Genomic DNA, 576,716 nt, shown 5'->3' with positions numbered 1-576,716 from the left:
CTTGAAGTCCTCAGATGAGTGAAGTCATATATTTGTTTTTCTCTATTTTGCTTAGCATAATACCCTCTAGTTCCATCCAAGTTGTTGTAAATGGCAAAATTTCATTCTTTTTGATTGCCAAGTGATACTCCATTGTATGTATGTATGTATATATATGTATACACACACACATACATATACACACACACATATACCACATCTTTTTATCCATTCATCCATCGATGGACATTTGAGTTCTTTCCATACTTTGGCTATTGTTGATCATGCTGCTATAACATTGGGGTGCATGTGTCCCTTCAAAACAGCATACCTGTATCCTGTGGATAATACCTAGTAGTGCAATTGCTGGATATAGGATAGTTCTATTTTTAACATTTTGAGGAACCTCCATACTGTTTTCCAGAGAGGCTGTACCAGTTTGCATTCCCACTAGCAGTGCAAAAGAGATCCTCTTTCTCCGCATCCCCACCAACAACTGTTTGTTGCCTGAGTTGTTAATGTTAGCCATTCTGACAGGTGTAAGGTGGTATCTCATTGTGGCTTTCATTTGTATTTCCCTGATGATGAGTGATGTTGAGCATTTTTTCATGTGTCAGTTGCCCATCTGGATGTCTTCTTTGGAGAAGTGTCTATTCATGTCTTTTTCCCACTTATTCACTGGATTATTTGTTTTTTGGGTGTTGAGTTTGATTAGCTCTTTATAGATTTTAGACACTAACCCTTTATCTGATATGTCATTTGCAAATATCTTCTCCCATTCCTTTGGTTGCCTTTTACTTTTGCTGATTGTTTCCTTCGCTGTGCAGAAGCTTTTTATTTTGATGAGGTCCCAATAGTTCATTTTTGCTTTTGTTTCCCTTGCCTCCAGAGACGTGTTGAATAAGAAGTTGCTGCAGCCAAGATCAAAGAAGTTTTTGCATGCTTTCTCCGCAAGGATTTTGATGGATTCCTGTCTTACATTGAGGTCTTTCATCCATTTTGATAAATCCATCCATTTATTTTTGTGTATGGTGTAAGAAAGTGGTGCAGGTTCATTTTTCTGTATGTTACTGTCCAGTTTTCTCAGTACCACTTGCTGAAGAGACTGTATTGATTCCATTGGACATTCTATCCTGTTTTGTCAAATATTAGCTGGCCATATATTTGTGGGTCCATTTCTGAGTTTTCTATTCTGTTCCATTGATCCATGTGTCTGTTTTTGTGCCAGTACCATACTGTCTTGATGACTATAGCTTTGTAATACATCTTGAAGTCCAGGATTGTGATGCCTCCTGCTTTGGTTTTCTTTTTCTAGATTGCTTTGGCTATTTGGGATCTTTTCTGGTTCCATACACATTTTAGGATTGTTTGCTCTATTTCTGTGAAGAATGCTGGTGTTATTTTGATAGGGATTACATTGAATATGTAGATTGCTTTGGGTAGTATTAACATTTTAACAATATTTGTTCTTCCTATCCAGGAGCATGGAATAATTTTCCATTTTTGGTGTCTTCTTCAATTTCTTTCATAAGCTTTCTATATTTTTCAGTGTATAGATTTTTTACCTCTTTGGTTAGATTTATTCCTAGGTATTTTATGGTTTTTGGTGCAATTGTAAATGGGATCGATTCCTTGATTTCTCTTTATGTACCTTCATTATTGGCATACAGGGATGCAACCAATTTCTGTGCATTGATGTTATATCCTGCAACTTTGCTGAATTTATGGATAAGTTCTAGCAGTTTTTTGGTGGAATATTTTGGGTTTCCCATATAGAGTATCATGTCATCTGTGAAGAGTGAAAGTGTGACCTCTTCCTGGCTGATTTGGATGCCTTTTATTTCTTTGTGTTGTCTGATTGCAGAGGCTAAGACTTCCAATACTATGTTGAATAACAGTGGCGAGAATGGACATCCTTGTCTTGTCCCTGACCTTAGGGGGAAATCTCTCAGTTTCTCCCCATTGAGGATGATAATTAGCATTGGGTCTTTCATATATGGCTTTTATGATCTCAGGGTATGGTCCTTCTATCCCTACTTTTTTCAGGTTTTTATCAAGAAAGGATACTGTATTTTGTCAAATGGTTTCTCCGCATTTGATTATTTAGAGGATCATGTGGTTCTTGTCCTTTCTTTTATTGATGTGATGAATCACATTGATTGTTTTGCAGATATTGAACCAGTCCTGCATCCCAGGTACAAATACCACTTGGTAGTGGTGAATAATTTTTTAATGTGTTTTTGGATCCAGTTGGCTATTACCTTGTTGAGGATTTTTGTGTCCATGTTCATCAGGGAAATTGTTAAATTGTAAAAAGTTATCCTTTTTAGTGGGGATCTTTATCTGGTTTTGGAATCAAGGTAATGTTGGCTTCATAGACAGAGCTTGGAAGTTTTCCTCCCATTTCTACTTTTTGGTACAGCTTCAGGGGAAGAGGTGTTAACTCTTCCTTAAATGTTTGGTACAATTCCCCTGGAAAGCCATCTGCCCCTGGACTCTTGTTTTTTGGAAGAATTTTGATAACTAATTTGATTACTGGTTATGGGTCTGTTTAAATTTTCTATTTCTTCCTGTTTCAGTTTTGGTAGTGTATATGTTTCTAGGAATTTGTTCATTTTTTCCAGATTGCCCATTTTATTGCCATATAATTGGTCATAATATTCTCTTATTATTGTTTTTATTTCTGCTGTGTTGGTTGTGATCTCTCCTCTTTCATTATTGATCTTATTTATTTGGGTCCTTTCCTTTTTCTTTTTGAAAACACTGGTTAGGGGCGCCTGGGTGGCGCAGTCGGTTAAGCGTCCGACTTCAGCCAGGTCACGATCTCGCGGTCCGTGAGTTCGAGCCCCGCGTCGGGCTCTGGGCTGATGGCCCAGAGCCTGGAGCCTGTTTCCGATTCTGTGTCTCCCTCTCTCTGCCCCTCCCCCGTTCATGCTCTGTCTGTCTCTCTCTGTCCCAAAAATAAATAAAAAAAAAAAAAAAAAAAAAAAAGAAAACACTGGTTAGTGGTTTATCAGTTTTGTTAATTCTTTCAAAGAACCAGCTTCTGGTTTCATTGATCTGTTCTGTCTTTTTGTTTTGTTTTGTTTTGTTGTTTGGGTACGATAGCATTGATTTCTGCTCTAATCTTTATTATTTCCTGTCTTCTGCTGATTTTGGGTTTTACTTGCTATTCTTTTTCCAGCTCTTTAAGGTGTAAGGTTAGGTTGTGTATCCGAGACCTTTCTTCCTTCTTTAGGAAGGCCTAGATTGCTATATACTTCCCTCTTATGACCACCTTCACTACATCCCACAGGTTTGGGGCTGTCATGTTATCATTTTCATTGGCTTCCATGTACTTTTTAATTTCCTCTTTAACTTCTTGGTTAGCCCATTCATTCTTTAGTAGGATATTTTTTAGTCTCCAACTATTTGTTACCTTTCCAAATTTTTCTTTTGGTTGATTTCAAGTTTCAGTGTTGTGGTCTGAAAATATGCACAGCATGATCTCGATCCTTTTTTTACTTGTTGAGGACTGATTTGTGTCCCAGTATGTGATCTATTCTGGAGAGCATTCCATGTGTATTGGAGAAGGATGTATATTCCACTGCTTTAAGATGAAATGTTCTGAATATATCTGTGTTAAGTCCATCCAGTCCAGTGTGTCATTCAAAGCCATTGTTTCCTTGTTGATTTTCTGTTTAGATGATTTGTCTATTGTTGTAAGTGGGGTGATGAAGTCCCCTACTATTATGGTATTACTATCAATGAGTTTCTTTATGTTTGTGATTGATTTATATATTTGGGTGCTGCCACATTTGGCTCATAAATGTTTATAATTGTAGGCCTTCTTGGTGGATAGACCCCTTAATTATGATTATAAAACTCTTATTCATCTCTTGTTACAGTCTTTGTTTTAAAGTCTAGATTGTCTGATATAAATATGGCTACTCCAGCTTTCTTTTGTTAATCATTAGCATGATAGATGGTTCTCCATCCCCTTACTTTTAATCCAAAGGTGTCTTTAGGTCTAAAGTGAGTCTCTTGTAAACAGAATACAGATGGATCTTATTTTCTTATCCATTCTCTTACCCTATGTCTTTTGATTGGACCATTGAGTCCATTGACGTTTGAAGTAAGTACTGAAAGATATGAATTTATTGCCATTATGTTGCTTGTAGAGTTGGAGTTTCTGGTGGTGTTCTCTGGTCCTTTCAAGTCTTTGCTGCTTTTTTTCCCGTCTTTTCTCCTTTCAGAGAGTCCCCCTTAAAATTTCTTGCAGGGCTACTTTAGTGGTCATGAGCTCCTTTAATTTTTGTCTGGGAAACTTTTAATCTCTCCTTCTATTTTAAATGACAGCCTTGTTGGATAAAGAATTCTTGGCTGCATATTTTTCCAATTCAGCACATTGAATATATCCTGCCACTCCTTTCTGGCCTGCCAAGTTTCTGTGGATAGGTCTGCTGCAAACCTTATCTGTCTTCCCTTGTAGGTTAAGGATTTTTCTTCCCATGCTGCTTTCATGATTCTCTCCTTGCCTGAGTATTTTGTGAATTTGACGATGATATGCCTTGTCATGGCATGGTCAGTTTTTTTTTAATCTAATGGGAGTCCTCTGTGCTCCCTGGATTTTGATGTCTGTGTCTCTCCCCAGGTTAGGAAAGTTATTCACTATGATTTGCTCACATAACCCTTCTACCCCTTTTTCTCTCTCTTCCTCTTCTGGGACCCCTATGATTCTGATGTCGTTCCTTTTTAATGAGTCACTGATTTCTCTAATTCTTAAATCACGCTCTTTTGCTTTAGTCTTCCTCTTTTTTTCTGCTTCATTATTCTCCATAAGTTTTTCCTCTATCTCACTGATTCATTGCTCTGCCTCATCCATTCTTGCTGCTTTGGCATCCATTCGAGATTGCAGCTCAGTTATAGCATTTTTTTATTTCATCCTGACTAGCTTTTACTTCTTTTATCTCCACAGAAATGGGTTATAATCTACCTGTGACCACAGCTAGTATTCTTATTATCGTGATTCTAAATTCTGGCTCAGACATCTTGCATGTATCTGTGTTGATTAAGTCCCTGGCTGTCATTTCCTCCTGCTCTTTTGGGGTGAATTCCTTTGTTTTGTCATTTTGAAGGAAGAAAAGGAATTAGTAAGGTGAAAAAATAATTAAAACAACACACATCCACAAAAAAATCAAATAAATTATGCTGGATCCTAGGTTTGTTTTGGTCTGGGTGTTGAAAGGAGCTTGTTAGAGAAAAAGGGGGCTGGGGAGGAAAACGTTTGAAAATTTGAAAAAATGAATACAATGAAATTGAATAAAATGACACGATGGAAGTAGAATAGAATTTGAAAGTTTTACAAAAAAGTAAGAAATATAGAAAGAAATATAAGAATATAAGAAATTTCGCCTAGAAGTCAAATTATGAAGTAATTTATAGTCTTCAAACTAAGCTGGCAGAGAGACTTGTGGCGTTCCTGAAGAGCGAGGTTGGCCCTGTTAGGTGGGGTTAGTGTAATTGCTCAGTTCTCCATTAGATGGCGCTGCTTAGCTTACTGGGGTGGAGTGTTGTGGCACTTATAGGTCTGTATGTGCACGTGTGGGAGGGGTGAAAATGGTGTCTCTAGTATCAGAACTCTGTTCTCCCTGATCAACAATTGTGCACCCATCCTTGGTCTCCAGCTTTCGTCCATTCCCCGCTTTTATCCTGTCCATGATCAAGCCATCAGGTTGCCAGGTGGCATCTCCCTCCTGAGTTTTATCTCAGATGGGCTGTTTCCCAACCCCTCACTTCTGAAGGACTGTGGTTTTCACCAGCTCAGAGCCTCTGGGGGAGGCTTTCACCAAGCAATGGCTGGGTGCCAGCCACACCCAGAAACATTCGTGGGACCATGTTGTTGCCGATGACCAGAGAGTGTGGCTGGGTGCCAGCCTGCCCCAGAAAATGTTCACAGGATCATATAGCAGCAGCATTTCAGGGATTATGGAAAATTTTAATAAACATCTCGCACCAGGCTTCATGCTTAAGGACCTTGTTCCAGCACCAGCTGATGTGGTAATTCTCTGGGGTCTGCTGCCACCTTTGCATGTGTGTGTGTGTGTGGTGGGGGGGGGGGGGGCACACACCCTCTACTAAATGTCCTCCCAGCAAGGGAACTGCCTCTCCCCATGTGGCCCAAGGACCACTGGTCTTCACTCTACTCCTGGGGATTCACCCTTCCCACCAGAGCACTCCAGGTATCAAGCTGCAGAGTTTCAGACTCTGCACTTCCCCTGTTTATAGAGTCTTAATGGAATTTAAATCCTCTCCTTTCTCCTTTTTCCCTTTTTAGTTCAGTCCCTATAGCTTTTTCCACTTTTCCACTTTCTCTCCAGCTGCTTTTTTGGGAAGTGGGGGTGCTTTTCCCATACTCTCTCCCATCTCTGTCTTCTCTCTGCAAGTAAAAACAGCTCTCTGCCCTCCATGGTTTCTCTCTCTCCCAGTTCACCTCTCCGTGCTGCATACCTGCTGAGTTCTAAGGTTCAGGTTGTGAAGATTGTTGTGTTAATCCTCAAATCAGTTTTCTAAGTGTGCAGGATGTTTTAGTGTTGATCTGGCTGTGTTTCATGGATGCAAGATGCAAAATAAAACTTCCATGCTGTTCTGCCATCTTGGCTCCTCCCCCCAGATTTGCCCTTTTAAAAGGTTACTTGGCACCAGAGTGGAATATATATTCAAAGAGGACAAGATTAAAGGAAGGAAAATTAGTTGAGCCTATACTGTAGCAATCTAGGCAAGAAATGGTAAGTGCCTGAACAAAGACAGCAGCAGCCAAGGTAACAGGAAGTTCCCTGACAATAAACAGATGTTCCTTACCTGAGTTATTTCCTAAAATTTACAACCTAATACACTTCACCATCAAAACAAAGCACTTATGCACCCTCATAAATATCTTGTTCTTCAGCCAAACATTCAGCACTTCTGCGATTGCCCTTGGATGTCATGACAAAAAGTCTAGATCTGGCTCTCTAAAAATCCCAGTCAAACAAGCATTTCATGAGAGACATTAAAGAACTTAACAGTGGGGAAATTTTAACAGCAGGTAAGATTCTAATTTTTTGAAGAATAGTGAGAAATCAGCAACATATCTTAAATCCCTCACATGTACCTGACCTATGGTAAGCCTCCAATAACATTGGCTGAATGAATGATTTAAGAACTTCTTCCTGGAAGTTCTTGATAATATTCAATCTAAATCCTTCATAATATAGCTAGAGTTCATTTGTATTTTGTATTATTTCCTCATATTTTAAACACCACACATATATTTATCTTGATTTAGCTTTTTTGCAGCTATTTATTTTTAACCACAAATTAAGAAATTTCACTTCTGAAAGCTTAAGCCTTAAAAAAAAAAAACTAAATCACTTCAAAGCCTAATAATGCTAAATGTGCTCAGATATATCTGACAGAAATAAGTGCTAAATCACAGGAACTACTTAAATATGACCACATTGCATCCTTTCTGCCTCCAAAGCCTAAGATAGATGACAGAGTCTGTTAAAGCCACTGCATTTCTTCCCCAGGTTTTAGTGTATATATCATTTCCCTGGGGAGGCCTTTTACAACCCTCTAGGTAAAGTTAGGTACCACTGCTGATGCTCACCAGCACCCTGCACTTCTTCTACCCTAACACTTCCCACCCTTAGGAAAATGCTCATTTAATTAGTCTCCCTCTTTTTCCACTTGCCCCAGAAATTCATTGAGGGCATGTTGTTAAGTGGCTTTCTCAAAGCATTCCCAGAACCAAGATGCCTGACACATAGGAAGTACTTCACAAATATTTGCTCAAATATGACATAATCTATTCATTCATCCATCCAGGCCATTCAGAAGACATTCAAGGTGAAAAAATGAACACAAACTGGTGCTGATGAGGGGTGAGGCTGTGTTGTAAGTTGGGAAGAAGACTTACTCTTTTTCTACATAGTCTTTCCATTGTTTGTCTTTGGTGTTGTTTGCAGGACTTTTTTCGTAATGTGAAGTCTTTCTTAACTAAAATTAAAAAAAAAAAAAAAAGAAGATTGTGGGGCCCCTGGGTAGCTCAGTCATTTGAGCATCTGATTCTATTTTTTAAATTTTTTTTATGTTTATTTATTTTTGAGAGACAGAGAGAGACAGGGTGTGAGCAGGGGAGGGGCAGAGAGAGAGAGAAAGACACAGAATCTGAAGAGGCTCCAGGCTCTGAGCTGTCAGCACAGAGCCCGACACAGGGCTTGAACTCATAAGCTGTGAGATCATGACCTGAGCAGAAGTTAGATGCTTAACCGACTGAGCCACCCAAGCGCCCTGAACATCCGACTCTTAATTTCGGCTCAAGTCATGATCCCAGAGTCATGGGATCATGCCCTGCATTGGACTCTGCTCTGAGTATAGGATGGAGTCTACTAAAGATTCTCTCTCTTCCCCTCTGCCCCTCCCCTGCTCACTTGTGCTTTGCTTTTATAAATAAATAAATAAATAAATAAATAAATAAATAGAATTTAAAAATTAAAAAAGGATCTTTAAATTCAACAATAAATACTTTTGCTTTTGACAGATCTCTGAGAGAGAAAACATAGTTGGAAAACAGCACATATACTGATTCATAACTACTAAGAACCTCTTTATTTCCTCAGTATAATTAGGCATAATTGTTTTTTTTTAATTTTTTTAATGTTTATTTATTTTTGAGGCAGAGAGAGACAGAGCATGAACAGGGAAGGGTCAGAGAGAGGGAGACACAGAATCTGAAAAAGGCTCCAGGCTCTGAGCTGTCAGCACAGAGCCCAACGCGGGGCTCGAACTCACGGACCGCGAGATCATGACCTGAGCCGAAGTCGGCCGCTTAACCGACTGAGCCACCCAGGTGCCCCTAGGCATAATTGTTTTAAAATTTTTTTTTCTTGAATATATCTGAGGGCTTAACATTTTTGCTTTTTTTTTTTTTTTTAAGTAATCTCTACACCCAGTGTGGGGCTCAGGTTCACAACAAAGAGATCAAGAGTCACATGCTCTACCGACTGAGCCAAACAGGAACCCCAAATATATCTGTTTTAGCACTATTATAGCACTCATATCAACTCTCCAGTGTTCTTGAAGCAGGTACTCATTTTGTATTACTAAATGGAATAGGTAGGGAAAAATTAAATTACACTGTCTCATTGAAGACCCTTCCAGGATGCGCTTGGGTGGCTCAGTCAGTTAAGCATCTGACTTTCACTCAGGACATGATCTTGCAACTTATGAGTTTGACCCCTACATCAGGGTTAGAGCTGACAGAGTCTGCTTAGGATTCTCTCTCTCCCCCTCTCTTTCTTCCCCTCCCTGAGTTGCACGTTCTCTCTCTCAAAATAAATAAATAAGCTTAAAAAAAAAATAGTAAAAAGAGAACCCTTCCTAATCCATCTGGTCTATAATAGTGATCAGAACTTCACACCCCATCAGCATCTGGGAACATTTTTCTCAACCCCACCAAGAGTAATTAAAGTCTCATCAGTATCTGATAATTGATTAGGCTTTATTTACTAATCTTTTTCTAACAAAATATAAATATATAATTCTATCACTGTATGTGTCATTAGGCCTATTATGTTCCTTATTAAGAAGCCATTCTGTAAGAGTAGCAGTTTGGACAGCAAGTAATAGAAGATCTATTAAAATTTCTTTTAAAAATAAATCAATTTGGGGAACTGGCTGGCTCAGTTGGTAGAGCACATGACTGTTGATCTCTGGGTTGTGGGTTTGAACCCCATGTTGGGTGTAGAGATTACTTAAAAAATAAAATCTTTAAAAAATTAAAATTAAAATTAAGGAGAGCTTGGTAGCTCATTCGGTACAGCATCCCACTTACACTCAGGTCATGATCTTGCATGGTTCGAGCCCCATGTCAGGCTCTGTGCTAACCACTTTGGACTATGTGTCCCCCTCTCTCTCTCTGCCCCTTCCCCACTCATGCTCTCTTGCTCTCTCTCAAAAATAAACATTAAAAAATAAAATACATTTAAAAAAATAAAAATTACTAAAAATTAAAAATAAATCGATTTTATTATTTCACATAAGAAATTGGAAGCAGAGTATTTTTGAGGGTGGATATTGTAATACTTTTCTTATTTCCCCTCTGCTACCTTCAGCATGGTGGCTATTGATCTGAAAGTACCCAAAAGGCTTCAGAAGCTCTAGACATCATATCTTTAGTCAACAACCTGCAAAGTCCAGAAGAGAGTAGTTCCTTTCCTTTGTTGAAATAACTTCCCTAGTGCAAGATAGAGCCATTTCTGCCTGGAACGTAGATAACTTTAATGTCCCTGTAAATTCTCCACTTGGCCAGAAAGGCAATATACCTAGGCAGCCAATCCCCAGATGTCAAGCCAACTCTGGCTCTGTACTTATTTCCTTGTTCCTTCTCACCCCAACAAGGTTGACAATCAGATATGTTCTGTTTTTCTTTTCCTTGTTCTTTATTCTTTATCCTATAAAAGGTTCCTTTTTTTGTAGTTCTCCAAATGGAGACTGTTCTCTTCATAATGTGTTAAGTGAAGTTTGTTTGTATTGCCTAAATTGTTCTTTTCTATTTATTATTTTTCTGGATTAATTTTTTAGAAAGACAGCATGAGCAGAGGAAAGGGGCCGAGAGGGAGGGAGGGAGGGAGGAAAAGAGAGAGACAGAGAGAGACAAAGAAAGAAGCTTATGCAGGCTCCATACTGCCCACCCCCCCCCCCCACCACCACCAATGATGCAGGGCTAAATCCCACAAATCTGGAATCATGACCTAAGCCGAAATCAAAAGTTGAATGCTCACCTGACTGAGCCACCCAGACACCCCTAAATTGTCTTCCTTAATCATTTTTTAACACCTTAAACCCCTTTTCTTAAGAGAGAGGAAAATTTTCTCACATGCCAGCAGCTCTCCTGGGTCATGCCCACTCCCAAATAAATCATTAGTAAAGGGAATGGAACTGTCAGGATTACCTTATATTAATCCTGATGACACCTGGTGCTGGGGAGGGAACTCCTACTCCTCCCCCAAGCAAATGATGCTTGGATCTGAAAAGTCTCAAGGTTCTGTTTACAAAAAGGATGGAAAACAATAAGAACTTGATAACCGACCAAATGTGTCAGTCCCATGAGTATTTTTTCTCTGAGTTGCCCCTTTTAAGGAACAAAATCATAATCATAATTGTTGTTAGCAGTTTACCCTAGTCAGGTAATTATCTTTAATAAGAGTAAAAAGGACACTTTTATTCATTAATTTGTTCAATGCAATTAAAACAGCTATGATACTGATACTGATAAATACACGGTCTTTGCCCTCATGGAGTTTATACTGTAGTAGGGGAGACTGACAAAATATTAGCTAACAAATGAAAACATAATCATATTTGGGATAAGCACAATGAAAGATGAAATCATAAGTAGTAAGAGGACTATAAAGGGAGGAAGCACTTTGATTTGTGATTCAGACTTCTCTGAGGAGCTGACATTAAGCCTGACTGATGAAAAGGAGGTGAGTGGAAGATAGCCACCATGGGCAGAAGGAAAAGCTTGTGAAGGTCTTGAGACAGGGCTGAGGCCATCATATTGGAGAAGGAACACTTGGTCTTTGACTCAGAGAAAAGAAAGCAAGATGGTTCCAAGGGCAGATAAATAGCAACAAGTTGAGAGGTTTCCTTTGAACAAGTTCTGTCTCTTTCGTGAAATAAGACACTGGGTGATTTGCCTTAGTATATTGCCACTGACAGAAGCCCAGGGTGAACCAATTAAAAAAAGAAGGGAAGAGGGAGGGGACTGCAAAGCTCCTCTAGAGAAAAGAAAAATATTTTTTTCCTCTATCTTTTTAAGTTGCCAACTGTGAACCCTGTAACAAAAGACAGAGTAACAAAATAAAAGCATGCAAATTTATTTAATATAAGCCTTACATGACATCAGAGCCTTCCTAAGAAAATGAAGACCCAAAGATGGGTCTATGTTAGATTTGATGAAGAGTAGAAAGACATTATAGGCCAAAGGTGAGCTAAGTGTAGTAAACTGGAGGAAAGTTAGGGTGAGAAATGAGAGGATTCATTTTCAAAAAATACGAAATAAAAGCAGTGCTATCTAGTTAACAATAGGTTTACAACCTATTGGAAATACGAATGAATCACCCCCACCCCAAAATGGAGCCCCAAACCCTTAGACACTTCACTTCCTGGTTCTTCTTCCCCGCTCCATTTCATAGACTTGTTTTCATGGGCTTTGCAATGAGCATGCACCAAAGAACTGAAGTCTCTGTGCCACCTCAAGGAATGTACTTTTTCCTTACATGGGCATAGGCGACTTCCAGGCTGTAACTTCTGTAGTACTTGGACAATGAGGAATAAGGGGAGGGACTTGCACGCTAGGAGATAAATTGCTTGCTGTTACTGCCCCAAGGGTGCCTGTCCATCAGACACCTGTACTTGCAAGACCGTTGATTAAAGCCTCGCTTCACTGTGCTCCAGTCTCCACGTCCCTCCTTTGATTGAGTCAGTGGTCTTATTTCTCACACTTAGCAAGGTCTATTCATTCACATCCCTCTCCGTGTGCTTTCTCTTCAAAGATAAGGACTCTCCTTTCCTGTGAGTATAGGGAGGGCACTCTTCAGAGGAAGGTTTTCTGACCTGCTTCAGGGAAAGGTCAGAAAGTTCTTCCCACATATGTCATTTCTCAAATTCCTTCATCTGGAAACATTCAATATGTAAGGGTGCCATATTTGGGGGCATTGTGTCCTGATCCCCATCATTCCTGTGGAAGCCTACAGAATGAGAAGCCCTGCAGGAAACCAAGTCTGCCCTGAGAACCTCAGAGACTAGAGCTAGGAACTTAAAAAGTACCAAGACTATCTCAGGCTTGTCTGCCCCCTGGGCATCAGCTGCACTTTGTCAGGCCTTCTGCCTGTGAAGTGTGATGTTGCTATAGGCAAATCTACAGGCAAAAGCTTAAGGATCCTACAAAAAAAGAGAAAATGGAAAATTCTCTACCACTTCCATTCAAAACAACAACAACAACAACAACAGTTTAACACATCCCAAAAATAATCACCGTGGCCATGACAATGGAGCACTATTACTGACTGTGTCACTGAGAGTTTGGGTCTATTTTCCAAATAAAGAGAAGGACACTGGGCACAGACAACAGGCATTACACTCAAGCTCTTCAAAAAAAAAACAACTCGAGAGTGGTTGATAACTAAATCTATACTACATAAAAACATAATTTACAATTAATTTATATAAGTAAACGACAAAAATCCTCTACAATTCCAGTACTTTAGTTCTAACTGACACCACAAAGGAAGAATTGACAAAGCCTTTAGCCAGTCGCAGCTTGAAGAAAGGTTTCTCATACCTGTTGGGAACCTGTTCTTTCACTGCGCTAGTTCTGTGATGCTAACTTATTTCATTTTGCATCCCAGTTTATTCCACCTCCCACACCAGACCTTAGAATTTTCCCTCCCTGTCTCCCTGCAAATCCTTAAAATTTCACACTTTTTTTTTCACTCTAGTTATCGCAGCTCTTAATTGGCTATTCCACAATTTCGTGCAAGGATGAAACAGGACAAAAATATAGATAAGATCATGAAAATGGTCATCCTGATTTGTATCAGAAATCATATAATCCACATGCAATTTGCTTGCTTTCCATTTAAAGTGCTAATAGTTTTTCTAATAGAAAAAGATGTTGTGACTAACTATGAAATTCAGCTTCAATTCAGATAGCACTACCTGCAGAGTCATTATGAGATGATGCAATTCAAAAACCCAAGCAAGCATAGCATTTACTTTGAAGAGTAGGAGACAGAACTAAGAGGTCAGATTCTTACTTGTTATGTTTTTTCCAGCCCTGCCTTTGCTCCCTGCATTGCGGTTTTCCATAAGCATATTTTCCAGAAAATTTTAATGCCTAGGGCTTCAACATTTCAACTGCATTCACAGACCTTGAAATCTAAAGGCTTAGCTTTAAAATGTAAAATAGAATTTAAAGGATTTAAAATATTTTACTACTTATCCTCTTATGCTGCATGACTTTCTTTAAAAGTTAACAGAATTATTTGCAAATCTGGAGAAATGTCAAAACTTGAGCAATAGAGAAAACATGTAACTATGTACTAGATGGAAGAAAAAAATATCCTTTCTTCCTAATTATTGAAATTTCATGGTGTAGCTCCAGCCAGTGTCCATAAACAGTTAAACCTTTTAGTTAAAGTATTTATTGGTTGTACTCTACAGTACGTTAAAAATGGTTTCCTACACCTTTAACTGTTAATTAGCTCAAGTATTTGGTTCAGAAACCACAGCCCTGTTTAGTGTGACCTCACTGGTATGGCATCTGGGCAATTATCTTTGAGATAATGAGCCTTTTCATCCATAACAGAACAACAACCTCTCACTTGGATTGCAAAAGATCAGAGCCAATCTGCTGCACACCAGGGTGTCTGCCATCCCCTTTGTATCATACCTTATTTTCAAACTAACCTTTCACATTTTGAATTAATTAAAGTGTTTTCAGATTAAAAATTAATGAATTCACTTTAGCATCATTTGGGGGGATAATAGGCACAAAATATCATCCAAACAATGTTTTGGCTTTCAATACCACAGTCGAAAAAAGAAGGAAAACTATATCTTTTCCAGAATTTTCTTACGTATGCCATAGCCTAGCCAGATCCTGATTTTGGTTACCCAGGAAAATGAAACCTCAGAAAACATTTAGTGTGTGGTAGGTGCTCAGTGGATATTTGGGTATATTTTAATTATATTTAAAAATTAATTTAGAGGTTACCAAGTTTTCTATTACGTTGTGATAATGAGGTTCCCGACCTTAACCATCAACTGCTCCTATTTATTCATGGCCTGCCTTGTTGTCTCACCCATCTTTCAACACTGAATTTGTCTCACCTTCTTGTGTAACAAAAACTAATATGGAACCTCCTTCTCAAAGGGTCAAGTGCTCCTTCTCAGATACTGTTAGAACCCCACTTGTTTAAATGGCTCTCTTCATGAGGAAGTTTAAAATGGATAGATTCTGTTAATCTGAAAATAAAGAGCCACAAGGGGAGGCAAACAAGGATTTTATTTTGGATTAAAGAATTGCAATTTGGGGAGCAAAGATTCAAGTAGAAACCCAAATAGTATCCCACAGGTAGGGCAAAAGCAAAGGATTTTTATGACAAAAAGGAAAGACGGGCAATTACAAGGATTAAGAAGAGAAAGACAAAGTTTACAAGAATTTCTGTGGGTATTTTAACTAACTAACCTACCCTGGGTTATGTAAAGGCTGCTTTTAGGCAACATGCTTGAGGGATGGCATGTAGAAAGGGCCACAGCGACCCCCTGGCTGAATACAGACAGGCCCGTCAGGTGACCCACCTCAAAATATCCACAGACCCTGACTAACCAATGGGCTACTTACAATAGGCACAGTTACCAAAAAAAGGAAAATTTCATTTGTCCCTATACCTCCTCACCTTCCCTCTTTACAGACAGCCACCATACACCGTTGCAGGAAATTCTTTACCTCAAAACCCAGGGGTTCATTGTCTCACTGCTTTGAAGAATGAAGAGATGGACACAGAACAAGCAGCGAGAAAGTTTATTATAGTAGAAGGTCAAAAAGGAAGAAGAAATAGGAAAGCTCTCTTTACAGGGAGGGGGCACTCGAAGGGTGAATACCTATGGACTCTACGCAAGGGTCTTTGTTTCATAAGGTTCTTGTCTCCCCCACCCCTAACCTTTCCCTTCCCCCTTGTTCCTTCTCAGGTCCTACCCTTCCTGGTCTGATAACTCTAGGTTCTGGGTTGTCCATTCCTGATTAGCTCGATTCCATTGTGCGAGGAGTCAGACTTGTTATACTGTCCCTTGCATAACATAAGTTTTATGGTTTACTTTTTTTAGTGAGGTATTTTGATTGCCAAATTCCTGAGGGGAACCTGAGGGGGGAGTAGGTGGTGTCTGTTACATTTGGGAACCTTATGCCCAACAGGGTTGGCTGTGGCCAGACACTCACAGCATTGTGTTTTTCTCATCCAGGGACCTCAGGTCCTAATATTTCCCTTTCTCTGCCTACTGAATCCTCTCTTTTCTTATCATACGACTGCCTCATTGCAGACAGCCTCTCCTTTGCTATCCTGTCTGCTGCTCCCTTGCGGTATACTCAATAAACTTCTATCTCCTTTGTTCTGCCTCAGGTGAATTCTTTTACTACCTGTGCCACCAGCTTCTGCCCAATTATTGCCTCACATCTGGAGACCTCCATCTGATCTGGAGAGACACCACAGGTTATACACTGATGGACTGCTGATTTTATCTCAAAACGTCCAGAGCTATCAGTCTTATAATCAGGATGTCCGTTCTCCTGCTAATTTCTTGAGCAACTGCTTAGAACATTGCCATTTTGCCCAGTTCAAACAAAGGCAAGTAAAGTCTCTTCTCTCCAATGACCACCCTGACTCCATTTCATTTATTTATTTATAATTTTTTTTAACTTTTTAAAAATTTATTTTTGAAAGAGAGATAGAGCGTGAGTGGGGGAGGGGCAGAGAGAGAGGAAAACAGAATCTGAAGCAGGCTTCAGGCTCTGAGCTGTCAGCACAGAGCCCCACACGGGGCTTCAACTCAGGAACCATGAGATCATGACCTGAGCTGAAGTGGGAAATTTAGACTGAGCCACCCAGGCACCCCTCTGATTCCATTTTAAAATAGCCCCAGATGGGGCACCTGGGTGGCTCAGTCGGTTAAGCATCCGACTTCGGCTCAGGTCATGATCTCGCCGTCTGTGAGTTCGAGCCCCGCGTCGGGCTCTGTGCTGACAGCTCAGAGCCTGGAGCCTGTTTCTGATTCTGTGTCTCCCTCTCTCTCTGACCCTCCCCCATTCATGCTGTCTCTCCCTGTCTCAAAAATAAATAGACGTTAAAAAAAATTTTTTAAAAAATAAAATAGCTCCAGTCATTTTTTACAATTCCATCCAGGTATATTGTTAAAGAAAAAATTATGCAGATCCTTGCTGAAGACTATAAGGAAGACTTTATTCTAGATAATGCCGCAGTTAGAGTTCTGCTGTAGGGGAGAGAGACTGGGCTTAACTTCAGATGGAACAAAGACAGTAGATTTACTGCCCAGGAGCAGTGTGAGGTCAGTAAATAGGAAATTACTAAAAGGAAACATTAAGACTGGGGGGATTCTTGCTAGAGTGACTCAACAGGATTCTTGCTGAAGGCTGATCAAGGTGATAAACATGGAGCTTGGGGGATGAGAAATTTGATCAGATATGGAGATGAGGAAAATTTGATAAGCTGATTTAGCTAAAAACAGACTAAGTGGGTCAAGGACAGAGCCCAAGTTCAGAACCTAGTCAGCAAAGGGCTCAGAGAAGCCTGACACAAGTTGGGTCAAAGGAGAGTCTTTGCTGGGGCACCCAGGTGGGTCAGTTGGTTAAGCGTCCAACTCTTGATTTTTTAAAATCAAGCTCAGGTCATGACCTCTTGGATCATGGGATCAAGCCCTGCATCGGGCTCAGCACTGACAGCATGGAGTCTGCTTGGATTCTCTCTCTCCCTCTCTGCCTCTCCCCTCTTTTCTCTTCCTCTCTCTTGAAATAAATTAATAAACATTTAACAAAAACAAGAGAGAGAGAGAGCATCTTTATCAATATTAAAACCCCTCAATATAACCTTGAAATTATATAACAATCTCTTACTGTTTTATGTTTGACTTTACTTAATAAGGGAGAGAGGAGAATAAACATGATGTGAACCACTCTGTCCACCATCCCCTTTGTCTTAATGGATTTTCTTTTGGTTCTGAGAAACAGAAATCCACTCAAATTAGCTCAATCACAAAGGACGAATTTTTTTTTTTTTTTTATAAGACAACTTTGTGTAACCAAGTCTCATGAAGAATAAGATCCAAGGCCAGGAAAGAATTAAGCAAAACATTTCTCTGTCTCTCTCTTTCTATCTCCTTCTCTCCATTTTTTTTTTTTTTTCTAGGCTGGTTTTTATCTCTAAAAATGAATCTGACTTGACTGCTTGGGTCTGCTGTGCGCTACTGTTCTGAGTCACTTTTGTAAGGGAAAGTAAGCTGATACTCACAGGGAGCAAAATATACCACCCCAAAATATGCCCCTTTGGCAACTGATTATTTTGAGCTGGTTATTTTTAAGAAACAGCAGACACAGGTGAAGCTCTGAAAACTTGGTGAAAGTTACCCTTTTGTAAGAGACATTTACATTTATATGGGAAATCTCCATTTGTCAGGTGTCCTCTGTACCAGGAAGAGAAAGATGACTCTAAATCTTGAGAAATTATTATAAGTGGACAAGACATGGACTTAAAGCCACATAGCAACATTACTCTTGCTTACTGTGCTTTTCCTGGTAATCTCCAATCACTGACTTCCCAGCCTCAACATCTTCTTTTCTCTTTAGCTGAAGATGGTATTTAAGGTGATGCCTTTGACCACTTCGGAGTGTTACTCAGTTTTCTTGAGTGTCTCCCATGTATACAGGAGGTATACATGTTATTAAACTTTTGTTTGCTTATCTCCTATTAATCTGTCTTACATCAATTTGATTACTGACCAGCCAAAAAACTTAGGAGGGAAGAAGAGAAAGTTTTACGTCCCCTACATCTCCTAGATACCAGAGAATTAGGAATTAAGTTCAGATGGAATAATGATAATGCATCTTAAAAATCACACCTAGAAATCTGGCTGATTAAGTCACATAAAATTCATATAACTCCTTTGCCCTTTTAAGAAAACTCATTCCTGTCATCAGCTAATCTAATAAAAGGTTTTTGCTCACATTAGAAGTTATTTATATGCTTATTTTACAATTCTAAAACATGTGGCAGTAAAGTACACGCATAACATAAAATAACTAGAAAATGTTAATAGTTGATTAACCATTAAATTTAAAAAGAGAGCTATGGAAGATAGATTTCATTTTAATGCAGTAAATTTAGAGACTTGACTCCATTTCATTTCTTCTTTTCTAACAATAAATTCTTGCTTTTGGCTATTATTTTTAAAGACCATTCACTTGAACCTTATAGGGGTTATAACGTGGTATTTTAAGGGACTTTTCCTTTGAGAAGGTCCAGGAATTAAATGCATCACTCACTTATGTGAAGTGAGGCAGTAAAGATACACACTGAAGTATCAGGAAATTAAAGATCTGTACTGAAAGCCATGTACAAGCAATACAGGGAACAGGATGACATCTGTTTTATATGTGATACCAGGCTTTTCTACAGGTAAGATTAGGTTTCACAGAGCAAAATTGAATCTATGCAATATTTAGTCAGCTTAGCATTCATTCTGTGATGTTTGTACAGTGGAAAATTTTGCACAATTATTCCCACCCCACTTCCTACATCTTTCCAACCCTCTTCTACAAACCTCCAATGAGACCTTGAGCTTTGAAATCCATTACACTTATGAATAACTCCAAAATGAATGCTCTGTTATTATGAGTGAAAATCATAGTGTACAGATCTCACACAGCAAAGTTAATTCCTATGGCTAATAAATAATAAATACTGTACTTAGCTTTCTTGGCCTAAGTACAATACTCACTGGGAATTTATAAGTCATTATTTACCACTTAGTAGACACTGAGATTGTGTTATATGTTAGTATGTTGAATTAGCCATGACATCTTCCATTTGTTTCCAGTCAAGACAACAGCCTGTTCCTTTGTCTTAACTCTTCTGACTTCTCTCTCCCACAGTCACTGCCATGGCCCCCATCCCCTTCCCCACCTCCTAGAACTGTCACAACAGCCTCCCCATGGGTCTCCTTGTTCCCCTTGCTTCTCTCATCTAGATGTTGGAATGATGCTACATCACTACTGACTTGATAATCCCCAGAAAATAGTCCAATCTCTCTGAAGCCATACACATCATTTCCTGTTTCCTAATTCTTTGACTCCTTGAAGAAGAAGAAGAAGAAGAAGAAGAAGAAGAAGAAGAAGAAGACGACGACGACAGGGGGAGGAGGGGGAGACGGAGAGGGAGGGGGAGGGGGAGGAGGTGGAGGAGGAGGGGGAGGAAGAGGAGGAGAAAAGAAGAAAGAAGAGAAACAATAACCTAGAAGAATGCATATCTGAGATCAACAAGTGCTCCATGGTAGAGAGAGGTCCCTCTTCAGATAGGTCCTACCTAAATTACCTCCCTGTACAAGCATTCTCATTAATCCACTGACATTCCACTCAGAGAGACCATACAGATGGGATGATCTGGCAGACTGTGATGCCATTTTATATTCTTTATTGAACCAGAAAATCTTTGCCAGGGTCTCTGCGTTTCATTGAGTGTGGTGCTAGAAAGACGCAATACTGCTATAATAAAAATGGCAATTTTAGACTGCAATGTATCATATATTTAATAATGGTGATGCAATCTTAAATAACATCAATATTTGACACTGATTACAATAAAAATATCTTGAGCTCTGAAAAAAAAAACTCTTTATTTTTTAGAAAGAAAAATAATTTTAATTTTCTTGGAATTGTTTAGGCAGCCAGTGTTTAGGATTTCCTTTATCATAGTTACAAAGGAAGATTATTATTTTTTGTTTTGTGTTTCTTTAACTAATCAAATAAGTAGCTGATTTCTATTACTTACCACCTGCAGAAATTTCATTACCACATTGAAAAAGTGAGGAAATCATTCATTAATATGTATATATGCTTTCCTTAAGCAATTTAGGATGGTATATACAACAAGAACTCTTTCCAGATCTCCACCATTGCAAAGCTAAAAAATTATATTGAAATTCAGCTATTTAACCTTCATAAATGAAGTAACCTGCATAGCTAACATTAAATGTTTGATTTAATTTACTTGCACAGGTAACTCACTGAGAAGGCATTTAACCTTAAAGTTAATGATATCAGATCTATTCCACAGTGTATGTGCCTCCAATTGCTTTCTACAGCACTGCACAAACTAATATTAAGTTCTCCTTTTAGTAATATCCATGGGCAGGAGGGACACATTATCCTCAATTATACCTGCATAACATCTTTGTCAACTTCAGATGCCTTCCACTTCAAGAGCTGTAGGTGAGGAAAGTAGGGGCAGGATCCATTTCACACCAGATAACCTCTGAAAATAGATTCAAGGAGAAACCTTTTAGAGCCAAGCATGTTTTCAATTGCTTCTAAGTCAGAAGAGCTTCCTTTTTCCTTTCGATATTTATACCTCTGCCACCTTTAGCGTGATTGGTTGGGGGAGGGGGGAGGCAGGGCACTTTTTAAGTGAGGGAAGTACCTCTAAAAGCATTAGAAGACTTCTTTGGAGAATTTATTATAATCTCAGAAGGGGGAAGGCTTTTCTAATCATGATTTAAAAACTAAGAGGTCCCAGGGTACCTGGGTGGCTCATTTGGTTAAGCATCCGACTTTGGCTCAAGTCATGATCTTGGGTTCATGGGTTCAAGCCCAGCATTGGGCTCTATGCTGACAACTCAGAGACTGGAGCCTGCTCGGGATTCTGTGTCTCCCTCTCTCTCTGCCCCTTCCTGTTGGTGTTCTGTCTCTGTCTCTGTCTCTGTCTCTGTCTCTCTCTCTCTTAAAAATACATAAACATTAAAAAAAAACATAAAACTAAAAAGTCCTAAGAATATAAAATGGATAAATTTAACCACATACATATCAAACGTTTCTGCATAACAAAATTCACTGAAGTGAAAACATGTGCCAAACTACAGGAAAACCACAACCTTGTGTCATAAAAGCACTTATCTCTCATTTAATATACAAAGAGTTTCTACATATCAGTTTTAAAAGTCTGATAGCACATTAGAAAAGAGCAAAGAATATGAGCACAGAGTTCACTTTAAAGAAACAAATACGGATCTTGAATGAATGAAATAATGCCCAAGTTCATTCATAGCAAGAGAAATATAAGACATCGGTACTCATTATCAGACTGGCAAGAATACAGAGATTTAATAAGATACTGTAGGTGATATAGAACAACATATACTCTCATAAGGTACTGACAAGTATACAATTTCAAAACTTCTATGGAAGAAAATTTTTCAATATCCAGCAAACTTATAATTATATATGCCCAATAGTTACATTTTTTTTTCTAAGTTTATTTATCTTGAGACAAAGCATGAGCAGGGAGAGGTAGAGAGAGAGGGAGAATCCCAAGCAGGCTCCACGATGTCAGCACAGAGAATAATATACCCTATAGGAAAAGACATTCATTGTAACCTTTTTTATAAGAGCGAAATGAGTAAACAACCTAAAATACTCACATTAATGGATCTGATAAAGAATGTACACAAAAGAATACTATGTAGTTATTTAGAAAAGAATTAAGAAGCCATTTATATATTAAAATAAATTGGGGTGCCTGGGTAGCTCAGTCCATTGAGCATCCGACTTTGGCTCTGGTCATGATCTCACGGTTTTTGAGTTCAAGCCCCATGTTGAGCTTTGTGCTGAGAGCCCAAAGCTTCAGATTCTCTCTCCCTCTCTCTCTGCCCCTCCTCTGCTCATGCTCTCCCCAGAAAATAAACATTTATTAAAATAAAATAAAATAAAATAATTTGATCCTTAAGACATACTGTTATGTTTTAAAGGAAAAGCAAAGCATGGAACAGTATGTGTAATAATAGCATGCATATATTTGTGTAAAAAATAGGGGAATAAAAAATATTTGATAATAAAGATACCCTATTATAGAGGACACATAATAAACTGATCATTTTAGTTTGCTGCACTGAGAGGTGGGAGGAAAAATCTGTGATGGACATCCTTTATATTTTTTAAAATTTGAAGCTTTTAATTACTATATATACAGAAATAAGTAATTTCACAAATTAAAAGAAGGAAGCAAACAGATAAAGCTATTGCCTAAAATAAAGGCATGTAGATTTTCTATACATTTCACTCATTAAAAGTTTAACTTTTATGGCACAAAGGTAATCAACATTATGTTTTGAAAGAAAAAAATAGGAACACCTTTCTGGAAACAAGTGTTAGAGCTCTTCATGAGAATTCTTTCTAGAGAATTGTAAATGCTTTCTCAGCACTGTCTCCACTCAGTACTTCTTCTCACCTCATGGAATGAGACATCATTGGATAATTTCTCTAGAAAATATCATTAAGGACTTACAACCCTTGCCCAAGATCTGTGTGGAATTAGCCCAGGCCTGCTCAATATCAAATTGTAGACTTTCTCAGGACCTCATTACTATGTTTGTCAATAGGGAGGCCTTGTCTAACCTACAGTCTGGCACTGTGACAGAGCATTTTAAATGGGGACCTAGATAATTCTGGATATAAAATAACAGAATTTTGTAATGTTAGGTTATAGATTTGATATGAAATTAAATATCCTTGGGTGTTTTGGCTATTGTCTTTATGTTTCATTTTGATGTTTGTTTGTTATTTAATATGGAAGCCCTTTAGTTACTGATTGGAGAAAAATTCTAACTCAAAAAACCATGGACTCTTCCCCAAGGTTAAGCCATGGAGAAAACAGGATGGGCAGGAAGAGGCAGGAGTTGGCAGCAAAGGCAAATGTACATGAGGCAGGTGCATGATTGTTTCAATACTGAGTGTGGTCCAGAGATGGATGATGTCTAGGAAGGTGGGAAATAAAATGTGACCCCAATGATTACTAAAAAATATCACTAAACTGCTTGTCTGTTTTTGAAATATAAAGTTATCTCCAGCCCAACAGAACCACAAGATGTTTGTTATCATAATTGAAAATAGGTAGTTTTTAAATACCACCTGTAATAGCGACACAGGACAAGTCCGGAGTCCATTTAGTGAAACATAACACATTTAGCCTACACAAGAGAGAAGATGCTGATAAAAATAAAAACTCTGCCAGAAAGATAATTCTCTGCATTTACATTTTTGTGGTCATGAAAAATTTTCTTCCTGGCACAAAATCTTTTTCCTCATAGACTCAAGCTGGGCACAATATGTTCCTTCTATATTCTTTTTGTTCCTCCCAGCACATGGTTTGACATTGGTTTGTTGTCATTAGCATCACCTTCAACAAATCATTTCCTTCACTTGTCCAATTACAGACAACATAAAAATGCCTGTCCTCCATGTTTCTTATTTCAACACTGGACTTGACATGACTCTACTCTAAATCACAGAAGCTGCTTGTCAGTTTCTATGACTTAAAGTTAATTTTCACTCGGCTTTCTCTTCTTTTTATTTCACATTTCTTATGGGTAATGGCCAGAGTGAAAATGATGGTTTAAGAGCTTCTCTCCTTCAGACCCCTACCTTCCCCATCACGGATTTATAGCACACTTTTCCTCAGGGAAATTTTAGTATATCTCCCCTCCACTCAACAATAAAAGAGAAAACACTATCATAAACCAATACAGATATCCTCTGACACTCTTTAGGGACAAGGTCCTTCCCTTACACCAAAATGTAGAACAGCTACCACAATCAATGAAGAAAATAGCGCATTTGATGTCCTCAGGAAATCACTACTGTTTCTAATTCATTTCATTCTATGGCTCCCAAAACAGGCTTAGAGATACACATGCAAAAAGTCAACTACCTCTGTGACTGCAGTCAAGGTAAATACACAACAATATCAGCAAATCAAGGAAGTGAGAGATCACTCTCCTTTCAATTTGAAGAAAGACATTTTACTGAAGAAGAGAAAAGCTAAGTAACTTGAAATTTACTAAATTAGTTGTGTCTTTTTAATTCTTATTTTCTGCATAATAGCAGCAATGAAAATATGGGCTAACTACTCAAAGCAGAAAATAAACTCATGAAAAATTTTGCATATCTTGTTTCAGTGCATGTTGTCTTAGCCTCTCTCTAGGTCACCGGGTCTTCACTGGGAAATTCCATTTTCCTGTTTCCTTTTTTCGCCCTCCTTTTTAAGGTTTATAAATGCCTGATTTGCAGTACACACTTGTAGATTTCTATGGGAACCAGGATTCACCTCGAAATATAAGGTAATATTCTAACCAGTGTTCTGAAACACCTCCGGGGTCCCTATGTAGCATGCTCAAGCTATTACTGTCGGGCTTTTATGGGTGAATTTCAGAGTTCCCTTGGATTCGTTGAAAATGTGAGTGTACTGAAGATGAAACATCTTTCACTGCCAATGTCTCCTACCTGTATATACTTTATCTTTGATCTTGTGTGTTACTTTCTCTAAGGAAAAAATAATATCATCATAACTTAAACTCCAGAAATTTACTTCCAACTGAATTTATACTACCCCCAAATTTAAACTCCAGCCATTTTATAAAATCCAGAATAAAAAACATATTCATCAGGAGCAATAGTGTTTCAATCCCCAAGACAATCTCAAGTACCAATGCTTTTATAATTTGTTAATTAACTATAACATCTTAGACAAAAATAATTGATTTAAACAATTTCTTCTTCATGTTAGTTCCTATGTTGGGAATACCAGCATGCACTGATTTAGAGAAATATCCAAAACCATTTCACTGAGGGAAATATGTTCCTTATATTGCAGGAATACTATTTAATCCTGTATTTTTCAACAGTGTTTGATGTGAACCTCCTAGGTTTATTTTAAATTTTTTAATTAAAAACAATTTTTTTAGAGAGAGAGTTACACAAGCAGGGGAGAGGAGCAGTGGAAGAGAAAGAGAGACAGAAGCCCAAGTAGGCTCCACACTCACTGCAGAGCCTGACATGGTGTTTAATCCCACTACTGCAAGATCATGACCTTAGTCAAAACCAAGAGTCAGATGCCCAATCAACTGAGCCACCCAGTTGCCCCTGAAACTCCTGTTTTAAAGGACCCTGGATTGAAGATGGTGGCGTAGGAGGACGCTGGGCTCACCGCGTCCTGCTGATCACTTAGATTCCACCTACACCTGCCTAAATAACCCAGAAAACCGCCAGAAGATTAGCAGAATGGAGTCTCTGGAACCAAGCGCAGATGAGAGGCCCACGGAGGAGGGTAGGAAGGGCGGCGAGGCGGTGCGTGCTCCACGGACTGGCAGGAGGGAGCCGGGGCAGAGGGGTGGCCCGCCGGCCAAGCAGAGCCCCAAGTCTGGCTGGCAAAAGCTGAGGGGCCGGATGGAGGGTGTTCCGACAGCAAGCGGGACTTGACATCTGGAAGGTTATAAGCAAACAGCTCTGCTCAGAGAACAGGAGGGCTGGAAGACAACGGGAGAGAGAGGTGTTGAGCCCCGGACAACAGAGCTCAGCTTGGTGGGGAATAAAGGCGCTGGCCAGCGCCATCTCCCTCGCCCATCCCCCAGCCAAAATCCCAAAGGGAACCAGTTCCTGCCAGGGAATTTGCTTTCACCACGCAAACACCCAACCATGTTCTTCTTCGGATCCATCCCTCCAGCGGGTCTGACTCCCTCCCGGAGCCACAGGGCCCCTCCCGAAGCAGATCTCCGAAGGAAAAACGAGCTGAGCCTGCCCCTCCCGCCCCTGTGCACCTTGCCGATCCACCACAGCTAATACGCCAGATCCCCAGCACCACAAGCCTGGCAGTGTGAAAGCAGCCCAGACTGGCCATGCCACCCCACAGTGAATCCCGCTCCTAGGAGAGGGAAAGAGAAGGCACACACCAGCCTGACTGTGGCCCCAGCGGTGGGCTGGGAGCAGACATCAGGTCTGACTGAGGCCCCGCCCACCAACGCAAGTTATTCAAGACAGCACAGGGGAAGTGCCCTGCAGTTCTGCACCACTCCAGGGACTATCCAAAATGACCAAACAGAAGAATTCCCCTCAGAAAAACCTCTAGGAAATAATGACAGCTAACGAACTGATCAAAAACGATTTAAACAATATAACAGAAAGTGAATTTAGAATAATAGTCATAAAATTAATCGCTGGGCTTGAAAACAGTATAAAAGACAGCAGAGAATCTATTGCTGCAGAGATCAAGGGACTACGAAACATCCAGGAGGAGCTAAAAAATGCTATTAATGAGCTCAAAATAAAATGTAGATGACCACGGCTCGGATTGAAGAGGCAGAGGAGAGACTAGGTGAACTAGAACATAAAATTATGGAAAAAGAGGAAGCTGAGAAAAAGAGAGATAAAAAAAATCCAGGAGTATGAGGGAAAAATTAGAGAACTAAGTGATGCACTAAAGAGAAATAATCTACGCATAATTGGTATTCCAGAGGAGGAAGAGAGAGGGAAAGGTGCTGAAGGTGTACTTGAAGAAATAATAGCTGAGAACTTCCCTGATCTGGGGAAGGAAAAAGGCATTGAAATCCAAGAGGCATAGAGAACTCGCTTCAGACATAACTTGAATCGATCTTCTGCATGACATATCATAGTGAAACTGGCAAAATACAAGGATAAAGAGAAAATTCTGAAAGCAGCTAGGGATAAACATGCTCTAACATATAAAGGGAGACCTATAAGACTCGTGACTGATCTCTCTACTGAAACTTGGCAGGCCAGAAAGGAATGGCAGGAAATCTTCAATGTGATGAACAAAAAAAAAATATGCAGCCAAGAACCCTTTATCCAGCAAGTCTGTCATTTAGAATAGAAGGAGAGATAAAGATCTTCCCAGACAAACAAAAACTGAAGGAATTCGTCACCACTAAACTAGCCCTACAAGAGATCCTAAGGGGGATCTTGTGAGACAAAGTAACAGAGACATCGCTACAAGCATGAAACCTACAGACATCACAATGATTCAAAACACATATCTTTCAATAATAACATTGAATGTAAATGGACTAAATGCGCCAACCAAAAGACATAGGGTATCAGAATGGATAAAAAAAAAAAAACAAGACCCATCTATTTGCTGTCTACAAGAGACTCATTTTAGAGCTGAGGACACCTTCAGATGGAGAGTGAGGGGATGGAGAACTATTTATCATGCCTGGAAGTCAAAAGAAAGCTGGAGTGGCCATACTTATATCAGGCAAACTAGACTTTAAATTAAAGGCTATAACAAGAGATGAAGAAGGGCATTATATAATAATCACAAGGTCTATCCATCAGAAGAGCTAACAATTATAAATGCCTATGTGCCAAATACAGGAGCCCCCAAATATATAAAACAATTACTCACAAACATAAGCAACCTTATTGATAAGAATATGGTAACTGCAGGGGACTTTAACACTCCACTTACAAAAATGGATAAATCATCTAGACACATGGTCAATAAAGAAACAAGGGCCCTAAATGATACATTGGATCAGAGGGACTTGACAGATATATTTAGAACCCTGCATCCCAAAGCAACAGAATATACTTTCTCCTCAAGTACACATGCAACATTCTCCAAGATAGATCACATACTGGGTCACAAAACAGCCCTTCATAAGTATACAACAATTGAAATCATGCCATGCATACTTTCAGACCACGATGCTATGAAGCTTGAAATTAACCACAGGAAAAAGTCTGGGAAACCTCCAAAAGCATGGAGGTTAAAGAACACCCTACTAAAGAATGAGTGGGTCAACCAGGCAATTAGAGAAGAAATTTAAAAATATATGGAAAAAACCGAAAATGGAAATACAACAAACCAAACACTTTGGGATGCAGCGAAGACAGTCCTGAGTGGAAAATACATTGCAATCCAGGCCTATCTCAAGAAACAAGAAAAATCCCAAATACAAAATCTAACAGCACACCTAAAGGAAATAGAAGCAGAACAGCAAAGGCAGCCTAAATCCAGCAGAAGAAGAGAAATAATAAAGATGAGAGCAGAAATAAACAATATAAATCAAAAAAACTGTAGAGCAGATCAACGAAACCAAAAGTTGTTTTTCTGAAAAAATAAACACAATTGGTAAACCTCTAGCCAGGCTTCTCAAAAGCAAGAGGGAGATGACCCAAATAGATAAAATCATGAATGAAAATGGAATTATTGCAACCAATCCCTCAGAAATACAAGCAATTATCAGGGAATACTATGAAAAATTATATGCCAACAAATTGGACAACCTGGAAGAAATTGACAAATTCTTAAACACCCACACACTTCCAAAACTCAAACAGGAAGAAATAGAAAGCTTCAACAGACCCATAACCAGAGAAGAAATTGAATCAGTTATCAAAAATCTCCCAACAAATAAAGGTCCAGGACCAGATGGCTTCCCAGGGGAATTCTACCACACATTTAAAGCAGAGATAATACCTATCCTTCTCAAGCTATTCCAAAAAAGAGAAAGGGAAGGAAAACTTCCAGACTCATTCTATGAAGCCAGTATTACTTTGATTCCTAAACCAGAGACCCAGCAAAAGAAGAGAACTACAGGCCAATATCCCTGATGAATATGGATGCAAAAATTCTCAATATGATACTAGCAAATCGAATTCTACAGCATATAAAAAGAATTATTCACCAGGATCAAGTGGGGTTCATTCCTGGGATGCAGGGCTGGTTCAACATTCACAAATCAATCAATGTGATACATCACGTTAATAAAAGAAAAGATAAGAACCATATGTTCCTGTCAATCGATGCAGAAAAGGCATTTGACAAAATTCAGCAACGTTTCTTAATAAAAACCCTCAAGAAAGTCGGGATAGAAGGAACATACTTAAACATCATAAAAGCCATTTATGAAAAGCCCACAGCTAACATCATCCTCAATGGGGAAAAACTGAGAGCTTTCTCCCTGACATCAGGAACACGACAGGGATGTCCACTCTCTCCACTGTTGTTTAACATAGTGTTGGAAGTTCTAGCATCTGCAATCAGACAACGAAAGGAAATCAAAGGCATCAAAATTGGCAAAGATGAAGTCAAGCTTTCGCTTTTTGCAGATGACATGATACTATACATGGAAAATCCGATAGACTCCACCAGAAGTCTGCTAGAACTGATACATGAATTCAGCAAAGTTGCAGGATACAAAATCAATGTACAGAAATCAGTTGCATTCTTATAAACTAATAATGAAGCAACAGAAAGACAAATAAAGAAACTGATCACATTCACAATTGCACCAAGAAGCATAAAATACCTAGGAATAAACATAACCAAAGATGTAAAATATCTGTATGCTGAAAACTATAGAAAGCTTATGAAGGAAATTGAAGAAGATACAAAGAAATGGAAAGACATTCCGTGCTCATGGATTGGAAGAATAAATATTGTCAAAATGTCAATACTACCCAAAGCTATCTACACTTTCAATGCAATCCCAATCAAAATTGCACCAGCATTCTTCTTGAAGCTAGAACAAGCAATTCTAAAATTCATATGGAACCACAAAAGGCCCCGAATAGCCAAAGCAATTTTGAAGAAGCAGACCAAAGCAGGAGGCATCACAATCCCAGACTTTAGCCTCTACTACAAAGCTGTCATCATCAAGACAGCATGGTATTGGCACAAAAACAGACACATAGACCAATGGAATAGAATAGAAACCCCAGAACTAGACCCACAAACGTATGGCCAACTAATCTTTGACAAAGCAGGAAAGAACGTCCAATGGAAAAAAGACAGTCTCTTTAACAAATAGTGCTGGGGGAACCGGACAGCAGCATGCAGAAGGTTGAAACTATACCACTTTCTCACACCATTCACAAAAATAAACTCAAAATGGATAAAGGACCTGAATGTGAGACAGGAAACCATCAAAACCCTAGAGGAGAAAGCAGGAAAACACCTCTCTGACCTCAGCCGTAGCAATTTCTTACTTGACACATCCCCAAAGGCAAGGCAATTAAAAGCAAAAATGAACTACTGGGACCTTATGAAGATAAAAAGCTTCTGCACAGCAAAGGAAACAACCAACAAAACTAAAAGGCAACCAACGGAATGGGAAAAGATATCTGCAAATGACATATTGGACAAAGAGCTAGTATCCAAAATGTATAAAGAGCTTACCAAACCCCACACCTGAAAAACAAATAACCCAGTGAAGAAATGGGCAGAAAACATGAATAGACACTTCTCTAAAGAAGACATCCAGATGGCCAACAGGCACATGAAAAGATGCTCAACGTTGCTCCTCATCAGGGAAATGCAAATCAAAACCACACTCAGATATCACCTCACGTCAGTCAGAGTGGCCAAAATGAAGAAATCAGGAGACTATAGATGCTGGAGAGGATGTGGAGACACGGAACCCTCTTGCACTGTTGGTGGGAATGCAAACTGGTGCAGCCACTCTGGAAAACAGTGTGGAGGTTCCTCAGAAAATTAAAAATAGACCTATCCTATGACCCAGCAGTAGCACTGCTAGGAATTTACCCAAGGGATACAGGAGTACTGATGCATAGGGGCACTTGTACCCCAGGGTTTATAGCAGCACTCTCAACAATAGCCAAATTGTGGAAAAAGCCTAAATGTCCATCAACTGATGAATGGATATAGAAATTGTGGTTTATATACACAATGGAGTACTACGTGGCGATGAAAAACAATGAAATATGGCCCTTTGTAGCAACATAGATGGAACTGTGGAGTGTGATGCTAAGTGAAATAAGCCATACAAAGAAAGACAGATACCATATGTTTTCACTCTTATGTGGATCCTGAGAAACTTAATAGAAACCCATGGGAGAGGGGAAGGAAAAAAACAAAAGAGGTTAGAGTGGGAGAGAGCCAAAGCATAAGAGACTGTTAAAAACTGAGAACAAACTGAGGGTTGATGGGGGGTGGGAGGGAGGGGAGGGTGGGTGATGGGTATTGAGGAGGGCACCCTTTGGGATGAGCACTGGGTGTTGTATGGAAACCAATTTGACAATAAATTTCATATATTGAAAAAAAATACATATAATTAGGAGAAGCCAAAAAAAAAGGACCCTGTGCTCTCAATATAGCAGCCAACAGCCACACATGTCTAGAAACGTACTAGAAATGAGCCTAGTCAGAACCGACGTGTGCTGTAAATGTAAAATACACATTGAATTTTAAAAACTTAGTATGCATTCACACCAAAAAAAAAAAAAAAAAAAAAAGATATGTATATGAGGTGATAAATGTGTTAATTAACCTGATGGGGGGAAATTCTTTCATAATGTTTATGTGTATCAAACCATCATGTTGTACACATTAAATATCTTACAATTTTATTTGTAAATTATACTTCAAGAATACTGAAAGAAGAGGCTCCTGGGTGGCTCAGTTGGTTAAGCATCTGACTTTGGCTCAGGTCATGATTTCACAGTTTGTGGGTTCAAGTCCCATGTCAGGCTCTGTGCTGACAGCTCAGAGCCTGAAGCCTGCTTTGGATTCTGTGTCTCCTTCTCTCTCTCTGAACTCCCAGCCCCTCAAAAATAAATAAATATTAAAAATTTTTAAAAAGAAGACTGAAAGAAGTTAAAAATTTAGTATACATAAAGGAATGTAAAATATCTCACCAATAATATTTATACAAGTTATATGTTGAAATGATAAAATTTTGAATGTATTGGGCTAAATAAAATATATTATTAAAATTAGTTTCACTTGATTATTTTTTCACTTTTTTGATATAACTATAAAAACAATCATGGCCTGAGCTGAAGTTGGATGCTCAACCAAGTGAACCACCCAGGTGCCCCCTATAAAAAATTTTTAAATTTGATTTTTAGCTCATATTATATTTCTGCTGGAGAATCCTGATATAGACATTTGAATAGTATCATGCAACGGTTAGGATCATTGTTCTTAACTACCATATCCCAAGGCCTAGGATATGTTCTAAATAACCCCAGTCCCTGGCATAATAGGCACTCAGTAAATATTTATTAAAAATAATAATAAATACAAGTTAATAACTTCTTAACTATCAAGTATATTTCCTCCACAGAAATCAAAATGTTCCACAAGTATGTAGAAATAAATAATTACCATGTTTGAGACCTAAAGGAAGACAAGTGCTAAGAGAGAAAAATGGCAAAGTGAATAAATTGTGCTTAAAACAAAGAATAAGTATTGGTTGAGTTGCAAAACCAAAGCTAAAGAAGGGAGAAATATTTGTAAGGTGTAAGAAATGTGATAAAGAACATCTATGTATTGTTTCTAAGGAAGGTGACAAAGTAATTGAAAGATCAATGCATCTTTTTAAAATTTGGGCCATTTAGGGGCACCTGGGTGGTTCAGTTGGTTGAGTGTCCGACTTCGGCTCAGGTCATGATCTCACAGTTTGTGGGTTCGGGCCCTGTGTCTGGCTCTGTGCTGACAGCTTGCTCAGAGCCTGGAGGCTACTCCGGATTCTATCTCCCTTTCTCTCTGCCCCTCCCCCACTCACACTCTGTCTCTGTCTGTCAAAAAAAAATAATAATAATAAACATTAAAAAAATTGGGGGGGCATTTATTTTGAGAGTAATTTATGCAAAATCATGATTTAAGGAAGTTAAATTAAAATTTGACTCTAATAAATGTAATAGTCCTAAATGGTATGAAAAGAAAAAATGGCTTAAAGGGTACAAAATGCTGAAAGTGACATCATACCTAAGCCTTGTTTTTAGAACTTTAACCTAGAAACAAATATCCATCAGTTTTACTAGCTATTAGAGATAAGTTGAGGGGCACCTGGGTGGCTCAGACAGTTAAGCATCAAGCTCTTGATTTTGGCTCAGGTCATGATCTCATGGTTCATGAGTTCAAGTCCTGCATTGGGCTCTGTGTTGACAGCACAGAGCCTGTTTGGGATTCTCTCTCTCCCCCTCTCTCTGCTCCTCCCTGCTCACAAACACACACCCTGAATATTAATAAACAAACTTAAATAAAGAAATAAGTTGAAACTGAATTATTTATCATAAGGGGAAATTCTAAATGTTAAAAAAACAAATTAGGCAAATATCTAATAAAAGAGAAACCTCTTGAGTTGGTTCTGTTTGTGAAGTAACAGGACACTAAATATCTAGAAGGATGTAATGGTATTATTGACTAATGTAGATATGGTGCTTCATATATGCCAGGCATTGTCCTAAGCAATTTATATAAATTAACTCATTTGGTTTTCATAAGAATTTCATGGTATAAGGGCTATGATTATCCCTATTTTATAGATAAGAAAAGTAAAACAAGAGGCCAACCAACTTGCCCAAGCTAAACACAGCTGAGTTGCATAGCCTGAATCCAAACCCAGGCAGCGTAGCTTCAGTAACCTTGCTTCTAATCACTCTGCTACACATTTAGGAGAACCTGTCTCATGATAAGTGATTTATGCAAACTATTCACTTAATGTTTGCACATTCCTAGGAGGAGGTACAATATTAGCAGTTTATTTAAAAAAATTTTTTTAATGTTTTTATTTATTTTTGGGACAGAGAGAGACAGAGCATGAGCAGGGGAGGAGCAAAGAGAAAGGGAGACACAGAATCTGAAGTAGACTTTAGGCTCTGAGCTGTCAGCACAGAGCCCAACGTGGGGCTTGAACTCACAGACGGTGAGATCATGACCTGAGCCAAAGTCGGATGCCCAACCAACTGAGCCACCCAGGCACCCCAATTATTAGCAGCTTAAAAATTAGGAGATCATTGGGGCACCTGGGTGGCTCAGTTCGTTAAGTGTCCGACTTCAGCCGGGGTCACGATCTCGCAGTCCGTGAGTCCGAGCCCCGCGTCAGGCTCTGGGCTGATGGCTCAGAGCCTGGAGCCTGCTTCCGATTCTGTGTCTCCCTCTCTCTCTGCCCCTTCCCCGTTCATGCTCTGTCTTCCTCTGTCTCAAAAATAAATAAACGTTAAAAAAAAAATTTTTTTTAAATAAAAAAAAAATTAGGAGATCAGAATTCAGAGAAGTTAAGTCACTTGTCCAAAATAACCCATTAGGATTAGAATCAAGACTTGAATTTAGATCCATCACTCTCTTTCCACTAGCCGCTCAATCATACTGAAAAAATAGAACCGGAATGAACAATAGAAACTATGAATAAACTTTTTATTTCTAAGCACCTGCCCATGACCCAATTTGATTAAGGCAGATTACTTAGACAACCTGTACCAAGCATTCTGAAATATTTTCTCTTGTGAAAATAAAATATTCAATCTATTAATAACAGACTATTTTCTTTTAGATACATTTCTCTGGTGAAGTTGCACAGACCTGTACTCTTTTACTATAAATTCTTATTTTCAAATCTTACAGTATCTGCTGAAGTACAAAACGGTGTATACAAAGCTATGAACAATACAAGGATAGAACGCAGCACCTTGGAGAGCTACACCGAGTTATCCTCTGCCTCTTCCACAAAGGATTGCTGGATTTTGAGAAAGTATTTGCAAGCTGCAGAAAGCTCTTCTCCCAAACAAAGCAAATGTTCCATATTCCTTGCAACCTGAACCATAAATACATAAACAATCTCAAAGGTCAATGAACAGCTAAAACAGTGAGCTACATGGTCATCTCATTTATTTTTTCTTTAAGAAATACAATCAGGAGAAAGCAGAGGAACTAATGCTAATTGTGCCAAAGAATTAGAATGCTGGAAAGTTAGAAATGAAAAGTTATGCTTCCCCTAGTAACTATAACTTGGCATATTCTATATAAGGACATAAATATAACAGCAAATATAGTACATAAAATACTATCATGTGTGCAAGGAACGAATAACAATAGCTGGGAGGATCATAATTTTGACTTTCTTGACTTTTATGAGTTTAAATTCTCAGCCACAATGTTGCATTAATACATACACGTTTTTTAACCAACCTTGACTTAATTTTTTGCCTCTTTCTATGCAATCGTCCTCTGAGTTTTCTTGGCACTATTTTGGCTAAAGCAGTAATATTTGAATACTGACCTTCCAATTTGATTTGGATTCAAGTCTTGACCTTTAAGGGGAAAAAATGGGAGGAGTGAATATTTCATCCTGGAACTCATTAAACAAGGGAAAGAAAGTAAAGGCAAAGCTTTCAGCTGTGCATGATTGCTAAACAGTGTGAGAATGCAGACACCACTAAATAAAACAAGTCACGCGTCAGGCCAGAAAAAAAGCTGAAGCAATCATTTAAACCTGCACACTGCTGTTTTTTATTTAATGCTGAGAGGTGTTTACAATGCTGTGATTGTTGGAGAAAGGTTAATCCAGATGAGTAAAAGAGTAGCAGTATATGAGACTGTTTCACACCAGCTCTTTGCAGTGAATATTTTAGTAACCGTTGCGAAGCCATGTCAGCAGTGCAACCATCAAATGAAACAGGAAAGAAAGCAAATACTACCCTAAAGAATGAATTTTGATTTAAAAGAGAAGCAGAGGCATTCATTGCCCTCTGCTGTAGTGATGATGGGGTAGAAAACAGTTTCCATCAGAGTAAAGTGCTCTTTTTTAGCTCCTATATTCTCAATTCACCATCCTATTTGTGAATTTGAGAGGTAGGGAGGAGTAAAAACCTCCACTCATTCTCCTTCCAACTTTCATTTGGTTTCTTTCCCCCCATGAGTTTCAAACTATAGTAGCAATTCACTCCTTGGAGAGTATTACCTTGCCTCTGCATCAAGCTATGTCAAAAACTATTCAATATTCTAAGCAGCTCCGCCAGGGCACATGTTCCTGTCTTATTTCCTTCCCTGAAAAGAATCTGTATTGATCTCTCCAAAACCTTGGGGCCAAATGAAAATAGCAGGGGAGGCATTCTGTAGGGGAAAAATGCAGATTTGTACTGTCCCCTCCCTTTTTTTTTCTTGCTCTCCAGAATATCAGTGCAGACAGAGCAATATTGGAAACTCAAGGATAGTTTCTTTCTTCCTTCTTCCCCAAGGCTATGTTAATAGCAGCATTTGTGTTCCTGCCTTTACAGCTTTAGGACCAAAGATCAATGAGAGTCATGTTTCAACTTTTCCTTTGAAAGAACCGCTGCCCAATCCATAAATAAAATGCAAATTTCCCCAACTGTGGTTCAGTGTTACTGATTTCTGTAAATAATTACTTCAGCAATTCAAAATTTGATTTTTTTGTGCCCAGTTAACATTGTTGATAATTTTGAACCCTGTTAAAGAAAACATTTGGACATTTGTTAAAGATAGTAAGGCAGGCTTTATACAAGGAGTGCTACTGCATTTGCATTTTGTATTAGAGGTAAGAGATTAAGCTCACCTCAGAATACAAGAAGTGGAGATTTATAACTGTTGGGGAAGAAGAGCTTCCTCTGCCCTATCATCCTTCTACCTGGACTTAGAATCAAATTGACATCAGACAGATTAACAGAAGAAAATCAAATTTAATAGGAATACATATGGGGAATTCACACAGATATGAAATTCTAAAGACAGTGAGGCAACATGAAGCCTATAGGAGCTAAGGAGAGGGGTAGACTCTGAGGATACAAAGGGGAGGAAGATCTTTAGCAAGAAGGTGAAAGGAGATGTTTGGAAAAACAAAGGTTGCTTTATTATGCAGATAAGTTTCTTAGGTAAAGGGGAGTCTTTGTTAACAATAGCTTTCTTCCTGGTACAGGTTCTCCTTTCGAATATAGAGTGAGTCAGATGAGGGGGAGGCAGAGAGCTTTTCCAACATCTGCTGGATTTTAACTACTTTTAACTCAAAATAATCTGTAGGCCACCATCTTGAGGCAGCCTGCCCTTGGTTGCTAAATAGCCAAGGAGCAGGGTAGGGTCAATAGGTAAAAAATTACTAAGAAGAATCATAAGGATAAGGGGACTATGTCAAGGGCTAAACTAATTTGCCAGAATTTTTGCTGAAGGCAGGCAAAGATGATAGGATGTCAAGGGTGGAAGATAAGGAATCTAAACAGATCATCATGAGTGGTCATTTACCAAGAATGGGGTAAGAAATTTGAGCAAAATGTCCAAGGTGGGGAATTTTCAATAAAATGACCCAGCAGCAGAATTCTTGCTAAAACTGGACTGAGTAAAAAATGGAGCCCAAGAGAGACTCAAAAAGAGGACTAGAAGGATCCTAATTAATGTTTGGTCAAAAAGGAGAGTCAACTCAATTTTTAAAATTACCTCACTTTTAAAATTAACTGTAAATGGGCAGAAAACATAAACAGACACTTCTCTAAAGAAGACATCCAGATGGCCAACAGGCACATGAAAAGATGCTCAACATCGCTCCTCATCAGGGAAATACAAATCAAAACCACACTTAGATACCACCTCACGCCAGTCAGAGTGGCCAAAATGAACAAATCAGGAGACTATAGATGCTAGAGAGGATGTGGAGAAACAGGGACCCTCTTGCATTGTTGGTGGGAATGCAAACTGGTGCAGCCACTCTGGAAAACAGTGTGGAGGTTCCTCAAAAAATTAAAAATAGATCTACCCTATGACCCGGCAATAGCTCTGCTAGGAATTTACCCAAGGGATACAGGAGTGCTGATGCATAGGGGCACTTGTACCCCAATGTTTATAGCAGCACTTTCAACAATAGCCAAATTATGGAAAGAGCCTAAATGTCCATCAACTGATGAATGGATAAAGAAATTGTGGTTTATATACACAGTGGAATACTACGTGGCAATGAGAAAGAATGAAATCTGGCCTTTTGTAGCAACGTGGATGGAACTGGAGAGTGTTATGCTAAGTGAAATAAGTCATACAGAGAAAAACAGATATCATATGTTTTCACTCTTATGTGGATCCTGAGAAATTTAACAGAAGACCATGGTGGAGGGGAAGGAAAAAAAAAAGTTAGAGAGGGAGAGAGCCAAACCATAAGAGACTATTAAAAACTGAGAATAAACTGAGGGTTGATAGGGAGTGGGAGGGAAAGGAGAGTAGGTGACAGGCACTGAGGAGGGCACCTGTTGGGATGAGCACTGGGTGTTATATGGAAACCAATTGGACAATAAATTTCATATTAAAAATAATTAAATTAAATTAAATTAAATTAAATTAAATTAAATTAAAATTAAATTAAATTAACTGTAGGAGCTTCTGGGTAGCTTAGTTGGTTGAGCATCAGACTCTTGATTTTGGTTCAAGTCATGATCCCAGGGTCATGGGATTGAACCCTTTATGGGGCTCTGTGCTGGGTGTGGAGCCTGTTTAAGATTCTCTCTCAGCCTCTCCCTCTGCCCCCTCCCCTGCCTTGACTCTCTCTCTCTCTAAAAAATAAAAAATAATAAAATAAAATTGACTGCATATTTGTAGAGAAGAAAAGGAAAATATGACCATATTACCCTGCCAATATACTACTCTGATATGTATTGCAAGCAAATGTATTTTTGATAATATAATTTTTATATTAATGATTATTTTCAAAACAAATTTTATTAATAAAATAATCCCAATATCTACTACATTAAGCAATGCCAGAGGCAAGGAAAGAATCAAATACCCTAAACAAATTTGATAACTGGCTTAGTATCTGAATAATATATTAATAAAATATTATACTTATGAAATGTTTTATATTTTTAAGAGATGATTTATTTTATTTATTTTATTTTATTTTATTTTGAGAGAGAGAGAGAGAGAGAGAGAGGGAGATAGAGCAGGGGAGGGGCAGAGAGAGGGAGAGCCAGAGAATCCCAAGCAGGCTCTACACTGTTAGCAGGTAGCCTGATGTGGGGTTCAAACTCACAAACCATGAGGATCATGACCTGAGCCAAAACCAAGAGCTGGACCTTAACCAACTGAGCCACCTAGACACCCTGAAGTGCTTTATATTTTGTTATTTTCACATTATACTGTCAGAGAGCTCTCTTGCTCAATTATAGATCCCAATAATTAAAACCAAAAATAGATAAGGTTAACTCATGCTCTGACACCCACCGTTCTTATTTCTTATTGTACTTATTTGAAGCATTTATGAAAATGTTATGCAACGACTGGGACATTTTAACTACCAGGCCAGAAATTCCCTGATAGCAGTGAGATGCCTAAAAAATAAAAAATAGAATAGCACACCCCACCCTCCTCTTCCTCTGCCCATACTGATGGGCTGACCACATACTGACCCCCACTTATGATCATGCAATCTCTGCCTGCTCTCTTATGCATACCATCTGAAACTTTCCCCATAAAATTTTAGGTATCTATCTTGCAGGTGGAGAGGTTAGTTGCTAAAGCTTGACCCTGCCACGTCCCCCAGCTGCTGGCACCCAAAATAAATGTCTTGCTCTTTTCCAAACCCTCATCTCTTAAGTTATTATCTTCTTTTGAGTTGTCTAGCTACAGTGTTGGCAAATCCAGCCCACAGCTATGCTTTCAATTTGTCCAGCCCCCTTAGGATTCCTGGGGACAGAGCAGTTGACCCCAGCAGCAAACTAGGAGTCAATGTTCATTTCCTGAATTAGTGGTTAAGATTAATTGGTAAAAAAATATTAATGATAACTTAAGTTTACTGAATGTTAATAAATATCAAGCCCCATACAGCTTACTATGAATATTAACTCACCTGATTCTTTTTAGATTGACACCATCATTACTCCCATTTAACAATAAGAAAACCGAGGCAAGGAGTATTACAAAGATATTCAGTGTTAGAGTTAGGATTCAAACTCAGATGTGGTATAATACATATCCATAATTTCACTTGCTCATTTATATATTTTTACAAAACAAGAGAGCAAATCTTATTTCTACTTAACAGATACGCAAACTATAGAAAGAGAAGGAATGACATAAAAGGTCATCCAGCTAAGTATGGATAGGGACTAATATCCAGTATATGATTCCTGTAAATGCATCGGTCTCTTAACATAAATTTCATGTGCTTTATTTTTTTTTTTAATTTTTTTTAACGTTTATTTTTGAGACAGAGAGAGACAGAGCGTGAACAGGGGAGGGGCAGGGAGAGAGGGAGACACAGAATCTGAAACAGGCTCCAGGCTCTGAGCTGTCAGCACAGAGCCCGACTCAGGGCTCGAACTCACAGACCGTGAGATCATGACCCGAGCCAAAGTTGGACGCTTAACCGACCAAGCCACCCAGGCGCCCCCAATTTCATGTGCTTTAAATATGCATGGTTTAAATGTCCTTTTAATTATGACTGTGAGTCAATACTTGGAGAAATTAAACTTCATAACACCAAAAAAGGCAAATTAAAGTAAGCTACCAATCACATCACTGAATAGATCATCCAGACAGAAAATCAATAAGAGAACAGTAGCCTCAAATAACACATTAGACCAGATGGGCTCAAACATATATACACATATACACAACATTCTATCCCGAAAGAGCAGGATATACACACTTCTCAGGTGCACATATAATATTCTCCAGGATAGATCCTGTGTTAGGTCACAAAACAAGTCTCAATAAATTCAGGAAGATTGGAATCATATCAATCATCTTTCCCAAAAATAGTATGAAATCAAGTACAAGAAGAAAACTGAAAAAATCACAAGTATACGGAGATTAAACAGCATGCTACTTAATAACTAATGGGTCAATTAAGAAATCAAAAGAGAAATAAAACAATAACTTGAAATGGATGAAAATGTAAATATAACATATCAAAATTTATGGGATGCAACAAAAAGAGTTCTAAGAAGAAAGTTCACAGCAATGCAGGCCTCCTTCAAGAAACAAGAAAAATCTCAGTGCACCTGAGTGGCTCAGTCACTTAACCATCTGACTCTTGATTTTGGCTCAGGTCATGATCTCACACTTCATGAGATTGAGCTGTTGGGCTACCTACTAACAGTGCAGAGTCTGCTTGGGATTCTCTCTCTATCCCTCTCTCTGCCCCTCTCCCCCAAATAAATAAACATTAAAAAAAAAGAAACAAGAAAAATCTCAAATAAACTATCTAACTTTGGAACCAGAAAAAGAAGAACAAAGTCCAAAGTTTGTAAAAGGAAGGAAATAATAAGGATAAGAGCAGAAATTAATGGAGAGATTTTTTAGAGATTAAACAGAGAACAGAAAAGATCAATGAAACTTAGAGTTGTTTCATTGAAAAGATAAACAAAATTGACAAAACTCTAGCAAGACACCCAAGAAAAAAAGAGATAGGACTCAAATATATAAAATCAGAAATGAAAGTAGAGAAGTTACAGTTGATACCAATGAAATATAAAGGATAAGAGACTATTTTGAGCAATTATACATGAACAAATTTAATAACCTACAAGAAATGGATTGATTCCTAGAAACATACAGTCATCCAAGACTGAAAAAAGTAGAAAATCTGAGTAGACTTATTAATACTAAGGAGATTGAATCAGGAATCAAAAAAAGAAAGTCCAGGACAAGATTAATTCAATGGTGAAGTCTACCACACACACAAAAAAAAAAAAGAAAGAAAGAAAAAAAGAAAAAATTAACACCTACCCTTCTCAAACTATTCCAAAAAAAAAAAAAAAAAAAAAATGAAGAGGAGGGAACACTCCCAGCTCATTTTTATGAGCCTAGCATTAGCCCAATAATAAAACCAGACAAGGACACCACTAAACAAGAAAATTACAGGCAATATTCCTGACGAACATAAAATACAGAAGTCCTCAACAAAATATTAGCAAACCAAATTCAATAATACATTGAAAAGGTCATACACCATGATCAAGTGTGATTCATTCCAGACGCAAAGATGGTCAACATGCACAAATCAATCAATGTGATGTACAACATGAACAAAATAAAGAATAAAAATCATATGATCATCTCAAAGATGCAGAAAATGTATTTGATGAAATCAACATCAGTTTATGATTTAAAAAAACTCTCAACAAAGTGGCTATAGAGGGAAAGTACTTCAGCATAATAAAGTCCACATATTACAAGCCTACAGCTAATATCTTACTCAGTGGTGAAAAGCTGAAAGATTTTTGTCTAAGATCAAGAACAAGACAAGGATGTCCACTCTTGCCACTTTTATTCAACATAGTATTGGAAGTCCTAGCCACCATAATTAGGCAGGAAAAAGAAATAAATCAGAAAGGAAGAAGCAGAGTTATCACTATTTTTCAACAACATGATTTTATATTTATATCCTGAAAATTCCACCAAAAACTATTAATACTAATGACTCTGTAAAGTTGTAGAGTACAAATCAATTTATAAACATCTGTTCATTTTTATATACTAATAATGCCTCTCAGAAAGAGAATTTTTTTTAAACCCCATTTACAATTGCATTAAAAAATACAATAAGGGGCGCCTGGGTGGCGCAGTCGGTTAAGCGTCCGACTTCAGCCAGGTCACGATCTCGCGGTCCGTGAGTTCGAGCCCCGCGTCAGGCTCTGGGCTGATGGCTCGGAGCCTGGAGCCTGTTTCCGATTCTGTGTCTCCCTCTCTCTCTGCCCCTCCCCCGTTCATGCTCTGTCTCTCTCTGTCCCAAAAATAAATAAAAAACGTTGAAAAAAAAAAAAAAATTAAAAAAAAAAAAAAAAATTAAAAAAAAAAAAAAAAAAATACAATAAGAATAAATTTAACCAAGGAAGTGAAAGACCTGTACACTGAAAACTTTTGTTCAAAGAAATTAGAGAAGACACAAATGAATGGAAAAAATATTCTGTGTTCCTAAAATGGAAGATTTAATATTGTTAGTGTCCATATTACCCAAAGAGATACACAGTTTTAATGCAATCCTTATCAAAATTCTAATGACATTTTTCACAGAATTAGAAAAAAAAATCCTAAAATTTGTATGGAACCACAAAAGATCCCAAATAACCAAAGCAATCTTGAAAAAGAAGAACCAAGCTGGAGGCCTCACATTCCCTTGTTTCAAACTATATTACAAAGCTATAGTAATCAAAACAGTATTGTATTAGCATAAAAGCAGACACACAGATCAGTGTAACAGAATAGCGAGCCCAGGAAAAAACCCATGGATATGTGGTCAATTTGTTTGTAACAAAGGTGTCAAGAATACACAATGGGGAAAGGACAATCTCTTCAACAAATGATACAGGCAAAACTGAACAGCCACATACAAAAAAAAAAATTAAATTGGACCACTATTTTACCATATACAAAATTAAACTCAATATGGATTAAATACCTGAATATAAGACCAAGAACGATAAAACTCTTAGAAGAAAACATAGGTGGTAAACTCCTTGACATTGCTTTTGGCAATGTATTTTTTTTGCATCTCACAGCAAAGGCAATGGCAGCAAATGTGAAAACTAATGAGACTGTAGCAAACTAAAAAGCTTCTGCACAGTGAAAACCATCAACAAAATGAAAAGGCAACTTACTGAATGGGGGAAGATATTTTCAAATCACATATCCAATATTCAATCATGTATCCAATATGATCCAAAGCATATAGCCAAAATACATACAGAACTCCTATGACTCAATTACAATTAAACAAAGAATCTGAAGTTTAAAATAGGCAGAAGATCTGAATAGACATTTTTTTTTCAAAAAAGACATATGGCCAACAGGCACACAAAAAGATGCTTAATATCACAAATCATCAGGGAAATGCAAATCAAAACCAGACTGAGAAACCATCTCACACCTGTCAGAACGGTTAATATCCATAGAACAAGAAATAACAAGTGTTGACAAGGATGTGGAGAAAAGAAAGCCCTCATGCAACGTGGGTGGGAATATAGATTTGGTGCATCCACTCCAGAAAACAGTATGTGGTGTTTCCTCAAATAATTAAAAACAGAACTATCATATGATTCAGCCATTCCACTTCTGGGTATTTAACTAAAGGAAACAAAAATATTACTTTGAAAAGACATGTAGCTTTGAGTAGTATTATTTACGATAGCCAAGATACAGAGACGACTTAAATGTCCACTATGAATGAATGGATAAAGAAGATATGGGGTGGATGACAAGAGTAAAGGGGATCAAGAGCTAGAAATTTCTAATTATAAAACAAATAAGTCATGGGGTTATAATATACAGTATGGTGGCTATGGTCAATATTATTGTATTGCAAATTTGAAAGATGCTAAGAAAGTAAATCATAAAGGTTTCCATAACAAGAAAAAATATTGTAACTTTGAATGATGATAGATGGTAACTAGACATTTTGCTGATTATCTCTAAATGTATACAAATATTGAATCATTGTGGTATATATTTAAGACTAAAATAGTGTTGTATGTCAGTTAGAGTTCAATAAAAAATAAATAAGCTACTATTGCCTCACAAATTCACAATGATTTTCAAATAATAATACTCGGTGTTGAGTCTGTATGGTGAAACTGGCAGTCCCCTATGCTTCCAGCTGAAATGTAAAACAATACAAGTTCTCTAGGCAGGTTTTACAGTACGTAGAAATAGATTTACAATATTGGTACTTAGACCAGTAAACCCATTTCTAGGAATCTCTCTTAGTGAAATAATCTGAGATAACGCATGAAGATTTATTTATGAAGTTGTTAATATAAGCATGATTTGAAATTAGCAACAAAAGTCTGAAATATTCAACATTAGGAAAATAGATAAATTACGGAATACTTTTACCATAAAATATCATGTAGGCAATAAAAAGTAATGTTTCCAAATAATTTTTAATCACTCATTGTTTATATTCAAAGCTGCATAAACAATATGATTCTAATCTGATAATAAATATGTTTATCTGTGTGTGTGTGTGTGTGTGTGTGTGTGTGTATGAAAAAATGCACAGAAAAAAAACCTGAAAGGCAATAGACCCTGGTATTAACAATGTTTCTCAATAGGTTTACAAAAAATTACTTTTCTTTATACTTTCCTCTATATGCCAAATATGTACATATATATTTGTATATATACAAATATATATATATATATATATATATACACAAATATATATATATATATTTGTCTACCAAAAAAGTACTATTTTAAAGAAAGAAAATTCTTACTAATTCAAAAAAGTTGGGGGAGGTTGTTCCAGAATTATCAATAACTTGAATTACATGCCTTTTTTTTAATGCAGTTTTTGCTTTTCAAGTTTGAATTCAGCTAATGTAGTTTCTTATAAGTTATATTTAAAATAAAAAAAATAATTTCAATCAGTGTTTCAAAGTGTGCTCTATCAAGGTTTACATGCAACTACATTGTTTGTAAATTAGCATTTCTAAATTAGTTAAAAGTTTACATTTTTACTAAAAAAAAAAGATTCCCTTTGCAATATTATTTATTGTATGCAGTTGCCTATTTTCTTTCACTATCTCCATATCCTGTTTCCCTCATAATATAAACCTTATCTTCAACCTGTTATAGTCTTATAAATCTAAATTAACAAATTCTAAACAAACTATCTAATACTGATTTTTAACATATTGCTAATAACTCTTAAAAACTTTCTCTTAGAGATGTAATATGTTTTCCACCTATTCAAAATAAATTTTAGTTTAAATAATGTGTTTTGAAGATTGTCATATAGAAATAATTGGAAAATTTATGGGCAAGAGATTCAAAAGTTAAAGGTTACAACGTTTCTATTCAGAATATTCTATGTGTATTTTAAGAATGTATAATGCCATTGGGGCGCCTGGGTGGCTCAGTCGGCTAAATGTCGACTTCGGCTGGTTATGATCTCATGGTTCGTGGGTTTGGAGCCCCGTGTCAGGCTCTGTGCTGACAGCTCAGAGCCTGGAGCCTGCTTCGGATTCTGTGTCTCCCTCTGTCTTTGCCCCTCCCCCATGCGTTCTCTCTCTCTCTCTCTCCCCGTCAAAAATAAATAAACATTTTTTAAAAATTTATAAAAGAGTGTATAATGCCACCACAGTATCAAGGTTAACTTAAATTTTCTTCAATTTTTTTTTTACTTTTCCACTTTAAAAGGCATCATAAATTTCAAATATTAGTAGCAGATGTTATCATCAAAGCTTTTTCCCATATGGCAAATACACTGAAAAAAGAGCAATCAATGTAAGAATCCTCAACACCAAATCATCCACTTTGCATATTCACACAGTGAATGCAAATATATGATTATAGTTCATGGTCATGTATTTTCAAGTTTCAATTTCTTATATTAAATCATATAGACAAATGGATCCCAAATATGTGTGTGAGAGGCAGAAACTAATGCCAGATAATTCTAAATTACTGAGAAAACTCTAGATGCTGCCTTCAAACACATTTCAATCTCAGAATATTTTACAGGGGCAAGTTTGGGATAAAATGCTGTAGCTTTTTTTATGTATAAATAATAGTTGTTTTGTGAAGTTTTTATGCTAGCTCTTTAAAAAGAAGAAGGGAAGAGAGGCTTTGAACACAGATACACACTTAATTTATTTCCCTCATGAGTTCTATGCTACCCTCTGGGCCTTAAAAGGTAGAAGTTGGACATTGACAGTAATTATTTGGGATTGCACGGCGTGAAGGCAGCTGAGTGTAATTCTATACTTCAAAGCAGTGTAGCCATGTGTCACTTTGAACAACCATCATCAATATAAGTTGAGATATTCAGGAATGCCTTTAGAGAAATAATCTGCGTAGATAAGTGATTTTCTTTAGATGTTAGATATGACCACATGCATGTACACAGAGGTTTTGTTTTTTTTTTAAAAAAGAATAAGAACGATTGTTACTCAAAATGAGATTTTAAGTGCACCATTAAAAGGAACTGAAAATACCAAAAGTACTACTAAAATAGATGTTGAACTTTTTAAAACCAATAATATATTAAAGATGGCTTTCTTTTGACTCCTCAGAAAGGAAGCCCTGCCGAAATTCAACTCTGGATAATTGGAAAGAAAAAGTCTCTTCATCCCCTGGAGTTATGAATTTTACTTTTGTCTTCAAACTACCACAAGATCTGAGTATAAAACTAACTTCTTTCCAGTGAAGACCTGAAAGCAGCAAGTTCTAATTCTCTTAAACATATACAAACATGTGCATTTTACACACACACACACACACACACACACACACACACACACACTCCTATCTTATTTTACTAAAACCAAACCAAAGACTTGACATCCATTTATAAAACATTTGTAAGCAACTGGACTAGAAACAGTATGGATTTAATGATGATGAATAAGATGCAAAAGGATCCTGTCCTAGAGAAACATAATCTAGTGTTTGAGACAGACTTGGGATCAAACACTAATTCCTAACCAGCCCCAAGGCTACTTTACTGAAAAAGCACAGATATTGGCAATATATCTGCAAAGCTGAGTGTCTCATGGAAAATATGAGGAAAGCAATAAATTACAATGTTTTTTTAACTCAACAAAAAAACACAAGTTATAGAAGCCACCTTCCAAAACAAAAAAAGGAGTAAGTATTAAAAGCCTGCTTGAGATGGTAACATTCTCCTGGGCCACCCTACTCTATTATTCAGGAAATAGTAGAATACCATCATGATATACTAATTTAAATTCTTCTTTAAGTTTTATATTATTATTATTATTATTAATTATTATTATTAAGCTTTGAAATCAGGCTTTATCTTATGTCTTTTATTACTGTATAATGGGGTAAAGTTTGGAGATATTAACGAAGACCATGTTTTAGGCTTTCTTGTCTCTGTTTTTTTCTCAGAGAAGAGCAGGTTTGTCTAGGAAAAGACAAATGTTCAATTTCAATACCAAAATATGCCTTTTTTTTTTTTCTTAGAGAGAGAGATAGAGGGCATGCTTGAGCAGGGGAGAGGGGCAGAGGGAGAAAGAGAAAGAATCTTAAGAAGGCCCCACACTCAGCATGGAGCCCAAAGCTGGGCTTGATCCCATGACCCTGGGATCATGATCTAAGCTGAAATCAAGAGTTAGACTAAATTCATACTAAAAATAAAGAAATAAAGCTTTAACTTTTGGATTAAAGATGGCCATAGTTCTTTTATACCCCCACTGTCTCCCTCTCTCTCTGCCCCTCCCCCACTCACGCTCTGTCTCTCTCTCTCTCTCTCTCTCAAAAATAAATAAATATAAAAAAAATTTTTTAAATATACTCTAAATTTTGTAATTAAGAAACAGTAGGAAAACTCAAATAAAAAAACATTTCACAAAATAACTGACCTAAATGCCAAAATATCAGAACAATGAAAAACAAATAAAACAAATAAAAACTTCTGAGAAACTATTCCATATTGAAAGAAACTAGGAGACTAAAGAAACATGACAATAAAATGAAATGCATGATACTCTATTGGATCCTGAATCCACGGCAGTGGGCGGTGGTGGAGGGGGGGAGAGTTACAGTGAAGGACATAACTGGAACAACTAGTGAAGTTTGGATATATATTAGGTATGAATTTTGGTTCAACATGTAAATACCATTTCTTTCTCACAAGGAAAAAACTGAACAAACTAAAATCAACAACTTTTATTAGTGAAAGAATTGAAGTCAGAGGGCAACCCACAATCCTCAAAATTGGAAAGACAGGTGAATACAGAGGATCACAGTTTTACAGGAGCAGAAGCCCACAGCTGAATCAAGTCAGTATTGGCAGGAACACATAAACAATGACTAATGAATTGCTAGAGGCTCAGTGTGGATGAGTTTGAGAGTTAAAAACTCAAGGAAGCCCAGCCTTAGGGGGGGTTTCCACACTTTGAGATTTACACTCAGGAGCACCATCAAATTCTCAGGCTAAAGATCATACAAAAAAAATCCCCTCATTCTTCTTACAAGGATGGGGGGAAGTAGCTATTTGAAATAAGCCCAGATTGGGACACCTGGATGGCTCAGTCAGTTAAGTGTTCAACTTTGACTCAGGTCATGATCTCACAGTTTGTGGGTTCGAGCCCTGTGTCAGGCTCTGTGCTGGCAGCTCAGAGCCTGGAGTCTGCTTCAGATTCTCTGTCTCCCTCTGTCTCTACTCCCCCCCACCGGCCCCATCACACTCTGCACCTCTCTCTCTCTCTCTCTCTCAAAATAAAATAAACATTAAAAAAATTAATGAAATAAGCCCAGATAATTCTGTTCTACTTAACAAAAGTCTGCCATGAGGGGAATTATTTTGCAAAAGGAAAATCCACTTGGGTTTTACCAGATACTAACCAACTTGAGAACAGGAAAATACTAGCTCTACCCCCTTGTAGTCCCCTCTTAAGTAGGGGAAGGAGGAATTCTGAGCAGTACTTGTGACAGTCACAGCCTAAAAGACACAGGTTCACTAAAAGATTGATACTTAAATATAAAATAGCAAAATGGTGGAATAGGAAGTTCTAGGCCTTCCTTTCCTCCATGAACACAGTAATTCAACAATTAAAAAACAAATTCCCTTTCTGAAGAATCCAGAAACTAGTTGAAAGGCTAGTTCTGCACACCAGACAAGTGTGAAAACAGGTACATTGAAATCAGTAGGGAAATTCAAGACATTTCACTATACTTCCTACCTCTGGCACAGCACCATACCAATGGGAAGAAACCCCCAAGATCCCGGCTTTCTTTAGGGGAGGGAAAGAGTTGGTCTACATGTCACATACCCCAACTTTTCTGGAAGCTACACAAAGGATTGACTTCTGTCTTGACTATTTCAGAATGCTTACAGGACTCAGCACAATCTAGCCATCTGGGGGACTAGTAAGAACAGAAAAAAAGGTTTGAGCTGACAGTTGCCATAGCCCTTCCCCCCAGCTCAAAACAGAGAAAGTGGCTGAAAACCTCTAGATCCATTTTTCCTCCACAGAAGGAAAGATTCAGATAGAGCATCCCATGAGTCAGCTTCTCTGGTAACTGCCCACGGAAATACCTTCATTCTCACTTGTTGATGAGACATGACATACTCTAGACAACTTGGGGCTAAAGAAAGGAGGCTAGACAAGTGTGAAGATTTGAGAGACCCCCAGTATCTATCTGGGATAATTCTTAAGGGTTTTCTGTTGTATGAGGTAGTCTGTGAAGACTGGGAGAGGTGGCTGTATTGCTTAATGTGCAGATACCCACAGAGAGTCAAGGAAAATAAAGAAACAGGGAATTATGCTACAAACGAAGAAAAAATTAGGATCTAGAAACTGACCTTAATGAAATGAAGTTATTTGATTTACCTGACAGGGAATTCAAAATAACTGTCATAAAGATGCTCACCAAAGTCAGAACACTGCATGTAATGAAATGCGTTCTCATTCTCAAAATGAGAATTTGAACAAAGAAAAACAAAATAGCAAAAAGTACCAAACAGAAATCATTAAGTGAAGAATACAATAACTGAACTAAATCATTCAATAGAAGAATTCAACAATAGACTAGATCAGGCATAAGAAAATCTCAATTAACTCAAAGACAAATCACTGGAAATAATTCAGCTACAAGAGTAAAAGAAAAAAATTACAGAAGAGTGAGGAAGGACTAAAGGACTTATGGGATGCCATCAAACAGTACAATATACACATTATAAGAATCCCAGAAAGAGAAGAGAGAGAGAAAGGAAAAACAAGAAAGACTAATCAAAGAAATAATGACTGAAAACTTCCCAAATCTATGGAAGGGAAAGGACAAATAAATAGATCCAGGGAACCCAAGAGTTCCCCAAAAAGATGAATTCAAAGACATCAACACCTAGACACACCAAAAATTATCAAAAGACAAAGAGTGAATTGTGAAAGTAACAAGAGAAAAGTGATTTTTCACACACATGTGAGCCTCTCATAGACAATAAGCACTTTTCTCAGCAAAAACTGTGAAGGTCAAAAGGTAAAGGGATAATATATTCAGAGCATTGACAGGAAAAAAGTGCCAAACAAAAATATATGTACCTTATATGAAAACACCTAAACATATAAAGCAACACCCATTAAGAAAAGAGAAAGATCTTAAATAAATAAACTGAACCTAAATTTTGCATCTCATGTAACTAGAAGAAGAAGAAGAAACTAAGCCCAGAGTAGTACAAGGGAAAAAATAATAAAAATTAGAGCAGGAATAATGAAATAGAGAATAGAAAAACAAAAGAAAAAAATCAGTGAAAATAAGAGTTGGCTCTCTGAAAAGATAAAATTTAAAGATTTTTAGCTAGACTAAGAAGACTCAAGGAAATAAAATCAGAAATTAAAGAGGACACATTACAACTGAGGCCACACAAATACAAAGGACATAAGAAACCACTATGAACAATTATATACAAACATACTAGATAACCAAGAAGAAATAGATACATTCTTAGAAACATACACCCTATCAAGACTGAATCATGAAGAAATAGAAAGTCTAACAGACCTATAACTAGTAAGGAGATTGAATCAGTAATTGAAAACCTCCCAGTAAGGAAAAGCCCATGTCCAAATGGCATCACTGATAAATTCTATCAAACATTTAAAGAAGAATTAATATCAATCCTTTTTAAAAACTTCCCAAAAGTGGAAGAGGAGAGAATATTTCCATTTTATGAGAAAACTCATTTTATGAGGTCAGATACCAAAATCTTAATACCAAAGCCGGACAAAACCACCACAGGAAATAAAAACTACCAGCCAATATCCATTATGAATACAGATGCAAAAATTCTCAAAAAGAAAAACAAACAAACAAAAAAACCAGCAAACCAAATTTAAAGCACATTAAAATAATCATACATTACAACCAAGTGGGATTTATCCCTGGGATGCAAGAATGGTTTAACATGCAACAATAATTAGCAGGATACAACACATTTACAGAATAAAGGATAAAAATCACATAGTCATCTCAATAAATGCAGAAAGTGTTTGACAAAATTCAACACCCTAGTGTTATAAACTTCAACAAACTAGGAACAGAATAAAATTTCCTCAATGTAATAAAGGCCATATATGAAGAGCCCACAGCAAACATACTCAAAAGTGAAAAACTGAAAGTTTTTCCTCTAAGATTAGGAAACAAGGCAAGTATACCCATTCTAACTACATCAGTTCAACAAATTACTAGAATTCTTAGCCAGAGCAATTAGTCAAGAAAAAGAAACAAAAGGCATTCAAACCAGAAAGGAAGAAATAATTCTTGTTTGCAGACAGCATTCTTTTATGTATAGAAAACCAGAAAAAGTTTGTGGGGAAAAAAACGATTAGAACTAACAAAGTTGCAAAATACAAACACAAAATACAAAAATCCTATGTATTTTTGTATACTAAAAATGAACTATCTATAAAGGAAATTAGAAAATAATTCCATTTACAATAGCACCAAAAAGAATAAAAAACTTAGGAATAAACATAACTGAAGAGGTGAAAAATTTGTGCATCGAAAATTACAAAATATTGATAAAAGACATTAAATAGGACACAAACAAGTGGTAAGCCTTCCCATGTTCTTGAATTAGAAGACTTAATAATGTTAAAATTCCCATACCAGCCAAAGGAATTTACAAATCCAATGCCATCTATATCAAAATTCCAATGCCTTTTATTACAGAAATAAACAATTCTAAAATTCATACAGAATTTTATCACAAAAGACTCAGAATAGCTAAAGTGATCTTGAACAAGAACAAAGCTGGAGGCATCACACTCCCTATTTAAAAATATATTTCAAATTTACAGCAACTAAAACAGCATGGTACTGGCATAAAGACATATAAACTAGTGAAACAGAATAGAGATCCCAGAAGTACATCTCTATGTACAAAGTCAACTTATCTTAGACATGGGTGCCAAGAATATGCAATGGGGAAAGTATAGTCTCTTCTACAAAGGTTGATGGTAAAACTGGATATCCACATATGGAAAGAATCATAATACCAGAAAACACTCAAAATGGATTAAAGACTTAATACGGTAAAACTCTTAGAAGGAAACATAGGGGGCAAAATTTATGACATTAGTCTTCAAAATGATTTCATGGCTATGACACCAAAAGCTCAGGCCAAAACAGACAAGTGGGATTAATCAAATTAAAAAGCTTCTGCACCGCAAAGGAAACAATCAACAGAGTAAAAATACAACTACAGAACAGGAGAAAATATTTGCAAACAATACATCTAAACGTTTATTTATTTTTGAGAGACAGAGAAAGACAAAGCACACATAGAGGAGGGGCAGAGAGCAAGGGGGACAGAATCTGAAGCAGGCTCCAGGCTCTGAGCTGTCAGCGCAGATGTGGGGCTTAAACTCACAAACCATGAGACCATGACCTGAGCTGAAGTTGGAAGTTTAACCGACTGAGCCACCCAGGTGCTCCACAAACAATATGTCTAATAAGAGGTCAATCTCTAACATATATAAGGAACTCCTTTGACTCAGTAGCAAAAGATAAAATGATAAGATATAAAATAATAAGATAAAATAAAACTGATTGTAAAATGGGCAGAGAACCTAACTAGACATTTTCCCAAAGAACAGGCTTTTTTCAGAAAACATTTTCAAGTTGTTTTTCTTACAATGATAATTTTTAAAGGGTCACTAAAGTTAACTAGACAATAAACTATGCAGAAATCATTTTAGAAAAATAGGAAAAGCCCAAAATGTCAAATATTATAGAAAACCTACAATTCAGTTTCATTTAGAGCAAAGAAAAAATAATTTTTGGTATGTTAAATTTATTTATTATGTATTTATTTATTGCACATTTAAGCTTTATTTATTTATATTAATCTTGTTTAACCCTCCCACCCACACCTCTGGCAACAGTTTTCTATACCTATGAGCTTGGTTTATGTATATTTATTTATTCTATGTATAAGAGAGATCATGCAATGATCTGAATTATTTCACTTAGCATAATGTCAAGGTTTATCCATAGTATTGTAAATGGAAAGATTTCATTCTTTTTTATGACCAAATAATATATTATATATATACACTGTATATACCTATCATATTTCCTTTATTCATTTGGCTGTCAAAGGTCACAGGTTTTTTTTCCCATATTTTGACTATTGTAAATAATGCTACAATGAACTTAGTAAGGCATGTATCTTTTGACATATTTTCATTTCCCTCTGATAAATACCCGGAAGTAGGATTTGAGTCATATGGTAGTTCTATTTTTAATTTTTTGAGGTCTCTCCATATTGTTTTACATAATGGATGCACAATTTACATTCCTACCAACAATTCACAAGGGACCACTTTCTCTGTAGATCCTTGCCTACACTTTTATTTTTAGAGGGTTTTTTTTTTTTATCATGATAGCCATTTTAACAGGTGTGATATAATAATTCATTGTGGTTTTAATTTGCATCTCCCTAATGATTAGTGATGTACAGCATTTTTTTCATATATCTGCTAGCCATCTGTAAATCTTCTTTGGAAAACTGTCTATTCAAATCTTCTGCCCATTTTTATTTATTTTTTTCATTTAAAAAATTTTTTTAATGTTTATTTGTTTTTGACAGAGAGAGAGAGAGAGAGAGAGAGACAGAGCGTGAGCGGGGGAGGGGCAGAGAGAGAGGGAGACACAGAATCCGAAGCAGGCTCCAGGCTCTGAGCTGTCAGCACAGAGCCTGATGCTGGGTTCAAACTCACAGACCAGAGATCATGACCTGAGCCGAAGTTGGATGCTCAACTGACTGAACCACCCAGGTGCCCCTCTTCTGCCCATTTTAAACTCAGGTTGTTTTTGCTATTGAGTTGTATGAGCACATTAAACATTTTTAATATTATCTCCTTATCAAATATATGATTTGCAAATATCTTCTCCCATTCACTAGGTTGCTTTTCATTCTGTTGATGGTTGCTTTGCTTTACAAAACTTTTTCAGTTTGATGTAGTCCCACTTGATTATTTTTCCCTTTGTTGCTTTTGCTTTTGGCATCAGATTTAAAAAATCATCACCAAGATCTATGCCAAGAAGCTAACTGCCTAATTTTTTTTTCTAGTTTTATGGTTTCAGGTCTTATGTTCAAATCTTTAATCCATTTTGTGTTAATTTATATGTATGATGTAAGTTTCATTCTCTTGCATGTGGCTGTCCATTTTTCCCAGGACTCTTTACTGAAAAGACTATCTTTTTGCCATTGTATATTCTTGACTCTTTTGCATAGATTAATTAACCATATATGCATGGGTTCATTTCTGGGCTCTCTATTCTGTTTCATTTATCTATGTCTCTGTTGTCATACCAATACCATATTTTAATTACCGTAGCTTTCTAATATAGTTTAAAATCAGGGAGCATGATGCTTCCAACTTTGTTCTTTCTTATGATTGCTTTGGTTATTTGGGGTCTTCTATAGTTCCATACAAATTTTAGGACTGTTTATTCTATTTTTGTGAAAAATGCCATTGGAATTTGAATAGGAAGTGAACTGAATCTGTGGATTGCTTTGGGTAATTTGTGCATTTTAACATTATTAATTCCTTCAATCCATGAGCATGGGGTATCTTTCCATTTATTTATATCTTTAATTTCTTTCATTAATGTCTTTTAGTTTTCAATATACAGATCTTTCACCTCCTTGCACCTCCTTGGTTAAATTTATTCCCAGATATTTTATTCTCTTTAATGTAATATAAATGGGATTTTCTTTTTTTTTTTTTTTTCAATTTTTGTATTTGAGTATAGTTGACACACAATGCTACATTAGTTTCAGGTCTGCAACATAATGATTCAGTTTCTTTTTACATTATGCTATGCTCACTACAAGTGTAGCTACCTTCTGTCACCACACGACACTATTACAATATCATTGACTACAGTTCCTATGCTGTGCCTTTCATTCCCATGATGTATTCATTCCATAACTAGAAGCCTGTATATCCCACTCCTCATCACTCACTTTGCACATCCTCCATTCTTCTCTCCTCTGCCAACCATTGGTTTATTTTCTGTATCTATAGGTCCAAATTTTTGTTTGTTCATTGATTTGTATTTTTAGATTCCACATATGAGTGAAATCTTATGGTATTTGTCTTTTTCAGTCTGACTGCTTCACCTAGCATAACTCCCGTTAAGTCCATCCATATTGTCACAAATGGAATGATCTCATCCTTTTTTATGGCTGTGTAATAAATATATATTTTATGCACACACACACACACACACACACACACACACACACAACATCCTTTTTGTGGTGGGATATTTTTAATTTATCTGATACTTCATTATTAGTATATAGAACCACAACAGATTTTTGTGTATTGATTTTAATTTACTGATTTTTTAATTAGTTCTGACAACTTTTTAACGGAGTCTTTAGGGTTTTCTATATATGATATCATGTAATCTGCAAATAGTGACAGGTTTAGTTCTTCCTTTACAATTTGGGTGACTTTTTCCCCTTTTTCTTACCTAATTGCTCTGACTAGAATTTCTAATACTACGTTTAATAATATCTTATAATGACCATTATAAGAGTACCAGAGTGACCATCTTTGTGTTGATCTTAGAAAAAAAGCTTTCAGCATTTCACCGTTGAGTGCATGCTAGCTTTTGACTTGCCATACATATGTGACCTTTATTATGTTGAGGTACATTTCTTCTAAACCTGCTTTGTTTGGAGTTTTTATCATAAATGGATACTAAATTTTGTCAGATGCTTTTTCTGCATCTACTTAGATGATCATATTATTTTTATCCTTCATTTTGCTAATGTGGTGTACCACATTGACTGACTTGCTGATATTGAACCGTATTTTCATCCTTGGGATAAATCCCACTTGTTCAGGGTGTATGATACTTTTAAGATATTTTTCCAATATTTTATTGATGAGTTTTTATATTTATCTCCATCAGGGATACTGGCCTATATTTTTATTTTTTATGGTGTCCTTATTTGGTTTTGGTATCAGGGTAATGCTGGACTCATAAAGTGAGTTTGGAATTGTTCTCTCTTCTTCTATTTTATTGAAGTGTTTGAGAATAATTGTTATTAATTCTTCTTTGAATGTTTGGTAGCATTCACCAGTCAATCTGTCTGGCCCTGGACTTTTGTTTATTGGGAGGTTTTTGATTACTGACTCAATCTTCTTAGTAGTAATTGGTCTATTCATATTTTCTCTTTAATCTTGATTCAGTCTTGGTAGGTTGTGTGTTTCTATGAATTTGTTTCTAGAAATTTATCAATTTCTTCTAAGTTGCCCAATCTGTCAGCCTATAACTGTTCATAGTAGTTATGATCCTTTGTATTTCTTTGGTAACAGTTGTAACATCTCCCCTTTCATCTCTGATTTTATTTACTTGAATCCTTTTTTTCTTGTTGAATCTATCTAGAGGTTTGTCAGTTTTGTTTATAAACCACTAGCTCTTAGTTTGTCTTCCCTGTTGTCTTTTTTAGTCTCTGTTTCACTTATTTCTGTTCTAATGTTTATTATTTCCTTCCTTATACTAACTGTAGGTTTTGTTTATTCTTCCTTTTCTGTTTCTTGAGGTGTAAAGTTAGGTTATTAATTTGGGCTTTTCATTCTTGATGTAGGATTCTTGATGTAGGCATTTATCACTACAAACTTCCCTCTTAGAACTATTTTTTGTGCATCCCATAAATTTTGGTGTGTTACATTTCCATTTCCACTTGACTTTTTTTAGTTTTTTCATGATTTCATCTTTGACCCATTGGTTGTTCAGTGGCATGTTGTTTAATCTCCACATATTTGTGAATTTTCCAGTTTTCTTTATGTAATTCCTTTGTAGTTTCATATCATTGCTATCAGAAAAGATGCTTGATAAAATTTCAGTACTCTTAATTTCAATACTCAAATCTTATTAAGATTTGTTTTATAGCCTAACATATTCTCTATCTTGGAAAATGTTCTATGTGCACTTGAGAACAATGTGTATTCTGTTGTTTTGGATGGAATGTTCTATAAATACCTGTTTTGTCCATCTGTTCTAATATTGTGTTCACTTCTTGTTCAAAATAAACTTTTTACCATATCAAAAGGAACTCAGTGATAGGTTTGGAATCTGTACTCGAACTACTCATGCAATGAGGACAATATTCTACTAACATAATTGATTTGCTTCTGCATTTGTTTGCTATTTGTCTAATATTGTCAGTTGTAAACAGAGAAGTTTAACTGGTATTTGGAATGATCATTATCGTGTTATAGTGTCAGGCAAAACATTTAAGTTCTCTTCACACCACTAGTTTTCTTTGTTTACCTGGCTTTAGGTACATACATATGGCCAGCAGCTACATGAAAAGGTGCTCGATATCACTAATCATCAGAGAAATTGAATATCAAAGCCACAATGAAATATCACCTCACACTTGTTAGGATGGCTATTATCGAAAAGAGAGAGAGATAAGTGTTAAAGAAGATTTGGAGAAATTGGAACTCCTGTACACTGTTGGTATAAATGTAATCGGCACACCCATTATGGAAAGCAGATGGAAGTTTCTCAAAAAATTAAAAGCAGAACTACCATATGATCCAGCAATCCCACTTATGGATATTTATTTAAAAGAATTAAAATCAAGATCTCAAAGATATATTAGAACTCCAGTGTTCATTACAACCCTCCCCACAATAGCTACAATATGGTCTAAATATATATCCATAAATGAATGTATATGGATGTTTTACACACACATATACCTACAATGGAACAGAATTCAGTATTTGCCATGGGCCAAGGGAGAGGGAAAATAGGAATTGCTAATCAATGAGTGTAAAGTTTCAGTTATGCAACATGAGTAAGTTAAGTAATCTGCTGTACAAGATAGTGTGATTAGTAAACAATATTGTATTATAGTCTTAAAAATTTGTTAATAGGGTAGATCTGATACTAAGTGTTCTTAACACACACACACACACACACACACACACATACAAGCTTTAAAGAAAAACCAAGATCTAATCATAAGACTAAGGAATGCTTCCTCTACCTCCACACCTTATCATCACATCAATTGGACTCCTGTTTAATAACAGAAGATCACAATTGAAATAACTACAAATCCTAGACTCCGTTTAAGAAATAGCATCTAGAGAAACTTAAAGATAACAGAGGAGACCAATACAAGACACGAGGACTTTTTAGCTTCTGACACCAATAGCTACAGCAAATAGTAAACACACACTTACTTCTAGTTAAATAAACATAAAACACACACTAAAGGCCTACTTATCTCAGTTCCTTTTACCCGACACATCACAACCAGCTAACAACAAAAAAATTGTAAGGCATAATAAAAGGCAAAGACAGTCTTGAGAGACTAAGTAAATACCAGAACCAGACTCAGATATGGCAGAGATTTTGGAATTATCAGATGGGGAATTTTAAATAACTATGATTAACATACTAAGGGCTCCAATGGAAAAAGTGGTCAACATGCTAGAACAGATGGGTGATATAAAGAGAGAAATGGAAGCTCTAAGAAAGAATCAAAAGGAAATTCTAGAAATCAAAACCATTATACCAGACAGAAGTTTAATTTTCTATCAAAGTTAAATCAAAATTAACTGAACTGTGATTATATGAGAGTATGTCTTTTTCTTAGAAAATACTTGCTACATATCTAGGAGCAGAGGAACTAGTGTCTGCAACTTAACCTCAAATAGTACAGAAAATAATTACAATGCCATGTAAATTTATTTATATGTGTTTATGAGGGAGGAAATAAATATATTAAAATATTAACATTTGGTAATTTTAGGTGAAGGATATATGAGTTCATACTATTCTTGCTATTTTTCTGAATGTTTAAATTTCAAAATAAAAAAGATGTTTGTATACAAAACTATAATGTAACTTCCAAATAAGTGGCATAGTAGATACAGAGAACTGAAGAGAGGAGGGTAGGCATAATATAGGATATGGAACACATGGGAGGCTGTGACCCTGATATTCAATATAGTATTGGAAGTCCTGGCTTCAGCAATCAGACAACATAAAAGAATAAAAAGCATCCAAATTGGCCAGAAGGAAGTGAAAATTTCACTCTTTGTAGACAACATGATGCTCTATATGGAAAACCGCTAAGATTCCACCAAAAAAAACTGCTAGAACTGATTCACGAATTCAGCAAAGTTGCAGCATATAAAATCAATGCACAGAAATTGGTTGCATTTCTATAGACAATAATGAAGCAGCAGAAAGAGAAATCAAGGAATTAATCCCAGTTACATTTGCACCAAAAAACATAAAGTACCTAGGAATAAACCTAACCAAAAAGGCAAAAAATCTATTCACTGAAAACTAAAGAAAGCTTATGAAAGAAGTTGAAGAAGACACAAAAAGTTGTAAATACATTCCATGCTCCTGGATAGGAAGAACAAATATTGTTAAAATGTCGATACTACCCAAAGCAGTTTACATATTCAATGCAATCCTTATCAAAATAACACCAGCATTCTTCACAGAGGTAGAAAAAATAATCCTAAAATCTGTATGGAACCAGAAAAGACCCTGAATAGTCAAAGCAATCCTGAAATAGAAAACCAAAGCTGGAGACATCACAATCCTGGACTTCAAGTTGTATTACAAAGCTGTAATCATCAAGACAGTATAGTACTGGCACAAAAACAGACACATGGATCAATGGAACAGAATAGAAAACCCAGAAATGGACGCACAAACATATGGCCAACTAATCTTTGACAAAACAGGAAAAAATATCTAATGGGGAATAAAGACAGTCTCCTCAGCAAATGGTGCTGGGAAAACTGGACAGTGACATGCAGAAAAATGGACCTGGACCACTTTCTTACACCATACACAAAAATAATTCAAAATGGATGAAAGACCTCAATGTAAGACAGGAAGCCATCAAAATCCTAGAGGATAAAGCAGGCAAAAACCTCTTTGACCTCGGCCGCAGCAACTTCTTACTCAACACGCCTCCAGAGGCAAGGAAAACAAAAGCAAAAATGAACTATTGGTACCTCATCAAAATAAAAAGCTTCTGCACAGTGAAGGAAAAAATCAACAAAATTAAAAGGCAACTGATGGAATGGGAGAAGATATTTGTAAATGACGTATCAGATAAAAGGTTAGTATCCAAAACCTATAAAGAACTTATCAAACTCAACACCCAAAAAACAAATAATCCAGTGAGGAAATAGGCAAAAGACATGAACAGGCACTTTTGCAAAGAAGACATCCAGATGGCCAACCAACACATTAAAAAATGCTCAACTTCACTCATCATCAGGGAAACACAAATTAAAATCACAATGAGATACCACCTTACACCAGTCAGAACGGATAAAATTAACAACTCAGAAAACAATAGATGTTGGCGAGGATGTGGAGAAAGAGGATCTCTTTTGCACTGCTGGTGGGAACGCAAACTGGTGCAGCCACTCTGGGAAACAGAGCTTTCCTCAAAATGTTAAAATTAGAACCACCTTATACCCAGCAATTACACTACTATGTATTTCTCCAAGGGATATAGGTGTACTGTTACGAAAGGGCACATGCACCCCAATGTTTATAGAAGCACTATCAACAATAGCCAAAGTATGGAAAGAGCCCAAATGTCCATCGATGGATGAATGGATAAAGAAGATGTGGTGTATATATATATATATACAATGGAGTATTACTCGGCAATCAAAAAGAATGAAATCTTGCCATTTGCAACTATGTGGATGGAACTAGAGGGCTTTATGCTAAGTGAAATAAGTCAGTCAGAGAAAGACAAATACCAGATGACTTCACTCATATGTGGAGTTTAAGATATAAAACAGATGAACATAGGGAAGGGAAACAAAGATAATATAAAAACAGGGAGGAAGCCAAAACAGAAGAGTCTCTTAATACATAGAACAAACTGAGGGTTGCTGGAGGGGTTGTGGGAGAGGAATGGGCTAAATGGGTAAGGGGCATTAAGGAATCTACTTCTGAAATCACTGTTGCACTATATGCTAACTTGGTTGTAATAAATAAATAAATAAATAAATAAATAAATAAATAAATAAATAAGGGAGGCTGTGAAGTTTGGAAATATTTCAGGAAGGTAAAGAGAAACAGAAGACTTAAATGTGAGGAAACGGCCTTCACAAAAGCAACAGACAGGAATGTGCACAGTATGTTCAAAAGATGAGTACAGCAGTGTGACTAGGAAATAAATATGGAAAATGAAAGAAATTACTTGATATGTATGAAAAATAATAATTAAAAAATCTCTACACGGAGGAATAAATTACCAGCACTAGAAGAATCAGTGCCTAGAGATACCCATATTCCCTATATATGCATATTTATTGATTTCTTTTCAAGCAGATGCTCAGATGCTTCCTATATTCAAATCTTTTTGTAGCACTGTTCTCTGCACTATGACCTGCACTCATGAGGCTGAAATTCAGAGTTTGTCTGGGAAAGTTAAAGTGATGCCTTCTAGACAACTTTTAGTGATTCTTGATTGCCATGATAAACAATTTGATCTTCTATGGATATTAAGATGTCACAGACAAAACTGTGACCGAAGTGACAAACTAGGAAGTTTAAATGCAGTTGGATCTGGTGTGAATCTTGACATAGATACTCACCAGGTCTGTGACTTCAGGCAATTTGCAATCTTCCTAGCTTCAATTTTTCCTCCTAAAATGATTAAAATAATACAGAGTCCTTTCAATATGTTTAAGAATGGACTAGGTAAGGAGCCCTGGTACATGGAAGGAACTCAGTATGACTGTTAGATACAGTATGATCGATAGAGCATCCAACAAATATTTCTCTAAAGCAGAAATAGGCAAATTATAATTGTTAGATCTGACCAACATTTCTATGGCCCCAGAAAATTTTTTTTTTAATTTTTTTTTCAACGTTTTTTATTTATTTTTGGGACAGAGAGAGACAGAGCATGAACGGGGGAGGGGCAGAGAGAGAGGGAGACACAGAATCGGAAACAGGCTCCAGGCTCCGAGCCATCAGCCCAGAGCCTGACGCGGGGCTCGAACTCACGGACCACGAGATCGTGACCTGGCTGAAGTCGGACGCTTAACCGACTGGGCCACCCAGGCGCCCCTATGGCCCCAGAAATTTTTATGGAAGAAAGGGGACACTAAAAAATCTTCATACCTGATTTGTTCGATCATTTGCAAGAAAGCAGTGGAATTTTTAATGAGAAATTCATTCTGAAGTGAGGTCCCCAAATCATCTGCTGATCTTTAGCCTATCTAAGCGATCTTCAGAGTCTACATAAATCAGGAAGAAAAACCCATTGTGACTAATTACTGATGTGACAATATATCTCAGACTATGATCGTATAGTTTAGGTAAAGAGACTTAAATTTATCCTCCTCATGGAAGACATTATCAGCCATTATTCCCACACTGCACATTCTCTTCACAAATATTCCAAGCACTAGGATTCCAAAGGAAAGAAGTGATAAAGTATTTCTTCAGGCAAGATGCCTCAAAATTAGAATGAGATGGAAAAGATGCAGGTGTGAGCTACGGTACAATTCTGATATGCTTCTGTCCCAGAAACTTTATTTTCTTTCCTGTAGAGATATTCTACAGCTGAATTATCATAAGACAGAAAAGAAGGTTGAAAAGCATCCAAATAGAAATTGCTTACAAATGCTTGAAATGCTGCATGAAATCCCTATTTAATCTTCCAAGCAGATTTTAAGAATCACTGTCTTAGCCATTTTCCACAGCTGCTCAAAAAGCTCCATAGCTTACAGTGCTCTGCCAGGCAGAAGTGAATTAGTTGTCACCTCCTAAGAGGAGAGGGTTCGGGTAATGTAGGTGAGAAAACAACTCATGTATAAACTACTTAGTGCTTATTTGCCAGATTCTTTGGATGTTCTTGTGTTAAACTTGGTAGATTTGTGTTTGTTTGATTAGTGAAGGTCTATTTGGAAGGGGAAAAAGGTGTTCAATTAGTGAACGCCTTCACATGAATAGCCTTATGGCACATTGTGCATCATTTTGCACAAGATGAGGATCCCCATATCAAACAGAGACTTTGGATACTGGAATGTCTCTGAAGGTGGGGGGATAAATGAGTAATCAACTGTCTCTACTATCATGTTATTAAAGAAGAAAGTACTCTTGTAAGGATTGCATTATTACTGCAACGGTCCCCACTCTCACCAAAACTCCCGTCTAGAAACCATCAAGTTTAAACTATTTTTCTTTAACTTCTTTCAATTCATTCTCCCACTTAATAATTTTTTTTTTATTTCTTTGTACATTCTCCTTATATCTATCAAAGTTCTTTTCCCCAGTGGGGGCGGTACTTACTAAAAAAATCTCCCCCTCCTTTTTAGCTAAAGGACAGCTTGTTTTTAACCCATGAAGCACTCAACCATTAAACAGATTTCTTAAAGTAATTTATTGATGCTCCAATCTATGCAAGGTGTTCTTGAGAGATAAAGAGAGGAATAAGACAGTGGACCTGCCTGAAGGAGACAATGCAGTAGAAGGCACAATGTGATAAGTGCTATTCAAGCAGTATGAACAGAATGCTATGGGATCACAATACATACATGTGTTGAAATAACTGTATGATGTCAGAATAGGTTCTTTTTTTTTCCTTCCTAAATTTCTTGGCCATAATATTAAAGACTCCTCAAATATCAGCTGTGAAAAGAAAATACTGTTATAGCTTTTCCAAAATGTGAAAAGATGAAAACACTTCAGTATCATGCCATTACTGACATATGTGAATTAATTCCAAACAAGGAAGAAAGAAAGGGAGGAGAGGAAGAGGGAAGGGAGGGAGGGATGAAGAACTCTTTTAACCAACATATACTCAAGAATCTGCCAAGGATCACAGCTGGCTCATATTCTGTAATGATTGGAGTAGCCCTTTAATTCAGTGCTGACACTTGTATGGCATCAAACGATATCTTCTGCAGACACTTTTAGAGTATTTTTCATATTCTCCCTGTACTCATCTGATGGCCAGAATTATTAAAATACTCTTTCTAATGAACAGAGTTCCCCAAAATTTGAACATGTCAACCCCTCAGAACAATGGCAATAGCCTCACACAAGCTCAGCACGCTGGAGACAAGGATAAGAGATTTTTCATCCACTTCCTCTTTTTCATTTTATCTACACTATCTTTTTACAAATTGAAGACTAGAGTATAAATTTGTGATTCACATTCCACTTTCAAAACTGAAAGGCTCATATTATAGTGGGTGAAAATATTTCCCTCAGGACTTCGAGCCACAGAGCCATGGCACATTCCCAGATAATGAGGTCTCAAGATAAGTATAGTAGCAGACAAAATAAATGCATCTTACATAGCACGTCTAGAAGGAGTAACTGAGCCCTCAAGTTTTCCTAAAGTCTTCGTAAAGTCCTTGAAAGTTAACTAAGACACTTTCTTACTTCTCATAAAATGTTAAAATGAGTCACAATACCTTTAATGGAAGCCAGGTTCATAAGTTCTGGTATAGAATTATAGACACAGAATAAATATTTACCTAGAAGTTCAGCCATTGTATCAGGAAAGTTTACAAGCCTTATATTTTTGTCAGTGGCCTGGAACATAGTATATATTTACCCAAAGGAATAGCATGCCTTCTATAGAAAGAGAAGACTATAGAGAAGGACAAATCAGTTGCATTATCTTGCCAAATATATGACTCTGATGTATAAACTGTTGAATTCCAACAAAGATTTAGGACTGCTCACAAAGATATATTAAATTTAGCAAGGAATTAAAAATTTAAAAAAAAACAAAAAAAAACACTAGTCCATTTCTGGCCAAGATATGGGTAAATGGGACATCTCATACATTTTCAAAGGGAATATAAAATATTCAACATTTCTGGAGGGCAATTTGTACCAACATTCAAAATGTGCATACCATTTCATCTTGAGATTCCATTTCTCATTATTTATCTTAAGGAAACAAGAGTGCAAGTGTATAAATGTACTGTATAAAGATGTCTGTTGAATACTGTATAATACAGAACACTTAAAATACTCAAAACATCCAATGATAAAAGATTGAGTTTAAAAAAAATGATACATATGTATAATGGACTACTATTTACTTTTTTAAAGACAGACTTTTATATTGACATGGAAAGAGGTCCACAAAATTTTGTTGAATTAAAACAGCAGGCTGTGGATTAGAATGTATAGTGTAACTACATTTATGTAAAATATATAAGTGTATACTAGCACAAGAATCTTGAAAGGTATAATGAGGGGTGCCTGGGTGGCTCAGTCGGTTGAGCGTCCGACTTCGGCTCAGGTCATGATCTCGCGGTGTGTGAGTTCGAGCCCCGCGTCGGGTTCTGTGCTGGCAGCTCAGAGCCTGGAGCCTGCTTCCGATTCTGTGTCTCCCTCTCTCTCTGCCCCTCTCCTGCTCATGCTCTGTCTCTCTCTGTCTCAAAAATACATAAAAACATTTTTAAAAAATTTTTAAAAAAAGAAAGGTATAATGAAATTTTTAAGATCAATTACTTTTGACGAGTGAAATGAGGAATTGTTTATCATATATTACTTTAATATAAAGATGTCTTCCATTTTCAGAAAAAAAAATACAACAGGACAACTCATTTTAAATTATCTTAAAGGAATATTTCATTACATTGGAAAATGCTCACCATCAATTTTTTTAAGTTTATTTATTTTTAAGAGAGAAAGAAAGAGAAAGAGAGCACAAGCAGAAAGAAGGGGCAGAGAGAGAGAGGGAGACATAGAATCCAAAGCAGGCTCTGGGCTCTGAGCTGTCAGCACAGAGCCCAAGATGGGGCTCCGACTCATGAACCGTGAGATCATGACCAGAGCCGAAGTCAGTCACTCAACCGACTGAGCCACCCAGGTATCCCACACCATCAATTTTTAAATGAAAAGAAATAGTTTCCTAACCAATACAAGCAATATAATTGTGATTTTCTAAGTTTATTCATATGTGGAAATTAACTCTGAAAAGTTTGTACTAAACATTAATATAGCACCATTTTCATGGGAAGGGTTGATCAAAGTTGCACATTGAGAGACCAAGTGAGAATCACACCTGTCTTCATGAAGCCCTAGCAGTGAGGGCAAGGGTCCCTTCTTATCCGTATACCAGGTTACAGCAGCAGAAGGGATATTTCCACTGCTGCCAGAGGAGCTCGGGCAGCAGAGGAGAGAGTCCCAAGCCGAATTAGCAGTAGCTAGAAAGGGAGAAAAACCTGGGAGACAACATCCTCACTATCCATGGTAGTGAGGCAAGTCCAAAGTCAAACAGACAAGAAAAGACCTATATTGAGAACCTGCTATATATCAGGCAATCTGTTAAGAGCTTTATATATGAATTATCTGTTTTATCCTCAAAACAATTTTAGGAATAAAATACTATTAGCTCCATTTCGAGATGAAGATACCAATGTTCAAGAAACTGAAGCTAGTAGGTAACTAGTAAGTGGCAAGGCCCAGGTCAGAACACAGACCTACCTGTCTGCTTCCTAAAATCATATTCTTTAACCATTTAATATGCCATAGTAAATCATGTGGGCACTGCCTGTGTACCTTTTTTTTTCCTTGTTTTTAAGGTCTTAGTTAAATCAGTGCAGTCTGTTACTTTGTCGTGGCTCAGACCAATTTCACCTGGTTGCCATATGGATACTCATGCAGGGTGCCGTACAAAAGTATAATGCACTACATAAAACTCGAGGCATCTCCCTAAAGTGTGCAGTACAGTTTTCAACTGAGAAATCAGAAAGAGAAAATGACCGTCCCCAAGATTGCTATTCCGAAAGAGATAATTGCCGTTCATCTCACTCTGCTCACAAAGTGCTTTGCTACGGTGACACTTACGCCCTTGGAGGTCAGCCCACACTTCGCTGACAGCTACCAGTTCAGCTGTGTCAATTCCACCTGAATCTACTTGCTTGCAGGGTTTTCTGAGCACACAGCTTACCAAGCCATTATTATTTTGTACCTGTGCCCAGAGAGCTATACAAAGGGTGCATTTTAATGAGCCTGGAATAGGTAAATAAATAAATAGCTCATAGGTAGTATGTAATTTACTAGCAAAAAAACAACCATGACTCGCTGCCCTCACAGTCCATAGCCTGATGCCGCTGGTGATTACTTGCGGAATTCTATGGAGCAGAAAAGCTGAATTTCATTTTTTAGCTTATTCCTTAAAATTGTTAGTTGATGGATCTTTCCTCAGCTTGCCTCAAATGTCCTTGCTCATCTCTGCTCTAAGGTAAACATATTTCACTGAAAAACTGCATCTGTGCATGGTTAACAATGCATTCAACATCCTCTCCATGCCTACCCATTCTATATAGGGAGTGCAATCAAGTGTTTAGAAATACCAAAGCATCTTTTCCTTTCTTTACTGCTCAAAAATGAAGGAATTTTAAAATCTACTTATCATTCCCCAGGTCAATCTATTATGTGACTTTCAGTTGGATCTATTATGTGACTTTCAGTTGGGTCAATGATGCTCTAATTTTATGTTTCTGGCAAAGTTGGTTGAGACATTCCAGAAGAAAAGGGATATTAAAACATAGTTGCTACTTGATAGCAAGACAAAAGTACTTAAAAACACTGAGCATTGGGGCATCTGACTCTTGGTTCTGGCTCAGGTCATGATTTTATGGTTCATGAGATGTAGTCCCACATCAGGCTCTGCACTGGCAACGCGGAGCCTGCTTGGGTGTCTCTCTCTCTCTCTCTCTCTCTCTCTCTCTCTCTCTCTCTCTCTCTCTCTGACTTTTCCCTGATTGCACGCTCTCTCTCAAAATAAATAAATAAACTTAAAAAAAAACCAAACAAACCACTCTGAGCATTTTGCAGTCTGGGTTCCATGAACCCTCTATGAACTCCCTAAATTGTTTGTAGAATTTTGTGTTAGTATGCATTTCCTACCACTTATTAAGTTTTCAAAGTACAGTAAAACCTTGGTCTATGAGCATAGTTTGTTCTGGAAACATGCTTGTAATCCAAAGCACTTGGATATCAAAGCAAATTTCAAGAACCATTGGCTCAGTTGTTATCATGTGATGTTCGGTGTCACGTACTACTCATATTGCAAGACGTTGCTCATTTACCAAGTTAAAATTTATTAGAAATGTTTGCTTGTCTTGTGGAACACTCGCAGAACAAGTTACTTGCAATCCAAGGTTTTACTGTATATGCTAACCAAAACAGATTAAGCACTACTGAATCATTCAGAAAGTCCTGGTAGGGAGGGGGAAGATTGTAAAATTAGTGCCTTTTACACAAACATTTATCTCAAGAAAACTCATTTACACTTATTTCATTATTCTTTTTATTTTTTTTTTTTAATTTTTTTTTTTCAACGTTTTTTATTTATTTTTGGGACAGAGAGACTCAGAGCATGAACGGGGGAGGGGCAGAGAGAGAGGGAGACACAGAATCGGAAACAGGCTCCAGGCTCCGAGCCATCAGCCCAGAGCCTGATGCGGGACTCGAACTCACGGACCACGAGATCGTGACCTGGCTGAAGTCGGACGCTTAACCAACTGCGCCACCCAGGCGCCCCATACACTTATTTCATTATTCTTAATTCATCATTCACATCAAGCCACCCTCTATCCCATTATACACTCTGCCTATTTCTGCTTCTAACTTCTTTCATTGACCCATCTCCCTGTTGGATATATTTGCTTCCTTGAAAGCAAACTCGAAAGTATTTCCCCAGTAAAGATTTAAATGACTGACTTTAACCTAGGTCAATTTTATCCTATTTCTAAATTCTTATTGTACTTAGAGTCTGAGGAAAATGGAGACTGCGTGTGTACACGCTTATGTGGGCATACATGCACATGCATGCACACACGTCTGCCATAGACATTTTGTATATGGAAATATCTGTAGACATATTATGGCATACATCACGTCTTAACCTATATCTTCATTACTGTCAGCGATACAATAGCTCATCAAAATCAGGGATAAGTCATACTTTTAGTGTAGCTCTCACTATAACTAAAACTATGCTTGCTTGCTTAATGGTTATGATGAGCTCTCAGTAACACATAACCCATGGAAATGCCTACCATTTTACCATTCCTCTCTGTAACTGAATTACTTTTAAGGAAATTTTTCTTCCCTAAAGTTAGAAACCCTGGTAAAACATTAGGGGAGATATAAGTTAGAGATGAATATTTTGAAATGTGAAATGTTCTACTAAATTATAAGCTCCATATCTAATCCATAATTTATCAGAAAATCCTATTGCTATTTTTTCCATCATTGGATCTATTTTCACCAGTCCATTGTTTTTGCCCTAGTCTTCCTGTGATTTCTGCAACAGCTTCCTGACTAGCCTCTGTATTTCTGCCTCTGCTCCCTTGAAAGTCTATTTCACAAAGCAATAAAAGTGAGTCTTTTAAAATGTGAGTCAGATCATGACTCTTCTTCAAATTTTCCCATGACCTCCCAAATTAGAATAAAAAAATAGAGTCATGGGGTGCCTGGTTTCGAGCCCCACATCAGGCTCTGTGCTGACAGCTCAGAGCCTGGAGGTTGCTTCAGATTCAGTGTTTTTCTCTCTCTCTCTCTGTCCCTCCCCCGCTCATGCTCTGTCTCTGTCTCTCAAAAATAAATGATAAAAAAAAAAGTTTAAAAAAATAGAGTCCTTAAAATGGTCCCTAAGATCTTTGTTATTCAGCTACTCATACCTCACTTTAGTCAAAACTGCTATAATTTCTTTTTTTTTTTTTTTGATTTGGCTTTTTTTTAAATATGAAATTTATTGGAAAATTGGTTTCCATACAACACCCAGTGCTCATGCCAACAGGTCCCCTCCTCGATGTCCATCACCCACTTTCCCCTCCCTCCCTCCCACCCCCCATCAATCCTCAGTTTATTCTCAGTTTTTAAGAGTCTCTTATGGTTTGCCTCCTTCCCTCTCTGCAATTTTTTTTCCCTTTCCCTCCCCCATGGTCTTCTGTTTATAGCATCATTTTCAACAATAGCCAAATTATGGAAAGAGCCTAAATGTCCATCAACTGATGAATAGATAAAGAAGTTGTGGTTTATATATACAATGGAATAATACTTGGCAATGAGAAAGAATGAAATCTGGCCTTTTGTAGCACCATGAATGGAACTGGAGAATGTTATGCTAAGTGAAATAAGTCATACAGAGAAAGACAGGTATCGTATGTTTTCACTCTTATGTGGATCCTGAGAAACTTAACAGAAAACTGCTATAATTTCAACTTTTCTCCTGGTCTACTCCATTCAAGTCAATGATTCCAATTCCTACACCAGATTCCTAGCTAGTCCCTCAACCCACCAAACATACTCCTGTCTAAAGGAATTTGTAACTGCTATTGTTTCTATATGGCACATTTCCCTCAGATCTCATCTCACTACCTCCTGATCTAGAGCCTTGCCCTGATCACCCTCCAAAATTAACACACACACATATGCACAAAGTACATCCCTATCCTTTTTTCCCCAGATCTATTTTTCCTCATAACACTTATCTCCACTTAACATATTATATATATTACTTTATTATCTTTGGTTCTCCAACTAAGGGACAAATATTTTTGCCTATTGTGTTCACTGTTGTAACCTCAGTGGCCAGAACACTGTCCAACATATACAAAGTGCTCAATACATTTGTGTTGGATGATGGATCCATTTGTGTTGGATGATGGGTCCATAGTAGCCAGATTTATTTTGAACAAGAGCAATCATTTGAAAATAGTTTAAAGGACAATATTATTGAAATTTATATGCAGAAGAAATATTAAGAGGTAAAACACCAAAAATGTCCACAGTATGGTCAGTGATTTATCATTTTCTAAATTTCTTTAATGGGTAAATAGAGAAAAAGAAAAATGAGAAAACAAAGAAGAGGAGTTGAAACTTAAACAGTGAGACAAATCTTCTGGAAATTTTGAGACTAAAAATCTACTCTGAAGACTACTGGCCAGAGGTAATGGCAAGGGGTATTGTCTGTTTTGTCTAACACATCAAAAGACATCATCCCCTCTGACAATTATTTTTTTGCTTACCATGCCCCATTATCATCCCTCTGGAAGACAGCCTCGGTGCTCCCCTGAGTCCTCTTAGAGCCCTACATACTCATGCATGCTATGGCCACCAGTGTTCTTTCACTCCCAGCATCCAGGAGCCATACTTCTTTGTCGGAGGATGGCCCTCAGGAGGTCAGAACACTTTGCCTGTTCACACAAAGAACCAGAACTTCCTGGGAATTGATTTCGCAGCAGAGGCAACAGCCTTTGCTAATGTCAGAGTTGCAGAAGTACAAATACTCCAACTCCTCTGACTCTTGGTCATGCATGACAGCCTTCACGTGTATCCACAAGGTCTCTTGATCTTCCCTGCATGAATGAATCGAAGTTCTTCACTCCTGCTCCACCTCTTTCGCTACCTGGCCTCACTTTCCTACTGCCTGGCCAGTCTTCCTGGGGATACTTCCTCATAAATCGCTTTCACACAAATCCTTATTTCAGGATTTGTTCCTGGAAAACTCAACCTATGACAGTTGGTACCGGAAATGATCCCAGAGATTGTCGCTCAGGGTAGTTGCTAGAGTTGGGGGACTTGCTGGCTAGAAGGCAATAGGAATTCCATTGTTTATGGTAAATAAAGTGACAAAATCTTGGGACCATTATTAAAACTTCCCTGTGCAGTAAATTGGATGGAATAGAAGAGGAAGGGGGTGTACTGATTACACATTATCTCTAGCATTTGAGACATATGGTAGTGAGGCTTATTACCATGAAAACTGGGAGGTGCATAGTTATTATTAAGTGCCATTAATAGGAAAAGAAAGTTACAAATTCACATTAGCCAACTACCAATTCAGAGCATATGAAAGCCACATGTTCTCCATGGCAGCATATAAGAGACCATCACATCTGGAGCTGCAGGGAAGACTGTATTGAAGCCAAGACCAGGACTTGAGAGTGAGAGTGGCAAAGCTTCAAAGAAGGCTGATTTGTACTGAGGCAAGTTCTTATGCCAGAAGTAGGACTGTGGTAGAGAAGGGATGGGATCCTGAAACTCAGAACAGAGATACTTGGGATACACACACACAAAATCACTAAACTCTCAATACCTGTAAACTCCTGGGCCTGAAAAAGTGCCTCAATTCATCTAGCTAGAGAACTACGGCTTCCTCTTGTTGAAGACTGTGCAGAACCCTCCACAGAGACCAATGCTTTGCAAAATTATACTTGTCCCTCAAGATGGGCCAATTCCTCTCTTCCTATCTACTATATCAGCATGATCTTACTGGCAAAGTACTGCCTCTGCTAAGGAAAGAAAGGAGTTATTCATTCAAGGAGATAGAGAATCTGGCTAATAGGAGCTGGAAGGAACTGAAAGAATGTGCCTGGAAATGGATATCGAACGCACTGGACGGGAAAAGGTAGACATTAAGGCTGGATAGGGGAGAATTTATTGCTATGGGGCATGCTCTTATAACTTAACACCCCAGTGGGAGCACTTGCAGCCAATCCTAATATATTTTGCTTAGTTTGTTCCTAAAAGCTTTGAAAAAACATTGACTCCTATTAATCGAGGTAGAAACACCAGAGCTTCCTTGGTAGAGTCTGAAAAAGAGATCAGCAGGCTCAAAGAAGTGGGCAAGCTAATCATGTAAAACCTAAGAAACTGTCAGGAGACCATGTTCCCTGAGAAATGCCAGAAGACACTCCCCCCACTAAGTGTGAAAGAAAGCCCTAGTGAGGAGAACACTGGCATTGTCAAGAGGCTTATTGGTGCTTGTTCTTAGTAGGTTAAGGTTGAAGATAGGGATGCTGCTATGGGACTAACTTCCTTGTATCAGTGAGCAGTGTAGGATTTGGAAGAGCAGAGACCAGATGGTAGCACTGAATCATCAGCGGCAAGGGAACAGTTACCATAACAGGAAACAAACCTGCAAGTATCTACGGTGACGTCTAATAAACCATGATGCTTCTAGAACAAAGACGGACAACAAATGCATTACCTGATAATATATAATTTAATATTTTGCATTAATATAAAATTAAAGATTTAGTATAATATTTTTTATTTATTTATTTTTGAGAGAGACAATGAGAGAGACAGAGCACAAGCAGGGGAAGGGCAGAGAGAGAAGGAGAGGGAGAGGGAGATACAGAATCCAAAGCAGGCTCCAGGCTCCAAGCTGTCAGAACAGAACCCAACAAGGGATCAAACCCTCAAACTGCGAGAGCATGACCTGAGCTGAAGTCGGATGCAGCTCTAAGCTGTGACCACTATCTCCAGAGATCCTCTGTGGAATTGATCCAAAGTTACCCTCTGTGGGACTTTCATTGGTCCTATCCACTTGTTGTGCCTCCTTCTTCATCCTAGCTTCCCACTCCTTTGTAAGGTTTTTTTTTTCCAGGAATAAACCTTAATAAATCACTTGTTATGAGTCCTTGTATTGATTGTTTCACTACAGCGATGATGCCACACCCAGCACCGGGCCTAGAACACAGTAAGTACTCAGGAAATATTTGTTGATAAACAAATGGTCATTTGGATTTAGCAAATGTCCTCAATAGAACTGTGCATCTCACTTGCTGTGAATGATTGTAAAAATGATGTGATTTGTGGGTACGTGGCAGGGGTACCTGCCCCGCCCCCAAAAAAATCCCAGAAAACTACTGTGTCACCATCAATCACAGAGCTCTACTTCTGGGATATTTGTGCAGGTCAAATCAGATTTTGGTCTCTGAAGTACTCTATTAAATACAGTAAGTTGTGAGTAAATATTTTAGCTAGGAATTGCAGCTAAATGTGAATGTGATAGAGCATACACTTGAAAATCATTTAGAAAGAGAAGAAGCCTCTGAATGTGAAGGTAGAGCAAAAGCAATACTTATTTCTTTTAAAATTTACTTCAAAATCAAACTTTGCAAATGATTGTATCTTCAACTAGAAATCTCTCGTAGCTTAAAGATCCCTTGTATTAGTTAGAGGTCTCCAGAGAAACAGAACAGGAGAGAGACAGATTGTTTATGAGGAATTGGATCATGTGTTTATCAAAGCTGAGGAGTCTTATAATCTGCTATCTGTAACTGGAGACCCAGGAAAGCTAGTTGTGTAATTCCAGTCTGAGTCTCAAGGCCTGAGTCTCAACCACAAGAACCAATGGAGTAAATCCCAGTTAGAGGGCAGAGGACCAGAGTCCCAGCTGAACAGACAGGTAAGTAAGGAACAAACCTCCTTTCTTCCACTTTTTATCCTATTCAGGTCCTTAACAGATTGGTTGACACCCACATCCACATTGAGGAGGGCAATTTACTTTACTGAGCCTACTAATTCAAATGCTAATCTCGTCCAGAAACATCTTCACAGCCACACCCAAAAATGGCGTTTAATCTGGGCGCCCCATGGCTAAATTGATAGATATAATTATCCATCACAACCACCAAAAGATTGAAGAAGAATTTGAGCTCCTAAGCCACACTGGAACTAGAGAAAAATAGTAGCTTGCACTATATCCAACATTGGCTCTTCAAACAAGCCTGGATCTTTTGATTGTTAACAGGGGGCCCTTTAGAACTACTCATGTCTTCTGAAGAAACTCTAGTATAGTGGACTCCACAGGATAGACTGTAACCATATAGGCAATTTCAATTACTGGATATTTTACACATGACTCTGAGGCCACATAACTGTGAGTATTGTGGCTTTAGTTTCCCAAGGCTTGGCTAGAGGAAGCTCGTGACTGCTTTCTGTGCACAGAGCCCACCTGCACACACTTCCACTCTCAAGGGAAAAGAGCGCTGATATGTATTATCCATATTAAAGAACAACAAATCCTTCCAATTCTACTGTCAAATAAAAATCCCATATCTGACTTCTAACCACTTCCTCCACCAGTACAGTTTGGATCAAAGCTGCCATTATTCCTCTTCTGGATTTTTGTAATACTTTCTATCTTCCCATTTCTATCCCTGAACCCAGTCTAATCTCAACCCAGCAGCCAGTAAGTCCTTTTAAAATATGTCTGAGGATGTCATTCCTCAGCTGAAAATCCTCCAATGGATTACCCGCTCATTTCACCCACTTCCTCTCTAACTTCTTCTCCCACTCTCCTTTCACTCAGCCCACTCTCTTCAAGCCACATTGACCTCCTTCCTAATCTTTGAACACACTGAGTGTTTTCCTGCCTCTGACCATTGAACTTGCTTGACCACTTACTTCCATTTGGGCTTTCAGGTCCTCTCTAAATGAAACAGCAACACCCACCCCTCTCCCAGTACTCCCAGCCCTTTTCACCTAGCACTGCCTATACCCATCACCTCACTTTCTCTTTCCACTGTATCCTTTATCACCATCTGCCATTACACATTTACTTGTTTGTATGTTTATGGCCCATCCCACTAGTCTATAAGTTCCTTGAGGGCAGGGATTTTGCCACTTTTGTTTCCCTCTACGTTCCCATGTTCTTGATGGCAGACACATTGGAAATGCTTAATATTTTTTGTTGTTGTTGAATTAAAAAAAAAGATCTATAGAAAAATGTCATTGCCTCCATTTCAATATCATTTAGACAAACCCTTTATTTCTCATTTGTACCCACTGCAGTGTAAGTGAGCCCGGTTCATCCATTTGGGTATCTCTGTGTCCTGATATCTTCCATTTTCCCCATGCTTCAATTTTTTTTTTTTGCCTTCATAGCCATCAAATATTAACAATCCTCCATATCCTCAGGGAACCACCTTTCTCCTCATTTGACTACACTGCCTTGCACATAAAAAAGCTCAATTACTAGATGTTAAATGACTGAGGGTGGCAGTTTGCCAGCCTATGCTAATGAAACAGCCCTCTTGTCCCTCCAAGGCAATGTGCACATTTTGACAGGGGCTTCGAGGAGACCTTGCACCAATGCCTTAACACAAAAGTTATTGTTGAAAGTTATTGTTAAAACAGGAAGCCAAGATAAAGTAGGATGAGTTTAGACCAGGGAAGGTGATTTGGAGGGTAGCTGTTGTAAGACCTTAAGGTCATTTATGAATACAACTGTCTGAATCCCTTATTCCACAAAGAGTATGTTATTTCGTTTTTTATTTATCATGCTAACAGAGATGCAATTTGTAACAAACAGTAATGAATAAATTCTGCAAAATGGTGTAAACCTGAAAACATTTGCCCTCTTGTCCTTCATGTACTAATGCTCACTTGACCCAAAGAAGTAGTTCCAAGAACAGAGGTTAGAAACATTTACATAGAAAGCACACAATGTTTGGCTCATTTACAGAAGTACATGCTTCTGCTTACCAGCCTTATATCTGATGTTTGCAAAGGCTATTGAAAATAAAGAATATGTCATAATGAGGAGGTTCCTGGAGGAAAATTCTGAAATATCCTTCAATGTAGAAATATATACTATATTAAGTTCTAAAGATCTGCTATACAATTTGTGCCCATAGCTATCAATACTGTATTGTATACATAAAATGTCATCAAGTGGGTAGACATGTTGTTTTTATCACAATAAAAAAAAGGATGTATTATTGTGGGTCCATGTATGTACATGATTGTGATGATAATGGTGATTTTCATTGATTAGAAATTCTCTAAAACAAAATAGTAATTTTGTTGTTGCCAAAAGCAACTTTATCAGGGAAGGAAAAGTGGATTCTCAACAAGCTCTTGGTATTACACTGGGAACTATAAATTCCAGACTGAAAAAGTATCTAATACACAGAAAATGGGAAGAATAGGGTGAGAATGGCAAGTAACTGCTGAAGAGGGATCTTAAAACTGCTTTGACCTGAAAAACACTTCAAACACAAAACCAGTGATTTATAAACTGAAACACAGATATAAAAATATATTTGGGTCATCTGTTTTCCCAGATCTTTCTGACAACAGTGCCATCTGGAGACTCAGTTTGACCGAGGACACAAGATCTTAAGGGAAGTTAGACACAGACACTGCAAAGGTTGCTGATGAACTCATTCTGTTTTTCCTGTTACTGTTATGCTGTTCATCACTGCAGCAAAGAGACAACTAAAAATTTAAAAACGGAGATACTTTTTAAAACCTTATATATGCAAAGTTACCAGAGAGAAAATAAACTCAGCAATATTCTAGTGTGAATTACAGAGCAGTTAATGTATGAGTTGTTCATCCAGAGGATGCTATTATTTTAGGAGAATTAAGAAAATAATAATATATTGCAATCATTGCTGAGAATGCCAGTATCTATAAAAGTGTTCTTTAATTTATAAATGTGAAATACAAGATGGTCTTCAAATCCTCAAGATCAAAAGATCTGAGAAGTAGAAAGCAAACATAACTCAAGTTTCCATAGGCTTTCCTCCATCTGCCCACATGGAACCTCAACAGCCTCTGAATTTTCTCCCCAAGGGTCTCCCCATGATCCCATGAAAGGTCTTGCAAGTGTTTTCAAAGACTCTGATGAGCACCCACTGGGTAACAATACCACATCTTTTTAGTGCCCACACTCCCACTGGGCATGATGCTACCTCCACTGTGAATAGCTCCCAAAAGTCACCTCTTACTTCCTTCGTCCTCCCAGCAATTTCCACTCTGTCTGCCAGGCATGGCTGCCATTTTTCAGCAGGTAACGCTAGGCGTCACCACCACGGACAGCATGGAGCCCTCAAATATAATACTGTACTTGAGTGTCGATGGGTGGTAAGGAGGAAGGGATGTCTTCCCCTTCCTTCTCCAAGACAGAAATAAAAGCATGATTGTTTTGTTCCCTCAAAATCCTTCACTCAAAAGTTGTTCCATGTTTTTTTTCTTTTAAAAAGAAAGTCGCTTATTCTGACAGTCACCCCTACTGATATATCCATTTCTATCCCTGTATGACAGTAAAACTATATTATTAAACACACATGTATGCACAGTTACACAAAAATCCACAGTTCCATGAACTACAGTAGAATTCTTTTTTTCCTTCGAGAACTTTGGAATTAGTATGTTTACTACAATAGCATACAAAAGACACAATACAGGTGCTCAAATCAATTATGCACCAAGGTGCCCATGGATTGGATTTCTGGGTAGAAGATATATAAAATATATTTTTATTTTTTTATTATATAAGTTTCATGTGTGCAACATTATAATTCAATGTCTGCATAAACTACAAAGTGATCACCACCAAAAGTCTAGGTACCACATCCATCACCCTACAATTGACTCCCTTTCACCCAACCCTCCAATACCCTTCTCCTCTGGTAACTACTCCTATCTGTTCTCTGTGTCTATTAATTTGATTTTGGTTTTGTTTGTTTGTTTGTTATATTCCACATAGTGAAATCATACAGTGTTTGCCTTTCTCCTTCTGACTTATTTCACTTAGCATTATACCCATTAAGTTCCATCCATGTTGTTGAAAATGGTAAGATTTCATTCTTTTTTATGGCTGAGTAGTAACCCACTTATATACATCTTTATCCATTCATCCATAAATAGACATTTAGGTTCTTTCCAAATCTTGGCTATTGTAAATAATGTTGCAATGAATGTAGGTATACGAATATCTTTTCAAATTAGTGTTTCATATTCTTTTGATAAATACCCAGTATTGGAACAGCTAGATCATATGGTAGTTCTATTGAATCCCCACACTGCTTTCTGTAGTGGCTGCACCAATTTACATTCCCACCAACAGTGTATGAGGGTTCTCTTTTCTCCACATTCTCTCCAACACTTTCCATTTCTTCTTTTTGCTACTAGCCCTTCTGACAGGTATTATATCTCATTCTGGTTTTGATTTGTATCTCCCTGATAATTACTGATGTTGACCATCTCTTCATGTGCCTGTTGGCCATGTCTTTTTTTGGAGAAATGTCTCCTCAGATACTCAACCCATTTTTAATTATGTGGTTTATTTTTGTTGTTGAATTGCATGAGTTCTTTACATATTTTGGATAATAACCCCTTATCAGATATATGATTTGCAAAAATCTTCTCCCATTCAGTAGATTGACTTTTCATTTTAATGATGGTTTCCTTTGCTACACAAGAGATTTTTTGGTTTGAAGTACACCCACTTATTTTTTTTTTTTTTATTTTGTTTCTTTTGCCTTTGGAGTTGGAGCCACAAAAACATTGCCAAGACAGATGTCAAGGAGCTTACTGCCTATGTTTTCTTCTAGGAAGTTTATGGTTTCAACATTTACATTCTAATCTATTTTGAGTTAATTTTTATACATCATGGTAGAAGATAGTGGTCTTGTTTCATTTTTCTGCATATTGCTGACCAATTTTTCCTACACCATTTATTGAAGAGACTGTCCTTTCTCCATTGTATGTTCTTGGCTCTACTGCTGTAAGTTAATTGTCCATATAGGTATGGATTTATTTCTAGGCTCTTGACTTTTTTCCACTGTTCTCTGTGTATCTTTCTGTGCCAGTACCATACTGTTTTGATTACTATCACTTTGTTGTACAGTTTGAAATCAGGGAGTGTGATACCTCCAATTTTGTTTTGTCTCAAGATAGCATTGGCTATTTGAAATTTTTTTATGCTTCCATACAAATATAAAAGTCATTTGTTCTAGTTCTGTGAAGTATGCCATTGGGATTTTAATAGGGAGTGTGTTGAATCTGTAGATTGTTTTGGGTAGTATGGACATTTTAACAATATTAATTCTTCTAGTCCATGAGCACAGAATACCTTCCCATTTATTTGTGTCTTCATTTTCTTTCATCAATGTCTTGTGGTTTTCAGTATACAGGTCTTTCACTTCCTTAAATTTATTTCTAGGTACTTTATTCCTTTATGCAATTGTAAATTGAATTTTTTTTAAGTTTATTTGTTCATTTTGAGAGAGAGAGAGAGAGAGAGAATCCCAAGCAGCTAGTAGCATGGAGCCTGACGTGGGGCTCAATCTCATGAACCATGAAATTATGACCTAAGTCAAAATCAAGAGCCAAACACTAACCAACTGAGCCACCCAGGCACCCTGTAAAGGGAATTTTCTTAACCGCCTTAATAGTTCAATATTAGTGTATAGAAATGCAACTGATTTCCATATACTGATTTTGTATTTCATAATTTTACTGAATTCATTTATTAGTTCTAACAGATTTTTGGTGGAATCTTGAAGTTTTTCTATATATAGTATCATGCCATCTGCAAATAGTGACAGTTTTATTTCTCCCTTTCTGATTTGGATGCCTTCACCCAAAAGTTTTTCAATCCCTTTTTAGAATAGACTCTACAGTCCCCAAGCCATCTATAATCTTTCTCACACAAGAACTTAGTTAAGAGTTTGGGGTCTGATCCAGAGAATAAGGTAACAGATCCCACTGCTACCAGAGCATTGAGTTGTCCAAAGGCCTCCATTGATTTAAGCAATGTTGAATTCCATGTGGAAGCTACGAGACTGACTTTCTGGTGCTATTTTGTGTGTGAAGGTTTTAACATAAGTGTTGCTTTACACACCAAATGTCTCATAGAGATTTTAGTTAAAATAGTTTTTTTTTTCTGATTTAATTTTTTTAACTTTTTTTTTTTAGTACTGTTGTCCTTTGGAGATATTCATTGGTTCATGGAGCATGGCTATCAGAAAAGTATTAGTGAGAGAATCTGGCTGTCTTCCTCACTGCTTACCCCTATTTTCATCCCCCATTCTCAACTGAGACATCCTGTCCAGCCAGCTTCTGTGTTTTACTCCCTTTTTGTCCAGTAGCACAGGTTCTTTTCATTTCCAAAATGTTCCTATATCTCTTATTTGAATATCCTTCCAGCAGGTCCCTGCACTAGACCTCCAGGCACCAGCAGTGTGCAAAGGTCAGATTTAAGTTGGGCCCTCAATGAAACATGATTGGGATATTTTGTGAGCCACAGAATCAGTTAAAATGAAAATGCGATAGGTCAACTTCAAAGAAATTCTTGAAGTATCAGGTTCTGGGTACTCTGGGGCTTTCTGAGAATTATAAAGTCATGTTATTTTATAATAACCAATCAGATCTATCCAGATTTTTTCATACTGACTAAATTTTTACAGCATATCAAAGAGAAAAGACTAGGAAAAGCAGAACTGGCAGGACACTAGTATTGGGACATACAGGTTATGTTTCCATCAATGCCACTAAGAAGTTTTGAACTTGAGCAGCGCACTTACTTACACTTTCTGGTCCTCATTTATCACATGAAAGGGCTGGGCTGAGTGACTGTCAAGGACCTTTTCAGTTGTAACAATTTATTTCAGTAATAATATATGGTTCTGTAAGCAACCTAGAAAAGGGGGCTGGTCATAAATAAAAGAAACAGAGCTGTGCCTCAGTTGGTAAAACAATCAGACCCAGTAGGGGATTTGGGCAAAAGGAAAGTGGTTTTCAGAGCTAACAGTAAGAGGCGGGGGAAATGCTAGCCAGCAGGAAAGCAAGGGAGCTGCCATTTCGGCGCAAAATTTATATTGATAACATGACAACTGGCACACTATCCAAACAATGGTATTTCAAGAGGTATAATAAATTCAAATCAGATGAAAGCACTTTCTCAGAACTCTAAAATACCATATATGTGTTAAAATTCGCTTCGTAGATAACGTTACAAGTGTGTTCTTTGAGATTAAAGTGCAGTTTACAGGGATTCCAGCTAATTTTAAGAAAGAACAAATCTGACTTCATGTAGTTTCCTATTGGGCTTAGGACATCCATTTTTAAAATGTCATCTTTTAGGCAATGGATTTTTTCACTTAATCCCAGCGAATGCCAACCATATCAGCAACTGCCAAAGACAACTCTTCCCAACCTTTCATGTGTAGGATATCAGCATTTTAAGCACAAGAGAATCGACACTTAAAAAGTGGTAATACTTTGGGAGTTCTGCAGAAGAAAAAATAAATTCCTTGAGTTTTGTGCAGGGAAAAGATACACACGTGCACACACACGCACACATACACATGCACAGCCACACACCACCACACATTCTGAGTCTTTCTGATAGAGTTTACTAGAGCGTAAGTCAGGATTACTTGAACCAGAAGAAAACAAAATTAGTCAAAGAGCTGGCAGGGCTGATAATTAGCTGTATATAGGATTATAAACCTTAAAAAAGGCACAGTAAGGGAGGTGTTTGGATTTATAGTAACAGGTACATAACCGTCAAAATTGGGAGGTCCAGACACAATGGTAATTTATGTGGTTAGGTTTGTCTTTACTATTCAGCACTCTTTATAGTCTAAGAAGAAAAATTGCGATTCAAATGTGAATTTCATGTTTTGTGGCACCTTATTAAAATTATCATGAAAAATTCAATTCCTCTGCTTGGAACTTCAGCATATAATGAACGGCATAAAAAGACAGAAGCGTACAAGGGAGAAAAAGTGCAGTTCAGCGTGATAAAGTAGAAAGAATATCAAGCTAGGAGTCAGAAGACCAGGATTCTATTCCCAGCTCTGCTAATAACTGGCTGTCTGATTTTAGGCAAATCATTTCCTTTCTTTGAGCCTCAGTTTTTTCATTTGTAAAATATAGGGACTGGTTGAGATAAATAAAATCCTGTGATCACCAGTGTCAGACCTGTAACACTTCTTGTGCCAAGAGAGCCACTAAGCAAATTATCAAATACTCTGACATAATAGAAAACAACATTTCATTTTAATCCATCACCTCCCATGGGGTCTGAAATAGACAGAAGAACCCAAATACTTGGTATATTGTGCATCTAGTTGATCACAATTTATCTGCAGAATATCCTTTTTCTGACATTTAAGAAAGGTCAAAATTCTCAAGAGCTTAATAGGGATGTTAATGACCTTTAAAATGGTATGGCTACTTGGTTATGTTGAAACATTCAAAGGTCCCTGAGACCGTGAAAAATGAATGACAGTGACCTTGAACATCTACTCTACTCTTGTCCAGAGAGTAGAGGTAAGGGAAAGGGAACAACACTGCTAATCTGTCAAGAAATTATATATAATCGCTGTTGGTAATATATATAGTGCTCTGTTCACATCTTCTCTACCTATATGTATGTCCTGATATACAATTTTATTACATTGAAAGATTTATGTGCAACATTTCAGTAGTTTTCTACTCAGGTGGTAAGATGCAGTGTAATTATGATAAACATCAGCTAGCAGGCCACCTGCCTGGAATATTACAAATGGAAAGGCAAAGCGATGTAATTAGATATTTGACTGCACAAAGTGAGTGCTGGACTACTGCACAATTTTACTTTTAGAGGTTTTTATTCTTATTTTGAGAAAAATCATTGTTTAGCTTCTTTACCCAGATTCTCATCCCTTTCATTCGAGTCTATAAAAATCCTCATCCATTCTAGAGATACAGAGAACTAGATATCATGTATTCTATTAACTTATAACCAGAAAAATAAATTAGGTAATTTTTTCAATCAATGTATATTTAAGTTTTTTTTTATCGATTATTGACTATTTTGGTAACAAAAGAGAACTTTACAATGCCATTTTATGCTTTTCATATCCAAAATGTGACAGGCCACTAATATACAGAGAAACTAAAATCCTAGTTTCTGACTCCTGACCTCCATCCCTATTCTCACTTTATAAAGAGTAAAAAAAGTAAATCAAAACCAATTGGTAGTTTATTCCTATCTAGTCTGTGAGAAGAAATCATTGAAGCAACAAATTAGTTACCTGATGTAGATAAATATATATGAACTTCAACTTTGTCATTATTTAAATGCTAAGAATTAAAGGGTTTTATTATTCACTTCTACAAACCTCTTACAAAATATCAAAGAAAAATATTTAATGTATCAAAACACTGTTTTAGAGAACAGACTTGAGGTGAGGTGGGGGTGCCAGAGAGTAAAATACCCAACTTTATTGAGGAATAATTGACAAATATGATTATATATATATATTTTATTATATATATGTATGTAATGACTTGATATACATATATATTGTGAAATGATTACCAAGATTAAGATAATTAACACATCTATCACGTCACACAGTTGACTCTTTTTGTGTCAATGTGTGGTTAGAAGGCTGAGAGATGTTCTCTCAGCAAATTGCAAGTATACAATACCAAATTGTTAACTATGGTCACCATGCTGTTATTTAGATTCTCAGAACTTATTCTTCTTATAACAGACAATTTGGATCCTTTGACCTACACTCCCCTTTTCTTTTACCCCCCCAGCCCCTGGCAAAAATCATTCTATTCATTGTGAAATAAAAGATTTTCATTCCAATGGATTAAAGCTGTATTACATTCCTACTGTAGTATTATTCTTCAATCTAGGGAGGCTTCTTGATCAAATATAATCATATTCAGGTAATTAGTTACTACATGAAGAAGTACTACAAATAAATACAGTTTTAGAACACAAAGTTTTTCAGGAGTCCATTCACATGGTCCAGAGTCAGGAAGCCAAGACTGACAACATAGGTTAGAACATGAACCAATGGCTTTGGAACAAGACTGCTTGGAGTTTAATCTGGCCCTACCACTTACTAGCATGATGATTTGACAAGTTAAGGAAAACCATTCTGTGCCCCTGTTAACTCATCTGTAAAATAGGGACAAAAGTACCTCATAACAGGGGCCTGTGTGGCTCAATTGGGTAAGCATCCAACTCTTGATTTCGGCTCAGGACATGATCTCATGGTCCTTGAGATCGAGCCCCACAAAGCCTGTTTGGGATTCTGTCCCTCCCACTCTCTCTCTGCCCCTCCCCTGCTAGCATTCTCTCTCTCTCTCTCTCTCTCTCTCTGTCTTTCGAAATAAATAAATAAACTTAAAAAAAGGAGTACCTCATAATGTTGGTTTGAATGTTCCATGAGGTAACACATATAAATGATGGGGAAAGGGCCAGGAACATAATGATAAGAATCGATAAGTATTTTTATAATGAATATAATTAATTTGTATGTACTAAGACTCCGTATGCTAAGACTGTAACAAAATTGACAACTTAAGGATTTGGTTGTCACAATTCATGGCAGCCTGCAGCCAACTCACAGGGCTTTGAGAATGTCAAGAAGCTGGAAACACAACCTGCATGAGAGCTGGTGACGATTCCATGGTTAACCTTTCTACTACCACCATATTAAGCTGTTTTTTTTTATGCTTATTTATTTTTGAGAGAGAGAGCAAGAGAGAAACAGAGCACATGCAGGAGAGGGGCAGAAAGAGAGGGAGACACAGAATCTGAAGCAGGCTCCGGACTCTGAGCTGTCAGCATACAGCCCGACATGGGGCTCAAACACATGAACCCCAAGATCATGACCTGAGCCGAAGTTGGGATGCTTAACTGACTGGGCCACCCAGGCACCCCTAAGCTGGGTTTTTACATAGCAGAGTAGCCTGGTTTTGCTACTGGCCCACAATGTGGAAATTATGATCTAATCAGAGTCTTCACAATACTAACTGCAGGATAAAAAGTTTAAAAAAAAAATGATTTAAGCCATCAACCTTGAAACTTGTTGGTGTATTTTTTAATGGAAAATACAGATGATTGTTTTATCAATCCCAATGATTATTGTTCCAATGATTATAGTTTTACAGTGTAAATATCCATATCTATTAAATGAAAGGAACACTACATGAAAGTACTTTACTAGGGTTAATGATGCATGCCACAAAATGTTCTCAACTCCTGGGATCCAAAACACTAAGGAATGCCACAGATCAGAAAGAATTCTTGGCCAAAATATATATTTTCTTGTTAACTGGTTGTCATTTTAATATTAGGATTATTTACTTTTCACATCAAGCACTGAAATTATTTGACAATAGCCCATCATTTTATTTGGAATATATACCCAAAGTCATGAGGCTTAGAAAGGAAAATGGTAATTAAATTAAAGGAAGGTGATCCACAGTGATAGAATTTGAAATGAAAAAAAAAAAAAAAAAAAAAAAAGAACTGCCAATGTTGTTTCTTTCTTTATTTTTTTTGGCCAAATTCTCTTCACTAGTTCTTCTGTATTTTTAGTTTCTCTCCAAACACGCTTTGAAACTCATTTAAAAGCCACAGAATAATGATCCCCCCGTCTCCTGCAAACCTTACGATTACCAGTTTTATTAACCCACATTCTTTACTTGAGCCTTTGGGGGAAAAGTGATTCAAAAGAGCTCACGAATGACCTCTGAGTTCAGGACTATTGTAAGAAAACAAGTCCTACTCCTTATCTCAGAAAGTCTAACCTCTAAACTTTCAGTGCAATATATGTCCCAGGAGGGGGCACTTGACAATCCCAGAGGCCTTCCCATCCAACCAACCGATATCAACAAGAAACGTTGACCTTTTCAGCACAGCGTTATTCAACTTTTCTTCACAGCTGTCAACAACCCTGGACTGCAATTCTGACAGTTTTTTAAGCAACCTATTTTTCTTGCCTTGCCAAATCAAATTGTGAGTGAAATTGCATTGAAGTTTGATATGTTCTTGTTACTCACATGTCATTTAAACTCTGCTCTATGTAATTCATATATTGTTCATGAAAGTTTACGGAAAACATTTGGAGGAAGAAAGTATTTTCCATTTTTACGTCGACAGAACTATTTTATCTTTAACGAAGCAGTGAGGGTTACGAGTCTTTTTCTTCTTTTACAAGTCCCTCCAATAACAAAGAAATAAAAGATACACAGGTAGAAATCAGTTGTTTACTTCTTTAAGTTTCCTAACTAAACCAAATTATCTCCATGGATAAGGCACTCTGCAGTTGGTGAGTATATAAGAATGCTAAATTAATTTCTACATGTCACTAAGTGCAACTGGCTGCACAGAGGCAGTAATTTCATAAGCAGCATTTTAATTTGAAAGAGCTAATATAGACATCTGAAAACTCAAAGGGAATAAAATATCTGTTGTGTTCCTACTCTGCAAGCTCTAAAGTTACCGGGCTCAGAAAGGAGATTCCCACTAACACAGAGAACACTCCTGTAGGGGAAATGATTATGTAAACAAGTTACATTATAAAGCAGTAAAAGCTAAATATGGGATAAAATGATAACTAATCCTGATTTAATGTAATGTCAAGCACTGTTGTAAGTGTTTTACACGTATTAACTCATTAATTTTCAAAACCCAATGAGAACGTACTACTATAAGCACCATATATAGATGGGAAACAGAGACAAAAATAAAGATTAAATAACTTGCCAAAAATTACAGCCATCAAGGATTAGAAACAGAACTTGAGCCCAAGTCGTTGGATGCTAAACTTTGACTCTTTACCACTGTGATAGCTGGTTGTCACTAGTGCCGTTGAACAAGTATTGAAGTTCGAAAAGGGTGGCCATGTGCTTGCTTTGTCCAATGATAAACAAGTACCAGTTATGTCTCATTTCCTCTAGAGATGTCAGGAGTCAGGACACAATTCACTCTTGAGGTGATGGAAATGTATAGCAAGTAAATCTTCCATTACCAGGGTCCCTGAGTAGTTACAATGAACATAAGCCTTCTATGAACAAGCATTGGATGGGTACTATAGGTGCGAATTAAAGACTTATTATGTTAAGACTGTTGAGAATTTGGGATTATTTATTACTATTAGAAACCTAGCCTACCCTGGCACAGACATACTGCCTCTACAATTGTGAAGGTTCATTCATGCCCACTTAAGCCAGTTTTGAAGGGGATTCAGGATGAGTATGATTTATCCAGGTGAAGGCAGGACACAGGGAATGGGAAGATTATGAGCAAAGGACCAAAAGCAAAAAAATATGAAGCTTTTAAGAATTTCAAGTGGTTGAGAAGACTAAAGATATTCACATTAGGAAAAAGGATAATGTGCACAATCATTCATATAAAATTTGATTTAAGGACTGACTTTTTCACAATCCATTTTAAAAAAAAAAACATGGTAAATAAAGAGTTCTAAATTAAACTATTAGTTTATATATTTAGGGACATCAAAGAATCCTTAATTTCATTAAGGCAAGTGTTGGGGGACTTAATTGTCTCACTGTTGTCACAGAATCACAACAAAATTTTCAAATCAGATGATTTCTAAGCAGTCCTGCAAGTTGTTAGTGACAAAGAATCAACTGCCAAGATCTCCTGATTCCGGAATTTTTTGCTTCTTTCTCATTCTACTTTTTAATTTTTATTTTATGTGTGTAAGTGAGCAGGAGTAATTTGATAGGATATTACTTTAAGGACAGATTTATAAGTTGTTAAAATGTTCACTGATTGTATGAATACAGATGGGCCCAATTTCTCAATAATCTCATCACCAGGAAGCTGAGTGTTCTAAGCTATAGAATAATTTTCATTAGGAAAGGCTTTTGTAATTATTTGTCATCTTATGTGACAGTTAATGGCATTATGAGAATTGCACTAATTATTTCTAAGTTTTAGTTATATATTATATCCTTTGATAAAGGTACTTCTTGTCTAATTAAACATAGATATTGACTATACACTTTTTTTTACATGGAGACCAACATTTCTTTCTCAGTTGTTAGAAATCATCTATGAATTATTTAGAAAACTTTACCAGGGTAAACTACCTTTGCTAAGCAAACATTGCTTTGAAATAGGGTCACCCATGGCAAATTGTGTTGGGAAGATATGATGGACATGCGTGTTTACATCAAAAGGGGAGATGTAGTAAAAATTCATTGAAAGGCAGCAAGATCTACTTATTCAGTACTGAACTTAGAGGCAGGAAGTTCTGTTGAAATTTAAACTTGGGTCAGAATCTGAATCTATCTCTGTCTCTCTTATGTGCAAATCCAGCCCTATAATTGCCTATACTCTGATATTGCCTTCCTGGAGAATTGGACAATTGATGAGATATTGATGGAGGTTCTGCCAGATGGGAAAAAAAGTCAAAAAATATGGTGAAAGTTTCTATGAATATAAAAATTCTTTCACCATGCATTTCTTGAGAATATCACTTATCTTCCTAGATAATGGAAAGCTGTTAGATATTCTTACACTTTCTCTGTGTGTTGCCTTCAGTATTATTAATTTCCCTTCTCTTTACACCCATCCCCCAGAAATGTACATAAATATACACCACTTTATACATTTAGCACATAACAAAATGATTTTATTCAATCACGGCTCCTCTATAGAAGCTTCTTCAAACAATCTCTAATTTTACCCATCTGGTCATGCGGTGTGTCTAAAAGCCCATGCAGTTCATTTTTCATCACTTTGACAGATTCTCTTCAATTTCAGCTGACTTTTTTCTCCTCAGTCAGCATTTCTCCTCACCCATGCATGAAGACTGTCCAGAGACAGAAGCTATGACTATAGCCTATAGAGAGCAGTCTTCGATTCTTTCTTGGGAGTGAGTTTGATATAAGTAAATTTTAAATGTTCATGTCTTTTAGCATAAAGTGTTAAATGATCCATTTCTGGCCATTCTACCTTCTGATCCAGCTTCTAAAAACATGTCGCTATGAAAAACAAAGAAAGTTCATGAACAATGTGCATTTCCCTGCATCTAAGCAGATAGAAAAGATTGGATGAAACTTCTTCAATTACATAAGAAAAGTAAGCCAAGTATCCCTGTCTGTAAATTCTAAGATTTGAAATTGTTTTGTTGTTGTTGTTGTTTTATTTTTGAGGGAGAGAAAGAGAGAGAGACAGAGGGAGAGTGCGCGCATGAGTTGGGGAGGAGCAGAAAGAGGGAGACACAGAATCTGAAGCAGACTCCAAACTCTGAGCTGTCAGCACAGAGCCTGATGCGGGACTCAAACACATGAACCACGAGATCATGACCTGAGCCAAAGTCGGACGCTTAACCAACTGAGCCACCCAGGTACCCCATAGATTTTAAATTGTTTATTGAAAGAAGGATCCTTATTCATCTATTCTTTGTCCTTCTCTGTCCTGCTCCTTCCCCATGAGGCTGACTAGTATAAGGTTGCATCACCCTGGACAGCTAGTTCTTGCTAGCTGACTTCTGATTGGGCTCAACCAATGGGGTTTATTGACAAAAGATCAGAGGACAAAAGAAAGAAGTTGAGGTATTTTATCCCTATAACTACCCACTCTGGGCCAGTTTTACAGCAGGAACTACATATACCTTTCCATGGGTTCAGCTACTGTCTGTGGTTCCTTTCCTTTAGCTCCAGCTCTTACTAGACTCTGTTAATATCATTTTCTTGCCTTGTCTACTCAGGACTAAAGATGATAACTGCTTTCTGCTGCTACTAATGTCCAGGTATCTCAACACTCCTTATTATTAAGTTCCCTTAATCACCTATACCCAAATATAAGTACTCTTTCCAGTAAAATATCCTGTATCACTTGAGTGAAATTTTGTTTGCCACTAAGACCTAGCTGTTTTAATGTTTACTTGGTTATTATGGACAAGTGCCATTCCAGTGGAAGCTACTAATCAACAATCATCCTAAAAGACTAAAGCAAAAGCCACATATCTCTCAAAGAGATGTTTGTACACCCAAGTTGACAGCAGCATTATTTACAATGGCTGTAATGCGAAAGCAACACATTTCCATCGACAGATGAATGGATAAGCAAACTGTGGTACATACATACAACAGAATATTATTCACCCTTGAAAAGGAAGGAGATTCTGAAATATGCTTCTACATGAAGGGATCTTGAGAATATTATTTCACTGAGTGAAATAGCCAATCAAAAAAGACAACTACTGTATGATTCCATTAATATGAGGTACCTAGAGTAGTCAAAATCACAGAGATAGAAAGTAGAATAGCAGTTTCCAGGGACTGGGGGGAAGGGGCATAGGAAGCTATTATCTAACGGACAAAGAGTTTCCATTTTGCAAGATGAAAAGAGTTCTGAAGATGAATGGTGGTGCTGGTAGCACAACAATATGAATGTATTTGTTACCAATAAACCATAGGCTTAAAACTAAGTTCAGATATATATTTAAAATGATTGACATAAATTTTGTATTATGTGTATTTTACCACAATAAGGAAATTGAAAAAATAATAGTAAAGCCAACGGAGTACTGTGAGAATTAAACAACCCATGGAAAGCTCTTAGCCCAGTGACTGAGAAATAGTACATGTTGTTTTGCTGTCCTTACTGTATTTATTCCATTTTAACTTTAACATCCTTGTGGTAAAAAAAAAAAAAAAAAGATAGTTTTAATAATGGTGTTATTTCATTTATACTCTGAAGAAACCTATATGTGCAATGTTTTACTCCGGAACGAACATTCATTTGTTCGAATATATTGTTTCCTGTAGATCAATTTGTTGAGAAGTGGCATCATGAAAACAGTACACATTATGACACTACATTTATTTATGTAATTCCTGATCTTTCATTACTATTTTATAATTTTCAACATATAGGTTCTGTACAGTTTGGTTAGAATTTGTTTTTGAGTGACTGTAAGTGGCACTGATTACTAAACTTTCATTTTCCACATTAAAAAAAAGTTGTTTCAAGTGACTGCTGTTCTAAAGAATGCTATGGGAAGCATGAAGAAGAGTGTCTCTAAATAAGAATAATTAAGGAAGGGGTAATGTTTTAGCTGAGTTTTAATAAGCAAGTAGCAAGTAGAAGTCAGGTAAAAGTTAAGAAAGATAGTTTGAGGCAGACGGAACATCAGACAAACAATCTAAGGACTAGAATTATGGTGAAGTTGGCAAATAATTTCCTCTGTACTTTACCAGGGTGCTTTGTTCTGAGTTTTATCTCTGTGGATTTAAAATAAAATAAAAATAATAGTTGTAAAGTATCCGCATAAAGACCGGGATACTTTGGAGATAAATATATAAGTCAATGCATTTCTTAGGCACAAAAGATGGCGTCAAGAAACATTTATAATTCTTTTGACTGACTAGCATCTAAACTCCTCCTCTGCATGAAGGAAATTCTTAATCTTTTGAGTTTCAGAAGACTCAGCATTCCACCATAGAAACTTAAGAATTTTAAGTCTCCAACCTCCTTTGTAAGTAGGTCTGTGTGGTCCAGGCTTTACCAAAGAGACTTAATAGCTTAGACTTTGAATTGAAAGTTGGCAATACAAGAATTAGGAGATAAAGGAGGAATCTATGACATAGAAAGCAATAGGAGCAAGGTCAAAATCCTGGACAAGAAGTGAAAACTACTCAAATGTAAACACATTATGTCTTTCATAATGAAAAAAAAGGATGACTAAGAGGTGGAACTACAAACCCAGAGAACAGAGCCAAAAGCCATGAAGAATTATTCCAGACCCTGAGACTTAATTAATCACCGAACATCTGCCGAGATGGATTTCAGAATCCTATCAACAACTCCCTTCTGTATCCCACCCCTCCCTTTCTTAACGGTAAATTTTATTTAAAAAAAAAAATAGTTTATGTCTGTCCCACCATTGTGCATTGGCGGAGGCAGGAGGGAGGAGGTAATTTGTCTCTTCAGTTTCACGGCTTTACAGATTGAAGGGAAATGTACCTGAGGAGATGCATTTAAGGAACTATATCTGATGATGAATCCTATCCATAGCTGAACCTAATTTGATAAAATTCTGGACTTCGAGCTGATGCTATAATGTAATGAAACTTTGGGAGATATGGGTTGGGAGTGAATGTATTTGCACATGGGATGGACATGGATTATTGGGATGCAGATGATGAACTATGGAAGGCACTCTCTAAGATGGGTCCCAATAGTCCTTGCCTTCTCGTATTCAAGCCCTCATTTGATCTCCATTTGAGTGGGGGCTTGACTTTCTGACTCACAGAATATAGCAGATTATATATACATATAATATATATAATATATATATATATATATACACACACACACATATATATGGCAGAAGGTATGCAATGACATTAGATTATAAAAATACTGAAAACTGGGGCTTCCAACTTTCATAGTCTTTCTCCCTGGCTCATTCTGAAGGAAACCTGCTTCCATGTTGTGAACTGCCTTATGGAGAGATTCACATGGTAAAGAATGGAAGGAGGTCCCTATCCAACATTGAGAAATGAGATAAGATCCCCAGTCCAACAACCTGCAGAACATAATTTTTCCAAGAACAACCCGAGTGAGCTTGGAATTGGTTCCTCTACCAGAAGATGAAACCACATCCTGAGCCAATGGGAATCAGTTAAGCCTTGATCTAGAGGCACCCAGGTAAGTTGCACTCACATTCCTGACACAGAGAAACTGAGAAAATAAATGATTGTTGCTTTAATGTCCCAAGTTTTAAGGTAATCTGTTACACAGTAAAATATGACTGATAAGAATCTCTAAAAAGTCAACATAATCCATTTCATTAGATCATGTTTAAAGTTTAAAATAATCAAGAAATAACATTATTTATTTATTATTCAGAAATACGAAGGTAAAAAAGAGTTGAAAGTGGTTGGCTCTGTATTTCAGGACTAGGGAACAGAACAGGGTGGAATCAAGAACCCTTACCTTTTCATTAACTCTTTGACTTTCAGAAATTTCCCTCACATTTATTTTTTATTGTTATTATTATTTAATGTTTATTTATTTTTGAGAGAGAGAGAGACAGAATGTGAGCAGGGGAGGGGCAGAGAAAGGAGGAGACACAGAATCTGAAACAGGCTCCAGGCTCTGAGCTGTCAGCACAGAGCCCGACATGGGGCTTGAACCCACAGACCGTGAGATCATGACCTGAACTGGAGTCAAACACTTAACCAACTGATCCACCCAGGTGCCCCTGCCTCACATTTCTGAAAAACCTCTTCCAGAAAATCCCTTCTCCAGGGCTTCTGAAGAACCAAGGCTTCATTTTAAGATCTCAAAATCACGTAGCATTATATAGTATTAGCTACATTTCCAAATGCATTACCTCTGAAATTCTCTCATTTCCTTCAATAGGTGAGAAGAGTGCAGGTGGTGACATTGTCCTGAAAGCAGAAGAAAAGGACTAGCCAAGAAAAAGATTCCATAATTCATAGTGAGCAGTCAATTCATAAAATGTCAAATATTGAATATTCAAATTATTTGAGTGGTCTGATGCTTAATGAATTTGCAAAGGAGAGAATATAGAACAAAAGAGAAAGTCTCAAAAAAGTGACTTTCGTAAGGCAAAATTAAAAAAAAAATAAGTCAATGTAATTTAATGCTGAGCTGATGGGGTCTTGCTTGATTTAACTTCTTTCATTAAAAAGTCACATGGCTTTCTTTGCTTTTTTTTTCTTTTGAACAATAAATAGCCTACATCTATAACCATGTCAAACACACAGAAATCAAGAGAAATGGGAAGCCCCAGAGAACCAAGTAAAATTCTAGGATTTGAAAGAACTGAAGTTAAGCATTACCACTGACCTTCTTGAGGTTACATGAACTCACTTTAGCTAATTAAAAAACACCTATGGAGTAAAAATAAAAATGATCATGGACCTCATAAGACTGTGTTGGGACTAACAAATAAAATGGATCATAAAGCACTTAACCAAATAGAACCAAAAGGCTTGGAACTAAATACTGTACTAACAATATTTTGGTGTCCTCATTTAACCTCTAGAAATTGAAAAACATTGACTACAGACCTAAGAGCATAGAGATGGATAAAACTGGCTGACAGTTTACAAAACAAATCTTTCTCCTTGAAAGAAGTGTCAAAGGTTTACCACTCAAATATAATTAAAATGAAAACAACAACAACAACAACAACAACAACAACAACAACAACATTCTCCCAGGCTGAAGGATGGCAGGTAATGAAAATAAAACCTACAATCACCCACCACCTCTATGACTTATTGAGGGCTTACTATATGCCAGGGATTATGCTGAGCACTTTATTTCCATTACTTATTTACTTATCACAAACTCCCACTAGCTGGGCATATTTATACCTATTCTATGAAAGGGACCCTAATAATAAACAGATCACAAAGTAGTTGAGCTGATATCCAAACAAGGATCTGTCTGCATGTAAAATCTGGTAGGCAAAAAAGCACACTACTGGGAATGTAAATATCCTGAAAAAATGTTTATTGTTTTAATGAAGAGAAAGATTTCAAGTTCTTTGTTGTGAAACATACTAAACACCCTTCACAGCGTCCCCTGGCCCAGGCTCTACTAAGGGAACTTAGGCAAACATTTCATGTTTGATGATGGCACTCCACTATGGCCATAGTGACAAGACCAAAAACAACCAGCATCCTGAAACTAGCCATCCATTTACTGACACTGTCCAATGAGGAAACTGGAAGGATCAGTGTAAACTGAAGGGATGGTTATGAGCTGAGCCAATCAGATTCTCCTCTTTAACTTAAATATGTTAAGTTTTGGAATAGTTTAAAACCTACAGATAATTTATCAGAATAGTACAAAGAACTCCTGCATACCCTTCGCAGATTCCCTGATTGTTAAATTTTACATTTGCCTCATTTCTCTTTCTTTAGAGAAAGATGTGTTATTGACCCAATACCCTTAAGTACTGCAGTGTGTACCCCCTTCCTCCAAAACAAGGATACTCTCCTATATTAATACCATACACTCCTTCCAGTCAGGAAATAAACATTGATACACTACCATTCAATTTACAGACACCATTCCAATGGTGCCATCTACTGCCATCAAATTTGCCATCTGTCTTAATAATGGCTCTTTTTCGTGTCTAATCTAGGATTATACCTGTAAACACCCATTACTTTTGTGTCTTTAGTGTCCTTCAATCTGGAATAGTTTCTTAGTCTTTTCCTAACTCTCATCCTTCATAGTCTTCAGGGGTACAAGTCCTTTTCATTTTTTCCAAAGAAGACATCCAGATGGCTAACAAGTACATGAAAAGATGTTCAACATCACTCATCATCAGAGAAATACAAAGCAAAACGATGATGAGATACCACCTCACATCTGTTAGAATGGATGAGATACCACCTCACACCTGTTAACAACGCAGGAAACAACAGACATAGGTGAGGATGCAGAGATAGGGGTACACTCTTACATTGTTGGTGGGAATGCAAACTGGTGTAGCCACTCTGGAAGACAGTATGGAGGGTCCTCAGAAAGTTAAAAATAGAACTACCCTATGATCCAGCAATTGCACTACTAGGTATTTACCCAAAGGATACAAAAATGCACCCTAAGGCTTATAGCAGCATTGTCAACAATAGCCAAATTATGAAAAGAGCTCAAATGTAAATGTCCATGAACGGATGAATGGATAATGAAGTTGTAGGGTTGTAGGGTGTCTATGTGTGTATATGTGTGTGTGTATATATATACATATACATATATGTAATGAAATATACTCAGCCATCAAAAATAATGAAATCTTGCCATTTGCAATGACGTGGATATAGAGTGTGTTATGTTAAGCGAAATAAGTCAATCAAAGAAAAATACCATATGATTTCACTCATATGTAGAATTTAAGAAACAAAACAGGTGAGCATAGGAGGAAGAGAGAGAGAGAGAGAGAGGCAAACCATAAAACAGACTCTCAACTATACAGAACAAACTGAGGGTTGCTGGAAGGGAGGTGGGAAGGGGGGTGGGCTAAATGAGTGATGGGAATTAAGGAGAGCACTGGTGATGAGCACTGGGTATTATATATAAGTGATGAATCACTAAATTCTCCTGAAACTAATATTGCCATGTATGTTAACTGAAATTTAAATAAAGCTTGAAACAAACAAACAAACAAACAAAGGAATACAGGTCTTTTATTCTATAAGGTGACCCCAAACCTAGGTCTAGCCACTGTTTACTCTTGGCCACAATCAGGCCCAGCATCCATGGCAGCAGTGTCAGAGAAATGACAGTGTGCTCTTCTCAGTGCATCATACTTGGAGACGCATGATGTTTACCTGCCCCAAGGTAATGTGCACCCTGATCACACAGTCAAGTTGGTATCTGCCAGATTTCTCCACTATAAAGTCATTATTTTGGAGGGAGATATGGATCCCTCTTTATACCATTTGGCCTGGGAATATATAAAGAATTTGATAAGTGGAAGCAAACAGATGCAGAGAGGAGCAGACTCAAATAGCATAGCTAATTCACATTAATGGCAAATGCCTGAAATGAGATTAAACCCTCTACTTCTGGAAACTGGTTCCACATGGCTTAGCTGTATTGTAATTTCTCAGCTTCCTGAATCTGGAGAGTTCAGCTTTTCCTGAGTTTGAGTTCTGTGCACACCTGAAATCACCTTAGGCCTGGGTCAGATTCCAAGGGAAACATGCTATGTGGCAAAGATTTGTGTGGGGAGAGTTGAATGGAAAGTGCTCTAGAAAACAACACCTCTAAAGAAATGAGAGAAGCCAGAATAAGGAGAGTGAGAATTTGAACTGCAATACTGGTGTATCAGGAGCCTCACCCAATCCCGGGAGGAGCTCTGAAGCTGGGATGGCCCTTCAGAGTTGGCCAGAATTGAAGTAAAGCGGCCTGGATCTTTATATTCTCTGCATGGACCAGTCACTAGGCAAAGTCTTTCCCAGAGAGGGATAAGTACCATGGTGAGATAGCTCCCACTGGCAAGGAAAATTCCCAGGAGGAGTTCAGTTGGGAACCATGAGCAGCCAAAATTCCTCCCAGCTAGAGAATGAGTGTCTCAAGTCCTAAAAGGAGCAGCTGGAAGGCTCACATAGCACTGATTATAGCTCACCCTTGTACCACTTACATCTATGTTCATCATATAGTAAGTCCACTCCACCTTGGAAGAACTCCTTCAGAAATTTAATTGGTCCTTTTTTTTCCCAGGGAAGCTGACAAAAGAACAAATCATAGCAACCATTGTAGCCAGTCTTAACAGCATAAGTGATACTTATCTTATTCCTCAGCTACTACTCATCTCACAATTCTGTGGTATAAACAGTGTACTCCTTGAGGCAATCCAGACACTCATCCCTAGGGATCTGAGCCTCTAGACACCAGGCCATTTTCAGTCCATGGTTGTTATACTCCTCTATCACTGAAATTGAACAGCAGAGTATCAAGAGATGACCCAGTAGATTATCTAGGTGTTACCTATGTTCTTCTTGCTGCTGTCATGTAACAGCCACTCTACTTTCTCTTGATGATCAAGGTCAACTTCCCTGACAATATGATGATTCTCTTCCTTGTCTCACAAGAAATCCAAAGTAACCATGTGGCAGCTATTGCTGAAAGTTTAAAGGAGCTCTTTTTGTGTTCCCTGATGGAAAGTTCCATACTTAAAATCACAAGAAAAAGAAGCACAAATTATCCAAGTGGATCATTAAGAGTTATAGTAAACAGGGCCACTTCTATTTCTGAGCTTGGTTGTTGATTTATGGTACATAAACATATACTGGAGAATAGTGCCTTATCCTCAAAGAGTTTCACCTTTAAACTGGCATCTGAGTTGAGTCTTCAAAGGTCCATTTTATCAGTCTGTCAGGTCAGGATATTCTGGATGGCATGGTATGTTAAAGCATAATTGGGTCACGTGGTCACCTGCCCAATGTCCATCTACTTTACTATAAAGTGGTTCCTTTGGTCTGATGTGATGTGATATAGGTTACTATGCTGGTAGATCAAACATTATATAAGCCCCTAGACAGTGAGGTTCTGCAAATAGGAAAAGCAAATCCATACTTAGAATATGTGTCATCTCTAGTCAAGATGAATAGCTTTCCCTTCCACAGTAGAAAGAGTTCCAGGTAATCAACCTGCCATCGCATGGCTTATTGGTTTCCTAAAGGGATCGTATTATACTTAGGTCTCAATGTTGATCTCTGTGATTGGCATATTGGCCATTCAAGGCAAAAGCAACTAGATCAACCTTTGTAAGTGGCAGTCTGTGCTTTGAGACCCATTCATAAGCCTCTGCCCCATCACAGTGACGACTCTGTTCAGCCAGCATTTGGAGTAGAGGATGATAGAGCCTGGTTGACATTGACTGGCAGGTTGTTCAATTTACTTGGCTGTTCATATCTATCCTATAGGGGATGTTCTCTAATGGGAATTAACATAGCTACAAAGATCTTTATACTTTGTACCTACTCCTACACCCTCAGATCTCCTTGTCCTTATTTTCAAATCATTGTCCCTTCCAGCCCCTGCTTTATCAACAAGCCATTTGCCACCACTCAGGGATCTACAAATATATCTTTACCAAAGCACACTTCTCTTGTCACAAAGTACTTACCACTGCAGGGATTTTTCTCCATTGCTATCTTTTTTTTTTAATTATTTTAATGTTTATTTATTTATTTACTTATTTAGAGACAGAGCATGAGTGGAGGATGGGGAGAGAGGGAGACACAGAATCTGAAGCAGGCTCCAGGTTCTGAGCTGTCAGCACAGAGCCCGATGCAGGGCTCGAACTCATGGACTGCGAGATCATGACCTGAGCGAAGTCGGACACTCAACCGACTGAGTCACCCAGGCGCCCCTCCATTGCTATCTTTTAAAGCCACATCCAAGTGGTGCTATAATGGAGCAGCAGTCTATTTTCAACTTACATCCATGTAATAAGCCAAATTATCCATAAACCAAACTAGGCTTTTTTCTTCCTCATTAGTTGGTTATAAAACATGCCCCCACAAGGCCACAGGAGTAAGCTAAGGGACCAATGCCAGAGCTAGAGTGGTGGATGACATGGGTTTCTACACTGACATGCCTTCTGGCCCTGTTAGTGCCTGATTTTGAATGTATTGTTACCATCGTTTGATAAATTACTGCCAATCCTGTTCAATGGTGACCTGGTGGCTCTGACCAAACCTAGCTCCTAATGGACAACTCTGAGCCCCGTTTCATCCTCACCATCTGCACCAAGGCCCCGCAGCATGCCAGGAGCTATTCTTGAATGGTATATTGTTCTCTGTTATAGATAGATAGTCCTTCAGAGGTTGTCCCAAGCTGGAGCAAAACAGCTCCAGGCATGTATCAATCAGTTAGATACATGGAGAAGGTGCAACCCTAAATGATGCAGCCCCTTTCTGCTGAGGGCAATTCCTGGGGTGGGGAGGTGGGGAAGCAACTATGAGCCACAGGGAGCCAACACTCCCAGCAGCCAGGGCAATGTGACTCTTGGTCTTCCAGGAGAGATGTGTGGCACACCATAGTACCCACTACAAATAGCTTAGTTCGGACTATTTCCCTGTTATCAACATAGCCTAACTAAAACCACTATGTAGAATTTACTATTAGCATTTGAGATCTGAATCAGAAAACAACAGGTTTGTGATTACTCCCAAACAAGAGTTAACCATTTCAGAAAGCAAACGGGTAGAATTTTTTTCTCTTTTTCTAATTTTTTTATTGTAGTGAAATACATTTAATATAAAGTTTACCATCTTGGGGCACCTGGGTGGCTTGGTCGGTTAAGCATCCAACTTCGGCTCAGGTCATGATCTCACGGTCCGTGAATTCGAGCCCCACGTCGGGCTCTGTGCTGACCGCTCAGAGCCTGGAGCCTGTTTCAGATTCTGTGTCTCCCTCTCTCTCTGCTCCTCCCCTGTTCATGCTCTGTCTCTCTCTGTCTCAAAAATAAATAAACGTTAAAAAAATAAATAAATAAAATAAAATAAAATTTACCATCTTAACCCTTTTTAAATGAATAGTTAAGTGTCATTAAGTAAATTTATATTGCTGTGCAACCATCACCACCATCCATCTCCAGAACTCTCTTCATCTTGCAAGATGGAAATTCTATACATATAAGTCCCTGTGACACATAACATCTCCCCATTCCCCCTCCCCTGTAAATCCCTGTTCTTTCTGTCTCTGTGATTTTGACTATTCTAGGTACCTCATAGTATTGGAATAACAATACAGTGTTTGCCTTTTCGTAATTGGCTTATTACACTTAGAATAAGGTCCTCGAGGTTCATCTATGTTGTAAAATATGTCAGAATCTCCATCCCTTTTAAGGCTGAATAATATTCCTGGGTGTGTGTGTGTGTGTGTGTGTGTGTGTGTGTGTGTGTGTGATATACACACATTTTGCTTATCCATTCATCTATCAATGGAAGTAGATTACTTCCACTTTTTTAAAATTATTATGTTTATTTATTTTGAGAGAAAGATTGAGAGAGAAAGAGAGAGGGAGACACAGAATCAGAAGCAGACTCCAGGCTCTGAGCTAGCAACACAGAGCACGATGCTGGGCTCGAACCCACAAACTGTGAGATCATGACTTGAGCTGAAGTCGGATGTTTAACTGACTAAACTACTTAGGCACCCAGGATTGCATCCACTTTTTAACTATTATGAATAATGCCATTGTGAATATGGGTGTACAAATCCTTTTAAGACTCTGTTTTCAATTTTTTTGTGTATATACCCAGAAATGGAATGTCTGGGTCACATGCTAATTCTAGTTTTGGAATTTTAATTTTTTGAGGAACTATTTTCCACAGCAGTTTTATTTTACATTCTTGCCAACAGTATACAAGCATTCCAATTTGTTCACATCCTCAGCAATACTTGTTATTTTGTTTGTTTGTTTGTTTGTTTGTTTGTTTTATAACAGCCATACTAATAGGTATGAAAGCCATAGTATCTCATTGTGGTTTTGATTTTAATTTCCCTGATATTTAGTGATATTAAGCATATTTTCATGTGCTTCTTGGCCATTTGCACATCTTCTTTGAAGAAATGTCTTGTCTGTCTAGTCTTTTGCCCATTTTGAGTCAGGTTGTTTGTTTCTTTGTTGTTGGAAAATAGGTAGACTTTTAAAACCAATGTTCGATGTTGAATTCAACAAAGCCAGATTTCTCCAGCCTAAGGTACATACAGGAATTAAAGTAACTAGTGGCAAGATAGTAGGCTTTTCAAGTTAGGAGTAGAAACATTTTTTTCATAGCTACAGTTATACTTCTATAGGCCTGTTCTTGAAATTTATCCTAATGGCCAGGAATTTATACTTAAAATGTCACATACTTAAATTCTATTTCAACGGTACATCTGTAACTCAAAAAAAAAAACAAAAACAAAAACAAAACTTCCCACTGAGGCACTGGTATGCCTTATTGTCAGTGCCATAAGGCTAATCCACAAAAGCCTAATAGTGGAAAAAAAAACACAAGAAATAACCCATTATCTATTGTGAGATTCCTGTAACAAAAACAGTATCTTAGAAGAAGTGACATAAAGTCCTAGAAGCAGTTAAGAAATATGAGTATCTTTTCTGATAGGTGGTAAGGAAGAAAAGTAGGATGAATTATAGACAAAATTCTTTCCTCTTTCCCCATAGTATCCTGTCCCCAATTTTAGGCATAGCTATTTTATGTGACTGTATTCTGTGTTCCCTTTAGCACTTTATATGGCCTTCTATTAGCATTTATCTCAGTATTTTAATACCTTACTTAAAAGTCTGCCGTTTTATGCATTCAGCATGCGGCATCTTTCAAAAGCATTATATGCATTAAATATATGCTTGATAAAAGAATGAATGAATAAATGAAGACATCAATAACAGGAACTCATTACCCTGGTGGAACTACCTTGATCCTCTTGGCACCTTTAAAAATGGCACCTAGAAATTCAACGTCTTCCACAGAATGAAAAATTGAAAACTGACGAAGCAAAACATTTTTTTCAGAACCACTTACTAGCTTGAATTTTCTACAGTGCTATTTTCCTTCTGCTTCTGAGTTTAATGTCCAACACAAGGATGGCAGCCAGAGGGCTGGTGGGAATCACATGTCTGTCCTCTCCTACTGTGAAGAAAGTGATGGTGTTAGAACAGAGCAGCCCTGGAAACACACAGTTTGGATTCCTCCCAGTGAACCACTTTCCTGGTAGAATCTGTGCATATTTTGAAGTTTTACCAGTGCCCCACCCCCACTATGACAATGCAAGCATGTATTCCACATTCCCTGAGAGAAAAATGAAGCTGTAAATGCTGTTAGGTTCAAGTGAAACCTTTAAAGGAAAATCAAAAAATTCTTCCACATTACCACATTCATTTTATTTCAACATATATATATGGTTCCTCCCTTTCTATCCCAAAACTCATCTGGAGTTAGCCGCTCTTGAAATTTTCCCCTTCCACCAGTAGAGGAAAATTTGCTGTCTCTCCCAGCCTCTACCGAGATTTCTCAGAAAAGGGGAGAGGAGTTTTTATCTTTCTCCTGGTTGGCTCTGATTTAGAGTCCCTTGTGTTCTGTTAGTCGGTTTAAAAGGATCCTTCAGGGGCACCTGGGTGGCTCAGTCAGTTAAGCATCCACCTTCGGCTCAGGTCATGACCTTGTGGTTCCGGAGTTAGGGCCCCGCATCAGGCTCTGTGCTGACAGCTCAGAGCCTGGAGCCTGTTTCAGATTCTGTGTCTCTCTCTTTCTCTGCCCCTCCCCCACTTGTGCTCTGCCCCCCCCCCTCAAAAATAAATAAACACTAATTTTTTTTTTTTTAATTTAAAGGATCATTTCATTACACCCTTCACACTGCTCCAACCATCAGCTCCTCCTCTACCTGAAGTGCCAACAAACTGAAGACGGGACATAGGTCAGACATCTAGGAGGGTTTAGGGAGGGACAGGAAATTATGCTATAGCACTGCCTAGCTAATTTAATTTAAAATGTTAAAAAATAAAATAAAATAAAAAATAAAAATAAATAAAATGTTTATATAATATAAAATGTTTATATATATCATAAATGCCCTTCAACTATGCCCACTGGCCATGCTTCAGAGTATACTCTGTGTAAATTCTTAGCTTCCTCATTACAGCTGGCCTCCTCGTCTCTTATCCAGCCCTTGGAACCTCCAAATTCTTGTTTATTGATAAAGGCAATTCATTCTTTTTCTCATTCCTATGCTTTCCAAGCCATTCCCTGAAGCTTATCTTTTTTTCACAGTTAAATGGCTCATCTATTCCAAAGAGAAACCCTGCCATTTCCTTAGGATTCAGAAGCGGCTACAGTCTGCTGGGATTTTAAATAACAAATTGTTTCTCCTACACATAAAGTCTGGTTGGGTATAATAGACAACACTTAAGGTGCTTCCCATCTGCCGAGGCTTCCACCCTCTATGAGAACGACCACACACATGTGAGAGGTGGGCAGCCGCCATGTCTGTCCTCTGGGACTCTTCCCTGCCCCCAGTCACAGCTGATAGATCCTCAAGGGAACACTTGATTGAAGCTGGAGAAACTGGGATCAGGAATTCAAAACAGTAATTCATTCCAGGAAAGGAGCAGCATTAAAATTGCCCTTACTGGATAACAAGACAAGGTCTTCTACAAACACCTACCCCCATCACAACATTAGTTAAAAGATTTGGGGGGAAAAACATCCAAAAGTTGTTTTCTTTTTTAAAACCTCATTGACTCCCCCCCAGTATCTGTCATTTCCAGGAAGAGACTAAGAAATGTTGCTCTTCAGACTCTGACCTATTACAGAGATGAAACCAGCTGTGTACATAAGGCTGTTTCCTCTGTTAATCGAGTTATCGTTCCTTCCATGCCCTTGAATTTCAAAGCGAAACTTATAAATAATCTGATCTTAACATTTAAAATATGCACTCTCCTTCTGCCCGCCAGAAGGTAATGAGCAGTCTAAAGTCACTCAGCCTGGGTTTCCTTTCCCTAATTGCCCTAAAAATTAAATAAAAACTTCCCTACATCCCTTCTGCTGCTCTGTGAAAACAGGATAAAATACAGCAAATTCTAATAAGCCAGCATGCCGTGAAGTTTTCTTCCTCACTTCCTAACACCACATTTACATTCCTTTCCAAATAGCGCTAACTTCCCTGCCTCTTTATCTCCACAGAAATCAAATGGCTATAGCTCTCAAATTCATGCTGCAGAAAGAATTTTCTTCTATTAGCAAAAGATTGTCTTCCATTTTGCGGTGAGGAGTTTTTTTGTTTTATTTCTTTAATGCAAGACTGGGGGGTGGGGGGAGAGGGGCAGCTTGAATTGCACGACTATTTAAGCCATAATATTTAATTTCAAACTTTGTCCTTTATAGCCTATTACCTCAGCTGCCATCTCTCTCCCTTTCCCTCATTTTCTTTTGAAAATTGATCTCATTGTTCTTGTCTGAATAAAAAGGCTCGGGGTATTTCAATTGGCTTTGGCTCAAGAATAAAAGATCCCTTTTAAAGTGAAAATCCTTGTTTTTGCCAATTCAAATCCCATTATTCATTTCCCTCCCAGTCCAGGCAGGAAAGCCAGGGGCTGTACCCATCAGGATGGTACACACCGCTGAGAGGTCTGGCAATTTGCCACTTCACCCACAATTCCCTGGCTGTGTGACCTGTGGGTCACTCAGAAACCTTCTCAGAGGGGTCTTCAATCGGCAGCATCGGGCAAAGCCTCACGCATTTCCATGTAGTGTCCCAAGGGGGTAATTTTTGCACTTGACTTCTTTTCTACGTCACTGTTAGCCACCTCAATAGGAATACTGTTGTTACCCATTTATAAGGGAAAATTGACATTTGAGCCTATTTGTAAAGTAAGATATTCTGAGCACCTAGAAAAAACTAGCATCACTCGTGCATGGTTTCTAGCACACCCGCCTGTGGGAGGGTCATAACTGTTACTAAACAACTGTTACTGTTTTATGTGACTAAAACATAAAACACTGTTACTAAAATGTCCACTGTTTCCTCTAATAATTGTCCCTTCTCTTAATCCCCTCCTTCTAATGATAACCCCATCCCCTCCCTAAACCTCCCCTCATTAGCACCGAACAGACCCTTCACGTTTTGATCTCTGCACTCCAGACAAGCACTGAACTAGGTAGAATTCAGAGAATTAAGGAATGGTCATTTCAAAGTAGCATCATGTAGAGCAAATGCAATAAAATTATAACAAATGGGATATCTAAGCAATAAAGACACAAGAATTTGTTTTCCATGCTTGCAACTTTTCTGTAAATGTGGAATTATTTCAAAATATTACAAAAATATCATCTTTGTAGCATGTGATAAAACTTTGAACCCACCAAAAATCTAACAGAGTTGATATTCGTAGAGGTCAATAGAATAGTAAAACACCACAGGAAAAGAAAATTAAGGATTGAGGTAAGAAAAAAAAAAATCACCGTGAGTTAAAGATGTAAGTGGATTAAAGGTTTTGCTATAGAAATTTATCCTCTGCTTTTTAGTTTATGAGTCTAGTTTCAAGGCAACCAGCAAAGGGAGGTTGTCGCCAAGAAGTTCTGTTTGCGAGTCTCTAAGCTTATCCTTCAGGACCATCATATATCTCCAAACAAAATGCCCCAAGAGAGTCTTCAATCTTTATACCAGCATCAGGCAAATGCAATCTAGGGACAAATTAAAACATAGTAAGCATAAAACATGGCTTTGAGACAGATTAAAATGAGCAAGGTATTCGCCAACATCAGAGATGGCAAAGTTTAATCAATAATGATAATGAGTCCCTTATCAACGAGGAATTATTCACAAAGATGGAGGGGTTGGAGAGGCAGTTGGGGAGTGAAAGGAAGCAAAATCCTGTTCCTGGGTGTTGTTACATTACAGATTACCCAGGCGAACTATACAGTGTGTTACCTTTGAGACACAAAGAAATTAGCATCACAATCATTAAATTAAATTGCAAACAGGCTTGTTGTTTCTGTACATTCTACAATGTGAAGTTGGCAGGAGTGAAACCTTCTCTTTGCGGTATTCAAAATTCTTTCAGCTCATCAAGGCTCAGTTCAAATTGCCAACCCTTTCTGAAGTTTTCCCTGACTAAATAAATCTACTAAGCATAGCACAGGTGCAAGAGAGAAAGACCAACTATTTTTTAAACTGCAAGCAGACCCTTTGGGACATGGTAGGATTTGCTTTTTCACATAGCAGCTTTCAGGGCAGAGCCTTTTGGGGAAATGTTACAAATAGAAAATATTTGAGACAATTTGGGAGTTCGTTTTGAGTCTGTCCCTGGGGTAAGTATCACCTATAGCTAAAAAATGTGGGCCCAAAATCACACATATATAGAAAACAAATCTAACAGCTGGTACAACTCATCTCTTAGCTGTACCTGAGAAACAACTGGTAAAGTAATGAATACTTTTTGTTATCATAGTAAATTCATTTAACACATAAGATTACCAATGTCTATAAAGAAAAATACCCCCAAAGAGACTAATGGATCACATTGGATCAAACTCCTAGCTTCAACAGAGGGTCAGTATAACACAGCAGTTAAGGCCCAACTCTAGAGTCAGATGCCTGGGCTTGAATCCTCTCTCTGCTGCCTGCTGGCTATATAACCTTGGGCAAGACATTTAAGAGCTCTGTGCCTCAGTTTCTTCACCTAAATGGCGATAATAATAGCATACGGTTCATTGGATTAAGTAAGATTACTGAGTCTAAATTACATAAAGCCCTTGGAACTATCTATGCCCAGTACATAGTAAGTGTTATATAATTATTAGCCACTATTAGTAGGATCTTAAAATAAAATTTTCTAATTTAAATGATTAGGTGGTGGGATTAAAATCATTCAAAGGTTAACTATTTTATTTTTTTAGCTTTTTTCATGTTTATTTATTTTTGAGAGAGAGAAAGAGAGAGAGCATGATGGAGGGGCAGAGAAAGAGGGAGACACAGAATCCAAAGCAGGCTCCAGGCTCTGAGCTGTCAGCACAGAGCCTGACGCAGGACTTGAACTCACAAACTGTGAGATCATGACCTGAGCTGAAGTCAGACGCTTAACTGACTAAGCCACCCAGGCACCCCAAAGGTTAACTATTTTAGGGCTAACTGGAGTCAAGTCTTTCTTCCATCTTTACACTTGAATAATCTGAAACACACCAGTCACTTCCTTGAAGTCTTTTTATCTATGAAACACAAATGAATAAAAAACATAGGTAATACCTTCCACCTAGTGCTATATAGGAAATAAACTGTAGGAGACAAGATTGGTGCTGATACATCATTTAGGGGGCTATTGCAATGTAGCCCAAATAAGAGGAGCATGGCCTGAATCATGCTAATGGCAGGTGTAGATGGTAAGTGTTGGGATTCAATACTTCTTGGACTTATTGATGGGTCAGGTAGGAACATAAAGAAAAAAGAGCGATCCAGGAAACCCCTTAAGTGCTTGGCCTGAACAACGCTATGGAAGGTTGGAGATAGAAGAGACTGGGAGAGAAGCAGATTTGGAGAAGGAGTTATCAGAAGTTCAGTTCTCAACATGTTCATCTGAAAGTTCTAATTCAGTCTCCAAGTGGAGCATCAGAGAGTTGGATATTTGAATCTGGAAAAGACAGAGGTCAGAGTCAAGATAGAAGTTTCAGAGTTATTTTAAAAGGTCCAGGAGAGGAGCCAGCAAACAGAAATTGACAAGAAACTAACAAGGAAGTAGACAAGGACCAGGAGAGCGTGGTGTCAGGGAAACCAGGACAAGAAAGATTCCACAAGCAACAAAACTCCAACTTTGAAACACAGACCAAGGAGTCCCATTTTAAAACCAAGATAAAGCCTGTCCCATTCCTAATTTTAAAACAGCTAATCAAACATTGTATAGTCAATTGAAACTGTTAACAACCTCCTAAAACGTAACTACATATGTTGTCAAATGAAGGAATGCATAAATTAAAATTTTGGTTGAAACTGCTTCACCATTTGTGTATTAGATATTGATGCAACAGAATCCCACTACAAGAGGCATTTTCACCATCAACATATAACCTAGAAATTTGGAAGTAAACTTATTGCCCAGAGCCATCGTGAGTGTATGAGGAAGACCCAGCAGCTTGAACCCCAAATTCCCCTGCAGGAAACATGGCTGTTTCCCTTCTGCTACACACTGCAATGGTTTCCAGCAGTTTTCAAAACCATTTAGGAGCTCAGGGTAGCCAGCAGCTTCATGGATCACTGCCAACATTTGAGCAATTCTATCTGAACCAAACATACAGAAAGACTGAGTAAAAACATCCACTATCCTTATTCTGTATTTCCAGCACTTGCACAAAATTTATATTCCGAAGCTCAGAATCAAGTTTTGTCTAGAAATATAAAAGCAAGTAAAGATTTGTGCTCTGAGAAAGTGACTTTTAAAGAGAAAGGCACTGAAGTACCACGTGGTATGTGCTACAGACTCCAGAGCCCAGTAGACTGAGTTAATAATGACTTTTCAGCCTTATCTCTTTCTATTTGTCTGCCATTCTTGGAGCCAGACCACCAACATGATCTACTCTGTGGTTTAAAGTGTTTTTGCAAGAGCATCCTATCCCGAGGCCCTATATTCTTATCACTCAAGAGAGATGCAGCAAAGTTGATAGGCACACAACTGTCCATGGGAGGATTCATAGCATTACTTAACATTTATGTAGCACTTACATTCATGTTTATTGTCCATTCCTTAAAGAATTCCTGCAAGGTAGGTGATGTCTGTTGTCCCCAGAGTTCAGTGAGGTGGAATAACTTGCTTGGGGTTACACAACAAGACATGAAACAGAAAAGGAGTGTCGGTGTGCTACCTAGCCCAGGACACATACATACTGCCATTATAAGCAATTCATCAGCTGGAGCCAGGGAGCCCACAGTCAACCAAAAAGGGATAATCTTACTACCCTTGCACTCCCAATACATTTCCCAAAGCACTCCTTTCCCAAATACAAGGCCAAAGTGAGAATCCATATGGTGGCGCCCACTAAGCCACAGGACATATGTTGGATGTTCTCCCCATTCCCACTGCCACTCATAACCTTATCCCTGTACGGATGCATATAAAGCCCATGTGAGCAGAAGTCTCTGCTCTTTCCTGTGAGACAAGTGTCCAGACCTGCACTATTTAAATCTCTCCTCTCCCCCAACATGTACACACATATTCACACTGAAGCCAAAACCACATCGTATCTCTAGTTTAGAAATTGTTTATATCGCTGTGTCTTTGGAAGCCCTCGCCAATTTGGTTTCTCCTCACTTAATTTCCTCTCCTCTGCACATATGGCAAGCTGTGTTTTTTGAAGCATGCTTTTCCCTAGGACACTTTTTATTCCCCTAGCTCTTGACTAGTGTCAATAGAATTTATTATCAAGCAAGTGCATCTTGGATTCATTCAAGTAGGATTAAAACCGATGTGACTTATTGGAAGGCAATCTCACAAAGCAGGTCTATTTTAATAGTAAGAACATGGATTTGTGAATTGAGGAGACATGAGTTCAAATCTTTGCTCCAGCGCTTACTGGCTATGTGATCTTCATGTATCACTGAGTCTCTCTGAACCATCGTTGCCTCATTTATAGATCTGGGTAATAATAATAATATAACTTATAGGGTGACCATGAGGAAGTAATAATATATGGTATGTAGAGAGCTTGACACATGAGACACTCAGTAAATAAAAATAACTTCTCTTTTGTAATTTTCTTGGGTTCTATGAATTTCATTCTCGTAGAGCCAAATTCGAAAGTGCATTCTGAGGATTAAAATAGCTGATACATGTAAGGTACCCCACACAGTTATAACACATAGACAGGTAGGCAATAAATGTTATTTCCTACTACTGAGGGGAGCATTCTTTTTTAAACATTTTTTTAAATGTTTATTTATTTTTGAGAGAGAGATGGAGTGTGAGCAGGGGAGGGGCAGAGAGAGAGGGAGACACAGAATTTGAAGCAGGCTCCAGGCTCTGAGCTGTCAGCATAGAGCCCAATGTAGGGCTCGAATCCACGAACCACAAGATCATGACCTGAGCCAAAGTCAGATGCTTAACCTACTGAGTCACCCTGGGACCCCAGAGAGGAGCATTCTAGGGATACTCTGCCCTACCATAATTTTATTTACAGCTGAGGAAACAGGTTTATTCTCAATTATACGAGGTAGCATAGTTTCCATATCAGTTAAGTCAGACTCCTTTCTTGTGCAACAAAAAGCTCATAGTTCTTCATGTTTATTAAAGAAATGCCTTTGAATGGCAAACAGTAAATCCCACAGCTAAGATATTAAATAAAATAATAATAATAATAATAATAATTCATGTATCACTGAGTCTCTCTGAACCATCGTTGCCTCATTTATAGATCTAAAGCTATAGAGCTTTAGCTATAGAGCTAAAATGTAATTGTGATATATTATGTACCAGGCAATGTTCCAAAAATTACATACATTAACTACTTTAATTAAAATTAAAAAAACTTTTTGGGGCGCTTGGGTGGCTCAGTCGGTTGGGCGGCCGACTTCGGCTCAGGCCATGATCTCGCGGTCCGTGAATTCGAGCCCCGCGTCGGGCTCTGTGTTGACCTGCTCAAAGCCTGGAGCCTGTTTCAGATTCTGTGTTTCCCTCTCTCTCTGACACTCCCCCGTTCATGCTCTGTCTCTCTCTGTCTCAAAAATAAAAATAAACGTTAAAAAAAAATTAAAATTCAAAAACCTTTTTATGGTTTCAAAATCCAGGTAGATATGGAATTGGCCTTGAGCCCTGCCCTCACCCTTTGCCTCACGGCACTGCGCCAGGTATGTTGGTTCATGTGGGTAAATAAACCAAAGTCCACAGACAAGGTGATAGTAGCAGTCACACCAGCATGTAGCACAATATGTTTTTTGCTAGTGATAGAGTTTTGGACAAATGCCCTGGCACGAGTCAGCAGCATGGATGTCCCCTGCTCTGCTTGATCTACCTTAAGCACCTTATCCAAAAGGCACCATACACTCCCAGGAAATATGGTCTATTTTAAAAGCCAAAGGAAAGAGGATTTTCCACACTGGTGCAATTGAGAGGCACCAGGCGGGGCTGCCTGAGGCAAGACTGTAGGAGGAAAAGGCTTTGTGTTTTGTTGTGATTTCTTTCCTACGCACATCCATCTTGGCCTGTCACACTTTTATTCCTATAAACCCAAGCCCTCTTCAGCCAAAAATCAATCAGGCATGCCCACTTGTGTGCGCACGCGCGCACACACACACGCAAACACATACATATTCCCTCTCACATAGAAATGGAAACATGGCTCTGACTCCTCTTGGCATAAATTTTGGTTCAGCTTCATTAGGCTAACCATCTGGGTCATTTCAATTCTGTTTCCAGTCTCAAAATAATTGCAGCATCTGAATCAGCCGTTCTCCCAACCCTATCTCTTCCCTACACCCCCATCCCCACTGCCAGCTGCATAAGTGTTAAACTTTTAAAGAGAATATAATTAATGTTTTTGGAAGAATGGAGAATTTTTTAATCCACATAGGATCAGATGGTAATCTCTATGTTGGTCAGAGCAAATGAAAGCCCATCCTGTCATGGAATAATTACTTAGAATTGTGCATCCTCTCCCCACCCTTATTTCTGATCTCTCTAAACTCTCTGATGTGACTAAGCTCATAATTGGGACAGCAGCCAACAAATAAAATGTGACTCTGTAATTTCATCTACATCCGTCCAAATTGTACTAAAATGGCTGCTAGGGCCTTTGGCCTCTTACTAACTGCTTGACTTTATTTATGCCAAAGGAAATGATTATAGTTTGGGTTAATATAATCACTTGCAAGCCCTATGAATCCCCAAGCTTCCAGAGGGTAAACGCCTAATGTACATAGAAATATAGTTGTTGGAAGACACTGTCTTCTATTACTGAGTTTTCAAACTGTGGGATTTTAAACGTTGCAGAAAATAAAGACAAGAAATTAAAATGAATCGGACTGATCTTGACAAATTCACCAGCCAATTACTTCATCTGACCATAGTCAAGTAAAAGTTGTCTTTAAAGATGTAAGAATGTAGCTACCCCTAAGATAAAGAGCATCGTAAGCAAAAAAAAAAAAAGATTTCTTTTGTTTTTGTTAGCTTGGCTGCTTTCTTAAATTGCTTCTTGCTACCTAACTTATTCACTCATCCAGCCAGTATTTACTAATTTTTAATATTTATTACCACCTGCTAAAAGCTAAGGATAAAATGGAACAAGCGGGACACAATCTCTGCCACCACAGAGTTTATGGTCAAGTAGAAGATACAGAACAGTAAATAAGATTTTACAATATAGCATGGTAACCACATGAAAGTGAAGTAGAAGGTGTTTTGGAGACACTTAGGAAGAGTAACCAACCCAGACTTGAGAAGTCATAAAAACGTCTCAGGGAGAAAAAGGAACCCTCATGCACCATTGGTGGGAATGTAAATTGGTACAGCCACTGCAGAAAACAGTATGGAGTTTCCTCAAATATCAAAAACAGAGCATATGATTCGGTAATTCTAATACTGGGTATTTGCCTAAGGAAAGAAAAGCACTAATTCAAAAAGATATATGTACCCCTAGGTTTATTGCAGTATTATTTACCACAACCAAGATATGGAAGCAACCCAAGTGCCCACTGATAGATGAATGGATAAAGAAGATGTGGCATATATACGTATATGTATTCATACATATATACATATGAATACATAATGTGTGTGTATATGTGTATATATATATATGAAATAGACTATTACTTAGCCATAAAAAGAGACATATGTATGATATATATATATGTCTTTTTATATATAATATAAAATAGTGTATATATATATATACACTATTTATGTATATAATACTACTTTATATATAATATATAGAATAGAATAGAATATTATGCAGCCATTTGCAAAAACATGGATGAACCTAGAGGGTATTATGCTAAGTGAAATTAGACTGAGAAAGACAAATACCATATGATTCCATTCATAGGTAGAAGCTAAAAAAAAAAAAATGTAAAAACAAACAAACAAAAAGCAGAAATACTGGGACGCCTTAAGTCTCTGACTCTTGATTTCAGCTCAGGTCATGATCTCACAGTTCATGAGTTCCAGCCCCTCATCTAGCTCTGTCCTAACAGTGCAGAGTCTGCTTGGGATTCTCCTTTCTCTCTGCCCCTCCTCCCCTCAACACACACCCATGCTCTCTCTCTCTCTCAAAGTAAATAAACTTTAAAAAAAAAAAAAAAAGCAGAAATAGACCCATAAATACAGAGAACTACTGGTTGCCAGAGGGGAGGTGGGGAGGGAATGGACAAAATAGGTGAAGGAGAGTGGGAGATTCAGGCTTCCACTTATGGAATGAATAAGTCACAGGGATAAAGGAACAGTATAGGGAATGTAATCAATGGCATTATAAGTGCTATGTGGTGACAGAAGGTAGCTATACTTGTGGTGAACATAAGGTAAAGAAAGACTTGTCAGATCATTTTGTTGTACATGTGAAACTAATGCAACATTGTGTGTCAACCATAGTTCAATAAAAAAAGGTTTTTTTCCCAGAGAAAATCTGATGGATGGACAGGAGTTAAGCTGATAGGCATGGTTTGTGTCTCGGTCTTTTCAGGCTCCTATAACTGAATAACAGACTGAATGACTTCAACAACATTTCTAATAATTCTGGAAGCTGGAAGTCCAAGATCAGAATGCCAACATGGTCATTGTCTTTGTGAGAGCCCTCTCCCTGGTTATACCCTCATATGGACATCCTTGAGGGAGGGAGATTCATGCAGAGAGAGGAAGATCACATATCTCTTCCTCTTTTTATAAGGGCATAAGAATCTTCATAATAACTCTACTCTCATAACCTTATCTAACCTTAATTACCTCCTAAAAGCCCCACCTCCAAATGCTATCACACTGGGGGCTTGGGTTTCAACACATCACTTTGGAGAGGACACAAACATTCAATCCTTAGCAGTTTGGAAAAATATATTCCAGGCAGGGAAAACATAGTATGTGCAAATTCTAGAGGCTGGAGAGATCAAAGTTCATTCCAGGATTTAACAGTAATTTTCTCTTCTTTTCTTAGTTTACTTTATTTATTTATTTTGAGAGAGAGAGAGAGAAAGAATGAAAGTGAGGGAGGGGAAAAGAGAGAATCCCAACCAGGCTCCTTGCTGTCAGCACAGAGCCTGATGCAGGGCCCAATCTCAAACTGTGAGATCAGGATGTGAGCTGAGATCAAGAGTCAGACACTTAACTGACTGAGCCACCCAGGCACCCCCTAACAGCAATTTTATATAGCTGAATTTTAAAGTGTGAAGGAGAAGAAGAAAGTAGAAAAGAAGCTTGAGCGGTAAGACAAGGGTGAGAAGAATAGAATTTATCCTAAGATCAAAGGTCTGCATTTTCAGAGTAGAGACATGCCCTAATTAAATTTGGTGATAAAAAAAAATTACTGTCAGCTGTGTGAAGAAGGAATTGGATATGAGCAAACTGAAACCAGTGAATTAGTAGACACAAGAATAAAGTTTGAAAATTAGTGAAACTGGGCGCCTGGGTGGCTCAGTCAGTTAAGCATCTGACTTCGGCTTGGGTCATGAACCCCCGGTTTGTGGGTTCAAGCCCCGCATCAGGCTCTGTGCTGACAGCTTGGAGCCTGCTTTGGATTCTGTGTCTCCCTCTCTCTCTGCCCCTCTCCTGCTCATGCTCTGTCTCTCTCAAAAATAAATAAATATTAAAAAAAATTTTTTAAAGAAAATTAGTAAAACTGAGGACTCTGATATAACAAATTATTTTTTGCTCTAATGAGCTCAAAGGATACATTTTCAACAAGGGACATCTGAGGATGTTAGGCTATAAAATGTTCAGTGAGTCTCCCATTTATTTATTGGAAATGTCACTTGTTGGTGGCAATGGTAGTCCTCTATCTGTCCACAGTAAGGTGCTTCCAGGCCTTAGGACATTCCAAACTGGAGTTTACCACTTCATATTCCTCAACCACAACAATTTTATACTCTAGCAGAATTAATTTTTATGGTTGCAAAAGCCACCATTAGCAAACACTGCTACCTTAGTTTAACATCTGGGATCCAAGTATAATTCCTGAAAAAGCTACCATCACATCCTGATAAACTGCCCACATATCATATAATCACAATCAGGTATCACACAAGTGAAATCACATTACACCCAATCTGTAGTAATGCCCAATCTGTAGGCCTGTGCAATAACCCATCTCCTGATTTACAATCATGGGAGGGTCTGAGCAGGACAGGTTGATGAGAGACCACCTCGAACATGGAGACTAGTCAGGAGGTTAGTGAAATGAGGGTGATCTCAACTCAACCATGGTGATGATAGGAATAAAATTGAAGAAAGCTCACAGATTCAAGATACATTTTCAAGATGGAATCTGGCTAATGACTGGATATAGGGGAAGAGAGATTTCTAGGAGATATTTCTTTATTGAGGTTATGATTAATGTATAACACTCGTTTCAAGTATACAACATAATTAATCACATATACTCACATATATGTATGTATGGTGGAATAATCACCAAGTCTAGGTAACATCCATTACCATATCTAGCTATAAATTTATTTTTTCTTGTGATAAGATTTATTTTTATTTTTATTTTTATTGATTTATTTATTTTTGAGAGAGAGAGAGAGCAAGCAGGGGAGGGGCAGAGAGAGGGAGACAGAGGATCCAAAACAGGTCCCAGGCTCTGTGCTGACAGCAGAGAGCCTGATGCAGAGCTTAAACCCAGGAACCATTAGATCATGACCTGAGCCAAAGTCGGACACTTAACTGAGCTACCCAGGGTCCCCTCGATTTAAAAACAAATTTTTTTAAAGAACTTTTAAGAACTATATTTTAAAATTAGGACTTGGCCATCTATGTAGCTGGAGTCTCACAGTTTCTTCTGTGTTTTTTTAGAGACTTTAATGCACTTCAAAGTCTATCAGCATCATCAAAATGTAGGACTATGTTTTCCCAGCAAAGATCATTAGGCCAACATGGCAGATAAGGAACAAAATAATGAAGCAAGAAATGTTTGTCTTCTTTGCCCTCTATGTCTTTTGCCTCCTTCTTTGCCTTCCAGGGGCCTCCACCTCTAACCACTTAGAGACTTAAGGGGACACTGATCCTGGTGTCTCTAAACTGCTCTCCACCTTTCTTACCTTGGAAAATCCCATACTTTTCTGTTTTGCTCACACCCATTCAGAGTTAACTTTCCCCTCACCCAGCTACCAGGTGGGAAGAAAAGCTAATATCAGTTCCACAGATAATAATGATTTATATTTATACCATATTTTAAGCCCATTACTGGCTAATGACAGAGTCACTTTTTTTTTTTAATTTTTTTTAAATGTTTTTATTTATTTTTGAGACAGAGAGAGGCAGAGCATGAGCAGGGGAGGGGCAGAGAGAGAGGGAGACACAGAATCCGAAGCAGGCTCCAGGCTCCGCGCTGTCAGCACAGAGCCCGACGCGGGGCTCGAACTCACGGACTGTGAGATCATGACCTGAGCCGAAGCCGGACGCCCAACCGACTGAGCCACCCAGGCGCCCCCAGAGTCACTTTTATCTGAACCCCTGTTTGCTTATCTGAAAAAGTGATTCAAGCAAATTCAGAAGTTATAAATTCAAATACTTACAGAGGCTGAGTGTGTAACATGGATGAGGAAAGCAAACTGAGGTGTTATGTAGTGGGGAGAGGTGATTTCTTTGGGGACTTTATGGGCTCCTGCTCCATATAGAAGGAACAGCCTGCATTCTGCTTCAATTAACTATTGTCCTGCAGGCTCAATGTTGCTGGTACTTCCAAATTTTTTTCAAGATAATTTGGAAATGTAGATTTTTAATGTAATTATCCAATTTCAGATATTTGGCAATGTGACTAATTCAATTTTTTTTTAATCTGTGAGCCAACATTGTATAGGCCAAACAAAACACATCTGCTAGCCAAGTTTGGCCGATAAACTATCAGTTGGAACCCTTTGGATTTGACAGTCTCTGAAGCTTTCTCTGGCTCTATAACTGGGAAAATCTAAAATGCCTTCAACTGCAGAAACTAACCTTTAAAATTGTGGAATTCTAGACTCTAGGGCTAGACCAAAGACGAACATAACTCTGTACCAATAGGTTGCTCAGAGTGTCCAGATTTCAGCAAAAAATATTTCATCAGTATATATGATTAACTTCATTTTTATTGACCTTATAACACAGTAAGGAATGAAGCTGCCCAATGTGGTAGTAGATGAAATTGGTAATTTCTCAGAATAAACAAATCGTTGCTTTTATCTTGACCCAAAAGATTTAAATGATGTTTATTAACATTAATGTCATCCAGGTGATGTTATATTGAAACAACATGAACCCGCAGCTAACATCATATTCAACAGTGAAAAGCTAAAAGCTTTTCCTCTAAGATCAGGAACAAAATAAGGATGCCCACTCCTGCTGCTTTTATTCAAGATAGCATTAGAAGTTCTAGCCAGAGCAATTAGGCAAGAAAAAGAAATAAAAGCCCTCCAAATTGGAAAGTAAAACAGTCACTATTTGCAGATGACATGATACTATATAGAGAAAACCTTAAAGACTCCACCAAAAAAATGTTAGAACCAATAAAATAAAGTAACAGGATACAAAATTGATATCCAGATATCTGTTGCTTTTCTATACAAATAATTAACTATCAGAAACAGAAATTACAAAAACAATTCCACTTGTAATTGCTTAAGACAAGAATAAAATACCTAATACATTTAACCAGGGAAGTGAAAGACCAGTATATTAAGAACTGTAAGACATTAATGAAAGAAAGTAAAGATGACAAAAGTAAATCAAAAGATATTCCAGGCTTATGAAGTGGAAAAATTATTATTGTCAAAATGTTCCTACTACTCAAAGAAATCTACAGATTCAGTGCAATCCCTATCAAAATCCCAATGGCATTTTTCACAAAACTAAAACAAATAATTCTAAAATTTGTATATAATCACAAAAGATCCCAAGTGGCAAAAACAGTCTTGAGTAGCAGTGAAGACGGAGGTATTACACTCCCTAATTTCAAACTACACTACAAAGCTATAGTAATTAAAACAGTATGGGACTGGCACAAAAACAGACACAGATCAGTGGAATAGAATTGAGAGCCCAGAAATAAACCCACACATATACAGTCAATTAATTTACAACAAAGGGGAAAGGACAATTACAACAATGGGGAAAGGACAATCTCTTCAATAAATGGTGCTGGGAAAACTGGACAACCACAGCAAAAGTATAAAACTGGACCACAATCTTACATCACATAAAAATTAATTCAAAATGGATTAAAACTTGTAAGACCTGAAGCCATAAAACTCCTAGAAGAAAACCAAAGCACTAAGCTCTTTGACATCAGTTTTAGCAATGAGCTTTTTGGATCTACTCCAAAGGCAAGGGAAACAAAAGTCAAAATAAACTACTGGGACTATATCAAACTAAAAGCTTCTGCACAACAAAGGAAACCATCAGAATGAAAACACAACCTACTTAATAGGAGAAGATATATGTAAATTATATATCAAAAAGGGGTTAATATCCACAATATATAAAGAACTCATACAACTCAATAACAACAAAAATTTTCAATGAAAAAAATGGGCATAAGAGCTGAATAGACTTTTTTTTCAAAGAAGATGGTCAATAGGCATATGAAAAGATGTTCAACATTACTAACATCAGGGAAATGTAAATGAAAACCACAATGGATATCACCTCATACCTGTTAAAATGAATATTATCAAAAAGACAAGAAACAGTAAGTGCTGGAGAGGATGTGGAGAAAAGGGAACCATTACACATTGTTGGTGAGAATGTAAATTGGTGCAACACTGTGGAAAAACAGTATGGAGATTCCTCAAACGAATTAAGAATAAAACTACCATATGATCCAGCTATTTTACTTCTGGGTATCCAGGTAAAGTAAAAAACACTAACTTGAAAAGATATATGCATCCCTATGTTCATTGCAGCATTATTTATAATATCATTGTATGGGAACAACCTAAGTGTCCATCAAAGGATGAAATGAAAAAGGATACGTGGTATATATCAGGGTGCCTGGGTAGCTCAGTCTTCAGCAAAGGTCATGATCTCATGGCTCGTGAGTTCAAGTCCCACATCGGGCTCTGTGATGACAGCATGGATCCTGCTTGGGATTCTTTCTCTCCTCTCTCCACCCTTACCTTGCTTGTGCTCTAGATAGATAGATAGATAGATAGATAGATGATGTGGTTTTTACATACCATGGAATACTACTCAGCCATAAAAAGAAGGAAATCCTGCCATTTGCAACAACATGGATGAAACTTGAAGACATCATGCTAAGTGAAATAAGTCAGAGAAAGACAAATACCATGTAATTTTACTTATCTGAGGAATCTAAAAAACAAAACAAACAAAAACTCACATATACAGAGAATAGATTAGAGGTTATCATAGGGGAAGGGGATTGGAGGTAGGTGAAATGGATAAAAGGGGTTAACTTTATGGTGATAGATCATAACTAGCCTTATTGCAGGGATCATTTCATAGGATATACAAAAACCAAATTATTATATTGTACACTTGAAACAAATATAATGTTATATGTAGATTTTACCTCAATTTAAAAAAAAAAAAAAAAGACATGTGAGGAGCCTGGGTGGTGCAATGGCTTAGGAGTCCAACTCCTGATCTGGCTCAGGTCATGATCTCACAGTTTCTGAGTTTGAACCCCACTTTGGGCTCTGCAATGATGGCAAGGAGCCTGCTTGGGATTCTGTCTCTCCTTCTCTTTGCCTGTCCCCCACTTGTGTGCTCTCTCTCTCTCTTTCTAGCAAAATAAATAAATAAACAAACAAACAAACAAACCTTAAAAACAAGACATGTAAATAGATTTTTGCAGTTATGGAACTTGAGAATAATGATAAAGGGTGTTTTGTTGTGTTTTTTTTTTTTTTTTTTAAATACCAATCATATTATTTCTTACCATTCTGAGTTAGCTGGGCAGTTCTAGTCTGGGCCTATGTGGCTAGTCTCTGTGGTCAGTTGGTAGCTTGGCTGAGGCTGGATGGGCCAAGATGGCCTCATTCTCAGGGACAGGTTGTGTGGACAGGCTGTTTGTTCTAAGGAGACTTAGCTGGAGCACTTGCCTCTGCTCTATGTGGTCTCTCGTCCTCTAGCAAGCTCACCAAGCTTCATCACACAGCAGTCTCACAGTTCCAGAAAAAGAGGGCAAGCCAACTGAAATATCCATGTTACACACTCACTGCCTTGCAAGTATTTGAATGTGTAACATCTGATCTATGCCAAGTTCTTCCTAAGTCTCTGATTTTGTCATGTCTGATAAGGTCCTAGTGGTCTGGACCTCAGACTTATTCCCTCTCTCCTGACACACCTGCCCCACCCCCACTCCCCAGGCTTGCCAATAGCAAGAATGGCCTCCCTGTACAACCTTAGGGAGTGTGCAGTTTTGTGAGACCATCACTGCTTAAGAACAGCACATCTTCTTCTTCTTCTTCTTCTCCTTCTTTCTTCTCCTTCTTCCTTCTTCCTTCTTCCTTCTTCCTTCTTCTTCTTCTTCTTCTAAACCCGCCTGTGTTGCACTGTGTTGTGAGGTACTTGGTAAGCATGTCTCTGCTCCAGATTTCAGCTGGAGACAGATCCCTATTTTGTTTGAATGACCCCTCAACTTATATCAGGTTTTGGTAATATCATCAGCAATCTTGTTTGAGACCCAAAGAGAAATGGCACTGGATCTCTTTTCAAATATTCTATCTCTTCTAGTTCTATCCCTTCTGATCCTTCTCTTTTGACCTTCTTATGGCAGGAAGTTCCTTCCCTTTATCAAGGAAAAATTTCTTAAATCATATTCTCTATCTTCTTCTGCTATTTAAATTAAACACTCCTTTAAGCATTGGCTCAATCTCTTTCAACTCAAGTCCTAAACAAGGTCTAATTTGCCCTGGGTCAGTATGAGGTCTAAAAGTCAAGCTCAGAGCTTTAATTTTATGACTATTCAAGAGGTCAGATAGGAAATCTTCATGAAATTTCTCCCTTCAATAGAGGTTATTCAATAATGAGAAGAATAAAGTGGTAATTTTCCAAATAAGCTAATCATTGCTTCTATCTTGGCATACATTCAAATGGAGTTTAACCACATTAAAAATTAATGTCATCTGAACACAACCATGTGCAAATAGATTTTGTCTACTTATGAAATTTGAGAATGGTAAGATATTGCAAGGTGTTTTTTAGTGCCTATAAAATGACTTTAATAACTTTGAATTGACATCTTATGCAACCTTAGTTCAGATTGTTTACATATAATACCCTGAGTCCCTCACAAAGAAAAAAGAAACATTAGCTCAGTCACTACTTTGCATGACATGCTGTTTAATTCTGTTTCCAACTTGTTCAAAACAGTTTCTTGGGATAGCTGAGTAGTCTTTAAAATTATACTTGCTAATTGTTCCTAAGAAGGCAAGGGCTTTAGCATGTTATTTTTATAGTCTATACATTTAAAGTTATTTAAGTATGAGTTTTTATAAAAGTATAGAGATAGCTGGCCAGGAATTTAGTACTAAACTCCTAAACTGTGGGTAAACATAACAGCAAATTTATCATTTCAACCCAGCCTAATGTGTTCACCATAATCTATAAAGCATCATTAGCACATGATGCTGTAAGAACAGTCAATTAATATTTTGGAGGTTGAATCCTGCCATTGTCTACCACTGAGCCTACTGTTTACTAAAACATTCTTGCCCTTTGTTACATGCCATCATTAAATTACTTTTCATCATATAGTGGTGTGTTTTTTCATCATAGAGTTGTGGCTATAAAGACCCAGCACAAACATCATTTCTGAGAAATGAAGAGACAATACACAAAAAGAAGGGAGAAAACAGAAATTTGAGTGTTTCAGGCTGCATGGATGGCTCAGTCAGTTAAGCATCCAACTTCAACTCAGGTCATCATCTCAAGGTTCTTGAGTTCAAGCCCCGCATTGGGCTCTGTGCTGACAGCTCAGAGCCTGGAGCCTCCTTCAGAATCTGTGTCTCCCTCTCTCTCTACCCCTCCCCACTCATACTCTCTCTTTTTCTCTCTCAAAAATAAATAAACATTAAAAAAAAAAAGAAAAAGAAATTTGAGTATTTCTCAGAAAACCAGCATCAATGAGACATAGTATCTTAACAGTGCTGCTGCTGGCTGACCTCATTCCACTCCAGGCACCACAGATTAGGAAAAACATGGACAAAGTACAATTCATTCAGATGGAGAAATGACTGAAAGTGATACCATGTTAAAAAAAAATAAAATAAAGATCTCTGAGAGATCTTAATGTAATTAACAAACAGAAGATTTGGAGCATGACAGTTACTTTTATGTGTCTGCTTGACCGGACTAAACCGTTATTTCTGTGTATATCTGTCAAAGTGTTTTCAGAAGAGATTAGCATTTGAGTCAGACTGAAAAAAGAAGGTTACTCTCACCAATGCAGGTGGACATAATTTAATCAACTGAGGGATGGAGTAGAACAAAAAGGCAGAGGAAGGATCAATTCACGGTCTCTGAAACATCCATCATCTCCTACCTTTAGACATCAACCTTTAGATGCCGAAACTTAAACCATCAGCCCTAGATTTAGGGGCTTTTGAACTTGGACTGGGACTTACCCGTAAGTTACCTGGTTTTCAGGCTTTCAGACTCACACCGAATTATACCACCAATTTTTCTGTTTCTACAACTTGCAGATGGCAGATATACAACTTATCAGTCTCCATAAACACATGAGCCAATTCATATAATAAATCTCTATACATATGCATATATCTCCTATTGCTTCTGTTTCTCTGGAGAACCCTGATTAATAACTGGGAAATTCAGAATAACTCCCTTCAAATGTTTAAAGTCCTGTCATGGGAAGAAAACTCAGTCTTCTTCTTCTGACCCTGTAGGAGCTGAGGTTCTTTTGCAGATGACTATCAGGCAGAATCTTCTCATAGTCAGAGATGTCCAAAGAAAGAATAGACTCATGGTTCCCTATGACACTAATATATAACCACAATAAAGCAACCAGTTGATAGAAATACCATAGAAAATTCAAGCATCAGACAGATGGTTGAAATGGTTGAATTTTAATGTTCTTTTGTCTCCTGTGGCCTGAGATTTGCAGTCCAACAGCATGGGTGTTCAGAACAGACAGCAGGCAAACCTGGTCTCTGCTTTAGCTCTCTGTGAAGCTCAGTCTCCTTGTTCTTAAAATGGAGTCTACATCATAGGGCCACTTTGAGGGTTATCAGATGACACACACATGTTCAGTGAGAGCTCAGGGCAGAGCCTAACCCAGTACACTCTCAATAATGTTGGCTGCTACTTTTGTTACTAACCCAACCCCTTGAAAATCCTTTCAAAGAATGATTCAGAAACCCAAAGACAAAGAATTGATGGGGACACACCTTTTTTTTTATGGCAGACGTTGAAGAGAAGGGCAAGTAGAGAGTAGCCGTACAAAGAAAAGAAGAATCATTGTGGAAAAACCCAGAGATCTGAACTTTTTTTAATGTTTTAAAGGTGCATTTTACAAAACCCTTTGAAACATGAGGGGTCAGGAACAGTTTTTTAATGTTCTGTACTTGAACACAGCAAAGGAAACCTGACTGGAGGCTGGGCTCTCTGTTCTGGGTCTCTGAAGTTAGATCAATAGCATCTGAACCCAAAGGGAGTCTCGTCCCCTCAGGTATCTTCTACTCTCTTTCCAGCCCCAATGGACTCCGTCCAATATTTTTTGCTACCCTACACATAGCAGAGCCCCAGAGTTGGCCCTGAGGTTTTCCCCCTTTTCCCAGCGAGAAGCATTGTTTCTGAGACAAGAACTGCTGTTTTCAGTTTTGAGTTAGGATTACAAGTGAGTTCCATTTGTGTCTCTGTAGGGTATCCTGACATCTCCTGTGGGAGAATTTTCAGTTGTGCATTTCAGCAGGGAGATACAGCAAGGAGAATAAATACACAGCCCTCCTATTTGTTTTCTGGTTATTGGGTGACGCCTGCTGGCCAATTTGAGATGTTACTGCCTTTTCTAATTTTGTCTTGGTCTTCCGCATTCAATTCCAGTCATCCGCCCGTAACTGCCACTTTCCAAGATTCTATTCACCTTTACTTAGTTGTGATAGCTTCTATTAATACCTGTTGTGCATTAAATGTCACTTTTATTGCATTAAGCTCAGAGTTTTTGGAAACTGCTCCCCATAAAATGATTAAATCCATAGCAAAGGAAAACATCTTTTTGCTATAGTCTGTGCTAGTGAGTCAATGATTCAGCGAACTCATGCTGACAGAGAAGATGACAATTTTTATATTTTCTTGAGAAACACTAGTCGGCAACAAACACAGAGACTGCCACATTTTGAAGTCCAGCTGGCAGCACAAAACAACATTTGCTTAACTCCTCAGCCCAGTGCTCTCATTGATTGAACATACATAGCTACCCAACCATAGCACAAGGTAATCTATGGCTTACACAGCCAGAAAGGACTTTGAATAAGGTTGAAAACATCCCATTTTAGAAATCAACTGCATTCATCTACTAAGTACATTTTTGTTTAGCGCACCTACTGTGTATGTAGAAGGCTTCAAATAAGGTAGGGAAGAGAATGGGTAATAAACAGAAAATATATGAATACAGTCATATCTCAGCTGCAACAATATTAAGTCTATATATTTTGAGCCTCATACCTGTTCTTATGTGTTAAATAATTTATTTCAGTGAATCTCAGTGTCTTCTACAGAGTTTCTCATTTATTGTACAGTGAGAGTAAAATGATAACATATACTTAATTCCCTTAGTATTGTAATGACTAGCAACACCACCTCCCCTCCATAATTCACAATAAATAAAACTGCATCTTTAAAAAAATTGTACTGTATATTCCTATGGATAATATCAGCCACTCATCCTAGCCAGAGCCAAGATGGAAGATTGGGCACTTACTGGCTGTAGAGGTGTGTGTGTGTGTGTGTGTGTGTGTGTGTGTGTATGTGTGTGTGTATAAATGTTCCACATATACAACAAATGCTGACAAATAAATGCTCATACCTTAATGTGAAGGGCAGAGTTACACTGATAACTAAATAAGTTGATAGGATTTAAATGAGACACTGCCTGTTACCTTGCGATTTTGCTCTGTTAAATTTTAGGCACATACAACATATCACCTCCCTCTCTTTAGACTTTACAAACCAAGTTATTATTTATTCTATTTATTCATACTTTCTCTTGAAAAGTCTATCCTCCACAGACTCTGAAATACTTTTGTTGTGTGGGTTTTTTCCCTCTGAATTCCCATCTCTGTTTGCCTTCATCTTCCTGGCAGTGAAATGCCTCAAACTGAATACAATATCCCAGGCTTTTTTGAAAGGTCTTCATGACTTTCTAATAGTAAAGACTTTGCCTAGGTTTTGAAAATCAGCCTGTTTAAAACATAAACTCACAGCCTTATCCATTTAAAGTCTTGCCACACTTCCTTTTTATTTATTCACATGCCTCTTCCACTCTCAAAGGTCTTTCTACTCTATGTGGTTTTTATACATCTTGACCCTTTCAGCAGACATTAATTTAATTAAATATTTCTGCTTCTCTGTGTGTTCTCGCTTGAAGTTTTCGATTTGTGTTGATGTCTTCCTTTTAACTGTTCCTTTTTTCCATTTACCAACACTTCAGTGACCCTTAGACCTTTGAGAAAATATTTGCAAATCTACACTGACTTCTTATTTATTCATGGCTCCTTTCAGCAGTGTTCTTTTTTTTCAAGGAGCTCAAAACCACTAACAAGAGCTAAGGTGATACTCAAAGCACACCTCTGATAACAACTAAAAAATAAAGGGAGAAGGAAAAATTGAAAAATATTTTAAGAATCCTAAAGATACTCAGTCTTGACTTAAATTATACATTATAAGGTATATCATTCTTTGTTCAACGAAATGGTGTAGTCTTTCGGCTATAATTCTTTTTCCACCTAACTTAAGAATTTAAATTTTCACCAATTCCACAAGAAGTGAATTCTCTAAATACGGTGGAGTTTATCTTAATAAAAATCTTTTTTAAAAACACCCTGCTCTGCTGCTTCATTTTATCATTCCTCCCCTGAGAGTGTCAATGAAAGTGTACAGAACAACCTATATCTCACCTACACATTCGACTGAGCCTGGATAGTGGCTAAGCTTCCCTGCTGTTTTTAATCTTTGGCTTTCTCTTTCTTCTGATTAAGGTATAGATACTTCCTAATCCTAGCTTTAGCCAGACTGTACACAGACTAGACCATAGAGTTTTCGTTTTTAATAGGAAAATATCTCATGGTTGATGTGAGCTTGTCTGTTCCTTCTTACCTGGCAGATGCCTGTATAGATAAGCTCCTGACTCCAAGATTATCCACCTATCATCCCATGCTTTCAAGTACTGGGCAAATGAAAAGACACTTGATTCATATCCACCCATCTCTACAGATAATTCTGTAGGGACTCTGATTTTTATATCCATAGTATTTACAACCAATTCCAAACACTGTAACATAGAATCAGATTTGTACAAGTAGGATGGAGCTTGTCCACCCCCCTTTACTATGGGGAAGGGCTAAAGTATAGCTACAGAAGTTAAGTGACTTGTCCAAGGTCACAAAAGTTGGCTGATGACTTAGTTAGGATAACATCAAGTCTTCATGTATTTATTCATACGTGTGCAACAAATGCTTATGTAGAGTTCACCTTAGACCAGGGACAAGCTGAGTGCATTTTATAAATATTGAGCCTTTTAATCCTTACAACAACTTTATGAAGTAGATACTGTTATTATCCCATTTATTTTTTTAATGTTTTTTTGAGAGAGAGAGAGAGAGAGAGCGAGCACAAGTGGGGAAGGAGCAGAGAGAGAGACACAGAATATGAAGCAGGCTCCAGGCTCTGAGCCGTCAGCACACTCGGGGTTTGAACCCATGAACCACAAGGTCGTGGCCTGAGCTGAAGTCGGACGCTCAACCAACTAAGCCACCCAGGTGCCCCTTATTATCCCATTTCTGAAATGTGGAAACTGAGGCACAAAGAAATTAAATAATTTTTTCCAGGTCGTGTACCTTGTTAGCAGCAGAGCAGGGATTGAAACCCAGACAGTCTGGTTCCCAGGTCTATGCTCTTAATCACTATGCACTCTCTTTCACGAATTTCAAGCAATCCGTTATGTGTCATCAAGAAGCCTGTTCTAGCAGATGCATAAAAACTACCTCAATACTGGCTAAGCATAGCTCTCCATCATCAATCAATACACCTTGGTTTCCAAAATTATCCTCACACTGGAAACATAAACAGTCTCTCCAAACATTCACCCATGAAGCCAAGATAGGCTTTATCCAGATGTGAACTCCTACACAAGGGAAAATACAAAATCTTATTCCCTTGCCCTCAGGGAAACAAAAACTGAACCAGAAGGTTACAGCAGATTTTTGAAAATCACTACACTCTGTCTGCTCTGCTCACAATATGTTTCTGTAAGCTCCCTTCTGTCCTCCTCGTGGGATTTGAGCATATCTAAAGCTAAAATGCAGAGTAAACACCTTTGCATTTCGTAGATTTGTTCTGTTTCCCTTTTGCCTGTGGCTGCCTTTTCCTTTTCAAGAGCCTCTGGGATTGAGACATCATGCCAGGCACCTGAGGCAAGGCATGCAGCAAATGTAAATTGTGGTCCTCTATCATTCAGGGCCTGCCCTTGTCTGGATCTTGAGATTGTCATGCAGTGCCTTCCCACAAACAGCCCTCAGTGGCCACTGGGACCGTGAGAAGAATGACCCTATTATCAGCTGGTAAGAACACAAGAAAACTTGAAAACTCAAGGAGTCCACAGTGGCAGGGGAAGGTGCTGCTAAGAAGCCCTCAGCACCCATGGTACAAACACCATCATCTACTTTGATTTTTATTATAACAGCAACTACAGTATTGAAGATGTTTACTTCTAGTAACACAACAAAAGCACACCAGAGAAATACGTTTCTATGACTTACCTTTTGCCTTAATGAAATTTTGCTTGTAAAGTATGAAGAAAAAGACATTAATATGGTTTTCACCTGAGACACAGTGCAACAATTTGACAGGAGCAACCTATTTATGCTGTGGGAGCATTTACTGTCCTTGAAAAGTCTGAAATGGTTTCAAGTGATTTTGAAGGGGTTTTGAGAGATACAGGACAAAGACCCTGAGGGGTATTAAAGGAAGCAGATGTCAGGTGTGGAATCGTCTGTCTCTGCACACCCACTCATGAAGTCAGAAAGGGCTGCCAATGTTTTCTCTCCCAGGAGCTGTGATACCCCCATTTGTTTTCAAGAGAAGAGGGCACGTTAAAGGCAGAAAAATCCCACAACACATAAGATGTAGGATTTCGAGTGCCAGGGAAAATCTGAAACAAGTTAAAGATGGATTCATAAATCAGAGTAGGGGGCTCAAGAAGAAGTAAAAGAAGTAAAATTTCTCTTTCAGACTCATATATCAAATGCCTTCCTTGTTATCATACTACACATTTGGATCTTTGTGTGAAACGTTGTGGGTTGTCTACAAATATGATTCAGGGTTTTCTTTTCCTTTCATATTATCATTTATATTTAAATTGAAAATTTTAATCATGGTGCCACCTCCATCCACAAAGGGAACCATGATCACTCAACAAAGTTGCCCCAGGTTCTTTGCACAGGGATAGGTATAGAGTGGAGGATTGAAGCAAGCAAAGACCAGCCCATAGGACTGTCTGTCCAATCAGAGGATGGTGATTATCAAAGCCAGTCCCACTGGCTCCCTTCAGGTTGCAGATGAAAGAACCTGAGTGGCCCAGCCTGTGAGTCAGAGAATTGGAGAAAGGCCTTGCAAGCCAAGGAAGGGATTTGCTGAGCACTAGAATGGTGTTGGTTCCTTGACTTCCTTGTCTTTGTTCTAATACATGTGTATCCTTAAAGTGAATTTTAGTTGTTAAAATCTAGTCCACATCTCATCTAGTCACATCTTTGTTTCCCCGCAACCAAAGCACCCAACTGAGCACTGCATAAAATAAAATCAGTGACATATCCATTAATTGGAATAGTCCTAGATTTTATGTCCTGTTATGATAACATTGTTTCTGTCTCTCATTTAGACATCTCATCTTTCACCACATACCATTCAATGTCATAATTTTTTTTTCTGCATTTACCCCTATCTCTTGCATATCCTTTTATGTCCTTCTCCCTCTCCCTCTCTCCCTCTTTCTTTCTCTCCTTCATCTCTCTTATACCTTTTATAATTTGTCTTTACAGGGACAATGTCATGGCTGGATCCTATTCCTCCCCTTCTATTTTTCCTTCTTCATCCAATTCCACCCAAATTTTCTAACTAGGCTTCCAAAAATTGAGGAGAGCATTCTCATTAGGGCTTAAGATTCAGTAAGTGTAGAGCTTGAGCAAGTATTGGGTATTTCTAAAATCTGTTTTGTTGTTGTTGTTGTTGTTTTTATATGAAGCCATATTGGTTCAATGCTATTCAACAAAATGCTAAATTTGTTGCTAAATCTATAATTAACACAATTCCACAAACACTTATACCAATATTTTCAGCAGAGAGCACCAGAATGGATAAGAAAGGGCCCCAACTACTAGTTACCTTACAATCTGGAAGGAAGAAAACACATATGGAGAAATAATGATCATTCCAGGCAGAATATAACTGCATTGCTATGAAGGGGGAAACACAGAAGGTAACCAGGATCATCCAGGACTCTGGCTGCAAAAGCATGCATAGCATAACACCTCTAATGCCTGGGTACTAGCTTCATGTAATGTAATCCATGTAGCACAACTAAGGTGGACCTTTCTTCATAGGTATATGGTAGGAGGACAGGCATTGGACTTGATATTTTTAAGAATATGCCACAGAGGACACAGAGGGCACCAAGAAGATTTTTAGTATTATTCTCAAATTGACCATGGCAAAGCCCAAGGGTAAATTTCAGAATTCCACTGGTTATTTCCTCTTTTTATAGGTCTTTTGAAACAAAAGTGCCTTAGTTCTCACTTCACTTTCACCTTGCTTATTGGCTACCAAGTCCACTTCAGGGCCCTTCCGAGCCTGGCCATTCCGCCTTCCCTATGCACTCAGTCTGCCTTTCCCCAGTGTCCTCTTCCACCATGTTCTAGCCATGTGTTCAGCAATGCAATGTCCTCTTCAAACAGTCTACAGTAACGTGTGAACACCCTATGGACTTTACACTCCCGAGGCTATTTTTTTTCAAACTTTACTGATAAATTAGTGACAAATATAACTGTATATGTTTCAAGTACAATGTGCTGATTTGAGATAAATATATATTGTAGAATGATTAACAAGGATATTTATTTTTTTCATGGCAACTCATTTCAATCAAAAATTTTCAAATTGATAAAACTTATATTTTAGATACAGACCTTCACACTTATATCCTATTTCTGACCTTACTTCAGTCCTCCCAGTTTACCACCCCTGCCCCCACCACCCCACCCCCCACACACCCAATCACTGTATCAGAGACATACAGGGAGAATCTCAGCCCTCATTTAAGGAAACTGGCCTCCCACCCTAAGGAGAGGTAGTAAAACCCTAAATAAACAGCTAATATGTAAGCTCCATGCCATTTCTATATAACAATGGAAATAAACATAACTAGACTTTTGTGACCTCCTATTGCTGCATAACATACTACCTAAAAACTTAGTTGTTTAAAACAATAGACATTTATTCTTCTCATGGTTTCTGTTGGTCAGCAATTCCAGAGTGCCTTAGCTGGGTGGGTCTGCTTCAGGGTTTCACGTGAGGTTTTAACCAAGTTGTCAGCTGGGGCTACTGTCGTCGGTAGCTAAATGAAAACTTGACTGAAGCTAGACTTGACTGAGGCTCACTTAAGCGGCTAGTAAATTTGTGCTGTTGGCAGGAAGCTTCAGTTCCTCACCTGTAACCTCTCAGTAGAGTGTCTTGATTGTCCTAATGCCACTGTGGCAGGCTTCCCCACGGTTGAGTGATCCAAGCAAAAGTAAGGCAGAAGCAGGAATACCTGTTATGACTTGGCCTCAGAAATCATTCATAATTTTTTTTTAATGTTTATTCTTGAGAGAGAGAGAGAGAGAGAAAGCATGCAACAGAGGTTGAGAGAGTGAGAGGCAGAGAGAGAGGGAGACACAGAATCTGAAGCAGGCTCCAGGCTCTGAGCTGTCAGCACAGAACTCAACGCAGGGCTGGAACTCACCAAGAGATCATGACCTGAGCCGAAGTCAGATGCTTAACCAACTGAGCCACCCAGGCGCCGCTCACTCATAACTTCTCTACATTTTCTGGTTGATAAGTGAGTCACTAAGTCAGGGTAGCAGTGAAAAGGTTGGACATTACCTTTTGATAAGAAGGACTACCAAAGAATTTGTAGATATATTATAAAACCATAAAAGCTCCCATGACCACTTCCCCAGTCTTTCGCTATCCCTATTTAGCAACATACTGTACTTAGTAAATAAATCTATTAAGCAAATATTTTAAAAACATTATTAGAAGTTTCTAGGTTTTAAATATTCTCATAAGCAATATATGCTTTTCAAATCTTTATTGCTAATCCCTTTCTCTGATTTTCCATAAACTTTCTCCATTCCAAATTACATGGTGTTGTTCAAAAATAAATCCTATGAGTAATTTGGGGTTCAACTATAAACATCGCTGCTATGAACTGACATTCATAAAACCAATTTTAATTTATTCATATGTGGCTAAGTAAAATATTGTATGAGGTATTAGATCAAACATCTGTTCTATTTCTTTTGACTACTACTTCAGTAATTGAATTATTTTTGGAAAAAGCAATCAAATTAGCTTCTCATAATTACAGACTGTTGATTGTTCATATGTCATATCCCTTACAACACATGAAAGTGGTTGTTTTTCTACAAAGCACTTTTCCATTATTTTACTAAAATCTAAAGCAATCTTCTTTACCCAACTGACCTGCTTCACAATTGAAGTCTGTTTCTTAAGAACAATGACAAACAAGGAGTGTTTATTTTATTGTTTTAAAACTAAAGGTATGTTTCTCTTCTGGTTGACTGATTTGTACTGTTGAAAACAATGGCAGGTATTCTTAGGAAATATTAATTTAAGGAAAGCAAGAGTCCATGAAGCAACCACGCAGATAAACAGAGATCACTGCTTCCTCTCTTCATATCCATAAATTGAATTAACAGCAAGAAAAAAACAGAGTCAGTGTATCTAATTAGGTCAAAGAACCTTCTATTTCAGTGAAAAAGTAATCGGGCCAGATGTTTAATTTGTTTATTCTTTCAATGAACATTTATTACATATCTGTACCCATAGCTGAGTTAAGATTTCAAATACTCCAAACACTGAAAGGATTATGGTCACCATACTTTTTTTCAAAATAAAACTGGTATCTACTTCCAATACAACTAAGTAAGCTCCTACTGGATCTTTTAGATATCAGCTATGAACCATGGGCAAAATAATGACCTGAAGGCACTGGAGAGTGAAAAACACAGGCAAATTCTAGAAGGAAGAAAAAAACTGGAAGAAACTAGCACAGTTTACATCTTTTAATGGCTTTTAACTTGTGAGCAGGGTGAAGATGGCACCAAATAAAGTGACTAAAAGTTTGACATAAATACTCACATATTTCTGGCCAGGAAAGAAAAGAACACAAAATTCATAACCACCACAGATACTAGAAAGTAAGGGGGGAGGGGCGGGCTCATAAAAACAGAACCAGAGGGCATGTTAAGAACCAGGAAGCCCTGTGTTAAGTACATAATTTCTGCCAAAGTCTCTGGCTGCCCCAAGAATGCATGTGTGGAAAAAATTAAAGCAGTGCAGCTAAGTTAAGAAACTGAATTATTTACATCTCCGCCAAAAATACAGTGTTGAGTCCAAGCAAGTAAATTTTTTGATAAAAATCTTATAGTAGAAATACAGAAGAATTGAGAGTTTCCACAAAATATTTTTCACAGTGCCTAGGATAAAGTCCAAAATTACTCAACATACAGTCAGGAATATTTGAGCCATTTTTAAGAAAAAGAAACCAACACTATTGGTGAGTTGACCTAGATATTGCAATTAGCAGACAAGAATTTTAAAACAGCTATTATGGAGCTCCTGGGTGGCTCAGTCAGTTAAGCGTCTGATTCTTGGTTTTGGCTCAGGTCATAATTTCAACAGTTTGTGAGTTTGAGAACCACATCGGGCTCTGCACTGACAGTGCTGAGACTCCTTGGGATTCTCTCTGTCTCTCTCTGTTCTTCTCTCTCTTTCTCTCTCAAAATTAATAAGCTTTTTAAAAAAATTAAAAAAATAAAACAGCTGTTATAACTATGCTCAAGGAAGTAAGAAAAAACATGTATGTTTGCCATGAATAAGAAGATAGGAAATCTCAACAGAGAACATAAATAGTAAAAATAAATAAATAAATAAATAAAAAATCCAAGTGGAAATTCTAAAACTGAAAAATACAACTTCTGAAATTATAAATTTACTATATTGGCTTAAGAGAATGGAAATGGCAAAGAAAATAATCAGTGACTTGAAGACAGTTCAATGCAGATGTGTAGAGCACAGAGAAAAAAGATTAGGAAAAACTAAAAAAAAAAAAATGAACAGACCTCCAAAGACCTGAGAACAATATTAACTGCCTAACAGATATGAATAAAATCCAAGAAGGAGTGGTAAGAGAGTGTGAGGCATACAACTTATTTAAAGAAACAACACCCCAAAACTTCTCAAATTTGATGAAAGACATAAATTTGCATAATCAGGAAGCACAGTAAAACCCCAGAAAGACATACACAAAGAAAACCATGCCTAGGCATATCGCAGTCAAATTGTCAGGTAGAAGGTAGACACCAGCAATGGAAGGAATGTCCTCAGGCGGGGTCCCAAGTCCTCAAAGAGGGAATGACAGAGATGTGAGCTGGAGGCAAGGATGGTATTAAATAAGCCGCATGTTAAGAGCATCCAGGGAAGGGGGTCAGGGCACAACATTCTAACCTTGTGGCTTCCAAGGCCTTGGGGCTGACAGATCAAGAGCCTCAGGTACCGAGCATACCCTCTCCCCTTCCACCCCTGCCCCAGGGTAACCCCTAGACTCATTATAATATATTTGCATTGCAGGTACAGCCACACCCCTCCCAATGAGAAAGGCTGCCTTAACATCAGGTACCAATCTAGTGGGGGTCAAAAGCTTCCCCTCCCAACCTGTGGGAGGACTTTCCCAAACGAAATTCCCACTAGAGACCACCCCAGTGAATGTCACAGCTCCTCCTAGCCCCCCAAGACCCAATAATATCCAATCTCAAAACAATCAAGAGGGCAGTTCCACCTCTTCTAACCTGCCTGCTCTCTCACCTTAAGAGTGTACTTTCACTTTAATAAACTGCTTCCTGCTTGCTACTTTCCTTCTGGCTGTCTTTATTTGATCTGGGATCCCCACATAAATCTTCTTGTGGAGAATCCAAGGACGGAGACCTCTGTTCACACAACGCAGACTCTCCCACCAGTAACAAAACTGTGGATAACTAGAGTTAAAAGAAAATTGTAAAAGTAACCAGGGGAAAATGACACATTACATACAGGAGAACAATAATTCAAAATTTATCAAACTATGACAAACAGAAGCTGTGGAACATTGTCCTTTAATTGCAGACAGAAAAACACTCCCAACTAAGAATTCTATATCTAGTGAAAATATTCTGCAAATATAAAAATAGGAACATTTTAATATTTTTTAAATTTTTTAACTAGAAGTATTTTTATTTTTTTAATTTATTTTAGAGAGAAAGAGCATGCAAGCAGAGGAGAGGGGCAGAGGAAGAGAGAGAGAGAATCTTAAGCAGTCTCCACTCACAGCACTGAGCCAACTCAGGCTCAATCCCAGGACCCTGAGGTCACAACCTGAGCTAAAATCAAGACCTGGATGCTCAACTGACTGAGCCACCCATGCACTGCAAGAACATTTTCATATTTTTAAAAAACGCTAAGGTAATTCATTTCTAAATTTTTTTTACATTTATTTATTTTTTGAGAGACATAGACAGAGCACAAGTTGGGGAGGGGCAGAGAGAGAAGGAGACACAGAATCCGAAGCAGGCTCCAGGCTCCCAGCTGTCAGCACAGAGCCTGAAGTGCGGCTTGAACCCACAAACCGTGAGATCATGACCTGAGCCGAAGTCGGACGCCCAACCAACTGAGCCACCCAGGCGCCCCAAAGATAATTCATTTCTAATAGAACTCTTCTCCAAGATGCTTTAAAATTTTATTCAGACTGAAGGAAATGATATCAGACTGAAACCTGGATCTTCAGAAAGGAGTATAGAGCATCAGAGATGACAACTCTCAGGGTAAGCATAAAACAATCCTAGTAAATATACTTGTATATTACCTATAAATCTGAACCCTTATCAAGATATAGAATATTATCATTACCCCCAGAAAGTTCCATCATGCTTTTTTCTGTGTCAACTCTCCCTCCCAGGAGAAAACAAATGTTCTGGAGGTTTCCCATCCTAGAGTAGTCTTGCTAATTAGTTTTCTCTGCTCTAAAATTCTAATAAATTCAGGATAAGATCTTGACATCCATTTAAAAGTTGTAAAAACCCTCTGATTTGCAAGGCTGGAGCACATCCAGCCTATACCTTGTAGTCAATCCCTTCTTTCACTGCCCAAGATTCTCTTTAAACCTCATTCGCTAAATAGTTTCCTGGGTACTTTGAATAGGCATTGATTGTATGGATGAGAAAGCCACCCTGCTCGTAAACTTCAGGTAAAGTGGAAAGAACAAACTCTAGTCCTCCCATGGATAAAGTAGTGAAACCCATGTCCATTACCAAGTTTATAGCCTTGAAGGGAAAGAGGCATTAAAGGGGATAAAATTGAAGCTATAGACAGAAGAATGTTTACTGGAGCAAACACCTGGAGAAGATGGGAGAAGATGGTGTCAAAGGGCAGAATGGCCTTAAACATCAGAAAGGACATCTCATGTCTTGAGACTGGAAGAAAAAAGGATAAGATTGATGAGGAAATAAAAACCTTTAAAGTAGTGGGTTCAGGGAACTAAGAGATATTTACCTTGATTAATTGACAATTACTGCAATCGAAACAGCTGAACCAGGAGATCCAGTAGACCCAGGCATTAATTTACAGAAAGAGCTGTGATTTGAAGGTCAAAACAATTAAACCCTGTACATTTAATAAAGCAAAATGGTGTAAATACAACAAAGCGACTACTATAAAACAATGCTAAATCCCTATTTCACTCTTTAAAGCAAAATTTCAATGAGATCTAGATTCAAAAATAGAGGATAAACCACATAAATACTAGAATTAAATAACTACTCTGATATAGTACAACGCATTGCACATTTTTAACACTAAAAAATATGTCATGATGGTGCCACATATCATTTTTAAGGAAAACGCCACCATTTTACATTCACCTTCTTCTTGCATACTTGCTTTGCTATCTCAGCTTTGTTTTTACAGGTTACCTATAGCTGTAGACTTTGCTGAGAGACCAGCGACAGTTTCTAAACTACACAGATTTAAACCTGACCTCTGACTTGAAATGGCAAATAAACTGCCATAGCTGGCCAGAGAAGCTAGTTAGGGAGTATTTCAGCCCTCACAGTCCTTAGCAGTGGACCTGCTACATTTTTTAACTATGGAAGCTTTTAGAGTCACAGTACAGCTGACCTTGAACAACATGGGATTAGGGGCACTGACCTCTGTATAGTCAGAAATTTATGTATAACTTGTGACTCCCCCAAAACTTAACTGCTATTAACAGGAAGCCTTACTGGTAACATAAGTCAATTAACATATATGTTGTATATTAGAAAAATTATATATTCTTACAATAAAGTAAACTAGAAAAAAGACAATTTTATTAAGAAAATCTTTTAAAAATACATTTACAGTATTGTACTATAAAAAATCCATGTAAAAATGCACGTGTGCAGTTCAAACCATGTTATTCAAGAGTCAACTATAGATTATAATTCAATCAAAATACTCCAAAATTCATTTCCTTTAATTCGTCCAATAATACTGATGAGGACCCACTGAAAAAAGAAACTATATTAGAGCTAAAATCAGAAAGAATGGGAAGGTTTTTATGCTCTGAGGAAGTTTAGTTCCTGAGAGCTACCTTTGATTGTCAAGAACCCTTCATTCTGAGCCTCTCCACTCGTCTCCTCCACAATGTCTTGGGTCTTTCTTTCCACATTTCTCATTCTGGAACATTGGAATAATTTAGTGGAATCAGAAGAATATTTCAGATGGCTGCCTGGTATTTTCCTGACCAAAACCAAACATCATGCCATTCCCTTTATACCTTCCTTCCAATTTATGCAACCATAAAAATAATAAAATCAAAGTTCTATTTCAGTAAGTAACTCACAGAACAATTGACTCAGCTCCATACATCTTGCCTTCTTTCTATAAAAGTTTTAGGAATTATTTTAAAACTAGGGGAATACTAAGGAACATTCATACCTTATCTATACTGATTCTTACTTCAGAAAAAAATAAGTTACAGCAAACATGACGGATGGGTGGGACAACGGAATCAAGCTGTACTCTCCCAGGTACCCTTTGGAATTAAGTTTACCATTTTATAAAACACAATTAGATAGCACTTTCCATCCGCACCTCCTGAAATTCCTAGAGCAGGGTACCCGCAGCCCTTAATTATCATCAGCCTATGTATCAGCAGCTTTTGTATTTATTTTTTCTCTGCTCACCTTCAGAAACATGACTGAAAAAGATTGGGTCCAGCCTTTCTCCTGGCCACTGAAAGCAAGAGGATGCTCACGGAACACCTTCACATCACCTTGATGATTTCTTCCTCCTCCCTTGACTTGGGGAATTTTAAGGTATTTTGTTGGAGAAAACACATAAAGCCTATGCGTTAATTGCTTCAAAATGTTAAGATAAGAATCCTGCTCAATTTGCATTGACTCACAAAGCACATTGCATTCTGCCCCAGGACAGCAGCTCAGAGACACATTTAGGTCAGAGGCTGCGTTTATAATGATCCACTGGGGCACCTGGGTGGCTCAGTCAGTTAAGCATCCGACTTCAGCTCAGGTCATGATCTCACGGTTTGTGAGTTCAAGCCCACAGTTGTGGGTTCAGGCTCTGTGTTGACAGCTTGGAACCTGGAGCTTGCTTAGGATTCTGTGTCTCCCTCTCTCTCTGCCCCTTCCCTGACTCGTGCTCTGTGTCTCTCTCTCAAAAATAAATAAACATTCAAAAAAATTATAATGATCCATTGTTCTTCAGTCCTGATCTTGATTTCCTCCTCAGTGAAGTCAGCTCAAAAATGAACTTAAAAATCACCTTATCTACTTTACGTATATTAAGAGTCTGAGCAGATTTTTGCTTTAAGTTTATTCTTTTTCACTGTTACTTCCTGAGGATCTATTTCCAGCAGATAGTGTTAAGTTTGGAGAATAGTTATGATGTTACAGATGAATGTTCTGACCTAAAGGTCCTTTAGGCTACAATTTAAGGACAGCATCCAAAGCAGCATGGAGCCCTCCTAGTTTACCAAAGTTAAGGCATATGAGGTGAGGCAGAAAGGTCTGGCTAGATGTCACACACAAAGACCTGAAATCTTTGGCCTGGAAGCCAATGGCATACATACTCACAGGTTATGATAATGACCCAGGGCCAACTTCATAGGCATGCAGCTATGTACTCACACAGGCCCATCTTCAGAAGTGCCCCATGCTTGGTTTCGTACTCTGTGGTCACCATCTTAAACCCTTGCTAATTTCTGCATAAGGATTCTACATTTTCATTTTGCACTGAGCCTTGCAATCATGTAATTCAGCCAGTCTTGTTGTCACTTTCTCTTCTTTGTATTTATCATGAGGCAGGAAAAAAAGAAAAGGAAAGGTCAGTTGAAGCCAAAGTGACTAATAAATTTTGGCTGTGGGACCTCTGAGATTCTTCTATCTCCAGCCCCCTTTGCCGGCCTCAGCCATTCAGCACATTTTAAAATTATGCCATCTATCTCCTCAACTACCATCTGCTCTGATTTCAAATAAGATGTTGAATAATAGTAAAATAGATACCCATTGCCTTCTTTTCATGCTCATTGTAAAGATCCATTTTAGGGAATGGAGCCATAGGGGAGGAATATGCTATAGCAGGGGGTCCTTAGAAGGAAGTTGGGAAAAAGAAAAAGAAGTGAAGGTGATTCTGTGGGAAGAAATCAAAAGAAATCTTTGACACGCCCAGAGATGTAAAAGCAAAAATAAGCTGACATCCCCCAGAAAAATGTTCCAGTTCCCCTCCTCCTGGCAGAATGAGCACAGTCCCATGATACAGAATCATGACAAGGGGACATTGGATTGCAAGGCCCACAAAGCATCTCAGAAGACAGTCAAGATTATAGCCTGAGTGAATAAGAAGTTTCCCTTTTGTCAACAAAGAAAGGAGATAGAGAAAAAACAGAACTGCCTTTGCTAAATTGCTAAGACTTAGCATTTGCCATATGCAAGGGTGAGCCTAGGAGAGAGAAAGAAGGAGCTATTGATCCCTGGGAAGAGGATTCAGAGTATATGTTAATGAAGGGGTGGGCAAGTTTTCCCTTCTACCTTTCTAGGTTATTTGGCTGGTCCAATAACTAAATTGATAAAAGGCAGATTAACAGAAGAAAAATAAACAAAAATGAGTACATGTGTCCATCAGAGAGATCAAGAAACACTGGCCAAAGTCATCACCTTAAATACCAAAAAGCTAAATACAAATAGCTGAAGAAAAAAAAAGAAGATGCTGGGGTAGGGAATGAGTTATAGGGGGCTACCAGGAGAAGCACAACAAGCAAGTATATGGTTGTTGTGCAGATTTAAATCTCACTGATAAGAGTTTCCAGGGATTAAGAGTCATTCCCTTCTTTCTCAATACAGTGAGGGAGACACCCTTACAAACGGAGATTTCCTTTATTCATGTTCATGTCTCTCACAAAAGGGTAACTTTTGTACTCAGTTTTTAGAGCTTCTCCTGTGTTTACAGTTTCTTAAATAAATAAATAACCAGCCTAAAATAATACTTATGCCAATGAGACACATTTTGAAGTGGCAAATTCTGCTCCCTTATATTGCATTCATATAGAGGGTGATGAGGGGAGATGAAATTCACATCTGCTGAGGAGGATGAAGAAAGTTAGGAGGATAAATGCAGAAACAAGTAGACCCCAGTGTCTCAATGCTAACAAAGGAACAGAACTCCAATATCTGCAGGTGATATGAATGAGCTCCATAATCTCAGGTGATCCAGGAACTCTCATGACTTCCATTTGCAAACTACGCTAAAGTCTGATATATGCTATATACTATTTTTTCCTAATTAAACTTCTTAATTAAACTTTATAGCAAGATGCTTATCTTTTATTTCAGATATCCCCAGGAGTGCTGGAAAAGGGAAATGTACCACTAGGTATTATTCCAAAAAAGTGATTACATGAAGGAATTCATGAAACAAACGTCCTGGTTCAGGTGTTATACATGTGATGAGTCATATTCAAAAAACCTTAATGCAAACAAAATAGTTTTATGCTCTGTGGATGGTATCAGCTCTAAAAAGAAAGTCATTTTCACATTAAAATGATAACTGTAGATGCTACAAAAATAGAAAAAGCAGCCAACTAGGAATATTGATTCTGGATATAATCCCACTCTGCTACAACCTAACTATTGGACATCGGCCAATCGTTACTTTTGTGATCTTGATCAATTGAAAAATGAAACATTTAGAGCAGGGAGATATCAAACCCAGCAACATCGACACCACTGGGAACCTAGAAATGCAAATTCTCAAGCTCTATCCAGAGATTTACTGAGTCAGAAACTCTAGGGCCTAGCAACCTGTGATTTCACAAGACTTCCAAGTGATTCTGATACGTGCTGAAAGCTGAAAAACACTAAATTAGATGAACTCCACCTTTCCTGACACCTCAAAAATGGTGCAGCACTGACATCATTATTATTACCATCAATAATATATGTCAAGAGCTTATTCTACCCCCACCTCACTTTAGGCACCTTATGTGTAATAATCTAATTATCACAACATTCCAGGAGGTAAATTATTACCATTCGGCAAATGAGCTATGAAAGGTTCTGGCAGCTGTGGTGAAAATCATCACCAAGATTCTTCTCCTAGGAAGGACTATTCCTCCGGCTATTAACAACATCAAAGTTTTCCTAAGCTCAGAGGGCCCTTTGTCCAAGGACACATTCTTTCCGGGGAAGTCCACGTTAAGTAATGAATCACAAAATGGTTTAAAGACCTGACTCCACCATGGGACAGCTCTGACAAGTATATATGTTCCAGAATTCCCCTAGGGATTGGCTGAGCCTTTGTCAGTCCTGCATCACACTTCAATTTCCCTCTCCCCAGTAGTTCTGTTTGCCGTCACTTCCTGTCACATCTATCAATTCCTAAATATGCCGCACACCAAACTTCTCAGTGTCTGCTTTGGAAAAAAAATCTTACAACAGTAGTTAAATCCAAGCTAGAGGCCAGGAATTGGTGGAGCCTTGATTCAAATACAGAGAGATAGACTCTAAGCCTTAGCCTCTTAACTATTAGTTTGTCCCCCACTTGGGCTTGTAAATTAGTGGTTCAAGCATTTGAACATGAAATCTTAGAAATAATTTAATTTTGGGGACGCCTAGGTGGTTCAGTCAGTTAAGTGTCTGACTTTAGCTCAGGTCATGATCTCAGTTCGTGAGGTCCAAGCCCAGCGTCAGGCTCTGTGCTGACAGCTCCAAGCCTGGAGCCTGCTTCAATTCTGTGTCTCCTTCTCACTCTGGCCCTCCCCCATGCATGCTCTGTCTTTCTCTGTCTCTCAAAAATAAAGAAACATTAAAAAATAATAATTTAATTTTACAAATGAGGAAACTAAGGCTAGATTGGATGGTACCAGTTTGCCCCTAGTTGGTAGCAAGCAAGCACTGACTTGATCTGAGATGATCTGATTCCCAGTGTTCTACTGTGTCCTGTTACCTCCCACCTTAAGAAAAATATTCATATATTATAATACCAGTGAGATAAGATCTCTAGATAAATTATAACTGTATTGGGGAACATCTGCTACAAAGCCTAGAAGACATAACAGCTGATAACACAGAAGCACAAGGGATCATAAGAAACAACTATCAAGAATTATATGCCCATAAAGTGGATAACCTAGAAGAAATGCATACGTTGTTAGAAACATACAACCTAGCAAGATTAGTTCATGGAGAAACAGTAAACCTGAACTGACCGATAACAATTAGAGACTGAATTAGTGATCAAAAAACCTTCCAACAGAGAAAAGCCAGATGGCTTCACTAGTGAACTCTACCAAAGATTTAAACACAAATCCTTCTCAAACTCTTCCAAAAGATAGAAGAGGAGGAATCACTGCCAAACTCATTATTTGAAGACAGTATTACCCTGATAGCAAAGCCAGATAAAGACGCCACAAAAAAAAAAAAAAAAAAAAAAAAAAAAAAGATGAAAAACTATGTGTTAATATCCCTGATAAATATAGATGTAAAAATCATCAAAAAACTATTAGCAAACCAATCCCAACAGCACATTTAAAGGATCATACACCACGGCCAAGTGGGGTTCATCTCAGGGATGCAGAGAAATCAATTACTGTTATTCACCACAGTAATACAATGAAGGATAAAAATCAGGGGCACCTGGGCAACTCAGTCAGTTGAGCATCTGACTTCAGTTCAGGTCATGATCTCACCGTTTGTGAGTTTGAGCCCCATGTTGGGCTCTGTGCTGGCAGCTCAGAGCCTGGAGACTGATTCAATTCTGTGACTCCCTCCCTCTCTGCCCCTTCCCCACTCACACTCTGTCAAAAAAAAAAATAAACATTAAAAAAATCACATAATCATCTGAATTGATGCAGAAAAAGCATTTAACAAAATTCAACACCGTATCATGATAAACATTTTTAAACTAGGTAGAGAAGGAATTTATATCAATATAAAAAAGGCCATATATGACACATCCACAGCTAACATCAAAAACTGAAATCTTTTTGTCTTAGTGAGTTCAGAATGCTAATAACAAATAGCATAGTGCCCTAAACAATAGAAATGTATTCTTCACAGTTCTGGATACAGAAAGTCTAACATCAAGATGCCAACTGATTTGATTCCTAGTAAGGGCTTTCTTTCTGGTTTGTGGACAGCTGCCTTCTTGCTGTATGCTCACATAGTAAAGAGAAAGATCATCTCTCTCATGTCTCTTATTATAGGACACTAATCCCATACATGAGGGTTCTACCCTTATAACCAAATTCTCCTCAAAGGCCCTACTTCCAAATACCATCACATTGGAGACTAGGACTTCAACACATGTATTTTGGAAAACACAAACATTCAGTCCATAGCACTTTTCCTCTAAGATCAGGAATAAGACAAGATGCCTATTCTAACCACTTCTATTCAACATAGTATTAGCAGAGCAATTAGGCAAGGAAAAGGAAGAAAAGGCATCTGAATCAGAAAGGGAAAAGTAAGATTATCTCTGCAGATGACATGACCTTACATGTAGATAACCCTAAAGATTCCACCAAAACAAAACAAAACAAAATAACAACAACAACAAAACCTCTTATAACTAATGAACAAATCCAGTTAGGTTTCAGTGTATAAAATCAACAACAACAACAAAAATCTATTCACTAACAACAAATTATCCAGAAAGGAAATGAAGAAAACAATTCAATTTTCAATAGCATCAAAAAGAATAAAATACTTAGGAATAGACTTAACCAAAGAGATGAAGGATTTGTCCACTGAAAACTACAAAACATTAATGAAATAAAGAAGACACATAAATGGAATGACACTATGTGTTTGTGTATTGAAAGACTTAATAATATTAAAAGGTCCATACTACCCAAAGACATCTACAAATTCAAATCTGTATCAAAATTACAATGCATTTTTTACAAAAATATAAAAAATAATCAAAAAATTCACATGGAAATACTACAAAAGACGCTAAACAGCAAAAGTAATCTTAAGCAAGAACAAAGCTCGAAGCACCACCCTCCCTCATTTCCAAATACATTACAAAACTGTAGTAATCAAAAGAGTATGGCACTGGCATAAAAACAGATATGCACAGGGGTGCCTGGGTAGCTCAGTCAGTTAAGCATCCAACTCTTGGTTTCAGCTCAGGTCATGATCTCAGAGTTCATGAGAATGAGCCCTACATCTGGCTCTGCACTGTCAGTGTGGAGCCTGTCTGGGATTCTCTTTCTTTCTCCCTCTTTCTCTACCCCTCCCTCGCTCGTACTCTATCAAAATAAATAGATACAACTTAAAAAAAAAAAAAAAAACAGATATACACCAATGGAATAAGGAGCCCAGAAATAAACCCACACATCTATAGTCAATTGAGATTCAAGTGTGCCAAGAATACATAATGGAAAAAGGATAGTCTCTTCAACAAATGGTGCTGGAAACACTGGATATCCATATCCAGAAGAATGAAATTAAACATTTATCTTATACCATACATAAAATCAACTAAAAATGGATTAAATATTTAAATGTAAGACATTATGCTATAAAACTACTAGAAGAAAACATAAGGGAAAACTTGTCAACAGTGGTCTGGGCAATGATTTTTTTGACACCAAAAGCACAACTACAAAAGCAAAAATCAAAAAGTAGGACTACATCAAACTGAAAAGCTTCTATACACAAAGGAAACCATCAACAAAAGGAAAAGACAACATACATAATGAAAGAACATATTTGTAAGTCACATATCTGATAAGGGTTAATCTCTGAAATATACACAACTCCTATAACTCAATGGCAAAAAACCAAAATATCTGGTTAATGGGATAGGGTGTGATCTGGGTTTTGGGATTTTTTTTCTTAAGCTCCCCAGGTGACTGTAATATTCAGTGAAGATTGAAAAGTACTGCTTCAGGGTAAACTCAATTCTCATAACACAACAAATCATTCCTTACAGGAGAAAGCACTTGTGTGTGGTAAATTTGGAAGGACATTTAAATATTTCATTTTATGAGGTGAGTTACTTGATAGATTTAATATCACATAAGGGATTTTCCCCAATAGTGATGAGATACAAAAATAAAAGTGCATAACTCTTGTAAAGTAGTAGGTGGGAACCCAAATTTCACCCACTTCTCTCCTTTTTTCTCTCTCCAAATTTAGCCTTGTACGGATCACAACCACCAAAGCTATTGTTGGCCAATCCAAGAAAACACAAATATTCTAGGCTCATAGTAACAACAGAGAACTTTATAGAACTTTACACCTCACATAGGATTTCAAAGATATCATCACATTTAATATCAGACCTATTTCATTGTTTACGCTTCAGGCACATGCCCAAAGTAAGTGACAAACTAAAATATTTGTGTGCCCATTACTCATTCAACAATTTTATCCAACAACTATTTACTGAATATCAGCTATGTACAAAGGACTAGAGGATATTTAATGGGAAGGGATAGAAACATGAATTAAATACTGATCCTTAAAGAAGTTTACATTTGCACAGAGAACATAAGACAAATGTGTAACTATGCCACATGATAGGGTATAAGAATAGAGAAAATGCAGTGAAAATTCAGGTTAGAGAAACTACACTTGGAAGGATAGATGATAAGTTCAGGCTTGATGGAAGACAGGAGGAAACAAACCAGAAAGACAATTCGATAAGTATCAACGCTCCAAAACCCCTCAATCTGCCAATCATTGTAAAGGAGTAGGATTTGGGTGTCGAAAGGACAATAAAGAGTAGAAAGAATGGGACTGACCAGGAATTCCTGACATAGGGAATCAATGAGAAGCCCTATTTTAGAATAATGTGACACAGACTATGCAAGATAGAGACCCATTTTTTCTTGGCTAGGCTAGAGCAAAGAATGTTTAAAAGGGACTAAGAAAATAACAAAAGGGCACCTGGGTGGCACAGTCGGTTAAGTGTCGGACTCTTGATTCCAGCTCAGGCAATGATCTCAGGGTCATGAGTTCCAGCCACGCTCAGCATGGAGCCTGCTTAAGCTTCTCTCTCTCATCCTCTCTCTCTGCCCCTCCCCTGCTTGCTTGTGCATTCTCTCTCTCTCTCTCTCTCTCTCTCTCTCTTTCTCTAAAAACAAAACAAAAAGATAGAAAGAAAAAACAAGATAACAAAAGAAAAGTTGTAAGATCAGATCATGAAGAACAAAAATACCTGGTTAAGGAGTCTTGGCATTAAACCATGTCCACATTTTCCAGCAAGGTGGTGACATGGCCAAGGTGGTGACATGGCCAAGAAGTTCATAATGGTAGCAACAAAAGAGTGGAGTGGAAGCCCCCAACAGAAGGTTGCCACAGATATAACAAAGGCCTAATGCATAATCGGTAATTTGCACAGTTCTTCTATCAAGAAACCAGACTGGCCAGTGCATAAGGGATTTGTTGAAAAATATGATTAGGCAGAAGAACAGGATCAGAGTATAGACAACCTGAGAAGACAAGCTTTCTAGACCCTTCCACCATCCAGTTCTAGACCTCTCTGGATCTTGAACCCCTTATTCATTAAAAGAAAGAAGTGAGGCAGCTGGGAAGTTGACCCAGTCTCCCACTTGCAAAGTTACAATTTAATATGATTGCCCAAGAGAAAGTCATAGTATTTTCTTGAGCAGGGAAATAATAAGATGAAAGGTACGGTTTAAAAAGGTGAGCCTGTCAGCAAATATCTATTGTAGGAATTACTATGTTGATAACACTCTCAGTACAATACCTTCTACGCTGATGTCATATTTTAGATTCTTCAGAAAGCCTTTGATATACACTGAACATGAAGCATATATCACTGCTGAAGACAAGCAGCATGTTTTTCTCTTAGAATGCATAATGATATAATTGCAAAATGGATTCAGATGAGTGTTTCAAAAGAGGCACTTAAGGTGGTGAAATATGTAACCATACTCAGGAACTGTTCGACAATCTTAGAGACACGGCTCCTCTTCATTTATTCAGAGTGTTATTGAGCACTGCTATGTGCCAGGCATAGTGCTAGGTGAGGAAAACAGTGATAAATCAAATACATGTGAACTCTTCCTTCATAGAGCTTGTAATCAAGGAGAGACAAATAAACATGCATATTCAAACTGCCAGCAGTACTATGAAAAAAGAAAAGACTGCGATGATGAGCAGTCTACGGACCTGGTTTAGACTGGAAAGTAGGAAAAACTGACAAGCCTTCTGTGAGTGAGAAATATTTTAAGCTGAGATCTGAAGGATGAGAAGTCAGCTAGGCCAAAATTAGGGAGGATACTTGGAGGGGAAAGTGTCACATCTCCTTTTTCCTGGTGCAAGAGTATACTGAAGACCGGGTGGGAGTTTATAAGGCAAAAAGTAGCAGCAGATCATGGCTGCACAGGAAAGGTGACATATTGTCCAGTTGCCCCAATCCACTGAAATCACCAGCTATCCTGGCAGAAGGGACAATGGAAAGAATATGGTCCCTGATTCACCAACATCACCAACATACTTGGCTGCAGATATTCATAGTCCACCTGTCAGCTCACCAACTGGCCCTCAGAGACAAAGGGCAAAGAGAGACTGAAGAAAGAGGCAGACAGTTCCAAATTGGTAGGAGTCAGTTTTAATAAGCAAGGGAACTTACCCCTGAGCTTTGTTTTGAGCAGTCGCAAGATAAGTAGATCTCTGAATCTGCCTGCCAGAATCTTAAAGTTTATATAGAGGCCTTAACTCGCTTCAGTCGCACATCCAACTAGATGGTCTCAACAACACATTTCTCTCTCAAGGCTGTGTGTCCCTGGGGCAATTTCAGTTCCAGAAAGGCAATTAGAACTCATACTCCAAAACTGGGAGGGGATGGGGAGCCTCTGATTGCCCGGGTCCAGCTTGCAGGGCCACTGGCAGTCAAATCCTCTCAATGACCTCCTCTAACACTTCATCTCTTGAGACTGGCTCTTACAATCTTATATGACCCCCCCCTTCCTCTTTCACGATGTATCCTGAGAGATCAGCAGGGGTTTCGCTAGCACGGAGGTGGCCTGTTTGATGGGTGTCTGGCTGCATTGGAGGCAGATGGCACAGCAACAGTATAGACATACGGGAGAGAAAACACAGATTAAGATAAAGGTTCCCAAAGTAAGTAACACTTTTTTACATCAAGAGCCCCATAATCTGAACCACTGATTTTATTAAGTCCCCTAGGTTGTGGGTCAAATCACTAAGGGCATTCATTTGTGTCTTTGTGTGATTTAATAAAGATGCCACATTAGCAGACTCATCAAGTATAAACATATAACATCCTGTTTGGATAATGGCACAGGTGCCTCCTCAGGAAGCAGGGATAATATCCAAGGCCATCCTATTTTGGAAGACAGATTTTCTCATTAGAAACATTTCACTGTTCAGTAAGGTTAGGCTTTGTTGGCTATCATTTAAGGCTTGCTGGGTGAATTTACTAAGAGCTTCTATATGTGCTATAATGTCCTCCAGGCCAATGAAAGGAACAGAGACGGAGGCCAAAGAGCTTACCAGTAGAAAATATAATGTGCCCATCTGGCCTCAAAAAGAGGGTTGTTGGCAATTGCCACCATGGGGCAGACTCTCCCCTGTGATCAAGGAAAACCCAGGGTGCAGAGGCCCAAACACCCAGGTAGAAGCCACAAAGGTTTGTGCCTCACAACCATTAGTCCCACCTGAGCTTCCCCGATAAATACCTGGGAGGTATAACCAGTTCGTGCCAAAACAATCACTGTCCTTTGGTGGGACTGAATGACTACACAGTTCCAGTGATGTTCATCCCATGTTCCTGGTACAATTAGGTTAGTTCTGTTTGGAACAATTTTCCTGTTCCCAGTGTAGGGGTGCCTTGGTGTTCAAATGTCCATAACCTGGGGTGACACACATAAACCCATCCCAAACCTAAGAATAGCCACCCATGACTCTAATAGTGGTATTCTGGGGACCCTTCAGGTCAGTTTGGTGGGCTCCCTGCACAGTTTTATTGATAGAAAAAGAATACCCATGTCCAGTGTAATTAATAGTGTGTGCCATAGGCCAGGTTTCTGGATCAGTATTGGTAATATCAGATGAATTACGAGTACTAGTCTTAGCTTGTTTTTCTTTAATGTACTGTTTTCAGGCTTTTTAATCCCTTCCCTGGATGATGATAGCCATTATGGCAATCCTGACAAGCTAGAGAGGGGCAACCACCCACATACCTAACAGTTGAATTGATCTCTTTGTTGGGCATACAAGTGGGCTTATTGTGGAAAGGGTATTTCTATCAGGTGCCCAAGACACCATAGAAGCAGAAATCTAAGGTTGAAAAGACAGGTGTTTAATAGGAACTTGTATGGGAAGGCCTTTCCCTTCTATAAGAATTACACCTGCAGCCTGATCCTTAGCTGTTAATGTGGCTGCAGCTGTAGGAACTTGATCTGATTGTGCATGCCATCCATGTTGGCCAGGGGAAGCCCTGCTGTTAGAAGTGAGGAGATAAACTGGGGGCAGGTTATGCCAGACCAGGATCCCTGCCTTCTCCCCTTTTTCAATGGTATGTGTTCCATTCCGGGTATAGTGTGTTTCAACAGGTCCAGCTTGTAGCAGGACAATGGGATCACAGTGGAGGCTGAGTGGTTCCTCCTCACCCAGGGGCATGAAGTGACATCCTAATAGGATGTCATATTGCAAATTTCAGTAAATAATTCCTTTCTCCAGCATGATGGGGCTTGGTGTTCTCTACAGCACAGCACAGCACAGCATGTTGATCAAAAGTGAGAGCTGGAGCAATGGCTATTGCCCACGATTTCCATATCTTTAAAGGTATTGGATGTTCCAGCAGGGGTCCCCAGTCTGGCATATGAGTCAACAAGCCTGATTTACTTAAATGGATTTTAAATATATTAAAGCCTGAGACAGTACTTTAGTCCACTCCGCCAAGGTGGTTTGACTTATTATTTAATCTGTTGCTTTCGTACTCCACTTTTCCTTTCCATTAACCTTGCTGCTGTGGGTTATAGGGGAGATAGAACCTTCATTCAAGGTCATGTTCTGCTGCCCAGTCTTGCATATTATGACCTTTGAAATGTGACTCCCAGTTGTTGTCTATTTGATGAGAGTATCCATACATCTAGTACTCAGCTTCTTTAATCCCCTAATGATGGCAGCCTGGTTTGCACAGTGACAGAGAAAAGCTTGAGTTAAGCCAGATACAGTGTCCACACAAACCAAAGTTTATTTAGAATCCTTACTCAGAAGTAAGGGGTCAATATAATCAATTTGCCAATTCCTCGTCAGTTGGGAACTTCAGTAGATGGCCCAGATTCCTTTGGCAGTTGCTTTGGGTGCTGTTTAGAACATGCAGGGCATGCTGTTACTGCATTAACAAAATCACTGTATTTCAAGAGCAATCCAGCATCCCTCGCAGCATGCCATCCCACTTGGGTGCTATGGTTGTTGCTCTTTTTTTTATGCATCCAATTTGCTGTATCTAATGAAGGGTCATTTGCTAGGCCTTTTAACTCAAGCTAGGGAATCAGCTTTCTGATTACCAGGGGGTGTCAGTGCCTGGTAGTGCCTAAGGATGTAGAAGAAAGGGAGGACTGCCTCAGGCTCTTGCAAGCAAACCCAAATGTCTTTCCATACCTCATGATCCCACAAGGGCTTATTCGTGATCATCTACTCCTCAGCTTCCCATTGTCCAAGCCATAGGGTTAATCCCTTTAGAACAGCCCAACTGTCATTGCAAAGAGTTAATGGCCAGGGCTCATGAGTGATTACCAGCCAAACTGCACTGAGTTCAGCCCACTGGCTGCTGCGGTTTCTGTTTCAATCCAGATGGCATCAGTGTTGGGCTGAATAAGCAATTATAATCCATGTGGCCAACTGCTTGATTAGATCTGTATACTAGGTATCAATGGGAATTTCCTCGTTTCTTCTCTATAGGCCACAAGGGCCACCATAGGAATAGGGGTGGGGGGTATTTACAGGGTCTACATGCTCTACAGAGCCTAGTAGCACCTGCATTTCTAGAGACAGTGGGCTGGTGGACAGAGTTCCTTTGCTGCAAATAAGCATGCTACTTAGTGGGAGTTTGAGCCATGAGAGAGGTGGGTGGATGGAACATATTCTCAATTTACCCTTTCATAGGAAGGGAAGTTCTTACCATAATATGCTGTTCTTTATGAAAGGCTCTGCATGAGGAGTGTTATGTATACTGCTGGGAGCTGTTACTTCATGAAGGTATATCAGGTTTCTATCCCCTTCCAGAATACCTAGGGGTATTCTCTCCTTTTGTTTGTTTATGCCACAGTGTCCAACTCATACCTTCTGAAGTCACAGATCCATCTAACTCAAATGACAGCCCTGCTTGGAAGATGCTCAGAGTTTTAATCTGCTTCATTAGTATTTTTACCTTCTCAAAGGCAGCTTGCTGCTCTAATCCTCAGTCCCATACGTGCTATTTCTTTACGAGGCAGCACATGGGACAGAGGCACTATGTCAGACTGGGAATAAAAATCCTCCAAAACCCCAAATTCTCTACAAAGGCTTGCATCTCTTTCTTGTTCTTAAGGGTTGAATAGACTTACATTTTATCAAGAACAGCTTTTGGGACAATGCACATCTTACCTGACTAAATGACTCCCAAAAACTTTACAGTTGCCCCTGGGTCCTGAATTTTCTGTGGATTTCCTGTTAATCCTCTCCCTCAAAGACGTTCCAGCAAAGTTTGCAGAATGTCCTACAGGAGAGGGGAGTCTTCACGTGTTAACACTATGTCATCAATGTCATGGGACCATTTTATTGATGTGGGAAAGAACAGGAACAGATTTCAGTTACCATCCCATGACACATTGTGGAGCCAGGCAGATGACCTTAATGGAGCACATGAAAGGTCCATTGTTATCTCTCTTACATTAAAGCAAATTAATCTTGTAAGTCAGTGGTCATGGGTATACTGAAAAAAAAAAAATGCTAAGTCTAGTATAGCATAACACATTCCTAGGACCATGCCCAAGGTATCTAAGATGATGACAATGTTGGGCACAGCCACGGGGGTGGGGAGCACCACCTTGTTCAGTTCTCTGTAATCCATGGCCATCTCCCATGAGCCATCTGGCTTTTTTACTGGCCATACCGAACCATACCAGTAAGCCTCACAGATTCCCAGTTGGCATTTCCCCCTAGCATTGGTTTGATTACTCTAACCAGGAGAAAGTCACCAATAGAATTGGCAGAATTTGACCTGGTAGAATATCATTGCCTAATATCTTCTCTGGTATTAAAGACAGAAAAACTTCATATTCTTGTAGGTGAGAACACCGACTACACAGCATCAAAGAAACCTTCCTAATCATAATTATTTGCCCTCGATGACCATCAATGGCACTGAGGGGGCCAGAAAACTTCTGAAAGGGTTACTATGTATTAGAGCACATTTGGCTTCAGTGTTAACTGGAGCTGTCACCTTTTGTTTATTTCTGGGGGACCAGTGAATAGTGAGCTCAACAGGAGACCTCTAATTGCCTCTAACTGCCCTTCCCTGGAGTCAGTCTTGGCCTGCACGTTATACGTAGGGCATGGGAGGCACCTACCCAGAATAGGAATGAATCCCTGAAGCCTCTGCTGAAGCAGGCCAAGTATCAGAGATAGTAGGAACAGGTAGAGCAGTTCTGAGCTATTGTTCAACCCAAAACAGTACTGGGTTGCCAGTCTACTTGTTCAGGTAGGGTCTTTGCAGTAAGGGTCTGTGCAGAAACCACATTTGCTTCCAGGTATTTTCACTAGACCCTTTACAGCCTATTGGAATAGCGTTTAGCTTTTTTTTTTTTTTTTTTTTTTAAGTTCTCTCTCTGTCTCAGGTGTTTCCTCATAGCCCATACCCATTCCCAGGACGTGCCAGTCAGACCCAGATTAGCAATGGATTGCCTAATACCATAAATGTCTTGTCGCATAACTGGTTTCATCATGTGTATTAGCAACCCATACCAGGTACTGGAAGTGGACTGGAGAATCTTAGTTCTCATTCCTGCCATGAATATGGCCCAATCAGGGCCTTCAAAGACAGGGGCATAGACGGTTTGTGTCAACTCCCTAGGAATTTATTGTACCTACTCTATAGATTTCCAGGGTCCCACATGTCCAGTGTGATTCCCTATATTCTGCCAAGCCTCCCTGAAAGCTAGAATAATCCAATCTAAAAGGGAAGGAGTACTCTGAACCCCCCAAGTGCCCTGCAGGTGCTACAGGAGGGCAGGGTGTGTGGGGATGCTTATTTTCTCTGCCTCCTGCCCAAAGGAATGCAATCGTGCGCACACAAACACCCTGTATCCCATAGCCACACTAGCCATGCATGGATATTTTCCCTGGCCTTTTGTTGGAACGTGGCAGCTTTATCAATAGGCTCATTGGGAGTATAGTCTCTCATCATCAACATTTCCTGATTTGGGAGCTGCCCCATTGGCTGGGGTTGTAGTCACTATGATTTTTGCTTTGCTTTGTATTAGGGGTCAGAAGGCATGGGGCACCCCATCCGTTTCATTATCACCGTAATACCCTACCCTTCATTTTCCTCACTTTCCCAGAGATTCCACTTTTTACTGTCCCAATCAGGTTTTGTCACAAGCACTTAGGTCCTAATCGTCGGCAGTCTGCACCCTCCCAGTTTTGCAAAACGGCACACTAACATCTCCCGTTCATCATCCTGCTCTCCCACCCCGTCTGCCGGCTCTCAAGCTAGCAGACTACTGGATGCTGACACATCCTTCTCTAATAACCTCGGCTCTTCGTCCAACTCTCTAACCCTAGCTTCAGCCTCCAGGTGGGCATCGGCAGCCGCCAAAGGGCTGACAGGAGACACCAGCCCGCTTTTGCAGCCACTGGTTTCCCATCTCCCACAGCTCGCTGGGCGCCGTTTCTCCAAGAAGCGGGCGAGATCAGCTGGCATTTTCCGGGCGTCCCATATTCACACGGAGGTCCACAAACATGTAACATACACCTCACCCCTCCCGCACCCAGAGGCAGGATTTCCCTCACAGAGGCCTCTTTCCCCAGGCCCAGTTCATCAGTCTCCTGGCAGGCTTGCGAATTGTTGGGGTGCAAACCGGCCCCCGTACACAGCGGGCAAGGAGAGACTGAAGAAAGGCAGACCACTCCAGATTGGGAGAGGTCAGGTTTAATAAGCAAGAGAACTTACTTACAAGGCTTGTCTCCGGCAGCTGCAAGTTGAATAAATCTCCCGGGTCCAGCTGCCAGAATCTTAAAGGTTTATATGGAAGCCTTAACTGGGTTCTGCCACATACAAGTCCAAATGGTCAGAACAACACGTTACTCTCTCAAGGCTGTCTCCTTGGGACAGCTTCTAGTGCTGAGAAAGTAAGAGAAACACACGTTCCAAGGACACGAGGAGGGGGTGGGGCACCTCCAATTGCCCTGGGTTAAGGCCTCAGGTCAACCGGGGTCACGTTCTTTCCATAACCTCGATAACCTCTGCTAACTCCACCCCCATCTGTTTCTTGATCTGATGGTCCCTGTGTTAACTCTTTTCTTACCCCTTCCCTCCAATATGAACAGGGAGGGTACCTGGACCTCCCTGTGTTGTTTTTATTCATTTCTTTTCTTAAACACCGTTTTGAAAATGACTAAAAGGTAAAAAAAATGCTGAAAGTGGTAACTACCCGAAATATTTGTAGACCGCTATTTAAATGTTATACAACGTAGATATTGGAAGTCTCCCTGTGGCACCACCCTATCCCTGACACGCAATCCTATTTGCACAAAAAAAAAAATCTATCATCAGACCAGTGTCTTCTCATAAGGGCTTTGGAATGAAGAAACTTTCAACAGATTCTGAACTGATAAAAGAAGAGCTACTTAGACAGCAAGATTACTGGCAAGCAGCGAGGGAGATCGGCGGCCAGACACCTGGGACAGATCAGTTTCTTCTGGGATAAATTATCCATGGGATATATTGTAAGGGCCAAGGGCAGACCGCCCCAAAATGTGCCACTTTGGTGTATCGATTATTTTAAATAAAAGCTACTTAAGAAACAGCCTATATAAGGACACTCAGACCCTCTTCTGTCCTCCTGAGAGCAGGAAATAAATTTCTCATGTGAAAGGCACTCCCTGTACCAGGATGTAGAGAGACATTCTTATCACCACAGATGGGAAGTTTAGAGCCAGGAAGCTGTATAAACAACACTTCTACTTTTTACTAATTTACTACTACAGCCCACATTCTGTTTAGAATTCCCTACTAATTGAAGCTCCCAAAATTAGTTTTCTTTGTCCTGTCAATTCCTCACAGATTTAGTGTCTCTTTGACTAACAAGTGTAAAAACCACCTGCCTGGGTCATTTCTCTGGGCCTCAATTTCATTATTGGCCTACACGTGCATGTAATAAAACTTCGGGGTTTTTTTCCTCCTGTGAATCTGTGTCATGTAAATTTAATATTTAGTCCAGCTGGAAGACCTTGAAGGACTTTTCCATCCCCTCAATATTTACACACCAAGTTATATTCAGGATAGTAGGGTTCAAGCTTTAAAGTGCAACAGTGCAATTGTATTGTGGAAGAGAAAGAGAAATCAGGAATATCTTAGTGTAATAAATGGCTGAGTATAAAGCCTTTGCTTCATAAATAAGTTAACATAGCTTTAAGAGTTAAGTACAATGGATGAAGGAGATAAAAGCACCAGAAATAGATCCTATATCCAAATACTTAATAAGAATTCTTTAACTGAAAGATGAAAGAAAGAAAAATTTAATTGGCAATATCAGTATGTGAACGGACAATATGCAGAAGGTAATGGGCACGTGTTGTCTATTATCACAGAGGAAAAATGAAGCGGAAGAATAGGCTTAAATGTCATTAGGAAAAAATTAGGTTAAGAACTCAAAGTGAGTAATTTATTGTCAGATTAATTTTAATGCAAATAAGACTATAAGTGAACACTGTTTCAAATAGGCGTACTCTTTCAAATATTTCTTCAAAATACTCTCCTCTTAAATTCTCACTGCCCAAAATAAAACTAAACTTTACTGCAACTTCCCCCATCCCACATCCTCACTTACTATAGTAACCAAGCAAAACCACTTTAATTGTTCATTTCTTCAGGAAGATGGAACTTCTTAAATGGTGTTTGTGATGTTTGTCATGTTGCTCTGAGAATAACAGGTCTTTGAGTAGAAAGCTTACATTACAAAGAGCACGAGCATTGAGCTGAAAGTCTGCAGCATTTCTGTTCATCGCTACAACAAGACAGAAGGAAATAATCTGCAGTTGCAGGGAGCGACCACCAGAGGGACAATGTAAGCCAGAAAGAAGGAACAGAGCCCGCGAAAACCCCTTCGTTAATAAAGCAGCAATTGGACCGGGAAACGATGCTTACCTTATTTATGTATTTTTAAGATTTATCTGTGTTATTTATAAATCAATATTTAATACATATAAATAAGGTGTTGAGTACAAAAGGAAACACCTATGTACCTCATCTAGGTGAAGAAACAAGACATAACTAATACAGTATGGCTCAAACCCCTTGAGTATTCTTTCTTTATCACGTTAGCCTCCTCCCACCCCAGAGATAAAATGCCAAATTTGATATTTCTCATTTCATGTCTTCTTTCTTTCTTTCTTTCTTTCTTTCTTTCTTTTGTTAAGGGATTCTTTTATTTTTTTTATTCGGGGGGGGGGGGGGGGGGGCAGAGAGAGAATCAGCAGGGAGCCTATGCAGGGCTCCATCTCAGAACCATGACATCCTGACCTGAGCCCAAATCAAGAGTAGGTCACTTAACCGACTGAGCCCCTTTTTTTCATACTTTTTCACGTCTTTTTTTCATACTTTTAATGTAAACATATGAATCTCTGAAGTTTTGTATGTTTTCAAACTTCACATGATATCATACTGAATATATATTCTTCTGTATCCTGTTTGTGAGATTAATTCATATTGTTAGATATAGTGTTAATCAATTCCTTTTTATTTTTTTTTAATATTTATTTATTTTTTAAGAGACAGAGTACGAGTAGGGAACAGGGAGAGAGAGAGAGAGGGAGATACAGAATCCGAAGCAGGCTCCAGGCTCTGAGCTGTCAGCACATAGCCTGATGCAGGGCTCGAACCCACCAGCCATGAGATCATGACCTGAGTCTAAGTCAGATGCTTAACCCACTGAACCATCCAAGTGCCCCAATCAATTCCTTTTTAATGTATTTATAGTATTTCTTTGTATTGGTATACTGTAATTTCTGTATCCATTATCTGTATGCAGAATAAAGGACTCCTAAATTTAATAAGAAAACAATAACTTGAAAGATGGGCAAAAAGCATGTTTAGAAGTATATTTAGGATATTACCATTTCATTCCTAGAGTACATAATGCCACAAAGAAGATCCCAAATACATCTCATTGTATACATGTAAGGGATCCTCTAGGGTATATATACTTATGAGTGATTATACTAATACAAGTTCTCACAGAAGCACAGAAGAGTTCCTGTTCCACATCCTCACAGACACTTAACATTCTCAGACATTTTTAAATTTTGCTAATCTGATGCATTCGAAACAGTTTCTCATCTTGATTTTAATTCTCATTCTCATCGTTACTAGTAAAGTTAAGATCCATGCCATATGTTGTCAGCTATTCATGATTGTTTTTCTGTTTATTACCTCTTCTTATTTCCTGTCCATTTTTTCTATTGGGCACTTTATCTTTTTCTTATTGAATTTAGGAGTCCTATATTAATTCTTTACTAGCTCTTTGCTATATGTATTATAAATAATTTATCCCAGTCTATGGCTTGACTTTTTTTTAATAATGATTTTTGATGAATAAAATTTTGATTTTGTTTTAATGTATTCTATTTATCAATCTTCTCTTTATGGTTTGTTCTTTTTATTATATTGTTTTTTAAAATTCTTTCACATCCTGAGGACATAGTGTCCTTCCTTTTGTTTTTTTCATTTTTAAAGTTTATTTTTCATATTTATTTTAACCTACATGACATTTATAGTTGTGTACAGCATGAGATAGAGATCTCATTGTTTTCCATATAAACAATCACCCTCAGACCATTCTTGAATAATCCATAAATAGGCAAACCAACTGTATCATATATCAGGGTTTTATATATTATACAGGTATGTTTATCGACTCTCTGTTCTGTTACTCTGTGTAAATGCTTACCCCAATACCACAATGCCCCATATACTACAGATTTATACCAAGTTGTCATATTTTGTGACTTCAGCTTTGTTTTATCTATTTTCAGCTGTGAGCTTCTGTATAAATTTTATAAGTGGCTCCTCAGATGCCGTGAAAACTTTAAATTTTTATTGGCATGGCATTTGATTTGTGTACTGATTTGGAAAGACTTGATATCCTAATAATGTTGAATCTTTGTATCCATGAATATGATATACTTTCTACTATTTAGGATTTCTTTATAATAGTCTAATAAACGTTTATAATTTTCCCCATGCATTTTTAAATGTTATATGTATTTCTAGGTCCCTCATTTTCCTTCTTGCATATTATAACATTTTAAAATTACATTTTCTGATTTTGTTGCTGGTTTATTTTAAGTTTTATTTATTTTGAGATAGGGGAAGAGCAGTAGTGGGAAAGGGGCACAGGGAGAGGGAGAGAGAAAGAATCCCAAGTAGGCTCCACACTGTCAGCACAGAACCTGATGCTGGACTCAAACCTAGGAACCATGAGATCATTACCTGAGCCAAAGTCTATGCTTAACCAATTTAGCCACCAGGAACCCCAATTTTGTTGTTAGTTTATAGGAATTTCATTTTTTTACAACTTTATCATGGTATCATTTTCATATAATAAACTGCACAAACTTAAGATGTGTAATCTAATGTGTTTTGACAATAACAATCAAGATGAGAACAATTGCATCAGCCCCTGAAGTTTTCTTGTGTCTCTTTGCAATCCATATCACCGTCCAGTCATGACATCAGGCAACCACTGATCTGGTTTCTGTTCCTACAGGCTACTCTTCTTTTGTAGAGTTTTCTGTAAATTTATTCATACACACTATAAATAAATACAGTGTGTATCCCTTTACAAGAGTTTCTTTCACTCAGCATAATAACCTTGAGATTTATCCATAATTTTGTATAACAATAATTCATTCCTTTTCTTTTTTACCTTCTTTCTTTTCTTTAATCTCCATTATATAGATAAAACACATTTTGTTTATGCATTTACTTGCTAGTGGACATTTGGGCTGTCTAAAGTTTATGGCTCTCACAAATAAATCTACTATCAGCATTCATGTACAAGACCGTGTGGATATAAATTTTCGTTTTCTTGGGTAAATCCTAGAAATGTAATGGCAAGATTACATGCTAAGAATATAATTTCCTGTTTAAGAACTACCAAAAGTTTTTCCAAAGTGATTATACCATTTTACATTCTACCCACAGTATCTGAGAGCTCCAGTTTTTCCATATCCTGATGATCACTTGGTATAGTCAGATAATTTAATTCTAGCCATTTTAACCCTAGCCATGATGTGGAGCAAAATTTCATGGACTTACTAGCCAGCCATTCATGTCTTTTCTTTTTTTTTTCCCCCACAATATGTTTATTCAGGCCTTTTGAATACGTTTTATGAGTTGTCTCTTCTTGAGTTTAGGAGTTTTTTATACATGCCATCTGACATAAGTGTTATGAATGTTTTCTTCCAGTCTGTGGCTTGCCTTTAGTTTTCTTGTCTTTCAAAAAATCGAAAGTTTATCATTTTGACAAAGTCCAATTTGCCCATTTTTTTTCCCTTAGATTTTGTGCTTTTCTGTATCCTTTTTTGTATCCTAAGCAATCCCAGGTCACAGACTTCTGTTTTATCCTAGAACTTTTACATTTTTAGCTTTAACATTTAGGTTTGTGATCTTTTCCAAGTTAACTTTTCATATGGTATGAAGTAGGGATCAAGGTACATTTTTTTCTTATGAATTCAGTACCATTTGGGAGGAAGAATTTCCTTTTCCATTGAATGGTCCTGGCAAATATGATACATGAAAACTGTCTATGTACGTATGGACCTACTTCTACACTCTCTAATCTATTCCATTGACCTCTGTCTCTATTATTTTTACCAGTACCAAACTGGCTTGATTCCTGTAGCTACTAGAGTAGTTTAGGCCTTCCTAACTCATTCTTCAGTGTTAAAATTACTTTGGCTATTCTCAGCCAAATGGATTTATGTATATTATATGACTTTTATTTTTTAGAGGCATATTTTTTTAAATTTTAATTCCAATAAATAAATAAACTTTAATTCCAGTATAGTTAACAAACAGTGCTATATTAGTTTCAGATATACAACATAGTGATTCAACAATTCTATACATGAGCCAGTGCTCACTTTATGTATATATTTAGAAAACTGACTTTTTCAATTTCTACAAAGGAGATTCTAAGAATTTTGACTGGGATTGCACTGAATCTATAAATTAATTTGGGGAAATGAGCATCTCAAACATATTGAGTCTTCCAATAAACATAATGATAGGAAGACTTCTAAAATAGTTCCTAGGAAACTCCCTCCACCATATCCTGTGTAGTCAATCCCCTTCCCTTCAGTGTGGATAGGACTATGAATATGACAGATTTCACTGCTATACTCTTACATTATCTTAAAAACAGATTTTGGAGATATAATTAAAGACCCAAAGCAGTTGATTTTGAGTTAATCAAAAGGGAGAATATGGGTTGGTCTGACTTAATCAGATGGAAGAACTTAAAAGAGAGAATCAAAGCATGAATGAAATTTCACCTGTGGGCCTTGGAGGAGCAAACTTCCGTGTTGCAGGGAACAAACAATACATGGCCTCTAGGACCTGAGAATAGCTGCTGTTGACAGCCATCAAAAAAGCAGGAATGTTGGGATGCTTGGGTGGCTCAGTTGGTTAAGTGACTGACTTTGGCTCAGGTCATGATCACAGGGTTTGTGAGTTTGAGCCCCGCCACAGGCTCTCTGCTGTCAGTGCAGAGCCTGCTTCAGATCCTCTGTCCTCCTTTCTCTCTGCCCCTCCCCTGCACTCTCTGACTCTCTGTCAAAAATAAATAAACACTAAAAAAAGAAAGAAAGAAAGTAGGAACCTCAATCCTACAACTACAAGGAACTAAATTCTGCCAACAACCTATAAGCTTGGAAGAGGATCCAGAGTTCCAGATGAGAACCACCACCTTGATTTCAGTCTGGTGAGACCCTAAACAGAGGAATTCTAATTCATAGGCAAACTCCTGACCCATGGAAACTATGTGAAAATAAATTTGCAATGTTTTAAGAATGTAAATCTTACACACGTTGTGTTAGCTTTACCTCTAAGTATTTTATGGTTTTTTATTCTATTGTAAATGGTACCTTTTCAAAAATTCACATTTTCAATACTTACTTTGCTAGCATATAAAAGTACAAGTGATTTTTGTATATTGATCTTATGTCCTCCCAGGGAGCCTCTATCCCAGCCAGGCCTGCCAACACACAGGTGTCAGTGGTTTAGACCACCTGTACCACTCCCTTGACTGCTCCATTTTTGCGGATGGTTCATTTAGTCAGAAAATGTTTCTCCAGACCCTCCTATGAGAAAAAAAATTCTCTCACTCAAAAAGTTCAATCTAGGTAGAAAAAAAACTATAGTTTCCATGCCACTGCATCCTCTAGGGGGGATGATCTTTGTTTTTCATAACCAAGAATATTATTGTTACAAAGCATGTTGGTTTATTCTAATAGGAGAGTCCTACTTTCTGTCTGAACTGGTTTGGAGTCTCTTTCTGTCTGAACTGGTTTGGAGTCTAAGTTTAATGTATCCCAGAAGCTGGGCTTAGAAAAAGACAAGGGTGGGTTTCAGCTCTTATTGAGCATTTGCTTTGACTTCATAAAGGTGACCAGGGTCACGGAGGGAGACTGACAGTGACATTGCATACCCACCCTCATGCCAAGTTCTGTCTTTTATACCCGTTCAGGGGACATATTTCTAAAATATTTCCTTGTGTATATAACGCTGTCACTATAAAAAATTAAAATAACTATTCAAATATCCGCGGGCTTGTCATACTGAGAAAAACAACAAAGTCTTCACCCTATAACTTGGGTGTACCATTCTTTCTTCTGCTTCCCTCACTAACTTGAACTCTACGTAGCTTGTAGGGGAGAAAAGGATGGTTACACAAGGATAGTCCTCACTCAGTCACCCCAAAATGCAAGAGACAAGTAGCTTCACATATCAAAACGTGAAAACAAAGTTTGGGGATGGTTAGGTTGTGGATTCTGATGTCTCTGGATCTCTTGGTGGGTAATTACTGCCACCTGCCCCTAAAAGGCTCTTAACTTTCCCAATGAAGGCTGAGAACATGAGCACTGCTCTCCAACCCTTACTTGCCTTCCATGGAAATGTACTGATGTCTACCATCTCCTCCTTCCACTACCCTTGTTCATAATCTAGAACAATAGGGGGCAGAACTTTTAGCTCCATGATGGAGGTGGGGGAGCTGTCAGGGAGGATGTTGCCCCGCTGGTTCACCTCCACTGCCTCAGTTAAAAGCATCTCATGTTCAGGGAGCCTGGGTGGCTCAATCGGTTAAGTGTCCAACGTTGGCTCAGGTCACGATATCACATTCTGTGAGTTCAAGCCCCACATCGGGCTCTATGCTAACAGCTCAGAACCTGGAGCCTGCTTCAGTTCCTGTCTTCATCTCTCTGCCCCTCCCCAGCTTGTATTCTCTCTCTCTCTCTCTCTCTCTCTCTCTCTCTCTCTCTCTCTCTTTCTCTCTCTCTCTCTCTCTCTCTCCACCCCCCTCTCAAAACTAAATAAACATTAAAATAACTTTTTAAAAAAAGTATCTCATGTTCAATAGTCTTTCTCACAGGTTACTTAAATGCTCTTTTAGTCTCAATAAGAGAGATGGTACAAACAGCTGTGAGTGGTGCATGTGTGTAAACATCTATAATTTTGGCTTCCTTAAATTTTTTTTAACGTTTACTTATTTTTGAGACAGAGAGAGACAGAGCATGAACGGGGGAGGGCCAGAGAGAGAGGGAGACACAGAATCTGAGCTGTCAGCACAGAGCCCGACGCGGGGCTGGAACTCACAGAGCACGAGATCATGACCTGAGCTGAAGTCGGATGCTTAACCGACTGAGCCACCCAGGTGCCCCTATAATTTTGGCTTTCTGATTGTTCAACTCATTAATTGCTGAAGTGAGAACTGAATTCAAAGACAGACATTAAAATTGATCTCTGGCCTGGCTGTGGAGCCCCTTGCTTTTGAATGAACCATGTAGGGTTGGCAATGAGCTTCCCAGAGATAGCCATAATGGACCGAACATCAGAGGCTCTTTTCTAAGTATTTTTTAGCAGTATATAGGAAAGTGAGCTACCATCATTCTGGTAAACAGTGGCTAAGAGCCAGATTCAATTTAATTTGGAAAAATTAATACAATTTTACTTATACCTCAGTGTTGTATAATTTATGAATTTACATTTAGCAACTCATTTAATCATCATCACTCTCTGAAGCTGGTATCGTTTATATCTTTAACAAAAAGACAAAGTGAGGCACTGACAGGTTAATACATATGTATTGGGTTAGCCCAGAAGATGGACCCAATGATAGAGAACCTCCTTCTATAGTGAAAAATCGTGGAGCTGAAATGTCTGGGAGCAGGGTTAGCTTCAGGCAGCAGTGTTAATGTAGGGTCTCAGTGGATGTCATCAGAATTTATTTTATTGCCATATTTTGGCTCTCTCTCTCTTCTGTGCTAACTTCATGTTTAGGCTTAAGTGGTGGCTAGATCACTGCTAGCAAGAGCTACATCCTCCCACATTCAAGTCTAGAAAATGTGGTGCCTTTATCACACCAATCCCTTCAAGGTAGATCATGTGCTTCTCCCTAAAATAGTCACCGAGGCCAGTTGAGTGAAATTCTCTCTTTGGGCAAGCCTGAACAGAGGTGTGGGGGAAGACAATTACACCTGTGCAAGGCCTGACACTAAAAAATGGGGGTAGTTTCTCTAGAGGGCAATAGAGTTAGAGTTTACAGATGATGAGTGACAAAACAAAACAAAAACAAAATAGATGTCTATTACAGCCCTCTCTCATGATCCAATTCCTGACTTTGGGCCCACAGCCACATGGCTGCCTCTTTAAACTCTGAAGCTTGTCGTCAAGTCTGAATGAAGGTATTTATTGAGACCCTGGGAGGTGGGAGGAAAAGGCAGCATGGGGTACAGGGCAGGGATCTCAAAGAGGGGGAAGCTATCTGGGAAATCTAGATATCCCTGTGATGGACCACCCAATAAGCCCACACTTCAATTCCCAGACCTAGAATTTCAATCTCGGAGTTCTTTTCTTCTATTCCAATAGAGCTATGGCCACAACCTAGGCCTTCCTGCCTGCAATACTTCTGCCTAATGAAACAATGCAGTCTATACCTCACCCTCTGAACTCAACCTCCAGTCCTTCTAGCTTATGTCTGCATGCCAGACTTCAACCTTGTCAGTACCTGCTGTAGATCCTTCCACTTCCTCCATCAGCAACCTCTTGTCTTCAGTTCTTCCCTCTTCACCATAAATTTTATGATCCATCACTTCACCAGCATCCACCCCCACGTAAACAGCCCTCCTCCCCCACCCATTTTTCTATCTTTCCTGCCTTGCAAAATCCGAACTCTCTGCCTTTTCCACACTACCCTCTAATAAGATCATTCACATAAGTATATTGGTACCACTGTAAATTCATGGTCTACAGCCAGTGGTCAACTACAATGCCTCCTGAAACTTACTCATTCATCCCATTCATTTATTAAAGCCATGGGTTTTTACGGAGTGCCTATGTGGCGCTTGCTTACGGCAACACTGTGGAGATCACATCATTGTGCCCTCAGCCAACACCGGCACATCCCTCTTAAAACTATTTCAAGCCTCCATTTTCTTCAAACTTCTGTTCCCCACCACCTCAGCAGGTGTGCTAGGACCCTATCTCCAAGGGAAACTAGCAGTCCTTAAGAGAAATACTCTTTTTTCCCTTCTTTATTTTTTTAACAATTTTTTAAATCTTTGCTTATTTTTGAGAGAGAGAAAGAGAGAGCCAGTGTGCAAACATGGGAGGGGCAAGAAGAATGAGATAGAGGATCTGAAGCAGCTTCCATGCTGACAGCAGAAAGCCCCATGCCCTACTTGAACTCATGAACCATGAGACCATTATCTGAACCCAAGGTGAATGCTGAACAAACTGAGCCACCCAGGTGCCCCTCTTTTTTTCCCCTTATTTAAAAATTGCTTTCATTAACCTTCCCAAACTAGGATACATACCCTTACTTCCCTCATCACAGCAGTTTTCACACTGTGTTATAACTGTCTTTTTAATGTTTATTTATTCACTTAGAGAGAGAGCCCGCAAGAGAGAGCATATGTGTGCATGCAGAAGAAGGGCAAAGAGAGGGAGACAGAATCCTAAGCAGGTTCTACACTGTCAGCACAGAGCCCAAGGCAGGGCTTGAAACCATCAACCCTGAGATTATGATCTGAGCCGAAATCAAGAGTGGGAGTCTTAACCCACTGAGCCACCCAGGTGCCTCATCACTTTTGGCTTAATTATCTTTCCTCCGTTAGGACACAAACTGTGCCTATCCCTTAGTTACAGGGGTCTATCTCCAGCATCTGTTGCTTATCTTCTAGCCTGGGGAAAGGAATGAACTATTAGGAGGAACACCTGGGCTGGGGTTCCAGCGGGGCCTGAAGCCTGAAGGCAGTGCCGTCAAGGGCGGTGGCAACCAGGGGCGGGGCCACGTCGAGGGGCGGGGCCTGAGCGGAGCGCTCCTCTGACTTTGAGCAGGTTGCAGGTTTCCCCTCAGAGCCTTGAGAGTAGCAGTCTCCTTTACTTTTGTGAAACAAGAATTGTCGATTGACGCTCACAGAGCGGGCTTTGGAGACACCTAGAGGGACCTTTCAGCCAGTAATGCCATGATTCTGCCAGGCACATGGGGGTCGGCGCCAACGAGGCCGTTGAGACCGCTGGCCGTGTTAGGCCCCCCCATACAACAGCCTAGTTCTGGTCGCTGAAGAGGAAGGTCTTGGAGGCCGTGCTCAAAACTGAGCCCGCAGGAGAGGAGGTTGGCGGTCGTCGGAGCTCGCCAGCATCGTGGCCCTCAGAACTCCTGTTTACCGCAGATACTCGGGACCCTGGCTGCCGGGCCTTGGGTAGGTCACTGAGCCATCTCAGATCTCAGCTCTGCTGGGACATATTAATACTGACCTGATAGGGTTGGTGAGCAGTGGCATGAACAAGAAAGGTGCTTTTACACCAGCGGAGTTAAAGGTTGGGCTTGGGGCCCTGCTGCAGTTGCCAAATGGCCGTACTGTGGCTGTGTCCAGTGAGTCCCCAGAGCTCCCCCAGTGTTCTGGGGTCTAGGCCGCAGGCCTTTCTTTGGGTTAGGGTAGAACAAGTCTAAGGTGACTGCCTTTGCAGATTCAGAGACTGATACGTTCATATATATATATATATATACACATATGTGTATATATATATATATATATATATATATATGTAGTTATTTATTTTTGAGAGAGAGACTGAGCATGAGCAGGGGAGGGGCAGAGAGAGAGGGGGACACAGAATCCTAAGCAGGCTCCAGGCTCTGAGCTGTCAACACAGAGCCTGGAGCCCGTTGCGGGGGTGGAACTCATGAACTGTGAGATCATGACCTGAGGCAAAGTCCATCATTTACCTGAGAGAGACACCTGGGGGCCCCGAGATTGATACATTCTTGATTTATTGAGAACCTACTATGGGTCAGGTACTGTTCTAGGTAGGAACTGTTGGCAAATCTTTCTTCACTAGAAGTCGAAGTGAGTCCAAGTGATGCCCCACTGTCAAGAAAGAATTTCTTGGGCTGTTAAGGTGCAACATAGTAAGTATATTTAAGTAGCACAGGGGCAGCACCCCAGGGCAGAAAGAGCTGCACTTTTTGCTGTGTGAGGCTGGGTTTTAAACTTAGTAAATAAAGTGAAGGGAGCATAAAGGGAATATCAAATTACAAAAGTTTCTTGGAATTTCTTTGAATTTCTGCTGGTAAAAACTACTTTTGCAAGATTTCTCTGGTGCTTTTCAGTTCAATATCAGTGAGATATGCAGGTAGTCAGGAGACCCTTAAAGAATGTAGCAACCAGCAGATATTTTGATCCTTATTGAAACTATGCAGGCTTGGGGTGCCTGGGTGACTCAGTGGGTTAAGCGCTGGAATCTTGATCTCAGGTCAGGTCAAGATCTCACCGTTCTTGAGATAGGCCAGCATCACCCCCAGCCTTGCTTGGGCTCTGCACCTATGGAGCAGAGCCTGCTTGGGATTCTCTCCCTCTCTCTCTCTCTGCCCCTCCCTTGCTCTCTCTCTTTCTCTCTCTCAAAATAAATATGAAAGAAAAAGAAAGGAACACACCTTGCAGGCTTTAGGTCAGCTTTCTGGGCTAAGGGTAAACATTTTCCTCCTCCTGGCCCTCATCAGAAGGAAGTTTTGTGTTTTGTATGTTTTTTAACAGGTTTTCCCCCCTTTTATTCACGTAGTAATATACTGAATTTGGAATATTTAAAAAGGTAAAAGAAAGAACTCTATAGATTCCCAACGTGCCAGTATTGAAACAACGACTAATAGTATGTATTATTGTATCACTCTGGCAAGGGATATATACTATGCCAACTTAACCATTCTTTCTCATTGACGTTCTTGTAGTTTCCAATTTTTTTTACTTAATACTTGGCTTTAAATCCTTATGTATTATATATAATATTTTATTCCAGAAAGTATTTTATTCCAGAAAGCATAAAGCTTTTTCTGACTTTCAGATTATGTCTTACCCAAGGTTTTGCATTTTAGCCACTGATCATCTGCCTCTAGAGTTTTTTTTTTTTGGGACAGACAGAGAGAGACAGAGCATGAACGGGGGAGGGGCAGAGAGAGAGGGAGACACAGAATCGGAAACAGGCTCCAGGCTCTGAGCCATCAGCCCAGAGCCTGACGCGGGGCTCGAACTCATGGACCGCGAGATCGTGACCTGGCTGAAGTCGGACGCTTAACCGACTGCGCCACCCAGGCGCCCCTGCCTCTAGAGTTTTTTGCAGTGAGATCTACCGTGATCCATTTCTTATTCCCACACCTTGAAAACAAATGTGTGGGTGTTTCCACACCAACAATCAGTTTTCCACCTCACCAGACACCAGGTGGGTGTCCAACATTTCAATTCAATTCAGTTCTCACACTACCCCAGAGTTACTGGCAGTCAGGTTAAGGGCTCAGTTCCACAAAATTGCCCCATTTCAGATGCCAGTCATAAGTCCTGGGGCCCAGTACTTCCTGCCTACCAGCTATAAATTGGGGGTTTCTGCAACCCCTTCTCAGTTTTGATAATTTGCTAGAACAGCTCACAGGGCCTAGGAAAAGAGTTTACTTACTATTACTGGTTTATTATAAGAGATACAACTCAGGAATAGACGAATGGAAGAGATGCATAGGGCAAGGTATAAGGAAGGAGCACAATCGTTCATGTCCTCTCTAGGCACACTGCCCTCACAGCATCTATGTGTTCACCAACCAAAGAGCTCTCTGAACCTCATCATTTAGAGTTTTTATGGAGGTTTCATTGTATAAACACAATTAATTAAATTTCTAACTATTGGTGATTAAACTCTATCTCCAGCCTCTCTCCCTTCCCCAGACATGGGTTGAGGTGAGGGAGTTGCGTGAAAATTCCAACCTTTTAATCATGTCTTGGTCTTTGGGGTGACCAGCTCCCATTCTGAAGCTATCTGGGGAGCCCCCAGCCAGGAGTCTTCTCATCAGCATGCCAAAAGATAGTCATCACTTCAGAGATTTCAAGGTCTTAGAAGCTTTTGTGTCAGGAACATAGGACTAAGAACAAATATCATAAAAGATGCTCCTATAACCCCTATCCCTCGAGAAATGAGAAGAGTTTTAGGTGTTCTGTGCCAGAATGAGGAACAAAGACCAAATATATACCACAATATCCAGTAATCCATTTATGTGGCTTCTTTCAGTACTATCTTCTCTGAGCTTCAAACTTCTCAAAAGCGAATTGATTGCTAAATATCCTCGACCTCAATTTGCCAGACGAACTCTAAACCTAATATTTTCAAACCCCAGCCCATTATCTTCTGCTACTAATCTGCTCTTACTTTCGTAGTAAAGTCAATTAATAGCACCCATTCATCCAAGCAAGAGACATATGAACTATCCTATATTCCTGTCCCTGCGTAATTTCCATGACCAATCAGTCACCAAGATTTGCTGATTTTGTCTTCTACGTATTTCCTAAACCTGTCTCTCCTCTCATTTCTTATTATACCATGGTAGTTCAAACCCTCATCAGTTCTCAAACTGCAGTAGTTGCCTAACTGATTTTATTACAGATGTTCCTTCTTAAATTCTTTCCTCTCACTGCTGCCAGAGCAATCCACTGAAAACAGCTCAAAACTCTTCTGGTTATCTGTTTCATCTTTGCTAACTTTTGAAAGTTTATGGTTTGGGAAGAATTAGTTCATTTTGTCATAGTTGTTGAATTTATGACTGTAAATTTGTTTATAGAATTCCCTGATTATCCTTTTAATGGTGGTAGGTTCTATTGTGACATACTGTTTCATTCCTGATTGGAGATGTATGTCTTTATCTTTGCCAATCTTGCTAGAGTCTTATAAGTTTTTTTATTTTTTCAGAGAACCAGATCTTTGTTTCATTGATTTTTTTTTTTTTTTCCCCTCGGTTGTTTTGATGTTTTCAATTACAATGATTGCTGCTCTTTATTTTCTTCCTTCTGCTTGCTTTAGGTTTATTTTGCTGTTCTTTAGGTTGTTGAGGTGGGAGCTTAAATCACTGATTTGAGATCATTCCTCTTTTCTAATGCAAGCATTCAGTAATATAAATTTTCCTCTCTACACCATCTTAGCAATATCCCACAGATTTTGATATGTTGAGTTTTCATTTCATTCATTTCCATGTATTTTAAAATTTCCTTTGATACTACTTCTTTGGTCCTTGGATTATTTAGAAGCATGTTGTTTAATTTTCAGATGTTTGGAGATTTTTCTGTTGTTTTTCTTTAATTGACTTCCAGCTTGATTTTATTATGATCAAAGAATATACTTTGTGTGATTTAAGTTCTTTCAAATTTGTAAAGGTTTGTTTTATGACCCAGGATAATGGTCTATCTTGGTGATGTTCTATAGGTGCTTGAAAAAAATGTGTATTCTGCTGTTGTTTTATGGAGTGTTGAAATCTGTTTCTCCTTTCAGATTTACTAGTGTTTGCTTCATGAATTTTTGAAGCAATCGATATATACACATTTAGCAATACTATGTTCTCTCAGTGGATTTATCCTTTTATCATGGTGTAATGTCTCTCTTTATCTCTAGTAATTTAATTTGAAAGAAATTTCTTTGTTTCTCTGAAGTCTGTGTTATCTGATATAAATGTAGGCCATCGCTTTTTTAAAGTTAATATCTGCATTTTTTCTTTCAATTATTTTTCTTTTTTTTTTTCTTTTCAACCTATCTGTGTCACTATGTTTGAAGTTTTTTGTAGAGAGAATATAGTTATATATTTTGTCCACTCTGCCAACTTCAGCCTTTTAATTGGTAGTATTTAGAACATTTATATTTAAACTAATTAGTGACATATTAGGACTTAAGTTTGCCTTTTTATTATTTGTTTTCTCTTTGTTTCTTTTTTGATCCCGTGTTGCTTTTTTTCTTGCTTTCCTGTGGATTGCTTGAACTTTTTTTTTTTAATTTTTAAAAAATATTTGTTTATTATTTTGAAAGAGTGAAAGACAGAATGCAAGTGGGAGGGGGTCAGAGAGAGAGGGAGACACAGAATCCGAAGCAGGCTCCAGGCTCCGAGCTGTCAGCACAGAGCCCCAGGTGGGACTTGAACCCACCTACGATGAGATCATGACCTGAGGTGAAGTCAGATGCTTAACCGACTGAGCCACCCACGCACCCCACTTGAACTTTTTTTAGAGTTCTATTTTAATTTACTTACAGTGTTTTTGTATACAAATCACTTTGTATAGTTTTCTTAGTGGTTTCTCTAGGCATTAGCATCTACATATGTAACTTATCACCGTCTACTGCTGTTAAGATTTTACCACTTCAAGTGAAATGTATAAACCTTGTACTTAAGTCCCTTTACCTTCTCCACTTTAAATGACCATCAGCTTTTTCAGACATAAACCAGTTGTGATACAACCATGCAGTGGCATACTTTTCAGTAATAAAATGTCATTAACTACTGATACTTATAAAAACCTGGACACATCTCAAAAGCATTATATTAAATGAAAGAAGCCAGACTCAAATGTTACATACTATACGATTCTGTTTAACATTCTGGGATTGGAAAGACCACGGTACCAGAAAACATTAGTATTTGCCGTAGCCTACAATGCAAGGAAGGGGTCTGATACCAAAGGATTGAAGGAACTTCTGGGGATGATTAAATATTCTGTATATTGACTAATGTGTTGTTTATGTGACTGTATGCATTTGTCAAAACTCAAACAGTAGAGAGAATGGTGAAAATTAAAATTCATAAGGTAAACTTTACTCTGTGCAAATTATATCTTTAAAAAATTTTTAAAATTTTATAGCCTGGCTGCTATATGATGCATTTATCTCCATCACATATGATGTAATTTCATGAGAATATATTTTTAATAGCAGAATTTTTGACTGGACTTATTTTTATAAGAAAAATTAGAATTCCATAACATATATGATCTTAGAAGAAAAAAATACTTGGGAGCCAATAGAGATTTGGGTAAAATGTTAGAAAGTAAACGGGAAAAATCGAAAAACCCTTTATAGAGGAAGTATCCATAGATATGATTCAAAACTAACAAAAGGTATTGCTATATGTAATCTAAATTACACTCCTAAAAGCTTGGATTGTGTTAAAAGAGGATATCTATCCTGCTCCACAAATCAGGATGGATATGTGGGTTGATGTGAGTATATTTGAAGGACGTGGAAAGTTGTTTGTTATAAAAAGACAAGATTTGTAATTGTTGGCAGGAGAGTAGTAACTTGAGTGAGAGAGAGAGAAGAGAAGGATCTGCAGGATGAGACAGTGTTGAAACTTTTAAAAGGAAGTGCATGAGAAACAGAATAGCTGAAAGGGGATTTTTTCAATTATTGCCTAATTTGTGCATTAGTATCTCTCTTGCTCTTTGTCATCCTTACAGTATGTTTAGTAAAGACTACATTACTCACTAAATCATTTTTGTGTAAATACTGTCATTTGGGGGAAATTGAAGGAGGGAGTATTGATTTCTGTGTCTAGATGTATACAAGCTAAAACCCACCCTTGGTCCAGAGGCATGTGTTCTCCATTTTAAATTCAAGCCCACAAGTCTTACAGTGTTCAGCACTGGCCTAGTGGGGGACCCAGGCTGATCTCCTTTCCTAGGCAATTTAGCACCTTGTACCTCAAAAGTCAACTCCAGTGATACGGGTTCACTCCATTACTGTCACTACTGCTTGGGGAGGCTACTACTGAAACACAGGGGAAACCATGAAAAAGAAAAAGTATAATATAACACACAGCAACACCATACCAAACTGACATGGAGATGTTTTAAATCTTGAGTCCCAACCACTTAAGGCCTTTTAGGATTGTTTGGCCAACTGACTATTTTACTGACCTGGGTGGACCTCGTATTAATTTCCCGATCATCTCCAAAACCCCATCATCATGTCTACTTGTAGGGACCAAGTTTGAGGATTTTGGAACTGATTGAGGAAAAAGATATGCCCATGAGGTGGCAATAGCACACACTAGTTTATTTGGGTGATTCTTAGCACCCCCTCAAAAAATGAAATACTTAATGGGGTATCTGGGTGGCTCGGTCAGTTAAGCTACCGACTCTTGGTTTCTGTTCAGGTCATGATCTCACCATTTATGAGATCAAGCCCCATGTTGGGCTCCATGCTATGGAGCCTGCTGCGGATTCTCTCTCTTCCCCTCCCCCCGCTCATGCAGGTGCTCGCTCGCTCTCTCTCAAAATAAATAAATTTTTAAAAAATGTGTACTTAGGTACAAATCTAACAAAATATGTACAGAATTTGTATTAGGAAAGCTACAAAATTCTGATAAAAGAAATCAAAGACATTCTGAACAAATGGAAAGAGGTTACATGTTCATGGATAGAAAAACTCAATATTATTAAGATGTCAATTCTTCCTAACTTGATCTGTAGATTCAACATAATCCTGATCAAATTATCACCAAGCTATTTTGTGTATATCAACAAATTGATTTTAAAGTTTATATGAAAAAGCAAATGACCCAGAATAGTCAACACAATATTGAAGAAGAAAAGTTAGAAGCCTGACAGTACCGGACTTCAAGACTCACTATAAAACTATAATAGCAGTGGGTATTGGTGAAAGAATAGACGAATAGATTGATGGAACAAAATAGAGCTCAGAAATAGACCCGTGCAAAAATAGTCAACTAATCTTTGAAAAAGGAGCAAGGGTAATCAATGGAGAAAGGATAGTCTTTTCAGCAAATGGTACTGGAACAGCTGAACATCAACATGCAAAAAAAAAAAAATGAATCTAGACACAGACTTTGCATCTTCCACAAAATTAACTTAAAAGTTTAAGTCATAGGCCTAAATGTAAAATGTAAAACTACAAAATTTCTAGAAGATAACTTAGAAGAAGATCTTGGTGACCTTGGGTTTGGCAGTGACTTTGTAGATAGAATACCAAAGACACAATTTATGAAAGAAAAAAATTGCTAAGTTTAAAATTAAAAACTTAAGCTCTGAAAAAGCCACTTAAGAAAATGAAAAGACAAGCCACAGACTTAGGGAAAGCATTTGCAAAACATACCTGATAAAGGACTGGTATCAAAATAAACCAAGAACTTTTAAAACCCAGCAATAAGTAACTGAACAACCCATTTTAAAAATGGGCAAAAGAACAGACACTTCACCAGGGAAGATATAAAGATGACAAATAAACATATGAAAAGATGCTCAACAAGCATTGGGCCTTAGGGAATTGGTAATTAAAACAATGAGATAGCACTATACACCTAGTAACAAGGGTCAAAATTCAAGAAACTGACAATACCAATGCTCAAAAGGTTGGGAAGCAACAGAGAATACAAAATCATGCAATCACTTTGGAAGACAATTGTCAATTTCTTAGCTGAATAATAGTCTTACCATACAATCTAGCAGTTGTACACCCAGTTATTTACCCAAGTGAGTTGAAAACTTGTCCACACCTTTTGGGATGAGCACTGGGTGTTGTATGGAAACCAATTTGACAATAAACTTCATATATTGAAAAAAAAAAAAAAAAGAAAAGAAAACTTGTCCACACAAAAACTTATCCACAAAGGTTTATAGCCGCCCATTCATAATCATCAAAAACTGGAAGCAACCAGATGTCTTTCTAAAAGTGAATGGATAACCAAAATGTGGTATATCCATATAGTGGAATAGTATTCAGTGATAAAAAGAAATGAGCAACCAAGCCAGGAAAAGTCCTGGAAGAACCCTAAATGCATATTAAGTGAAAGAAACCAGTCTGAAATGGCTACATACTGTGTGATTCCAGCTCTATGACATTTTTTGGAAAAGGCAAACAACAGAAGCAGTAAAGAGATCCAACGATTGCCAGAGTTTCAGGGGGAGGGAGTGAAGGAATGCACACGTGGAACCTGGAGGATTATTAGGGCAGAAAAACTATTCCATATGAAACTGTAATGGTGAATCTGTGTCTCTATGCATTTGTCCAAATCCATAGAACTGTATAAAGAGTGAATTTTATTTTAAACTATGGACTATAGTTAAGAATAATGCATCAGGATAGATTCATGAACTATAAAAAACAGTGCCACACTATTGCAAGATGTTAATAGGGGAAACTGTGTGGAGAGTAGTAAGCGGGAATGGTCAGGAAATATGAAATTCCATGTACTATGCACAATTACTCTGTAAATCTAAAACTGTACTAAAAAATCTATTAACTATTTTCTTAATTCAATTGAGGATCACATGCAGAAAATCCTCTGAGTTTCTGAAAGAAGGAAAAATAGAAGATATTCTTTTCCACTTTAAAAATGATTGATAGAAAGAATAGAAAGTGAAATTATTTTTAATGTTGAAAGTCATCTTTTTCTTAAATAATCTATATCTGCAGCTCACCTAGAGAAATGAGTGCAAAATTTGGGTTCCAGCCCTTTATTCTTGCCTTTCAGTGTCATTGCAAAGTCAGTAAGAGGACCAAAGATCAAGAGCTACATGTGCTACCTACCAACTAAGCCAGCCAAGTGCCTCTTTCCTAATCTCTTTCTAACATAGTTCATGTAATTCTGGGCCCAAAATCCTCTGAGTTTTTGAAAGAAGGAAAAATAGAAGATACTCTTTTCCACTTTAAAAATGATTGATAGAAAGAATGGAAAGTACAATTATTTTTAATGTTGAAAGTCATCTTAAATAATCCATATCTGCAGCTCTCCTAGAGAAATGAGTGCAAAAGTTGGGTTCCAGCCCTTTATTCTTGCCTTTCAGTGTCATTGCAAAGTCAGTAAGTAAGAGGACCAAAGATCAAGAGCCACATGTGCTACCTACCAACTAAGCCAGCCACGTGCCTCTTTCCTAATCTGTAACATAGTTCATGTAATTCTGGGCCCAAGGGCAGCCCTAAGGTTGACATGAGTTTAGGAAACCCATAAAGAAGAAAATATTAAAGAAAGCCTCAAGGTGAATGACAGAATGTGTATTGTAATGTGAAGGGTGTGGGGAATTTGATCCCTTCCTGGTTTGCCAGGCCTTTCTGTCCCCATTCTGATCCTGAGTGCAGTTTGTACCTCCTGCCTCCTGCAGCCCCCTTGGGAAAGCTTTCTGACCATTAAAGCTTCTTTAACTATTATAGCAAGATCCCTGATGTGAGGTGTGCAGTATAGTTTCTGCAGAAGGTCACTACTCTTTGGAGTAGGTGGAAGCCACTGCTCTCTTTGGTTTCCCTTTGGTTTCCATAACTCCTCTGTTTTCTCTAACTCTATTCTCTTCCATCTCACCAGACCCTCCAGATAATCAGTCACTAGCCCTCTGCCTGAGCACTCTGCATAGGCCTGATTGCCAGCCTTTCTGTGTGAGTCCTTGAAGCAACTTTCAAAAGCTCATCTTCCCTCATTGGACCCCATCTTGTTTCTGATCCTTTCTGTTTCCCTTTTTCTCATTGTATCCTGCCATCCTACTGAGACCCACTCCCCATTTAACTACTATCAGTGGTCTTCTCTCTGCCATCAAAGGCCATTCTACCATTGCCCCCACATTCTCACATTTTCTAAACCTTCTGATGGCTGTTACAACCTTTGTCCTTGTGTCCTTCCTTGCCACTTGGCCATTCTATTCTTCCACTTACCTTCTTTCACCCCTACCACTGTTTTTCTCAGCTATGACCTAAGAATCCTCCCTACTACTTTCCCCCATTTTTTCCCTTTTACCCTCTATGCTTGACTTCTCTGTCACCTGGGAGCCCCTTCTGCCACTGTATTCCACATTCCTAATGAACCATCCTTCATGCCACACCACTTGCCTTTTCCCTTCCTCTCCAGAGCACAATCAGATACTGGATCTTTTTGTCCAACCAGACCTTATTTTTTCTCTAGACCTGCTACCCTGATCCCACCAATCTCAAGATATCAACTTCTCAACAAACTTGACACACCCTGTGGGTTTTACTGACTCATTTCCCAGTCGTTCCCCACAAAGAACTCTACTCCGTCTCTACCATATTTAGCTCTGACTCGTTACAATTTAATCCCAACCTTACTGAACACTGTCTCCACCATAGTTCATATCTAGATAACTTCTGTTGATTGGCTTCTTCTGTCTTAGAAATTTCAGACATTGACTAGTGAAGCCTGTGCATTTTAGCTTTCTATTGGCAGTAGATATATGCCAAGGATTTGTTCCTCCTCACCTTGTCATACTGTGATTTCCAACAAAAGCTTCATACTCTGCTCAAAAGAGGTCTGTCTCTAGGAAGTGCCCTCAGCCAGGCATGTGAAAGCTGGTAGCCTCCCTTTCCTCAGCCTTGATGTCCAGGTACTCCTGGAGATAGGGTCAGAAATAGACTGATTTCCAGATTTGGGAGGAGAAAGACAAGGAGGAATCACTTCCAAAACACCTGAGGTCAGGCTATCAAGCAAATTCCTTTGGGAAAACCATAACATAATTTACTGATGGGTGGGATAGCACCCAGAAGATTATTTAGAGAGTTAGTTATCAAGGACCTCAAAGGAACCTGGACTAGAAACAACTCAAAAATGCATTAATGGTACACTTGGGCAAGAAGTTGGAGCTTATCTGTCAGGGTTGGATGCCTGCAGTGTGCCTTAGTCATGACTTTCTCCTAAGAATTCATTGTCTCTTCTTGGAAAATACTGTGTGCCTTGGGATATCAGTAACTTGGCATCCTTGTAGTGTTCAGAAACGTCAGCTGAATACCTCCCTGGAGTTCTCCTTCCCTGATCCAGACCCTCACCTTATGCTAGAAACTCATATTCAACTTTGTAGAGTTGTGCTTTGTGCTCAAAGAAGTTCTAGTGACATAGAATACAATGGAAGTGGGGATTCCTGGGTTAGATTACATCAAGCCCCCACCCCGTACAAGATGTCAGGACAGCTTTGTCCCATCTTACTCAAAATTATTTGGAGCCTTCTCCACTTTGCTCAAACTTCAGCCCCACTGCCTCAGCAGATATACCTTCTCCACTCCAAAAAGGAACAAGAAACCATCAAGTGGGAAGCATTCACTAACAAGTATTCTAAAACACTTGGATCTCATTCTTCCTTTCCTAATTCCTTCCAGTTTTAAAGAAAGAACTGTACTTATAGGAGGTCTTATTTGAGTCTGCTGAAAGAGGACAGATGCCCTTCTCCCCCACTATGACATTTTCCACACTGTTGTGACTTTTGGTTTAGTTTCTCTTTTTTGAAGAAGGTGTTCTGGTCTATCATGTTCACTGCTCTATCCCCAGCATCTGAGCTTAGCATATATCTAGTAGGTGATCTATAAACCTTTGAGGAATGACTGAGCAAAGGAAGGGACGCCTGGGAGACAGGGCCCACCCAACACATCTCCAGGGACAGGCCTGAGGAGCATCCTCCCCAGGTTTCATTCCTTTCAATTCTCTGTTCCTTCTGAGCTGGAGATCTCACCTCACAGTGGAGTTTCTGTTGAAGCTTAGTGGATGTCTGAGAAGTCTTGTATTTGTTCCTTGTCAACAGGCAAGTCTTATATTCCTGGAGGATGCTCCAGCCCAGGCTTGGCCTTAGAGTCTCACAACACCCACATGTGGCCATAGCCCCTGCAGGTCTCTGGAGACTTTTCAAGGCACTGGCCTGCTGAAGATGTGATCCTTCTTTCCAGGGACTTGGGCAGGGTGATAATAATAATGGTAATAATACTGACCCACTATTTATTGAAAATACACCATGTACTGGTTGCCTGGCATTGAGGAAGTCATTTGACCCAAATCCCTCATCTCATCTATTACAGGAAATATATATTAATGCCTACCTAATACAGTTGTCGTAAGACTGGAGCTAGAGTTAAGGGCTCAGCAAGGTTCTTGTTGCAGTCACCATTGGCCTTACTGAATGGCCTCATCCAGTGCCTTCTGAAAAAGCCCCCAGGTCTTAGAAATATCAGGATAGATCAGAAAGACAATAAGACCTTAAGATACCAGTGAGTCTACTAAATTGAAGTGTTGGCATCTCAAATTCTTTCTGTAGGACCAATATCTACAAATTACATGGTACCCTACTCTAAATTGTATTCAAAGATGCTGACATGAGCTGTACAGATCCTGGTGTTCAAACATGAGGCCAGAAAGAATGGTTTGTGGTTACTCCAGGAAAAGGCCTATTTAGACCCAGGATCAGCATCAGAGATGAAGCCTCCTCCTGAGGGCCAGAGGCAGAACCATGTCTCATTCTCTCTGAAATCTAGCAATTTGCAAGATTCCCTGCAGGAGACAGGGCTTCTTGGTAGAGCAAAAAATATGAGATGACTTCCCTCAAATACTCAGTTATTGATGTATTCATGCATTCACTGAGAGCCAACTGTTTGTCAGGTACTGTGCTCATAGGAACTTTAGCTACATTTGTCATCACCAGAAGTAGAAGAAAATATTTTTCTTTGGTAGTTCTTCTGATTATAAATGTATTATATAGGGAAGTTGGAAGATATAGAAGAATGGATGGAAGAATCTCATGACTCCTCAAACTCAAAACAATGACCATGAACCTGCAGGTTTTTCTTGTTATAGATTTTGCTCTGCAAATTTTTATAATGTTTAATATATAGTGTTTTTAGAACCATAGGACAATATTTGACATCATAAACATTTCTACATTATTATAAACATTTCCTAAACATAATTTTTAAAAACTGAGGTATAATTTACATACAATATTACATTAGTTGCAGGTGTATAAGCATGGTGTTTTGCCATTTATATACATTGTGAAATGATCACCACAACAAGTCTAGTTATTATCTAGTTGTATTACCATACAAAATTTATACAATATTATTTATTGTGTTTCCTAGGCTGTACATTATCCCCATGACTTATTTATTTTATAACTGGAAGTTTGTACTTGATCCCTTCACTCACTGCACCCCCCCAACACACACACACACACACACACACACACACACACACACACACACACACAAACCCCTGTCCCCTGACACAACTACCAATCTGTTCTTGGTATTTATAAGTCTGGATTTGGTTTGGTTTGCTTTTTAGATTTCACATATAAGTGAAACCATGTGATATTTGTCTTTGACTTATTTCACTTAGCATAACACCTTCAAGTTCCATACATGTTGTGATAAATGGCAGGATTTCATTTGGGGTGGGGGGACTGAGTATTACTCTATAATATATGTATTTATCACAGCTTTTTTATCCATTCATCCTTTGATGGATACTTAGGTTGTTTCCATATCTTGGACATTGTAAATAATGCTGCAGTGAACAGAGGGGTGCATATATCTTTTTGAATTAGTGTTTTTGTTTTCTTTTTTTTTCTTTTTTTTTTTTACATTTATTTATTTTTGAGAGACAGAGTGAGACAAAGTAAGAGTGGGGGAGGGACAGGGAGAGAGGGAGACACTGAATCCAAAGCAGGCTCCAGGCTCTGAGCTATCATCATGGAGCCCGACGCGGGGCTCGAACCCACAAACTGTTAGATCATGACCTGAGCCAAAGTCAGATGCTTAACCGAATGAGCCACCCAGGCGCCCCAGTGTTTTTGTTTTCTTTGGGTAGATACCCAGTAGTGGAATTGCTGGATCATATGGTAGTTTTATTTATTTATTTTTTATTTTTTTGAGGACCCTCCATACTGTGTTCTGTAGTGGCTGCACTAATTTGTGTTCCCACCCACAGTACAGAAGGATTCCCTTTTGTCTACATCCTCTCTTATCTATTTGATGGCAGATGTGAGGAGATATCTCATTGTGGTCTTGATTTGCATTTCCCTGATGATTAGTGATGTTGAGCATCATTTTATGTGCCTGTTGGCCATCTGTTTTGCTTTTTGGAAAAAAAATGTCTATTCAGATCTTCTGCCCATTTTTAATTTTAATTGGATTTTTTGGTGGGTTTTTTTCTTGTTATTGAGCTGGATGAGTTATTTATATATTGTGGATATTAACCTCTTATTAAGTATATGATTTGAAAATACATCCTCCCATTGAGTAGGTTGCCTTTTCATTTTGTTGATGGTTTCATTTGCTGTGCAGCTTTTTAGTTTGATATGGTCCCAAGTAATTTATTTTGGCTTTTGTTTCCCTTGCCTTTGGAGTCAAATCCAAAAACAAAAACAAACAAACAAAAGATTACAAGACTGATGTCAAGGAGTTTAGTGCTTTTTTTTTTCTTCTAGGAGCTTTATGGTTTCAGATCTTACATTCAAGTCCATAGTCCATTTAGAGTTAACTTTTGTAGATGGTATAAGATAGTGGTCTGATTTCATTTTTTTGCATATGGCTGTCTGGTTTTCCCAACACCGCTTTATTGAAGAGACTGCCCTTTATGCATTGTATATTCTTGCTTCCTTTGTCAAAAATTAATTGACAATACATACATAAGTTCATTTCTGGGCTCTCAGTTCTGTTCCATTGATCTATGTGTCTGTTTTTGTGCCAATATCATAGTGCTAAATATCATTTCTAATAATTCTTATACTTTAGCAAGTGGATATACCATGTCTACTGTGTGTGTGTGATTTTTTCAATTTTTTTTCATAAGACTTTGCTCTACATCCTGTGCATAATTGTACTTGCTTATAAGGTTCTTATTCCAACAAGTATAATGCTGTTTCTGATTCCAGATTATTTCCTAACCCAAAAGTCTATTCTTGCTTCTCTCTCTCTCTCTACAGTCTCCTTAGTGGAATTATCCACAAATGTGGTTTGTTACTTCATCTCTGACTACTTCCCTGAGCATCACATTTATTAACCTAGTTGCCTGCCAAACATCCTAATATCAATTTCCCACTAGTCACCTAACATCTTCAAAACTTAACTAACTAGTGATCTGACACCTTCAAAACTTAGCCAGTTATGTTCCTATGCCACAAACCTACTCTTCTTTTTGTATCACAGAAATCAGTTAGCAACACCCAGCAACCCAACATTAGAGCCATCTATTCTCCTTTCATTTTTACCATAACTCGTTAGTCACCAAGTTTTGTCACTTTAATCTGCTAAATATTTCTCAAGTCTACTTCTCTTCTGGTAATCCAAGCCCTCAGTGTCTCTCACCTAAACCTATGTAGTGCCTCCTAGCCAGTCTCCATCCCTGCACCTTTCCCCTTGTTGTGTCATTTCCTCTCATACTACCTGAGCAGTCTACCTAAAACAAAAATGTCCATGACATTCCCCAAATCCTTCAGTGACTCTCTTGTCTGCCAAGTGAAATCTGCTTCTTAACCTGATATACAAGCCCTCTGCTAGGTCCTCTCCTTCTGTCGTGTTATTTCTATCACTTCTACTCCCTGCGCTGCATTTGTTACTTCAGTAATAGAGAAATGTTTGTAGATTTCCATGAGCCCTCTGTGTTGTTCACTGTTTTCATGTCTCTCTGCTCACGATGATAGATCTGCCTGGAACTCCCTTTACACTTCTCTTCACCTGGGTAATTCTTAACCATTCCTCTGGATTTAGTTCAGTCATCACCTCTTTCAAGAAACCTACTCTGAAGCTTCTGGTTGAGAGAAATGTTCCTTCTTTCTACTCTACATAGTACTTACCTCTAGATCTTTTCATTTTAAACATGCTTTAAAAATAATTTAAACATACTTGCTTTATATACTTCATTATAAATTTCAGTATCAATAGTCTTTGCAAGTGTCTTATTCCACCAGTTTGTAGTTTCTGTTGATTCTTGTTCATTGCCTTTTTCCTCACATATTGTAGGATTTGCTAGATTTTATTATGAGCTCAAATTCGGTTGACTTTTAAATTTGGAAATCCCAAAATTACCCGAATTACCTTGGTTTCTGCCAAATGCTAGGAAACACTACCAACCTAGAACCATTTCAACTGAATATCTTGCATTGGGCTTTTTCAGCCTGGAAGTATGCTGAAATTCAAATCCCAGGACTACATGAGAGTAACACTGTGGTGTAAAACATTAAGAAACATTACTATGAATTTTTTAACCCAGTATCAACTGAGACAGATTGATTTTCTTTTTGTTCACTTTACCAATGTACAGATTCTTCAAAATTCATCTTTTTAACTGAAGACCTGGCTTAATGTAGGAGTCTCAGATTCAGCTTACCCACTTTTGGGGGGTTGAAATTCTGTTCCTCAAGGGAGCTTTTTTTTTTTTTTAAAGAGAGCACAAGCATGGCAGGGTGGGGTGTGGAGGAAGAGGGGGAGGAGGAGAGAATGAATCTTAAGCTGGCTCCATGCTTAGCACGGAGCCCTGACACGGGGTTTGATCCCACAGTCCTGAGATCAAGACCTGAGCTGAAATTAAGAGTTGGACACTCAACCAACTGAGCCACCCAGGAGCCTCCTCAGTGGGGCTTTAAACCAGCAAAGCTCTAAGTTACTGAACTGGAGACCTAGCTGCAGTGGGCCTAAGCTTCTGCATTGGCTACCACACTAGTTTCAGCTGTGTTTTGTCTTGCTTTTGGACGGGAATTATTTTTGTTGTTGTCTACTTATTCTCTTACTTTCTTATAAACTCAGCAGTGCATTTAAAAGTATGTTTACTCTCATTTATCTAGCATTTGAGAGTGCATTCAGAATATCCATTCTTGTTAAATTGCTAGAAATAGAAATGTCATTTTTTTTAAAATGTTTTTTTAAAAAAAAAACATTTAAAAAATGTTCATTTTTTTAAAATTTTTTTTAATGTTTATTTCTGAGACAGAGGGAGACAGAGCATGAGCAGGGGAGGGGCAGAGAGAGAGGGAGACACAGAATCAGAAGCAGGCTCCAGGCTCTGAGCTGTCAGCACAGAGCCTGACGCGGGGCTCGAACTCACAAACCGTGAGATCATGACCTAAGCTAAAGTCAGTTGCTCAACCGACTGAGCCACCAGGCACCCCAAGAGTTCATTTTTAACTTATGTTCTGTATCAAGATTACTTACAGATTTTACAAATAATGCTCTGCCAAATGCTTGGGGTTTTTTTCTGGCTAATTTTGAAATTATTATATTTTATTTTTTGCTAGAGTATGGCATACACACTGTGATAAAAATCATATAGTAAAAAAATAGCAATCTGTCCTCTACTTTCTATTATCCCAACTCTTGCTTCCAAAAACAACCCTTTAAAATCTTAAAAATTACTGCTTGTATTATTCAACTCCTTTTTTAAAAAATAATATTTTTATAAATATTTATTGATTCATTAATTGTGCACATTACATATTGAACTCTTATTATGGGAAAGGACATTTACCTCCTGCATCTCCCTATACAGCTATATCATAAACTTTTATTAAACCAATGTTTAATATCTGCCCTACTGTAATTTTAAATATATTAAGCACTGTGTGAAGTTGTGCACTCCAATTATGTTTACTTTGTGTACAACATTTTCTTTTTTCTGGAGTCAAAAATTTCCTCACTTTTTTCACTTACTCCATTTCCTATACTTATAATCTCTCAAACCTGCTTATTACATGGTCCACATCATCAAATTATGATTTGTATTTGTTTTGCCCTGCTGACCTCCTTTCTAAAGTTTTCTTTATGAAAGAAATCTGTCTTTAGATTCTAATATGGATGTTTTGTTCAAACTTCTTGTGCATCTGTAACCAGAATCTTTATTTGCTGTTCCTCTGAAGTGAAGAAGAGCGTTTCCTGGATACTGTGTTGGTCTTTTTCTTACTTTTTCCCATATAATTTTGTTGGGAATGCATCTTCTAGTGGTTTCCTGAGAAAGAGCCCACAGGAAATAAAACTTTTGAGATCTTGCATGTCTGAAATGTTTTTATTGTACCCTGACACTTGTCCCTATCCAGTTTGTCAGGATACGGACTCCTGTGTTGAAAGTCATTTTGCAGCTGTTTGAGGACCTATGGTTGAAGAGACCATTCTTTCCCCAGTGAATGAACTTGGTACCCTTGCTGAAAATTTCACACATTTTCTTAAGGCATCAGTGTTTTCCTTCCATTTACCTAATGTCAAATTGTTAGCAGGTGCCCTACCTCTTATTTTCATATTGCCTTTTGTAAAACAAATGTTTGTACCATGGAATGTCCTATAATGATTATAAATAGTGTTTTGAATTTGGACAGTTTAGATTCATAATCTGACTTTACTGCCTCTGAACAGTGCAACATTGGGCAAGTTTTTTTACTTTTGCTAGGTCTCAGTTTTCTCATTTTTTCAATGGATATAGTAAGAACAGTATAGTTACTTCATATAGTTGTTTAAAGAATCTAGTGAGATGGTGCATATAAAGTTTAGAGCAGTGACTGGCACAGAGTAAATATTTAGTAGACAGCACTCATACTCTAGATGCTGTCAGCCCCTACATACACTATACAGAGCTGGATGGGAATTTGGTGTATTCTGGTATTAGCTTCTTAAGGTGCAGAGATCCTCAAATGTAGAAAACAGAAGGAATGTTCCTTCTCATTGCAGTCTGATTGTGTACCAGCAGTCTTAATCTTGGTGACTTATCAAATGGAAATGTGGTATGATGAGCCCCTCACCCCCATGCCCCATCCACTCATTGGTGATCCTGTTCCCACTACCAATGGATGCATATTTTCACCTCATACCATTAAGCTACTTCCTGTGGGTTAGATCCTGTGCAGAGTTTTCTGTTAGTTTCCAGTTCCAGACTGAATGATCCTCCTCTGCATCTCAGGGACGGTCCTAGAAAACTGGCCATGTGTATGTGAGGATTAACCCACTAGCCTTACTGATGGCAGTTCAGGCTCTATTGTAGGCAATGCATTTTCTCCTGTTGAGCACTAGAGGGTGCTCTGTACGTGTGTATAGGAGATGCTGAGCCCATAAATTTCAGTATACTCCTGTGAACACAAATAGAGAAACATAGGCAAAGACATACTCATGCACAGATATGTATTCAGATACATGGATAAACACCCACCCAGCATCACATACATAACACACACCTCCACAACATAGATATGTATATACTCGTCAGCACACGTGCATAGAAACATACTCCTGAACATAGTCACATGTCCATAAAAACCCACCTAGACTCACAAATGAACATATCTAACAATACAAAAGGTACATTCAGAAATGCACATATAGAACCACTTGGATCCACTCACACACACACAAATGCACAGACATACACATAGCCAGAGACACACACAAGCAGACAGTCTACAGACACTTTCACATCTATGATCTCACACCAGATTGGGATCATAATTTACATGTTATAGGCCAAGAACAAGGCTGAGAGGGTCCAAGTGTTTTACCCACATTCCCATGGTGACAGATGGTAGAGTTAAGATTACCCCCTAAGTAAGATCTCCAGTAAGGGCATGCATTATTTCAAAAAGGGATAAGTTGCTGTTCATATTTACTTTTGCAGTTATTCCAGTATTAGGGTCAATTCAGCTGTTGTTCCTTGAAAGCTGTTTTGAAAGTTTCACTTTCAGATTCACTGGTTATTTAACCATTAGTTTTTTGCCAATTGAAAATAGCTTCTTGGGGTGCCTGGGTGGCTCAGTTGGTTGGGCAACTGACTTCAGCTCAGGTCATGATCTCACGGTTCGTGGGTTCAAGCCCTGCATCAGGCTCTGTGCTTACAGCTTGGAGCCAGGAGCCTGCTTCAGATTCTGTGTCTCCCCCTCTCTCTGCCCCTCCCCTGCTCACGCTCTGTGTCTCTCTGTCTCTCAATAATAAATAAATGTTAAAAAGAAAGAAAGAAAGAAAATAGATCCTTGTTCATTTTATTCTAAGGAGATGGAGAGCAAACATTCAGACCATTCTGTCATTGCAACCTCCTCTCAACCCCCCAGGATAGTGGAATATTGTTGTGAAACCTTGCTCATCAGTAGGAGAGGACAAGAAAGGACAAGGAAGATGGTCTCTGATTCATTCTGCCTTTCATATCTCACACAAGTTCATTTAACTCACATCTAATTAGCTGTATCCAAGTTTAAAGAATATAGATTTTAACTTTCCACTCTCTAACCAGAAGGAGAGTAGAATGACATTTGAACAAGTTAGTTGTTCCTTTGTATACAGCACAACAACTTACTCAAGGTTATACGGCCAGTAAGAGGTAGAGCTATGGAATTCAAAATGATTGTGCATTCTGAGTCCCTCTCTTAGTAATCTTATATGGTTTCAAATGAATGATGTTATAAGATGATTGAATTAATGAGGAGGTAGGTAGAAATGAAGATGTCTTACTGCGCTCTCCAAAAAGAACCAGAAAGCAGAGCCTGACACAGAAAAGTCCTTGTGAACTATTTTTTTTATTACTTTATTAGGGAGCAGAAGTAAGGATCAAAAAGAGGGAAGCAGCAAAGGAAGGTGAGCTAGTACAAGAATATGTTTTTTTGAGTTGGCCACTGCTAAGGTCAGTAGCTTATTTTAATGGAATTGGAAAGAAGGTTCTGGTATCTCATTGGTTAAAAGTTCATGCCTAGGATGTGAATTCTCTACCACTTCCTGGTTGTCTATGCATCTATAGGAGACTGCAGTGACTAAACAAGGATGGTTAGAGTTTGGTTTTAATGGACCTTGAATAGTGGCTCATGGATCTGGGGCTTAGTTCTGTAAAAACTGTACAACTACAAGGATATTTCGAAAAGGAAAAGTGGCATATTCAGAGGGGACTTAACTAGTTGTATGATTTCCTTATAAAATCTTCATCATCTCCTGAAGTGAAACATTTGTGGAAGTTCACAAGCCAACCCGTGGCCATAGTACCCACATTACAAGTCCACATTTCCTAAGCACTGGACTTTGGAGTTTCCAAAGTGCTTTTCTACCCATGATTTCATCAGTCTCTCTCTATGTCCCTTGAGACGTAAACATGGGAGGTATCAATAGCCATTCCCATTTCTGGAAGAGACAGCATTAAGGAGGACCCATGGAAGAGAGTAAAACCGGGTGTTGGATGCTAAACTTGGTCAAGTGATGAGATTGGACTGAGAAATTTCGTTCAGATCAAGATAATGCTCATTTTTTCAGGGCATACAGTGGAGGAGAAGGGGTGAGTTATTGCTTCCAGAAAAAACCAGAAGAGTAGCATTTTGGTTTCCCTCAAGGACTTATGGATTATGTAATTAGAGGTTCTGTCTTCCCTCCCACCATCTCATCTGCACAGGTCCCTGGGCTAGGTATCAGCCTGGCATTGCCAAGCCAGATGGCTCAGCCGTTTGCTGCCAGCATCATCCAGTGGGATGGGGCAGACTTTGTTCCATGCCTGCTGGTCTCTGAGTACCTTCAGTATAGAACAAAATTAGGGGAGATAATACATACGATCTATTTTTGTGTGTAAGAGTGTATAATTGAAATCACTCATCCAATGATTTACACATTTAATCTTCACAACTTTTGAAAGTATTCAGATTTCCTATCCTTCTATTTCTCTTTGCTCTCAACCAGACCAAATTACTTAACCACTCTGGTTTTAAATGGAAAAAAAAAAAACAACTGGAAAAGGCAACAGTCCTAACAAATAATAGTCCTTGTCTCAGACTGTTGGGAGGATTTAATAAGGTAATGTATAAAAAGTACTTAGGAAGGCCCTCAGTAAACATTAGCTACTATTTCAATTGTCATCAGTGGGCCTTTTTTGATCATATCATAATCAGTAGTAGTAGTAGTCGTAGTGGTGATGGTGGTACTTGTAACAGTAGTAGAATCAGGAGTTTGGTCCTCATGTGAACCTTCTAGAACTAAAGCTAAATTGTTAGGAGATGACATAAAGGAAATAGCACACTATGTAGTATAGAGTGGCTATTTGAGTCCATTTGGACTGCTGTAACAAAATACCACTAGCTGGCTTATGAATAACAAACATTTATTTTTTATAGCTTTGGAGTCTGGAAGTCCAAGATCAGGGTGCCAGTGTAGTCAGGCTCTTGTGAGTGTCCTTCTGGGTTGCAGACTGCTGACTTCTTGTTGTGTCTTCAAATGGCAGAAAGGGGCAAGAGAACTCTCTCAGGCCTCTTTTACAAAGGCCTGACTCCCACTCATAAGTGCCAGTCACCTTCCAAAGGCCCCTCCTTCTATAATTTCATCAAATTAGGCATTAAGTTTCAACATGTGAATTGGGAGAAGAGGATACAAACATTCAGACCACAGCAGTGGTACTCCATATATATTTGAGACACTCATTGCCTTTCCGCAATGGAGGAGGGGTATACAATCACCACTTTCAGGATTCAGGAATCAGTCATTCCAGATGCTAGTGCTGTGATCTCTTTCCAGTAACTGGAATTCTTGCATAGTCCTGTGATGACAGTTATTTAAAGAGCACAAACTTCAGAGCCAGACCTGCTCGGCTCAAATCTTGTTCTACCTTGGGTTATTTACTGAACCTCGCAGTGCCTCAATTTTATCTTTAAAATGAGGAGGTTAATGGTGTCTACTTTGTGGAGTTTTATAAGAATTAAATAAGTTGATAAACATAAACATGCTTAGAAAAATGCTTGGCATAGAGTAAATGCTATGTAAATATTAGCTAATATCATCTTTCTATTCCCTTTGCCTTTGGGCTCTTACCTAAAGTTTTCATCCACATTCTCTTCTTTTGCTTTATAACCCCACACAGGCGCGCACACACACACACACGGTCTGAGTATCTGGGCCCCTGATCTGCTGATGGTTCCCAATTGTAATATAGAGATTCCCAACTGTGCTATATTATAATAATACCAGGATACCTCATTATTGTTGTACAAATTCAAGTACAAATGGTGGATGGAGTGATGGTATCACTCCAAATGAGGTTGGAGTGATGCCATAAAGGCCCCCGCCTTGGCTTCCTCACGCAGAGTCACAAAGAGTGGCATTACTTTGGCAAATTAACAAAGACACAACGTTCACCCTTATGAAGGCCCAGAAGTTTGATTTTTTTCATGTCCTATGATTGGCTAATTCAAGGACACCACCTGTCAATAATTAATCTCTCAAGATTCTTATGTGTAAACCAGTGTGTCAGTTGACTAATTCCCAAGAAGAAACATGTTCAGTGATGGCTTAGCACTTCACATTATCTAGCCAACAGATTTTGCCCTAATAGCCAAACTACTCAGGAAGACAAAGGCATACTCAGGAAGGCAAATGATATTCATATGAGTTAGTTAAAAGATCTACATGTTAAACAGTCAGGGCCTCCATACCTGATGCATCCATCTTAACAAAAGCAGTGTTTCGTGCCAGAACTGACAATTCAAGTCCTAGGTCAAGGTGTCCTCTACCCAGATTTTACTTAGGTAGTAACTGCCAACATTTGCCCCTAAGACTGTTTTTTTAATGTTTCCATGGGTGACCAACTTCTCTGACCTTTTTGATTGACATAGTATTTTTAGGAGAAGAAAGCATAGAAATAGACTAATAACTTTGGTCAAGCCTGATCTCAACTCAGATCTGTATCTTTAACATTATTTCACGTATATATTCTGATGATTTATAGGTAATTTTTATATTTAATTATTTCAAAGTAATCTTATTGTCCTTGTTTCTGTGTTCTTGAAAGACACCTGGGAAGTACCTACATTCTCTTTTAGACTTTGGACTTCTTGATGATGACAGCTGTGCTCCTGGACTATCATTTGTTGTAGACTGTATGTGGCATTCTGTTTGACCAATGAAGTTTATCTATCTCTATCCTATTGTTTTGTTTCTCTGGAAAACCTTAACTCAATACACAGCCTTAGCAAACTAATATACCTTGTTTGAGAATAGAGAGGGCATTATCAATACTTGAAAGCATAATTATAAAACTTCACCTTAAAGTTAAAAGTTATGGTAGGCATGAGATAAATATTCACAAAGAAATTATATCTAAACTCTTCTGATGAGCAAAGTTCAGAAGCAGGCCATGCCAATATTTTATTTATCAAATAATATGTGATCTGCTGACCATCTGAGGTGTATAACCCATAAAGATGGCTGCATCAAAATTAACAGTACAATAAACATATATGCTGTTAAATTTTTTTAATGCAATGTAAAGTATGATAACATGAATCACCAGTTACCACTTAAGCACACTAATAAAATTTTTTACTCAAAAAAATGAGTAAGAATTCAAATCCAGATGAGGTGATTGTAGAAAAATATTTTGTCTGCCCAGAGAATTTCTTTTAGGGAACTTTCCATCTTAATTAAATGATAGGAATGCTAAAGGGGGGCTGCCAGTCACTATACCTACTTTCAGTAATCTTTGTGGTATACATGTTAATCAAACCTAATCATATACACAGTGATAGGCAAAATAATGTCTCCCCAAACATGTATATGTCCTAATCCCAGGAAACTGAAAATATGTTACATTACCAAGCCAAGAGGAATTAAGACAGCAGATAGAATTAAAGTTGCTAATCAACTGACCTTAAAATAGGAAGATTATCCTGGATTATCCAGTAGGCCTAAAATAATCACAGGGTTACAGAACTTAGTCCCACAAGACCCCACTTAGATCTATATTTAATAAAAAAAAAAAATGACCTCTTTCTTTCTGTCCCATGATACCATATTTTTTTACTCTTTTTCTAGTACTTTTCTGAGCTGTCTGTGGCCTTCAGGACATTTTTCCTTCTCTTATATGTAGTGATAAAAATAAACAGTGTCAAATGTAAAGTTCACTTTGACTTGCAGCTCTCCTCTTATCAAGCCCACATTCCACTGATTCCTGGCATCAGTCTAATGTGAGGACATCAAACTAAATGTCCTCTTGACAAAAGCATTTGAGCATGAATACTTAGGATTTTACTCACCAGCAGCAGCAGCAGCAGGATTTTAGACTTATGTGAATTAGTTTCCAGCTCTCCAAAACCATCTATCCACTTTGTGTCTACAGGCTTGTTTTAGTTTATCATTTGGGTCCTTTGCTTCTATAAACTTATGATGTAGGATATCCATGTCTACATGCGGTTCATTTTAAATGCTCATAATAAGCACATTGGACATCATCATAAGTTAAACTTCTGTTTCTTCAGGAAAGTGGTTTTAAAGCACAGAGATAACTTGAACTTATGGTATCAAAATTGGATACCGAGTAAGTTACAGTTTCAGTAAAGGAACCAAGAAACTCCTGTTTAACTTGGCCATCTTCTTCTGGAGATTTCATTTTGAAGTTTTGAAGCAATATTATTTTTTTTTTTTAATGAGCTTTTTCTCTGTATCAGTTTTTGTTGCAAGGTACACATTGCATTGAACAACTCAGGTGCAGTCAGTTCATTCTTTTCCAAGCTTCTTATGTCTCCTCAAAGATCATGAAGCAATTTTAGAAAAACACCACTTACATTTCTGTTTGCAATCCTTTTCTTCCTTCTTATTTTCAGTGTATTTCCAAATTAGAGAAGGGCATTCTTCTTGCCCCACGCATTCAAAACCTAATTTTATAGCAGACTAACATTTTCATATCTTCTCAATGGCCAAAAACACTGATAGGTACTTGTAGGCATATGTCTAAGGGGGCTATCTCCTTCCATTTCTAGGCAGCCAAAAATCTCAACTGCTTCTGCACATTTTGAAGAAACTAAAAAATGACCAAAAACTTTCATTTGTAATGGCTTCAATATCAGGAAAACAAAGCACACCCTTTCTTATCAGTGCTGTATACAAAGTGTGCTTGATGTTTACTAGATAAGATCTTTTCATTTTATTTGGTAAGAAGTTCAGAGACTGAAAAGAACTTGCCAAAATTTCTACTTTCTCTGTGGAATATGTAGATTAATGAGCAACTTCTTGTTTGTATTTAGGCAAGGTATCAATAATCTTTTACTTCATATTTTCTGTGGTTTCATTAAAAATCTTTGAGGATATGATTTGAAACTCCCATTTTTCAAATCAAAGTAAGAGCTAGAAGGAACATTTTTTCTTATCATGAGTCAACATATTATATGATATACTGTAGAAAGCATAATTTTTGGTAAGATCAGACAAAATCAGCTCTACACTGTAAGGGGTCAAAATGCCTGTTATTTAAATTTCCCTTTTTGTTCAATCATAGGACATTTTAGTTGCAACCTCTGGAAATGAGGCTTCACTCAGTTTCATATAACAGTCCAGGAAACGATACCATTAGTTTGTTTTTGTGGCATGCCTAAGCTAATTCAGTGTCAGCTATTTTTTTTCTTTTTTTAAAAATGTTTATTTACTTATTTTGGGGTGGGGAGAGAGAGAGAGAGAGAGAGAGAGAGAGAGAGAGAGAGAGAGAGACCATGAGTGGGGGAAGGGTCGAGAGAGAGAATCCCAAACAGGCTCCACACTCAGGACGGAGCCTGACTTGGGGCTCAGTCTCATGACCTGAGCTGAAATCAAGAGTTGGATGCCTAACTGACTGAGCCACTCAGGCACCCCTGGTGCCAGCTATTTTCTGCTGAGCTTTGCTATCTTTTTGGCAATGAAAAAACTTTTAATTGATTTAGAAGTACTTGCACAGCTCATCCTGGACTTGTGAGATTCAGTCTCCACATTTGCCTTCACATTCCCTTCTCCACCATACTCTTACCCCAAATTCTTTTGCGAATGTTGTGAAGTAGGCTCTGTTTTGGTTATTTACATCTGAAACCCAGTTGTATATGTCCTTCTATCCATCATAGAAATAACACAATTACTTTTCAGTGATGTCTGGGTTATGCTGGCATTGGTATTGTAATCACTGTCACTTTCATGAACTGAGCCCTTGGAAAACATGGTAACAATATCTAAAACTGTGAAAATTAAACTAGTTCTGTCTCAATACAAAGCATAGTTAATTTTCAGTCAAAGTTAATAGTTCGTTAATAGTCATAATTATGACACACTTAAGTTGCATGCTTGTAAAGATAAAGCTGGACACGAGTTAAAGGCAGTAAGACACATTTTGTTCCATACTACTCCAGTAGGGGACAGACCTCAGTTTAAACTGAGCACAACACCACTGAAACAAACAGCAGAAGGCTTTTTAAATATGGAAGTGTAAAGGAAAATTTTGAAAGTTGTTGAGGAGGATAGTCAGTGTGATTAAGCCATCTGTTTGCTTACTAAAGTTATAATCCCAGAGACTGGAGGGCAGGGTCACTATCTTTCCTGATGATTACCTTTCAAAGGGATGATCCCCAGGTCCTTGAGAAAGACATTCTTTGGTTGTAACAGATATCTCCCAAAGGGACAGAGAAAGGGTTTACAACTGCAAGTTGTTGTTGGTTTGTTTTTTTGTTTGTTTTTTTTAAATAAAGGTTTCTAAGAAAAGGGAGGTCAAGAGTCTATAGTCAGGTGTTGGCAGAATAGGCAGTAAAGGCTTTTGGCAATGCTGAGCTTTCTCACATAGATTTTTAAGGGGACTGGAGTCGTCATCATAAGGACACGGGCTTCAGCTCTTAGGAACTGTGTTAGTGTTTGTTCAAATCTCTTAGTTTGGGAGGTAGATGAAATCTTCTGTGCTGAGAGTCTGCAGCCAGGTTTTTGTAGGCCAAAGTTAAGGCCTACTCAGGAATAAGGCTCAATGGGAGGCTGATTAAAATTTGGTCCAGGAGAGAGTGTGAACACTTAAATTGCATCCCTTGGAGTGATGCAGTAATGAATGATGCATTTTTGTGCACCACAAATCACGATTGTGACTGTGGTTATGGAAGATGGATAATCTATGCCATATCGATTTAACACTGAAAACAATGTTGTTTTCAGTCCCTATTTGGGGGGGGAGGGGCTACCATATGGCTTTTGTGCTTTCCCCCCAACCTTCCACATCCACTGCAGAAAACCAGGACTTTTTGCATCCTAGGGTGAGGCTTCCAAGGAATCAGGAATTTCCATGCTATAACCAGAAAAATCCTAGGCAAATGGGATAGTTGTTTACCCTCAGAACTCCCCTTTTCACCTCAAGTGAAGGGGGATTTAAAAGAAGATTGATTTCATTTAGGACACTTCATTTAGGACACTTGGTAATTCAGTATCTGCCTTGGAAAATATAGAACAGAGATTGATAGAATAAAGGAGGAGTGGCTACATGTATCAAATGCTCTACAAGAAGACAGGAGGGCAAAGGACATGAAATTATTTACCATAAAGTGATTAGCAGGAGTACAGAGGCATTAGTCTGGGTCAAGGAAACTGCTGGTGACAAATCCCAAGAGATGGAGTCAAGGAGGGCCTCTGAAGACCCCAGGAAAGGGACCATGAGAAAATGAATCCTCTTTAAACTTTGACCAATGCCAGAAGAAACTAACACTAGATTGGAATCTAGATCTTTCCTCATTTCCTCTCTTCTAACCACACCTTCTTCCCTTAACAGGAAGAACTTTTTAAACGTATTTGGAATGGAAGTTTTAACTATTATTGTACCCGAGTATCTTAATTCCTAACCAAAGAACATTTTAGTACCCGAGTGTGAGCAGAGAAGTTGTAGGACTTGGCCTAAATTTTATTCTGTGGGTAAACTCTTCTACCAAGTAAGTTCCAACTAATAGGGAGAAACAATAATAAATTTGCTTTCTGATTTTACTCTGTAAAAATTGCAGAGAAAGGGTGATTTGTAAAGGGTCTATTACTATATGATAAACTCCACAATGTCGCGTTCACAGTTCATTCAACAATTGCATAATGAGCATGAACTGACTAGTCACTTAACAAGCACTCTGACAAGAAAGAGCCAGGAATATAAAGATAAAAAAAAATACTGCCTTTCAGGACCTTACGTGTACAAGGGAGACATGTAACTGTGTGACTATGTAAATATCATAATCCCTTTCCAGCAGTGGTTTTGAGGCAGTTGATTTTACTATTGTCATTCCACAAGCTTAAAGTTCCTCCTCAGTGCGAACTAGTCCCCCAAATCCAACCCCTGCTTCTCAGGAGGGCAAGTCTGAGTAGACATTTCTTTACAATGAACTCTCTCAATGTATGGCCAGAAGATCACCACAATAATTTGTGAGGAGTTTAGCATTCTGCCAAGACTTGCAAGAACAAAACAAGTATGTAAGAGCACAAAAGCAAGCAGGGGCTGGCTTGACAATTTTTAAAGGCAGCACATTTCATATAAAACAAAGCCTATAGCCTCAGCAGATCATCAGGCCAACATCAGTGTTCCCTGATCAATTAAAGATGATGATTCTGTAACAGATTATTGTACTGATGAAATGGTTTCCTTGAATTTGTATTTATTATGAATTTTTTTTAATTTTTTTCTGAATATACTTTATTGTCAAATTGGCTTATATACAACACCCAGTGGTCATCCCAAGTGCCTCCCCAATGCCCATCACCCATTTACCCCTCTCCCCCACCCCCATCCACCCTCAGTTTGTTCTCTGTATTTAAGAGTCTCTTGTGGTTTGCCTCTCTCCCTCTCTGTTTGTAACTTTTTTCCCCCTGCCCTCCCCCCTTGGTCTTCTGTTAAGTTTCTCAAGATCTACATATGAGTGAAAACATATGATATCTGTTCTTCTCTGACTTACTTATTTCACTCAGCATAATACCTTCCAGTTCCATCCATGTTGCTGCAAATGGCATGATTTCATTCTTTCTCATTGCCAAGTAGTATTCCATTGTATATATAAACCACATCTTCTTTATCCATTCATCAGTTGATAGACATTTAAGCTCTTTCCATAATTTGGCTATTGTTGAAAGCGCTGCTATAAACATTGGAGTACACATGCCCCTATGCATCAGCACTTCTGTATCCCCTGGATAAATTCCTAGCAGAGCTATTGCTGGGTCATAGGGTAGTTCTCTTTTTAATATTTTGAGGAACCTCCACACTGTTTTCCAGAGTGGCTGCATCACTTTGCATTCCCACCAACAATGTAAGAGGGTTCCCATTTCTCCACATCTTCACCAGCATCTATAGTCTCCTAATTTGTTCATGTTAGCCATTCTGACCAGTGTGAGGTGGTATCTCAGTGTGGCTTTGATTTGTATTTCCCTGATGATGAGTAATGTTGAGTATCTTTTCATGTGTCTGTTGGCCATCTGGAAAATGTCTTCTTTGGAAAAGTGTCTATTCGTGTCTTCTGCCCATTTCTTCACTGGATTATTTGTTTTTTGGATGTTGAGTTTGGTAAGTTCTTTATAGATTTGGATACTAGCCCTTTATCTGATATGTCATTTGCAAATATCTTTTCCCATTCCATAAGTTGCCTTTTAGTTCTGTTGATTGTTTCCTTTGCAGTACAGAAGCTTTTTATCTTGATGAGGTCCCAGTAGTTCGTTTTTGCTTTTAATTCCCGTGCCTTTGGAGATGTGTCGAGTAAGAAATTGCTACGGCTGAGGTCAGAGAGGTTGTTGCCTGCTTTCTCCTCTAGGGTGTTGATGGTTTCCTGTCTCACATTTAGGTCTTTTATCCATTTTGAGTTTATTTTTGTGTATGATGTAAAAAAGTGGTCTAGTTTCATTCTTCTGCATGTTGCTGTCCAGTTCTCCCAGCCCCATTTGCTAAAGAGATTGTCTTTTTTCTATTGGATGCACTTTCCTGCTTTGTCAAAGATTAGTTGGCCATACATCTGTGGGTCCAATTCTGGGTTCTCTATTCTATTCTATTGGTCTATGTGTCTGTTTTTATGCCAGTACTGTACTGTCTTGATGATTACAGATTTGTAGTAGAGGCTAAAGTCTGGGATTGTGATGCCTCCTGCTTTGGTTTTCTTCTTCAATATTACTTTGGCTATTCGGGGTCTTTTGTGGTTCCATACAAATTTTGGGATTGTTTGTTCTAGCTTTGAGAAGAATGCTGGTGCAATTTTGATTGGGATTGCATTGAATGTGTAGATTCCTTTGGGTAGTATTGACATTTTAACAATATTTGTTCTGCCAACCCATGAGCATGGAATGTTTTTCCTTTTCTTTGTGTCTTCTTCAATTTCTTTTATATGCTTTCTATAGTTTTCAGCATAGGTCTTTTGCATCTTTGGTTAGGTTTATTCCTAGGTATTTTATGACTCTTGGTGCCATTGTAAATGGGATCAGTTTCTTTATTTCTTTTTCTGTTTCTTCATTATTGGTGTATAAAAATGCAACCAATTTCTATACGTTGATTTTGTGCCCTGAGACTTTGCTGAATTCATGTATCAGTTCTAGCAGACTTTTGGGAGTCTATGAGGTTTTCCATGTAGAGTATCACATCATCTGTGAAAAGTGAAAGTTTGACTTCTTCTTTGCCAATTTTGATGCCTTTTATTTCATTTTGTTGTCTGATTGCTGATACCAGGACTTCCAACACTACATTAAACAACAGTGGTGAGAATGGACATTCCTGTTGTGTTCCTGATCTCAGGGAGAAAGCTCTCAGTTTTTTCCCATTGAGGATGATATTAGCTGTGGGCTTTTCATATATGGCTTTTATGATGTTTAAGTATGTTCCTTCTATCCTGACATTCTTGAGGGTGTTTATTAAGAAAGGATGTTGTGGGGCGCCTGGGTGGCTCAGTCGGTTAAGCGTCCGACTTTGGCTCAGGTCATGATGTCACGGTCCGTGAGTTCGAGCCCCACGTCGGGCTCTGTGCTGACAGCTCAGAGCCTGGAGCCGGTTTCAGATTCTGTGTCTCCCTCTCTCTGACCCTCCCCCGTTCATGCTCTGTCTCTCTCTGTCTCAAAAAAAAAAATAATAAACATTAAAAAAAAAAATTAAAAAAAAAAAAAAAGAAAGGATGTTGTATTTTGTCAAATGCTTTTTCTGCATCGATTGACAGGATCATATGGTCCTTATCCTTTCTTTTATTAATGTGATGTATCACATTGATTGATTTGCAAATGTTGAACCAGCCCTGAAGCCCAGGAATGAATCCCACTTGATCATGGTGAATAATTCTTTTTATATGTTGTTGAATTCTATTTGCTAGCATCTTGTTGAGAATTTTTGCATCCATGTTCATCAGGGATATTGGCCTGTAGTTCTCCTTTTTTGTGGGGTCTCTGCCTGGTTTAGGAATTAAGGTAATGCTGACTTTATAGAATGAGTCTGGAAGTTTTCCTTCCATTTCTATTTTTTGAAACAGCTAGAGGATAGGTATTAACTCTGCTTTAAATGTCTGGTAGAATTCCCCTGGGAAGCCATCTGGTCCCTTATTGGGAGATTTTGATAACTGATTCAATTTCTTCACTAGTTATGGGTCTGTTCAAATTTTCTATTTCTTCCCATTTGAGTTTTGGTAGTGTGTGGGTATTTAAGAATTTGTCCATTTCTTCCAGGTTTTCCTTTTTGTTGGCATATAACTTTTCATAGTATTCTCTGATAACTGCTTGTATTTCTAAGGGATTGGTTGTAATAAATCCATTTTCATTTGTGATTTTATCTATTTAGGTCTTCTCTCTTTTTGAGAAGTCTGTCTAGGAGTTTATCAATTTTGTTTATTTTTTCAAAAAACCAACTCTTAGTTTCATTGATCTGTTCTACTGTTTTTTTGGATTCTATATTGTTTAATTCTGATCTTTATTATTTCTCTTCTTCTGCTGGTTATGGGGTTTCTTTGTTGTTCTGCTTCTAGTTCCTTTAGGTGTGCTGTTAGATTTTGTATTTGGGATTTTTCTTGTTTCTTGAGATAGACCTAGATTTCAATGTATTTTACTCTTGGGCCTGCCTTTGCTGCATCACAAGGAGTTTGGATCGTTGTGTTTTCATTTTCATTAGTTTCCATGTTTTTTAATTTCTTCTTTAATTGCCTGGTTGACCCATTTGTTCTTTAGTAGGATGTTCTTTAACCTCCATGCATTTGGAGGTTACCCAAACTTTTTCCTATGGCTGATTTCAAGTTTCATAGCATTGTGATCTGAAAGTGTGCATGGTATGATCTCAGTTTTTTTATATTTATTGAGGGCTGTTTTGTGACCCATAGGTGATCTATCTTGGAGAAGGTTCCATGTGCACACAAAAAGAATGTATATTCTGCTGCTTTGGGATGAAAGTTCTAAATATATCTGTCAAGTCCATCTGGTCCAGTGTATCATTCAGGGCCATTGTTTCTTTATTGATTTTTTTATCTAGATGATCTGTCCATTGTTGTAAGTGGAGTACTAAAGTCCCCTGCAATTACCACATTCTTACCAATAAGGTTGCTTCTGTTTGTGATTAATTGTTTTACATACTTGCGTGTTCCCATATTCAGTGATAGACATTTATAATTGTTAGCTCTTCTTGATGGATAGACGCCATAATTACTATATAACGCCCTTGTTCATCTCTTGTTACAATCTTCAATTTAAAATCTAGTTTGTCTGATATAAGTATGGCTACTCCAGCTTTTTTTTTTTTACTTCCAATAGCATGGTTCTCTGTCCCCTCACTTTCAATCTGATGGTGTCCTCAGGTCTAAAAATGAGTCTCTTGTAGATATCAAATAGATGGGTCTTGTTTTTTTATCCATTCTGATAGCCTATGTCTTTTGGTTGGAGCATTTAGTCCATTTACATTCAGTGTTATTATTGAAGGATATGGGTTTAGAGTCATTGTGATGTCTGTAGGTTTCATGCTTGTAGTGATGTCTCTGGTACTTTGTGGTCTTTGCAACACTCACAGAGTCCCCCTTAGGATCTCTTATAGGGCTGGTTTAGTGGTGATGAATTCCTTCAGTTTTTGTTTGGGAAAACCTTGATCTCTCCTCCTATTCTGAATGACAGGCTTGCTGGATAAAGGATTCTTGCTGCATGTTTTTCCTGTTCATCACATTGAAAATTTCCTTCCACTCCTTTCTGGCCTGCCAAGTTTTAGTAGATAGGTCTGTACTACTGTTATGTGTCTATCCTCTTAGGTTAAGGCCCATTTATCCCCAGCTGCTTTCAGAATTCTCTATCTTTGTATTTTGCCAGTTTCACTATGATATGTCATGCAGAAGATCGATTCAAGTTATGTCTGAAGGCAGTTCTCTGTGCCTCCTGGATTTCAGTGTCTGTTTCCTTCCCCAGATTGGAGAAATTCAAGTTCAAGCACACCTTTGGCCCCTTTCTCTCTCTCTTCTTCTTCGGGAACTACTATGATACGCATATTATTCCATTTCATTGAATCACTTAGCTCTCTAATTCTTCCCTCATGATCCAGAATTTTTTTCTGTCTCTTTTTCTCAGCTTCATATTTTCCCATAATTTTATCTTCTATGTCACCTATTCTCCCCTCTGCCTCCTCAGTTCTCACTGTCACCATCTCTAGTTTATTTTTTGCCTCATTTACAGCATTTTTAATTCATCATGACTATTTTTTAGTTCCTTGATCTCTGCAGTAATAGATTCTCTGCTGTCTTCTATGCTTTTTTTGAGTCCAGCGATTAATCGTGTGACTATTATTCTAAATTCTTGTTCAGTATATTGTTTATATCTGTGGTGAGCAATTCTTTAGCTGTCATTTCTTCCTGGAATTTCTTTTGAGGACAATTCTTCCGTTTCATCATTTTGGCTAGTTTTCTGTCCCTTATGTGTTTTAAAACCTTGTTATATGCCCTCCTCTTGGAAGCACTACTGTATTACAAAAGGGGTCATACACTGTCCAGGGCCTAGCCCTTCAGGAGGTGTTTTTTGGAAAGTGTTACTTGTTCTCTGTTGTTGTGACTTTGGTTACTTCATCTCCCTACTGGTAGTGATGTTTTGGACCCTCCACCAGGTGTACTTTGATTTGTTCATTGAAGTAGCCCTGGAAAGGAAAACAAACAAACAAAAAACCAACAGAAAACAAAAAGAGGCAAACACACAAACAAAAAAACCCAAAAACCAGAAACACCAGCTACAAATAAACAACAGGGTGGAGGCGATGCTGATGGAAGAGGCCTTATCCCATATAAAGAGAGAAATGACAGGGGCGGGGAAAAAGAAAAAATAAAAATTCAACCTTCAGAGAAACTATAGGGCTTAATCCAGAGGGAAAGAAAGGAGAATAAAGAAGGAGGTGTGGAATATGTATCAAGAGAATGGATTAAATGTGTCTGCTTAAACAAACCAAAAACCAGAGTAACCAGACTAGAGGAGGGAAGAGATAAGAAGGAGAAAAGGAAGAAAGAATATATCTATATCATATGAATTATCTGAGAATTAAACCAGGCACTCCAACAGCACTGGTCTGGAGGAGGGGCTGTCTGGTTCATCAGCATCAATCCCGCTCCTGTAGATAGGCAGTTACCAGGCACGGAGGGGTGTGGTTTGGTGTAGGCAGGTCCTGGCTCTACTGTGGGCCCACTGTCTGATCCCTGAAGTCCCACCTTGATGGTGGTCGGGAGAAAAATGGCAACACTCCAGTCTCTCTTCCACAGACCAGGTGTCCCAAACCGCTCTGTTCAAGCTGTCTTCACTGTGCCTTGGGTGCAAACGAGGCAGTTTGTCCTGCTCTGCAAACTCCCATGCCTTTGCGCTTGGCTGGGATTCAAACTCCTGCTCTGTGGTCCCCAGTACTGGGGGAGTGCCTCTCCGTGCCGCCTGATATATGGTCCCTGGCTGGTGGATGCAGGCAGGCTTCGTCTGGTCCAACAACACTCCAGGGAGGGGATCACTTTCACCTACTATGGACTGTGCCCCTGACCTAGCCACCGAGCCTGGGGCTGGCTCCGCACCTCCCCAGGTACACGATCCAGGCAGCTGGCCCCAGTCAGGAGAAAGCCCCTCAGTTACAGATTGGATCTTTCTCCATCCCACTCTGTGGTTTTTCTCTTGTCTATATACAGTCCTATGCTTCCCAAGTCTCTCTTTCTCTTCCCTTTGTCTCTCTGCAGAAGGGGATACCTCCCCTCCATTCATTTTATCTCTCCCAGTTTGCAATTATGCACCTATGGCCGGTCAGCTTGTCCCACTGGGTCCCTGGAAGCAACTGTCTCTTTGTCTCCCGGACTCTTGTAGTTTAAAGTCTTCTAGCTTCAACAATGCTTTGTTTGAGAGATGAGGGAACTTCAGACCCCCTACTTCTCTACCATGTTGGCTCCTCCTTATTCTATTATGAATTTTTTAAAAACTCTTAAAACTGCTCTTTTAGTTACTTTCCCCAACCCTTTATTTTCTGAGAGCTTAATCTGCCAGATAAAAATTTACTGCTGAGAAATACAATGTCCATACCAGATAAGAGAAGATATTTCCCTGTATATTCTCAGCCACAAAATTCATTGGATTTTGTTGACAATTACATTTTCACTTCTTTGGCAAGAGCTCAGATCAAAAATTCCTATAGCTAGAACTACCTCATTAATTTAAAACAGAATGTTGAGTATTTGAATTTATTGTTTTTCTTTTTTATAAAACAAATCATCAGAAACTACTTCACTGTACAATGATTTCTTTCATTTAGATTTGAGTCAAGTGATGCCCTTTAAATACACAGTAACATAGTTATTGAAATAACCAGAAATTCTTTGTGATTGAGAGCACTCTTTGTTTTATGACACTGACTGATAATATGTCCAATCGTAGACCAAAATAATCCCTGCTTTTACTGATATTTAATACTCCAGAAAGGGTAATTAACTTTCAAGGATTCTCAAACCTCTTTGGCTTCAAGGCTCTAAAATTGATTCAACTCTTTATTGTGCAAAGAAAAAAGATTCTAAAATAATGAAATGTCAGTACTCGAGGATAAAATGTTAGAAACAGCTCAGTGAAGCATATTATATAGGTGTCCTATAAATGATCTAAATGGTTATATTATGTGCTCTCGACACGTTTATTGACGATCTGCTATAAGCAAGGAGTTATTTGTAATAGGTACTGTGGAGAATGCAAGAGGACACAGTCCCACTTGTTACAGTCCAGTGAGAGAAACAGACATGCACAAATAATTAGAACACGCAACACCCGAAGTGTGCATTGCCAATGAAAATGCAGCGGAATTGGACACTGGACTAGTCCCAGCTGTGGCAGTAACCAGTTGCATACCAGTGAATGTAATTCAGAGATTCTCTGTAACGTAATTCTCTAACTTGTAAAATGAAGTGTTGTATGGGCTAGTCCAGGGATCTCCAAATATTTTGGATTGCACACATCCACCAATAAAAACTGTCATATCATACCTTCAATATTTATTTATATTAATGTGCATTTTACACAGTATACACTCTATAAAACAGTGGTCAGCATGGGAAGCTTTTAAAAAATACCAACAGCAGGATCCCCCTCAAATTAGTTACATCAGGAAATCTGGGAATGGGGCATAAACATGGATTTTTTTTAAGTACTACAAAGTTAGAACAATAAATGAAAATTAGTGTGTACTGTCAAATTTATCATAATTACTATGAAGAAATTTGATAGAATTAAAGAAAATTAAATGGAGATACTAACTGAGATAAAATGGAGATACTTATTTAAATAAACATGATCAGAGAAGGCTTCTTCACAAAGGCAACATTTGAGGAATGAGAAAGAGCTTCCCATTAGGAGCAGAGCTGTGTGGACTTGTGGGTGTGCAGGCAGGGGGCATAGATAATAAGAATATTTCAAACAGAAAAGCAGGAGACCTACATCTAGAAAAATAAATGAATGGGAGCAAATATAGATTTGTTGAGAGAGAGTGGCATGAGATAAAGCTGGAGAATTAGATACAGGGTAATCCTATAGCCTTTGTAGTGTGGAGCACAATTTATTCACACCATGGAAGAAAGCCAAGTGATGGTTCAACAGGTGAATCATCTGGTCTGAGGTTCATTTACAGAAAATACTCCATCAGCACTTAGCCTGAATACAGACATACTTTATAACCTATCAGGTATACCCTTCTTAGTATTTACCTAACAGAAATGTACATGTAATCTCTAAAAGGCATGTACTATAATGTTCATAACAGCATTCACAATAGCCACAAACTGGAAACTACCCAAGTGCCCACAACTGTAGAATGGAAAAGTAGATTATCTATATTCATATAATGGAGCCTTCTACAACAATGCCATTTAACAGCCTACAAACACATCCAGCAACATTGGTGAATCTTATAAACTTTACATCAAGTAAATAGGGCATAAAATGGTCTATATGGCCACTGTCATTAAATGTAAAAAAATAATTCTTCACCTGAAAAAGGGAGTGAGGGGAGAGTATGCCGTGGACAAGTCATTTGAAGCCAAGGTTGAGAATCAGTAATGTAATATAATGGATACCATAAAGAGACCGAGTATCTCTCAAGCCTGTAATTCTAAGTATAAAGTAAAAATGTATTCCTGTATATAGATATAGATAGATACAGGTATAGATTTATAGATATGTATCTGTTGCAGCTTGCAAATTCCTTTTTTTTTAATGTTTGTTTATTTTTGAGAGAGAGAGAGAATCAGAGCACGAGCCAGAGAAGGGCAGAGAGAGAGGGGACACAGAATCTGAAGCAGGCTCTAGGCTCTGAGCTGTCAGCACAGATCCCGACGCGGGGCCCAAACCCACTAACTGTGAGATCATGACCTGAGCTGAAGTTGGATGCTTAACCGACTGAGTCACCCAAGCGCCTCCAAATTTCTTTTTACAGAAAGAATGCTTTAAGAAGATTAATAACTAAGAATAGAATAATTCTACTCAGAGATTTTAAAATTCTCCTTAAAAAAAAAGTTAAAAAAATACTACCTGAAAAAATAAGGAAAAAAAAGACAAATGAATATTATAAGCCTATTCACAAGGTTATCCCTATTGTGGAGAAGAACTTTTCAAGCAACCTGGAAACTAACCAAGCTGTCTGATTAAAATGAGGCTTCTGACTAAGAGTCCATCTTTAGGAGGGAATTGTTTGATCATACAGATAAGAACATTCTTTTATTCCTTTGTGTCGGTTATGTTTGTTTAGTGGACAGTCTAAATGTATACTTCAATATTTGTAAGCCAAGTAAATATTAGGTTTTCCTTAGAAAATGTGCTTCTGTGTGCTGGCAAATTAGGATTCTTAGTTCACTAGGTTGGGGGTAAACCCTAGACTTGGGTGAATTTACCCGTGATGAACACATTGTTTCCTCACATCTAAATACCATTTACTGCAAGATTCACACCTTTACCATTGTAATTGTTTTGTTTCTTGGGGGTGGGATATGCAGGGGAGAGAAGAAACACTGCCACTTAAATACACGTAGCAATTGTAAGGTGCACCTTAACATCTGCAATATTGAAATATTAAAAAGTATATACATCTTAGAATCAGGACCGCAGGTTCCTTCCAAGCCTCTTCCTGTCTCATTGTCTGGTAACCTTGCATTGTTTTGGCTTCCTTTCCACCTGGTGTTGCACACCCATCTCTCTAACAAGGTCTCTCAACCTTTTAAAAAGATTAAAAGAGGCTACTTCCCTCAGCAGTGACCTTTTCCACTTGAAATGTTTACCCTGATGCCCACTCCCTCAGAGTCCCTACCACTACCACTGATCACTGCTGCCGCCATCCACTCTATCTGATACTATTTAGGAACACAGCATGCAGCCCTGGAGAGGAAGTGGGATGTGGGTCATCTGTAGTTGGAGGGGAGAAGAAATAATACAAAGACTTGCTAACAAAACCTTAATGTGGATGTGGCCTCCTGGGAAGCAAGGGAAGCAGGCAGACTAACCTGGGAGGAGTCACAAGAAAATGGAACAGCTATTTTTAGCACAAGTGCCTGGCATTTAAAGGAGCTGCAAACAAAGCCTTAAGGGAGAAAGAAAAAGGACTGTGGCTACAATTGTAAGCCATATTAGACAAGTATGCAGTGAGAAAATAACTGCTTCCCACATATAATACACATACTTAGCAGGATAGTCAACTATTGCCCTATTAAATCAACTATTTCAAACCACTGCATTGAAATCATAATCCAGTTGTTTAGTGGTTAGCCAAGATTGAAACCGAAAAAAAAAAAAAAAAAAGTTCAATTCCATACCATCCATTTGTAAGCCCTTGTTGCTAGAGCCAATTTTAAGTTACCTCTACAAAGCAGATTGAGCAGAGTCTCAGGGGACTAGATGCTTAAGTTGCCTTTCTGAGAGTGTAAGATGTTTCTGTTCCTTTTCTTACTCTACCATAAAGTAAAAGAAAAAGCAACACATACCAAATAATCACTGGAAATTTCATTCTCATGATCTATACCACTCTAACCTTGAAGACTTAAAAAATACTACCTTTAACATTTTAAAAATATGAAATCTCTTTGATTCTCTGACTATGTAAGAGTTCACACAAATGCAAGCAAAATACAAATCTCTTTTACAGTTTTAGTAACTTGAATATACACATCCCATCTACACAGACTGTTTATTGTTGTTACTGTTTGAGATCGTCAAGCTCCAGATGGCTACTTAGAAAAACAAGAGCAGTTATCAGGTGGCACCTGGTAGAAATCCAAGAGAAAAAGAAAAGCACCTTGGAAGTCTCTAGATATCAATAATTCCAAGAGAAGATAGAGACAAACTCAAAAAATGTATTGAACATCTCCCATGTGGCAAACACTATGCCAAACACTAGAGAGGATATGAAATAAAACATGGTCTCTGACTCTGAGGACTTGAGAATCTAATGGGTCTAAAGACATAAATACAAATGCCAGTCAATTGATCAACGATTAAATAATTGATGGTCACTGTATGCCTGAGGTATGTTTCAGTAGGTTTGCTGTGTGCCCCTGAAATGTGCATTTTTTAAATGACCTAGAGCTAATTATATTGCGTAAACAAATTTGGGAACAGTTGGTCCCGGTAGCTGAACACACAAACCAAGTGCGTTGGGACCACCAACAAAGAATAAAATCAGTTAAGGTTGATAGAGGTGATTTAAAACCTTTTTAAAAGGCATGGATGGAAATAAGGCAATTCTACAATGAAGGGAAATTATATGTTGTATATTTGTTTGTATCTCTGTCCCTTATAACAAATTGGCAGTACCCTACAACAAAAAAATAAAATGACAAACAGGAATAGAAAGAGAGGAATGGAATTTAAAAAAGAAAAGCAAATATGCCAGCCTTAAGTATTCAGTATGACTTCTGTGAATGAGCATGTAAGTCTGACATGGTGATACTTGTCACCAGAAAAGCAATCAACAAAAGCAGCTACGTGGAAGAGCAAGGAAGAGCAAGGGGTTCAATGAGTTTGGAAAATGGGGAAAGGGGATGAACAATAAGGCTATTCAGACTCCTTCTGCACTTCTGCCTTGTACACCATCTTCTCTCCAAAAATGCCTATTCCAAACTTTACTATTTCCATTTTTTTTAATGGCCCCCAAATTCTTTGATACTTCTCCCAATGAGAGATGAAGTCTTTATTTCCTCTCTTTGAATATGGACTCCTTGACCAAAAGAATATAATAGGAGTGATGCCATGCCAGTTTCCAGGGCCAGGCCTTAGAAACCAGTAGGTTCCATGTCCTGTCCTTTTGGACACTCACTCTTAGAATCCAGCCACCATGTTGTAAAACCTGGCCCATGAAATTGGCCCACATAGGTGTTCAGTTTACATATTCAGCTGAGGTCCCAGAAAAAGCCAGTATCAACTGCCAAATATATACATAAAGAATCCTCCAGATGGTAGCAGGTGCTAGACTTTGGGTTTCCTGCAGCCTTCATGCCTTTCTGGTTGAAGCCCCAGACATCATGGAGTCAAGACAATCCATCCCCACTGTGCTCTGTCCATGGAGTTTATGAGCGTAAAAAAATTATTAAACCACTAAATTTTGAGGTTCTTTGTTATACAGTGGTAGATAACTGGAATACATTCCTGTGTTTCCCTAGTCTCTTGAATCCTCCTACTGACTCCCCTTTCCTCAGCCGCGAGCACGCGCACTCACACACACACACACACACACACACACACACACACATTCATAAAATTTTTTTCTCAGGAATAGATTTATTTCCTACTTTACATAAAAATAAAACCATCATATTAGAACCCTCTCAGTCTGCTTCTACAAGCATATCACATTACCTACAATTGTGGCCATACTTCTGTTATAACAGGAAAGCTCCTTTCTAAGGTAATATGAGAGGCCAATGGAAGATAGAGGGCAGGGACTCAAAGCATAGCCCTCTCATAAAACATACTTTATTGTGAATTTAACCTTTCTCTCCTAATTGAATCCTTTCCATTTTTATTTAAATATGTCCAACTAATTCTCATTAAAACAAACATCTTCCTTTTATTCTCTTTCACCCACTTTTCAGGCATCTAATCTGGCTCCCACCCCGTTATTCCATTTAAACAGCTCTTACTAATGTCACAAGAGACCTCCACTTCACTAAATCCAGTGAATATTTTGGACCTTGTGCAAGATAACTTCAGCTGCATGCAACAGTGTTGAGCTGTTTCAGGCTGTTGCAACAGAATACCATAGATTGGGTGGCTTAAGCAACAGACATTTCTCACAGTACTGGAGGCTGGGAAATCCAAGCCAGTCAAGGTACTGGCAGACTTGGTTCCTGGTAGAGAGCTCTCTTCCTGTTTTTGCAAATGCTCCTCTTCTCACTGTGTCCTCACATAGCAAACAGGGTGAGAGAGCGCCCTGGGGTCTTTTTTATAAGGATACTTATCCCATTCATGAGGACTCCACCTTCATGTCCTGATTACCTACCAAAGGTGCCACATCCTAATACTACCACATTGGGGGTTAAGATAGCAACCTATGAATTTTGAGGTGACACAAACATTTGGTTCATAACACATTCTTTCTTTTTTTAATTTTTTTTAATTTTTAATGTTTATTTGAGAGAGAGAGAGAGAGAGAGAGAGAGACAGAATCCAAAGTAGGCTCCAGGCTCTGAGTTGCTGCACAGAGCCTGACGCGGGGTTCAAATTCATGAACCACGAGGTCATGACCTGAGCCAAAGTTGGACACTCAACCTACTGACCCACCCTTTAACACACTCTTTGTTAAAACACTGTCTTCTCCTCCTTGTTTACCTCCTACTATTCTGGCCACTCCTTCTAAGTCATATCTGCTGGTTTAGTCTTTTCTAATTAACCATTAAATTTTGGAGTTCTTCTCTTGGCCTCTCTCCTCCTCTCTCATATACTTTTATTCTAGGAAATCTTATTCACATCCTTAGTTTAACTATAATATAAAATTGCAAATTCTCATCTCTAGCCTAGGCCTCTACTGTAAGGTATAAACCTGCGTGTCTAACTGCCTGTTTAACACCTATCTTCCCTCTTAAACCTACTCCCTTTCCAACACTCCCTGTCTCAGTGAATAATACCACCATCTATACAATTATCCAAGCCCAGAAATCTAGTAATTATCCTTAATACCTCTCTTCCTCCTCCCCATAGTCAATTTCTCACCAAATCCTGTCTGATTTAACTATGTTTCTTTTTAACTTACCACTGCTTCTCTCTAAATACCTGATCCATTCCTCAGAGCCAATGTAAATATGATCAAGTCTGTATAAAACATCTCAAATGGCTTTCATTACTTTTTCAATATAAAGAGAAAATCTTAACATAGCTTGTAAGCCCTGCGTGGTCTGTCCTGTATCAGCTGCTTAAACCTTACGTTACCTTGCACTCTTAGTGGAAATGCAAACTGGTGCAGCCACTGATGGAAAAGAGTATGGAGATTCCTCAGTAATTCCACTACTGAGTATTTACAAAAGAAAACAAAACACTAATTTGAAAAGACATATGGGCCCATATTTATGGAAGAATTATTCATAATAGCCAAGATATGGAAGCAACCTTAGTGTTTCTCAATAGATGAGTGGATAAAGAAGATGTGGTGTGTATGTATGTGTGTATATATATATATATATATATATATATATATATATATAATGGAATATTGCTCAGCCATAATAAAGAAGGAAATTTTACCATTTGCAATAATATGGATGGATCTAGAGGGTATAATGCTAAGAGAAATAAGTCAGTCAAAGAAAAACAAATATTGCATGATATCACTCATAGGTGGGATTTAAGAAATAAATAAATAAATAAATTTAAGAAATAAATGAACAAACTAAAGAAGAGACAAAAAACAAAAACAAACCCCTAGACTCTTAAATACAGAGAAATGGTGGTTGCCAAAGGGGAGGTGAATGGGGAATGGGTGAAATAGGTGAAGGGGATTAAGAGTACATTTTGAATTTCTAGGGTGGCAAATTATGGAAAGGCAATTATATGAAGGAAACTGATGGAAGATAAGGGCTAGCTTTAGCCAAATTTTTTATATAGATTCTTCTGGTGCCATCTCTGGACTGATAGGGATATAGAATTTTCTCTGGTGATTAACTTCTGTCCTTCCTGGTAGGAGAGGTGGTGTGGGAGGGAGAGGGGCATCTTTACAAACTTGTTCTGGTTTTAGCCAAATAGAAGGAGGACAGAGAGTTTTTCTTGTCTCTGCTTCTCATTTGCCTTCAACTATAAAGAATCATTATGTTAAAGTGTTATGTTTTAGGGTGGCATATTCTGCTACCCTTCAGGAGCAATAAAATAAGGGGGCTGCATTTGTTAAGGTGCAGACTAAACTGCTACAACAAAGAATCCAATGGCTTACAGAGCAACTAAGTTCACTTTGTTCTCACACACTAGCCCCAGTGTGAGCAGTCTGGTTTAGAGGGGATCATTTAGCAATTTGGTTTTCTTCAGTCTTCTTTCTCCATCATTCTTAGGCCATTGTCATCATTTTCACGGTCAAAGCTGAATCAACCTTCAGATAGATTCCAGCAAATGGGAAGGAGAAACAACATAGAAGGGACCCTAACCCAAAAAGACTCATGTTCCCTTGGCTAGAACAGTTGCATTGTCATTGTTAACCATGAGGAAAGACAACAAATGTGATCTAACAAGCCAGCAATGAGCTCAATCATACCTGTATTATTATGGAGAAATGGATATAGATACTAGCAGATGGTTAGCTGGTAGTCTCTGTGAGAGTCCACCTCTCTTTACATCTTCAAATCTATGTGCATCTTACTTCCCACAAGTACAGCAGACCCTTTCCTCGGAGGAGAAAATCAATGGCCCTCCCAGTTACTGCATCCATCTCAAATTTCAGAAACTATAGATAATGTTCTTTGTGGGACCTTTGTAGTTCAAGTACCTTTAAATTAAATGATTTTTCAAATCTGCCTAATCTCCCTGCCCCATCATCATTCTCACACTCACCATGCAATGATGGTGAAGAAACAAGACAACCATGATAAAACTCCCACTCGGAAAAGGCAAGAATAGGAAGGAAACACATAGAGATCACTACTACATAAGTAGTATCAAATCCTGAGTAGAAAATCATGGAACATTATCCTGGAAGTGAAGTGAGTTGTCTGATTAACCCAATTTTCTCTCTGGATATAATTCCTATGTCCTCTATAGACCCAACTTTGCATTCTAGGAGGCTCTTTCTTCTTCATTAATACCAGAGCCAGATCTAAAGTAGATGTTAGAAAGTATGCCCTGCTTAGGAACTAGTTTGAGGTTGAACAACAAGCTTTTACAAGCAAAGCTTGTCATTTCTTTGGCAATTTCCCTCAAAATTTTAGTAGGCTTCTGGTATATTTTTTATAGTCTGTTCCATGTGCTAATATCCATACCACCATTCTTTTCCAGCCATATTTCTTTAACCTGCCTTATTTTTTATCCTCTGAGCTTAACTCTGACCTCTCCATTTAAATGAAAGTTACCTTGAGACTATGTGAAGCACTACGTTTGGGTAGGAAAGCCATACCCAGAGACCTGGCTCCTTTTGTTTTACAGAAAGACTTTAATCAGTCTTTGAGGAAAAAACTTCAAGGGGTTCAAAAGTAGTTGGTCTTCAACTTATGAGATTCCAGATATATGGACTCTTTCCATTTCCTTATATCTCTGATTTAAAATTAGCTAATTCTTGCCTGAAATAGACTTTTTATTGAATTCCTTGCTAAAAGTTTCCAAGAGAACCCATATTCATATTCTATTCTTTCCAACCACTTCCCTTAGAGCAGATAGTGTGTCAGGTCAAAGTTTTAGCAAAATTTTGCCATGATATAAATAAATACCATGTTTCTAGCCTGCACCGTCTGGTTTCTCACTGTTTCACTGTTGTCAGACGATGTATAATTGATTGGCATGAAGGCTAAGTTGCTTTAATAGAGACTCAAAAATACAGTGGGTTGAAGAATGATAAAGGTTATTTCCCTGTCGAGTAATAGTACCCTCCTCTAGATGACTATTCATAAATCCAGTTTCCTTTAATCTTGTTGCTTCACCTAAGGCTTTGTTATCACCTGTTTGATCAAAGCTGTGTCACAGCCATAACTGGTTCCATAACCTGTTGGGAAGGGGAATGAACAAGCCCAGTGTCCTTAGACCCATACCAGCAAGTGTCAAATATCACTTCCCTCCTATTCCATTGACCAAACCTTAATCATATTACAAGTGTTTTTTAATCATATGTGGATGGTTCAAGGGGGTAATGAAAAATGGAAAATTCTCACTCACTGTGCATTGCTTCTCCCTAAATTATAGACCAAACCTCTTCTACTTGTAAGAATTTTCCAAATTGATTCCTGCAGCTAGCCTCTCAGAGACTGAGTTGGCCTTCTCCAAAGCTCCATGGAGTCTAGCTACAGCTCTGTGTTGAAGGCAGTCAGCTCTCATCAATCATACACCTGGACCCCAACCCCTCAACAACACCGGCAGAGAGCAGATATCTCTCTAACCATAAAAGCCAATGTGGCAAATGCTGCTATCTTGTCACATTATACAACTGTAATATCAAGTTTTGAACACCAGGCCCCTGACCTGACCAGGCTAGTGCCTTCCCAGTCATAAACACTGACTCTCAGTATAAGGCTGGACCCAAGATCCTGCCTCATTATATTGCTATTGTATGAGTGCCCTGATCACAGCAGGGGAGGGATTGGTGCTTCTCTAATCATGCGGCTTAGCAAACTTGAGTCCAAAGATTGAGGTCTCTTTCCCATCCTGTCTTATTAAATCTCTTTGCACTGCCCTAGAATACAATGTGCAGTGATGGACATGCACACAGGCTATTGCTCCTGTCTCCTTGAGTCTTTACCCAATGTATACTGCTCCACCAGCTGAAGTAGATATGCTTCTTGGCTATTTGTCCCCTGTGGAGCTCAGATATGGACTTGGTCTCTAAAGCAAGAAAGGAAGGCCCAAGACCTTTTTATTTGAGCACTAGAGAAAAAGGTAATCCACAGAAGCTTGAGGAACAGAAGACACATGGGAGACTGATATTTGGGTTATAGCAAGTATCAAGTACAACTAGATGACTTTTTTAAGCCTAATGGTAAAGGAACTTAAGCCCTTTAAAATAACAAGACACTACATGCATACAGTATTTAGAGAAAGTTTAAATATCAACACAGTGATATATCACTACAGTTTTGCTATTTTTTAAAAAAGCTATAATCTCTTTCAAATAAGCATTATCAGTACTCCTTACAAACAGGCTTTTTGAAATCTAACTTGGTTTTACAAGGTTCGCTTTCTCCTGATGTGCTGAGTATCACAAGGCTTCTCCTCTTCAGCCTATGAACTATGAGGCCTTTTCTCCCCTGTTGGTGAAAACACAATTCTCAGAATGGGTGTTGGATTGTCTCTGTACCTAAAGGAAAGCCTGTCATTTTGATGCGTGAAGAACTGGGATGCAATGTTCATCCAGTTACTGGCTAGTGCTTTCTTTCCCCCCTGCTGTGCAGCTCTTAGTAAATAACAAGTTTTCTTATAAATTCTGAGTCCATTTTCTTAATTTCTGCCCAACTAGTGATTACTGATTATGTCCCTTTGCAAATGAAATTTGCAAATTTTTGTAAATGGAAATTTTGTAAATGAAATTTTTGTAAATGAAAGAAGACTAACATTAGCTTAGAAGATAGGATACAAATATGTAATTGGCAAAGCAGTCACAAAAAATTTTGTCGTAGAGAATGGAGGAGACAGAAATCACATTAGAAGTGTGGAGAATCAGACTAAAATTAGGAGAAATGAAACAGAAGGGGAAGATATATTCATGTTATTCTTGTCTATTAATTTTTACCCTATGCCATTTAAAAAAATTTTTGAACCAAAAGTGAATTTTCTGTAAAGAAATTAAACCTATTATAAGCTTTAGTTTAACTAAGGATAATTAATGAATTATATTAATAGCTATAAACCCCGTAACAGTGGTTCACTACAGTGCTTTTTATTTTGTTTTCATCAACAGCTGTAGATTTCTACCACATTAGAAATTCTAGGAAATTAGTGAATTGGTTGGCATATGCTTTCAAATTAACATTTTATATCTAAGTTCTAATAGGTAATTAGATGTTATTAAGATTTTAAATTAGAGGCACCTGGGTGGCTCAGTCACGTTAAGCGTCCAACTCTTGATTTCGGCTCAGGTCATGGTCTCACAGTTTGTGAGTTCAAGCCCTGCATTGGCCTCTGTGCCGTCAGTGCAGAGCCTGCTGGGATTCTCTCTCTCTCACCCTTTCACTCTGCCCCTCCCCCACTCATACACATTCAAGCACTCTCTCTCAAAATAAATAAATAAACTTTAAAAAAAATGTTGAGTAATATAACTAAGAAGCAGCCCATTATTATTATCTCTAAATTTGCATTATGTTTAAAAGACTAATAATAGTAAGGAAGCAAAAATATCACCTTTGATATCTCTGATTTACAGTAATACATTGTAAGCTTTATGAGAACAGGAAGCTTCCTGTCCCCCGAGTCTAGTGCCCTGGCACAATACAGATGCTCAGAGAGTACTTGTGGATTTGATGAATAAAGAATGTCTTAAAATATCAGGTCTTATATATTCAGAACTTTTGCCATCACTTCAGTCTAAGCCCAGATCTTTCTAATCAAGCAGCAGAAAGACCAAGTTATCTCCTTTGTGGTTTAGAAATAAAAAATATCTGTTTGCATATTACTCAGTTTTCATCTGTCATGATCACAAGGACCAGATGGCTACCTCCTCTATAACACTTGCGTCCCAAGGAGGACAGCATGACAGAATGTGAAACTGGCAACATTCAATGTGAGTTCTTCATAATTCTGCAGTAAAGTCTTCCGTTTGTTTTATATTCTGTGGAGCATGCATGCTCTAAATATGGCCCATAAGATGAACATTTATATAATCGAGAGACTTTTAAGGCAGAGAACACTCACCAAGGTTCTCAGTGCTGTTTTAAGATATTCCCAGAGGGCCATCAGTGCTGACACACAAATATCTATTTCTCTATCCTAGAGCACCCCCAGGCCTGCCAAGAAAGGAGGCTTTAGATCCTCCTTTAGTTAAAGACTAGAATACAGAGGTAGGCTATATTTTTCCCACTTGACAACAACCAGTGTGCATATACCCAGTTGCAAAGGGAAGTGAGTGAAATGAAGCCAGGGGTTTCCAGTCATCCACCCTAGCTCACTCAGTTACAGTATATCTCATCCATGAATAATGGTAAAGCTGTTTTGGAAGAAGCAGTTCAATCCCTATTTCAGGTTAGTTCAGAATCCCTACCTTCTTGCAAAGGATTACATCGTATTTTAGGTCAGTTTCAAGACTGGAGACAGAATATGACCAGTATTTTACTATGTCTGTCTACAAAATTGTGATGAAAGCCATGGACAGGCCCTGTTTAGTTTCTTAATGTTTGTGTGTAGGCTTTGAAGAGCCCTTGGGTCTTCAGATAGTTTGTGTCTCTCTATCACCTGGCTGTCTACCTTCAACTCTTGTTTTTTGTTTGTTGTTGTTGTTTTGTTTTCAGTGATGTTGGAAACCACTGTGACTTGCAGGTAAAATTTCAGAGTGGTTTTATATTTGCTCAGAGTAAGGCACAAAGGACTATGACTTAGTGATTTGGGTTACTAGTTACTTTGAACCAAATATATATTTAAGGTTCCTTTGGAGAGTAAGTATGTTTGTATTTAAGGAAGTTCAGGGGGGAAAGCATTTATGTTTGTGAAAATAACTTGTATAGATTTTTAACAAATAGCTCTTATTCTCTGTCAAAGTGATAGACAACAGCAAGCTTACAAAACAACAGCAAATGAAAGAAAAGAGCTATAAAATAAACAATGAAGGGTACAGAAAATGCAGGATGGAGCATGGAGCATTTACTGACAGTAAAAGCAAATTGAATGCAACAATATAGCCTATTTCTTTAGCCCCTGTAGTGTAATTGAAATTCTAGCACAAGCACATTAAGAACTGTCTATTTTAGTCAGCTTAACTTTTTGTTCTTTTTCTATTTTGTTTCCAGTCATTGTGTCTGTTAAACTATCCATGGGTTTAAGGTGGATAACTAGATAGATTTAATGTATAATGTATACATATTTTATATCAGTGAAAATTAAGATGAAAATTGAGTAATATGCAAACATGTATGTGTATATAAATATATACATGTGTGTATATATGTGTGTGTGTATCATTTTGTCCTTTCTTTGTCACCTAGATAATTTATAGGTCATCTGCATAATAAATATCTCTCCTCCCCTCAGATTTAACTCTGGATAGTTCAAAATGGCACTGTACAATTGAACAGTGGTGAAAATAGACAAAGGATAAAGGTCCTTCAATAAAATAGCCCAATATCTATTCTTGGTTAATCCACCTTAAATTAGTACAGCCATCCCCAACATGTCCTCAAAGGAAACAAAACCAATATAACTTCATTTATTCATTATTAAGAAAATGCATTGAACTCCTGTGTCCCAGACACATATCAGTAACATTTCTAAATTGCTTTAAACTTTCTGAAACAATTTTCCCTACATGTGATGCTAGAAAATCATCATAAAATCCTTGTGATGTAGATATTATTGTTATTCTTAATCTGTTTTTAGAGATGAGGAAATTAGGTCTCAGAGGTGTTTAGGAACTGGCCCAGATCACATGGTATTTGAATGGTGGATCCAAGGCTCAGGTCCATGTTCATTAATGGAAGAGCCCAGGGTACTTCCACCATACAAAATGGACGATCCAAGATTCAAACTAAAAATAAATAAATAAATTATGAGGAAAACTGGATGTCTTCTTTGAACATAGTTATGTTCTAGGGATGGTAACTTTTTTGCATGCTTCTCTTGCAGTTAGCCTGGTAATTAGAAAGAATTTGCTTTGGGGTGATCAAAGTGGTATATTAGGGAAATTGCTCAAAAATTTAATATAATCAGTTTAGTAAATTAAAAGGGAGTATGGTGGGGTAGTAAGCCCCCAGAAATTATATAATATCTACCAATATTTAATTAGCTTTTTAAATATCTGTTGCTGTAAAATAACGATTGTCTATAAAATGCTTGAATTGGGATGGGGCGCCTCAGTCAGTTAAGTGTCCGATTTCGGCTCAGGTCATGATCTCGTGATTTGTGAGTTTGAGCCCCGTGTGGGGCTCTGTACTGACAGCTCAGAGCCCAGAGCCTGCTTCAGACTCTGTGTCTCCTTCTCTCTCTGCCCCTCCCCCTCTTGTGCTCTGTCTCTATCAAAAATAAATAAATGTAAAAAAAAATTTTTTTTAAATCCTTGAATTGGGTTTACCATAAAAGTTACTCAAAATAAGAAAAATTGATCTTTTTCTTCTGCAACTTTCATGAGCAACGTCTGTTGCCAAGAAATAAGGAGTGGGTAAATAGCTTAAAGCTTGTCTGAAAGGGATCACTTTGGTGAAGGAAAATGCAGAGACAAAGTTTTTCTTCTGTGGGAATTACATACTAGTAGAAAATAAATAAACAAATGTTAAAAAAATAATGTCATGTAAGGGAGTGATAAGTGCTAAGAAGAACAAACAAACAAACAGGGGGATAGAATGATACTGGGTGCTATTTTGGATACAGTGGTTAGGAAATGCCTCTGAGGAAGGGAATGTTCAATAAAGACCACAAAAAAATAAAAAAACAAAGCACTAAAAATATATGGGGGAAGTGCATTCTAAGCTGAAGGAAGAGCAAATACAAAGGCCTTGGAGTGGGAAAGTCTTTAGCCTGTTCCAAAAAATAAGAAGGCCAGTGTGGTGGGAGCACAGTGAGGAAGGGGAAGAAGATAGAAGTTGAAGAAATATGTGGTAGCCTGATAATGGAGAGCTTTTTAACCCATGGAATGGAATTTCATTTTATTATAAGTATATGAGTCAAGGTGTTCCAGAGAAACAAAACCGATAGGAGATAAATATAGATATAGGTACAGGTATATAGATATATATATTTAATAGTATCTCCTTTTCCATGGTTTTGCTTTCTGAGGTTTCAGTTACCCATGGTCAGCTAGTCTACAAGCAGATGATCCTTCTTCTGACATATTGTCAGGTCAGTAGCTTAATGTCATTCACTTCACTTCATATCACCATATAGGCATTTTATCATCCCACTTCATAGCAAGAATATGGGTGAGTAGTATAATAAGATATTTTGGGAGAAAGAGAGAAACCACATTCACATAATTTTTATTACAGTAAATTTTTCTGTTTTATTATTAGTTGTTAGTCTCTTGCTGTGCATAATTTATAAACTAAAGTTTATTATAGGTATGTATGTTTAGGAAAAATAGTATATATAGGCAGAGGGAGTAGAGTATTTCAGTGATATTTACTCTTCTCCCCTAATTTAAATACTATGATGTAAAGTTAACACTACTTAAATACTATGATACAAAGTTAATACTTCTTCTGTTACATGATAAAAGAATAAGAGAGGGAAGAAAACAAATATATTTGCTTAATGTATATATCTATATCTACGAACGCACTAACAATTATAACAAAATAAGGAGGGGAATATTCATGAAAATTACAGTCCTCATTTCTATAGCTGGTCACATGGTTGTAGCTGGGATTTATAACTATTTTCTTTTACTATCCATTCTATATTCCCTTTGCCTTCAAGTGCCTCAACTGATCATGGTTCTTTACCTGGTGGCATATCCCAGACCTTCATTCCTAAAGAGTTGGGACCATCAATGGTTCTGCCTGCATTAGGTTGTTGTAGTTTTCCATTGATGTTAATCACAGGGCATGTGATGGTAATAGACGCCCTAAGGGATCTCCTGTTTTCTAGACATACTCTTCCCTGCATAGTCTGTTGTGGGGTAGTAATCCAATTTCCCTTTGGTTGTCAGAATCAATTACCCCAGCCAGTCCAGTAATTCTCTCCTTTGCCTATTGATTCATAGGCATGAGGAACCCAAAGTGTCCAGGCTGCAGTGTTAATTTCCAGTTCAATGGAATTATTGTTGTGTTTCTTGGCCTTTGGAACTAAGACTTCTAGGCCATAGGTCTAGAAGAACATAAGTCATGGGAGCAAGAAGCAAAAATTTTGCTATTGAGTCACTAGGGGTAATAGTGAGGAATGCCACTCTCATTTTTTGCTCTTTGATTCCTGGACCCATGAATTCTAGCTATGGAAGAAACAACCCCAAATACTGGATGATCATTCAGAGCATATACAGCCTTGTAAGGTACTGCCACCTGGCTGGCATTGCAACTAAGTCTTCAAAAGGCCATTGTACCTTTCTGTCAAGCCAGCTGTTTCAGGATAATGGGAACATGACAATGTTAGTGAGTTCCATAAGCATGGGCCCATTGTCATACTTCATTTTCTGTGAAATGAGTTTCTAGATCAAAGCAATGCAGTGTGGAATGTTGTTTGACCAAATATCTGGGCATCCCATGACCCAGTCAAGTTGACACATAAAATGAACCATCACAATAAGCTAGGTTATAAATCATTATAGGTTTCTAAGTAGATCATTAAATAATCTGGTTGTATTTCAGTAAGATCAAACTGGCAGTTGCATAGAGAATGTTGGAGGGAAGTAAGAATAAAACCAAGGATAGGGCACCTGGGTGGCTCAGTTGTTAAGCATCCAACTTCGGCTCAAGTCATGATCTCACGGCTCATGATTTTGAGCCCCATGTTGGGCTCTCTGCTGTCAGCACAGACCCTGCTTTGGATTTTCTGTCCCCTTCTCTCTCTGCCCATCTCCCAGTTGTGCTCTCTCTCTTTCAAAAATAAACATTAAAAAGAAGAAGAAGAAAACCAAGGAGATTATTGCAGTAAAGAGTTGATGGCTTAGACTAGATGGTGATGGAGAGATGGAGAGGATGTATTATAAAGCTAGAGTCTGCCAGATGTGATGATGAGTTGTATGTAAGTCATGAGAGCATGAGAGAAAAAAGGGAGTTCATTCCAATTTGGGGGAATTGTGGAACTAACTGGTGAATGATGATGGCATTTACTAACATATGGACCACTATGGGGGAGAGAGATTTAGGAAGGAAAATAAAGAGTTTGGTGTTAGATATGTAATAATCAAGATTCTCATTGGAAATCAAATAGAGATATAGAATGGGCAGTTGGCTTTCTGAATTTAGAGATCCAAAGAGATTCCCAGGCTAGGAAGGTAAATTTGGAAGTTTGCAGCATATATATGTTTTTTTAAACCATAAAACTGTGTGAAATTTTCTAGGAGCAAATGAGTGTGGAAAAGAAAACAAGAATCTACGGACTGCACCTGTGGACACTCCAGTATTTAAACATGAGAGGGTCACCTGGGTGGCTCAGTCAGTTAAGCATCTGACTTTGTCTCAGTTCATGATCTCATAGTTTGTGGGTTCAAGCCCCATGTCGGGCTCTGTGCTGACAGCTCAGAGCCTGGAGCCTACTTCAAATTCTGTGTCTCTCTCTCTTTCTGCCCTTCTTCTGCTCATGCTCTGTCTCCTGTCTCTCAAAAATAAATAAACCTTAGGGGCGCCTGGGTGGCTCAGTCGGCTAAGCGTCCGACTTCGGCTCAGGTCACAATCTCACTGTCCGTGGGTTCAAGCCCCGCATCGGGCTCTGTGCTGATGGCTCAGAGCCTGGAGCCTGTTTCAGGTTCTGTGTCTCCCTCTCTCTGACCCTCCCCCGTTCATGTTCTGTCTCTCTCTGTCTCAAAAATAAATAAACGTTAAAAAAAATTTTTTTTAAAATAATAAATAAATAAACAAACCTTAGAAAAATTAAAAAAAAAAAAAAAAGATGAGAAAGAGGAGGGGAGGGATCAGCAATGGAGGGTGAGAAAGAGCAACCAGGTAGGGGAAAGAAAAGCAGCCCTGGAAGCCATGTAAACACTTTTGCGAGAGGAAACAAGCAACCAGATCAAATGCTGCTAAAAGTTTAAGATGACTGTGAGTAAACATTAGAAGAGGCTCTGTGACATTGATGCTGACACTGACAGTAGCTGTGGACTTGTGGGCTTAAATATCTTATAGAAATGGTTCAAGAGAGACTGATGCTGATGCCAGTGATCCAGTAGAGAGGAGAAAAAAAGACAGAGGAAGGTGAATTGCAGGCAGGAATTTAGTCCTTCAGTAGGTGGGAAGACAGGATATGGTGTCACAGTAAAGAAATTGGCTTTAGATAAGAGCAAGGGAAATTTGCCCATCATACGTGAAAGAAAAACAGAGAATATATATATATATATATGTATATATATATATATATATATATACATATATATATATATATAGTTGCAAAGATGTTGGATTGATTTGGTGATGGGAAGAGGTTGAGATTTTCTTCTGATTGCTTCTATGTTCTCAGTTGCAATAGAAAGCAAGATCTCAGCTGAAATATCATGTCAGTGAAGGTGTTTGAGGAAAGTGAGAGAGTAAAATGACAAGGGATATGTTACAAGACTGACAGGCATTGCTGGGGACAACTTGAGGTTTGGCATCACAAATTTAGTAAGACTAGTTTAGTTGTCTTGGCTGTGAATATTAGGGACAAGCTGTTTTAAAACAGGTTGAGAGTTTTTCCAGAAACTGCAAGACTGATGTAGAGATATAAGGGACCTAAAGGTATATTCAAGGAGGTAATCACAATGATGAACCATAGATTCTAAGCTGGGTAAGTAAAAAGGTGATAGAGTATTGGAAGTAGGGTCAAAGAGTTGATTGGAAGTAGAGTCAAATAATTATTAAAATGGGGAGCCTAAAGGAAATAAGCTATAAATATAAGAGATAGTACTCAAAGAATGGGATGTTTGAAGTTAAGATTTTGGAGATTGTGAAATTATGGGCAGTGACAAAGATAAGATCATTGAGATGTGGGGGGGGCATGGTGAGGTGCGATGGAGGGCAAATCATTATAAGTGAGGACATCAAGTGTGGATGGATTATCTATGAGGATACTAGTGATCAGAATGATGACCAGAGCCATGCTGGGGAGAATGGCAGTGAATCAGATGGTAAGATCTTCAATAAGGGGGAAAAGGGTTAACCAAGAGAATGGTAGATAATTGCAGTATGAATGGGGTAGATATAGATCTAATTCAATGTCATGTGCTTCAAAAGATCTGGAATGTGTTAGGAAATAGGATGAACAGTGGTTTGGAAAGAGCAATGAGGAGCCAGGAACTACCTGTTCCACCTTTACACCTAGTCTGAGCATCAGAAAAGGACGAGGCACCATTTGAAGAAGCTGGGTCTTCTTGTATTGCTGCTTGTATTGCTGTCCTAGAGCAATACAATGCAAGCTACATATGTCATTTAAGTTTTCTACTAGCCATCATTTTGTAAAAGTAAAAAGAATTTGGGGCACTTAGGTGACTCAGTTGGTTAAGCGTCCTGCTCTTGAATTCATCTCAGGTCAGGATCTCATAGTTTGTGGGTTTAAGCCCCTTGTTGGGCTCTGCATAGACAGCATAGAGCCTGCTTGGGATTCTCTCTCCCTCTTTCTCTGCCCCTCTGTCCACAAAGTAAATAAATAAACTTTAAAAAAAAAAGTAAAAAGAATTTGGTACACATAATTTAAATAATCTATTTTATTTAACCCAATATAGTGAAAATACTATCATGAAAAACCCTGGAAGCCAGAAGGAAGTGCTACATTTTTGAAATGCTAAAAGAACTATCAACACAAAATCCTATTCTCACCTAAATAGCCTTCAAGATACTTTAAATTCTTTTTTTTTTTTTTTCCATGAAAGTCTTTAAAATCCACTAGGTATTTCATACTGACAGCACTTCTCAGTTTGGATTAGCCACATTCAGGTACTCAGTAGCAACATGTGGGTAATAGCTACTGTATCAGACAGCTGAAAGTTAGAGCAGGAAGGTGAAAGGAATATGTTCACAGGTGAGATTGAAAACAGCATATCTTATGATGACAGACTCTGAGTTCCAGAGGGCCCATGGAATGGCTAGGGGTCAGGAAGGAGTGGGAACATGAGTCCATGAGAGAATCTTCTGAACGATTATGGGAATAAGAGTCAGAATATACAGAATGACCTTGAGGACTTGGACTTTTGGAGGTGACTGAGGCAAGCAGAGACATAAGTACTAGAGGGATTTTCCTGGTCTCCCGTGGGGATGTGGATAATCGGTTCTCATTATAATCTCTTTCAGGGGGCTTGTCTCTTAGATAATTTATAATGAAGAAAAGGGAGCGTAAAGGGTGGGGTGTCATGGAATATCAGATCCCTTGGATCACTGTGGCTCTCCCTTCAGTCCTGCTGTGGGTGGGGTTCAGGCTTGGAGAGGCATCAGAGCCCCCTCTGCCATTCCTGACCTAGCTTTGTTGCCAGCTATGAGAAGTAAAAAATGGGAGGTAACATGGGAGGTGATGGGGAACTGAGCAGGATTTGTTACTTTGAACAAAGCAGTATTTTTCTTGAGAAAGACACAGAATAGGGGAATCAATGCCTCTTAACGAAAGGATACTGACAGCATAGAAAAAAAAAAAAGGAAACTAAATCAAGAGAGCAGACAAAAGGAGTGGGGAGAAGGCAGGAAAAGTGAAGAGGGTAGGGCAGGAAGAAGAGAGGGTGGAGTAGGAAAGGAAGAGGAAAGTCAGAGGGGATGGATGAAGGACTCACTGTCCCCATCTTGTTTTCACAGACGCTAAAAAGACAGGCTGTCTGTGGACTGATGGCCCTTGGCCCACAGCCCCATTCACAGTGACTGTCAGTGCCCAAGTGCTGAACTGTCCGCAAGCACTCTGCCTTCCCCTGCTCAGTGCTCAACTCTGTGCACACCCCCCTAAACTGAATGACCTTTTCTCATGCTGATACACCAGGCCTGTGGTCTCCCACTTAGGTCTCCCTTGCTTACCCGCCAGAATCATGTATATAAATGACTTCAGTATGTTTGAAATAAGTCCCTCCTCAGCATCTGTTTTCCCACCGTGTTCCTTCAAAGGAGTGGGATTGCATCACAGTCTCCAGCCAGCACTTAGCTAAGTGCTAAACTAAGTTGTCTTCTAGATGATGACTTTCCTGCCTTGTAAATTCACATCCACAACTAATAACAATAATGGTGACATCTCCAGCTCCAAACCATTTCTCAAAAGTTTAGAAGGGTTTAGAATAACCCAGTGGCTTATTCTCAAAGAGAAGGTGAAAGCAGCGTCTATCACTAGTTCTCAAGGTATATGACTGAGAGAATGAGTAGTAGGTCAGCCACTCCTAGTAAAAACAACGACAACAACAACAGCAACAACAACAACAACAACAAAACTCCTCCAAGGCACACATCCCACTAGCAGGTCCCCATGCTGTGAGAGAGGCGTCAAAATCCTCAGGGGAAATTTGTCTGTGATTAAAAAGGGCTGCCTCATTCCATTGCATCTTTCTGTGAAATATTATCTCAATCTTGTAAAAAAAAAAAAAAAAAAAGTCTGTGAACGGATTTCACTAGTTAGTCTCATTTTAGAATAGCATTTGACACAGTTCAGAGGGAAACAACTGACACTTGCTAAATTAATTCAAATTGGTTTGATGGCAAACAGAAGCACATTCCCCCAGGAAGTCGGACAACCCCATTTCAGGCACAAAGGGATGTTACTCTGCCCTGAGCTTCAGCCTCAGGCAAGTGTCCCATGGACACCATCTCCCAACTCAGCATTCCCTCCCCAGCACATCTGTACCCCACACCAGCAGGATGGACCCCATCCAGAGAGTGGGCTGCCCAGGCAGGGGCTGAGTCACCCTGGCCTGCCTCCGCCTTCCATTCAAGGAAGCACTTGCCCAGAGAAATGAAAATGTCACAGCATGCAGGCTCTTTTTTCCTTGGAGGCATCATTATCTAGTTTTGAGTGGCCGCTTTCATTCCTCTTCCATTTTTCTCCTTGTGGCTCTAGATGAAGACGGCCTGAGTGCAATCCTTGTTCCCCCACTTACTGGCTGGGTGCTTTGGACTCACTGTGCCTCCAGTTTTCCAGTTATTAAATGGAAATAACATTTGCACTCTCATCATAGGGCTGTTATATAGGTTAAATATGTAAAGCATATAAAACACTGTCTCTCATTTAAAGTATGTATCCAAGGAGGTGCCTGGGTGACTCAGTCAGTTAAGTGCCCGACTCTTGGTTTCGGCTCAGGTCATGATCTCACAGTTCTCAAGATCAAGCCCTACATCAAGCCCCACACTGGGCTCTGCACTGACAGCACCGAATCTGCTTGAGATTCTCACTCTCTGCCTCTTCCTCCACCCTCTCTCTCAAAAATAATTAAATATACTTTAAAAAAATAAAGTATACCCCAGGAAATATCAGCTGTCTTTATGGAGAAATATTTATTTGCCAACTAGGAGCCTCAGTCTACTGGTCCATTCCTTGCAGCTGCTAGTTTTAAATCTAAGTTCATCTTTCAGTGTAATGTCCTCTTTTAACCACCACACTCCACCACACACACACACACACACACACACACACACACACACACAGTTCTCCTATGCTCACCACTATCGCCAACCCTTGGAGAATCTAAGTCAGAAAGAAAAACAAAAACAAAAACAAAAACAACTCTCCACTGACACCAGAAAGTTAAATACCTAAAACCATTATCACTCCCTTCCAGTATTGAATCCATGCACAAGGTTGGTTCCCTTGGACTTCTTGCCTCAGGGTAAGTATCGCCACTGGTGGTCTATAGGTTGGTAGTGTAGGGAGAGAATCATGTCCCTATATTTGCCCAAGAGTTATTGTGCTTAGGCTAACTTGGCCAGTCCTTGTTTCTCCAGGAGAGTTTAAAGCAAAGAGAGACCTGCATAAAGGTTGCTGACAAGCCTACATTCTAATGGTGGGCTTTTTCTGGGTCTTTAGCTGTACACATTCAGGATATGTTCCTTTAAACAAAATGGCACTTCACCAAGATGGGACATGGTGTCTAAGTTAAAGTGGAGGAGAAAGCATACTTTGCCCTCTTTTGGGGAAGGTTTCAGGTGAATTCACTCGCTGCACAAAGGTGCAACAGAAACACAGCCTGCCGTTGTGGGAATATAGGCCTGAGGTGGTCATCAGTCTTCTCCTTTTTTGCTCCATCTTGGAGCTTCTCTCAAATGCAGCAATAAACAATGCTAGTTTCCTGCAGAGTCAACTTGGTATATCTTTAATTGTCCTTAGGTCTGTTTTCTCCAGTCAAACGTCTGCTCAAATCCAAGAACATTTCAAAAAGCCAAAGTAAATAAACAAAAGAAACCTTTTTCCATGGCTCACAAGTTGATTTCCCAAGTTTTTCCCAGCTATAAAAAGATACTTCAACTGACAGGAAATACTTTCCTGACTGACACACTGTCTCTGGAGGGGAAGTTTAACTTCTTGTCTCTCCCTGCTTCAAGTCGGCTTGAGAATCATCCCACCTTCCTTTGAAGGCCTCTTAACAATGCTCTCTTCTTGGATAATAAGGTGTTCAAGTCATGAACACCATGAATCTGACCCTGATGATCCTCTTAAGTAATCCAATTTGTTGGGAAATCCCTATCTTTAACCCTAACTAGAAATGTTCTTTTAATTAGCCCAGAGAATAAGGCCCAGGTATGTTTGGAGATCTTTTTTTCTCTCTTAAAGCTGCTTGTGGTTGAAGAGAAAAAATATTTTTCAATATGAGGTTGTCTGTTTCAAAAAAAAAAATCCATGTGGGGTGCCTGGGTAGCTCAGTCAGTTAAGTGTCCCACTCTTGATTTCAGCTCAGGTCATGACCTCACAGTTCGTGGGATCAAACCCCATGTCAGCCTCCACACTTGGGATTCCCTCTCTCTGCCCTCTCTGCCCCTCTCCCACTTGTGCACACAGGCATGCATGCATGTGTGCTCTCTCTCTCAAAATAAACTTAGAAAAAAAAAAAAAGGATCCACTTAACATGTGTATTAGTTTCCCTTTGCTACTGTAACAAGTTACTACAGATTTAGTGGCATAACCAACACAAATTTATTCTATTACCATTCAGGATATTAGAAGTCTAAAATCCATCTCACTTTGACAGGGCTGGTTCCTTCAGGAGGGTCCAAGGGAGAATTTGTTCGTCGATTCTTCCAGCCTCCAGAGACTGCCTTGGCACCCTTGGTTCACAGTGACGTCACTCCAAACTCCGCTTCTGTCTTCACATCATCCATTTCCTCTTTTGACCTTCTTACATCTCTCTTATATTTATATATCTTCATGGTTACAATTAGAGCCGATCCAGGTAATCCAGTATAATTGCCCCACCTCAAGATCTGTAATTACCTCAGTAAAGTCCTTTTTGCCATATAATGTAACCTTCACATGTTCAGGGAAATAGATATCTCTGGGGGACTGTTTTTCAGCCTAATATATATATATAGCTTTTATTCATTTTGAACAACGTGTACCAGTCTGCAGGGTTTTGTTCTTTTTTTTTAAACAATGTCTTGTACATTATAATATGGGTCATTTGATAAAACCAAGTTTTCTCTGTCTGGCAGCCTGTACCATTTTAATAGCTAATTTGAAATTCTGTCCCATAACTATGATTTTCCTAGTCACTCTCCTCTAGGACTACAAGACCTCTTAACAATATTTCATTCCTTGTCATGGCCAATAGTACCAATTCACAGAAAACTAATTGTGTTCATCAGAACTCTTTCAGTTGCCAGTGTAACTCAGCTTATATTGGCTTAAAATATTAATAATAATTATTAATAGGGACGCTTGAAGTGGCTCAGTTGGTTAAGTGTCAGACTCTTGATTTTGGCTCAGGTCATGATCTCACAGTTTTGTGAATTTGAGCCCCACATCATGTTCTGCACACTGACCACCTGCTTAGGTTTCTCTCTCTCTCTGTCTCTCTCTCTCTGTCTCTCTCTCTCTCTCTCTCTCCCTCTGCCCCTCCCCCACTCGTACTTTCTCTGTCTCTCTCAGAATAAATAAACTTAAAACAAAACAAAATAATTATATAATTATTAAGATTACTTATAATTTATTCTTAATGACACACAAAACTGACAAGCACAAGAGTATGGATGGGCTCAGGCACAGAGAGAAGTACTCAGTTACATCTTCAGGAATTTCTTATTGGCTCCATCTCTTTGATTCGCTTTTTTCTGGGTTGGCTTTTTCTCAGGCAAAGGCTAATGCTTTCAAGTATTTGGGGGTGGGGGGCGGGGGGGGGAGGCTACCAGAAGTGCCAGGTTTCCATTGTCAATTTAGCAACCTAGCAGAAGACTCTGTATCTTTCCCAAAAGTTCCAGCAAAAGTCCCAGTGAGGAACTTGACCCAGCCGAGGTCACGAGCACATCCCTTACCCAGTTCCTGTCACTGATGGGTCATGGTGCTCTGATTGGCCAAGCCAGAGCCATATACTCTTCTTGAAGCCTAGGCTATGCATATGAATCAGGCCACATAATAGAAAGGGACAGACTCCATTACTCAAATAAACATGCAATTAACAGAGGAAGGGGAAATGGATAATGGCCAAACAAAATTAACAAGCCCACTACACCCATGTTGGACCCAAGTGGCACCTTTCACATGGAAACATCTAATAGTATGTTCAGACAGTCTCTGAAGGCAAAATTACCATTGCTTTCTTAAGGCCAGATCCTTACTTTTGTCCTTAAGCTACAGTGTTAATTGGTTGTTTGTGGAGTCTCAGATAATACTGGAGTCAGAGGAGAAGTTATCTTTTCTCATGCCTAGGGCTGAATCATGAAAGGACTATTTTCTTTCTAAAATGACCACATACTCTAGGATTACAAAACCACATTACTAAAATCTGAACCTATAGTCAGATCTGTTAACCCTGGGGAAATTTAAAAGAAAATAAGTAATTCAATTGTCCAAAGGATTAAATGACAGCAATGAAAACATGATGTTTAAAGCACAACACTCTCATTTCCAGTAAGACACAGAATAAGAGTAACTGAACCAAAAGTTCTTAATTTTGAAAATTCTCCTAACTAAATAGAAGTAAAAAGGACCAATACAGCTCTCAATTTCATGGCTTTGATAGGCTTTTTAAGTTCACTTTCACAAACTAGTCCTTGGATTCTTAAAGTCAGAAATTTTTTCTAGATAGGGTATTCTCTCTCCATTCTAGAGTAGATCTATATTGTCAGTCCGATTTTAATTTTTTCTTATTAGGAAAAAATGAGCTAGAGAAATAGGAAACAAAGATTATGGAATCTACAAAATCAAAGTTTACACATTTTTCATATTGATATCAGTTATTTCTGTTACAAAACTGTTACCTTCATGTTTCTCACAATTTCTTTGTTAAATTATTATGACAGGTGATATAATCAGGCAAGAATATGCTGGATCAAGAAACCAACCTGCAGGGGGTGCTGCTTATCTGATTTTCCTATTTTGAGTAACAAAATGTTATTGCAATTTTTAGCAAGGATCCACATTCCCAGTGAAACTGAGAATAACCAAAGGGTCATTTAGATCAAGACGTTGTGTAAACAACTAAAAAGTTAACAAGAATAACTAAATCCACTTTTCAAAATGAAAATGATATACATTATTGTAATTAACCACATAGGATGACCAATAAATAATAAACTCTGAGATTTTGATACTCCAATTCCTCCTAGGAGCTGGTCAACTCATAACACAGGTAAAAATATTTTACTCTTTTCTTATTAAATATCTTCTCTTTCTTGTTTTTGAGTTTTTCTGGTTCTTTCTAATGTTAAAAGTCTCCAATTTTTAGTTTACAGTTATATGAAGTCAGATTTATAAATGCAAGCTCTTTATTCTTTATCATCTCAATTATTTTTAAAAGTTTTTTCCTTCAAAACATTCTGTACAATTCCTTTAACTACCTGTCAGCTTCTGGGAGTGGTCCTTCTCTGTCAAACGTGTGGAATCCTAATAAAACAAGGGCCCCATTATAGCCAGTTTTCTGCTCAGGGTTGGATTTATAGACAACCCAAGAAGCAAGGTGAGCTTTGACAGAGATTGTAATCTTTTCTTGCATATATTGAATAGTATTGAAATACGTCCCATTTTAAATTCACAGAAGCACTTCTCAAATGTCTCTCTTTCTACTCTTAATCTCTCTCTCTCTCCTTATAACTACTCAGAATCTCTTATATGCTCAACCTAAAGCTCACTTGTGCCCCTGCCTATTTATATTCTGAACCTCTCTAGTTTCTTCCCTCTCTCCAGCTTCTGTATTGTATGTGGAGATTTAGCCTGAGTTAGTCATTACCCTTTTCCCCTATTGCTCAGCCATCTAATGCTACTGACTACAACACTAAAGAGTAGGAAACTCAGTTAGCCAAGTTGAAGCAATCTAAACATGGCAAGGGATAGTAGATTCTTTGCAAAGGAAAAGCAAAATTTTCTGAAGCCAGAGAGAGGTAAATAGGGGAAGGAGACAAGAAATATTACACAGTACTGAAGCCTGTCCCTTGTGTTTCTACAACTTGCAGGACTTGTGGTTCATCACTCTTTGGCTGCTAACATCTTGTTGAAGCCTGTGTAACTCACATCAGATAAGACAGGGTTGGAAGGAGTTTTACAGTTGTCTACTTTTTATAAAGAAAAAGTAACCTCCAACTCAGTCGGAACAGAAAAGCCTTCCCTGCCACTCAGAAATTATGGATGCCAAGGCAGTTTCAAGGAAAACCATTTATGTGACCTTTCTGGGTATAGAAATTCAAATGTTTAATCATTTACAGAGTAATGATTAAGACCACAGACTTTGGAGGTAGTCTGGCTGTGTTCAAATAGCCTAGCTCTCCAACTTTCTAACTACAACTGCAGCAAGTTGCTTACCTCCTATGCCTATTTCTTCACCTAAACAATGGCAAGGATATCTACCTTATAGTGTTGTGACAGATCAACATGTCACTAAAGGTGACATGCCTAGAACACTGCCTAGCACAAATAAAAGGCTCAATATAAGTTATTGCCATCTGTGTCCACTCTCGTGTAGGCTACATAGACACATGGCCTTGGGATACTAGGGTAATGTCTAGGTAAAGTAATTTTGGTATATTCATGGTGTAGAAAGATTTTTTTCTTTTTCTTTTTTTTTCTGTTTTCTTTTTTTGTTTTTGTTTTGACAGAGAGAGAGAGTTCATGTGGGAAAGAGGGACAGAGGGAAGGAGAGAGAGAGAGAGAGAGAGAGAGAGAGAGAATGAATATATCTTAAGCAGACTCCATGCTCAGCACAGAGCTGAACATGGGGCTCAATCCCACAACCCTGGGATCATGACCTGAGCCAAAATAAAGAGTCAGACACTCAACCCACTGAGCCACTCAGGCACCCCAGTGTAAAAAGATATCTATAGGCTGTGATACACATAACACTGTGCAGTTCTAGGTTCACAAAAAGTGTTGTTAAGTTAGACTAGAAAATGACAGTAACTCTCAAGAGTCTCCTTTGAGTAAGTAAAAGACTGCTCCTCCTGAAAGAAAAGCTAATGGACATTGATATTATGTCCAGGGTGAACATTTTAATTGAAGTTACCATTTGACAGACATATAGTTGGCCAATGGTCTGGTATTCCCAAATCTGAAACTGTCACAAGCTTAGTGACAAGCTTAGGTCTCACATCTATTACTAATTATGGGTAGATCAGTCCACTTTTTGAAATTATAGTTTTCTTATTTAAGGTTATCCAGCTCTGAAAGCACATGTGTTTCCGGTTATTTTTCAAGGACTTACATGTCTATTCCTATTATTCTGAGAGTTTTTATCATAAATAGGTATTAAATTTTGCCAAATGCTTTTTCTACATTTATAAATATGATCATACAATTTTGTTATTGTTGTTTTCTGTTAATATGGTAAAGTTTGCTTTATAATTATGTATATGATCTATATTGATATGTGTTCCATAGGTATTTTAAAGAATGTGTATTCTGTTGCTGTTGGGTGGACTGCTCTACAAATGTTGATTACCTCCTGTTGGTTGGGGTTGTTTGGTGCTTTTATACTGTTGCTGAATTTCAGCCTAATTGTTTCTATCAGTTGTTGAGAAAGGAGTGTTGAAATCTCTAACTATAATTCTGGATTTGTCTATTTTTTCTTTCAGTTCTATTAGTTTTTGCTTCATGTATTTTCAAGGTCTGTTGTGTGGTAGATACCCATTCAGGATTACTATGCCTTCTTGATGGATTGATCCTTTTATCATTATGTAATATCTTTCTCTATCTCTGGCAATTTTCTTTGCTCTGAGGTCTACTTACCTGATACTAATATAGCTACTCCTGCTTTTTTTAAATTAATGTTTTCATGATATTACTTATTCCATCTTTTTCCTTTCAACTTGCCTCTATTGTTATATTTGGTGAGTTTCTTGTAGACAGCATGTAGGTGGGTCAGATTTTTTTTTTTTTTTTTTTTGGTGATTCTTTTTTTTATGTTTGTTGTCTATTTTTGAGAGAGAGAGAGAGAGAATGTGAGTAGGGGAGGGGCATGAAGAGAGAGGGAGACACAGAATCCAAAGCATGTTCCAGGCTCTGAACTGTCAGCACAGAGCTGGATGTTAGGCTTGAACCCACAAACCACAAGATCATTACCTGAGCTGAAGTCAGACACTTAACCAACTAAGCCACCCAAGTGCCCCTAGGTTGGTCAGATTTTTAATGCACTTTACCAATCTTTATCTTTGTAATTGGTGTATTTAGGCCATTTACATTTAATTTAATTACTGGTGTGTTAGACTTTAAGTCTCCCATTTTGTTTTCTGTTCTCTGTTTTTCACTTCTCTGTTTTCTTTTTCCTGCCTGCCTGTGAGTTACTTGAACATATTTTAGTATTCTATTTTGATTTGTCTTTAGTTGTTTTGAATGTATTTTTTATAGCTTTTTACTGATTTAAGTGGTACATAATACATACATAACTTGTCACTATCTGGTATCAATATTTTAACCATTTTACCAGTTTAAGAGAAGTATAAAAATCTTTCTTTAGACCTTTATTCTCTCCCAATTGTAATAATTGGCTTAAATATTTCCCTTACATATGTTAAGAACTATATCTAGCTGTGGTATAATTTTTGCTTCACCTCTTAAACATAATTTAGAAGAAGAGAAAGAAAATACTCTATATACAATATACTTACTCTTTCCATCAATCCCTCTTCCTTTCAGATGTTGCAAATTTTCTTCCATTATTTGCTTTCTGTTTTGGGAACTCTTTTAGCCATCTTTTAGGGTAAATCTACTGGCAAGAGATCTGTTTAGTTTTTCTTCATCTAAGAATGCTTTGATTTCCTCTTCATTTGTGAAGGATATTTAGCTGAGTGTAGTTTTTTGTATCAACAGGTCTTTTCTTTCAGCACTTCAGAAATGTTTCTCTTACTTCTAGCTTCCACGGTTTCTCAAGACAAATCTATTGTTACTCAAATTGTTTTTCCTTATAAAGTTAAGATGTCATTTCTGTCACACTTTTAAGCCATTATTTGTTCAAGTGTTTTTTTTTTTCTTTTCAGTTTTGTCCTCTTTCTGTGCTCCTTATGGAACTCTAATGGCAAGAATGTTGAATATTTTGAATAGACTACACAGGTTCTTGAAGGTCTTTTCACTTTTTTTTCCAATGTTTCTCTTTATTGTTCACATGGGTAATTCCTTTTTTCTTTTAAGTTTGTGTTTTAATTCCAATTAGTTAACATACAGTATTATATAAATTTTAGGTGTACAATATATTGATTAAACAATTTCATACGTCATCTGTGTTCATCATGATAAGTGCACTTCTTAATCCCCAACACCTATTTTACCCATTCCCCCACCCATATCCCCTCTGGTAACCATCGGTTCTCTATAATTAAGACTCTGATTTTTGGTTTGCTTATTTGTTTTCTTTCTTAAATTCCACATATGAATAAAATCACATGGTATTTGTCTTTCTCTGAATGACTTATTTTGCTTAGCATTATACTCTCTGGCTCCATCCATATTGTTGCAAATGGCAAGATTTTGTTCTTTTTTATGGAAGAATAATATTATATATGTAATAAATATGCATTTGCAAATATCTTCTCCCATTCCTTTGCTGTGCAGAAGCTTTTTATTTTGATGTAGTCCCAATAGTTTATTATTTAAATATAATAGTTATTTTTGCTTTTGTTTCCCTTCCCTTTGCTTTTGATTGGCCTCAGGGACCTATTTACAAAAGAGTTGCTATGGCCAAAGTCAGAGAATTTACTACCTGGGCTCTCTTCTAGGATTTTAAATGGTTTCAGGTCTCAGATTTAGGTCTTTCATCCATTTTTTAATTTATTTTTGTGTATGGTGTAAGAAAGTGGTCCAGTTTCTTTCTTTTGCATGATGCTGTCCAGTTTTTCCAACACCATTTGTTGAAGAGACTGTCTTTTCCCATGGGATATTCCTTTCTGCTTTGTCAAAGATTATGTGACCATATAACTGTGGGTCCATTTATGGGTTTTCTATTCTGTTCCATTGATCCATGTGTCTATTTTTGTACCAGTACCACACTGTTTTGAGTACCACACTATTGTGATATAATTGAAGTCCAGAATTATGATGCCACCAGCTTTGTTTTCCTTTTTCAAGATTGCTTTGTCTAGTCAAAGTCTTTTATGGTTCCATACAAATTTCAGGATTGTTTGTTCTAGTTCTGTGAAAAATTTTGTTTTTTCTAGTTCTGTTGGTATTTTGATAGGGATTGCATTAAATGTGTAGATTGCTTTGGGTAGTATAGACATTTCAACAATAATTGTTTTTCCAATCCATGAACATGGAATATCTTTACATTTCTTTGTGTCATCTTGAGTTTCTTTCATCAGTGTTTTATAGTTTTCAGAATACAGGTCTTTCACTTCTTTGGTTAGGTTAATCGTCAGTATTTTACTATTTTCGGTGCAGTTGTACATGGGATTGTTTTCTTAATTTCTCTTTCTGCCGCTTCATTATTGGTGTATTAGAAATGCAACAGATTTCTTCTTCTTCTTCTCCTTTTTTTTTGAAATTCAGCAGATTTCTGTGGGTTGATTTTGTATCCTGCAACTTTACTGAATTTATCAGCTCTAGCAGGTTTTTGGTGCAGTCTTTTGGTTTTCTATATACAGCTTCATGTCTCTGCAAATCATGAAAGTTTTACTTTTTCCATACTTATTTGGATGCCTTTTATCTCTTTTTGTTGTCAGAATCCTGTGGCTGGAACTTCCAGTACTGTGTTCAATAAAAATGGTGATAGTGGACATCCTTGTCTTGTTTCTGATCTTAGGGGAAAAGTTCTCAGTTTTTCCCCACTAAGGATGATGTTAACTGAAATTTTCCTATATGGTCTTTATTATGTTGAGTTATATTCCCTCTAAATCTACTTTGTTGAGGGTTTTTATCATGAAGGGATGTTGTGCTTTGTCATGTTTTTTCTGCATCTATTGAAATGATCCTACAGTTCTTATCCTTTCTCTTATTGATGATGCTCATGTTGATTAATTTGCAAATATTGAACCACTTGCAACCCAGGAATAAATTGTGCTTGATGATGACGAATGATTTTTTTAAATGTATTACTGGATTCAATTTGCTAGTATTTTGTTGAGGATTTTTGCATATATGTTCATCAGAGATAGTGTCCTCTAGTTCTCCTTTTTTGTGGTGTCTTTGATATTGTAGTAATTCTGGCCTCATAGAATGAATTTGGAAGTTTTCCTTCCTCCACTATTTTTGGAATAGTTTGAGAAGAATAGGTATTAACTCTTCTTTAAATGTTTGGTAGAAGGCCTGTGATGTCATCTGGTCCTGAACTTTTGTTTGTTGGAAGTTTTTTTATTACTGAATCAATTTATTTGCTGGTATTTGGTATATTCAGATTTTGTTTTTCTTCCTGATTCAGTTTCAGTAGGTTATATGTTTCTAGGAATTTATCTATTTCTTCTAGGTTATCCACTTAGTTGGCATATAGTTCTTTCATAATATTCTTTTATAATTGTTTGTATTTCTGTGATGTTGGTTGTTGCTTCTCTTCTCTCTTTTGTGATTTTAGTTGAAACATTTCTCTTTTTTTCTTCATAAGTCTGGCTAGAGGTTTACCAATTTTATTGATTTTTCAAAGAACCAGCTCTTTCATTGATCTGTTCTATTGGGTTATTTTTAGTTTCTATATCATTTATTTCAGCTCTAATCTTTATTATTCCTTTCCTTCTTCTGGTTTTAGGTTTTGTTTGTTGTTCAGTTTCTAGCTTCTTTAGGTGTAAGGTTAGGTTGTTTATTTAAGATTTTTCTTGCCTTTTGAGGTAGTCCTGTATTGCTATAAACTTCTCTCTTAGAACTGCTTTTGCTGCATCCAAAAGGTTTTGACACAATTATGTTTTCATTTTCATTTGTTTCCATGTAGGTTTTATTTCTTTTATTTCTTGGTTTTCCATTGTTCAGTAGCATGTTTTTAACCTCCATGTATTTGTGGTCTTTCAAGATTGTTTTCTTGTGGCTGAGTTCTAGTTTCATAGCATTGTGGTCAGAAAAGGTACATGGTATGACTTAGATCTTTGTTGAGGCTTGTCTTGTGGCCTAATATGTAATCCTCTCTAGAGAATGTTCCATGTGCACTTGATAAGAATGTGTGTTCTGCTGTTTTAGGATGGTCTGTTTTAGGACCAGAATCCATCTGGTCCAGTGTGTCGTTCAAAGCCATTATTTCCTTGTTGATTTTCTGTTTAGATGATCTGTCCATTAATGTAAGTGAGTGTTAATAATTCTCTCCTATTATTGTACTATTTCCGATTAGTTTCTTTATGTTTGTTATTAACTGTTTTATGTACTTGGGTGCTCCCATGTTGGTTACATAAATATTTATAATTGTTATATCTTCTTCTTGGATTGTTCCTTTTATTATTTTATAATATCCTTCTTTGTCTCTTGCTACAGTCTTTGTTTTAAAGTCTATTTTGTCCAATATAAGTATTGCTAGTTTGGCCTTCTTTTGACATCCATTTGCATGATACATATTTCTCCATCCCCTCACATTAAATTTGCAGGTGTCTTTAAGTCTAAAATGAGTCTTTTTAACATTTTTTAAAAATATTTATTTTGGGGAGACAGAGTGCAAGCAGGGGAGGAGCAGAGAGAGAGGGAGATACAGAATCTGAAGCAGACTCCAGGCTCTGAGCTGTCAGAACAGAGCCCAATGCAGGTGTCGAACCCACAAAGTGCAGGATCATGACCTGGGCCGAAGTTGGATGCTTAACCAACTGAGCCACCCAGGTGCCCCTAAAATGAGTATTTTTAAGCAACATATGGATAAATCTTTTTATCCATTCTGTCACCGTATGTCTTTCTATTGGAGCATTTAGTCCATTTGCATTCAAAGTAACTATTGATATGTGTTCATTGTATTCTATTACCTGGTTTTGGTTGTTTCTGAAGATTTTCTCTGATCTTTTCTTGTCTTTCTGTCTTTCATAGCTTGCTGGATTTTTATGCTTTGCCTATTTATCAGGGGTTCTTGATTTGTGGTTACCATTAGGTTTGCATATAACATCTGCATATAGTAGTCTATATTAATTTGATAATCATTTAAGTTTGAATCCATACTTTACTGCTCTCCTCCCCACATTTTAGGTATGTTATATTTTACATCCTTTTATTTTGTAAGTATCTTGACTGAAATTTTACAAAAATGTCCATTTTCACTGCTTTTGTGTTTCCTACCTTCATACTGTCTCCTCTGGTCTTTCCACTAAAAGAGTTCCCTTTAAGATTTCTTTCAGGGCTGGTTTAATGGTCCTGAGTTCCTTTAGTTTTTGTTTGTCTGGGAAACTCTATCTTTCCTTCTATTCTGAATGATAGCCTTGCTGGGCTAGAATATTCTTGACTGTAGATGCAGATTTTTCCCAATCAGCACTTTGGATATATCATACCACTCCCTTCTGGCTTGGAAAGTTTCTGCTGAAAAAATCCCGATAGCCTTACAGAGTTTCCCTTGTATATAACTGCGTTCTTTTGTCTTGCTGCTTTAAATTTTTTTTCTTTATCTCTATATTTTGCCATTTCATTGATAATATGTATTTATGTAGATCTGCTTTTGTTAACTTTGTTAGGGATTTTCTGTGCCTCCTGAATCTGGATATCTGTTTCATTCCCCACATTAGGGAAGTTTTCAACTATTATCTCTTCAAACAAATTTTCTACCTCCCTTTCTTCTTCTTCTGGGGCTCCTATAATACAAATATTATTACTTTTTTAAAATTTATATTATTTATTTATTTTGAGAGAGAGAGAGAGAGAGCAAGCACAAATGGGGGAGGGGCAGATAGAGAGGGAGAGAGAATCCCAAGCAGTCTCCATGTTGACAGCGCAGAGCCCAATGCAAGGCTCAGTCTCATGAACCATGAGATCATGACCTGATCTAAATCAAGAATCAGACACTTAACCAATTGAGCCACCCAGGCACCTGCAAATATTATTATGCTTGATGAAATCCAGAGTTCTCTAAATCTATTCTGGTTTTGCATAATTCCTTTTTCTCTATTTTGTTCATCTTTATTATTTTCTAGTACTCTCTCTTCTAGGTCTTATTTCATTCCTCTGCTTCTTCCAGCCTGCTGTTCATTGCATCAGAGTGTTTCCAATCTCATTCATTGCACTCTTCATCTCTGGTTGGTTCTTTTTTATCACTGTGTTAAGGGTCTCCCTGATGTCTTCCACTCTTAAGTTCAGTGAGTAGCCTTATGATCCTTGCTTTATATACTCCATAAGGCATATTGCTTATATCTGTTTTGCTTAAATCTCTGGCCATGGCCTTATCCTGTTCTTTCATTTAGTACAAATTTCTTTGTCTTCTCATTTTATCCAAGTCTCTGTGCCTATTTATCTGTCTTAGGAAAGTAAGCTACATCTCTTGTTTTTGAGTAATGGCCTTATGAAAAAGTGGTCCTGTAGTGCCCTGATGCATAGCATTCCCTGTTCCCAAGGGCCTGGGTCTTCTAGGAGTGCCTCCAATGTGTGCTACATGTGCTCTACGGTTTTGTCCAGCCAGTCTATTCTTTTTTTTTAACGTTTATTTATTTTTGAAAGACAGAAACAGAGCATGAGTAGGGATGGGCAGAGAGAGAGGGAGACACAGAATCTGAAGCAGGCTCCAGGCTCTGAGCTGTCAGCACAGAGCCTGATGCAGGGCTCAAACCCACAAACCACGAGATCACGACCTGAGCCAAAGTTGGATGTTTAACCGATTGAGCCACCCAGGTGCCCCAGCCACTCTATTCTTCAAGCCAGTCATCTGCAGAGCCCCTTTTTTCCTGTTGTGGGCAGTGTTTGGTCCCTGGTCTGAATGTGGCATGTTTTAAGTAGGTTCTCTGATCTGCTTTGAAATGAGAGCCACCACCATCACTGGAACCTAGGTTTTGCAAAACTCCCAGATCAGGAGACACAATGTTAGCAGGGGTTTGAGCTGGTCTTCTGAGGGAGGGGACCCACTGCACTGAGACCAAGGCAGGTGGGACTTAGAAGTGTGGTTCCCCTGGAGCACAGGGGTTCGGTGTTAGGTAGTGTCAGTGCTCTGCTGGTTCCTGCAGGTGGCACCGTGCTTATCATGAGGAGCAGAGGAGGGAAATGGCACCTGCCAGTTTTCTTGTTTATGGAGGGGTCTGTGAATGCTGCCTCTCTGGGATATACTCTGAGATGAGCAATAAACCTCTGTACTGTATACCCTAGGCACTCTTTAGATCACTGTTCACACTATATGTCCTTGGGCTGTTTGCCCTGCCTTCTCTCCAGGAGCAGCCTTAATACTTCTGGGCACTCCCTGAGCCAAACCTGCTGACCTTTAGAATGCTAGGCTTTAAGCCTACTGGTTGCAAAAACTCAGGAAATTCAACTCCTCCTACTTTGCAAGTTATGGGGATTCATTTTCCCTGTGTACTCCCTTGTATCCTAATCTGTCTCTCACCCTTCTCCAAGACTGCAGCTCACTTTGCATTACAGTAGCCACAATCCATTTCTCTCCCAAACCACATCTCTGCCCTTCCTACCTTCTTTGATATGGTCTCTTTACCCTTAGTTGTGGAATCTGCCAATCTTCAGGTCAATTTCTAGGGTATTTAGGATGATTTGATTGTTATCTAGTTGTATTCATGGGATGAGGAGAGCCTAGGGTCCTCCTACTCTGCCACCACCTTCCCCTCTTCCCAGATTGGGTAATTTCTATTGTCCTATCTTCAAGTTCACTGTTTCTTTCCTCTATCCCCTCTATTCTGCTGTTGAGCTTATCTACTGTTTTTTTGCTGTCATTATTGTGTTTTTCAGTTCTGAACTTTCCATTTCTCTCTTTTTATATCTTCTATTTCTTCATTAATACTTTGTACTTCTTATTTGTTTCAAGCACATTTGTAATGTTAGTTGAATCATTTTAATGATGAATTCTTTAAGACCTTTATCGGATAATTCTAACATTTTTGTCATCTTCATATTGGCTGTTCACTGTTTTTGTTTGTTTAGTTTGAGATCTTCTTGGTTCTTGGTATGAGTGATTTTCTGTTGAAACTTAGATATTATGTAATGAGAGCTTGGGTTGTATTAAACTCTTCTGTTTTAGGGGCACCTGGGTGGCTTAGTCAGTTGAGGGTCCATCTTCACCTCAGGGCATAATCTGAGGTTTGTGAGTTGAAGCATGGAACCCTCTTTGGATCCTGTATCTGCCTCTTCTCTCTATCTGCCCCTCCCCCACTCATGCTCTCTCCCTCTCTCTCTCTCTCTCTCTCTCAAAAATAAACATTAAAAAAATCTTCTGTTTTAGCTAGTTTCTTCTAGGAAGGGAAAGCAGAAGTGGGAGGTGTACTGCCTCATTACTGCTGGATAGTAGAATTTTAGGATCCCGCTTGACCTTCATTGACATCTGAGGGGAGGAGCCAGTCATTACCATTAGATGGGAGTAGGAATTCTTGCTACACACTCAGCTACCTTCTGGGCTTTGTTACTCCTTTTCCTCATGGCATTGACTGATATTATAGAGGAAGATTGGCCTCATTACTGCTGGGTGGAGATAAAAGTCCTGACTTGTCCCGGGGCACCTGGGTGGCTCAGTCGGTTAAGCATCCACCTTCAGCTTAGGTCATGATCTCACTGTTTGTGAGTTCAAGCCCCACGTTGGGCTCTGTGCTGACAGCTCAGAGCCTGGAGTCTGCTTTGGATTCTGTCTCTCAGTCTCTCTGCTCCTCCCCCACTTGTGCTCTGTCTGTCTCTCAAAAATAAATAAACATTAAAAAAAAAATAAAAAAAAAAAAGTCCTGACTCATCCATAAGCGTCTTCTGAGACCCAGCAGGGAGGGACAAAGGCATTACATTATTGCTAATTACTTCTTAGTAGGTATGAAAATCCACATGGTCCTGAGTAATACTGCCTGGAAGGGATGAAAGTCCTAGCTCCCTGATCAGCTTTCTTCGACACTAGCCCAATAGAAGTTTTAAGAAGAGGTTGGTTCTGCCGCTATTACAGTCTGGGCATTGTGGAACTCTAGTCTTCCCATTTCAGCTTTTGCTGGCATGGGTGGTAGGGCTACAGCTTTATCTATGGTTTCACTGAAGCAGAGCAGTTACTGTCTAACAGTTTTTTGTATTGCTAGCTGCCCATTTCTTAGGTCTTTTTCTAGAGAGCAGGATTGCTTTGTTTGCTTTCCATTCACTGGCATTTCTGGGTTGCCAGCTTTAGCTCCAAGTCTGGGATCTACGAGGCAAAAAGAAAACCCCAGGGAACACCTGGTCCTGAGGTCTCTAGCCAGCCTGTCTTCTCGTCACCTTTCAGAGTTATCTTATGCAGGTTTTTATATATAATGCAGAGGTTTTCATTGTACTTTGTTAAGAAGTAGGGAAAAGTACATTTATTCTATCTTCCCAGTGTAGATTTTTTAAAATGAAACTGCAGTAAGCTGCTATAAACACTAGAGGTCTTTTCTAATATACTTTCTTTCTTTCTTTTTTTAATCTAAAGAAAGGCTAATTTACAGCATTCTCAAACATAGTTGAGGGATTAAATTGTTGTAATTAATTTTAAATTCTTAAATATCCAAGTTTTCTTAAATTTCATCTTGGAAAAAAGTCAGCTTTATTTAATTATTTTCTTAAGATTACATTATTCAGTAGGAGGTACTACAGACTTGAGTAAACTGTGGTATTATTATTACTTGTCCATATTAATCAGTTTATTTTTGACATGTTACATTCAGTAAAGTCTTTGAAGGAAACACATCACTGCCATCAAAGACATAGTTTGAAACTAAAAAGTAAAACTTAACATGTCAGAGTTTTTAAATTAGTTTTATTATTCATATGTATTCAATTTAAAAAAAAAGTATTTATTGAAAATCTAAAGCTGTTCCCACAACCTGAAGAATAGCAATTTACAATAAAAAAAAATCTTTTCCATTTTAACCGATTTGGTAGCTGGAGTGGGACAACAGGTGTTACAGTACGTGAATTTCTAAATGTTTGTTTACCAAATGTCAACAAAAAAAGTGAGTTGAATATTACATGGAAAAATTGGAAATTCTGGAGGCTGTTTTCTAGTTGATTGTCAGTGGCATGGGCAATGTTGCCTGCTCATAACCTCTCACCTTTATTCTTTCATCTTCGTTCAGAACACAATGATCAGTCTTTCCACAGAAATTCAAATTGAAATTCTTAATGTCTTTGGAAATGTAGATTACCATTTCAGTTCAAGTGTAGGTAAAGGTCATAAACTGCTTCTCTAAATTTGCTAAATAAGCCTTTGGCCAACTAGTAGTTTAAAACCAACTCTTTATATTCACATAGAGGCATTCCCATGACCTCCAACTGGACCAGCAGGATTTTACTATTAAATCACTTCTGTATTTAGAAATCAAAAATTACCATAAGAAAACCATGGATACCATTTCAAACCAAGCTTCCCTAAACTTTTGACCTGGGTGCATTTGTAAGTAAAGAAGGTAAGGAAAAAACTAACTTTCTTCCAACGGAAAGCTTTTTAGTTGCCTATTATTTAGAATTACTGGTCATGACAGCTTAAAAAAAAGAAAGAAAGAAAACAGGTCAAAAATCTGCATAATGAACAGCATCCCCTGCTGTGAACTCTGAAAGTGATCTATATGAAACAAAGGCAGATTTGCTTGCTGCAGTATTGGGGGCGGGAATCATCTCTATAGGATATAACATGAATGGTGCCTGCTGGAGTTTTCCAATGTCTTCTCCTACCTCTACCCCTACTAACTGCTGCCCCTACCCAGTTTAGTCATCCATAGGAAACAGTACCTGCCTTATATACTCGATGGAGGTTTTTGAGGAACAAATGAGATAAAAAATGCGGGCAAGATATTGAAAGTCCAAGATACTATTTAAGTTTTCTTCCTGAACAAAATGTGGTCATTTTACTGTATAAAGCTATTTTTTCCAAAGCTGAAAGAAACATTGTTGGAATTTGAAAGTAAGAATTTGCTGACAGTATGGGGGAAGGGTTTGGGGGAAAAGATAGAACAACATATTCTTCTTTTAAAAATTTTTTTTAATGTTTATTTTTGACAGAGACAGAAACAGAGACAGCGTGAGCAGGAAAGAAGCAGAGAGAGAGGGAGACACAGAATCCAAAGCAAGCTCCAGGCTCTGAGCTGTCAGCACAAAGCCCTATGTGGGGCTAAAGCTCGTGAACTGTGAGATCATGACCTGAGCCACAGTTGGACACTTAACCTACTGAGCCTTCCAGGTGCCCTGAACAACATACTCTTGCATGCAGTTTTTGTATAGACAAAATTAAGAGGAGACATTGGAGAAATAAATCCTGAGCAGCCTAGTTTATTTTAAAAGGAGTGTTTTCAAGTGATGGGGGGACACTAAGTGCTTCTAAACAGAAGAGCCAAATGAATCAATTTACATTTTAAGGTCTTGATAATGGTTCTTGGAGGAGCAACTGAAGTGGGTGAGACTAGCGCTCAAGAGGTGATTTAGAAACCTGTTGCCATAATCCAGGAAAGAAAGAAAGGAGCCCTGAACCAAGACAGTGCAGTGGGAATGGAAATATTGAAGATGTTGCATGCATAGAACTTGGGTTGCTGGTTCTGTTGGGGGAAGGGAAAGAGGAATTGAGGATGACTCTTAGATTTTCTGACATAGAACACTGGATCGATGGTTTTAAGTATTGTTGTATTTAGTATTGTTTTTTCACAAATCTCTAAGAATAGACCTCTTGCTAATTTTGATTTCTGTGACCCATCCATAGACACAATTTTCCTAAGATATGTGAAGCCAAGCGTCCATTTTGCACTTGTAGCTTATGCGAAGTTGTAAATTATCTCAGCCTGTTATTTATATCATATATTAAATTTAGCATTCAAAAATAATTAAAACACGAAAATATTTCATGCTGAAATGACATGATGTCTTGAATTTTCTTCATAATAATCCATTGAGGGAGCAGGAATAAATAGGGTTAAATATGAAATACGGTTGGCTATATGTTAATAAGTGTTGAAAATGGTTGTGATGAAGTTTTGGGGTGATGGTGGAGTGGTTTGGAGCCGGCAGCCAAGAAAGATTCTTTAAGATGTCTTTGGTACAAAAAAAGGTGCTTTTATTAGAGCATGGGACAGGACCTGTGGGCACGAAGAGCTGCACTGGGGTCGTGATGGGTAACTGATTGTATACCCTCAGGTTGGGAGGGAGTTAGGGATACAGTAAGTCTGTAAGGAATTTTGGAAGCAAGGTTTCCAGAACCTCAAGGGGCTAGCTATTGCTAGGGAAACACCATTTATTACCATTTGATAAAACCTCAGTCGTAGAACCTTCAGATGTATATCAGGGGGCCATAAGCTTGGAATATGATTGCCAGGATATATCTTAGGACAGTTGAGATAAAGGAAATAGACTTACAGGATCCTTGAGGTTGGGATAATGCTAAGCTAAGATTCTCTTTTGTCCTTAGCAAAATGTCATCGTCAAGGCATGGGGGCAGGGTGTGTGTACCAGCCTGTATTTTGCCCTCAGCTTGCCCCACGCTCCCTCATCAGTTGCACAGATGGGTGGTAGTATACTATCCTCTCTACTCTCTACCTTTAAAATTTACATAATACACTTAGTTTTTTAAGCTAACTAAAAAACAGATGCACAAGTTTGTAAAAAAAAAAATTTTTTTTTCCTAAGGAAATTTTATTCAAAAGAAAAGCAAGAGTATACCATTCTAGGAATTAGGTAGTAATGGCAATACAGTTTTTGAATCTCTTTAAACTTCCCTGTTAAAACAATCAGAGCAACTAAGAGAACAAAACCAACAACAAAGATCTACTAAATTACTATCAGTGACTCCCTGGAAATCACAGTGAATTATCCTGGGAATAGCTGCAGAACCTGGGAAGGCATTTTGCAGACTGTTTTGTGCAGAAATTTCAGTGGGGTTTCAGAAAATTGAGGATATGAGTTCTTTCCAGGAATTTGTGCCTGTGAATTCTTGAAAGTAACAAACCAAACTAACTTTCTATGACAAAGCCCTGCACCAAGGAGAAAGTGCTGAGAGTAGAATCCCATATGAGCAGGACAGAAACAACAGAGGCAAAGGAAAGAGGAAGTTTAAGTAGAATTAAGGGAGAAGACCAGACAAGGAAAATCTCAGGAAGTTTACTGCCATATTTTTTAGCACTTTGTAAAAAAGAATAAAAGAGATCTAGAGTCATGAAGTTAGAAAAGCTATCCTGGCTCATTTATTCCTCTTAAAAAGACAGGAGTACTCATTTCACTTAAAAATGAACTGCAGAAAAGGATATATCAAATCTCAAGCCAAGAGATTGTTATCAGAAAACAAGAGAAATGGAAGTATATTAAAATAAATCCTTTGCATACTATGAAATAATGCCAGAAATCCAAACTCACAAAATGAATGAAAACTGTAACCTAATATTTCAAAATATGGTAAAATAACATAAGGAAAACTATTATAAGCTTTCATAAATCATCAAAAATCAGAATTTTTAAAATTTTTCATAAATGAGTAGAGAAATTTTAAATAAGTGAATGAACTCAGAGAATATTTAGGAAAAAAAGTCATTTGAGAAACAAAGATAAACCCAATGAAACAATAACAAAGCCAACACAAAATGCTTTAAAGGAAGTAGACGATGGCAAAGAAGGAAACTTAAAGATCAAAAGGAAATGAAGAAAGAGATTTAAAAAATTTGATAGAAAGTGGTAGCTGTAGAAGTCAGTAAAAGAGGATCTAACATATGTATTATGTCAGGGGGAGGGCTTTGAAAAGGGAAACTAAAATAATTAAAACAGTGCTGAAATCTAAATTGTAGTAAAGCTTTCTTTAGGGAAGATGTGAAACTATTTATTGAATATGCCCCCTGCTTGCATGAAATAGTAGCTGACAATGCACAGTACAAGATTTCTAATTCTAACACAACCATAGCTTTTTCAGAGGGAAAAATATATCCTTTAGGCATCAATACAAAAAGATCACTGTACTTAAATGTATTGCTGGCTAATAAATTACTCCCCCCACCCAAAAAAAAGTAACTTAAAACAACAAACAGTTTCTGTGATCAGGAGTTTTGGAACCACCAGTTGGTTCTAGCTTAGAGTCTCTTATGATATTGCAGACAAGTTGTCAGCGAGGGTACCAGGCATCTCAAGTCTTGACTGGGGCTGAAACATGTTTCCAAGCTCACTCACATGGTTGTTGGTACCTCAGTTCTTTACCACATGGCCTTTCCACAGGCTGCCTCAGTGGCCTCATGGTACAGACTGCTTTCTTCCAGAGCTGTGATCTAAAGAGAAGCAAGAACTCAAGATGGAAGTTGCAGTCTTTTATAACCTTATCTTGAAAGTTACATATCATTACTTCTGCCATATTCTATTGGCCAGAGAGCTATCATGGCAGGGGGCACAAGGGTATAAAGACCAGGAAACAGAGATCACTGAGGACTATTTTGGAGGCTCAGAGATGTACATTTCTCCCAGTCACATAAGTGGAAAGAGGAAGATCTGGATTTCAAACCAAGAAATCCTATGTGACTCCGGAAAATATTCTTTTTGTAGTATAGTCAAACCAAGAAGGAATGTAGGTTAAAAATGTTCTAGATCTTTCGCTTAGAATTAAACTATAAGAAAAATATACTAACTTTCTAAGAGTTTTATATCTATACTTTTTACAGATAAGTATGTCTTATTTTATTTTCAGTGATCCTGAAAGTTCAGCTTAAGAGCTTAGCTGCTTACCATTTTCAAGTAGAGAAACTCTATAATTTATAATTTTCATGTGTGTGATTTACATCCATTTGTTTTTAGTAAGGAGGAATCAAAATGGTCTAGATAACAGGAGCCCAACCTAAATTTCAAGGTAGTAATTCTCAACCTCTTTTATTGACACATTTCATTGTATAAAATAAAAAAAAAATCCCATTCTTTAAGATAATATCACTACTGGAGCACCTGGGTGGCTCAGTCAGTTGAGTGTCCAACTTCGACTCAGGTCATGATCTCGTGGTTTGTGAGTTCAAGCCCCTCATCGGGTTTGCTACTGTCAGCTTGGAGCCTGCTTCAAGCAGGCTGTCCCTCTTTCCCTGCCTCTACCCCACTCACACATTCTCTCTCCCTCTCTCTCTCTCTTTCAAAAATAAACATTTTTTTAAAAAGATAATATCACTACTAATCTCATCAGAAAACTCTTTAACTATTGGAAAGCTTTCAAGTGTACAATGGCAGATACAGATTTTCCAAAACTTTAATTTTCACTTGAAAGCTTGGATTTTATCATTGGCAACAAATCTCGTCAGTTATTTTTCCATGAAATAGTGAGCTTACTTTTTTTGTTTTTGAAGAAAAAGTTTACCGAATGTCATAGTCAGTTTTGGCTGCTATAACAAATTACCATAGACTGGTGCTTATAAACAACAGAGACTTATTTCCCACAGCGGGGGAAATAGTCTGAGGCCAAAAGTCTGAGGGGCCCTTCCACAGGGGGCCAAAAGTCTGAGATCAGGGTGCCAGCAGAGTTAGGTTCCAGGAAAGAGCCCTCTTCTGGGCTGCAGACTGCTGCCTTCTCATATCCTCTCATGGCAGAGAACAGAAAAAGGCATTAAACTTGCTTGTGACTCTTATAAGGGCACTAATACCATTCATGAGGGCTCCACCTTCTCGAACTCACTAAATCCTAATCATTTCTCAAAGCCCCACCTCCTAACACCATCACACGGGAGAGTAGGGGGTTTCAACATATGAATTGGGATGCAGCACAACATTCAGTCCATAACACCAAATATCCAAATAACCATAGCCATTCTTCTGGAAAAAAATTGTGTTCCTGATATTCCATGATAAAAAGCAGCTAGTTAAGTTTGTGCTCAATCAAAATGCATTTTCTTTTTTTTTTTTAAACCACTTTATTCAGATATGATTGACATCAAACAAAAAAAGTGCTTTCTTGAGACAGTCATTGGACTTTGGTATGCAGCAAAAGTGCTTTATTTACATTTCTTCATCAAGAATGCTAAAGAGATGAGTACTCAAGGGACAAGATTTAGTAAAATCTTGAAGTCTTACTGCCTCATTAAGCACTGGTGTGTTTTTGTTTTACTGGAAGTACATGACAACGAAAAACACCATGACTGACGGCTAGTTCAGGTTGATGCCACGGCTTCATGTTAAGGTACCAACTGTTTACCCACCATTGCTTTTGTACCATCAGTGGAGATGCCAACAGAAAAAAAAGCAAATGATGTGTCCATTCATGCATTCATTATTTCCATGATAATGAAGCTTATGAAAGTTTTGACCACATACACCTTCTTGAAAGTGTTTTGAGAACAACTGCTTTTAAGTTGTCAGTCATCAGACTCTGACTGATAATTTGCAAACTTTCACGTGAGTATTTTTAGGGTTTCTTGAGACACTTTCTTGAATCGTGTTGTCTGAGCCCTTGGCCTGGGCTCAGACCCCCACCCCTGCCCTGACAGTACCCCAACCACATCCCATGCCTGGCAGACATGCCTGTTCACTACATGCCCGATCTAAGAGGCAAAGAATTGGCCAAAACATCCACTGATCCAGTCCTCTCTGGACCTTCACAAGAGGTCTGCTCTGCGTCATCAGCGTCTTCCACAGGATAGGCTGTACATTTCAGTGGTGGCTTGGATGTAGCTGTCATGCCTCTAGTTTGGGGTCATGAGATGAGCTACTCTCTGCTTATTACAACCCATCCTACTTCGCCATCACTTGCAGATTTACATTGTTAAAATGTGTACATTGTGCACATGTATGCTTTTTAGGAAGAAATTTCTCAAAATTATGCAAAAAGTTTGCTGCTTAGGAAAAGTTATCTGATACTAAAAACCAACTATAAAGCTGAGACCTTGGACTCAGCAGAGCATTTCCTAGGAGGAAACATGTATGAGGGTCATTATGAGAGACCTAAAGAACCACAGCTCACCTTTAAACAATCTCACTTATCACATGGGTAGGGAACAAGTACCTCAAGGATCCTCATTGGTGAAGAGTCTTTTATGGATGTCCCTCTGAGCTGCACGAGGACTGTTGCTTTTGTGAACCTGCCATCTTGCTCTTAGCTACCTGCTGGCTCAGTGACCACCTGTTGTGGATTGAATTGTGTTCCTTAAAGTTTATATTTTGAAGCCCTAATATCCAATGTAACTCTATGTGGAGGGCCTCCAAAGGGGTAATTAAGAGTGAAGCTCCGAACAATAGGACTACTGTACTTAAACAAGATGAGACAGCAGGGAAATATTCTCAGGGTGAAAAGGCCATGTGAGAATACAAGAAATCAGCCAACTTTGAGCCAAAGACAGAGGACTCAGGAGAAACCACACCTGCCAGCACCTTGATCTTGAACTTCCAGCTGCCACAACTATGAGAAATTACCTTCCTGTGGTATTTTGTTGGCAACCATAGCAAACTAATTCAAGGAGCATAATGGAAAGAGAGCAATCCAGGATAAATCCAAGAGACCTTTGCTTTCTAATCCCAACACAGCCTGTCCTCCCCGATGCCAACCCCCAAGCCACTCGAAGTCCGGCATGCTTACCAGTAAACCTATGAGACTTCCTGTCCACATGTCATCCTGCTCCTTCACAGAACAGGATGGACACAAATCTCTCCCTGTGGCAGATGACCATACAGTGTGTGCTCTGTGTTCCTGGTGATGCTTTGGTTTGTCATAATAATGCTTTTTGAGAATAAAATAAGGAATGGGAGTTTGCTACTTCATTTGTATTTGGATTTGTCTCTTGGGGCTCACACATTCGAAGAGGTGATTTGGACCTTGCTTCAGGAATAGAAGGAAGCCAGCCTGGCCAGGACTAGGGCGCATTAATTGAACATCTTGGGAGATATATTGGGTCTATGGGACATACGAGGAGATTCCAGAAGGTAGTGCTGGGGTGGAACAGGGCTTGGATCAAAGCACTCTCCTGGCAGCTGAGCATAAGCTTTGCCTTCCCCAGGGGAAAAAGCCCAAGATATAAGCAGATTTCTTGTCACATTAATGCACGCACACACACACACACACACAGTGCAGAGGCTGATGAGAGGAGGTCGTGAGTAAGAAAGGACACCTGTGAGCTTGGTAGAAGTTGTAATGGGTGCTTGAAAAGATCCTAAAAATTTTGCAGTAGAGGATTCATAATAAGCCTGAAGATGTGGATTAATGTATTTAAAATTTCTCTAATGAGAACCACTCTTCAATAAGGTGTGGGTCATGATGGAAGAACACTAAAAGAAAGGAATTTTTTTCTTAGGGCCGGTGGGTGGTGGTGAAGGAGGTTGAGGAGGACAGGGAAAGAAGGAGGAAAGGGACTGTAGGGAAAGAAAGAGGGAAGGGATGGTGGGGAAAGAGGGAACTTTTATGGTAGAAATAATAAAATATTCAGAGAAGAAAAAAATACCACAGTAGCTAATAGATATTCTTTATTTCTATCCCACTGTGTTCCAGAAACATCGTTCAAGTGCTGGTTTGAAAATCACTTAAAGCTCCCTGACACCATTAGGTTTAAGCTCCCTGAAGTCCTCAGTGTGGCTGTCACCATGGGGCGGAGTCTTCCTGTCTGGGTGGACAAAGCGTGATTTAGAGACACAGTGTAGCCTCCCCAGCATTTAGAGGCCAGAGGGATAGTGGCATTCCATTGTCATGAGAATTGGTTCCTCAAAGTATCTGCTGCCCTAACATGACCTCAAGCTGGGAATCCTTGATTGATGTAGAGTACAAAGGGTCAACTTCTGGGAGAGTCACAAGGAAGTCATTGCTCAAAATGTGACATTTTGAGTCATTGCTCAAAAGTAACTCACAAGTTGAAGATTTATGATGTGTGAAGCTGATAAATTCTGGGTTCCTTTCTGGGTCTGCAGAAGGAAGAAAAAATCGAAAGCACTTACTAATATTTTGTCTCTTTTAAAAAATTTTTTAATGTTTTTATTTATTTTTGAGACAGAGTGTAAGCAGGGGAGGGGCAGAGAGAGAAGGAGACACAAAATCTGAAGCAGACTCCAGGCTCTCAGCTGTCAGCACAGAGCCTGACACGGAACTCGAACCCATGAACCGCAAGATCACGACCTGAGCAGAAGTCAGACGCTCAATCAACTTTGCCCCTTAATATTTTGTCTCTTAATAGTGATATTTATATAAATCCATGGACAATTTGCTTCCTCCTGAGCTGACCCGGTCAACTGAAATTTCAAACGAAGGGAACACACATTCTACCCTCCCAACAGAGATTGTTTCATTTGGGGAAACTCTGAGGATCTCGTAACTCTATAAGAGTGAAAGGAAACGGCTATTTAAATTTCAATCATACTTGACTGACCTTAAAAGACACTTGAAATCAAAGCAGAAAACCACTGTAAGCATAAACCAAGTAAACTCTGGATTCAGCTATCATGTGCAAAATTATGTACTTTAATTTTAAACTAATAAACTTATCTGGTAACTACCAAGGATATAATCCTTTGCTGTTATCACAAGTATCCAGTTAATGAGCCACATTAACTATTATTGATGGGAACTTTTCAATGCCATTATTATAATTTAAAAGGAGTGGGATTTTTGTTTGTTTGTTTCACAAGAGTTCTGCTCTCTGCCACGTATGCTCACGTTTTAATTTTGAAAACAATGTTTGCCATATACCCAAATATGAATAACCATAGTTATTGTTTCAGCAAAGAAAAGTGAATATAAACATCCCTTTCATTCTTTCTATTGGATGCCAGGAAATAAAACCAAAAGAAAAATCTGTTTCTTTTATTCATTTTTCTCTTTTTGATGATAATCATATTATCAATAAAGTGGTAATATTTTTTGCATATTATGGTTACTATATGACTATATATTGAATTAATTGAATGAATATGAACCACTGTGGTGATTTTCCTCTCTTGAAAGTGTTAGTTATTTCTACCATATGATTGTTGTTTCTTACCCTTCTCTCTCTCTCTCTTTTCCTGTACTTACACCTCCTTTACCACTAATTATGATTTTCCTGGGCTTTTCCATACCTAGTAATATTTAGTTATACTCTTGACATCATATAATCAATGATAACATTGTAGAGAATCTGGATTTATGTTGCTTTCCTCTGAAGAGTGTTGAATTGTGTTCTCTTGTAATTAAATTATGAACAGGTCACATTGATCCTATGGAGCTTAGCTACAGGCTTTGTCAGGATGACTCTCTTTTAGTTTTGCCTTAGAGGACATAGCCCTCAGTTCGGGGACATGATCTTTACTCCGAGTAATGACCCTTTAGGGTTTTCAGTGGAAAGCCCAAGGTGTTTATTCTAACTCCAGTCTTCCCAGAAAGCAACAGTGGCTGAAATCTGCTTAGCTCTTTAGCCTCCCAGCAGCTGCCTTCTGCTGGGTTCTTTGGACCATCATTTGGCATATGCACAGCTCTGGAGCCCTCCAATGACTTGAAGGGAATTCTTATGCAGATTTGGTACCGTCCTCCCTATTTGCTCTCAACCTTTCAGAACAGAACTCATCTTCCTGAGCCCAAAACAACTGACTTTGACCTCTATCACTGATGGGCCATGTGACTGGAACGTACCCTCAAGGGAAAAGTCAGTTCTACGAAGAGCTCACCTAGTGTGCTTTTCTTCCTTCAAGGATTGTGCCCCTACCGATATTGCCTTTGGTTGCTCTCCAATGCATTCAAACTTTTGCTTGTTTTTATATTTTGTCTAGCATTTATAATTGTTATCAGCAGGAGAGCTAGTCTAATACAAGCTATTTTTCCGTTACCAGAATTGGAACCCTTATTTCTAATGTTAAAGAGTGGAGAAGTCATACTTAATCCTACTTGATGTTATACCCCCAACCTGATTAGTTAGAAAACAGATTTTATGCTTAATGTCCTGCATCACAAATATATAGTACAATTCTGTTTTCTTAAAGCATCAATACAATGTATTGGACACAGGATGTAAGTAAGCAAGGTTATTTTAGGTTCAAATGTTTCAAGTCCTAGTGTCCTTTTATTTAAAACCGATTTGTCTTTTAAAGGGGAACTTATTCCTGATTTCGTATTTTTATTTTCAAGCAGAGAATTATACAATTTTGTTTCCACCTCTGGAAGATAGGTATAAGAACAAGAAGTATAAAGGCACATATGTATGTCAGACTACTGTGGGCTAATGATAAAGGTAAAAAAATGTTTTTATAGTGGCAAAAAAAACCACATAAAATTTGCCATCTTAACCATTTTTTTAAATGTTTATTTATTTATTTAGAGAACAAGCAGGGGAGAGGTGGAGAGAGAAGGAGAGAGAATCCCAAGCAGGCTCCACGTTCAGTGCAGAGCCTGACTTGGGGCTCAATCTCACCACTGTGAGATCATGACCTGAGCCAAAATCAAGAGTCAGACGCTTAACTGACTGAGCCACCCGGCACCCCATCTTAACCAATTTTTACATGTGCCTTTCAGTGGCACTAAGTACCTTCAGTTTGTAGTGCAACCACACCATCAGTATCCATCCACGGAAGTCTTCTCATCTTACAAAACTGAAACTCAGTACCTATTAAACAGTAACTCCCCATTCCTCCAGCCCCTGGCAACCACCATTCTACTTTCTATGTCTGTGAATTTGACTATTTATACATACTTTGCATAAGTGGAACCATACAGTATATGTCCTTCCGTGACTGGCTTATCTCACTTAGCATGTCTCCAGTGTTCATCCATTTTGCAACATGTCAGAATTACCTTCCTTTTGAAGGCTGAGTAATATTCCATTGTAGGCGTATACCTCATTTTGTTTTGTCCATTCATTGGTCAGTAGACACTAAGGTTGCTTCCATCTTTTGGTTATTGTGAAGGCTGAGAATGTGGGTGTCCAAGGAACCTTTCCAATTCTTATTTTCAATTCTTGTGAGTATATACCCAGAAGTTAAATCACTGGATCATGTGGCAATTCTATTTTTTTTTTTCATTTTTTAATGTTTATTTTTGAGAGAGAGAGAGAGTGCACGCATGGGGAAGGAAGAGAGAGAGAGAGAGAGAGAGAGATGCACAGAATTTGAAGCAGGCTCCAGGCTCTGAGCTGTCATCACAGAGCGCAACGCAGGGCTAGAACCCACAAACCGTGAGATCATGACCTGAACCACAGACATTTAATGGACTGAGCCACCCAGGCGCCCCAGCAATTCTGTTTTTTGAGGAACCGTTTATATTGCTTCCCACAGTGGCTGTACGATTTGCGTTGCCACCAACAGCGCACAAGAGTTCTAGTTTCTCCACAAGTTCACCAGCATTTGTTATTTCCCGTTGTTTTGATAGTCGCCATCCTAATGGGTATGGAGTGGTATCCCAGCGTTGTGGTTTACACCCCCCTGAAATGATAAATATTTGCTTAATTGCATTAAGTTGTATGCTTAATTTGTGTTAATGTGTACATGCTTTTTGGGAAAATATTTTGTAATTTAGAAAATCTTACAGCTCACATTGTTTGAGTGCCTACAATGTACCACATACTGTGTAAAATGTTTAATATGTGATATTTTACTTTACCTTTGCTGTTACCATTGAGATAGATACCATTGTTTTATCCATTTTACACATGGGAAGACTGAGAAATAGAATTCAGTTTTTTTCCCAGAGTCACACAGTTAAGAAATCAAAACCATGCAGTTCAAATCCAAGATTCAAATGTTTGGACCAAAAAAGAATGTTAGCAAGATTGTAAAAGAAACCTTGGTCTCTATTCATTTCACTTTTTTGAAAACAAGGTGTTTTGTTTTGTTTTTCAGAGATCTGCATCCTGCAGACTTATGCACCAGGACTCTTGATGGAGTAAGAATGTTAGCAAAGGACTTCTGCTCCTGTCTCTTGGGTAGTGAAGGACCTGATACCGAGCACAGTGGAATGCTAGCTCACTCGTCTCTTCCCTTGTCAGGAAAGTTGGTGGAAGAAGAGACACTTGGAGAATCAAGACTCTCCCATGAGCAGGCTGGGTAAGTTTTCATTTCTACTCGTTCTCCGGGAGTGACTTTTTTTTTTTTTTTTTGAGGTGGAGAGGGGCAGAAGTAGAGAGAGAATCTTAAGCAGGTTCCACTCTCAGCACAAAGCCTGACACGGGGCCCAGTCTCACGACTATGAGATCATGACTGTGAGATCATGACCTGAGCTGAGATCAAGAGTCAGACGCTTAACCAACTGAGCCACCTAGATGCCCCTGGGGAGTGCCTTTTTTGAGGCAAGTCTTCAAAATTCCATGCTGTAAACGTCCTTCTCTGGGTCTAGCTTTTCATGTGAATCAGTAAGTATAATTTTGTGAGGCTGTGGCCTAACCCCTTACCCACTCAAATTCTCTGGCTCTTTTCATTCTATTTATTCACATTCTGCTTGTGTGTTTTGTTTCTTCTATACTTTTGGTCTTTTGGAGTGCTATAAAAAAACTAACCAGCTGATCCAAGATCACACAAATACTATCATTTAAGCATAACCACAGGGTGCATAGTGCTAGAAATAGTTTGGTTAGGTGTAATAGCCTGCCCTCAAAGATTTAAAACCTAGACAGTGATATAAAAGAATGAATCAAACACATTTTGGAAAACGTAGTGAATAAGCCATGAGGACTCACCAATAATGGTACCTAAGTAGGGTAGAATACCGCCTTCTTCAACCTGGGTGCAGGAGGTATGATGGGCATAAAGCAGAACATAAAGTAGAATCCCCTGGACAAAAATCTTTTTTTGACTTTGTTTAAAAAATCAGTATTTTCTGCAGCTTCCTTATCTTTGTCAACGTTACTTCCTTTATCTTTTTTCTTTATTTTTGAGAGAGAGGGAGAGGAAGAGCGTGAGTGGGGGAGTGGCAGGGGCAGGGAGGGAGGGAGACACAGAATCTGAAGCAGGCTCCAGGTTCTGAGCTGTCTGTCCACACAGAGCCCTACGGAGGCCTCGAACTCATGAACTGTGAGATCATGACCTGAGCCGAAGTCAGACGCTTAACTAACTCAGACACCCAGACGCCCCACTTCCTTTAAGTACTCAGACTAAGAATTTTAAGACTTTGTTTTGGTGGGGAGAGGGGCTTAATTTTTAATTTATCCTATCCTAATGGATACCAAGTACTATTATTTTTCCCCCCTTTGAATTGCTTCTGCTCCCCTGACACGCTTTCCAGGACTTGACTAGCCCAGGCCTAGATTATTGTGCAAACTACCTTCTCCCTGGTTCACCCTTACATCCTATAGTCCTGCCAAATCAGATCTTTCTTTAATAATATTGTCTCATCAAAGATCCTTTTGCTCTTGCCCTTTTTTTTATAAGCTCTGATCCCCTAAAATAAATATAATCTCTGTAACTATTTTGTTACATGTAATCTCACATTCCCCTAATTATTCCACTAATTTCTAATTCTGATGTCCATCTAATTAAGTGTGTCTCCTCAGTGTCCCATAGGCAATGCCTTTGTTCATCAAATCTTCCTGATACTTCAAGGGAGAACTGAACACCGCTTTATGGATGCTTCAGTCTTTATTGATCTTTTGCCTATCTGAACTGAAGCCACCCAAAACTCTTAAGTAGTATTTTATTCTTTGTCTTTTTTTTTTTAAGTTTTATTTATTTATTTTGAGAGAGTGTATGAGTAGGGGAGGGGCAGAGACAATCCCAAGAAGACTCCGCCTTGACAGTGCAGAGCCCAATGCAGGGCTCGAACTCACAAATCATGAGATCATGACCTGTGTGGAAACCAAGGGTTGGATGATTAACAGACTAAGCCACGCGGGTGCCCCCATTTTAGTTAATCTTAATCCTTGCTAGTCCTGTTAAGAGTCATGTATTTGTCAATTATACCTCAATAAAGAAAAAATAATTTTTTTTAACAAAGTACTTTATGTCACTTCTGAATATTTACCAGTACTAGGCAGTTATAGATGCCCCTCAATAAATGCACATTGGCTGATTTTGATTGTCCAATCTATTAGTGTAAATTGGGCCCTTTAGAGTTCTTGGTAAAATATTCATGTATTAAAAACCTTTATAATATCCCAGGCATTTTTCTAGGTGCTGAGAAGAACAGTTATCAGAAAAGGAAACACAAAGAATGGGAAAGGCTTTTCATCCTGGTTGCGGGAAGAATAAACACATTTCACAGAGCCAAGCTGCAAGGGGGTTGTTTCGAGACTGGAAGTCTATTCAGGTACAATGAAGACATATTGTTGGTTGCTTCCTAAGAAACAGGTGTCTGTTACACTAAGCTTTTACTCTCACTCCTGTCTTTGATTAATCCCTTGCTGGACTTCAGAGACCCCTACTTATTTGTGATTTCTGCATACTCATCACTTCTCTCGTCTCATAGCTTCTGTATACTGATTTGAGTATAGATTTTGCTCTTTTTTGCCTTCTCACAGAAATACCCCAAAGAGAACGTGATGAGTTCAAGTTGGTTGTTACTTTCCCTACTGGTCACAGGGCTTAGTCAAGGACCCTCTTACACATTGCTGGCAAACCTACATGGGCAACTCTTGGGACTGGTATCACCTTTGATCCAGCAGTGATCAAGACTACTTGATAAGATATTAAGATCACTAAGTTCTCCCCTCTAAGGCCTGAGAAACGGGAGACACTTTGCAAAAACCAAAACAAAAAATTGTAATTAAAAGACACCTCATTTCACATTAATGAAATCTATATCCACCATCTAGAAGAAAGAGCGTAGAGCATAGTAAGTGTACAATATGGTTGAAATCAACTCATTTACATCTGGAAGCACTGCACACATTTTCATCTCAATGCTACACGTGACACTGAATCCTACATCAGTTTTATAATCTTATCTGAAAAAATGTTTTGCATAAATTATGTATCTATATAAATTAAGGAAGGCCTCAAATATTCTGCTATACCGTTAATTCATTGGTTCGTATCAGACCATACTGCATGGCAACTACTCAGTGTTAGGTCAAATAGTTAATGTTATTAACAAAGCTCCTTAAATTTTATGGAACTATTTACAGAAAAAACGGAACTTGCTTTTATTTTGGAGTTGTGGAGTACCCTGAACTGAATTTATTTCATTATTTCCCCTCCTCTATAAAATTGGTCATTTGACGTTGTTTACTTTGATATCTATACCCTATTTTTCCCACAATGAAAATTGTTATGACCTCATTGCCCATGAAATAAAACCTTTTCTACGATTCTTTAACCTTGCATGCAATGTTTTGATCACCTCTATAAAATTTTCCTGTTATATAATCATGGCATTGTAAAAACTGAGCAATGAGTGTAATTTCAATCATAGGCAGGAATTTTATCCTGCTTGCAAAAAAACGTGAACGTTGAAAAAGTGCAATTCACAAATTATTTTTCAGTTCCAGTGTGTCTGTCTCCCTTTCAGTTGGGTAAATTCTCATTCGCTTTAAAGTCTTTCTTGAAAGTCATGTCAGCTTGGCTACAGTCCTATTCATTAAAGCTACATTACTGCCCCTTTCAACATTCTTCTTGACATTATGAATATTCATGAAATCATTTCCCTCTCCATCAACAACTTGCTTCACTTTCTTATTCTTTGAGTAAGCTATTGTTAAAGGAGAATTAGATCACAGAATCAAGGACTCAGAGAGCTTCCTATTTTTGACAAAAACAGTGCAATAATGCATTAATACATTAGTACACAGACCTACCAGGCGTTGATACACACATTCTCAGAAGCTTGCATCACTCAGGAACATTTGGGGGATAGTATCAGTGAACTGGAGCTAAAATATATTAAAGCATAGATGAACATAAGCTCTATTACTTCCCAATATAGGACGACAGGTTTAAGCTGAGAATATTTGGAGGGCTTTAATTTGTGTGCATGGAAACAGACTTGGGTCTGTGTTGCCTTTTTGATTAGGGGATAGAGCATCAGATATTTGCCAACAAAGTATCTTCTACAACATTCCTAAAACGACCAAATTCTGTTACTAACAGGACACGGATTAAACTCTGTCACTGCTGTTGATTACATCTGATGAACATGGATTTCTTGAATCCCTGAAGCAGAGACAAGTCTTTGCCTACTTAAAGGTAACCTAAAATATAAAAGGGTTTTTAATGGGCATCGTGGTTTAGTCATTTTCCTGTTTTAAGAATACAAAAAGTTAGGATGAAGAGCTTGTTAGCATCAGATTCTTAATTTTTTCCAGCCCGATTGGAGAAAATTAAGCTTTTTGAATGACAAATTTAAATCGAGCATTGCATTAAAGCATAGGTGGTTGTTTTGATAAGAGTGTCCCTGAGTAATGAATGGCTCTTATAACGAATAGAGGCAAACACATTAACAACACATCTATACACAATACCTTCCTTTTTTTATAAGGTATGGTTGAAGCTACTCGTTTTAATTCTCCAATTGTTTCGATGGCCAGATTTTCAAAATGTCCTCACCAAGACAGCTAGCACAAATGCTGATTCAGAAAGCTTTTTAAGTTTGGCCAGTGGCCACTTGAGTAGTAGGGCTAAACTTCTGACTCCTTTTTAGACTTTCTCACATTTTGTGCACGTGCTCCCATATGCTTCCACTCCAGCTTCTGAGGCTTCCCAGTGAGTGGTACCACTTTTCTTTATGTCTGCTTGAGGCTAAGAAATGAGTCCTTGATTTCAAAAGTGCTTAAATAGGTTGCTGCTGAACTGATTTTTACCTTTTAAGTATAAGTGCCCTTCTGATAGACTGAAGCATTACTCAGACTTACCAAATAACACAACTCCTAGACATAACAATATTTTACGTACTCAGAAGTCTCAAATCATTAGCTACATTGTACCTTGAACTTAGTGGTCATGATCGTGAATAACAGTTTATGTTCTCTGAGGTCCTGTTTCTCATTATGCACACTGGGAATTAAAATATGTCCCACAGAAATTTTTATTGGAAAAGAAAGAGCTGAGAAGAGACCAATGCTCTGTAAATATATATGGATCATTATTTTTCACTGAATCTCAAGAAACACTGAATTCTGAATGTGGTTTGGTTTGTGATATTAGTATCTACCTAATATCTAAGCTACCTAAAAGAATAGTTTTAGGTAGTTTTTATACTAACTAGGCTAAATCTCCTTGACCTTCTGAGGGCTTGCTCCTGCAGTAAGACCCAAAGGCCTTATTACACTTCAGTAATAAAAAGCATGCACGATTCATTAAGGATAGAGACCAGGCTTTATGTTATATTTATTTATTTTCCAGCTTGTACAAACTGGATGTAGAAGCATAAACATAGTACATTTCTACCATCTTCAACAAAAATATAACCAATATGTACAATTATTGTATTAAAAATACAAAAGGGATACAGACTCCACCAATGTCTTTCTAAAAGACATACAGGTACAAGTAGTATCAAAAGTATGAGGAAATCACCAGTTAATTGTACATTCTGCACTTGACATCACAGAGCGAACTGAGATTAGCAGTCCTATGTTCTACAATTACTTAATGCTTAGATAACGTTTGTGCGACTTGTGGTAGAGCTAGGTTTCTGTCTGTCTATCTGCACATGAGGTCCACAGCCTATATAAGAAAACTGGCAAATAATGCCTATTACATGGAAAATTACAAATGCATAATTGACAATGTAATATATAAGCAAGTAGACAAATGCCATGATACAGAAGAGATTTATTAAATAAAGCACTGACATCGTTTTGATGCAGTGAAAAAACACTGCAATTTGACTTTTAAAATTTGAAGCTATTTACGTTTATCTACTGATCAATATGATCAGCTGAATTTAATGGAAAAAAAATCCAAGACCAGCAGTTCCTCACATTTGAGTACTACTCGGATTGGCAGCCTTCACTTTTCCGGAGTCTGTGCAAAAACAACACAAAAATAGAGTGGAGGGGTCATTTCAGTCACTATAGGGTTAATAGCAGCTGTGAGCAGGTGGTTGCTACACGTAGGCCTTCTCTATCTGCAGCGTCCATAAAGCCACTTCCAGGTTAGTCTTTGGTGACTAACCCACCTCGCAAAGGCTGGCATGTCTAGTCAGGTTTTTGATCTTTTGTTCCTCTATCACGTTAAAGGCTTGTTTATTCCCTAATGCCAGTTCGGTACAGGGAGGCTGTCTCGAAAGAGCAGTATTAACAGCTGGCGTTAGCTCCAATATCCCAAGCTGCTTTCACTGCAATGCTATCCAGTTACAAACGTTTCTCTTTAAAAACGAAAAAAAAAAAAAAAAAAATCCCTAAAACTAATTTAACAAAAATCAAAGAAACATAACTTAAAAAAACGGGGTTTGCCATCCGTCTCGATGGAGCAGGACACGCCCTCAAATGACACTGTCCTGCACTCCATAAGGCTCAGACACAGGACACAAGAGTCCTTTTTCCCTCCCCTGGCCATGTGCAAACAGTTTTACAGAAGAACCCCACCCACTGGGGAAGGAGTGGATGAGGTGTCTTGGTATCTAAGTAATTGGCTAACATCTTCTACTTCCAGGATAGGGCACTTCACGGGTGAGGCCAGAAGGACACGGGAAGACAGGGTCGCAAGCCAGGTCTTCCCTCTTCTTGGTGTGACCACACCCTGTCCGGCATATTTGGTTTTTTAGAAACCCAGGCTGGCAACCCTACTTAAAGGTTCAAAATAATACTGTGATCATCAAATGGATAGAACATTTACTCTCTGAACACAATCTTTAAATTCATTAAAAAAAAAAAAAAAAAAAAAGACATTGTAAACAAGTGGACAAAGCACTGTACTCAAGAGGATTTCATTGTTTTTCTTTGTCTTCTTTGATGGGTTAAAGGCCCCAAGTAGTTCAATGGCTAGCTTTTCTCATTATCCCAATGAGACCAAGTGCTAGGACTGGATTGAAATCTAAAAGGAAGATTTAAAAAAATCCTTCCAGGCATTGAGAAGTGCAGCCAGAGTGAATCATCTTGTTGTGATGATCTTGGAATTGGGAATGATACTGTGTGATGTGGCAGGCAGCAACAGTGGGAGCTCGAAGATTGCTGCACTGTGCATTTCAAGCAACAAAGTCTGAAAAGTGCCAGGGCAATTTCTTCACAGTATTTCACATGCAAAGGGGAAAAGGAAGAAGGGGAGAAGAAGCCCCATGCTGCTTTTAAGGCAGGGAAGGAGGCAAACTGGTCCACCATCCTCAGAATTCGAGTTCCACGGCTCCACTGCTAGGGACGTCTTCTTGTGCTCTCCTTTTAGGTGGCTAACTCTGGATCCAGAAAAGCCTGTGCCTCAAACAGCAGATACTTGTTCATCTTCTGCAAACACAATGGGGAAAAAAAGAAGGAAAGGAAAAAAAAAAAAAAAAAGTGAGCAGGCAAGTCATTTCTTTGCTAGAGAGAATACATTCACTGATAGGTTAAATAAAAATACCATAGCTATGTTTTTAGTATAGCTCACTTAAAATCTTTTCCCTTTTTTTCTAAGTAATGATTAATACTAAAGTTTTAAAAAAAGTACATATGATGCATATGTTTAAATATACACAGTAGAAGATATAAATATCGTATGCTTACTGATTGCAAAGTTAATAAATTAATTGAAAATTATGAAGCAGCATGGGACTTTAAGTAATATATACGCACACATAAATCTAGAAGGATATGTAACAAAATGTTAATAATGGCTATCTGCAAGAGGTAGGACTAGAAGTGATTTTCATTTTCTTTTACTTTTTTTCCATTATGATTATTTGCATAATAAAACATGTTAAACAAGGGCAGAGGGTGATCTCCGTCACCCTCATTCCAGCATGGCCAGGTAGATTTATAGAAAGGCGGCAAAGAAGCTATAAGGTATGCTTCTTTATCAGACTTTCATTCGGATCTCGTTAAAAGTCCAAATACATCTCCACAGAGAAACTTTGAGAATCAGTAAGAAATCTAGTCATGTAACACACTTTATTGCAAGTGTCCCCTCGGCAATCTTTGGTATTTCTAAACACGTTCAGGAACGAACAAACTCTGAACACAAAATGTTCCTTATGTAGGATATGGCTAAAGACGCAGCTGACCAAGGTATTAAGAAAACAAATGCCCTCGAAAGCTCACAGGCAGAATAAGTGAACACACTAATGCTATGGTTTTAAGAATGCATATATATACCATCCTCCTCGGTGGAAAACCCTTGAGACTGATAGGGGGCGAGGCGCGGGTCACACTCATTGGGCTTATGCCACTGCGGTTTGTTCACTGGCCTGCCGCTCGCTGGAGGCCCGTGTGGCTGCTGTGCAGGCGAAGGCCCAGCTGTGTCGGTGGGTCGGGCGACCATCCGAGATCTCTGAAGTGCCACGTTGTAGTCCGGAGGTTTCCTGGCCGGATGGGAATGTCCTTCTGGAAAGTCAGTGATGGGGATTCCAATGTAGCCTGGAGGGGTGGGCGGGGGCTCTCGATACCTGCCCTCCTTCCGCACTGTAGTGAAGACAATGTACCGGTCATTGCAAATTTTGTGGACGATTATTTCATGCCACAAATGTTTACAATAAATTATAAAACTGGGGCACCTGGGTGGCTCAGTCGGTTAAGCATCCGACTTCAGCTCAGGTCATGATGTCACGGTCCGTGAGTTCGAGCCCCGAGTCGCGCTCTGTGCTGACAGCTCAGAGCCTGGAGCCTACTTTGGATTCTGTGTCTCCCTCTCTCTCTGACCCTCCCCCCTTCATGCTCTGTCTCTCTCTGTCTCAAAAATAAATAAAACATTAAAAAAAATTTTTTTTAATTATAAAACGAATTATTGAGACAGCAAACACCGTGCAATGACAAATGTGATTTATGTTGTGTGGGGGATATGGCAGGCGAGGAAATGGATGTTAATTGCGCCAAATATTCTCAATGGTTATCACCATGGTAAAATAACTGGTGAGAGATGTTACTAAACAGACTACTTCAGATCTTGCATTTAACTATAAAATAGTAATAAGGTTAACACTTAACCCTTGGGTTTATTGGAAAGTTTAAGGAAAGAGAAAACATAAAATCCTAGTATTATGCCTGGGAGATATTAGTAGTGCCTGCTAAAAGTTTCCTTCCTCCTTCTCCCCCTACCCTAAGGACAAGGTAGGCTAGTCCATATTACCTGGGCATTTACCCTTGTCAGGCAGAAAATCAATCGTACATTACTTTCAGGTCTTGGACCTCACTTTGGAAAAGAGAATTAAATTTGGAAAAGTCGTGCAAAAATTGACACAAATTTTAAAACTCTAAACTATAAGGTATGTATTTCTTTTAAAGTCCTTTATTAACGTTCATGGCCTAGAACATGAAATCTGTGAAGCCAAGTAGAATGAGAGTTTTATTTTCTGGAACTTCATAGATTCAGTTATTAGGAATGAAACTCATTCCCGTCTTTGCAATAAAAATTCTAAGTATTAGTTTGTTAAAAGAAAGTTTAATTTCTTTAATTAATTAATTAAATTAATTTCTTTAATTAATTAATTTAATTGCTTTAAAAATTGCAACCCAAGACAAGGTATTAACTGTTATCCATCCATGACTATTTATATGGCAAAATAACAATTTCCCTATTAATAAATTCCGTTCTATATTTATAGAGTCTCTGACTCTGTATCCTGTAATTTATTCCTACACTTCAGTTAGGTAGATGTTGACTATGCCATAGAAAATACAACCTGATAGGAATGGGGGAACATGAGAGACTTCATAAGAGAAACAGCAGCAGCAAAGCAAAAACATCTTTCAAATACTTATAAATTACTATCTAGGCACAGTTCTAAGTGCTTTCCATTGAGTTCCTTTAATCCCCACATCAACCGTATTGATAGAAATTATTAAGCTCGTTTCACAAAGGAAGAAGCAGATATAGGTTAGTACCTTGCCCATATGTCACAAAGTTAGTAAAGTGGCAAACAGGGATTCAACCCCCAATCCGCCAAATTCGTAGCCTATGCTCTTATGCTTTATGCTACTTCTCAGCACCCTCTTCCTTGTTCTACAGTGTGCAGCACATGATTTGTCTGCATAACAAAAGTGAATGGAAGATTTATATATGCAAAGTGTCAAGTTCTAAGTAGAATTCAAGGAACAAAATAGAACTTTTAAAACAGCTCCAATTACGCAAAAAATTCTTCCTTTAGAAAGAATGGGCATCCTTCTGATACTTTTAGCCTAAAAGGTAAGAAAACATCCATAATGATAATCTGCTGATCTTGACTGCTAAAATGTACAGACTGTTTATTATGCTGGAATATATCTGTATGTACCTGACCACGGAACCTGGGCTCTTGACTACTCTTATTTCAAAATCCTGAACATACCGCTAATTTGGAAGCCCCCGACAACAATGGGTGGGTCAAGATGAGGAAAAGAACCATGAACACATAATTTTACTTTTGAAAGGTGAGATCTGACAAAGCTCTCTGATAAGCTTACCAATAAGTCCCTTTGTAGTACTCGACGTCACAGCTATGTGGGCCGGCGTAGGAACAGGTTTGGCTTCTTCTGTGGTCACAGAGGTGATGCTACTGCTTTCGGCTTCAATGGAAACATCTTTTCCACCCCTTCGCTTTATTGTGCCTGTGTCACCTTCTGAGTCTTCTCCCCAGTATCCTGTGGAAGATGCCCAGCTTGCCCGGGATTGGGCTTGTTCAAGACTCTCTCTACTTTGATTTTGCCTGTTGTACTTTGTGCTGTGATCAGAAAACATAAGTTGGTCCATATGGCTACTTGAGGCCCATAAACCTGCAGGATCCCCTGAATAATCAAAGTGAGTGTGCCCAAATGGAAGTGTTTCCCAGCTTCTCTGGTGCTGAATGGTCTGTATATTATCATGTGAGCCACTTGAGCACGACGTCCAGCTCCCACGGCCACTGTCGGCAGCATCGAGTGACGCACGATCCCCTTGGTCTTGGGAAAGTTCCTCTGTGCTTGGGGAAGAAATTACTGTAGCTGTAGCATACAAGCCTCGACTCTCAGACATTGGTGCATAGGACCTACGTGGTTGAAAATGAAAAGGGGAAAAAGTGCAAGATTGTTAATCTATGATATAAAACCAAAATACGTTTTCTCCCCCCCAGAAAGGTGGCTTTGTTTCATCACAGGAAGAGGATAAAAGCACCCCCGAGTTTCATTCTCCTGGCCGGTTCTGCCACATCCAGTTTGCTCACCTTGTCATCACCGATACAGAGGGAAAAGAACAACAACTTGCTTATATATAATAAAGGAACCCTTTCCTTAGAAGGTTAAAGGACGAGTCAACATAATCTGATTTCAGGGAGGCAGCGCACACACAGGATCTGGTACATCCTGAAACCAGCCTCTTCCTTTAGCACAGAGCAACTGTATTCCAAGAATAAAGCTAACTTGAAAAGCAGTGCATACAACAAAGATTGCACGGAACTTAATCTAGAAATTGTAAAAATTAGAACTGGGATGGGTGAGCATTCCTTGGGCATTAGGTAAAATAACAGAAATCCACATCCAGAATAAAGGACTAATTTTTAAAGACTGGAAGAAGGAATGTAAAAGAACACTAAAGAAACGCTGCCCACCCTAAGCTGTACTGGTCTGGTTCAATCACAGTCCGCCTTTCCATCCTGCCCACACCGAGGTTTGTCTCCACAATGCTGACAGAATGCCTCTGGCGCCTCTCATCATGCAGCGAGACTGGCACTGAGTCAAAGGAAGAATTGCTGACAATACTGGATCGTGAAGAAATCTCACTGTGACCAGAATCTGAGAAATTATCCACAGTACCACTGGGAGCCAGAGTGTAGCCTGCATGGGAAATAACGACCATATTAATTAGACACCATAGGTTTACAACATAAAACTGAAGTCTACCAAATAGAAGCAAAACCAAAATGCAGGCCAAAGGTACCACCATTGAAGTGAGGGAAAAACCATTTTACTTGTGGAGACTTGGGTGACTGGTAAGGTAAACTTTTACTCAAATGAAATTTAACATGTTTCATGAAAGTTTAAAGAAGAAAAAAAGAAACACTGTTATGTGTTTTTGCAGAAATCATGGCACTAGTTGACTATTCTTAGCTCCTTTAGGTATAAATAATACTACTATTAGTCTATATAAAAGAAACTAAGAAGAATAAGTATGATCAAGTTTAAAAGTATTTTTTTAACTGCAAAGTCAGTAATCTCCAATGAAGTTTTTAATTTTTAGAACTTTATGGCAGAGAATATTCAGCTCGAAGTTATCTGTCTTACCATTTCAAGTGGACATATAAGAATAATACCTGAAATACCTGAAGAAAATACCTTTGGGTTTTTGCCATTTGTTTTTCAGTATTAATATTATATTGGATGAATCGCAAAGAAGCCAATTGTTCTGGAGGATGTAATGTGCAAAAATCTCCAGTTTCTCCCTAGACCATCACTATGTCTAAACAGATGTCCTGAAGGACCCTTAACTCTCCTTTGCTGCTAAAAATAATTTTGAAAGCCACAAAGAAAGAGGTGCTTGTCTTGATATTTTTAATGAAAAAATTCAAATCTTCTTTCTCAGTACTCATTTTTTAAACAATATTACTATAGATCTCACATTACTTAAAATACTGGTTTTATATGATCATGTGTATGCGATGCAGATTTTTCAATGCCACTTACCTAATAAAAAAATTAAATCTAGAACACCTAAATGTTGCTAATTTACCTTCTATAAGTACTTCCCCATCCTTTCAGTAACTTGTTAATTCCTGATTTATTTTTTAAAGGTTGCACAGGTCTTGATAAGATTTAATGCATTCATCTATGAGAAGTCTTTTTTTAGAGGACACTGAAAGTTCTGATGGACAAGATTTAAAGCGTTCCCTGAACAGTCCTCTCAAAAAAACACCTCTAGAAGAATAATCACTTGGGTGGAGCACTTGACGTTTAGAGGAATTCTCCCATTTTCCTTAACTAATAATGAGAAAATTCCTCTCTTTCCCACCCCGTCTTTGGTTCTGTAAACCCCACCTATCCCATAGGTCCGTGGAGCATTGTTATTCTTGTTACTGTTCTCACTTCCAAGAGAAGAGGAGGAACTGGTTAAGTCCAACTGCCCGGAGCCAAAAGATCTCAGCTGATTGTCACTGCCACCTAACAACAGGATGAGAAAAGAATTTAGATGTATCCATTTAACAAGGACAGGAGAGACTGATACGCACACAAAATGCATCCATGTCTGAAATATCTAAGAAGTAAAGCTGAAAAGGTATTTGTTATGTCAGTGAAATCTAACAATTTATTCATCTTTTTGGCCTTCCTCTAGAGAAAACTGTCTTAGCCATTTATTACTGGTTTATACCCATTCAGTTAAAGGGTAGAAAGAGAAAGGAACTTGGAGGGTTATTCAGCAAAAAATTACTATTATTTTAATATAAGAAAGCATCAACATAAAGAAGTGAGTTTGCCTAAAAATTTAATCTCTTTGAAAATAAAATAGCAACAAAAAAAAAAGATAATCAAGACCCGTGTTAATACAATGAAAAAATAAATCAGGAAGATATTAGTTTTCTTATGTTTTTAAAGCTTTCTACTCTGCAATTAATGTTATATAATTATATTTAGTTAGAACACCTTTTACTATAAAAATTATTTCCACACTTACAATCAATAAAAACCATATATATATGTTTTAAACGGCATTATGTAGTTTAACACAATTTACTATTAAGAAATACCAAAATTCTTCCAAATTTATAAACCGGAGGGGTGGGGGGGGGGGGTGGAATCCATTGGGCATTATATAGGACATCATTTTAAATGACCCGAACATCAAAAATGATGTGATATATAAATCTGGAATTTATTGCAGCTGAAATGTATAGATTGCTATAAAGGAAAACAGTAAGTAATTTAGTTCTACCTTTCCTTGGAGAACTCTGTGGAGAAGTGGGAGGAGAAGAAAGCTGGGAAGATGCGTTTGATATAGTGTCTTCTGCTTGTTTTTTATGACGCTCCAGACTTCCTTCTTCAGACAAAGAAAGAATTTTCTTTAAAGCTTGTGGAGAGTATATGCCTATAAAAGAAAGAAAGAAATATGTATTTTCATGAGTAAAAAGGAATCACATGAATAAAATCTTTTTGGATGATTTAATATTACATTTAGTTTCAACCTACTTGTAATATCATCATGGTATAAACAGCAAGCTTACAGAAGGCACACAGTACCTGTAATGTGGTTTCTGACTGGTATCTGCTGGAGTGCTAGAAACAGACTGCTTTTGATATTTTACTTTAGATTCTAAATCTTAATCAACATTCATTCAACAATATGTTGACATCAGACAACAATGAAGAAAAAAAATGAACAATTTGAAAATATTAGAATTTAGGACAAAAGTGATCAGCTAAGAATATTTATTATTAGAATTCAAGGCTGAGTATTTTGGTGAACTCAAACAGGTATTTTGGTATTACTGGATGTGTTGGCTCAGGAGAAGTGGGAATGATGGGAGAAAACTAACGAGCCAAGAGCTAACCAGAGGTAGTAAGAAAAGTGAATAAAAACGTTCTAGGGAATTCCATGAAGTTAATATTCGATCAAATAAGTAGATGCAAGAAAAGCAGAAGTAGACCCATGGAAGTGCCCTGTGTCACAGAAACCACAGGAGACGATTTCAGAAGGGAGTGATCTAGTGCCAAGCGTAGGATCAAGAAGGATGAGGGTGGAAGAAAAGGATTACATATCCCAGTATAAGGTGATTCCCCCCCCAAGAAATATTTTTAGAAATGGGGGAGTCACATTAAAATAGTTTACAAAGCCTCTAGTATTCTTATGAGGCGCTCTCAATTGCCTTATTTCTGAATGACAAAGAAATACTTGAAAACACCTGACACTGCCTCAGTCAATAGTTTTAATGTTCTTAGACTTACCAGGATCCATTAAAAAGGAGGCGGTGAAATTTAACACAGATTTAAGCCTTCATTTCACCTCATGTAAACATCTGATCTTGTTTTAATACAGTTACTTAAAGACCACTTTTAAAGCAATATTTATGTATATACATGCTGATATACACAACATGCATGAAAATGTTAGCTACACTAAAGCTGTACGAATAAATAGTTGTGATTTGGGAAAAAATTCCAAGGCCAGCATTATGCAGAGATTAAAAAAGTGCTTTATATTCAGGCACACCTACACATTTGGCTAAAAAGTTATATTTAAGTAAAAGAAAGACTGATAAACTTCCATATAAGAAGGTCAGTGTAAAAGAGGAAATAGAAGTCAGGTTGCAGGGGATTTAGGAAGATATGAATATTAATAAGATGACAAAGAAACCTGTAATTCAGTCTGTGATAGGGAGAGTAATACAAATACAAATACAAATACAAATCAAAGGGGAAATGTCAAGCAAAAATATTCTTTTGTCACTCTTCCCCAAATTCAACAAATGGCATATATGCTGACCAGGAAGAAAGAGCCAAAGATAAAGTATACGAAGGACCTACCGGAAGACTCTTGCCCACCTCATAAGGACAGGGTGTCCCTGGGTAGGAATAGCTCAGTGACCAATACCCTATTTTATCTAAGTAAACTGTACCACAAGGTTTTTTTTCCCCCTTTTATTAACATTGTTTCCTTTCACATAAATGTACAAAAAAGAACCCATACATTTTATGAAATATAACTTTGTTGTACCATTTACATGAAGGGACAAAACTAATAGATATATACTAACACTTCCATTTCACACGCCCTCCCCTACCAATAACAAATGAGCATGATTCAAGGAGACACTCTATAGAATAAACAGTAAACAGTCCCTTCCACTGGTAACAGTAAAATTCAACTTTCTGAACATTAATGTTTTACTAAGAGGTAACAATCAAATAGAGACTCAAGTATATTAGAGTTATTCAAGGTAAGGATTTTTTCCTAATCTGAAAAACATGACACCAAATAGCCTCAAAAGAGGATATGATTTGAATCACCTACCAAAAGGTGGGAGATCCTTTACAGGTACTTTCTTTCGCGAGGGATAAAGGGACACAGCAGGAACCTGCAGTCCTTGGTTGATTTTATGTGGTGGCGGTGGCTGTTGGGGCTGTGGCTGGGCTTGTGCTTTCTGTTGCGACCCTGCCCTTGGAGCCACTGGGGAGGTCTCAGACTTGACGGGCTTTTTGTCACCAGGATTCTTAGGCACTGTTAATTGTTTAGTTTAAAAACAGAACAAGAAATTTCAGAAGTTAGTAGCTATATACAAGTTCAGAACTGCATAAGCATTTTCTACACTTTAGAACACGAAAATGTGTATCATGTCTTTTTCCTGTTATCCACATAAAGGGCAGAAATGGGGGTGGGAGGGAACCCTAGTTACAGAAAATAATATAGGCCTGACAGGACAAAGATATTTACTTTATGAAACTAGCTGTCACAAATGATGATTATACTATTAAATACCACATTAAAAATAAAAGTAGAAAAATGTGGAGAGTTCAATATGCTGTGTGAATGTATATAAAAAGCAGAAATATATGATAAAATCTACAACAGGAAAATTATTAGGATTGTTTTTCAAAATGGAGGTCAAAATTCCTTGACATGTATGAGCTTAGTTTTTATTTAATAAATGGTATTTATTAACTGTAATCTTTTCACTCTTAAATTCTCTCCTATGGGTAAAATTATCTATGTTAGCCAATAGCAACCAATACTGCTTGAATATTAGACTGATTATATAATTCCATGGCATATAGAAGACAATCTGAATAGGACAATTAAAAATGCTGTATGTATAACGTATTAACATTCAAAACAACTCAATGACACGGATGTACTTCCTCCATTTACACGTAAAGAAGCTAAGGATTAGGGAGCTCAAGTTAGTTGCCTAAGAGGACGATGCTATCTGGAGAAACAAACAGGATTTGAACTCAAACCAATCTGACTCCAGAGGACAAGCTCTTCAGCGTCCTGGGAAAATCTAGTAACTTGAATCTTCTCAACTCATCTAACATTTAAATTCTATCAAGGGTATCTTCAAACCTGTCCATAAAAGACCCGGAAGTGTCCTAAATGGAAAATGCCTTGATCTTACACGAATGCAGATGAAAACAAGCAGAAAACTGCCCCCATTTCTAGCCTGGTCAGATTTTTGAAGGCTGGGAAACTACACGTTAGGCTGCGTTTTGGTACCGTGCAGCAGAACCACTGCTTCCTGTGCCAGGCCAATTTCCTGCCGGCGCTGTCAGGCTGAGGGTATAAAAGGCAGCAGGTGCACCTAGTCACAGACCCCTCTGACGAGGCAGGCCCTTCACCACTCTCGCCTCTCAGGTTGCCCATCACTTTGGAAGTATCTTTGTGAGACAACAAAGACACAACGGAAACAGCCGTCCCCCTAAGTCTCTGTGGTCACCCTGCCCAAGCCAAGTGAGTTGGACGGGAGGCCTGGCCTAGGCCAGTACTGCATGGGATCAACGGCAGCATTCAAGGGAGGGGCTAGTATGTTGCCAGGATGCTACTGCCCCCTCTGCGCTAAGCCCCACTTGTCGCCGCCCATACCACTGCTCAGGAAACAAATCTGCATTTCAGATTCTGCAGCCGCTTTAAGGAAAAACTCACATGTGTTGGTTGCTGGCTCACACTGCAGTGATAAGGTCTGCAGACTCTCCTCATCCATTTCTAGCTCCAAATTGGACAGGTACTGCTTGACTTTTCGAGCCATTTGGGCATCTTCGTAAAGCTTTTTGGCATTGAGAAAGGAACTACGACGTACCCGCTTTTTATGACCACCTGTCTGAGCAACGTCTAGCACTGTTGCATTTGTACTACCCTGGCTGAGAGACCTGGAAGATGAAAAGGCAGATATGCAGCTCACTCTACCATGGGGTTCCTTTATCTATTTGAAACATGCCAAGACTTACACAAGTATTCTGCGTTCAAAAGATCACATGCCTCATTCTGGTAAGTAAACTGTTACAAGGAAATATAGACTAATATAGATTAAATTTTTTCAAGTTAAAAAAGAATCATACGAACATACATATATATATGTTTCTAGTCCAACTCGGAAATTCTGCTTTTCTCGTCTACAGAGCATTCAAGGCAGTTCTTTCATAGAAGCCAGCAAATACTGATTATATATAGGAGCTCATGCAATACACAGTTAAAAATCATTGAGATTTACATGAAATTTACTTCTCCTAAAGAGGATATTTTACATAAGTTTAAATAAAATTAGCTACACTGTTCACAATCGTTTTCTTTTTCCTTGAGTGAAAGAGTTTTTAAAGTAATATGGGTCAATCTGTTAATAAAATGATCATGCAAATGTAAACATATATATATATAGAAACTAGCACATGAATTGTTAAGAATTATGTTTAAAAAGTATCGGTTTATAGAATGAAAACAGTAGTTAGTTGAGCTGTAAAAACTGTAGTTTTAACACCTTGGGGCACTTTTTACATTATATATATTTACTTAAATATCTGTGCAATAGTATTTAAATTGCACAGTTTTTCCTTTTAATGTTCTTCCTCCCGTAACCCCACATTAGGCTTTCTCCATTTCCAAGTACACAAATCATATTAAAATAAAATCTTTTTGAAGACTGAGAAGTATGCCTGGCCTACAGTTCCCCAGAACAATCATCAACCACTTCACAGCTCTCATGGATCATGACCTCAAAAACAAAAGCCCCAACAGATTAAACGTGAAGTCAGCAAGAGGGTTAAGAGAAAATGCAAAGCATCAGAAAATACAGCAGGTAAGAAAACAATGCAATGAACAGAATAAGAATTGTGTGTGGGTTTGCAAGGTCTCCACCACTTACCCCAAACTCCTCCATTTCTTCTTCCTGTAAGTGAGAGCCATGGAGATTGAAGCATGGGTGTAGAAAGAGAGACAGAAAGATCACAAGCTCAGAAAGAAAGGACTAGACTTTTGGATAAGCAGTACTAGAAGCTCACAAACATTAAACTGCATAATCACCTCACACACACAACTGTACCCGCAATACTTTTCTGGCTCAAGAGACAGATACGGTTAATTTTTTGTTCTAAGAACTCCTCTCCTTCACTGGATTAATCATTTTTGACTACACTGCCAACTAAATCCATTGCATGGATACTGAGCCCATATTGTTTGGGTTCTTTACATATTTTAGTTCATACTATCAGTTATGAGTTTTAAGCTCTACAAACCAGTGTTCTGACAAGTAAGGAATAGTTGTACCTCATGTCAAATGAAAAATTTCTGCAGGACAAACTGTTTTTTACGGACAGTCAAAAGTGCACCTGAGGCCGAATAAGACATTTATTTCAAATTAGAGCTCAGGGGTTTCTCGCCACAACCTAATAAAATTTCTGCCAAGCTACAAATGTAAATATTCAAAAATTTCTCATTTATTAGGAGACCTCTAAACCCAAACTTCTCTAAGCCTACACGTGTTACTGAAGAGGACACACTCACCGAGTCCTGAACATGAGGGCAGGGTCCATGTTAACTGAAGCCATTCGGCCAACATGACGAATTTCTTTTGCAATCATCCTTAGCTTCTCAAAATTGACTAGCCCATCAACTTTTGAGTCATTTCCTATAATTGGCAAAGAAGAAAAAGGGAATCCTATCACATTCATTTATTGTGTGCTTCCACAAGTGAAGACAGAAAATCTACTTTATACTTACCTTCATGAAGGAATGTGAGATCCTTCTTGATAACTGGGAATAGAGGGATTATGGGAGGCTGCAGGTTTTGACTGTTGAGGACATTGCGATATTTTGCCATGTTTCTGGAGGGATCAAACAAGTCTTGGAGATCTTGAAACAGCTTTTCGTATTTATTGGGAAGTTTTTCCCAGGTGGTTCGTAGTCTTGCCACTGGTGCCAAATTTAGGCCACTGAAAGGAAAAAAAGGAAATTAAATGACTCATTCTTACGAAACAAAGAAAGTAAAAATAGCATATTGTTTATAAACGTATAATACCTCTGTGTTTATGCTGTATATGCATAGCAATTTATGGGATTCATAAGAAACTACTAATAATTCTGGGTAATGAGAATTGAAGACAGAAGCAGGGTCAGGGCCAAGGGTTATTACCCTTCAGACCCTTCTAGTCTGTTTATTATGGACAAACAACTGGAATGTGAAGTATCATGAGGGTAGCATCTGTTTTGCAGCTCTGCTTCCATGCGCAGAGAAGCGCTTGGCACATAGGCTGGTGATAAAACAGACTGGCCAAGTATCCTACAGGAATAAAATAAAAGTCCTAACAGTAATGACAATATGATCAAACTCCTAGTGAGAGACAATGATTCATAATCCCCGTGAATAGCAATATTGCTAATTGTTTCAGTTTGTAGTGTCTTCCGGCCTCAGTATAAGCACTTACACGGGAAGAAAATGAAAATGAACATTTAGTGGGCATCTGCCTCATGCCGGCTGATAGAAGTCCACATACATAATATCATTTAATCTACTTGATCCTTCTTTGGGGCACTGTTCCTTTACGAGAAATAAACTCATGTCTAGAGAAATTAAAATAATTTGCCCTAAGTCGCAGAACTAAAAAAAGTAGTGAATAGAGCTTTTCTGGGCTCTACATGTAGCTCACCAGAGACTTTAAATTAAGAATCATTGGATTCCGAGAAAAGGACTTGTTCAATATGATTCAATCAAAAGCTACTACACTTATAGAAATTATACGGTGTTCCTGGACTGATGTGTATTTTTGATCTGCAAACTGAATTGAGTCTTAGGACCTGTATGCTCACTTACCTGATGATTGCAAACATTGAGTTAAAATTCTTGCATTCCCTGCAGTGTAGTGCTATCTTGATGAAATGCTTAATGATCTTCATCCTCTTCAGCTGGTTTGTCTCTCTCAGAATTTCAGATGCTACCCAAAATGTTTCCTGGTTAATTACTTCTTCAAATTTCTTCAGGTTGGCACAGCTGGTTTTTGATTTGAGTTTAAATAAATCATCTATGTATTCAGTAGGTTCAATGTTACGGAAAAGTTCAAAATTCCGCATAGAGAGCTGTGTGGCCACTTCAACAGTACTGAGCTGCAGGAGGGAAATTTGACTCTCCCTCAACAGCTCCTGAGCATCTTCGTCTGAACAAAGAGTTTCTGTCTCCATGTTGTTTTTCAAGTAATACCTGTGAAAAACACACAATTCTAAGCCTAAGCAGCAGTCTCATGACATTACTTGAAAGAATGATGCTACTTTGTAGACAACATTTGCAAGAACAGGCTGTGAGTGATGGAAGAATTCTCTTGTACAAGGACAGAGAATACAGCTGCTGCCCCAGTCACCAACTCATAGAATCACCTATCAGGAAGTCACTGATGGGAGCTAATAAATCACATGTCATTTCATTTGTACCAGTTGTCATGTATTTTTCTCCTGCCCTTCCCTGATTTCCAGATTATTTTATGTATTTTTGCTAAAAGTGACAGAAAATAGCTCAATTTAAAATTTCAGTTTAAGTAAGAAAACAGGGTCTAAGGAAGGCAGAAGAGATCAGACACAGGTCATCACCCTGTTTTCCTAGAGAGAGTCTGTAACTATTTAATAGGTAAACGTGATCCAATTTGAACCAACTTATTCAAATACCAAAGAAACCTATAAGATATTCCCTTCTATCTGATACTATGAGTACAATAAGGCCAAAATAGATTTTTTTTTTATGTTTATTTATTTGGGGGGAGGGGGAGAGCAAGGGGCAGAGAGAGAGAGGGAGACACAGAACCTGAAGCAGGTTCCAGGCTCTGAGCTGTCAGCGAAGAGTCTGATGCAGGGCTCTAACTAATGAACCACGAGATCATGACCTAAGCTGAAGTCGGACGCTTAACCTACTGAGCCACCCAGGCGCCCCGATCTTTAACTTTTAAATATCTGGTTTTCACAAAAACCCTACAAGTAAGTGGGGCAGGTATTATTCTTGTCAGATGAGGAAACAGAGGCTCCCAAATATTAATGAATAGTTACTATCAGTGACAGAGACGAGAACTCATTATTACTCCTTTCTCTTTGTAAACAACTTGTTGAAAATAGAATCCATATGTTTGCCCTGTGGGGTTGTTTTTTTGGTTTAGTAGACAGATGTTTTCCTAAGCCAAATTCCATAAAGACAGAAGCAGAATGAGCCCAGTGGGAGTCTTGCCAAACTGGCCTTTTGCATCTTTCACCAAAGCGACCATGACGGAAAACACATACCTTGAGGCCTTCACATCCACAGATTGAACATTCCCAGTTTTGACTACTCATGAAGCCCATGACATGTATTCATATATAATTTTCTTGACTGTGAGCCATGAATCTGCACCTCAATGGAGATTTGTAGAACTCCATCATGGTTACAGATATAGCAATGTGCCTTCAAATGATAATGAGAAAAACTGATCTCCTAAAACAACACTAACTGCTGGTGTCAGGGTTGGAAATAAAGTAAAAGTGAAGAAGAGTAATAAAGTTGTAGTTGATAGCAAGAAAAAGGAAGTTTTGAATGAATTAAATCAGATTTATACTATGGAAAATTCAAGTACAAAAAGAATTTGCTGGACTCCATCCGGCAAGAAAAAAAGAAAAAAAAAAGTGATTTATGAAAACACTTAATATTCAGTGAGTGCAGAATCTAGTCTTTAAATTAGAGCCAAAAGGTAACTGCTTTTTCAACTTTCACTAATTTGTGGTTTGAGGACACACATTACATATTATCAAGGGAAATTCAGGAGACTGACAAAATCAGGTACAATGTTACCCTGCAAGTAATATGTGATATAAGCACTTATGCAGCAGGAGACCAAGCTCTGAAGCAACCAAAAGTTTGTTCTAGAGGGAGGTATTTTTCACAGTGTAGCACACAATAAAAGGCAGCATTAGCCAGCCACATGGTCATTGATATCTCCATCTAAACAATTGCAGCTCCTAGAAAAGTTGAGTAGGCAGGAGCAATTGACAACAGAATATGATTTAAAAACATGTTTGTGAATGTACACATCCAGGAAAGAGAATCAGCGTTAGCTCTGTGACTTCACCAGCCTGGTGTCCTACAGCCAGTGTAAGAAGTGACTGCCTGTGCCCTGACAGCCAATAACAATATTCAGGTCACAGTGCCCTCCTTTTCAAAAGGGTCTTAAGAGATCCTTGTGAGGGTCAGCAGTCTACTGGGTACATTTCCTTTGATTCACCAATTCTTGGAGAACGGGATAAGTCTTCTTTCTCGTTTGCAGGGGTACTTACTCATTTTAAAAACCCTTTGAAAGTGTTCATCTCTTAGACTTTGGTGTGGGTTTGAAGAGGGGTTAAAGAAATCCAATAGGACAGATATATTGTATACCTTCCACTCAGCTGAATTCTATCAGCAAGTTTGGAAAGCTGATCTGGGAGTCTTCTTTGTTTGATTACACCCTCAGGTGTGACAGAGACCTCACACAGCGAATACTGATCCGGGGTGGCAGTCACAGCAAACTCCCTGATGGCCTGAATGACTACTTCCTTCGCTGTGGTGTCCTTACTGATCATGATGTATCGGCTTTGCTGATCGGCTTTAAAAACCCTTAACACTTGATCTGGCAAGTCTGGGGGAAAGAAAAGCCATATGTAAGTGGAAAGGATTTTAGCATATGGTAATACAATTAAGTGAAGTAATCAGGAAAACCTCCCTAGAAAAGATAAATGCTAAACCTGCATCTCTCCCTCGTTACAATCCTTCTTCAAAGATTCTATAAGTCAACATACTGATCTGCTGCATGAACATATTTTTCCCCACAGATACCTGAATGATCCACAAATACAAACATCAGTACACAGCAGCAGCACATAAAATTCTCAGGTTGGTAGCAAAAAAGGGAAAAATTTAAATCTAAAGTTCATCTTTATTATATTGAAAATCCCATTAAGCTAATCTAATATATTCCTTTTACTCTATTTAACATGACCTAGTAATAACTGGCATGGTATGTGTTATTATTATGAAAGAGAAAACACGTTCAGAGATTAATTTGCCCAGGATCATATCAAATTAGTCTGAAGAATAAGAAAGAACTGATTCCAGTGGTTTGAAATTTAAGGTTCATTCTGACTTGGAGCATTTGACACAATCCATGCCAAACCAAGAACATACAGCATTACCATATGTTAGAAGAAAACAGATTACTACAAGAAAACAAAAGCAGCACAGGCGATGCTCACCAGGAGTAGTACTGAAGTCTAAAATGCGATGATGTGACTGCAATAAATCGGGATTACTGGAGGACAAGGTTCCACTGACGGGCAATGCAGTTGGGATGTGCTTGGTCTGCCTTAATCCTACTATGCTGTCATCCTGAGACTGACCAATCCCAATATCACTGAACAAAGAGAAAAATTAGAGAATAAATGATCCACAAGTAAAAAGTTATAACTCATCAATATATAATAGACACAGACCATAAATAAAACATATTTGTATAAGACAGCTCATTTAAAAGTACCATTAATAAATTTGGTTGAAAATTCAGTAGCAACTACTGCTTATGCATTATCTAACTCAACTTATTTGCTGTTTCTTAAGCATATGTCACCCTAAAACCTATGCCTCTTTCAGTAGACAAAGAATATTAGTACTCTCTCAGTATTGTCAAGAAAAGATAAGCTCTAGTTACTCCTGGAAATAGATTTAAGAATAAGCACATTAAAAACAGTGTATTTAGTCTCACTCGACTGGTGATTTATGTATCAGAATGATAAATCATTTTATAATCTGATCTTTAAGAACTGAAGAAACAAAGTAAAACAGAGGAGAAAAATCCAAACTGTCCTAATTTCATTCTCCAGTGTTTCAGAGAAATAAATGAGATCACTATGGAGTCAAATGTAAAGAAACCCTGACACCGGGATTGTTTCTTAATTATACAAAGCATAAAAAAGCAGGGGTCCATGGTAATATTTCTTAGCATCAAAGAAGAGGCAAAGGAAATTAATGACTCATGTTTTATTTTTAGTTCTCTACTCAAAATTTCTAGTTAGACATTTAAATTCCCAGAGAAATACTCCTTATTACTGATAGCTACAAACTCATTTACCTTTATAAAACGTGTTACTGTGGACAATTCTTAAAAACATGATTTAATAACAGTTAAAAATTTCTAGATTTGAAGGGCACACTATTTCCAAAAGAGACTTTTAAAATTAAAATAACAAACATGGATGGACACATACAAAACAACTAGATCATCAGCAAATGGTCACAGTTCTAATTTCTAGAAATTAGAAATGAAGAGAAAGAAAACTCTTTGGTTGGGTGTCCAAGGTGCCATAAATAAAATTAAGACATTTAGCATCAGTTAGGTTCTCAGACATTAGAGCCTGATCATAATACCTACTATCTTTAATGGCTATGATAATTAAAAAAAATATATAATAGCATTCTTTATTTTGTGGGGGGGGATGGAAATTATAAAGTTAAAGAAACAAGGATAAGATATTTCTTTTAAAGTCGACAGAAAAATTAAAGATGATTTTAGTGTAAATTCTTCCAAATTCATAGGTAAGTCCGTGACAAAATCCAATTTCCATTTAAACACATATAGGCATGCACATAAAGATGAGAAATATTAATGTTCTGTGAAACATTAAAACTTTCACATTAGTAGAATTTCATTTCTCAACCACATAAAACCATCTTTATTGCCAAAAGTATCAGATGTAATCCAGGACATAAGACAACAATTATGGGCTCGGGCCAAAGATATAGAGCCAACTGGGTCACGATGGCCACAAATGGCTAAAAACACTAGAGCTGCCTTCTTAAGAAATGTTTCTCAGCAACATTTTCACACCTAAAATGAAGATCTAATAACTCTTGCCTATATATCTCTGTTATCCACAGACATGAGGATACTTTCTTGGATTGGAACTACTTTATAGTTAAGACTTAATTCAGAAAAGTCCCTCTCTGAGCATATCTATTGTTTGACCTCTCCAACTCTTCTCATGGTTACTGAAACTGTTTTTTAGCCTTCGTTGATTTTATAGTTTATTGACTTATTCTCTCTTTTCTCAGTATTCATCACGCTTTCTCTACTTACCTGACAACCAGATCTGACTCCTATAATCCTCTTGCCTCACCCTTTTCTTCTCACCCTATTCACATCCCTCTCCCATACCTATCCTTGCCCGTTTGCCACCATCCAGCATCATAATTTCTGTAATACTGACAGTGTTGGGGGTCGGGAGGGAGGGACACGGTATATCTAGAAAATCTGCCTCATTGGCTAGTTTAATGGCCTTGTTAAAAAAAAAAAAATCTTTGTAAAAATCTTTGATTTCTAGGAGAGCAAAATTTAGGTAGTAACTAGTAGTAAGTCTATCATACCATATAATAGATCCTACAGTTTACTGAGCCTACTTTAAAAAAAAAAAAATTTCTTTTTAATGTTTATTTTTGAGAAAGAGGGAGAAAGAGACACAGCACAAGTGGAGGGAGGGGCAGAGAGAGAGGGAGATACAGAATCTGAAGCAGGCTCCAGGCTCTGAGCTGTGAGCCCAGAGCCTGACGCAGGGCTTGAACTTGTGAACCGCGAGATCATGACCTGAGCTGAAGTCAGACACTTAACCGACTGAGCCACCCGGGTGCCCCAAGCCTGCTTTTAAATATAATTTTTTCATTTCAGTTGCATTATATACATGAATTATTTCAAATAATTTTTACAATAAAATACTTAAAATGAGACACACATTTCCTTTTAGGTTTACTTATTTCAAGAGAGACAGAGACAGTGCAAGTGGGAGAGGGGCAGAGACAGAGGGAGAGAGAGAGAATCCCAAGCAGGCTTCACTCTAGCTCGATTTGGGGCTTGAATTCACAAAACTGTGAGCTCATGACCTGAGCCAAAACCAAGAGTCAGACATCAGCTTACATTTTCTTAAATACAAATTAAGATGTTTCCTCAGTGTTTAAAAATCAACACATCTTATTATCTTCTTTTCCCTTCTCTAGCTTTTGAATATCTTTTTAAATACATATAAAACAAAATTATACATAATATTCTCATACTGTGTTCCTTGCCAATGTCTTGTAGTGTGGATGGCTTATATCCCAGTTTTTCCATGTCACATTTCTATTAATACTTGCCAGGGTCATGCTGACTTTTATTTGACTTTTTTTTAAGGTTCATGGTCCAATATGACTGTCAGATTGTGTTGTTGTTGTTATTGTGCTGCTAATAATTCTACATTTAAGTGATTCTTTTTGCCCGTTTTATATTAAAATTTTTATCAAGAATGGTCATTTTAAAAATCAATTTCTATTTTCTGTAATGCTAACAGGCCTAATCCATCATTTATTTAAAAATTACTCAATATAAACATGCTCTCAAGTCTATAAATAAACCATCATACTCATTGCTTATCCTTAGGACTCTATTGTAGAAGTCTTTTTAAACTGATACAAAACCACCAGTTATTATATTCAGTGGGGACAACACAAGTTTGACTCTCCCATCAATACTATATTTGGACCATATCTCTCCAATCTGTAGATAAAAATTTTTATATGAAATGGAATTTAAGAAATGTTTGATGTAGTTCTGAATATCTACTGTTCCTCTAGAAGAGCCATTCAATTATCAAAGAAAGAAAATACCTACATGTTTTGCAACTTATCTTTCATTGTAGCTTGAGGAATATGTAATAAATGCATTTGGTACATCATTGTTATTTAACATTAAAAAGAAAAACAACTTTGGCTAATGGTAATTGAATTTTATAAAAGATCTCTAGACTAAGAAGGAGCTAAAATGAAGAAATAACCAAGCGAACAGGCAAACAAACAAGACTAAAAAAGTGTGACACCTATAACTTTGTCTAGTCTGAGCTCCTGGGATAAATAAGCAGCCAAGAAGAGATTCAACAATATACCTGACATTCTGACTGTCCAGGCAACTGGAAGGAAGGAAAGGAGTTCTGTGCTTGGTTGGTGATATCTTGGAAACAGTTAAATAAATGAAAACAGAGAGGAAAAAAGAAAATGGCAAGGATGAGTAGTAGCAACCAAAAGAAGCAATGATTGGTTGACAAAGGGCAGACAGTGATGGTAGACAAGATATCCAGAAACAAAGAAATGTAGCAAAAACAACTCCAAACCATGGGTGAAACATGAGCAAACACACATGCTTATTTTTTTTTTAAGTACAAATGATTAAAAAAAAAAACGAGGAGATGCTAAACTATCTCTAATAAAGCTTGGGTTGGCCAAGTAAGTGGCAAACATATGAGATTAAAATCATTACTAATATTGCTTCTAAGACAGGTCAGCCATAAAACCTGAGAACATGCGTAAACATCAATTATATCACTACCTTTGCATATCATTTTAACACAATAAAATAACACACAGAAAATTCATACAGACACTTACTTATATGGTTTCTGTGGCAAGATACTGATCCGAGTCTTGTCAAGTATCTTTTTTAGCTTGTTTCTTCCTCCAACAGTGTTAGCTTTACTTTTTTTATTTACTTTTTCAAGTCCTATCACCTGTTCTACATCTACAGCGAGATCTGGAATGGAGTAGCGACTGGCCTTTTTGATGTCTCCAATTTTAGGAAGGTGAGGGGCACCATTTCTTTTCTCTTCTGACAATCTTGTTAGCAGTTCTTTAAATACTAAAATGGAAATAAACACCATAAAACACCCATTATAAGAAATCCAAACAATTCAAAGGAAATTGTAGGACTCAGGAACAGGTGACAAGTGTATACTTCAACTATCAAAACTGTAATCCCATGGAAAAATACTACTCCAATGAATGACCACAAGAATCTTCTTTGTTGTGTTGCTCTGTCACTTCCATTCACACTAAGTTAAATACACTCTTTAAATCTTTAGGTATTTAAAAATAATAGGTATTTAAACATTTATCAATAAAAATAATCTTTATGGTTCTCAAGTTAGATTTTTAGATCTACATACATGCTTACATAATTATCTGTATCTATGCATTTTACTGTGAATATTTTGATTCTTATATTTGAAATATTACTTATAAAAATGACTTTTTTCATGATTAAGACATAAATGTGGGGAAAAAAAGACCAAAAGTAGACAGATTAAAGTATGCAAAAATACTTACCAAATAAATTGGTTTTCACAGTGATTGATAAATGTGTGTTATTTCTGAGAATTTCCATGGCTTTTGACAGCTGAATATTTTCAAAGTTTTGACCATTTACTTCTAATATCTAAAAATAAAATTATGAAATTCATTTCAGTATCCCAACTGATTGAAGAAAAAGGCACCAATAATCACTCTTCAGTTTGGATTTAGAAATATACCTGATCCCCTCGTTTCAAGCCTGCTTCGGTTGCTTTGCTACCTGAATCTACACTGTCCACAAAGATTCCAAATCCCTTCTCTGAGCCACCAAGTAAGATAAAAGGCAAAGGAGCTTCTCGGGATGGTTTTGTTAATGTCATCAATCTTCTTTTTGCTTTAGCCGCACATGCAATATTTAACAGCCTTAGATGTCCGCCCATTTTCTATAAAAGTTCAGAAAGAGTGGTTTCAAAAATAGGCTGAGTTAAATGAACTTAAAATTGATGACTTTTTTTTCATCAAAAATATTACCTCTCTTTCCAGGTTATTTTCAAATTCTTCTAGAAATCGAGTCATCGCAGGATCTCCTTCAAAGTCATTGAAGTGATTATTCACCCACAATAATACTACCCGTGTAACCTGAAAAATCAATGGTTTTAGCAGGTTTTCTTCTTTTTAGTGCTAAAAATCTGCAATTAAAGTCATTTCAAAAAAGATACTGAACAGTTTACTTAGTAACAATGGACAAAATAAACAACAAAACCCCTCACAGCAAGGATTTTATTCATAAGAAAATGACCTTCTGAAATTATGTATATTTATGAGTATAGACTTTTTGTTGTTTTGCTAAGAAGGATTTTGAATCTGTGAAAGATAGTAATTAACTTCTTCTATCTTGTTTACTCTCAAAATATATTTGAAACAGGTCATAATAAAAACAAAGCTATAATAAAACCAAAATAAATTAATATAAGACAAAAGAAGACAGAAACTAAAAAATAACAGTAGAGGGCAGAAGAGACAAAAGGAATGAATAATATTAAGCCTAGAAAGATCTATAAGGGAAAAAGTTATAAAAAGGAAGGAGCTAGCTGAAAGTTATTGGGAATTACATCTTACTTGCTAACATTAAGATTCAGGAGGCTTTTAACACTGCCAATTCTTCAGGAAAAATGAGTAGACTTTTCTTAAACTGCACATGTGTTTTCACAGAGCCCTACACCTCCTTTATACAGACCAACACACACACACACACACACACACACACACACGCACACACAGTTAGAGACTATTTGTGATGTACCCAGCAAGAGGATTGTGACATTCATTAGACTATAATAAGTTCCATGTGCACAACTTTATCTGTTATGTTCTCAGGACATCCTTAAGACTTATTACAAGTCTTAGCATAAAGTGAATTCTCAACAAAATCTTACTAAATGGAGTATAACTGCAACTTTATAAAAGTACTTGTTTTATTTATGAGTTTTATTTTCTAAATTTTAAATAACATACATTTTCCACAGATTTTTTTTTCAAACATCTTAACCTCTAATCAAACCATCTCCCCTTTTAATCAAAGTGAGAAAATTAAGCACATTATTCTAGCAGTAGAGAAACAAAGGTGATGGTATATAGTTAATTTTTAACTACAGTTAAATACTGTTTATAGTTAGTATACACTCAGGAGTCAAGCCTTGATATTTATATTAATTTTTGGTCATTTACTATCACTATTGTCCATTTTTCAAATTTTGGAAACCCTGATCACATCTCCCTTGAAACCATATCTAACACCCGACCTTTTAATAAAATTAAAATTCTGCAGCTGAGAAGCCAAGTTAAAAGTCTTAGTAGCCTATTACAGGTTAGAAAACTAAGATTCAGGAGCATCTGGGTGGCTCAGTTGGTTAAGGATCCGACTTCGGCTCAGGTCATGATCTCACAGTTCGTGAGTTTGAGCCCCACGTTGGGCTCTCTGCTGTCAGTGCAAAGCCCACTTCAAATCCTGTCTCCCTCTCTTTGTCCCTCCCCTGTTTGCTCACTTGCTCTCAAAAACAAACATTAAAAGAAAAGAAAACAGATTCATAAATCATAAATTGAATATTACCAACTTCCACCACCAACAAACAATTTTTAAAACGTATGACGTATTTTAATACATATTAAGTGTATTGAGCCAGGTACTACATAAAGAACTTCACTTCTATTATTCATGTTCACAATAACCCCTAAAAGATGTCGATTATTCATTTTACAAGTCAATAAATGACTGGCAGGAGGGTCAGATGACACCTAAGGTACATGGCAAAGGCAATACTCAAACCAAGTTTTGATGGCTGGAGAGCCTGGCTGAACAAGCCTACGCTTGTGACTCTCAGAACATGAAAAGCACTGCTGTCCAAATGATTTCTCTAAGACCACAGAGCTAGCTAGGGGCAGGACCAGCAGTAGATCTTGGGGGCTTTTCACTGTTGGTCTACTGTTCTGGATTTTCCTACCTGCCTTCCCGTGTCTGCCTTATGTAAATCAGACTGTCACATGGGGAAAGAAGAAATGAGTATAGGCTATGATTAACTCTTACACCTCAAAAGGGTATGTAGTTTATCATCCAATCTGGCCTTGAAAGAGCTCTCAAGAGCCGCTAAAGAAGTCTGTTTAGAATTATATTACTGGGGCCTATAGACCAGCAACACGTACAATAAAATGCTGCTCTGGTGCCAATTTAAAAATTGTAACTTTCATCTGGAATACACTGACCATTTGCCCAACAGAGGATGAGGATTCCAATGGAACTCAGGTGTCTCACTTTTTTTTTTTTTTTTTTTCCTTAAAAAGAGCATTCTCTTTTTCCATTAAGAATAACTTGAGGGGTGCCTGGGTGGCTCCGTCAGTTAAGTGTCTGACTTTTGATATTGGCTCAGGTTATGATCTCACAGTCGTGAGATGAAGCCCCAGGCCAGGCTCTGCGCTGAGCATGGAGCCTGGTTGGGTCTGTCTCTCTGTCTCTGTCTCTGTCTCTCTCTCCCTGCCCCCCTCCCTCACGCATACTCTCTCAATCTCTCTCTCTCAAACATTAAAAACTAATTTGAACATAACTGGTGTGACAAATATATATATATATTAAACTATCTTTAAGGTTATGTCTGAACATTTCACATTTAAAAGCCAAACTACAATATATTTTCCAACCTTATCCCTGAGGCTCGGGTCATTAAACCACTCCAATAACTTTTTGCCCACTTCCATTGGGCTAGAAAGAAAAGTCCTGTAGGTCAACAGAAAGTCTTCTATGAATGTTGGATCCACCACTGAATGCTCTTCCACCAAATGCATCGTTAATCTTTCTGAGGTGCCCTGTAACAAAAGGTTTAATCACTATCTCATACAAATAATATCTATATGGTACCATAATTCCACATTTTCAACATAAGATGAACTGGGTTGTAATATATATAATAATTTATCAAACTGCTGTTCATCAGGAAGTACAAAGATCTTTTTAACAGCTGGTAACTTTTAAGAGAAATCATACGTAAAAATGGGGGGAGGGATCTTAAGTTCTCATAACTAATGGATACTACAAAAAAAAAAAAAAAAAAAAAAAATCCTTCCCACAAGATGGAGGCAAGTTTATCTTACCTTAATGACGATGTGTCCCTTTCTTGTTCCGGTCCTATCAAGTTCTCGGTGTTCTTTTACCATAACAATTTCTCCTTCCTCCTCAACTTTTTGCATGTTCTTTTCTACTTGGTTGAGAATACGGCAGTAATCTTGCTGGGCTATGCAGACAAACTGGAACAAAATGTAAGTCACATGTTAATGATAAAGTGCTTGCAAGAGATCTAGCAGTACTAATAATTCAGTGTTTTAATTATTTAACACTGACATTTTTCCATGTCTTTCCCATACTCTCTAAATGAATGCAGTAATGAACCTTAATCTGACTTCTCTACTTTTTAATGTATTTCTTCTTTGGTCAAATCAAGTTTCATTTTTATCATATTTATATGTAGTTTATATTAAAAATCCTAACCATTTTAAAAATCAGAAGATAAAATTAAAAGAGTCCTTTTTCATGCCTCTTCTTTGAAGATGGGATCTTAGGAGGATAAATATAAAAACATAATTACCACTTAGTAGGCTTTACAAGTTAGAAAAGATTTTAAAAGCAACAATTTGAAAATAAAAATGAAAAAAAAGATAAAAATTCAAAGATACCCATGGAATAGATATTATACATTTGTTAATTATATTGATAAGAAATCAGTTTAGAAAGTTCGTTCAAAAAAGGTCCACAAAACAAGCCACCTACTTGTTAAACTCAAGTCATATTCCTTGTAACTAGTATTAAGGGCAATCCTTGCTCTTAAACAAAAAGTTAAAAATAATATGCATGGTAAGTCATTACTCCTCTGTGACCCCAAATATAAAAAATATTAGGGCTGGGGCGCCTGGGTGGATCAGTCGGTTAAGCGTCCGACTTCGGCTCAGGTCATGATCTCACGGTTCGTGGGTTCGAGCCCCACGTCGGGCTCTGTGCTGACAGGTCAGAGCCTGGAGCCTGTTTCGGATTCTGTGTCTCCCTCTCTCTCTCTGACCCTCCCCCATTCATGCTCTGTCTCTCTCTGTCTCAAAAATATATAAACGTTAACAAAAAAAAATTAAAAAAAAAAATTAGGGCTTAGGGCAAACAACTAAATTACATTTCTTAGTAATTTAAAAAGAAAGTGAAAAATGAATTAAAGCACTTATTACACAAATTAACCAGAAGTCAGTGAGGAGGAGACATGAGTTAGAGTATTTACAGTTTTGACTTAATGTTCATGATAGTATATTTATTTTTTTAAAAGATGGAAAACCAAATGTAATAATTATTATCATGAATATGACACCATCATCATCATTTTGTGGTGGCCTTATAGGAACTCTCCATTCACCTTCTTGGTCATCCCATAAAGAAGGTCCTACTATTGTCCCCATTGTACAAACAAAGAAACAGCTGTACCAACAGCATGCTGATTTGCCCCATGTTTCATAATTACATGCTTGCTAATTAAAAAAAATCTTTTTCATGCACATCAAAATCTTGGAATAAAATAGAGCAGTATGCTAATAATTATTATTTCTGAATAATGCAAATTACAAGTGACTCGTTTTATTTAATAAATTTTCTATATTTTCCATACTTTCCATACAATCAGTAAAGTTTTTTAAAAGAATAGCAGCGCTTCATACCTGAGCAATAGCTTATTACAACATTGTTTCTTCCAGAGCTAGTTGATAAAATCTCATTAATTTTTCTATTGGAATCATAAAGTTAAAATTCAAAAGACATAGGCTTTTCTTATAATTACATATAGTTAAAAAAATTTTTTTTAATTTAAAAACACAATCCATTTCTATAACACTGACCACAGGTGTATACACGTTTTGAAATCTGTGGTCCTTAGTTCTTTGTCTCAAAAATAGTTTATTTTTTTTCTTTTTACAGGGCACCAAAATTGCTCTGTCTCCAAATAATTTTAGGTGATTTTTCTTACACTCTGTTTTAGAGAACACAATTATATCATTTTCTCATTTATCTCCTAAAAAAGAAATACATTCCATAAGTTAAAAGGAGTAAGTAGATAGAGAAAAGAAAATGCTCTTAGGGGCACCTGGGTGGCTCAGTCAGTTAAGTGTCCAACTTGGGCTCAGGTCATGGTCACACAGTTCATTGGTTCAAGCCCAAAGTCAGGCCGTGTGCTGACAGCTTGGAGCCTGGAGCCTGCTTCAGATTCTGTGTCTCCCTCTCACTCTGCCCCTCCCCGACTTGTGCTCTCTCTCTCAAAAATAAATAATAAACATTAAAAAAGAAAGAAAATGATTTTAGAAGAGAAATGTACTAAAATTAATCTTGACTGAAGGTTTAAGGAAATTAGAATAAGTTTGATTTGGAATTCTTAAAGCCTAGACTTTTTTTTAATGTTTTTTTTGTTTGTTTGTTTGTCTGTTTTTGTGAGAGAGAGAGAGAGAGAGAGAGAGAGAGAGAGAGAGAGAGAGTAGTGAGCAGGAGAAGGGCAGCAAGAGAGGGAGACACAGAATCTGAAGCAGGCTCCAGGCTTTGATATGTCAGCACAGAGCCCAACGGGGGGGGCTTGAACACATGAGCCATGATAACATGACCTGAGTCAAAGTCCAACCAATGCTTAACCCCCTGAGCCATCTAGGCACCCCTTTGAGAGATATTTTTGTCACTTCTGTACCAAACTGAAGTACCATCCAAAAAGAAAATAAAACCCAACTGAATTTCTAATAGGGACATACATATCTAAAAAGAAATAAATAATAGGTAAAAACATTTATCTGTATTTTTATTAGCAGATTTATTTTTGCTTTAAGAAGTCTGAAGATATAATAAGAAATTCATATGCAAGACATAATTTTAATTGGTACGATGAAGCCAGCTGAAAAATTGTGAACTATGTACATAATTACTTTGATGAGGTTTTATACTTTTAAATAGCTGTAAGCATATGAAAGTAATGTAGACCTTGGCATTCTGATATAGAATAAAAATGCAAACAAGATTTGGCTTACAAAAGGCCAAAGGCAGCTTACATTGCAGGATTGTTTTTTGGGCACATGACATCACAACTGATATTTAGTAGAAAAATTATAATAGACGATAAAAGGATGAAGTAAAATTAAACGTCAACCATAATACAGTATTGTCAACTTTCCCATGTAAGTGCTTTCTCCAAAACTACTTAAATTCAGTGTCATTAGCTCCCATGGTCTCTGGAAAAGGGGAGTCTAACAGGTTTACCTTAAGAAGTTAGAGCTATTTAAACTGGCATTTTGTGGTCTGTAAGGGAAATTCATGCCTGATTGTTCACACAGGGATCCCAGGGTTCGTTCCCCATTGAGGGTGTAGGGTAAGGCTAAGCAATGCCTGATGTGTTACTGGCAGGCCTAAGACACAGGTGGTAGCGAAGAAAAAGGGGAGAAGGAAAAGAAGAGTGGGAGAGAAGAGCAGGAATGGAAAAGAGGGATAGAAGTGGGAAGGAGAAAAGAAGGAGGCACATATGGGAAACGGAAAACCATTACCAATTGCCTGGTACCATAGGGTGTCTATATCTAGCCCTGCCTTTGTCTTTCAAAGCGAACAGAGGAACAAGCACAAACAATGAAAGGAGAGAACTGAAAGAGGAGCACACAAAGTAGGGATCCAAAGCAAAATAGAACTTTGAGCATATCATGGGATCCAAACAAACAGAAATAAATGTTAAATATAATTCACTCATAGTGGATCAGGTTTACTCTGAGCTCAACTAAATATCACATTATTCAGTATTTACTTTTGGAACCCACTGGACTATAAGAAAATTAAGGCCAGTCCTAGGCGAAGTTGCCTCTTCTTGGTAAGGAGAACAGCATTTTTGTTCATCTCATTTAATAACTGTTAAATGCCTACAAGGTGCTCAGTAGAATGATATAAACTTATAGAGGCCATCTTATGGATGAATGAAAATATGATTCTCATTGTTTCCTTTACATCCCCTAACAAGAGGATGATCTAACATTTGTAGATAACTTACTGACAGATATGACATTTTAACAGAAATACACTAAAATAATACACCAACACAAGCGTTACATTAAGTCTAACTTCATTCTCCAACCTTGTTCTCCTACTGAGGGAATGAATGTCAGGCCTGAGCAGATGAGTCAGTGCAGGTACAAGAGTGATTCTTGAAACCCCTTATTTAAGATCTTCCTTTTACAATGGCTTAGACTGGAGTGGAGAGAAGAGACTTTTCTCAGGTTTCTCACCAATTCCTCATCTAGTAAATAGAGTAGACTCTCTTCCCTGACATCTTCTTTCTCTTTGTTTCCCAGAATTCCGAAATAAATATTTAATGTTACCTGGTACATCTGATATTACTTAAGTACTCTGTAATATTCAGTCATATAGCATTTTTAGCAATTATTCTGAAATATGTCTATGCCTCTAATATCATTTTAGTTCCATGATTACAAATTTCTAACAAAAGGGGCTGGTCAATTAAGAGGTATTAATGTAATCGATGAATTCTCAGAAATAAAATAACTTTTTAACTTGCCCTTTAAGGGTACAGACTCTGACTAAAATGCTCTAGTAACGCCAATATGTACCAGGGAGGAACTGATAAGAGATAATAGGATAGGGAAACCTTTAACAAATTCCTAGTTTGTTTTGGACCAAGTATGGCTTTATTATATTTTGGAGTACAGTTCCAAAGCTGAAACATCAACTATAATCTCTTTTACAAACACAATTCTAGGTCAAATAAAGACTCCGAGATTTACCTACCATTTTGTTTTCTTCTATTATGCCAAATAATTGAGACTTGACTATATTTAGAATGTTCTTCTGGCATTACTATTCAAAATAATGAATTCACAACCATTTATTTTTTCTCTACAGTGCTTACTGAAGGAATTATTTGGCAACATTATTCTCTAGGTAAGATAATTGTATTTGTAGGGGCGCCTGGGTGACTTAGTCAGTTAAGCGTCTGACTTTGGCTCAGGTCATGATCTCCCGGCTCATGAGGTCAAGCCCTGTGTCGGGCTCTGTGCTGACAGCTCAGAGCCTGGAGCCTGCTTCAGATTCTGTGTCTCCCTCCCTCTCTGCCCCTTCCCCCACTTGTGCTCTGTCTCTCTCTCAAAAATAAATAAATATTAAAAAAAAATTTATTTATAGCCATGGTCATTTTCTCTTTTAGTAAGTAAAGTGCTTAAAATGAAAATTTAAAAGAGTATTATTTTACATTCATCAGACACTATAAAAATTCAATGATGTTCTTTTAGAACAAAGTATATTCAGATGTATTTCAGACTACAGACCATTAAATACAGTGGGCACTTACCATTAATTGGTCTAAGTCAAATCTTTCGGTTTATTTACATTAAAACATTTTATCTTTCAAAGACTTTTTTTCAGAAGAGAAGACATAAATTTTATACACTTGATAACACAAGTATCTTAAATTTTTTCTTAATAATACAGAGGTTATCAGTTATAATCAATCTAACTAAATTTCACATTTGGTCTCCACATTTTCTCTAGTCTTTTATTAAATGCTTTTATTTATTTATTTATTTATTGTTTAATGTTTGTTTATTTTTGAGAGAGAAAGAGACACAGTGTGAGCAGAAGAGGGGCAGAGAGAGAGGGAGGCACAGAATCCAAAGCAGGCTCCAGGCTCTGAGCTGTCAGCATAGAGCCCAATGCAGGGCTCGAACCCACAAACCGCAAGATCTTGACCTGAGCCAAAGTTGGACGCCCAACCAAATGAGCCACCCAGGCGCACATAAATGCTTTTAAATAATGATTATTAACACAATATCAACACTAACATTTTTCTTTTGCTATCATGTATTTTCTTTTATTTAAAAAAAAAATTTTTTTTAACGTTTTATTTATTTTTGAGACAGAGAGAGACAGAGCATGAACGGGGGAGGGGCAGAGAGAGAGGGAGACACAGAATCGGAAGCAGGCTCCAGGCTCTGAGCCATCAGCCCAGAGCCCGACGCGGGGCTCGAACTCACGGACCGCGAGATCGTGACCTGAGCTGAAGTCGGCCACCCAGGCGCCCCTCATGTATTTTCTTTTAATCAGTAATTACTTTTTTACCAAGAAGTCCTTCTACTGATTCATACTATGATTTTCAGGACTTTTATTGTTTTTAATTTTTTTAATGTTTATTTATTTTTGAGAGAGAGTGAGAGAGGGTGTGAGCGAGGGAGGGGCAGAGAGAGAGGGAGACACAGAATCCAAAGCAGTCTTCAGGTTCTGAGCTGTCAGCTCAGGGCCCAATGCGGGGCACGAACTCACGAGCCACAAGATCATGACTTGAGCTGAAGTTGGATGCTTAACCAATTGAGCCACCCAGGCGTTCCTGATTTTCATGACTTTTAAATCAATTCCTTATCTTGTATGTTTTTAAATAAAAACACTGCATAACTGTATCACATCATCTTTATTAATCTATTTCTTTTCATAATGGGTGTTTTACTTCTATATTTTTTGATGAACAGATTATCAAACTATTATTAATGGAAATTTTAAAATGCCATATTTACAGAACACTTTTTTAAATAAAACATATTTACAGAACACCTAGTTATGTGGAGTCCAAACAACTTTATTATTATTTTTTTAAGTATGCTTTATACCAAATGTGGGGCCTGAACTCATGACCCTGAGATCAAGAGTTATATTCTCTACTGACCAAGCCAGCCAGGCGCCCCAAGTCCAAACAACTTTAAGGAAGATTTATTTTTAATTTCCTAGGGTGTGATAACATTCTACTTTAAAATCATATTTAAAATTCTAAAAGATGACCTATTTATATAGGCAGAAAAATCTTACCCCAACTGTATAGACGTGATAAGCATAAAATATACATATACATTTTTAATGATATTTTATACCTGGCAGTCATCCACCTTTGTTCTCATTACTCCTTTCATGTATTCTTTGTCCATGGTAGGAGAGACACCAAAACTATTTCCCATACATAATATTTCTGCTTTTCCATCTGGATAAGTTACTTCCACAGAACCATTCAGAATCACTGACCAGGAATCCAGCTAATTCAAAAAAATGAAGACAAAGCAGAAAATTATGGTCATGCAGCTGTAAATGCTAGAATGGTCTCTACAAATGATTTAGCAGATTTTTCATTTTGAAGATGGAATAACTCAAGTGAAGTTAACTGTTTACTAAATCGAAAGAAAGAACAAGGAATAAAGCAAAGCACAGCCATGGATCTATGTATTTCCTCATGCCCAGCTAGGGGTACATGTCATTCCACTCTTTTAATTTGACTTTGGGCATTCTTCTCTAAAATGACACAAGGAAAAAGAATTCTTCTGTTCCCCCAAACATATGTAAGCAATATAAAATGATCACCACTGCCTCAATAAGAATATCATTGCGTTCTGACAAAAGGCATACAATGAACATTTAAAGTTATAAAAATCTGAAAAGTTAATATATCAAAGTATTTCTATCAGTAGCATATGAAATATTATAAAAAATAAAAATATTAGATTTGAAATATTTTGACATAACAATCAGTGTATCATAATTCTTAAATTATTCAAACTAATTGTTGCCCGTTGTTTTTTAAGAGGAAAAAATAAGAATTCATTTTTTGTTCACTTGCTGTACTAAGAGACGCTCAAACAGAAATTTCGTAAGTGACAGAAATGTTCACTAACCTCTTCACCATCATTTAGCACTATGGTCCCAGCTCGTTCCACGACTGCAAACACCATAACAGCACAAAGTTCTCGTCTCACTGACATAGTCATATTGGCAAAAGCAGGCAATTGGTGCATAAATTCTAAGAGTTGTTCTAAAAGGCAAAAGATATTGTAAACATTAATCAGCAATTATTTATTTATCTATTTAGCTTATTTATTTGAGAGACAGAGTGAGAGAGAGCAAGGGAGGGGCAATGAGAGAGAGAGAGGGAGACAGAGATTCCCAAGCAGACTCCACACTGTCAGCACAGAGCCTGATGTGGGGCTCAAACTCACGAACCGTGAGATCATGACCTGAGTCGAAACCAAGAGTCGGATGCTCACCCAACTGAGCCACCCAGGTGCCCCACTACAACTTTTTTTTTTTTTTAAACCAAGCATTCAAAAAGAATGCTCTAGGGTTCTTTCTTTTTAAATGTCCTACAAAACTGCCCACTGGAAAATATAATTACTTCAAATATTGTTAGTACAAAAGCTGAACTTCTTGCAGGTAAACGAAGAACTGTCACTATGGAAGTGGTGACATTTACTTATTGATTTAGGAATGCTAGTATACATTGTGATTCAAATTCTAATGGGAATGAAGAAATTAATAAACTTCAAATGGAAAATTTCTATTGAAAATCAGCTGTGATCTTATTAAGGCTAATTAAAGGGTGAAATGATAAGCTGAAATGAAATAGAGGTCTGAGAATTCTCCAAAAAAAAAAAATCAATAGGTCTATTCTAGTGCCTTCTGGGCAGGTAGACACCCAAAACAGCAGAAATAACCACTTTCAATCTAAAGATATCCCATGATTTAGAAACCAAGGGGTATTTTCTATGGATTAAGACAAATTTATAAAAATTAATCAATTAAAAATTGTATTATGCTAAGTGAAATGAGTCAGAGAAAGACAAATATATGATTTCATTAAATATGTGGAATTTAAGAAACAAAACATATGAACACAGGGGAAGGGAAAGAAAAATAAAGATAAAAATGGAGAGAGATGTAAACCACAAGAGACTCTTAAATATAGAGAACAAACTGAGGGTTGCTGGGGGGCTGGGGGGGGGCGGGTTGGGGTTAAATGGGTAATGGGCATTAAGGAGGGCACTCATTGGGATGAGCACTGGGTGTTATATGTAAGTGATGAAATCACTGGGTTCTACTGAATCCAACGCCACACAGTATGTTAACGAACTTGAATTTAAATAGAATTTAAAACATTATATCACAAATACAAATGAAAATTGATACGTTATTTTTTTTATCCCACAGACTGGCCAAAAGAGAGAAAAGTTTCAGTCTTCCTGTTGGCGATGCTGTGGAGAAACAGCTTAAACTTTGATACAGTTGTAGCTGTTGACAAGATGGATGACTTCACAGTCTTTTCTAGTCCTGTGGTCTCTATTTTTAATTTTTTCTATTATTAGGTAGCTTTACTAATTACTAAGTTCTTTCCTTACTCCTCACTATGGCTCTATGAGGTGCATGTTTTCTTTCTCATTTCACAGGGAGAAAACAGGCTCAAAGTCATATAATTAGGAAGTGACAGTGATGATTCAGGACCGTCTGCCTCCAAACCTCCTGCTGGACATTATAGGTAATGATAAAAGAGCACAAGGTGTATGTCAGACATCACTTGAATACTTATTAGTTATATTGCTTTGGGAAAGCTGATTAATTTACTTAAGGCATGTTTCCCTCATTTATGAAAGAACAATATAATACCTACCCTTTGTTGGACAGCTGTGACAAATACAATAGAGATAATAAAGTCCTTAGCACAGAGTAAATATTCAATAAATAAGAACTGCTATTATTGTCATTGTTATCATACTCATATCATTCAAATTTCTAAGTAAAAATTCTGCTATATTTTTCTTGTCCTCACGTAATGGAACTGTCCCTGTGTACATTCCATCTATTTGTTAGGATTTAGTGACACATTTATGTTATGGGAGATACAGTAGTTTGTTCACTGCAAAAACAACACAGAATAGAATGATCTATTCTGTGAAAACATTACATTTATAGAAGGTCAGATGAAGTGTTTTTCTCGGGTCCAGCTGGGTAATGTCTCTTCTGATTAGACCCTACGTCATCGCCCTGTAAAAGACTTTCATAACAGAGTGGCTTCGGAATCAGGAGAATAACACTGATAGGTGGTACCCAGGGACTCTGTCCAAGAAGACAGTGTTCTTCCATCTTACCCAGACTGATGTGCCAGGAAATCAATATACTGTTGCAACCAACAATTTTTTTTTTTTTTTAAAACCAGCATTTTAAAAACAAGAAGAGAATCAAAGCACATAACTTATAGAATAAGTTCTGTTTAGTGAAACTTTTATTTCTGGAAGGAGTGGGTGTGTTTGGGTCATATAAATAAAATATATTTATTCCTTGGGACAGCAATAAACCAATTTTTAATACCACTGCAATTATCTATTATATATGGGAGGTAACAATCATTGTGTTACAAACACACTGACCTTTTGATCTGAAGCAAAAAAACAAATGAAAAAGCTAGTGTATCACTGTTAGTTCTGCAGTTATAAGCCTCTGTTTTCTTCAGCTATTACTGCCCTACCCCTCACCATAAGGTAATAAAATATTACCTATAGAACACACATTTTGCTTTCTTCCCCCTCCTCCTCCAATAATACTAAATTTCCTTGGACAAGTGAAGATTCATGGTCTTAAGAAGAATATGAGACCAGAAGTCAGAAATGTTTTAAATTCAACATAATATGACATAACATAATAGACAATAAGTCAAATTACGACCACATATATGATTGAAGAATATGAGTATATGAAGTATAAAATATATTTACTAATACTTGCTAAAATGATTTGAAGTGCCTTGCATAGACATTGTTCTTGCTTTTTGGAAGATTCCTGCTCCATTAATGGGTTATGAAATCAAGTTGTGATACAGGAGTAATGACTAAGATTTAAAAAAATATGACAGGATAGAAAATATTTGTGTATCACATATAATATGGATAAATAATAAAGAAGACAGAAAAGATCTGATGATAGTAATGTACATAATACTCTAGGCTCAGCTGAAAAACTAAAAATAAATAAATGCTTAACCAGATGGTATCTAAGAGTTAAGTCTCCCAAAGATTCAACAACAGTGTTGCTGGTTTTGTAGTAACCTGTATTTATTACACTGGATAATTAGTGCAATTAAAACAATAAAGAATTTCTATCACTAATCTTCACAAAATGAATATAAAACAGGAGCATTTGGCTATAGGGGCTCAACATAAACTCTGGTAATGCCACAGGGATCATACAGAGTTCAAGCAATTAGGGTTAGTCAAGAGTTCAGGGCCTGGAATGAGTAAAAGACAGTTCCTAGAACATGGCAAGAAGAAGCCATGGACTGAAGAAGCAGGACTACTTTCTTCTATGTTGCTTGGAAGAATCTATTAGAATAATACATTAATTAATAATATTTTATTTTGTTAGGAAAGGAATATTTCTGTTTATGAAAAAAGACCTTTTTTCCTTAAAGTTTATTTTGAGGGATGGAGGGGCAAAGAGAGAATCCCAAGCAGACTCCCTGCTGACAGCACACGGATTGATCCCACAAACTCTGAGATCATGACCTGAGCCGAAATCAAGAGTAAGATGCTCAACTGACCGAGCCACCCAGGCACCCTGAAAAAAGACATTTTTAAACACTTTTTTTCTAGTCAATGTGACACAAAGAAAGGCCAGATAATCAGCTTACAGACACCGCAAGCGATGTCAATATAAAAATTAGCTTATTTGCTTGGTTTAATTTTGTATAAAAACTGGTTACTATTAAGATGTTTTTGAAAAATCCGTGGAGTTTTGTTTTTGTTTTTTTGGTGCCATATTGAAGGGGAGAAAAAAGAACTCTTTGGAAGGGATCTTTGAGAAGTAGGTCTCTACCTTAATGTGTAAAGGCCTCAAAAAAGAAATTAAATTCACAACCATTCGATAACTGAGTACCTACAGAATTATGAGCTAGAGAGCAAAAAGGAATAAAGTCCTTTCCTTCAAAGTATTGAAACAAAGGTACACACACCCAAGAATCTATGGGAACCCCAAAGCAATTTTTTTAATTCTTGCAGCTTTTAAAATATATTAGCAATTTCATTTGATTCAACTTTGATTCTGCCCACCCCCCACCTCCCAACACACCATTCCTTCTCTATTTCATGGGGTTAGAGGAAGGTGGTTAGGAACAGAGGCATCCAGAGAGAGCATCATTTAGAAGTTTGTAGTTTTTATGAAAGGTATCTGTTGTAACTAAATACTGGCAGATCAGTTAGATTTAACAAGAGTAACAGCAAAAAAGCTAAAAGTGCTCACATGTGGTTTTGTCTTGAGGAGACAGAATATAAGCTCTTCCAAGATCTCTTGTAGAGCAAACAACACTCATAAGGCTTTAACTTTAATAATAATGGTTTATTATTTTAAATAAAAGTATATTTGATAGGAGCAAGCATCAGAATCATCTCTGCTTGCAAGTGAATTGGCATTCAAGTAAATGTTATTCACTGGAGGTTATATCAACAAGCACATTTTAAAAAAAAAGATAGCTTTGTATTCTTTTGAAGGAATCAGCATAGCATTTGCTTTCCAGAAATTCTGGAAAAGATACCTTCTCAGACATGAAGTGAAAAATCTTAAATTTCCAGGAATGATATGCTGTATGATTTTAATAATTATTTTCTTCTATAACTGTACTAAAATGAACATATTCAAAAAAGAAGATACATTAACTTACAAAAGAATAATTTCCACATCAATCTGTTCATAAGCAATGTTCAATCTTATTTAAAAAAAAAAAAAAAAAACAACCTATGAGCAAGGATTCTGGAGTAAGATGGCAAACTGAATACACTTCCAATTTCACTTTCTCTTTAAGGACATTTTTAAAAAGAAGTCGACAAGGACAAAGAGAATGGGACAGTGTAATACAACTTTGGACACTGCAAATCAAATGAATGTGTATGTGGTATTAGACATGAGAAAGTGAAACCCAATGTTTTCAGTGGGTAAAATAGAACCACTCTAATTTATGCTGCAGAACCCTCAAGAGACTTGCAAACTGCCAGCACCTTTGGAACGGGAGTGCAGGTGGTAGAGAAGGAAATGGGCTAGAGTCAGGGATGGGTATCTGTGAAGCCTTTAAGTGCTTACTCCAGCAAAAATTATCCAGAAAGGGTTAACACAGAACACATTTCTTCACTGGGGGCCACAGGCATAGGTGGCTCCCCTTTTCACTTCCTTCATGTCTGAGCCCTTTAAAAGGACATTACCAGCCATTTCCTCCTAAAATAGGCTCCATTCTGTTCATTCCTCAACCTCCATCACTCCCTAATCCCCACTTTATTCTTCAGACTGAAAGAGAACAAGGATCTTACCTGCCTGTTCCCCTCTGAGTTGCCAGGACTTAAAAAAATGTTCAGTACATAGAAGGTGCTCAATCACATTAGCTGCATGAATGAATGGTTACCAACATGGTATATTCATCTATAAATGCTTACCAATCCTATAAATTTTAAATTTGTATTTTAAATATCTAATACAAGTTGTTGGTTTTTTCATCCTTAATTTTCTAGCGTATGTATATACAGTAGGTGGTAAAAGATTTTCATCATGTTTGTTTCCTTCACAACACATGCAACCAGCCACTTATAACTATGCCCATACTGTCCTATATCTAATCCCAATAGAGCAAGTTCCTTGAATTTGTCTGCAAATATATATCAGCCAAAAAGAGTTGGGAGAGTGGTAGGACAGATTATCTGGGCTCAGGCAAGGATGCTTACAGATTCCAGACCTGTGGTGGACACAAGGCGCTCTACAGAAGTTGCCCTGACTCCTAGCATTCTAAGGAAGAAGCCTGAGTGCAGAAGGCGTACCTGAACACTAAACCATTATTACACAGTCATCTCTTATTCTGATGGGAAAGTGGGTAACAGAAACTTCAAGGATGGGGAAAACAGATACAAAGCCACTTGGATTTCTAACCTTAGGATGCACTTAAAGAAAGTCTAAACCCCCCGCAGCTCATATACTACTAAGTTTTCCACTCAGTCCCATCTTCAGATGGAACCAGAGTAAAAGCAAAGTCATTTACATGGCAATTTTACCAGTTGTCATTGACTGGTATTTACATACAGAAAACGTGAGCTTAATAGGAATAGTGCTCACAAGAAAAATAATAGGAATAACATTATATGGAAGACTACTTTTTTCTTTTTTTTTTTGTCATAAAGTAAGCTGAGAAGGGGCTCATGTGGTAGAGTTTTATGAGAAGTTTTATCATTTGTAGACTTCAGAACATAATGATTGAATAAAATTGATTCTTTAAACTTTTTTTCGACAAATGCTACTGCTTATGCAAGGGAAAATTATAAATTAATGACTTTTTAAAGCCTACTATTCTTGGGCTCTATTTTATCAGGCCATTTTACCCTAAATATTTTAAATTGCTCTTAAATTCATCTTCTTATCCAAACTTACCAATGTCATCATCTGTCCTGTCAATTGGATCCTTCTCTAGGCAGTCTCTCACAATGTCCCTGCTCATCAGAGGATCTGATGCCCTCTCAATGTCTTCTTCATCATCATCGTCCTCAGAATCCACTGCTGTTTCTGGCAACCCACTCAGGTCCATATCACCAGCCTCGCTTTCTGTGGCCTTAAAACAGACCAAAATAATTTTTAAAAATTATTTTAAGCAAGTCTTTTTGTACCCAAAAGAAATAAGAGCAAGTCTAGTTTGAAGTATTAAAATTTTAGTATATTGATTTGTCTGTAACTAAGCATGTATTCAATATCAACAAATATTTATGCACTAGGCACTATGTAAGAAGAATCACTTATAGAAAACAGGAGTGATTTAATCTCCTATTAAACTTTTAGTTGGGATTAATGATCTTATCTCAAAAATTCTGATTTCTTATCTGAGCTGTCATATGCTCCTGAAACAGTAGAATAAAGAAGAAAAAGACACTGTTTGTTTTCACTCCATTTTTCAAAGAGAATGGCTTAAGCTAAGAGCCTAAGGGTAATAACTGATTCTGAGCAATTCCTTCTCCAAAAGAACAGGTGTGGATTTATTAATGCCAAGAAGACTCAACAACTTCTTTCCTATTAGGTGGTCTTTATGGAAAAGTGAAGCATAAATCAAAGATAACTTTATAAGTATGTGAACAAAACATTAACATTTACTTTGATTATACCAATGTCCACTCTCCAATTATAAATCACCAAAAAATATTAAAAGACCATATGCCTACAAGTAACACATTCTTCATTCCTCAACAAGGTGACCTTATCACCAATCAAATTTCAAGTAATCAAGTACTTAAATGTTAGTCATTAGAGTCACGAACTTCAAAATGATCTTTTCTCCTGGGCTATCTCAAGGCTAGGACAACTATCCTATTCAGGTCATTCTATAGCCTGCTGTGATTATCATCTCCACAATATATATGAATGTTATCATATCAACCTTACTTGACATTATACCCAAAATTTACTAACTGCTTAAGCTATGAAAGTCTTGAACATCACGTTTTGCCAGATAAAATATTAAACTCTTAAAAAGTCTGTTATAAAACCATGAACTTCCTAGAAAACATGTATTATAAAGTTCACTAACTTCAAATAACTTGTAGTTCACGTGGTTTTCAAAGACATTAAAGGCCGTCTTATTTTTAAGAATAGGCAAAAACATTTATTAAAAGTGAAAGATAAAAATATAAACTGCTGAACTTCCTCCTCCTCCTCATCCAACACCCAATATTTACAGTGTGCCAGGAACTGCTCTGTTTTATATGTATTAACTCATTTAATCTTCAAATCTATCCTATGAAGTGTTATTACTGACTTTTATTATTCTTCAAACATTCTCGTAAGGGGAAATTATTGCAGAATCAAGATTAGAACCTTGGGGGGCACCTGGGTGGCTCAGTCAGTTAAGTGTCTGACTTCGGCTCAGGGAGTGATCTCATGGTTCGTGAGCTCGAGCCCTGCATCTGGCTCTGCGCTGACAGGCAGAGCCCACTTTGTATCCTCCGTCTCCCTGTCTCTCTGCCCTTCCCCTGCTTGCACAGCGCTCTCTCTCTCTCAAAAGTAAATAAACATTAAAAAAAAAAAAAAAAGATTAGAACCTAGGAATTCTGTCTCTACAGTCTTAACCACAACCTAATCTATCTCTTTACAACAGATATTACATATGAATGTGGCTTATATAGGGATCTATACTTTTTTTTTTTAATTTAACTGGGTATTTATTTATTTATTTTTTTTAATTTTATTTTTTTTAATTTTTTTTTTAACGTTTATTTCTTTTTGAGACAGAGAGAGACAGAGAATTAACAGGGGAGGGTCAGAGAGAGAGGGAGACACAGAATCCGAAACAGGCTCCAGGCTCTGAGCTGTCAGCACAGAGCCCGACGCGGGGCTCGAACTCACGGACCGCGAGATCATGACCTGAGCTGAAGTCGGACGCTTAGCCGACTGAGCCACCCAGGCGCCCCATTAACTGGGTATTTAAAGAAAAATTTTATCATTCTTATCAAAGTTTTACCTTTCTCAAGTCTTGGTTTATACTGCAGAACATAACATTTAATCCTACCTTTGAAGCAATACAAACAGGTATTAATATTTTATAAGTTTAACAAAATAATTTTAATGACATTTTTAGTTCTTTAGGTACAATTTCCTAAACTAAAATACATACGTTCTAAAAAAAAAAATTAAGGGGAAAATAATAAAGAATACTTAATGAAGACAGAATAATTAAAAATGGAAAACCTAATATCTACAAAAGCTCTTTAAATAATGGCCTTAGTAAATACTACTGCTTGGGTTAAGACCATTATCAGCAGAGCAGTGGGAGAGCAGTAAGGCCTTGTAGGCTTGCGGTTTTCAAGTAGTCGATAAAACATATGTAGCAGTTATTTTACTCTTAAATTAACACTTCACTGGAGCCTTCGTGGCATTTGATATTTCCTCAGTTTGTTCATTTTCTTGATATCCTTTAAAAAATGAAAATAATCTCTTAAGAACTGTGTTCAGAATACAATATATGTTATCACTTTTGATTTCAGTAAATCATAGAGCTTTTGGCATCGTTCTGAGACTATTACTAGTTTTGGGGGGGTTTTTTTGAGACTATTACTACTTAGCTATAATATACATCTACATCTATATTAGGCTATCCATGTGGAAGGGAAATTAATTTAGGACAGGAATTATCTGCCTAACTGAATTAACTGTGGCACACTCAGAAACACATCTCCTAATTTAAATTCAGAATTCACAGAATTGTCTCTAGATTCTAGAATGAAACGGAAGTAGAACTTGACATGATGTATTATGCCAAGCCTGTGATCAGAGAAATTAGGCCAATACTGTTATTATCACAGCCTTATTTCTGAAGTCTAGAAATGTGACAATTTGCTAATGTTTGCTATGTTTACATTTTCACCCCAGTTTCACCTTAACATTGAAGATTATTATTCATCATCTTATATTTTCAAATATACAATCAGCCCTCTGTATGTACATTCTTTAATATTAGCTGAAATTGAAGAAGGGACTACTAGAGACAGAAATAAAAAATAAAAATAAAAAACTTCTAAATAATATAGTTATATAGCTTATAGTGTTTCTTTAAATTTTAAACATCTAAAATAGAGTAAGAGATACAAAATACATTTTGTAACATGCCAAAGAAATCATTACTGTCATTTAAATGAATTATATGTAAGTGCTAAATAAAACAAAAAGACTCCTTCTTCTTTTTTTTTTTTTTTTTTAATAAAGTAAGCTCTAAGCCCAACATGGGGCTTGAACTCAAGAACCCCATGCTCAATTGACTAAGCCAGCCAGGTGTCCCAGAACAAAAAGCCTTTTAAATCTGAATTGGATTAATCTCTCCACAACTGAACCTTCCACCCTATTTGTGTTAACGATCATTAGTTGTTTTCTATCTCTGTTATGTGTATTCCATTCTTAAATCATTCATGAAATAACCCTCACTAAACCAGTAACTTAGATTATTTTTCTAAATAAATATCCATTATATTTTAAAACACTACAGAATTCCTTTATTTATTTATTTATTTATTTATTTATTTATTTTATTATTATTTTTTTTTTTTTTAGTGAGCTGTAGGCCCAACATGGGCTTGAACTCACAACGCTGAGATCAAGAGTTGGAGGCTCTACTGACTGAGCCAGGCAGGTGCCCTTCCAGAATTTCTTTTAATAATAAATTTTAAATAGAACTTGATAACAATTTTTTTAGGAGTCTACTAATGCCATAATACTACTGCTTCATGAACAATAAAACTTTTGGAGACTGGAGTGAAATGTTTACTGAACAAACACCAACTGGTCTACAGGAGAAGTGTACTAAACTTAGGAGGAGTGCCTAGAACCCAGTAGTTACTGAATTTACATTTGCTAAATAAACAAACTCAGGGTTTAGTAATTCAGATCTCAGCTCTACCATTTATTATGTGACTTTAGCAAAATTACTTAACCTCTATGACCCCAGTGTTATCTGTAGAGTTATATCCTCCCACTCATACCACTGTTCTTGGATCGAATAAGGGGAAAGAAAAGAATGCCAATTACAGGCCACATCAAAAGACAGTCCCTTCCTCAAGGGAACACATTTTTTTATATCAGCATTTGTGTATCTTTACCTCTCCCCATCTCACCAGTGAAGCTTACGCACAATTTGTACCGGCAGAATTTGTCAAAAAACCAAAGCTCTGTTAAATAATGCAACCCCTTACTTACTGTAAAAAAAACTGTCACTCAGACTAATTGCAACCATTTAATTCTGGCTAAATAGCTCATACAACAATTATAAGAATAGTGATCCTATACTGAATGACTACCATACACATAAAAATCTTCACATCAATTCAGCAAATTAGGATTATTACCCCTGCTTTTCAGATGAGAAAACACTAGGAAAATCAAATAAACTGTTCAATGCAAACAAAACCAAACCTAGTAATTGTGTTAGGTCTTAAACTCAGGTCTGACGAATACAAACTACTAAATGATTTGCACTATAATACTTTGCCCAGTTTTCTCAATAGACTATCTTCATAAAGAAAATCACTAAATCATTAATCATCAGGGAAATGCAAATAAAAACCACAATGAAATATCACCTTATACCTGTCAGAATAGCTAGAATCACAAAGACAACAACAAAACAAAACAAAACAAAACAAAACCACAAGTGCTGACAAGGATGTGGAGAAAAAGGAACGCTTATGCACTGTTGGTGAGAATGTAAATTGGTACAGCCACTGTGCAAAACAGGATAGAGGTTTCTTAACAAATTAAAAATAGAAATACTATATGATGCAATAATTCTACTGGGTATTTACCCAAAGAAAAATGAAAACATTAATCTAACGGGATATGTACCCCATGTTTATTGCAGCACTATTTACAACAGCCAAGATATGGAAGCAATCCAAGTGTATATCGATAGATAAGTGGATAAAGATGTGGTGTACACACACACGCATGCACACGCACACAAGATTATTATTCAGCCATAAAAAGGAATGAGATCTTGCCATTTGCAACAACGTGGGTGGACCTAGAGGGTTAAGTGAAAGGACCCAGACCTAAGTGAAGTAAGTCAGAGAAAGACAAATACCGCATCATTTCACTTATATGTGGATCTAAAAAAACAAACAAAAACATTGAATAAACAAACCAAAAGTAGAAACAGACCTATAAAACCAGAGAACAAACTAGCGGCTGCCAGCGGAAAGGGTGGTGGGAGGAATGGGGAAAAATGGGTGAAGGGGAGGCTTCCAGTTACGAAATGAATGGGTTATGAGAATAAGCTACATCATAGGGAATACAGTCAATAGTACTATAATAACTTTATAGAGTGAAAGATGGTAGTTATGCTAGTGGTGTGCATAGCACAACTTATTGATTTGTCCAATCGCTATGTTATCCACCTGAAACCAATGTAACACCGTGTCAACTCTACCAAAAATACAGTTAAAATATAACAAAGCAATGAAATGTTTTCTGCTTTGCTAAGTCACAACACATAAAATTTTAAATAAATATATTTGTATATACACATAAACAAAACATTTGCTACTTTATAGCTTCCTCCAAACCGTATTACAAGATTAATGCTAGTCTTTAAACCCTTTTATTCTAGATAAAGATAGGCACACAGGCACTTTATAGTTTAAAAGTATCTGATTATATTTGTCTCAGGAACAAGAAGAAAGGCTTACGTAATTCAGTCAGGCAAATAACTCCTGTCCTAAATTAATTTACTTTCCACATGTATAGCCTAATATAGATTTGGATGTACATTATAGTTAAATAGTAATATTCTCAAAAAAACTAGTAATAGTCTCAGATCAATGCCAAAAGCTCTGTGATTTACTGAAATCAAAAGCGATTTCATATATTATATAAAGGATATCAAGAAAATGACAAACTTGAGGAAATATCAAATGCCATGAAGGCTCCAGTGAAGTGTTAATTTAACTAAAATAAAAATAACTTCTACATGTTTTATCGAGTACTTAAAAACCATTTACGAAAAAAAAGTTTTTGCTTATGAAGTATACAGGCATATCCCATTTTTAAAAGGGTTGCTTAGTAATCATTCTTGATGTAAATAAATTTGGTGCAGAATTCAAACGTACATACACATAGCACCTAAGTCAGACCCCGATATAAATTTAGGCTAGTAGAAGGCTATATTGAATGCTAATGCTGATGATAATTTAACCAAGACAAGTAAGTAGGAACTATCTAGAAAACCAGTAAAACCTTGGTTTGCGAACATAATTCATATTCTGGAAACATGCTTGTAACCCAAAGCACTCATATATATCAAAGCGACTTTCAAGAACCATTGGCCCAGTTGTGATCATGTGACATTCGACATCACGTACTACTCATATTGCAATACATCGCTCATTTATCAAGTTAAAATTTATTAGAAATGTTTGCTTGTCTTGTAGAACACTTGCACAAGTTACTCACAATCCAAGTTTTCACTGTATATGTAGAAAGTATGAAAATATTTGGAAATAAGTATAATGCTTGCACTAAGTCTAGCCCGTGTATTATAATTTATGCTGCTCCTAATTTCACACATCAATTTATTTAATTTCAATATAGACTTTAAAATACATTTATGCCTAAAAGACAGGAACAGTTTTACAGCATTTAGTATAAATTGTTAGGTTTCTTTCCAAAAATTATAATTTAAAAAAAATTTTTTTTTAATGTTTATTTTTGAGAGAGACAGAGACAGTATGTGAGTGGGTTAGGGGAAGAGAGAGGGAGACACAGAATTTGAAGCGGGCTCCAGGCTCCAAGCTGTCAGAACAGCGCTGGACACGGGGCTCGAACTCACGAGCTGTGAGATCATGACCCGAGCTGAAGTCGGATGCTCAACTGACTGAGCCACCCGGTGCCCCTTCAAAAATTATAATTTTAACAGGTGTAAGAATGTCCATCTGTAAACATTTATTATAAGTAAGAAAGCCTGTGCTAATTTGACAGGAAAATAGTATATTTAATCCTCATACACTCAATTACTAATAGGTTTTAAAGATTTTACTTAAGGTACAGGTATCTGCATGTACTCTTTTGCAAATTACCTCCTCTTGCCCTTTGAATATTGTTTTATGGTGAGCCAAGTATTTTTCTTATTAATTTGCCTACATGAGTTATGGTCTGACTTTAAATCTTTGTCTCTCAAGTGATCTTTTAACTATTAAATTATTTTGATTGTTATACCGTAAGAGTTTGCTAACTCTTTGGTTGATATGGAATTTAGTCTTAATAATGATATAGAGTGAGGCTATAAAGTGACCCAGCCCACCCCAAAGATCATTTATTGAATAATCCATCACATTCTTCACTGATGTGTGAGGATTCCTGTTGCTTATTACATCCTTCCACATGAATTCCATTTTACTTGAACTCTCTGTTCTATTGATCTATTTTTGAACAACTATTTCCAGTCCACCAAACCACTGCTCTGATAATCACACTATGTAGCCAAGATCTTATGGCTAGAATTGCACTGTCTCATATCCCCAACTTAGGCATTCTGTTTTCTACTGCCAAAAAACTCCTACTTTTCAATTGCTTCCATCTGTTTCAAAGATAACCGTTTTTCAACTCAAGCATGATCTTTAGTCTTCAAGACTCTACTACCTTCTATGTCTAGTTTTCCCACCTTCAGCTTATAAAACCTAGTCCAATATTTCAATCACATTCATTTGGCATATCTTTACTGAATGCCCACAGTTTCCTGGTTCTAGAGAGCAAATGGAGATAAGACAGAAATTCCCTATCTTCTTGAAGCTGTCATTTTAGTAAGCAGACAGAACAGAGAAAGCAATAATCATTTGGGGAAAAAAGTCTAAATAAAAGGAATAGCCAGGAAAGGAACCAAAATGCAAGACCTACTTTTCAGACAGTAATAAGCAAAGAACTCTCTGAGAAGATGGTACTTGAAAACGAAGCAGAAAAGGATCAAGCTAGGAGAAAACATTCCAGGCAGAAGGCATGCAAAAACAAAGCTCAGCAGTTAAAAGAGGTTGGCATGTTGCTCCATCCGTCTTTGTGATACACTCATTTAACAAAACTCCAGGCCTGGGTGCAGCCAAATCTCTGCTTTCTTTGTGCTTGCTGTAGAAAAAAAAAATACTTAATAGGGCAGAGGGAAGTCACTCTGTATTTGAGGGCACCCTCTCAACTGAGCTTCCATTACTCTAGTCAATTTGCTCTCCTACTCTCTGAAGCATCTATTTCAAAACTTCTCTCTCCTTAAAACTCTCGACCAGCTAACTCTCCCACTCTCAACAAATGAACTCAACTTCTTCAGAGGGAAAAACTGAAGTCATCAGAGAAATGCCCTCAACTCTCAAACTCCCCAATCCAAACCCACCACAATAATATGTACCTGTAGAAACAGAGGAAGGCTTCTCTTCGTAAAGCTAGTTATTCCACTTTGCTTTTGAATTCCTCTCCTCCTATCCTGTTAGAAAAATTATTCTACCTTTTTCTCTCTGGCATACAGCATTCAATTTCAACCTGTGTCCATCTTGTAAGCATTTATACTCACTTGAACATGACAACTTTCTGACTTAGGAGAAACTTCTCCTAAGTCAGAATTATACAGAGATTAAATGGACTGCCATGGGAGATAGTTGTCCATCCCTGGAAATGTTCCAGAATAAACTGTTTGCTTCACTGACAGAAAAGCAGTAGAGGACTCAAATATAAGACTGGTCACTGAACCAAGTGCATCTGTCAGATTTCTTCTCACCTTAAGAATTTCTGATTTAAAGATAATGGAAATGGTCTATTTGGGGATCTCTATTAAATGTTAAGTTTAATATAGCTAATAACAAAACCTTAGGTACACCTTTGGATTCTTCCTTTTGAAGGATATAAACTTAACAGGCTACATGTCTGCTATCAAATTTGAAGTGGATAGCCTTGAAACTCAACTAAAATCAATCAAAGTACACAGAGACCCTCTATTTCATCTACACCCCTAGATAAAGTCAGACTGCAGGCAGACCATGTCAGAGCAATCTGGAGTTCTCGCCCACAGTCTGGATTCTCAGATTCTGTACCGTCAAGAATTTCCTCATGAACTTATCCTAGCCTACTCAAGGGTTAAACACGTAAAGCCAGAATTCCAGTCAGAATATGCCTCAATAAATTCTATGAACCACTTACTTCATTCTTACTATAAATTTGCCTTCCAGGAGTTCCACTTAGGTTTGTATAGAGTTGACAGCAATGGTAACTGCTACCACCTCAAGCTGTGTTTCCACTGCAGATCTTTAACGAGTATAATCACCCCACAGTTTAGAAGACAGGGGCTCCATCATGATATTCCAGTTACTACAAAGCACAGCTTTTAGGAATACCATTCATTGCCTTAGAATAAGGGATACTCGAGTAAACATTAAAAAAAAATCAACTTCTAAAAATTGGTAGTACTGGCAGGCGGAGGAAGGAGAGCAAATTTACCCATATCTAGCACCTTCTCCTCCTCTAACATCTGAAAATGTGATTCCTTCCTAAAAATTGTATTATAAGTTAACAATGCAAAGTATCTATCTTTGCATTTGATATTGTATCAAAATTATCTTAAAGAGCCAGATAATATTTCTAATTGCAAAATAATAAATTTTTATTCAGCCAAGAATCTGCAAATAATTGCATTTGTGGCTATTATTAGTAAGCTCTCTACAATACCCTTGAATTATAGAAAAGTGTGTACCTATTACTTCCTTGAAATAAAATTAATTTTCTAAGATCTACTAAATTTAGAACTTAAATATGTTTTACCCTGATAGTATTCTAATTGTTTAATTATTGTTAGTATTTTTTTTTAAATAGAAACTTAGCACTGCCTGAATATTTCAATGATCTTGAAACACTATAATGTTTCTGAAGAAAGGTACCTCTATGGTCATCTCATATCACAATTCCTATGAAGTCAAGAATTATACTTTGGAAACTGAATACTATGTTGTTGTTTGAAACCATCTAAAAGTACATATTAGTAGTATGTATTTAAAGATCTCCCCACAGATGGGCGTGCCTTTTTTTGCATATTTTAGCCACTTTTCCAAAATTTGCATATTCTAAGCCAATGAACTATTCCTCAACAATTAAAATTATTTTGCTTTTAAAACACCTTTGGAATTCCATGGTTCTGGTTTCTTTTCTATCCATCAGTATCATAAGAATTTATTTTAAACACATAACTAAACCTATACCTAATTTAAAAATGCAACAAAAAGAATCTAATGATCCAATAATAATAATCTCTTCCTCGTCATACTGAAGACTTTAATAAGAAAAACTTACTATGTAGTATAATTCTGCAGTTTTCCCCCAGAGTTTTAGTCAAGAAAGAGTCCTAAACCTAATATGTCTATAGTGAAATTTATAAAATACTTGAAGTCCAGAGAAACATCTCCAATGTAACCACTCCATTTAAAATCCTGATAACTGGTAATAGCAGAGGCAAATACAGTTAGACAGTAGTTCTATTTCCCCCAAACAGACATACTATATGTCTCTGTGAAGCACAAACATTAACATTAACATATGTACCTAAAAGTACACATGATATAACACACATATATTTACTTTATAGATCCTATCAATTAAGAATCAAAACTCCTTGGAATACATAAAAATGAAACAAATGACAAGAAAAAGACCTTCTTACCTGATAGATATCAGAAAGACTGCTGCTTCCAGAATCACTAGTGATACTACATCCTGAATGGCTAGAAGAAACGTGCGTCACCTGTGGGTGGAGACTATCAGTAAGGTGTAGTTTTGTGAAATCTGCAGGAAGCTATGGAAGGAGCAGGAGAAACAGGATTACAATTTGAATCAAGAACGCTTAAGAAGACATTGAAACATTTTATTAAACACTACTCCATACCATTTACCCAAAAGTACTAGGGAAGATCCTTCATTTTTCAAGTTCACAAAATATTAAATATTGTCCCTATTTATCAAAAATCACAAAATACGTTTTTAAAGTTTACGGACATTCAATGAACGCTAATACTAAATTCAATGCTTAAAGAGGTAGATTTGGCAGTTAAGATTAACTTGGATGAGCATTTAATTCAATGACAACTTTCAAATTATATACTATTGAGCAAATTAATCTACTACTATTTGGTAGCCACTATAAACACAACTTTGTAGCAAGAAATAGCTTAAACAAGAAAACAGATTTGAGGTTCTTATATGCCTAAATAATATTTACAAGTAAAAAAAAAAACCAGCATCTTAGAATTGACAAAATGTTTTCCTATATAAATAACTGTGCTAGGCTCTATGAAAAAACAGAATAGGATGCCTTCAAAGAACTTAGAGTTGAGAAAGCTATGGACAACATTTACCAATCTACACACATACACTTAAATATCAATTTTCTATCTGTTCAGTTTAAACCCTAAATGAAATAGCTTCTGTTGAACAGATTCACTAAGCATCCCTCAAGTGCTTCCCTCACTCTCCCATATAACAGAGAAAAGGTATTGAGAAAGAAAACATCCATTCATTTGCCCATTCAACAAACATTTGCCGAGCCTTTTTCCTCCTACTATGTGCTAAGAATGAGACACTAAGAAAACACTGCCCTTAAGAATCTTACACTCTTGTAAGTTATTATCAGTTCTTTTGAATTAAAAAGGGGTATTATTTATAATATCCCACTTATTATACGATTGGCCAGTAATACACGTGACATTTCAAAATATATGCTTATATCATGCAATATTCGTAACATTCTTTCCTTTCTACATATTAATCCTATTTAGCTGTTGAATAAAAATGAAGAATGTTAAAATACAACTTAAGAGTTTATCTTAGCAACATTCCTTTCTCTCCTTTGATTCTCATCCCTTCTCCCCTTTCCAAAAACAAGATGCCATTCCATAGATTAGAATAAGTTTCCTAAGGGAGGTGATTCATTTGTATGGCAATAACCAATGAATTGTAATACCTCAAAGTTCCAAACAAAGAGGCAAAATGTACTTATATCCCACTATCATTCAGATCTGACTTAATAAACAGGTTATGATATTTAATAATATTAAATACAGGCTGTGCAGAATATTTTGACTTGGTCAAGATATTAAAAAAAGACTTAAAGATAAATGTATTAGGAGGCATAAGATTAGATGGCAAATAAATGGACAAAAAACATGTATGTTGGAGGAGCTCAGAGAAGTGAGATGTATTTAAATGGGTGAGATCATTGCAAACATGACATATCTCACTAAGTGTTGTTATTTAAAAACCTGATGATTGAAGATGCTCTGAAATATTAGATAAAATTTAGGAGAATAACAATTCCTCTACAAGGAATAGATAGGTGGGTAACTCTAAATTGAGAGTTTATATATATTTATTCACAAGGTAGAACAGTGAAATATTTGCAGGACTTCTACAGGAACAATTTGGAGACAGAAATCTCCCGAGATGTACTAATGACTATGATTTTGCATGTTGCTAAGTGATAGATATCACATATTAAAATAATGTGCCCAAAACCAGGATAAATACTCTTCATCATCCCAGCTACAGTTCCATTATATCAGTCACTCACTGCAGAAGGCAACTGGGGAAACATTACTCAATGGCTCACTGATTTTAAAAGGCATAATAAATTGATACATATAATTACAGAACAGTAAACTGATTTCTGTTGATTATCTTTTATAGATGTGACTCAGGTTGACATGTACCACATAGGGTGATTTTTAAAATTAACTTAAATATGTCAAATGAAGACATCATTAATGAATTTTTATTCACTAGACACTTATTTATTCAAGCCTCAAAGGCCTCTCTTCTCTTCAGTATCCATGAGCTCATGGTCATCTTTGCTGATAATTCATTGTATGGAAAGCATTAGGAGCTACAGAGCTCTCCATCTAATAGAACACACATGGATCCAGCCTCTATGTACCACGATCTATTCACCTATGCTAGCTGACAACAGCAGATACCAGAATTAGATGGCTATGCTAGGCTAAGGACCATAAAGACTGTTTAAAAAGCAAAAAAGAAATATTTTCACTCTGAAGGATTCAATTCTATTCTATATATAAATACTTATTGAGTATGTGTTATGTCATACTATTAGGCCCAAGGAATATGGAGGTGAATATGGCATTCCCAATTCTAAATGTAACTAACTTCTACTACCCAAAATGTCATTGAAATAGGGGTTACCCATAATAGAAAAATGAATCAAACATATTTTTTAAACACGGCTTTTATCTCCCTCCCTTAACCTGTATTTTTTGCAGAACGGCATGAAATAATGTTATGTTAAACTCAGAGTAAATGCATACACAATTTACTATTAACTGAACATTTCTTTATATTAGAACAGATGCCATACTTAGGAAGGCTTTAAATTTTTTCCCACAGATTGGGAGAATAGTATCATGATTAAATTTCACTGATGGTACACCTCGGCCAGTTACAGAATGGGAGAAGATGTGGAAGTTGATCCCATAGACAGAGAGTCTGAACTGCACTGACGTGACCCAGCTGGCCACAACACCCTAAAAGAATAGAGACCTGAGCCCATGGCTGGGGGAAATGGGTCTTTAAGAGGCAAATGAACCACATGGGCTGGGAGTCAGGGGACAAACACTGTTACACGGAGCCACGTTTAAACTTGAGGTCAACAAGGGTAGCACAGAATCCCTAGGGAGACAGTAACCCATAGTATGAGTAAAATACACCAATAAAAGGGGTATGACATGCCAAAGACAAGATTCATTTACTCCAAACCTTTCTAGGTTTGACCCGGTGCCTATTTAAATTATTATCAGTGTCATTTTTAATTAAATTTCAGATTAAAATGGGGCTGTGAATTATCTTGTGACTCTAGCCACCATTTATAACAGAAACTGTATAAAATAAGAGAAATTTTTGAAGTTGGGACTATATACAGCAATCACCTGAATAATATTAGATATTAATTAAATTAAAGGGGAAATAAATGCATTTTATACATTTTGATCTTAATACCAATATATTTCACAATTTATTTAAAATTTAAAGAAGCCTCAAATTATTTTTATATTTGAAATTTTTAATATTTGATATTTGAATATATTACTCCTCAAATTTTTCCTGAATCAAAGCAACATATATTCCTAAAAATAGGAATAGTTGTGGGGCACAACTGCAATAAACTACTGTTAGGCAAAATGACTGAATCATAGTTTAATCACAAACACTATTAACTACATAAGAAACATAGGGTAATATTAAAATCAGATACTTAAATAAAGTGAGCATAAGCAAAATCATAGTTTAATAAAATCTGGGTATCAATTACAAAGTAACTTGTTTTCTCTTTTGGGGAGAAACAGGGATGTCACAACAATTAGCTGTAAATAAGTACTATACAAAAGACATAAGTCTCATATATGAACAGGCATTTGATGATAGCCTTTGATTTATTAATCAGTCTAATTGATTGGCATTGATAAAATGACTTCTAATTTTACCAGTTAATAAATGAACTGTTTTGAACATAAATGCAATGAGTTTGAGTGCCTTGAAGGGTCTGACACGAATAAGTAAATACTTTGTTGAAATGGTAGAAGTGGTTGTAACGTAGGAGAGGCTAAGATGGCTGCCTTCTTCCCTTTCCTCCCTACTAAAGACTTCTTTATGTTCATGTTTTCAAGCTCTACCAGGAAGACCGGGTGTATCACTGGACAAGTAATGGAAATGTAAGAGTTTCCTATTTCATAATGATTATTAGCCTAGGTTTGCTGAGAAATCTAATAGTTAAAAAAGAATGAAAAACTAAAAACAAAAAAATACTGCCACCAACATTTGAAATTTATATAACTGAAAAATTTCCCAACTAACCTTAGAATCACTTTATTTCAAGAAATCATTACACAAGGATTGGGGTGATTGTTGGGATCTGTGCAATCTTCCCTGGCAGTTTACTTTGAGTAACGCTTTGAAGGTAAATTAAATATACTCAGTCACTAAAAACTAACTCTACATTGAGATGTATTACTAAGAATTTACCCAAATGAATACTGTTTTCCTCCTATCATCACTGAAGTTTTGTAAGTATTCTTCATGCTCATGTTTTCGAGCTCTGCAAGGAAGAGTTGGTGTGCTAACTGGACACACTGACTATTTTTCTCAGAGATGTTAATGAAAATACAGTCTCCTATATTTTCTACTCATTCATCACTTATTGGAAACCTGTGTTGTGAGGAGTAAATGAATGGCTGGGCACAAAGCATTTAGGTTAGGGTCTGGCACATAGAAATCACTATAGAAGTGTGTTAGCTATAATTACCACATGCAGATGCTGTGTAAGAAACAGGTCCTTTCCAGCTCCAGAATTCCTGTAGCTGAAATCTAAGACTAGATACCAGTGGGTTACTGAGCTACTACCTGAGAGGGCTTTCGTGGTCAAAATCATCCAGCCACAAACACTATTCCCTTATCCACTTTAGAATTCAAGTTGTGCTTTAAAAGCAATTCCTATTCTCTGTGTCTGTACACATGTACGTACACACACACGTACACACACACACACACACACCCTGTATTTCTTTTACCACTTATCTTTTCAGTTACTACTAGTCCTGACACTCTCTGACCTGTTTCTACATACAGCTTGAATAAGCAGGAATATTATTTATAGTTTATTTTAAAGGACACTGTATAATATGGTTTTGACTTTTACATCTCTCAATCATAATATTTCTTTAAGAACTCCAGATAAGGGAAACATTTGGACTCCTGAATATTATTCATCAGAAATAATTTTTGCAGGGACACCTGGGTGGCTCAGTCAGTTAAGCGTCCGACTTCAGCTCAGGTCATTATCTCACAGTTCATGGGTTTGAGCCTTACGTCAGGCTCTGTGCTGACAGCTTACAGCCTGGAGCCCACTTTGGATTCTGTGTCCTTCTCTCTCTGCCTCTCCCCCCTGCTTATACTCTGTCTCTGTCTCTCTCTCAAAACTAAATGAACATTAAAAATTTTTTTAATTAAAAAATAATAATTTTTGCACAGTGCCTGGATGGCTCAGCCAGCTAGGCGTCCAACTCTTGGGTTTGGCTCAGGTCATAATCTCACAGTTCATGAGATTGAGCCCTGCATCAGACTCCCTGCTGACAGCACAGAGCCTGCTTGGGATTCTCTCTCTCCCTATCTCTCTCTCTGCCCCTTCCCTGCTCATGCTTGCTCACTCACTTGTGCTAAGTAAATAAACTTTTTTAAAAAAGTAATTTTTACTTCCCTTATACTGCCTTATGATACACTAGATTCAATACTTATTCTTGATTACATCATCCATCAGTATTCCACAAAGAGAAAGATGTTTGCACAATATACAATTTCTTTTGTTCATAAACATAAAGGCAAGAGAGTTTCCCCCAAAGTGTCATAAGATAATTTAATAAACTGATAGATCTAATTATATTTCTCATTAAAACACATGGAGACATGTTTTAATGTTGATATGACTATGTTTTACAGGAATGGGTCTACAAAAATTTGCTTTGTATCTACTGGAGAAACCTGACAAAAATTAATAATTTGTAAGAACATTCTCCCAGCCTCCTGTCAGCCTCAAAAGATATAAGCCTCATGTCAGACATATATGGAGTAATCATCTATTCAACCTCCTCCTAAGTCAGGCAACTTTGAACAAATTAATTAACTACTGTATACCTTAGTTTCTTCCATCAAAAGAATGTAACATAGTACAATGACTAAATGAAATTATCATTGTGACCTATAGAATCTACCTTACTGATGCCTCTCTCTTCCTTTTCATTCCCTCTGTCATTTTCCAGTCAAGGTTCTCCATCACCTTAGGTCACATATTTTTCAAATTGAATGAAAACAAACAAAAAAAACTAACTTATTTTTGACAGTGTCATACCTAACACTACCATTACAGTTTACTTATTATATATATATACTCTCCCAAGTATGTTCATATGGAAGAACTCACTGGTTAGAATTCTGTACTAAATTTTATAAAGTAAATAACCTCATTACATGATATGCTTATAGTCCAATTACTTTTATAAACAAATTTTCATAGCTAAGAATTTCTCTCAAAAATTCTTGAGGAATTTGTGCTTTTGTGGGTGTATGATGTTTGACTGCAAAAGCCTCCATGTATTTGACCCAGACACACGCTGCCAACCTGGTAAGGCTTAACCACAGTAAGTTATCCTTGCCATCCTGAGCACATGGTCTATACAGGACAGTCTGAACAGAAACACCACTGCATGGGGGGCGGGGGGCGGGGAGCGGGGAGGGAGGGGTGGAAACACAAGTTTAGTCATGCTTTATTTCAAAACTTCATTGCTACTATCTGACACTAAAATAATGTTTCAGAGGGAGCTGTAATAAACAGAAGTTGCTATTAAGGTAAGTTTATACATATAAATATTTCACATGGCTTTCCGTCCAAAAATAAACCTTCATGTGTTAGAATTAGCTACTGAAATATGGTAGTGACCTAGCCCTCACCCCAGGGCAGAAAGACCACTCTCATTTTTTTCTAGGGTTGGTAACATAAATGAATCATAAACTTCACTGGCTATAATTGGGCAAATTACAATCTACCTACAATTTAATTCCTACACCTATAAAATAGTGATTATTTGAACACAAATAGGACACCTATGGCCCTCCGTTGAAGAAAATAAACAATAAAAACTAGTAAACTGATGTTTTTAAGCAAATGCTTCTAGAAAGCCTTTTCTGCTAGATGTTGAATGAAAGCACTAAGCAGAAGGAAACCACGTGACCTTTACTTCAAAACAGAAAAGTAGAATCCTTTAGTATGATGAGGAAGTGTATGATCTTATTTAGGTACCATATTTTCCAAATTGTAAGGCTATGCCCCATTTTTTTTTTTTTTTAAGAGAAGGCAATAATAAGAACACACCTGTATACTAGTTCCCATATGCCAGGCCTGGATCTAAGCGCTTGCAGATATATTAGGTCATTAATTGTTACAACTATCTTATAAAGTAGCTTTTATTATGACCATTTTAAATAAGAGGAAACTAAGGCACAGAAAAGGTAAGTGATTTGCAAGATCATTTGGTGAAAAGGTGATAGAGAAGGAGTCCAGCTCCAGATGTCTAGCTGTAGAGCATACACACACATTCAACTTACGCATTCGTTAATTCAGTAGCTGACTTGAAAGCTCTCATGGATACTGATGAAATGGTCAAATGGCTGCTCATATCAATTTATGAATATAGTCTTGTACACATTTTAAAATCATAGAGAAAAATACTAATTTAAAATAAGTTCTCACTCTCACTTTCATAAAACAAATTTATGAAAATTTTACATCCACAACCTAACAGAATTTCCATTCCTTCTAAAATTGTTTAAGATACATTACTTTTTTGGAATCTGTATGTGATGCTGATTAGTGAAGGTGGTTTTCATTTGTCTCATAGGTTCTTTATAATATCATTTACTGTTTACTTTATAAACTAATCTTTAAAATATCACTGTAATAGCCAGTACTTGCAATCTTGAGATCACACATCCAGGAACCATTATTAAATCTGTGTCGGGGCGCCTGGGTGGCGCAGTCGGTTAAGCGTCCGACTTCGGCCAGGTCACGATCTCGCAGTCCGTGGGTTCGTGCCCCGCGTCGGGCTCTGGGCTGATGGCTCGGAGCCTGGAGCCTGTTTCCTATTCTGTGTCTCCCTCTCTCTCTGCCCCTCCCCCGTTCATGCTCTGTCTCTCTCTGTCCCAAAAATAAATTAAAAAAAAAAAAAAAAAAAAAAATCTGTGTCAAGTGTAAAGCTGCTTTAACTCCTTTATACCAGTTCCATCATGTGACACGTATAAGCATTCCAAGCTAGCACTGTTTGAGGTCATTTCTGCATTATGTTCCTTATGGAAGAGTGCTTTAAAAAAATTTTTTTTAAAAAGGTAAAATAAATTATGAGAGAACCTCGTAAAGTATGTGAGGAGAGCAACTCCTTTTCTGGAAGTTATTTTTGGCAGAAACTAAAGTTTGCCTGATATATAATATCCCTAACATGTGATAATCAGAAAAAAAAATTACGCACACATATACATAGAGTTAGTTTTAAGTTAGTCACCTAATTTCATCATCTTAAAGGAAGACACCTGGCAGAGTGAGAGCAGTTCTGTAATTAGTATCAGAACCAATGAAAGTTTGTCATCTGAAAGACAGCTGTATTTTTTCAAATGAAAATGTTTATCTGGGTCCTAAAATAAAACAAACTGCCTGTACAATTTTCCACAGAAATACTGAGGTAGTTGATTAATTATCATGCAAATGAAACGTCCCATTGCCTATTAAGAAACACAGTTTTAGGACGGTTTAAGCAACAGCCAGTCCATTCTCACCCCACCCCTGGCCCTACTCCCCTACACACTATATAATCCCTTCTTCTTTTCAATTTATTTGCAATCATCAATAACCACTGATCTGAAAGGCACACATTTCTCCGAGGGATTCCAAAAAAATGCCTACATCACTCAGTCCAAGAAATTGTCAGTAAAATACATGGCAGCTGTTGGCACCGAATCAGGTAATTTAAAAATCATCTTCTGAGTAGCATTCCACCTATTTAAATCCCAACACCTTTCTGCATTTTCTCTTCATGTTAGTAACAATTACCGCCATTATTTTGGGGTTATGTACTGTAATGAGCAAGGAGCCCAGTATTTGGCATCTATTTGTTCTAATACTTATAAAAAGCCCAGATGCTGCTAAAGAAATGGAAGCTCAACTCAAGTGACTTGTCCAAAGATCCCAGGTAATAGGCTCCAAAATCTCTCCCTTTTTCACTTTGTACCCTGACTCTATAGATATTTATTATTTGGGGCCATAGTCTAACTCAATCTTTGCACCTGTCTACTCCATTATTTAAACATTATTAGACATTATTTAAATCCCATTATTTAAACCTTCAAAGAACTTTACACTAATATAAGAATAGCTTGATTTTTCTAATGTGAAAGCCAACTCAATACACTTTTTAGCAAAATTTGTGATTATCCATATGGTAATACCGATAATATCCTGCAGTTGCTAAAACTTGAGTCCTCCGTCTCTTGTTTTCCAGGACCAAGTGGGACTGGTGCTATGGAAGTAGCAGCCTCTGGAGAGGTAGAGAAGTTGCTGGTAATACCAGAAACCAACTTCTGTGACCAATTAGACAACAACTCTGATGAGCTCCAAAGGGACTCTGCTTAGTTATCCCAACTGTAAAAATGCTCAAGGGAGTATGGAGTTGGGGAAATGAGTGTTTAAAGTCAAGAAAAAAAAATCGTAAGGGATCTATAGAGAACCCTAAGCTGCCTTCTTTTTGAATAAAAATAAACAGTTGATTTGGGGAGAAAACCTCACACACAATTCAAAACATTAACCTACAAGTAATTCACTTTGTAAAAGCTGTAAAAGCTACCATACATCCAAATGCAAAGCTACGAAGGTCTCTACACCACACAATACCATAAAATGTCTGAGACTGGCTAGCTATTTATCAGTGTCCTCCCTTCCGGGAAACATGCTGGACTGTATTTCCCAACCTCCCTTATAGTTACATATGTGCCCATATAACTGAGTTCAGGCCTTAGAAGTATGGACAAACACAAGTGATGTATGCCATTCCACACCTGACTTCAAAAATATTCTATAAGACCTGTCATGATCCTTTCCCCTTGCATCAAAAAAAGTCTCTGTTGGAAGACAACAGAAGCTTTGTTTTGAAAGTTAGGTAACTGAGCCACAAAACAGAGGGGCCTTGATCCTTGAATCACTGCTTAGAAGGGAACCATCCACTAAGTGATCAAGAGTACTTGCTTCAGATTTTATGCAAATGAGAAATAAACTTCTGTGTTTGAACCATATAAATGCATTATCTTAATACATATAAATACCTTAACTCATATAATCGGTGAGACCTATTTGTGAAAAATCTTCTACAATGAAATTCTAAATTCCTTAAGGAGAAGTTAGTAGGGCTCTGATAATAACCTCATAGTACTATGTGAATTTGGATACAATAAACATTAGAGTTCCTTATTCAGTCAAACACATTTACTGAAATGTGTTTTTTCTAGATATAGGAGCAGCAAGGATAAACTCCCTTCTCTCAGGGATCTTACAACTAGTAGGTGGAGACAAGTAATAAAAGGAAACTGAAGAACACTGTCAAATAAGTGCTGCATTCAACAAAGATTGAACAAGACTGATGTATTATGCTGAGCGAAATAAGTCAGTCAGAGAAAGACAAATACCATTTGATTTCATGCATATATGGAATTTAAGAAACAAAACCAATGATCATAGGGGAAGAAAAAGACGCAAACCAAGAAACAGATGCTTAACTGTAGAGAACACAATGGTTACCAGATGAGGGATGGGGAGGGGTGTGGTTAAACAGGTGACTGGGATTAAGGAATGCACTTGTGATGAGCACCAGGTGTTGTATGGAAGTGTTGAATCACTAAGTTGCACACCTGAAAGTAACATTCCACTATGTGTTAACTAGCTGGAATTTGAATAAAAACTAAAGACAGAGAGACAGACCTATGTGATGAAGAGTCACAGGATAGCCAGGGAAGATCTAAGATGTGATATTGAGACGAGAAAATTATTTTTTATACTTTCACCCATTTCCTAAAGGGACAGTTGTAATCATACCATTTTACTAGACATATGTCTAGTAAAATGGTATGATAATATAGATGTATATATGTGTGTATATATGTGTGTATATACATATGTATATATGTGTATGTTATGTTATCTAATAATACACACATACACATATACACATCTTATATATTATACACATACACATATGTGTATACATACACACATACTTTATATATATAACATATACATTACCTTCCATGTATTTATAAAGTATATGTTATATTTGTTGTGTAAAAGTGAGATAAATCTAGTACATCACTAAGCCAAAGGATTATAATCACTAAACATTTTATTAAAAATTCTTGGCTATTTATACAACTTAAAAGCAAAATCAACTAAGTACCATAGTCCCTTATAAACTAAAGACAGTATAAAATATATTTGGAGTTGTTCAGTGCCCTATGAGTTGGAAAGCACTAATATTTGCTCACATTTCAAGACATAAATAATATATGATGGAAATGTAAGTCTTCCAAATAATTATTTTTTCTTTAAAAATACTGCTGAATAAGTTAAATGGAAATTTAAGTCTAGAACCCACCTACTTGTAATAATACTCAAAAATTCATTGAATAGATTGACTGCTTGAGAAAAAAAAATAATGCTATTAAAATTTATGTCATAATCCTTTAAAAATAGGATTTTATTCCTTTATTTCCCTAGGAAGATATACTCAACATCTTTGAATCCATAGATTTACAACCTAGCAATTGTGTGTGGTAGTAGGAAGTTGGGGTGGGGGGATGACCATCAAACAAGAACATGCCACACGGAGTTTAAGTAAATTGAAAACTAATAAAGTAAGAGAGAGGATATAGAGGGCGGAAGGTCTCACTGCTAAGATAACATTTGAACAAAGACCTTAATGGAGAGAATGCCTGAACCCTGAAGATACACAAAAGGGAGGGAAACAGGCATTACACATACAGAGACATGAGCAAAAGTCAAAGGCAGGGGTGGCTTTGGTATGCTTTAGGAATAGATAAGAGTAGTAAAAGCTCTGAAAAGACCAGAGGGAATTAAGACAGAGAGAGATTCTATGGTGAAATCATGTAGGAAAGCTATGATAATGATTTTGGATTTTATCCTTAGTGAGATGAGAAGCCACTGGAGGGTTTTGGACACTCACAAGGTGTGCAGCATACATGTAAAACACCTTTCTGAAGTTTTTAATGTGACTATTATCTTGTATTTTTGATAAATATTTATGAGTGACTCCACATGACTTAAATAGAAAAAGATGTTTATTACAACTTGTATCAAGAGGCCACCAGCAAACGGGGGCATCGCAGCTTGTCTTGATGGACTCACCATAGGTAGGCAGTGTGACTCAACTATGAGGCTGTGTCTATTCTCAGTTATCGTTTATGGGTACACTAGCTATACAACTTAATTGACTGAAAAATTCCACCCTCTTTACATGACACACACCCATACATATACATCTACTTTGATTTTTTAACTGATATCTAGGATCTCACCTCTAATAGTTCACTTCTAGATTTCATTCAAACACAACTACCACAACTGCTACTTTTCTGGTGATGAGTATTACAACTTAGCTAGACAATATTCTTTAAATAAAAAAATAATTACACATTATCCCTCTTAAGTTACTAACAAAAATAGAGGTCTTACTTTCATGCGCCTAGTGTTATCACTTCCTCCTTTTACTTCAAAGATAAAGATATTCATTTCAGCATTTATTTCCAAGGACTTCCATGCTACGACATTTAATTTAATGTCTATTGTCAAGGGCTTTATGTGTCAACCGTGCACACCAGATAATTTCATTGCTTTAGCTCTGTCTGGAGGGCACTACGGGAGAACTGACTGAACATCTGCAGTGCGTTACTCATTGCCCAGGGTCAGTGGAGACACATACTGCATAAATTGCAAGAAGCCTCACAGAGTTTTCTTTTTCCTCCATCTTCCCTTTTTTTTTTCTCTGTTAAGACTAATAAACCTTAGACACCATATCATCAAATGAATAGTCTGAGTTACTAAGACACAGTCAAACACACGTTACCTCATAAGGAGACTCCTTCCTAATACCCTCACTTCTGTCAATGCTCCAGCATTTTTCATGACCTTCTCAGTCATCTGTAAAGATTTATTTACATAATCAATTGAGCAACCCTCTTAGAAAGCACATTCTTCCTAAATTAACACCAACATTTAGAAGTCTATCACTCTATTAAGCTTTTACTTTCCTCAAACTTCATCTACTTTCTCTGAACTCTGTTAAGTGTGCATGGGTATGCACACTAATTTATTGTCCCTAGTTTAAATCAGGAAAATAGAACAGCATTAATCAAGATACACTTAGGGAGACTTATGACTGGATTAACATAATCTGTGGTGTCAGCGCATGTGTGTACGCAGGTACACACACACACATACAAACACTTAATAAACTGAAAATGTCTTTAGATTTAAACAGTTTAACTGACATAACCTGGACGTTACATAGGCTCAATTCACCGTCAATTCACCACCAGCAAAAACAAGAACTTACAAAATGAGCGAAGCTCACAGTGGCAATACTGTGACAGGAGATTTACAAATACTACCCTGCCTCACTCTAATGCTCCCCACACTATCACTGTCCTACCCAGCTTCTTGCAACAGTCTTTTATTTCCCTTTCAATCTCTTCAAGTTGCAGCCAGAGGAAACTTTTACAAGATGACAGAAAAATACACATTGTCATCTTGTCACTCCTGTGCCACAAATCTTTCACTGGACTCTCTTCACCCTCAAGAAAATGTTTATAATTCTAACCACTGCACCTATCTTTTCCTTCTCACCTTTTCACACACCTCCGTATCCCTTAGTCTCTGAACTAAAGGTCTAAAGCTACTTATGGCTGTTTAAAAGTCATACTCTGTATCTCTCTTCTGGGTCTTCGGGATTCCCTCCTCGAAGAACAATCATCCCAAGGCTGGCTAGCTCTCTGAACCCTCCTACTGGAAGTTAGAAGTTCTTGTAAGATGTTCCTGTGAACCTAGAATGCTGCCAGTCACAGAATTTAACCACACTTTATAGTAGTTGCTGATTTAACTCTATATGCAGGACCATGTCTGCCTTTTTCATGACTCTTTCCCTTGCTTCAAAGTGCCTAAAATACAGTCAGTACTTAGTAAGTGCATGAACCACTGAACTATTAGCCCTAGTTTAAGAGCTGAGGATACTGCAGCTGAGTGACACTGAACAAGAACTATCTGTTGCCAATGTTCTCTCCCTATCCAAATCCACAGTCACCCCTTTCTACCAGCCATTATACATAGATCGCCAGAATAAAATAAAAGACAATGGATAGAAAAAGCGAGATAAAATTATACCAAGCCTAGGCTAACAGTAATTGTAGTTAAGCAATATATTTGGTGTGGATTTCCTAGAAGTCAGGACAAAAAAGCTAAGGACAAAAACCTCTGGGCTAAAATATTTTTGACTTGCCATCTGTATAGATTCCAAAAGAGGAGACTGGCAGATGAAAAGTGTTTGAACTCTACTCAGAAATGTAAGATTCATTCATCTACTTAATTATTTAACACATATTTACTGGCTTGCTTCGGTGAACCAGGCATTGCTATAGGAGCTAGTTCTATAGCAATGATTTGCATTGGCAAAGTCCCTGCTCCCGAGAATTTAACATGTCTAGAGGCAGGAGGGGCTTGACAGTGAAACAGAAAGAAAAGTAACAATAAACACAATAACTTTAGATATCCATAAGTACTGCAATGACAATGCTAAAAGAGTGGGGTGATGTAATGGGCAGTGATGGTTGGGAATAAGGAGCTATTCTATTTATTTTTTTCATAATTTTATTTTATTTTTTAATCTCAAGTTAGTTAACATACAGTGTAGTCTTGGCTTCAGGAGTAGAACTCAGTGATTCATCTCGTACATATGATACCCAGTGCTCATCCTGAAAAGTGCCCTAAGTCCTTAATGTCCGTCAGCCATTTAACCTACCCCCAACCCCTATCAACCCTCAGTTTGTTCTCTGTATTTAAGAGTCTCTTATGGTTTACCTCCCTCTCTGTTTTTACTTTTCCTTCCCCTCCCCATATGGTCATCTGTTAAGTTTCTCAAATTCCACATATGAGTGAAATCATATCTGTCTTTCTCTGACTTATTTTGCTTAGCAAAATAATACCCTACATTTCCATCCATGTTGTTGCAAATGGTAAGATTCCATTCTTCTTCATCAAGTAGTATTCCATTGTAGATATATATCTATATCTATCTATATCTATATCTATATCTATATCTATATCTGTACCTGTATCTGTATCTATATCATCTATATCATCTATATCTATCTATCTATCTATCTACCTATCTATCTAGCACACCTTCTTAATCCATTCATCAGTTGATTGACATTTGGGCTCTTTCCCTAATTTGGGTATCGTTGGTAGTGCTGCTATAAACATTGGGGTGCATGTGCCCCTTTGAATCAGCATTTTTGTATCCTTTGGAAAAATTCCTAGTAGTGCAATTGTTGGGTTGTAGGGTATTTAATTTTTTGAGGAACCTCCACACTGTTCTCCAGGATGGCTGCACCAATTTGCATTCCCACCAACAAGGCAATAGGGTTTCCCCTTTCTCCACAACCTTATCAGGATCTGTTGTTTCCGGAGTTGTTAATTTTAGCCATTCTGACCAGTGTGAGGTGGTATCTCAGTGTGGTTTTGATTTATATTTCCCGAATAATGAGTGATGTTGAGAATCTTTCATGTGTCTGTTTGCCATCTGGATGTCTTCTTTAGAAAAGTGTCTATTCATGTATTCTGTCCATTTCTTCACTGGATTGTTTTTTGGGTGTTGAGTTTAAGAAGTTCTCTATAGATTTTGAGTACTAACCCTTAATCTGATAGGTCATTTGCATTGCAAATATCTTCTCCCATTCCATCAGTTTCCTTTTAGTTTTGTTGTTTCCTTCACTGTGCAGAAGCTTTTTATCTTGAGGAGGTCCTAATAGTTCATTTTTTTCTGCCTTTGTTTCCCTTGCCTCTGGAGACATGTCAAGTGAGAGGTTGGTGCAGCCGAGGTCATAGAGGTTGATGCCTGTTTTCTCCTATAGGATTTTGATGGTTTCCTGTCTTATGTTTAGGTCTTTCATCTATTTTGAATTTGTTTTTGTGTATGGAATAAGAAAAGTGGTCCAGGTTCATTCTTCTGCATATTTCTGGCCAGTTCAGGGAGGCTCTTTCAGATTGGGCAACCTGGGAAGGCTGCTCTGAGAAAATGACGTTTGAGATGAGAGATGAATAAAGACAAAGGACCTAGCCAAACAAAGGTGGGGGAGAGCTTTACAGATGGAGGGAATACCAAGAGCAAGGGCCCTAGGGTGGAAAGAATGTAGGAATGTTCAAAAAACAGAAGTCTAAGGTGACTGGATGGGAGAAAGTGAGGATGCTTGAGCGGGAGAGTAGTATAAAAGAGGGCAGAGGAGTGTAGGATCTATTCCTGATAAAAAGTAGGCTTTTTAAGGGGAAGGGAAGACACTGGGCTTTTTAAAATAAGCAATTAAAAAGATCCAGTTATGTTTCATAAGATCATTCTGTTAGGGGTGGTGGAAAGGGGAATGGATTATAAGAGATTGAAATGGAAGTAGAAAGAAAAATGAGGAAGAAGTGAGGTGTGCTATCAGGTTACAGTGAACAAAAAGGCCTTCCAAAACCTAACCTGACGGTACTTGGAGGGCCCTCTGTAATCAACTGTTTAACTTCTTCAAAAGATAAAAATTCTAGGGGTGCCTGGATGGCTCAGTCGGTTGAGCATCTGACTTCGGCTCAGGTCATGATCTCGCAGCTCGTGGGTTCAAGCCCCATGTCAGGTTCTGTGCTGACAGCCCAGAGCCTGGCGCCTGCTTCTGATTCTGTGTCTCCCTCTCTCTGCCCCAACCCCACTTGCGCTGTGTGTGTCTCTCTCTCTCTCTCTCAAAAATAAATAAAAAGTAAAATAAAACATTAAAAGATACAAATTCTATCCAAAATACCATAAAAGTGATTAGTTATGTGGCACTAGTTGCTACAATACTTCAGTAATGCATTCTGGCCTCTTTTAAGTTATCTGGGTGCCTTATCAAATTTCTGAGGAATAAGAGGTTAGATTATAAAAATATTCAAGTTATTTCAGTAATAATTTATTAAATATCCTAATAAAATGAATACTTATTTTGATAAAACACATAGCCAGAGATTAGCATTAGGAGGTCATAGTTTAAAAGATGAAATTATAAAAAGAATACATGGCTAGTTCCAAGCTATCTGTGTGATTCCAGAAAATTATTTAAATTTCTTGCAACTCAGTTTCCTCCCTAGTGTAGAAAAGACATAAAAAGGTCTGTGCTGCCCACCTCACAAGAGAGCTGTGAAAATGAATGCAGGACAAATGTGAAAGAATTCTAGTAATATAAAGCATTATTCAAATGCAAGTTTGTGTATGAAAGTACAGTGATAGACCTGGAAAGATTTTTAAGGGTTCATTTAGCATAATCTCATTTTATAGTTGTGGGAACTGATGTCAAAGAAGGTGAACAAGCATGGAACTGTTACACTAGAATCCAGATCTTACTTTTATGTAATAGAAAAAATTTAATTTGAATAGTTTCCAAATTTTCTGGAACATCAACTGTAGCATTAATATTTTTAAACAAGTATTCTGAAGAACATAAAAATACTAAAAGAGAAAAGTAACTTGGGATTCATTAGTAACAATTATGTTTGTATAAACCAGAAACAACAAAGGATTAATTTTAATCTCAATTCCATGATATATGTATCTTAAAACAATGATTGTTCTCAGAAAAGCATAAAACTTACGTAATGCTAAATGGTCAAGGTCTTAACATGTAAGAACATAAGCAAGAACCTTTACCTGGTTTTTGGCAATAAAGTATATGGAAAGTCTTCAAAGATAGTTTAATCTTTTTTTTTTTTTTTTTAATGTTCATTTATTTATTTTGAAAGAGCGAGCAGGGGAGGGGCAGAGAGAAAGAGGAGAATCCCAAGCAGGCTCTGCACTGTAAGCCAAGCCGAAATTAAGAGTCAGATGTTTAACCGAGCCACCCAGACACCCCAACAGTTTACTCTTTAATAGAATCCATATAAATATTTTTTCTAAATAGTGTGTCTCCAACTTTATATCATCCAAAATTCCTAAGTAGCTTATACCAGAAATTTTTTTTGCTGCTTAGGAGAATAATATTTATTTCCATATTTCACATAAATGTTAAAGAATTGCATGACTTACTATAACAAAATTCTGGCAATTAGCAATGTTAATCCTAACTTATCATGAGGATTGCTAATGTAAATATTCAGTAGTTGATGTATGCTGCTCCTTACCATCTTCAGTCTTTATACCCTATTCAGTTTCATCTAAGTTTATCTAGTCCTAGGGAAAAAAAAAATCTTCCCAAGATGAAATAATTATCCTCTAATTCTGAACTTAATAACATTTGGCTGTGTCTGCATTTTTGTGCTTTTTATTAATTCATCTCTTATACATTCAATAAATACTTATAAAATACTGAGATCTGAGAGGCAAGGAGCTGGCCACATCAAGATCACAGGAAATGGAGTTCATGCAAAAAGAACTACTAATGGAATGGCTCCATGGCTTGGTCTGTTAAAAGATCAGGCCGTGAAGTGGAGTAGATAAGGAAAGTAGTACGAGATGAGGGAAGAAGAGTAAGCCTCAGCTGGTTCATACACAGCTTTACAGGGAGCATAGATTTTATTCCAGTTGTAATTGGGAATTACTAAAGAGTCTTAAATGACACGATCTAGTTCACATTTTATAAGATAAATCAGGCTGCTGTGTGAAAATGGCAAGATTAGAAATAAAGAGGACATGAGGAGTCTACTGGAACAGTCCAAATGAGACGATGATGGTAGCTTGGATCAGGATGATAATGGAGATGGAGAGAAAAAGCATGAATTCATAATTAAAAGGGTAGACTAAACAAGTCTTGATGAATGAGTTCTGGGCAACGTGAAGAACCAAAGATAACTTGTAGCTTTAGGGCTTTGATAGCTTAATGCCAACGATGAGAAAATGAGGAAAAGTGGAGAACCGTAGGCGTTTGTTGCCTGGTTGATCCGTTGGTGGGGCTCATTTTTTGGTGGTGGTTGGGAGAACACTCAGGAGTTCTATTTTGGCCATGTCAAATCTGAGTGGACAGCAACTACATCAATGTATCTAGTGGGCAATTGAATGTATAGTCTTGAATTTTATTATAATCAACCAATGGATGTCTGGTTTGGGGGCAAAATTTTGTAAAACTTTTCACATGTTCATTAAGTGTTTACATGTTAATACATATAAAAATAATAAATGACAATCAAGATGATTATTATAATGAGGAAGAGGTATTCTGATCCATACTGTGATGAGATAAAGATCCTCAAAATCAATAAACAGATGGGCTAACATGAGATACAAGGTCCCATTTTCTCTCCTTTTTTGAGCTAAGCCATTAACATAAATGAGTTAGATACACATTAGCAAAAAATCTAAAAAGCAGCCCCACAAGAATGTAAAATAGGAATTCACTTATATTTTAAAGTAAAGTTAGTTTAAACATCTAGAATTTTCCTCATAGAATCCTTTAAAGAACTTGAAAAATACCTAGTGCCTCCTACAAATATGTAAACCTAATAAAAGTTCAGGTGAGATATGAACTAGATGTTTGTCATTTGACTTAATGTGCCTTTGTAAATAAAATCTGTTCTTTAAATGTATTCAGGATTAAGAAACCGCCTGAGATAGAAATCTCCTTTCTTTTACGTCTTAAGAGAACTCAAAGATCAGAATCAAGAAAAACTAAATAGTAACCAAGACACCAATAACAAAACACATCAAGCAAATCAGACATAATCTCTGATTTCTTTTGTGTATCCTCTTCCCTTGAAGGCCACAGTCTGACATCTGTTATTCTCTAATGCTTATAAACTAGATGTCTTCACATAAACCTAGACAAATGCATATACTTCATATGTGACCAAACAAGGCTTATTCCAATGTACTCTACCAACTATGGAAAACTGAGGAATAAGAAATGAAAAGTAAAGGAAGTGGAAAATAATCTGAGGTCAATGCAGAGAGAGTAAATTAAGACATCTTTATTCCAAAGTGAATAACTGACTTACATGGTGAAAGAAGGGGGAAAGTGATAAATACATAACTGCCATGAATTCTATATATTCTATTTAATTATGCTTCAAATCCATGAGGTATTTTGAAGTGAATGGGACAATAAAAAAAGACTTAATCACCTTTAATTCTGGAAAAGGGGGATGGGTGTCGATTCAAATGAATACCTGACAAGTCAGATACTACATATCCCCATGAAGACACTGCTTTGCTTATCTCAGAGCAAATGACCTGTTCTGTGTGTATGGTGTGGGTGTGTGTGGTGTTGGGAGTGGGGGAAACAAAGATTAACAACATCCTTCATATTTCTAGCCTGAATCCACTGAAGGGTGGTTAGAGTCACCAGGTACCTTCAGAAAAATTCTTGAAGTGTTCAATTTCACAATTCCTGAAGGATTTCTCAGCGTTATTTGTGCAAGAAGCTTATTAGATAGGTATCTCTTCTTAAGTCAACGAGTGGTGAGACAAGAAAACATTCGGCTTACCTGAGAGCATGTTTAGTTGATATGGTTTAGTGTACTACTGTGTTAGAAGAAGGCAGGTACCTTTCTGGGTTGATTTGGGGAAAACAACTCTGAGAGAACAATGGCTTTTCTGGCAGAGGCGCTAAGGGAATTAGGAGAAGGATCCAAGAAAGCCACATTTAGGAGCTTTTATATCACTTCTCAGTAAAGAAACTTTAGCCTAAAGTTGGTCACTTTTCTTAAATTGAAATATGGGTGATTTCACTGAGAAACAGTCCAACATAAAATATATTACACTTAGCATATAAGAATTTCAGTGTTAACACCTTTTTTGGCACAGATTGTCAATTTTTATTGCACACAAACTGGGGGTGGGGGGAGAATGAACTCATGACTTAAAACTCTGGCAACTGCTTGAATTTCACTGTAAAGAAGCATCATTAAGAAGCTGGGAATCTGAGTCACTTAATATCAGGCTTCAGCTAAATTCCTAAGTGGTTATATAACACCACTAATTTTTAAGAACAAGAAAGATTTTATGTTTTGTTTTGTTTTTTTAATGTCAGAGCTTTAGGATTTCCTCTGTTTTTCATCCTACAAAAATATCATTCTGACCCTACCATACATATCACTTCTTGCTTTTTTCTTGAAGAATGAAACCTCTCCACATCTTCAGATAGATGTCCATTATTAACCTGGCTCTCCAAGAGCTTGTCTTTCTTTAGGTTTAGAAACTCATCTCTCATGTTTACAAAATAAGGTAAAATATGAGGAATTCCACTCCAATAATTAAAATATTACTAAAATCATGGTTGGTTCACACATTATCAAATAACTGAATTAAAAATTTAAACCCATGCTTTAAATCCTGGATGCTTCACACCATGCAGATAAAACATTTGAAAGAATTAACAAAAGTTTTCACTCAAGCTTTGACATTTTGACATGAAGTAAACATAAATTTTAAATTTTGGAAAATGAAAAAGGAATATATGTTTGAAAATTAATTTTAAAAATCTTTTGAACTTCTATGTGAATACTTTCCCCCAAATTAGCTGTAGTAAAATTAGAAAAACAAATAGATAAGTTGTATGGTTATTATTAATCAAAGGTACTCTTTTGTGAGAACAAGGTTCACAAAAAACTAATATTAATTTGCTTAAGCTGTAAGAGCTTCTTTCCCAGAATTTTAAGAGATGAAAATAACCACACGAAAGATATTATCATAACTTAATATATTTAACACTGTGTATAGAGCAACAAGAAAGCATATAACCATGTCCCTCTTACATGCTGAGCATTAAATTATCTTTCACAAAGCAAAAGGGTTTTTTTTTTTTTGACCGAAAGCAATATGTACAGTTAAGAGGTATAGAACTCCCACATTCCGGCCTTTAAATTGTTCTTCTTATAAGAAAGCAGCATTTATGAGCCCCATAATGACTATTTTAAATCCCGTGAATCACATCACAACAGAAAAACACTGTGTAGCATAATGTATAATGACATATTTAAATATGACTCAAAATTCCATGCTTCTCTAATCTATATTAAGTTGTGAGCAAAATAAGGCATTTCTACCTTGATCGTTTCCCTAAGCAAAGGTTAACTAGATAGGCCAACCTTAGGAAGAAATAGAATACATACCATGATATAGTCTCTTTCGTTAGAAAAGGCAAGAAGAACAGATTTAAATTAAGACTTGGTGTATAAAAGCTGAAAGCATAGAATTTGTATCCACATAATGAACTGATGTCTCCTCTAAAGACGTCAGATTGCTGTTCAGCTAAACTATCTAAAAATACCTCCTTGCAAACACACACACACACACACACACACACACACACACACACACACGAAATGACTACAAAGACAGGTCTTACTAAGCAGCTCTACTTGCACAAAATCACTTAATAAGTGGGGAAAATTTTTTAAAGTACTTAGGGAAAATTTAACGGGGATTTTTCATAGCAACTATGATATTTTATGAGCTATTTTGAAAACCAGTACCAATCTGTAAAAAGTAGTTAATGAAGGATCTTAAAGCAAATCATAATTGACCTAAGATGTCCAACGGAGAATCATGTTCTATGAATTCAAAATAAGATAAAGAAAGATAAATCTCTGCATCACTGTCAACATTCTATTTAAAAACCAAGAAAAGGGAAATGTTCTGGCTGGAAAAAAGTGGGAATCAAACTCATGGATGCCACTGTGTGCCAGACCCTGTATCACATATGTAATCCCCACGAACAACCTATGAAGTAGGCATCATTAATAGCACTTTACAGACGAAGAAAAATGGTTCAGAACATTTAACTAATCTGCCTAATGTGACACAGCTACTAAGAAATGGGAGGGCTCTAACCCACATACAAATGGTTCTAGAGCACTGTAACCTAACATCAATAACTGAATTCACATAGGCTTTCGAGTCTGCAGATTCCGAAAACATTAACTCTTTTTGTATTTTTCTTATTTAAACCTCAAGTTTTTCATCTGCAATACTGGGAGATTCTCACTTTGCTCCTAGTGTTCCTTTGACAATTAAAGAAAATAATACACATAAAGTACTTAGTAAAATAATTGTAACTAACTGTAATCATTAATAATCTTCAAAACAAGGCTGTAAGGGAGACCAGTATTATAGTCATGACCTCTACTTTGAAGTTAGAAAACAGAAACTTCAAGAAGTTGAATGACTTGCCTAACACTTGCATAGCTAGTAAGCATCAGAACGAGAACTTAAAGCAAGGTCCTTGTACATAAAGTATTTTATTGTTCTACTACGCAAACACCTAGTTGGAAGAGTTCCTGCCTATTACTATGGGAGAAGGTTCATAGCTAAAGTAGGTATTTTGCTTTAAATATCCATGTTAGATACTCAAAGATGATACGCAAGAAGCACCGTTAATGAGTGACCTTTGCCACACTATGACATTTCATTTTGCATCCTGTTTGCTCTCAGTTTCAGGGTAACACTTTAAGGTCACTAATTAAGTTTATTATAAACCAACCAATCTTCTTCCACAACATCTTCGGAGAGTGCTTAAAGCAGGGAACAAAACAGAGAAACGAAGTAATGTATACTCTGTGGCTAACAAAGTCAGCACCTGATACATACAACACCTTGATGGATGTTCTCTGATCCTGCCAACTACAATACCACGCCCACCATCCTACTTAATAGAATGGAGACTCAACCTAGGGCCATTAGGACTGCCAAGAAAAGACTTCTTAATGCAGGGGAGTCCATAACCATCGGATTTCGGGTTACTTTGTTGTGGCCAGGTTAAAGTATATTTTAACACAGCTTTCTAAAAAGTGTAATTACATTCTACAGTCCCAAGAATATGTGTTATAGGGATGAGGGCTGGAGAAATGTCAAAATTGTGACAAAGATGGACCTATGATCCACTTATGTGTATTTTATTTTTTTTAATGTTTATTTTTGAGCGACAGAGAGAGAGAGAGAGAGGGAGGGAGGGAGGGAGAGAGGGAGGAGGGACAGAGAGACAGAGAGACAGAGGATCCTAAGCGGGCTCTGCGCTGACAGCAGAGAGCCCAATGTGGGGCTCTAACTCATGAACCCCGTGAGATCATGACCTGAGCTGAAGTGGGACGCTTAACTAACTGAGCCACCCAGGGTCCTCACTTATCTGTATTTTAAATGGCTAAGACAATGCTGTTAAATCTGTGTGGCTGAAAGACTATTTCATCCAGCTAAATGCTAAAATTAGCTTCTTATAAATTACTTATTTCACTAGAAACAAATTAAGAGGGCAATCATATCATCCAAATGACAAGTAAAAAAACGGCCTTTTTTTTTCCCATATTCAAGTATAAAAACAGGGTAATGTGAAAGACCTCTTTCCCATACGGATGGGAAATCTCAAATATGTGTGGCGACCCAAAAAAAGTTGAATCCACAAAAGAAACTTTCATGTTGGAGCCCCTGGGTGGCTCAGTTGTTTAAGCCACCAACTTCAGCTCAGGTCATGGTTTCATGGTTTGTGAGTTTGAGCCTCGCATTGGGCTGTCTCTCTGTCAGTGCAGAGACTGCTTCAGATCCTCTGTCTCCTTCTTCCCCTCTCTCCCTCTCTCTCAAAAATAAATAAAGAAAACTTTCATGTAAAGAGTTAAAGAGTAATTCTTCAATACAAAATTATACTCTTGTAGTTCTAGCCACACTTAAAGGGGAATAAAATATATTTCTTTTATTTCCATCAAGATCAAGGTAAAGTTACTCTATATTTTATGGTGGGGATAGTAATTACTACATCACACATATGACATCCCTTTGAAACTTACACTACAGAAAATAAACTCCTAAAGTAGGGGGAGAAATAAACTGTTCTCAAACTTTCTCATGAGAATTATAATCCACAGGACACACAGAAAACATGGAACTGGACCATCCTTGAAACAATTTAGTTCCCTTATGCAGCTTCCAAAAATAGATCTGCATATACAGATATGTGTGTGCGTGTAAGTGCACGTATGTACAAGAAAAGACTGCCACTGGCTCCACCATGTATTAGCTGTATGACTTTGGGAAAGTTACTTTACCTCTCTATGCCTTGGCTTCTCTGTTTATAAAAGGACAATATACTTATATGGGTGTGAAGATTAAATGAGATAATATATGAACAGAGTTTTGAATATTGCCTAGAACACAGGAAGCCTTCAATTTTAGCTAATGGCATTATTACTGTTACTTTTTTACTCTAATACTAAATTAGCAAACAGAGATTGCTTGCTGAGTATGGAAATGCAGAGGGAAAAAAAGTGAATCAACTTAAGGACATGTCCTTATACAAAGGGAAAACCTAACACATAGTCTATGACCCACTTGCATGACAGATTTAATTTTCCTTACCTCTTGGATAATGGAGGATAAACAGCCATCTTTAAAATATAGAAACCAAGCTTGTTACTGTCCATGCATTATTCTAAGCACTTACAGGTTTTACCTTGCTTAATCTTCACACAACCATATCACCTCCATTTTACAAATGGATTCCACGTAATAGGGAAGCTAAATAAATTAGCTAGGCTCACATAGCTTGTGAGTGGTGAAACCAGAATAGAAGTCCAAGCTCCTGGCTCTGGAGCCCTCCTCCGACCACTAGGCTACATACAGTTCTTACTCATCTCTTCTCTTCGTATACATAACTCTCTTCACAAAGGCTACAACTGTTCACACCACAGTTTTCATTACTTTACGCACAAACTATTTCCTAAATCGGGTTATTTTTATAGACAGAAAGTGAAACTACTCCTAGAAACCTAAATGAGATTCCCCCTCTCCATCCACTGCTAGGTTCTAAGAGCTCCTGTAGATCCTAGGTAGTTATTTTAATATATTTCAGTATTCAGTTTCCTTTGCGTAGAAGAGACAGCATCCTCTAAATTATAAAATTACAGTACTGAAACCAATAGGGGATCAGGGCATCTTCAACCTCATTTCATCTTGGGCTTCCAGTTCTTCTATCAGATGCCTCTGATCTGCTGCTTAAAACCTCCAAAACCTATCTGCCTGAAATGCCCTTATTCCTTACACCTACTCCTATCCACCTGGTAGGCCCCAGCTGCCCCCCGTACATTCCCACGAGGCCCCACACATAACACTGGTGCACATGTCAGCACGTGTCTCTCTGGCTGCTCTTCTGTGGGCAACTGAGACAGAGGCAAGTCCTGTTGACAGTCGAGTAACCAAGACCAAATACAGAACACATTTTCCTCAAACAGTGATTTCGTAGATCTAGTTCCGTGATGATATGCACACTCTAATTATAACATACAAATGTTAAACACCATTAGTTGTATACTCATATCATATTTCACCGAGTCTAAGATACACAATTTCTTCTTTGTTTTAACGTCTTTGAAATTGTGATCCATCTTAAAATCAATGAAAAGAAAATACTGGGTTATTTAAAGCAAGGCGGACCAATCAATGTGTCTTAAGATTTGATGAAAAATGACATTTCATTAAAATACATACAAATTTTTAAGGAAAACAATCCCAGGGAATTCTTGATCTATCCCACCTGCTCACATAATACAGTTAGAAGAAATGATTAGTCAACTATGTCCAGATCAATAGAAATGATTTGACTGCTAGCTATTCTAAAGAAAGACCGAAAAGAAAGCCTGTACTTCAGAAAACTTAACTCCTGAACATTACGATCCCAGGTGGTACCCTGGCCACATCCCACTTTTCACTCTATTCTACCATAAATGGCTTTCTAATTCTTACATGAATCCACACAGCAACAGGTCCAAACTCTTTGACCTGACAAAGGGTTCTACAGTCTGACCCCTCTCTCATCAACCTGTGCTCCTACAGTTGCCCCTCCAGTTCAGCCAAGCTGATCTATACTCACTGTTCCTTGACTCTACATGAACACTTTTGATTCAATGTTTTAGCTCATTCCGTTTGCATTACAAAAATTTCTCCCATTTCCTTTTTTCTTCACATCTTGCTTATCCCCTGTCCTTATCTGTGGCGCAGCTCAAGTCTTATTGCCTTCCTTGTAGACTACTCAAATCACACATGACATTCCTGCCTTGTGTGCTACGTACTTTTCGTCCATGCTGCTCACCCAAGCATTTAAATGTATGCAACCAGATGCAAAATTTTCAAACCATATTTTTAAATCTCTTCTACAGAAATCTGGATAAAACCCACAAGAAAATAGTCAATATTTTCTTTTCTTATTTTGATATTTTATTCAGCTAATACTGAAAACACTTCTATTATTTGAGAACTATAATCTACATTCTCTTCTTCTATCCAAAGATAGAGCTTAAGTAATCTTTCTCTAAGAAAACACTGAGTGGCATTTAAGTTATCCATATCTATTTTTCTAGAGCAAAATTAAGTTTTCATTTAATATCACTATTGTCAGCTTTTGTGATGTTTGTTCTTCAACAGATGGGCTTTAAATCTTATGTATGTAAAGTTGTTAATTTTTTTTCAGGGGGACAATAAGCAAACAGAATAATGAAGAGTAAAGAAATCTGGGAACATGCCCAACTAAAAGGAACACAAAAAGTTTCGGCAATAAATGACATGATGTATAGTGGGAAGGGAAGAGGACAGGAACGCTGTCACGGGTGTTTATATTTTCTTTAGCTAAGCTATTTGAAAGTTCACTTACTTTTTTCTTTTGACATTTTAATATTGACTTCCGATACCTTAAAATTGTTCATAAACATTAAGAAAAGCACGATTTGAATATAGTATACTTTATCAAAATACAAATATTTCTCTTCCATATTTAGGATGGAATTCTAACACTAAAGAAGCTCTCTCTCTTTTTAATGTTTATTTATTTTTGAGAGAGAGACAGAGACAGTATAAGCAGGGGAGGGACAGAGAGAGAGGGAGACACAGAATCCGAAACAGGCTCCAGGCTCTGAGCTGTCAGCACACAGCCCAATGTGGGGCTTGAACCCACGAAGTGTGAGATCATGACCTGAGCCGAAGTTGGACGCTTAAACAACAGAGCCACCCAGGCGCCCCTAACTAAAGAAGCTCTTAAGTAAATAACTTTTCCCTCATACTACATCTTACATATTAATATATGGCAAACTTTAAAACTATAAAGTAGACAAAGCAACTAATGATGAGAGCTTCATAATAGTTACAATGTGTCTCTTAAATCAGTTGTCCTTAAATATATTTTCTACATATATTTTGAAGGGAAGGAAAATATAGAACAAATGCTATTACCAGATTTTATACTATGGTATAATATGAACATGTCTGCAATAAGAAGATATGTATTGAAGTATTACTAATGGTTTTGGGGTAGCTGGGTGGCTCAGTCGGTTAGGCATCCAACTTTGGCTCAGGTCATGATCTTGCAGTTCATAGGTTTGAGCCCCGCATCAGGCTCTGTGCTGACAGCTCAGAGCCTGGAGCCTACTTCGGATTCTGTCTCCCTCTCTTTCTCTGTCCCCTCTCCTGCTCGTGCTCTGTCGCTCTCTCAAAAATAATAAACATTAAAAAAAATAATAATAAAATAATAAAATGTTACTACGGTTTTGATCTGAGTACTGAAGCTGTGATTCTTTTTGTCCTTGTCTTCACGTGTTTTCTATTTTTTTCTTCAATGACCAAATAAGCTATGTAATTTTTAAATTACAAATTATGCATAAAAATAATGCAGACAAAGCACAGATTAAACTGCCACCTGAATAACCATAACACAAAGCAAACAAGCACCAAAAATTAGTTTGCCTATTCAAAGGGTATCTCTTCTAAAATAATTTTATTTTTATATTTAGGTAAATGTTATCTCTAAAGTAGTGTAATTTTGACATTTGATTATTTCCACAAATGTAATTAATTCAAACAAGAAATAGGAAACTTTATACATGAATATAATACAAATATAAAATGCATATTTTTAATTGCCATTTACAATGAAAAAAAGTGTAATTTTAAGAAAACAAGTAAGTATGAGATTAATTCGCCGTAAAGAAAAAGCTAATCTCATCCTTCACATCTCCGTGTCTGGAAACCTTGGTTGTAAATTGTATTCATTCATCACTCAACTTCTGCCAACCTCCCCACCAACTGCCACCCTGCCCCCTACCACCCAGCCCAACCACTATGGCCCAGTGACTATAGAATCTTTCTAAATCCTTATTGACATCCAAGCAGTCTTCTTTTTCACTAATAGTAAAAGTGCTATACACTTCTCAGTTCCATAAAACCCAGGAAAACTGCATGTCACAATATTCCCCCTTAACTCCACGTTTTTCCTGATTACTGAGGGGGAAAAAAAAAGAGTGCTTTCATTTACTCAAAATAGTTCAGAGAGTAGAAATATCTACTGAACCCATTCTTTTTCTCTAGGAGGACAGAGGCAAACAAGATTTCAATTCTATAGCTTTTTTCTTTTTACAGCCATGCTTGTCTTTATTTTGAAACGCATGAAGTTGTGTACTAGCACTTAAACTTAATGAAGAAGTTGACCTATCGGAAATAATTATAAGGTGCTCCCATAATAACCTGTATTTTTAAGTTCTCTAATTAAAATTAGTTTTCACCAGGGTGCCTGGGTGGCTCAGTTGGTTAAGCATCCAACTCTTGATTTTGACTCAGGTCATGATTCCATGGTTTGTGATATCGAGCCCTGCTTTGGGCTCTGCTCTGACAGTGCAGAGCCTGCTTGGGATTCTCCGTCTCCCTCTCTCTGTGCCCCTCCCCCACTCATGCGTACTCTCTCTCAAAATAAATAAATAGATAAATAAATAAATAAAGCTTTTACCCATAAAATAAACCAGGCAGAATGCTAAATTCTAGCTTCATCTATATACCTAAATTAGAAATGAGATTATGGGTTAATTATATTTATACAAACACATACATATGCATGAAATATTCATATATATATATATACATATATATATATATATATATATATATATATATATATATATATATGGGGGAATTTCATTTTATAATCATTCCAAGTCAATTTATAAACCAATAATGTACTTCTCTGGAGTTCACAAAAAAAGAATATGTACTTCAGTCTGAAAGGTGTTAAAAAAATCTTTTTTAATGTTTATTTTTGAGAGAGAAAGAGAGACAGACAGACAGACAGACAGAATGTGAGTTGGGGATGGGCAGAGAGGGAGACACAGAATCTGAAGCAGGCCCCAGGCTCTGAGCTGTCAGCACAGAGCCCAACGCGGGGCTCAAACCCATGAACCGTGAGGTCATGACCTGAGCCAAAGTTGGATGCTTGGCCGACTGAGCTACCCAGGCTCCCCTGAAAGGTGTTTTAAACTATCACTTTATCAATCAACAAATGTAAGGTTAATACATGACTAACCAGATGTCTCTGAGAACAGCCTTTACAATTAACATGTAGTGTGATCTGGTGTACTGATATGGAATGAAGAGATCTGAAGTGCGTGGGGAATATTTATATAGTGACTTAACATACAAAGGAAACACAGATAAGGGGTTGACTGGTAAGTTGTGTGAATAACTTGTACATAGACTGTACAATTAAAATCAATCATTATATATCATATACACACTATATATGAGAGAAAAGAGAATACAACATAAGAGGCTTATGCTACAGGTTCAATTAATAAGAAGAAATGGCAGAGGTTGACAACTGATGAGTTCTTTGTGGCAAGGGTGTTTCTATACCAACAGAAAGGGCAAGGAGAGGGACTGATTGCTTAAAAGGGATCACCTGTATAATGCACAACATAGAGGGATATGTTGTTTTTGTGAGTGTATGCTGTTGTATCATTTCTTCATGTGCTTCAGAGTATAAATCTGTATTTACCTTCTCTTATATGCATCTGGACATGCTTCTTATCTATGTTTCCAAAAACTGGGCACAATATTTAACCAGTCATGTGTAACTCCTATGACAGTACTAATAGCACTGGCATTTTAATACTATAAATGGAAATAATCCTAAGTATATGTCAGGTCTTCAAAAATAAACTTCATTTTTACATGATGAAGAAAAATAAGGAGGTCAGTGAAAGTGGAGATCTAGAACAGGAAATTAAGAGAGCCCTGAAGGACACATTTACAAACTTTCATTTAAAACACACACACACACACGCACAGGTGTATCTCTATATACATTCAGATACTCATGTTCTTTTGTTTTTAAAATCTCTTTAAAAAAAAACAACTCATATCCAAACCATAATCCAAATAAAATATATGGATAATGATAAAATGGTTATTTGATCTAAATAGGCAAAGTTTTCCAAAGTTTACAAAACACTGCCACAGACATAACAGTAGTAAGTTACTCGTTTTCTTTTTACTAAGTACATAAACACTGAAACATACTTCATCAGGAATTTAAGTTAAATAAAAATAGGGGCACCTGGGTAACTCAGTCAGTTAAGTGTCTGATTTTGGCTCGGGTGATGATCTTGTGGTTTGTGGGTTCGAGCCCTGCAGCACAGATCCTCAGTGTCCCTCTCTCCGCCCCTCCCCTGCCTATTCTCTCCCTCTCTCAAAAATAAATAAACATTAAAAAATTAATTTTGACATGATTATTATTAAGGACAGGAAAATGAAGAAAACTGAATGCTTACTCTAGATGGATTCTTAGATTACCTGAGTAATATATTTCAGAGTATTGTCAGGCCTAAAATCAAAGAAATGGACTAAAGAAATCTTAGGTTTCATCTCAGGGACATTTATAGCTACATGACCAAATTTACACAGCATTTATTCTGATGCAAATTAAGTATCAATATTTTAAACACATAAAATATGTTATTTCAAATGGGAAAGAAAAACTACGATTAGTGATCTCACTATGGTTAAATAGTTAAAGGAGAATAACTGAGCTTCTAATGATGCATTTTAAACATTCTCTTTTCACTAATTTTAATTGATTTAATTTTTATACAGTCTCTTTTAAAATGGATCATTAAACAATATTTGAAAGTAAGGAAAATTTAAAAGGTAGGAAGTATGGTTCTTCTTTTGACTGAAAGTAAGGATTTTTCTTTAATATATCTCACAATGAGACAGAGCTTTTTTCAGTCTTACACGTGTAAGTAGTGTATGCAATACACTGCAAGTTTCTAAAATAGATTTCTTCACTTCTAACAGGGTAAAAAGATCTATTATTTGTTGCTAGGGTTTCTTGGCCCAAATCCAAGGCAAGATGACCTTGTCCTTGAATAAAACAATAGGATATTGCTTCCTCTCAGGCCTCTTTGCTAGCTAGCACAGTGAAAAACCTCCCCAAGAAATAAGTTTATTTCATCTCAGAAAATATATCTGTCATAATACACCAAAAAAAAAAAAAAAAATCAGATAAAGAAAAGGTGGAGTTTTAACCCAAAAGACACATAATCTAACATCTATAATTAATCTTAGTGCTATTTTCTATATTGCTAAGGAAAATGCACTGAATTATATTAAAGAGATACTCTACCCAATATTTACAGACAAGGTCAAATTGTCATGGTAGGATAAAAGCAATTTTTTAAAAATTGACTCTTCTTAAATCTTTTCTAGTTATAAAGATGGGGAAGGTGCTTAGAGGGTGGAGATGAACAGGAGGCTACACTCCTTTGCTGTATCTTCAAATTCTATTCATGATTTGTTAGGTATCCTACCATCTTCTTCTCCATCACCTGTATTGACCTACTCCCTAATATGATTCATTCCAATAGCAAAGATCTCACTGATTTTCTTAACCTTTTGATTCCCCATATCCTTCTACATCTTCTTGCCTCGGACCCTCCCATGTTATTCTTTCATCCTATACTTCCTTCCTGTTATTCTTCCTTCTCTATACTGTATTTTTTTCCCCTTTAAGAAAGAGCGACCGAGTGAGAAGGGGAAGGGGAGGGGGAGAGGGAGAGAGAGAATCCCAAGCAGGTTCTATGCCCAGCACAGCCTGATGCAGGACTCAATTTCACGACTGTGAGATCATGACCTGAGCCAAAATCAAGAGTTGGACACACAACTGAGCCACCCAGGTGCTCCTCTATACTGTACTTGCCCCTCTATACTGTACTCTTAACAGTTTAGCAATTCTGAATTCCAATCATATCCTTAATACACGGTATAAGGAAGGGGGAGAATTCAATCAAGATATAGTCTCTCATCTAACTGTAAATACCAACCGAATTTACAAGTACTGGTTAGAAGAACAAATAAAATCAAACATTACATATCAGCAGCCACTAATCATTATTCAGAGAAACCAGAGATGAATATAAAGAGATAAAGAACAAGTGAAAGTCAAGCAAAGAGCACTGGACACTGAGAAATGGGAAAAGAATGAACCTGAAGTGTCTTGTAATCAGATCATCTTGTCCTAAAAAACAAACAAACAAACAAACAAACAAACAAACAAACATACTTGGAGGAAAATATGTTCATAAGGAAGAGAATATAGATTATAGAGGAACTTAGTGACCAATAGGAATTTAGACATATGTTTAAGCTATATTATATCCTTCATGGTTAAGAGGCTTATGAAATAATGAGATTTATATTTATGGCTACAAACGAGCCATGACCAGTATGGACTTCAGAGAGGTGATCATGAATTAAGTTGGGTTCCATGACAGATGCAGACTTCATTAAAGCAGAAACAGGGAAGATGAAACAGCAAGAACTCAGCGCTTCCAAGGGAACACAAGTGGCCAAGGTCAGGCTGTCACAAGTTACAAAGTCAACAGAGGAAGCTGAGGCATCAAGTTTATGTTTAAAGAGTTAAGCAGGGGCGCCTGGGTGGCTCAGTCAGTTAAGCGTCCGACTTCGGCTCAGGTCACGATCTCACAGTCCATGAGTTCAAGCCCCGCGCCAGGCTCTGTGCTGACAGCTCAGAGCCTGGAGCCTGCTTCGGATTCTGTGTCTTCCTCTCTCTCTGCCTCTCCCCTGCTCATGCTCTGTCTCTCTCTGTCTCAAAAATAAATAAAAACATTTAAAAAAAAATAAATAAAAAATAAAGAGTTAAGCAGCAAAAATAAAAAGGTACATGTGTGATAAGGCCAAACACAGAAAAGCGGAAAGAAGGAATTGAGATAAATACCATCTACTCCTGATCATCCCACCTTAAGTCTTAAGATAACATCGAAATTGCACATAGCAATAAACAGCTTTGTAAAACTATCTGTATAAAAGTTTTATACAATAATTTTGATCACGATATTGTTGCTCTTTTCTATTAACAGTGCTTGGGATGGCACACACAACAGGAAAAAAGAGGAGCAGGAGAAAAGCAAGCATTTCTTTCAAGTTATGTACTCCACTGATTAATATCAGCTCTGTAACTATACAATCTGCACACCTAATGTACTCTAAATTTGGCTACACACAGAGAAGTGCTATATGTTTGTGGTGAAAGCAGGGCTATGATACCAGACAACCCTGGGTTCCAATCATGGCTCCACCACTTACTAGTCCTTGGAAAACATTATTTTTTATCTTGCTAAGCCTCAGTTTTGTTATCTCTAAAAAAAAAACAGTGATAATACATCTTTCTTTACAGAGTTGTAATAATTAAGTCAGATAATATATAGTGCCTGTCATACTGTAAGTACTCAATAAATGACAGCTATTGTGATGTATTCCCTACACTTAAGTAAAGCATTTTCTTATGCACACCACTTTTTAAAATTATTATTTAATCATGACTGAGGTTTCATTTACTATAAGTACAGTGCACTATATATACTGTAATTTGGGGAGAAATGCACAACTGGAAAAGGGATTATCAGTTTCACAGTATCGAGCTGATTTATTTTAAGTAACTCATTTAAAACTTTGCAAAGTTTCAAAGACATCTTAATAGTGCAGAAGTGGCCAAAGAACACTTAAGGAGTACTGTTCCCGTTAGATAACCTGAGGCAGACAAAAAGGGGACAGGCAGGTTGAAAAACAGTTGGTGAACAGAGTAATGACACCTTTAATGTTATCCTAAGGTTTTCCCCAACTTATTGAGCTTATTAAAACTTTTCTTCGTGTAACATCTACTAACCATCCGTGCAACTAATGTTCAACAGTAGTCTTTTGGCAAATGCAGTTTTATCATACATTTTTAAAATGTATTTTATTTTCAAAATTCACAAAACCAGAAGGTTCCTCCTAAGAGTGGATGAAAGCACTAGCTGACTATAAGAATACAGCCCAGTGCTGGATGCATTTTTAGGGACACACAGGTATTCATCCCAGTGTTATCAACTGACCATATAGAACTGGCAAGGAGAGGAGATGTAATAAAATACATGAAATTTACTAGTTTAACAGGTTAAGTGAAACTTCGTTAATCCAAAAATTCATTTAAATGAGAAATTCAAGAGTATTTACTGTGCACCTGCTATGTGCCAACAACTGAGATATACACTGAGCTAGACAGAAATAAAGAGTAAAAGCCTGTAAGATCTGAAAAATTCTGACAAAGCACAGTAACTGGGTTTACTACTGGTGCCCAATCACAGTTTGCTTTTTTTTTTAAGTGCCCAACTTAACGCTTTTTGGTTTCTGACTCCCTTCTATTGTCAAAGAAGCAAAGCCACTTACAAAGCCACAACCTTCTGTAGAAGCAAAAATGGAAATATTGTTGAATTTACTAAATTTTACTCATTTAAAATTAGCTCTGACATTCTCCTAAAGCCTCATAGGTCAAAAGAGGGGCATTCTCACTAATTTTTGCTCAAAGGTTTACTGAGTCACCTATTATGTGACAGCCAGAGTAATTGTTCTCCTATTCAACTCCTTGCACATAATTAAAATCTTAAAGGTCTGCTCATTACACAGCAAAGTCTAAGTAACCAACAAACTCATCAACAAGTATACAGCAAGATCTTGACATCACAGGCTGCCAGCTTTGCTGCACATGATGCTCTGAGATGGCCAATTCTAGTATTGAGGCTTGTCAAAGTATCATGGGAAATACCATTCACATGTTTTTTAGAAATTGCTTCATTTGAGGCCATTTTATGGCTAGAGTTATGTCTGTCACAGTATTACCCCAAATTTCGGTGAAATACACACACAAAGCACTTGTGAAGAAACAAATATGCTTATAGAATAGTGTACTAGGTACTCTAGCTTAGGTACTATCTGGTATTTATCTGTCCCAACTGCTCTTGTTGTCAAAAATTTAGTAATACTTTCCCCACCACCACCAGTAAGTAATTTTAACAGTTTTTTTTGTTCATTAAAATTATATTATTAAATACCCCCCCTTCATTTTGAGAAAGGATAATATGATAAAGGTAGACAAGGAATCTGAAGTTTAAACTTTTTTTCTGAGGCTCCTCAAGTAGTCTTAAGTAATGTTCTTTTACGTGGGAAAATCATGATTACAGAAGAGCTTAATTTCAAAGGTCCTGCTAATAAAATCAAACTACAGTGGAACTTCTCTATAACCTTTCCTATTAGTGAAATTAAGTATAAGGCTGGTCTTTTTCTGGATCTGACCCAAAGAGTTTTAACTAATGTGGCACCATTAGGATCTCATTATGAAGGGGCTGGGCTCTAAGCACAGTATCATAACATGCTTCTAACACAGCTACTGCCCTAAGAACATCCTCTGGTTCTGGGCCCCTGGGTGGCTCAGTCAGTTAAGCGTCTGACTCCCGATTTCAGCTCAGGTCATGATCTCATGGTTTGTAAGACTGAACCCTGCATTGGGCTCTGTGCTGACAGTGTGGAGCCTGCTTGGGATTCCTTCTCTTCCTCTCTCTCTGCCCCTCCTCCCCTGCTTATTCTCTCTCTCTCTAAAAATAAAGAAATAAACTTAAAAAAAAATAATATCCTGTGGTTCTTTGGGAAAGTGAGATACTGCCTTAAGACTCACTTCATCTAAGAAAACCTCTTGGGTTTAGCTAATAATTTTGTTCATAATAATGAACAAAATTAAACTATACCATAAACCTAAGTATCTAAATATTCTAAATTCATGGCCTCCTCTCTGTAAATTTATAGAGATTTTAAATTTTCAGCGATTTATCTCTATTTTTGCAGTTCAACATCTTATCTTTCTTAGAGTACACAAAAGATAATTCCTATACCCTAATATAATACCTGCTGCATGCTAAGGTGTAAAAACAGGCAATTCAAAAATACTTAAGATTACTATATAAGCTGCCTAAATGTATGTGTTTTCATTTGGGGAATTGAAAAAATATATATCGATCTAAAACATATGAATTAGTGTGATGGCAGAAAACTTCCAACACGGTGATGTAAAAGTAGCACTGTGAGAACTCACATTCCTCAAACAGGAGGCTCAGACTTGGTGTTAACCATAGAAGAGTGTTTCTCACAAACAGCAGTAGCTGCCTGTGGGATTTCAGCATGACAAATGCATAGCTGACTCATGGGATCAATTATAAAGAAGCAATACTTGTGGCATTAAAAAAAATTATCCTCTGTTTTTATCACCTATTAATGCATGTTAAGAAGTCAGCTGAGTCCCACTGACCAAACGTTTCATTACCAAATCAATACCCAAAGCTCTCCCTCCCTTCCTCAAACCTACATGTGAATTCCTTACCACAGATGTCTGTTCCCAATAACCCCTTTCATAATCTCTCATTAAATTCAACTACAAAAACATCTCTCAAAAACTCTTCGAGTATTAGTTAAAGCTGAATTGTCAAGCTCTAATTTCTGACTATAAAAACGGGCGGTCCAATATTTTGCCTTAAATGAATTGTTGGTCTTGTTTAAAAAATTAAAAAAAAAAAATCACAACAAAATTGGAAGAACAAGCTGGTCGTAACTTACCCTCCCTCCCTCAAGCAGACTATCACACCCTCTAAAACACCAGTTTTCCCTGAACAGAAGCAGCAAGAATTCCCATTTTTAAAGCAATTCTCTAGGATGTGCTATCGAAGCACAAGCAGCATTTGCGATACTTACTGAATGTTTCTCCTGCTGGCCCATAACTCCATGGTTAGCTGGGACTGCTAGTGGTTTCATAATGAAGAAACATATGCTGAACTGAATTTACACATCATGTACCAATCTCTCATGGATGGCAAGTCACTCTCTACAGCATTAAATTAAAAAAGAAAAAGGAAAAAAAAAAAAAAAAAAGAAGAGGGAGGAGGAAACGAAGCTGCAGCTTAAAGTGTCACTACTGGTAAAGCTTAAAAAACCCCTCACACTTGTAGACCAGAAAAGGAATCCGAACAACGGTGTTCGTCTCCATTTTTATAACATTGAAACTCTAACCATCTTAGGCTATGACAAGACTGAGGAAACCTTATACAGCTCTCAGTCTTCCAAGAGAACAAGATCATTTCTGAGATTGAAGAACAAGAGGCAAAAGAAGAAAAAAAAAAAAAAAGCTAAAATGGCTGACTGCACACAGACTCTCCTCAAAAAGGCTTAATACAGAATTATATTAGTCAGGGTGCTAGAAGAACCAGTCTCTAGCATTCAGCCAAGCATTGTTAATACTCTTGTTTCATTTGCAACCACACATACGGACCCCTCCAACCAAGAAAAAAGAAAAAAGAAAAAGAAAGAAAGAAAAAAATCAGGGCAGAGCATGTGAATCGGGACCTCCTCCCTAGCTGCTAATGATGCTGACAGAGTGGTGACCAGTGATCTCTGTCCCACTCCACTAACCAAGTTTGCACAATTAATCTTAGCAGCATGACACTGATGGACATTTAATTTAATGATGTCTGTCCCTCACACTCAACACAAGCATGACTGCTAGCAAAAGAGTCACTAACAGAAACACAGCACATGCACACACACAATCTCGAGAATCATGAGTCTGAATGCAATACACCAATATAATTACATTATTGTGCTTACTTTGGAGGACCATGGCTGCAGGCAGTTGGCATAGCAACGCACAAGGAAAGCCATTTCCTGGGTAGAGAGAAAGCTTCCTTTTCTAAATAAAAAATTCCTCTTAGGAAACAAACGGCATTGCTGCTTCCTGCAGAAAGCAAGACACTGTAGTCTGTCTCTTAACCTGCAAGGCTCACACTCAATGCAGTTCTAGTGATGTAAGTGGATTTCTCTCTCACCCTCCCTCTCTCTACATACACTGAAATATTCAGCTCAAATGGTACACACATTCCTTAAGACTCGCCCCCTCCTCTACTTAACCATTTCACTCATTAAGGTAGCGATGGACAATTCAGATAAAGTAGCAAGCTCTTGCCTGTATTATATCAGCAGCTGTAGGTTAAGCAAGTCTCAGAGGGATGGAATCCATTGATTGCTGACTCCAAATAATATCACTGAAGACAGGGTGGGAAAACGGAGCAAGGACTTACTTGAACAGCTTTGAACTAAAATATGATTTTTCACCAATCTGAAGATAAGAGAATGGATGTGACCTCCTTCCCACCCTGAAATATCACTGTGCTACAGGAAGCATTTATCAAAAATTTACAAAATGCACGTTTAACAAGGTTTGTGTAAATTTAGAAGATGTGATTTTCACAAACACCTATACACACACGCGCGCGCGCACGCACATGGCACATTGCAAATAATATCAAAATAAACACACTCACGATTTAAAAAAAAAATAAAAGAATTCAAACTTTCAGAGGTAGAGAGGTTAAATTTAATGAGGATATGTTATTCTACCATAAACCTTAATTTCACCTGGGTTAGCAATTTATTTAAAAGACAGCATTACAGTTGACAAAGAATAAGGACATTTTAAATCTGAAGCACTGGTCAATTTCCCATAGTCAATCTGTCCATAACTGGTAAACCTAACAGAAAACAGAGATGGAAAATCTAGCAACTTCAATTAATTGACTTTGGAATTGTCAGTGCTTACTAACTTATGTTTCTTGTCTCCTTAACACTGCACCTATACTACTCTCTTTTATTTTTCCCCCTCATTATCTAAAAGCAACCATTCCCTCCACATGACTATTCTTCCCGCCCATCTTCAGTATACCCTTTTCATAGACTTCTTATATTATTCATTACCCTTTCCCCCCTCCCCCCGCATATATTCAATCTCTCCCCCATAACCAGCCAGTCTCTACACTGGCTTTTAAATATGTTCAGATCTCTCACATCTCTAAAACAACACAAAGAACAGAAAGCTTCTTTAGATCCTACATTTCCCCATGGCTGCAGTCTAACATCTTCATACCCAACACTTCACAACTAAAATCTCTCAAGAGTTAACCTATTTTGGCTTCCATCATTTCTTCATCTCATGCACTTTTTCAATGAAGGGCCATCATGGTCCCATTATATAATTTATACATCTATGTGTTCTCCTTAACATCTTTCTCCATGTCCAGTCCATCACAATATTCCATTAATTAAATTCTCTACTCTTTCTCAAATTCAGACTTCTCTTCATTTCTGCCCACTCATTACTTCTGCCTTAAAAATTGCAAAAGTCTCTGTATTAAGGACTGTCTGGATTCAATTTTAATCTCACCCACCTTATCCATTTAACATACTCCTCCTGAGATCTTTTAAAAACTAAAATCCAGTCACTTCAACCTAATCTATTGAGTCCTTTTTTTTCAATTAAAACACATCAATGGCTTCCCACTGCTCTCAGCACACACACACTAAAACTCTTATTACAAGATGTCTATGTTTTTAACAGTTATCTATGCAAGATTTCTATGTTTTTAACAGTTATGCCATGCTCATGCCTTCCAGATCACCTGGGCTGCTCTTGTTTCCTGGAAGAGCAAAGGGGCCTTTCTACACATTATTTCCTCTGCCTAGAGCATTCCTTCACCCTCCCTTCCCTGACTGATTCTTAGTCCACTCCTAAAAAATACTGCTAAAATTCCTTCAAAGTCATCATGGTACTGTGCATCATTTCCCTATGTTTATTACCATTCTAATTTTACATTTAATCCTGAAATTATTTAAGTAGTTAGTGTCCACTTCCCCTGCGACACTCTCATCTCTATGATGGCTGGCACCATGTTTGCTTGTGTCCCTGTACTCGCAGTACCTAGCACGGTACACATCATAGGCTCTCACTTTTTTTGAATGAATAAACTCTTCGGTGACTAGGAATGGACATTAGCAAGACCATAATGATCTTGTAACTAATTCTTATCAAAATTCCTTCTACATAAACAAATGAATGATTTATAAAAGTAAATGTCACAGGGGCACCTGCGTGGCTCAGTCAGTTGAGTGTCTGATTCTTGTTTTCAGTTCAGGTCATGATCTTGCGGTTCTTGAGATTGAGCCCCTTGTCTAGCCCTGTGCTGACAGTGTGGAACCTGCTTGGGATTCTCTCTCTCCCTCACTGTCTGTCTCTCTGTTGCTGGTGCACTTGCTCTCTCTCTCTCTCTCTTAAAATAAGTAAATAAACATACATTAAAAAGTGGATAAATAAAAATAAATGGCACTGATCTTTGACAAAGGAGCAAGAACAATAGAATACAGAAAAGACAGTCTCTTCAACAAAGGGTGCTGGGACAATTGGACTTCCACATGCAATAAATAAATCTACACAAAGACTTTATACCCTTTACAAAAATTAATTCAAAATTATCACGGACTTAAATGCAAAAGGCAAAATTATAAAACTCCTACAAAATAACAGGAGAAAATCTAGATAACCTTGGGTATGGTGACATCTTTTTAGATGTAACACCAAAATACAATCCATGAAAGAAATAATTGCTAAGCTGGAATTCATTAAAATGAAGAACCTCTGCTCCATAAAAGACAACGTTAGAAGACAAGCCACGGATAGAGAGTAAATATTTGCTAAAGATGCATCTGATAAAGAACTCTTATTCAAAATATACAAAGAACTCTTAAAACTCAAGAATGAGACAAAACTTGATGAGTGGGCCGAGGACCCATTAATAGCCACCTCATCAAAGAAGATACACAAATGGAAAATTGAGCACATGAAAAGATGTCCACAGCTTCTGTCATCAGGGAAATGCCAATTAAAACAGTGAGATACCACCACCTGCTTCTCAAAATGGTCAGAATTCACAACACGGACGACAAACACCGGATGCTGGTGAGGATGTGCAGCAATGGGAACTTCACTTGTTGGTAATAGGAAAGCACAATTGTACAGCCACTTTGGAAGATAGTGTGGTGGTTTCTTACAAAACTAAACATACTCATCACGTGATCCAGCAATCACACTCCTTGATATTTACTTATCCCTACACAAAAACCCACACGGATGTTTAAAGCAGCTTTATTCATAATTGCCAAAAACTTGGAAGCAACCAAGATCAATTTCAGTAGGTAAATGGATAAATAAATGGTAGTACTTCAAGACAATGGAGTATTACTAGGCACTAAGAAGAAATGAGCTATCCAACCATGTAAAAACATAGAGGAAACTTAAATGCATATTACTAAGTGAAGGAAGCCCAGCTGAAAAGGCCAAATACTGTATGACTCCAACTATATGGCATCCTGGAAAAGGTAAAACTATGGAGGCAATAAAAAGATCGGTGGTTGCCAGGGGTAATGAATAGGTAGAGCACAGTTGATTAGTAGAACAAAGAAAAGTACTCTATATGATATTATGACGATGGATATATGTCATTATACATTTGTCCAAACCAAATGACTACACAACACCAAGAATGAACCCTAAAGTAAACTATGGACTTCAGGTAAATGTGATGTGTCAATGGAGGGTCATCCTGGGTTAAAAAAAAAAAGTACCATTCTGGTGAGTGATGTTAATAATGACAGAGGCCAAGTATATATGGGAGCATGAAATATATGAGAAATCTTTGTACCTTTCTCGCAATTTTGTTGTAATCTAAAGCTGCTATAAAAAAAAATAAAGTCTTAAAAAAAAAAGTACATGGTATCAAAAGGTGGAAACAATCCAGGTCAAGTGTCCATCTATAAATGAATGTATAAACAAAATGTAGCATATACATACAATGGGATATCACTCGGTCTTCAAAAGAAATAAAATTCTGTTATTATAAGCTGCAAAAATAAACCTAGAAGACACCATGCTAAGAGAAATAATCCAGTCACAAAAACACAAATACCGTAGGATTCCACTTATATGAAATTCCTAGACTAGTAGTTAAATTCATGGAAAGGAGAATGGTGGTTGCCAGGCGCTGGGGAAGGGGGTTAATAAGCAGTTATTGTTTAATGAGCATGGAGTTTCAGCTTGGGAGAATGAAAAAACCGGGGAGATGGGTGGTGGCAATGGTCGCATGACATTGTAAATATGACTAATGCCACTGAACCATATATAAAAATGACTAAAATGATCAATTTAAATGTTATGTATATTTTACCACCACCCCCCCACACACACACAGTTAATGACAGCCCAAGAACTAACCATCTATCTAGCCCATGTCCCACATGTCCATGTGACAAAAACTCTCCTCCAAATTTAAGTCAAATTACTCCTGTGCTGGTAATGTCTGACCTTATATGTGAAGGTTCGCCATTGCTTGCCTCTCTCTGGAGAAATGTGTCACTTCTCTCAAGCAGGAATCTAAATGGGAGAACCTGATAGGTGATATCAGAAAATCACACATCCTCAGGCACTGTTGCTTTTCTGTGCTGAGACTTGGTGTGATTTCTCTCACAATCTGGCTCCATGCCTACAACCTACATATTCTAAAACTCATGACTGGAACGCTGAAATTTTACTATTCCTACTACTTTGTACATTGAAACACAATTATGCCAGGTTATAATATGCCAAACACTGCTTAAGAAATAAGATATAAACTGAAGATTTAAGAGAATCCCATATTTTATACAAACAAGAATAAATCACACTTACCTTGAAGTAGCCTGAATTTGACTTTTATTTGCTCTATTCTTTAACCATCTAGATTTAGCAAAGAGCATTAAATAGATCCAGCTAGAAAAAGGACCATGTAACAACTTTCTGTCCTGGGCCAAAGGCATCTAATGACTTCTAAATTATCGGAAACGATGATCCCAAAGACAGAGATTATATACATAGTTCAGGAAACTGCTTAATGTAAGGCCTGTCCATGCTAAATTTAATACCATAGTATTCATTCCTACTTTTTACATTAAAGTGTTTGCTTTGTAATTACTTAGAAACTGAGAGAAATGACCTGTTCTTCTCAGTAACTATTCATCGCATTTAGGATTACTATGTTTATTTATTTATAGAATCTATACTGTTTATCCACAGATCTTAATGTACTTTACAAATACTCTAATTGAGCTTGTTCAAAACTTAAGGAAAGCATTACAATAACTTATTCATCTTTCATAGAAAAATAGAGTATATAAAATTATAGATTTGGTGGTTTGGAAAAATACAAAATAGAACTTCAGGATTCTAATACCACTTACTTCATTTATCTACTATATATTGATTTCTTCCCTATTTCCCTCACCTGAGAGGAAAAACTATAGAGGCTTGGAGAGAATCTGTGGGAGAGGGTAGAGGATTCACTCTGTGATATCTAGAAACAAGAAATCTTACAAATTTGATATGTAGTATCTTAACATTCACCAAAGAAATGACATTTTAAAACATTGTTTTCCCTATGGATATACAAACCAATAAAGCACTACGACAAAGTAAAATAAAGTTATTGTAGGAGGTATGGTCAGAGGTTTTTCTTCTCCTAAACCCAATATGTGCCCCCCATTAGTACTCTGATTTCAAAGGAAAAGTTGATTATCTGACAGACTTTTTAAAACATTTATTCATTTTTTGAGAGAGAGAGACAGAGTGTGAGGGGCAGAGGGGCAGAGAGAGGGATACACAGAATCAGAAGCAAGCTCCAGGCTCTGAGCTGTCAGCACAGAGCCCAATATGGGGCTCAAACCCACGGACCCCAAGATGATGGCCTGAGCCAAAGCCAGGACCTTAACCGACTGAGCCACCCAGGCACCCCTCTGACAGATTCTTTATACCGTAACTCAATCCTACATTTCACATAATCGCTTCAATACCTGCGTTTACCTTAGACAAGACTTCCACATGCATCCTCTCCAAAGCTTTAATAGACAATTTTATTTTTTCTACTTTGACCAAATAAAAATGGTACTTCAAGTTCATTATTAAAAATAATTTAAGGGGCACCTGGGTGGCTCAATCGGTTGAGTGTCCCACTCTTGGTTTTGGCTCAGGTCATGATTTCATGGTTTGTGAGCTCAAGCCCTGTGTCAAGCTCTGCACTGACAGCATAGAATCTAGTTGGGATTTTCTCTCCCTCTCTCTTTCTGCCCCTCCACTGCTCACTTGCTTGCTCTCTCTCTCTCTCAAATAAACATTTAAAAAATTAATAAAAAATAAATATAATTTAATTATGAAATAAAGTAGAGATACCAACACAATGCCTGACACATAATAACTGTTGAATAAATACGAGTTGAATTTAAATGTAGGCTTTACAAATACTGGGAACCTGTTACTTCAGTTAGCATTTAGTATCAGAAAAACATAATTGAGAGTCCAAAAATTTCACCCAGATATATCGCAAAGATATGTTCCAAAGACACCTTTAGACTCTTTTTTCTTCTCGTGTTTTTTTTTTTTTTAAGTTTTTATTTTAATCACCTGGTGCACATCATGACAAATGCACTCTTTAATTGTCATCACCTATTTCACCCACGCACCCTCACCCACCTTCTCTCCGGTAACCATCAGTTTGTTCTCTATAGTTAAGACTCTGTTTCTTGGTTGGTCTCTCTTCCCCTCCCTCCCTTTCTCCCTCTCCCTCTCCCTCTCCCTCTCCCTCTCTCTCCCTCTCTCTCTCTCTCTTTCCTTCCTTTTGTTCATTTGTTTTGTTTCTTAAATTCCATATATGAGTGAAATCATATGGTATTTGTCTCTGAGTGACTTGTTTTACTTAGCATTATACTCTAATTCCATCCATGTCATTGCAAATGGAAAGATTTTATTCTTTTTTATGGCTGAATAACATTCCACTGTGTATATATACTACTTTTTATTTCTCTATTCACCAATCAATGGACACAGGATGCTTCTATATCTTGGCTAATTGTAAATAATGCTGCTATAAACACAGGGATGCATGTGTCCTTCTAAATTGGTGTTTTGTATTCTCCGGGAAAATATCCAGCCATGCAATTGCTAGATCATAGAGTAGTTCTTTTTTAACTTTTTGAGAAGCCTCCATACTGTTTTACAGAGAGGTTGTATCAGTTTGTATTCCCACCAACAGTGCATGAGGGTTCCCCTTTCTCCACATTTTCATCAGTACCTGTTGTTTCTTTTGTTGTTGACTTTAGTCATTCTGCCTGGTATGAGGTGACATCTCACTGTAATTTTGATTTGCATTTCCCTGATGATAAGTGATGATGAGCATTTTTTCATTTGTTTCTTGGCCATATATGTATCTTCTTTGGAAAAATGTCTGTTCGTGTCTTTTGCCCATTTTTTAGTTGGATTATTTGTTTTTTGGGTGTTGAGTTTTATACATTCTTTAAATATTTTGGATAATAACCCTTTATCAAATATGTCATTTACAAATATCTTCTCCCTTGCCTTTTCATTTTGTTGTGTCCTTCGCTGTGTAGAAGCTTTTAATCTTGATGAGGTCCCAATAGTTTATTTTTGCTTTTTGTTTCCCTTGCCTCAGAGGACCTATTTAGAAAAAGTTGCTATGGCCGATGGTAGAGAAATTACTGCCTGTGCTCTCTTCTAAGATTTTCATGGTTTCAGGTCTCACATTTAGGTCTTTAATCTGTTTTGAATTCATTTTTATGTATGATGTAGGCGTATGAAAATGGTCCAGTTTCTTTCTTTTGCATGTTGCTGTCCAGTTTTTCCAACACCATTTGTTGAAGACACTGTCTTTTTCCCATTGGATATTCTTTACTGCTCTGTCGAAAACTAATTGAACATGTAATTGTGGGTTTATTTCTGTGTTTTCTATTCTGTTCCATTCATCTATGTGTTTATTTTTGTGCCAGTACCACACTGTTCTGAGAACTACAGTTGTGATATAACTTCAGGTTCAGGATTGTGATGCCACCAGCTTTGCTTTTCTTTTTCAAGACTGCTTTGGCTATTTGGGGTCTTCTGTGGTTCCATACAAATTTTAGGATTTTTGTTCTAGTTCTGTCAAAAATGCTGTTGATACTTTGAGAGGAAATGCACTGAATGTGTAGGCTGCTTTGGGTAGTACAGATGTCTTAACAGTATTTGTTCTTCCAATCCATGAGCATAGAATGTCTTTCCATTTCTTTGTGTCATCTTCAATTTCTTTCATCAGTGTTTTACAGTTTTCAGAGTACAATCTTTTTCAGAGTATAGTCTTTCACCTCTTTGGTTAAGTTTACTCCTAGATATCCTATTATTTTGGGTGCAATTTTAAATGTGGTTGTTTTCTTAATTTCTCTTTCTGCTGCTTCATTATTGGTGTATAGAAATACAATAGATTTCTGTAGATTGATTTTTTATTTTTTTTTTTTATTTTTTTTTTTTTAATTTTTTTTTTTTTTTCAACGTTTATTTTATTTTTGGGACAGAGAGAGACAGAGCATGAACGGGGGAGGGACAGAGAGAGAGGGAGACACAGAATCGGAAACAGGCTCCAGGCTCCGAGCCATCAGCCCAGAGCCCGACGCGGGGCTCGAACTCACGGACCGTGAGATCGTGACCTGGCTGAAGTCGGACGCTTAACCGACTGCGCCACCCAGGCGCCCCTGTAGATTGATTTTTTAAATGCAACTTTATTGAATTCATTTATCAGTTCTACCAGTTTTTTGGGTGGAGGCTTTCAGGTTATTTATATAGGATTTTTCTTTCTTTAACAAAAAAAGTTCCAGACTACAAACTGTTTATGTTACCTTTGTTTCATAATTGGAAAAATAACATAATAACTTATGCATAATAAACAGGCTCAATATTTACATGGTATATGTTAGAAAAGAAAGATTAAAAGATGACATAAAAGGACACATGTAGAAAAACAAAATAAAGAAACCTGTAAGTCAACGAGAAATTTCAACATCAAGAAGGGGGGTTTTCGGGGACCTGAGTGGCTCAGCCGGTTAAGCATCTGATTCTTGATTTTGGCTCAGGTCATGATCCCAAGATTGTGAGATCAAGCTCCATTTTGGGCTCTGTGCTGACAGCCGGAGCTTGCTTGGGATTTCTCTCTCTCTCTCAAAATAAATAAACATTAAAAGAATAAGAAGAAGGAGAAGGAGAAGGAGAAGGAGAAGGAGGAGGGGGAGGGGGGGAGGAGGAGGAGAAGAAGAATGGGCTTTTTAGGGGTTCCTGGGTGGCTGAGTCAGTTAAGCATCTGACTTTTGATTTTGGCTCAGGTCATGGTCTTGGGGTTCATGAGATTGAGCCCCACATCAGGTTCTACATTGATGGCACAGAGCCTACTTGGAATTCTGTCTCTCCCCTTCTCTCCCACTCACACATGTTCTTTCTCTCTCAAAATAAATAAATAAACATTAAAAAAAATGTTGCTTTTTTAAAATGCACTTATTTGAAAAATGATCTGACTGTAATTTTTTTTTCATTTTTTAATTTATTTGAGAGAGAGAGAGAGAGAGAGAGCGTGAGCAGGGGATAGGGGTAGAGAGAGAGAGAAAGAGAGACAGAATTCCAAGTAGGCTCCATGCCCAGCTTGGAGCCCAACACAGGCTCAATCCCATAACCGTGGGATCATGACCTGAGCTGAAATCAAGAGTTGTCCACTCAACCAACAGGGGCTCCCCCAAAATAATCTGACTTTAATAGCTGATTTAACAAAGCTTATTTCATTTCCTAGAATCTATTTTAAGAAATACCAGACTTCATCTTGAAATGCTCAGTTGTGGAGGTGAAGTCCTTACACACTGGTACTCAGTATGGGCTCGCTACTATAGTATTTCACAAAGCAACACTACAAACTAAATAGCAATTATTACCATGATTACAAATTTGGCATGTAAGATATTCCCTTATGATTAATATATTTGCACAAGCACAATGAATTGCTAATTTTCCCTCCATTTTTACTTAATAAAAAGAGTACTACTGAACACAAACTAGAATATAAGTTAGCTGCAGGCAGGGACGATACATTTCATTTATTTAACATTGTCAATGACAAATGATGCTTTATCTCTGGTACTTAACACACAGTAATTACTCAAAAAGAGAAATGAATGCATAAGTGATTCCACTGAAACTTTTTCAAAACTATCCTGTGAAGTATTATTACACCAGCTTTAAGATTACAAAGCAGACACAGGATAATTGTATAACCATAAAAGACGTCCAATCTGTTTACTCTCAAAAGTAGGTGTTTTAGATAATTTGACAGGTGAAAAGAGTAGGCTAACACAAGAAAATTTAAATTTAACAGGGATACATATAAATACCTACATGTGTGCTATGAAAATGTCACTTGCACAAGTACAACATGAGGGATATCAGGCTGGAGAAACACTTCATAGGAGTGGGGGGAGGTGGGAAGGATATCTCTAAAATGGAGCTGGCTAAAGGTTCCATATGAGCCAATGCACAATGCCTTAAAACTCTGATAATCTCAGGTGATGTTATCTGGCATACAATGTCCAGAGCAAGGAAGACAGAAAGTTCCACTGTAATCTGCACTGTAAGGTATGTAGGACCTTATGTAGGTGGTAGCAATCAGTTCTAGACATCATAATTTAGGAGACATAATAATAAACTGTGTACTGAAAGAGCAGAAAACCTACTAAGGTGTTTAGGAAAGCTACAAGAAGTTAGGATTGGTTAACACAGAAAAGAGGCTTAATGGAGTAGGATCTCTTTAACTATCTGAAGTACAGTGATATGAAAGTGGAATATGAATATTCATTTGTGTTGCTTTAGAAGTAATCTAGAACCATGAACTAAAATTACAGAGAAGCAGATTTAGGCTAAACTTAAGGAAAAGTTTCTTCATTATTAGCCCTTCCTATAATAAATAATAACTGCTAGGACTTACTAAACCCTTGCTTTGTACTAGGCAGTAGGATATAATTTTGACACATTATGTAAGGACTATCTTGCAAATATAAGGGCTAACTGTAATTAAAATTTGAGGGGGCACGTGGGTGACTCAGTCGATTAAGCCTCCAACTTCGGCTCAGGTCATGATCTCACCGTTCCCGAGTTCGAGGAGCCCCACATCAGGCTGTGTGCTGACAGCTCAGAGCCTGGAGCCTGTTTCAGATTCATTCATTCATTCATTCATTCTCTCTCTCTCTCTCTCTCTGACTCTCTCTCTCTCCCCGCCCCCTCCCCCCGCTCATGCTCTGTCTCTCTCTCCCAAAAATAAAATAAATGCTAAAAAATTAAAAAAAAAAAAAACTTATAGTAAAGGCTAAATTCAGTGATTCTATAGTGAAAAATAAATTGTTAAGGGTTTTGATTGGGAGATCCCTAAAATCCTTTCAAGGTCCTACGGTTATCTTATCTAACATGGCCATTACCAAACATTGGCTTGGTAGCAAAATGGGGATAAAAGGGGTGATATGATAACAGAACAACAGAAAAAGAGAGAGCCATTGAATGGAAATAAATCTATCTTATAAGAAGATTTCCTGGCAGTGACTATTCCTTTATTCTGAAATTTCTATCTTCCTTATTTTGGCAGTTAGAGGGGAAATATTAAAATGCCCTTACTTTTTAACAATTACAGTGCTAATTAGACAATAGATTAGAGGTTTTCTTAACATCCTTAGTTCATAAATTAAAAGTTGCCAAATTTAGAAGAAGGTTAAAGATAATTTTCTTAATGTTAGCAATAATTTGATTAAAAATTGCACATAACTAGATAATCAGTTTTATAGATGTTTTTTAAATCCCTTGAAATTACTTAATATATGTTTTGTAATATTCTTAAATATTACCAAAACACTTCCAATATTCTCTGGTGCAGAAGCAAATAATTTGAGACTTTATTTTTTCATCTCTAAAAACTATGAGTACTTTCAGACAACTGTAAGTTGTTTTGATCCATTAAAGTCATACTGGGTGCCTGGATGGCTCAGTCAGTTAAACATCCAACTCTTGATCTCAGCTTAGGTCTCAATCTCAGGATTGTGAGCTCAAGCCCCACACTGGGCTCCACGCTAGGCATGGAGCCTACTTAAAAAAAAAAGTCGTATTTACAAAAAAATCTCTCAGCAAGATTTGGCTTTTGTTACTCATAACATTAGTGAACCTAACTTTTAAAATACACTAATTAATTACATAGTCATCTTTGTTATGAAATGGTACTACTTAACAGTTAAAACCCATTTCTGTATTGGAATGAAATTAGGAAAGTTAAAGATAGGTAAAAAATGCTGTGCTTTCTTGATATGACATGGTTTGAAAAGGAAAAACTTATTTGCAACAAAAATACTGATGAATCAGCCAAAGCCTACCATCTCTGCCAATATAATTTAGTAATTATTTTTCACACTAGACATTCTATGCTCTAGCCATGTCTTTTAAGGGTATTTCAATCAGGCATCTAAAGTGGTTAAATTATTTGATACCTATCTCTTTCAGATCAAATTTAAAACTCAAGTAACATAAAAGCAATATATGTTAAATTCATTTTTTAAAATAAATAAGTTTTTATATCAGGAATGGAAAAGACCAATGTCTAGGTTTGACTCTGAGTACCAAGAACACTGAACATGTAAGTTAACCTCATGTAAGTTAACATGTAAGTTAACATGTAAGTTAAGTTTCCCTTAGCATGCTTATCTCCTTCCAGTGGAGATACCATCACCTAAGTGTTTAGGACTACAAGGTTTATTGACAAAATATATGAGATGTATTACCGAGCCGACTGGTATACAGCATAAGGATCCAATAAGGGCAAATTTTATTCCTTCCAAGATATTCTAAAAAGTCAGTTGCACTCAAGGTTTGGGCAATTCAACAGTTAATGCTGTATAATATATAGTGTATAATATATAATATTGCATAGATGGCTTGGATTAACATCCTTCTAAAGATATCCTTGTGTAGAACTGTTAATGTAGGTAGATCTACAGTTCTGCTCCTACAAATATTCAGTAATGTCAATTCTGTGAGTTTGATCCAAAGACACCAACATACAACCAAGATGCTGCTGAGCACCACACAGTGTGCCACAGGAGTAATACGGCATACGAGATACAAGATACAATCTGTTTTAAAGACTTTATTTTCTCTTCAGAAATTCAATTTGTTTACGTTTATTTAGTTATTTGGGGGATGAGGAGCAGAGACAGAGTGGGAGAGAGAGAATCTCAAGTAGGATCCACACTCAGCGCAGAGCCTGACACAGAGATCCATCTCAAGACCGTGAGATCACGACCTGAGCTGAAATCAAGAGTCAGACGCTCAACCGAAGGAGCCACCTATGCGCCCAGGAATTTAATTTTTAACAAACATACTATCATTTTCAAAATCTAGTGTCTTCAAATAAATACCAAAATGTATAAGTTTTCATAATGGTTGAATAATCTTTATTCTAAAAGAAAACGACTATGCTTATAAATGAAAGCATTAAGCAATGTACTTCACTATCAGGAATAGAATCGTGACTGCCCCTCTGTTGTTATTAAATATATTCCAGACAGGAAATACTTCAAGGTAAATCTGCCTGGAAGATAATTAAATATAGAAGATTGTCTCAATATAGAAAATATTTTAGATGCCACAGAAATTTTTTAAGTGTTCTCTTGAAAAAGAAGTCAGCCTATGCTATATGACCACATGAGCTCTAGATGACAATATTTAATCCTCCTCATAAATAAATGAATAACAAAGCCCAAACCACACATCTAATTGTTCCCTCTTCTTAAAAGCTCTAAAAACACGGACTATTTTACCTATTCATATTTTAGTTACAATTTGAAATTTTCATTTACTGCCATGCTGATATTTTAAAAGAATAATACTAGAACATTTAATTATATACATCAGACTATTACAATTGTTGGAACTGGCAACATGGATCATATCCATTGGAGACTATGTCTCCTGGTTGTGCCATAAAGTAGCAGTTCATAGTATTAGCACATAATCATAAATCTATAATTAAATACTAAACAGATAAGGCATTCACTCACTCATTCATTCTATGCTGGACCCGCAACACTAAGTGGGTTAAGACAGGAAACAAGAAATGAGGGATGAACTTTAGAAATCATCCTGGACAGTTCAACAGTGTGGTAGACCTAAGGAAAATGCATTGCTCATCATATGAAATGCTCACTAAAAGACTGTCTTAGAACAAATGTTTAACAAAACCTATTTTTCTTGATGGCTTCTATTTTATAAGAAATAAGTGGGGAAGAAAATAAAACAACTATTTTCAAAATTTTTTTAATTTTTTTAATGTTAAATTTTTGAGAGAGACAGCACGCAAGTGGGGGAAGGGCAGTGAGAGAGGGGGAGACACAGAATCCGAAGCTGGCTTCAGACTCTGAGCTGTCAGCACAGAACCAGACGCGGGGCTCGAACACATGGACCTCAAGATCATGACCTGGGCTAAAGTTGGACGCTCAGTCTATTGAGCCACCCAGGCACCTCAAGACAATTATTTAAAAGGAGACATTTCTCTATGTAAGAAAGGATACCTGAGTCTATAGTAACCACTAACCCTACAGAATATTCATGTGGCCATTTCAGCTTTCATCAAGAGAAACCGGCCCACCATTTTTATTTGTGGAGCAAAGAGGGGCATTTTTCCATCCCTTTCCAAAGGCAGCTCTACCCTTTCAGATAATTTGCTTTAGCAGTTGATTGTTGAATTACATTCAACCTCTGAACACAATCAGTAGTAAATCACACTTTGTGATGACAAAGGAAACTAGCCACTAATGTCTTAACATAAGCAAAACAAGTGGATGGAAAAGACTGAAAGCAGCATCTTTATTTGGACACAAAACAAAATGAGCCCGTTACAAAAAGAGAGAGAAAGACGGTAGGGATTCAAAGTAGAGGGTAACAAAAAGAAAAGAATTCAAATCTAGGAAAACAGTAGAAAGAGCTGGAATTTTGAGAAGAAAAACACTTTAAATACATTACTAGGTTATTTGTTTATTTCGTACAATCAAACTGAAATAATTTGCAATAAATTGGATTAGATTATCCTGAATATTAACTATTAATCACCCACAGGATGTTGTTAAAAACTACCCATGGTGATCTTTTATTTTTTTGAGGGTATGGGGGAGGAAACCTAAAACTAGTCTTATTGGTTGACCTAAGATCAAAACTTCATTTTTAAATGTTATCTAACAGATATTTCACACTTATAATGACTATATTTTCATTACCATACAAAACGACATAAAAATTTTAAATATTTTGTAATTCCACATAATGGCTTATAATTATCTTAATAGGGAACGGGTGTTAGTAGCTTTTTTCTTGGGGGGGGGGGGGGGCGGGGATTTGGGTAGGTGGTTAGATAAAATTCCTAAAGGGAAAAAAGCTCTAAATGAGAAATGCTAAATAAATTAAGTAAAAATGTCTATTTTTAAAATCACTATCAAAATGGATTGTTAGTAACCATCCAATACAATTAATACATTTAAAACACAATTATTTAATGTAAAATATTTTAAAATTCTTCTGATTCTACCCAAAGTTAGCTTGGGATCTTACCATTTTCTTTCAGTATCTATAAGAGAACTGAGCAGCAAGGAGAAAAAGGAAGTAGTGATGAAAATCATACAGGAAAGAAACAAGGTTAGGGTCAGCTTCAAAGGTGTGGGACCTATGCAGTCACAAAGGACTCTGTTCAGAAGGACGCCTGGACTTGGGAAAACTTTTTATTTTGAAGAATAAGCAATGGACAAACTACAGTTATTTAGAATTGCGTATTTGGCAGATATCTTCTTGAAAATGAACAAACTGAGCTTGTCACTTCAAGGAAAACAGCTGATAGTACTGTGTTTGCCAATGACAAAATTTTAGCTTTCAAGTAAAAATTAAACTTTTGAAAAATCTACATCTAACACCATAAGCTTGACAGCTTCCCCATCAGTAAGGCTTCTTAAATGAGACTGGTAGTGACATTAACAAATGTGATTTTTTTTTTTTGATACTGTGTAACATGCCAAAATTTGGATGACAGCCTAATTTAGTGACCAATGCATAATGTTACAAAATCATACATAAGTAAAAAGATCTATGGGTAAGTAAGACCAATGGGTTTAAATGAAAGAGAATCAGTTCACCAACACAGTTTTATATTCTTTATTGCAACTAAATTTTTAAGAAACTACCATGTGTCAAATTTTGGTGAACTGTATCAATTAGATTATTTGAAAAAGCTGTTAAAATACCCTGCCTTTTCCAACTACCTGTGTGAGACCAGATTTTCTTCATATACTTTATGTACTTGAACCAGAAGAGCATATCAACAGAAGTAGATATGAGAATCCAGCTGTCTCCTATCAGGCAAAATATTAAACATAGTTGGAAAAGTATAAAACAACACTACTCTTCTTATAAATGTTTTGTTTTGTAAGATATATTTTTCACTAAAAAAAAGCTTATATAATGTATAATACATTTATTATTTTAAAATTAATTAATAAATACTTCTACATTTCTCAGTTTCAACTTCTAATATGACAAAAAATGACATGAATAACTCATATAAACAAAAGCTTGCTGCAGCTCTCAAAAAGTTTTAAGAGTGTAAAGGAGTCCTGAGATACAAAACTTTGGCAACTACAGCTCTAAAAGATGAATTAGAAAATAATCAGCACTTTTGCTCTTTTAAAGATTCCACAGTTACCAACCATCCATAGATTCTTTTAAGACAAAACCCTGTGTTTACATGAAATACCACTTCAGTTGAACCTTCTAAGACCTTAATCCACTTGAAGAATGGTTAGCTGCTCATAATCTTCCAGTCTAATTAAAGTTAGGAAAATGTTCGTACCAAGGAGACAAAAAGACTGAAGCTCTCAAGTTCTCATCAATAATGCTCACTGTCGAGGGCATCAATATTATTGAGATTATCAGTGATGCCGAAGTATTCTCTACATCCTAATTAGTTGGAGATATGCTTATTTTACAAATTAACAAACAGCAAAACGATCTTTTTTTTCTAAAAACTTTCCCGAGTATTCCAAAATTTCTAATGATTCAGTTTGTTAAAGGTTCAATTTAAAAATTATATAAAGAAATGGATAGAAAGTAGAAGTATGACAATAATTAGTGAAAGGAAAATGTTACAACTTAGAGTTTTTAAAAGTTTTCTTTCATGTTTATTTATTTTTGAGAGAGAGCGAGAGAGACAGAGTGTGAGCAGGGGAGGGGCAGAGAGGAGGGGAGACACAGAATCCAAAGCAGACTCCAGGCTCTGAGCTGTCAGCACAGAGCCCGATGTGGGACTCGAACTCGTGAACCGTAAGATCATGACCTGAGCCAAAGTCGGCTGCTCAACCAACTGAGCCACCCAGACGCCCCTTATTTTGAGATTTTAACTTTATTTTCAAACATTTGCAAATGCCGTCTGGATTGTACCAAAACCACAAGCGACCAATTATCATTATTATCCTCAATCTAAGTAAAAATCAAGACAATTTGAATATTTTCTTTTTCATCCTCAAAATTGTCTCTTCTGAATTAGCCTGCCAATCAGTTATCCCAAGAAGTAATTCATATTTCAGGCTGCCTCACTCGACTGTCACATCATTTCTTCACTACACTAGCAATTCCAAATTCCGTATTACATACAACTATCACCTATGTTTCACTTGAAAGAGAGAAAGGATGACCAGAAAAAATAAAGGACTGCTTGATCCCATACTAAGTCCATAAGAAATTGCTCTAATACAAACAATTACTCAATAAAGCTTTTTCCCCCAAATAGATCGTATATTTTTTTCCAAAGTTTCTTAGTTATTTTTCAGCTTGTGTGTAATTTAAACCACAAAGGATACTAAGTACAATGTGAACTGGGTATGTTCAAGTCAGTCAAAAGTTTACTATTGATATTCTTAACACTACTGAACTATACATTTAAAAATGGATACTGAGAAACTTAACAGAAGACCATGGGGGAGGGGAAGGAAAAAAAAAAACAACAAACAACAGGGAGGGAGGGAGCCAAACCATAAAAGACTCTTAAAAACTAAGAACAATCTGAGGGTTGATGGGGGGGGGGGGGGGGGGAGTGGGTGATGGGCACTGAGGAGGGCACCTGTTGGGATGAGCACTGGGTGTTGTATGGAAACCAATTGGACAATAAATTTCATATTAAAAAAAAAAGAATATCAAAAAAAAAAGGTTACGATAATACATGTAATGTTATGTGTTTTTTACTTAAAAAAAGAAAAAACATTGAATTATGCACTTTAAACAGGTAAAATGTATGGTGTATGAATTATAACTCAATAAAGCTGTTATTTTTTAAAAGTGTAAGTTTGCTCCTAATCAATTTTTTTTTTTTTTTTTAGCAAATGGAAAAATGGTTTACTATTGAGATCTGGATCATTACTAAATTTTTGAGAGAATAGGGGGAGATTTTACATACATAAATATGTATAACATAGTAAGCATTTTAAATCATTTAATATAATTAGTTTAAATATTTCCTTTCACAAGGGACTTAAACCTTACATCTATACACTGAATACAAACCTCTTCCAGAGGTCAACAATATCTTCTGGCCAATAGAAAGGCATTTCAAGTTAATAATGTTTTAACACTGGATTCAAAATCAAAAGAGAACATTTCTAGTCACCTGATATTTCAAACAGTGAAACAGACTACTGATAACTTAATTGTAAAAAGATCAATTCAGCACAGGTAGGAAATAGGTCTGAATATCAAAGTAGATTTCTCCAAAGAAAAGAGACATTTTTCAAATCAGCATGTAGCACTACAAAATCTCATGAAAAAAAAAAAAGCACATAAGAAATGCAACAGTCTAAGATGAACAGGATCTTTGCAGTTGAGACTAAAAGCTAAATTTTAGCCAAGTATATTTAAAACATATACAAGTACAGAAAGCCACCAGTGTTCACAATTAGAGGCAGGACAAAGTAGCAATGATCTGACAAATAAATTGCTTGAAATATTGCATGATTTGCTGCACAACACCCTTATTACTTTCAATTTCCAAGTGCAACCAAAAGATGGGTCCAATTATGACATCAACACAAGCTTTCTTTCAAAATGGAATGAAAGAACAGTAAATCCCAGTGGACACGGGAGTTCTGCAGCAGAGATGATGTAATATATAAAAATAGACATCCTCTAACAGAAGCTGAAACTTGGGTAAACAGCACACTGCACACTATTCTCAACTGCCTTGCATGAATTTGCAATGCATGCTGTTAATAGCACAAGAGAAATCATTTCTTGTTTTAAACTATTTCCTGATTTACATTTCCATTTCTATACACACTCTATAGTATAATTTCCCAATCTGTATAAATTAAATGAACATAAATACCTGATTGTAACTGCAAGAAAGGGAAACAGTCCCCCCAAGGCAAGGAAACTGAGACCACTGCAGCAGTTTTAACACACTGCATTTTGCTAGAAATTGCAGCACACATGGCACAGAATTGTTACGTCCACCTATTGTTCAAAGACCTTTCCACAGGGAGCTTTCTGCAGGATTTTAAAATGCAACATGATCTAGGTGAAGAGGAATCAGTAAGCCTGCTGATAATAGGCTCAAAAAGCAAAGAATATTTTTGACACTTTAAAACTCTGATGCAAATATAAATCATCATACATGCATACAATAACTAAGATCTAGCAATCTGTAGAGGTTTGTGTGTGTGTGCGCACACACACGCACGCACACACACACACACACACACACATATCACTACTGTCTAACACTCTCCCTACCCCTCTCTTTTCCATTCTTTACCAATTCAGCTTTCACATTTCTATTGGGCTTTCCTGGATTAAAGAATATTTTCCTTCGAGCCAAGATATTAAGGCTGTTCAAAAAACCATGCCTGATTCTTCAAGGTGCCCTGTCTATGTACCTCCACAGTACTAAGAATTCTCTGTATTTTAGTTGCCCATTTATTTGTCTATATTACCTATGAAACTAAAAAGAAGCAAAATATGTCTGTCCTGTAGACCTATATAGTCCTAGAGACTGGCACAAACCTAAAACAAGGTGGGCACACAATAAATATTCATTAAATTAATAAAAATATGTAAATGAAAATACTGAGCTTTCCTCTCTATGATACAAGAAAGAAAATATACACATTTTCTGAAACTCCATCCTATTATAATTCACAGAAAGGCACTGATGATATTATTGAAGACAAAGTCTTTAGCAAAGAAATGCCTAATGAATTTAAAGAATGAAAATGTTGAAATAATTAAGAAATTTCCCCCATATTTGAATATTTTGTATATAAGCGTAGATTTTTTAGATGTCATATGAATAAATTATAGTCAGGTATAATATGATGTGAACTGATTGTTATAAGTTAAAATCCTAAGACTTTATTAATATTCTAGGAAATTTAGTAAATCTACAAGTCACTGATATATTAGTGAAGATATATTCTCTTACTATTAAGTAGGAAATGTTGGATTAAATTAAGAAGACCTCAGTAAAAAATTAAATAAATAAGTGAAAAAGCAAAATCATTAACATGAGTGAAAACACTATTTCTAATGCAAGAACAATAGCCCATGTCAAAAACACTATGGTCACATAAGTTTGCACAATCACACAAACACCGTAATTTTTCATTTGTTTCAATATGTAACCATTTTTGAAACTAAAACTTACCAAGAAGTCCTTAATTGAAAATGATACTAACTTAAATCTATCTCTTAAAAAAAAACCTACTTCAGAGATATAGAAGATATAACCTAGGAATGATTACATAACCGTTATAAGAAATAGAAATTGTCTTATATTGTTATAAAGAATAACTTTATAAAAAAAATGGGACTCATTTCCATACGCCTCATGCATGAATCAATCTTATTACAACTGGTGCCATTTTATAGATATTATATTAACACTGTAACAAAAAAATTATTCCCATTATGTTGTAATGTTACATGGTATTCAACTTATATTAACTTAATAATTTTATGCAGTATTTTTTATTACCTTTATACATCTGTACCAAGAATCTTAAACTAAGCCTAATCTACTGAAAAATTTAATACATAATTACTAAACAGTGCTCTGAAGTGTATATTCATATTGTAGACAAGGACTACTAATAAAATGTGTGGGGAGGTATCTTTTTATATGATCAACAGGTTTCCATTGTTTCAAAAATTTTGCATTGATTGAAATTTTATGAATATGTTTTATGTTATCCTCCCATTTCAAATTTGTAGAAAACAGACCCATTCTTTTTAGGGTAAGTAGGAGTGGGAGTGGAAAGTCAATCAGAACTGCAAAGCACAGAGAGCATCTTAGTTCTTTCAGCCATCCAAGGCTGAAATGTCTGTTGCTAGACGTAACTGCCATGGTGTAGAGAGGACAAGTTTTCTTCAATCTTCAGTCTACTCTCTCTGTACAATTTTTAATCTTTCTAAACTAAGAAGGCGGCATAGCTCTCTTTTCACTAAGATAAAAGAAACAGAGGGCAGAACAGACATGTACCAGTCTCCCCAACACGCCAGTCAGGTAAGTTAAGTCCTCCCCTTAAATATTTTCTAGAATAAATCACAAACTCTTAGAATCAATTACCTATAAATTAGACAGGCAGGGCCTGTAATTATGGGTAAAATAAACAAAGCTTTTTTCCTCTACTGTGTTCTGAACCGAAAGACAAAACAAACTTGACCAAAGTCTCTAAAGAGGCTGACCCTAAATCTTCTAGCCTCTGCCAAGAACCTTATCTACTCCCTGCCTATTATTTTATCCATTCTAAGACTGAAAATTCATACCACATCCTATTTTCTGGCAATCTTAAATACAGCCTCAACCTCAACTCATCGAAATGTAAGAAAATTCTAATGAAAGCCATCTCCAATATTCCCTCCTCACTGAATTTTAAAATGCTTATTCTCTCTGCAAACCTCACACACCTGCCTTGAAAAAATGTCTTGAAAATACCCTATATGGACTACTTGTGTACTCATGTTTCTGAAGGAAATTATTACAATCTGTTTTAAACCACTACAACACATCTAACTTTAAAGAGTATACATCAGTTATAGATCGTAACTCAGCGTACATTTTAAATTCGATTCTTAGTTCTATATGGGAATTAGACTAAACAGTAATTTTTCATATTAAAAAAGAGAAAGATTAATTATATACTGATGCATCTTTTGAAATATTAAAGTTCTAGATTTTAGAGTATACTTTTGCCAGACAAAAGCTCAAAACGCTGGCGCAATTTAAAAAATTTATATAATTAGATCAAAATTTTATTAAATTTAAAAACAATGAAAATGTTTAAGATTTACCACATCATTTAAAATTTAGCAGTGCTTCTAAAGTACCATACAGCAGTCATGACACCTGTGGCATTTTAATATGTATTTTCTTGCACAGAACATAAAGTTACTGCCTCATTTTAATTTGAAAACCTATACAAATATTTCATGCTTTCAAGCAAGGTTACTGTAATAGCCAAAGATATTATATTGACAGTAGACTTCTTCTAATGTGAATTAAATTATTCATGATCTTTTTCCTGTGCAGTAAGAAAACACAATTGTAAAATTTTACTAGTTCCTTAACCAATTAGTGTCCAGAGGTAAATCAGTTTTTCTTCCTTGACTCCAAATTCTCTGATAACCCCCAATCTGACCCACAATTTCAAAACAGTAACACTAACAATCATAAATTAGTCATGTGCCGGCGTGGAAGAAATGAGCAAAGATATTAATATAGGCCTCTTGATTAAAATATAGAATGAAATAAAGCATGAAATCTGGTTAAATATAAAGTGCAAATAAGAAAACACAAGCCATTTTAAATTCTCATTTCCTTTTTGACTAAGCCTTTATTCTGTTTGACTAAAATTTTACCAGTGGTCTCCCACAATGCTCTTACATTGGGATTCCTGAAATTTAAAGTTTCCACCTACATCACTTAAAATATAAAGGTAAGTTGCTAATGGAGTTCCCATACCTGTGTTTCTCTCTTCATTTCTTTCCTTGCAAATCATGTTAGTTAAGAACACTGTTTCCACTCGCTCTTAAAAGTAATTAGGTGGCACTTAAGTGGACATAAGATGGACAAAGTGGACAGTTCATCCCTATATCTGCACAAATAAAGCGGCCTGTACCATCACCTAAACCAGTGACACTTTCGTTTTAAGAGATTTTACTAAATCGGGGCAAAATACAAAAGAACAAGACCAAGCCAAACACATCAATGTTATAAACTCATTAGTTACAATGCAAACTCACAAATAAACTTGGGTTAGTATTAGGAGACCACACACAAATTACAATACCTGAGATTTAGTGCATTCCTTTGAGCCAAAATGAAATGAGTGCCATAAAGGAGGAAAGGAAAAGATGAACATTATCAGACATGCTATAGTACATCTGCCAAAACGAAGATAATGTTAAAATATAGGTTAAGTATGACCATACAGAATCGGCTATACATATAATGTTCTCCATGTTTTTTAGCCATGCAACTGGAAATGCATTTGAAATCATTTAAAATCACCTGTGAAGTATGATCATGCATCTTCTAAATAAACTTTTCACCCACAGTCCCACAATACTAGGATTCTTTCAAAAAGAAATATTTCTGTTAAGAATAAGTAAATATGACTTATGGCTAATGAAGAATAATAACTTTCATTTCATTCTTTTTATCCTGTAGCACCATATATACAAACAAGATTTTGTTGTTTTCATAGGTTAAAATCAAGTATTGAGATGAAAATATAAATATTATATAAATATAATTAAAACACAACTTGCACACAAAATAAGTATCCAATATTTTCCATTATGACCATGTTGTTGCCAATCTGAACTCATTTAGTAAAATTAATACCAACATATCACATATTAGTAAGCTAGCACAAGATCCATTAGTAATCAAGTTAAACTTTCATCATAGTACTGACTTTGCCCTCATAAAAGTATCTGTTGACCAGGTATGGTGTTTTTTTAAAACCATTAAATTAAAAAAAAAAAAAAGTAATCTTGTAATAATAAAAAGCCCTACACATTTTTATACAACAGATCAAAAAAGGGAAGTCATGCAGGGAAATTGAATGAAGTATTCCATAAAGGGGGAACACACGGAAATAAAAGAGAATAACAGTTATAAAATGATCCCCCCAACTCAAGTGTGAAAATAGGACTATAAAATTAAACCAATCAGCATTAACAATAGATTTTAAGTAATTCACACTCCCACTATCTTAGTATGGAATCTCATTTGGAAAAATAATTCCAAAGCAGAAAGAATATTAACAATATTAGTACTAGACTAAAATATTATAATATATGGAACTATTAATATGTACAACTATTTTTAATCCAAATTTCCTTCTTCCATGATCCTGTATCAACACTAAAAATACTACCTTCTTTTACAGACAATGGTAACAAAAAAACCTTTCATGGGTTTTTTTTTTTTAACACCAAATCTCTCCAAAGGACAAACAAAGCTCTCTTTATGATGTGCAAAAAGCTACCCTTTCCACATGAGCTCAATGAAATGATTCAACTATAAAATTCATGTTAAATTAAAATAGTGCATGGGTAGTGAGAGGAGTAGGCGGGTAGCTGGTGGTCAAAACTGCTTAAAAATCCACACACAAAGAGCTCTCAGAAATAAAACATATGAAGTGCAGGTATAAAGTATATCCTATCACTAAAAGTTACTAAAAATTAAGTATATAATTTTAAGTCTATATTCATTTTCCCATGTATTTTGTACTTATACTTATTTGCAAAAAGAAAAAAAGTGCAAGTAAACAAAACCAATGAGAAATGCAAAACAGTTGTCAATTATCTTTTTTTATGTTTGTTACATTTTTATTTTAAAATTAATTTCACATATAATGACTACCATTTAATGTTATTATATCTACAGACAAACCATTTTTGACTTTATTATGACATATGTAAGAACTCATGTTACTTTCTTTTTGAAAATAGAAATCCTAAAATATCTTCTCAACTATTTTGGATTGGCCATCAGGGGAAAGAAGCATAGAGTAGTTATGCAGAAAGAAAGGAATAAGAAACATAAAGCTTTAAAACTGACTATACTGGGGTCTTACACAATCACTCATTATCTGTGCCTAGGTTTCCTCAAACATAAAAATAGCTTCTCAAATAATTATGAAATAAATGACGATCAAGTGGGCTGCAGCATTTAAAATGATCTTTGAAACTATCAGAAGTACTTCAGACCATCTTTACATTGGGATTTTTAAAAGCATCCCTTCGGGGCGCCTGGGTGGCGCAGTCGGTTAAGCGTCCGACTTCAGCCAGGTCACGATCTCGCAGTCCGTGAGCTCGAGCCCCGCGTCAGGCTCTGGGCTGATGGCTCGGAGCCTGGAGCCTGTTTCCGATTCTGTGTCTCCCTCTCTCTCTGCCCCTCCCCCGTTCATGCTCTGTCTCTCTCTGTCCCAAAAATAAATAAAAAACGTTGAAAAAAAAATTTAAAAAAATAAATAAATAAAAGCATCCCTTCAAATTATGCTTTCACTTCATCATATTAAAAACAAAAAAATCTCAGGAAATATTCTCACAGTGGTATGCAAAGCTATGAAAATAACATTTAATTTTTATATATCTACCCTTAAAAAAAAAAATAAGTCTGATACCAGTTATTGGGGCTGGGAGCAGGGGTAAAATTTTAGATGAAGGTAAGAATTTAAGATATTCCAGTTACAACTGTATAGCTGATCACAAAGCTAACCTCAGAGGACATTTTAATAAGTAAAAAGGCTAACTAGCCAATATCTTTTGATATCTTATTTCAATGCTCTTTAAAACTCTTCATACTCTATGTGTTCCTAGCAAAACCTACACTTTGGATAGGTATATCACAGAAAGGAATTATTCCTCTAAAGTAGAAAATGCAAATGTCTTTTCACAAAATTCCAAACAAAAAAACTAAAGATAAATAAAAATATTATACTTTAATAACTTACCGTATGATAGCCTCGAGGCAAAGGTGGTTTGCCCACAGGATAAGGATCCACAGTGTCAATAATTGTTTGTCTTTCACCTTTCTGGTTGATTTTTCTAAATCTCCTTCGAGATTGTCGATGAGAAGCTTGACGCTGAAAATACTCTTCATTTTCATCCATATAGTCCACCTGAAAAAAAAAAAAACAAAACAAAAATTTATTTCCTCAAATACAACATTCCATATTAAGATTAGACACAGAATAAAACTTACAGATAAGTCCATATTCATTCATTTTGCAAAGACATTTGTAGACAAACTATCTTTACAGACTAAGCGTTTTTGAACTTCTCTGGAACTAATTGGTTTTGAGTAACTTTTCTTTTATGAAGAAGCATTTTCAGTTCCACTTAGGGCAATATGAGTAACTGTTGAATTTCCTGCAGTTTAAAGGGAAGGATATTTTCAGTAATCTTTGTAGTAATTTATTAGTGAAAGAACTCACAGGATACATTACCTCGCATTATGAAAGCAACGGCCCCATTGTCTTAACTCTGGTGTATATGAGTAAATCTGTAAAAACCCCCAAATCCCAAATGACTCAAGCTGGACTGCTAGCAGAACGGCTTTGGTAGGTTACTAGGGTTTCTCTTCCTACTTTCAATCTGTGAATTCAGTTTCTTTTTTTTATAAATAGTGTTATTTAAAAAAAAAAAATTCCTCATTTTCAACATTTTAGAAACTGATGAATGGACCAACCAGAATAAAAGTTACTTTAGGTCAATCCTCCTCATACTTATATAATGAAAGTGTGATTGCTCACAATCAAGGCATAGTAAGATTCTAAGACTATTCTCCCACTAGCAAACCCAGTAGTTTGTATAATATTGGCAAGTATACGATTTTAAATATCAAAAGTCCCACAGAGAAACACAAAATAGCACTTACAGAGGCCAAAATCTCTAGGAAATACCTAAAATGCTTTCCAAGACCTGTTGCTGGAAAGTCCTATGTAACTACCCACATTTTCTAGTCCTAAATCTTTACTTAACCACCATGTTACTTTCTTACTTAAGAGTAAATTTTGTGAAATTTTACCAAAGATTTTCACTCCCTTGGACAAGGAAGTTTTCATTCTGATGAATTCCTCTCCTACATCATAGGGGAAAATCCCAAATCTTCTCTGAAAATAGACTTATGGCCTTCTACCAAATACTGTATTAAATGTGAATAAAAAGCTTCCATCATCTTCTATATTAGGCCAGAAAACTGGGGGACTAGTACGCTGGTTAAATACTCTGTTGAGGTCTTTATTTCTCTTTTTAACTGAATTGCAGGATTTAAAAAATATATTGACCAGGATACCTGGATGGCTCAGTTGGTTAAGTGTCTGACTCTTGATTTTGGCTCAGGTCATGATCGCACCATCGTGAGATCAAGCCCCACATCAGACTCCACACCGGGGTGGAGCCTCCTTAAGATTCTTTCTCACTCTCTCTCTCTCTCCACCCCTCTCTTCTGCTCATGCACTCTCTCTCAAAAAAGAAAGTTTAAAATATATACATATAGACTGTAAGACATGTATAAAAAACAGGAATTGGTTTCCTTATCCTAACTGTTGCCTGAATACATATTACTATGATTCATTTGAAGTATCTTACTCATTCCAATTAATATTTAGAGAGCTAAAATCCTGTAATTCAAAGATCATTCCCAAATTTAAGTAAAATGGCATTATCACAGATTGATTTAACAAAAGTTCAAGCACAAAACATTTAGGTACTTGCCCCTTTTGAGTCTTCTATCTTTTTCATTTCATTGAATCTTATAAATAATTACAATATTATGACTATGAACTCAGATTCATAATAAAAATTATGGAATAAATATATCTAAAGTTATAAAATCTATAATACACGATTATAAGTACTGTGCAAAAGTGTTTTTATTTTTATAATTTTTTTAGGAGAAAAAAGTCTTCACAGAAGTATTCTTACCACAATCATTTCAGAAGGCTCTAAAACAATGCATTCACAGCCACGCCTAAAGCTTCCTGCAGAACGCTTGCCAAAACTAGGAAGAAAAAAAAAAAGATTTATGAAATATAAATTGAAAATTTAGGCCAACTCTCCAAATAAATAAAAATAAAATAAAATAATAAAAACAAAAACAACCACTGGAGAAAGGGAAACTCTTTCATCATTATTTATACAGAATAACAGGAACCATTCAAATTCTTAAATTTCAGACATATATTTTTCTGAAAAATTCCAATATCATGTTTCCAGATTAATAATGTAAGTAAAAGAAAACCAGTATGAATGTGTTTTATATTAGCTTGTTTTACTTTTTTTTTTTAAGTTTATTTATTTATTTTGAGGGGGGGGGGGGGGAGAGAGATCGTGTGTACGTGAGCCAGGGAGGGGCAGGGAGAGGAGACAGAGAATCCCAAGTAGGCTCCCCACCAACAGCGGCAGTGCAGAACCCAACATGGGGCTTGAACCCACAAACTGTGGGATCCTGACCTGAGCTGAAACCAAGAGTCGGACAATTAACCAACTGAGCCACCCAGATGTCTGTATGTTAGGCTGTTTCAAGTTATTCCCAGCTAGGTGAAAATTTAGAATATTCTAACATTCTAATGGGAACTGAATCAATGGCAAACTATAAAAATATACAAAGTATAAAATGCATATAAATTTTCTTCTGTAATTTAATTGACTTAGTTAAGAATTTCTTTTACCTAAAAACTATATTAATTTTTTCTACATTTTCAAATCAACTTATTCGAAATAAGTGTAAGGACAAGGTATTCCACTTAAGATTTTTTTCCTTAATTCAAGTGGATGTGCATATCACAAGCCCATTTCTCCTGAAAACTTTTCACTAGCGAACTCAGATATAGCACCTTTGCCTTATCTGTGACAACTCCCACCTGAACATTGCAGCAGGTGATTCTGCCATAGCTATATTCACACTAGAACCATGAGGAGAAAATCCTGGTGAAGCTAGGTAGTCCTGACTTGTTCTAATATACCATCTACTCCTACCCATTTACTACTACAAAATTCTCCCCTCCCTCCAATTGACATTTTTAATAAACATTTTTAATAGCTTATCTTTGAGAAAAAAAAAATTCTTCCAAAGAACTTTTTTATCAAGCAACTAATCCTGTTTCTTAAAAAATCAAAAACAGAACTATATGTGGCATATATATGAAAAAATTATTTAAATATTCACATGTACATTCATGCACACATACACAAACATTCATATTAGAGTGCTTTTTTTAAAGTGGAAAAACTAGCAAGAAAATATAATAAACCCATCTAGAATATTACTTCTCGTGCAATTAAAATGACCAAATCTTTAAATATTCTTACCTTAGTTTACAATTAAATACCACTAAAATGACATAAAATCTTCAGTACACACAAAAATTTCTTTCTGGTTTCTGAACTACCTGATTGCAGTTTAATTTTTTTACAATGAACTTTATAATTTAATGATACACTACAAATGAAAAAATAATCTTAACATGTTAGTAAAATATGTAGCAGGTTTTATGCCATCTTCACCCATTTAATCCTGTTACATGACTAGGTAAAAATATATATTATATGTTTAAGGTGTATTTCTAAATAAAATAACATTAAAATCTAAAGAAACTCACAACTACATAACTCTTTTTTTTAGGTTTTTATTTAAATTCCAGCTAGTTAACATACAGTGTCATATTAGTTTCGGATATACAATATAGTGATTCACTGCTTCCATATATCACCCAGCACTCATCACAAGTGCCCTCCTTGGTCCCTATCATCCATTTCATCCATCCCCCAACCCACCCCCCCTCTGGTAACTGTCAGTTTGTTCTCTATTGTAACTCTAATTTTTATTCTATTTTATTAAATTATAGCACTGGACAACATAATAATAATGTTTTAGAAACATAATGATTGAATGATTTTCCTGTTTTAAAATTTCAAATAGTAAAAAAAAAAAATGTTTAGAATGGATGCAACGTGTATATAATATTCAATAAAAATAAAAACCTGTTAGAATTGCTTACAAATTTCAGCCACAAAAGGGGTAATGTCTACACAAACAATATGGTAGTCACTATTCTATGCCTAATTCTGTACCAACAACTCTCCCTACTTCAGAATTAAAGGTGTAAATCCTTGTACAAAGTAGTCATTAGCTCAATAGAATTTTATGGTAGGACAACAATCACATATTCACTTGCACAAACACTATTACTTCGGAGATGAAAAGTTTGCATCCCCTAAAATGTGCTATTCAAAAATATCTCCATAAGAGTCTTTTGGGAAAAGAGATACACCAGAATCTGATGAAACTCCCTTTGCAGCCACAGAAGACTCAAGTTCTACTGACCATCACAAATACGTGAACTGCAGGAAAAATAACACTCGCCCTCAGGTAATTCCTTGAATACACTCAGCAGAGAAGGCAAATGCACACAGAACACATTCTAGCAAAGGAGAATATATTATTTCATTCATCCAACAATCTATGATTTCAAACCCGGCCAACAACCTAGAAGTACAATAACCTCAAAAGAGCCAAATAGTAGGTCATGAATGCACATACTAGGCCTAATGACTAGACCTCTTGTCTCTAATGCAAAGATGACTTACTCTTTGCTTACAGACCAGAAGCTATAAGTTAGGATGAACAAAGTACTGGAAAATGCTAGCTAGAAATTAAGTCCACAAAATACATTCGCTTTTCCTCTGTGATACTTTGAAACAATAAATATGTAAACAAAAGTAAATAAATATCGTTATTTACTAAGTTTTTAAAAAATCTTGGACCATGTTCTACACACTGTTTTAAAAACCCAGTTCTGGGGGTGCCTGGGTGGCTCAGTCAGTTGAACGGCTGACTTCGGCTCAGGTCATGATCTCGCGGTTTGTGGGATAGAGCCCCACATTGGGCTCTGTGCTGACAGCTCAGAGCCTAGACCCTGCTTCAGATTCTGTGTCTCCATCTCTCTCTCTGCCCTTCCTCTATTCACACACTCTTTCACTCACTCTTTCTCTCAAAAATAAATAAACATTAAAAAAATAAAAATAGAGGCGCCTGGGTGGCTCAGTCAGTTAAGCGTACGACTTCAGCTCAGGTCATGGTCTCTCGGTCTCACGGTTCGTGGGTTCAGGCCCCACAACAGGCTCTGTGTTGACAGCTCAGAGCCTGGAGCCTGCTTCGGATTCTGTGTCTCCCTCTCTCTCTGCCCCTCCCCCACTCACGCTTATCTCTGTCTCTCAGAAATAAATGTATAAATAAATAAATAAATAAATAGATAGATAGATAGATAGATAGATAGAAACTCAGTTCTGAAACATAAGTATAGAGCTAAAAAAGGACACCAGATAGCAACATATAAGCTCCACGCTAGATGATATTGAGATCAGTTCTTTAAAATATTTTAGATGATTTAACGGAAAGAAATGGAGAGAAATCTGCAGGCATGCAAATGACATAGATGTTTAGACAGTAAAGCACAAAACAAAGTCAGTAAGAATAAAGTACAAGACATTTCATCCTTTAGTTTTATGTGAGTGCAAGAAAGCAGTAATCAGAGGATCCACTCTATACAATGAAATATCCTTTGTGAAAACAGATCAAATGCATACACCATTTAATATGACATTAAACAACAAGGGGTTCTCATGTTTTAGTTAAAAGACATACATGAAATCTAGACATCTTTAAAGCATTAGCACAGTAAGTACTAACATAATAAATAACAAAAATATACACAAAAACCTCAAAATGATGAATACACTAGGAAGTAATTTTTAAAAATGGAAATTACTATACCTACTCTTATAGCAAACCATGTAAAACCTATGATATAGCATTCTCCTAGCAAAGTTTCTAAGGGGAAAAACACAGAACTGAAAAGTTCCCAACAAAAAAATTAAGGAATTCCAAAGGACTTTTTGTAAGATCAGAGGCACAAATTTAAACACTTCTTCAGTCTCACTAATAGCAGCTGAAAGTTGGAAACTTAAATGTTTATAAAATTATGATTTAAGAAAATTTATAAATGATACAAATTAAATAAGAACATGGGCAACTTAAAAAATATACCTATAATCCTTAAGCGTTTCAAGAAAAGTAAGAAATTTAAAAGAAAGAGTGAAGGAGAGGGGAAGGGAAGGGAAGGGAAGGGAGGGAAGAAAGAAAGAAAAGTCATAAATCGTTAAGGATTATTTCAAAGCTATGTGACTGTATTCTGCTCCAAATGCTTCTTGGTACCACTGCAGAAATGGACAATTAGTCCTATCAAATGCATTCTTTTTTTATTATTAATTATTAAGTCTTATAAGAGACTACACAAAGCGATCTATAGATTCAATGCAATCCCTATCAAAATCCCAAAAAGCCAATCTTCAAATTCTTGCAAATAAAATTGCAATGGGCCTACTTAGCCAAAACAGACTTGAAAAAGAACAAAGTTGGAGGACTCACACTTTTGATCTGAAAACTTACACCAAAGCTATAGTTATCAAAATAGTGTGGTACTGGCTGAAGTGCAGATGAATAAACCAATGAAACAAAATTGAGAGTCCAGAAATAAACCCATATATCTATAGCTAACCGATACTGACAAGGGTACCAAGCTCAGTCAATGAGGGAAGAACAATCCCTTCAACAAATGTGCTGGGACAACTGTATTTCCACATAGAAAAAAAGAAGTTGAACCCATACCTCTCACCACATATAAAAATTAACTGAAAATGGATCACTGACCTAAATTTAAAAAGCCCACACCACAAAACTCTTAGGGGAAAAAAAAAAAAAAAAAAAAAAAAACTGGGATAAATCTTCATGACATTGGATCTGGCAATGGATTTTTTTTTTTTTTTTTACTTCCAAGTTTTTATTTAAATTCCAGTCAGTTAACATACAGTGTAGTAGTAATTTCAGGTGTAGGATTTAGTGATCATCACTTAAACATACATACAGTGCTCATCACAACCCTCCTAAATACCCATCACCTATTTAACACATCCCCCTGCCCACCTCTCCTCTAGCAACCGGGAGTTTGTTCTCTATAGTTAAGAGTCTGTTTTATGGTTTGACAATGGATTCTTAAATATGACACTAAAAGCACAAGCAGCAAAAGGAAAATTAAAAACTTGTGTGCATCAAAGGACATTATCAAGAAGCTGAAAAGACAATCTACAGAATGGGAGGAAGTATTTGCAACAATACATTTGAGAAGTGTTTAATATACAGAATACATAAAGAACCTCTACAACTCAACAACAAAGACAAATTAAAAAATTAAATTTGCCTAATTAAAAAATGAGCAAAGTACCTGACTAGACATTTTTCCAAGAAGGTATACACATGGCCAATAAACACATGAAAAGCTGATCAACATCCTGAATCATTAAAGAAAAGCAAATCAAAACCACAATGAGATACTAATTCACACCTGATGATAGATGTGAATGAGATACTAATATGGTTATAATTAAAAAAAAAAAAATAGCAAGTTTTAAAGAGGATTCAGAGAACTTGGAACTCTTATATTTTTCTGGTAGGAGTATAAAGTGGTACAGTCCCTGTGGAACAGTTTGGTGCTTCCTCAAAAAGCTAAACAGAGAATTACCATATGACCCAGCAATTCCACTCCTAGATAAACACTCAAAAGTACTGAAAACAAGGACTCAAACAGATATGTGTACATTCAAGTTCACTAAAGCATTATTCACAATAGCCAAAAGGTATAAACAACATAAATGTTCATCAACATATTAAACATATGTAAACAAAACGTGATAAACACATGCGATGAAATATTATTCAGCCATTAAAAGGACTGAAGTTGTGATACATGCTGCAGCCTGCATAAGCCTTGAAAGTATCATGCTAAGTGCAACAAACCAGTCACAAAATGACATATACTGTAAGATTCTACTTATATGAAATATATAGAACAGGAAAATTCATAAGGACAGAAAGTGGACTATAGATTATTGGGGGGTGTAGGAATGCTTAATGGTTACAGAGGTTCTGTTCAGAGCTATGGAACATAAATTTTGGAAACAGGTAGTGGTGACAGTTGCACAAGTATGATTGTAATTAATGCCATTGAGTCATACACCTTAAATAGTTAAAATAGCTGGGGTGCCTCGCTGGCTCAGAGGAGCATCTAACTCTTGATCTTGGGGTTGTGAGTTCAAGCCCCATGTTGGATGTAAGATTATAAACAAACAAACAAACAAACAAATGGCATATTTTATGTAAGGATAAAAAGGTTGGGTTTCTTGGCAAAAATTTGGGACTTGAATAAGAAAATGCAGAGATACCACTTTGATCACATAATAGCAAATCTTAGAGACAAAGAAAGAGTTAACTATGATGACCGAATTATACCAATGACAGGCCTGGGACTGACCTCTTTTCTACATTAATTAGCAATGAAGTGAGAGAAGTTGTGGGTGAAAGTGGAACTAGGAAGAAATGGGGAGAAGGCAAATAAGTGTCACTGAAATATTTCTGAAGAGTCAGTTGTACTACCTACATTCTTCTTTCATCCAGCATTAACCCTATTTTTATTTTACTGCTAGCCATAAATTTGAGGGTACTGCCACCCCAGCCCCATCTCCACAATTCGGCTTCCTATTCCTCTTCCAAATACTCACTGGACCCATATAGCAGAATCAAAATAAACTTTGTGATCAATACAGAGCTTATAAAACACTCACTAAATATAAGCCCCTGTTCTTATACAGTTTGCATGTAAGAATTTATGTATCTTCTGCAAAAGATGAGTCACAGGGAAGTTGTGAATACAGACAGAAGAGTACCATGAGTTTAATAAAAAGACTGTCATATTTGCTTCCTACAATGGTACATCAAAACCAAAATAGATTTATGGAATTTCAGAGATTAAAAAAACAAAAACAAAAAAACAAAACTTAGAAAATCCTATAGTACAGGGTTTCTTGGCATTTTTTTCTTCAGTCATAATCCAAGGTACTACATTCAAAGGTCCTCAAACATTTGTATTTTATATAGAGCCCTCAGGTGATAATACATGTGACCAATGCATTCCTACTCACCCCGTAAGAACTGCCTCTCTAGTTCCATTTTTATTTCACAATTGAAGAAACTAAGCCAACCTATCTAAGGGAAGGTTAAATGAGATGCCTGAAATCACAAGCAGATTCCATAATACAGGATTCTGTCATACTTCACTGACCTTGCCCTTTCTCTTACTTTCTGCTATAGCCCTCTTCCACATTCAATAACATAAACTCTAGTCTTTGGTAAGCTTGCCATTTATGAGGAATAACTCCCAGACCTCCTAAGGAATATTGCCATACTGTATCATATTTACCCATAAAGCATAAACCCAATGACAAGTGGAGAGCAGAAGGTGATTACAAGATAGATTCTCAGAGATTGGCTAGGCTCACTCACTGCCTAGTTGAGTGAAAAAGACAAATCGGCTTTTGTAATTCAGAAGGCAATTCAAATTCAGCAAAATTACAAATGACCATCAAGAGCTTGAGGGTTACCCCTGGAATAGGCCAAGATCTGAATGTCAAATCTATAAAAACCAAGCTTCTCCAGGCAGTTGCTGCCAGAACTTCAACTAGTAGAACATCTGCTTCTTTGAAACGGCACTCATAATACCACATGCCATGATAAACAATGATATTTTTGAAGTTTAAACTTCTTAATTTTTAAAGTGACATTGCTTATTTTAAACCTTGAATTAAAATTATTTTAAAAAAATAATTCCTCTCTTTTAATAATTTCAGTCTTTCTATATAAACACATAAATACAAATACATATGTATAATAATTTTCAAAAGCAAGAAAGATGTAGGTAACAGTTATCAATGAGACTGGGCCTGAATATTTAAAAACTTGTTCGCCCTTTCTATACTAGATACCAACCAGCCTTTCACAAGAGGCTATAAAGTCAGAAAGAGATAGGGAGACATGAAGAAGTATGCTGTATGTGGTTTAAGAATGCTGACAGTTTTCTCATTCTACATCGTAAGAAAATTTAATTACTAGAGCCTATTTTAAATCCTTCTAAAACTGTTCTGTATAAATACACTGTACAGTTTGGCTTTCAACTATTAACCTCAATGTAATTTCAGAATGTCCTTATAATCTTACATTAAACAACTATAAAAGACAACTAAAAGTAACGCAGGTTTACTTTTGGTCGATATATTGGTTCTCTGAGCTATTAAAAAAAAAATGTTAAATTCACACAAATGATTGCTATAAAGACCACGTATAGCATAACAAGGTTATTCCTAAATGCTCATATTCCCTAAGTACAATTAATTTAGGAATGGTTGTTCCAAAAACCATTTAACAATCCAGATTTTCATCCTCATTAAGTTTTTGTACAGAAAAAATTTAAAATGAAGAATTACAAATTGTTGTAAAATTGAAGTAAGCTAACTTCAATATTTCTTACAGGTGCAAAATGCAATGACTTTATAGTACTAAAAATATTCAGACAAAAATTACTAAAATCAATTAGTCTTCTACATAACGTAAAATAGACACAATTTTAATAGCTTGATAAACTGTCTTTCAAGTTCAAGACCCACAATAAGAAAGCACAAATGTTTGAAAATATAAAGTCTTACCTAGTTTTCATAAATACCTTTGGTAATGATACCCCAGGCAGGGTACTGCAGGATCTTTCTCTGGTACGGCTGTCCTGTCCTAACTTTCTGTGACCACATTTTCCCCACCCAAGTTGAGTCAAGAGTACTTTACACCAGTGTAAGTTTCCACGAAAGGCAGTTGCTGAACACAGAAGCTGCTTCTATCAGTGTCCCCAAACTTGCCCTTTGTATGGGCCTCCACATTCTTGTTGTACGTCAGAACTACCCAGTGGAATGCAATTCCTCAGTATTGGAATGTAAACTTGTTCATGTCAGGCTATACCCAGTGAGGGAATACACAGCAATCAAACTGAGATTATGCTGGTGGGCATTCCCAATTTATAAAATGATTTAAAATGTAAAACTTTAAAAACACCAATTTTTCATACCTTATTTCTGGACAATGATAAGTAGTTACTAAATGTCACTTTTCTCCTTAAGAATCTAAATAAAATGACTGAACTGATGCTCCTAAATCAAAATCAATCTACTTATTTAGGGCTCACCAAATATATATGTGTGTGTGCGTGTGTACACACATATATAACACACACACATTACATATATATACCACACACACATATATGTGTGTGTGTTATATATGTGTGTTATATATATATGTGTGTGTGTATTCATATGACACTGCCTTTAAATAGAAGGATAGCAATTAACTTTAGAGGGGAAAAAAATCTAACAAGTAACTGCTGATGCCGTCTATCCCATTCTCAATCAGTAGAATAACAAGAGTAAATTTTGATGTAAGTATAAAAGGAACATGATCTGAAAAATTACCATAAAAATGCATTTCAGCTTTTAAAATATTGTCCTCGCTCATTAGTTTAACCAAAAGGGAAAAAAAAGGTTACAAGTATTTAAAACAAAAGCATACACACACCAAGTATACTACATATAAGTTACATGTGTGTGTAAATTACCAACTGTTTCTAAAGCATGGCCTTTAACAAGATCCTATTTCAGAAGTAACTATTTGAGAAAACTACACACTTACGAGTCTCTCAATTTCTTTCAAGGCTCATTTAGAAATAAATTTTCTAACAATCATCACCCTGCACAAATTAACAGAGGTGGGTTGCTCCACCACGAATCTCAACATTTAACCTTTGCTTAAAAGAGAGCACGAGAAAAAAATTACAAGCGAAGGCCTCATAAGCTGTGTTTTCTCCTCTCTGTTCATTCCTCAGTAGCCTGTTGTCTATTTAACTATGGGAGAAGTACTAAACATTTGGTATTTACACTATTAACATTTAATTCCTTTAAGAACAAAAAATCTAACCTGCACTGTCTTCAAAATCTTTGAAGCACCAATAACAGGAATAGCACTGCCACCTTCTATCTGAGCTCTTTTCTCTGCGGCAATGAGCACTCCCCATTTCCCTGTGTGTTTTCTCTCAGTGAGTCCATGCGGCTGTAGCTCGTGCAGAAAGCCAACATTCCTTCTGAAGGCTAATTTCCTGCTTCAATGACCCACCCACCCCTCCTGGCTGCAGTTATGTGTTACGCATGTTGTATGGGCACTGTTTCCGCATACCAGCCTCATGACCTCAGCAGCTGCCTGACAGATGCTCTTTTATCAATTTCTATTAATTCATTATCTACCCTCTTGTAAGTCAAGGGCAAGTAGGGAAATCTGCAATGTCTGCTCTCCTATGAGTCTCCAAGGTCAAATGTTTAGATGTGCTCAGCAATGCAATTTTGTTATTAGAATTTATCTAAGCTGTACTATACACATTGCTCTCCACCAAAGGGATGCTGAATTGTATACCTGGCTTGAGGGATTATCATGGGAAAAAAACTAGCATACATTTAAACCAAAACAACGTGGGAAAAGTTGAAAGAGGCTGCTTTTGGTCTTGCTTATCCCTCCAAGAGAAAAAAGGTGGATCTTACCTCAGCTGTACTGGGGTGAAGAGAGCAAGCAGTTTTTCTCTCTTGCCACAACCTAAACCAGCAAAGGACAGTGCTGTGATGATGACTACACTTTGGTAGTGTCTATGTCCTCGTGACCTAACTGCTACAGAACAGCTCAGCTAAATTGATCTGCTGCTATCAGTCTACACAGAGGCACAAACAGGTCTCTGCTGATCACAGTGCTTTGTACACAGATGGCAGCTGATCAGTTTGTATAAAAGTTATGGTCCATAACAGCTTTCCCCTTCAGCATGTAGACATGCCTTATCCAAAAGGCCTTTGTGAAATGTTCACCATTTCACTGTGCAAAGCTCATCATGTATGAGTTAAAGAGACAAGGAAGATTAGCCCTAACATCTTATCTAAAAATGACCTAATTTTCATAAAATTCGTTAAAGAGGTAAAATGAACAATTACATTAAGAAATCACCAAATAGATCTATGTAACTTGTTAATGAGAAAAATGGTAGATGAATTCAAATGAATGATTCAAACTGGCCCCTCACCAGCAAGAAACTGAAATGATCTCAAAAATCAAGTAAGATCTCAAATATTGGCAACCAGGCATCTGATATTCTTTAAAGGCTACATAAATGGCACCAAAACCTAGCCACTAACCTCCCCCAAATCTGCCATATACCAGAAATGAAGTTGAAATAGGAGGCATGTCCTTGAAAGACAGGACCTAAAAGCGAATAGTTCAGGGGTCACTCAAATAATACCGCATTCATAAAATTCTTAGAAGTTAAAAAAAAAACACACATTTACAAGAAAGGAAAAGCATAAGCCCACAAATATATGTAACTTCTTAGAAAGACATCAAGTAATAAAATGTCAAATAATCTAATTCATCTGAATAAAATGTGGACATTTCTCAAAAGCCATATTTAGTTTGTTTTATCTTGTTTTATAACTAATTATTCTAATTCTACCAATAAGTAGACAACTCTGAAAATACTGTTTAACCTGTTTCAGATCCTCCCTTATAGACTGAACTAGTAAAAACCTACTACTTATCATCAAAAATAAAATACTTAGGGGTGCCTGAGTGGCTCAGTTGGTTAAGCAGCTGACTTCGGCTCAGGGCATGATCTCCCAGTTCATGAGTTCAAGCCCCACGTCCGGCTCTGTGCTGACAGCTCAGAGCCTGGAGCCTGCTTCGAATTCTGTGTCTCCCTCTCTGCCCCTCCCCTGCTCGTGCGCTCTCTCTCTCTCTCTCTTTCTCAAAATTAAATAAACATTAAAATTTTTTTTAAATAAGTAAAATACTTAGGAATAAATTTAATGAAGACATATATGACCTATACACAAAAAATTACAAAAAGAGTATTTAACCATGCAAAGGGAAATAATAGAAGATTTAAATTATGAAATATACCAGGTTGGATGGCTCAATCTTACTGAGAGTAAATCTTCCCAAATTGATCTTTAGATTCAGTGCAAATCCAATCAAATCCTAACAAACTTTGGACACGGACAAGCTGATTTTAAAAAGACTGACAATACCAAGAGTTGGGGAAGAGGTAAAGCAACCAGAATTCTCATAAGCTGTTGGGAATGCAAAATGTTACAGCTATTATACACAACAGCATGGCACTTGTTTATACAATTAAACATACATGTACCATATAACCCAGCAATTTCACCCCTAGGTATTCAAAAAGTAATAAAAACATACGTCCATACAAAAAGATGTTCATGAATGTTGACAGAACATCCAGAAAACTGGAAGGAACCTAAACTATCATTTTCAAATTATGTTTTGCAAAAGACTAAAACTACCTCATTTACAAAGTTCAATAGAATTTATGAAATCCGACAACCATTTAATATGAGAATTGGCAATATGTTGCATAGCTTGCTTAAAACAAGACATGAGATAATTCTGCATGAAAATGGGCAGCAAAGCAATATCTTAGTTGTCAAATTCTGTCCCTGTAGCCTTCTGACCTTATAAGAATCTCATTTCTGTTTCTGTATTCTCCCTATTTACCTACCTTTACACCTACACTACCCCATCTCCAAAGCGTTTCAGGTGACTCAATGCCCAGGTTCTCCTCACACCTCCTGTGGCTCTCCCTGTCTGTCAAAGCATGTACCACAACAGGCCTAATACCAAATATATTTAACTCTGATCTCTACCAGCTTCATTCCCTCCAGATTTGGTTATAGCCGGCAAAGGCATCACACTACCACACATGCAAGTTCCAAGCATTGGAATCATCTTTTACTCCAACTTGTCCCTTGTCTGTAATTTCAGTCCCTAAATTTCATCAATTAGTCCTTCTAAATTACACTGACATGTGACCCATCATCTTCTATTTCCCTGAAAATACTAGTCAGGCCCTTAGCTTTGACACACCAAGGCTACTGAGATAGGATTCCTGTTTTGGTTCCAACTTTGCCAATCTTCCACTATCTTCCCATTCTACTGATCTTAAAACTTCAGTGGCTACACATCGGGGTGCCTGGGTGGCTCAGTCGGTTGAGCGTCCAACTTCGGCTCAGGTCATGATTCGTGGTCCATGAGTTCGAGCCCCGCCATCAGGCTCTGTGCTGACAGCTTGATAGCTCAGAGCCTGGAGCCTGCTTCAGATTCTGTGTCTCCCTCTCTCTCTGCCCCTCCCCCACTCATGCTCTGTCTCTCTGTCTAAATAAACTTAAAAAAAAAAAAAAACTTCAGTGGCTACACATCAGTCTCATAGTCATTAGCTCAGCCTCTCAGTTCACATCTGACCACTTGCTTGTAAACTTTGAAAATGAGAGTGGCATGGTCCAATACAGATTGTAGTGGAAAATCTCTAGGCCTGGGTCTCAGTATTTTACCCATTTTACCCATTCAGCCAGGTGAATCTACTAACTAGCCCACTTCAGAAACCTCTGTCTTGGTCAGTTACAGTTCATAATCTTGTATTTTATCTTCTAACCATCTTTATTGCCAAACATGAGGACTCTAATCCAGTGTCTTTTCTACTTATTGTCCCACAAGCACATTCTTAGAAAAATTAAAATTCATACTTCTCACTCTGTAGTAGTTATCAGACAGTTCTTCTCTACTGTTTTTGAAGAACTATAATTACTTTATACTCTGACATAGATAATCAATGAAAAATACCTCTGCTTTAGCCAGAGGGATGTTTCCATACACAAATTTATATATAACAGTTTTTTAAGGTTCACTTAATAGATGTCAGTCATACTTCCAAAAAAAAAAAATTCACTTAAATGGGATAATGATTATAAAACCTAGAAAACTCTATTCACAATTAACTCTTCATTCTGTATTTCCAAAATTATGTCAGTTAAAAATCAAGATCAGATGACAAAGGGGTAAACTGAAGTGGTCTCAAGATTCTGAATAACAAGGAATTATTCCTTTAGACTATATAAACTATCATGGCAGCAGACCTCTGCAATATATACATATAGATATATAAATAAAGAACATATACAGGTATAGACATAGGTATATCATGTATTATATATGATTAAGAATGATGAAAATGAAATACTCGTAGTTTTTCTATTTGTAAAACTAAAGTATAAATACTTTAAGATGGTTTTCTAAATTCATCTTAATAAAGCAAAAAATAACAAAAATAAACCAGAGGAAAATGTTTGACAGATTTTGACCACTGCCTCAATATTTTAAATTATCTGAAGATGTTTATATTAAGAAATAAACATTATCTTAATAAAGCTGATAAACTAAGCAGTTTATAGCTATAAAACATAAAGACCTTAATAAAAGACAAAGTAAAAATAATCCTTTAAATATAACTGAAAAAAAACCATATAACCAAATAACTAAGAAAATATACTTACTTAATGTTTATATAGATCTATAACATATGAACATGAAATACTAGAAATTATATCTTATATTTCATTGCAAAAAAATACATAACCTCTATAAAGCCACAGATATGTGACAAGATAAGAAACACGAAAGGAAATAATTTTTTTTTAATATTTTGAACTTACAGCTCAATATTCTTATCAGTAATAAATATGGAAGGTAGTTTTTAAGCACACATTACATTCATTTAAATTCTAATATAAAGATAATACATGAAATAAAATGAAATAATAGCTGAGAGTATATTTCTTAATTCTTGAAGTACTTTTAAACAATTGTCAGTACGTTAAAAAATCAACTAGGATAATAGAATAAATAAATAATAGAATAAAGTCATTTTCTTTAATATACGATTTTGTAGTCTTTTATGCATATATATATATATATATATATATATATATATATAATTTAACTTATAATTAAATAAAATAAAGGGACCCTGAACTATGATTAACTGGAAGTTTTTATTTTAATATTCCAATTTCACCATGTATGATTTGCTTCATATCACAATCTTTCTCTTACTAATAACACCCTTATTTTCTGTTGGTCTTCCCAATAGCGAAACTATGCTTTTTATTAAAAAAAAAAATAGGTGGGGGGGGGGGGCGCCTGGGTGGCTCAGTCGGTTGAGGGTCTGACTTCAGCTCAGATCATGATCTCGAGGTTTGTGAGTTCAAGCCCTGAGTTGGGCTTTGTGCTGACAGCTCAGAACCTGGAGCCTACTTCAGATTCTGTGTCTCCCCCTGTCTCTACCCCTCCCCTGCTCATGCTCTGTCTCTCTCTCTCTGTCAAAAATAAACATTTAAAAAAAAATTTTTTAGGGGTGCCTGGGTGCCTCAGTTGGTTAAGCAGTCGACTCTTGATTTGGGCTCAGGTCATAATCTCACAGTTCATGATTCGAGCCCCATGTCAAAGCCTGCTTGGGATTCTCTGTCTCCCTCTCTCTCTCTGCCCCCTTCTCGCTCCCATGCACATCCATGATCTCTCTCTCTCTCAAAAATAAATAAATAAGCATTTTATAAAAATAAATATAGTTGATAGATATTTAAAGGCAGTTTGAATTCAAACAGGTGAAATGGTAGTTCACACATCCCTCCACACCAAGCCTCCCCCAAAATGACCGTGGCACAAACATGGGTTGCGGGTTCCATTCCACTTAGCAGCAGATAAGTAAATCCAGTTTTTTACAGAGAAAAATACAGTATTTTATTGACACACACATCAGACTTTAAAACCTTTATCAAATACTGTATTTACTTTTGCAAGAGAAATCCAAACATCACTAAAACGAAACTCTAGAGTGAACTCACAGTCATTTACACCAAGGATCACAAATGACAAATTCCCTGACTGAAGATTTCAAGCATCAGATGACCTGGATAACCTATCAATTGTACTACTACAGCCAAAAACATCAGAGTCCTTCTCTTTAAGGTTACTTACTTTGTTAAGACACTACCAATGCCAGTTTCCCAAGGACTGTGAAAGCCTACACTTATACGTGCAGCGTATCTGTGAAGCTGTCGTTATGGCAACCAAATTCCCAACATGATCCAGCAATTGAACTCCCTCTCTAGAGATCTGTTTTGCTCTGTGCATCAGGTATCCCATCAGAATATGATTTAAACGGGGTAAGGCTGCTCTAAAAGATGCTCAAAGTCATGTTAGCTTTCCAGGACGAAGACATTTCATGCTGAAGCAGAAAATACAACTAATACCTGAAGGGGGAACATTTTAATATATCCCACTGGATCTTTAACACATCTCAATCTATTCCATCAACTTACACCTCCACCTTATTTCAAATTTAACGCAGGATACGTTTAGATAAACTGCAACTAAACTCTCCCTTCAATATTATCAACTGTAGTCAAACCAAGCTCACATTTGTTTCATAATTTCATTTGCCTTATTTGGAACTCCTTCCCAACATTGTCTTAAAATCTTTAATATATATTTTTACCTTATCTGTGTGTGTCATGGGAATACCTGGACTCAAGTCAACTTTAGATATGACAAGTAGAAATTATAGGTGATGTAAGACCCGAAGCAGTGTGGGTAAGCTGATGAAGAGTATGATCCTAGGGCTGAGGGGTTAGAATGATGTAGAAAAGAAAGATAATGAACAAACTAAGAAGGGAAACTGGAGAGCAAGTGTAATAGAAAGTATTGATTATCCACTCCAACATCCATTCTCCTCCTTCTTAGAAGGATATTTTTAGGAGTGCCTGGGTGGCTTAGTCTTGATTTCAGCTCAGGTCATGGTCTCACAGTTCGTGAGTTCGAGCCCCATATCAGGTTCTGTGCTTATTTATTTTTAAATAAAGACATATTATTATTTTTAGCGGGCACATTACATCACAGAATAAAAGACTACTTGTCTTAGGCTCCTGGGCAACCTGAAGTGATCATGTTAAGTACCTCTGGGCAATGTAACATAAAAAGAAACATTGTTTCAAGAAATCTGATTCGGATAGAAGTTAAACTTTTTTGTTCTCCTGCCTTCCCTCCTGCTTCTAGCTCCTGCTGCAGACATGACAGGTGTGATTTAGCAGCCACCTTGTGGTCTGACCTGATGCTGAAAGTGGAAGCTATGTGCACACACAGGTTTTGGAAAGAAGGATGAAAGCCTGTAACCTTTTCACACTGAGGAGCCACCAGACCACCAGGGACCATCTACCTTTAGGGTTCTTTTATGTGACAAAAAAAGTAGGTCCTGCTGTGTTTATGCAATTGTTTTATACAACCAAAACTAACTGTACCTAATGCAGTAAGCAAAATGATGTCCAACAAGATACCATTTTTGCCTTTTTGCCCCTTCTGCACTCCTGCACAAACTGGCCAGTACCAAGTTCTCATGAGCGTCCCCCCAGATTCCTTCCTTCCATTATGGTACAGCCTCATTCTTTTCCTAACCAAAATTTCAATAAATCGGAGGTTATTGAAAAGTTATTTCTAAAAGGGAATATGTTGGGGCGCCTGGGTGGCTTGGTCGGTTAAGTATCTGACTTCAGCTCAGGTCATGACCTCACTGCTTGAGCCCCATGTCGGGCTCTGGGCTGACAGTGCAGAGCCTGGAGCCTGCTTTGGATTCTGTGTCTCCCTCTCTCTCTGCCCCTCCCCCATTCACACTTGTCTCTCTCCCTCTCAAAAATAAACGTTAAAATAAGTTTTTTAAGGTAATATGTTAGTGAAATATCATTAAACTTTTTTAAAGTGATTTTTAAGGGCAAGTTAAAAATATAATCCTGGGGGTACCTGGGTGGCTCAGTTTAGTTGAGCATCCGACTTCGGCTCAGGTCATGATCTTGTAGTTCATGAGTTCAAGCCCTGCATCAGGTTCACTGCTGTCAGCCTGTCAGCCCAAAGCCTGCTTTGGATCCTCTATCCTCCTCTCTCTGCCCCTCCCCTACTTGCACTCTCCCCCCAAAAATAAATTTAAACATATATATGTATACATACATACATACATACACACACACACACACACACACACACACACACACACACATAAAATCCTAAACCAATACGATTCAACAAGTATTTATGAAATGGCTGATAAGTGTTAGATATGCTAGGGGAAGCAAAGATGAAAAATACAGCCACACCCTTCAAAAATCTTAGTTTAGTATGGATAGGGAACAATTAATCCTGACAGGAAAACAAGGGTAGGATTCCCAGAGAATTAAACATGTTGTTTTCACTGGCAGATGAGGAACAATGGGAGTGAAGGTAGCAACAGCAAGGTGGATATCCCAGACAGCAAGAACAACCTGACAAAGATATGCTTGGACCACAACAATCAGCTTGGGTGTCTGGAGAGGGTATACAGGGAATAATTTAGGTTGGAGACATTTTGAGCTGCCCTGTACGTATCACTAAAAAGTCTGGATTTTATCTGTTTGGCAGCTGCCAGTCATTTAAGCTAATTATTCAAAAGATCAAGAAGAAAAGTCCTATGCTTCAAACAATGATTTGGGGACACTGTGGAAGAAGTATTGATGGCCTTCAGGGAGCTACTTTAATAGAGCCGGTGACATCTGAACACAGGCACTGGAAGCAGTGATAGAGGCAGTTGATTTGATGGATACTGCCATTTCTAACTCTGAAGTGTTTCCTAAAAAGAAAACCCACAATTGTCAGAGGGAGAAAAGAGATCAAAACTGAGACTCACAGAAATTTCTAGAGCAGGTGACAAGCTTTTTATTAAAGCCATTAGAGACAGAAAAAGCAGGAAGTCAAGTAGACTTGTAGGTGTTTGTTGCTTTACATATATGGTTTCTAGAGCTCAAGGGACCTGGAACAAACCCACATAAGGTATGGCTATTCCAGATCCACCCTTAATTCCTGCTCCTATCTCTCCCTTTACTGTATGCACTGGTAAAGCACAAACTCCAGCAACACCTTCTCCATGCCTGCCCCTAAACAGCCAAAAGTTGCTCGGAAACACACACACACACACACACACACACACACACACTTACCATCTATGTCCACGAATATCAAATGGGCACTCAACACTCCCTTTGTGTACAACTTCTTTCCCTCTTTTGTCAAAACTCCTCAATACCTACCATTGAACTCCCAAATCTACCCAGCGACCTATGCAGCTTTTGTCATAAGCCTGCAAAGAAGGTGAAGCTCTTTCACTCGTTCCAAAGCTAACACCTCCCCATCTTGTGGGTCTCACCCATTTCTGCAATTACCTCTCTCTTTCCAGTACCATCCATTTACCCCTCTCTGCTGGATCATCTGTAGTAACGTACAAACACACACTAGCATTTTCTCAATTTTACAGAAACAAACCGCTCTTTAGTTCACAAACGACTCCCAGCCACCGGCCCATTTCCCTGCTCCTCTTCACAATGAAAATTCCCCTTCACCAGTTCTTACCTTCCCAGTTTCCCCCAATCAGCTCCACGACTTCACTGCGAATGGTTCGCTCAGGTCACCTACGACCCCCTAGCTGCCAAATCCCAAGGTCATGTCTCTGGTCTCACCTTACTGAATCTCCTTACAGCACTGGACAAACGGACCCCACACTTCCTTCTCAAAACACTTTTTACCACTTGGCTTTGGGGACACACAGGTACGATCTCTGCGTTTCCACACCATATTCTAGGCAGGCCCACAGAGGCAACTCAATGATATCGGCAGAATGAATAAGATAGGAGCATTCGCACATATAACTGCAGGTGAGCAATTTAGGACAGGGGTCGATCGACTCATTAATACTGATTAAGCATCAAGTGGAGGACTCCCTTAAAGGGGTGTAACTAATAGCCCAGGGTACTTTTTGGTGCTGGAAATCAGTTCTAGTCACTACGCTCATCACTTTTGGTAAGTAATTCTCCTCAGATATGAAGTTGCTAAGACACCATCTCTTGTAGTGATTAATTTTAACAGATGAACATTTTTTTTTAATTTTTTTTTTTAACATTTATTTATTTTTGAGACAGAGAGAGAGAGAGCATGAACAGGGGAGGGTCAGAGGAAGAGAGGGACATAGAATCTGAAACAGGCTCCAGGCTCTGAGCTGTCAGCACAGAGCCCGACACGGGGCTCGAACCCACAGACCGCAAGATCATGACCTGAGCCGAAGTCGGACGCTCAACCGACTGAGCCACCCAGGTGCCCTAACAGACGAACATTTTTAAAGAAAAATATACTTATTTACTCTTGATAACAATCTGTTTGACTTAATAATTATTTAATCTATGAAGCAGAATGCTTTTGAAACCTCAGTAAAAGTATGTCAGTTTTTAAGCATTGCTGCTGGATTAGGTGTAGGCAAAATAACTGCGGAAGACTGGAAGGAAACAGTCGAGTCCAGTAAGAGTGATTCTCACACACACACTCACATTTATGTATATATATATGTGTATTTTAATCCAATTATATATGCAAATATATATAAATACACACACATATATATTACATGTATAGATCAAATTGAACATTCTTAAGTTAAAACAGAAGTATCTTCCCATGATTCTATGCCTAACCAACTATCTTCATTAACTGGCCAACCACAGGCCCCAATCACTTGCTTCTGCAAAATAATGTGGCAACGAGTTGTTGAGACACTGTCTCAACAGTGTCTGAGATAAGTGGTTCTTATAACTTATTAGCCCTTACTAATTCTTCAATCATCCACTGACTTTATATTATTCCAAATATGAATTAAACAAAATCTTGTGGTTTATCTTGGGAGAAAGGAAAGAAAGAAGGGAGGGAAGGAGGATCAATTTCTTCTTTTAAAGAAATAAACAACTTTTAGTAATGCTGGTTGTAAAAAAAAACTTCTAAAAAACTTATGTATCATGTCATTTATTCCTATTATAAGTTACCAATATCTCCCCATGATGGAAAGGTAGGTATGTTAGACCAATACATTACCTTAAAAACCCAATGAGAGCAGTTTTGAGATGACTTATACCTTTTTCCCCCCCTTCCTTCTTCACTAACCACAATTTCTCTTCCATGCTTAATCTATACCACCATTGTTGTGATTTGGCTAATAACTGAAGGTAAATCTTACCTGTAATGTACAATCTCCAGAGCTCTGATCCTCACCTTACTTTCATGCCATCTGGATACACTTAATGTCTAATAAAGTTACCCTTTCATAACATATATCAGCGAGTTTTTTTTCTTTTTTTTTCTTCTTCCTTTTTTTTTTTTTTTTTTTTTAGAGAGACAGAGAGAGAGAGAGAGAGAGAGAGAGAGAGAGAGAGAGGATTGCCAGGGAGGGATAGAGGGGAAGGGAGAGAGAGAATCTTAAGCAAGCTCCATGTAGGGCTTGATCTCATGACCCTGAGGATCATGACCTGGGCTAAAATCAAAAGTCAGGCACTTAACCAACTGAGCCATCCAGGCACCCCATCAGTGAGTTATTTTTTAAAGCCATATTCCATCTCCAATAAGGCATCATATGACTTATAACACATTTGTACTCTTTCAAGAATACGATTTTCTAATCCTATATGACCTCTTCACATGAAATAAGGAATAGTTAGTTGTGTTTTCAGTCCCTACCACATAAACACAGAATCACTCTTCCACTGTTTCACCTTCTTCCATTACTGGGGGAAAAAAAAAAAAAAAAACTAGCAAGTTTCAGAGCAATCAATTAACTTATCATCTAGCACTGGCAAGCAGAAAGTAGGTCTGTGATTTTTAAACTCAAGTAGCTCATTGTTTGTCATGTGAATCATAATGAGAATAGTATTTCAGCCTCTCAGAACTGATTAGTTAAATGTCTTGTTTCCCCACTTATCCTCATTATAGCTGCCAGCTCTAATTTAAAATGTGACTTTGAGAGTACCATACCACAATTTTAATTTTTAAATTGTGGATATATTTGGTATCAATGAAAGAGAAGTACTGCTTGTAAATGGACACAACCAACATGATACAAATAAATGATGTGTGCATTTCTCCTAACCTCTTGCCAACGTTCCTTGACACCTAACTTACCAACAACCCTAGCCTTTCCAGCCAACTGCCACAGCTTTGTAAACTAGACTTCTCATTAATGCCACCATCACCAATGCTTTTGCAACTAGTTCACTCCCTAAAGTGCATGTCTGTTCTGGATAAATGATCCTATTCTTGTGACTCCACTCAAGCTATCGCTTATGTATGAACTGCCCCACCTTCAATCTTATTTCTGTGCCATCACTCATGCTCTTTAGTATGTCCAGACTTCCTTTCCAACCACTGTCCAACAATCCAAATCATAAACCTAACTCAGAATGCACTTAAGAGCTACTCCTCATTACCACATACATTAAAACACCACTAATCTTGGAAGGTCTTTTGCATTGTGTGTGGTCTTTGCTACATCAATTTACACTGTATTATTTAACGACACCTATGCGATTTTTTCATGCTTCATATAGGACTGCCTCATCTCCCCAACCAGATACTAAATTATGTGACAGCAGGGAGTAGACCATTTTGTTTCCTCTGCATACTCCAGAACTTACTACAGAGACCACACAGCAGGACTTAATGCGAGTTTCAACTACTATTTGAAATGACATGCAAATATGCCTCAAAATTTAAACTCTACCAAACTTACTTTAGAATGAGACAGAATGACCCATAAATATGAAAAAGGCCTATGAACTAATCCTAAATTTTTATGGCATTTCAGTGTTCAGCAGTTTCCACGGACAGTGCTTTGCCAGCTGCAGACATAACTTCTCACGACACTTACAGTGTACAGATTACTTGTCCCACTAAGTCTGCTGTCTGGCCACCTGGTAGCTGGACCCTAGCATCCGTGCACTAGAAGCCTCCAGCCCTCTGTATAGACAGGTTTTTGACCCCAGGTCCTCTGGCTCCCATCTTTGATTACAACCCATTTATTGGCATCTTTGAAGTGTTTAGGGTATGGCCACCCCGGGCTTATTTTTTCCTTCAAACTCACAGCCCCTGCCACACTGCTATGAAGAGATTTGTTTACTAATTGCACGGCATATAAAAAATATAGAAAGTTTTTAGCTACCAGAGCAATAAAAATATTATTTATGTTTGAATGTGGTGGGATGCATGGTCATTTCTACTAAAAGGCCCTTCCTTGGGGCTTCTATGATAAAATTGATTCTATTGAGAAAATCAGGTTCAACATTTTAAATAAAGTGATCTCCCCCCCGCCCCCCCAGGATTATGATCAACATAAACTCAAAGAAAGAGTCTGTATGACAGTAATGTTTAAACATCTAGCATTCTGTTTTTTGCAAATAAATGTAAAATGACTGATAAATTACTAGGAAAAGATTCCAACTCTGAATTAATATACAATATAGGTACTGTCTTCTTCTCTAACAAACAATCCAAATAGCAAGTGAAAGTTTAGACACACAGTCTAAGCCTATCTTCTATATCTAAAATTCTCAGCCTTCCAAAGAAGCCAGAAGCCTGGCTTAACCCAGCAGCCTGGATTAACATATTAAAATAACATGTTAATCCAAGTTACTAAATTGTGAATTTACTACAAAATAGGTTCAGCATTCGTAGGATGGGACAATTTTAAAAGTGGGAAAATTTTAAGTATACAACAATTTCTATTAAAGTTCCATAAATAACACTGATTTAGAACACATTAGGACAATGAACATTATTATCTTCCTGCCCATTATGTAGAATAAACAAAAGTACAAGAAAAACACTTCTAAACCTGCAACTTTAGATGAGACAGTTTTCATCTCTTGCTTTCCAGCTCCACTGTTGTTGCAAATGATGCCTTTGAAAAAGTTAGGGGGTAAAAACTCCTTCCTCAAAATATTTCACCACTCTCTGCTTTTCACGGTCTATTACTGTGGTTAAAACAGCACATCGCTGAGTTGTGCGGTACACAACATGCACAACTCAGTGACTACCGCTACTCTGCTGAAAGGACTGGAAAAACACATCCAATTTACACTGTTTCTATCTTCATCTATGACAAATGTCTCCTCTGACGTTTTCCTAAGTGAGAATGACAATAACCTTTGTTGCATTGCTAAATTACCTTTGTTCACCACCTTTCTGATCAAAGAAACTGAATTTATTTTTAAATAAGACTGAGAAAAACCATTACTATAAATCGTACATTGCTTCAGGACTACAAATTTTTACTCCACATAAGAGTTTCACCCTGTATTAGGGCAACATTATATGTAATAACATTATAAATGACATTACTGCCATTTGTACAAATACCAGCATTTCAAACCTTGATATATTTCTAATAGATTTACAATAAAACTCACAAAAACATTCATTTCACTTAAATTGCTTAGAACAGAAAAAAGTGAGTAAGCTGTCACTGATGGTCTCAAAGGAATTAATAGACTCCGTGAATGTCATAACTCTTAACAGGGAAAATGATTCATGTTTCAACAACATAAAGGTATGCAACCCAAAGAACATTTATCTAAAAAGAAAACAAAAAAAAATTTTTTTTAAAAACCATAAAGTGCTGACCTCAATGTCAATCAAGGAATTCAATACAGCAAATGAAACTTAGAAGCCAAATGGCAGATTTTTTGCAATGTATATCATCCTTCTCACTTGATGATAATCAGGTGTCAAAGCAATTTCATGAGAATTAGGTAAAAACATAAAAATATTCTTCAAAGTATTTTGATTCAAAACTAACTGTTTAGGGTGAATTAGCTGTCAAAATGAGTGATCAGGTTACTTATTACATATACCAATAAACAATTTCCAGACTAACATGATAAAAATATGATAAATGTGGAGAATCATCTGTGAACTAGTTTTATAAAACCAGATTGTTACTAACACCTCAACCATACTATTCTTTAATCAAACCTCAATATTTTGTGGAGAAATAAATATATATGCATCACTAGTGTCAACCTTTAGCACAGCACCAGTAGAAACTCCTTCCTATTAAAACAGTATGAACACTATTCCTAAGGCAACATCACCGAAAGAAACAAACAACTTAGAGCAAATGTCACAGGTGCAACGTGAAGACATAGCCTATATATAGTACTAGCTTGTCATTCAGACTGAAACACCATTCCTTCCTTCATCCCATTAAAGTACTGGCTTGCAAGCATTTGACATCCAGCCAGAGAAGGAGTAACTTATGTCATCTTTTAAAATAATTAGGCATAGAGTCCAATGTGTTCATAAAATAGGTCTGAACTACAAGTCCTCTTTCTTCCAGAACAGCAGTTTTCTGAACATTAGGTTCCCTTTCCAGAAGTTAGAACAAGCTGTTACTTGACTAGTTAATGATGGCTGGTACTGAAAAAAGACCATCACAGGCTCCTTCACTGTTCTAGGGTCTCAGTCTATAGATTTGTTTCGTATAACAGACCTTGCATTAATAGAATAATGAAGTCACTAACCTCTGTCCTCCTTTAAGATACATAAATTTCAAATCACAGTCATTAAAGCAATATTTATAATGAAAAGCCATCAAAAATGTACCCTTACAATTATTAACTAAACTGTGGAAAGTTCAAATAACTGAACAATTAAACAGGCATCAAGATACATAAAGAGCAAACTTTTTAAAGAGCTTTTAATATTACAAGGCAACACTTATATGTACACATATTCTTTAATTGAAATAAACAAGATATTACATTGTTTATTAAGCATGCTCTTCAGTACATGAAACACATACATGTAAGACTAGATAGGAAAACACTATAGAGTATTACAGAATTATTACTTTGAATGAGAGATTATAAGTGATTTTTTCCATCTCTTTACCTTTGCTAATTTACACACTACTTATTATTACTTTTTATATTAAAATTATACATAATTAAAAAATATACCGCTTAAATATTGTTTGACTATACCTTCATCCAAGTTCAGAAACAGAGTTAGAGCCCCCAAAAAGAGACCAAAAAGTAAGTAGGTCCTGTATTTGAAGGAGAAGAACGTTAATCAATTCTCCATTCCTCTGGGAAACAGAATTCCTAGAACTATAGGAGCTGGTTCATCGGCTCACTCCCAGCATCCCAGGCAGAATTCCAGGAGGCACAACCACCCACCATACTGTACTGCCAGTTTCCTCAGTCTCGAAATGCAGATGAAAATTATACTTACCTCAAAGGGTAGTTGCAATACTAAACGATCTCACACACACACACACACACACACACAATATTCAAAATGGTGAGCTGGTAAATAGAAAGCACTGTCAAAGCCTTAGCTATTTTTCCATCATCACTTTATTACTGCTACTACCACTACCAGTGCTAATTCCATTACTATAACTATCGCTACTATAAGAACAACCACAAATAGGCAGGCAATAGAGCCAGCCTCTCTCCCTCATGGGGCTATTTTCCAAAGAGAATAATGCCTGCCAGTCTGATCTCGGAGAAGCAGAGGGCAAAGAGGCATGGGAATTGCACCAGAGATTGTTTTTCACTAGATGCAATGCGCCTCTGGCACTCTCTCACTACCCAAGTCCCTACCTCCAAAGGCCATCCCAAGTGCCTTCTATTACCACACCCAGGCATGTATAAATTGCCTCTCCCTATCTGACTCTGACATTTTATAAATGTTTGTTCATGTTTTTAAAATAAGATTCTTAATTTGTCCCTGACCCATTCAGAATTACTCATCAAGAATACAGTTAAATAGGGGCGCCTGGGTGGCTCAGTCGGTTAAGCATCCGACTTCAGCTCAGGTCACGATCTCGCAGTCCGTGAGTTCGAGCCCCGCGTCGGGCTCTGGACTGATGGCTCAGAGCCTGGAGCCTGCTTCCGGTTCTGTGTCTCCCTCTCTCTCTGCCCCTCCCCCGTTCATGCTCTGTCTCTCTCTGTCTCAAAAATAAATAAACGTTAAAAAAAAAAATTAAAAAAAAAAAGAATACAGTTAAATATTTTCATGAGAGAGTGAAGTTATAGAAGGGGGGGTGGTGGGGAGCAGTCACTTTGCTTTAATAAATTTTGTCCATTTAAATATTTATTTAGTAAATTTAAATAAAGATATTTAATCTGTTAAAATGTTTTAAATTTTAGTCAAAATTAAAATATACAACTGTGAAAAATAAACAATTGGGGTAAAAAATAACTAGTAAAACTTAGTGGCTGACACCTTCAGTCAGGGAACTGAACATATGTGTGTAACAGATGAGCCCTAACCCTCCTTGGCCATAGCTGATTGGAACGAGGTGCATATCTGCCCCAAGCCCGGCCAATCAGACTGTAGCCTGAAGAATCCAAAGAAAAGACACAGGCACTACAGTCAAATGACGGAAACATTAGGGACATAAGCTCACAAGTCAATAGTCAGCACCTGTAAGCTAAAATCACAGGGAGAAAAACATCAATAGCCTTAGAGAGCGGGGAGCCAGTCCACAGACAAATGCAAGAATGAGAGACCATATGGTCTCGAGAAGCAGAAAAGTCAACGACAGTCCCTGGCTTTCTATTTCTAGTTCCATGAGGTCTCGATGAACTTTCTTTGCTTCTCTTTAGATGTTTATGAGAGTGCCTTTTAATGGAGACAGATTTTATTCCCAATGAACAAATGTGCCCTAAACTAGCCCGATGTGTTCCTATAACAAATGGACATGTGATCAACATGTCTTTTGTTCTTTCCCTTGGTTAAAGAGATTGTAACAGTGTTTAAACATAAAGTAATCCTTTCTTAAAGATCAATGCCCCAAGGTAGTCTCTTGCTTTCTGTCAAAAGAGGAAACAACAGAATTCTGCAAAGGAACTCAATTCGACAAAGAGATTTTAAGCTTCATGGAAAATCCATTACAGAATGTCTATACAATACCTGCTTCTTGGAAGAAACATGGATTCCTTAATGAACACGGAACCAGAGAGAAGTATATACCAGCAGGTCCCAATATCATCAGGACTGAAAAGAAAAGGTAACAAAATCAGATGATTATCTATGACAACAACAACAAAATTAAACCATATATAGCACAAAGTATAGTACCCATGTTTCTTTTAGAACCATGAAGAACAATGAAATAGCATAAAACACATACATAAAAATACCACTATTTGACTATTGGAATCATTTTTTAAGTTACTTTTTATAAAACTCCGGGGTGCCTGGGTGGCTGGCTCAGTCGGTTGAGCATCCAACTCGACTTCAGCTCAGGTCATGATCACATAGTTTGTGAGCTCGAGCCCCATATCGGGTCCTGTGCTCACAGCCTGCTTAGGATTCTCTCTCTTCCTCTCTCTCTGCCCTTTCCTCACTCTCTCTCTCTCTCTTTCTCTCTCAAAATAAATAAACAAACTTGAAAAAAAAAGCTTCTAAAAATTATTTTTGTCTCCCCAATAAGCTAAAGATATTTATCAGTATATTTAAATGTTGTAATGTTCCTTAGACCTACTGCACCTACCATCCTAAGTTTTATCTTCAGATGTTTTGAACTGAAAATATTTTCCCTGCTTGATAAAACAAAATAGAAAGAAGTAATCAGTGAAACTCAGGTTTTCCCAACCTTTTTCCGTCTACCATGCTCGCACATTTTTCTACCACACTTGTTAGATATTCTTTCAGAATTTCTTTATGTGTATGCACAGAAGAATAGACATATATTCTCATTCTCTCCGTGGTCTGTTTTTCTTCTTATGGAGAGATAGCGTACTCTATAGTGTTCTTTCCTTTGTGGTAACTCTTAGAGATCTCTTCATGAGAAGCCGGCTTTCTTACAGATGTGCCGTATTTGCCTTGGCCAACCCCTAGTGACAGTCATTTCTGTTGTTTTTAATCATTTGCAATTATTTAAAAATATGTTAATAAAAAGTGCTTTAGGTAACCTTGTGCATACAGTATTGACTGGACCTAGTAACCAGAAATACAACTGCTGGGTCAAAGGGTACGATAAATGTCAAATTGTCTTCCACAGGTGCTCAGCAACTTATTTGCCTACTTACTTCCGCACAGCCTTACTACTACAGTTTGTTATATTTGTTTAACAAACAAATGTTTCACAATTTTAGGATAAGGGCTTATTCTAGGTGCTTAGGATACTTCAGAGAACCTCAACAACAAGGAAAAGGCCCTTTCACTCATGGGGTTTATATTCTGGTGGGACAACACAGATAATAAACAATAAAAATAATAAATTGGTAAATTATAAATCAGTGCTCTGGGGAGAGAAATTAGTACAGGGTAAGGAAAATGGGGGGTGATACCACTGGAAATGGGTGGGCAAGGTAAGTGTCAATGAGAAGAGCACATCTGAGTAAAGGAAGGGGCTGACAGCCAGCTGACTTCCTAAGGGACCAGCCTTCCCTTCCCAGCAAAGGGCAGGGAGGATCCAGAATGTTAGTGCAGAGGCTGACATGGCCTAGCAAGGACTACACGATGGTGCAGCTGAGGCAGAGTGGGGGAGGGGTAAACCATAGGGGAGCACGAGGAATTCTACCATTGAGGCTTTTTATCAATCTTTTAGGCTTTTGCCAATCTGCTTGATGACAAGGGCACCTTAGTACAATTTTTTTCATTTCTTTTTCTTATTATTATTACAAGAGCATCTTTTTTTCTTATTTTTTTTTATTTCTTTATAAAAATTGACCTTTTGGGACACCTGGGTGGCTCAGTTGGTTGAGTGTCCGATTCTTGATTTCAGTTCATGTCATGATCCCAGGGTTGTGGGATAGAGTCCCCACATGGAACATGCTTAAGATTTTCTCTTTCTCTTTCTCTCTCTCTCTCTCTCTCTCTCCCTCCCTCCCTTCCTCCCTCCATCCTCTGCTCACGTGCATGTGCTTGCTCTCTCTCAAAAGAAAAAAAGTCATTTTTTTTAATCTTTTACTTTTTTATTTAGAGAGAAGTGCACGTGCACAGGAGCAGGGGGAAAGGGACAGAAGGAGAGGGAGAGAGAATCCCAAGCAGGCTCCATGTTCAATGCAGAGCCTGATGTGGGGCTCCATCCCAGGACCCTAGGATCATGACCTCAGCCAAAATCAAGAGTTGGATGCCCAACCGAGCCACCCAGGCACTCCAAAATTAACCTTTTTGAAATACGTGCTGTGAATACCTTTTTCCTCTGTTGCTTTATCCTTTGTGCTTTTTGCTATGTGTAAGTTATTTTATTTTACACAGCCAAGTTTGCCAAATTTATTAGTTAGGATACAAGCTCAGCTACTAATAAAACAAAACAAAAAACTAAACACTATAGTAATGGCTTAACCAGGAGGGAGTTCATTTCTCTCTCACACATATTATAACAGCCTTAGCACCAAGGACCCAAGGCTGATATAGTAGTTCCATGGTATGAAGAACTTAGGCTCTTTCTATTGAGGGGCTTAGTCACCCCAATGCATAGCATCCATGTCATATTCTAAGGTGGCAACTCCAAACCTCACCACCGTATTCACACTCTAGCCAGGGGAAGGGGTGGAAAGGAAGTACACGGAGCATACCCCATTGTTGTAAAGAGTACAACAGGGAGATGCATGCTGCACTTGTCTTGTATCACAATGAATCACATGTGTGTGCAAGGGCGTCCTCAGCAATCTCCCCCAAGTCTGTCCTTTGGGGGGCATGTAAATAAATTCCAAAAGTTTTTAATGGACAAAAAATTCTATTTACAATTCTGAATATTTAAAAGACCAATGACTATCAAGTAATCATTTTCATTTTGTTATTTGCTTACAAACAAAGCAGCAGTTGACCACCATTTCCCCCAAGTCCAGTCTTAACCAATTTCACAACTACTTAGTCCTTGATGGCAATGCCTTGTGAAAATGTACAGAGACATATTATTGAATAGAGTTCAGTTCCAATGAAACCATAAAAGTTAAATGATTTCTCAAATGAGAATACAAAGCACAATACTTCAGAAATAATTCATACCCTTTTCCGTCCAGATTTTAATCACTGGTTTTTGCAATCTACAATCATTTACCTAGTTTGGGGGAAAAAACTTACTCATCTTTCTTAACATAAAGTGACAACATTATTACTAAATTCTAATTTAGGTGAAGTAAAAAGTGCTCCTACAATATTCCCTTTATCACCAAAGAGAACTGAAATCTAGAAAAATAGGAAATTAAGGTAGGTCACTGCTTACCAGCTATGTGGCCTTGGCAGCTTACTAAAGTGACTGCAAGGATTAAATGAACAATGCTCATGAAATGCAAATAATAATTATTCTAGAGCTGGGGCACCTGGGTGGCTCAGTTGGTTGGGCATCCGACTTTGGCTCAGTCATGATCTCACGGTTCACGGGTTCGAGCCCCACATCAAGCTCTGTGCTGACAGCTCAGAGCCTGGAGCCTGCTTCAGATTCTGTGTCTCTCCTACTCTCTCTCTCTCTCTCTCTCTCTCTCTCTCTCTCAAAAATAAATAAAAATTTGAAAAAATTTTTGACTGAAAAACATAATTATTCTAGAGCTTTTTATCATGTACCATGGTGTAGATTAACTTTGACATAGAGAATAAAACAAACATTCATTGGCTTTCTAGTTATTCTGTATCTGTCCATTTTGAAGACAAATTACTATGGATGAAATAAGTGCAAGGTTTGTAAACTCAGCTTTCCTTGGAGCTAGCTAACAGAAGATGGACTATAACAATAATAATTATATGGAACTAATACTGGGATTTCACTTTGCCTAATGGTTGTCAAGCTTTGGTATGCTTATGAATCACTTGGGATAAGAATGCATGCTCCCAGGCTCTACCTATTCCACCCAATCCCACAATCTGTGATCACTAGGTGGGAGATCCATCACAGTGCCTTTTAAACAAAGATCCCGGGTGATTCTTATGCATGAGGCTTGTCAACTTTGAAAAATCTTTAGAAAAACTACAAGAAAAAAAAAAGTACAACTCTATCAATACCTATGCAAGTAAGTTGCAGGTGTTGTATTCAGCAGTGTTGTTTTTATTTTTTCCCCAAATAACTGTTTTATGTTTTAAAAATATGAGCTGGGGGGCGCCTGGGTGGCGCAGTCGGTTAAGCGTCCGACTTCAGCCAGGTCACGATCTCGCGGTCCGTGAGTTCGAGCCCCGCGTCGGGCTCTGGGCTGATGGCTCAGAGCCTGGAGCCTGTTTCCGATTCTGTGTCTCCCTCTCTCTCTGCCCCTCCCCCATTCATGCTCTGTCTCTCTCTGTCCCAAAAATAAATAAAAAACGTTGAAAAAAAAATTTAAAAAAAAAAAAAAAATATATGAGCTGGGGGGGGGGGGGGGGCACCTGGTGGCTCAGTCAGTTAAGCATCCCACTCTTGATTTTGGTCCAGGTCATGATCCCAGGGTCATGGGATGGAGCTCTGCATTAGGCTCCACACTGAGCATGGAGTCTGCTCAGGATTCTCTCTCTCTCCTCCTCTGTCCCTCTCCCTTGCTCACAATGCTCTCGTGTGCTCTTCCTCTAAAATTAATTAATTAATTAATTTTGGAGTGCCTGGGTGGCTCAGTTGGTTAAGCATCTGACTCTTGATTTCAGCTCAGGTCATGAACTCATGGTCATAAGACTGAGCCCCACATCAGGTTCCATGCTGGGCATGGAGTCTGCTTAAGATTCTCTTTCTCCCACACCCTCTGCCTCTCCCCTGCATGCACATGCTCGCTCTCATGCTCGCTCTCTCTCTCTCTCTCTCTCTCTCTGTACACACACACACATGCATGCATGCATGCATATGCCAAGGGTGGAATTATGAGCTAATGCAAAAAGCTGAATCTTGGAATAAACCTGATGGCATTTCTAAATAACCTAAGACTTAACATCACCAGTGATGGATTGAAAAGAGTGGCCTAAAGATTAAAAAGGAACATACAGCAAAGTAGTACTTCACAAGTCTCTCTGATCAGCCAAAATGGACACTTAGAAAAGACCTATAATTTTTTAGACTAAACTAAGAACTATACTGGACAACCGATTTGATGCCAATACAGCCCATTCTGCAATTGACAAAATGAAAGCCACAAAGCCTAGGTGTGTGACAAGGTACTCTAAAAGCCTCCTGTTTTTTATTTCATCAACGAGGAAAAAAATGAACAAACCCAAACAAAACAAAAATTTAAACGGACCATGATTGATTCACTCCCAGTATAATTAAAAGGACTCTGAAGTAATCAAAAATGAACGATGTCCTTTAAGACAAGACTAAACCAAAATGGCAAGTGTAGACTTGGAATAACAGGGAAGAGGCAAGTGTGTAATCTGCTGTCCTTCTCTCCCCACCTTATTTCCTTCTGCTCCTCAACACAAACCCATTACTTCCGGGAGGCTCCTTTCCTGCCTGTCCCTTCCCACCTCTTCCAGTCTGTCCAAGATACTTGCCCTTCTCCATCTTCTCAATCACACTGTACCTTAAAGCAATGGCTCAAACCCTATTTCTGTAATAACATCTTCTCAGTCACTGTTTTCCAAATTCCAAAATATTTATCCCATCTAATTTCATCCTATTTTATATTTTTCTCTTTGAATTCTTAGTCCTGAGGTATTTAGGTGTCTTCCTCCAACTACACTGAATCTTTTAGACGGAACTATGTGCTGTACCAGGTAGAAACTGGGCACCATTTTAGTTATCATTTGCTCAGGTAAAGCAGATCATGTTTCTGCTTATAGCCCATGGTTCCCTAACAGGAGAAAGTCCAAACCCCTTGACAAAGCACGTGAAGGAAGCAGTATGTGGCTATGCAAAGGACAAAGGTTTGGGAACATATATTCTTTCCTACCAGCCATGTGATCCTGGTGAACTTAAATTCTAAGATTCTAGTTCCTCAACTGTAAAATGGGGCTACCAATACCTTTTTCACAACGTTACTTGGATTTAACAAAACAGTATATATGCAGGTTCTTGCATAATAGGTACATAAAAAATACTAGCTCTCTTCATCTCTTTTCCTCTCTTATGACCATTTCTAAAAAGGCCAATGCACAACTTTATCCTCTGCTCATAACCCCAAATATCCTATACTGCAAACTTCACCTGTTCAGCCATGCTGACTTTTTCCCCACCAAAGCCTCAGGGCCTTTGGACAAACCTGCTGTTCCAGCTTCTAAACAGTACCTTTTATCTAGTAAGCTTATTACTCATCCTTTGAATTCCAGGCTAACTACCACTTCCTCTGAGAAGTGTTTTAGTGGCTTCCAAATAAATTGAGTCACTCTCCTCCTAAGTTCCCAGAGCATTTTGTACATGCTCACATTAAACAGTTGCCAGTCATAATATTTATTTTAGGAGTCATCCCCCATTAGCTTTTAAACTCCTCTAACTCACCAGCACCCCAATATACATATATACTACACAATGCTTAATTGGCACTCAGCTATTTTCTTAATGAATTAATAATACACACCAACTCAGATATAGTATTTAAAGTGAAAGTCAAAGATGTGAATGTCAATTTACCAGTCGTCAGAAAAATGAAACTAGGCTAAAAGAACTTCCTCAGCAATATCCTGTCAGTCCACACGGTGGCGATGTCTCCACATGAAAGAGCTGCGTGTGGTGTTCACATTCCTTATTTACAAAGCAGGAAGCGAATACAAGTGATCAAGTTGAAGTTGACAAGGGAGTTGAAAGAATCATTGATCACCACCCAAAGAAAACTATTTAGCTCAGCAAAGATGGCTATTAGAGAGCAAAAAAGTAACATGAAAAGGCTACTTTATTCAGTTATTAATACAATATGAAAACTTAATCAAGTTTTGTGGAGCCCAATCAACCCAAAAGGGCTGCTTATGGCAGCTTATGGTAATATAGGAAATAAAGGCAAAGTGAGGAGAGAGAAAGATTTGTAACAAAAGAAGAGTGGCAAGAGTGGGGGAGGCAGGTGTGGGCAAAGGATACTTAGAGTAATATTGAACTCAAAATAAATATCTAAGGTGGCGAGGGGTGGTGGCCACAAACAGAAACTGAAAAAAATGGTAAGAACGGTACCTTTGCAAAATCCAAACAATTTTGAACCAGAAATTAGCGCTTTGCAAGATGACCCTGACAAAATATGGCATGAGGAGGGCACTGGAGCTCCAAGAAGGAATCCCTCCCACTTTAGCAGATCAAGTGCAACGTGGCATTGGCACAAGTCAGAAGTGACCCAGGGATGCGAAGAGGCACCTCTACAGTGTTTTCTCTGGGGCAACGCTAACAAGGGCATTAGAACACAGAGAAGCAAGAACACGGAAGTCATGGTGAATAAGAAAGGGTGAGGCCAGCACCAGTGAAGTGTGTGCAAACAGTGGTTAGGAAGACCAGTCGGGGAAGAGGTGGGTACAGAGCAATCATAGAGAAGTTATGGACCACCAAGACCCCACACATCAAATACCCATTTTGTGGCTATTTTAGAGAGGATGTTATGCCATATTCAAACAACAAAGCTGCTGGCATCTGAGAGAAATAGAGACAGGATTCTTATCATTTGTATGTGGGTTACCGGCTCCACATCTGGGGTAAAACACCAGAAAGGGAAATAAAATGAAGACGAACAAAAACTCCAATAACTAACCGGAGACAGCTAGCCAGGAATCCCACAGGGCCAGCCACAGTGACCAAAACTAGGAAAACGCCTGTTTCTTTTTCTGCATCCACTATCTGGGCACTAGCATCCAACAAGAGGATAAAACCAGAAAACAGAAAATCTTCCTATTCTCCTTCTCCACAGCCTATCATCAGGTTCTTTCAGTGCCTCCCAACCCCCCAAGCCCCAGGCCTCTTAATCAAAGCCCTCTGCTTAAGTGCAGGTCCTTATTTCTGCTCACCTATACTTCTCATTATACTCTTCTGATGGGCTCAGATTTGACTCTCAAATATGCAATTGTGCCAAAAACCAACAAGAAAATAACTTTACTTATTTACAGCAAATTATCCTCTATCCTTTTACAGGATCCAGCAGTTCGCTCACATCAGAGGTTTTGAACATGCACTTTGTGAGCCTCTTGGGACTACACACTGTTCAACCTTCTTCTAACCATAATAGCTACTGCTATTGAGCTAAATAGGATTTCCTATGAACAAAGTGTTCCATGGCTTAAAAAAGAAGTTCTAACAATGGCGGCCTTCCAATATGCAGATGGCTTTTCTGATAAACAATAATTTTAATCTTTTTCACAAATGCATTACCTCACTTTTGTTACTGGGTTTATCAAAAAGTTTAATCATTAGTTGTTTTTTTTTTTTCATTTTTTCTCCTGATGGGGCGGTAAGCTAGCTATAAGTTCAAAGACCAAATATGTATTGTTTGTGTTATTTATTTTTGTATGGCCAATGGCACAAAGTACACTCACAAGATTAATTAAGGCAACACAGCATTGTAAGTGACCCTAAGAATATCAGGTCAAAAGAAAGGTAAGCCCACACCATTTTTACTCAGGCATAAAATATAAAACCTATTTTAGAAAGAGCTCTACCAAGAGTTAAAGGTTTTAGCATTTATATTTTTAACCCATAGAGAAGAAATATTTTATAATAAAATTATATACTTAATAATATTTAGTTATATATAAATTACCATACCTATGAAAAAAACACATTTAAAAAGTAGAGGGGAACTTTTTGTTTTATTTCCTAAAAGTTTTAAATTATAAGGACATTACTTCACTTTTATAAATAAAAACTCTAGGGGAAAAAAAGCACCATTCTCACATGAAGTTCTTCAGAAAATCTTTATTCCCCATTCATTAGCAACTCAATTACAGGGGCTTGGAACCATGAAAAAGGAAAGCATCATCAGTAAGAACTCTGAAAACTGATGAAAATACTAAGGCTATTTCAGCTTCATTTGGGGGGAAAATTAGTATTTTGAAAATATTGGGAATATAGTAGACCTGTATTTTCTAAAAATCATGTTTCACTTAACCAGCAGAATGAACAACATAAAACTACTGAAGAACTAGTAAAGCTGAAAATTCTGTAGCCTCATTAATGGAGTCATTCTTAAACTTATAAAACTCATTTAAAAAATGAAATGAAGGAGTGATGTCTTGGGAGCCATTAAGTTATTCAAAACACTTCTTTTTTTGACTGAAAGAAAAAATGTCAGTGCAGATTACATATTTATTACAATACATCAATCAGTCATTCAGCTATACTGAGGGTAGAGGGATATATTCAAGGGCTCAAGAAACAATTTATCAAAGTCAGAAGAGCAGCCAAATCTGAAAAAAATTGACTCTGGAAAACTACCACTAACTCGTACTTAACAGAATGCATATGAAATAATAAAGCCTTATTTATTGACTATATATTTCTTTAAATCGCTAAATTTGAGAGTTCAGAGGGTTTTATTCACTAAGTAGTTTTGCAAAAAAGTTGATACAAAGAATCTAACACCTAGTGCTGTCAGCTCTTTTATTACAAAACTAGACCACAATGAAGGTCTTTATTGGCTCATCTTCCTTTGAAAACGGAGTATCTTCCTTTAAAATGAATTCAAAAAATAAGAGCGAACAGACTAGTGAAAACTTCTGTTCTAGGCATAGCAAATGTAAACCTGAAACACACACACAGGGCCTGCCCTGACAGAGTTTACAAATTAAATAATTTCTAAAATGCTCTTATTTACTCTTCCATTCACCACAAATATAAAACATTGTAGTTTAAAGACCGATAGTAAATATGAAAATATTATTGCTATGAAGCCTTACAGTATTACCATGTGTATATAAAACAATCTTCTCAAGTACATCTACGCGTGGGTAGATGTGTACGTGCAAGCGTGTATTTGAATTTTCATATTTACCTACAGCACATGTATACCTCATAACATGCCAAGCTTGGTGGCTAAACATCCTTGTTCTACAGTCCTATGCAAAGACTAATTCTTTAAAAATATAATTTCTTCATGTAAATGAAAATCTTAGGTTTCAAAATTTTCTCCATACACACATACAAGTAAGAGAAATTATGGACACGTGGACAAAGAGGATACTTAAAAATTATGATTATATCTTGCTGAGAAAGAAAGACGATTTTAAGTATTTTGTTTCTTTTTTTTTTTTTTTTTAAGGAGCTAAAGCAATGTAGGTAGCAGATGAGTAATGTAAATAAAAATAATAATATAATAAAATAAAAGCCTGGCCACATCTGGAAGGAAAAAGCAGTACAAGAATTGGATATGGGCCAAAGAGTCAAAGGAGAACTTTTTTTTAAACAATGTATTTTTGCTTACCAGTTTTTTTTTTAATGTTTATTTGTTTATTTTGAGAGAGAGAGAGAGAGAGAGAGAGAGAGAGCATGGGGGGGGGGGGGGGGTGGGCAAGAGAGGGACAGAGAGAATCCCAAGCAGGCTCTACACTGTCAGCACAGAGCCCAATGCGGAGCTGAATCCCACAGACCATGGCATCGTGACCTGAGCTGAAATCAAGAGTTGGATACTTAACCAACTGAGCACCCCCGCCCCCGCACCTCCAAAGGAGAACTTTCTTAAAGATGGAAGACACACTTAGAGTCTGCAGGAAAGGGGGCAGGAGGAGAGGCCGCAAGCACAGGAGGGAACAGGAATAACCACACTGTTCAGGAAACCAGACACCTCTCCCTGCAGCCCTGGAGGGATGGGTGAGTCAAGAGCCACATGTGGCCACAGATAAACGGGGTATTTGAGAACAGAAAGTAAAGCCTGAAGCAAAGTCTCTAGAGGAGGAGTGGGAAGGCACGAAGGGGACAGCAGTGGGCTGGCGGCCTTGCAGAGAAGTGACAATTCAGGATAGCTGCTGTGAAAACAGGAAACCAAGTCAATAAATGAAAAGGCTGCTACAAGCAATGAGGGCTGCAGCTGAGGCTTGAAGTTTTAAATTGCACATTTACAGATTTCAATAAAAAATGCTTTAAAAAGACTGGATAAGCCTCAATGCAGCTTTTTGTTTTGTTTTCAATGGAGGAACAATTTCCTCTCCTGCAATAAAGAAAGGTAAACCCCCTAACAAAATGTTACACAAACTCTTTTGGAAACCAAAGCATTCAGACAGACATATATGTGGAAAGTTAGCACAGAAATACCGTTACACATATTTGTCACATGGGTGTGGGGGTGCATGTGTCCACTTCTAAAAAACTATAATGGTTGAGTTTCTGATCCAAAGGTTTTTAGCGCTTCAAATGTAACTATAAATTAAACTGAAATCGTGAGGATGGCTGGCCCCTAAAGAAAAACTGAAGCTGAAAGGACATATTGCTTATCTCATTTCTTAAATTCTTCAGGCAAAAATATCCCTAAAGTTCCTCAGGTTAGGAATTTACATCATCCAACTTGGTACTCCTAAGCAAGCAAAATAGCTAGCACATAGTAGATAACATGTGAAAGGAAGGCAGAAATTACTTGATAGTCTCATCCACTGTACTAAGTTCAACTACTTTTATCTATCTTTCTAGTACAAATATTGAATTCTAAGTGGTCAAATTCTAAATTTTTACAAATTCAAATTTATCAGAACCACAAATCTCCCCCTAACCTTGATACATCTTAAAGTGGCATTTTTGTCATCCTGTTGGTTTATGCTAAAACAGGAACACCATGGGAGTTAGACATCACTACCATAATTCCTTCAAACAAAAGTTTAAAGCAGCTAAAAAATTGGGAGACCAAAATGTAAATTATCAAAACACTGATGACAATGATAGCATTTTTATACACTTATTATGTATGCAATGCTCTACATATTTTACACATAGTACTGATATTATCCTAACACCAACACTAAAGGGTAGGTACTAATATTATTGTTTCCATTTCATAGATAAGAAAAATGAGGTACAGAGTTGGATCAAAAGACTATTACATTTACCTGGTGAACGCATTAAAGCCATAGACTTAGAAGTTACCAGTACACAAACATAATAAGGAAAAAAAAATACTCATCTCTTGATCATAAAACCATACTCTAGAAGTCTTTGATAGTCTGACTAGACTATTCTTGAAGCCCAAGGGAGACCAAGAACAGACAAGTAATGTCCCTCATGAGTTAATAATAACAGGTCCCAAAAAGAGGGACAGTATTATTAAATTATCACAGATTTATATACACCACAAATACAAGTGTTCTTTAATTTTCAAAGCTGCATTTACACAAATTGGTAAGAGCAGGAACATGTCTCTTCAAGGGTTACAGAAGAAAATGCTGCAATTACCCTTCATCACAAGATTGGCCAATTACTAGGAATCTGATTAAGTGATCTACAATAAGTCTCTGTGAATTTCTGGTCTTACGAAATCATGATCTCCTGAGTATCTATAGACTTTCGCTGCTCACTAACACTGTCACCTAATTCTAACTAGTCAAAAATAAGCAATTGCTACAATCAACTTTATATACAAACTCTAGCCTAATGCAATCAATTTAGGGTTATCTAACACATGGCTTTGCATTATCAACAAGCATAGCTCACATTTACTGTCTAAACTGCCTTAAAAAAAAAACCTCAGATATATTTAAAGACACTGTAAACTTCAGTTTAAATGAACTGTATGTAAGAATTATTAGGGACTCAGAATAATGTAGGTAGAACTGAAGGTGGGTTTCATCACCCCTGGGGAAGCCAGCAGCAGGGAGAGATGATGTGCTTGTACTAACTTGCACACAAGAAATATCCTTGTTTTATGGTGCCATTTCTTATGATGGCATGAAAAAGGCCAGAAAAAAGTTGGTGATTGGCATAACAGCTAACATGGCAAAATCACAATGTCCAGGCTCAAATCCATATCACACTTTCAGCAATGAGACCTTAGCAAGTTCCTTAGCCTCTGAAAGCCTCAATCCCTTCATGTGTAAAACTGGGTTGATGATAACAGCTACCCCACAAGTCAGCTATAAGGAATAAGTATAATAATGCATATGAAGCACTTATTAGAGCATGTGGGACACAGGAAGTACTTGTTTAAATGTTTGCTATTACCTCATCATCATTATTACCAAAACCATGTTTTAACGGAGGACAAATTAATAGAAAGTTTGTCACTTACTGCCACTAGAACTTCTTCAACGAATGTTAATACTATTCATCAGAGGTTTCCAACCCTGATATCTGTACACCCATTCCACTGATAGCTTCTAATTGCTCCTAAAAGAAACAAATATTCTAAGATATTTATATCTTGAATTCTTCAAGAATAAATATGGTAAGGGCTTTGCCTCTTGTTAAGTTTTCTCATTAGCAAATATATCCTGGTTACTATTCTTCTACATTTGATGTACATTCTTTTAAGCTCTAGAGTGGATATTTACAATTGCCTGTTAAACAGCCCCGAGATGTCAGAGTTTTGGAAGTTATAACTTTACATCCTAGGTCAGCTCCACCTGCATCTTCTTTCTAAACTCCATCTCTGACTGCCCCATTCTTTCAGTTGGCCTCAGTTCAAGCATCACCCCCTCATATTACTTCAACTGTCTTCTCACTAATCTCCCTGCCCAGCCACTCAATCAAATCCACCTTTGTATTTTCAAGTATCATCTTTGAGAGGAAGAATGGGGAGGCATTTGGTCACATCATTTTGCTGCTTGAAAACTGGCAACCTAGCTACAGATTAAAAGAGACTAAAGAGAGAGTTGGAGGGAAGATGGTGGCGTAGGAGGACGCTGGGCTCACCTCGCGTCCTGCTGATCACTTAGATTCCAGCTACACCTGCCTAAATAACCCAGAAAACCGCCAGAGGATTAGCAGAACGGAGTCTCCGGAGCCAAGCACAGACGAGAGGCCCACGGAAGAGGGTAGGAAGGGTGGCGAGGCGGTGCGCGCTCCACGGACTGGCGGGAGGGACCCGGGGCGGAGGGGCGGCTCGCCGGCCAAGCAGAGCCCCCGAGTCTGGCTGGCAAAAGCGGAGGGGCCGGCCGGACTGTGTTCCGACAGCAAGCGCGACTTAGCGTCTGGGAGGTCAGAAGTTAACAGCTCTGCTCGGAAAGCGGGAAGGCTGGAGGACAAAGGGAGGGAGAGCTGCTGAGCCCCCAGACGGCAGAGCTCAGCTTGGCGGGGAACAAAGGCGCTCACCAGCGCCATCTCCCCCGCCCATCCCCCAGCCAAAATCCCAAAGGGAACCAGTTCCTGCCAGGGAACTTGCTCGCTCCGCGCAAACACCCAACTCTGTGCTTCTGCGGAGCCAAACCTCCGGCAGCGGATCTGACTCCCTCCCGCTGCCACAGGGCCCCTCCTGAAGTGGATCACCTAAGGAGAAGCGAGCTAAGCCTGCCCCTCCTGCCCCCGTGCACCTTGCCTACCCACCCCAGCTAATACGCCAGATCCCCAGCACCACAAGCCTGGCAGTGTGCAAGTAGCCCAGATGGGCCACGCCACCCCACAGTGAATCCCGCCCCTAGGAGAGGGGAAGAGAAAGCACACACCAGTCTGACTGTGGCCCCATCGGTGGACTGGGGGCAGATATCAGGTCGGACTGCGGCCCCGCCCACCAACTCCAGTTATACACCATAGCACAGGGGAAGTGCCCTGCAGGTCCTCACCACTCCAGGGACTATCCAAAATGACCAAACAGAAGAATTCCCCTCAGAAGAATCTCCAGGAAATAACAACAGCTAATGAACTGATCAAAAAGGATTTAAATAATATAACAGAAAGTGAATTTAGAATAATAGTCATAAAATTAATCGCTGGGCTTGAAAACAGTATACAGGACAGCAGAGAATCTCTTGCCACAGAGATCAAGGGACTAAGGAACAGTCACGAGGAGCTGAAAAGCGCTTTAAACGAAATGCAAAACAAAATGGAAATGACGACAGCTCGGCTTGAAGAGGCAGAGGAGAGAATAGGTGAACTAGAAGATAAAGTTATGGAAAAAGAGGAAGCTGAGAGAAAGAGAGATAAAAAAATCCAGGAGTATGAGGGAAAAATTAGAGAACTAAGTGATACACTAAAAAGAAATAATATACGCATAATTGGTATCCCAGAGGAGGAAGAGAGAGGGAAAGGTGTTGAAGGGGTACTTGAAGAAATTATAGCTGAGAACTTCCCTGAACTGGGGAAGGAAAAAGGCATTGAAATCCAAGAGGCACAGAGAACTCCCTTCAGACGTAACTTGAATCGATCTTCTGCACGACATATCATAGTGAAACTGGCAAAATACAAGGATAAAGAGAAAATTCTGAGAGCAGCAAGGGATAAACGTGCCCTCACATATAAAGGGAGACCTATACGACTCGTGACTGATCTCTCCTTTGAAACTTGGCAGGCCAGAAAGGATTGGCACGATATCTTCAGTGTGCTAAACAGAAAAAATATGCAGCCGAGAATCCTTTATCCAGCAAGTCTGTCATTTAGAATAGAAGGAGAGATAAAGGTCTTCCCAAACAAAAACTGAAGGAATTTGTCACCACTAAACCAGCCCTACAAGAGATCCTAAGGGGGATCCTGTGAGACAAAGTACCAGAGACATCACTACAAGCATAAAACATACAGACATCACAATGACTCTAAACCCGTATCTTTCTATAATAACACTGAATGTAAATGGATTAAATGCGCCAACCAAAAGACACAGGGTATCAGAATGGATTAAAAAACAAGACCCATCTATTTGCTGTCTACAAGAGACTCATTTTAGATTTGAGGACACCTTTAGATTGAGAGTGAGGGGATGGAGAACTATTTATCATGCTACTGGAAGCCAAAAGAAAGCTGGAGTAGCCATACTTATATCAGACAAACTAGACTTTAAATTAAAGGCTGTAACAAGAGATGAAGAAGGGCATTATATAATAATTACAGGGTCTATCCATCAGGAAGAGCTAACAATTATAAATGTCTATGCGCCGAATACCGGAGCCCCCAGATATATAAAACAATTACTCATAAACATAAGCAACCTTATTGATAAGAATGTGGTCATTGCAGGGGACTTTAACACCCCACTTACAGAAATGGATAGATCATCTAGACACACAGTCAATAAAGAAACAAGGGCCGTGAATGATACATTGGATCAGATGGACTTGACAGATATATTTAGAACTCTGCATCCCAAAGCAACAGAATATACTTTCTTCTCGAGTGCACATGGAACATTCTCCAAGATAGATCATATACTGGGTCACAAAACAGCCCTTCATAAGTTTACAAGACTTGAAATTATACCATGCATACTTTCAGACCACAATGCTATGAAGCTTGAAATCAACCACAGGAAAAAGTCTGGAAAACCTCCAAAAGCATGGAGGTTAAAGAACACCCTACTAACGAATGAGTGGGTCAACCAGGCAATTAGAGAAGAAATTAAAAAATGTATGGAAACAAACGAAAATGAAAATACAACAATCCAAACGCTTTGGGATGCAGCGAAGGCAGTCCTGAGAGGAAAATACATTGCAATCCAGGCCTATCTCAAGAAACAAGAAAAATCCCAAATACAAAATCTAACAGCACACCTAAAGGAAATAGAAGCAGAACAGCAAAGGCAGCCTAAACCCAGCAGAAGAAGAGAAATCATAAAGATCAGAGCAGAAATAAACAATATAGAATCTAAAAAAACGGTAGAGCAGATCAACGAAACCAAGAGTTGGTTTTTTGAAAAAATAAACAAAATTGACAAACCTCTAGCCAGGCTTCTCAAAAAGAAAAGGGAGATGACCCAAATAGATAAAATCATGAATGAAAATGGAATTATTACAACCAATCCCTCAGAGATACAAACAATTATCAGGGAATACTATGAAAAATTATATGCCAACAAATTGGACAACCTGGAAGAAATGGACAAATTCCTAAACACCCACACGCTTCCAAAACTCAATCAGGAGGAAATAGAAAGCTTGAACAGACCCATAACCAGCGAAGAAATTGAATCGGTTATCAAAAATCTCCCAACAAGTAAGAGTCCAGGACCAGATGGCTTCCCAGGGGAGTTCTACCAGACGTTTAAAGCAGAGATAATACCTATCCTCCTCAAGCTATTCCAAGAAATAGAAAGGGAAGGAAAACTTCCAGACTCATTCTATGAAGCCAGTATTACTTTGATTCCTAAACCAGACAGAGACCCAGTAAAAAAAGAGAACTACAGGCCAATATCCTTGATGAATATGGATGCAAAAATTCTCAATAAGATACTAGCAAATCGAATTCAACGGCATATAAAAAGAATTATTCACCATGATCAAGTGGGATTCATTCCTGGGATGCAGGGCTGGTTCAACATTCGCAAATCGATCAACGTGATACATCACATTAACAAAAAAAAAGAGAAGAACCATATGATCCTGTCAATCGATGCAGAAAAGGCCTCTGACAAAATCCAGCACCCTTTCTTAATAAAAACCCTTGAGAAAGTCGGGATAGAAGGAACATACTTAAAGATCATAAAAGCCATTTATGAAAAGCCCACAGCTAACATCATCCTCAACGGGGAAAAACTGAGAGCTTTTTCCCTGAGATCAGGAACACGACAGGGATGCCCACTCTCACCACTGTTGTTTAACATAGTGCTGGAAGTTCTAGCATCAGCAATCAGACAACAAAAGGAAATCAAAGGCATCAAAATTGGCAAAGATGAAGTCAAGCTTTCGCTTTTTGCAGATGACATGATATTATACATGGAAAATCCGAAAGACTCCACCAAAAGTCTGCTACAACTGATACATGAATTCAGCAAAGTTGCAGGATACAAAATCAATGTACAGAAATCAGTTGCATTCTTATACACTAACAATGAAGCAACAGAAAGACAAATAAAGAAACTGATCACATTCACAATTGCACCAAGAAGCATAAAATACCTAGGAATAAATCTAACCAAAGATGTAAAAGATCTGTATGCTGAAAACTATAGAAAGCTTATGCAGGTAATTGAAGAAGATATAAAGAAATGGAAAGACATTCCCTGCTCATGGATTGGAAGAATAAATATTGTCAAAATGTCAATACTACCCAAAGCTATCTACACATTCAATGCAATCCCAATCAAAATTGCACCAGCATTCTTCTCAAAACTAGAACAAGCAATTCTAAAATTCATATGGAACCACAAAAGGCCCCGAATAGCCAAAGTAATTTTGAAGAAGAAGACCAAAGCAGGAGGCATCACAATCCCAGACTTTAGCCTCTACTACAAAGCTGTCATCATCAAGACAGCATGGTATTGGCACAAAAACAGACACATAGACCAATGGAATAGAATAGAAACCCCAGAATTAGACCCACAAACGTATGGCCAACTCATCTTTGACAAAGCAGGAAAGAACATCCAATGGAAAAAAGACAGTCTCTTTAACAAATGGTGCTGGGAGAACTGGACAGCAACATGCAGAAGGTTGAAACTAGACCACTTTCTCACACCATTCACAAAAATAAACTCAAAATGGATAAAGGACCTGAATGTGAGACAGGAAACCATCAAAACCTTAGAAGAGAAAGCAGGAAAAGACCTCTCTGACCTCAGCCGTAGCAATCTCTTACTTGGCACATCCCCAAAGGCAAGGGAATTAAAAGCAAAAGTGAATTACTGGGACCTTATGAAGATAAAAAGCTTCTGCACAGCAAAGGAAACAACCAACAAAACTAAAAGGCAACCAACGGAATGGGAAAAGATATTTGCAAATGACATATCGGACAAAGGGCTAGTATCCAAAATCTATAAAGAGCTCATCAAACTCCACACCCGAAAAACAAATAACCCAGTGAAGAAATGGGCAGAAAACATGAATAGACACTTCTCTAAAGAAGACATCCAGATGGCCAACAGGCACATGAAAAGATGTTCAACGTCGCTCCTTATCAGGGAAATACAAATCAAAACCACACTCAGATATCACCTCAGGCCAGTCAGAGTGGCCAAAATGAAGAAATCAGGAGACTATAGATGCTGGAGAGGATGTGGAGAAACGGGAACCCTCTTGCACTGTTGGTGGGAATGCAAATGGGTGCAGCCGCTCTGGAAAGCAGTGTGGAGGTTCCTCAGAAAATTAAAAATAGACCTACCCTATGACCCAGCAATAGCACTGCTAGGAATTTATCCAAGGGATACAGGAGTACTGATGCATAGGGGCACTTGTACCCCAATGTTTATAGCAGCACTCTCAACAATAGCCAAATTATGGAAAGAGCCTAAATGTCCATCAACTGATGAATGGATAAAGAAATTGTGGTTTATATACACAATGGAATACTACGTGGCAATGAGAAAGAATGAAATATGGCCTTTTGTAGCAACGTGGATGGAACTGGAGAGTGTGATGCTAAGTGAAATAAGCCATACAGAGAAAGACAGATACCATATGGTTTCACTCTTATGTGGATCCTGAGAAACTTAACAGAAACCCATGGGGGAGGGGAAGGAAAAAAAAAAAAAGAGGTTAGAGTGGGAGAGAGCCAAAGCATAAGAGGCTGTTAAAAACTGAGAACAAACTGAGGGTTGATGGGGGGTGGGAGGGAGGGCAGGGTGGGTGATGGGTATTGAGGAGGGCACCTTTTGGGATGAGCACTGGGTGTTGTATGGAAACCAATTTGACAGTAAATTTCATATATTAAAAAAAAATAAAAAATAAATAAAAAAAAAAAAAGAGACTAAAGAGTGGGGCGCCTGGGTGGCTCAGTTGGTTAAGCATCTGACTTGCGGCCAGGTCATGCATGATCTTGTGGTTCGTGAGTTCGAGCCCCACGTTGGACTCTGTGCTGACAGCTCAGAGACTGGAGCCTGCTTCGGATTCTGTGTCTCCCTCTCTCTCTGCCCCTCTCCCGCTCGCTCACTCACTCTCTCTCTCTCAAAAATAAATAAAAACATTAAAAAAGAGAGAGAGACTTAAGAAAAGTATCAACCAATAAACAAACTGTAAAAAAAGATTTTTTGAGACAAAGAGATTTTGAATATTTTCAAGACATTACAGAATTATTTCTTAAGGTTTGGTAATAATATTGTTGGTTAAGATTTTTTTTTTTTAAGTCTTTATCTTTTAAAGATAAAGATACATAACAAAATAAAAAATATGGATGAATTGAAATGTCTGGATTTACTTAAAATAATCCAGTAGAAGGCGGAAGCAGGAATAAGAGATGGAACATAACTGGCCAGCAGTAACAATGTTGGATGATGCGTACATAGGGTCCATCATACTACTGTCTCCAATATTGTGAGCATTTATATATCTCCATCACACAATGTGATTTAGGAGGAGGAAAAACTCATTTCCAATGGCCTAAAGAATCACGACCGGTATTTTTAACAACACATTCACAAGCAAACATGGTTGCAGCCTGACTCTTGATTTGTCATCTTGAAGCACACCGCATGTCAATTGCCCTAAACTTGCCATAATATTGAAAACATCAGACCAGGCCCCTTCCCTCTCTGTATCCCCACACTTACGCTGCTCCTTCTGCCAGGAAAATCTCTCTAGACCACCAGATACACTTTTGAGACCTAGTTTAGAGGGCCGCATCTCTGTGACTCTCCCCATTTACCTCAAGGCTTCCCCTGTACTTCTCCATCCCTCAGTACCTATCTGTATTCTCAGTTACTTTGGTTGGTTACTTTTTGTTGCTGTTGTTGTTGTTGTTTTCCTTTTATTCTATTTCTGCCCCCTTCAAGATACTATAATTTTACCCTCCTTAAGGGGAGAAGCTGGATTTTATTTCAATAAATGTTCCCTATAATACGTATGGAAAGCAGTAATTATGTATTTAATAAGTGTTTTGAAAAACAAAGTCAACAGAACAACAGTGAGTCATGGCAAACATAAAATAATATGCCCAGTAATCCAGTTTATATATCCTTAATACAATAATATTTATCTACTATATGCTTGTTACATTCTTTAAAAAAAATTGTCATTTTTTCAAGGTAATGTTATACATCTTGAAAGAAATATCAGTATTATTTCTAGGACAAACTATGCCCAAAGGGATGTGGGCAGGCTATTTTCCTATTTCTGAAAGAATTATAAACTAAAATATGACATTTATGCTATCGTTACATCTCATTTGGTGTGGTTGCAGGAATATGTATTTTGTTCTGTTTGAAATACTATACTATTTCTTATTTCATAAAGATAAAAATGTCAAAATACTCCATAATATGAAATAACATCTCTGAACCACAAGTGAGAGATATATGGGTATAGATGTGAACTTAGCAAAGGACTGTAAGCTTTTCCTTTATGACAGGTAGTAGTTGCAATGTTTTACATTTCTAAACTACAAAAAAATGAGTTAATTTAAAATTAAGGTAATGATGACTTAGCCGTTACAATACTTCTATGATACTTTAAGGAAATTATTTAGTTGCTGCAGTATCCACTATACAAAGAGAAAGGAAACACCTACTAGTATAAAACTTCATTCGCTTCGTGTCTTTCATATCTCACAGTTTCGCACATTAACCTGTAAAAAAAAAAAAAAAAAATAGACATGAGTTCGACATACCTCATGAAAAAACATACTAATAGTTTAAAAACATAAAAGAGACATGTAGTCTAAAAAGTTAAGATTACTGTATATGAACTGTCACAATCATTTATTAGCCTCAAGACACATATTTTTGGTACCTAGGTGAACAAAATAAAATAAAATCTGGTAAAGAGATACTAGAAAAAAGTTTGTTATATGTCAATTTTGTCATGTTTATTGTATAGGGAACAAAATTGTATGTGTTTTACACTTTGTAAATGACATGTGGACAAATTAATGTTCTCTGAAATAAGCAGAAAATGAGAAATAACCTAAAAATCAGAAAGGAGAGCCTCTTAATTTAAAAAATGATAATGTCATTCATGCTGATGTTATTTAACAGCATGTAATTTCAGACAAAAGTAGGTTTTTATTAACTCAGTATTTTCATGACTAACGACTAATGGAAGGCTTTATAACTTAAAGATTTATTTTGGCTGATTCATTCTTAAGGAAAAAATTACAGAAATTATGGAAAATATGAATAAATGTTTAAACATCCAAAATTACCATAAGAACAGCATCTTCAGGAAACATCCTATTATATTAACCCCAAGTAAAATTTCCAAAAAATACAGAAATGCAAAAGAGAAAATGACTATTCCTACTTACGAAGAAACTAGCAAATAAAAAATTGGCCATAAAACTGATTAGTTCAACAGCACTTCCATTTTGGTCAATGGGCTAGTGGTCCACAGCTTGTGCAATACTGGTATTAGCCTACAGCCATCTTTCCTGCTGCTAAATCCAATAAACACCACATACTCTTGATTTTTCACTTGAAAACAACTCTCTTGGATATTCTTTTCCTTGTTCTTCTTACTCCACCACCTTAACTTTACAGGTCCTCTCAAACCCTTACTTGAAACATTCCAACAGAGTATCACTTAACTCCAGGAGACATCAAACCTTGAATACACATCATTAATATATATAGTTTTTTTTAATAGACTGAATCACACCAATTCTTCATAAGAAAGGATAAGAATCACAAGTGATAGGCCTAAAAATACCTGGTCTTCTATTACATAACAGCTCTGCCTTATTTCCTGTAAAAACCAAAGAATCCTTGCCCCAACCTCTTCCCTGGATCTTTCCTTCTCCTACAGTAGACCCTGCATTCCTTCAGGCTTACCTCCATCTCCAACATCACCATCCATTTCTACCTCTCTCCTGAACCACTTCCTTTAATATATAAACACATCTGTGGCGCCTGGGTGGCTCAGTCAGTTAAGCCTCTGACTTTGGCTCTGGTCACGATCTTGCAGCTCATGGATTTGAGCCCCGCATCGCGCTCTGTGCTGACAGCTCAGAGCCTGGAGCCTGCTTCAGATTCTGTGTCTCCCTTTCTCTCTGCTCCTCCCCCACTTATGCTTTGTCTCTCTCTCTCAAAAATAAACATAAAAACATTTATATATATATAAATATAAACACATCAGCTTCACCTATTGTGTGGGGGAGGGGGACACCTCTCTTGACCATATATCCTCCCCTCCAGCTATTATCCACATTTTGCTTTACCCATGACAGAATTCTCCACTTAGACTGTCTATATATTCTACCTCTATTTTCTCACCTTCTTATCACTCCTCCACCATTTGCTCCCTGAAAATGCATAGGCTCTAAAAGTTATTAGCATTCTCTGTGTTATCTTAATTCCACTTCTCAGGAACATTCGATGACTCCTTTTTTCCTTACACTGTCATCTTCTCAGAGGCTTCCTGTCTTCGGTCTCCTGATTTTCCTCTTAACTTCTTGGTCATTTTTTCTGTCTCCTTTGGATTCTCCTCCCATTCCGTTCCTGTACCTGACTTTTGAGTGTTATCAGCTCTCTTCTTCTCTGCACCGTGTAATTTCATACGTTCTGTGATTTTAAATTTAATTTATAAACTGATGACTTCCAAAACAATGCCCCACACCTAATCTCTCACCATGATATCCACTCATCTAAATGCCCACTCAACTAGCCACTGGCTGTGTACTTGCCATTTCATGTTCAAAATGTCCAAAGAGATCTTAAATTTCTTCTCCAAAATTTGCCTTTCCACCATCAGTACCCAATTGTTTAGGCCAAAAACCTTGGAATCATTATCCTTGACTCCTCCCTTTTCTTCATATCCCATCTTTCTGCCAGCATCTGTTTCCAAAATATATCCTCTCAAACTGACCGAGTCTACAAATGTAGATTTCTGCTTCTACTTTTGCACATCTCTTGTCTATTCTCCACATGGCTTCCAGAGAAATCTTTCTAACTCAGATCATCTCACACCTCTGTTCTTAATCTCTGCTACCTTTGGAAGAAATCCAAACTCCTTATCCTTGGTGCCTTCATGCACCAAGACTGTTCCCATGGCCAGGCATCTGGGGCATCAATACACTGCAGAGATTTCTGCACAGCTGCAACCACTCAAATGTTACTTCCTTTGACTACAAAGTCAAAGCAGCCCAGCACCCATTCTTGCCATATGTATGGTAAGTGATGGAAGACTTGTTTGTACAAGCACACTCTGAATGCCCCTGTTAATCACTATCTTGTGAATGTGGAGATCTCATCCTCCCTCTGTGTTCCCATCAAGCAGAATATGCAGAAGAACATGTTATTCAGGGTTCAAGGTCAGGGTCTCAGGGAGTGGCTTACCAGGAACATCTCCTTTGTAACAAAGAATGTCTGGATGACAGGCCTTGAGCTCCTTGGAACACTGGCCATGCAGGGAGGGGAAGGGCTACAGATAGTTGCTAGGCTAGTTGCTACAGTATAAAAGCTTGCTGCATGTATATCCCTGCAACAAGATGCTTTGTGTCCAGTCTGCCACTTCTGGACTCCCTATCTTATATTTCCCCAATAAACCTATGTCTCACTGGCTATCTCTAGGTCATTTCTTCTGCCTCACAGAACAATCACCCACCCCTGACTTAGAGTGTGCTGGGGTATGATCACACAACTGGTGAGCCAGCCAGGAAGCCAGGAAAAAAAACCCATGAGCACCAAGATGTGGGAAAAGGGAATAGGGAAATTTGCAGGGGAAAACCCAGGTTGGCCATCCACACCTACGTGGAGCCCTATAGCCTTATCTTTGATGGACAAGCCCACCACATGAGTATAGAGATGGCCCTGAAAATACCTAAGGGTCTAGAGGAAATATTGACCAAGATTAATTTGACTAAGAAAAGGATGAATGGTCAAGTGGCTGCTGCCACAGTTGGGTGACCCCTCCTAATGGCTGCCCATGTAGCTGTCGTGAAGAAAGTTATGCCAACGACAGAAGAAAATGCATTTAAAGAGGAAAGCTAGATTAACACAAATGAAACTGCAGAGACCTTGATAATCTGCTTGAGGGAACAAGATGTTAAATTAATAACTGTTGGCACACCCAACTGAAGGGTGGTAAATTGCCCGGCAAACGAGTCCGGCAGTTATCTCTTAGCCAGCCTGGGATCCCAAGTTGTAGGACGCAACTAGAGTTCTACTGAGGAACAGACGAATTAGAACAAGCCCATAAAAACCCCCATTCTCTTGGCTCAGCCTATTATTAACAACCAAGATGAAAGCAGAGCAGTCATGCCCATGGAGTGTGGAACCCAGAACCTGCCGGCGCCTGAGCACTGGCAGATACTGAACTAGCAGAATTGGGGGATAAATTCAGATATAAAGGAAGGGAACCCATGGTGGCATCGTTGCTCCGTACATGGCACGTAGGCACTGAAGGCCGTTTGCTTTTAGCCGGAAACATCCAAGACGGTGTTCATTATCACACACCTTGTTTTACAGCAGCATCCCCACCAGCGCCATCAGTAAAGGTCACGTTACCCTTTTACTCTCCTCGGTGGTACAGGGCTGTAAATTAGCTTGGCCTAGCAAGCAAGGCGGGGGGGGGGGGGGGGGGGTGTACTGACCTCCCCTTTACAATGGCAAAATATGGAAGAGCTCCAGCATATCCTACAAGAGCTGGGGATGAAACACGCTGTCTATGCTGAACACCACAGAGATCCTGATAATTAACCGTTTGCCATGGATATTAAAGATACGTGTTACAGTCTGCCCCCAGTCACTGGTAGAGGGCACTTGTGTCCATCTTGAACCCCTAATGGGACAGCCTGTATCGTGGGTTGGGCAAGCTGCCACAGGTCAAGGGGAAACAGAGAAGATCAGAAAAGAGGTATCCAAAAGCCAGGAATGAAGGGAAAGGACTCACAGGAGAAGAAACAAAGAAGGGGCCTATGCATGTTACCTGTTGCCAGATGTAGTGAGACCTCAGGGCAGTGGGGACCCCCTTTAAGAAAGCAGACAAATAATTCAATGAAGTCCGTGTCGGGCTCTGGTAGAAATTTAATCCTGAACAGCAAAGGAGGTGCAGATACAGCCAAGGGCACCCTCAGAGGGAGGATGGCAGGCCCCTTCTCTATGAACTAGGAAAGAGGCAAAGGACATGGATTGCGGTTCGACTGCTGCCATCAGGGTGTACGGGGACCAGAGGCCACAGGTAAAACTCACCATATATTGGTCTAAAAGAAACAAACAGACCGTTTTAGCTCTGGTTGATACTGGTGCCAAATTTACTCTCCTTTATGGAAACAACCACTTTCAAGGGCCCATCTCTGCCATCGATGGGTAGGGGGCTGGTGTCATCCAAATGAAGTAGGTTGTACTAACTGCAGACAGGATAACGCCCACCAAAACCCTATTCAGTGTATACAGCCCCAATACCCAAATACATTCTAGGAATGGATGTCCTCTCAGGACTAACATTACAAACTACTGCAGGGGAATTCAAATTGAGGGTGTGCTTGGTCAAACAAACAAGAGGAGATGCAAAATGGATGCTTGTAATACTACCTGTCTCACAGAGGGTAATGGCAATTAAACAATATTCCCTCCCAGGAGGCCACGAAGAAACCACAGGCACAATTAAGGAATTAGCCAAGGTGGGCATTACATGACCAACTCACAGTCGATATAAAAGTCTTATCTGTCTGTAAAGAAACCAGATGGAACACAGAGAATGACTGTGGATCATAGAGAACAAGGTGGTACCCCCTCTTCATGCAACTGTGCCGAACGTGTCTCTTGTTGACTCCAAAAGGGGAAGTTCTGGGTACATACCATGATGTGTTAGACCTGGCTAATGCCTTTTTCGATATTCCCAGAGTTCCAGAAAGCCAAGAACAATTCTCTTTCATCTGGGTAGGAGAACAACAGGCATTCATCACCCTACCACAGGGGTATTGATAGAGCCCCTTGATCCGGCACAGCATGGTGGCCAGCGACCTAAGTTGTCAGGCAATTCCAGAGGCAGTCTTTGTTTCATTACATTAATGATATAATGTTAACGTCTGAGTCTTTTTACAGTTTGAAGACCACTACACCAGCCTTGCTTTCCCACCTAACAAGTCAAGGATGAATAGTCAAGAAAAACAAAATACAGGGCCCTGGCTTATTGGTAAGTACTTTGGTGTTACCTGGTCGGAGAAGACAAAAGTTGTTTCTGCAGCAGGTACTGATTAAATACAGGCACATCCCACACCCCATCACCCCAAAGCATTTGCAAACTTTCGTAGGTCTCTTAGAATATGGGCATCAGTTTATCCTTTGCCTGGCTCAATTGCTCCTGCACATTTATAGACTGATTTAAAAAGGAGACCAATGGGATTAGTCCTCAAAGACAAAGCAAGCATTTTGACAAGCCTAGATGGCTAGTAAACAGATCCAAGCCTTAAGTGTTCTTACACAGGGACAGCCATATGAACTGGATGGAGCCAGTTAGCCAGAAGAGTTTGCATGGAGCTTGTGTCAACGGCAAGGGCACAAATGAGTACTGTTAGGTTTCTGATCACAATGATGGAAAGGAGTCAAGATGTGACTTGGTGTTTTAGAACAAGAGCTGTGTGCTAATTACCATGCTTTACAGCAAGTAGAAGACGTAACTAAAGGCATCCGAGTAACTCTTCACACTCAGTATCCCACAGCAGGATGGCTAAAGGATACATTCCAAAAGCCCAAGTCAGGCAGTGCCCAGACCCACACTGGCCAAATGCCATGCCTACTTGCATCAATACAGTACCTTGACAAATAGCCCCCTTAGTGAGAAGCTGCACTCCATTCTCAGCCCCATAACTTACGTCACCTCTGAAAAGCAGCCATTAACTGAGGCAGCAAAGCCATCACAGCTGCCATCCTACGTGCAGGAAGGAGACAGACCAATCCCTGAGCACGCCTGGTATACTGATGGCAGCAAGGGGCCTACCTGTGCCTGGATGGTCACTGCCATCCAGTTCTCAACGGGAAATATCTGGATAGACTCCAGAACTTGACACAGAAGTCAATGGGCCAAGCCTTGAGCAGCCTGAATGGTGATGCTCCCTGAGCCTGACCCCATGTTATATGCACAGAGAGCTGGACAGTCTACAAAGAACTGACCATGCGGCTTCTCCAATGGGAGGCACAGGATTGAGTGGTGGCAGGGCACCCACTCTGGGGCAATGGTATGTGGAAGGACATTCTCCAGCACATACGAGGTATGAACATCACTGCTTACCATGTAGATGCGCACACGACACACATCCCACCTGGTAATCAACAGGCTCATGAGTTGGCCCACGTCTGCCTCCTTGAAGATATCTCAACAGAAGATGTAACCACCGGGCTACATGAAAAGACATCTAAGACAACGGACCTTGTGGGCCATTGCTAAGAACTGGGGCTAACCTTGGCATACAAAGACATTGTAACCATCTACTAACAATGCTCAACCTGTGTCCAGCAATGACCATGACCTTCGCCAAGAGACACTGGACAGATAGCAAGGGGGCAGCACCCTTTTCAGAGATGTCAGAGATGGCATCGGTCCCCTGCCCTTCCCTGACGGCTGCTGTTATTCTCTGATATATACTGACACTTATTCAGGACTCCTGCAAGCCCACCCCAGTAAGCGTGCTAACCAGAAAGCTACCGTCCTTGGTCCAGAACAGTTGTGTGCTGCCTACGGGGTGTTCACTGACATCAACATCGACCAAGGCTCCCACTTTACAGGACACGAAGCGTAAGAGTGGGCCAGCACTCAAGACGCCCGTTGGCATTTGCATCTACCATGCAATCCCACTGCAGCTGGACTGACAGGACGTGTGAGTGGACCGTCAAAACTGCCACAAGAAACCATTCACTGGCCCTCTGGACAAGCCACCGGTCAACAGCTGTAGGACATTAAATGAACAGGTACATTCCAATTGGTCCAGTGCCTGTACTGTACTCACTCAAGGACCTGATGTCACCCTTAGAATGCAAGTAGACAGCAGGCAGGAAAGATGTTCTCTCCCGCAGGTAGGAACACAAAGGTAACCTTTTATTGTCCTTGCCACAAGATCTACCTACAGGGGAACATATAATTAAATGGCCCTGGAAATGGCAGACAAGTCCACGGTGGTTTGGATTTTTGGTCCAATGGGGAATAGGAATAGGAAAGGACCTAACCATCACCCCATTTCTTCACCCCACTCCACCGAAGACAATGAAGGCACACAACCCCAGCCTCTCATTAAGAAAGGACACTATCATAATCAACTTACAGAGCACTGTTAGACCCCCACTATCCTTTTCAGGTTTGCCCCATCATGTAACAGAGGGGCAGCCAACGACTGGGTACTAAAAACCTGGAGCCAAACCAGTCAGGGGTAGTGCGATCCCAGAACACCACCACCTCCCGCATTCTGTTAGACAATCATGACTTGCCTCTTCCAGTGCCTACTGAACAGCTTGACTTTTCACCCTTAAATTCTGCATAGGGAACCTATTTGCCAATTGGGCCCAGACCATAGCTTCCATACAGAATAAGACCAACTATTGAGTATATGGTGAACTCTCCCTGTTGGTGACTGCAGGCTTCCCCCGGCAAAATGTTTTCTATAGTTGCTTAGCCATTTGTGTTTTCCTATTATTTGGAAGCTATGGCCTACGCTGTTGCTCTGGGATTTGGTTGCAGTACACCTCGGCATACGTGGCCCCAGGGACATTGAGAAACAAGAGCGTATAAAGAATGTATTGGCCATCCAGGGTATGCCTGGGTGGAGTATATGGTACATGCTAGAAGACTTGTTTGTACAAGCACATCCTGAATGCCCGTTAGTCACTATCTTGAGAATGCAAAGATCCAGTCCTCCCTCTATATTGCTATCAAGCAGAATATGTAGAAGAATGTGTTGTTTAAGTTCAAGGTCAGGGGCTCCAGAGTGGGCCAACCAAAAGCATCTCCTTTGTAACAAAGAGTGTCTGAATGGCAGGGCTTTGAGCTCCTTGGAATGCTGGCCACTCAAGGAGGGGAAGGGCTACAGACAGTTGTTAGCATAAGTTGCTATGCTATACAACCTTGCTGCATGTGGATCCCAGCAGCGGGTGCTTTGTCCAGTCTGCCATTCCTGATTCCCTCTATATAAGTTCCCTCAATAAACTTATGTCTCCATCAATGTCTCCGGGTCTTTTCTTCTGCCTCACCAGACTATCACCCACACTTGGTTTGGAGTCTGCTGGGGTACAGCTACACACCATGCTGAACACACTAACACCTGAATAAAACATTGATTCATTTACCTAAATCTTGTCTGCCCAACCAGGAATATAAGCTCCATGATGGCAAGGGTATCAATGCTATATCTCCATGGCTTACATCAAAGTCCAGAACATAGCAGGCACACAATCAATAACTGTTGACTAAATATATAAATTTAACCAGTGCTCTCAGAAAACCATGATACGATCTTCTATAAGACAATGTTGTAAATAAATGAAAAAAAAGTACAAAAAAATGGTTTTGTCTTTAAACATTGCTGGAGAATGTTTTATAAAAAGCACACTGATATTCCCTGAATTCCTCAAGAATACAGTAAGCATAATTTAGTTGTTTCTTAATGATCTAAAACTGTTTATTTGGGGTGCCTGGGTAGCTCAGTCGGCTAAGCATCAACTCTTGATTTGGCTCAGGTCATGATCTCATGGTTCTTGGGATAGAACCCCACATCAGGCTCCGTGCTGACAGCATGGAACCTGCTTGTGATTCTCTCTCTCTGCCCTTCCCCTACTCGTGCGTGTGCACTCTCTCTCTCTCAAAATAAATAATCATTTAAAAATAAGTAACACTGCTTAGATAACAATAATTACCCTTATCCACAATGCTAAAGAATATGAATTTATTTATTTATTTGTTTATTTTAGCAGGCTCTTATTTCTAACACTGAATAGGCCCAGATAGTTATTCTGCTTTGTCAGATTTTTGGCCTCCACCCCTAACTATAGCATCCTCTGCCCCTTTGGCAAATATACTGCTTCTAACCCATGTGGATTAAGGGAGTAAACATTAGAAAAATAAAGTTATATTGAAAAAATATATAGTTCTTAAGATTTGAAAACCTGCACATCGCATAGAATATGTGATCTTACAGCAACACAATTAACTGCATGCCAATTAACCCTCAGAATCACTTTATTGCCTACAAATGGATAGGCCACAAAATGCATAAAGCTGAAGCTTTCAGATAAATGAGAGCCCCTCCCATCCCTCATAGAAGACTAATGTTCTATTAGCCAATACTGAATATACAAACTTTCAAAATCTTGACGAAGAGCTGTTTTTCTTCCTAAAATTGGACAACTCTGTATTATGTGGAAGTCTTAACTGTTCTCTGTTAATCCCAGGAATAAAACTTGTATTTATAAAATTCAAAGAAATTAAAATATCTAAATAAGATCTATTTTTCCTAGAAATGGTAGCTATTATAAAACAGTTTATCTAAGTCAGTGGGTTTATCTGTACCTCTTTTGTTGTTGTTGTTATTAACCATGCTGGTATCCTGATCTCGTTCTAAAAAAGGACTTAAGTTAAATTCAGTTGATGTTTCCCATAAATATCAGAAACAAATGGCTTTTCAACATAAGCAGAATAAGACAAACATCTTAAAGCTCCTTCCCTGTAAGTTCGTGCCAACAAACAAAACTGTACAGTCCCCAAAACAGACCTTCTAAGGTGTCAATAGGCTAAATTATACCACTGAACTAATCAATTCTTTCTAACCAAAATCTTCCTTTGAAACAGTGGAAGATTGATAGTTCTAAAGCTGGGTGATGGGTTTATGGGACTTCAATGTACTATTTACTTTTCTAATTTTGAGAATTTCCATAAGAAGTATTAAAGTTTTCCTTATTCTATTACACAGAGTTCCTGTTACCTACATAATTTTATAACCACATACTATAGACACATAATCAATACGTGTAAATATTATTTAAATATTATCCATGTGTGTACACATGGGAATGTGCCACTTATATTTGCTTATCAATTGCATTTAATTAGACAGCACTGACTTTTTCCTAGGATAGTTGTCATCAAAAAAACACAAAATGAAAGTTAGACACTTTAGAAATTATTCTTGCTCTAATCTGAGCCATCTTCTAAACTCCCAATGGTTTTACCCTTTCCAATAAAACTTGAATTTTTAAACACCTAACCTGCAATCTACTTTAATTTAAATGATTTTCATTAAAAATTAAATTTTAGAAGTATTCAATCCTCTTGACACTTTTTTCAATTAACAACTAAATATGAAATTGACATGCTTGCAAATTAATTAGTATTTAAACAGTAAGAGGAAAATACATAGAAGTATTCCCTTAATAACTAAAAACTGCTGGTACCAAAACTAGCTATAGTTGGAGCAAACAAAACCTTTCACATGTCCTAGCTAGTGTTTACGTACAATCCAGCTTCCCAAGGTCCTTGATTTTCTGTTCCAGTTAAGGCAAAATCACTGGGTTATATGTTTTTGATCTTTTAATATAGCCCAGGTAACCATAAATGAGGTTACTGTAGCACTGCACAATAGTACCAATAAAATGTTTATGTGTTTCCAAAAAAGGGCAGTCAACTTAATGCAATAAATATATTACATACAAAGACCTAAACATAATAATAACATAACGAACCTAATCATTCTGTGAATGGTTAAAAACATGCTGGTTTCTTATGTACCTGAACGCTAACAAGATCATTTGCCAGGACAGCAAACAACATTCCTTTTGGGGGATTCACCAAGTGGGGTTTATTCCTTTGGATAAGAGGAGCAGGGAGTGGGATACAGAGGAAGAAAGGATATCACTATGGCAGAAATGAAAGAAAATTATTATGTGGATATAAACTTACAAGGCCAAGTATAAATGTTAGATCAAGCAGAGTTTTCTTAAGTTATCTTTTTTTAAAAAAATTTTTTTAATGTTTATATTTATTTTTGAGACAGAGAGAGAGCATGAGCAGGGGAGGGTCAGAGAGAGAGGGAGACACAGAATCCAAAGCAGGCTCCAGGTTCTGAGCTGTCAGCGCGGAGCCCGATGCGGGGCTCAAACTTGTCCACCGCAAGATCATGATCTGAGATGAAGCCGGATGTTTAACCAACTGAGCCACCCAGGTGTCCCTCATAAGTTATCTTTAATCCTGCTTCCTAACCATAATAAATGATCATTTAAAATTCCCACATCCCATTATGAGTAATTGTAAAATGACTTACCTAAGTTGGTGTTCTCTCAAGTTTGATAAGGCTTCCATACCATGTAAATAGGAATATACTATTTCCAGATCCTGTATGAAAAGAAGGACAGAAATTATTAAACTTGTCAGGAAAAAGAGGCTTCTAAATTAAATCACTATATTTACAGTCCAAGTTAAAAAGAACTTTTTTGTTAATGCAAGTTTTCTTAGACATTAAAAATAATATTATCAAGAGAAAAGCTGAATCACACAAATGTCACCCATTCATCAACCACCTTTGGGATATATACAAGGGTATTAAAATATAAAATAAATTAGCTTAAACTTATGAAAACAAATTCCCTAAAATTATTCTTCATCACTTATTTTCTGCCTTTTACATCAAAATATCAAATAAAGAGCACAGATATTTGCGAATATTGTGATTAATCATTCTTAGTCAATACAAAAATCAATGCATGTTATTTCACGACTACACTTTTTTTTTTTAATTTTTTTTTTTAACGTTTATTTATTTTTGAGACAGAGAGAGACAGAGCATGAACGGGGGAGGGTCAGAGAGAGGGAGACACAGAATCTGAAACAGGCTCCAGGCTCTGAGCTGTCAGCACAGAGCCCGACGCGGGGCTCGAACTCACGGACCGTGAGATCATGACCTGAGCCAAAGTCGGACGCTTAACCGACCAAGCCACCCAGGTGCCCCTCACGACTACACTTTAAAATGAGCATAAATTTGGGGTGCCTGGGTGCTCAATCAGTTAAGCACCTGACTTTGGCTTAGGTCATGATCTCATAGTTTATGAGTTTGAGCCCCATGGGCTCTGTGCTGAGAGCTCACAGCCTGGAAACTGGGTCAGATTTTGTGCCTCCCTCTCTCTCTGCCCCTCCCCTATTCTCCCTCTGCCTGTCTGTCTCTCTCTCTCTCAAAAATAATTACATTAAAAAAATGTTTAAGTGAGCATGAATTCAATTTATTTTCAATTCTTACCACAATGACATTTCTTTTATATATAGAAATATTTAAGTTTAAATATTTTCTTTAAAAAGGAGGGAGATGTCTTATTTTTCTCAATCATACTATAATACTTAGGAAAAAGATTCAAAGTTATTCATGAAAGTTCAGAACAGGTAAATTCAAAATCCCATTTATATTCATTTGGATGATAAGGTAGCAAGTTATTCGTATTTCAAGACTCTAATATCTATAACATCTAGGATCACACAGTTTGTGATATAAAGGGTATGAAGAGGTATTCACTCCTCTCTTATATCTTAGTTAAAATCTAAAACAAAAGTATTTTAAGAAACTTATAAAATTATCCTTTTTTGTCTTAAAATAAGAGCTCTATTGAGATAGGATTCACATACTTTTTTTTTCCTCCCCAGGAGGCAACAGCTGTGCTGGGTCACTGCACACAATGCAGCGGAGGCCATGTGTACGATCCTCCCCTGCCCTCTGGACTCGTACCCACTGTCCCCTCCTCACTCCAGAGGGAAGGAGCGACAGGAAGTGGCTATGGGTGGGCAGGTTCAGAACCCAAGAGAGCAGGGTTGGTGGGCAGGGAGTGGGGGTCTGCTGCCCTCCTCTGACAGGGCAGCTGGGTAAACTATAACTCAAAATTTGCCATTTTTTAAAGTTTTATTTAAGTAACCTCTACACCCAATGTGGGTCTCAAACTCAAAACCCCGAGATCAAGAGTCACATGCTCTTCCAGGTAAGCCAGCCAGGTGACCCTCAAAATGCATCATTTTAAAGCGAGTAATTTGGTGGTTTGTGTATAATCATCATCACTAATTTCAGAACACTTCAACACCCCCAAAAAGCAACTCTATACCCATGAACAGTCATTCACCATTTCCCCTACCCCCAACTCCTGGCAACCACTAATCTACTTTGTTTCTATGGATTTGACTATTATGAACATTTCACATAAATAGAATCTAACAATGGAATGTTAGATCGTGTCTGGCTTCTTTCACTTAGCACAGTATTTACAAGGTTCACTTATGTTGTAAACATGTATCACTGCTCTCCTTTGTATTGCCAAATAATATTCCATTGTGGAGATGTATCGTATTATTTATCCATTCATCAGTTGGTGAGTATTTGGATTTTTTCTGCTTCATGGATGCAATTAACAATGCTGTTATGAGCTTTCATGTGTAAGTTTTTGTTTAAACACCTGTTTTCAGTTCTCATGGGTATACATACGCTTATGAGTGGAACCGTTGGCTCATATGGTAACTCTACGTTTAGCTTTTTAAGAAAGTGTCAAATTGTTTTTCTTAAATGGCTGCATCATTTATAATTCCATCAGCAATGTATAAGGGCTCCAATTTCTCCACATACATCATTGTCAACACTTGTTATTGTGTGTCTTTTTAACTTTAGCCCTCCTATTTGGAGTGTTATCTAATTGTGGTGTTGATTTGCATTTCCCTAATGACTAAGGATGCTGAGCATTTTTCATGTGTTTTTTGCTCATTTATATAACTTATTTGGATAAATATTCAATTTCTCTGTTCAATTTTTAGTTGGATTGTCTTTTTATTATTGAATTTTAAGAATTCTTTGTATCCTAGATAGAAGGCCTTTATCACAGATATAATTTGCAAATATTTTCTCCCATTCTACAGGCTTTGTATTTTTTTCATTTTCATAGATGGTGCTTTTATATTTAAGTTTATTTATTTTGAGAGAGAAAGAAAGAAGGAAAGAAGGAAAGAAGGAAAGAAAGAAAGAAAGAAAGAAAGAAAGAAAGAAAGAAAGAAAAAGAAAGAAAAAGAAAGAAAAAGAAAGAGATTGGGAGTGCACAGTATATGAGCAGGGGAGGAACAGAGAGAGAGGATCCCACGCAGGCTCTGCACTGTCAGCATGGGGCTCAAACCCACAAACCAGAGCTGAAACCAAGAGTCAGACGCTTAACTAACTGAGCCACCCAGGTGCCCCTAGATGGTGCCTTTAGAAGCACAAAGTTGGGGCGCCTGGGTGGCTCAGTTGGTTAAGCGTCCAACTTCAGCTGAGGTCACAATCTCGCGGTCCGTGAGTTCAAGCCCCGCGTCGGGCTCTGGGCTGATGGTTCAGAGCCTGGAGCCTGCTTCCGATTCTGTGTCTCCCTCTCTCTCTGCCCCCCCCCCCCCCCCGTTCATGCTCTGTCTCTCTCTGTCTCAAAAATAAATAAACGTTAAAAAAAAAAATTGAGAAGCACAAAGTTAATTAATTTTAATGAAGTCCAATTTATCTATTTTTTCTTTTGTTGCGTATGCTTTTAGAGTCATATGTAATAGGGTGCCTGGGTGGCTCAGTCAGTTAGCGTCCCACTTCAGCTCAGGTCACGATCCCACAGCTCATGAGTTCGAGCCCCGTGTCAGGTTCTGTGCTGACAGCTCAGAGCCTGGAGCCTGCTTCAGGTCCTGTGACTGACTGACTCACTCTCTCTCTCTCTCTCTCTCTCTCTCTGCCCCTCCCCTGCTCATGCTCTGTCTCTCTCTCTCTCTCTCCCCCAAAAATAAACATTAAAAACTTTTTTGAAAAAGAGTTCTATGTAAGAAACCATTACTTATTCCAAGGTCACAAAGATTTACTAATACATTTTCTTCTAAGAGTTCTTACATCCATGATTCATTTCTGAGTTATTTTTTGCATTTGAGTTAAGTATCCAACTTTGTTCTTTGGCATGTGGATATCCATCTGTCCCACTACCCTGTGTGGAAAAGACTATTCGCTCCCCCATCAAATTGTATTAGTACCTTTGTTAAAGATCAATTGACCACAAATACAAGTGCTTGTGGACTCTCAGTTTTATTCCATCGGTCCATATGTCTATCTTTATGCCAGAACCACACTGTCTTGTTTATGTGGCTCTGTAGTAAGTTTTGTAGCAACTTTTAAAATCAGAAATTATCAGGGTTCCAACCTTTTTCTCCTTTTTTCAAGATTGTTTGGCCTTGTTTGGGTGTCTTGCATTTCCATATGAATTTTAGAATCATTTGTCAATCCACAAAAAAAAAAAAAAACCTTTTTTTTTTTTTAATCTGCTGAAATTGTAAGAAGGATTGTGTCGAGTCTATAGGTCAGTTAAGGTAGTACTGCCACCTTAACAGTATTGAGTCTCCCAATCCATGACAGGGATGTTTCGCCATATACGTAGGTCTTTCTTAATTTCTTTCCACAATGTTTTTTACTTTTCAGTATTCAAGTCTTGTGCTACTTTGGTTCGATTCAATGCTCTCTTTTAATTAAGAAAAAATTTCTGTAGCCTTAGGAATACCTTTCAGAATAATTCAAAACTATATGTGCAGTTAAATTTCATATATTAAAAGCACAGATAAGGGACAGTGATAACAACTAGAGAAGAAACTCAGAAACTTGAAGAGGATACTAAGGAAGTTTTTGGCCTAAAATATTTTATTGCAATCCTTAAAACAATACTGTGATATGGGGGGGTGGGGGGTGGGGGGGGCGGGGGAAGGGGAGAAATAATCTTACTGATAACTTTAAATTGTCACCATTTAAATTGTCACATCATCTAGTTAACAAAGTTTGCATTCCTTGAGAGCTTGTTTGGAGGTTCTAGCAGGGGAGCGCAGTTACTCGTATACCCTTGACGAAAGAACGCTCCTCCTCTATCGGGAAGGTCGTCCTCTTCCAGAGCACGCAGCTTCAGGAGGGATGCACTTGGAGCGGTGAGGGAGGAAGGGGATGCCCGCTTAGCCTGCCAGACCAGTGGAATCAACCCTGGCGATCAATGGGGTGACAGATGTCGCAGCCAGATCACCCTCACATCCCAAAGTTTGCATTCCTAAAGCTAATAAATTCCTTCTTCAGATGCAATCAGACTCCAATCATAATATTCTATTTGCATATAGGGAAAAATCAATAAAAAATGCCCTGATGAGTTTCTTTAATATCTATAGTAAAAGGTCTTTCTGAGCAATCCTAAAAAGTTCATTCTATTTTAGATATTATAAATATATGTGCTACTTGCAGTCATTGAATAGTACAGAAAGACTCCCCCTGCCCCCCCCCCCATTTCCGAAGAGCTTATATTCTGAATCTAATAGTAAAGTCTTACATATTTTTCACTGAAGTACCTATCAACCTTGGGTTAGGACCTGTCCAAGCCATAAAACACTCTTGTCTAAAAAGCAAACAGACAAGACTATTCACATTCACTTAACAATCATCAAGCAAATAAATTTACAATGACAAAAAAAAAAAAAAGTATATTGGGAAAGCAGCAGAAAGAAATACCTTTTTTTTTTTTTTTTTTAAGCTGGAGAAGGAAGAAGTCTAGAAGAAACATGATAGAAGCAAGAATTTGGAAGCTTAGAAATAGAATGGAGGGGGAAAACAGCCTTAAGCCTTAAAAGATAATAGGTCTTGAATAACTGAGTCTCTTCTTCAAACCAAGCAAAATCAAAGTAAAAGAACATATCCCTTAATGAAAGGGCACTTTATTAATCTGTTGCTTTTCAACATTGTAGTTTCATAGTTGTGCAGGGGTCACATTCCTGAATAAGTTATGTCACACCCATTACATGTGTCAGTAATGCAACAACTTTTGAGTATGAATGTATAACCTCTATGACTATGCAAAATATATTTAAGAACAATAACTACCACATTATTTAAGGCAATATGTATAATTATAACCTGCAAATTAAATAAGATAGCTTATTAGTTAATAAAATTGTAGAGAACAGTGATGTATGCTCACCTATAAGTCACTGACATAAGTAAATGGATCAGAAAGTTGTTACTTAGCCTGAATAGAAAACTCTGAGTGTGAAGGAAAAGGACTGCATTATATCACCACCTCATGACCAAATAAAAAAGTATTTCTCTTTCTGTATGTATGCCACTGCATAAATAAAACATGTGCAGCTCACATAATCATGATGCTTTCTGGGGAGTAAGTTGAAACGTGTCACTCAAGCAATACACAATCAGGGAATCCTATGCAACTGTTTGATGTGGGGATTTCAGATATGTAACGAGCCTATACACATCTTGAATTGAATTCAATTCTTGAAATGAATACAACGATTATGTCCAGAGTTTCTTCTATTATTCTTAAAATAAACCATCTCAAAAGAAACTTGTTTTAAATGGTTTATGCCACAAGGAACTGATAAACTCAAGGAGCAGACATCATTATTATACATGAAGCTGTTAAATGGAAGGCAGTATTATCTAGCTTGAATTAGAGGACTCTACAGATACATTCTATCTAAACTTGAGATCTCTTCATTGTAACTAACAGAAGGAATGGTAAGAAAAGATGTCTAGATGGCAGGCAACAATCAAGTCAATGTGATGTTTCACTGTGCAATATGGACACAACCATCACAGATTTGGGTAGGTAGGAAAAGCAGAAAAGATTTGGAAAAGGCATCAGGAATACTCTGCTCTTGGACTCTGAGGAATGAAACACTGACTAGAGATGAACAAAAGAAATACAAATGGAAGCAAGGACTATGGTTAAATTTTTCTTCAATACAGGGTCCAGCAGCCAAACATTAGGCTTACCGATGATCAGGGATTGCAAGTAAGGTAAATAACACTGAAAGATAAAAACGAAGACAAGCTCTCTTATTTTCTCCTAGAAGCAAAATGGACTGAGCAATATTTTGAAATAGGCAAATATGGCCTTCTGAATCTTCCCAGGCAGTTTTTTCTACCATATCTCCAGGTGTCCAATGATCTCACGTTACCCCAAACCCCATTCTGAAGCATCAATACTCTGGTCTAAAAATTAAAGGCCTAAAATTAAAATTAAATCTGAACACAAATGCAATGGGAGTGATTGGTGGGGGCGCTTGAATCTTCTGTGGGGAACTGTCTGCCTCCATTTGCATCTTCGTAGTCCAAACAAATCTGTAAATGGTATGAGATTTCAGGCAGCACAACCAAGAGAAATTAAAAATACCAGCAAAGTAGGGGAAGAAGATATGGAGGGTCATGAGAGGCCAAGTGAAGCAACCCAGCTCTGCCCAGAATCTACCTCCACCACTTCCTTGCCCCTAGAGGTCACCCCTAAGGGCTCTGCCTTCACGTTTCACCTGTAAATTTTAACCCTCATTTCCCCTTTAATAGTTGGCCTTTACTAAAATAATCTATGAATTGGCATGGGATTGCCTTTAGCCAGCAAAGAAACAAAAAGACAAAAGGGCGAGGTGCTGAGGAAGATTAGCTCAACCTGAAATCTGCAACGTCAGTGAAAACCAGACGTGCTTGCTGCATCACAGAGTAAGGGCTTTCTCCTAAGATAAACAAGGAAATGTATGGCCTTCAGGGAATTATATTCTTGGATTATACATTTCTTTCTCTATGCAAACAGACATTCACAGAATGAAGTTATGTTTCAACAAACTCAACTACAGAAAAACAAATGCTGGAGCATTAAATCACCGAAAGTATTCCAAGTGACATTTCTGTGAGCAAACCACACTATGCAAACTGAGAACTCCCCAAATGCACCTCCTGAGACCAATAAAATCCACGTGACTATTACTATTTTAAAGGACCCTTAAAACATGTAAGCTTTTTTTCCCCCAAAATTTTTCTAGTCTTGAATACAAACAGGATGATATTGCTCTAACCAGGAAGCAGCATTTTTTGGAACAATAAGCCTTTCCTTCTACCCTAGGAAGGACATCCTTTTTTCAAAAATAGATGCTATTTGAAAGCAGATTCAGCAAGTGTAAAACCACAGTAGCCCATAGACAAGAACTGACAGATCGACTGAAATGCAGTGTTACATGAAAAGAAACAAATAAACTTTTGCCCCAAACATAAACCATGTATCAAAACCCAAAAGCATTCTCTAATTGTTCACAACCTAACCTACCCTCTTGTTCAGAGTCTATAAACACAACACAGGCCTAGTAGGAAAGAAGTCCGAGGGAAAGTTTTCTGCATCTTGGGGTCCTTTTCTAATTTCTCCTTAGAGACGCATTCAGAATATAATCAGCCTCACAGCAAATTTATAATCCATTTAAAACTAGCTTTTAATTTCACTTGTTCACTGGCATCAGGGATTTGCCAACAACTTAAAATATATTTTAATACAATCTTTGGAGATCTGAGAGAACTATTCTACCTCCTTTCCCACAATCCTCCTCCTCTCCTCTAGAGATTCTTTGCAAACAATGAAGGGAAGGGGGATGGTGGTATTTTACACAGCACTATGAAAAAATGTATCCAACTTTTTCCTTTAAAATGAGTTGTATATATGTTTTATATATGAAGCTATGTATTTAATTTTTTAAGTACTCTCTCCACCCAACAAGAGGCTCGAACTCACAACCCCGATATCAAGAGTTGAAAGCTCCACTGACTGAGCCAGCCAGGCATCCAGACTTCCCAGGAAGCTGTGTGTTTAAACGATAATCAGCAGGGTAGTCAAAGGGTATAACCTTCCAGTTACAAGATAAATTAAACAACAACAACAGTAAGGTTGATTCCTTTAAAAAGGCTGTATCTCAATCATCAAAGAAACTAAGGCAAAGATTGTGCTACAGTTAAGCAGGTCTATGGAGACCCGAGTAGTAAATGCCTCCAGATTTAAACACAGACAGAAAGAGAAAGGAGTACCTTGCTAAGTGACATCAGTCTGAGGACCAGAAAATATACGGATACTGATTATCCTCCCTTGCAAAGGCAAAAAGGTCATTTATTCTCATAGGCCAAAGTTCACCAGTGAGGAATTTGAGAGCTATGTCTTGAACATTATTTGTAATAAGGTTAAAAGCTAGACTATTCAAGGCTCCAACTCATGTGCACAGCCACATGGGAGAGAGGGCAGGAAGGCGGGAAGGCTGCAAGTCTCACTGTGTCTGCTGACAAGGCAGTGAAGCTAAAAAGCTTCATTTGGCAGTTTCTCAATCTTTGCACACTAAAATATATAAAACTGTCTAAGAAGAGGGGCGCCTGGATGGCTCAGGTCATGATCTCACGATCTGTGGGTTCAAGCCCTGCATCACGCTCTCTACGGTCAGCACAGAGCCTGCTTTGGATCCTCTGTCTCCCGCTATCTCTGTCCCTTCCCCACTGACACTCTTTCTCTCCCTCTGTCAAAAATAAATAAACATTAAAAAAAAAAAAAAAAAAAAAAAAAAAACCTGGGGCACCTGGGTGGCTCAGTTGGTTAAGCATCTGACTTCGGCTCCGGTCATGATCTCACAGTTCGTGAATTCGAGCCCCACATCGGGCTCTATGCTGTCAGCTCTGAGCCTGCTTCAGATCCTCTGTCTCCCACTATCTCTGCCCCTCCCCCACTTGCTCTCTCTCTCCCTCTCTCAAAAATAAACATTAAAGAAAAAAACTATCTAAAAAGGATTACAGAAAGAACATATGTCAAATGGAGCATAGTTCACATCCTCATGCCCATCACTCTCAAGATGTGCGACCCTGGGTATGTTACAGAGACTATATTTGCGAAACAAAGTACATAATATCTACTTGGTGAGGCTGTATGGCTAAAATGATATGTAATTTCAAAACAACACTTGGCACATAGAGACCCTTGGAAAATGGTAGCTGATTCTATTAACTATGATTTTATTAACTATGATCTGAAAAAAGCACACAGTAACTACAAGAATATAAACTAAAAATATTCCTGAAATGTATGTATGTATGTTTATATATATATATATATATATATATATATATATATATACACACATATATATATATCAGAATTTTTACAAATTAATGCATCCTTTTCATATGTGAGTATCTCTATCCAAATCAAAATAAATAAAATGAACTATTTATAAAACATATAAAGCGTCCCTTAAATTGTCTGCTTTATAAATCCTGATTTTTATATCAGGTTTGGTGGGCAGAAGATGCCTATTATCTCTAGAGAATCCACCTGTGCACTAATCCTACCATGTCACATTCAAACTTGCTCCTTCCAAAGCTCCCCAGGACGGCTTCTGAATAAAACTCAAACCCCAACATCTCTTGCACCCTTTCCAAAAAAAAATGACCAACAATCTTTGGGTCCCTCAAAAAGCCCCTCAAAACACACACTCCTTTTCCTCTCACCCTAGTGAAAAACATGTCTCCGAGACCCCATTTTGCACAGGCAGTGTGAGCTTCCTTTCTGAGCCACTGAAGTTCTTACTGCCTGTGTCACTCACGTGTGGCCCTTCACCTGTGCTCTGTGCAGCCACTTTACTTTCAAGGGTTTACATTTTATCTCAATTAGAGAATAAACACCTTGAACAAGGTCACTGTTCTCTTTTATTACATCTTTTGTCTCATCTGTGTCAAGCAACAGACTGTGGCTGCACTAGATGCAAAGAAAGGAAAGGGCAACCTTCCTGTGGGGGTGGTGCTATTAGAGACCCTAAAGTGAATATTCCTGAGAATAATGGCGAAAGAAGGAAAGGGAGAAAATGTGTTTTCAATCTTGATGTTCAGAGCTATGGGAAACTCCGATCTGTATAGTCTGAAACAATTCTGTAAATGGCCACAAGGTGGCAGACCACACCAACAGTCCTTTCCCACGACTGGAAATCTCCGTCCTTGGTCTCAAGTGCATTTTCATTAACATATACTTAACAGAAAGGAGTGTTTAAAGCATTCCTTAAGATCATCTGAGAAAATATGCCAAGTCCTTTCTCTTCATGCCTCTAATGAAAAGGGGAGGGGAGGGGAGGGAAGTCTACCAGCATGCCTATTAAAATCATTTAAGTCCTGGGTGGCTGAGTTGGTTAAGCATGGACTTCGGCTGAGGTCAAGATCTCACAGTCTGTGATTTCAAAACCCACGTCAGGATCTGTTCTGACAGCTCAGATTCTGTGTCTCCCTCTCTCTCTGCCCCTGTCTCTCTCTCTCTTTCTGTCAAAAGTAAATAAACATTAAAAAAAAATCATTTAATTCCAATTATCCCTAGCATCTTATTTTAAAGCAGCTTCCCAGTCCCACACATCATAGTAAAGCAACAGAGGGACACCTGGGTGGATCAGTGGGTTAAGCATCTGACTCCTGATTTCAGCTCAGGTAGGATCCAGCCCTGTGACAGGCTCCACGCAGATAGCCTAGACCCTACTTGGGATTCTCTCTCTCTGCCCCTCCCCTAAATTCTCTCTCTCAAAATACATAACCTAAAAAAAAGTGGGGGGGGGGGGGAGAGCATTTAAAACAAAAATGTCAAATCACAACACTGCTGAGATGTTTTGTGCTATTCAAGCCCTTCATATCCCAGAGTTACACCATCACATACTTCAGGAACATGTAGCAAAAAAAAATCCATGGTGGAGTATACGATTTTCAGTAAAATTCTTAAATATGTTATTAAATAGCAATTTCAACATCAAATCATATGACGGCTGTTTCTGGGCCTACTAATTTATACCTGAAAGGAAACAATCTCCCAGAATTGTAGTTGTATTCAAATTCACATGTTAAAACCCAGGGATATTATACTCCTGTCATCTTTGACATGGCCTGGATATACTTCTCCAGCTTCAGGCTCCTCAGCACTGTAACTTTACCAGATGCGTGCATAAGGAATTCTGGAAGTAAAAGGTACAGATTCAAGCTCTTCTGTTTGTCTAGAATTTCCTCAGGTGTTTTCCCCTGCAGAAAGATCACTTACACCTTGAAAAAAAAGAGTTTTTGAACAGTTGCTAAATTTGAGACAAAAGTAGTTATAAAGTCACGGCCTCCTGAAGTGACCATGACAATGTACAAGACAGACATCTAGGTTCAACGAAACACACCCTTGTCACCCCATGGCTCCTCTACTTCAAGCTGGTGCAGGAGCCTCAAGAGCAGGTGTTTCAGGGGAGAAGGTAGAAAAGTTGAAGAAGGTAGAAAGTACTTTGTAAATTCTAAGAGACAGATGAAGGAGGGTCGCATCTTATCCTCATGCTGCAAGAGTCTCTTACTGAAGACAATGCACGCGGAGTTAAAAGATAAGCAACTACAGACATCACAAGGCAGCTTTTCCAATTACTACAAGAGCAGCATGATGTAGAACAACTGAGAACACATACTGCACCCTGTGTTCACTGTCGTATCACACGGTGAAAAACACCCATGGCGACAATTAAGTTTCATTTGTGAAGATTAAGATTTCTCATTAGAAAAGTCAACAATTTAGTTGTAACCAAAAACTCATCTTGTGCACAAGTGAGAAAAATATCAAGTGTCTAAACCAGTCCACAATTCCTGTTTTCAAGAGTCTGTATAAATATTTCCCCTTCAGAACAATGCATTACCACCAAGTCAACAGCTTCCCAGAATTCACATCTCCTAGGCAGCAGAAACAAAATATATCTTCATTTTCAAGTAACTATCTTACTTTAATTTCTCAGAGTGCAAAATTTTGTAGTCAAATTTGAATCTCACATGTACAGATTAACACACTAGAAAATGATTTGCAGTAAATTTACTGCTAGCCTGATTTTTGCTCTCCATGATCAAGCTAGCAGGCAGTGAATGACTACCTTTTAAGTTACCATTTAAACATTTGATTAAGTGTAACAACAAAGGTCAATCAGCTGTACACAGCAAGGGTGTGCATGCGGGCACACACACACCCCGCTCTAATAAAATGGTTCCTGGACTATCATTCATTTCCATTTAAAAAAAAATTAACTAGGGGCGCCTGGGTGGCACAGTCAGTTAAGTGACCAACTCTTGATCTCTGCTCAGGTCAGGATCTCATGGTTCATGAGTTCCAGCCCCATTATCAGGCTCTGCACTGACAGTGCAGGAACCAGCTTGGGATTCAGTCTCTCCTATCTGCCCTTCCCCTGCTTGTGCTCTCTTTCTTGCTCTCTCAAAACAAATAAATAAACTTAAAAAAAAAAATCAACCAAATATACTCCCTCCTCCCCAACTCTCCTCTAACAATACACTTAAAAGCTACAGCGTGGTGTTCAACTCATCTCCCACAGACAGTCTGGCTCTGGTAAACCCTGTAGAAACCTTCGGAGAGTCAGGGTGGGCAGAGGGAAGTTGACATACACCACTCCACTGAACATAAACTCTGCAACAAGGAGCCCCAGAGTCTACAAAATTCACCCTCAGGACACCTCAAGTTTCAAATACCAACTTAATTCCAGAGGCTCAACTAACAGTACTTAGTTTGAATCATTCACTATACAAATGTCAATATTCCTACAGCAGTAGAGTTTGACAGTCCTAACATAATAAAAGCAAAGCAGAACAGGTCACTGAGGACACAGGCTCTTTATTGCCTCTTAGCAGAAAGGAAGAGCTTCTGAATGGAAGCAAGTTTAAATATAGAAAACTTCACTGCTGCCATTTTTCTAGGACAAAAGACAAAAATAATTTGACATCTGTTTTTCCCATCTTGAATGTTTTACTGAGGAGGCAACCACCAATATTATGCTGTTTCTCAAACTTTTCTATTTCTCAAGAGGACAGGAGAAACAAATGAGAATTCTACATATGTAATTAGAGTCTTCTAACTTGGTTAGTCAGAAATTAACTAAATACTAAAAAAATGTTAGGTACTGCTCAAAGTTCAGATCTGTCCATAAAAGGTAAGGTGGCGGGGGGGGGGGGGGAGTTTTAGGGGTGGCAGTGGCAGTTACAGAAAAAGAAATATATTATTCAGATACAGAAAAGAATTAGAAACATATAAATATGTATATTATACATTGTACACACATTTATATAAAACTTGAATCAAGGGCTCCACTAAAAAAGATAGCATGTCATGCTTTCTGAAGCATCCCACCTTTCAATCATGTTTTGAACTCTGATGCTAAAATCTAACATCTTTACTTATCCTACTACAATTGTTTTACCTTCCCCAATCGTACAGGATGTACATGCATGCATGCACGACAGGTTAAATTTGTGCGTGTGTACATTTGACTTATATGGTGGACTCCATGATATTCATAAACAAATAAATTTGGCCTCCGCAACAGCAATACTCTGACATCAACACACACACACACACACACACACACACACACACACACACCCCTGAAGCCATGGGGGCATCGTTACCCAGATTCTCCAGAAATCAGAACGATGCAAAGATCTCTTCTGTGGCAACAGTGACCGTCCCGTGTAGTCAATTATTGCAGACAAGCCATCACAACCAGAAAGGAAGATGAGAAGGAAAGGTGGGAAGGTGGCTCCCAGCTCCACATTTCCTAAAATACATGTTCGCAATTTAAACGGTGTGCCACTTGAGCCAGTGTTATGAAGGGTTTCTCCACCAGCCACTGCATCCTAGAACTAGCGGATCCATGTAGGAAGAAGGAAGAGGAAGCTGTACAATTTCCCTTTCCTGGTAAAGGACAAATTTCAAAGAACAGTGAGAGGGTTCCAAATGTAGGTCCACAGGAAATTTTTGCCGAGTGAGTGGCAAGATGAGAAAATAAGGACAATGTAGTGGGACTCTTAATGAGTTAAATACATTCAATTTAAAAAGTTCTCCTTTATGTTAGGGACTCTCTTTATGTTAGGATCATAACTATATACATATAGTTATGTATATATATACATATGTGTGTGTATATATGTGTATATATGTGTGTGTGTGTATTTTTTTTTCTTCTTTCTTTGAAATTAAATAATCTAAGGCCAGGGTGCTGCAATGGAAGAGACATTAGTAATTCTCCAAAATTTGTCAGGCTACAAAGACCACCTGGCAACATACTTAAAATAGTATTTTAGGTGTTGTTTTTGTCTTCTTACTTAGACAATTTCTGGATTTAAAGTAAAATACAATGTTGTAACACTCTAATAGTAGACAGTCAAAGAGGAACAGCTGGATGTGAAAAGTAACAGATATTAAATACACCTCATATTCTTTGTAATACAAATGAAGACTTGTACTTCGCCCAAACTTCAACACGGGTTGAGGGTAGGGAGGATCCCAAATCTGTTTAGACAGCACCCCTTCCCTTCATTCACAGTTCCCAGGTATTGTCGGTATTGAATGTCCTCTTGGAGAACAGAGACTAGAACAGCACAACTCTGGTCCTCAAAGACACTGAGTCTGTTAACACCGATAAAAACATCCTCACAAATAGCTACAAAGCATAACAGAAATTCAGTTGTAAGTCAGAGGTGTCAGAAGACGCATTTTCTTACTCCCAAATTCAACAAATGCTTTCTGTCACTCTACCATTGCTGCCAGGCAGTATCAGAACTTCTGAACCACATCACATATTTTCTTCTCCCGTAGGCTCTTGATCCTCAAACTATGTACTGAGAATTAATTAGGTGGCTCAGTCAGTTAGGCATCTGACTTTTGATTTCGGCTCAGGTCATGATCTCATGGTTCATGGGATCGGGCCCAGTGGGATCTTATTTAAAAAAAAAAAAAAAATTCTTTAAAATAAGAGAATGAATTATACCAGAAATCTTAAGTATCTAGAACCTCACTCCTTCATTTGACAAATTGTTATTGAGTACCTGTTATGAATAAGGAAAGGTGACTGCATCCCATTTTTAAGTTTATTTATTTTGAGTGAGAGAGTGCACAAGGAGGGGAGAGGGAGAGAGAGAATCCCAAGTAGGCCCCATGCTGTCAGCACAGAGCCTGATGTAAGGCTCAAACCCACCAACCCTGTGATCATGACCTGAGCCAAAATCAAGAGTCAGATACTAACATTTAGCATCAAGTCCTTTTACCATTACAGAAAGAGTATCATTTCCAAAGGGTATGCTTATTGAGTTACTTAAATTTATTACAGCTCAATAATAAAATATTCAGTAATGCCTTAAAAGTACAAATAAATTTAACATGACTCTGGGGATAAAACCCAACTCACCAGCTATGCTAAACATGTGTGGGGCCCTGCCTTCCACTGCCCTGCACCTAGTCTGCTGTCTGTCGAAGCCAAGTGCCATCTGTAATGAACTGAGAAGAAAAAAACAAGGGAAAACCAAGGACATAATCACTTCCTCTCTAGTCACTGGCCACTCACCGTTATTCATAGACATGGTCTAGCTATTGAATGTATTCATAAGGTCTGTGTGCTTTAAGAATATCTGTATGCACATTCTTTTGAATATTATCATTAGTAGTACTTTAGGGAGATTTAGCTTTTGAAAACATCCAACATTTACCCAGAACTAAGCCTAGTGAACAAGTTGATTATTTGAGCCCAAGCAGGCTCAAAAATAACATGCAATTTATGAAGTAAAGAGGTAGTAACTTCCTTGTAGGATTCACTAAGCAACTCTGATAATAACACCAAGTTACAGTCTAAAAATGTTTTGAACGACAGTAAAAAAGTTTTTATAAAAACTGTATTACTTGGAAAAGTAACAAATTTTAAAAATAATACTTTTTTAGACAGATAAGCCCCTGCCTTATTTTAAATTTGACTTCATTATAGCTGACCCTTTTTTGGTAGAAAAAAGTTAATACATCAAAATCAAATAACATAATTATGGAAATAAATCTATATTACCATCACTTGTACTTATGTGTCATTTAACCCTCCTTAACTCTAAAATATATGGCAGGTAACACTAACTGTTCTATTTCTTATTCTTCTGGAATCAACACATTGCTTCATTCATGAAAGTAAATATTAGATGCCATTGAAACAATCCACATGTAACCTGTCCAAACTGTTACTTCATCATGGCAGTGAGGATTCTACCAAACACACAGGAATTGCCCAGGAGGCCAGCTACCTTAAGAATAAAAGATTCTGCGCAAGAAATGTGAAATTCACAAAAAAGTGTGGTAGACCAGTAAACCCTTCCTCTTAACCCTACTACCACCATCACCCAAACACTCATGTTCATCCTGCCCTTAGTATTAGTATCCTGAGCAAAAATTAAATTTTTACAAATCAAAAAAGAACAGAACACACACACACACACACACACACACACACACACACAGGAGTACTTTTTCTTCATCACCTTTTTTGTCTTTTCTAAAATTGGTAAGTCATTCAAGCATAAAAAAAAAAAAACAGCACACACCCAGATTTTTAAACTCTTAACATTGTTTTCTCTGTATCATTTTCCATTCTTTCCTTAGAAATGAACAAGTTTCCCACCTTGGAAAATCTTCACCTAACCCTTCCTAAGTCCTCTACAGCAACAGCTCTGTTTCTTAGCCAAGACTGTGGAATGAGAGGTACACCCCTTTTGTCCATTTTCTCAACTATCCAGTTATTGTATAACCTTTTGGAATCTGATCTTTGCCCTTAAGTTGACTGAAAGTCATTTCTCCAAGATCACCAATAATCTGGCTAAACCAAATTAATTTTCTCTTTTCCCCTGTGGGGAGCACTGTTGTAGATGCTAAGGATGCACTAGTATACAAAGCAGACAAAACCCCCAGTCCTTGTGGATATTACAGTCTAGTGGGACGGAAGAAATTGCATAAGCAAAGTGTAAAAACTGTTGGTAGTGATAAGCAAGAAGAAGAAAACATAACAAAGGGAAGGAGAGGATGAAGTGTCATGAAAGGTGGCCCGTGCTGATCACTCCCTCCTCCTAGGGTCTTCCCTGGCCCCCCTCCAGGGGCTCTGCAAGCTGCACCAAGTCTCTTCAAGGTGACTACTCAGAGGCTGGTCTCTGAACCTCATCCTTCTTAAAAGGTCCTTTCACTTAGAAATCACATCTGCTCCCAGCCTACCTTTACAAATGACCACAATCACCAGCTGATTAGTTACCATTCCAAGCTGCTGGAGCACTGCTCAAAACAGTAACTAAAATCCACACTAAATTTCCCCTACCTAAACCTTTCAATTCCTCTTCTTCTGCCACTGGTATACGTGCCCCAGCTGCTCCAGGGAAAACCCTGGGAAGTTCTCCCCAATCTAGAGCCGCTACCCGTAGCACCTCTTTTCTCCTTTGTCACACATTTAGTTTTTTTCCAATCGAGGTAAGTCCCTTGTCATACTTTGTTTTTTGTTGTTGTTGTTGTTGTTGTTGTTTTCATTCTATTTTCAATGGCATGGACAGTTTCAGGCCATCCCCCTTTCATCATGCTTATCATAAGGCACTCAAACAGTTGTTTAGGCTGTCCTGCTCCCCTGGCGAAAAGCTTCCATCGATCACCAAATTTCAGGCATATCACATCTGCATTCAGTGCTGCTACACTCTGTACCCGAGGTCCTGTCCCAGCCTTCTCCCACTCTTCCTCTGCTCCAACCTCTACTCGGATGGCTCTTCTGCCCAGCAGCATGCCGTGCAAGACACATGCCTCCTTCTGCCTGCACATGTCCAATGCCCAATCCATCCTAATGGGCATCACAGCTCACGTCCTCTGGGAAGCCTTTTCAGACCACTCTTACAGCTCTACCTTTCCCTAATATCCTATTTATTTATTAATCCATCATTCATAAGTAACTTACCATATGTTCGTTTGTATTGTTGGTATTTTTTAACATATATATGAAATAACTGTGGGAACAAGTCAATACAGGCAATACTCAATAAAGACCGTATACTCCCAGAGAGGTACCATGTCTTATACTTCTTTATCCCTATAATCCTTAGGAAATGTCTAGAATTACTGAAATCCAAAATCTGAGTGGCAGAGGGCTCTACACCTAGTAGTTACACTAAATTTTGTAGTTTAACTATTCCTGAGACAGAGAGAGATCAACAGTGATCACACTAAGATCCCAATGCAGAAGGTAAGAAAGAAAGTGTGTCTGGTCGCTATTATCTGAAAATAAATGTCTTTCCTCTAGAAGCACTCACCCCTCTCACCCAGCAGCCCTCCACCTCCACCACACCTCACTGCCTGAGCTTCTAAAGGGGTTGTTTGGTTTTAATTTATGTCTCTGCTCTCTTCCTTACCTCTTTAGAGCACTAATCCACGTTTGGCCAGTTCCCGCTTCCTGATTATTTTTTTCTTCAATTCTTTTGGTTTTTCTCTTTAATCCCATGATTTTTTTTTTTTTCAAATCTAACACTATATCCATGGTTTACACAGTTTAAGTGTCTGACATGCTGAAATAGAAATACCTGTGCTTCTACTCACTCTGACATGAATTCTTCACTAATGATAACTTGAGTTTGAAAACCCTTAGGCAAAGCGAGGATACACTAAATTCATGTATACACACATAATATATAGAAAATCATCGCCAAACCCAGATTTGAACTGTATGTTTTCCTCTAAGTTAAAAACATACTGATTTTAAAATAGCAGTGGTACCAGGAAGAATTAGAACTTTGTACCAGGTGGCCTGTTCTAAATGTTCTCATCGAGGCAACACTACTTTAAACAAGACTCCTTTATAAGTCATCATTTAATTAATATCCAAGTACCTTGAGAACCAATAATAGTTCAACAAACCAGCTGGAAATCCAATATCAGATATAATTACTCACAGCTGGCTTTATTCAACTGATGTCATATTAAATAAACTTATCCCACAGACCTTTTCCCCTCCCCCCGCCAGGAAAAAAAAATTCCTTCAAGAAACATAGAAGGCTCTTTGTGTTGAGTTGTCTTATTTTTTTTAAGTTTGCAGAATATATTCCAATATTAAAGATTTTCAGCAAGAGCACATAGTAGTAACGATTTTCAGTAGAGCACATTGTTATTTTTTGTACTATTCTCTGTGCTTGCAATACTTCAGATCCTGGGAGCTTTGTTTTCCTTAAGACTAATATAAAAATACAATGAACATCTGTATTTTTATCTGGCATTCAGTTTAATGCTTCGATATCAAGCTCTATCTGTAATTTTTGTAGAGATGTCATGTCTCAACAGCTTAGTAATATGAATTATCAAACAAAAATATTGGTTTCAAACCTACTATTTTTAAGACAATATTTAAAACGTTTTACTATATTGTACTACCCATGGTGTATGAAGAGTAACTTCTTTATAAACAATAACTACTACCCATTATATTCCAGGCATTAGGCTGGATGTTCTATACCTATTGTCTCTAATTTCCGTAACTCCCATCTTCCAGTAGGGATAAATACCTACTAATCAGCTATCTGTTCTGGAATAATATGGCACAAATTTGAAAACAAAACAAAATTAAGCACTCTACACAGCTCAGCAAAGTGGTGCCCAAGTCACCAGAAATGCTTCCTATCTGAAGAGGTGTTTGCAAGTAAGAGGGTAGCAAGTAACAAAAGATTATACTTTCATCTTACAGTTATATCTGTAGTTATATATATAGTCAGTGCCTACATTATGGCATGAAACCTATTTACTTCTTCCCTCCCCGAGTACTCTGTCTGGAAATAATACTACAAGGAATGACAGAAGAGACTACTGAAATGCATTTTGTAATATGCCTCGCAGGGTAGCACAGTGGGTAGGAGACTGAGCTCTGGTACCAGGCTGAGTTAAAACCCACAGCTCGGCCATGTGCATGTTTTGAACTATGGACAGAGTAACTTACTCTGAGAGCCCGTTTCATTTGAAAAATGGTGGTGAATGCTCAACCCATAAGGCTGTTGTGAGGATTAAATGAGATAATGCCAGCAAAACCCTCAGGGGCTATTTTGATAGTTGAGAGGTATAATGTACAGATATAGACAGAATATATGTGGGTTCTCTCCTCCAGGTTCATTAATATTTACAACAACCCAAATTTTAAGTGTAAAGATTTAAAAGTATGCTTCCCAGGAGGTTGAAAACTATTTTCTAATAACAATTACAACAGTTATCAAAGATGAATTTTTTCAATATAAAGACTCCCAGATTTTCAACAAACATTTTGAAATGTGTCAGAGATACATATAATGAGCAGAATGGAAACCTTAAGTTTGTTGCATGTAGCCTTCTGAGGTTTCTCTCCAGAATTTTAAAATGCGTGCTTTAAAAACTTATGAAAGTTCAGAATATATTGGGGAGATAATCTAAATTACTATCTCTCTCAAAAAACAAGTCTTAATTGCCTCAATTAAGCAACCATTGTATTTCTGAAAGGTATTGCCTTCTTGATTTATTCATCAAACCTGACCACACACCAGGGATCAAATTTAACATGTATGAAGATAAGCAATTATCTATGGCTAAGATTAACAAATTATCACAATTGACATCACAATCAAAATCATTTCTTTAATTCAAAAGAACACTTTCATGAAACAAAAACTACAAGGGAACTACAAATTATATATGATGCAAACTTCTGAAAACATAATTTAACTATTTTAAAAGAAAACTACCTCCAAATAGTTAAGATTTAACCACCTGCTTTCTAAACCCAGCATCACAAAAGAAATTCATTATAATATTCAATTTTACTAATAATTTTTTACAAAATTCAACTTCACTAACAACTTTTAATTCATATTAAGCAATCTTTTTTTAAAAAATTTTTAAGTGCATTTATCTGGAGAGAGACAGAGACTGCATGAGTGGGGGAGGGTAAAGGAGGTGGGGGGGGGGGGGCGGGAATCCCAAGCAGGATCCACGCTGTCAGCACAGAGCTTGATACGGGGCTCAAATCAATGAACCAAGAGTTAGATGCTCAACCAGCTGAGCCACCCAGGCACCCCTGAGCAATCAATTTCTAAGAAGTTAACACATGTATTTTAAAATGTTTAGAATGCAGGGGGTCACCTGTGGGGCTGTCTGTCAAGCGTCCAACTCTTGATTTTGGCTCAGGGCAAGATCCCAAGGTTGTGGGATCAAGCCCCAAGTCAGGCTCCACACTGAGCCTGGAGCCTGCTTAGGATTCTCTCTCTTTCCCTTTGTCCCTCTCCCCTGCTCACTCGCTCAATCTCTCCCACATAAAAAGTGTTTAAAATGCTACACAACAATCCAATTTTATGATTATATCCAAGATTTTTTTAACCATATACATGAAACAAGGTCCTCAATCAAATTGTTACCCTTTTTTTTCCCTCTCCTCATGATTTTCTCCAGGGTAATAACATTACCTATTCAAAAACACTTATGTATTCAAAACTTATAAAGAAATTTAATTTCTAATTAGTTCCAAATACGTAATCACAAGGAATTAGCAGAAAACAAAAAGTATGCCATAGGAGACGTTACTGAAGAAATTGTTGCAATTTTTTAAATAATTTTTTAATGTTTATTTTAAAGAGAGAGAGAAAGAGAGAGAGAGAGACAGTGAGCAGGGGAGGGGCAGAGAGAGGGGGAGACTCAGAATCTGAAGCAGGTTCCAGGCTCTGAGCTGTCAGCACAGAGCCCAATGCTGGGCTGGAACTCCTGAACTGTAAGATCATGACCTGAGCCAAAGCTGGAGGCTTAACTGACTGAGCCACCCAAGTGCCCCAGAAATTGTTGCAATATTTTTAACTTTTAACTCTCAATATGGATAAGTAAACTCCACTTGAATATTAATTCCTGCCTTGTACCTGAAAAGTTTTATTGTGAAAAGAGAAAAAGGAGATGATTTACCAGACTGCATAGATAGAGCCTGCAGTACAAATTCACTTAAATCAAGTCTACTTCTTTTTGGACCCAGTACTTTAAAGCACAGACTAGCAAGGATGCCTGGGTGGCTCAGTTAGCTAAGCATCTGACTTTGGCTCAGGTGAGTTGTGAGTTCGAGCCCCACATCGGGCTCTACGCTGACAGTGAGGAGCCTGCTTCTCTCTCTTATCTCCCTCCCTCTCTCTTCCCCTCCCTCACGCTTGCATGTGCACAGGCTCTCTTTCTCAACAATAAGTAAACAAAAAATAAATAAATAAAGCACAGACTGGCATGTTGTTAGCATGTTTTCATCCATGTTGTTTGTTGCACATAGAAAAAGGTAAACTGCATACTGCATTAACTTAAGGATGTAACCAACTCTAGTCTAAGCTCTCTGGGCTTCAATGCAGTTGATCTGAAGTAGACTTTCTTCACATGTGTGCTACTGAAATAAATTAAATGAACACCCTGTAGCCATAGTCCCAACACCATCAAGGATATTCCTGTCTTAAGAGGGGGACTTTAAAATCAAAGAGGATGTTTGAGGCTTTGTTCCACCATTTACCTTGAGCAAGTTCCTCAATTTTCCTCATCCATAAAATGAGGATAAAAATAGAAGTATGTTCTTCATTGGGTTTGAGATGATTAAACTTGCTTAAATATTAGCTATCATTAAGATCTCATATAGAAGCATGATTATCAGTTATTGACAGGAAGTAGCAGGGAAGAATCAATTGGTAAAAGGTACATTTCATAGGATAAATAACAAGTTAGATGTGTCCATCTATGGTATACCGGACATAACAAAAGGCTTTTTTATAAAGTCTTTTACACAACTAGAATGCTAACGTAAAGCTGAACAAAGACAGTTTCTTGATGAAAACCTATTAAACTAAAAAATAATGTGAGTGTCCAATTAATATGACTCCAATGCCACATTTCATACTTAGATAATAGAGTTAAAATGGATGCTCTTCTTTACAGATTAATAAAAGCTGGGTTGGAGGGACAGCGATAATGCCTGTGTTGTAACTTGCATTTTTCCACAGGAGCATTCACCTGATGATCTGAGGACAAGACTCTCCGTGTCTCCTAAGAAAAAGGATACAGCTGTTTCCATCTGTAAGTGGGGCACTGCTCTACAAGTTGACAACACTACTGTTCACACAGCCAATTAAAATTCTTTCCACACTGCTAATGAAGAGTTCCAGTTGCAGAGTTTTTAAATTCGGCTAATTAAAACAAAAAAAAAAAAAAAAAGGAGCAAAACTATTTAAGCCACAAGGAAGTACCTGACAAAAGAGCAAAAAAAAAAAAAAAAAAAACCCACAGAAAGTAATGAATGGGTTGATAAATAAATGGGTGGTTCCACTATGGCCTAGCCAATGTACATAACCTTTCTAAATAACAGACCACTGAAATTTTGAAGTCTGGAAAATATAATGCTTCAAATTTAACTTGCCATAATATATACAAAAATAATTTTACAGTGGTCAAACTTGATTCTGAACTATGTTTTTATCGACCTCTTGGACAACAATAACACTATGCTTAGTTTTCTTGGAAATACCATAGACTGACCCCATTACAAGTCCCACAATCAAAAGAAAATTCTCTGCACAGATTCAGGCAACACATTTTTCTCAAGAGACTAATAATGACGCCTTGCCACTTTTGCCATATGGTGGAATCTGAACTTAGGAATTCTTACTCGTAGAGTGAAAGGAGGAGGATGCAAAATATAAACAGCTGCATGATCCAGAAGGACAAAGGCTGAAGGAGACTCTGCAAATAGACACTGCCAATGACAAGAGGTGGCAGAGGACAACAATTAAGAGAACACATTTTGGCATCAGAACCCAGCCGCAATCCTGACTTTGCTATTTACTGCTGGGAGATACGGGAGAGTTACTTCACACTACTGAACTTAAAATTCACCATCCATAAACTGAGAATAATATCTACACTCTATAGAGCTGCTGTGAAAATCAAGATAATGTATATTAAGCACTTACTCACTGGTTATTATACAAGCTACTGCTATTATTTCAAATTTAAGGGGGAAAAGGATTGGCCAGAGACTCCATGATGCCAACCAAGACTGAAACTTGAGGAAGGGATTCCAGCAAGGTGGCCAGTGACAGTTTTGGCTTCCTTCAAGTTTTCAGATCCTATTTAGCAAGTACTATTAGTAAAAATTGAATAAAATTGTACAAAATGAGCAAACTGAGAAGACTTAGTTTTGTGTGCTTTTCCTTCCTTTTTTTTTTTTTTTTTTTGAGGGGGGTGGGCAGAGAGAATCTTAGACAGGCTCCACGCACAGTGTGCCCAGAGCCCCACTCCAGGCTCCATCTCATGAACTGAACCATGAGATCATGACCTGAGCTGAAATCAAGAGTCAGATGATTCACCGACTGAGCCACCCATCGTCTGATAATCTTTTAAGTGTTGTCAATAAAGATGGTTTAGATATTGCTCCCGTGGAAGACTGGCAATTAACCAGATAATCCTAAAGTCCTTCCAGACCCGGGACACAAGAAAGAGAACCAAAGGACAGTCTCACATGCCTTCCTTTGCTCTTTGTTCAAATATAATCTACATCTGTATCTATATTTATACCTAAGTAATAGTATTTTCCAAATAAGGAGGACAATGAAAAATAAAAGAACACTGAGCTGAAGTTCCTATAATTTATTATCGGATGGGGAGTGAAGAGGGGGAGGTGCAGGGAATAAGCAGGAACTTTGCTTCTTCTCACTTTTGGCAAAAATGCAATACAGACACCCTGAATAAAAATTATAAAAACCTGCTAGTTTATTTTTTTTTTCTGCTTTAAGAATAAAATACTACCAACTTTCAATAAACTCTGAAATTCTGAATAAACAAATTGGGAGAATAACCAATTGGCAAAATTTTTAAGTGATACAACCACAGGTCCCCTCTGCTAGTACCACTACAGACACTTCATTATGCTTTGCTATCACTGCCACCTGCCTCATTCCATACTCCAACTCCTCCAAAACCAGGTTCCCTACCCCAACCACCTTGCCACTGCCATTAACTCAAGAGGAAAGGGAAAAGGTGGTGGAATGGCTTCAACTGCTTAAGGGATTGTCACAGGAGAAAGGTGATTCCTTCCGTAGAGAAAGAAACTCTAGTAGCAAATATATATTGGGGGTCTTTTTTAAACTCCTAAAGGGAAAGTTGGTATTTTAAAGGACAAGGGAAGTCATGGCCTTAATACAAAGATTAAAGTTGTTATCTCTTGGGGGCGCCTGGGTGGCTCAGTTGGTTGAGCATCTGACTTCAGCTCAGGTCACGATCTCAGGTTCGTGGGTTCCAGCCCCACATCGGGCTTTGTGCTGACAGCTCAGAGCCTGGAGCCTGCTTTGAATTCTGTGTCTCCCTCTCTCTGCCCCTCCCCTGCTTGCACTCTTTCTCTCTCAAAAAATAAAACGTTAAAGAAAATAAAAAATAAAGTTGTTATCTCTAAAGTTTACCCTCCATCCTAAAGAGTGGATTTGGTGAAGAATTCCTTTTCACAAATAGATTATAAATACCAAGGTCAACAAACCTTATATTGTTGTAAAACCTGTTCGTCTAAAAAGCCGTTCATTCATGTTGGCCAGCAGGTATAGTCAAGTTAAGTCAAAGGCATGCCTTTGAAACCCTAGAAACCATTTTAAAAGGTCATAGGCTTATGATTCCCAAACTGGATAGTAAAAAATACAATAATAAACACAAAATAATTCAGCAATAAAGTTTAGTATATATCAGCCATAGTAGATGAATACAATAAACACATAACTTAGGAATATCACCAATAATAGATGGAACACAATGGCCCTACCTCTCCCAGGTGTTTAGTAACAACCCTGCTGGCTTTTTTTTTTTTTTTTTTTTTAAGACTGACACTGAATTGGTATACCCTGTAGGCCAGCATTTATATTGCTATTACATAGCAGTTTCATTCAGGCTCACTCAACTACATCTGAGATCCCTACAATAAAGGGCAAAGCTGCAGTCCTAACCTCATGGTTAATGGAGTCTGCGTATGTTTACTGATATTTATAGATCATGAAGTTCCTTGTGAAGAAGGTACAATTGAGCATTATCTTTTCCTCACCTTGCATGGACAATGCGAGAATCTTGACTAGCCAAATAAAGTGAACATCCAATGAACCAAGCTACAGGCCAACTAGGGAAACAGTTCCTAAATTTTTTTTTTTTTTAATTTTTTTTTCAACGTTTTTTTTTTAATTTATTTTTGGGACAGAGAGAGACAGAGCATGAACGGGGGAGGGGCAGAGAGAGAAGGAGACACAGAATCGGAAAGAGGCTCCAGGTTCCGAGCTGTCAGCCCAGAGCCTGACGCGGGGCTCGAACTCACGGACCGCGAGATCGTGACCTGGCTGAAGTCGGACGCTTAACCGACTGCGCCACCCAGGCGCCCCAAACAGTTCCTAAATTAACTGAGCATCAGAGTCACGGGGTGAGCTTCTTAAATAATACATATTCCTGAGCCTCTCTCTCTAGCTGTACTAATTCTTTAACTCTGGAGACCTATGAATCTATATTTTTCATAAGCAGAATGCGTGCCTCCCCAACCCAAAGTAATTCTTATAGTCAGAGGAGTTGGGAAATATAGAAGGGAACACCTGAAGCAATCATTGGCTTCATATGGAGTGCAATTGGGTTCCTTGTCAAAAGCACCTAATTACCATTGTACTTTCTAATCTTATGGTGTTAGATGACATTATGATACCAGAATTATGATTTTTCACATGGGGTATAAAAATCATGGTATTTGTTTACAGTAAGTCAGCTTTACAGCTATCATACAGTAACCTACCTAACCAAAGATGCCATAGACCAATTAAACTGAAACTGCTAACATAAGAAACCTTAATGATTACAGGAAGCTCTGACTTAAATTTTTGGAATAAATGTATATAAGTATTTGTTAGTACTTTAAAGAAAACAGAAACACAGCATATTGGGACATGGTAGGGGTAGCCTGACTTGGGGATCAGGATTTCAATTTCAGCTTTCCTACAAAGAAGCAAATGACCTAACTTCCCTGAGTCCCATTTACAAAAAGAGGTAATAATAATTTCATAGTTTTACCACCACAACTACATAAGGAATAGGTGTACCATCAATAAAAATCACAAACATATTTGAGCATCTGCCTTGTCCTAGAGACTACTCTAGGCTATTCTAACTACTTTTTATCAAAAATTTATCTCAAGTTGAATTATTTGTTTATAATTTCTCTTTCCCAGTTCTACCTAACTCTTCTCAGAATTCTAACCTAAAATGCAGCCATCATCCAAATTCAATTATCTGAGTTAGCAGTGTCAAATTCATTAAAACGACCTGTTTGAAAAAGGATCATTTTCAATCCTCAGAAGAGTCACATGAGGTAGATTATTCATTATCCCCTATTTTACAGATGAGAAAGTTCAGACAGGTATGTAACTTGCCCAAGTTCACACAGTTTGTAAAGGAAAGAAATAACCTAGCATTCTTAACCACTATGATAAATTCAATCTCTGCAGAATAAAACCACCACCAAAATAAATTGTGGTGCTTTCCTCCTAATCTCTGCTAATTCAGGATCCTGGGTGATAAAAACAGATCTCATGCTTCCGATTAGGTTTAATACTCCTTCCTCAGCACAGTAAATGAAATTGTCTCTTTAAACCATGTATCTACTCCATCTGGTTGGTCAAGGATATCCTGGTGTCTCTTGCCAATGTACATTTTTTTTTTTAATTCTCCATAAGCCGAAATTTCGAACTCAGAATGCTTTCTGCCTACCCTTTATTAATAATTATAATTTATATTAACAATAAATACAATCACCATTTTAGCTGGACTTAGAACTCCACTAACTTTATCCAAAGAGAGCAGTGAAAACCTGACAGCAAGCACAATTATCCTGCCTACTTTTGCATTTCTTGGTGGTTTAGAAGACAGCAATTCACATCAGGTAGTTTTCGTAAGTTGGATGTTACTGAATCTAATAGTTAAATTGGGACAATGGCTACATTTTAAGTTAGAAGAGTTTGGTAGACCTGGAAAGGAGAAATTACACTCAACAACAACAAAAAATCAACTTGGTGATATAAAGTTTTGACCGCCTGGAAACTCTGATTCTTTATATTTTAATTGAGGATATTTTTTTCAAAGGCTTCAGAGCAAGGAAATTAGAAAGTGACCATTTTCAAAGTAATCATTTAGCTTGTCTATACTTTATAACAACATATACAAGTAAAATACATTTTTTTCAAGATCAAAATGCCCTTACTGTTAAAAATGAGCTCACCTTGAAGCATTAGGATGCATTTACTAATTAAATGCCACAGGTTTGCCAAAAGAGTACTGTTTTATTCTTTAAGAAGCAATCAAAGGCATATATGAAAACCGTCACATCTTCTGCAATATCATTCAAACTAATTCCAGGAGTTTCTCCTGTCCTAAAGAGTCAACTCAGGTGGGGAACAATAATGCCCAGTAAAGGCTCTACTAGAGAAACAGATAACATCACATCTGTTCCACTACCTGGAAACTTTTCCCACAAAGAAGCCCATTATCTCCTTTCCCCTAAATACGTTTCTTCTCAAGACAGAATTGTTATTACTGAACATTCCCACCTTTGTTCAAAGTCAAAAGGAAGAAGAAATGCCTAAACATTCCATTTTCTAATCCTCTTGAATCATGTCAAAACAAGGAAGAGGAAATAAAAAGAAATGTTCAAAAGAAATTGTCAATCAAAATGGAAAATCAAAACGGCTAAGTTGGAATTTCATGCTGACTTTAAATGCTAGGTTTTTCAACTTTTTCCCACCTATGTAAACTTTTGTAAATCTTAAAAATCTGTCTCCCCTTTTAGTTTAAGGTTGTCTGTCTGTCCTCTATTTCCAATTTGAGAATCACTGTAGCCACAACAGCTAAATGTTTCCCCATGTTAATTTCAATGGCTTATGTTACAGAAGTTACAGGATTTTCTGGATTTCAAATATCAAATATAATATATATTTATATTATTAATACATTATAATATTAAGTGTTTCACCCCTAAAAATTATGCTTTAAATAAATATGTAATCTATTAAAAAATGGCATGTAATGTATATTTATAAATAGATTATACAAATGACTGACTTCCTAGGCAAACAGAATTGTACCCATGGCACATGGTCTATCCTCATACCAATTACTATCAAAACAGAACATGTTTCACCCACTTAATCTAATGTAGAATCTTCCATAACAGTATAGTAACATGGAAAGAAATCTGACTACAATCTGGAATCAAAAACTAGCTGAGATTCTGAGCAAGTTACTCATTTCCTCTGGGTCTTTGATCCCAAATGTGTGTTCTAAAAATTGTTAAATTGGGGTGCCTGAGTGGCTTAGCTGGTTAAGCATCTAACTCTTAATTTCAGCTCAAGTCATGATCCCAGGGTTGTGGGATCTAGACCCAGGTCAGGCTCTGCGCTGAGCATGGAGCTTACTAAAGATTCTCTTTCTCACCCTCTCTTGCATTCTCTCTCTCTCTCTAAAATAAAAAATAAATATTATTTAGAAAGTAAAAATTAAAATATAAAAATTAAATTAAATTAAAATTAAAAAATAAAATGGTTCAATCAAGGATCTCTAAACTCTAAAATCCCCTAGACAATCACTAACTCACCCTCTTACCAAACTCCAGAAAGTTTACTGTACAAAAGTTCAAATATATCAAAAACAAAACCAAAAAAACCCAAATCTTCAAATATATCAACATAGCCAAATATCAATCACTAACCACTTCATCTTTTCTAAACACTAAAAGCAGTCACCTGTTTCTAGGGCAATCTGAATTTAAAACAAAGCTAAAACAAGAAACAAAGGTGACGTGAAACAAGAGATTACAAAAGAACGTGATTACAATCTGAGTTCAATGACACTAGACATACGTATTCTCCAAAGTACAAAGACAACTTTATGAGTGAAAGAATTTCAAAAGATGGAAACACACACACACACACACACACACACACACACACACACACACACGACAATGATGGTGAGGCAATATTATGTGACTCCTTTACTTCTCAGGAGTACTGAACAAGAATTGTGCTGGAAGAGAATTAACCTCTATTATTGTCCTTTCCAAATTCTACCTACCTAGTAAATTTTCTCACATTTTGCCAATACACTGAATCTCACTTTCTTCTCTAGTTCTAACATAAAACAGGATTATATACTGATCAATTGACGAAAAGGTTGTGACCAGAGGCTTGCAGGAACTAATCTTGTATTTCCCTTAGAAGCAATGGCTCACTATTTGCTAATTCAGGCTTCTCAGTAACTTCATAGAATATAAATACCACAATTAATGAGATAAATCAATACTAATAACAGTAACAATATAACTAATAACAAGATAATACTACTTGATGAATCTTCTCTTAGAATTTGCAAATTCCAGGGCAAAACCCAAAATATTTTAAGTAAAAACTCTAAGATTAGAGAGGCAATTTTCTAGACCAAAATTCTCCCTGTGCTCAACTGTTTTTAGGATAAAATTTGTTCTAAGTCATATCTGTTTGTGATAACAATGTCTCCTATGAACTCTGATTATTATTGCTCTAAAGCTTACAAGGGAGAAACTATCCAATCATAAATAATTCTATTTTATGAAATGTTTACACAAAATAGGACAGTCTAAAAGCAATTTTTGAGCACTGTTATTACCAATGTACACAGAAATAATCTATTTAGGAAAATAAACATTCCGAGTCATTCTCTAGTTATTTTTCATCACTTGTGTAAAATATTCTTTTAAAGGGCACCTGGGTGGCTCAGCGGTTAAGCATCCAACTTTGGCTCAGGTCACGATCTCATCGCTCATGAGTTCAAGCCCCACCTTGGGCTCTGTGCTGACAGCTCAGAGCCTGGAGGCTGCTTTAAATTCTGTGTCTCCCTCCCTCTCTGCTCCTCACCCACTTATTCTTATTCTTATTCTTATTCTTATTCTTATTCTTATTCTTATTCTCATTCTCTCTCTCTCTCTCAAAAATAAACTTTTTTTTTAATTTAAATATTCTTAAATAAATAAAAAGAAGGGATAGATGGATGGGGACAGAAGGAGGAAAAAAACTAAAACTAATATTTTAACTAAATATGCTATCTTTTAAAGTGTCCAAAATACAGTTTTAAGAGCCAGTTTAACTTATTCAGTGAGTAGATATTTTAGCTCTTTTTTTTTCTTCTTCTTGCTCTCTATATTTTTATTTAAAACAGTATTTCCCAGAGTGTGTTTCATGATGATTCTGCAAAAGCATTGCCTAGTCAAACAAATTTGGAAAGTGCATACTCTACTTTCTCCTGCCTTACAGAGGCATGATGCTGAGCTGAAATTCAAGAGCTCCAAAAATGCTGCAGTAAATATGTTTAATACAAAATTAATTTGGAGCCAAAAAATAATCTGACCATAACACCCTCTTTTCAAAAAACATAGCAACAGACATTTTATAAAATGTCAACATTTGACAAATAGGTTATAGAGAGAACTTGCATGAAATAAAACAATGTGTTCACAAGAATTAGGTTTACTTTGGTTTCTTCTGGACTTATTCTTGACAGTCCCACCAGAATGCAACCAATAAAATAGAAAAATGTTCATTCTACTACTGAGGTGATGTAATATGAAATCCTGATTCACTCCTGTACCTAATGCCTAAGTACAAAGCTAAGAATGGTTTACAACAAAGAAAACCATGAAAATCACAATGAAATTCCACTTTAAATGCAAAGAGTAGGTATTTAATAGGTAGTTATTAAACAAGGACCACAATATGTATTACAGATATTTCAAAGTAGACAGAGGCAAAATGGAAATAAAATCAGGAAAAATAATCAGAAACTGCATCATATAGAACCTCCAAAATAAGCAAATCACTTGATACTTTCTACTTCTCTTTATTAAGGGTTGCCAACACTTCCTGATTCAAAATATAAGAAATGATTAAAAGTAAAAACTTTCTGAAAATAAATATAAGGAACTAGCATTTGCAACTTTCAACATCTATTCTTTCTTTATTGAACTTCACCTAACCATCTAATTTAACACTAAAAATTAAGCCCTATGATTCAATGAATTCTACTATCTTCATAAATACTATTAAATGTAAATATACTTGAAGGGCTATTTTTAACATCAGGTGAGTGGTTCTCTAAATTTTCCAATTGAGAAAGCAATATAACAATTTCTGGTATATGTCTCATCTAACATCTAATCAATCTTTTTTTCTCTTTAAGCTAAAAGTAAGTTAAGCATTTTCTAACTTTTTTTTAATTCACAAAACATACCTATTGTAGAAAAAAGTGGAAATACAGAAAATAAGAAATTTAAATTATATAACCCCCTCTCTCAGAAACAAGGTTTTTAAAGACTTTTGAAGGCCATTTATTAAACATATGTACCAAACACTATAGAAAACTGTTTAATTTAATCCTTCCAACTACCTGTAAATTGGTAATAGAATCTCTGTGAAGAAAATTAAGGCAATAAGAGGTTAGGTATCTTGACTAAAGTCACACACCTAGTAAGGAACAAAGCAAAAATTTGAACCTGACTCTGTTGAAGTGATTTCTAATCACATATATATGTGAGCATATGGGTATATTTTTAAAAACTCAATTACAGTACGCAGTCTGTTTTGTAGTCAGCTTTCATCACTGGCCTCTATTATAAATATCCTCAGGAAGTAAAAGACAAGATAGGCTTTCACTCTAAACTCTATTCATTCCATCAAGCCATTCATTTGAGATGTTCAAGTCCTTGCTTTTTCCCCTCCCCTCCCCCCTCCCCTGCGGATTTCAAGCATGCTGCAATATACACCTGCCACCTGATAATGTGTGACCCTGGGCAAGTCATCTGACCTCTTTGAGCTTCTTGGGGTGCTGTGAAAATTGCGTAAGTCAAAAGGCAGAAGACGGCCTATACATTAAGCCAAATTAAGTTCAAATTAAGTTCAAATATCCTTAATTGCTTTCTTATGATAAATTCTAGACCGAAAAAACTGCTGAGTCAAAGGCCATGTACCGGCTTTTAGCGCATATTACCAAAGACCTTCCAAAAATGTTATAAAATATTATGCTTACTATCCCTGTATGACAGTACCTGTTCCTTAAACTCCTAGGAAAACTGGGTGTTATTCATTATATCAATTTGATGACAAAACAAAAGTATTTCATGCAAACTGTATCTTTAATTTCTAGTGAAAATCACTTTTTCATATATTTTAGGCCATCTGTATTTCTTCTTTTTGTATTTCTCCATTTTTTTTTCTGTTCACTATTGATGTTTGCCTTTCTTATTGAGTTCTTTTAAGGGTAGTATCTTTGGTGCTGCAAGAAATTTTCCCCAATGATGCTTAGTCATTAATGTTTAGTTTCAGATTAAAAGAAAAGGCTGGTTACGGGAACAGTAATGTGAAAAATAAAAAAGAACAATTTTTAAATGTTTATTTTTAAAAAGTGGGGGAGGGAGAGAGAGAGGGAGAGAGTGAATCTGAAGCAGGCTCCACACTGTCAGCATAGAGCCCGATGCAGTGCTCAAAATCACAAACTGTAAGAGTCTGACCTGAGCAGAAATCTAGAGTCAGATGCTTAACCAAATAAGCCACACAGACACCCCCAAAAAAACAATTTTTAGATTAATGTTGCAAATGCTGTCTTTAAAGGGGAAAAAAAAAAAACCCAAAACTTTGTTTTAAAATAGTTTTAGCAGGTTTTGGAAAGTTCCTATATATAAACATCCATGCTCAGGTTTTTGTGTGGACATAAGTTTTCAACTTCTTTAGATAAATACCAAGGAGCATGATTGCTGGATCATATGATAGGCTATATTTAGCCTGTAAGAAACCGCCAAAACAGGGAGCCTAGGTGGCTCAGTCAGCTAACCATCTGACTTCAGCTCAAGTCATTATCTCAAGGTTCATGTCAAGCCCTGCAATGGGCTCTGTGCTGACAGCTCACAGACTGGAGCCTGCTTCAAATTCTGTGTCTCCCTCTTTCTCTCTGCCACTCTTCTGCTCGTGCTCTGTCTCTGTCTTTCAAAAATAAATAAATGTTAAGAAGGAAAGAAAGGAAAAAAAAGAAAGAAAGAAAGTGCCAAATCATCTTCCAAATAGGCTGTGCCATTTTGCATTACCACCAGCAATGAGAGTTCATACTGTTCCAAATCCTTGCCAGCATTTTGTATTGTCAGTTATAGATATGGGCCATTCTAACAGGTGAGTAGTGGTGTCTTGTTTTAATTTGCTTTACTCTGATGACATTTGATGTGGAGCATATTTTCATATGTTTATTTGCCATCTGTATATCTTCCTCGGTAACTGGTACTTCTAAAAATTGTCTGTTCTGTACCTGCACTATCCAATATGGTAGCCACTAGCCACATGTGGCTATGAAATGCTTGCAAGTTTGCTGGTCCTAGTGGAGATGCTGTGTAAGTGTAAAATACACACTAGATTTTGAAGACCTGGTATGAAAAGAAGAAAGTAAAATATCTCAATATTTACTATTTACATAGCTTACATGTCGAAATGACAATATTTTGGAATATACTGGTTAAATAAACTGTATTGCAATGTTCAGTTTTACATTTTTTGATGTGGCTACTAGAAAATTTTAAATTATATGTGTGGTGTGCATTATATTTCTACTGGGTAGCAGTGATCTATACATATAGCCTATATTTTGATAACTGTATTGAGCAACCACTGAGTCCTAAACGGTACCTTCTGAATACTGTCATGGTAATAAGGAAATTAAAAATAAGAATTAAAAGTAAGAATCCAAGTTGTTTAGCAAGCAAAATCATCAACAGAATTTGATCAAAAGTATTTTTGCTTTTGTTTTGCTTTCTCTAAATATCCTAGACCCAAAAATGTTACAGTTTCTTACAATAGGAATGCTGTTATTTACTCTTCTGAAAAATGCATAACTTGTGGAGAAACGGGAACCCTCTTGCACTGTTGGTGGGAATGCAAATTGGTGCAGCCGCTCTGGAAAGCAGTGTGGACGTTCCTCAGAAAATTAAAAATAGACCTACCCTATGACCCAGCAATAGCACTGCTAGGAATTTACCCAAGGGATACAGGAGTACTGATGCATAGGGGCACTTGTACCCCAATGTTTATAGCAGCACTCTCAACAATAGCCAAATTATGGAAAGAGCCTAAATGTCCATCAACTGATGAATGGATAAAGAAATTGTGGTTTATATACACAATGGAATACTACGTGGAAATGAGAAAGAATGAAATATGGCCTTTTGTAGCAACGTGGATGGAACTGGAGAGTGTGATGCTAAGTGAAATAAGCCATACAGAGAAAGACAGATACCATATGTTTTCACTCTTATGTGGATCCTGAGAAACGTAACAGAAACCCATGGGGGAGGGGAAGGAAAAAAAAAAAAAAAGAGGTTAGAGTGGGAGAGAGCCAAAGCATAAGAGGCTGTTAAAAACTGAGAACAAACTGAGGGTTGATGGGGGGTGGGAGAGAGGGGGGGTGGGAGATGGGTATTGAGGAGGGCACCTTTTGAGATGAGCACTGGGTGTTGTATGGAAACCAATTTGACAATAAATTTCATATATTGAAAAAAAAAACGCATAACTTGAGGAGATAATCAAAGACATCCTGGAACTTGGCCAGGCTACAAGTACCTGGGTAATACACATCACAGCTCAATTTTGCCAGGTTGAATATGTGAAGAGAAGGAATGACTGGAGGATACCTAAAACAATTTTTTAAAATAATAAAATAAACAGAGCTTAGTGGGGGGAAAAACGGCAGAACAGATTAAGGATAGCTTATGATCTAGCCTTAGCCAAATCAAAATTAAATGGAATCCTCTACCCCACAATATGGAAAGGATAGGGAAAAACAGAACTGAGGAGTTACAAAGAAGCACAATGGGAAAACACTCTAAACATCCAAAACGAAAGGACAAGGTTAACTGTGATACAATACACCAGCTAAAATAAATTAATCAGACATATATCAACACGAAGAGAACTCAAGAAATATGGGCGAGAAAAAAGCAAGTTGCATAATGATATATGAAGCATGGTAGTAGTAAGATAACTTCAGAAACACAAAACACATATGAGTAAAAAATGACACATATGCAGTAAAAGAATAAAAACATCGCAAGGACACTCACCAAATTCCTGACAACAGTTGGTCTTCTCCTGAAAGGTAAGAGTATGAGACTAGAGAAGGAAAAAAGGGTTTTTCCTCTATACTGTTCCATTATTTCTATGTCAGACACACACACACACATACATAGGAAAAAAGAACAAGCAAAAGGGAGATTGCAAAAAGACCAATGGGCTTCTGGCTACTGCAAAATGACTTCTGTGAACAAACAGACTCTACACATCTGGACTGCACTCCACTCTCATGCACCCACACTCAACCCAATGTCATCTTCCTGTCTGTTATTAGAGGCTGCATTTATAGAATCTAAAGGTCTCCATGGCAACAACATGGTCTGTGAAAAAGGGAGGTATTTGTTCAGTCAGAGAAAACTCTGCCCCCCAAAAGCACCCTGCCCATCCGAATAAACTCCAAAAAACAAAACATAAACAAAAAAGCCAGCAAGGTGCTTGGGTGGCTCTGGTGGTTAATCATCCACTCTTGATCTCCGCTCAGGTCAGGATCTCATGGCTCCTGAGTTTGAGCCACATCAGGACTCTGAGCTGACAGCGCAGAGCCTGCTTGGGATTCTGTCTCTCCCTCTCTCTGCCCTTCCCCTGCTCACACTCTCTAGCTCGCTCTCTCTGTCTCTCTCTCAAAATAAATAAATAAACTTAAAAAAAAAAAGCGGGGAATACTTACTCCAAACAACTCACCCTTCATCAAATATCAATATTTGCTTCATCAAATAAGCAACTATGTAACATTTGATGAAGATGTTACCCAGAGTATTGTATGTAATATATCCTTGCAGCTGTACAAAACTTACAAAATTTGATCCAAGCCCTCAGTCAATGTAAAATATCACATGGTTTTTGTAAAAAAAACCTCCTTTTACTAATCAACTAGTTCTGGGCCCAGTGGAATATTTTGTACCAAAAAATACATTCCCCATGAGTATACCATAAGATGGAGAAAATAAAACATTTCAAATGTATAATTTTTATCTGTCTCACTTTTATGGGTTTCCATTAAGTTTTTCACATAATTCCTGGGACCCAAACAAGGGAGAATTAAGATCTGAATCAAGAGTAGCACAAACACCAACATTTTTCATCAACAAAATTAAAGGAAATTGGTATTTATTATACGAAAAAAATATTCTTAATCCTTGAAAAGTGCTCAAGGAAAATTTTTTAGTACTTTAAAATCAGCAGGTATTTATTTTAATAATATAGGCCCAATCTTACAAATGACATTTGTTCTTCCTAACGACTTAAATCCAATCTTACACAGTGCTTAACAGCACAAGTTCCAGAACAGGGTCCCTGGATTCCAACATCAGCTCTACCATTTAACACCTATATCAGCCCTGACAAGTCACAGCACTTCCAAAGCCTCTTCTGAAAAATGGGATATGTTCTTCACATAACACAGTAAAATGTTTCACACAGAAACTATTCAGTAAATGTTTGCTATTAGTTATGACTTTTTTAATTAGCCATTGCTTTCCGTTATTTGAAAAACTGGAAACCAAAAAATAAGGGCTCTTTTTAGAACTATATGTTTTCAGCAATCTTATTTATTAGCAATAACTTACTCAGTTTACCCTTTCATGCCCAAATGCACTTTGTATTATTTTTGCATGGGTTTGGGTTGGTGGGATTTTGGGTTTTTCCTTTTTTTTTTCTTTTCTTTTTAATAAACCATGAAGTATTCCAGCAAATCCACCCTTCCTCCATAGCAGCTGTTGTGTGAAACTGACTCATGAAATGTAGATGTAGAAATGAAATATCTGATCATCTGGTCCTATCCACTTGCCAACGTGCCAGTAGGATTTTTCCATCCTATAATTTACTTTCAAATATTGCAAATAAATTGCTTATTGGTTTTGTCAGAAATCAATCTGGATTCATTATACATTAGAAAAAAATGTTCCCCATTTGCCAAAACTATAAATCCATTACCTTTTAATTGTAACAAAAAGGAAAAAAGAATAAAACAAGCTATTACCATGATTTTTAACATTCTGAGTGGCATTAAGGTATCTCTTCTTGCTTTCAAAATCAAAAAAGAAAAATAAATATCCAAATTAAGTCATTTTTTTCAACTGCTCTTTATAATGTTCTTTGCTAAAAAGAATAAAACTGTTAAACCTATCATCTTAGATGTATACAACATGGAAAAGATGTTCAGTCATACGTACTCAGAAGGTACAGGGAATTCTTTATGTCTTCCATTATGCACACATGCCCCCAACCAACAGTGATACAATGAGATGAGCATTTCTCCTGTGTTATAGAGGAGCTAGGCTTTCAGGATTCCATGGTTTGTTGGGCGGTCTCCACTTACAATGAAGCATTTCTTATTGATATATAGGTAAACTGGTTAAAACTGCCTTCAACATTACCCAGTAAACATATGAAAATATATTTAACCTCACTTAGAATCAAAAAATCTTATCTGAACACTGGGATATAATTCTTCACTTCTCAGATTGGCAAAATTAGAAAAGTTTAATGACAATCCACTGTTGGCATAGGTTTTACACACTGTTGGTGGAAATACAAACTGATACAGTTTTTTCAATGAGCCATTTGGCAATATACTTGGACTTGGTAACTCTACTACCAGATATCTAATCTATGTATCTGTTCCACAAACACATACACACACATGTACAAAGATATTCACCACAACATTATTTGTCAGGGGGGACATGGAATCTAAAAAAATCCTAAATGTCCACCCTTGGGGGCTGCTGAGATAAATCACGATGCAGCCAGGAGAACACTGTACAACCTCTGTACAGAACATGGCTGACCTCAGGATCATCTCACAGGAATTCTGTGTAAAAGAAAAGGCAAGAATTATATGTATAGAATGATTACACTTGTGTGCGTGCGAGTGTGGGTGTGTGTGCTGTAGGATCACAAAACATTTTTCTCAGTATATAAAAACTTATTAGAGACTTTGGGATGGTGGTATACAAGAGAGACTTACTTTTATTTATGTTGTTTTAGATGATGTTGTAGACTGTTTGCATTTTTTTAATTAAAAAACGTATTTCTAGGGGCACCTGGGTGACTCGGTTGAGTATCCAACTCTTGATTTCATCTCAGGTCATGGTCCCAGGGTCGTGGGATAGAGGCCGACATCAGGCTCTGTGCTGAATGTGGAGCCTGCTTGAGATTCTCTCTCACTCTCCCTCTGCCCCTCTCCCGCTCAAGCTCTGTCTAAAATTTAAAAAATAAAAAAATTTCTAGAAAAAAATTTGACGCACAAAACATGTTCATCATCACGGCCTTTAAGATCTTCCATTAGACATTAAATTGGCATTATGAATGTTAAATACTCTCCCTCTCAGCCTCTGTCTGCTTAAATAACGTGCCACTTTTGATTTTGTTTCCTACTTTGCCTACTAGGGAATTATCACTGAGACCCTTTTCCCATACTGATCCCCCATAATTAGAAGAGCCTTCCACAACACTACATTGCTTATCCAGGTCTCCATTTTCCCAGCCCACAGCAAATCCTGAATTCTCTGATATGTTTAACGCTTACAGCTGTCACCACCCAAACCTAATATTTGGCAATTACAGAAGAAACATCCCAAAAATATTTTTAAGAAATTGTAGTATCACCGGAATTAATATATGCCTTCCAAAAATAACTGCTTTGGAAGAGAAAAGTAAGTTCAGGTTGGTTTCCTCTTTATCTGCTGGGAGTTACAGGAGGGGAGAGTGCTCTTTAAATATAATAACTAGCATTTTCCCAACTTTCTTGAATACATATAAATATGTAAATATAAAAACATGTGGCTATACTAAAGAATATGAAATTCTACTAACCATTCTAAATTATACCTACCACCCAAATGAAAAAGTACCTTTCAGTATAAAGTATCGAAAACACAGAGGTTAAACACAATGCATTAGCCTGTGAAAATACAACTGAATTAAATTGCAGAACTTTAATCTGCAACCTGCAATCCCAGTAGAGATCATTTGTCATCCATAGTATTAAAGCAATGAGAAAAAAGACAATGTGGCACTCCATAACACTGCACATTCTTAAAAAGGTACTCATAATGGTGGAATATTCCACTAAAATTCTCAGAGCATGGGCTTCTATTTCCCTTTCAAACTCTGTCTCTTAGGGTGCCTGGATGGCTCAGTTAGTTAAGCTTCTGAATCTTGATTTCCACTTAGGTCATGATCTCCCAGTTTGTGAGTTCGAGCCCCGTGTCAGGCTCCGCACTGACAGTGCAGAGCCTGCTTGGGATTCTCTCTCCCTCTCTCTCTGCCCCTCCACCACTTATGTTCGCTCGCTCTCTCTTTCAAGAATTTAAAAAAAATTTTTTTTAATCTGTCTCAGCACGCATTTCCTGTTTACTGGACTTCAGTCTTCCTGCTTAAAGACTCCACCCCACGGTGTGACAAAACTAAAAACTTGAAGGAATCCATTTTTAGCACATTTACTTAGGTATTTTCTATTTAATCAACAGGATATAACGTTGTTTATGACTGGCAAAAATCTGTCCACTTTGTTCATGGTCCATTAACACTAAACAAAGAAATCTCTTTAACAAAACTTACATGAAAAAAGATAGCTTTAGAATAATTTGGAGCTTAAGATCCCTCCAATATTCATATTATTGGATTTTAAATTACCATAATAGCCTTTAAAGAAAAAATTAAAAGTACTCTGTATATTTTGGGGATTTGGATATATAATGACAGGAAATGTTGCTCAAAATGCCTTAGAATTTTTTCTTGTTCTATGCTCCAAATATGTGTTTTACACTGTGTAAGATGCTCTTCTCAAAGCCCTAAGTATTATAGAATTATACTTTCGAATGACATTGAGGAAAGTGTATAGAAGAGGCTACAGAGGAACCAACAATCCTTTCAACAGAAACAGTTATGGTGTCTGTCATTTGACACCTGAGCATTAAATTTCCTTTTGTTCTTTTTCATACCACCTCATCACTTCCACAATTGTATGAATTCTTCTCCAATGAGTATTGCCTCCCTGAACTGTGAGTTGCCTGCACTCTTACTCATCTGAATATCTCAATGCACCTACTAGCACAGTGCCACACACACACATAAATGTGTTAAAAAAAAAAAAAAAAAAATAGTTGGCAAGTGACAAAGTACCTCAAGGGTGCAAGTATGCAGCTCCTAGAAGTTTACACTGTTATAATTTATGTTACATTCACCCATTCACTGAAAATGTACCAAATTGCTTGAGGCTCTATTTCATGGAAATTTTACAGTACTCTTCTATCCTACCAATTTCAACTCATTATTGTCTGGAAACTCCCTTTGAGCAGTAGTTATGCTGGGTATCCATTCAATGTGTGTGGACTAACTCTAAATTAGAACTACATGATTCATATCCTGGTCCTGTTACTTTTGGTTCAAGTGGTCTCAGACAACAGTTTTTAATGCTCCAGTGAAGTAGCAAATAAAGATGATAAAGATATGGGATAAGATTATTACAGTGCATTTCCTAATCCTTTCAATCTACCAAACTCAAAATATAAAGTCAAAATCCCTTTGTCTTTATCATTAAAAAAATAAGAAAAAATAAAAATAGGAGGAAAATATTTTCTCCGAAGACATTATTTTATTCCTTTATATGAATCCTTCTGCTTCCCAAATATGAAGTTAACTAACTGACCACAAGGGCAGTGAACCACCTACCTTTATTGGTGTATTAGAGTCTGTTTATTAAACTCAATGAGATTTTAACAGCATGGAATTCTGACAAGGTTTGGCCTGCATCCTAAGGTATGAATTTATTCTTGTTTCCTTCCCATACTGCCTAAATTTCAAAAGCTGAAAAGAGATAAAATTTTATTCAATGCGGCACTGAAAACTCTAACAAAACTATTGGTATCACAGGCTTTGTAGCTTTAGCCGGATAAAATGGACATGAAAATATGAGCTCTATACTTTCATACTTTTTACCAAAAAGAACAGAATATTCTATAGTAGTTAGATATTTTGTGTATGTAGACCCATTTGTATATGGATGTGTGTGTTTATCTCCATCTATCTCAGATTACTGGTCCTTTTCAGCAGGGTCAGGGTGGGATGAAACAGATATCAATGTAAAATGTCTATGGGGATACCTCTTATCGCAATACCTCCCTAGAGAAAGCTTGTGTTGATGTAGCAGGCCACATTATGTGGTAAAATTAAGCCATATTCATTAAGGATCTACTAATTAGCAATTCAGTCTGTGCAAAAGTCAATTACACCACGAAAATGCTAAGCAAATTAATAATGCAATTAAATCTGTATGTGGGCACATCTTCCCTACTTACGAAAAGAATTTAAGAACCCTAGTACATTAGTTGAATGTTAATTACAACTGAATAATTTAATTCACTAAAATCAATTCCATCAGGATAAAAAAACATTTTTAAAGTATCACTATTATTCTTTGTGCTTATAGCTAATGAGTTGCATGAATTTAATATTCTACAATGTAAGCATCCCAGAAATTTAAACTGCCCTTCCCAGTAAACTTAAATCTTTGCATTATTTTTGCATTTATTTTTCACAAAGTCACTCTCATTCCTAGAAAGATGCCTCAGGTATCAACACCTAAAACAAAATGTTTTTCCAAACAAAAGGAAAATTGCAAAATAACCCCGTATTTAAACAGGCTACCATGGTAACTGTGTTCCCTCCCTCACTCCCACCAAATTCAAATGGTGAGGTTCTAAAACCCCCATTGTGACAACTGAAGATGGGGCCCTTAGGAGGTGATTACAGTTAGATGAGACCTTTAGGGTAGGGCCTTAGTCCAATGGGACTGGTGTCCTTTTGAATGAAGGAGACAGGAGGGCCCTCTTTCTCTGGAGGAAAAGTCTATGTGAGAACAGAGCAAGAGGGCGACCATCACCAGAAACCAAAGCAGTCAGAAACTGGATCTTGAACATCTAGCCTCCAGAACTGTGAGAAAATAAATTCCTATTGTTTAAGCCACTCAGTCTATCTTACCTTTGATCTAGCAACAAAGATGGCACTTTTGATGATAATGAGGGGCAAAGGTATGAGGGAACTGCCGCTCAGATGCATGTTCTCCTTTTTAACATCTACATATTACTTCTTAACATCCACATACTTCCAGAAACTATTGCTTAAGAAGGGCAACTTATCATGACTTAATAAAGTTACATTTTATTAAAGTTCATTTGAAAGAAAGTACAATGTATTTCAAATACCAGAAACTATTAGAATAAAATATATCATTAGACAAAACAGTATTGAGACTTGAATTTCAAGTCCATTCATCAAATATTTATTAAATCTCCTATCAAGCACTATGCTAGGCACTCACATCACTAAGAGCAGATTAAGGCTTCCAACGATAGAGAGATTTCAGGTGTGAGTTAAAAACCACTGTAGCCTTGGATTCCTAGTCATCTCCCCTGCGTGCTCTAAATTAAACAAAAACAAACAAACAAGCCATTGTAGCCTTAAATCTCCAGCCCAGCAGACTCCAAACTACTTGCCTGAAAACAATTCCTTGGATCATAACTAAGTATCCCAGGCTCCACTTGTTCTAAAACTGAACTCCTGGTTACTATCACCACCAGCCTAGCCCATCCCTCTTCAGTCAAACCTAATCTTCCCAAGTCCTCTTCCCCAATAAATATCATCCCCATCCTTTCAGAAACCATAAAGTCATCCTTGAGTTCTCTTGCTTTCACACCCAATTCTAATATATCTTATCTGCTCTACTTTCATAATGTATCCAACATGTGACCATTTCTCCCTTCCACCACCTGCTATCACAGTTAGCTGACTACACTGGCCTCATTGACTGGTGTCCCTGTTTCTACCCTCTTCCCCTCTGCTGACTAGTCTCAACCCAGAATTGACCTTACCATACTGCTACGCAAATCCCTCCACTGGTTCCTATTCCCCAACGTGCCCAGAATAAATGCCAAAATCCCTACACAATCAGGCCTCCCTTGCTAATCTTCTGATGTCAGTACCTTTCATTTGCCACTAACTGCTTCAACCCTGAAGCTTCCATTCCTCACCATGACAAAACAAGATCCCACCTGAAGGCTTCGATGTTTTCTGTTTACCACTAAGCTGGTTCTATAGCTTCATTCAGTCCTTCTTCCAATACAACTTCAAATGTGACCTTACTTAGCTTAATATTTTTCTATAATACTTATCAACATGTGATGCTATACATTTCCTTCTTAGTGTGCCTCCCCTCACTGAATGTAAGCTCCACCTAGCAAGCAAGGGCTTTGTTGTTGTTCACAGCTGTATCCTCAATGGCTAAAACTGAGTGGCACACCGTAGAACCCTGATAAACACTTGTTGAATTATTTAATTTCTATTACAAGGATACACAGGAGTAGTGAATGTTTACTGATATCTAAGGTACAAATATTTCTGTAGTGAGATTCACTATAAAAGGGAAAAATAGGGGCGCCTGGGTGGCTCAGTTGGTTAAGCATCCAACTTCGGGTCAGGTCATGATGATCTCACAGTTCCTGAGTTCGAGCCCCATATCAGGCTCTGTGTTGACAGCTCACAGCCTGGAGCCTGCTTCAGACTCTGTGTCTCCCTCTCTCTCTGCCCCTCCCCTGCTCGCTCTCTCTCAAAAATAAATAAACATTAAAAAAAGTGTTTTTTAAAAACAAAAAGGAAAAAATAAAGGGGCACCTGGGTGGCACAGTCGACTAAGCATCCAGTTATTTGTTTGGGCTCAGGTCATGATCTCACAGTTCGTGAGTTCGAGCCCCACAACAGGCTCTGTGGTGACAGTGTGAAACCTGCTTGGGATTCTCTCTCTCCGTCTCTCTGCACCTCCCCAACTCACACTGTTTCAGTCTCTCTCAAAATAAATAAATAAAGCTTTAAGAAAATAAATAAATAAAAAGGAAAGGAAAAAATAAAAACAAAAATCATCTGCCTCACGCAAAAGGTTCCTAAGGCCCCCTGACCCTTAGAGGCTTTCTGTGCAACGACATTTTCATGTTTGCAAAGGGTCTTTCCCTATGTGTATGTTTGTCAGAAAAATTAATCATATCACACAGGGAATATTTCAGCAAGAAGAAAATATTCTGTTGAGAACATACCTACAAAACTATGGTGAAATCTAGAGAAAATATAATTTTTCACGATTTTTAGAACATACTCATTTGTTATATAAGTGGAGAAGCTACAGACCTCTAGTGTTATATAAATGTGATCTGCATTTAAAAATATACGTATTTGCATTTAGCTAAAACACAGAATGAGTAACGATTCTGCTACAAATAAAAATTATTTTATTGAATACGATTTTGCAAAGTTACAAGTGGCATTCATCTGACAAAGGACTTGCATCCAGAATATATAAAGAGCTCTCACAACTCAAGGAAAAAGATCTAATATTTCAAAATGCTAAGTGCAATGTGGTATCCTCAATTGGATCCTAAACAGAAAAAAGACATTTGTGGAAAAACTGGTAAAATGCAAATAAAGTCTATAGTTCAATAAATAGTATTGTTCTCATAGTAATTTCTTAGTTTTGACAAATATATCATGGTTCTGTAAAGTACTAACAGCCAAACAACCTGACAGGTGTACTTGGGAACTCTCTACTATTTTGCAAACTTTTATATAAATCTAAAATCATTTCAAAATAAAATGTTAAAGGTGGGAGCAAAATATTCACAAAGACCTTCACCAAACATATATGGATGGCAAATAAATATAAGAAAAGATTCTCATCATTAATCATCAAGGAAATACAAACTTGCACATGAATGTTTACAATGGCACTATTCAAGGTAGAAACAACCCAAACAAATGTCCATCGACTAATGAATGGATTAACAAAATGTGTCATATCCACATAATGAAATATTATTTGGCCACAGAAAAGAATGAAAGAAATACTGATACATACTACAACATGGATAAACCTTGAAAACGTCATGCCAAATAAAAGAAACCAGTCATTGAAACACACATATTATTACATTCACATGAAATATCTGGAATGGGAAAATCTAGAGAGACAGAAAGATTCAAGGTTGCTTAGGATGAGGGTTGGGAAAGGAGAGGACAGGGGGTAACAGCTAAAAAGTGCAGGGAGTTTCTTTCTGAAGCGATGACTGTGTTCTAAACAGACTGTGATGGGGGCACCTGGGTCCCCCCGGGTCAGTTAAGCAACTGACTCGATTTCCACTCAGGTCATGATCTCATGGTTCGTGAGTTTGAGCCCCACATTTGGCTCTACACTGACAGCACAGGGCCTGCCTTGGGACTCTCTCTTTCCCTTTCTCTCTGTCTCTCTCTCTCAAAATAAATAAACATTTTAAAAAATAAAAATAAATAAAAAATAAAACTGACTGTGATGAAAGCTGCACCTATCTGAAAATATACTAAAAACCACTGCCTGCATAGTTTAAATGGGTGAGTTCTATGCAAATTCTATGTGAATTTTATCTCAGTAAAGCTATAAAAAAAAAAAAAAAAGTAGCTAGACACCATTGCAATCCTATTAGATGGCTTAATAAATAAACCCAACAAATCCAAGTGCTGACTAGGATGCAGACACTGAAACTTTCATACATTTTTGATAGAAATGCAACATAAGACAGCTGCTTGGGAAAATAGTTTGTCAATTTCTCATAAAGTTAAACCTTCACTTACCATATATCCCAACAATCCCACACTTAGGTATTTGTCAAGAAAAACCTAAATATATGTCCACATAAATACTTATACACAAATGTTTATAGTAGCTTTATTCATAATTGCCAAAAACAGGAAGCAACTCAAATACCCATCAGTTGGGGGATGGACAAATATTAGTACATCCATACAATAAAATACTTCTCAGCAATGAAAAGAAAAAAACCATGATATGTGGCATACGATATGTACCACAGCATGGCTGAATCTCAAAAGCTATATTATGCTTACTGAAAAAAAGCCATACAAAAAGATTATAGACTGTATGATTCCACGCATACGGCATTCTGAAAAAAGAAACACTATATAGGAATAGAAACCAGATGAATAATTGCTGGACACAGGGCTAGTCAGAGGAGATTGACTACAAAAAGGGACAATGAAACTTTTCAGGAAGATGAGAATGTATTTTTATAGCAGCGGTGGTGGTGATATGACTGTACACATGTCAAAACTCATGGAATTTTACACTTAAAAAGGTTAAATCTTACTATGGATTAATTATATCGGACTTTTGAAAAAGTTGCATCCAACTTAGTTGCCACTTGGTTGTTGTTTTGTTTTTGTTTTTTTGTTTTTTTTTAATTCTTAACACAGGGGTGCCTGGATGGCTCAGTTGGTTAAGCGTCTGTCTTTGGCTCAGGTCATCATCTTGCAGTTGGTGAGTTCGAGCCCCACATCAGGCTCTGTGCTGAGGCCTGGAGCCTGCTTCAGATTCTGTGTCTCCCTCTGTCTCTGCCTGCCCCACCCCCCTTGTGCTCTTTCTCTCTCCCTCTCTCTCAAAAATAAATAAAAACAGGGGCGCCTGGGTGGCTCAGTCGGTTAAGCATCCGACTTCGGCTCAGGTCATGATCTTGCGGTCCGTGGGTTCAAACCCCGTGTCGGGCTCTGTGCTGACAGCTCAGAGCCTGGAGCCTGTTTCAGATTCTGTGTCTCCCTCTTTCTCTGACCCTCCCCTGTTCATGCTCTCTCTCTGTCTCAAAAATAAATAAATGTTAAAAAAAATTTTTTTTAAATAAAAAAAATAAATAAATAAAAATATTTTTTAAAATTTTTAATTCCGGGATGACTAGGTGGCTCAGTTGGTTGGGTGTCCAACGTTGGCTGGCATCATGATCTCATGGTTTGTGGGTACAAGGTGCACATCAGGCTCTGTGCTGACAGCTCAGAGACTGGAGCCTGCTTTGAGTTCTGTGTCTCCCTTTCTCTCTGCTCCTGCCTTGCTCACGCTCTGTCTCTCTCTCTCTCTCTCTCTCTCTCTCTCTCTCCCTCAAAAATGAATAAACATTAAAAAAAAATTAATTCCTAATACAATGCTGGTAGGTACTGTAAACTGCTACTAGAAAAACTATCAAAATTAGAAATGCAACCACCCTTTGGCCCAGCAGAAATACACCATATCACATATGTAAGGGATATTCTTTGCAGCACGGTGAATAGCCTGAAATAGTTAAACACACATACATAGGCATGCACACACAAGAGAGCTCTTCATGTGCTGTTCTAGAAAGATCCCCAAGTTATATTTTTATTTAAATAAGCAAGGGGCAGATGTATAGATATAATTTAGAAGCAGGGGAATACATTTTACATGGCTCTGAATATGGTTTAAGAAAAATCTTTGGAAGAATAAACAACCAACTAAAATCACCCACTATCATTAAATCATTGGGAATTAGGAAGAGGAAGTAAGACTCTCCACTGTATACCATCTTATACTTTTTGATGTATGAGCCATGCAAAAAAAAAACAAAAAAAAAAAAAAACCCTAAATAATATTGAAAACACTGATTTTAAAAATATATTGTTTAAGTACAAATTATAAACACTTTTGGAACACTAAAAACATTCCAGAGACAGAAAACATTATCATGTGCAATTAAAATGCAAGTTAACTTTCAATTACCAGAAGATAATGAGCAATCCACATAGGAGACTATGTACTTAACCTTTCTTTTTGACTCCAGTGTCCCACAAAAATAGAAGAAAATAAGGAGTATAAGAAAGAGAGAACAGAAAATGTTTTGGAAGGGAAAAGTATATTTTTTTAAAAAGAGGAGTAAATGAGAAAACTCAGATTTAAAAAAAAGTCAAGAACTTGTTACACCTTTGAAAACCCTCTACCTTTCTGTCCTGGAGTGTTGCACTCTTCTATCCCTAAAGTACGGATATTTTCCATGTCTTATGAGAGCCAATGAGAAACAAATAGGACTTCCTGCCACAGACACAGTGACACGTGTCCTGGGAAAATGAATGACTCAAAAACATCATTTAAACACAGATACACACTCAACGCAACTTAGAACATCTGGAGAAATTATTTTAGGATTTCAGAAGCACTTAAGAATCCTGGAAATTTCACATTCCCAATCCAGCAGTCTGTCCTTCATTTTGTAGTTGAAATTGTGAAGTACAGTCCTAGATAACTTCAGATAACTTAAAGTATACCTGTGCAAGATAGAGTCTTATGAATGAATTCTCAGCATATTTGAATAGCTGTTTCTCACTTCTGGTCAAATTATAGTCCAATTAGCCTTTCTCTGATCAGTGTGGCCACACAGCTAGTTCACTTAAAACCTAAGACCCTCCTCACGGCCACAGTTAGGAAAGCAGAAGTGCCAGGAATGTTTTACCCCACAAACTGCTAAGCGTCAAAGACTAAAACCCATTCAAATCGGGTCCCTGGTAGCAATCTCCCAAACATTTCCCCTGGCTTTTTTTACAGCACTGACAACGGAGCCTCCCAGCTATGTTCCTACACAAAAAGGCTAAATATTAAAGTAATTCCATGTTGAAACTTCATAAGCAATGGAAATAGAGAGGCATGCCAATTCTGTGATTCTGACAAACCAGCAGATGTCTGGTTGTGTCTCTGCTGATTAGACCTTGGTTACTTTCCCCAATACAGAACAAACTTGAAAGGCCTCCAGCTAGCCTATTCCAAAAACCAAAGAACTCGTAACTAGACTTATCACTAACATTTCTCTTTAACTGGCAAAAATCTCCAACACTTGACTATTTAAAAAATGACAACAACAACAAAACAAGCTAAGAACCAAAAACCAATTGCAAACAGTCAGAAGAAGGACATCAAGTCAGAGGACAGTCAGAGGACATCAAGATAATAATTTACTTACATCCTTAACACAGTGTCTGCTAACAAAATTAACAACCAATAAATATTAGATGTTATAAGATACCTCTAGTATCTTCAATTGTTTTAAAAAAATAAAATTTTAATAGCTGAAGCCCATCTCTCAAGTGTAAGTAATCTACTGAAGCACTGTGAATAAAAAAATAAATCCTAAGCAAATCAGAACTGCATCTTGGAAAAGTCCTTATTACAATAATACAGACAGTTACATCCAGTATTACCATACTTTACTTACAGTAAAGTGAAAAAACAATATGGACTTTGAAATCAGACAGTTCTGTGTCCTTAAGCAAATTACTTAACCTGTTTGAATCTCAAGTTTCCTCACTGGTAAACTGAAGCCAGCACCTCTGGCTTAATTGGGTTGATGTTTTTTAAAAAACTAAAAAAACTTAGAGAACACCTAGTTGACTTTCTAGCACATAACTGACACTTAATAAATATCAATTACTTTTCTATATCTTTTCTCAGCAGTTCTGAGTTATGTTCTCCCCACGTATAAAATGAAGAGCAAACAACACAACTCAAGGTATTTATATCTTATTACATTGACAGGCAACTGAAACAGCTAATAGGGCACTTTCAAAAGGGCTACATTTTAAAAGCAACTGCTACTTAAAGACAGAGGAATATATCCATTTACTGTTGTATCTTTGAATTTGAATGTTTATATTTTGAAAGTAATTCAAATTCCTCTTCAAATGCCTCAAAGACAGCCATGAGATCTCTATTCCACATTCTTCTCCCTATTATGCAAGTTTCTGGCTATATGACTAAGTTCAAACAGCATTCAAATTTAAATACAAAATGATGACAGATTTCACTAATCAAAAAAGAAAAGAAAATTGTATCCATTCATAACATGTAATTACAAAAATTTACTCCAAAAATTATATTCTGATAAACACCCTTAGAATAGAACATATGCACATGTTACACACATGGAAAGACTTTGCCACTTTCGAGCACTCTTGAAAGTGAAGAATTTTGTGTTCAGCTTGTTTATTCAAAATGATCAAAACTATTTGAGGTACATTGGTGTAGATGAGTTTTTACATAATAGTTCTTTGAAGCCCGAAAATACTTTAACAAAGAAAAGCTCTTTACAAAACTCTAAAATGATCTGGAGAAGCGTTAACCTGGACAACCAAATAAAAAATTAATTTGAAAACATGGTTTTATTACCTTACACACACCAAAAAGAGTTATATTTCTATAAATGCTGCTAGCCAAATACTAAAAGGATCTTAGTCTATTATCTTTATAAATGGTTCACAATTTCTACTGACACTAATACTTTGCTCTGTCAGCGATAGTAATGCCTTACATAGCATAGACTTTTCCACTTATGAAGTACTTTCTAATATATTATACTCATTTAAGCTTTACAACCACCCTGAATAATAGGCTAGGCAGACAGTGTATCCTATTTTACATCCCAGGAAACTAAGGTCAAATGAAAGTTACCAAGGTCACACACAGAATCACAGACTAGTGTAACACCCATTCTTCTTTCCCAGCTACTCTTCCTCATTAGAATTACAGACCCCAAAATGAGGGGCATCATTAGAGTGACATCAATGCCAAGTAATAATAATAATAATAATAATACTCTCATTACTATTTTTATATTCTCTTTTTTTTTCTTCTTGGGTCTTAAAGAGACTGAATAAGTAATGTAAAATAGTGTTGCTCTAACTTAAGGAAGGTTAAAAGGTTAATGTATAAAACAAAGTTCGGAATCCAGTGAAAGTAAATGGATACATACCCAAATATAATCCAAGGCAACAAACTGAAGTCCAGGACTTAGGAATTCATAATGTCATGCCTAGAATTCAGGTTTTACATTTGACTTGCTTCTGTGCCTGACACGTCATGGTGACTAAGTAAAATTTGAAGCACTATCACCTAACCGGGCAATTCTAAGAATCATTTGGGCAGTCTTAAGATAATCAAAAACCTGAATTATGTTACAACGAAATAAAAATCATTTTCTAAGAGCTAAATTTTAAAATTGTACCAGATTGGGTTGTGCCCCATCAGTACTACTCACTGAATTATTAGGAGAATGTCTGACACACACTTCATATATTAAAATATTTATGAAACGCTAAGGTCTTACAAAACACCATGGAAACACAAACATCAATAAGGTCTCACCTTTAAGGAATTTTGCAGTTTAAAAAAGGAGATAAGGGAGGGAGGGTGCCTGGGTGGCTCAGTCGGTGGAATGCTAGACTTCGGCTCAGGTCATGATCTCACCTCACGGTTCGTGGGTTCGAGCCCTGCATCAGGCTCTGGCTGACAACTCAGAGCCTAGAGCCTGCTTCAGATTCTGGGTCTCCCTCTCTCTCTGCCCCTTATTGGCGTGTGCACTCTCTCTCTCTCTCAAAAATAAATAAATGTTAAAAAAAAAAATTTATTTTTAAAGAGGAGATAAGGTGTGTACAGCTAGGGCTGGGTGGTTCAGTCAGTTAAAGGTCAGACTTCAGCTCCGGTCATGATCGTGTGGTTCTCAGAGCCTGCATTGGGCTCTCTGCTGTCAGGACAGTCTGCTTCAGATCTTCGGTCTCCCTGTCTCTCTCTGCCCCTCCCCTGCTCTCTCTCAAAATAAATAAACATTAAAAAAAAATGTGTACAGCTAATAATTATGAATTACCAGAAGATAAATGCCTTAAAGAAATGCACAAGCTAAAAACATTAAAAATCCCATAAAGAAAAATTCAGCCTCTTGCCCAAGTGACCAGAAAAAGCTTCATGAAGGAGGAAAAACTTTGAATTCGTCCTTAAGTGGCCAGAATTGATGTGTGTAGGAGAGTAGCATTAAATGAAGAGCTATTAACATGGGTAAAAAGGGAGGAAATCAAAAGCTTTACTTGTACACCACTGATAAGGCCTGAGAAGGATGGCAGTTGGGATGGAAAGAAGAACTGTAAAGGAAAATAAACTAATGTTTTCTTTCCCAAACTCCACGGTTCGCTTTTTACAGAATTACTTCAAACATATGAGCAGTTTACCCAGAAGATAATGCAAGATTATTGTTCTTTGTGGTTACAAGTATCATTCTTGACAATTACCATCCACATGAATGGGTTCTACTTGACGATGAGAAATGAGGCCTCGGGTTTTTTTCCTCTAAAATACCATCCTAACTAAATAGTCCAAAACAGCATTTCTCTTCTCGTACCTTTAATCTTATAACCAACTGAGAAAAGTAAAAATGAAGAGAAATGGAAATTAGGACCTAGCCTAAAAGTAGAAAGGAAGAAGAAGCATGGCATGTAAGTGTGTAAATATTTTTAGGGATTAGGCACTTTGTTTTTAAGCCATGGGCAAAAAATAGGGTAAATGACATTTTGCAGCAAGTCATTTAGCCTATTAATACATAAAGAAAACTGTAAGTTATACAAAAGGCCACCTTTTAAGGCCCAGATTTTATGGGTAAGATCTTTCTTATTTTTCCTAAAAAATTTCATCTAACTTGATGAGAATTATGGACTGCTTTCCAACAAACTTTCAAAGAGTTATTGGAGATGCTACTTTTTTTTCCTCTTTTCTCCATGCTATTTTGTATTTTACTGTAACCAATTTGAGAGTAGGTGTTGTTTTCTTGAAAAGTGATTCAATAGGTTTGACATCTACTCCCTTTAAAAAAAAAAAAAATCACAAGTAGAAATGCAAAAAATACCACATAATATGCTTGAAGTTTTAAATTAGTTTTTGACCATTTCAGGAGACTGCATTAATTGTTTTCAAAAATAACTGAAGTAATATCTGAAGGGATAATAATTGATTATCCTCTAAGGAAAAGTAGCTGAAGGAGAGTAAACACTGGAAACATTTTTATTTGGAGTGAGGCAGTTCTAAGACTCTATACTTTGTAATAATGTTTCATTAGCATTTTCGACAAAGTTTCACTAAACACTGCAAGACACTGTTACAAATTTGGAGGTATCTTCCTCCTAAACCAGATTAGAGCAAAAACTCTCAACTAAGTAATTTCACTTATAACCCCCCATATCCCACAGGAATAGCCTCTTTTCTTTATACACACTGAGGTAATTTATTACCATAGATGTACAAGCTATATTAATTATTTAAAAATTATTTGTGTAGTTGCCAAGAAGTTAACAGCTACTAAAGACAATGCCATAGCACACTACAAAGAGGAAAGATCATAAACCCATGCTAGTTTATGTTTGGATGCAGAGACAGAGAAAGGTAAACAACTTAATAAAAAGTAAACAGTTGTATCTCTAAACCAATTTCAAGGTTTAGATAATATGACTACAGCTATTTAAAATAAGAAAAAATAAAAATAAAATAAGATAAAACAGCCATAAAAACAATTCTTGGCTGCAAATTAAATGTAAATTAGGGTATCTTTGAGTAGGACACAAAGTTTCTTAATGGAGCACACAGCATGAGCCAGGTACAGGGCCTGACATATGTGACAGGCTTAAAGAATTCAATCATTTCACTTTGTTTTGTCTTTTTAACAACAAATTCAGGAAGAAAATTTCCCCCAGATTTCTTAAAAACCTAGGAAAAGACCACAGACATAGTTTCCAAAAAGTTAGGCTGGAAAACTGAAAACAACCTAGACAAAACCCCCTAGACAAAACTGAGACAAAAATATATCCTTCCCAGGAGTGAAACTGTAGGGCTCATAAAAACCATATTGGGTGAACACTAACAGATAAACAAAATAATACATATTATACCCAGTGTCTCTAAGACATTTTATAAAGTTATGCTAATAATACTATTATGGAATATAAATTCTTTTCTCCTTTCAGAGTCCATTTGTAAAGATCACCAAGAGATACTTTATTAGAATGATTAAAAGTCCTAGTCCTTGTGTGGCTATACGTAGGAAGAAAAAAATATGAGACTGACAAAGTAAGCTTCGTTTTTGCTGTTTTAAATAATAGTGAAACTAGGGTGGGGGGAGTCCCTCCTCTTCACTCCTCTGCATAAAGATACCTCTTCAACAAAATGATTACAGGCTTGCAGGTATAGAAGACATACTGAATCCTTGAGCGAGCCCTAAAACCAGCTGCAAGTTCTCACTGAGGACCCAAGAGACAATCCAGGAAAGAAAAACTTAATGAGTTTAATGCTACACACACACACACACACACACAAAAGATAAAATAAATAAGAACCCATATTCCATGCCCCTACCGCTCTTCAAACCCCTCTTTGGCTTTCCTGACAAATCAAACTTCCTCATTTACTTTATCCCCACAGTCTACAGTCAATGGACTGTAAGATGTTATTCCTTTTTTGTAGTTGTTTTAATTGTCTTGTTTTGATTTTGATTTCAGTATAGTTAACACACAGTGCTAAATTAGTAAGACATTACTCTTAACATCCTCCTAATATAAATACAAAAACAGTCATGTATCTTGCTCTTACACCATAATTGATCATTCAGAACAGTCACGAAAAATAAAATAATACAGTCACTGATTTCTAGCATAGTCCTGAGCCACTGTTGGTCCCTCGTCCTCTCCCAAGTTGGTCTGTTTCACTCCAAACCGATGGAGATCCATCCCCACATAATGTCTGATCAAGGGCAACCAGTCTAGTTGAAGGGTATGCCTTTCCTGTCCTCCATGACTTTCTCATTCATCCTAACACTACAGAATTGTTTGTCTTCAAGCACTATCCTGACTCACTGCCTGGATTCAAAAGCCTCCAGTGATTCCCCATCGCGAATGGAACACACTAGAAATTCTTAACCTAGCATGATTCAATCCTTCAAGCCCGTAAGCCAACCAGAAGGCAGCGAAACACACATTTTTGTAACCACTAAGGCAGTCAGCAAGATATTTCTTATACAGTATATGCAAAATATAAAGGAATTAACACTTTCAGTATAACAAAAGTGAAACGTGTAATTAAATGTTCCATCACAAACAGAAAATAACCTCGCTAAGAATCAGTGAGTAAATTTACCTCTCAAGCAGTTAACTTTCTAAGTACTCAACTGGAATGGTTCCTAAGTTTTTACGGGTGTAGTCGGCAAAATAAAGGTCTAACATAAATTTATTTATTTATAAAGGTGTTTAAGAAATAGAACACAAAGCTCATGGATTAACAGACCTGAAAATCAATGTTTCATTTCATTTCCTTCATTTCCATCAACTTCATTCATTAAAGTACAGCATTTATTTCTATGGTAAAAAATTTGTTTTCGTTAAACAAAAAACAAAACTTCCATAAAGTCATCTTACCTTGAAATAAACAAGAATTAAAAATATATGACATGTGCCAAGAAAAATAATTTACAATATGGGGGGTGACTCTTCAAAAAGTTCCTGAAGTTTTTCATTTTACAAATTGACTAATAATAGGGGCATCTGACTACAGCTCAGGTCATGATCTCACAGTCTGTGGGTTCAAGCCCCACATCGGGGTGTGCTGACAGCTCAGCTGGATCCTGCCTCGGATTCTGTGTCTCCCTTTCTCTCTGCCTTCCTCCCACTTGTTCTCTCTCTCCCTCTCTCTCTCTTGATCTCTCTCTCAAAAATAAATAAAAACATTAAAAAATTTTTTAAACAATTTAAAAAAAATATATTGACTAACAATAGACTATGGAATAGTAACTGTAACATTCATAACTGTAATCACTAAAGAGTTCAAGCAATTTACTGACATTTCCTAAAAATCACTATACAGATAAACAAATGCTGAGTTACAATAATACTAAATGAGAAAGAAAAATCACGGTCAGGTGACTTAATGTTCTGACCAAATCAATATATATTTCTAGCCCATCTTCTTCACTCTGAAGTTCTCTAAGCTGTAGAGCAGACCATTCAGGAAACCTAATCATTTAATTGAATCTGCTCAGAACTACATTATAAACAACTCCTAAAGAACTCTGTGGTCATCTAATACTTGACAGACAAAACACACACACTTAAATCTAAGGCATCTAATTAGAAATAAAGACAAAATTTTGGTGATGATATTGCTATATTAATAGAAAGAGCCCCTCAAAATTATAAAATACACTCTCATAGCAAAGTTTGGTCCACTCCTCACCCTATCAAATATTAAAAAGGAACTTTCCACTTCTCAGAGGTTTAACTGATAGCAGTACTGAATAATCACCCCACACTCACGCTTCCAAAAGTATCTGCATTTTCACATAGATGAAAGTCTAAGGGAAAGGGCAAACTTTTTCTGTAAAGAGCCAGACAGTAAAATGCTTCAGGCTTTGCAGGCCACATAGTCTCTGTCAGCTACTTGACTCAGCCTCTATAACATGAAAACAGCCACAGACAATATGTAAAGAATGAGCATGGCTGTGTTCCAATAAAACTTTACACAGAAAAACAGGCTATGGGTTGAATTTGGTCCAAGGGCAATAGTTTGCTCACCCTGATGCAGAGGATTAAATTTTTGAGCTTGCTGGCTCTGTCTCTGTTGACATGGAGAAATTCACTGAACTACTCTTGTTTATTTCCTCTATTCAGGAGTCCAAACTAGATCAGGGATTTTCAACATTTTTTTAGTAGTGAATCTCCTTTTTCTAATAAAAACTTAAGTGTGCAAGCTAGGCTAGATCTCCAGGTCTCTGCAAAGGCCCCTCAGAAGCTTCCCAGGGCCCATCTACAGGTCTGTGGGACAATGATCTAAGGTTCCACTCAATACCAAGAACCAATACTGATATGTTTTCCTAACACTTCTTTCTCTCTCTCTCTCTCTCTCTCTCTCTCTCTCTCTCTCTCTCTCTCATTGTCACTTTAGGCATCATCAGAAGGTAAGGGAATCATTCTAAGGATTAGGAATCATTCCAGATACTCCAGAAATCACATCATCTTCCATGAAGAAGTTACATGTCAAAATTAAAAATAAAGTACTGGTGAAAAGCTAAAGACAGTGAAGTGAAAGTTAAATACTCCTCTATGTATTTAAGTAATGTCTCTTGCTAAAAATCTACAACAAGTTTACTTAGAATAAATTTTATTACAGCTTACTTTTTCTTAGAGTTTTATATGTAATCAGTAAGTTGAGTAAGATTTCAATAGAGTATATTTAATCTATTCCTAACACCACCTCTTAAGTTAATATATTAGCATATAAGTCATTCTACAATTAAAAAATGGTCTTATCTATTAAAATAGGTCAAGGCTAGAATCTCTACTTAGTAACAGTCAGAAAATTAGCCCTAGATACTAGAACTGAATTTAATTTTGTAACTTGGGTCTGTCATTAATTTAAATTACTGTTCCTGACAATAATCAAAAATCTCAAAGTAATAAATTTGCATAATAGGACAAAGTGTCCCAGGAACCCAGAGAAAAAACTTATACTCTCTGTTAAATGCCAATGAAAACACCATGCAAATGACAGTTTAAAATATTAACACCAAGTGATGTCTCACAGGGAGGCAACTGCCTGATACTCAATAAAAATAACTTTGTCCCACAAAGGACATGTTGCTATAAAAAAGGAGGACTTACGTGTTACAGAAACTGAACCAAAAATTATTTCTCCTTTTCAAGCTCTTATTCAACTTGTTATTAATATGGAAGAATTTAATTACTTTTCCCCCTGTATCTCAAACTCTCAGGAAAGAAAGATCAAATCATTAAATATTTATTAGCTCCAATTCTGCACCAAGGGGTATGCCAAGTCCTGAGCTTGAAAGATGGATAGTTAAGTCCCTGACCAGTAAGCTCTCTAGTGAGGTTGATAGATACAGTGCAAGCTAATCCAGTTTAAATGAAATCAGGGTCCTAACTCAGACTCCAATTTCAGACATTACACTCTACCTCACCCACCTCAAACAAGTAACTTATGAAAACACACACTATTTTTAAATGACAAATAACCACGACTCTTTCCAATAACATTTCTAGTCATTAGCTCCTGACAGCAAATTGTTTAACTGACCTCACTACACATAAGCACCATTTATCTATATAAATCTTGAATGCTACCATAAAAAGCCCATAACTAAACACAATTGCACTAAGGAAGGACACCTTGCATACTTAAAGTTTTAGTGTCAAAACTAGTCTTGTGTAACATTCAATGTCAAACCATTTTTCTTAAAGACATGTTTATGACAGACGTATGGACTCAACAAAGTACAGAAAACTAAACAGCTATCTTTTACAAATGTTTTGTATACAAATGTATATGTATGTATAAAGTGATGACTCAACTTCTGGGAGTAATGACAACTGTAGCCTTAAAGTCACAGAAAAATAACAAAGTATTACTACATGTAGTAATATAAGACACACAAATGGAGCACATTAAAAAATGAAAATTTCTGAAATTTTAAAAATGGAGTAAATTTGAAACAAGAGTAACTAATTTAGAAATATAAGCCTAGAGGTGCCTGGATGGCTCAGTTGGTTAAGCATCTGACTTTGATTCAGGTCATGATCTCACAGTTCGTGAGTTCGAGCCCCACATCAGGCTCTCCGCTGACAGCACAGAGCCTCTGGATCCTCTGTTCCCTCTCTGTCTCTCCCTCACTCACTCTCTCTCTCTCTCTCTCTCTAAAATAAACACTAAAAAAAAAAGAGAAATGTAAGCCTACATTTAACTTTAAATTTTTTTTTTTAACGTTTATTTATTTTTGAGACAGAGAGAGACACAGCATGAACGGGGGAGGGGCAGAGAGAGAGGGAGACACAGAATCGGAAGCAGGCTCCAGGCTCCGAGCCATCAGCCCAGAGTCCGACGTGGGGCTCGAACTCGCGGACCGCGAGATCGTGACCTGAGCTGAAGTCGGACGCTCAACCGACTGAGCCACCCAGGCGCCCCATAACTTTAAATCAATGTGTAAATCAACAGTTACCACATAGAAATGATTACATTTAAAAGTGGCATTGATATTCAATAAATATCAAAAACTTTATGTATTTATATTTACATATAAGGTTCACCCCACTGGTATTTTTTATCTCTATTTTCAAATAAGAGATTGCAGTTCAGAAAAATAACCATATACCTAATAAGTGAACCAAGCAGTTAAATATCGGTATGATTCCATAACTGTAACTATAATAATGTAGCTGTATAATCCAGTAAGATTTTCAAAGAGATCTCCAGAGAATTACTGCATAAACTTATTACAATCATGTTTCCTACACAAAGTAAGTTGGACAAATACTATCAGCTCACAGCACTCATTCATCTTAATCTCTTTCTTTCCTGCCTTTCTGTAATATGGAGGCTTGAAAGCAAAAATACTTGAATTCCCAGCCTCCTTTGCTACTAGTAGTAGGCATGTGACACAGCTCTGGCCAATGATAAGTACCTTGAAAGGGCTTTCCTTCCAAATAAAAGATGAGCTCTTACCAAGAAAACATTCTCCCTTCTCTTCTGCTTGGTGGGGCAGCTGTCATCTTGTGACTAAAACCAAAATCACTGAGTAGGATTTGGTAGGAGACTGAGCTAGTTTCCTTAATGACATCTCTGAGCATCTAGACCAATCCTACACTACCTACCTTTAGATTTCTTGTTGTGTGAGAAAAATAAGACCATAACTAAGCCTATGTGTATAGTTTTTGGTTACCTGTAGACTGATGCAATCCAAACACAATTTATGCTATGAATCAAGCCTATGAAATTGACTCATCTAACAAATCACTTTGGTGAATTAGCTATAAGGCACACTAATGATGAAAAATTATGTAAGGGAGGGGCGCCTGGATGGTTCAGTCAGTTAAGCATCCGACTTCAGCTCAGGTCATGGTCTCAGGGTTTGTGGGTTCGAGCCCTGCATCGGGCTCTGCATTGAGTGCAGAGCCTGCTTCAAATCCTCTGTCTCCTTCTCTCTCTGCCCCTCCCTCGCTTGCGCACACTCCCTCTCTCTGTCAATAATAAATAAACATTAAGAAAAAAAAAAGAAAGATTATCTGAGGGGAAAAGATCGGATTGTAAATGAATACCAATTAATTGAAAAATAATATTAATAACAAACATTAAAGTATTATACTGTTAACTATTAACTATTCATTAAATTATTTATGCCAGAGACTGTCAAAGAACTTTAATATACATGAACACATTTAATCTTCACAATATGAGGTAATATTACCATACACACCCATCAATCCTTGATGAAGGTAAAACTTTCATCAATCCTTGACAAAACCGTAACATAATAAAACAAAGCTAAATTAATTTATTCTGTGATTTTCTATTTTTATATCAAAATGTCCTTTCTTTTATGAAATAGGAATAGTGGAGAACAAGTTTACATTCATTTTAACATGCTTAGCTGGCAAAATAAGTGACAAATCAATGTCAGTGCCCCAGTGTTTTATGAAATTTTAATAGTCCATTAAATCCAAAGGTCTGAAACCCATTAAAGTTAGGTAACCAGCCCCAGACCACAAAGGAGTTTGACATCAAAATCCAAGATCATACATAAGGACTAGGTCACATGAAGGAAATAACACTAACTGAACTCAGAACAACTATTCTGTGAATACAGTTACAGATATAAATGCATAAGTGTATAAGTACAAAGGAAAATAGCCAGCCCAGAATACATAAAGTGGGAACAAGGACTTCTAAAGAAAAATGACTTTACCATGTTACCTCCCACACAGAGTTTTCTCTGTGTGATATAGATTTAAACCATACCAAAGAAAATGGAATCAAGATAGGAATTCCCATTCATCCCAATCATTGGATTTGGAGATTCATGCTGGAACGAACTTTTGGGTCCTACATTGTCTGCCTCTAAAAGAAGTTTGTGGTCTCCTAAATAGAAAGACAAGGGACAGGTATGCAGATGAAATTTGCCCCCTCAAGTTTGCTCCTCAATTTCTTCCAGCTCTACATGAATGGAGATTAGGAACAAAACTGAAAGGCAGTCAAATTCTCCTTACCTCAATTCTTGGCTTTTTATGCTACTGCATTTCATTATTTTAAACTCTTAACTTTTTAAAACTCCTCTCTGGTTGTTTGGAAATGTATACATTTGATGAAGCAGTTTCTTAATACAATAAGTAATATAACTGAGATGGCCAAATATTTCTAACTTCACCACGTATTTTCTAATAAATTTGAGTGAGCTTAAAAGAAACAAGAGTTTGCAAGACTGCATAACATATCGTAGCTTGAATAATACAGTTATATATACAGAACTCAATGAATGTTAAAATAAATAGGTTTAGCCTACACCTACATATTTTCACATTTTTTATTTTGAAGACTTTAGTTACTTTAAAGCCCAGTCAACTCTTTTCTTTTTCACTTGTGCCCTCCAATGTAACTTATTACTGAAAACATCAAACATAAAAACTCTTAAAATACAGAAACTAAGTGGTTTATATCTTTATAATTAAAAATAGTAAATAATTTCAGACTTATAATTTATTTGTAGTTATCTCAAATATTAGGTGCCATATTTTTAATCCAATCTTCCAGTGCCAGTTTTTTTTCCAGAAGAAAAAAAAAGTACTTAATATACAAATACAGCATGCATTCTCCAGTATTTACCACAATAAATAGGAAAAGTAAGTGGCTAATTGAAGGAGAAGAGGGCTGGGAAAGGGGATGGATGGCAGAAGGTGGCTTTATAACTGAAATACAAAGGTGTACATATGAATAAAAAAATTTTTTTTGTAAAGATATTTCTACTTTGAACTGATTTAAAAGAAATTCCTTTTTTTTATTCTAATACAAAAAGTCCTAAAAAGTACTGAAGGTACAGACCACATTCAGCTTAGATAGTATTATCACCTCCAGAGTAGTAATAGTGCCTCTGACCATCTTAAACACACCCTTGCCTCTTCCTTCCCTCCACCCCCCACACCCACCAAAAGTAATAATTTAGATAATTTTTACATTCACAGGAAAGGAAAAGAGAAAGGAGAGAATCTACAACCTTAATTTCACCTAGACTCATTTCCTTAAGCTACTACCACAATTTCTTTTCTATTGTACTTAATGTACATGGAATATTTTATTTCCTACGTTTTTTCTTATACCAAATGTACAAATTCACTAAAATTCAGGATTATGAAACATTCAAAACTGGTAAAATATATGGCATTTTGTGAATATCTACAAGATTCAGATAGGAATAAAGGTGAACAGTTAAAAACTTATTTCAGCTCTTCTTGTCCACTTCTCCGTTAGTGTGTATGTGCACTTTAAATTTCTTCCAACTAATATATTGCTTCACCCCCACCATTAATGGTCCAAAGCATACAAAATATTTAGCTAGAAAGGACTAGGCTCTTCAATAAGATTAAGTCATTAATCAGGAAAAAGATGATTTTTCAAAGTATCTTAATTTGAGGCCCCTTATCAGAGTCACAATAAAACTCCAAAAGCTATGCCTTTTTTTAACTTAATTTTGAAATAACTTTAGAATAAAAAAGTCAGACAAAAAAACAGTTCAGAGATCCTATGTGTTCATCTAGCTTCCCATAATTTAACAAATAAAATAACCATAGTAAAATTATCTAACTGATAAAATGTCACCAACTTTCCTAGTACCTTTTTTTTTTTTTTTTTTTCTGGTCCAGAATCTAATCCAGAATCTCACAACTCATTTAGTTATCACATTTCCTTAGACTCAATCCGTAACAATTCTTCAGCATTTCTAGACGCTTTTGAGCACTACACAGTTACTTTGTAGAATGTCCTAAAATTTGAGTTTGCCTGATATTTTCTGACATTTAGGTTGAAGTAACAATACTTTAGTAAGAATACTATCACAAATGTACCCTTCTCAATGTAGCATAAGGTTGGATGATATGCCTTATTATTACTGGGGTTAAAAAGAAACAACAGGCCCAAAGTGGAGTCACTTGCACTAAACCCACGTAACCAAACCAAGACTTAATAATTAGTCTTAACTGGTCAACACCAGTGAGGTAGCTTGCCACATAGATCCTTTCCATCCTCCAGAGGAAGATGAAGTAATCTGCTTTCATTATCCCTTCTCCCTTCTATTTTCTACATCTTCTGGGAGCTCCTTCCTGTTTGCTAGATGGGATGCTGCCTGGTTCAAGAACCATTCAATAAAGCCAATTAGATCCTTAGATTTACTCAGTTGAGTTTTGTTACTTCGCACTGGTGATATAACTTTGATTAACCTGGTTCACTTAGTGTCTACCAGTTTTCCTCACTATAAAAGCACTGATTTCTCCTTTTGTTTTTTGGGTTTTTTTAATTTTTTTAATGTTTACTTATTTTTGAGAGACAGTGAGAGACACAGAGCGTGAGGGGGACAGAAGCAGAGAGAGAGGGAGACACAGAATCCAAAGGAGGCTCCAGGCTCTGAGCTGTCAGCACAGAGCCTGACGCAGGGCTTGAACCCACAAACCATGAGATTATGACTTGAGCCGAAGTCGAACGCTTAACTGACTGAGCCACCCAGAAGCCCCTGATTTCCTCTTTTAATTAATTAATCTTGGGGAGATAATTTGAGACTATGCAAATATTCTGACGATATCCAATATATATCTCTCATCATATTTTCACCCACTAATTTTGACATCAACTGAGGATTCTTGCTTACAACAATTATTATGACGTTTGTCTACTTGTGATTTTCTATTTCCATCATTCTTTCTGAATACTTTTTTTAATTGGAATTCTACAGTAACAAAGAGCAATCTCTTCTCCCCCACTTATCTATTTATTCAATTATTTACTTATATTGGTATGAGCTCATGGATATTTTTCCCTCAGAAGTTATAACTCTGTTTTGTTGTTCAAACTGACCACTGGGACTCCTTTGTAAACACATTCATTAGACTTTCTTCTGAATTGTAAAAATGTCACTTCAGTTAGGGATGATCAAGGGTTTGTTGTTTTGTTTAATGAGGGATCATTGATAGCTATGGTTAGATTTACCACTTCCATTATGACCCCCCAAAAAAAAATTTTATGGAAAGAAATTATATGTATTGAAATATCCCAATGTGTTATACCATCATAACTCTTGCTCATTCAAGACCTTATAATCTTTGGTTATTATTTTATACATATTAACATGGAATTTTCTCATCATTGTCACTATTTAAATCCACTTTAACTCCCACTCCCTTGGTATTTCAGGAACACAACTCAAACCACTCAATGACAATAGTAGAAATTCATTTTAGCCAAAAGGTAATAAGCTTTCATTATGCTGAGTGAAAAAAAGCCAATCCCAAAGGTCAAATATTGTATGATTCCATGTATTTAACACTTTTGAAATGACAAAATTTTACCAATGGAGAACAGATTAGTCCTTGACAGAGGCAGGGTCAGGGAATGATTGTGTCTACACAAGGGCAACAGGAGGAATTCTCATGGTGATGGATTGTTCTGTATCTAGACTGTACGAATGCCAATATCTTGGTTGTGATATTCTAGTTGCACAAAAGGCTGTTAATGGGGAAAATTGGGTAAAGGGTTCACATGATCTCTGCATTTCTTACAACTACATGTGAATCAATTATCTGAAACTACCAAGTTTAAAAAAAAAGATAATGAGTTTTTACTTGAGTGAATACTCAGGAGCAATCAGATAATCATCAGTGTGCCTCAACCCTTCAGATCCACTGATTGCTAGGTAGCTTCTCAGAAAGTTACTACCAGGTCTCTTCAGAATAACCAGCTAGTGGCTAATTCTTCTTTAGGGTTTCATCTCTTCTTAGTAGCTTTTATGTTGGGTGGCAGCAAATACCATGAGCTAGAGAAGAACAGGAAAGTGCTAAGGGCCAATTATTATGGTGAGTGTTGGTTTGTCAACTAAACTACCAACTGTTAATAGGATCAAAATATACATTTTTATCTCAATTCATTTAGCTCATATTAAGGTATTTGAGAAATCCTAAACACCCACAATTTATGATATTCAACTTGCAAAAAGACAAGCAATGAGAAACTACAGCAAGGAAAAAGAGGGTTTGGTTCCAATGACGAAACAAAGTTCCCCTTCAAGTCACAAATGCCAACTCCTCCAAAACACTTTTTATGATTAAGGATGTGAAAGCACAGAAATTGTGGAGCCAAGACAATTTAAAATGCAAGAACTAAACTTCCCACCCCACAAAAACTAAGCCCACCAGGACCACAAAGGTAACCCTTTCACAAACTGAAGGAGAAAAGGAAACACCTGAGTACAAGAAACACATAAGGTAATCAGTTCAGTAAAGTAGTGGTTAATTAGCATGTGAGACCAGACGATTTTATTTTTTTTTCCTGAAAAGATAAAATCCTAACAGCCTAAATAAAGTAGCAATCAGCTTGTTTTTCTCCACACAAAGGCTGACATTATAACTACTATACATATTTTGACTAACTCAATCTCTGGCAATGCTACAAAAGAGCAATAATATGTACTATAACTGGCTTCTCCTACCTAACTTATCAACATCAACCTATTGAAACAAAAATTGTATGAGGAGTAAGGAACTGTTCTCAAACACTTACTACAATCATTACCTTGTGCCATCATAAGTCAATGGTGCATTTTTATATAAATAAATCCGTTTTTCCTTCTTAAATTGAGATATTAATCTCTTCCAAAGGACAGAATGCTTAAAAATCACATCATTACAAATTAAGAAATACTAACCTATTCAGCATATGATAAATCAGATATTTTACATTAGATTCCAGAAGGTAGAGGGGCACCTGGGTGGCTCAGTTGGTTAAGCGTCTGATTCTTGACTTTGGCTCAGGTCATCTCACACTTCGTGGGTTCGAGCACCATGTCAGCTCTGCCCTGACAGCACAGAGCCTGCTTGGGATTCTGTCTCCCCCTCACTCTGTGCCCCTCCCTCACTTGCTCTCTTTCTCTCTCTCAAAATAAATAAAATAAACAAAAAAATTTTTTTTAGATTCCAAAATGTAGAAGATATCAAAGTTTAAGGGAAAAAAAGTATAAGTTAAAAAAATTTTATTAATAAAAAAAATTTAGCAACTTAGAAATTTTTCCTATGAATTAGGAAATGTTGATCATTACCATTTGCCGTGATTAGGCTGTAGCTAGCATCATGTGCACATCATCTGATGCAATTAGTAGCTGATATAATGTGCACACATTCATTCAGCCAGCCTGTCCAACAAATCCTACTACTGCAATAATTCTACTCTGTCTCCACCATGTATATGAAGCTCCCAACTACCTCAAGCCTGAAGAACAGACCTCTCAGCCTTTAACAAAATTCTTGGTCTCCTCTCCTCTCCTTCCAACCACAACCATCTACACTCCAGTGAAATAACTCCCCACCTCCTATTCACTCCCGTGGCTCCAAGCACAGGGAACAAAGGCCTACACGTATTTTCTTACAACCACATGTGCTACTTGTATGACAGCAGGTCAGTCTGGAATAGCCTGCATGCCCCCTAGTCCACTGACTGGTAAATTCCTACTACCCTAAGACTCACTACATGGTTGTCTAAAAAGTTCACAGCCTCTTCAGTGTTAGCACAGGACATCTCATCCAGAGAGCCCACAGCCTCTTCAGTTTTGGCATAGGACATCTGCTACGGCACTGATGAATCACATCCTACTTAAAAGATACAATACACTGGTGAGTTACCTGAGGGACAGATGTCTCATCTCATCTTTGAATTCCTAAGGTCTGGTAAAAAGTATTTCATTAAAATGTTCTACGATGAGGGGCGCCTGAGTGGCTCAGTTGGTTAAGCTTCCGACTTCAGCTCAGGTCATGATCTCACAGTTGGAGCCTCCCATCAGGCTCTGTGCTGACAGCTCAGAGCCTGGAGCCTGCTTTGGACTCTGTGTCTCCCTCCCTCTCTGTCCCTCCCCACTCATGCTCTGTCTCTACCTCTCTCTCAAAAATAAACATTAAAAAAAATTTTTTTAATGTGCCATAATGATAACTACTATTAGATATTGCATTAAATAGTAAGTGTACTTTCTTTCACTTAATCCACAAAACAACCTCAGGAAGCTATTATCCTCATTTACAGATGAGAGAATTGTCTGGTGCCAAAAACAGGGTGAGGAGAGGGAATGGCTCATAAAATTCAGATATCAAAGAACTATCACCACATTTCCTTATCTTTCTAGTCTAGATCAAAGTTACTTCAGGTAATTACAATTCTTCTTTACCTATAAAACTTATTCTACAAAATAAGTAACTAAAAAACAAGTTTTCAAATAAGAAGCACAGTCTGTGTTTTTAAAAGGTTTTTATATCCTTACTTCAAATAGTCAATTTATATCCCACTGTTACTATATGTGACTTGAATTTCAAATATCACCAAAGGTAGACCTCATGTTATCATTTAACTCCCCACAAAATCCACCTAAAGTTGTTTTCACACCCACAGAAATATTAAAAACCGTAAAACCACAAATAGGTAGTTTTCTTATGAATCAAAGAATTTTTGATTTCAAGAACTAAGCTTTGGAATGATAGTGTATCCTCCCTTTCTTATTAAAGGGCAAGACCTTTAATAAAATGATAATAGAAGGTTATGGCTTATTTTGTTGTTTTACATCCTTTCTTGAAGGGAAAAAATGAAACAAGTTAGCAACTGAGTAGTCCTCTTGCTTTTCTTAGTTTTATTTTATCATTATTTTTTGTAACTGTTCTGTTAAAGCCCAAGGTCTGAGAAGAACTACATTAAACCAGTCCACATACAGCAATGCAGTTGGAGACATTCATTTTGAACCTCAGCCAAGATATGCAAAGCTAATTATGGAACTGTTAATTACTAAATGTTTAAAAGCTTATGTGAAGGCAACTAAGTTTCTACTAATATTACAAAAGAATGTTAATTTTTACCAGAAATTTAAGTACTCACCCATTCAAAGTCACATGCTAATACAGTCTGAAATTAGTATTTCAGTTAAAAATGTGTATATTTTTTAACCTACAAATTCAAATATCATTGTTAGAAAAGGTAAATGCTTATGGCCAAACACGCATTACTTAGTGAAACATGCTTTTCAAAATTGCACAAAAGTCGGGGCACCTGAGTGGCTCAGTCAGTTAAGCATCTAACTTCAGATCAGGTCATGATCTCACGATTTGTGAGTTGGAGTCCCGCCTGGGGCTCTGTGCTGACAGCTCAGACCTGGAGCCTGCTTCAGATTCTGTGTCTCCCTCTCTCTCTGCCCCTTCCCCACTCGTGCTCTGTCTCTATCTCTCAAAAATAAGTAAACGTTAAAAAAAAATTTTTTTAATTGCACAAAAATCATTTAGTTGTGTTTTTTGAACAAAAACTACATAAGGACCAAATATTTATTACTAGAGCCCCGAAATGAGCTAAAATATAATCCAAGTGTAAGTTATCAAATGAAAATATGAAACTGCTCATAAACAATGATAAAAAGAACCTCAAATGGAAAATGTAACTGTAATAAACACAATTCTTCCCACTAGATTTAAAAGTTAAATATTTACCAGAGATATTCTTTTGTGCAGATTCTCATAACTTAAAGTTCTCTGGGCAAAAGGTATTTTTTCAGCCCTCTCATTATGACTAAGTGACTTTGCAAAGAATTAAGTCTTAACACTGTTATGAACTCTCAGCTGAAAAATTCATGAGTTAACATCAAATCGAAAGGTGCAAGAGCCCAAAAAATTTCAATAGTGAGGACAAAGTAATATTATTAACTAGGAAGAAATGAGATGTGGCTGTTTTACATATACCATTTTAAAAAATTACTTTTATAACTACCTAAAAACACACTAAATTAGATCTTGAAAGAAAACAGTAAGGCAATAGATGTTTCACCTGAAAAACTAAAAACATGCATATAAACACTACAGAAGCAACTACAAAGGGTCTGAACTCAACAAGTTAATAAAATGGTTTAGAAAAAGCATTTTATTGTTTAAAGCCTTGGGGGATAAAGCTGCTTGCAATTTATTTACATCTTTTACTTTACTAAATTGCTTTGGTGACCAAGCTTCTCATTTAAATGATTAAAGCATAAACCCAAATAGTTTAATAAAGCAATTACTTAAGAGTCCTGTTTTTCAACAGAGGTGCCCTGAAAAATATCAATAGAACATTTAGTGTACATTATTTTCAAGGGGTTATTTAGAATACAGTGCCCCATTGACTAAAATTTAGCCAGGTTTCCAGACACATAATGTGGGACACACACTGGATCAAAGATTTTTTCATCCTCTCAGAATATCAGATGAAAGAGTGACAGCCTCTTAAATCTATGCATGATTTGGCTAAAAATTCAGGTGGCTTTTCTTTTTTTTTCACCTTACCATTCTGCCTCTCTAATGATGTGGCTAAATAGGTTCCTATTTTTCAGGTGTGCATGAAAAGCTCCCTAATTTGCAGTCTCTATGTTTATACTGGGACTCTCCCCACCCCCAAATTCTCTTCTAGTTAACATCTTAGGTTACGTTAGTAACATCACTATTAACTTGTAGGCAACTGATTGACCCAAATACAAAGCTATGCCTTCAAGAGTTTGAGAGAGAAACTGGGATAGTGGGGTTTAAAACAAAACAAAAAAAAACCTGAATTTAACAACAAAAAAATTATGTATTTCCTCTATTCTTTTATAGCATCTTCCTTTTGCCTGTAATGAGAAATCATATGAACTCCTTTATCAAGTCTATCCCGAAAAACAGAAGGAAGCATGACAGCAAAACTTTCCTAATTCACATCCTTCTTTTCATGATACCAAGTTTATTTAATACATTTGTTTTCTTCATATTACAAAAGTCTAACTCTCAAGCATGAATGAGAAAATAGTACAAAATAACTTCCGGTCCTTAACAAAGCACTCAATACAAAAAGCACCTTCTACCAAAACATCTTTTTTACTTTTGAGCACATATCAAACTTTTACAAGATTATTTTTGACAAGCCAGGTAAGGATGGGAAAACATTCACATTTCAAGCTACTTTCTTTAACACAATAATAAGCAAACATGACGTTTGTGTTAGTAATAACCAAATGAACATCAAAGTTAATACGGCTGATACTTAACAATGTTCAAAATGTTTGATAGCTTTCTCTGTGTTTATTTTTCCTATGAAGGTTTGGTGGAGGGAAATGTGCTTTCAGATTATCAATGAAGCTTTCATCTTGCAGTGTTAGTAGTAACTGGCCCACTTCTGAATCAGGCCAAGTTCTATGCTAGGTCAGTTTTTACTCTATTCTACACAACTGGCACAAGAAGAGGAAAGTTTAACAGTTCATTTATTTGGCACAATCCACATGCTTTCACAGTGGAGGTTTTGTCTCTTCCAGTCTTCTTTGGTGCCCCCCCTCCCGCCCCAACTGATAGGTTTTAAGTCATTGCTATTCTAATTAATCAACTAAAGGCACAACTCTCCCCACCCCCCACCTTCTAATTTCCACTAAAGGCCTATGACATTTTCTGACCCGCCTTTCTAGGTTCTAATATTCTCAACTTGCCTTGCTGGGTTGTAATATTCTCAACTTGTATGATTTCATTTGGCACTTCAAACACTGAAAGGAGTTGACATATCTCACTGAAATTTGCTTTTCCATCACACAACATGCATTTTCACATGCAGAAGACTGATTCAATTGACAATTTTAAAACAAACAGTAGAGGAAGGCACATGGGAGGCAGTGCAACACCCAGGGAGGGACAAGATCAAAGCAGGACACTGCTTGGTCTTGATAAAATAATCCTTTAGAATTGGAACTTTCCAGAGACACAGTGAAATGAATATTCTCGTAAAATTATCACACATCTTCCACTCTTTTAGTAAATATGTGTGATCTATGATCCCCCAGATGTGATGGCTCCATCAGGAAAAATGAAAAATCAGAAACGGTACCAGGTGCCATTCTTGGGCCTTGTCCAATGGCAGCCAGTGAAAGATTCTATTTTATTCTGTTCTCCCCACATTAAATAATAATAATCAACATCAGAGAAGGAGAGCATTTGGGTATGAACAGATGGCGTCCAACACCTAACCAGCGAAGCAATTCTTTCAGGCATCAGATCCTAAATGTCTGATAGTCCCAAGGATCAGAGGGCTTATTTGACAAGAGGGTTGGCAGCAGGATCCCCTGTAGTTACCATCCCAATGCTTAGGAATATGCGTCATTAGCCAGTCAGCAACTAAAAGCAAAAAAAAAAAAAAAATCTAACCACCACATTTTTATACAATTTCCCCCTCTCTAGTCCAACTTGAAGCGACCAAATCCGACACCATCAGCAACAACTCCACTTAAAGAAAAAGGAAAAATAAGCCTGATGGTAAATGAACGTATAAAGGTTAACAAACTTATCTAATTCTGACAAGGTTGTGCAACACCAAAAGAATCCGCAGGGTGCCCTTTCCGGGGGTGTATCTGAATATGCCTGCTCTGCAGTTATGCCCGCAATTTAAACCAAAGGCACTAAGCTAGCTAATCAACTTTTCTTCCCCTGCACTGGAAAGCAGCATCCCTTTTTCAAAGAAGCAAAATACTAAATACACAAACATCCCAATGTTTTACTTTAGAAGGTCAACACGGATTAGTCTTTCGCAGAGCCATACAAGTTTCCTTCCTATACCTTTCCAAACACCACAGAACTCTAAAGGTAAAGGGGGCCACATGCCTGGGAAGGAAAGGGGCCTGCAGCCAGGGCGGCGGGAGTAGCTGGCCACGGGGAGGTGAGTCCCCCCCTCCCCCCCGAGACTCAGAAGCCCTAGTGTACCACTGGGAAGAGGAGAAGCTAATTGGAGAATTCCCTCCTCCGCCTAGCAAACGTAGGGGGAAGGTCAGTAATGGGGAGGGCAGAGAAAAGGAGAATATCGAGGAGAGGGAAAAATAAACCCAGGACGACCAGGGGAAAAGATACAGCGATGAAATGCCATGGGAAGTTAGGGGTCCTAATGCGAGAAGTGGGGTGCGCGGGGCCAACCGTGTCAGGAAGGGGAAACTGGAACGGGTAAGGGCGCAGCCTGCGAGGCACAAATCCAGCCAAGTCCCGGCGAGTCTCACCTGGGGGGTCCTCTCGGCGGGGTTCTTCATCACCGCTTGGCGGAAGCTGTTATCCACGTAGGACGCCATCTCCCCCCGTGGGCCCGGCCGGGGCCGCTCCGCACCCTCGTCGGCCTCCTCCCGGCCCAGCGCAGCCGCTGCCTCCGCCCTGCGCGCTCCGCCCGCCTGCCCGCCCGCCGGCGGCTAATAAGCCAAACCGCGGCGGCGGCGGGGCCTACGGGGGGGCGGCTCCGCTGGGCCCGGCGGCCCGGAGCGCGGGACAGGCGCTCAGGAGACCCGGCGGGAGAGCGAGGCCGCGCGAAGGGGGCGGGCAGCGCGCAGCTCCCGAGCCCCGCGGCCCGGAGGGTCCCTGCGGGCGCTCCGCGACCGGGAACTCCCCTTCCTCCTCCTCTTCTTCCTCGCCGCTCAGCCGGGAAAGGCTTCCTGGCGCGCCCGGCTCCCTCCGGGCCTGGCTCGACACGCCTCCCCCGGCTCCACTCCGGGGACAGTGGCGTCTCCTCCTGGCCCCGGCGGGCCTGAGTTATTTTTAGGGAGGTACAAGCGACAGTAAAGAAGGGGAAGGCTGCAGGCAGACGGGGCCTCCTCTCCCCTCCGGCGCGGAGGGTCGCCCCCTCCTCTCAGGGGCTCACGCCGCCGCCCGGGAGTCTCCACGAAGCACTCGGATCTCCCGCGTCCCCAGTCCTCCGGCACTTGGGCGCCGCAGCCGCCGTCGGGACGACTGGCTCAGGTCCGGGCGCTGCGAAGCCCGATCGCCGCCGCCACCGCTCCTAGTCTCCGTCTATTGGGCTCGGCCGTCCCTCCCGACTGCTGCTGCATCCCCTCGGGCCGCCCCGCCGCCGCCGCCGCCGCCGCCTCTGCTGCTCGGGCCGCCGCCGTGGGCTCCGCCGCCACCGCCTCCCCCCATCAGCGCGCCCGGAGCGGAGCTGCCCCGGCGCCGGCGCCGCCGCGGCCAGAGCACCCGGCCGGGGCTGCAGACCTCCGGCCCAGTCGCTCTCGGCAACTTTGTTCCCGGTCTGCGCGGGGCGGGGGAGGGGGAAGAGGGGGCCTCGGGCAGCCCAGGTCCGGACTCCCGGCGGCGGGCGTCCGAGGGCGGAGGGCCAGGAGCCGAGAGCCGCGCACAGCCCCCTCGGAGAGAGTATTTGGGAAGCGGCGACTCCCCCTCCGCTTCCTCCGCCTCTTCCTCCTCCTGCGCCTTCTCCGGCCGCCGGAGCCGCTCCTCAGGGAGGAAGCGGCCTCCGGGGCTTGTTGCTTTGTGCTGCAACCATGGTGAGGAGTGAGTGACAAGGCGGAGGCGAGTCGGCTGGCGCCGCATCATCGGGGGGCGGGGCGTCCCCGTCGCGCTCGGTCCCGCCTCCTCGCGCTCCCTGCGCCCGCCCGTCGGCCGCGCCCTCCCGCCGGAGCAGCACCTTCGGTCGCCGCCAGGTGAGGCCGGCGCTCGGGCCGCCGGAGGGTCGCAGCGTCCTCGGCTGAGCTGGCTGGAGTCCCGCACCACCTGGCCCCGAGGGGGCGACGCGAGTCCCGGTGCCCCGGTGCAAGCGTAGAGCTCTCCTCTCCCCACCCCTTCCCTGTCTCACGCCGTGCCGCGTACCCACATCCCACCCGGTTCCAGGGAGACACTGCATAGTCCAGTCGCCCCTCTCAGACTCATGGCGCCACGCCGAGGCCGAGGGGGCTGAAAGTTGACCCGGAGCAGAAGTCTGGCCCGCAGGCATGGGCTGTAGTGGGCATTCATTTTGAACCCAGGGTTTGGCTCCAGAGGCGATAAATCCTCTAAGGTTTTTATTTTGCTTATTTGTAGCTTGCTGCAGGGAAAGCTTTCCTCTCCTGCCTTCCATGCTTACTGCCACCTTCAGAGACTTTAATGACCAGGAGATTAAGGACATGGAAAAGTGCCAGTTTCACACTAGATCCAGTACCATCCCCAGACGCACAAACATGCCAAATTTAAAGGTGATCACTCATTAGCAAGAAACCCGGACGGCAAGGTCTGTGACATAATCAGAAACATTGGCAGATCTGGCTTTGCATCGAGGCAGAGCAAATCTCATTCTCCAGACCCCAGATTTCCAAATCGGACTCACGTGGTGCAGAGGACACCATAACATAGCCTTTTAAGATGTCACCTCTCCTGCTTTTTCATTTACCTCTCCCTCTCCCTTTCTGAGCCAGGTCAAGGTGGGTAAGGTCAGCCGAGCACCAGGGACAGGTCTGCTGTTCTGGTCCTACGGTTTTATTTTTATCTGCCTCCTCTCCCTTCTCCTCCCTCCTTCCCAATAAGTTCATGTTTTGATGTCTGTGTGGAGGCTACACTTAGAGGAGGGTTGTTACTTTTATGATCTACTATATTGAACTTTTTTCAAATGTTCAAACATACTTTTTAACATCTAGCTATTTTAAACACATAGAATGGGTCGGTTGTGGGCAAACATTTTGGGGTCCCCAAGTCACCTTTTTGTCATTAAACAGATTGTGTGGCTTCCTAGAGAAGGGACTACCCAACCTTGTGAAACCAGATCTGAGTTATAAATTGTATCTCTAGACCCTTTTATATTACTTTTGCTGAAACTGCTTCCCCACATTTTTTCACCCCTTTGTGGAGCCCCAGCATCAAATTCTCAATGACATAGACCACCACACTGAAAGCAAAGGAACATGAATAAATACTATTACAGCTCTGTAAAAAGAGAAGAGGGGTCCCTGGGTGGCTCAGTCAGTTAGGCGTCCGACTTTGGCTCAGGTCATGATCCATAGTTGGTGGGTTCGAGCCCCTTGTCAGGTTCTGTGCTGACAGCTCAGAGCCCGGAGCCTGCTTCAGAGTCTGTGTCTCCCTCTCTCTCTGCCCTCCCCGGCTCACACTCTGTTTCTTTCTCTCTCTCAAAAATAAATAAACATTAAAAAAAAATTTAAAGAGAGAAGAAAAAAATAAAATCTAGTGAGGTGAAAAAATATACCTGACATCTCCATCTGGTGTCTAATAGACATCTAAGAATTAATGTGTGCAAACCAGGGTCTAGATATCCTGCCCCAGTAGTGCCCCACCCACAGTTTTCCTCATTCCAGTTAATGCCATGTACATCGTTCCCATTGCTCAATTGAAAACCTTTGGAGTCTTTCTTGACTCCTTCCTTTCTGTTACACCCCACAAGTGTCAGTAACTTGTCGGCTCAACCTTCAAAGTACCAGATCTGGAATCTAACCTCTACCTACCACCTCTACCTTGTCCAAGCCAGCATCGCCCTTTGCCTGCACTTTGTGATTACCAACAACCTCATCTCCCTTTTTCTATCCTTGCCTCCAGAAGTCTACTTTGAACACAGCAGCCAGAGTGAGTCTTTTCACTCTAGCTCAAGTCACTTCTCTGCTAAGGAAAGGAAAGGAGAGGAGAGGGGAGGGGAGGGGAGGGGAGGGGAGGGGAGGGGAGGGGAGGGGAATGGAGAGAAAGAGAAAGAAAGAAAGAGAAAGAAAGAAAGAAAGAAAGAAAGAAAGAAAGAAAGAAAGAAAAAGAAAGAAGGAAGGAAGGAAGGAAGGAAGGAAGGAAGGAAGGAAGGAAGAAGAAAGAAAGAAAACTTTGCTCCTCATCTCATGTGAAGTTAAAAATCAAAGTCCTTACAATGGCCTGGATGACCCATGGACCTTGTTCCCTCCACGCCTTATCTCTCTGACATCATCTCCTACCAGTCTATCCTGAACTCATTTTTTTCCTAGCCACACTGGAAATGGAGATGCTGTTTCTGAATACATGAAGATGCTGTACAGTGAACAAGCTCCAGTCTCGTGGCCTTTCATTTGCTCTTCCCTCTGCCACCTGAATTATCTCCCTGCTTCCCCAACAAAACAAAACAAAACAAAACAAAACCTACAATGTTGTTCCCTCTCTCCCTTCATATCTTTATTCAAACATCATTTTCCCTGTAACTTCACATGCATTAGTTCTCTTCCTTGTTTTCTTTACCACCATCTAACACATATTTTACTTATTTTATTGTCTCCCTCCACTGTAATGTAAGCTTCAGAAGTCAGTGGGTTTTGTTCCTTTTGTTTGCTGCTATATCCCCCAAAGTGATGTAAATGAATTAATAACTATGGTGTTACCTTGTATGCATATAAGATTGTCACATACATTATCTCTATTGTGTCCCTGATGGGGGAAGGGAAGTCGGGGAAAGAAAACCTCTCTGAGCTTATTTTCCTGTTCTATAAAAAGTGGATAAAACTTGCATGCCCTGAAGATTTGTAAGGATTCAACATAATGCATGTAAAGTGCCTTGTATAGTCCTTGAAACATAATATGCATTCAACAAATTATCGTTATTTTTAATATCATTCTCATCATCCCAACCCTTTGAGGTTAGTGGAACAATTATTATCCTGTTTACAGATGAGGAAACTGAGACTAAAATAGGCTACCTTACTTGCCCTAGTTCCAGGCCTGCCTTTAACTCTGGAAGGGTCTGGGGTAAGCTAACAAACAGAGATCCAAGTACCCTTTTAAAAATACTGAAAACTGGGGTGCCTGGGTGGCTCAGTCAGTTAAGTAACCAACCTTGGCTCAGGTCATGATCTCATGGTTTGTGAGTTCGAAACCCGCATCGGGGTCTGTGCTGACAGCTCAGAGCGTGGAACCTTGTCTGATTCTGTGTCTCCCTCTCTCTCTGCCCCTCCCCCACTCATGCTCTGTCTCTCTGTCTCAGAAATAAACATAAAAAGTTTTTTAAAAATTTCAAAAAATTTAAAAAAATAAAAATACTGAAAACTATAAATTAACTGGAACATGGTGCTTCAGGAAGTAGTGGCTCCCAGCTTGGAACTCACACTCCATTTTCTTCCCATCTGAGCTCCATCTCATACCATAAAAAGACTCATACACATGAGGACACCCCAGCCTGCACATCCAAACTACATCATACACCTCGCAAAAGGACACCCCTCAGTGATTCCTCCAGCCCTGGGCCAGCCTTGGAGGATCCAGCCTGGAGAGGCAGGGCAGTAAGTTCCAGGGTCCTGGGTGCTCAGAAGGTATGGAAATCCTAGTCTCATAAAGAGGTGTGAAGCTAGAGCAGGGCCCTTCAAAGCATGGGCAGTAGGCAGGAACCCCCCTCACCTGGATTTCACATCCATAAAGTTGTGAATTCCATATATAAACCCAGCTCTTTTTTTTTCTGACTGCTGTACTGTGATACTGCAGTGTACCAATGACCTCAGGTAAGGCATAATAGTATGTCTTCTCCATCACCAAAATGACTAACTCACTATCAACTTCTACACTATCATTTAACCTCAATTAAAGTTAATGTTCCCACTATTTATAATCTACTTATCTACGTATGTCAATAGTGCTTATCACCATTCAGCATCTAGGGCATCTGATACTTGGCATGCATTGCTGTCTTAGTATCATTTGAGCGCCAACAGCATGTTTAGGTATAACATGGATGACAGAACTGCACACAAATCTGCCTGTTTGCTAAACAGTCTAATCCAAACTGTGTCAACCAACCATAATCAAAGTAAGCCATCTATTATGCTGCCTCATGAAGGGAAGTATAAAAAGGAGACTTCCTTTGTTCCATCTCCACAACCATCATATTATCTAGAAAGTTACTAGAGGATAGACAGAGACAGAGCACTAGGTTTTAAGTCAGAAATGCATTTCAAGTTCTGGCTTTAATACCATTCTACTTGCAACCTAAAAATCTTTTATCTTTCCAACGGTAAAATCTAATACATGCCTAAATATATCAGTATGTCATATAGATTAGATGTTTAAGAGTTATTTTTTTAAGATGTGTTAAATATATTTTTTTAATTTTTTATAATGTTTATTTGTTTTTGAGAGAGACAGAGAGAGAGCAAGCAGGGGAGAAGCAGAGAGAGAGGGAAGCACAGAATCAGAAGCAGGCTCCAGGCTCCAAGCTGTCAGCACAGAGCCCAACGCGAGGCTCGAACTCACGAGCAATTAGATCATGACCTGAACCTAAGTCAGATGCTTAACTGACTGAGCCACCTGGGCACCCTAAAGTGAGTTAAACAATTTTTTTAAATTCTTGTGAATCCAGCTATGGCACAAGACTAGGGATTTGTATAACTATATACTCTATCTCTTGACCAACTGATAGACAAAGAGAAGTCATTTTGTTAAAAAACACACACATATGTACACACACACACACACACACACACACACACACGTCGAGCGTCATTATTCAGTACATATTTATTGGGTGCTATGTGCCAGGGGCTGATTTCCATGCTTGGAATACCAATAGTGAATAAGACAAGCATGATCCCTTCCCTGGCCTTGTGGGAGCTTGTTCTATGTACCAGGCACTTGGTTAATTTACTCACCTTACCTGGGAGAATGGGGAGGGTGATCAAAAAGATCCAGGATGTTTCCCTGCTCTGCTAAGACAAGAGCTTCCTCCGGTTACCATTTTCTCTGGTTGTTAAAACCCTTTGAAGGGAAGATTTAGAGCAGAGAGAAGTTGAATTTACTAATGACATTCCTCACATACTTCCCCCTCCCCCTCAAAACATTTTTTTATATTGTTTTACAGTTACTTCTACCCCTGACATCAGGTCAGTAAGAATCTTAGGAGAGTGGAAGGCTGTAGCTTAGACACCGTATCATTCTCAGTGAGCATACTCCACTAATACTGTATACATCTGCAAATAGCCTTCCAGAGAATCTCTGGTGGTGAGCACAATGACAGACATCCAGGGAAAGATGTGGTGTGTTCATAGGATAGAGCTCATGAAACATGTTAGACGAGGCATATTAAAGCACAATTAGAATCAGACTCTTGGGTTTGATTTTACAGGAATCATAAAAAATTCAGATTTGAGGATGCTGCCATATGAATAGGGATGACACTAATGTAAATGTCACACAGATGTTTAGATATTTTGGAGCTGATTCTAAGAAAAGAAACTCATTTTTTTCCTAATTTAACAATGTTATCACCTTGGTTCTGCCTTGCACATACAATTAAATAAATATACAAATCAAAACATATTCAGGCTGACAAAACTGTTCTATCCGGTTACACTATTATATCCTCCATACTGACATAACTACTTTCTTCCATTGATTTGTTTGCATTTAAAATATTGGGCTAGTGGGAGAAAACAACCCTCTTTATTTCCTTATTGTGAGAAAGCTGATGCTGACGTTTCTAAAAGGAAATGCATTGTTAAACTTTTGATCCACCTTCAATTCCTTCTATTGTTGCCTGATGTTTGGCATTTATTTTTATGAATTGCCCTGTGGTACTGTAGTCCACAATCAGCCTGCCAATTTAAAGGCGCTTGGGTAAGATACACATTTTTTTTTTTTAAGATTGAAAATAGGTAAAATTAAAGACTTCACTTTAAAATCTGACAATGTAAATGCCACTACACAATTAAGGAGTACTTGATGCATAGATTTTAAAAGCCCGTAGTGGATATCAGAAATTCTCAAGTTAATAATTCAAAGAGAAAAAGACTTTCAATTTCCAACAGGCAAAGTTAACCCAGTGAGATAATTCTGTCATAATGGCATAAGGCAGCATTATATAAAATTGTATCTGGGTTTCCCTAGTTATGGTAAGATGATTGCACACAACTGAAATTGCATCCACAAGCAAACTGGTATGCAGTGCAGAATTAGTAAATGTGTTCCACAGAAGGAGAGCAGCTACAATTATTGCCAGCTCTGGTCTCTAAGCAGTATTCAAGGGCAAATGCAACTGTGCTATAATACGGATGTCTACTACAAGATTGTCAAAATCAAACAAGGTCATTTGAGAAAAAAAAAAAGCAGGATTCTTGATCAGCTGTGATTTTTGTAAATGCCAATACTCATAATTATTCTGAAGTCATTATTATTTAATATTTATTAAATCCAAGACTAGTGTTAGGCACCATGTGTACATAAACAAAGACAGAGTGCCTATGCGTTGAGCCTACAAATCTCAATTAGGCAAAGGAAATGAAGGGCAAACAAGGGCGTGGGAAACACACACTCAGGGCCTGTTTAGAAAACGAGGCTATTTTGTTATGTTGTTATTTTAGTTTTAACTATCAGAAGGTCCATTATGTTGCAACACAAAAATTTAAAGGCGGGAAGTCAAAGGAAAAAGAATATTGCCTCCATGGGAGTTGAAGGAGGAAACCTTAAATATAAAATGGCCAAATGTATCGAGTTAGAGACCTAATAGAAGAAAGCACAAGTTAATAGCAAACAGAGAAACTGAATATTGGTGGGCTGTGATACGAGGACCAGGTAAAAATAATACGTGAGATACGGTGCAGAAGAAAATAGAACCATCCAAGCCCTGAGAGGCAAATCACAATCGGTCCTGGCCATCTATAGTGTTTTTCTTACACTAACATTTTACTTATCACATAACATAAATGTGACCAGTGATAAGTGCTGGTAAGACATTTAAAACAGAGTTCGGTTCCACCTTCTGCTTATCTCACCTACAAGGAATGAGCCTGTGGCATCATAGCTGTCTGTAAGAATCCAGAGGTAATTAAATCAAGTCAAAGACCAACATAAACCCACAGTACTCCACCCCAACCTGGTCAGGTGCCTCATAGACAGGTCTATTAACGCAGAAGAAATAGCATAGAAGCGATTGGATTTACAGAACTTTATCACATTGCTGCAGGAAAAAAAAACAAAAACATAACCTGTATTTTCAGTGAAGTCAATAAATGCAGCTTTATAAAGGCACAGTGGAATACAAAAAGTAAGTACTATAGTGGAAAAACCTTGGAATCTAATAGCAGACAGCCCTGAATTTGAAAGCCTCTTCCGATATACATGAGCTTTGTGACCCTGAAGAAAGAATTTAACCTCTCTGAGCCTGAGTTTGTACCTTTGTAAAATGTAGTTAGTAATACTTTCCTTGCTAGATTATAGATTAATAAGACAATGACTCCAAACAGGATTTATAAAAGTAAATGCACTTTCCCATTTCTCCCGTCTCCCTAAAAGGAATAGCATTAGTCAAAGAATCTTTATATGGCCCTTCAAGTCTCTAGGAAAGAAAGATTTTAGAGGCACCTGGGTGGCTCAGTCGGTTAAGCCTCCAACTTCAGCTCAGATCATGATCTCACTGTCCGTGAGTTGGAGCCCTGCGTCAGGATCTGTGCTGACACCTTGGAAGCCTGGAAACTGCTTTGGATTCTGTGTCTCCCTCTCTCTCTGCCCCTCTCTGACTCGTGCTCCATCTCTCAAAAAATAAATACACATTAAAAAAAAAAAAAGAAAAGATTTTAGGTTAAAAATATGTTGACCTGTCTAACTTTATATGCAGAATTTTGAACTTAGAGAACTAAAATAAGCTTTTGTTACTTTACTATAAATAGCCCAAGCTTCAAAGGTAAATTATTGTCCACCTGGGCCAGTGAGTCCCAGCTGTGGATGATCAGTGCGGTCCCAAAGCTGACAGCATGGGCAGCAGAACAGAGCTTACAGCCTCCTGATGGCCTCTAGTGTTCCACAGGGCGGAATGGGAGCTGCTTATCAGATGCGCCAAACCTTGGTCTGACAGTATCTCCTTTACCAAATAAATGAAAAACTAGAACGTACTCACACAAATATTAAATCTATTGCTAGGTTTACGTCCATTTCGAAAAGCAAGGGATAGTTGCAAGCTACTAATTTGTGTGTTATTCCATTTTTTTAAGTGTCAGTTATTGCTTTCAAATATTAATAGGTGTACACTTACCCATAGCACTCAAAAGACTAAATCTAAAAAAAAAAAAAATGTATAATAAAATCAAACAAACCAGAGAGATTCAATTTAATTACATACAAAGATAATATTCATGGTGGTATGTTTGTGATATTTGTAACTCCCAGATGTTTAACAGATTTTAAAACCAAATCAATCTGTGCCTTACCCTGGCCCACCAGGGGCCACAGAATAATGCTCCAGGGCCTCTCAATGCCCTCTACCCCAGGTTGGCTACAGTGTTACAATCTGAATAACCAAGTAGATCTGTGCAAAATCACCTGAAGCATTCTCCCTCCTCCCCATTTATCTTTATGATGATCAAAACAAACAAACAAACATTTTTTTTTTAAGATAAGTCGTCTGCAATCTAACACAACTTCCATCAGGAACTATGAAAACTTGTGAACACAAAAGCACTGCAGAATTTCCAGAATGAATAGTAGCAGCAGCATGGGTACTAGGTCCCCAAACGACTGGTTTTCTCCCAATATACAAGAGATCTCCCAGGAGCACCTGTGTGCCTGATTTGCCTGATTTGAGCACCTGCAGTTTATGTGACTATGTCAGACACAAAGTTAGCTGTGGGTCTCTTTCCTGGTACATGCCAATATTAGGGAAGACTTCTCTTTTGGCCAAGACATTCTTTGACTCTTCTTTTAAACACGATACGATGGAGATTGGAGAAAATAAACACTTTCTGAAAGGGGCTTCAATTCTCCCTTTCTCTCCATCAAACAAAGTGCCACGCAGCACTCAGACCATCCAGTTGTTCCTGCATGATTTCTGTCCTTGACCTGCAGTGGGATTCTTATGAAGGGCCGTGGCCCCATGGTTGGGCCAGCTCACACAAAGCTGGAGACAGACTAATCCAAGGTGGTAATCTCTGTAAACGAGGCCAGGCAACCACTGGTGGTAAGGGAGGGATGGGGAGGAAGGATATGAGTTCTGATCACTTTTCTTGCTTCCCTTCAGAAAGAAATTGTGAGTCAATGGTGATATCCAGCCACAACTCCCACACTTCATTTGGGAGACATTTGAAACAGACACCAAAAATTGTAGCAGGCATGGTTTCTAAACAAAGAGCTTTTAGCAGGGAATTTGAGATGTTATATATTCTTTCGTATGTGTGGCATATCTTTGAAAGGGGAGCATTGAGACCTGGGCATATCTTGTGCAAGAAAAATTATCACAGTAAGTGAATCCCATCTTTTCTTGTGAAAATCAGTAGTAACGACCAAGCAATGCTAAGACTCTTAAGAACCACAAAGCTTTTTCCAAAGCATTTCCACTATAGGCTCCTGGCAATTCATTTGTGTAACTAATAATAGCTGACAGGTGTTGAGTGCTCATTATATGCTAAGCACTGTTCTATGTCCTCCAGATGTACTGTCTTTTGTTTTTAAGTTTATTTATTTTGAGAGAGACAGTGTGAGTGGGGGAGGGGCAGAGGGAGCGGGGAAGAGAGAGAATCCCAAGCAGGCTCAGCACTGCCACCATGGAGCCCCATGTGCAGCTCGAATTAATCTTTCAACAACCCTATGAGGTGGAGGGGGCACCTGGCTGCCTCAATCAGTAGAACATGCAATTCTTTTTTTTTTTTTTTTTTTTTAACATTTATTCGTTTTTGAGAGACAGAGACAGAACATGAACAGCCGAGGGGCAGAGAGAGAGGGAGACACAGAATCTGATGCAGGCTCCAGGCTCTAAGCTGTCAGTACAGAGCCCGACACGGGGCTCAGGGCTCAAACCCACCAACTGTGAGATCATGACCTGAGCCACAGTCAGACATTTAACCCACTGAGCCGCCCAGGCACCCTAGAACATGCAACTCTTGATCTCAGGGTTGTGAGTTCAAGACCCACATTGGGTGTAGAGATTACTTAAAAATAAAAGATCTTTAAAAAAAAAAAAAAAGAAGAACCCTATGAGGTAGGTACTATTACCATACATATTTTACAGTTAAGGGAAACAGGTTTACTGAGGTCCCAGAGCCAAGATCTATGCAAATACTCTCTGGTACAAAAATCTATGTATTAAATGTTCATCATGGGGGTTCTCAGGTCTTCTTTGACTTATTTCTTAAACTTAGAATTTCTGTCAAGTGCCAGAAATAACTATTTGTTGATAATTGAGATGACTTTTCATCTTCAGCCTATTTTCTTCTCCATCTTCTGTTCTGGAGAAATGTGTGATTATACTAAACCTGAATGCCAACCTAGACAACACCCCAGACCTCCAGGAGTGCTCACAGAACATCTGCACATAGGTGTACACAGACCTCAAAATCAACATGTCCAGCCAAAACAGATGAAGTACTTAGGGATAAATCTAATGAGAAACACACAAGAACGGTAGCAGAAAACCATCAAACGCTGATACAAGAAATCAAAAATGTCTAATCAAAATGGAAAGGCATACCATGTTCACAAACTGAAAGACTCAATATTAAGATGCTGCTTTTCCCCAGTTTGATTTACTGAATCAGTGCAAGCCCAATCAAAATCCCATCAGGCTTTTTTATAGATATTGCCAATCCAATTCTGAATTTGTATGAAAAGGTAAAACCCTTCTGATAAAAAAAAAAAAAAAAAAAAAAGAACAAAGTTGAAGGACTCACACTACCCAATTTCAAGGCTGACTATAAAACCACATACAAGACAGTTTGGTATTGGCAAAAGGATAGATACCTTAGACCAATGGAACACAATAGGAAGGCCAGAAATAGACCCACAAAAATATAGTGAACTGATTTTTGACAAAGAGACAAAGATCATTCAAAGGAGCAAGGACTGTTTTCAGCAAATGTGACAGCCAGCAAAATCAGCATGTTCAAATCTGAACTCAACATCTGTCTTCCAAAATCTCCGAATGCTCTCATACCTTGGAGAGTGACGCCACCATCCACCCAGTTGCTCAGGCAAAAACAAAAACAAAAACAGGAGTTCTCTTTGACCCACTGTCTCACTTTCAGCCCCTGAGTTCAATCACTTATTAAATTATGGTGAATCACACATCTAATCCTCCCCATCCTTCTACTGCCACTGACCTAGTGCAGGCACTCTTTCTCCAGAACCTTGCCTCCCGCCTTCAGTCTCCCAAAATGCCTCCTAAAGAGGAGCATGGCTGGAAGTAGCAGAGGAAACCATTGCTTCCCTGAGCACCATTTGCAAAAGTAGTATGTTTTCAACATTCTTTAAAAGAACATCTTGACTTGATAGTTTTTATGATTATGATGACAAGATGTTACATTTGGTCTTGTTAAAAGAAGGGCCATAAGTGCTGGAGAAAAAAGAGGCAAAAATAAGCCCCTTTTTATCCTGACAGGTGCCTTCTGGCCAGTACCTTGCCAGTGCTTAGCTCTTACCCCTGGCTGGCTCCCCTCCTGTTAGAAATTGCCTGGGACTTTGCACAGAGTGATCTTTTGAAAAATCCAATCTATCATGTAATTCCAAAGCTTCAGTGACTTTCCAGCCTACTCCATAAAGTCTAAGCTGCTTTATACAATACCCAAGAGCTCTAAGTGTTCTGGCCCAGGTACACCTATCTAGTTGTCTCCCCCACCACTTCCTACTCACATAACTTTGACTCCGATCATTCCTAACAATTGATCCTATAAGGACTTGCTAAACTTTCTTACTTCCTTAATGCCTTGCATAAGCACGTCTTGCTTAGAATTCTCTTCTCTCCAAGGTTCACCTGTAAAATTCCTACCTCTCCTTTCAGACCTTCTTAAGCAAAGGTCTATGGGCAGGTGGTGTTACATACCAGATGGAGCAAGAGATGGAGACACCTGAGTTCTAACCTAGATTCTCTTCTTGCCACATGCCAGCTGCTTGTACAGAGGCAACTCACATACCTCCTCCTGAGAGCCTCAGGACTTATTTAAAATGGAGGCAATATTAACTGGATAACATATGGGAAACACCTGGGAAGGGGGTCTGGGGCAATGGCAAAAATATTCTTGCCAGGTAGACTTGTTAAAATTTTTGCTCAAGGTTTGTATTGATATGTCCAGGCACCTTTCCTGCCAGTAATTTGTGTTGGCTTCTGCCAACCATCCACCCTCCCTTATGCCTTCATAAGTATAGTTATTATATTTAGGACTTGCAAGACATAAACATTATTATTGTTGTCATTACAATTATTACTTATTATTGTAACTTTATTCCCTGATTCTTCATCTCCTCCCTCCTCTACCAGCTAAATTACACTTCTTATTCCATCCTCCCATAGCAGCTTATCTGTACATTATTATAATACTTCCTATGTTATACTTTAACATGTGTCAAATGTCTGCCTCTCCAATTGATTCAGAACTCCTTGAGGACAGGGCCCATGTATTTTTATTTGTGTATGTCCCAAGCTAACACTGGCCCTGGCACAGAGTAGACAGTCATTAAATTTTTAGTAACTGGATGAATAAAAGAAGAAAATATCTTATTGACTAGGAAAGTATAAGAAATATTGCTTTATTGATTCCTAACAGATTCTGAACTGCTGGAAAGCTGATGTTGTAGTAGAAATTCATCAAAAGAAACCAGTTAGTTGACTTTCAAAGGGCTGGACTCCCTCAGAAAGCAATTGGGATTTGGCCAATAACTTCCAGGGTTCATTGAACTCAGGTCTTTGCATGCTTATGTATGTATGTGTACCTAAATTCCTTTATCTAAAATATGAGGTCACAATGATCTTTAAAAATGTAGATTTGGGCGGGGCGGGGGTGGGGGGGCTCCTGGGTGGCTTAGTCAGTTAAGTGTCCAACTTTGGCACTGTGCTGATAGCTCAAAGCCTGGAGCCTACTTCCGATTCTGTGTCCCTTAGTCTGTACCCCTCCCCCACTCATGCTTCTCTCTCTCTCTCTCTCTCAAAAATAAACAAAACAAATTTTAATGTAGGGTTTTTTTTTGATGGAACTAATAAATCAAAGCTGTAGTTTCCGAAATATCTTACAGACTATGAAAAAACCCAAAATATTTAGCTTCATATTTTGTTTCTGTTTCTTTTGATACTTGGCATTCTAGTTTTAGTGATTATGTGGTTTTTGCCCTCTGTAGAAAAGTTGAAAATATAGTGCATATTATACCACATTTTTTTCATATTTGTATTCTCTCTGTTTCTATCTCTCCCTGTCTCTATATATGTACACATATAACACCACTTCTATAATTTTTTTCTGAACCATTTGCAGGTAATAAACATCATGATACTAAACCTCTAAATATCTTAGCATGTACTTCCTACTGATGAGAACTCCATGTCCTATAATCACAACGTGAGAATAATTTCCTCAGAAATTCAATTCAATAATGTTTAAAATTCAATCTACATTGAAACTCACTCAATTGTCCCTAAAATACCTTTTATTCTTGTCTATGACCGCAGTTGGGGTTATGCACTTTATTTGGTTTCTTTTCACTCTCGAAGAAAGAAAGCAGCAGTGGCCTCATCTTCATGAACTGAGTGAGCAGAAAAATTAGACACGTTACCATGTTGGGATTCCTACTACAGACGGTTTGTAGGGACTCCAGCACTTAGACATTTAGAGGTATGTTCATTAGTAGGGAGTGCTGAGTTCATATAGTAGGGAGTATACAAATAAATACATGTATTTAGGGCAAAAAGCATAGCAGGGGCATTTTTTTTTCTAAGATTTTTAAGATTCAAAATAAAGGAAGGAAAAAAAGAAAAAAAGGGAGGAAGGGAGGGAGAAAGAAGAGAAGAGAAAAAATGGGAAAAACATCAAAATGCTCATTAAAAAGAAAATCAGAATTTGTTGGACTCTATCTTACAAATTAGTATTGTTTTAATTTAGAATCACATGTGGGGTGGAGCACCATCTTATTTTATTTATTGTATTGTATTGTATTGTATTGTATTGTATTGTATTGTATTGTATTGTATTTTGTGTGTGTGTGCATTGAGCATTTTAAGGGTCTGCATATAGGCCTGGCTGGCTGTGACAGGTGGCTGTAGAAAGGCAGACCAGCATGATTTGGGGGCACCTGACCTAACCAGGAAAAACTGTGCTGTAACTGTGATGTGAGTCATCTTTTCTTCTTCAAGGACCACAACGTGAGGGTGATACCAGCCAAAAAAGTTAAAATGTAGCTTTTTTTTTTTAAACTAAATATAATGTCTTACATAACAGGATCGTGGTGGATTGTCTCCTACACTATGCAGGGTGATCTCAACCCTGTTTAACACTCAGGTGTCCAACATTGTTCTGGTTTCTATGAGAAAGCTTTGTAACACAAAACACATTTGATAGCTTTGCCCTACATAGTATATCCAAACTAAATGATGCCCTGCACTCCATAGAGATAGTCCCCTAACTTTTGTAATTGTACCTCTCCTCTGAGCATGGCGCCTTATTTCACACAAAGGGATAATTCATACTCATTTGCATGCTCAAACTCGTAGACAGTCAACTAATTCAAAAATCTCTACATGTACACAGAACCCAGTCCTTGTTTTTCAACTAAGCAGCTTTGAGTAACTGCAACCATTTTTCTTAAATCAAAATACCATACTAACATTTACTGCACTTACTTGTAACTATGTAGTTAAACTGGGGAATGTTGTCCCCTGTGGTTCCAGAAGCACTTTAAAAGTAATGGAAACTATAATGCACTCTAGAGAGATTTATGAGAATATTAATTAAAATCAACTTGTCCTAGTTTTCATAGGTTTTCCAGAATTGAGAAGGATGACAAGTATGACAAAACTGACATGTTTTCAAAATATGTCTGCATCTCAAAGCTATAGTTTTAAACAAAGTCTAATGAATCTTCAGAAAAGATGATTTCTTCTAGAACATAGCATTTTTACTTCAAAAATTACACAATAATTTATACTTGGGACACAGGAGGGACTCGACTGAATTAATGAAATATAAAAGAAATTAGGCAATTTCTGACAGTATCTGAGAAATCAGAAGCATTTTTTCTCCCAAGTCATAGCCCATTCATAGTTTTACTTTGATGTACACGCTTAATATGTATTAACACTGACAAGAGTTAAGCACACATTTTAAAGGAGAAAACTGCACCATTTTGAATCTATCTCCCAGATGATTTAATAAACCCCCCGAAACTACATTTTAATAGAAATATAAATCTAACTGAAAATACCAGGAGCTGAGAAATTCAGCTGTGATTACGCTGTCAGGTATTAAGACAGATGAAGGGGGTGGTGGGGCAGGAGGATCCACAAATTTAATCTCAGAGATAGCAAGTGCTTAAGCTTGAAATTGATATTCAACTGCCAATTTACAGCCAGAATTGTTCCTGGAACTTTGTTTTCTGATTATGACCAGATTAATTACATTTATGAAAATGCTATTGGAAAATGTTTGACTAAAGTTGCAGTGTTTATCTGAAGATAATGTTTCAGCACTCCCAGCTTGTCACCAAATACCATTCTTAACTTCCCCTGCCTCCTCTTGAGTTCCTTCATCTTTGCCAAGCTCATATTTGGTCAACCCTCCTGCCTCTCAGGTACCAAAACAAAACACAACACAAACACAGACACACACATGCATGCAGAAGGTGAATTGTAAGACTTAGGTTATCCTTCTTTCCACTTGGCTTTCCAACTTCTCTTTTTCCTTCTTTAATTAGAGTGGAAGCACTTTTCAAGAACACTCATGTAAACCTGGTGATTTAAATGACTTAGTGTGGGGTCCCAATAGGGACTGGACTGGACAAGATGGGAAAATCAAGATTCCAACATTCCATACACCTTGAATTTCAGGCTTTCCTTGACTCATCATTTCATTTCTGGAAGTTGATTATAAGTAAAGAATAAAGAGTTATTTGCATCACTCTTTATAATAATAAAAATGTAGTGGGGCACTTGGCTGGCTCAGTCAGTGGAGCACACGACTCTTGATCTTGGAGTTGTGAGTTCAAGCCCCATGCTGGGTGTAGAGATTACTTAAAAATAAAATCTTTAAACAAAAAGTAGTAACAATCTAAATATTCAATAATAAAACATTTATTAAATAAATTATGCTAAAGCAATAGAATAGAATACTATGAGGTTATTAAGTTCACATTTTCAAGATTTACTAATATGAATATATGTTCATATTATATTTAGTGAGGAAAAAAGTAGACTCAAAATCTGAATTTATAATGATATCCCAATGTTTTCAAGGTATACGTAGATAAATGTAGCTATAGAAGTATAAATAGGGGCAACTTTTATGCATTTACTTATATACAACATCAAATTAAAGTAAAACCTAAAATGAAATTCTGTATCCCAAAAATTCTGCTTTGAATACATGGTTGAGCTCTGGCTGGTAAAACCAACCAATTTACCAACCAAATAGTAACCACAAAAATCCAACGTCTTCTTGAATAGAAATCAATACGTTTTAATGTGTCCGGTTGGTTTTTAGATGACAAATTGGTTTCTCAGTTGGAAATATTGATCTGGTAACTAGGCAATGTTTGAGTTGTGTTATGACCAGCCCTATGCCCACAGGGAAAGTGAGAAGTGTGTCTTTTGACTTCCAGCCTTTCCTTTGGTGTTCTACCCATCCAGTCCTCAAGCTTTCTTCACCTCCTCGCCTTCTCCCATGTCCATTCCCTGCTAAATAATACGAGGTTTAGGAAAGGTTTTCAAAAACTCATTCAGCCCAAGATAAAAAGTGCTGGCCAGTTTACGTAAGTACTCCTACCACAGGCATTTGCTTTTAGTAGGGAATAAGCTGTGAAGCCCCTAGTGTTCCTCAACTAGGGCGCTTTTTGCATCTGGGGTAGGGGAAATCTGATACCAGTAGGAACTCCACACCCCCCTCACCCTGAAAATCAAAAGTTGATGTAGAACCAGCAGCATCATGTTCTATTCTGGACTCCCACTGGTTGCTTGGGAATTCTTTTATTTATGGCTGTTTACTGGGGGGACCTACTACAGGCCAGGCACTGTTCTGGGATTTCAGAGCAAACTTTGGTACTCATGACTGCATAGGATTCGTGATATAAAACATATAATACACTGAAAACTTCATTTGACAGAAATCATTTGTATGTTGTTCATTGTAGGTTTTCTCCCCACTCTACTTTCTGTTTAATTTTTGAAGCCAAAACAAAAAACAAAATTGGAAAGGCTAGATTTAACTTGGAAATACCTATCACACCAGGCCTCTGCTTTCTTTCACATTTCAAATACTATTTTTAGACAGACCTTGACTTTTTTTCTTTATGACTTTGTTTCTTTTATGTAGGTTGTGTGCGGACTTGACTTGAGCCTCCTGATTACATCCCCTTTTAGTAAACGAACAAGAAAATGAAAGTGCCACCTGCTTGCTAGACAATAGGTCTGTTTGCATAGCTAGGTTTCAGTAGTTTATTTGAGAAGATGATGCATTGTTCTATTAAATTGGAGTCTCTGTGTTGTTTTTTTTTTCACAGATGTTAATCACCATCACTCTTACTTAAGAGGCTTTGTCTAGGTAATTAAAGATCTCTTCATATCATGCTTGAATATAAAGTCTTAAATGAGTATGCAGTGAACTTTGGTCTTCTGAGTATAATGGGGTCTTTTTTAATGAACGAAATTATTTTTTGATACATTTTAAAAATGTAAAAGAAAAATCCAATTATATATTCCTGATATAGCTAGACTTAAATAGCACTGAAGCTTATTAGGTAATAAGAATAATTTACAAAAACAATTACAAAACTCAAACTTTGGGTTAAAAAATAAGGAAGCATTCCCCCCCCCCAAAAAAAAAATTCTCCTAAGAGAAAAATTCATTAAAAGAAAAACTGTGTTATTTCTTGCTGTTTATATAATATCTTATTTTTTTAATGGACATCTGGATTGCACCCCTACTTTTCTTATGTTTTAAAGAATGTATTCAATTTGTGTATAAAAAATGTTTTTTTTTTAATTTTTTTTAACATTTATTTATTTTTGAGACAGAGAGAGACAGAGCATGAACGGGGGAGGGTCAGAGAGAGAGGGAGACACAGAATCTGAAACAGGCTACAGGCTCTGAGCTGTCAGCACAGAGCCCGACGCAGGGCTCGAACTCGCAGACTGTGAGATCATGACCCGAGCTGAAGTCGGACGCTCAACCGACTGAGCCACCCAAGCGCCCCAAAAAATGTTTATTTTAAAAGGAACTTTTTTCTCAATATAATAGTTGTTGCACTAATGTTCTAGTAATGAGACATTAGATGAATTTCAACTAAGAGAAATAAAGACAATTACAAAAATAATCAGAAATAACTGTGAAATTAATTATATCTGACTGTATGCTATATAATAACAATAGGTAAACATATTGACCCAGAATTAAAACAATAGCTTGGAAAAGCAATCTATTGGAAGCCAACATACTATATAGCCATCAGGAAAAGGATTGGCACCAGACAGACCAGAATCTGAAAATGGGTTTTAAATTTTGTGGACGAGTGACCTTGTGTTTATTACCCTCTCTAAGCTGCAGATTATTCACCTGTAAAATGTGGATAATAGTACCTGAGTCATAATGGTTGGGAGAATTAATATGTGTGAAGCACACGGTCCATAGTATCCCATAAATGTTAGCTGCAGCAGCATCACCACCATCATCATCATCATTATCATCATCGCCGTTAAAGAAACTAGCAGCCAGCTAGGTCTAAAGATCGAGTTGGAGGCAAAAATTTATTGACTACATAAAAAAAAAAAGTTTGTCCACTAACCAGGTATGTCTCTGCTATGAATAGTTAAGTGGAATTTTTAGCATTATCCATTACTCAGGGATGTTCGTAACTGCAAAATCAAGGCACTCACTACAAAGTACCGAAGAGCTTTTGGAAGTTAAAAAAAAGAAAGAAGTCAAATTACAGTCTGTTTGGTAGTCATAATAGCACTATTTTAATTGGAACTAATCACTTGAGTATTTGTGATTTATATATAATGGAAGTTGCAGAATACTGGTCTGTGATACATCCAGTCTGCAGATATAATTGCTGTGGCCTAACTAGTGTTGGCATATACAAAACTGAAGTGACCAAGGTTAGAGAACAGGATTCAAATCTAAGTTAGCCTGCTTCCAAAAGCTTCTGTTATGCCATGCTGTCCCTTTGAATCTCTTCCAGGCAATATATATATATGTGTATATATATATATATATACACATATATATATATACATATATATGTATATATATATTATACGTAATAATATATATTATAATCATAATTATTATCATATATAGTATTTATTGGATATCCAATAGCATCATTGTTTCTATCATATAAAATGTGTCTGTCTGCCTGTCTATCAGTCTGTAAATCTGTCTGTAGGTATATAAGACCATCCTGGAAACTTTCTGTTTTCCCTCCAGATCTCTACCCTTTTCACATTGGTCTCTGCACTGGTAGGCTGATTTGTAAGGACTATATCAATGAACTTCCCCATCCACTGGCTTCTAGATAGGGTATATCAGTAGGAGATGAGAGAGAGGGGACGGTAAGACTTTGGAGCATTTATTTCCCATATTCCTCCCTAAAGTGGTCACTGTGAGAGGAAGTGGGCTGTAGCCCTTGACCAGAATTAAGAAGGGTAAGGCCCTTGTTCCTATTAGTTCCAGGGAATGGCATCACTGTGATTTCCTGGCATCCTCTCCACCCCTTTGTAAATAGTCTCTTTATTAAGATCTCTTCAAATTTCCCAGTATGAGTGTCTCATGTTGCCTGTCCTGACCTTGTGACTGATAACAATTCTTAATAGAAATAATGTAATGGACTGTGTAATTAATAAATTCATTTGCCTCCCAGCTTTAATATCCGCCTTCTTCCAGTCAGCTTCCTTCTTCTGTTGCGATTGTAAAATATATGCCCATTCCATACTGCCTCACTGCAACCACCGTCCCAGGACCATGGTGGGCCAACTATATCAATACCACCGCCACCACTGTCACCCCTGAACAATGATTAGCTCATGTGGCGAAGTTGTAATTTAAGCCAGATGGTAGAGATTCCTCACCCAGAATTTCCCACATTAGAGGTAAAGGTGGCCCTTTTCTTCTTGAATTGAGGACTGTTGAATGTAACACTGGGGTTCTCTGAGGCCATCCTCTCTATTCCCAGCAGAATATTCTGCAGAATGGAGCTCAACAGAGGCAACTAGGAATGAATGAGAGGAAGACGACACTAAGAACAGTCTCTGGAGTCACTGTGCCCAGTTTCAAACTCTGAGCTGCCAGTCCCCACAGCTCTCTTCTACAATTGCCTTCACCATTATGTCAACAAATGTAGTGTATTTTTTTTTTCCCTTGAACCTATTGGAGTTTCTGTCACATGCAACTAAAAAAAGAAAAAAAAAAGTACTGATTAAAACAATGGCAAAAACTTTGCAAACTGATATGTTTCTAATATTTGAATCCAATTGTTTCAAAGAATCCAGAATTCAGCAATGCTGGCAAGACATGCACTAGAAAAGTCCTGATCTGTATATACATCAAAATCAATAGGACTTTTTATTACCAGGAGCTTCTAGTAAGCCTCTACTGAAATTCAATTTGCTTCAGGGCATATTTTGGACATATTCCTGGTTCAGATTATTTCCCAGAGAGGAAGACGACTGCACTGGGAGAGGGGGGATTGTAATGGGTGTGCAAAGGAAGAACTTTCATTTCTTCTCATTTTTAAAGTTTATTTATTTTGAGAGAGAGAGAGAGAGAGAGAGAGAGAGACGGCTTGTGTGTATGTGTGTATGTGTGTGTGTGCACGTGCTCGCGCTCTCGCACCAATGGGGGAGGGGCAGAGAGAGAGGGAGAGAGAGAATCCCAAGCAGGCTCTGCGCTGTCAGCGTGAGATCACGAACTGAACCAAAATCAAGAGTTGGTCACTCAACCGACTGAACCACCTAGATGCCTCTCTTCTCATTTTTAAATTAGCTAGTACGGTTAGGTAATAATGATTAATAGTGGTGTTTTGGTTTTACTACCCACTGTGGGATTTTACTTTTTTTTTTTTTTTTTTTTTTTGGTTGAAGAGAGCCTCGATTAATATTAGGTAGAATAATAGAAGAACATTTATTTTTCCTCCGTAGAGTAACCTCCTTCCACGGGTGTGACATTGTGTGGATTTAAGAAAAGAACAAAGGCAGCACAAAAGATACATGGGGTGTACCCTCCATTACAAGTATTTGCTATGTATGAACAATCCTAGTCACCCACTTCCCTGGCAGAGCCATTGTGAGGCTAACAAAGACTTTGAAAAGATAGGAAATGACTTATAAATATTAATAATAGTTTACCTTCCTACATTTACAAGTACTCAGCCAACACTACTCACCACTTTTTGTTGTGCATATCAAAGCACAGCTTTTCACTAAAATTCTAAGGTTAGTTTTAGAGCATTTATATTATTGCTGGTAAAGTGGTTCTCTTGGCAAGAACTTGGAACTCTGAAATAAGAATTTATAAAATTAACAATGAACCGGAGTGCTTGGGTGGCTCAGTTGGTTAGGCATCCCAGTCATGGGATTTGGCCCTGTGTCTGGCTCTGCACTCAGCATAGAGCCTGCTTGGGATTCTCTCTCTCTGCCCCTCCCCACTTATGTGTGCATGCACTCACTTTCTCTCTCTCTCTCTCTCAAAATAAATAAACATTAAAGAAAAAAAAGATTAACAACAAATATCATTAAAACACCATAACAGAAAAGGAAAGACCAAGAAATAACCCCAAAGGAGGGTCAGAGAACATTGCAAACCTATTCCCCAAGGAGAGGATGGGCAAGGAAGACATCTAAATCCAAGTTGTCCTCAATTTACCAGCTGCCATTCTTACTCTCAAAATGAATATTGGTGAGTTCATTTAGAACTTAGAAGAAAACATTTCTAGGGAAAGAATGTTAAAGATGGTGGTTAGGTTTGTAGTAGGCCTTGTAAGCCTACTAACCCCCTTGTTGCCGCACCAGAAAAATTCTACTTCCAGAGCGCCTGCGTGGCTCAATCCCTTAAGCGTCCAACTTCGACTCAGGTCTGATCTTGCGGTTCGTGATTTCAAGCCCTGCTTCTGGTGCTCTGCTGTCAGCGTAGAGCCTGCTTCAGATCCTCTGTCTCCCTCTCTCTCTTCTCTTTCTCTCTTTCTCAAAAATAAACATCTGAAATGATTCTAGTTCCCTGTTTTCCCTGAGGGAAACAGCAACATTCCAACCTGCAACCCAGGGTGCTGGAATATCTCCCTATTTCCCAAACTGCCATCCACCATGACTCCCCAGTTGGGAAAGTAGGAATGGAATGCTCCAGTCTCCTCTCCTCCTGGGCCAACAGAAAAATTCCTCTTGGTGACAAAAGAAAAAAGAATTCTCAGGTAACCAATGTTAACAGGAAGGGGACAGTGACTCACATATTAAGGATGTTCCTAAGTTAGTCTTCAGGGCTCGGGAAGGGCCTGCATCCAGCTACTTGCTTCACCTTCTTTCATCATGAGTTTGTCATTGTTACCCTTTATGTTTGGGTTTGGTTTAATAGAAATAGCTATGTTGCTTTTCAATCACGAGAGGCGTCAGGTGTTTTGACTCTTCTTTCTTGTGGGCAGATCACAAAACCTGTAAACTCAGGCTACTCCCCTCCACTAGTCCTTTGTCCTCACTAGAGCCTCAAGGGAAAGGTCACTCTGGACAACTTGAACCGAAGTGCCAGAAACCGTGCACAGTTTCCACGAGCCACCTCACAGGATTCTCAAGCACAATCTCTTTTACAAAAACTTCCGGCGACAACTAAAACCAGAAGTAACTCTGATATACACACACACAACATTTAAACAGCAAACGCCTTTCCTTTTCCCTCCCGAAATATTAGCATGTAAATGAGTTAGCTAGCAGCCACTGCTAACATTTTTTTTTTTTTGCTGCAAAATTATTGGCTAATTATACCAATTATTGTATTCTTAGCCTATCAGACCATGCTTTGATCATCCAGAAACAAAACTGTTTGTTGGAAGCAACCCATGGGACAACAAATGGGGTCTGTTTTGATTGTTCTTTCTGAAAACCATGTAGCCTGTAGTGCTCATCATCATTATTGACCACTGAGGGTTGGCATTGATCCAGAAAGAATGGTTATAACACATCATCAAGAGTTCTTAGGAGAGGAGTTCCCACTTGGCAACTCTCCCCTCTAAACCATTCATAAAAACAAATAATCGCCACACGAACAAATACTCTCCTGCCTACAGACTTATCACTCTACCTTTCAGAATACTGGACATTCTGATTATATGGGTAGATGCACCCATATATCAGTGATAAAAGTGATAAAACTCTGTCTCTGTTTTACAGCACCCTTCCCTTCTGTCTTATATTACATATTGTCATATTGAAGACAATCTAATAAAAAGAAGCAAAGAAATATCTACAGAGTTGGCAAAATATTCACATATCTATCATTCGGTTGATACTAACAATTTAAGGTTCGTTGGAACCATATGTGTATCTTTACATTTGAAAATGTCCAGAGATGATCTGGCATTAAAACTTAACCACCTTTCAGAAAAGTTTTTCCCATGTAAGTCAAAGCTTAGTAAACTATTAACGCAACATATACTTACTATGAGATTGTCAAGGTCATACCAGGCAACATGATGGTAGTATCCAAATGTACCTCAAAAAATAACTTAAAACATATTTACATTCTATCATTCATCAGTACCTATATTGCCTTTGAATCAAATACTTGCTGCCTGTTGATGTTTATTATGCCGAAGGTTTTTCTGCTCCACTGTATTCACAGTGTTAAAGTGTACTCATTACATTATGGTTTTAAACACTTTGATAGTACAAACTGTTGCAGATTTTCATCTCTAATGATTCTTTCTTTCTCACAGTTTCGATGCGAACATTCTATTTATGGTAGGGCATGGTAATTCAGGTTAGGGGCAGATTGTAACAAGAACCATCTGTCCTTTTCCCCCATCTGAGTCCTTCTGTCATGATTAATTGTTGTTACAAAAACAAAAAAAGCGTACCACCTCTTTGCTGGTGTCTTGCAAGAGGTTAGCAGTCATTGTCTTCTTTTAGAGTAATGGTGCTTAAAATGTTACAGCCTTTGTTCTCTGTGGCCTTATACGCATGATCTGCTATTGTGGTTCCAAAGCCTTCTCCTAGACTGTGAGAAACAGGTGGAACCCACTCTTGTGAATGTCAGAGTCTCATAAAACGGAGACAAAATTTAAAATGTTAGTCAAGAATGTTCCTCTTTGTTTTAAGTATCTCAGCCGTCTGCCTCATGGGAACAAAAAAACAACTGAGGAAAAAAATATATACATATAATTTTTATACTGATAAAAATGAGCTTCTAAAAAGTAAAAGAAAATTACTGGCACTGCATCAATGTATCAATGTTTGACGGAAAATAAGTTAAAAACATAAATCCACATTTCCTAAAGATCTCTGCCATTGCTTAAGTTCAAAAGTATCCCAAGAGAAAGTGCAAGGAGCCAGAGCTAGGATGTAATTTTTTTTTATTTAATTTTTTTATTAGAAGGAAGTGCATTCCAGGAGGGACCAACATGGGGACTAATCTAGGAGATGAAAGGTCTGTTCAGAGGTGTTGTGTTATGAGCTCTGGAGGGGCTCCCAAAGGATCTACATCAGTTCAAGTAGAAAAGTTGCAAAGTTGTGTTACAATCCCCAAAATGCTGCCCCGGTATTTATTCAACCAGTATTTATTAAACACCTTCTATGTATCCAAAATTGGATATATAGAGAAGGGGGAATAAGATGCAAAACTTATAGAATAAAAGATATCCTTGCTGTTGTTTTTAATTGTCAAGGAACTTTAATCTACTGGAAAACTGAGACATTTAAACCCAGGACAACCAAGAAATGGAGACATCCTCCAGTGATGTGATTTGGGGAAACACAAAGGCTCTGTCTTTCCCAGAATATCCTTTCCCTTAGTCTGCCTATTTTTCTGAAGTCATCCCTAGTAGAACTTTTCAAGTTCAGGCTTTTTATTTAGGCGAAGATGAGGAACACACACAGGCACAGAATCCCTATAATGCCCCTGTGACAATGTAACTATGTTACTTAAGAGGGCTCATGCAGTTTTCAAATAACATTTCAGTCTTGGCAGAGTGCAAAACAAGGTCCTGAGGTAGTGAGATCTAAGACAAGAAACAAAAATATCGGTAAGGAAGGAAAAACAGAATGGTCCAGAAAAAGCTGTGGGAAGTAGCTAATTACGAAATTGATGAAGTGAGTTCAAACTAGGCATCCAGAATATATAGGGGCATTTCAATGCCAGTGTGCTAAAGCTAGAATTTTACTTATGAAGAATGAAAAACTAAGAGAGGTAACTATCTAGAAGAAAATGTGTTAATCTTCAGACTGGATCAGAAGAGATGGAGACTGAAAATCAGGGAGATCAATGAAAAGACTATTGATTTTTTCAGGAATATAGAGACAAAATACCTGAATTGTGAAGGTATAATAAGAATAAATTATTATTCTCAATAAATATAATGAGCTGTAGTAACAGATTACATATGAGAATTGAGGGAAAGAGGGGCAAAAACTCCCAAGTATTATTTTTTTTAATGTTTATGTACTTTGAGAGAGAGAGAGAGACAGAGAGAGAGAGAACATGAGCGGAGGAGAAACAGAAAAAGAGAGAGAGAATCCCAAGTAGGCTCCATGCTGTCAGCACAGAGCCCAATGCGGGGCTCGAACCCACACACCATGAGATCATGACCTGAGCCAAAGTTGGATGCTTAACCAACTAAGCCACTCAGGTGTCCCAACTCCCAAGTTTTAATGGTAGGTAACTGGAAGCTGACGATGGCAGTCACATAATCAACTGGACATTTCCTGTTTCTTTATGACTGAGGACTGGAATCTTAGTGAGATATGGGCCAAAGACACAAGAATCTGCAAGTCACAGAAAATCAAAGCCTTGAGGGTAAATGACAAAGAAGAGTGGGGAGAGCCAGGGATAAGATTTCTTGGAAGGTTCACAGTTTGTTGGGAAGGAACAGAGCCATCATAACTAAAAGGAAAGGGATAATGAGGAAGTGAAGGGAAAGAGGAAGAGGGAGCCTTAAGAAGAATAAGATGATCAGTACTATGAAATGGTGGTCTAAAATATTCATTTTGGGGGGAGGTTGGGTGGCTCAGTCGGTTAAGGGTCCAATTCTTGATCTTGGCTCAGGTCATGATCTCGCCTTTCATAAGTTCAAGCCCCACGTGGCTCTGCAATGAAGGACGGCACAGAGCCTGCTTGGGATTCTGTCTCTCCTTCTCTCTGCCCCTCCCCAGCTTGTGCTGTCTCTCTCTCTCAAAATAAATAAATAAACTTTAAAAAGTTAAAATATTCCCTTTTTTCTCACCTTCAGATGATTGTCTAGCTGGATATAGAACTCTGACAGACTTTCTCTTAGTACTTTGAAATTAGTCCATTGCCTTTGGCTTATGCTGTTACTCTGAGAAGTCTGGTGTCATTCCAATTATCATTCCTTTGTTGGTAGTTTCTTTTTCACTAATGACTTTTGTATTTATTTTGGAGAGACAGAGAGATAGAGTGCAAGCAGGGAAGGGGTAGAGAGAGACACACACACACAGAATCTGAAGCAGGCTGCAGGCTCGGAGCGCAGAGCTGTCCATAACCCTACGTGGGGCTCAAACCCACGAAGCACAGGATCCTGACCTGGGCCGAAGTCAGACTCCTGACCAATGAGCCACCCAGGCACCCCTTCACTAATTACTTTTTTTCAACGTTTTTTATTTATTTTTGGGACAGAGAGAGACAGAGCATGAACGGGGGAGGGGCAGAGAGAGAGGGAGACACAGAATCCGAAACAGGCTCCAGGCTCCGAGCCATCAGCCCAGAGCCTGACGCGGGGCTCGAACTCACGGACCGCTAGATCGTGACCTGGCTGAAGTCGGACGCTTAACCGACTACGCCACCCAGGCGCCCCTTCACTAATTACTTTTAAACTATTCTCTTTGCCTTTGTTCTGAAATCTTGCTAAAATGTATTTTTATTTACACTTCTTGGGACTCAGTGTGAATCATGTATCTAAGGAGTATGTCTTTTAGGAATTTTAAAAAGTTCTTTAGATGCTCTCTTTAAATATTACAGTCTCCCATTTTCTTGATTCTTTCTTTTAACACACCCAAAAGTTTTATAAGGGCGGTTGAAAGTTAGACCTTTTAATTTTCTTCTCCATCCCAATCTACCTCTCTCTCTCTCTTTTTTAAAGAGAACAGATGTTTAATTATTTTATTTTTTTGAGTGAACTCTACACACAACATGGGGCTTGAACTCCTGACCCCGAGAGTCACATGCTTTATTGACTGAGCCAGCTAGGTGCCCCCAATTTACCTCTCTTTTATATTTTCCATCTCTTCCTCCCTCCAAGTTATATACCACTAATTCCCTCAGGCCTACTTTGCAGTTTATCGAGTCTTATTTTCTGCTCTTTAATTCTTCTGTTAATGTTTCATTTTCAATTACTTTGGTTTTTCATTTATAGAAATTATATTTATTTCTTTCAAATCTGTATGTTGGTTTTTCATAGGCTCTTATTATTTTCTCATACTTTAGAGTCCTTCTTTTCTGCTGTTAATCACATATTTATTTTATAGTCCCTACTTAATAGTTCTGCTATCTGAAAGTCTTGGGAAACCTAATCCTCCTAATTGTTGTGTGTCTCTGCTGACTGTCAGACATGGTGAACTGTTTTCTTGTGCGCTTTGTATTTAGGGATATGTGTTCATTTTCAGCATGAGCAACCCTCACAGCCTGAGCTAACAAGGTGTTCCTTCACATCAGTTTTTACGTTTGCCTCTGCTAGGAGTCTTAGGGCTATCACCAGACAGAACCAATTTTTATACCAATTTGTTGACAGAGATACTTGGTCCAGGCAGATTGCATAAATCAGCATTCAGCAAACCACCATCTATTTTTGTAAATAAAGTTTTATTGAAACGCAAACATGCTAGGTTATTTACATATTGTCTGCAGCAGCTTTCATTCTACAATGGTAGAGTTGAGTGGCTGCATTAGAGACTGGAAGGCCCATAAAGTTGATAATATTTACCATCTGGCTCTTCAAAGAAAATGTTTGCCACACCCCGGTGTAAATTCAAATCCTAAACCAGAGTAAGAGTAGGCATAAGGGTACAGATTCTCAGGGAGGAGACCATTTCCTTCCACCCAGAGTCTAAGCTGACAAGTTTCTTTGTTGACGCAATCTGCTACTCGGGAGGTTGCTTTTGTTTTTGTCTTTTAATAGTCTATACTTTCACTAAGGGCTTAGCTTTTTGAGGGTCCTGAAGGGTCATGCAGATTTGTTGATCCTAACTCTCTATCTTGCATGAGTCCAGAGCCTAAGGACATTTAAATCCAAACCCCTACATCTAGAAAAGCACATTTTCCTGCCACACCAGCACCCCCTCTAGGGATTGCAGTACCCACACTCCTATACTATTTTTGTCTCCTACAGATGTCACTTAATAAATCAGCTACATATTAGCAATTTCTTTTCAGCAGTTATAGGTGTTTTATAGCAAAGCATTTCTTGTTTTTGTTTTTTTTTAATGTTTTTAATGTTTATTTAGTTTTGAGAGAGAGACAGAGACAGAGTGCAAGTGGGGGCAGGGCAGAGAGAGAGAGGGAGACACAGAATCCGAAGCAGGTTCCAGGCTCTAAGCTGTCAGCACAGAGCCCGACACGGCACATAAACCCACCAATTGTGAGATCAAGATCTGAACCGAAGTCGGACGCTTAACCAACTGAGCCACCCAGGTGCCCCTATAGCAAAGCATTTCTTAAGTTTTGTAATAGGTTATATTTCTGGGAATTAAAAGTTGTGTGAAATGTAACTGGAATCTTGGAAGACTGAAAACCAAAATTTTGCAAAAACAATTTTAGGATTCTGAATAAGACTGTGTAAGTGCAGTCAAACAGGTAGCAGATATTTAGGAACATTGAGAAAGAACTAGGTAATGACGGACATAAAGATACACACCATAGTCAGTAATGATTGAAGGCCACATAGCAGAGAGGACTCTGACATCAGACTTGGCCCAATTTGAATCCTCCCTGTGAGACCCTTAGAAAGTAATTTCTCATAACCTCAATTTCTTTATCTGTGAAATGGGAATAATAAGGTCCAACATGTAGCAAAATCCCAAGACATGACCCTCTAATTAACATGAATGTGTTACAATGTCTTTAGAGTAAGTACTCTTCAGATTATTTCTTTCCTGCTTGGAAGGAAGGAAAGAACCATATTTAACATGTGGCATAGATAACAGCAAATATTTCTAGCTGAATTTAGCCACTGTCATTGTTTCCATGGCAACTACCTTACCCTGAGAAGAGGGGCAAAACACATAAAGATGCTATAAAAGATTGATAGTCCCTTGTTTGAAATGATCTTCATAACTCTCAGGGTTATGAGGGCAGGAGTTATCCCAAACATGTGGCAATAAAATTTAAAGTAGTTATCAACTGTTTCCCTTGAGAAACTATTTAGTAATTTTTAACTGTTTAATAACCTGGCCTCATTTTTTTAAATTTTTTCTTTATTTTTGAGAGAGAGACACATAGTGTGAGCAGGGGAGGGGCAGAGAGAGAGAGACAGAATCTGAAGCAGTCTCCAGGCTCCGAGTTGTCAGCACAGAACCTGACACGGCTCAAACCCTCAAACCGTGAGATCATGACCTGAGCCAAAGTCAGACGCTTAACCGACTGAGCTACCCTGGCGCCCCCCACCCCCTTTTTAATGTTTATTTATTTTTGAGAGAGAGAGAGACAGAGAGACAGAGAGACAGAGCATGAGCAGCAGGAAACTGGCCTCATTTTTAACTATGTCTACTCAACTGTTCTAGAAGGTAATCCGATTGATACAAGTAATTTGTCAGAGTATACACATTAGGTAGACATTAAGAAGGGAAAAATAAGGCAGAAAACATGGTGTGAGGAAAAAGGAGAGTTTAGATTGGAGAAAGGAAGGCAGGATGTTGGTTCTGATTGTGAGGCTGGGAGATATAGTGCAGCCTAGAAGCAGCAACGTAATGGGGGAGGGGAAAAGGGGAAACTGTCACACGAATAATATAGTTCAATGTTATTTCTTCTCATTATACAGTGGTAACACAACCACGTGAAGGCCTTGCTTGACTCTTATTTATTCAGATCTAGCATTTTTTCCCACTAAAGAAAGCCGTGAGTCATTTCTCCAATAAATTCTTTAGATTACCCTTCTTTTCAAACCCTGTGTTTTCAAGCAATCTTTTCTGATACAATTTTTCAGTGGAACTCACAGAAGACGACATAAATCAAGTTTTCTATACCTTAGAGTGTTTTAATCAGTCAAATTTCTTTCCTTAAAATCTTACACTTATTTTCAATGAGAACTTATTCAAGTGTAATGAATATAGGGATACAAATCCCCTTTGGTTATCTATTAATATTATTTCTAAACACATAATTAACATGACATAATTTTACTTCCAACCATGGCTTTAAAAAAAGGAAAGCAATACTGTGCTTGAACACTTTCAGTCTCTAAAATGCAAATACCCTCAATTATTAGGGAGCTTATGTTCTAAAGAAAACAGCTTTTAAAAAAACTTACTAAATGAATAAATACATTAAAAAATCTCAATTTTATTTACTATGAAAAGCTGATGAAAAGGCATTCTTCCTCATGGTAGGAAACTTAGGTTCTGATGAACTTGTCTAGACATATCCAGGACATTTATTTAGAAGATGGAGAGTAGAGTCTACCCCACCACCCCTCCCTTTCCAAAACAGGTACTGCGACGGGGTCTCCATTCATTGTCAAATACTCAAAATCAGCTATCAGTTGGTATAGACTGAAAGTTTGTGTGCTCCCGACCTTCATACAGTACCTTGAAACCCAATTCCCAATGTAAGAGTATTTAGGAATGGGATGAAGACTTTGGAAAGTGATTAGATCAAGAGGGTGGAGCCCTCATTAATGGGCTCGGTGCCCTTTAAAAGAGGCCCCAGAGAGATCCCTGGCACTTCTACCGTGTGAAGACAGAGAAGAGACAATGGTCATCTATAAACCAGGAAGGAGGCTCTTACCAGATACTGAATCTGTCAATGCCTTGATCCTGGACCACCCAGTCTCCAGAGGAATAAATGTCTGTTGTTTTTAAACCACCCAATTTATGGTATTTTGTTATAGTGGCCAGAAAGGACTAAGACAGAATGTTAAAGTCTGCTTAGAGAGGAACTAGCAAGACACCATTTGCTCAGAGGCCTTCCAAAATGAAAGTGCAAATTGCTCAGTACAGGAATAGCCTTAAAGTTTGTGAGAGTAGGTATAATTTGAAACATCCTAAAAGGTCCCCTGACCACATACATCTTCCTAGGAATGTGAAATTCTGTTCACAAATAATTGCATGCATTATTAATGCAAAGGTAAAGAATCAAATAGAAAACCCAATGTTGTATTACATTAATGTAACTTGAGAGCTAATTAATGCTTCCTTTAATCCCCTCAGTACACAAGTGTGTCCCTTCCATATGTGGAACTTGATATGAAAAATCTTGGGGCGCCTGGGTGGCTCAGTTTGTTAAGTGTCTGATTCTTGATTTTGGCTCAGGTAATGATCTCACAGTTTGTGAGACCAAGCCCTGAGCCGGCCTCTGCACTCTGCACTGAATGTGGAGCCTGCCTAAGATTCCCTCTCTCTCTCTCTCTCTCTCTGCCCATCTCCTCTGCTTGCATGCTCTCCCTAAAAGGAAAAAATGACAAGAAAAGAAAAATATATAAAACCTCATAGGTTAAAGACAATAGGCTCAGTAGAATTAGACTATGACATTTTAATGAAAAGGGTTTTAAAAACATTCTGTGGGGAGTGAGGGGGTAGAAATGAGTGATGGGCACTAAGAACACTTGTTAGGATGAGCACTGGGTGTTGCATATAAGAGATGAATCACTGGGTTCTACTCCTTTTTTTTTTTTTTTTTTTTTTTTTTTAAATTTTTTTTTCAACGTTTTTTATTTATTTTTGGGACAGAGAGACACAGAGCATGAACGGGGGAGGGGCAGAGAGAGAGGGAGACACAGAATCGGAAACAGGCTCCAGGCTCCGAGCCATCAGCCCAGAGCCTGACGCGGGGCTCGAACTCACGGACCGCGAGATCGTGACCTGGCTGAAGTCGGACGCTTAACCGACTGCGCCACCCAGGCGCCCCTGGGTTCTACTCCTAAAGCCAAGACCACACTGTATGTTAGCTAACTTGACAATAAATGAATGAATGAATGAATGAATGAAAACATTATTCTGTGTAATATTCTCTGTATATATTCTGAATACATATATACACTACTTACTATTTAGTTAATTTAATTTATATTTAATATTTTTTCAATATGATTAAAATAACAACTCTTGAGAAAGGACACTCTAAACTCTATAAATGTTGGAGAAAAAGTTAACATGAAAAGTCAGTGATGCTTTTTTAAAACAATCTTCCTAGCACATTTTTGAGTAGTATAGGAGAAAAATATTATTCATCCATATGTCTTTCAAATAAGAAACAATGAAGAATTCCAAGATCACTGACATCAGAGATGTGATTTTTCCTTAGTTCTTACTTCCTTAATTCTTTTCTAGCCTACTTGACTTGGTCATTTTGTAAACTAAAATAGAAGGCATAATGAAGGAAATGCTTTTACTTTTATTTTATTTTTTTACTATTTTATTTATTTTTTAAATTTACATTCAAGTTAGTTAGCATATAGTGCAACAATGATTTCAGGGATAGATTCCTTAATGCCCCTTACCCATTTAGCCCATCCCCCCTCCCACAACCCCTCCAGCAACCCTCAGTTTGTTCTCCATGTTTATGAGTCTCTTCTCTTTTGTCCTCCTCTCTGTTTTCATATTATTTTTGCTTCCCTTCCCTTGTGTTCATCTGCTTTGTATCTTAAAGTCCTCATATGACTGAAGTCATAAGATATTTGTCTTTCTCTGATTAATTTCACTTAGCATAATACCCTCTAGTTCCATCTACATAGGTGCAAATGGTAAGATTTCATTCTATTTGATTGCCGAGTAATACTCCATTGTATATAAATACCACATCTTCTTTATCCATTCTCCCATCGGTGGACATTTGGACTCTTTCCATACTTTGGCTATTGTCGAGAGTGGTGCTATGAACATTGGGGTGAATGTGCCCCTTCGAAACAGCACACCTGTATCCCTTGGACAAATACCTAGTAGTCCAATTGCTGGGTCGTAGGGTAGTTCTATTTTTAATTTTTTGAGGAACCTCCATACTGTTTTCCAGAGTGGCTGTACCAGTTTGCATTCCCATCAGCAATGCAAAAGAGATACTCTTTCTCTGCACCCTTGCCAACATCTGTTGTTGCCTGAATTGTTAATGTTAGCCATTCTGACAGGTGTCAGGTGGTATCTCATTGTGGTTTTGATTTGTATTTCCCTGATGATGAGTGATGTGGAGCATTTTTTCATGTGCTGCTTGGCCATCTGGATGTTTTCTTTGGAGACGTGTCTATTCATGTCTTCTGCCCATTTCTTCACTGGATTATTTGTTTTTCGGTGCTGAGTTTGATAAGTTCTTCATAGATTTTGGATACTAACCCTTTATCTGATATGTCATTTGCAAATATCTTCTCCCATTCAGTTGGTTGTCTTTTAGTTTTGCTGATTGTTTCCTTTGCTGTGCAGAAGCTTTTTATTTTGATGAGGCCCCAATAGTTCATTTTTGCTTTTGTTTCCCTTGCCTCCAGAGACGTGTTGAGTAAAGAGTTGCAGCAGCCAAGATCAAAGAGGTTTTTGCCGGCTTTCTCCTTGAGGATTTTGATGGCTTCTTGTCTTACATTGAGTCTTTCATCCATTTTGAGTTTATTTTTGTGTGTGGTGTAAGAAAGTGGTCCAGGTTCATTTTTCTGCATGTCACTGTCCAGTTTTCCCAGCACCACTTGATGAAGAGACTGTCTTTATTCCATTGGATATTCTTTCCTGCTTTGTCAAAGATTAGTCAGCCATATGTTTGTGGGTCCATTTCTGGGTTCTGTATTCTGTTCCATTGATCTGAGTGTCTGTTTTTGTGCCAGTACCATACTGTCTTGATGATTACAGCTTTGTAGTATAGCTTGAAGTCCGGGATTGCGATGTCTCCTGCTTTGGTTTTCCTTTTCAAGATTGCCTTGGCTATTTGGGGTCTTTTCTGGTTCCATACAAATTTTAAGCTTGTTTGTTCTAGCTCTTTGAAGAATGCTGGTGTTATGTTGATCGGCATTGCAGGAAATGCTTTTAAATACTAAAATGATCTTTGAGAGAGAAGAGCAGTGAAGCTACTAACAGGTCACTTCTATTTCCCTACAAGCTTCTTTTTTAGAAAAATTTTAGCAATGATTCATTTGAAATGTTTTAAAATTTCCTAGTACACTTTTCTTGTTCCATGTGATCCTTTTGGCTTGGTAAACTTGAAGAATGCAACCCACAACACACCAAGCCTCAATTCGCTCTCTTCTAACCATCGCCCAAACCAATTTCGTTGACTTGAAAATATTCATTGTTCATCGTGCTATTCATTATTTATTCATCAGCTCTTATTAATAATAGATAGTCATAAATTACAAATATCAAAGTTAATACTCTTAGGGCTGTCTTTTGACATTATCCCTGCAAGTACCTAAATAAACAAATAAAAACTAAAGCTTAAGGAATAAACTTCAGTGACAAAAGACAAGGAAAATACCACCCTTTTAAATATAAGTTTATTTATTTTTAGAACACAATGAAGCTAAATAGCCTACTGAGTCAGTCCACCCTTCAGTGCATGTTGTAAGAAGCCTTCTATTTTTGCTCAGTATCTTTCTCTCTTGTTGCTCTTTAAACCAAAAGCATTGGGACTTTGCTTTGCAAAGCCGCACTAACATTTCATTCTGCAATTATCTTCATGGGGTTGAGTCACAAACAGATAAACCAAAAGGTAATGTCTTCCTGTATTTTTATCAACTCTTTTTTGTGCAGAGTATTTAAAAATGCAATCAGCCAGGGGTGCTTGGCCAGCTCAGTCAGTAGGACATTGATTCTTGATCTCAGGATCATGAGTTCAAGCCCCATGTTGGGCCTAGAGAGATTACTTTAAAAAAAAAACCAAAATGCAATCAGCCAGAATGAACTAAAGATAATGGATCAGCAAAATAGACAGTGAATCACAAGCAGTTATCAAGACTAGCCAAGATAATCAGGTGAGGTCATTACGAGTTGGGACACCACACTTTACACAGTAAAAGGAAAAGGAAGGGGTAGGGGAACTATGGGGAAAACCTGGGTCTGGGAACTAGACACCAGACCGGGTTTGAATCTCAGTCTATCTTTCTGAATGTCAGTTTCCTTACCTAAAAAAGGGGATAGTTAAATCTTTCATGAATGTATAGACTATCCTAATAGACGATGATAATGACTAGCATGTAACAGGTGTTTTAAAATAGTGGCTCATATTATTAATATGGAAAAATATTAAACAACTTAAATTACTTTAACATTGCAACTAAAGCCAATGCTCTTGGTTTCAAGTCCTTGTAAGCCTTGCTTTCTAGGCCATAGCAGCCTGGCAGAGGACAATGAAGGGATAACTACCTATTTCAAAGATAACAAAAGGATGCCTGGGTGGCTCAGTCGGTTAAGCATCCGACTTTGGCTCAGGTCATGATCTCATGGTTCCTGGGTTTGAGCCCTGAATTGGGCTCTGTGCTGACAGCTCAGAGCCTGGGATCCGTTTGAATTCTGTGCCTCCCTCTCTCTCTCTGTCCCTCCCCTGCTCTTGCTCTGTCTCTCAAAAATAAAAAAATTGTTTAAAAATGTTAAAAAAAAAAAAAAAAAAGATAGCAAAAACAGCCTCGGATTTGTAGCTGCTCAAAGTGGAATCACCGAGCCTCTTTCTCTCCTCTGGCAAGGTTCATGGGTGGCCCTGTGTCCTCCTGGCAGCCAGTGAAGTTCTGCTGAGATGTAGCTCTGTCCACACACACGTGGCTTGTGAGCTGACACTTGCTGCTCCTGCCAGTGTGGACTGTGACTTCACCACTGCTGCTGGGTTCTCTGGTCACTGCCAGCCCCTGTGCCACCATGATTTCCCACTGTTGATGTCGGCTCTCTCTCTCTTTCTCTCTGTCTCTCTGTCTCTCTGTCTCTCTCTCTCTCTCGATACTGCCAGGTTCCTGCCATCAGCGGTAAGACATTTGCAAGTTTCCTAGAGATATGCCCTCAGTTTCCACACTGCTCCTGCTGTTCCAGCTCTATTCTTTAAGTGTTCAGTTCTTTCACAAGCCTGTCATTTTGTTTCAAAGGATTAATGAGGGACTCTGTGCCAAGGTCTCTCCCTGCCCACCGTGAGCATTGCAGAATACCATCAAGGGCCAGCATATCCCTAGTCTCAGGCTGAGGCAAGTGTCTGTGTTTCAGGAGTAAGGCAGAAGCCTCTGGGCCTCGGGCCTGAGGGTTATGAGGGGACAGGGGAGAGAGACACAGGCCGAGGGCCAGCTCTCTCGGCTGAGGACTGTGCAGCAGAGGGATTCTCCCAGCAGGAGCCAAACTTCTGAGCATTAGGTTTTTTTCTGTTGTTTAGTGGCTGCACTCCTTTTCTCTCAACTTGTCCCCTGAGTAGTCAGCATACTTGGGTATGTTACATTACTTAATATTACTCTAGAGTTTGCATACGGTTAAGGAATTTCACGGGTAGGTTTGCTTTGCACGGGATTAAATCCCAGGATGATACTACAGTCCTCACCTCTCTGGCTACCCCAAAGTTTCTCAGATTTGTAATCTGAGGGATGGTGGCTTACACCTGCCATAAGAACTGGTTCAGCTCAGCTCCGCTTTAGTTCCTGATTTGGGCAGCAAGTACCAAGATCCTCAATGGGCCCTGAGTTTGAATCTCCTTATTGGACCGACTGGGAAGCAGTACCCCCACTGTCTCCACTAGGTTTCTAAACTGGTGCCCCGTTGTCCCATCACAGTAAATGAAATCCTCTCTAAAATTTCACCTCCTGAGTCCATTCTCTTAGCTGAGTTGGCTGGTAGAATTGGAAATCTGTCTTGGACCCCATTAGGGCAACCTCAGAGCATATTAGATCCCTACTGAAACACAACTTGGTCCACCCAGTGCTGGTGTCCTGTGCTCAACAGTCAGGCCTGCCAGGAGTCTTGGGTACCCCACCTATGGCAGGATTCACCACGCTGTTCCCTGGGCTCGGTGGGAACCCTGATGCCTCACCATAGATCTAAACTGGGCCTTAGCACGACTGGAAAGTACTCTGTGGTTGGCCTGTCTGCTTTCTCTCAGCCCAAAGAATCTCTGAGGTCAGCTTCCACAGCCGAGTACCCAGCATTTGTACGCCTCTTGTGCGGAGGGACATTGCCATTCCAGGTCCCTCCCCACCTTCTGGAAGCCAGTCAGCTGTCTCATCAATTAGCCCTGGGATGGTCTCCCTTCCCTGCTCAGAAATTGTCTCCTCCCCAAGGCCCCATGCATGCTTTCACAAAACTCAACTGCATTTTAAAATCAACTCGTCAACTTTTACCGTATGTTGAAAATATTCGAGCCCATATTTTATCACTACTAGATTCACATTCATATTTTAGAACATGCAACCTCAGGAGAACTTGCTCTCTGGGGTCTGTAACAAAGAACAGACATCAATCCCAGGCTCTTACAGAATTCCAATGTACAGGGAAGAGTTGCTCTGTATTATATTTGCAACTCACACGTGTCCACTAGCAGCACCCTTCAACCCATGCTATTATCTCTTCTCTTTGTTATTCATTTTACTGAGCTGTCCAATGATATTTATCCACATGCATGCTCTCCATTTTATTTTATTATTTTTTAATGTTTATTTATGTAAATTTTTTTTTTACATTTATTTATTTTTGAGAGACAGAGCACGAGTGGGGGAGGGGCAGAGAGAGAGGGAGACACAGAATCCAAAGCAGGCTCCAGGCTCCGAGCCGTCAGCACAGAGACTGATGTGGGGCTCGAACTCACAAACCATGAGATCATGACCTGAGCCGAAATCAGAGGCTTAACCGACTGAGCCACCCATGCGCCCTTAATGTTTATTTATTTTTGAGAGAGAGAGAGCACAAGCTGGGGATGGACAGAGACAGAGGGAGACACAGAATCCGAAGCAGGCTCCAGGCTCTGGGCTGTGAGCACAAAGCCGGATGCAGGGCTCAAACTCTCGAACTGCCAGACCATGACCTGAGCTGAAGTCAGGTGCTCAACTGACTGAGCCACCCAGATGCCCCTCGTGCTATCCACTTTAGAACATAAACTCTCACAGATCAGGTCTATGTTCAAGACATATTATTCTGTAACGTATCCATCACAATGATATTTGCACTTAGATGTTTTTTTTCAACTACTATATTTTTGTTACAATGATTATCCTAAAGTTAAAGTGGGAACGCAGATTAAAGGTTTTATTAGCCATTTGTGGATCAGTATTTTACTTTATGTAAAACTGTAAAGATAATGGGTATGTGCTTTGTAAAATACTATTCAAGTTATTATTTCAGTTATTTCTGTTTTTAAAATTTTTTTCAATTTATTTATTTTTGGAGAGACATAGAGAGAGATACAGTGTGAACAGGGTAGGGGCAAAGAGAGAGGGAGTCACAGATTCCGAAGCAGGGTCCAGGCTCTGAGCTGTCAGCACAGAGCCCACATGGGGCTCAAACTCACGAAACGTGAGATCATGACCTGAGCCAAAGTCAGATGCTTAACAGACTGAGCCACCCAGGCGGCCCTATTTCAGATATTTCTATATTATTACGTCTCCATAAATGGACTAGTTAAATAAAAAAGGCATATTGTTCTCTGTGTTATAATTATGTTTTTATCTGGAAATAAGTCACTCTTATCCAAGCTTCTGTTATTTCCCTTATACTTATTTATTTTCTTTATTCTGCAGTAGTTACACATTTCTATAATGATAGTCACAGAATCATACACCTAAAAGAGACTTTACAGTGCTTATCCATTTCTCTCTCTTTAGGTGGAGCTGTCCTTAAACACAATCAGACAGATGAAACCATATACAACTGAGAAATTATAAAGTGAATATTTTCCTAATTATAAATACAAGCCATATATTAAAAAAAAATCCTGTCACTCGATATGAAATCCTTCTGGTTTAACAATATAAATACTCAACGACAAAGGTCAAAATAAGACAAACAAAAACTCTTTTTCTTTTGTTAGTACATAGCATAAAAAGTGTTGGTTGTGATTTGATATTACTGTTCTTGGGGACAGGTTTTCTGTGCCCTTCCATCCTATCTGCCTTTGCCTACATCCATGACAATTAGAATATAATACCACTAGGAAATGTTCAGAACAGCAATACAAGAATTTTAAAGGGAAAAAAAAGCCCAAGCCAATACAATGACCATTTTCCATATTTCTCTTCTATAGTTACTAATACATAAGCTGATTTTTTAAAAATTAGAATCATATACTTAGTTTTCAAATGTAGCATTACATCATAAATATTTCCATATTCTGACATGGTGCTGATTTCTTTCATTTTAATAAATTCATAATATTTCAATAAGTGGACGTACTATTATTGTTTATTTTCTATTATGGAATTACAGACAATAAGTATGTTTGGTTACACAGTTTTCTCCAACTGAAGTATTGCCATTTTTAAAAATGTTTATTTATTTATTTTGATACAGAGAGAGAGAGAGAGAGCAAGGGAGGGGCAGAGATAAAGGAGAGAGAGAGAATCCCAAGCAGGCTCCATGCTGCCAGTGCAGGGCCTGACATGAAGCTCAAACTCATGAACCGTGAGATCATGACTTAAGCCAAAAACAAGAGTTGGACACTTAACTGACTGAGCCACCCATGTGCCCCTGAAGTATTGTCTTAATCTAAATTTCCAAAAATTAGCATTTTCAGGACTTGATCTTGAATTTCAAATTACTTTTTTCAAATGATCCTTCTAATCTCTCTATCATCAGCCATGCAGAGTGCTCTAGCACTGAATGTTTCAGTGATTTGAATTTGCACTAAGTTTGAAATAGGTGTCTTTTTTGCTTCACTTTATTTATTTTGAAAGAGAGAGAGAGAAAGTGCGAGTGGGGGAGGGGCAGAGAGAGAGGAGAGAGCAAGAATCTGAAGCAGGCTCCCCACTGGAGGTTTAGAACCTGACATGGGGCTCGAACTCATGGACTGTGAAATCATGACCTGAGCCAAAGTCAGACACTTAACTGACCGAGCCACCCAGGCCCCTGGAATACATGTATTTGATGTAATTAATCTTTTGGGAACCAAATAAAAAGAAAAAAAAAAAGTCACTTCAGCTGCAGTACACATCAGGTTACTTAAAAAACTAAGATTTATTTTGGATTATTAGAGAATGATCTATAAAATCTTATATCAGATTATCAGTTATCAGATATCATAAAAGGGCAGTCAGGAAATGAGAGCTACTCCTCCTTAGCTACTAAGTGCCCCACCTCGAACCCTTGCTCTAGAGACCTTTTGTTAAGTGTAAGACCTGAACATATGAACTATGATTCTGTTTTCTGATCTGATTGTATTTATTCTTTGCTGAAAAAGTTTGCAATGGCTCCAGTTTCTCTACAGACAAATTCCAAATCCTAAATTGTGGCTGTAAGATAACAGAAAGAATCTATGGATAGCAGTACCCTGGAAGGAGCACAGCTGTAGACTCAGAACACACAGGTTCCAGTCCCATCCCTGTGCTAATACTTAATCTTCCAATTTGCTTATCTGCACAGTGAAAATAATAGTACCTATCTTACAAGGCTGTTTAGAAGATTAGATGAGAATTTATTTGAAAGGGCCCAGAACGAAGGGCCTCCTTAACATGAATTCCTTTCTCTCTTTCCTCTTCAATCTCTAGGCTCAGCCTCCTTTACCCCGTCCGCCACAGATCCCCATGCCCACCTGTTGCTTTTCTGTTTCTATACTTATTCTATTTTCTCCATCAACTGCTTGTTTCTCACATCTCCAAGATCCTATCAAGACCAAAATAAAAAACTTTTCCAAACTGATCTCCCTGACTGAAATCAGCTTCTTTTCCTGTGTCACCATCTCCCTTCTAGCCATTGTCACAGTTGGTACATGTGATGGCTGTAAATGGGGCATCATATGCCTTTTGGAAATGGAGCCCATGTCTCAATGCTCTTGGTAACCTACATCACCCTAGCACAATGCCTGGCACAAAATAAGCCTGTGTTTATTGTTGGTTTATTTAATTCTATCCTCCTGTATGCCATGCTTTTTTTCTCTTGTTCTCTCTTCTCTGCCCTTAGTCTTTCTATTTCACATGTAGTGACATTCCACATTGAACACATCCACCATAAACAATAGAGATGGAAGGCTATGAACTTCCCCTAACCTCCAAACAGACGTACAAAAATCCCAATAAGTAAATGAAATGACAGTTTTAAGAAAGGGAGGGAAAAAACCCCAAACATCTAGCCTGTCAGAGAAGCAGCTTTTGCATGTCTAAATCTGTCCGTTTTGGGATATAAGCCAAAGTCAGGGGTCCAAGACTATTTCAATTCTATTGCATTCCATTTATTATTTATATAGTGCATATTGCTGTAGTCTCTAAGCACTTTAAAATGAAATACAACATACCTCTGGGAGTGAGAAAGGAAATGAAGAACGGGGAGGAGGGGGAGGTGTTGGAACATTGGTGAGCATGGTGAGGTCTAAGCTGAGACAAGAGGCTCCTCCCCTGTCTGACACAGGTGTGAATAGCATATTGTTCAATGTCAGTGGCATAAATTTACAATGGGAGCTGGAAGCCAACCTCTGCAGGAAAAGCTTTCTTCATCCTTTGCTCGAAAAATGCACAGTCCTTAGAGGGAAGGACACCCTTCTTCTCTGCTCTCCATCCTGAATTTAGAATCTGATCAGAACATAATTAATACCCATGCTCACCATATAAACCTCACCCTTTGGGACGCCTGGGTGGCTCAGGCAGTTAAGCATCTGATTTCTGCTCAGGCCATGATCTCTCAATTCGTGGGTTCTGGCCCCACATCGCTCTCTGTGCTGACCGCTCCAGAGCCTGGAGCCTGCTTCGGATTCTGTGTCTCCCTCTCTCTCTGCCGCTCCCCTGCTCACGCTCTGTCTCTCTCTATCTCAAAAATACACATTAAAAAAAAAAAAAAACCCTCTCCCTTCAAGACTTTTTTTTATAATTCTCTGTGACAACAAGAGACCACATATGCTAATGCTTCTGGATGCTGTGTTTTTCTCGTATGCTTCAGTATCCTCTGGCATTTGGAAATTGTCAAAAGGGAGAAGAAAAGCAAAGAGTCGGGTAGTGTCACGAGCGCGCTATGGAGCAGCGCGCAGCGCCCATCTGTCCTGCAAGCGGCACCACAGATACATGCGCAGTAGCAGGCCACTACTTGCTTTCTTCTGACAAATTCTTCGGGTATTTCCTGATAACATGCCCTTCATTAAGGAGATCTAAGGAAGCCTCGGGATCTCTCCTGAAATGGGACAGTATCCAAATGCTTTGACCCCAGATCTCAACGCTTCTGCTGGCTTTAAATACTGTCTTTAGGCAAATTCAAATCTTATGGGGGGGGGGGGGGCAGGTGGGGGGGCTTTGATAAGCCCTTTTAGACATGTAGATTTTCTTGTGGAAGCCTTGGACCAAGGGAACACGCAAAATAGAGATGCCTGAGCCTGGGGTGTTCAATATTCTCTTTAATGATTGAAAATGCTGTCTCCAGTGGGAGTGGAGCGCTTGCTGTAGAGATTATTATGGTCTGAAGCATTTTCTGTATGAATGGTGAGGGCAGGGGCTAGGGTGCAGGGGCTGGGAGGTAATAAGACCCTGAAAGATGTCAGCTCCTACAATTCAGTGATAAGAGGGTTTCAGGGACCCAGCAGCCCAGCTGGATGACAGAGGCAGGCAGGAAGGCTGCTCAGAAGGGGATGGCTACTGTCCTCCACAAACAAGATTTGTAAAACTTATGTCTCAAGTTGTTTTCCTTTCAATGTATAATGTCCCTCTGTGACTGCCTACCCTTCGGTAAAGAATGCTAAATAGGAGAGTTTTCTGCTAGCAGTGCATTGAGGAGTGTGCGGGAAACAGGTGTCTGTGTTTGGAGAGGGAAGTGGATTGGAGAGAGGTGTCAGCATAAGAGGCAACTGAGGTGTGGAGTGAGAAGGGATGGTGGCAGCCAGAATGGGCTTGCAGAACAGGGAAATATGACCCCTGGCTTCTCTGAATTGTTAGGAGTTAGGGCTGTATTTCCTGCAAACCTGTAAAATGGGAAAGGGATAGGAGTGGGAAGGAAGATCATTATTATATGAATTTTAAAGAAAGAGTTAAGCTGGAATGATGATAAGTTGGAATAAAAACTGCTACAGTATGAATTTGCTTCTAATGAGGAAAAGGAAAGAAGGAAAGAAGGAAGGAAGGAAGGAAGGAGAGAAGGAAGAAAATCTCTGCTGTCCTATCCTGTGCCATTCATGGCTTCAATCTTCTGTGAACAAATCCTGTGAAAGGGAATAGTGTGGCCCATATCTTCCAGAAATAGCTTTAAATGGAGAGGAACTCAGGAACACAACATACTTCAAGCTCTCAAGAACCATGCTGGATCCCTGGCTGGGACCTGAAACAAGTGGATGTGGGCCAAGGGAACCAGGAATACGAGGGGCTGGGTCCTGTGCCTAAGGGCCCCTTAACGGCCCACAGCCATCGTTGTATCCTGCCAGGGGTGTTATTATGCAGCTGTAAATCAATATACTACCCACCAATGTCTGCTTGTATTTTAAAAGACTTCACATAGAGTAGATAACACAACCCCAAAAGTTGACCAACAAAACCTAGCTGCCCGGAAATATTGTGCGTACTCAGCACTTTCACTCAAATCACTTTTTTTGTTTTAATTTGATCCTCATGATAACCTGGTGAAGACACATAGCAGCATCAGCACCGCATCTAAAGAAGAGAGTGAGGGGGCGCCTGGGTGGCGCAGTCAGTTAAGCGTCCAACTTCAGCCAGGTCACGATTTCGCAGTCCGTGAGTTTGAGCCCCGCATCAGGCTCTGGGCTGATGGCTCGGAGCCTGGAGCCTGTTTCCGATTCTGTGTCTCCCTCTCTCTCTGCCCCTCCCCCGTTCATGCTCTGTCTCTCTCTGTCCCAAAAATAAATAAACGTTGAAAAAAAAATTTTTTTTTAAAGAAGAGAGTGAGGCTCATGTCTAGAAGGTTATGCACTTACTAAGTGGAGGAGCTGAGTTCTAAGCCCAAAGCCTCTCTCCATTTTCAGCTGTACCTGCACAACTGAGTAGTTGCAGTTTGTGGCCCCTGGTAGATAAATCTTTTACCGGGTGCACGAGTTCTGTGGTTTTGTTTTTGTTTTTTTTTTCAGTCTCCTTAAATCACAGGGCATGGGAAGCATTGCTCAGCTCTAGCTGATGATTGCCATGCAGAAATGTGGGCCCAGGTCTTCCAAATTTTCCAAGAGAACCTGGACATTTATACTTGTAGACAAAGTCTGATATTTTAATATTGGCGCATTTGCAAAAGAAATGAAATCAACACATTGTGCAAACCCAGCATGCCAGCCACCAGCGTGAGACCTCTGCCTTAAATCTGTGTACTTGGCTCCTTCCCAGCCCTATTCCCAGAGAGAGTGGAAAGGTGATGTCACTGGCGTCTGCTCCTTTTTCTCCAACAGACTCTCACCTGATCTGAATATCTGCCCCTGGATCCCTCATCTTTTTCATCTGTTTCCCTCCATCTGAGGCATTTTCACTTTTGGGGGTGGGGTGGGGGGGGTTGGGTACCACTGGAAATCAAGTGATGTCAAAGGAAACTTTGTGTTTGGCTTTTCAGCATCCTGAACTGGAGTAAGCTAGATGGTAGACAGCTAGAAGGCATGGGGGCAGGGAAGGAGGAGCAAGGAAGGATGAGGACAAGCCATGTACCCGCGCTGCCTGCGAAGGAAAGGAAATGAAAGGATGGAACTGACGGCACTCTTGTAAATATTAAATAGTAATGCAATAGAGAGTAACGGGCCACAAAGAAACTGTGATAAGCATGCCAGTGCTTTACTGTATTTCAGCACACAGCTGGGTACCAGGGCTTAACACATCTCTTTTGACATCGCAGACAGTTTTACTGTGCTGGGAGAAAACCTGAGTAATGAATACAAGGCAAATGCTTTTGCTATTATGGAAACAAATAAATGGCAGAATAAGAATGACAGTAAAAGAAAGAGATTCTATGTCCATCATTCTAAATAGATGTTACATCTCGTGGCCGATATGATCGCATTAATTAGCTGCAAGAGATTTTATAAATAACCATCGTGTAAGTGGGCTTGCTCTGCCTTTGCTAATGAAAGTGCTTTTTGAATGTGACCCTTTCCTAATTGAGGCAACAATATTTCTTAGCTCCTGATGTGTACAAAGTAGCAGGCACTGTGCGGGGGAAGCACAGGAAATGGTGGATGTAATCTCTTCTTCTGAGCAGCTTCTAGTCAAGTGGTATTAGATTTGCAAGAAGGACAAAGCTCCTCCCAAAACCCATACCAAATCTTAAAAAGTTTCAAAGAATACAGAGGCACCTGGGTGGCTCAGTTGGCTAAGCATCTGACTTCAGCTCAGGTCATGATCTCATTGTGAATTTGAGCCCCTCATCGGGCTCTGTGCTGGCAGCTCAGAGCCTGGAGCTTGCTTCGGATTCTGTGTCTCCCTCTCTGTCTGCCCCTCCCCCATTTTCACTCTTTCTCTCTCTCTCAAAAATAAACATTAAAAAAAGATTTAAAAATATTTTAATGTTTATTTATTTCTGAGACAGAGACAGAGGATGAGTGGGGGAGGAGCAGGGGGGGGGGGGGACACAGAATCTGAAGCAGGCTCCAGGCTCCCAGCTGTCAGCTGACATGGGGCTTGAACTCCTGGACCCTGAGGTCATGACCTGAGGGTCATGACCTGAGCTGAAGTCGGACGCTCAACTAACTGAGCCACCCAGGCCCCCCTAAAAAAAGGTTTTAAAAAACAGTTTCAAGGAATACAAAAATCTACTTACTAGACACCTTTCCCAGAAAACATATCACTTTGCATTTGTCTGAACATAATTCAAACCACATTTACTAAAACTCTGTTACCCTGTTATACAACCATTTTGTTTTTATGTTTCTGTAAGAAAATGCAAAGAACAGCATTTTCTTGGAAGCCTCTTTAAGATTTTAAACAATAAAACAGTATTTATATTTATCTAATCTTTTTAAAAATTTTTCATTATTTTTGAGAGAAAGAGTGCGAGTGGGGGAGGGGCAGAGAGACAGGGGCAAGAGATCCAAAGCGGGCTCTGCATTTACAGCAGAGAACCCTATGTGGGGCTCAAACTCATGAACTGTAAGATCATGACCTGAACTGAGATGCTCAACTGACTGAGCCACCCAGGTGCGCCTGTATTTATCTAATCTTAGGGCTATCTGAATCGGTGAAATCTACTTCACGCTGCTTTTTTCCCCCTTCCCCCTCTTTCTTATTATTATTATACTTATACTACCATGAATTTCATACATATTTGTTAAAAATGCAGTCACTTCTTCCTCCCATTCAGTTCAGCAGACCAACACTAAAGTTAAGTAGTCAACCTGTCTTTCTACTTCTCAACCTTGGTGGGGTTATCAGTAAGCCCAGTCAAAAAATAAAACAGATCAGTGGTAGTGCCACCTAGTAAGAAGAATGAAATCCAGATGCTGTCAAAATTAAGAGAGGTTTGATTAATGCCAGTGTTAACTTTATTTTCACTGCTTCCCTAGCTGGGTTAAAAAAAAAAAAAAAAAAAAAGCATATCAATGCCCAATTCCTACCCATACCTCCTCAATATCAAATGTACTTCCGTCTCTGCTGTGACAGGGAAAATATCAATGATGTAATGCAGCATATATATTTGAGATTTCTATGACATCTGTGGAAGTCAAACCCTATTTTCCAGACAGACACAAAATTCATGTGGCTTTTAACTCAGTTTTAAGTAGATCCTGACCCAATATAAAAAATTGAGAACAGGTGACCAATATTCCCAAAGAATCATAAAAATTCAAAACATTTCTAAAGAACAAATACCTCCAAGAAAAGACTGAAAATCCTAAGTTGGGAGCTAACAAGTGAGTGTGTTTAAAATCACTTGGTCTGCATTCCATTCTTTAATCGATCTTTGTGAATCTTGATATCATCCACGTATTCAAGCTTCTTTCTTACAATTTCCCAACAATTTTCAGTTATTTATTGTGGTGCTTTCAGGAAATCAATAAAAATGTTTTTTGACTTTTGTGTGTAGTGAAAGAAAGAAAAAAGCTTAATTGGTCCAGCTGTGTCTTCTTGTTTTCTTGTTTTTCTAAATATAAAAGAATAAGTCAATCTGTGTTGAATGTAGAATCCATTGAAATATGACCAACTGATGTTACTTTATCCTTCCTGCCAGTAATTTTTCAGAAATCCCTAACGTTTTTGTGAATTCACATTAATCAGAAAACTTCTTTCTGTGAAAATCAGTCATTGGTCGTTTGTTGCTTTTTTTTTTTTTTTAAGTAGAATGAATACATATGACATAACCTTAAACATTTGACATCGACATTTTAAGTAATTCAAATCACATATTTCAACCTAAAAGCTCATGTTTTATATTCTGATGTTAAATGATTCTTGGAAGTCTTTATTATTGGGGAAATTATCTCAATTCTTAAAAATAATTAGGAGTTATCATTGTAAGCACATTTCCCTGACAATGTTTTCATAAGCCAACGGAGAGGTATTTTCAAGTTGGCATCCTTCTGTGCGTTGAATGTGGGGGAAAGCTTGTGATGCGCCACCCCCCCTTCTCTCCTCTGTAGCCCAGTGGCTGTAGCTCACGTCTCTGTGGCTCGGTGCCAACAGAAATGCCTATGGAAAGGAAAGCCTGCTCTGAACAGAGAGCTGACTGCTTTGTGAAAGATGAGAAGACAAAGCCTAATACAGTGAAACTTCTTTAGAACATTTTCCAGGGAACTGAACATTTTGAATGTTCTACGTGGGAAAACATGCGCTGGGAGAGCAGCACAATGACGCATTTCACTGCATTTCCACTTGCCAAACATTCCAGGGCACCCTGCACACGAGGCTAATAAACTGGCTTAAACAGGAGATGGTCATGAGCTCAGGAAAGCTTTCCTCCAGCCCCGTCTGTGGTTACACAAAACGGTCAAAACAGAGGCCAGGTCTGTTCTCAAATACCACGCTCTGGAGGAGGGATAAGAATGTCCTATGGTTCCTGGGCCAGTTCAGGTGGCTTAGAGAAGGGCAAAACAGTACCTTTATAGACACTACAAAAATCACTTGAAGAAGGAACAAACATCTCTGAGTGGAGGAAACTACACCAGTGTGGTAAGTATCCTCTTCTGTAAATGTTGGGAGATGGGGCCCTTTCACTTTTACTCATTGTGCTTTTCTCTATTAAATGCTATTCCATTATGTGCTATCATATCATGGTTCTCATGTTTGAAACTCCCTCTTTTTGTATGTTGTAACTTATTTCAGATCATCACAGAAACTAGAAGACTGAGGACAAAATCACAGAATACCAGGGAGCAGGGAAGACCACACTATGGTTTGAGCAGCCTTATGGAAACGTCTGGCTCCAGCCTCGCTTTGGTTTTCTTCAGAGTTTCTTCAGTGGGTGCAGGAAATTCTACTTACTGGGTTTGTCAGTAATCTAGAAGTATCTTGGTATTTTTCAGATTACCAAGTATCTGTTGTAATGTGACTTTGTGACACAACAGATAAAGAGATCAAGATAGATCACTGCTGGAGACTGTGTTTCCTAAGAATGGATGATAAGCATTAGCAGATAAAAAAAATGTAATCAATCAAGTAATGGAACAAGGCAGGAATGAGAGGAATGTTTTTCAATTTAAAATCTAGTTTAAGTTTTGCCCTTAACAAAATCAGAGAAAATGTAAAGAATCAGAGGGAATTTTTTTAAATCCACAATGAAGGAAGAAAAGTGCTCCTTAAATAGATGAGTAAATGGTTTCAGGCATAAATGTATTTATGTATAGATGTGTAGAGATTTTCCTCTCCCGTTAGGATTGAGTAATTTTTTTAGAGTAAATTTATTCAGGAGTTGATTAGTTTGTCAGTAATAACAACCTACTTTTTGTAGCTCTTTAAAAAATGACCTTAAAAATGCACAAGAATGTTATTTGTTTTAGAAAAACATGAATAACATATATTTTTTAAACTTTTCTGAATACTAGTGGTCGAACAGAACTGATAGAGTCATGGTCACTAAAGGGGAATTCTCCGAAAGGCCTCAGAAAAAACAGTAATGAAAGAAGGAGACAACCAAATACCCGAGTCTTAAAAAGTTCCAGCTCTCTGTCCACCCACCCCACCCTTACCACGCCCACCCCACCTCCCCAGGGATATGAAAATCTCCCGGCAGGTGATGGACTGTGCCAGAGTCAGTGTTGATGCTTAAAGGTTGAAGCTGATTTGTAAACAACAAAAATTCAATAGATATCATCCCTGCTCTTAAAATACCTCTGCCACACTGCCACTGAGGGTTTCTCATTGGCCACTTGTGACAGAAAGCTCCTAAATGGTCTCCAGTGATCCCTACCTCCTGGTACGCATGCTCTTGTATAATGCCCTACCCTTCAATACGGGCTGGATTTAGTGACTTGTTTCTAGCCAACAGAATGTGGCAAAGGTGATGAGAGGTCATGTGCTAGATTAGGCTACAGGATAGCTGTTGCTTCTGTCTTGGGTGCGCTCTCTCACTTGCTCTCTCTGAAGAAAGGCAGCTGCCATGTTGTGGGCTGTACTAGGGAGACAGCACAATAGGCCTCAAGGAATCAACAACCTTGTGTGTGAGTTTGGAATCAGATCCTCTCCCGCTGAGCCTTCACAGAAGACCTCGGCCTCAGCTGACACCTGGACAGCTGACACCTGGACCGCAATCTCATGAGAGACCTTGAGCCAGTGGCACCAACCTAAGCAGCACCCAGGGGCCTGACCCACAGAAAGTGTGAGAAAACAAATATCCGTTGTTTCTTTTGGTTTTTTTTTCAGTCCACCTCCTCATTTCCTGCACTGTGCCCCCATCTCTCTCATTGTCAATTCCCACCTTCACATTTCTTTTACTTTTTTTTTTTTTTTTTAATGTTTACTTATTTTTGAGAGGGGAGAGGAAGGGCAGAGAGAGAGAGAGAGAGGGAGGATCTGAAGCAGGCTCCGCGCTGACAGCAGAGAACCCAATGTGGGAGTTGACCTCACAAACTAGGAGATCATGACCCTAGATGAAGTCTGCTGCTTAACTGACTGAGCCGCCAAGGCGCCCCTCCTTTTACTTCTGTGGACAATTTAAAACGATCTGTTTCACAGGCTCTTTTATTCTATAGCCTCAGGGCTTCTCCTTTCCACCTTAAGAGGCCTAAAAATAATAAAGTAAGCTTTTAATCCGAGAGAAACTCTAGTGCTAGCTGCTGTAACAACAGTTCTCAGCTTATGTCGAGAAATTGTTCGTCACTCAAAATAAGTAATGTACCTATGATTTCATCAACTTGAAATATTCTAGCTTTGAAGAAAACATAGTCTAGCTTTGGCACATTTTATAAAGTAGAGAATAAAACCTTTGATGATGAAATACTCTATTCCCTATTATTTACAGTTTAGATAGTAATAAAACACATTATTTTCAAATATTTTCGTTATTTTGGGGCTACCGTTTGATGTGAATTATTGCTAGATGTTGGAGAGAGTTGTCCACTCCTGAAATCTCTGTTTTTTAGCCTTTTGGGCTCAGCTATTCCCTCACTACCCCAAATAAACTGCTTTGTGCCACTCCTTTTCCTCACAGTGCAGAAATTCCTCTCTCTTCCAGGATTTTGGAGGATACCCTGAAGGCTTCTGTTCCCATTTGTCACCATTCTGTCTGGAATTACTCCCCCCACCCTGTTCCTGCCAGAGTTTTGTTCTATGATGGGCCCTGCCCTGCTTTCTTCAACTTCCCTGAAAAGCCACCAACAACAGGCCTCTGAATGGAAGCACAGAAAAACACAGATACCAAACAACTTAAAATTAGATGTTTCCTGAAATTAGACTTCTCTAGTTTCTTGGATAACCTCAGCATGGGGAAGTCCTGACTATCCTCCTCAGGGACCTCTGTGCCCCTTCCTAACTGACCCCCCCCAGTGTGCCAAACCTCTTACATCTTGCTATTTTTCGCCCAGACTAAGAGCCCCCAGATCGACTTCTCACCAGACCTTAATTTTCCTTAATACAAAGCATTTCAACTTGGTTTTGTTTAAACTTCCCCCATCTAGGTAGAGTGACAGTGAGGAGTGGGGAGGGGTCTCAACTTCTACCACCAAAGAGGCCCCAGACCCATTCATGTGCTCCTTCTTAGATGTTGTTATCCTCGCCTCAATTCAAATTGTTTCCTGCTATTTAAAATAACAGTTTTAGGGGCGCCTGGGTGGCTCAGTCGTTTGAGTGTCCGACTTTGGCTCAGGTCATGATCTCACGGTTCGTGAATTTGAGCCCCGCATGGGGCTCCGTGCTGACAACTCAGAGCCTGGAGCCTGCCTCGGATTCTGTGTCTCGCTCTCTCTCTGCCCCTCCCTGCTCATGGTCTGTCTCTCTCTGTCTCAAAAATAAATAAAACATTAAAAAAAAATTTCTTAAATAACGATTTTGAATGTTACATTAAAGTTTAATAAAAAGATTACATTAAACATTCTAATAAAACATATAAGAAAAGTTGTTCTCCCATTGAAATCCTGCTGAATGTGCTAAGAAATTTTTCAAAGAAATGGAGTTTTTTTCTTAACCCTAGATCAAATACCCATACTGTAAACTAGTGTATAAACTATTTCAAGTAATTATGAGCCCTCTTTGAGGATCATATCAGGATGCTCATTCTATGGTTTGGCAAATGATTGGTAAATATTAAGAAGCTATATCTCATATCAATAGCAAACGTCTGACATTGACATGAAACATTACAATGTAGAGCTGCTGTAAATTATGCTTGGCCTCAGGAAGCTGGATGAAGATACACTGAGCTTCAGACCTTGGTTCTAAGGAGGAGCTTTAGAAAAACATATATCATTTTAGATGACATTTAATTGCTTATTCTCCCCAGTAGGTGTAAATTCCATTATAAAAATACATTTCCTTGGATCGGTGAGAGGGTTCGTTCCTGGCTATGCAGAGGGAAACCTTCCCTCACTGCTTCCCTCCTGGCTGCTAATTGCATCCAGTTTCCTTAAAATTTTCTTTTTTAATGTTTATTTATTCTTGAGAGAGAGAGAGAGAGAGAGAGAGAGAGAGAGCAGGAGATGAGCAGGGGAGGGCAGAGAGAGAGAGAGGGAGACACAGACCTGAAGCAGGCTCCAAGCTCTGAGCTGTCAGCACAGAGCCTGACTTGGCCTTGAATCCACAAACCTGAACCACGAGATCCTGACCTGAGCCGAAGTCAGACGCACGCTTAACTGACTGAGCCACCCAGGCTCCCCTGCATCTAGTATTTTCAAAGGGAGCTGGGAGTTTGTAGAGAAAATAACTTGAAGCATGTCTGGTGATCTGGTTGTGTGACAGGAAGAAAGTGAGTTGGGTAGAGGGAGGGTGCTGATGGAGGAAATTTTTCACAGGTAGATTTTTCCAGGCAGGACAAAGACTTACTCCAAGCAACAATGAAGTATGGCATAGTGCACTGAATTCAACTAAAGACCTGAGGGGTGGAGTTGAGGAGCTTCCAAATCAAAAGTACCTACCCTGACCCAATGCAGCCAGCAGTATACTCATTAAATAATAATAATAATAATAATAATAATAATAATAATAATAATAAAGCTGTCATCTAAAACTGAGTTGCCCTTTGGAACCCAAGAAAATCTGTTGGTGACCTTCTAAGAGAGCAATTCATAGAGGAAGGGACTTGTTTCCCTTCCTGTCTTGTCAAGGAGTCTGAGTCAGAATGGCGGTACATTGAATGGAATGGTAGCCAGGAGCCCACTGGTAACTGTGTGAACTGAGGAACAGAGATTAGTAGAATTTCACTTTGGCCAGTGGAGAGACTTAAGCAAAATGTGTTTGAACGACAATTAAGTTAAAACTTAAAGCAGAGAATAGAGAAGATTGTACAGGCATTGGGGACTTCCAGAGATCCGTACTGGTTAAGGGAGAAGAGGAGAAATTTCCTAGGGGCTTGATTTTCTGTGATTATAAAGCTAAGAGGGGCATTACGCTAGGAAAATCTGGGATTGAAGGTTACTGTCACCTCATTTGTATTCCAGGCTGGAAAGCCATAATAACCCAGAGAGAATAGTTTCTACTTACAATCACTTTTTCCTATGGGAGAATTTCAGTCATACTAAAAGTACCATTTTGACTGATATGATTGTAGAAGATCAAATTTAGATTCCAGTTATAATAACACAGAAAAAATTAGCTGGATTTGAGAATTCACATTCTGTGTCATGAATGTACAATAAGCCAAAACTTTGACACTAAAGTCTCTGAAACTCACTGACCTCATTAATAAATCACGAGTAATATTTCTGTGTCATAACATTATTGTGCAGATAATGAGAAAACTCTTGGGGGAGTATTTAGCACAGTGCCAGGCACATAGTAAATGTCCAATTGTATTTGTTCATTGCTCGTTAAAGAAGGTTTTGCCAGAAAATTAAACTGGTCGCCAAAGAAAGACCACATAAAATGTTAGAGCAAACTCTAAGGGCTTTTGAAAGCCAAGGCACCATGCATGAGAAAGAGAGATGACAGTTTCTTTTATCACATAGAGTAGGGAGAAAAGCACCCTGAACTGAGAATCAGGAAGGTGGTTTTTTGTCCTGGCTCAGCTTCCAGCTCCCCTGTAGGCTTGGTTAGCTCATTAGCTAACCTCTCCCAGCATCAGATTGCCCGAGGGAAAAATGAGGGGCTCAGTCTCCATAATAGCTAAGGTCATTTTTAACAAGAATAATTCACATATTTGTAAGATATGACCATTACTGTTGCTAAAACACTTGCTTTAATTATTTATCATTTTTTGATGCATAGTATAACAATTAGGGGATAGCAATTATAATGTTTATGGTTTTAATTTTTTTAAAAAAATGGCACTTTTATAGAAAAAGCTTAAGTGTGTCATGATCCCAAATTAAATTAACTACAACTGTGGGAAGTTGGATTGATTAGACAGACAGGGAAGAATAACACCACTATATTCCTGGTGCTAATATCTGAATGATAGCTAAATGAGTAGGAGGAAGAATACAGATACTTTCCAAAGTTGGTCTTGCAAACCCAAATATAAAAAGTAAGGTTATTATGGTCACAGTTTAAATGTGTATTAGTCATGTGTATTTTCTAAAGGGAGAGCTGGGAAGTGGCAAAGGTGAAGGGTGGGGTGATGAGACTAATATTACGAGTATTTACTGAGTACATACTATGTGACAAGTACTGTGACAAACATTTTACTTTTTTTTTTTGCTCTTCGAGGTAGGCACAATAATTCTCATTTTACAGAAAATCAACCTGCCAATATTACACAGAACAGTTGTTGGGACTAGAAGCCAAGTGTCTGACTTCATTCTGTGAGTTTTCTAAATTATTGCCTGAAAACAGGAATATAGGGAAAGGACATAAAAATATTTGGTGCTTATGGGAATGCAAGCTAATGCAGCCACTCTGGAAAACAGTATGGAGGTTCCTCAAAAAACTAAAAATAGAACTACCATATGACCCAGCAATTGCACTACTAGGCATTTATACACAGGATACAGGTGTGCTGTCTCGAAGGGACACATGCACCCCCATGTTCATAGCAGCCCTGTCAACAATAGTCGAAGTATGTAAAGAGCCCAAATGTCTGTCAATGGATGAATGGATAAAGAAGATGTGGTGTATATATATACAATGGAGTATTACTCTGCAATCAAAAAGAATGAAATCTTGCCATTTGCAACTACGTAGAGGGTATTATGCTGAGTGAAATTAGTCAGAGAAAGACAAAAATCCTATGACTTCACTCAAATGAGGACTTTAAGAGACAAAACAGATGAGCATAAGGGAAGGGAAACAAAAATAATATAAAAACAGGCAGGGGGACAAAACAGAAGAGATTCATAAATATAGAGAACAAACTGAGGGTTACTGGAGGGGTTGTGGGAGGGGGGATGGGCTAAATGGGTAAGGGGCATTAAGGAATCTACTCCTGAAATCACTGTTGCACTATATGCTAACAAATTTGGATGTAATTTAAAAAAATAAAAAATAAAATTAAAACAAAACAAAACAAAAAGAAATGTATTTTATAGAAATAAAAGCACTAGTATATAACAATCTAAAAAAAAAATTTGGTGCTTAAAAGTATAAGGAAAGATTCGCTGGCACAGGGGTGACAAAGCTCCCCAATTCCCAAAGTTTCCCATATTCCCAATTTGAGTATTATTATGTGACTTTAGCAAATTCTGACCTATATGCACCTGGAAATTTATACCACTCCTGTATTATAAGAGTTTCTGGTCAGTATCACATATATGTCATTAAAATGCAAAGCTCGATGCTTCCCCAAATGCTAGGACAAGGTATTTTTGCAGGGCCACAGCACAGGCCTCTGCAGTTGTACTGTTGAAGTGGTTAAATTGGCGAAGCCAGACAATAGCCAGAATTTCACTTGTGCCGAGCAGCAAAGCCTGTTTGTTTCATTAGAGGAAGCTGCTACTGATTCATAAACAATAGGGATTTTCTCTAATAGAAGTGCATCTGGTGGCCACAGGAGATCATCTTTCATCCCCTCTAATGAGTTCAAAAGCTGTCATAACGTTTTATGATGATTTGGGCTTAATTGTAACTGTTGTATTAGCCTGTTGTGTAGCATATAGAAATCCACACCTAGTTAATACTTTTATTTATTGGCCTTGGTTTCCTTTTTCTTTTATTTATCCTGTCTTCTTTTGTGGTATTACTACTACTCACTACTCACCCAAGCTGGAAAACTGAGGTCATCCTGACTCCTTACAATCTCTACTCGACACATTCCCAAATGTGTCTCTTCTCCGTTGCTATCACCTCTTGCCTTGGCTCAGGCTCTCATCTTTTCTTTCCTGGACCAATTCAACAGCCACCAGCTGGGGCATCCTGTCCAAAGGCTTTTCTGCTCAAGCTCATTCTCCACACAATCGAGCATCTTCTATTTAAACCCAAGACCAGGCTCTACCATTAAAAACCTTTCAGGGGTCTTCCTTGTGCATGGTCCGCTTTGTCCCCATCTCAGTCAGGACCTCCAGCAGCAGTGAACTTGAATTTTGGCTGTTTCCCCCACCTCAGCCTTTTGCTCAAGCTATCCCCTTTGTCCTAATGTCCTCTCTGCCCACCCCGTCCTCCATTCCCCCATTCCTTACCTAGATGCTCACCATTCTTTGAAATGCAGTTCAGATGTCACTTCCTCCAGGAAGCCCTGTCTCACCACATGTGAGCCCTCACCTTCTGTCCCAGGCTTTGGCATGTGATGTTCCTCTCTTGTGCATTAGTACACTAGCAGCTTTCTTCAGAAAAGCAAAAATACTCTCAGGATTTCTTTCAGTTAGCAAAAACAGGTACTATTGTAGGTCTTTTGTAAAAGCAAATGTGAACTAACATGAACTTTCAGAAACCGGGAAGACTCTTCCCTTTATGCCATTTCAGATTACAAAAGGTTCCATAGAGGGGCATCTGGGTGGCTCGGTCCATTAAGTGACCAACTCTAGATTTCTGCTCAGGTCGTGATCTCATGGTTCATGGGATTGAGCCCCATGTCAGGCTCTGCACTAACAGTGCAGAGCCTGGTAGAAATTCTCTCTCTCTGCCCCCCTCTCTCTGCCTCTCCTCTGCTTGTGCTCTCACTCACTCTCAATAAATAAATAAATACTTAAAAAAAAGGTTTCTATAGGACTGCTCTGTCTTTGGATATTAAGGAAACCTGTGTTTACTAAACATATTACTGTAATAATCATTGAACTTACTACATTTTATCATAACTCTCTGTTGATGTGTCCGTTGTCCTCCTATAGAATGTTAACTCATGCTGTTAGAAGTAGGATAGAAAAAGGTCAACAGGCAGATAGTAAAATACACAAGAGACATGACCAGATGGGTCATAGAAAAGAATGCAAATGACTCTCAAACATATGAAAAGGTGTTCAATCTTGATAATAATGAGAGAAATATAAATTACTATGTTACCGTTACTTATCTGTCATAAATCCAAAAGTCTGACAACATACTCTGTGGGTGAGGCTATATGGAATAGGCATTCTCACACATTGCTGTTGGAATACAAATTGGTACAATCATTATGGGGGGACATTTGGCAATATCAAACAAATTTATATATGCTTTTATCCTTTGGTCACACTTCTAGGAATATATCCCAAAGGTGTTCTGCAAAATATATGAGAAGATGTATGTAGAGAGCTATACTCTGTAGCACTTTTTATAACAACAAAATATTGGAAACAGCCCATATAACAATAGAAGACTGGCTGGATAAATTATGGTAAATATATACAATAGAGTATTTTGAGGCTGTCCAAAAATGAGAAGTATCGGGGCGCCTGGGTGGCGCAGTCGGTTAAGCGTCCGACTTCAGCCAGGTCACGATCTCGCGGTCCGTGAGTTCGAGCCCCGCGTCAGGCTCTGGGCTGATGGCTCAGAGCCTGGAGCCTGATTCCAATTCTGTGTCTCCCTCTCTCTCTGCCCCTCCCCCGTTCATGCTCTGTCTCTCTCTGTCCCAAAAATAAATAAAAACCATTGAAAAAAAAAATTTAAAAAAAAAAAAAAAAATGAGAAGTATCTTTACATAATTCCATAAAGTAATTGCCAGATGTGTTCAGTGACAAAAGCAAGGTGGAAAACGTGTTCAGTTGACTACCGTTTTTCTGAGAAAGGGGAGGACAGTAT

At 37.9% G+C, this 576,716-nt stretch overlaps 1 protein-coding gene and 2 long non-coding RNA genes across 20 annotated transcripts; 2 read left to right on the top strand and 1 right to left on the bottom strand.

Moving 5' to 3' along the window:
- Positions 1 to 263,322: 263,322 nt before the first annotated feature.
- On the bottom strand, positions 263,323 to 517,787 carry RAPGEF2 (Rap guanine nucleotide exchange factor 2). 18 transcript variants are annotated; one of them, XM_060653863.3, is made up of 31 exons: positions 517,007 to 517,787; positions 443,664 to 443,734; positions 431,997 to 432,053; positions 410,606 to 410,689; positions 382,852 to 382,927; positions 380,877 to 381,044; positions 378,201 to 378,218; positions 315,704 to 315,835; positions 304,924 to 305,101; positions 298,374 to 298,510; positions 297,582 to 297,740; positions 290,760 to 290,912; positions 290,310 to 290,474; positions 287,649 to 287,756; positions 287,357 to 287,560; positions 287,154 to 287,262; positions 286,440 to 286,686; positions 282,233 to 282,390; positions 281,379 to 281,619; positions 278,811 to 279,194; positions 277,721 to 277,932; positions 277,505 to 277,628; positions 276,867 to 276,890; positions 275,654 to 275,877; positions 274,028 to 274,234; positions 271,952 to 272,104; positions 271,060 to 271,182; positions 269,637 to 269,862; positions 268,519 to 269,078; positions 266,236 to 266,541; positions 263,323 to 265,389 (listed from the first exon to the last, which is right to left on the bottom strand). In XM_060653863.3, the coding sequence occupies exons 1-31, from the start codon at positions 517,073 to 517,075 to the stop codon at positions 265,364 to 265,366; spliced, it is 5,103 nt and encodes a 1,700-aa protein (XP_060509846.3). In that variant the 5' UTR covers positions 517,076 to 517,787; the 3' UTR covers positions 263,323 to 265,363. The 18 variants fall into 18 exon arrangements, with proteins under 18 accessions (XP_060509846.3, XP_060509847.3, XP_060509842.3 ...); XM_060653864.3 differs by having other exon boundaries at positions 271,108 to 271,182; XM_060653859.3 differs by lacking the exon at positions 517,007 to 517,787 and adding an exon at positions 480,233 to 480,824.
- LOC132691971 (uncharacterized) lies at positions 445,555 to 467,268 on the top strand. The gene is made up of 4 exons (XR_009616115.3): positions 445,555 to 445,743; positions 460,663 to 460,761; positions 462,132 to 462,271; positions 467,049 to 467,268. It is a non-coding gene; the product is annotated as an uncharacterized LOC132691971 (long non-coding RNA).
- A 49,143-nt stretch (positions 517,788 to 566,930) lies between the features above and the next one.
- On the top strand, positions 566,931 to 569,415 carry LOC144616126 (uncharacterized). Its single transcript, XR_013555109.1, has 2 exons — positions 566,931 to 567,152; positions 567,306 to 569,415. It is a non-coding gene; the product is annotated as an uncharacterized LOC144616126 (long non-coding RNA).
- Positions 569,416 to 576,716: the final 7,301 nt, after the last annotated feature.

This window comes from Panthera onca, chromosome B1, assembly GCF_046562875.1.
Source record: "Panthera onca isolate mPanOnc1 chromosome B1, mPanOnc1 haplotype 2, whole genome shotgun sequence".
NCBI lineage: Eukaryota > Metazoa > Chordata > Mammalia > Carnivora > Felidae > Panthera > Panthera onca.
Note: the sequence above shows the minus strand (reverse complement) of the source record. Positions and strands in the feature narration are given on the sequence as shown.

Bases quoted from the DNA above. Each gene is read 5' to 3' on its own strand.
- RAPGEF2 (XM_060653859.3), bottom strand. From the start codon at position 480,352: ATGTGTGTGTGTGTGTCTGACATAGAAATAATGGAACAGTATAGAGGA. The intron at 282,391-286,439 runs GTAAGTGTCTGT...CTCTTTGTTCAG, and splicing joins TTGCCACAGAAACCATATAA to TGATATTGGGATTGGTCAGT. The intron at 274,235-275,653 runs GTGAGTTTTTCC...AACAATTAACAG, and splicing joins TGAGCCAGCAACCAACACAT to TGCCTAAGAATCCTGGTGAC.